This window comes from Hyaena hyaena, unplaced genomic scaffold (genome assembly GCF_003009895.1).
Source record: "Hyaena hyaena isolate Hyena2069 unplaced genomic scaffold, ASM300989v1 scaffold_332, whole genome shotgun sequence".
NCBI lineage: Eukaryota > Metazoa > Chordata > Mammalia > Carnivora > Hyaenidae > Hyaena > Hyaena hyaena.
This window is the reverse complement of record NW_024080964.1, coordinates 412,444-849,912: the sequence shown is the minus strand read 5'-3', so window position 1 is coordinate 849,912 and position 437,469 is coordinate 412,444. Positions and strand designations below refer to the sequence as shown.

Sequence of the window (437,469 nt, the reverse complement as noted above, 5' to 3'; positions counted from 1 at the left end):
GAACTTGCTAAACCTGAGTTCTGAGGAGGGTGTTGGTAAACTTACTCTGTAATGGACCAGAGAGAGCAAATACTTGAGGCTTTGTGGGCCAGACCGTCTCTGGAAGCTCCGCTCACTGTGTAACACAGAGGCAGCCGTCGATGGCATCTGAGGGAATGGGCCTGGTTCTTTTCCAGTAAAACTTTATGAACACAGATGTGAATTTTAAGTCATCTTCACGTGCCACACAATATTCTGATTTTTTAAAAAATATTTGAAGTGTAAAATATATGTTATGCCGATAATACAATAAAGGACGACAGGCCAGATTTGGCTCGTGGGCCAGTAAAGTGATGCCAGCGTAGATAGGATCATAGATTAGACATGCATGTTACTTGCCTTTTTTTTTTAATCTGGGTATATGGACTCCATAGCACTTAACATATTTTCTTACATAAAGCAGCAAGGGATGCTAGTATTACGGGTTTTCAGTGAGCGGTGCCTATGCCTAATGTGATGATAGTCCTGGGCTCCATAGTTGACTGGCATCGGAGCTTTCTGATCACTCCAAAAATAGGCTGCCATCTCTCACCCCTTCCTCTCTTATGTACCCAGGGCCATTTATATCAGTGTGACACTCTCTTGCCTTTGCCTTACATAAGATTGGAATCATGTCTCAACAGATGATCCTCTCACCAAAATGTTTCATGAAGAAAAAGCGTCTTGGAAATAATCATGATTGATTACAGCCTACTCTTGACAAAGCCAGCCAGATGGCAGGCAAGATACACTCAAAAGGAAAATAACCAGCAATTCCAGAATCTCATAAAAAATGCATATGCGTGGGATATTTTGCACATAATTGCAGAGGTTCACAGATCCCTGATTACAAATCTAAGGTTTGGCGCACTTACTCTCGTTACTGCACTTGCTGAGGATCCGCTGAGACCCGAAAGGTGAAGACGATTGATGGGCAGTGGAAGGAAAAGCAGCTGCAGCAGAAGACTGGCTTCTGTGGGTCATCAGGGGCTGATGTCAACAGATGTGATCAGGGAACCCCAACAACAGACATGTTCACTGGATGAAGCTACAGGCGGTAGAGGATCATGATTGTCAATCCTACATTGGTAACTATGGGTTTAAAAAAAAAATCCTGCACACAATCTAGTATTTTGAGGGCTGTACACATTTACCTTTATTGCTATTTTGCTTTAATTGTTAGTGATATAGGATGGGTGATAATACTGGCCTCTGTATATCTGAAAAGTGAGAAGCAGTAACAAAACTATCAGGATATGCAATGGGTATTCTTGTTTGATTAAAGGCCATTTTTATCTCGACCATTCTCTGAAGTTGGAATGCATCTTCAATTGATGGCCCCTCGGGATTGTTTTTCCTTGCAGTACTTGGAGTGATGATGCTCTTTATACTTCCAGTCGTCTTCAGTGGATGAAATAGAGTGTATCAGACTGGGTGGTGGACACATTGTTAACACCAGATGTTTGGCACTGTTAGGATTGTTTACGTATGGAGGATCCTATGGTATTTCCCTCTGGATACATTATTTTCATTTCTTAGTTGAAATATTTTTTTGCTCTAGTGGTAGAATTCATATAGGAAAGGTAGGATAAAAGCTTGAGTCTTTTCCGTTTTTAAACTGATTTTTATAAGCACGACCCATAACCCAAAAAGCCATTTTAAAAAAAGGAAAACACGAACTGACCTTCAAAGTTCAAGATTTCTCTCACCATTGAGAGTAAAAGTGAAACCTTTCACTTGCCACTTCCCAACACTAATGATGACATTATCCTTTTTGAAACAAAGATGTCCTGTCTTTGGCTGGTGGAAGCCCCTTCCAGTTGACCTGAGTCCTTTTGATATAACCCCAGTAATCTTCGATCCTTTCCTCCCTCTCTGGTCTGACAAGCTGTCCCAGGCCCATCCAGACGTGCAATCAAGTCTCTCTAAGAAACCTTGGTTACATTTAGTGGAAAATGATAATACAAAACCGTAATTTATATGCTACAAATGCTCATTGCTATAGGTTAGTTCTTTTTTCTATGTGTATCAGTAGATAAAAATAACTCATGAGTTCATACTGTAATTCAGGATTGCAGTTTTTTTTACTTACTTTACATTTTCTATATTATAATCATTTACACCCAGAATCAGCATTCAAAGATCAGGGGGCATAGAATTAGAATATCCTGTAACAACTCATGTGCTTTATCCCCTATTATACACATATACTCAGAGTAGCAATACTACCACCACCACCAATATGACTACTGAGAGCAGTTGGTTGTGGGATTTTTTGATTAAACTTTTTTATGTTGTGATAATTGTGGATTGAGTCACATGTAGTTGTTAAGATATAATTCAGTGCCCTTTAACTTTGTCCCCCAATGGTAACATCTGTAATGTAGCCATAATACAGAATCACATCCAGAATACGACACTGATACAATCAAGACTCAACATTCCCACCACTGCAGGAGCCCCTCCTGCTGCCCTGTTACAGCCAGACCTTCCCAGCAACCACCAGTCTGTTGTCCGTTGTTAAACACTTGTCATTTCAGAAATGTTGTATAAATGGAATCACACCAATGTAACCTTTTAGGACTGGCTTCTTTTTCCACTCAGCATAATTCTCTGGAGATTCTCCCAGGTTATTGTATCTATCAGTAGTCCATTCCATTTTGTTGTGGAGTAGCAGTCCGTGGTACCACTGTACCACAGTTTGTGGATTCACTTACTGGAGGACATCTGGGTAGGTTCCAGTTTGGGGCTATTATGAACAGAGCTGCTATAACCATGTATGTGGGGCTTTTGGTGTGGACATAAATCTTCATCTCTCTGGAATGAAAAAGATAAGTGTCCAGGAAGGTCAAGAACAATTTTTTAAAACATGTTGTATGTGCTCTCTCCGTTCCCTGCCTCACCCCTATGTTAGGTCGTTTGACTGGATCTCCTGTCTGGGCCAATAGTTATGCTGCCTTCTTTGTCTGAACCCTTAGTCTTAGTTCTACAAATGACTGTATTTAACTCTGGCCTCATTTGGTTATCTGGAGCGCGCCTTCTTGGAGTGTGTCTATAGTTACCCTCACCTCCCCTTATTTTTGGCCAGTTCTCTTGAGTCAAGCACTTAAAATGAAATGCCCTTCTGATGCTTTCAGGGCCGCATAAAGATTTCCCAAGGGAGAAATCACAGCGAGTTCAGAGTTTTTCAAGGTTTAGACCCAACTTAACACAGGCTACCCTAGGAAGATGAGTTTTTCAAGTTTAAAAAAAAAAAAAAAATCCAACCGGGTTGGCATGAAAGAATGTTACATCCTGTTTGGAGCTTTGAATGCTTCTTTTGTAAAAGGTCGGCCTTCTGAAAGAAGGGATTCAGGAAGTGGAACTGGAGGGGCGTCCTCTCTCCCTTTGGTTTAAATTAGGGATCAAGACGCGAGAGGCGCTAAGCTGCTCTTCCCCGCTGTGGAGGGTATGTTCACTGCAGCTGACGGGGAGGAAGCGCCGCCAGCCTCGAGCCGCCTGAGGGCTGGGCTGACGAGGGAGAGGCCGTGAGAGAGGGTAGAATTATGTGGCACAATTCGAGAGCCTCATTCGGGCTCTCTTCTCCGCAGGGGGCGCATAGAGGACCCCTCTCAGGAATGCCCGGGTTTCTTGGGGCACGTGGGGTCGGTTCGTTGTCCTGCCGCCTCGGGGCTGTCAGCCTTCCCTTCAGACCTGAGGTCAGCCCTCAGGGCGTGCTTTTCCTTGTGTGGCTCAGCAGCACCGCAGGAAGGGGACACCGGCGCTCCCCTGGCCGCCCTGCCCCCACAGGCCTGCGTCCGCTCCCATCCCCGCGCGCGCGCAGGGTCACGGCGTGGGGGGCGGGGGGTCCTGGGGCGGAGGTGCCACGTCAGGGCCAGGAGACTTGTGTGGGCTTGCGCAACTTTCCACTTGGCCTTCCCTTGGCCCTTTGGATATTTATCACCCGTTGGGGACCCGTTGTGTCTGGGAGTGGGGATGCAAGAGGCGGCACAGCAGCCTGGTTTCCAGAAACCGATTCTTTGTCTTGCCTAAGCCCGCCAGCCCCGCCCCTCCGGGACTTTCTCCGCGGGGGCGGCGGCATCCTGCATTCCGGAGTGTGGGCGTTGAGGTGCAACCTGGACGCTTTTCTGCCCCCGAGCTGAAGCAAGCCTTGGCTCACAGCATTTCCCAGGAGAATCCACTCCCGTTTTCAGTCACAGTGAATTGTTTCTAATGTTGCTGGCCCTCGAGGTTTTCATCTCCTGTCCAGGGTAAGGTCTCTCACAGTCTCCATTAAAATGGCCGCAAGGAGTGTGCATCCGAACCAGCGTTGCTGGTATACAGGCCGACAGCTTTCCTGCTGCCACGTTACATGTCTGTCCCATTGCTACCCCTGTCTTTCCGGGGTGCGTGTGATTTGAATTCTTCCAGCTTTCTTGGCCTCTGCTCTCCTGGGAAAGGGCGTGGGCTCTGAGCTCAGACTGTCTGGAGTTGTGGCTCCTTCGCCACCCAGCCAAATGGCAAGTATTCCTCCCTGGCCTCCTTTGCAAAGCTCCTACTAAGTGGCAGATGCGTTGGAGAGCAGCCCCTGTGGACTTTACAATATGCTACCTACCTCCTCACCCGTCTGCTTCATCTGAGCCTGGCTGTGTGTGTGTGTGTGTACAATTTATTCTCAATTTGGCTAACAAACAGTGCATACAGTGTGCTCCTGGTTTTGGGGGTAGATTCCCATTATTCATCACTTACATACAATACCCGGTGCTCATCCCAACAAGTACCCTCCTCAATGACCATCACCCATTTCCCCTCTGCCCCGCCCCTCACCAACCCTCAGTTTGTTCTCTGTGTTTAAGAGTCTCATATGGTTTGGCTCTCTCCCTCTCTGAAACTATTTTGTCCCCTTCCCTTTCCCCGTGGTCTTCTGTTCAGTTTCTCTAGATCTACGTATAAGTGAAAACATAAGATATCTGTCCTTCTCTGACTGACTTATCTCACTCAGGGTAATACCTTCCAGTTAGTTCCATCTATGTTGCCGCAAATGGCAGCATTTCGTTCTTTCTCATTGCCAAGTAGTATTCCATACATACACCTCTTCTTCATCGATTCATTAATTGATGGGCTTTTGGGCTCTTTCTATACTTTGCCATTGTTGAGAGTGCTGCTGTAAACACTGGGATCCATGTGCCCCTGTGCATCAGCACTCCTGTGTCCCTTGGGTAAATTCCTAGCAGTGCTGTTAGAGGGTCATAGTGAGCCTGGCTCTTTTTACCTTTACAAGGGGATAGAAGGATTGGGGCAAAGGCTACTGCACTATGAAACTCAGTTTCCCCATCTCACGTCAGGTATGCTGCCAACAAGAGGCTTCTTTGAATTTTTTGCCCTAAGGATGATTTTATTACAGGTTTCACAGTTCAGTGACAGAAAATCCACATCCAAATGGTGCAGATACCAGGGAATTTGTCAGCACACACAACTAAAACATCCCAAGGTAGGGCTGGTTGAAAGGTTGGTTTGCTGCTGAAGTGATGTAGCTTATCGGGACTTGGTTGGATGCATCCGTTCTCTTTCAGCTCCACACCCTGGACTGCATCGGTTTTGGGTTCAGTTTGTTTTCCCTCCTGATGATGGCAACTGCCAAGGTCAGGTTCCTAAGAGGAAGGAAAGGCTCCTCTTCTCCCTACCGGAACAAAGCGTGTGTTTCACTCTGAATGGATTAATTTAGGTTTTGCATCCAAATTAATTAGGCTTTGCATCCTTGAGCCAAATCTCCCACTAGAGGAATCACCTCAGGCAACCAGAGTGCCCTCCTGGTCTATCCAAACCACAGATTATTATAGAAGGGACATGGGTGGTTGGGCCCTCAGTGTCCCTCACAACATATGATGTAGAAAAACATGCCAAATAACAACAACATCAGAGGGTGGCTTGGGTGAGGTAGTGGGGGGTTTGATGGAGGATGAGTTTGGGGGTGCTAAGCCCCTGCCTTCTGCCTAGCTCCCATGTACTGCATATTCTCCACATGAAAGTGTTGGCTCCCAAAGGGGCAGGGTCTGAGAAACAGCCACTTTTTCTTTGGAAAGGAGCAATGGTGTCTCTAGAAGGACTTCTCTTTGAAGTCAGATTTAAAGCTGTTTGCATCTTAAAGCACAGTTGCTAATGTGTTCATGGCTGCCCCTGACTTTGCACTTGTTGATACTGCTGCCTGGTTTTCCCTCTAAGGTTTGGAATGCACCTGGCTTCGGAGAACAGTGGCAGTTAGTGAGTAGGAAGAGCCTGTAGGAGACTGGTCCCACTGTTACAATCTGGGAGGGCACCTTCTCCGGCAGTCACCGGGGAGTTACTTCAGACCCTGGTAAGCTCAGCAGCAAAAGAAGCTAATAGGATGCTATAAATTCATGAATTAACTAATGCTTGCTTATTATAAGGTACAAAATTTTTTCCTTTTGAAATACAGTTCTCCAGACGACGCTTATTATTTATGTGAGGAGTCCCGAGTGCCCGAATCAATGGTTGGAACATCATTTGGCCAAGATAGGATCCACCATGGGTGCACATGTCCCTGGTTGCCCGACCTCTCCCTGGAACAGCTCCTTATTACTCAGCCCTCTGTTTCTTACAGAGTCCTCATCATCAACAGGAGGTAAAGTTACCCAGAGTATTAATGACTTAAAAGGCCAGGAGTCTCTCATGTGACTGAGTTGGGGGTACTCAGGCAGCGTCCGGGGAAGCCATTCGCTGGGGTGAGAGGGCTTGGCGGAAGTGGGTTCCACTTCCCTGGGTTTCTGGAGAGAAGGTGGAGTGTCTGGCATTCCTTAGGAGGGGAAAGGATTTAAATTCCCTAAGAGAACACTTTGCGAAGATGAACCAGTACTTACATTATCTTTTTAATTTCGACACTTGGCATTTTCATCATCTCTCTGTCACAGTTGCCTCTTGGGGAGGTGCCCAGCTGTGGGAACAGAACCAGATGGCACCTTTTTGTGTCCCAGATCCTTGGGAGCTGAGATCAGCAAGGGGCCTGTGTTCCACCCCATGGCTGTCTTGACAGCGCCTGGGGCCCCACAAAGAGGAGTGCCATTTCTGCGCTGTCTGTGACCGGCAGCCAGCACTTGCTGAGGGCTTCCTGTAAGCGTCAGGCCCTGCCCTTAGCACTTCACACATGATGACTCGTGTAACCTCACAGTGACCCTAGGAGGCAGACACTTGTTACCAGGCGAGGTATTGTGACAGCTCAGACCACAACTGTCACTGCAGGAAACTGAAGACAGTGAGCCAAGCCAGAGCTGGTAGAGAGCCGAGACCGCAGCATATCAGAGTGCTCTGGAGCTCTGACAAGGTCTGGGTGACCCCGTGACTGACATGCCCCCTGCCACATCCCCATCCAGCTGTGTGATAACCTTCAGCTTATAAGAAGTGTGTTTGAGGGGCACCTGGGTGGCTCAGTCGGTTAAGCGTCCGACTTTGGCTCAGGTCATGATCTCACAGTTTGTGGGTTCGAGCCCTGCGTCGGGCTCTGTGCCGACGGCTAGCTCACAGCCTGGAGACTGTTTCAGATCCTGTGTCTCCCTCTCTCTCTGATCCTCCCCTGCTCATGCTGTCTCTCTCTCAGAAATAAATAAAACATTAAAAAAAAAAAAAGAAGTGTGTTTGCCCAGGATATCACCGGCTGCCCCAGGGCTGTGGGTGGATGAGTGCATGTGAACATAGGTGTTTCACCCTTTGTTCTTCTCCAGAGGGGATGACCTTGTCTTGCTAATGGCAACAGCTAACGTTGGGTATAGCTTCGTGCCAGATAGTGTGTTAAGCACTTGAGCTATTTCTTGGAATCCTCACAGCCACTCTGTGGGGCATTGTTGGTTGTCTTAGTTATACAGTGGAAGAAAGGAAGACGTAGTGAGTTAAGTGCTTATGTTAATAGCAGCTGGGGATTCGGATTCTGACACACTTTTCAGAGGCCATACTCACTCTCGGTCTGACTGTCCTTCTGATATCCCCCACCTAGGTTGTAGACTGAGAAACAACTCTCATGGAACCAGCACCAGCCAATGGGGGGCAGAGGGGAGTCTTATACGTGTAAGCCCTCCTCCTAAAAGATGGGCTTTTAGTGTCAGTCCACTTAACTGCTACACAAGCCTGGATTCTCAAAGTCTCAGCCCTTCACTGGCTCCGCAGCACCCGTGTTACTCTCGAGTTAGATGTGTGAGCTGCAAGGTTCTCGAAGGCATATGCTACATAATTGGAGGGTGGTTGATGCTTGGCTCAGCCTTGCACATCTACAGCTGCCCAGATCTGGACTGTCTCCATGCTGAAGTCCTTTCTGGATCAAATTCAAGGTCAGAAAAAGGACAGGGGGAACATTATAAATATTTGGAAGGAAAGAAGAGAAGAATGAGGGAAGAGAAGGTGGAAGTATCCTCCAACTAGCTGAAGCGCCACCTCACTAGCTAGTGACAAAATAAATGATAGCTCAGCATCAAACCCACGCCCATGTTTTGTATTTAAAACAAGAGAAAAGATGAGCTCAGTCTCTGTGGACAGGTTTCTTATGAGGTGGAGACAAGCTACAGGAACTGATGGGCTCCCAGTGAGATGGGGCCCGATCCTCACTCCAGCTCCCTGACTGGCCACAGGGCCCCTTTGTTCTCTGACGTCTGTTGTTTTCTCTTGCTCTGATTCTGACTCCCCCCACTGTCCGTCTTGCTCCTCAGCTGTCCTCCCCAAGTGCATAAAATCCTCCACACATAAACATCATATGTACTTATTCTGTATAGTATTTTCACTTAATCTGTGTCACATTTTGTTGTACTGCTATACTTTGTGATTCTTATTTCAAACCTTGCCATGTTTACTTGGGAATTACTCGGAACAGTATTTACAGATTTTGCTTCATTTTCCTACTTCCTCTTTCTAACCTGTCTATCCACTTAGTTACTAGCTGTAAATAAGGATAACACTCTTGTCACAAAAAGGATTGTTTTTATTTGCAGTAAGTGTAATATGCCATCTCAAGCTAGCTTTGAGTGTCTTTGACTACCAGCTAGGGTAAACTTGCTCTCCTATGTCTGATTCCTTTTTCATTTTGAGTAAGTTATCTGTTCATACCTGGATCTCTGAGGCTTCTGAGTCACAAGCCACAAAACCAACTCTGACTAGTTTCGCAGAAAAGAAATTTATTAAGGCCCTCAAAATCTCCAGGGGGCCAGAGCACCAGGCTAAGGGTTTTATAGCCGGGAGTGACGCCCAAAGCCCTGCTTGTGGGACAGGCTCCTTGATCTTGCCACTGGGCAAGGCCCCACAAGCACCCAGTCACGTTGCCTCGGGAACTCCTGTCCTGCTGCCTTTGATGACGACAGATCCTGCACAGGCTCTCCTTCACATCGCCACTTTCCGAGTCACAGTTATGCAGGTGCATTTGATTGCTGACTGGAGCTCTAACCACCAGGGAGGCTGGGGAAGGGCATCATACTTCTCTCTAAAGTTAACCCAATTCTGTCTAATTCTGCCTCAAGAGGTGGTGGATTCTGGGACACCTGGGTGGCTCAGTAAGTTAAGCATCCGGCTTTGGCTCAGGTCATGATCTCATAGTTTGTGAGTTCGATCCCCACATTGGGATCTCTGCTGTCAGTGCAGAACCTGCTTCAGTTTCTCTGTCCCCCTTTCTCTCTGCCCCTCCCCTGCTGACTTGCTCTCTCTCTCTCTCTCTCTCTCTCAAAAATTAACATAAAAAAAAGAGGTGATGAATTCTGCACACATAGGAACATGGTTAAAAAACTAGGTGGCTGTATTAGTTTCTTTTGCGGCTGCAAAAAGTTGCCAGGAGCTTATGCCTGAAAACAATACAATTTTATTGTGGTACAGTTCTGTAAATAAGAAGTCAGACACAAGTCTCAGTGGCTGAAATCTAGGTGTTAGTGGGGCTGCTTTCCTTTCTGGAGGCTCTGGGGGAGAATCTGTTTCCTTACCTTTTTCTGCCTGAATACCTTCGCTTGCAGCTCTTTTCTTCATCTTCAAAACCAGCAATAATGGATACAGGTCCTTCTCAAACACAGCGCTCTGAATGTCTGCATCTCTCTTCTACTTTTAAGGACCCATGTGGTAATAGTGTGCCTGCTTTCACCATCCAGGACAATCTCCTTATTTTAAGGTCAGTTATTTAGCAAACTTCTTCCTCTGTCAGGTAACATATTCCTAGGTTCTGGGATTAGGATATGGATATCTTTGGGGGGTCATTTGCCCATCACAGTTGTCAAGAAAAAGGCAAATATACACCTCAACATCTGTAGCCTACTTATTTATTGAAGTCATCATGGTTTTGTTATAAATTGAAATACTTTCTCTAGATCTGTAACCTTTGTCAGTCATAGAGAATCAAACTATTTTCCCCAGTCTGCTGTTTGGTTTTGGTATGGAATTGAAAAATATTTAAATATTAAGATCCATGCATGTTTTTCCTTTGTGACTTTAGTACTTCAACACTGAGGATATTCATCTTTCATAGATCCAATCACCTGGTTATTTCCTGCTTTTTCTTTAGTGCTTACACTTCTGTAAATTCTTCTGAGGCTTATTTTGATATCCTTTATAAGGAGTGTCTCTAACCTAGTTGTTTTTCCCAGTTTCTAGCCAGTTATCACAATACTACAAGTGAACAGACTTCACTTGTCCTCTTTCCAACATTAGAACTGTAATGCCTGATTTTTTTGAGCATCTAGTATTTAAATTTTTTTTTAAGTTTATTTATTTTAAGAGACAGAGAGAGTAGAGGAGGGGCAGAGAGAGAGGGAGAGAGAGAATCCCAGGCAGGCTCCATGCTGTCAGAACAGAGCCTGACATGGGGCTCGAATTCACAAACTACAAAATCATGACCTGAGCTGAAACCAAGTCAGCCATTTAACCGACTGAGCCACCCAGGCAACCCTGAGCATCTAATATTTATTAAACACCAAGTACAGTTAACATTATCTAATTTTCGTCTAATTGCAGAAACATAAGGTGAACCAAGGCCCATGAGTTTAGTTCAGTGTCTAAGCTTAACACATAGCAGGCACTCAGTAAGCATTTGTTGAAGGCAGGCGGGAGGGAGGGAGGGAGGGCAGGAAGGAAGGAAGGAAGGAAAGGAGGGAGGGAAGGAGGGAGGAAGGAAGGAATGTTAATAATATACTTAAATTTCAGTCAGTCCTTAGTGATTTCACAAATCCATGCTGTGATCCTCTTTTCTGTATTTGGCAGCCTATTTCTAGTTTAACTATAGATGTTTTTCCACCAGCACCACACATTCTGTTGTTGTCATTTTCTAACCCTAAGGGTTTAATGCTGTTGTTTTCTTACCATTTTATTTCGTTGACATAGTATTTGATCAGGTTCGAATATCCATGTTCAGATCTGAGTGCTGGAGCCAAGGAGGAATGGGAGGGTTGTCGGCATGTGCCTGGTGGGGTTTGAACAAAGCTTTCAATTCTGAAGACTGAGATGGTCACAACTGCAAAATAATCTAATAAGAAAGTCCCCTGAGTGACACACCTGTTGATAACTTCCTACCAACCACTCACTAGTACAGAATTTTTCTATCACATCTGAGCTTCTCACAAACATATGCAATTCCAGAGGCAGTGGGAGAATAAACAGCCATTTAAAATGTAAGCACTTTTGGGGCATCTTGGTGGCTCAGTCAGTTAAGCATCTGAGCTCAGGTGATGATCTCACGATTTGTGAGTTTGAGCCCTGTGTTAGGTACAGAGCCTGCTTCAGATCCTCTGTCTCCCTCTCTCTCTGCCCTTCCTCTGCTCGTGCTATCTCTCTCTCAAAATAAATAAACTTTAATTAATTAATTTAAAAATGTAAACACTTTTTTTTCCCCTTCCCAGAAGGGTTTCTAATTTGAAGTGAAATTGTTTCTAGTACCCTTGTTTATTCCTGTAGACCCCAGCATAGTTAGAATGTTTTTTAGCAATCTACGTCAGTGTCTGATTTGAAAAATTCCGACTTAGTAACAATTTAAATTCTCTTGTTTTTCCTACCAAGTTGTGTGTCAACAAGCATTCCTGTGTTCCGTATACCACTGGTATTTGTTTTTCATGGAAGTGAAGGAAGGGAGAACCTGAACAATCAAACATGTGCCTCTGCTAGTTCAGCCCGGATGTGGAACCTCAGACTGATTAGTCCTTCATTTTATGTTTAATCAGTAACATCTAACCCACAGATAGTCCACAGGATGATAAAAAATGGGGAGGAGAACCTGTGGCCTGTTCAACTTATTTGCAATTTCTATTCAAAAAATATACATGGTGCACCTGGGTAGCTCAGTTGGTTAAGCATCTGACTTCGGTTCAGGTCATATCTCGCCGTTCCCAAGTTCAAGCCCACATCGGGCTCTGTGCTGACAACTTGGAGCCTGGAGCCTGCTTTGGATTCTGTGTCTCCCTCTCTCTTTGCCCCTCCCCTGCTCACAGTCTGTCTCTCTCTCTCTCTCTCTCTCTCAAAAATAAGTAAACATTAAAATAAATTAATTAATTGTGGAAAATGAATTGCATCTGTAATAATATTGTTGAACAAAATTTGCGTTTCCAAGATAGACTCAAATTAGTCATGATGTATGATTTTACTTGCTTTTACATTATTACATCTGGTTTACTAAATTTGACTGAGGATTTTTGCAGTCACGTGGGAGGGAGACTGGCATAATTTTCTTGTCTTTATATGTTTATCATATGAAGGTCTGATAGCTTTCTAAATGGGTCAGAAAGTATTTTATTCATTTTGCTTTATGTTGTTTCAAACTTTGAGATTAGGTCTATAAAAGTGTAGAATTTTTATATATTCCTGAGTTGAAATTTTTAAATAATATCTATTTACCTTCTGTCTAGTAATGATTTTGCCTTAAACTTTAATTTGTCTGATATTAGTTCTGTTTCCTTTGGCTAGTACAGAAATCTCATTTTCCTAATATTTGCTTACTATATATTTTTTAATTATTGTTTTCCTCTGGTCTATTATTTTATGTTTTAGGTGTATCTCTTACATATATCATATACCAGGATTCTCAAAATTTTAGCCTGGTGAACTCTGTGGGTTTTTTTTTTTTTTAATTAATCTCTACACCCCGCATGAGGCTTGAACTCATGACTCCAAGATCAAGAGTCACATGCCCTACTGACTGACCCAGCTAGGCACCCCTGGTGAACTCTATTTTGCTTTATTTATTTTTTTTAATTGGAGAGCTTAAACTCTTTATATTTGTTGTAACTACTCTTATATTGGATTTATTTCTACAGTCTTAATATGTGTCTTTAAAAAACAAGAAAATCTATTTATGTGGCTATATTTGTCCACTCAGGCTGCTCTAACAAAATACCACAGACTCAGTGGCTTAAACAATAGCAGTTAGTTTTCTCACAGCACTGGAGTCTAGAACTCTCAGATCAAGGCACGCTCACTGAGGACTCTTCCTGGCTTGTAGACAGCCACCATCTTGCTGTGTGCTCACATGACTTTTTTGTGCACACAGAGAGACGTAGGTGTGGGGAGCTCTCTGGTGTCTCTTCCTATAAGGACACTAATCACATTGGATCAATCCTACTGTTAATTACTTGCTTAGAGGGCTCATCTACAAATATAGCCATACTGAAGAGTAGGGCATCAACATATATATGGGGGCTGGGGTAGCACATAAAGTCCATAACAGTAGCATTCTAGATTATCCCTCTGTATTCCAGAGTTCTAATTCTCTCTTTGGTTCTATGGTCTATTCTGGGAGATCTTACATTCTAGTTGGGAGACATAGACAATTAACACAATATTAAATAGAATATATAGTTATATTAAATCCTGATACAGGGGCTCCAGGGTGGCTCAGTTGGTTAAGCGTCCAACTTCAGCTCAGGTCATGATCTCACGGTTCGTGAGTTCAAGCCCCACGTTAGGCTTTGTGTGGACAGCTTAGAGCCTGGAGCCTCCTTCAGATTCTGTGTCTCCCTCTCGCTCTCTGCCCCTCCCCCCTTGCGCTCTGTCTCTTTCTCTCTATCAAAAATAAATAAACATTAAAAACAAAATTTTTTTAAAAAATCCTGATACATGCTGAAGAGACATTAAAGAGTTGTATGTATTTGAGAGGGGGTTACAACTTAGGGGGTCCTGGCAATGGGATCACTCTGAAGTAGATATTTGAGTAAATTTCAACGAAGTTAAGGAAATGAGTAATGCAGATAAGTAGGTAAATTGTTCCAGGAAGAGGGAGCATCCAGGCCAGAGGTTTTGATGATGAAATGCTCCTGACGCGTTTGAACAACAAAGGTGAGAGTGGCTGGAAAGAAGTGAGCAAGGAGAAGGGAAGAAGGAGGAGGTAGAGAGGTAAGAGAGGGTAGGCCACAGGCAAGATAAAATTAGTACAAGCCACCCACTTTGCATTCCAAACCATGTTTTTATTTCAATAGGCCATGGTAAGAACTTGGACTTTTATGCTGAAGAAGAGCGGGGATCATGGAGGATTTTGAACAGAGAACTGGTTTGATTTTGTTACACAGCTTTATTCTAGTTGCTGGATAGAATATCAACTGGGAGGAGGTGAGACTGAGCAGCGAGGAGCATACATAGACCCTGAGGAGCACCAGCATTCTAGTGAGGAGGATCAAGGAAAGCTTTGGGCTTTTTCTCTTAATCTAGAAGTTACCTCAGTATGTTGAAAAGCTGAGAGGGTCGTCAACACAGGGAGAGGCTGCTTGACTGCCTTGCCGTAGAAATGAAAGGGGCAGATCTTAGAAGATTGAAGTCTGAGGGATCCAGTAAATTTAGCCTCTTCCCAGCCGTGATCCAAATCAATGGAGAAATAAGACAAGAGGTATGTGGAGAAAGGCCAAAATATCAGCTATATTACATGATCAAGGGTAGGTTAGAAGTGGCTTTATGGGGGCACTTGGGTGGCTCAGTCGGTTAAGCATCCAATTTCAGCTCAGGTCATGATCTCACCGCTGCTGGTTCGAGCCCCGAATTGGACTCTGTGCTGACAGCTCAGAGCCTAGAGCCTGCTTCAGATTCTGTCTCTCTCTCTCTCTCTCAAAAATGAATAAATGTTAACAAAAAAAAAAGTGGCTTTATTTTAGGGCACATGGGCTTTATAACTGAATCTGAGCATAAGATGTACCTACCCAGTTACAGAAAGTGCTGGACTATCTCAGACCTCCTCCAGTGAGGGCAGGACATTTTTTGGTTTTTTATGTTTATTTATTTTTGAGAGGCAGAGCACAAGGTGGGGAGGGGGCAGAGAAGGAGACATAGAATTACAAGTAGGCTCCAGGCTCTGAGTTGTCAGCACAGTGCCCTGTGCAGGGCTTGAACTCGTGAACTTAAAGATCATGACCTGAGCCCAAGTCAGATGCTTAACCTACTGAGCCACCCAGGTGCCCCCAAGACAGACTTTTTTGTTAAGCCTACAGCTTGGCTGGGACCAAGGAGCACAAGCTCCATGCAAGCAGACTGGTCTTCCAAGAACAAAATGGGTAGGGAGGGGCTGAGCTGAGCTTGAATTCAGACAGAGAGCAAAAACCATACTAATTTAGCCCCAAGAAGAGGTGGGTACATTTCCTCTTAATATTGCCCAACTTTTCATTCTGTTGACTTCTCAGGTTTAATGATTGATGCACTATGTAATTTAAATTCTTCAGAATAGGCACTGTGATGTAAATATGTTCTTTAGTCTACACTCTGAATATTCAATTTTCCTAATTCAGGAATACACTCTGGGGGTCATTTTGCTACTAAAAATGCTTCAGCTCTCTTAATCTCTGATTAGCAACAGAAGCTCTGTTAATTAGACAAATAAATGTCATCAGTCAGATGAGAGGTATACAGGATGTGGGTTGGAATTTACAGGCAATTCCACTATTATTTAAACAGGTTTTAAAATTTTAGTGATAGTGGGTTACAACTCATTGTACAACCCAAATAAAAATTTCATGAGTTCATAGAAACAAATAAATAAAGTTCTCCATTTAATAGAAATTAAATAATAAAGATAAATGGTTGAATTAGAAACTCATCAATGTTACCTAAAATAGTGGGGGACTTTCATGACAAACTGTATTTTTACGTAGTCTCAAAGGTCCTTACTCGATATTGCTTGTTAATCCTGTAAGGGGAAAGTGGTGACTTTATAATGAAGAATCTTGGAGAGTCCCAACATAACCAAGCCATCAAAACTAACATCACCCAATATTGGGGAAAACCAATATCATGTGCTTCCTGATAGGATGCACAGCATCACTTCTGTAGCACTCCTGCCAAAAATATATAATCTTAACTTCATCACGAGGAGACATCAGACAAAGGCAAAATGAGGAATATTCTACAAACAAAGTGGTCTTTACACTTCAAAAATGCCAAGGTTGACAAAGGCAAAAAAATAACTGAGAAACTGTTCCAGGTTAAAGGAGGCAGAGAGATTTCATGACCACATGCAATCTGTGACCCTGGAATGGATCCTGGACCAAAGCAAAAAAAAAAAAAGATATAAAAAACATTACTGAGGGGTGCCTGGGTGGCTCAGTTTGTTAACTGTCCAGCTCTGATCTCGACTCAGGCCATAATCTTGTGGTTTGTGGGTTTTAGCCCTGAATAGGGCTCTGCGCTGATAGCGTGGAGCCTACTTGGGATTCTGTGTCTCCTTCTCTCTGCTCCTCACCCACTGTGCTCTCTCTATCTCAAGGTAAATAAATGAACTTCAGAAAAAAAAGGAATATTACTGAGACAATGACAAAATTTGAAGATAGCCTGTGGATTAGCTAATAGGTACTTATTGATGTTAAATTGCCTAATTTTGATATTAGTACTGTTCTTGTGTAGGAGAATGTCCTTGTTCTTAGGGGGAAAAACACTCTGAAATCCTTAGTGGACAATTACTGTGCCTGAATCAACTATATCTTGTCACCACAATATTGTCATATTTGCGTCTGGTTAACGTTTCCTGCACAGAACAGGGCTGGGACTTCATAGATCCCAGAACAGGTTATAAGACTGTTTCATGCCTCCTCGCTAATCAACATTTACATGGGTGGAAGAATTCTATCTAAGACTCATTTTCATTATAACTTCGGAGTGAGGTTACAGTGGAGTCCACAATTATTTATGAAAGGAGTCTGTTAAGAATAACATCTTTTTAGATGGGTTTGCAACAGCTGTTAAGACTTTGGTCTACCAGGGGGTGCAGCTGTCTGGGGAGAGGTGAGCAGCTCTTGGGGAGGGTCATGCTCCTGTCCTTGTGGACTAGGCAGATCCTTTGGGTGTCTTCGAGACCACAGGTGGGCAGAGAGGTGAATTTATCAAAGCTAAGGGCACTGTTGTTACAGGACCCTCACTATTCAGCTCCCTTCCACAGCCCTATACCTAATTTTGTACTCATCATTTTATGTTAGTTTTTCCTTAAACTGCTTCCTCCCAACAAATTATATAAGGTTCAGGCCCAGCCCCCCCCAGATCTGCTGGGTAGTTTAGGTGCCTTCAGAAGGCTCTGAGATGGATCCGAGCCACACATGAATCCCCAAGGTTACTCTACACAGAGCAGGAAATTCACATCTGTCCTGTTTCCAGCCCGCATTAAAATCAGTCACATTGTCTATCACCAGAGATTTTTTGATGAAGGCAAATGATAACAGTAAGATATTCCAAACATAAAATGCAAACATTATGAGGAGGCCCCAGATGTGAATATAAATTCTTCATCTGTTACAGATTGTCAGGGAGAAATGGAAGTTTAAAGAATAGACCTAGATGCATGGTAAAGTCCAAAGACCGTGAAGTCCAAAGGAATTAAATTTTGAAATCAGATAACCTTACCCTTGAGTCAAAGTCCAAATAAGTGGAAGTCTAAAATTGAAAATATCCATCAAGCACCCACTCCAGATTCCTAATGGCTCCCTGACAGATGAACGTGTCTCCAGACCTGGGTAAGTTGAGGCCTTTGTGGAAACTCTAACCTGGTCCATCTCTACCAGGAATGGAGGCAGTTCCACAGGGCACAGCCTTAGTTTCTACCAAATTGAGGACATGTGTGACTCTCCAGTCCTGGATCAATTTTCTCAGGAAAATAAATAAATAAATAAATAAATAAGTAAATTCTTAGTGTTGAAGGAGATCACGGTATCTAAGGAGAGAAAGATAGAGGGAAAAAGTCCCTTCTTCCTCGGTAGTAGACCCAAGTTCTGAAACAACATTCTGAAGGATAAGAAGTCCTGTCGAGCTGCAGAAGTGAACAGATAAAAGGTTGGAAATATAGTTGGCTATTGCCTTTATTCAGGACTTTACTGTGGCTGATGGTGCCATGCACCGTCAGGCTCTGGAGTTCAGTGGTGAACAAGATGGGGCCCGTGGACTTCCAAATGCATGTGGTCAGGTTTTGCTCCTGGCTTGGAGGAAGAACAGCTTTGCCAGAACAGGGTATTGGCTTGAACTAATATTTCTCTCCGTCCCTGTAACCAGGAATGATAGTGCATCCTAATTTTATACCACAATAATCCACAAAGAGAGCACCTATCTAAGAAGAAAAAGGGAGAGAGTCACTGGGTGAGAACATACAAATAAAGAAGAAAAGCATTTAATTAAATATTTGTGTCTTCTGACCTTCCAGACACTAAGCTATGGCAGCCTGAGGGGGCTTCTCCACGGAGAGGTGCACCGCACTGCATGCTGACACCGATTTTCAGGATAGGGATCCTTTATTACAGATCTTATTAAAGGGATTGCCTGTCTTACTTTTAATTTACTATTATAAAAAAAAATGACCTTTTTGGGAGCACCTGGGTGGCTCAGTTGGTTAAGCATCCTACTTCGACTCAGGTTATGATGTCACAGTTCATGAGTTTGAGCCCCTCATCTGGCTCTGTGCTGACAGCTCAGAGGTGGGAGCCTGCTTCAGATTCTGCCCCTCCCCTGCCCCTCCCCCGCTCACACTCTGCCTTTCTCTTTCAAAAGTAAGTAAACATTAAAAAAATTTTTTTAATGACTTTTTTCTATCATCCTCCTGCTGCTTCTCAGGGCACAAGTCATTTCTTTTAGGTCTTTGCTAGCTGTATTGTTTAGAAACATCTACCATGTTGCTGGCACTGCTCCCTGGAAATATTCCTTCTAATGCATGTGTCCCACTTGAACATTCATCCTCAATGTAGCAGCAGCTACACTGCTGCTCCATCTTGACTTTTTGCTCACTGATCTTGACTGAAAAATGGAAGTTATAAACAAATGCAGCTGTTTACATGTTAAATCCTGTCTCTTCACCTTTTTCTGTGGGGTGGAGATACACATTGTTTAGGTAACTCCTCAACCAGGTCTTTAGCAGGAAGGAAGTTGCAACCATTATCTGAAAGAAAATTGGATGTTTAGATGCTGGAGCATATGCCGAACACAGAAAACATAAACAGTTCTTAATTTTACCCTTAAGACATCTATTAGTGGGGCGCCTGGGTGGCTCAGTCGGTTAAGTGTCCGACTTCGGCTCAGGTCATGATTTTGCAGTTCGTGGGTTCGAGCCCCACATTGGGCTCTGTCTTGACAGCTCAGAGCCTGGCACCTGCTTCAGATTCTGTGTCTCCCTCTCTCTCTGCTCCTCCTCTGCTTGTGCTCTTTCTGTCTCTCAAAAATAAATAAATAAACGTTTAAAAAAAGAGACATCTATTAGTTCATATCAGGCTTTCCATTTCCAATCCTCCCATACCCCCTCCTAAGTGCTCTCTCATTGTTTGTATTCCCTGCCCCCCCTGCGGGTCTTCACTGGGGTAGAATGCCCTGCTCCCGTCCTTGTAGTCAGGAGCTTGGGCAAGGTGGCTTTTCCCACCAGAGGGAGCATTGTTGGTGCTTCCATGTGTATTTACAAGAGACTAGCAATGAAGAGGATGAAGAATGACCTCATTTCTTGGCCAAGAAGAAAGGAAGGTAATACGGGCAATCTCTGTAGCAGCACCAAGTGATAAATCTCCATGTCTTTCCAGTTCCCTTAGGAATCTTTATCTATAGAAAGGTAGTATGGTAGAACCAATTAAATATGGAAAGTACCCAGACATCTGGGCAGGTAATTACAACCAGCCACTGATTCAGCCATTCTGCCAATTTCTTCAATTTCCTTTCTATTTTAGGATTCTCCTCTCTCCTCACCTGCAATTGTCGAAACAGAGCAAGAGTGAGCTAGGTGCACTGCTCATATCTAAAGCAAGGACTGTTCTTGTACTTGTAATTCATCAGCATACACTCACATTTCTATTTTTACAAGGTTCCATGGTAACATCCCTAAAATAGGCTGTGTCCACAAAGCAGTAAAATTGATGGGAAGTAACATTCAGGTCACCCCATAAATTGGCCATTGTGGCACCCCGAATTAACAGTTTCAGGCCAATTTAAGTGTTAAAACAACTAGTATTCCCAGAAAACCTGAACTGGAAATTGTTTTCCAGGATAATGATACAGCCACCAAAAGGACCATATATTATTATATATGTATATATCTTAATCACTACCATTCCTCCATATAAGGTATAATCGGCTAGAAAGATATAACAAAAAGAGATCCCATTCACAAAACAAACAAAACACATAAAGTACCAAGGAATACTTTTAATGTGAAATACTGGTGGCCTATGAGAAGAAACCTAACCAACCAATCAAATTAACAAACAAAAACGGTGGCAAACTGCAGGAAGTCCTGACTAAATGGGAATGAGATACATGTTTCTTTTGGAAGCAAGAATATTAACAACAAAAACCAAAAAGCAAAACACCAATTTTTACTCAAACTAGTTCATAAATTTGACAAATTTCCAACAAAAATCATGGAATACTTTTGAAAGATAAAATTATTTATCTGAAGAAGATGATGAATAAACATCCAATTAAGAGGTGGCTTCAAAGAAATGATCATAATAATCGTGATGGGTTGGAGCACTGCCATTTGTGAAAAAATATTCTCAAACTTTTGTAGAGAGTGATACTGATGTAAATCAGTGGCACATAGTATTAGAGAAATGGACACTGTTATGCATAAGAATAAAAAATATTATAAGGAAGGCCACATGATCAATGGGAAAAGGAAAGGTTATTCAATAAATGCTATTAAGGGGGTGCCTGGGTGGCTCAGTTGGTTAAGTGTCCGACTTCAGCTTGGGTCATGATCTTGCAGTTCGTGGGTTCGAGCCCCGCATCGGGCTCTGTGCTGACCGCTCAGAGGCTGGAGCCTGCTTCAGATTCTGTGTCTCCCTCTCTCTCTGGCCCTCCCCCACTCATCCTCTGTCTCTCTCTGTCTCAAAAATAAATGAACTATTAAAAAAATTTAAAAAATGTTATTAAAGAATGTGAGTAGCCTTAAAATTACCTATTCAAATCTTCTACCACTGCACACAGCAATTCTAAATAAATTAAAGAAAAATTTTTTCAAATCAAAATATATCAAATTAGAAGAAAATAGAAGTGAATCTTAGACTTCCAATGGAAGAGGAGCAATGTCAAGGCATATAAAATAGATATGAATAAGGGCACCTGGGTGGCTCAGTTGGTCGAGGATCTGATTCTTGATTTTGATTCAGGTCATGATCCCAGGGTTCTGAGATTGAGCCCACATCAGGCTGTGCACTGAGCATGGGGCCTGCTTAAGGCTCTCTCTCTATCTCTCTCTCTCTCTCTCTTCTCTTTCCCTGCTAATGTGTGCTCTCTCCCTCTCTCTCTCTCTAATAAAATTTTACAAATTAAAAAAGTAGATATGAATAACACTCTACATGCAATAAAATAAAATAAAACAAAATGCAGATGACCAAGGAAAACTATTTCCAATGAAAAGGATGGATATGATGGTTCACACTTGCTAATAACTAAAATAGACTTAAAAACCTGTAAATAAAGAAAACCCTCTAAAATCTCAATATGGACCAAGGACTTGAAAACAAAGTTTAGGGAGGAATTAAACTTGCCAACAAACAGAGAATGTTCATCTCCGTTAGTTGCAAAAGAAATAGAAAAGTTATAAAGAGATTCCAATTTAGCCTATTAGCAAAGATTCTTAAAATGTTAATCAATGCTAGTGATACCTTAATGAACCTGGAGTTCTCATAAATTTCTGTGGGCAGCAATCCCTTTGGAAAACATTTAGACAGTACATATCACACTTCTGAAAATGTTTATACTGTTTGAAGCAGAATTGCACTTTTGAGAATCTAACACACAGATAGAAAACTTATAGAAACAGATGTATAGCATCATTATTTACAAAAGGATACAATAAAAAATGTCAAAGTGTTGATGCACCTGGGTGGCTCTTGATTTCTGTTCAGGTCGTGATCTCACGGTTCGTGGGTTTGAGCCCCACTTTGGGCTCTGTGATGATAGCACAAAGCCTACTTGGGATCTTCTCTCTTTCCCCCTCTCTCTGCTCCTCCACCGCTTCTATCTCAATCTCAAAATAAATAAATAAGTTACAAAAAAAAATAAAAAAGACAACCATTTCTTTTAAAAAAAATGTCAGAGTGTTCAGCCACAGGGAAATGGTTAAGTAAACCTTGGGATATACAGATTTGGGATACAGATTATATGTATTTGTGATTATAAGGTTTATGCATAGAAAAATAATAGTTATGGGACATCTGGCTGGCTCAGTTGGAAGAGCATGTGATTCTTGATCTCAGGGTTGTGAGTTTGAGCCCCATGTTGGGTGCAGAGATTACTTAAAATCTTTTAAAAAATTAAAATTAAAATAAAAAATAGTTGTATTTGGATTGAATCGTGGGACTGTCAGTGGATTTTGTTTTTATTTGATAACTTTTAGATAGCAGTTTTTAAATTACAGGGTTTTCTTTGCAGGAAAAAAATAGGAAATACAAATAAACAGAAAGAAAAAAATATGTGAAATCTTATCACCCAGAGGGAATCACTGTTAATATTTTAGTTCATGTCTTCCCAAACTTAAACAACTTACTTTATATTTTTAATAGGTTTAAACCATCCATATGGTTTAAAAATCAGAAAGTATAAAAAGGCATACAGTGAAAAGTTTCCTTCATGTGCTTATTCACCCCAACTCCAGGGTCAGTTTCCTACTCCTGTTCTTAGATTTTTAAATCCATTACACATACATGCAAATACAGATATAGATTTCTCCCTTTTAATCCAGAGGGTTACATACCATACTCGGTGTTCTGAAACTTGCTTTCTTCCATTTAATGCTGTGTCAAGAAGCACTTTTCTTATCAGTACTATAGAACTTGCTCATTTTTTGGTAGGTACATAACACTCCATTGTGTGGACATACTGGAGTTTATTCCATTAGTCCAGTGTTAATGTCCATACTCTTTTTGTAGGTAAACTTTTTTTTCTTTTAGTTTTCTATAGTTTCATAATTACCTTTCATAAATTTACATTTTAGCAAAAAAGGAAGCTTTGGAGTCACAGGAATCCAAAAAGATAAGCCCAATCCCTGCAGAAATCTGCTACCATGAAGACAACTCAATATTCAGTGACACCATATTATGACAATGTTCTCTGAAACAATCTGTCAGCGTTTTCTGAAATAAGATTTGCGATGCCTAGAGCGCCAGCCAGCCAGGCTTCCTGGTGGAGATGTCATTGAGGACAGGGCTGCACTGGGTGGCAGGTTTTTAAATAGCTCAAAGGCCAAAGCACACTGCAGCATGTCAGGCATCATTCTGACATTTCAGTTGGATATAAATTTAGACCTGAATCTTTATCAAAATGAAATGTGTACACAGTGATGCTTCCCTGAGAGGAAACCTTGGGTAAATGCCATGTGTCATTAAGAAGGTAATTTGTTACCATGTGTCCGAGCCATCGATTGCTGTGTAACAAGCCATCCCTAAACATAGCAGCTAAACAACAACCTGTTACTTTTCATGATTCTGTGGGTTGATTCTGCTCCATTGGAAGGAACTTCTACTCTTTGTGTGGCTGAGGTCACTCATGCTGTTGTAGTCCGTTGACAGCTTGGTTGGACATGGAAAGTCCCAATAGCTCCTATGGTTTCCTCCATTTGGCCTTTCAAAGGGTCTAGCTCTAAATGAAGCATTTCAAGAGGACATGCCCCCCATGTGCAAGTACTTATTAAGCCTGTGGTTGTATCACACTTGCTAATGTCCTATTGGCCAAAGCCAATCACATGGCTCTAGCCAAGGCTAGAGTCAAGGGCTTGAATAAACCAGGAAATATTTTACTGGGGGCACCAAAGTAACAGACTGTCACACAATGTTTTTCTCGAATATTTTGTTTGAAAGGATGGGCTAATTTTCTTTCCTCTTCCTAATAAAGTTGTAATTGGGAAGCAAGTAGGAAATAGTACCAGGTATCCCACAAGTGAAGTTTCTCTGACTTTAAAAACCGTCTGTCAAAAATCTTAGAGTGCAGTCAAGTAATGCTGATTACAAAGTAAAATGTGTAAACTGCAGCATGATTTTAGAAAGTGTCAGTTTATCCAGTGAATGGGAGACAAGCTTTCCTATATGGATGGGTCCTTTTGACTCTCCTTGCCCAGGGTTCTGAAGAGCGTCTCTGCCTGTGGCTCCATATTTCTCTGCAGTTTCTGCCATCAGATGGAAGCAGGGCGACATGAATGTGGATGATACAGTGCCAACTGTCATGCTATGAAAGGGTTTGGGTCTCAATGATAACAAGTAGAAAAAAAATGAGATGTGATTCTATCAAAAGCAAAGCATTCAAATTCAAAAGACAACTCTGTGTAAAGGATAAACAATTAGCTGAAGAATGCTAGCAAGAAACTTGGGATTTTGTAGATAAATTCAACTGTTTAGAAGGAAAAACAAAACAGATTAACCAAATTAACAGACTAACTGAATCTTGACCAGCTGGGAGCAGGCATATTGGTATGGAAACTTATTTTGACAATTAAAAAAATTAATGACAGTGGAAAGAATGAATGTTGAAAGAACTGCTTATACTCTGAAATAATTAGCTATATCAAGAAGGAAAGGCAAAAGAGGATAGTAGTAAAATAAAAGCAAGCATTTCCCACAAACATGAGAAGATTAAACTTGTTCATGAAGGCTGTGTAATTTGGAATATGATACTTTTGTTAAGGCAAAAACTAAAAAGATTCTAAATGGTGATCAAACAAAATGGAGTGATTCACTGATCAAAGTATTTGATTGCATCAGAATGAAAAACTGAACAATTTGACTTTTAAAAAAATGTTTATTTTGAGAGACAAAGGGAGGGAGAGAGAGAGTACATGCACTTAGGGTGGGGGTGGGGGACGATAGAGAGAGAGAGAGAGAGAGAGAATCCCAAGCAGCCTTACCAGTGTGGAACCAGATATGGGGCCTGATCTCATGAACCATGAGATCATGACCTGAGCTGAAATCAAGTCGGAGGTTTAACCAACTAAGTTACCGAGGCATCCCAACAATTTAACAGTTTAAACAGTGAGCCAGATATTCAAATTATACTGTTTAGCCCCAAAGTATTCCCCCTTGTCTGGGGTTGGCCAATGCCAAGAACCATGCTTCTTCCTAAAATAAAGTGAAAGTAATGTTTTGATGAGTCGTCGTAGATAGTGTAGCTGTGGTCATAATGGCGGTTTGGTGGTGACTGCTGATTTACTGAACCCATGATATGTGCCAGACACTGTGCTAAGTGTTTCACATGCTTATTCTCAGTTTATCATCATCCCCATTTTACAAATGAAGAAGCTGAGACACAGAGTAGATGTTCACTCACTTATTGAGAGTCACATGTTTTGTAAATGGTGGTGATAAGATCTGACCCAAGGCAGTCTGACTGCTGCTCTACCATTCTACTGATTTCAGAGCCTTTTTTCAAGGGCTGAGTAAATGAACCTGGAGGTTACCATAGCAACCAAAGAAAGGCATCTGAAGAGTTGTTGACATACCTATCTCAATATATAATCTGCTACTCTGATTTTCTTCTTTCTACTCCTATCCTTTTTTTTTTCTTCCCCTGGTGCTATTTTTGCAAAGCAGAAAAGCTATCCAAATAACTCACTCTTTAAACTAACAGGATACTAGAAAAGTGTAGTCCTGTAGATGTCATTTATTTACACTTTTTTTCATGTAGATTTGTAAGGAAATAAATTCTGAATTTTTCATTTATTTAAACAGCACAGAGTTGGTCTCTTAGGACACAAGCTAATCCCTGTCTTAAAGACATGGTCTTTTGTCGCCATCTGGAGGAAGATTTGGAAAAACCTCTTTTATCCGTATTTGGGCAGTCAGTCTTTAGCACTTTCATGACTCAACACAGATTATTATTTATTATGTACAGAGAGAGAAAAGCAGAATTAAAAAATAAATCCTGTAGTGCGCTTCATTGCATCTCAGTATTTCAAGAGGGTCTAAAAACCAGTCTATAGGTTAGAGAAAGAAGAGTGTTATGAAAATTTGATTTTCACTCTTTTAAGGAAAATGTGTGGTTTTCATCAGGTTTTAATGTATGGAGCTACTTTTCATAAAATACGCCTGTAAGCACAGTCCTTTCTTTCTAAAGGTTTATGTTCAAGGAGGAGATGAAAAACCACATCTCTTTCCAAGGTTATTTCTGTTGGCATGAAGCCCCGCTCTGTTCCTTTAGAACACACTTAGCTCTTTGCTGGCAGGACCCCATCCATCTGGCTCACTCTACCCCTAGCAACCAGCAAGGTTTCTGGCTTGTCTTAGGCACTCAGTAAACACTTGTCAAATGAATGTTTTCCTTTCTGTGTTCTCTTCATCAGCCTTTTCTGTGAACTGTGCAGATAACCTAGAATATACCAAAAGTCTTGGTCAGGCCTTGCCTGCTTATTTTTATCAGTGAATGAAATGAGATTTCGCCAAGGTAAGTCAGCCTCCAGATTAAAAAAGTAAATGCCCCTTGATTTTGATAGGGCCTAAAATTCCATTTTGAGCAACTCACCTTTTTGAGTGTTACCCTTTAAGTATATCTTATTAAAATATCCAACTTCATAGGAAAATTAACATCTTGAGTACTAGTAACTCTAATTTTTCTGGGTCAAGGACAGTCTTAACCCCTGGATACTCTAGGGATTGTGAAAGGCTATTGATTGAGGTAGGTAAAGAAAATCCTACAATAGTATATGTATATAATTTATCTTTCTGTGTTTCCACATACATTGGCATATTCACTCAAAAGTTTTTACTAATAAGCTTGAAGACTACTGCTGGAGACATGACTTTAGAGTCAGGCTTCAGTGTGAAGTTCAGCTTTGTCATACAGGCTGTGGGAACTTGGATAGATTCTTTAACCTCTTGAAGCCTTTATTTCCTCTCTCATAAAATAGGGGTGATAATAATGTTACTTTTGCAAAGTTGTGGTGGAAATTGAAAGAACTGCCTGTTAAGAGTTTTGCCCTGGGCCTAGAAAGTCTTAACAGTCCAGAAAATACAGGTGTCTCATAGGCCTGGGACCTGGTCACCCAGAGTCCCATGACCAGAAGAGGCATGAGCTTGTTTAATGCCGTGCTGTCACTATGTGGAAATTGTTCTCAATTTTTGATGAAGGGTCTTGGCATTTTCATTTTGTCCTGGGCCATGCAAATTATGTAGCCGGTCTTGGTAAAGGGTGATCTTCGCTGTTGGTCTAGCTAAATTGCTGCCCAGATTTCTTGGTTCCAGTATGATGGTTAATTCGCGGGTTCACATCACTATTTAGCTGCTTTGGCCCACCTAAGATACTCTGAGCAGTCTTTTTCTCCTTATTCAAGTGTAATTCACATACCATAAAACTTAACATTTGAAAATATACAATTCCACTGTCTTAAGTCCCCCCCCATTTTATTGATCTATAATTGATAACACGATTTTAAGTATATTCATGAGGTTAACCCAGTCTTTTTAAAGAGCTCTCGTTGAGAGTGAATAGCTCGGTTCTGCCTTGTTTTCACCACTCTCTGAAGTAGGATATCAATAAGTGATGTCAAATTACATGACTTCCCTGAAATACATATTGCCAAGAACAAACTGATGCTTTTATATATTTTTTATTTATTTCTAGGAGAGAGAGAGAGACAGCGTGAGCAGGGGAGGGTCAGAGAGAGAGGTAGATACAGACTCTGAAATTGGCTCCAGGCTCTGAGCTGGCAGTCAGCACAGAGCCCGACGCGGGGCTCGAACCCACGAACCGCGAGATCATGACCTAAGCGAAAATCGGATGCTTAACCGACTAAGCCACCCAGGGGCCTCCAAACTGATGCTTTTAATTGGCCATAACATTTTAGAGGTAGAAGGGGTTCTACAGGTCATTCAGTCTAACCCCTTCATTTTACGGTTTGAGCAAACCAAGACCTGAAGACCGAGTGCCTTGTTTAAGGTCATGCAGAACGTGATTACGGAAGTGATTAGGTCTTGTTTCACTCTGTGTGCCCCTGGCTCAGTAATTCTGTCCCCCTCTATTCAGATTGTTCACCTTTTGTCCAAGGAATATAAACTCTTCACTAAAATGGAAGATCAGGTCGGTATTTGTAGGCACCAGCATCAGACTTCACAAAAGTAAGTTTTTTAGTTTCCTTTCTATTAGTAAAATGTTTTCAGAAATTCCGGGTTTCAGGGGCCAAGCCATTTGATTTAAATGTTTCTCTAATTTTCCTCACTCCAGGGCATAGCTACTTGGTTCCAAGAACTCTGTGTTGCTGTTCATTTGATGACACACTACAGTGCCTTCTGTGTACAATTTTGAAGCTATTGGGCTACGTTCTATAGCGGTAGCAACTTAATGAATTTGTGGCATATTATTTAGTTCATTGAAGCTTTGCATGTAAGTAATGTTGATGCTTTTAAGGCTATGGAGAATTTTTAGTGTGATGCAGCATCGTTCCAACATATTCTACAGTTTTATAAGAAAACTGGTTCAGTGAACAGACATGAGTTTCATGGCCAGGCAGCATATATGCACAGCAATAGTAACTCAGGCAATTGCACAGACTTGTGCATAACTAGGTTAAAATCTTATTTTAATTTCTTTGGTGGGAGCCTTCTGTGGGTAGATATTTTAAATATTGGCGATATTTACTATTATTAACAATAATATATATTTTGGGTATTTACTATGCCCTGGGTATTCTCAACACTTTGCATGCATTATGTCAATCACTGAATCCTCACAACATATTTATGAAATGGGTATTGGTGTTATCTCCATAACTCGCCCAGGGTCTCATATCCAGATGGTAGAGCTGGACATGAGTGCAGCCAGCTGACTCCGGAGCCTGAGTCCTTAACCATCACACCGTATTTCCCATTTCTCATTGGAGGAAATAATAAAGTGACATTTTACTTGACCCATTTTAATGAGACTGTAATAACAAAACACTGTGTACAGGCGTTTATCCAAAATGCCTTCAGATGGAAATAAGCCCAAAAGAAGATTTTGTAGGGGATGTTGTTTTTTTGATGTGCCACTTAGAATCTTGGCTGTAACAGTCAGAGAGGAGTGGTCCTGTCCAGAGTTCTGGCTCTAACAATATTTGAAGCAGTTTTCTTTTTTAATTGGAAATGTGAAACATATGGAATGTTTCAAACATTTAAAAAATAGAATAGCATATGGGGCGCCTGGGTGGCTCAGTCAGTTAAGTATCTGACTTTGGCTCAGGTCATGATCTCCTGGCTCATGAGTTCAAGCCCCACATGGTGGCACTGTGCTGACAGCTCAGAGCCTGGAGCCTGCTTTGGATTCTGTGTGTCTCTCTCTCTGCTCCTCCACCCTCCACTCGCACTTTGTTTCTTTGTCTCTCAAAAATGAATAAACGTTAAAAAAATTTTTTTTAAATAGAATAGTGTAGTGAACTGTAGTCATAACCCAGCTTCAGTAATAACCAACTCAGGGCCAATTTGATTTTACCTATAGCCGCATCCACTTCTCCCTATCCTCTCCAGATTATTTTTAGCAAATTAAGCAAATTCAGACCTCAAAACCTTTCACACATAAATATTTCAGCATGTATCTCTAAAAGATAAGGTTCTTTTTATTTTATTTATTTATTTTTAATGTTTATTTATTTTTGAGAGACAGAGACAAAGTGTGAGCATGGGAGGGGCAGAGAGAGAGGGAGACACAGAATCCAAAGCAGGCTCCAGGCTCTAAGCTGTCAGCACAGAGCCTGACGTGGGGCTTGAGCCCACAAACCATGATATACTTTTTAAAAAGAACCTTAGGGACGTCTGGGGGGCTCAGTCGGTTGAATGTCTGACTTCGGCTCAGATCATGATCTCACTGTTTGTGGGTTCGAGCCCTGCATCAGTTTGTGCTGACAAGTGAGAGCTAGAGCCAGCTTCGGATTCTGTGTCTCCCTTTCTCTCTCTGCTCCTCCCACACTAGTGCTCTCTCTCTCTCTGTCTTTCAAAATAAATAAATGTTAAACAAATTTTTAAAAAGCATATCACACTGCCATTATGATGCTTAAAAATTAATGCCTTTAAAACCATCAAATATTAAGTCAATGCTAACATTTCTATGGTTATGTCATAGAGTTTTTTTTTTAATAGTTCACATCAGAATCCTTGAGATTGGTACGTGTTTTAAGTATCCTTCTAATATACAGTTTCCCCTTCAGCTCTCATTTTTTTTTTTAAAGTTTATTTATTCTTGAGAGACAGAGATAGAGAGACAAAGAGAAAGAAGGAGAAGGGCAGAGAGAGAGGGAGACAGAGAATTCCAAGCAGACTCCACACTGTTAGCACAGAGCTTAAGCTGGGTTCAAACTCAGGAACCATAACATTATGACCTGATTGGAAATCAAGAGTCAGTCACTTAAACAACTGAGCCCACCAGGAACCCCTCCACCTCTCATTTTCCTTTCTTATAATTGATTTTTAAAAATACCAAAAACAGGTTTTCCTTGGGAATTGTCAAAAGTCTGGATTTTGCTGACTGCATTCCAGTCGTATTATTTATTATGCTCCAATATGATGACTGAAAACATTTTAATTTTTTTTTTAAGTTTAGACTCTATCCTCCAGCACATGTCCATTTTATTCTTTTCATCCTTAGGTATCCTTGAGACTGTGCAGTTGATCTTTTGTGTTTTAAAAATCTGTGTAGTTTTTAATTTGCATTTCTCTTACTTTGACCATTCCTTTTTTCACATGATTAAGGGCCTACTCACTTTTTTCCAGAGTGAAGGCTCTTATTTTTATCAAAAGATGCTCATATATTAGAGATATTTCCCCTTTCTCTGTGATATTGATACAAATATTTTCCCAGTTAATTTTTCTTTTTTTTTTTAATTTATTTATTTCTAGGAGCGAGAGAGAGAGAGAGAGAGAGAGAGAGAGAGAGAGCATGAGCGGGGGAGGGTCAGAGAGAGAGGAAGTCACAGACTGAAACAGGCTCCAGGCTCTGAGCTGGCAGTCAGCACAGAGCCTGATGCGGGGCTCGAACCCACGAACCGCGAGATCATGACCTAAGTGAAAGTTGGATGCTTAACCTACTAAGCCACCCAGGCGCTCCCTAAGTGTACATTTAAAAAATATACTTTCTGTCATCTTTAACTGACTGAATAAAGATTCAAATAAATGGAAAGATAGTCTATGCTCATGGATTAGAAGGATTGGGAAAGTGTCCATACTACCCCAAAACAATCTACAGATTCAATGCAATCTCTATAAAAATTCTAATNAAAAGTCGGACGCTTAACCGACTAAGCCACCCAGGCACCCCAATAATTTTTCTTTTTACTTTCTTATGATATTCTCTGCCATGCAAAAAAAAAAAAAAAATCTTCATTTTTTTTGGTAATTGAATGCATCAGTTTTTGCCCTTTTTAATTCTAAATTCTGCATCATGATTAGAAATGTTTCTCCAGGTTGTAGATGAATTAATTCATGCTTTTGTTTTGTACTTTCATGGTAATATTTTTCCATTTATATTTCTTTTTTTTTAAGTTTATTTTTACTTATATTGAGAGAGAGTGTGTGAGAGCACAAGCAGGGGAGAAGCAGAGAGAGAGAGAGATGGATAGAGAGAATCCTAAGCAGGCTCTGTGCTGACAGCACAGTGCAGGTCTCGATCTCATGATCTATGGATCATGACTTGAGCGGAAACCAAGAGTTGGACGCCTAACCAACTGAGTCACACAGGTGCCCCTACATTTATATTCCTGATCCATTTGAAATTTATGCAGGTGTGAGGTATAAGGATTGGATCAAATCCTATCTTTTTCAGAATACGTTGTAAAATTCAAGACTTTATAAAAACAACAAAGGCTCTATTCGGAATGCCTGGAAGCACATTCTCTGCTATATTCAAAGTAGATAGTGAAAGACAGCAGTGGAGTTCTGTTCCACTTCTAGCCCATCCTTACTGAGGAAATGGCGCCAACGCCTCTCCGGAGGCCAGGAGAATAGTTCATGCTCTGCTCAGGTGTAGCTTTCAGATCTGCTGGCCACACTCTTGCCCTAAGGACAGTTGCCCTGTGCAGCTCTATGCTGGGAGTGTGGCTTCTTTGTTGCCCAGGTTTTCCCTGGAAGCTCTTCTTCACATTTATAAATGCTGATGCTGAGTTCATGTTTAGTATGAAGTTTTTGTCAGTTGATCTTTGCAAAGGGCTTTGCTTACCTCTCTGTTGTGCTTGCTAACCTGAAAAGTGATTTTACTTCTCTGTTTGGGCCTTAAGAAATCTCTAACCTGAGTGCTTATACATCAGTATTCTCTTGGCAGGCTGTATTCTCTGTGGTCACTGGGTGAAAGGAAGGATTTTATTTTGCTACCTTTTGTGAGAAGGGTCACTCAGTAATAACAACAACAATGATGAAAATGTATTGAATGCTTACTATGTGGAGGCACCAGGCTTACCTCTAACACTCGTTGCGGCAAGGCAAGAATACTAAAGACATACAGTCCTTGCTATATGTCTACACACTTAAAAGTGATTGAGTAGGCTGTCACATATGTTCTTTCCTCTTACCTTGTCAAATGTGCCTTCATAACAACCTGGGAGGACAGTTTGAAATGAGGAATTCTTAGAATTCCTTGAGTTCCATGCCAGAACATGACAGTGTGAGGAGAAATTGTCCCTTGCCTCTAGGCTGCCTCTCTTCTCATCCTACCTTTTAATTCTGTCCACGAGGGGCCTTGCATACAAGTTTGTAGACGTTCAGCCCATGCACCCAAGTTTCAGATACATGCCTTTCACTCCACAAATAGCTGCCCGTTTGGGTCATCCTCTGACCCAGGAGAGTACACTCCAGCAGAGCAGTCCAAGGTAGCCCTATAAGTGGGCTCAGGGCCATTTGTATAGGTAATTCCGGTGTCTCGGATACCTGGAGTATGTATGGTCTAGAAGAGATGGGGGAGGTGATGGGTTCTGGGTGGGCATGTCTCCATAGCCCTGCAAAATATCTGCTCTGTAAGTCAAAGGAGACTCCCTGTAGGACCCCAGTTTGCTTTACATGTATTTCACTCATTCAATCCTTACAACAATCTTATGAGGTAGGTACTATTATGTCCATCTTTTTTTATTTTTTTTAATGTTTTATTTATTTCTGAGAGAGAGAGAGAGACAGCGTGAGCAGGGGAGGGGCAGAGAGAGAGGAAGATACAGAATCTGAAGCAGGCTCCAGGCTCTGAGCTGTCTGAGCTGCACAGAACCCGACATGGGGCTCGAACCCATGAACCGTGAGATCATGACCTGAGCTGAAGTCCGACGCTTAACCGACTGAGCCACCCAGGCGCCCCTATTATGTCCATTTTACCAATGAGGAAACTGAGGCTTACAGAGATTAGGTAACCTTCCCAAGGCCAAAAGACTACTAACTGGAAGAAGGATTACAATTTGGGCAATCTGGCTTCAGAGCCTTGTCTTCTGAACTGAAAGGATTTCCTCCTCACACTATTCCGTGATACTTTCTGTGTAGCATTATTCATCTCTCCCCATAGCAGTACTGAGGAGTTGTCTGTTTGACTATACGAGCACTCAGCAAAGTTGTTAGGGATCTTCTTCACTCTTGACCATCACTTGAACTCCTTTACTAGTAAAATTAAGGTATCTCTAAGATATTTTCCAGCTCAAGAATCCTGTGATTCTTAGACACGATTACAAATTCCCCTTCAGTGTAAGCTTGAACAATGTTCCAGAAAGTGTACCTGCAGGTAGCACAAAACTACTAATTAATAACAATAATTAGTAATAATAATTATTAAATTATAATTAAGGATCCTACCTACCATTGAGATTGTCACATCTTTATAATTTTGAAACACAAATCAACATCTTTTATAGGAACTTCTCATTGCTCTTACTAGGAGACACTGCAAAAATTTTACAAAAGACATATTAATTAACCTGTAGGGTCCACTTAGGAAGAATATATAATGACGTCAGAAACAGTGACTCACATCTAACAACTAGATGTTACCCCTATTATAATTGACCTAAAACATTTCAAGTGTACTATAAGTATAGCATCTATTATTAGTTGTATGACTAATTTTTCATATTCTGTCTTTGAGATTAGAGACCTCATGCAAAAGCTTCAATGGAGGCTTTATTAGGAAGGAACACTGTAACTGAATTATTACCAGGAGCAGAAAAAAAGAATTATACCAGAACCCATGTTTGGACTAAGAAATATCAAATGATGTACTGAAGTTGGACATCTGTACATTGCAAGTTGGTCTTCAGGTTAACTAGACTTTACATAGAATTTTAGCTAATTACAATGTGAAAGACAGACTCTCTCTGGGTATCTGGGAATGCTTTTTAGAATTGGTCCTTTTTAAACATGGATTAAAGAGGCCTTTTCCTACTTGTCTGATCTAGTTCTTTCATGTTATCTTTATTGAACAGAGAATATAGAGAAACTCTATCTTCAATGGAAAATCATGGAAACTTTTTACTGATTTGATCTTAGATTGTAGTGTCTATTACAGCTCAGTAGAGCTTCTTTATCCTTTGTTAAAAGAGTTTGAAAAGAGGTGGGGAAAAAACTTGAGAAGTTCTTTTCTACACAAATGACTGATAGTTTCCCATTTCTTTAGCCCTAGCATTTTGTTACCTTCTGATGTAGCTTATATAGTTTACCCAAAATGTTTGATGTTTCTATAAAAACATTTAACATAGGATAAATTCTGGATGATAGATTAAAATGCTGAACTTTAATTTTAAAGTCAATCTTTTCCTCTATGAATAATATCTTCTCTAAAAATGAATGATTTTTAAGGAGTTACATGGAAATAGTTATTATGTACAGTACACAGGGAGTTAACATGCAACAAACAAATAAAATAAGTTAAACACTGATTTTATTTTTATTAGCCCTATTGAAATTTACATACTGTAAATTCACCCATTTAAAGTATACAATTCAATGTTTTTTAGTATATTCAGAGTTGTGCAACTGTCATCACAATGTAATTTTAGAACATTTTTATCACCCACCCAAAAATCCCATACCCATTAATAGTCACACACAGTTCCCCGACCCACCCTTCTCTCTTCTAGAAGGCCACAACTCTACTTTCTGTTTATATAGATTTGCCTCTTCTGAACATTCCATCTGTAAATAGAATCATCCACTATGTGATCTTTTGTAATTGGCTTCATTTGTTGAGAATGATTTTAAGGTTTATGTTGTAGCTTGTATCAATACTTCATTTCTTTTCATTGAGGAATAATATCTCACTATATATTTATACATATTTTATTTGTGCGTCATTTGGATTACTTCCACTTTTTGGCTACTTATGAGTAATGCTGCTATGAACATTCATGTACAAACTTTTGTGTGGATGGATGTTACATTGCTTGGCATATATCTAGAAGTGGAATTGCTAGGTCACATGGTGACTATATGTTTAACTTTTTTGAGTAACTGCCCAAATCTTTTCTAAAGCAGCTGCACCATTTTATATCCTCACTAGCAATGTATAAGAGTTCCAATTTTTCCACATCCTCTCTGAAGCTTGTAATTGTCTTTTTGATTATAGCCATTACATTGGGTATGAAGCGGTATCTCATTGTGGTTTTGATTTGCAGTTTTGTGGTGCTTAATGATGTTAAACATCTATTTTTAAATCTTTTACTTGGTTAAAAATGTGGACTTTAACCTCATTAGTTGATAGCTGGTAAAATATCATTGTCAATTTTTAGTGGTTCATTTATGATGAGGTCAAGTCTAGCTCTAAACAAATTGGTTAGCTTTTACAAAGAAAATTGTGGTCAAATAGCTACATTCCTAGGTCCTAACTCTGTTGTGATCTGACAGGCCCTTGATCTTGCCAGTTAAGAGGGTGTGGATGGATCAACCAAAGGGTATGTCCTAATGACGCCAAATATTATTCCAATAAAAATGTAATTTATTATCAACACAGATTCTTAAGAGCAATGACCTATTGTTTTACTTAAAATGGTACATTCTCATTTCAGGCATTTTTGAACCATCAAAAAGATATAAAAAGAAAGCAATAAATTGTTCTCAATTGCAGTTTTCCAGAAATAACCAGTTAGGTTTTGAGGAACTATAATATTTTCAAGCAGATGCAGTTAGATTTAGGGTCAGATGATTGAATGGATAGAAAGAATTTCATGAGAATGGGATCATATTATATCCACTTTTAAAAAATAAAAATGTTTTAATTAATTTTACTTAAGTTAATAAAAAGAGAAAAAACACGTGAAACTGAAGAATGAACAGAGAGAACTATTTCTCTACTAAGTTGATTCAAAGCTCACCTCCCATCTTTTTACCATGACTTCCCTAGTTCTGACCCTTTTGTTCACTTCTCGAGTTGCTGAGTATCATCATCAGAAAGTTTTTTCAAAAAGGACCCGTGAGTGTGATAGCAGAAACTACTGAACAGCAGCACTACTTTTCCATTTTTCAGTATAATACTCCTGATTTTATTTATTTAAGTTTATTTATCTTGAGAGACAGAGTGCTCACACATGCACATGGGGGAGGGGCAGAGAGAGAATCCCAAGCAGGCTTTGCGCTATCAGTACAGAGCCTGACTTGGGGCTTGAACTCATGAACCATGAGATCATGACCTGAGCCAAGATCAAGAGTGAGATGCTCAACCAACTGAGCCACCCGGGTGCCCCTAATACTCCTAATTTTAAATGTACACACTGCACCCAAGAATACAGTGTTTAAGTATAGCTTTCCTTGCAGCTAGATGCAAAGTTCTGGCCAATGAGATATAAGCAGAGTGTTGTATGAAAATTACGGAAAATATACTTAAAGGGGATATGCCCATCTTCTGTTCTTCTTCCTGCTAGCTGGAATGCAAATATAAACACTGAAGTTTGATTTGTCATCTTAAACCATGAGCTGGAAGATCTGTGCTGAACGTAGTATAATAGCAAGATAGAAGGGTGCTGAGTATCTGATCATTTTCTTATGCTGCTATACCTCTAGACTTTTTATGAGAGAAACTTATTTTTGTTATTTTTAAAGTCAGTTTTTAAGGAATTTCATATATGATTCCTTCTATTGCCAATTACTTTAGTTCCTCCAAAGTCAGAATCATAATCTTCAAAACAGCCCCTTTAAAAAAAAAACTTTTGTTCAATCCATGGTTGTCCCTGTCAGTCAGTCCACAGTTGTTTCTGTAGGGCTTTGATCTCTGCTTGAATATGGATGCACTTCAAAAATTCTCCCTTGTAATCTTTGGAATCCAATGTCTCCAAGCAATTTACATCAGGGCCCTAGAAGTCAAACTGTAGAAAGTACAGTGATTGCTGTTTTGGCAAATGACCTAAAATATAAGTATTCCTTAGTTGGTTCTAATATTGAAAAGTCTTGTTACTTCCATTCTAGCCCATGAGCCTGGTAGGAAATGTTACAGGTCTCATTGTCACCACTGCAATAAACTTGCTGTGATGAAAGCATAGCTGCATTTCAATGTAGCCACAAAACCTCTACCTTTTTAAATGGCTTATTTGCAGGGCATCTGGATGGCTCAGTTGGTTGAGTGCTGACTTCGGTTCAGGTCATGATCTTGCAGTTTTTGAGCTTGAGCCCCACATCAGGCACTGTGCTGACAGCTCAAAGCCTGGAGCCTGCTTCGGATTCTGTGTCTCCCTCTCTCTCTGCTCCTCGCCCACTCATGCTCTGTCTCTCTCTCAAAAATAAACTTTAAGTAAGTAAGTAAATAAATAAATAAATAAATACTTAGTCATTTGCCATTAAAATTCATTATAATTGTCACAAGTGCTAAACAATGTCATTAAGTTCTTTAATGCTGAAAATGTCTGTTGCCTTTACACTTACACAATTTAGCTGGGTATAACTCTGATGTTACACTCTCCTTCTCTATCTCTCTATATAGATACTGTTTCATTTTTTCTGGCATTGGAGGTTGCAGGGCAGACAACTGAGGGCAACCTAATTTCCTTCCGTACCCATCCTCCATTTTTGTTTCTGTCTAGATCCAAAAAAAAAATTCTTTTCCAATTTTTTATTAAAAAAATCCAAACATGCAGAAAAAGTTAAAAAATACCTAGATTTAGCAATTGCTAATATTTGCCTTATTTGCTTTATTTCTCCTTATGAATATGTGCATGTGTGTGTTTGTATGTATACAGATAATACTTCTGAATCATTTGAAGGTAAGTTGCCAACATAACATTTTACTCCTAAATACTCCAGGATATATTTCCAAAGAAAAAGATTTTCTAAAAATTAACGAATTCCCTAATATGCTCTAGTGTCCGCTTTGTATTCAAATGTCCCCGGTTGTTCCTTCTACCCACATTGTCTTTTGTAGCCTTAAAAAACCCCAAAAGAATCCAAGATCTAGTCACATTGTATTTGGTTTTTGTGTGTCTTTACCCTCTTTTAAACAAGAATAACCCTGCACTTTGTTTTGTACTTCTTGTTGTTTCATACATTTACTTTTTTTTGATGAGGTCGGACCAGTTGTGTTGTATCCTCTCCTATCTTCTGGCTTTACTTGTTTGCTTGTGGTTTCAGTTAAGTTGTCTGTTCAGCTATCCCATAGTTTATGTAAACTGAGTTAGGTGTTAAGACTTGATTAGAGTTGGGTTAGATATTATTTGGCCAAAAATATTTTATGCAGCATTTCACATTGCATCATAGCAAGAGGTAGAAAATGCAGTTTGTGCTGGTATTTGTGATACTAACCTTTTTTTCAAGATTTTGTTTTTAATTAATATCTACACCTAACATTGGACTCAAACCCACAACCCTGAGATCAAGATTTGTATGCTCTACTGATTGAGCCAGCCAGGCATCCCAGTGATATTTATGGTAATTTGTTTGAGATGTTGACCTCCAGATCTTCTTGTTTAAATGTACATAATCTGTGAGCGTGATTCTTTAGCATTACTCTTTCATCTAATCATTTTAGTATACATTTACAACCTTTACCTGCATCAGTTACATCATTGAATAATTTCCTAAATCTATCATTTTTCTTACATTTATTAGCTAGTATCCTTAGGTAAATAGCTTTCCTTTATCAACTGCGGATAAACTTTACTTCCCTCCAAAACACACAATAAGTGCTTAAATGTTTCCTTTTAATTACTAATTGGCAGAGATTGTGTAATAGTCCTCTCTAAAGTTCACGAATGACTTTGAAGTATTATTTATTCTTGAAGTTAAATAATATTGTTAAGATATGCCTTCATGGAGACTGTATCATCCTTTTTTCTGGTATATGTTGTACTTCTTGAATCTGCAGATTCAGTTAATGTATTACTTTATTTCTGAATACCTTTTCTGTTCCATTTGTTGACTTCTCTAATTTAGGAATACCAATGATCTATATGTTGGATTATCTTTGCTCTCTCTCAAGCATCATCAATTTTATTTTTGTAACGTTTATTTTTTGAAAGAGAGACAATAGTGAGTGGGGGAGGGGTAGACATAGAGAGGGAGACAGAGAATCCCAACCAAGGCTCCACACTGTCAGCACAGAGGCTGATGCGGGGCTTGAATCAACAAACCATATCATGACTGTATCATGAAGTCAGGAGTCAGATACTTAACCGACTGAGCCACCCAGGTGCCCCTCTGCATTTCTTGTGATAATTTCCAGTGTTTTTTCCATACTGGTAATTTGATTTCCAGGTGTTTTTTTTTTTTCCTCCTGTTGTTTCAAATCTATTCATTAGATCTGAAACTGTATTTATATTTATTTCTTTAGCTTGGCTTTTCTTTTATCTTCAGTATCCATCTTTAAGCTCCTGGTATTTTGTTATTGTGTTATTTTTATTAAAAATTTTTAAGTTTATTTATTTACCTCGAGGGGGGGGGAGGGAGAGAGAGAGAGAGAGAGAGAGAGAGAGCGAGAGAGCATGAGTAGGAGGGGCAGTGAAAGAGGGCAAGAGAGAATCCTAAACAGGTTCTGTGCTGTCAGCATGGAGCCCGACTCAGGAATATCTCAGGAACCAGGAGATTATAACCTGATCTGAAATCAAGAAGTGGATGCTTAATGGATTGAGCCACCCAGGCGCCCCAAGTCCTTGATATTTTGAGTTCATACTGTAACTAAGTTCTTCTTTGGTAGAAAATCTGCTTCTTTGACATAAATTTTCTTCCAGGTGAGGTTCTTCATAATGTAACTTTCTTTCAGGATCTTGGTTTGTGTTGGCTATGTCCTGTCTTGTTGCTTGTTTGATGGAGCAGTTCTTTCCAAATTATTTATTCTGATACACTGTGCATGAATTCTTGATCTACTTCCTACTTTATCTAGGAATGAGTTGATATTCTTAGAGCCATAGTTTGGTGGCTGGCATTATTTTGTCCACTTCTCTATAGCCTAATATTGAAAAAGGATGGAGTAGGGAAAAGGGTGAGATCTACTGGGATTCAGTATAGCTTCTGCTAGGGGACAGGCTTTTGCTCTTTCTTGAGAGCCTATGCAATGTACTGTTCCACAACCCATTCCATGCAGCCAGTGGTGTATCTTAGTTCCACATATTTTGGCTTATTCTTTTGGCTCTGCACAGTCCCCTGATAATGGGCAAGTCCTGATGAAACTTTTTATTTCTATTGAAGACTACTGCTTTTATTGTTATTCTCCTTGTCAAGGAGAAAAACAAAACAAAACCAATGGCTCTCCATTATTTTAAGGATACAGTGGAAACCTCTAGGTTCATCTCCATCCACAATCTAACCTTTCAGGTTTATGTCCCCTTTTCATCTTTCATGAATTTTCTCTCACACTGATTCTATTCAGTGTCTCTAAATCTGTTTTCCTGCATCTATCCTTTTATTCCACAGATTCATGTAGATTGTTCTTTCAGTTTGTCTTGATCAATCTCAATTCTACCTATTTCCTCCATGAAGCCTTTCCTGACTTATAACTGGAAAAGTTCTTCATCTTTTGAATTCCTAAATAGAATCTATTGTCTCTACATAATTCATTGGCAGTGTTTTATGGTAAGGCATTACTGGTTATTTATATTTTTGCTTATGTCTCAAATCTTTTTCTGGAATTTTGTTTTTGTTCTTGGTAGTGCCCTTATCTGCACAGTGCCACCTCACATATTTGCAGATTACAAATAACATTGAAACCAATTCACATCTTCATTGCTGCAGGCAGCAACTGATCATCCAAACTCTGGCACTTCTAATCTTCTGGAGGCTTTCCTACCTCTCAGAGGGCTGTATTAAAACTTGAGGTAGTTGAAGAACTAGTTAAGTAATTACAAGGAGAGCATGGAGAGGCAAATAAAAGATATGCTCCCAATATTCCTTCTACCATCCTTTAGTCACTGGGATTTTTAAATGTCTTTCCACAGGTCGGCTGTGCTCCCAATGTGAAAATGGGCTACTTTGGAATTCATAGTTCACTTTGGGCAGTTTTTGGAGGAATGCCACAGGCATCTGTGTTTGAAGGCCAAGGCGGGTTCTTCATGCTGTGACCACCCTTCCATTTCCAAAATATCCTTAAATCCGCCAATCCCGTAATTTAGGAGGTAGCTCACACGAAGGCGCTGGTTAAGGCAGAGTGAACCCACATCCCTCAGCATTTTTCTTAAATGTGGCAGCATCTGAACAAAAAGGAAAACTGAAGTAGGAAAAAAACTTGGGCTTCAGTCGGCTAGTTACAAGTAATCCTCAGGCACTGGTGCAGAAGAAATTCTCGAGGTGGGCCATAGATTGTCTGTCTCTACTCCGACTCCACTGCTCTTCTCCATAGATACATACGCACGCTGGCCACCTCCTCAGTCACTTAGGGAACGCAGGGCGCTGACGAGCATTCGCCCTTGGTACGCCTTCCTCCCCTCCGCGGGAGAACCGCAGGAACCGCCGACGCCGGGAACAGCCTCTCCATGGCCCTCTCTCAGCGTGCGGAATCCTGGGACTTGTGGTTCGGCTCGGAGGGCTCCCTGCCCCAGCCAGCGTTGAAAGAACTACAATTCCCAGAATGCATCGGGAAAGGGAGAAACCTGGGCGGGGAGAGAAAGGGGGCGGATCCAGGCTCTGGGGGCGTCGCGGTTTCCAAGCGCGGTGATCTCGCCTAGTAACCGGCCGCCGCGGTTCCCGAAAGCCGCGCTGTGGCCCCGCCCCCGGAGCCCGGGCTGGAGGAAGAACCTGTCTCCCGCTGCGCGCCGGTGACGAAGCCCATCCTCTGGTGCGGGAGGCGGGGAAGGGAGGGCAGGCAGAGGATTTCGCTCGCCAGTGCGAGATCCGGGACGTGCTGGCTGCGCCCGCTCCGAGCAGAGGTTAGAGGCGGAGAGAGCGGGGATGCTCTGCGGGCGAGGCTGGATCGGGTGTGGGAGTGCGCGCGGGTCCGGCTGTCCCTGGGGGCTGGCATTCCCGCGGACCTGCGGCGGCCGTAGCCCGGGTAGTGTGGGAGCACGTAGGGGTGGAGGGGTGGGGGCGCGGAGGGCGTCCCCGCCCCCAACCCCCGTTCGGCTAGAGGTTGACCCTTGAGCCCACGGGTCCCCGTAGCTAGTTGAGACCTTCCTGAAGAGGGGTACACGGTTTTTGCCACTTGTTAATTATTTCATGTCTTCGGGACCAGGAGCGTTAGTAGGTAGCGCTTTCCTGCCTCCAACTGCACTAGTGTCTCGTTTTCTCCAATTCAGAAAAATCTTTTATGACGCTTGCACTTGGAGTTGCTGATTAGTGAGAACCGCTAAGTTCTTCATGGTTTTTTTTTTTTTTTCGGCCAAGAAAGGTTTCACGGAGGATGTGATTTTAAAATACAATGACAACTAATTGAAGCATCTAAAATATGACCATTGCATATTCACCCTGGCTTGATGGGGAAACAGCAAGTATTCTCTTCAATTCGTATCACCAACCAGAAGCATTTAAGGCATATTTCATATCATTAAGAAAGTGGATCTGGAGGGAGAAGGGGAATAGTTGACAATTTTTTAAAAAAGGAAAAACTTGGTTTAGTTTGGTGATCATTTTCTTGGGCTGGTGACTTATACAAAAAAATCTGTTTCTTTTTTTCTTTTCTCCCGCATCCTGGGAATAGACTGTCAGTTTCGGATCCAAGGACGGTGATGGCAAAGCATACCCGGGTTCTCTGTCGAATCAAAGCTGCCACAGAATAAATCCCGTTGCCTGCTGCGAAGCCCCCACGCACTGCAAACTTCAGTGAGCGAACTGGGTAATCAGTGTTTGGATATGCAGATCCCTGATTTAAAAAGCGGGGTGACCCCCTCAAGAACCTCTCCTGGGGGCCGAAGCCCGCAGGTGCAGTGAGGCGTGCGCGTGCGGGTGCTGGCGCCCGCGAAGACGCCTGGCCGGGGGAGAGGGAGCCGGGGCGCCCGGCGGGGTCTGGCGGCCGCGCACTGGCGGCTCGTCTCTGGCGGCGGCGGCGGCGGATGATGGTGGCGGCCGGCGCACTGGGCTGTGTCTGTGCGTCGCCGCGGAAATCAGCGCCCAGCGCTGCACACTGAGCCCTTGCAGGTCCTCAGCACCCCGAGTCTTGGCGAGGACAGACCCGGCGCGCCGGGGCCGCGTACCCGCGAGCGGGGGGCCGTGGGGGGCCAGTGGGGTCGGCTTATCATGGCGGATCGGACAGCTCCCAGCTGCCAGCTCCGGCTGGAGTGGGTGTACGGGTACCGGGGTCACCAGTGCCGCAACAACCTGTACTACACGGCCGGCAAGGAGGTGGTCTACTTTGTGGCTGGCGTCGGGGTGGTTTACAACACCCGAGAGCACAGCCAAAAATTCTTCCTGGGACACAACGACGACATTATCAGGTAAGGGGGTGGCCCGAGGTCGTGGGGAGGGGTTGGTATGGAGATTGGAAGGGTGGAGAGAAGGACGACCAACCTGGCTTTGCTGGGGTCAGATGCAGGAGCCTCCTGAAGTAAAGGATGGTCTCTGGAACTGCACGGAATCACAGAAGGGCTGCTGATTCTAAGGCTAGGGCACACACAGGGTGGGGAGTGCAAGTGGGGAGGGAGAGATCTCTTTCCTCTTTATTCCTCTGGAAGGCTTTTCAATCTCTAAGGAGTTGAGTGTCCTGATGCTTTTTTGGTGTTCATTTCTGCTACAAGTGGAAGGATCCCGGGTAACCGTCAAACACTTCTTCCTGCCTTAACTAGGTAAATGTAGGACCAGCCATCTAAACTGTGGGTGTCCTCTTTGGCAGGGTCCTCAGTAGGTTCCTCAACAAGCAAGGGAATTTTTAAAAATCTAGAAGAAATTTTGCTACAGGTAATTTGGAATCTTCACCCCAGATGCTTTGAAACTGGAAAATTTCTGTAGGGGGTGGGGAGTTTGTTCTCTAATATTTAACTTGGCAGTGTTTTAATGCCAAAAAGCATATTTATACACTAAATGGATGCTTCCACAACAACACTGAGGTTATAAGAGGCTGGCAGCTGCAGGGCTACAAAATCCTACCATTCATCCCCCAGAATGACCAACATCTGCTGGTGAATGGCCCGGACTGATTAGAAAAACATGACTGGATAAATAGCCATTTTAAGGGGCTCTCCCCATTATATTTTAGAGGGGCATATTTTGATTCTTGGCCCTGTCCTCCCATCTCTGGACCAGACAGACGCATTTTCTTCCAGCTCTTGTCAGCTGCTTGTGAGACCAAACAAGGTGTGGTCCAGATGCTGTTCACAGGGAATCCCATTCAGCCTTGGGCAGTCAAGGAAGATTTCCATATGGGAGCCTCACCCACAGGGCTCCTGACTTGCTGAGGATAGACTACAACTGACAGGGACCATATTTGTCCCTTCCAAACTTGTGTGTTCATTGATGTAGAACAACTTCTATCACATTTTCAGAGTATTACCACTTGTGCTCTAAGTTTGCCTTGCAGAGTGAAATAAATGGTTATGTGGTGTAATGTTAATAGTTTTGATTTCTCCTTGGGGAGAATGGTTCAAACATGTTGCTGCCTCTCCCAAAGCTGTGCTTATTCTAGAGCCCCCCTTTTTTTCCTGAGCCCTAAAGTTGAAAAATTGTTGCACAATGTAAAAACTTAATATTTGAAAATACGGTAAGGTATATAGTTTAAGAGACTCTTTTGACTTTTAGAAAATGAAGGTTTTAAGTATTAGAATCTCTGTTCTTCCCAAGATTCGGTGGAACTGACATGTAAAACTTTCTTTGTGTCATATATGAGAAAATCACTTTCTTTTTTGCTCCCTGATACAATAATGGTTGTGATTGGGGCATCTCTCCTAGATCTGTCCTGGAGATTTTGCTTCTCTGATCGCCAGGCTGATTATTGAAGTCACAGGTGCAAATGATTAAAAGGGACTGGTGAAAAGGTTAGATGTTTAAAAATTTAAGCCTATTATGTTTTCCCTCTGTCTTTCCTAATGCGGTGCTTTCCATTACACCATCTAAAGAAGATGTAGTCCTTTGGGGTAAGGGAGAGAGTGGCAATTAAACAGAAAATTCCCTGAGGTTAAATAATATTATTTTGACAGCTCACTGAACTACTTTGAGGATTGGAACTCCTAATCTTAATTTTTTTCTCTAATAGGAAAAAAAAAATGAAATGCACTGTTGGAGCTGAAGGTGAGAAAAGGGTGGAGTTGCAGTAAAGCTCTGTTCTGACAGGCAGCTGGACTAGAGGGGTTGCCATGATACATGGCTTAGTGAAACACTCAGATTTGAAGAAAAGATGAAGGAAGTTGTTGATATAACTGGGTTTGCAGGAAGCCTCAAGTGATGAAAACACGAAAAACCGATTTAGCTTCTGTCTATTATGAAGATAGTTGTATCTTTACACTGAATAGTGGCATAGTGGTAAGCCTGCCTGCAGAGACTGGACTTTATTGCTAAATGTTTTGTGTGTCTTTAATATCCACATATGGCATTGCTTATAGGAATAAAATGATGTCCAACAGATTAAAAAACACAAACCACAGATCATTTTGTAATTAAGAGCTGTAAAATTAGACAATTGGTGCTGTTACTTTGCTTTATCATGTGTGTGTGATATATATATATATATATGCCACACACACACATATATATGTCTCTATATATCGTTTTTTGGTGAATGCAGTACACAAACCACATTTGTTTTTATCCTTAGTATGTGAGACTCTTAAGTGCCATTTCTTTCCTAATTTTATTCCCTGAAACACACTCAATATTTCAAGTTAGTATTGTAAATTGCTGGGAATATTCGTGTATTAACTGTGGATGTGGACAGAAAAATTATACTGTTTTATCTTTATGAATTTCAATTCATCTCTCCATGTTCCTGTTACACTACTGATTTTCTACTTAACATATTGCAGTTAGCTATTGAATGAGGAGCACTGTAGCTAAGGTTTTAGTGCAAAAGTGTTTTGGGTTTTTGGAAACTACATGAATGTCCAAGCTCCTAACTCTTGATTCCAACAAATGAGATAATGTAAGTAATTGTCTATTTCGTTTTTGCCTTAGCTTGAAAGATATATTCATAATGCATGTATTTCCTACCGCTTTATTTATTATACTACTTTCTCTAGAATATTAATTAGAAAGCAGCCTAACAAATATTGATACCACACTCCATTTTATAAAAACGTGTGATCTCTGAGCTCACAATGAACTTTAATAATAATGTAGGATTTGGCCAGAGCTCATTAGAGCTTAAGCATATGTGCCCTCCTGATTTAAAAGACTATGTGTTTAGGTCAGATTTTTTAAAACGTTGATATGTGAAACATAATGTGATTTATTGGATGTGTAGGCTTAGTTTTATTTTTTTGAATGATTACCCTTCAATACAGATAACAGATTAGAGGATGATGCCATATTTTAGCCCTGATAACACTGTGACGGGACAGGCAAATACTAAATGCAGTGTGCTCTCAGACTAGCACCAGGGCTCAGATCAGGCTTACAGGCAAGGCTGGTGATAGAAACTGGAATAATTACTAACTTGGCTTCTACTTCAGGTAGCAGATCATGACACAGAAATGGAGTAAATGAAAGAAAAGGTCATGAACACATTTGCTCTGTCACCTCCCTTCCATTTTCAGTGATTCCATTTAAGACATTTATCTCCTTACTCTGGATTGATGTATTGTTTCAGATTAGTTCCCTGTCTCCATTTTCCCTTTTCTTTTTTTCCCACTCTCTTTTGCAAGGGAGGCTTTTCTACAGGACTCTTTTAGGGGAAAGTGTATTGACTTTGCTCACACTCACTTAGGAACCCCACTGTGCTGTTTCGTGGAGTCATCCCAGTGAATGGCTTGACCACTCAGGGCTTTGTTTATTTGTGAAATGGAGGTAATAATACCTTAATTGCAAATTGTAACCTTTGGAAGTAATGTATGCAAATGGTTTAGCCTGGGATCTTCAATAAATGCTCTTAGTAGTGGTGGTGGTAGCGGTATTTGATCAAAAGCACACACTTAAAACACAAACAAAACAAATTCTTCATTGTCCACAGCCTGACAACTCTGTAGCTTTCCATTCCCTCTGGCGCTAACCCACCTTTCTACTCTTATTTCTTTTTTTTTTAATTACATATAGTTTGCTTCCCACATGCCATTTAATAAGATTGCTTTGTCCCTTCCTGCCTCATACTAGAATGATTTATCTTCCCATCAATCTTCTTCCCAACAATGGCACAGTGATGGGTTGTCACACGGACGTGATTTTAAACTTAGATCTGTCACTGGTTTGGTGACTTAGGGAAATTACTAAACCTCTGTGAGCTTCCATCGTCATCCGTAAAATAGCTTCTCATCTATAAATTGAGGACTTAAAGTTATCTACCTGGTGGCTTGTGGAGATTACATACAAGGTGCCCCGCAGTGTTTGGCAAATAGTAAGTGCCCGCTGCAGGGGGCCTGTAGTCCTGCATGGTCCCATCTGCTATTTTACCACTCCCAGGAGACCTTATACCATCCTTAGATGAAGGCTTGCCTTGCATTCCTAAAGTTTTGCATCTTTCATGGCCAGTGCTGCTCACTTAATATGTATCATTTAGTACCATTCTTTCATTCTGAGTATTTTCATTAATAAGTATATTTAAGATCTTTGAGGATGAGAATACATTTAGTAACCAGAGTCAACATTTTTTGAGTGTAGACTCAGCACTAAATGTATGTACACATTTACCTCACCCATCTCCTCTGCATCCTCATGACATTGCTACTGTTGTTAGCCCCAGTATACTGATGAGGAAAGCAGGGCACAGAGATGGTAAAGATCTTGCCCATGGTCACTATTTAGCAGGCTCTCAAGTGGGAATTGGAACCTGAGTCTGATCCCAAAGCCCAAAGTTATTGCTTCATTGTTTAACAAACTCTCTCTTTTTCTCAAGTGCTGTGGTCACCACCACTGTGCCTTGTTTCTAACGAGTACTTAGGGAGCTTTTTGCTTCTTGTAACTCTGTTTATCAGTCTGGTGGTTTATTCAGGAGAATTTGAAGCAGATTGCTACAACTCAGTCTAGAATTGGAACCATGTTCATGTTCACTTCAGGAACATTACGAGCTTTGAAACAATGACCTGAAACAATGATATACTGGAGGTAGTCTTTAAAAATTAAGTTAAGTCTCAGTTGTGACATGGCTAAAATAATTGGTGCTGCAAATACAGTTACACTTGTTGAATTTGAAAAGAGGTTTCTAACAGCTATGGCTAGGTCTAGAGGGTTGAGTAAAACAGGTTCACATGAAGGCCTGGAGATGTGATTTCATATTCATTGACCATTTTGAATAAGGGAAACACAGGGGTAACTACAAAGAATTAAGACCATATTGAGTTGAGTGCCTGTTCTGTATCAGAAATAAATAAATATGTGTGTGTGTGTGTATTTCATCTCCTTGCATTTCCCTCTCCCCCAACTCTGAGAGATAGTCTTCTCATTTCACTCTGAGAGGGGAAAGACTCTGAGAAGGAAAAAGATTTAAACAAGGTTAACTCAGTAGTCAGTAGTACCATCAGCTCTTTGTTCGATCCTGTTCATTTGCAAGAGCATGAAGTGAAAGATTTTGATGGAAGTTTATGATCTGTTCACAAATGATCTTATTATTGTTATTCTTAAGCTATAGTGTTTTTGGTGGTTTTTATTAACATTTATTTATTCCCTAAATTATGTACATTTTACCTGTTTATTCATCAAACACTCATTTAATTTCTAGAAGGTACCAGGCACAGGGAGCTCGGCAGTGAACTAGACCACATTCTTGCCTCCATTCTAGTGGGGGAGGCCAACAGTGAATGAACAAGAAGACACAGTGAATATAGATTATAAAAAGTACTGAGAAGGGAATGATCATAGGGAGGGACTGGGTTGGTGGATGCTACTTGTCACAGAATTCCAGAGCAGCTCTCTAGGGAGATGGCATTTGAGCAGAGACCTGAAGGATGAGATGGGGCAAACAAGTGAAGATGGCATGGTGGGGAGAGGTTACATGCAAAGGCACCAGGGTGGGGAGGAACTTGGTGTACCCAGAATTCTGGTGTAGATACCCAGAGAAGGATCAAGGTCATTGTAATTCTCATCCAAGTCATTAATGCCTCAGGGGTCTTGATACCATATGTCCTAGATTTCACTGGACAGTCACAAATATTCCATTCAATTATTGTGGTAGGTATACTTGTTCTTATCATATCATGGGTCTCTACTTTTAATTCAGAATATATGACTATGTTTTTATTTAGAAAATATGGTTACTCCATAAAGGGTCGTTGTTTGAAAAACATCGTACCAGAATATACTCTCTTACAACGAATGATATTGGTCCCACAGGCAATGGTCAATTGGAATGTAGCTTATACTGTGGTAACTGAAAAACTGTATTGTGGCAGCATCTCTAAGCAGAGTTGTCCTAGGGCCTCTCCTACCCACCAGGATTTGGATCTGAACACTTTTGTAGGTGACATTTTTGCCACCGAAAGAAGGAAGCTGCTGGGAAGGAAGGCTGATTTGCTGGCTTTGTTTCTGGAACTTCCTCTTCCTGAAGCCATATGGAAAGCCATCCGTAAGCCACCAGACTATACATCCTCAGGAGTCAGGCTCCTCTTGAAGGTTTAACCCATGTTTGTCATATGTGGATTTGTCTTAAGTATAATTAAAGTGGTTGAGAGCAAACATTTCTTCACAAATATCGTTGTTCATTGGATTCACCTGAGCCCTTGCTAAAATCTAAATTCTGAATCAGTGAATCCTATATGAGGCCTGACAGCCTGCATTTCTAACCAGCACCCAAATGATGCCAGTGCTTTTGGTCCACAGGCCACAGCAAGATTTTAGGGACCTCATTGGTACGTTTCAGAACTCAGTTGACCAGTGTTTGTTTTCAACCCACATGATATTGCCAGTTGGTGAAACAGACTTTTTTTTAAGTTTATTTATTTATTTTGAGAGAGGGGAGAGAGAGCACTCACATGTACACAGGGGAGGGGCAGAGAGAGAGGAAGAGAGAGAGAGAATCTCAAGCAGGCTTCGCACTGTGAGCGCAAAGCCCAATGCAGGGCTAGATCTCATGAACAGTGAGATCATGACCTGAGCTGAAATCAGAAGTCAGACATTTAACCAACTTAGCCACCCAGGTGCCCCATGAAATAGACTTTTAATAATATATGTAATCTATACATTTATTAAATTCTTAAATTAAGAGAATTACTGTTTTCATTAAGGTGATACATAGCCCCGTATTCTAAATTCGCCAGAAAGAACCAAGCAGGCACTGGTTGGAACAAGTTAAGGAGATGGTGAGCTTGTCCCTGTGGGCAGTGGACAAGTGTGTCCACAGCCTTCATGTAGACATATGTTTTCCACTCTCTTGAGTATATACCTAGGAGTGGACTTGCTGAATCATATGGTAACTCTATGTTTAACTTCTTGAAGTACTGCCAGATTGTTTTCCAAAATGATGTATAATCCCACCAGCAATGTCTGAGAGTGCCAATTCTTCCACGGCCTTGCCAACAGTTGTTATGTCCTGTCTTTTTTGATGATAGTCATCTTCCTGGGTGTGAAGTAGTATCTCATTGTGATTTTTGTTTTCATTTCCCTAATGACTAATATTATTGATCATCAGTTCCTAAATTTATTGACGATTTGTATATTTTCTTTAGAGAAAATATCTATTTAAATCCTTTACCCATTTGAATTGTTTTTTTATTCTTGGGTTGTAAAAATTCTTTATATATTCTGAATATAAGTCCCTTTTCTGATATGTTATTTGCAAATATTTTCTCCCATTCAGTGAGTTGCCTTTTCACTTTCTTAATGGTGTCCTTTGAAGCACAAAGTTTTAAATTTTGATGTCGTTCAATTTCTTTCTTTTTTCCCTTTGTCCCTTTTGCTTTTGGTGTTAAACTAAGAAACCATTGCCTAATGTAGGGTCATGAAGATTTAGGCCTATGTTTTCTTCTAAGAGTTTTAGCTTTGACATTTTGGCAGATGATCCATTTTCATTTAATTTTTATGTATTGTGTGACGCGGGGGGGGGTACACGACGCTCTTGGAGTCCTAGCCTCATTTTTTTGCATGTGGATATCTAGTTGTCCCAGCACTATTTGTTGAAAAGCCTGTTTTTTCCCCCATTGAATTCTCGTGGATGTCTCTAATCCTTGAATCACCTGGTAGAGGGCCCATTGTTTTCATATAGAAGACACTGAACATTTGGAGACCCAGAAACTGTGAAACAGTCATTAAAAAGATTAACCGAGAAGTAATAGAAATTTGAGGCTTTGGTTGCTATACTGTTTGAAAAGGTGGTGTTAGAAACTGTAAGGATATTAAGATTTTTATATATTTAAAGAACATAACTATATTTATACTTTGAGGATCCAGTGCAGTAGTTAGTAACTGCTGGTTTAGGAACCACCAACAGTCTATATATATACATACACACACACACACACACACTCACACACACACACTATATATATATATATATATATATATGTATGTATATATATATATATATATATGCATTGTTTACTCCTAAATATTCTTGCTTTTTAAAAATAAATTTCCAGCCTTCATCCTTGCTGCTGGAGACAGATCTACTGCGGCAGCAGGAGGGAAAGCAGGGGGAATAGTCAGTGAATGTCAATGTACCCCTTGACCTCTATACCTTTTTCAGTTCATTCATTTCTTCCCCCAGTGGGAAGTAGGCACCTGGGTGATCTCAACCTGGAAGTTGAAGTATTCCACAATTACCCCCTAGTTGGTTTTTTGTTTTTTTGTTTTTTGTTTTTGCCACCCCTCTTACCATCAGTACAAAGGAGGGGAATGGCAGGCCAGCAGTACCTCCCTGAGATGAAAGGATCTTTCTCCTGCCTGGTAGTATGTAATATGTTGGTCATATAATTATTCTAAAGCTATTGAGAATTGTCATAAGGCATGAGGATTCTTGTTAAGTTTAGCTGCTCTTAAACAATGTCATTTTTCTTTGTTCATTGGGAATTGGTTTTATGGTGAGAATAAAACAAGATCCACAAATGACAGAATACCTTCTAAATAAGCAATCAGTTTCAAGACTAAAGCTTTTTCAAAGAAATCCAGTCAAGGAGAGGATCATAAAGTGACAAGAGAATCTTTTGGAACTCAATTATAGGCAGTGTGTCAGGGCTTTCAGGCATTGTGTGGTTATTAGGGAGCTAGTCTTTCCCTAGGTCTTTCTCTTGTAAGAATCACAGGGATTCATACCTCTGCCTTTCTGTGGATAACATATGCTTTGATTTTCTGTAACTGCAGACTGGCTTCTTAACTCAGTGGTCCATTTTGCACGTAGTCATCCCTCTCCAAAATTCATCTTGGCCCCTCAGCACACATGACTACCTCGGTCCTATAATACTGGTTGAATTGATTGATATTTTGAGTCTTAATTTCAAATTTCCAGGAAAGAGAATCTAATTGACTTACTATTGGTCACCATGTCCACCCAGTCCAATCAGCTGTAGCCTAGAGGGTGGGACCATGTTTCAAAGGGCTGCCCCTTTAAGAAAGTTTGTCTAAGATGACCTCATACTCAGTGGGGAAGAACTGAGAGCTTTCCTCCTAAGGTCAGGAACAAGTCAAAGATGTCCATTCTCATCACTTTTATGCAACATGGGACTTCAGCTGGAAGTCTTAACCACAGCAGTCAGATTACAAAAAGAAATAAAAGGTATCCAAATTGGTAAGGAATAAATAAAGCTTTCACTATTTGCAGATGCCATGATACTATATATAGAAAACCTTGAAAACTCTGCCAAGGAACTATTAGAACTGATAAATAAATTCAGTAAAGTTGCAGGATCAAAATTAATACACAGAAATCGGTTCTTTCTGAAATACACTAATAACAAAGTACCATAAAGAAAAATTAAGAAAATATTTCCATTTACAATTGCACCAAAAATAATAAAATACCTAGGAATGACCTCACCAAAGAGGTGAAAGACCTGTACTTTGAAAACTATAAAGGACTGATGGAAGAAACTGAAAATGACACAAACAAAAGGAAAGTCATTCCATGCTATTGGATTGGAAGAACAAATATTGTTAAGCTGTCTGTACTACCCAAAGCAATCTACGTATTTAATGCAGTCCCTATCAAAACACCAACAGCATCTCTCACAGAGCTAGAATAAACAATCCTAAAATTTGTATGGAACCACAAAAGACCCTGAATAACCAAAGTAACCTTGAAAAAGAAAAATGAAACTGGAGGTACCACAATTCCAGACTTCAAATTATGTTATAAAGCTGTTGTAATCAAAACAGTATGGCTCTGGCACAAAAATAGACACATAGATCAGTGGAACAGAATACCAAGCCCAGAAATAAACCCACAATTATATAGTCAATTAATCTTTGATAAAGGAGGCAAGAACATGCAATGGAGAAAGGACAGTCTCTTCAACAAATAGCGCTGGGTAAACTAGACAGCAACATGCAAAAGAATGAAACTGGACCACTTTATTACATCATACATGAAAGTAAACTCAAAATGGATAAAGAACCTAAATGTGAGATCTGAACCCATAAAAATCCTAGAAGAGAGCACAGGCAGTAATTTCTCTGATACTGGCTGTAGTAACATTTTTCTAGTTATGTCTCCCGAGGCAAGGGAAATCAAAGCAAAAATAAAGTATTAGGATTACATCAAAATAAAAAGCTGCACAGCAAAGGAAACAACTAATAAAACTAAAAGACAACATACTGAATGGGAGAAGATATTTGTAAATGACATCTGATAAAGGGTTAGTATCCAAAGTATATAAAAAACATAACTCAGCACCAAAGCCCCTACTATAATCCAATTAAAAAATGAGCAGAAGACATGAATAGACATTCGCCAAAGAAGACCCACAAATGGCCAGTAGACACCATGAAAAGATGCTCAACATCACTCATCATCAGGGAGATGCAAATCAAAACCATAGTGAGATGTCACCTCACACCTATCAGGGTCGCTAAAATCAAAACACAAGATAATGGGACACCTGGGTAGCTCAGTTAGTTGAGCATCTGGCTCTTGATTTTGGCTCAGGTTATGATCTCACAGATTGTGAGTTTAAGCCTCACATTGGGCTCTATGCTGACAGCATGAAGCCTGCTTAGGAATCCCTCTCTCCCTTTCTCTCTCTGTCCCTCCCCCACTCAAGGTCTCTCTCTCTCTAAATAAATTAACTTAAAAAAAATTCTCTTCCTCTGCCCCTCTCTCCCACTTGTACTCACTCTATCTCTAAAAAAGCCCCAAAACAAAACAAAAAACAAAGCAAAACAAAACAAAAAAACCCAACACAAGACAAAACAAGTTGGTGAGGATGTGGAGAAAAAGGAAGCCTCATGGACTGTTGGTAGGAATGCAAACCGGTACAGCCACTGTGATAAACAGTATAGAGGGTCCTCGAAAAATTAAATATAGAACTATCATATGATTGGTCTAGTAATTGCACTACTGGTATTTACTCAAAGAATATGAAACACTAATTCACCGGGATATTTGTACCCCTGTGTTTATTGCAGCATTATTTACAATAACCAAACTGTAATAGCAGCTCAACTGTCCCTCAATAGATGAATGGATAAAGAAGAGATGGTATTGATATACAATGGAATAATATTCAGCCATGAAAACTAATGAAACCTTTCCATTTGTAATGGCATGGATGGATCTAGAGGGTATAATGCTAAGTGAAATAATCCAGTCAGAGAAAGGCAACTACCATATGCTTTCACTCATACATGGCATTTAAGAAACAAAGAAGCAAGCAAAGGAGGAAAAAAAGAGAAAAATTAAAAGACAGACTCTTAACTATAGAGAACAAACTGATAGTTACTAAAGGGAAGATGAGTGGGGGATGGGTAAAATAGGCAAAGGAAATTGGGAGTACACTTGATGAGCACTAAGTAACATGGAAGTATTGAATCACTATACTATACACCTGAAACTAATATAACACTATGTTAACTATACTGGAATTGAAATTTTAAAAAAATGAAAGATTGCCTAATAAGGGAGGTATAGCCTGAGACGGAAAAAAATAGCAGCTCTACTAGACGAGGTAGATAAGAACAGGTGGCAAATGATTTCTTGATAGAAAAAAAAAAACGGACAGTGATGAGAAATACCGAGTCAAAGGCAAGAAAAGGTAAGGAAAGGGGATATTAAGAGGGCTTACATACAAAATGTTGATGATAAAGAGACACCTCGGTGGCTCAGTGGGTTGAGCTACTGACTCTTGATTTCAGCTCAGGTCATGATCTCAAAGTGGTGGGATCGAGCCCCGCATCAGGCCCCGTGTTGACTGTGGAGCCTGCTTGGGATTCTCTATCACCCACTCTCTTTGCCCCTCCCTGACTTGTGTGTGTACTTGCTCTCTCTCAAAATAAGTAATATTTTAAAAAAACACACAAAATATTGGTGATATGATATATCATGAAATTTTCAATTCTCATAAGAGGCTATGCTAGGGTGTGTCTAGGGAAAGCTGTCCAATGGCTTGGTGACCACAGCCTCAGAGGGTAAAGTGGACATCCACAATATTCTGTATTGTGAGGACTACTACGCAGTAGTAGTAGTCAGTGCTGTTGAGAGTGTTGTCTCCCTGCTGGGATCTGGTGGTAAAGGGCAGAGGAGAGTATATGGGAATGGGGGCTGATGCCAGCAGGTACGAGGGAGGTGGCCAGATGGCACTCACAGGAGCGGCTGCTGTGGGGCCTGCAAGGTGATGTTGCTGGCACAGCTCTTTACCAGTTGGTGAAGAAACATTTTCATACTGTTTACTAGCACACTTATTGGTACACATTTGCTGAACACCAGCCCTGGCCACAAGTGACATGAGTGGACCCTTAGATGATTTTGTGAGGTTGACCATCTAGCAGGTATTGAAAACACATCTTCCTAAAGCCAGACTTAAACTCTACTTAAGGCTCCTTGTTGCACAGGCAAGGTTCAGGCTCCTTTCTCAGAGTTTCCAAGGCTTACTACAGTCTGGTTCCTGGCTCCTCCTTCAGGCTGATGTTCCTCCCCGCCCCAACCCCCCCAATCCTAACATCCTCTAGCCACAACAAACTGCTTGCCATTCCCTGAGCCTGGCTTCCTATTTTGTTTATCTTCATCTTTGCATGTGCCATGTTGGCTGCCTGAAATGACTTCTCTGCTTGTACAGTCTCTTTCTTCCTTCAATGTCAGTGTAGTGTCATCTCCCCCAAAGCCTTACCTGACACTAAAGGGCCTATTTTAGGCCCTTCTTTCTCTATACGTCCAGGCCACAGTGCAAGTGCCTGCCTTCTGAAGTCATTGGAATGTGTTGTGTTTGTTGACTTACTCATCTCTCTCCCTTACAGATCTTGACTTACAGATCTACATAGATCTGAGTACTGAGTGTGTTTGCTTGTGTTGCACATGTTGTGGGCTTAGCAAGTGCTTAACATATTTTTATTTGCTGTTAGTTCTTCATATGTCAAATTATTTGGAAGGAGTGAGGTGTAAAATGAAGATGGTATTTCTATAGAACTCATTCTGTACATACTTTGCAAAGAGAAAATCCTGAAAATATATTGTCAGCTGGCATATAGAAGCAGGATTCAGAATGTTGTTTTTTAAAAAATATTTGGATGGCAATAATGACCTGTGCTGCTCTTAAGTCAGACACCAAATCCTATTTGGCTTCTTCCTTCTACTGTTTTCCTGGTCTAGATGGAAAATCTAGCCATTGAAGACAGAGTCTGTTTTTCTACTGAACTATGTCCATGGATCTCATAAAGAATGAAACACTCTTTTTGAATGACTTCAGATTTTTTACTGTGTTACGAGGAAAATCTTGATTTATATCCCTTTAGATTTTGGAAACATTGTGGTCTTTTAAGCAACTTTTGAAAATACGATGGAATGTTTGTAACAAAGATGTTTGCAAAGATTGTAAAGTAACATCTGTTGGCTCTTCTTTCCCACTCCAGAAGAGTTTCACCCAAAAATACAGAAGTAGGCGTTCAAGGGCAGGCCTCCTGGGGAAAGTGACTTTTGAAGGATAAAAGCAGCTTGGCAAGCAGGTGGAATGGGAATCAGGCAGGGAAGGAACACCAAGGAGGGCACAGCTTGTGCAGAGGCTCAGGGGCTTGGGAACAAGGTCTCCTGAAGGGAGAGGAAGTGGTTCGGTATTGCTGGAGTGAGGAAGATTCTGTGGGAGATGAAGCTGGATACATGGCCTGGGACTAGATCACGAAGGGATTTACAGCTCCTCCCAGGAATTATGGGGACCAGCGGGAGGATTTAAACAGGGTGAGACAAGGCCGATTTACATTTTAGGAAGATCACTGAAGGCAGAGGATTTCTACTTTATTTATATTAACCTTTTCTTTGAGATTCCTCCCCATGCTTTTTTCCTTCAAGGCCAAACTTCTCAGAAGCAGGAACAAACACAGCATAGTACACGGGATGAGGTCCTTAGGGATCTAACAGGGCAGTGCCCTTGTCTCTAGCCAGATGGGTGACTTTAGGTATGGTGCTTAACATGGGCCTCATCTAAACATGAGCTGGCTGACTATGTGATCTCTTAGATCCTTCTAAAATCCTTTCTAATCAAAGTGAGCTGTCTCCATTTACTGCCTTCATATCCTTATTCACTCCTTAATGTAAAGAACTGATTTCTCCTTCTACCAGCCACTGCAGTCATTCTCTGAAGCAGCCCCAGTGACCTCCAGTGCTAAAGGAGGCCACATCCAGTTTAACCTCTTCACAACCTTGGATATGGCTAGCCAGCGTCTACTTGACAGCCTTCCTTTTCTCTTCTGGAGGTGGTAGCCCCTGGTTTTCTCCTACCTCTCTGACTGACCTTGGTCTTCTCTTCCCTAAACCCACCTTTTATGTTTAGGGGCCCCTCAGCATTCCTGCCCCAAATGCATGATCTGAGGGTAATCATGAAGAATACAAAATAAGGGACTTCCTTCAACACAGCTGACCTGTACTTTGCATGCATGCATGCATGCATAAATAAATAAAATAAAAAATAAATAAAAATAAATAAGTCATTCTCATAAAAGACAAAAGAGATTGTGGAGCAATTCCAGATTAAGAGAGACTAGAAAGATTCACCCTAGTGCAGTGTGAGATCCTGGATTGGGGTGGGGAGGATGGTTACAAATGGTGGTACTGGGACAATTGGTGAGATATGATTAGGGGACCACATATTAGGTACTAGCAGGATTTGACTGTAGCAATGCAGTTATGTAGGAGAAAGCTCTTGTCTTAGGAGGTACGTGCTGGACTATTAAGGAGTGAAGAGCCGTGAAGGCTGCAAATTGCTCTCAACCATTTCCATAACAGCAGCAGCAAACGTGACAACAATAATGTGTCTGTGTGTGTTTGAATGTGTGTCTGTGTTTGTGCTCCTCATGGCATCTCTTCTCTTCTCTTCTCATTCTGTGCTCGGAAAGAGTAAGACCTTTTACGTTGCCTCCTCCCTGCCTCCATCCTGGCCCTCACATTCTGTTCTCAGCACAGCAGTCAGTTGACCTGGTTGCATTAAGAGTTGGGTCATGTCAGTTCTCTGCTCAGAATCCTCAGAATACAAGCCAAAGTCCTTATAATGGTCCTGTTAGCCTCTATGGGGAATTTAGCCTCCTGGAACCTCTGTGATCTAACCTATTTTCTCCCCATGCCTTGCCTTACTCCAGTCACACTGACCTCCTAGCTGCTGCTTGAAAACCCAAGTGCTTTTCTGCCACAGGGCCTTTGTGCTCACTGTGCTTTCTGTCTGGTTCCTTCTTCCCCCAGACATCTATGTGACTTAACACACCTCCCTTAGTTACCTGCAAAATGTCATCTTCTCAGTGAGGCCTTTCCTGATTACCCTATTAAACATTCAGACCCCTCTCCAACACATTCTTTATTATGCATCTCTGTTTTATTTTTCTCCTTAGTTCTTCTTTATTTTGTTCCCTGTTGTCTCTCTTTACTAGAATATAAGCTGTCTTTGGGCACAACTGTTTTTTTACTGCCCTGCCTGCAGTGCCTAGAATGTTGCCTGGTATGTAGAAGAAGCTTAATAAGTGATTTTTGAATGAATAAATGAATTACCTGTGTTTGTTCATTTAAGATACCCCCCCTTGGAATTTCTGCTTAGAATAGGACTTCCTTTTTAGATCTCCTTTGACAGACTGTGAAGCCAATGGATTCCACCTTAGAATAATGGGTTTGTTTGTTTTGTTCTATCCTTTGATTACAGTATAATATAGATACTGAAAAGTTCACATTTGGATCAGTCTTCACAAATTAATGCACCTATAAACCTCACCCACACCAAGAACCAGAATATTACTAGCATGACAGAGACCCCCTGGTTTTCTCTTCCAGCCATAACCACCACTGCAAAGGTAACCTCTATTCTGACTTTTAACAGTGTAGCTTAGTTTTGCCTAATGTACTTTGAAAAGGAGTAGTACAGTATGCATTCGTTTGTGTCTGGCTCCTTTCAACCAACATTATATTTATAAGACTTATCTGTGTTTCTACATAATTATTCTCAGTTCCATACTTTTTATATTGTGTAGAAATACTATAATTTATTGATCCCTTCTACTGTAGATGGGCATTTGTGTGGATTCTAGTTTCTCTTGGCTACTATCGCTATTCTAGTACAAGTAAACATATATATGCAATGCCACACAGGAGTGGTATTTCTGGGACATGGGGTGCATGATGGGTCGGTTTTGCTAGGCCTCCCAGTACAATTTTCCAGAGTGCATACATACATCAATTTTTACTCTCACTATCACAGAATAGTGTTTCCTAATACATATAATACACACCTAGGATTGTAAAGAAAATGAACTATTTTGAAATATAGTTATAAAAATATTTTTAATATGTCTTGATGTATTATATGTGTTTTATTAACTCATAAAAATGAAGGGTATAGTAGCCTTAATTATGTATTTCAAGGTAGTAATGAGTGTACATAGTGTTTGAGGGATCTGCTACAACTGTAATATAATATGAAAATATCTGTGATGTTATTGGTCTCAAGGTGACAGGTAGTACTAATACTACTCTAATTTGTTGCCTGTATTCTGAATGATAGTAAATACTAAAGTCTGTTACAAGCTGGTAACAGTAAAGATTTTTAGTAATTTCTAGTCCATCTGAGTACATAAACCTCCCTGAATTCTATTAAGGGGTACGTGGACTCCAGGTTAAGAACCCCTAGCTTAGAGGAACAAAAGTGATTTATACCAAAGCTCTCTTGAGTGTCTACTGTGTACCGTTCACTGTGCAAGGTCCTGAGGACCCACCAGTGAACAATATACATCTCTTCTCAAGAAATGTATGATCATGAAGGCAATATTCATAAACGAACGAGCAGCTGGATATGGTGTGTTCAGTTCTATGATAGTTAGTCCAAAGTACATGAGAGCCTTAGGACATAGACCTAACTCATTCATGAAAAGGAGTGATGGTCAGAGAAGACTCTCTGGAGGAAGGAGAGTCATTAGATTTACGTTTTGGGCAGCTTACTTTGCAGTATGGATAATGGGTTAGTGCAGAGAGGAGGCATTTGGAGTTATGCAGGGGTGAGATCATTATGGTGGTATGAAAAGAATTGAATATATTCTGGAGATTCTAGATTCCTGGTGATTGGAGATAGGCAGTAGGAGAGAAAGAACGTGTAAGGAAATGGTCTAGTTTCTGTCATAGTCACCTGGTTGGATGGTGGTTATTATTTCCTGAAATAGATTGAAGAGCAGATTCAAGATCAGGGTCAGCTTTGGACACAGTTAAATTGAGGTGTCTGTGGGATATCCAAGAGGTGATTATACATATGTATGTGTCCCTTGCTCAGGAGAGAGCCGTGGGAGTTGCAGTGAGCATGTAGGGGTGAGTGAGGTGACTCAGAGACCACAGGGAAGAAAGAGAAGAGGCCAGGGTCAGGATCTGAGGATGATCAACTTTTAGGAGATCAGCAGAGAAAGTGGTGCTTGTGGCAGATGGGAACAGTCACGGAAGTAGGAGGAAAACCAGGTAAGAGGGGTGCCCTGATGGCCAAGAGCAGAGAGAGTGTCAAAGAGACCTCAGTGGTTTGGAAAACCACTGGACTGGCTTTGAAAGATCAGTGATGAAATGCTTTTACTACACCAATAGTGGGAATAATTATTTTTCTCTGGGTTTTACTTTCATCTGTGTTTTAAACTTTCTGTTATAGCAGTTAGAATTCAAGGGTCATTTGCTTTTAGCTCTGCTTTTCTTCTTACATCTCCTTTATATATTTTGCTCATGCTCCAGTGAGTTTTATGCTGCACTGATAGTAAGCAGTCATCTCTGGTTAATGACTTCTGTCTCAAGCCGACTCTAGCTCTTTTTTTTTTTTTTCCTTCACTATAAGAGATACTGTTACATTGCTTCTTGGTTAAAAAGCCTTCCGGGTCTATTCTGCATAGTAGACATGATACAATCACTTAGGCCAGGCTGTTTTTCTATCTGAGAGCTTGCCCTGCTGACAATGAATTCACGAGTCATCCTTCTTGCCTGGAGTAATACTCAGTTTTTAGTCCGTAAGATAAAATGTAATGGAAGGGATAAAAACTCCAGAATGTTTTATAATTATTTTCTTCCCAAAATGTCACTTGGATTTTTATATAATCTATAGGAGGAAAGTGAGAGGATGTTCAATTAAATAAACATGTGTTTAGTGCTCACTGTGTAAATGACAGTGTGTGGGCCTCAGCAGTGACATTTATCTAAGCAGGAAACATTGAGTGCCTCTCGCTCCCTCCCTGTCTCATCTCCATTATCCAGTCAACCCCGCGTGAGGTTCATCATGTGCTCTGTAGCGTGCTGCTTCCGCCCTAGTTCATATCCCTGTTAGCTTTTGTCTGGACTGTTGCAGTAGCCTCCTGACAGGTCTCCCCTGCCTCTGCTATCACTCCCCTACTCAATCCTCTGTTTGAAAACCTGGCTCAGCTTTTAAAAAGTACAGATGTGTGAGCTCACTTTTTAAAATTCTGATTTAGTAGGTCTGGCTAGGAGCCCACCCCCCCCCCACCGCCAAGAAATTTTAAAGACTTTTCCCAAAGAAATACAGATGCAGGTGTATACAAATGTGTACACATGCACACACAATTTCTGTCCATTAAGATGACTGGCAAGTAATGACACATCAATAGCAGGAACACACGTAGCACCCACAATTTGGTTTCTAAATACCATTCTCCCCGCCTGAAGTCAGAGCCTTTTACATAAAAAGCTGAGTCTAGGCCAGGACAGGGAAGATAAGTTTGGAATAGCTTCTTGTGCCAGAAAGTACAACAATGCTCAAAGAATAGGGGGGGATATTAAAATGATGTAAGAACCAGCTTAAAGGGACTTCTACTGACCACAGCTGGGAAAATTCGAGCATGAATTATAAGCCATTGAGTAAGATAAAAAATGCATGCATCTGTATCGATATAAATAACTAATGGGGAGAAAAGAAAGCTCTCCTTTTTAAAAAAAAAATTATTTTTGAAAGAGAGAGCAAGTGACGGGCAGAAAGAGAGAGAAAGACGGAGAATCCGAAGCAGGCTCCATGCTGTCAGCACAGAGCCTGATGTAGGGCTCAAACTCACAAACCGTGAGATCTTGACCTGAGCTGAAGTTGGACACTCAACTGACTGAGCCACCCAAGTACCCCAAGAGAAAGTTCTTTCTTTTTTTAAACATTTTAATTCATTTTTTTTTGGGGGGGGGGGCGGGAGCAAGCCTGATGCAGGGCTCGAACTTGTGAACCACAAGACTATGACCTGGGCCAAAGTTGGACACTAAACCAACTGAGCCACCCAGGAGACCTGAAAGCTCTTTCTTGAGTAGAACATCAACTATTAAATATAGACGGAATGATGTAGTTAGAAAATGAATAGGTGTTATGACCAGTGATGAAAGCTTATTGAGGAACATGGTATTTACATAGTACTTCACCACAAGATACTTACTAATTACAAAGGATGAACAGTAACTATAGTTACTATAGGAGAAACCTGGCAGACACCACCTTAACCACATGATCAAAGTTAACATTAATTATCAAAGTTAAAACGATAATTAATAATGAAAGTTAACATAATTAATAATGAAAATTTACATAATTAATAATCGAAGTTAACACAATAATGACACAAACCAAGTTACTAAAACAAACAAACAAAAACAACAAAAAAAAGAAAGCTTCCCAGGGGTGCCTGGGTGGCTCAGTTGGTTAAGTGTCCGACTTCAGCTCAGGTCACAATCTTGCAGTTTGTGAGTTCGAGCCCCACGTTGGGCTCTGTGTTAACAGCTCAGAGCCTGGAGTCTCCTTCAGATTCTGTGTGTCCCTCTCTCTCTGCCCCTCCCCTGCTCGTGCTCTGTCTCTCAGTGATAAACAAAAATATTTAAAAAAATTTAAAAAAGAAAAGAAAGCTTCCCAAAGTGGTTCTGAGTTCCAGAATTCCTGCACAATATAGACACTGAGATTATCCTTCAGAAGTAGAGATCTGATCTGTCCCTGCTTCAGAATTCCTGCTGGCTCTGTTGATTCTGGAATGGGCTTCAAACACTCGAGCATGCCCTGCCCCCCACCTTTTTGCTATCATCTCTTACTACAACTCCACTGCCCACCCTTCTATACCTTCATTGCCATCACCCATATTCTTTGCAGTAACTCAGATGGTTTGTTCTCTGTTACTGTCATGGCCCTGCTGCTTAGAATGCCCTTCCCAGTCTGTCTGTGGGGCAGTCATGTTATCCAAGAGGCAATTCCAACATACCATCTCTAGGAAGCTGGGGCTTCAGAGCCAGTTAGACCTAGGTTTGAATCTGTTTCTACCACTTATTGGTTGTCACCCAGCCAGTCTCAGCTTTTTCCTTGAGACCTACTGGTAGGTTACTGTGTGAATTCAGTGAGATAACGCATGTAAGGAACTTTGCAAAGTAAGTTAAAGAGAAATAGAGAAAAAGAGAGCTCACTAGGTGCTGAGTAAGTTTTAACAAAAACCCATACATATAAATATTTTACATATAAACATTTTCCCTGTAATCCTGCAAAAATTCAAAGGTATAACCACGTGGCTAGTAATTAACAGACCCGGTTTGAAACCCATTTCTATTGGACTCCAAAGCCACACTCTTTCTCTTAGGTGGAGACAAGAAACCAGGAAGGACGGGAGAGAGAGTCACAATCACCTTAACTAAGTAGCCCAATGTGAAAATGGTAAGTAGAGCGGGAGTCTCCAAGTCATCCCTTCATGGCAGGGTGCGCTGGTCAGAGCAGGTGGGTGGGTGGAGACCCGGAGTGTACAGTGTGTGGGTGGCCGCCAGAACGGATGAGGGCGAGAGCCCTCTCACAGACGCTGACTGAGTGCCGGCCAGGAGACACTTGTGATCGCCATATGTGTGACATCAAAGGACAGACGTGAAGTGAAAAGGACAAGAGCTTGAGATAGAACATGTAAGACACTTCGACCTTCAAGTTAGGAGGAGAGGACAAGGGGCACAAAGGCACATGCGAAAGAGTGGACAGTCAGGAAGAAGGCAGGGAGTGCAGGGACTGGGCAGCACATGTGTTGTGGAAGGCTGGTGCTGAAGGGGGGGAGCGGCTTTAGAGCTCAGCAAAGACAGGGACCAGGATTGGGACTCAAAAGAGGTCAAGGGGAGAGCATTTTCACTGTAGTAGTGTGGGGGCAGGACCCAGATGGTTAGAGCAGTGAATAAGAATGAACATGTGGAGGCAACAGCAAAATGTAGCCTAATTAGGGCTGCATTCCCACATACTTGGACAGATACTTTCTGGTACCTGGGAGATTAGAAGAGTCATCTTGCTCATAGGCACCTATTCTGGGAGACGAAACACCCCCAAAATGCCATCTGTTTCAGTAGGGAATACTGAATGAAGGTACGAGTGACCATCAACTGCATGTCTTCCTCCCAAACTATCCTTAACCAAGAGGCACATCTGCGTCAGTGGGGCAACAAATCAGACACTTGAAAATCCACTTATTGTTTTCTTTAGAACAGGCTTGTGGTTTCATCTGGTGTTATAGACAAATATTATTTCATTTCAAGACTTGTACAATATTCAGCTTAAATGCTTTAGACAAAAGAAGAAAGGAAAACAGGTATTTTTGTTGTTGCTTATCCTTACATTCTGTCAAACTGCAAGACTAAAATAAATTATAGGCTCAAATTTCACATAATTCAGAGCTTATTTTTTTCTGGGCTAGAGTAGCTTTTCTCTTTAAGTCATCACAGTTTGTCTTGTTGTTATTTTACAGATGGAAAATGATTATCTGCTTACAGGTATTTTGATTCCATACATGTCCTAGTTTCATCCAAATCTCAGAAGCTAATTCATCAGCTAGCTTTTACCTTCTGGGTGCCACAAAAAAGTGGAAATCATATTTCTAGCAATAACTCAGTGGAAGTACTGAGCAGTAGCTGTGAGGGATACCACAGAGGAGCCCTATCAGGGAGGCAATCGCTCAGGAGATCTTCCAGAAGTGCTTACAGGCTGTCAGTTACTGGAAGTCTGACTTACTTTTCTCCTGCTCTGGGTGCATTTCAGAGAGACTGCAGTATAGCATTGTATATTTTCCACAGCTTGTGCTCATTTGAAATGAACACAAATCCTTGATCTTTCCCTTTAAGCATTTTTGGGGATTGTAATTACAGGATTTTGAAAAGTAATTTTATGAAATATCAAGGAGATATATGACATTTTGATAAATATGTAAATATATAAAGAGTAAGTAATAATTAATAATTTTAGAACTTCACCAAATGTCTCCGTTATGTTAGTGAGTAAAGTGCTTCATTTGTTTTCATAATAAGGCCACCTACACAGTGACTTGAGAGTCTAAGGTCTTCACATGTTCAGAGTAGGCCTCTTCTTTTTTTCCTTTCTCTTAGAGAGAGAGAGCACATGTGAGCAGGGGAGAGGGGCAGAGGGAGAGAGAGAATCTTAAGCAGACCCCACGCTTGGCGCATAGCCTGAAGTGGGGACTCAATCTCATGATGCTGGGATCATGACCTGAGTGGAAATCAAGAGTCAGACACTCAACTGACTGAGGCACCCAGGTGCCCCACCACTTTACTTTTCTTTCCCATGAAAGAAGCACATCTAGCAAAGGGCATCCTTCTTTTCATAACAAGTGTACTTTCTGGATAATAAGGTAAAAGGTCTGCTAGGTTGACGTTTGGGTGGTAGCAGATGAAAGCCAGAAGTTATACTACAAGACAGAGAATCCCAGAAATTCTTAACAGTGGAAATTAATAATGAAATAAAAAACTCTTTTTAAAGAAAATTTAATTAGTTTTGTTTGGGGGTTCCAAAAACCCTGATATAGGAACTAAACAAATATTTGTGAAATGACAGGAAACAAAACTCAACTTTCTATGTATTTCTGCTGTAACCTTGCTTGTTGCTATGCTATGAAAAAACTAGCATGTATTTCTAAAGCTCACACAATGAATGATCTTTTTTTAATGTTTATTTTTGAGAGAGAGAGAGTACAAGCAGGGGAGGGGCAGAGAGAGGGACAGAAGATCCAAAGTGGGCTCCTGGCTAACACATGTGAGCCCAATATGGGGCTTGAACTCGCTGACCAAACTGTGAGATCATGACCTAGCCGAAGTCGAACACTCAACCAACTGAGCCATCCAGGCGCCCCTAACATGATTGATTTTATGGCATGTTATCTGTCCTTGAGATATGTGGGGGAAAAAAACCTTTTTGAGGTTTATGTGGAAGAATGTTAAAGAGTTCTTGTTTTTATTACTATACTTGTTTTAATCTTATTTATTCATAACTGCATTATAGATATTTATCTAGGATTACTACTTTATATTGCTACTTGGGTTACATAACCAAGCCATTATTACACATTCTAATTCTGTGCCTGGTTATATTTTCTATAATTTATAGGTTAAGAATATTTCACTTTAATATATGCAAGGTGTTCCAGTAATTCTAGAGAAAACAGATTCCTTTCAGTGCAGTTTATTACAAAAATTGTAAAGGGAAAATTGTTTATTGAAGTTTGGCAAGCTGCCAAAAAGAAATTACAGCTATTTGACAGAAACCTCAGGAGAAATAAACAGTAAGATGACATATGATACGATCAAAACTGTGATTCTTATAGTGCCCAAGAAAGAATCAATAAAGATTTTTTTCCTTTTCATGTGTGCGTTTGCCCCCATGCTTTCAGTTGGCATCATTTTTAAATGAACTTTAGTTGAAAGTATAAGATAAAAATCATGGGTGTTACGAAAAACAGTCTTTATAAACTTACGTGTATTGGGCGAATATGGAATTTGGTTTTGGGATTTCTTCTTCTGGCTAAAGGGTCAGAATCTGTCTTATTCATTATTATCCACACAAACCCAGCAGACACTGAATACATTTTTTCAGCTTGAATGGACTCAGAGGCCAGAATCTCCCTGCATATGACCAGCAGAAAGACCCTTGGTCTTCTAGTTTGTCAATTCAGTCTTTGTTTTGTGTTTCCGCATTTCTGTCAATGGGCACTTTTACTGTCCACTATTGCAAGCAATACTGTAGCACACATCTTTATATCTGCTCTCTAGAGTATTTCTGTAGCTGATAATTCTAGAAGTAGAGTGCGTAGGGCCAGAGAATGTGTACTTTGTATATTGTGATAGATATTGGCAAATTACCTTCCAAAGAGAGATGTAGGAGCGTGACCTTCCTCTGAAGCTTCTACTGACCTGGCGTGAGATTCCTTTTAACTCCTCTCAAATCAGAATGAATATAGACATTTTTTTTTAATTTTTATTTATTTCTAGGAGAGAGAGAGAGAGAGAGAGCGTGAGCAGGGGAGAGTCAGAGAGAGAGGGAGTCACAGACTGAAACAGGCTCCAGGCTCTGAGCTGGCAGTCAGCACAGAGCCCGATGCGGGGCTCGAACCCACGAACCGCGAGATCATGACCTAAGCGAAAGTCGGACGCTTAACCGACTAAGCCACCCAGGCGCCCCGAATATAGACATTTTATAATTTAAGAAGGTGAGACATTTCTGGGTGAAGGTAAACAAAGTTTCTTCTTTTCTGTTTGGCCCTTATTTTTGAGAGAGAGTCAGAGTGAGCAGGGGAGGGGCAGAGAGAGGGAGACACAGAATCTGAAGCAGGCTCCAGGCTCTAAGCTGTCAGCACCGAGCCTGACATGGGGCTCGGAACTCATAAACCTTGAGATCATGAATTGAGCCAAAGTCAGACGCTTAACCAACTGAGCCACCCAGGCTCCCGTGTTTGGTCCTTTTAATGGTGATGTCTACATCTATAATATGTGAAAGCTCACAGAAATAGATTCTGTTAAAATATTTAATAATAAATATTATATTCAATATGTGTTTTTTACTTGATTTAATATAATAATTTTATTGATATAATATTATAAATGAGGATTTTTTAACGTTATTGTCTGCAGAATAGTTCTACTAATATAGTTGATGCAGAGAGAAGATAAAAATCAAGTTTTTGTACATGTACTTCATTGGTTAATAATAGATTATTATGTGCCAGCACATTGCTGGGCATTGTGTACATTATCTTATGTATTCCCCATAATAAGACCTTAAGATAGATGCCCTTATTCCCCTTTCACTGACGGAGAACCTGAGGCCTAGAGAATTTAAGAACAATAGCTAAAAACTTTCAAGGTGGGATTCAAACCCAGCCTCTCTTACCCCACCCAGGCTCCAGTTACCTAATTTATCATGTACCTAATTTCCTGGCCTTTAAAAAAAATTTTTTTTTAAAGATTTTACTTTTAAGTAATCTCTACACCCAATTTCAGGTTTGAACCTACAACCTTGAGATCAAGAGTCCCATGCTCTAATGACTGAGCCAGCCAGGCACCCCAAGAATATTTTCCAAAGAAAAATGCTGGCATGCATTCAATATGAATACCCATTAAAGATACCTCTTGGTGGCAGTCAGAGTGGTCTCAGTTGAGGAATCTAGGTCTCCTCTCCCAAAAACTTGTGCTGGGCTCTAGGTCCTGAGTAACATTTTTCCTTGATGGATCTGCTGAAAGTAAAGGTAACAATCCCCATCACCTATCCCTTGAACAGGGGGACTAGTTGCTTTACCCAAAAGAGACATTGGTGATGACAGAAACACCGTGCTTGGGCATGGAGCAGGGCCCTGCTGCAGTGAGCTCCAAGACTGACCAAAGGTGTCCCTGCACCCCACATCCCCTGGCCCTGGGGCTCAGCTGGAAAGCCTGGGTTCTGGCTTCTGGATGTGGCCTAGAGAAAACTCGGGTGACATGCAGATTGATAATCCTTGGCTCTTGGGACTGGATTCACTTTTTAGACCCAGAATGGCTGACCTGGAAACCTACCCTTCCGAGTGGCTTCATGGTCACTTATTCACCAGTCAGACCACACCCTGAAACACTCACTTCTCTGGTAAGTCATAAGGAGTTAATGAGGGCAGCTAGTGACTGGCATCACCACCACTACAGGTTTGTGGTGTTTGAAGACTTTTGGGTTAGGGTAACAGGACCTAGTTTAAATTGGCCTGAGGAAATGAAGGATTTTAATGCCTATATCACTGTCAAGTTCCAGATTGGTGCTGACATCAGGGCCTACACGGACTCAAACGACATTGTCAGTACTCTTTTAGACTCTTTCTCCAACTGTCAGCTGTTTCTCTCTGGCGATTGGCCTCATTCTCCTTTTGATGACAGATTTCTTACAAGCCAGGGGAATGGGTAGCAGAAGCAATGCCATGGCTGTGGAGGGCTGCAGATTTTCGGCCTCTCAGCTCTGAGACCCCAGAGGAAACAGGGAGTTTTTCCCATACTAGATTATAACATTGCAGGGAAGATACTCTGATTTGCTTTGTAGGACTCATGTGGCCAGCCTGTGGACCTAGAATCCAGGTATCATGGTGGTTTAGCCAGTGTAAGGAATTGGGATTGACAGTCCCTTGAGAGCTATGTGGGCTGGGGAAAGGGTAATACCTAAAAAAATTGTTGAAGTGTTAGTACCATAAGGAGAAAGAAATGTTGGGTTGCCTCTCCAACATCTTTTTAATTTGAGAATAAGAGCGATTTTTATGTGACAAAGACCACTTTCTTAGTCAAAGGACAGACTGATATGGGCACGTGTAATAGGAAATATGAAACCTACCACTGGTGTGGAGGACCGGGCTCCTTTGCCTGGTTTAATTCTTGAGAAACAGACCAAGGGATGAGGGAGTTTGGGCACCAGCTTATTCTTTTCAAGGCTGTAATGGAGTAAGATGGAAGCTGCTTCCCAGAAAAGTCCCCTTACAGTACTGAGTAGGAGCTTCACAGGGAACTTTCGTTATTTTATGCAAATCACAAGGGAAAATAGAGGATTAAATTAGAGCTTCTACATCTAGGAAAAAAAATAGGATTGGGTTTAAAGGAATAAATTCACAAAAGGTAGGGCAGACGCTCTGCAGCACACAGTATACCCACACCCTGTCCCCCACATCCTCATTAAACTTTAGGTTCACTTTTAAAAATCACTGAAGCCATTTTGTGGGGTCCATATTTAAAATTTATTTTTCAAGGGCACCTGGGTGGCTCAGTCAGTTAAGCATCTGACTCTTGGTTTTGGCTCAGGTCATGATCTCGTGGATTGTGTGTTCGAGCCCCATGTCAGGCTCTGCACTGAGAGTGAGGAACTTGCTTGGGATTCTCTGTCTCCTTCTCTCTCTGTCCCTCCCCTACTCTCTCTAGCTCTCAAAATAAAAAAAAAAAAACAACTTTAAAAGCATAAACAAAATAAAAGAAATTTATTTTTTAATTTAGACAGAATGTTATTCTGTGCTGGCACACAGTAGCCTAAACATTTTCCTGGTTGATCATGTTAGGTTTGGTATGAAGAGTGTACTGTGCCATTACTGTTGCTCTTTGGCTAATAAGTACCTTCAGTTTGCTTTCTGAAAAGTAAGGCAACAACAGAGTATCAAAACCAGGGTGTGAATTTTGTAATCAAGTTCCAAGGAATAAAGGCAGTGGAACTTTGGGGTTTCATCATGATGTCTGATGTGCTTTAAGGGTATATATCCCATGGTGAGCTGCTTTTAAGGAAAACTTTCACATCCTCTGTTTGTAACTTAGGCTTCCAAACCTTGTTTTCTGCTTCCCCACCTTAAGGATGAGTTCATTCTAGGTCATCATTTCAGCATGTCTAGCAGCCCAGTGTTTTCAGTTACACTGTGTTGAAATTACACACTGTACTTAGATTTGTCAGGAAGCTCACAGAATCTCAGTTCTGCTGTTTTTTTAAAAGTTGCTCTCTTTTCCCATTATACTATCTATATATGCTCTTTAGACACAAATTTGAAAATAAGACAAGAAAGAAAAAATTGCCCATAGGTGGACTCCAATGTCTGTCTACGTTTTTATAAATGTTGCCATTTAAGTATGTGCATATAAAAGGCACACAGATTGTCAGTGGTCAGTTTGATGGAACTTAGTAGAGTGAATACACCCATTTAACTACCCTACACATCAAGAAAAACAACATCTCTGTGCTCCAGAACCTCTCACCTGCCCCTCCCATCTTATCCCCTCTTGAAGGTAACCAGTGTTCCCTCCCCTCACATGGAGATGTTTCACTTGTTAGCAAACTTTATGTAAATTGAATCATCATACAATATGTACTCTTTTGTCCGAGGTTTGGCTTGCCCAGCAGCTTATCTAAGAGGTATGCATGTTGTTGCATGTGGAAGTAGCTCACTCCTTTTCATTGTTGTGTAGCATTCTATTACGTGAATGTAATTTCCTCTCTTCACTAGTGGACATCTGGGTTGTTTCCAGTTTGGGGCAACTATAAATATTGCTCCCATGAGCATTCTTTTTTTTTTTTTTAATGTTTATTTTTGAGAGAGACAGAGCATGATAGGGTGAGGGGCAGAGAGAAAGGGAGACAATAAATCTGAAGAAGACTCCAGGCTCTGAGCTGTCAGCAGAGACCCCGACACAGGGCTCAAACCCACGAACTGCAGGGCCATAATCTGAGCTGAAGTTGGATGTTTAACTGACTGAGCCACCCAGGTGTCCCCCATGAGCGTTCTCATATGTGTCTTTTGGAGAATGACTATGTGCTTTTCTGTTGGTATGTGCCTAGACTATAGAGTAAGCACATGTTCAGCTTTATTTAATACATATGCTACTGAAGAGGTTGCCCCAGTGTGTTAATTTATGAATCAGCCATATATAAGAGTTCTAATTTCTATACATTCTAGCTAATGTTTTCTATCATCTGTCTTTTTCAATTTTAGCCAGTTTTGTGGGTAGCAGCACGTGGTATTTTTATTTTCTCTGATAATCAATAAATTGAGTACATTGTAGTTAGAATAATGTCCCTTCAAAGATGTCCATGTTCTAATACCTGGAACTTGTGAATCCGTTACCTTCTGTCACAGAAGGGACTTTGCAGATGTTGATTAAATTAAGGGGCTTAAATTGTGGAGATTGTTCTGGATTTTCCCATGCGGCCCAGTGCAATCATAAAGTCCTTACATGTGAAAGAGGGTGGCAGGAGAGTACAGGAAAGGAGCATCATGGAGGAAGCAGCCATGTAGCACGAAAGGCCCTGAATGGCTGTTGTGGCTTTGAAGATGGAAGGGGCCCACTAGCCAAGGACAGTGGGCAGGTTCTACACAGTGGAAATGAATTCTTCTCTAGAGCCTCCAGAAAGAACATAGCACTAAGAGTATCTCAATTTTTGCCCATGGAGGCCCACTTTGAACTCCAGACTTTCCAGAACTGTGAGGTAATACATTTGTGTTATTTTAAGCCACAAAGTTTGTGGGAACTTGCTGTTAGGGCAGCAACAGGAAACTCATGCGATCACCTCTCCATATGCTTGACCCTTTGGATGCTCTCTTTTGTGAAGTGCCTGTTCAAGTCTTTTGACCTTTTAAAATAACTTTCTTTTTCTTACTGATACACAGGAATTATATATATATTGCAGAGGTGAGTTCTTTGTCAGGTATGTATTGCAAATAGCTCTTTCCACCCTGTAACTTGCATTTTTACTCTTAATGGTGCCTTTTAATAACCACAAATTCTTAATTTAATGAAGTCCAATTTATCAGTCTTATACTTTATGGTTAATACTTTCTGTGTCTTGTTTATACAAGTTTGGATCCTGATTTTATATTTTGGCTATTGTTGAGAGTGCTGCTATGAACACTGGGTACATGTGCCCCTATGCATCAGCACTCCTTATGAGTGCTGGATAAATTCCTGCAGTGCTATTGCTGGGTCATAGAGGAGTTCTACTGTTAATTTTTTGAGGAACCTCCACACTGTTTTCCAGAGGGGCTGCACCATTTACATTCCCACCAATAATGTAGGAGGGTGCCCATTTCTCCACATCCTTGCCAACATCTATAATCTCCTGATTTGTTCTTTTTAGCCACTCTGACTGGAGTGAGGTGGTGTCTCAATGTGGTTTTTATCTGCATTTCCCTGGTGATGAGGGACACTGAGCATTGTTTCATGTGTCTGTTGGCCACCTGGATGTCCTCTTTGGAGAGGTGTCTGTTCATGTCTTCTGCCCATTTCTTCCCTGGATTATTTGTTTTTCAGGTGTGGAGTTTGTTGAGTTCCTTATAGATTTTGGATACTAGCCTTTTATCTGATATGTCCTTTGCAACTATCTTTTCCCATTCCGTCGGTTGCCTATTAGTTTTATGGATTGTTTCCTTTGCCGTGCAGAAGCTTTTTATTTTGATGAGGTCCAATAGTTCACTTTTGCTCTTGATTCACTTGCCTTTGGGGATGTGTCAAGTAAGACATTGCTGCGATTGAGGTCAAGGAAATTGTTTCGTGCTTTCTCCTCTAGGGTTTTGATGGTTTCCTGTCTCACATTCAGGTCCTTTATCCATTTTGAGTTTATTTTTGTGTGTGGTGTGAGAAAGTGATCTAGTTTCGTTCTTCTGCATGTTGCTGTCCAGTTCTCCCAACACCATCTGTTGGCTGTCTTTTTTTCCATTGGATATTCTTTCCTGCTTTGTCAGAGATTAGTTGGCCATACATTTGTGGGTCCAATTCTGAATTCTTTGTTTTATTCCATTGGTCTGTGTCTGTTTTCATGCCAATACCATACTGTCTTGATGATCACAGCTTTGTAGTAGAGGCTAAAGTCCAGGATGGTGATGCCTCCTGTTTTGGTTTTCTTCTTCAATATTACTTTGGCTATTTGAGATCTTTTGTGGTTCCATACAAATTTTAGGATAGTTTATTCTAGTTTTGGGAAGAATGCTGGTGCAATTTTGATTGGGATTGCATTGAATATAGATTACTTTGAGTAGTAATGACATTTTAACAATATTTGTTCTTCTGAAATGTTTTTCCATTTCTTTGTGTCTTCTTCAATTTCCTTCATAAGTTTTCTATAGTTTTCATCATGCAAATCTCCTATATCTTTGGTTAGGTTTATTCCTAGGTATTATGTTTTTTTGAGCAGTTGTGAATGGGATCTGTTTCTTGATTTCTCTTTCTGTTGCTTCATTATTGGTGTATAAAAATGCAACCAATTTCTGTACGTTGATTTTGTACCCTGCGACTTTTCTGAATTCATGGATCAGTTCTTGTAGGCTTCTGGTGGAGTCTGTTGTGTTTTCTATGTAGAGTATTTTGTCATCTGTGAATAGTGAAAGTTTGACTTCTTCTTGGCCAATTCTGATGCCTTTGATTTCCTTTTGGTGTCTGATGGCTGATGCTAGGACTTCCAGCACTATGTTAAACAACAGTGGTGAGAGTGAACATCCCTGTCATGTTCCAGATCTCAGGGGAAAAGCTCTCAGTTTTTTCCCATTAGCTGAGGGCTTCTCATAAATGGCTTTTATGATGTTTAAGTAAGTTCCTTCTATCCCTTATTAAGAAGGAATGCTGTATTTTGTCAAATGCTTTTTCTGATGTATCACATTGATTGATTTGCAAATATTGAACCAGCCCTGTAACCCAGGAATGAATCCCACTTGATCATAGTGGATAATTCTTTTTATGTGCTGTTGAATTCGATTTGCAAGTATCTTGTTGAGGATTTTTGCATCCGTATTCATCAAGGATATTGGCCTGTAGTTCTCTTTTTTTGCTGGGTCTCTGTCTGGCTTGGGAATCAAAGTGATGCTGGCTTCGTAGAATGAGTCCAGAAGTTTTCCTTCAATTTCTATTTTTTGGAATAGCTTGAGAAGAATGTGTATTATCTCTGATTTAAATGTCTGGTAGAATTCCCCAGGGAAGCTATCTGGCCCAGGGCTCTTATTTGTTGGGAGGTTTTTGATAAATGATTCAATTTCTTCACTAGTTATAGATCTGTTCAGATTTTCTATCTCTTCCTGTGTGAATTTTGGTAGTGTGTGTGTGTTTAGAAATTTGTCCATTTCTTCTGAGTTGTTCAGTTCTCTTGGGACCTTTCAATTTGCATACTCATGAACCTCAGTTCTGGAATGTTTTCTTGCATTGTTACTGTGATAACGTCTCTCATTCTCTCTGATCTTGTGTTTTTTTTTTCCCCTCCAAAGTCTGTTTTGTAGTTTTGAGACTTTTTCTAGATTCATCTGTGATTGTAATCGTATTTTCCTCATCATTGTTATGTTTCCTATTTTCTGGTAGACTTTTTTTCAATTCTGTCTTCGAAAACTTCTATTGAATTTTTATTTCTGTTACCATATTTTATATTTTGAGAAGCAATTTTAAATTTACTGAATGTTTCCCTTTTATGGCTCCTTGTTCTTTTTTTTTTTTTTAAGATTTTTAAAAATTATTATTTAGAGAGAGAGGGGGAGATAGAAAAAGAATCTTAAGCAGGCTCCATGCTCAGCACAGAGCCGGATGTAGGACTTAATCCCACGACCCTGGGATAATGACCTGAACTGAGATCAAGAGTCATATGCTCAACCACTGAGCCACCCAGGCACACCAACAGCTTTTGTTCTTGTTTCAGTATATTGCAAGCATTTTCTCTTATTTCTCTAGGGATATTAATTATTGTTTTTTCTTTTGTCCTTTTCATTGTCTCTTCAGCATATTCCTTTTTTCTCTATATATGTTTGTATTGATGTTTATCTTTTAGGTTCAAGGCATCACATGTTGGGTAGCCTGTGGTTCCTTTTATATTTAAGAGCAAGACTCTGAAAAGCTGAGGAGAAAGCTCTGTGCTGGGAAAGGATGGGGGGAGGGGCTTGTTGCAAGTGGCCTCACCATAGGGTGCTGAGAGGGTGAACTAATTGTTTTCACTGAAGGATGATACTGAGAGGTATTTTCTCCTGTGTTGGCCAGTTTTCCCAGAAAAGTCCCTGAATCTCTTGCCTTGGGTATGAGAAGGGTGGGCTCTAGGCCTATCTGCCAGGATTCCAGTAGCCAAGTGGGGAGGGGTTTTATGGTTAAGCAGACTCACTTAACCCTCTGAGTAGGCCTTAGCCCTCTGTCCCGCTGGGCAGCCTCCACTGAGAGTAAAGCTCCGGACTTCTGCTTGGTGGGAGGAGGATATCTGGTGGACTAATTACTCTCTATAGGAACTGTCAGCCAGTCCTTCTCTTTGCCCTCACCCTCACTTCTGCCTTCAGGGTGATCTCACACTGCTAAACCCTGAGCCTTTCCAGATTTCTGGGTTCCTCCTCCCTTCTCCTTTCTTAAGGCTCTCAAATCAGTCACCACCTTATCATTTGCTTTTTGCCCCCCCTCCTTTTTTTTGAAGTTTCTCTTGTACATTATTTCCTTTCCTGTTCTCTTTGTGAGTTTGTGTCTTTTGAAAAGATAGGTACCTATCTACCTATCTTTTTAGTTTGATTTTGCAAAAAACATAGATAAATGCTTTAAAATGATAAGTCTTGTGCTGGACTTTTTTTTTTTAATGTTTTATTTAATTTTGAGAGAGAGACAGAGCATGGGCAGGGGAGAGGCAGAGAAAGAGAGAGAGAGAGAGTCAGAAGCAGAGTCCAGACTGTCAGCACAGAGTCCGACTTAGGGCTCAAACCTACAAATCATGAGATCATGACCTGAGCTGAAGTCATATACCCAACCATCTGAGCCACCCAGGTGCCCCATGAACTTTAAATGCCAATGACTGTATTTTTCATTTCCACAAGTGCTATTTGATTTTCAGTTTTCTGTGTTCTGTTTATTCTCTATTATTCTTGACATGTGGTACCTTTACCTTCTTTTATCTTTTTATCTACTTTGACTATAATTAGAATCTTTTAAATTGTTCTATTATTTCCGAGTCTTTGGGTTTGTGTGTGTGTGCTCATCTTGTTTGCTCTGTCTCCTGACTCTTTCTTATGACGGTTTGTTTCCCTTTGTGGTATGTTTTTGGTAGGAGGATTGTTTTTGCTGGAAGTCCTGCCTGTCCTGATTATGGAGACATCCCTACCAAGTCAGCTTAGCCTTTGCTTCTGCTTGGCCAGAATGTGCCCTATGGTTTCTCTTATTTCTGGCCTCTCTCTATACATGTGGTTTCTGGAATGTTTATTTGTTTCATCTTTGCTTGGCTCTTACTCATCTCTCAGGTCTCAGTTTAGACTCTCTTCTGCATGATTAGACTTAATTCTGGAAGGCCAGGATCAGTTATCTTATTCACCTTTAAGTGCCCAGTTCCAACCAAAATAGCTGGCTGAAACCAGGTGTCAGTAAATATTCTTAAATGATTATGATGCTGTATCTTATTTTAAGAGGCTTTGCAGGGATGGATTGTAGGTTGGCCTGAGAGCATTGTTCTTTGTCATGGTTTTGCTTCACTCCAGGTGACAGTCCTGCATAGGACAACATGGGGTGATTCAGGGAGGCTACTTTCTAGGCAGAAACTGTGCATGGCTCATACGTTCCCTCTTAGAGGTATAGATGTTCTTCCTGTTGTCATCACTTCCACATAATAATACATAAATGGCTCCCATTCTTGAAAACAAAAAATTGTGGTGGAATGCTTGGCACTCAGCTTCCTGCATGGCTTGCTCTTCCTACCCACCAACAAAACCTCTCAGAGGGCATCATGGGGGAGAGCATCCTGAGGTTCAGTGTGACTGCAGCCCTGGAAGATGGACAGACTGCGGACGCTGACCAGCTGCAAGCCCACAGCAGCCTCAGGCAGACTCTGGAAGAGCACAGTAACCAAACCCTGCCAGTGTGCCCATAATAGGCAAAATGGGCCCTTGCAGCCGACTGGACCAAAGGCAAAGGTGGCTCAGCCACCACAGAAGAGCACAGGCAGCCCACATGGGAGACACCTGTGGAGCACCTGGTTCTGGTGAACAGGGAGCACTGTACCCCAGGGCACCACAGGACCTCTTCTTCATAAGGCCACCACTTCACAATCGTGAGGATGTAGCTGACTTTCCTAATGGAGAGTTAGACAAAATGAGGAGACAGAAGAATATGTCCCAAAGAACAGGATAAAACTACAGTAAAAGAGCTGAATGAAACAGAGATAGGCAATATATGCTTGATAAAGAATTCAAAGTAATGGACGGAAAGATACTGGACATCAGAAAGGAGTGGAGGATCTCAGTGAGACTTTCAGCAAAGAGAGAAAAGTTAAAAAGGAGCCAGTCAGAAATGAAGAACTCAGTAAGTGAAATAAAATATACCCTAGAGGGAATCAGTAGGAGATTAGAGGATGCAGGAGAATGGGTCAGTGGTCTGTGTGTCTCACTCTTATGCACAGTGAAGCAGCTTCCATTAAGTGAATGTTTTCAGTTCATCTCTCATTTATGAAATGTGTGACTGTAGAACAGCTGTGTAAACCCTGTTGTAGCTACAGTGCCCTCTTTTCAGGTAATAACAAATGACACATTCTTAGTAGGTAAATAATAATGAGCATATCTGATAATTAGGCCCACAGTTTACAGTGGCTTTGGCTGGTATTTCTTTTTTTTTTTTCCTAATTTTTATTTTTATTTATTTATTTATTTATTTTTACAAATAGTTTATTGTCAAGTTGGTTTCCATATAACACCCAGTGCTCATCCCCACAAGTGCCCCTCCTCCATGCCCATCTCCCCCCTCCCCCCTCACACCCATCAGTCCTCAGTTTGTTCTCAGCATTCAAGAGTCTCTCATGGTTTGCCTCTCTCCCTTTCCCCCACCATTTCCCCCCTTCTTCTCCCCCTTGTTCCTCTGTTAAGTTCCTCCTAATCCTCCTATACTGCAAACATAATGATATTTGTCCTTCTCTGCCTGACTTATTTCACTCAGCATAACACCCTCAAGGTCCATCCATGTTGCTACACATGGCCAGGTTTCATTCTTTCTCATTGCCATGAAGTCTTCCATCTTATAGATAAACCACATCTTCTTGATCCATTCGTCCGTTGATGGACACTTAGGCTCTTTCCATGTTTTAGCTATTGTGGAGAGTGCTGCTATGAACATTGGGGTACATGTGCTCTTATGCATCAGCACTTCTCTATCCCTTGGGTAAATTCCTAGCAGTGCTATTGCTGGGTCATAGGGGAGTTCTATTGTTAGTTTCCTGAGGAACCTCCACACTGTTTTCCAGAGGGGCTGTACCAGTTTATATCCCCACCAACAGTGTAGGAGGGTGCCCGTTTCTCCACATCCTCGCCAGCATCTAGAGTGCTCTGATTTGCTCATTTTATTTGGCTGGTATTTCTTATAGCTACCCTCAAAACTTGAGTTTAGGAATAATGTCTACAGTGTGTGTGTGTGTGTGTGTGTGTGTGTGTGTGTGTATTTAAATAACTAAATGAATGACTGATTTTGGTTTTCTGGAGTATTTCTTTTGGTAATACTAGAATGAAGAATAGTGGTGGTAACTTAGAAGATTGTCAGAAAAAAACTATAAGGATTCACTTGTTTTGGAAATAGTAATAATATCTGCTACTGTTTCTTGACTGCTTAGAAAAATGAGGCACTTTTCTAAAAACTACACGTGTGAACTCAATTAAATACAAAGAAAAGTTGGATTTGCACTAGTAAATCTTTATCATCAAGCAGTGATGTGAATGCTCAGAAAGAGCCTTCAGAATCTGGAATTGGAGACATTTTAATTACATACAAATGCTAGGCTGGGCTAAGGTGATAACTACTGCTGTAAATTCTTTAACTGCGTTCTAGTAATACCAAGTAATGGTAGACTGGGCACGTTGAGCCACTTCTCCCAATGAAGACAACTAAAAAAGTTAGATGGAATAAATAAATAAAATCTTTTAAAAAGCATCACAAAGTTAGTAAGACAGTGAATAGTTACTAGAGCTGAGATTTCAGAGAAGCTGAGAATTCAGAGAGGGTTGCTGTTTTTCCTGTGAGGTTATATCTAGAGGAGTCTGAGAAGCTTTTGGAGACCACACTAAATGAAGAGTACCATTTAGAATTTCTTTTAATGTGGATCTACTGGTAGCAGATCCCTCCATTTTAATTCTAAAGGATATTCCTTAGGCAGAAGGAGAATGACCCTAGTTGGGAAGTCAGAGATAACAAAGACTAGTGGTAAATATGTGGATAAATAAACATTGACTATATGAAACAATGGTGATAATACCTTGTTAAGTTTTAAGAATGTATAGGGGTACCTGGGTGGCTTAGGCGGTTAAGCATCCAACTTTGGCTCAGGTCATGATCTCGCAGTTTGTGAGTTTGAGCTCTGCATCAGGCTCTGTGCTGACAGCTCGGAGCCTGGAGCCTGCTTCAGATTCTGTGTCTCCATCTCTCTCAGTCCCTCTCCTGCTCTGTCTCTCTCTCAAAAATAAACATTAAAAAAAATTAAAAAAAGAATGTATGTAATATTTCAAAAATGTGGAGCAACTAGCATTTAAGTGAAAAGGGGTAAATGGACTTAAAGTGTTTCAGATTCTTTCTGGAAAGTGGGTGAAGGTATGGATTAACATTAAGCTTTTAGTAGTGACGGGTGTATGTTGTAATTCCTGGAGTAATGACCAGAAGAATTATAAACTAATAGAGCATAAAATAAATGTGATGATACACCTCTCATCTTTTCTAGAAGATACAATATTTATCAACCTTCTTCCCTGCAAGAAGCTAGCCTTCTTGTCTTCCTAGTGCTATTTTCTTTTGCCTTTAAGGAAATAAATTTACATATGTGAGAGAATAGTTTCTTAAATTTTACTAAAGAGGGTCAAAGCAAGTTACAAATTAATGTATCCATTTTCTTTTTGGAAATTATTTAAAAGAAGTGGATCTCTTCATCTTGCTAACTGCCTATGTGTCCTAAATGTGTTTCCCTAGACTGCAAGTTGTTTTATAACCTCTACTGAAAAAGAGTTGATCATTTCAACTCTCTTCAAGCTCAATGTCTCTGTAGTAGAATGCCCCCTCCACTATTTTTTTATTGTTTTATTTTTTCTAAAGTTTATCCATTCACTTGAGAAAGAAAGAGAGAGAGCATGAGCAGGTGATGGGCAGAGAGAGAGAGAGAGAGAGAGAAGCAGAGAGAGAATCCCAAGCAGGCTCCTCGCTGTCAGCACAGAGCCTGACACAGGGCTCAAAACCATGAACTCTGAGGTCATGACCTGAGCTGAAATCAAGAGTTGGATGCTTAATCAACTGAGCCACCCAGGCACTCCTATTGTTTTATTTTAAATCAAAGGTTTTTGAGAGAACTTTCTGCTGGAATTCCTCTTCCCATCACACAAATCTTATACATGATCCAAGATTGAAGCTAGAAGTCAGACAAACAAAATTAGATATAATACTTGGGGAAACTTCTTTCCCTCCTTCCCTCTTATGTTCCTTCTTTCCTTTCTTTCACATGGGTTTATTAAAAATTCTAAGTATAGATGAGGAAATAAGATAGTTAATTCTCTTCAGGAATCAGCAGGATTCATTATTTGCAATAAGATCAAGATTCAGGCTATGATTCTGAACCATTGTTCTGATATATTAAAAATGTTCATAATTCAAAGTTAGCCTAATTTTCACTATTTCTCAGTTTCTACCATTTTATAATAAAATTGAATGCTACTTTAGATTCACCTGGTGTTTAATTTGATCCATGTTTTTAATCTTTGAAAATTAATTTTTTTTAATGTTTTATTTCTAGGAGAGAGAGAGAGAGAGAGACAGCGTGAGCAGGGGAGGGTCAGAGAGAGAGGGAGTCACAGACTGAAACAGGCTCCAGGCTCTGAGCTGGCAGTCAGCACAGAGCCCGACGCGGGGCTCGAACCCACGAACCGCGAGATCATGATAAAAGCGAAAGTCGGACGCTTAACCGACTAAGCCACCCAGGCGCCCCGGAAAATTAATTTTTATTAACTAACACATGAATACATTTTTCCTTAAATTTTAGAACATCCCAGATACTTTATTTTCTATTCATGCTCTGCCTCCAGATTCCCCAGAAGTTAACCACTGTTATGAGTTTGATGTATATCTTTTTAGATCTTCATCTTCACTTATCTACCTAAGAATTGACACAGTTCTTTGTGCAGCGATTTTTCTTCTCTTTTTAAATAAATTCCCCTGCTGATAAACAGTTAGGTTGTTTTGCTTTTCAAACAGTGTTTTGCTAGATACTGTACACACAGGAGAATGTACTTCTAGGGAAGTATCTAGAAGTGGATCTGGTCTGCCTGTTTTCATTTGCAATGTATTCTGCAGGATTGCACTACCAAAAGGCAGCAGGCTAGAAGAGGACCCATTTCTCCACACTTTCCAGTATATGACACTGTCAAATGTAATTCTTTTGGTCAAATATAATTCTATTAGGGTCTCTTTTCTTACATGAAGAAGGAAGCTTGTGAATGTTCCATCTTTTCCTCTCACAGCAAACCCTGACAGCTAACAGCTCCTCATGCTCTAGAATTTATAAGACTTCAGAAATGGTGGATGTGCACACAAGCCACCCCCCACTTCTTTCCCCTGCTTTGAAATGAAGGGAATCTGTTTACTAGAAAAAGAAATAGAATATATTTCCTGGGACCAATGAAAAGAGTGGAGATACCCTCTGTGTTTGGGGGAGCCCAGACATAACAAACTCCCTGAAAAAAGAGAAGAGATGAAGCTTAGCCTGATGTATGGTGATCAGTGGTGTTTTAATTAATTGGGGAAATTCTGAGTTCAGTAATCTGTATTTTTGAGGTGTATGCCAATGAAATTAATCCCAAGTTATTTTAAAAACAAGATTCTCAGCTTCTCCGCTTTATGATTTTAATTCCTAGTTTATTTGCCTTAGTAGTGTAGCTGAATGACATTGAATCTCATCATTGTTGAGAGTCTGAGAAGTTTTTTTCATACACTTATTTCATCTGAGAATATGATGTTAAATAGATTACAAATGTCATCGATACTCCTGGTTTGTGGAGTGAACTTGTTCAGTGTTATAAACTTGAATTTTGTATACTTTTGTAGACTGGAGAGTAGAACAGTGCATAATATGTGTTTTTAAAAATAAATGCTAAATTGAAAAAACACACAAATTGTGCCTATTTCTGCTAAGAAGTATCAAGGATTTTAAATGTGATACTTCCATGTTTATGGTACTAATAAGAAAGTCAAATAAGGTATTACCCATTTTCAGAGCAATTTACTAGTTTTGTTTGAAGTATATTTTAATATATGAATGTTACTGAAATACCAAATATTTGCTTAATCATTTTGAAAACCACAGTGGCATAAAAGGAGATATTTATGAATCCATGCAATTTGATTGAAAGTGCTTTTTTCACTGATATGAATCATAAACTCTGCAGATATAGTTTGACCTTAATTTGTTTGAATTATCTTATGGAAACATTTAACAGGTTTTAAAAGACTAGTTATAGGTACATATATTTAAAATTCAAAATATAAAGTTCTTTTTCAGTTTTTAATTTTGAAATAATTTCTAATTTACAGCAAATAGCAAGAATAGCCCACAGATTTCATCCATCTTCAGTATTTTGACATATCAGTTTTCCTCTTTTTAGATATATATTAATGTTGCTTTTCTTCCCTGAATCATTTGAACGTAGGTTGCATACATTATTCCCCTTTACTCTTAATACTAAAACATGCAACTTCAAGGATAAGGATATTCTCTTACATAACCACAGTACAGTTATTAAATTCAGGAAATTTAATATTGATGTAATACTTTTATCCAGTCTATATTCTAATTTAGTCATTTGTCCCAGTAATTGCCTGTATTGAACTTAGTTGTCATGACTCTCTGGTTTCTGGAGAAGTGTCTCAGCATTTTTTTTTTTTTTTTTTTTTTTTTTTGGTCTTTTTTTTTTTTTTTTTTTTTTTTGAACACAGGCCAGTTATTTTACAGACCATTCTTCCAGTTGGGTTCATGTAATGTTTCCTTGTGATTAGGTTCAGTGTATGCATTTCTGTCTGGAGNGTCATGACTCTCTGGTTTCTGGAGAAGTGTCTCAGCTTTTTTTTTTTTTTTTTTTTTTTTTTTTGGTCTCTTAGGACATTGCTGTTTTTGAGGAACACAGGCCAGTTATTTTACAGACCATTCTTCCAGTTGGGTTCATGTAATGTTTCCTTGTGATTAGGTTCAGTGTATGCATTTCTGTCTGGAGTACCTTAGGAGTGATATGTATCCCCTTTGGGGTATCACATCTGGAGGTGCCTTACATGTATTCACCATTATAGGTGATGTTAAATTTGATCATGTTAAAATTGATCGTTAAAGTGTTACCCATTTTCCATTCTGTATAGTTACTATTTTTCCATTTGTAATTAATAACTTGTGGGGAAACACTTTAAGACTATGTAAATATCTTATTCCTCATCAAGCTTCTCTCATCCCCAAATTTAGTATCCATTGCTACTAATTTATGTCTGAGTTTATAATTTTTAACTCTCCCATTCCTTCTATATTTTATTAATCAGCATTCTGCCATAATGAAACATTTCTCGCTTTTATTTTATTTAGTTTGTTGTTCACATTATCCCCAGGTAGCTATTTCCTGCATCCTTTTCAGATGCTCTTCTAATTTTTAATACTTTATTACTCTTTGGCATAATTAGCTATTCGAGGTCCACCTTGTACTTTTACTGCCCCATTACTGCAATCAACCATTGTTTTCCCAAGGAGCCCTTGTCCTTTTACTGGGGACTGGCATTGAAAGCCCAAGATTGTGATCATTGCTACACTGCACTGCCATTGCTTCTTGATCTTTTCAGCAGAGATGAGAAGTAAATATACATACATATTCTCATAGAGGCAGCTAAAAAAATGGAGATATATTTAAAAATCTTGAATTTATATGATACTTCCAAGTCTAACATTGCTCCTACCCCAAATTCCTCCTTGTCTTCCCCCATTCCTTATTTGTATCTCCCTCCTTCCACAGTGAAAACCTGGCTCACAAGAAACATTTACGCCTTTGATCTGTCCTGCAATACATATAAAACAGTTTATGGACTGCTATATACTGACTGAAAAACAGACCTACTAAAAAGAGTTCAATTGTTTGAAATTATTTTACTTTTCTTTATATTGAAAGTGGTCAGAGTTCTGTGTTCAGAAGTTACTTGGATTAGTTCTGTGTTTAAAAATTTAGCATGGTAATGTTATTCATTTTAAATATAGTTGGGTTAATTTATTTTAATTTGCATTCAGTTTTAGGATCCTCCCCACCATCTCTGTTGATTTAATTTAATTTTTTGAACACATAGAACATTAACATGATTTGATTTTATTTATTTTTTTAAATTTAAGTTTTAGTTAATATACACTGCAATATTGGTTTCAGGAGCATTAACATGATTTTAAACCTCGACTATAGAAAACAATATATAGTCAGAAAATCATTACAAGCTTCTTTATTTTCTTATTTTTTAAGTTAGTAATCTGCTCTTAAGGAATATTGATAATTTAAATATTATAAATAGCATAGCATAATGATAATTTAAAATCAAGCAAGGCTGAAGGCATTTGTGTTGTTTTTTGATGGGCATGTGAGTAGAGGATATTGGTGTCTATTCTCTAAGTCATAGAAAAAATGTAGAAGTGAAATGCCAGGAGCCTAAAAGACTGAATGTAGTCCAGAATGATTAAGGTCCAGATTGAGAATAACAATTTCTTTGGAAAAAAGCCGCAGGGGGGTTGGGGACTCCAAAGGGCCATGGTGCTTCCCCTGCATGACACGAGGGGGCGCATTGGCCCAGATGTACCTGAGGCCTCCTCCGCTAGGCTGAGTGTGGGAAGGTGCAACATCCCCACCCCTGGAGGCCTCTCATAACGGAATCTTGGTGGTTCCGTGCTATTAGTTTGACCCAGGAATGGCAAGGAAGTTAAGAGATAGAGTCATCCTCAGGCCTCCTGTTTCTCTTCTTTGATCTTATCTGTGTGCTTTTTAGTCCATGTTTTATTTTCCTTAGTTTGGCAAGAATGGCTGAGTTAAGTAACCTGTCCAAGGTCATAATTCAACCTCATGCTGTCTTAAGTCTTTCATTCTGCCATTTGAAAAAATGTTGTAAAGAACAACTGTGTATACTGTGTGCCTGTCTGCATGTAAAATTAGATCAACTATGTATACTGGGTGCCTGTCTGCATGTAAAATTAGATCGACTCCCTAAAATTTCCTCATACCCCACAAACTGTCACAAAGTAGACATGGTAGAAATATTATTAGTCATCCATTATGAAATCAGAAAATTAAAATGAGAGCCAATTAAAGTAAATATGGAATTAATGACGTTAGACCAAGAGGAAAAAAGTTGAATTCATGATTAACTCAACATCTGATCCCCTAAGGTAATCATAAATAAATTCATTATCCCTGTTGCCTGTAAAACCTTGGGAGCACTCCACTTTTATAAGGAATCTGAGGTACATTAACCTTAAATTGCACATGTTTGACTCTTGTTGCTTATATAGGCTTATTTCCATTGCTTACGTTAATGATTAGTCATTTCAGTGGCTAAAGTGATATCTGATATCTTCTGGCTTTCACTTTGAGAGAGACAGAACTGAATTGTGCCCTCATCAGTAAATACAGGGATGAACTGAAAGATGAACTTGATTTTTAAGAACATTGCCTATCTTGCTGGCGAGGATGTGGAGAAACGGGCACCCTCCTACACTGTTGGTGGGAATGTAAACGGGTACAGCCCCTCTGGAAAACAGTGTGGAGGTTCCTAAGGAAACTAACAATAGAACTCCCCTTTGACCCAGCAATAGCACTGCTAGGAATTTACCCAAGGGATACAGAAATGCTGATGCATAGGAGCACATGTACCCCAATGTTCATAGCAGCACTCTCCACAATAGCTAAAACATGGAAAGAGCCTAAGTGTCCATCAACAGACGAATGGATCAAGAAGATGTGGTTTATCTATATGATGGAATACTACATGGCAATGAGAAAGAATGAAATCTGGCCATGTGTAGCAACATGGATGGACCTTGAGGGTGTTATGCTGAGTGAAATAAGTCAGGCAGAGAAGGACAAATATCATATGTTTGCACGTATAGGAGGATTAGGAGGAACTTGACGGAGGAACAAGGGGGAAGAGAAGGGGGGAAGTGGTGGGGGAAAGGGAGAGAGGCAAACCATGAGAGACTCTTGAATGCTGACAAAAACTGAGGACTGATGGATGTGGGGGGAGGAGGGATGGGCATGTGGGGATGAGCACTGGGTGTTATGTGGAAACTAATTTGACAATAAACTATTTGTAAAAAAAAAAAAAAAAAAGAAAAATATTAAAAAAATTAAAAAAATAAATCATTTAACCATTAAAAAAAACAAAAAAAAGAACATCGCCTATCTCATCAGTGCAGTGACTAGTTAAATAATATTCTGCCCATAACAGAATTGAACCCAGTTTGGGGAAAATGGGGCAACAAAAGGTCATTAGCTTTTTCAGCTACTATTCGGTGTATAAGAGACACCAGATTCCCCTATTTAACCTCTTCTGTTAACAAAATTGGTTTTGATAAAATTCATCCATGAGTGCTTCCATTAAAGCTTTTACAGGATTTTCTTCATCTGGGGTAATTGATATTTGATTACTGAGAAATGGTGAAGTCACACTTATGAATAGTTAGCAAATGTATGTGTTGGCAGTGTATATTTGTTTCTCTTTTTTTCTTTCACTTTTTTTTTGGTCATCAGAATAGTCTTTCTGTTTTCCGTTTTATTATATAGTAACATTTTCTGTATATCTTACTTTGAGTGGAAAAATTACCTGTATTTTAAATCCAGGTGATTACAGAAGTTTTAGAAGCAATAAATATTTTGTTATAGTTAGTCTCTAAATTCTTATGTGTAAATATGTGCACACATAAGCATATATTTAGAAATTACTTATAAACATATTTATAAGAACAGAAATGCTGTTAGATCTCATATTTTTGGTTTGGTTTGTCCTTATTTTAAATCTTAAACAGTGGCTAAAATTGTTATGAATCAATTATGCATACCTGTAATCTTTAGCATTTAATTAAATGTCTATTCTTTTGAACTGTTCTCTGATTATTTTATTGTATTAATTCTTTTTGTCTATAAGGCAAAAACATTTTATACATTCTTTTTCGTGTAGTCCCTATAGCACCTAGCACTGCCTCTATCACATGACAGATACTTAATAGTCAGTTATTATTTTTAATTCTTGGCCATTCTTTATGGACATACATTTTATTTTCTCTTTTGGTTTAGTTTTTGTTTTGAAATAATGTCACTCATACAGGCATGTTCCAAGATTAATACAGCGACTACCCATATATGCTTCACCCAGATCCCTCAAATGTTAATATTTTGGCACGTTTGCTTTAATATTTTCTCCTGTTCTTCCACCTGCTCCTTTCATCCCTTCCTTACACCCTGCCTCTCCCCTTCCTTCATCTGCCTCCCTTCCTCCGTCCATACCTCCTTAGCTATGTATCCAGCCATCTCTTCCTCTGTCCATAATACATACATGCACACACACACACGCCTACATGCACACACATATACAAGTATGTATATGTATACATATTTTTGGAACCATTTAGAGTAAGTTGTAGACCTGTTCTATAACTCTTTTCCCTGCATACTTCAATGTGTAGTTCCTAAAAATAAGGACTTTTTTTAACCTAACTGCATACAGTTCTCAAAATGAGTGTATTAACATTTAAATGACATTATTATGTGATCTACAAATCTGATTAATATTTTGGCAGTTGTCCCAATAATATTCTTAAGAGCAAAAGAAAATCCCAGATCACATGTTACATTTATGTATTTTACTTATTTATTTTTAATGTTTATTTATTTTGAGAGAGAGACAGTGAGATGGGGCAGAAAGAGAGAGGGAGAGAGAATCCCAAGCAGCCTCTGCATTGTCAGTGCATAGCCCCATGCAGGGCTCAGTCTCATGAACTGTGAGATCATGAACTGAGCTGAAATCAAGAGTCATTGCTTAACCACCTGAGCCACAGAGGCACCCCGTCATGTGTTATATTTATATATCAAGTCTCCTTTGTCTCCTTTAATCTAGAACATTTGCTCCATCTTTCTTTGTCTTCTATGAGCTTTATATTTTTGAACTGTATAGGCCAGTTCTTTTGTAGAATGTCTCTCAATTTGGATTTGTCCAATTTTCCTCACAATTTGGTTTATACATTTTTGGCAGAAATATCATAGAAGTGATATGATATTCTCTGTACCTATTATCAAGAGGCACATGACGGTGATGTGAACTTTGGTCACTTGTTTAGTGACCTGTCAGATTTCTCATATAAAGTTACTATTTTTTCCTTTGTAATTTAGAAGTATCTTGTGGGGATATACCTTGAGACTATGTAAATATGTTTCTCATCAAACTTTGACTCAGGAATTTAGCATCAATTGATGATTCATGCTTTAATCATTTATTACTATGATGGCTCCCAAATGGTGGTTTTCTAATTAGATTCTGGTTTTTATTTTGAGTATAAATATCCTTTATTTAGCTTCAGAATTCTCTCATAGTTCTCTTTTTTTAAATTTTAAATGTTTTTATTTATTTTTGAGAGAGAGAGAGAGAGAGACAGAGTGCGAGTAGGGGAGGGGAAGGGAGAGACTGAAACACAGAATCCAAAGCAGGCTCCAGGCTCTGAGCTGTCAGCACAGAGCCCCAGGTAGGGCTCAAACTCACATCATGACCTCAGCTGAAGTCAAGATGCTTAACCAAGTGAGCCCCCTGGGTGCCCCTCTCATAAGTTCTCTTAAGTCAGCACTATGCCTTATTCTGTTTGTGCATTACCTGGTGTTTACCACAAATAACTTCATGACCAATACTTTTCTTTGATGGTAGAATTATCTGTTCCCTTTTATTTGCAATTGCAGCTAAAAGTAGCACCTAATATATTAAATATGTCTCACAGAATAGCCTACTTTCACATCATTTTGTCAAAATTACTCTCCTGGAGTAAGGTGATCATGGTAGGTTTTTGTAGAGTATCTATTTTGCTGACACTGTTTCTTTGAAGCATCTTGAATTCTCTTCTGACACTGTTGTTGTGACAGGCTATTAACTTGTGCAGCATAAACACAGTTTAGCTCAGTATTAACATGACAGTTTGACAATCCCTAATCTGTTCAGGATGCTGTATCAATGAAGAAGAAGCTGCAGCTAAGAAAATCCTAGATTCTCATGGATCCACACAGAGATGCTTTTGCAGTTTTATTATATGGTGATAAAGTAGAATCTGCTAGATAAAAATAAATAAATGTATGTAAGTATTTTTATCAAGACTGGAAAGCATATTTTATTTCATCTAAAAAAACACCCAAGCTTATACTTTTAGTCTGTAGTCTAAAAAGATATTTCACATGCAGATGATTTTATTTCTACTGTTTCTATTTTAATTTAGTTCTGTGTAATGCACAGTTATTGAATAGCCTGCCTAAGCCTGTGAGTTAGTTAGTAATGTGAAAAGTAGGTATGTACATGTATAAGTATATGTATATTATACACATTGTATATATTACATATATATACACACACAGGTATGTCATATATATGCATATATATACACACACAAGTATGTATATTTGTGTATATACATATTTGTATATATATAAACACATGATTGTGATAGCTTTAACTTGCAAAAAATATTTATAGAAATACTTTTGGTTAATTTTCTGTTTCAATATTTTATTTAAATTCTAGTTAGCTAACATAAGTGTAATATTAGTTTCAGGAGTAGGATTTAGTGATTTATCACATACATATAACTCCCCATGCTCATCACAAGTGTCCTCCTTAATACTCATCACACATTTAGGCCATCCTCCCACCCACCACCCCTCCAGCAAGCCTCCAAGTTTGTTCTCTATAGCTAAGAGCCTATTTTATGGTTTGCCTCTCTTTTTTCCCCCCTTATGTTCATCTGTTTCCTTTCTTTAATTCCACATATGCATGAAATTGTATTGTATTTATCTTCCTCTGACTGACTTATTTTGTTTAGCATAATACTTACTAGCTCCATCCATGTTGTTTCAAATGGCAAGATTTCATTCTTTTTGATGGCTGAGTAATATTCCATTATATATACACACAAATCTGTGTGTGTGTGTGTGTGTGTGTGTGTGTGTGTGTGTATACTGAAATACTTTTGATTTAATGTTAAATTTCCTTCCAAACATCTGTATAATATTGCATTCTGGAGAAATATTCTTGCAGAGATTATGGAACTGTCTTCTAGGTAAGTTTTTTACATTTTTTAGGAGCGGACTTCCTGAAAGGTAACCTTGTGGATGAGATCATATTTGAAGGATTCTTCCTGACTTGTGGTGTCCTGTTTTAGTTCTTGTCATCATTCCTAAACAGGTCAGAAAAACAATTTTTGATGATTCACTGGTCTTTAAGAACACTGAAAACATTTTGTTTTGCTTTAGCTGATCCCAGCTATGACATTCGTATATATTTTAATTATATTTATGTCACTTATATTTTAATTAAAAAGATTCAGCAACTATCAGAATCATACGGATTTAGCATTGTTTTGGTTTCTTATATTGCTAGAACCCACTGAGAGATAGGGCATCTCAAGGATTACATGCAAGGACCTTTCTAAGTTTGTTCCCACTGCTATTCTTGTCAGTGGGAGTGAAGGCGTTCTGAACTGACCCTTGAAGAATTTTCAGCGTGGCAGGCAACACAGCAATAACACTTGTAGATGGCTTATTTACATTACGTAGATTATATTTCACCAATGTATAGTCAATTTATATAAATACCTCTCTGTGAAGTATCCATGAGAATTTACTTTTTTTTCATGGAAAGCAACATAATAGAGATACTAGAGTCAGGAGACCCAGACTCTAGTCCAAGATCTGCTGTTAACTTTCTGGGTGATCTTGGACAAGCCACCATCTCCTGTCAATCTGTTTTCTCATTTGTAAAATGTATAGCTTAGATCATCTCTAAGGATTCTTGCAGCTCTTTTTAGTTCAATATAATATTTTTATGTAATTGGTTCTACTCAACATTATCTATTTTTTCCTCTGAAAATGAATGTAACTTTGGTTTCTGTGTGTATGAAAATCACACAAAATGTTCTAAATTCAAAATGTGTGGCATATTGGTTCCAATTGAAGTATGTTAGGTTTATATTTTCATAATGCCAACACATGTGGATAATGGTGACTTAGCATGACTTGGGAAAATGTGGGACGGTTTCTGTTGTAAATAGGGCTCAAATAGCTGCCCATTCAATTTCCTGCTTCTGATCACAGAGCTGGAGTTGAGACAAGCTTGCATGTCTGTGAGGGTGGCAGGGACATTGATTGCATAAGATTTTGATTGTGTGGGTCTTAGCTTTTAGCTGGAAGCTGGGCATCTGAGAACCACACCAGCCAAGAAGCTAGGAAATGACTTATTTTCATTAATCAAAATATAAAGTACAGACATGCTGGTTGAGATACCAGCATCTGATGGGACTCTGTAAATAAACTGGCAGAGATTTATATGAGTCAGGCCGGCTGCATTATGCACTTGGTGGGTTGTCAGGAAGCTTTGATGAATTAGTAGTGATGTCAGGAGACTTCACCATAATTCTAGACTTAAATATTGCCGTAGAGGGTGCTGCAGAGGACATCTGGTTTCTCTTCAATTTATCTATCAGAGCCAACAGCATCGGATGCTATGGGACTAGGCCTGGAGGTACAGAGTTTAATACCATGTACCTGATATACCATGGATTCTTATTCTTGAAAATTACTTAGGTATTGGTTTAAATAAATGTAAGAACTCTAAATCACAAAAGTAATACATATTCATTGTAGACACAAAACAGTGAAAACTACTGAAGTATATAAAATGAAGAGTAAGACTTCTTGTCCCCATCCACCCAAATTCTCGCTCCCCATGGGCAACCACTACAAACAATTTGATTTAGGTTTTTCCAGGCCTTTTTCTAAGCACACCACCATTTTTAATATACTATTATTTAATATCAAGCCTTATGTTACATTATCATAATTTGGGATGCAATACTTTACAATATAGATAATTTGGCATTCTATTAAGCAGGATGATGAAATCTTTAATATTTCTCAAGTAAATGGGGAGTCTACTGATAGACTCAGTTATTTGCCCTTGGTTTCTCACCCAGGACCAGTCAGGAGCAATTTCCTAGCTTAGGTAGTGATCTTGACTTCACCTATGTGATAGGGCTGTGCAGTGCTGGTTAAAGAGATGGTGAATTCTAAATAGGGTAGTGACATAATTTATCATCCAAACCAGGACACTTTGAGAGTCCTTAATAATTACACTAGATGATAGATATAAACTGGGACTGTCTAGACATAGGGCCACTCTAAAGGTTAACTCTCTAAAGATTAACTTGGGACTCCTTGTTACCCTGTTCTGTTCCCTGGTTCCTGGTTCCTGTTGAATTACATGGCCATGAACTCTATTGTATCTGGGCACTGGGCCTAAATTACTGATTCCTTTCTTGCCTTTTGGTTTTTCTAATAGGGAAACTGCAGTAATTCTTAGGACAACCTACTGGCACTCAGAACTCAGACTTCTCCACTTTCACTTCTTCTTCTCTCCTCAGTCAGCTCCATCTGGACGTCTCTTGCCACCACTCCACCAAATCTGCCCTGTTAACATCATTAATGACCTCCATGTTCATGAATCCAGGGTACTCATGACTCTATTCTGATTCAACACACTTGATCAATATTTACTTCTTAGGACATGTTCTTCCCCTTGTTTCTATGACCCCCCATTCTTGTGGCCTCTCCCCACTTTCCAGTGTCGCTTTCTTAGTATCTTTGGCCCGGTGCTTCTCTGCTTGATCTCTCAGTGTTGAAGTGCCCCAGGGCCCTTCCCTGTCCATAGTCTTGGTTTTGTGTCTGTACTTGTCATCTTCACGGTGATAACCATGTTGGTATCCACAGTCCTGATCCTTCTACTGTGCTCAAGACTCATGCATCTGACTGCCCACTTCATCTTCTTCCAACTGCCCACTTCATCTTCTCCCCACCTTAAACCTAATCGTCTTCCAATCTTTCCCTTTCAGAACATGGCCACACTCACTCAGACCCCAAACCCATGGATCATCTTTGATTCCTTCCATCCCACCCTCACCTTCTCCTCAGGAACTTCTGTCCTTTCTGTCTCTAATATTCTGTTCATCCCACTGCTTCCCTTCCGGTGCAGACTCCCATCATTAATGCCCTAAATGTTGTCAGTAGTAACCTTTTAACAGTTCTCCCTACACCTCTTTTGCCTCCCTGCAGCCCATTTTCTACATAGCATCCAGAGAGCTTGCTTGCTTGCTTATTTATTTATCATTCCAGGTGTGCAGTATAGCAATACAACGGTTCTGTACGTGAGCTAGTGCTCTTCATGATAAGTGTACTCTTAATCCCCTTCACCTGTTTCATCCATCACCCCACCTGCCTCCCCAGTGGCCAGAGAGCTTTTAAAAGTTACTTTCCTATTCAAAATCTGCTAGAGGCATCACACTGCAGTTAGAAAAAAAAAATCCAAACTCTGCATGGCTGGCTGGCTTTTTGTTTAGCTTCTTCTCTTGCTTGCCTCTGATTGCTGGGCTCTGACAACTCACTGGTTTTGTGGGTCCTCAGAGCCACCGAGCTCACCCTATGTCATGGTCTCTGCATTTGTTCTTCCTTCTGCCTGGGTTTTAATGCAAGAATGGTTTCTTCTCATTTGTCTCCTTAAAGAGGCCTTTCCTGGCTTTAGATAACAGTAGTCTCTGTCCAAATCAGTGTTTATGCCATTACTTTATGTACTTTCTCTATAGAGTATGTATCTATTGTCATCTCCCATCTCCTTTGCCTACTAGAATATAAACTTCTTACCAGCACGGATGGTGTCTATTTTGTTTACTTTTGTGTCTCAGTACATAGAATGGTGTCTGGTGCATGTTAGGCACTTGATTCTTGTTGAATGAATAAACACGGGTCAGCCTGATCCAGAATGACTTGTGTCCCGGCAGCTCTTCGACATTACGAGTGACCCATATTCATTTCAAAACCAATACTGTTTATTATTCTGCCTCCTCTATATCTTGTTCAGCCCTGCATGATCTTCTGGCTGTGGGCCTTTGTAAGCTTTGTACATACTTTCTCTTGTAATGATGTCAGATCATTATCTTCCCCGCAGTGTTGATGTGGAGAGTGGCCCACTTGTTAAGAGACCATGCCAGGCTGTTGGCTACATTAAGCTAATTCGAGCATCCAAGTAAGTTTGAAAATTGATTCTTTAACTCCCCTCACCTATTCCTAAAGAGATTTCATTAACTCCGCACTTTGTGGAGATGACAAAAGAATTAGTCAAGAGAAACTGAGCCCTGTCATCCAACCTATGTAATTTATTGTGCTATCCTCGTGGTATGCTACAAACTTTGCAGTTCTAATTATAGTTTGGGTTCTCCACCCACTCACCAGATTATCCCTAAGGCCCTTAACCTGGACTGGCTAGATAAAGTGTTCTTTGGTATTCTGGTCTCCAGTTCTTTTTTTCAGCATGCTCATTCTGTCATCTTCTGAGTCCCCATGTCACCTTTAATGCCCCAGACACCATTTCTTACTCATACCAGAATAGATACATTAATTGTAAGTATCTTGTGCCCTGTCTGCAGTTATTCAAAAGCCAATATTTAAATTATATAGCTTTTATGCCTCAACTAATCTTTATCAAGTGTTTGTCAGCTGCATTCCTATTGCAAATAGAAATATGCTAATTACATAAATAAATGCAAATGTAGGTAATTCTGGATGCAGGACGCCTTCTGTGAGCATGAATTCTCTTAATGACATTTTCAGAATGTCACTACAAAATGCCTTCTGTGAGAAGGTAGTTATCACATACGTGTGTGTTGTGTATGTGTGTTTGTATATATATGTGTGTGTTACACACACATAGGCACATATGGAGTTGGGGTTGAGACAGTTCCTCACAGCTGTCCAATAATCTGTTGACTGATACAGTGTCCACACAGTTTCCTTGGTGTCTAAAATAACTGCACACTGGGCTGCAAGACTGCAGCCTAGTTTTCTACTCTGATAGCTTCATTTGTGTTACCTCTTCAGGATGAGGATTAGAATTGAATTGGCTAGGCAAGCAAAGCTGAAAATTGAATTAATTTCAGATTTGTAATGAAAAATGGGATCTCTCCTACTCAGTGTTAACTAGGACCCTGTGGGCTATACAAATGAAATTGACAATCTCTCATTAAAATGATATTTTCTCCAGTGAAATGTACTGGCACTAAGTAGTCTCTGAAATGCTTTATGCTCCAAGATCACAGCTGCCATAAAGATTATAGAACTGACAGCAGTTTTTATGAAATACATAGAATCCACAGCATTTATTAAATTTGGTACAGTTTTACCTAGTATCAATGGAATTCCTCTTCTGTGCCAGGCACTGTGCTAGGCAATAAGAGTTAGGGATGGTCACAAATCATGATTCTTATCATTGAAGAGCTTCCAGTCTAGTGGGAGAAACAGCTATCCATAACGCCAAGCCCCAGCCTCTTGCTTAGTGGAGTGAGAGAAGTCCTGTGGAAATATGGAGGGAAAGGTGAATTAATTCCATCTGCTCATCTTGGACCAAAATGAAATAGGTAATAGATTGAACTTCAATGGATAATGCCAGAAAGAGAATGATCATCCATGACTGTGGAAATTACCAAACATTTCAATGTAAAGTAAAATGCTGTGGGGCCATTTTAATTTTAACTGTGTTTTGTTACCTTTAAAGAGATTTCAGAATTTCATTCCAGGATGAAATTTTCCCTGAACTTAGGCTACCTTTTTGTTCATGAGAATGGCGAACATTTATTGAATAGCTCCCATGTATTGGATGCCTCATGCACTTTCCCAGATACTACTCAACAGAAGCTCTGTAATATAGATAATATTATTAAAATAATTTAAATGTGAGAGGTCAGTAGACTAACCTGTAGGTGGTAAATGGCAGAGCTGGGCTTCAGACCAGGTTTCTTTGACTTCAGAGTCCATGTTTCCTCCCTGAGCCCCAAGAATACTGTCTCCTTTTACACACAGCTGTTACACAAATGCCTGCTGTTTGATGAAAGTGATGATGTAGGTAGAATCCATATGTACTATTCTGGATTAACTTAACCAAATGTTACATTTGGCCAAGTCTTGGAACCAGGCACTTTCCAATATTTTGTTGGCTCAGTGATCTGAGAGCTAAAGTACTAATGGCCCAGGACAGGACAACACTAGCCTGTTCTTCTGTCCCCTTGTAAGAAGGCGGCTGACTCATGTAAGATGAGGCCCAAATGCTCAAGAAAGTAAAAGAGGCCGTCAGTGATCCCAGCAGATGTGCTGCCTCAGGAGAGGTCAGCCTTTGTCCATTAACTGCACCACTAGAGGCAACGGGTCTTTGCTGATACTGCAGGCCTCTGGCTACACTAAGAGAAACCTTCTCTCTCAAGAGGAGCTGGAGCTACAGTAAGTGACCTAAGTCCTTAGGGATCTGAAGGTACCACTTAGCAGTGAGGTCCCATATGTAACCCAAAATTGGGAGGACCAGTCACTTTAGAGAAGCTTCAGAATTGCTTCCCCTGGGGCATCTTGTGTGCCCACCTCTGTCTGCCAGTATTCTCAGCCAGGCCATCATGTTGCTTATCTCAGGTCCATAACTGAGCCTGTTCTTTCTCTCCTTAGCCCATAGCCAGGAATGATTACTCCCTCCTCCAGTCATGCCTGAAGGGCCAGCTTTCCCCTACCCCTCCTTACTCAAGAGAGGAAAAGGCATTGCTTCTATTTAGAATGAATTGCAGGCCTAGAAGATTTATGAGCTGACATCTCTGTCTGTAGGCATAGCATCATTAAATAACTACCTCCCATTTACATTGTCTAATCTCTCAGCTCTCCAAGGGAGGAGCCATATCTCTGTCGTCTTTTGTTTAATCTCCTACAAGATTTACAACTGGGAACTTCTTTCTTGCAGCTGACTTAAAGTCTGCATACTTTATTTAACATTCCTATCTCTTTACTCTGTGCTCAGAAGAGATGGATAATCATAATTTGTACTTCCCCTAAACAAAGTTATCCCTAAATTTTTATCTCAGAGGCAGTTCATTGTGGTATAAGATCATAAACTTGGGAGTCAGATCTGGATTCAAATCTAGTTCTGAGGCTAGATCAGAACCATCAGTTTTCCTTTGTGCACAGTTTAGCGCTCAGTCAGTTTAAAGTGGGGCAGTATTATCTACTCCACTGGATTGAGAAATACTCCTTCTGATGACTGACACAACCTCTTTTTATCTTGTTGCTTTGCTATCCTCAAGAAAGTGGCTGCTCCCCCTCCGGGCTTCATGCCTGCATTCCAGCCAGCAAGTAGGAGAAAGGAGGCAAGGCCCTTCTCCTCCCAGTAGAAATACTCCCGGAAATTGTGTGACTTCCATCTTCACTGTGTTGGTCAGAGCTTGGTTACAGGCTCTCACTGGCTCCAAGGGAACCTAGGAGATTTAATCTTTATTCTTGGCATTGTACCCAGCTGACGCTTGGACGTCCTATCTCTGAGAAAGAAGGGAAGTTGCATAGGTTGAATTCCCCAGGGAGCAGACTCTGAGACAAAGTTTGGGTTGTGGGATATTTATTAAAGGGTGCTCTATGGCTCAATAATGATTGAAGGGAGACAGAGGAAAAGTCCATGTGAGCCTCAGTGAACCACACAGGTTGCTTTAGAGATGAGATGGCCAAGCCTTTATATTCCTGTATTGATCAGTCATTAGTTATGGGCTGGCCTGGCAGTCAGTGTGACCCTGGGCAAGGCAACTCTTGTTAGTTAAAGTGACCCCTGAAGACTGGTAGCTGGAGGCTGTCTGCCAGTAGCACTACCAGCAGTTGTGTCCATGAGCCCTTTATGGAAGGGGATTCTGGATGACTCCTTTTGTTGTCCACCACAGGGAGAATGAGGGAGCTAGAATATCTGGAACACTACATTACAGAGTGGTTGTGAGGAACACATAAAATGTTGAGGGCTTTTGCAGAGGACCGGACTTATGGTAAGTATCCAGTCGGTCTTAGATGTGGTATTAGCATTTCCCTAAGTTTTTTTTTAATGGGATATTTTTCTTCCAGAGCATCCTATGGAGCTAAAAGAATTGACCATCCCTAGTCTAATGATCAAATTTAGGAAATACTGGGTTGCATGATCTTCTATTTCTATGGTTGATGTTTAGTCAAGGCCTCTTCTAGTGAGTTGCATTAGAAAAGAGAGTTTAGGGGCACTTGGTTGACTCAGTCGGTTAAGTGTCCAACTTTGATTCAGGTCATGATCTAACAATTCATGGGTTCAAGCCTCGCATCGGGCTCTGTGCTGACAGCTTGGAGCCTGGAGCCTACTTTGGATTCTTTGTCTCCCTCTTCCTCTGCCCCTGTCCCTACTTGTGTTCTGTCTCTCTCTCTCTCAAAAATAAAAAACAAAAAAAGTGTTCACATTGCTTTTGATTTTGGTTTTCACCAAAGTGAAATATAGAAAGTGCTTTTGTAAACTTGGGATTCTGTATTATTGACGTTCATTATTTCTGTTAACAAATGTGTAACATAGAAATTTCCTGAAAACACGATTAAGAAATGAAAAAAATCATCCGTTAAACAAATACTTATTGAGCACGCACTCTGTGGGTGGGCCTGCCCCACTCATGCTGGCCAGGATCTCTCTCCTTCGCTCTGCTGTCCTTTCCTATCTGGTGTGACAGTTTCCACTTCTGCTCCCTGCAGGGTGTTCCCTGTCGCAGCCACAGTGACCCTTTAAATATTTAAATCAGTCTTCTCACTCCCTTTATCTCAATCCTGAAATAGCTGCCCAGCATATTTACAATGAAATTCAAAGGCCTGCCATTCCTTGCCAGGCCCTGCAGCTCTGGATCTTGGCCACATCTCTGATCTCATTTCCACCCAGCCAGTCTGCTTCAGCCACGCTGGCCTCTGTTGTCTTGCAGATATCCTAGCAAGTTCCTGACCCAGGACTTCTGTCCTTGGTCTTTCCTGTGCTGGAATGCTCTTTCCCCCTGTGTGGCTTGCTCCCTCATTTCGTGCAGGTTTCTGTGCCCTTCTGCCTTATCAGAGAGGCCTTTTCTGAGTCCTCTGTCTGAGATGTACCATTTGTCTCTCTGTCTCTTTCACCTCACTTTATTTTTCTTTATGGTACTTATTATTTTGTAAAATTCTGTATTTATTTGGTTATTGTTCATTGTTTGTCTCTCTAACAGGACTGTAGGATCTGAGAGAGCAGGACTTTATTTTCCTTACTGCTTTTTCCCCAGAAGAGTGTTACCAAGCAGGCACTCAGTACATTTTTGTGAATGAAAGAGTGAGTATGCTAGTTTCTAGGAATTCAGTGATAACTAGGACAGTCATGGACTCTGCCTTCATGGGATATATAGGCTACAACCAAAGCCCATTCTAACAGAAGGTGCAATGAAAATGATAGAATTTTCTCTTGTCATATATTATAGTACTAAATAATTTTAATAGAGCTTCTAATGTTGAACTATCCTTGCATTCTTATGACAACCTTACTTGGTCATAAAATACACGTTTTATATAATTTTGTTTGTTTATTTTTGAGAGAGAGAGACAGAGAGCATGAGTGAGAGAGAAGCAGAGAGAAAGGGTGACAGAGCATCCCAAGCAGGCAGGCTGGCCAGCGCAGACCCTGATGTGGGGCTCAGAGTCATGAGATCATGACTTGAGACAAAACAAGAGCCAGATGTTTAATGGACTGATTAAGATTCTTAACCACCCAGGCACCAGAGCTTTTTAAAATGCTTATTGAGTTTCTATTGTGTATTTTATTTAGTATTGGCATGTAAGAATGGTTTTTTGTGGCTTTCTACTATATTTATCCAGTTTTTTAAAAATTAATTTTCTTTTAATTTATTTCTGAGAGAGAGAGAAAGACAGCATAAACAGGGGAGAGTCAGAGAGAGAGACACAGAATCTGAAACAGGCTCCAGGCTCTGAGCTGGCTGTCAGCACATAGCCTGACACAGGGCTCAAACCCACGAACCGTGAGATCATGCCCTGAGCCGAAGTCGGATGCTTAACTGACTGAGCCACCCAGGTGCCCCTATCCAGTTTTGATAATCATTAGTGTTGTCATGGTTATGTTAGCCTCATAGGAGAACTTGGGATACTATCTATCTACTTCTGTTTTCTGAAATAGTTTAAATAATATTGGAATCCCTGTGTAATCTAGATTTGGTGAAATCAGCCTATAAAACTGACTTGGTACCTCTTTGTTGGTTAGAAGTTTGATTATCTTTATAATTTTTATGACTTTTGGCCTATTCAATTAGGTTCCCTTTTTTTGGAGTAAATTTTTATTATTTTATTTTCCAGAAAAGGATTTCACCAATATTTTTGAATATATTTTACATAATAAGTTCCTTAAGTCTTCTTGTATCTGTATATGTGTCCTCTTTATCATTGCTAATATTCCTTATTTATGTTTTCTTTCATTAGCTTTAATCAAGCTTGACATAGTTTTACCTACTTTGTTGTTATTTCAGAAAACCACCTTTGATTTTTATTAATCAAATCTACTTTGTTGTTATAATAGTTGTTCTTTCTCCATTTTGTCAAGGTCTGTTTTTATTCTACCACATTTCTGAAAGTAAGGACACATGTACTTCTGAACACAGCATTGCTGTCCGCCTCCATCTCTACCCGTAGAGTCCTGGCATTACCACAATCTCTAACTTCTCTTTGATGTCAACACTTAGAGAAGCGAAATTTCCCAGCCCTGAAGATGCAGTTGGTGCGTGTCTTAAGGTTTTAGCATGAAGCCAAATGTCTGTTCACTGTCAGCTGATTATTGGGGTGGGGGAGTTAGTTTTGCAGGAGGTTGGTTAATTGAATATTTTGATGACTCCTGTTTCTTACATTTGTTTGACTCTGAGCTTGAACTTTTATGCCCGTATCTAGTTGGCAGTTTTTGGCTTCAGGTTCCATGTAAATTTGATGAATTTTGCTTTCTGTATTCCAGATATACCTCAAAAGTTTTAGTCTACTATTAGCACCCTTTCTCAGTATTTAATGTGCAGCAAAATAAGACCCTAGTGTGATCTTTTTTATTTTTTTTTCTTTTGTTTTAGAGAGAGAGAGAGAGAGAGTGAGCAAGCAAGAGAGCATGAGCTGGCAAGAGGGACAGAAGGAGACAGAGAGAGAGACCGAGAGAGAGAGAGACAGAGAGAGACACAGAGAGAGAGAGAGAGAGAGAGAGAGAGAGAGAATCTTAAGCAGGGTCCACGCACAGTGGAGAGCCGGGTGTGGGGCTCGATCCCATGACCCAGGATCATGACCTGAGCTGAAATCAAGAGTCGGATGCTCAACCAACTGAGCCACCCAGGTGCCCCAACTCTAACATGATCTTGACAATGCAGAAAAAGCTCTGGAAATTGGAAACACAATTATTGTTTTGTTGTGTCCTTAAGGGGACTCATTTAACTTCTGTATATTGTAATTGGCCATTTGGGTGAGACAGAGTCGTGAGTTCCATCCAGCACTAGAATCCTTTCCTCACCTTGAGAGTGACAATGACTCTCACCACAGTGATTCCAGTGGCAGAAGGAGCTTTCTCCTTGCTTGGGATATTGGCATGGAATGTTATATTAATGAAATCTCACTTGGAAGTACTCACATTTTCTTCAGTAAAGAAAATTATTTTATAATATGATTTATTTATAGCAGATTTCTATCGCCTTCAAAATAGACTTTCTAAAGGAACTTAATAAAATAATTGGTCAATATTTACATGTGAACTAATAGCAGGAGTTCTATTTTCAAATCTAAGCTTATAACTAGGAAGAAAAATTTTTTTAGATGTTTGCATGAAAAGATAATCTGTAGCTTATCATGTAAACATTCAGAAGATTGGAAATTTCAACTTGAGCAGACTTTCCATCTCTCCTCATTTAGATATGTTGAAATAAGAGTTCTTTTCTATTTATATGTACCTGGGAATCTCAAAATGTTTGGTTTGTTTGGGATTATGTCAGAGTGTGTAAATCCAGAGTTAATTTTCAAAAGAAAATGAGATGAAATCAATTTAAGATGACAGGTGAAGGATTTATGTTAGATCCCAGTAAAGCTTATTAAGTGCTGAAGTTTATTACTAGAGAAGGTTCTGAAGTGAGCAAGAAAAGGGAGAAGATCGTTTTCTGTCAGGATGATGTGAAAGTTCTACATTCCCTCCCAAAGTGGAGCTGAATCATGATTTTGACTCCTAAAGCTGCTCTATTTCCAAGTGATGGTAATGATCACAGTCCATTTTTTCAGTCTGCTTGAGACTAGGCACTAAGTCAAATCCCATGTATCTCTTTTTATTGTTGTAAGAAAGAAGAGAAAAACTGAAATATAATTAGAAGTGCATTTTAAAGAATAAAATTTTATATTTTTTAAATGTATAAAATTTTACACTCTTTATTATTGCAATGGTAAAAATGGTGACTACTTCATGCTATTACCTGAGAATTAAAAATCTTCAGAATTTGATTTCTTTAAATACAGTTTAATAAAATCCGATTAGGTGTTCTAAATGGAAGAGCCAATAGGTGAGGAAAACCACTGTGGTCACAGTCTCATGAGTTTGTCAGTGGTAGAACTTGAGAAGAGAATCCAAGATTTTGACATGTTTCTCTTAGCCTTGCTGACATGGCACAGCCTTTTTCTTCTAGAATATCCTTTAAAAAACCAGATCTTTACAAAAGTTGAAAAGGTTACATGAGATGATTGTAAAACCTTCAAATAACACAGAAATGTACAATGTGGATTGAGGCTCTCCTGTACCCTCCATCTCCTAATCTTTTTTTCCAAAGGTCGCTGTTCTTCACAGTTGGGGCTGTGTCCTTGCAGGCATTTATCTATGTAGATGCCAACATATATGCATTTAACTGAGAGATGTTTAGTTGTTTACGGTTTTTCACTGTTATAAAGTTTACACAATGAAGTGCCTTTAAATCCAAATAGCATAATATTTGTTGAAATGTAATTGGAGATCAATAATTAATTAGATATGATAAAAATGACTTCAGTCTGTGCTATGTAAGTCTGAAAAATTTACTAGACTAGGCTGGTGAGGCAGTTCAAAAACCAGAGCAATTTAATATCCCTTATTATTTAAATTGCTTTGGCAGAATTGATGGGTATGAGTAGATGGTTGACTGTCCAGGAAAATTATTGACTTTCAATACAGAGAACTTCTTTGCATGTTCTTGCTCTCCAAAGAGGGCTGTGCTGGGTGAGTGGTTTAAAAAGGCTTATACTTCTTCCTATGTTCTCTATTTCTTTTCCCCAGCAATTAAGGAAATGATAATATTGGATATCTGGAGGAGAATTCCAAATTTAAAAAATACATAGTGGTTATGTCATTCTCTAGGATAAGGAATAATCATTCTTGAGGAAAATACCTCAAATTATACCTAGTTTTCCAGTGGAATAATTGAATACTACCTGTAAATATGCAATGGTGACCTGAACAAGATATTTTCATGGAAACATGGTTAAAGGATGGTGCTTACAGATAAACTGCATTTTTGCTTGTGCATCACATAAATAGTAGTTTAAATTCTGTGAATGCTGGAATTGTAGCAGAAGTGTTCTTGCCACTAAGCAGTTGTCATGCTACTTAATTGTAACGGTTCAAATCCTATACTTGTTTATAATTTGTCTCTAGGTAGTAGGAAAGCAATGATCATCTTTGATATTATGGGTTTGTATGTAAAATTTGTTTAAGTTTATATATTTATTTTGAGAGAGAGAGAGAGTGGGCAAGGCGGGGGGGAGAGAGAGAGAGAGAGAGAGAGAATCCCAGATAGGCTCCCCTCTATCAGCAGAGCCCAATGCAGGGCTCCAAATCACCAACTGTGAGATCATGACCTGAGCCAAAATCAAGAGTTGGATGTAGAAATGACCGAGCCACCCAGGCATCTCATATGTAAAATTTTAAAAGGTAAAACTTACTAGTGTACAGTTTTCTGTACATGAGGATATACTACCAAATAATAAAAACGATTTGCCTTTATTGAGTGGTAACTATGTGCCTACACTTCTCTGAGCACTTAAACATCTACTGATCCCCCAAACCCTGCTAGATAAACCTGTTATTATCCTCACTCTACATGTGAGGCATAAAAGGGGAGTATCTCATGCATGGGAAGAGACCTAGAGAGTGGCAGGACTGGCTAGGTGGCTTCTTAATAAGAAGATGCAGCTTGTGGCTATGAAATGGAAAACATTTTCATTCCCATGATTGGCACACATAGAAATTGAAATATTACCACCATGCTTAAACTAAATGTCTGAAACCCTTGTCCAAATGATGGCAGTTTTCCTCTACTAGTGAACATTTTGAAATATAACTGTATCTAGGCAGTAGTGACAAATTATTGAGATTAGTGAGTCCTCAATATGTTTTAAAGCTTATATCTAATAACTAAGAAGTATACAAATGTTATAGTAAAATACATGTATAAATTTACAAATACGTTTAAAAATTTTATTTTATTTTTATTATTACTTTTTAAATATAATTTATTGTCAAATTGGCTAACATAGAGTGTGTATAGTGTGCTCTTGGTTTTTGGGGTAGATTCCCATGATTCACCATTTACATACAACACCCAGTGCTCATCCCAAGAAGTGCCGTCTTCAATGCCCATCACCCATTTCCCCCTCTTCCCCCACCCTCAGCCCTCAGTTTGTTCTCAGTATTTAAGAGTCTCTTATGGTTTGCCTCCCTCCCTCTCTGTTTATAACTATTCATCCCCCTTTTCTCTTCCCCCATGGTCTTCTGTTAAGTTTCTCAAGTTCCACATGAGTGAAAACATATGATATCTTTCCTTCTCTGACTGGCTTATTTCACTTAGCATAATACCCTCTAGTTCCATCCACGTTGCTGCAAATGGCAGGATTTCATTCTTTCTCATTGCCAAGTAGTATTCCATTGTGTATATAAACCAGATTTTCTTTATCCACTCATCAGTTGATGGACATTTGGGCTCTTTCCATAATTTGGCTATTGTTGAAAGTGCTGCTATAAACATTGGGGTACATGTGCCCCTATGAATCAGCACTCCTGTATCCTCTGGATAAATTCCTAGTAGTGCTATTGATGGGTTGTAGGGCAGTTAGTGAATCCTAAATATGTTTTAAAGCTTCTAACTAATCCTAAAAAGCATACAAATATTATGGTAAAATACATGTATAAATTTACAAATATGTTTAAAAATTTTTAAAAATTGGTTCATATTGAGTTATCTTTGCTACTTTTAATAATAGCACTTATAACAAAAAGGTTATACTTTTCATGCCCACAGATTGCATTCTATGTTGTATAAAAATCAGGCATAAAATAATAAAACATTAAAAACAAATATATGCTTTTACCAACTTATCTTCTAAATTTCTGTACCACTTAATAAGTGTCTTTCTGTACCTATGTTAAACTTTACCTCAAATATTAAATTTTCTTTTGTTGCTCATCTTATTTGGTGATTAGTTTGGTAGTTAGTTTCCTTTGGTATTCTCCTAGTAAACAAAACCTTTAAAAGTATTTACAAAGTGTCATTTTATTTCTTATGAAATATTACTTGGTGTTTTAAAAATCAAATTTAAATTTTGGGAAGCATGTTGAAATGAGATGTTAGAATAACTAACATAGTATTTTGAAATATTAGGAAAGTTTCTTAGGGAAATTGAAAGCAACATGCTTTTCATGCTTTTCTCCCCCCCCAGAAGATTGGGATCATTTCTTTTTTCTTGATCAAATTAAAGGTCTTGCTTTTAATTTCAAAGGTTCTTCTTGCTTCTAGAGCCCACCTAAGAAACTACACTGACCTTCCATTCATTACTTTGGTCTTCTGGATTCTCTTTTGGCTTCTCAACTCTTAACAAGTAAAATGAACATGTCTAATCAAAGCATAAGGGGTTACAAATAACTCTACTGAATCAACTTGAGTTTTGTTTTTTTTTTTATACTAAGTTCTGTCTTTCTGTCTTCTCCAAGACACTTCACCCTTCCTGACTTCATTCATTGCTCACCTCCCCCACCCCATCTCCATATTGTAAATTCCTTACTTGATTAAAAGCCATAACCTCCACTATTGAGAATGTTTGCAGGGGATATAAGAGTGTTCTTATTAATTAATTTTAAGTTAATTGAGAGCCAGTATAAAAAAACTTATTGCAAAAACCAGGTTTGATGTTGTTCTAAGCTGCGTTTTTACATTCTTCCCCAAGAAGCATATTTACTGAATGTAATCATAAAGGTTACTCTCTGTAGGGTGAGGCAATGCTATGTTTCAGAGCTTACTACCATCTGTCTAGTGTGTAACCCATGGTAAGCCCCAGGTGTCTCATTTGTAAAGAGAAGAGGAGGGTAGCACCTGTCTTAGGGCTGTTGGGATGATTAAATGAAATAATCCATGTGAAGGGTTTAGCATCCTGCCCAGTGCATAGTGAAAGCCCAGTAAATTCTAGATACTTTTATTGCTGTCAGTGACCAATAGCTTTGTCCCTGTGTATTATTCTACATGATGGAGAAGTTAACATATGTATGTATGCAGACATACATTATGTCAGTCAGTAAATAGTAACTGATGAAACTCTTATACTACATCGTATCCTACATGCTAAATGGAAGGATGCTTTTTTACAATGGCTGAGAAAAATCACTTATGACCTCTTGTCTCATGAAACAAGATGTTATTCATATAGTATAGCATATGACATATGCATATTTATTTTTATTGCTATGGATGACATATAAGTAGGTAATGAAACACTGCAATCTATTGCAGGCAAAAACCAAGCTTAAGTCTATATTTTAAATTTATACTTTATAATCTTCTCTTTAGTCAATATTTTGAATAATCCTCAGAACATCACAGATAGTTTTCTGTATTACCATATGGTCAGTTTGTGTCCAGCTTGTAAAATCCTTTTTCACATCTGGAACAAAATATTTGATTTTAGGAGCTTATCTAACTAGACAAGGAGATGACATAGAGACACACACCTGTTGTTAATCTAATTTAAAAAAAAATTAACATTTATTTATTTTTAAGGGACAGAGAGAGACAGAGTGCGAGTAGGGGAGGGTAGAGAGAGAGGGAGACACAGAATCTGAAGCAGGCTCCAGGCTCCCAGCTGTCAGCACAGAGCCCAACAGGGGGCTTTAACTCACAAACTGTGAGACCATGACCTGAGCCGAAGTCAGATACTTAACCAACTGAGCCACCCAGGTGCCCCATAATCTAATTTTTAAAATGTAGCTTAATTTGTGTATCTTGTGTTGCACACAATAATGTCCATAAAGTCAGTTGCAGTTTACAATGAATTGAGGCTAGCTTCACTCAAGTGACAGAGTCATATACAATGAAAAGTCTTGAGGCTTGTCTTTTTTAAGTTTATTTATTTATTTTGAGAGAGAGAGAGAGAGAGAGAGAGAGAGAGAGAAAATCCCAAGCAGGCCCCATACTGTCAGCACAGAACCCAACTCTGGGGCTTGATCTCATGAATGGTGAGATCATGACCTGAGCTTTCAAAATCAGGAATTGAACACTTACTGACTGAGCCACCCAGGCACCCCAAGTCCTGATTTTTCAAAAAAAAAAAAAAAAAGAAAAGAAAAAAAGAAAAAAAAGATTTGAGGAAGACAAAGCTTTTAAATATGAGATTAAAATCAGTCATTTTTTTTACCACCCTAAAAAAATGGACAATTTTTCATTTTGTATACTATTGTCTTTATTGCCATATATCATAATATAGTTGTAATAGGACTGTGATGCTATTTTGTATTCTATTTTGTTTAATATTAATATAAGTAAATTCACATTGCAACATAATTATCATTTTAAATATTTGCATTCTAGTGTATCATGTTCATGTCCCATAATTTATTAAGCTATTTCCTTAGTGTTCTTTATGTAATTATAAGCTTTTAAACCAGTTAGCAAGCAATTCACTCTGTTTTAGCTGTCTCTTTTATGTTAAATCAGGATAAATACAAGTAAAATTACCATATGAATGAGCATAAATACTAATAAAGCTTTTGCCACATATTACTATGTTTCTAAGAGGGTTGTGATGTTTTATTATACTCCCAAGAGTGAAATGTATAATGCTGCTTTGCCCATTGTGTGTTAATATTTTTTTGCAGTTTAGGAGTGTGACATAGCTTTAAAAATATTCTAACTTTGCTAATCGGGAATAAAAACACCTTCAGTTTTCTCTTGACCTCTTCTTGGGCATATTGTTTATCCATCAGCACTGTTCACCTTCAGAGCTATTATCGTTTCTCCAAGCCCTTTGCCATGATCCAGGCATTGTGCTAATAATGTTCCCAGCAGCCCCATGAGCTAGGAATTCTGATGTCCTCATTTTACAGATGAGGAAACTGAGTCTGAAGGAGGAGAAGTAACTCGCTCAAAGTTACCCAGCTGAATAAGTGGTAATTAGATATTTGAACTCAGGCCATAGGATTCTAAAATTAAACAAAAGTCTTCCTCCGAATGTATAGATTTTCACATTAGTTCCATGTAATGCAAGTATTTGCAGGAGTCTTTGCCCTCTTTATTTTGGTTTCATTCCCATTCTACTGTGTAAATATTTAAATGTGTTCATTTTTGAAAATGTGATCTTGATGTCTGTTGCTTCAAAGCTAAGAAAGTTGTTGTCTTTAACATAGCTGATATTCTGCACTTTTTGCCAGTAATTTCAATTATTGCTTATTTAAGGTTTTGTGATTCCTCTGCAGTTTATTTTGCTGAATAGGTGCTCTTTAGCTCCCCCACCCAACATAATATTTTAAACAATGCTTCCTTATTCTTTGTCTTGGAAATTAAAATTTATGAACTGTTAGTTTATGTGTATATTGTTCTGTCTCTATATTTGAAATATTTCTCCCCTGTCCATTTTTTTCCCTTGTTGTATTTGTCATTTGTTTCTTGTTCTGATGATTGGGTATGGTTTTGATACACGTAGACTACAGTGTCCATTTACTGAATTTGTGAATTTATGGTTCATCAGTGCTTTGAGGACTCTCTTGCGGGACCATAGTAAATTAGATTCCTGGACCTTTTTGTTATTTAAGCTCTGCTGTGGTCTTTGTTGAGTCAGACGGAAGACAACAGGATGGTTAACCAAATTCTGTGACCTCCCTTCCATCAAAGATGCTATCTTCCCTCAACAGCAGTAGAGAGTGAAGGACATGGCATGTGTGGACTGGACACCCCTTAGCACATTGTCTTGCTTGTTCCAAATGAGATTTAGCACGACGAGAACTGACCTTTGAGCACTGCACCAGTGGTAACACGTAGACCTCGGGCTGGGTAAAGTTACTTTGGTTTCTTTGCAAAGACAGGTTCAATTTTGAAGGGCCTCACCTTTTACTAAGTAAGACATAAATACTCCATAGCATATTATTTTAATTTTACTTTTAAAAACTAAGATCCTGAAGTGATGAAGCATCTAGATGAAGTTTTGGGGGGATTTTCTATAATTTTACTTCAGTGTGTCTACTTTGCATTGTCATGATTAAGATGACTAAATGTTGCGTAGGATTATTGCATAATTGTGTTGTTTGTAAAAAATAAGCTATTTGGAGGTGTAAGCAGAATAATTGTTGGGCTTGAAAGCTGCCTCTACTTCCTGGTCTGTCAAAACCTTCTTTCTACCACCACCCTTCCAACACTAAATGCAACTCTAGAAAGCCTTGCAGAATAATGTAAATCCTGGTTATAGCTTTCCTTAAAGAGATTATACAGAGCTTTACACAGTAGTATTCCATTGAGCAAAATATCCTGTTTCATTTGTCTTCCCAAAGTGCTTCCCCAGTCCTGCCTCTTTGTTCACCACTCATGCTTATTTCTGTCATAACCCCTCTCTTTCTCACCCTCCCCTCTTCCCCTACATTCTCTATCACATCTTCTTTTTCCTACTTTGTTTCTACTTCCTCCCTGCAAGGATCTTCTGACTCATGAACCTCCCTGCTGGCTGCTGCCCCCTGGGAAGAACAGTCTGATTTCCAGCTTTACCTGCTTTTCTCTGAGGAGAAAGAGAAGCAGAGCAAAACTCCTGGATAATAAAATCCTCTGTCTTAGATAGATGGAGCTAGAATGTATTGTGCTAAATGAAATCAGTCAATCAGAGAAATACAAATACCATATAATTTCACGCATATGTGGAATTTAAGAAACAAAACAGATGAATATATGGGAAGAGAGGGGGAAGAGAAGAGAGAGAAATAAACCACAAAAGACTCTTAATGATAGAGAACAAACTGAGGGTTGATGGAGAGAGGTGGGGGGCGATGGGCTAAATGGGAGATGGGCACTAAGTTGGCACTTGTGATGAGCACTGGATATTGTATGTAAGTGATGAATCACTGAATTCTACTCCCAAAACCAACATAGGAGACTTGGTTTTATAAACAATCAGCCCGCATAAGCCACTTGCTTCCAGGAAGAGGCCAAGGTGGTTGTGACCAGGAGAGAGGAGCTGGTTGAGCCTGTGCAGCAGGCACAGGGAGCACTAGCTAGGATTAGGGGTGACTGGGGATGGAGTAGCTATCCAGAGCACTGCAGTAAAGCAGTTAACTGAGTGCATTTAGAGAACCTTCTGTTTTCTCTAGTATAATCAATTTGAGATGCCCAGGGTTGGCAATAGAGAAGGTGAGATGACCAGTCCTTATGGCACCTCTGCTTTCCCTAAAAGATTTCTCCCTGCACCGCTTGAAGGATGACTATTCCTACTGTAAGTCTTTGATTCCAGCCCTCCTTTGCTGCTCTTGTCTTCACTACCCTAAGGCGGTAGAGAATGCGCTGGGCTGAGGTCTCAGAGTGCTTGGCAACAAACAGAATCTACTTTAGATAGTAGAAGCAGAAAAGTAACAGATATTGGGATGTTCACTGAATCTCTAGAAGAGCCAGAGACTACACAATCGGAATAGAGCCTAGCCACACATGGCTCTCCAACTCAGGTGCCATTTTGGACCCCTACCCACCCCTGCAGTGAGTTGTGGTGATGGTCTGTTGTGTTGTCTCAGGGGGCATAGAGGAAGTGAACAGTTTGCACCAGATAAAACCCACCATGCCCATATCAACGTCTTTAAATTCCTTCCTCTCCATTAGAGTAAGAATTTTCTGGCAAATAATGTAGATCACCAATGAATCCAGATTTCAGTGAAGAAATAGAGCAAACAATTGCATTTACTCCCAGTTGCTCAAAAGTTGAATCCAGAAGCTCTGTTAAGACAACTGATCTGTAAAACCTAAGTTAAAATCATATTCTTCCCTTCCTTTAGATCCCCATTCCCACAAACATCTCCCAAGCTTATACTGACCGAATGAAACTTATTAAACTTCTACAAGTTTGTAAGTTTATAAAAATATTACCATTCTTTTGGTGTGTAAGTCTTTTTCTCTTGATTTGACTTTTTCTTTGGCCTGTTGTACAGTTGAGATCAGACGGCGATTATGGGTCTGGAAACAATGGTGCAGGTGTAGGTGGGACAGGAGAAGACAGGTCCTCCTTGAGGGATGTGTGCGTCAGGTGAGTTCTTTTTTTTTTTTTTTAATGTTTTATTTATTTCTAGGAGAGAGAGAGAGAGACAGCGTGAGCAGGGGAGGGTCAGAGAGAGAGGGAGACACAGACTCTGAAACGGGCTCCAGGCTCTGAGCTGGCAGTCGGCACAGAGCCCGACGCGGGGCTCGCACCAGGTGACTTCTTATCTTGTCTCTAAGCAAGGCAGATAGTGCCTAAGGAGACCCAGCTGGGCTCCAAGGAGTCATGATTGTGGATTGAGGGGAGAGGGTTTTGGAGAAAGTCATTCAGAGGCTGGTAGTGCTCAAACTAACCAAAAGCTCTTATTTTCTCATCAGTATCCTAACTTTCATATAAAAATTTGGTTCTCCCTTGGTTTGGTCCTTGTCAATAACAGAGATGAAAGAAAGGAAATGAAACTTTATCTGTACCTAAATGTCAGGTATTTTTGAGAATTTCAAGAGCATTTATATTTTAAAAGGGAACCATAGGAAGACTGAATTGTGAAAAGACTTTAAAGTCACATAGACCTGAATCTGAATCCTGGCTCTGCAGGTACAGCCTATGTGACCTTGGGCAACTTCCTTAACCTTTTTGAGTCTCAGTATGCTTGTGTGTAAAGAAGGATAAGTATCTGTATCATCTGTATCCCACTGGAGTGTTCATGAGGTTAAATCAGATCCTGTGAAAGTAGCAGATGGTAATTGACCAATAAAGAGTAGATAATAGTCATTCAATGATTAATAAATGCTTATAGAATTGAATGCAATTTTAATTATAAAGTAGACCAACTTGCGAATGAGGAACTTAGAGTCCTATGTATGGAGAGGTCTCTTTTGGCTTGGGGGACTTTCTTGAGGTCCCTCAATTCTAATTTTATGGAAGGTTTGTTTTACCTTCTCTACTGTAAGATAGCCCGTGTGTTTAAATGGAATTTGTTCTGGGGCACCTGGGTGGCTCAGTTGGTTGAGAGTCCGACTTCGGCCCAGGTCATGATCCCGCGGTCTGTGGGTTTGAGCCCTGCATCGGGCTTTGTGCTTACGGCTCGGAGCCTGGAGCCTGCTTTGGATTCTGTGTCTCCCTCTCTCTCTGACCTTCCCCTGCTTGCTCTCTGTCTCTCAAAATAAAATAAAGACATTAAAAAAAATTTTTTTTAATGGAATTTGTTCAATGTCTTTGAAATTAGTAAAATGATCAAACGTCTTCCATTAGAAAAATAACTGGTTTGGGGCACCTGGGTGGCTCAGAAGGTTGAGCATCCGACTCTTAATTTCAACTCCAGTCATGATATCAGGTTCATGAGATTGAGCCCCACATCATGCTCTGCATTAACAGCACGGAGCCTGCTTGCGATTCTCTCTCTCCCTCTCTCTCTGCCCCTCCCCCATGCTCTCTCTCTCCCCCTCTCAAAAATAAACATTAAAAAAAAAAAGAAATATAACTGGATATTTGGCTGGTTTTACTACTTTGTAGAATCTGATAGACTGGTGGATCAGTCATGATGTTGGAAATTCTCAAAGGTGCTATTTCTGTACTTATTTGGTTGTAAAGTGGTGATGAACATTAACTGACTTTTTTTTCAATGTTAAGATTTCTTTTTTTTGAAAGTGTATTTATTTTGAGAGAGAGAGCAGGCGAGCATTAGTGGGTGCAGGGCAGAGAGAGAGGGAGAGAGAATCCCAAGCAGGCTCCACACAGAGCCCAGTGTGGGGCTCAAACTCACAAACCATGAGATCATGAACTTAGCCAAAATCAAGAGTCAGATACTTAATCAACTGAGCCACCCAGGCACCCCTAATTGGCTTTTTAAATTTAAAAAAAAATTTTTTTAATGTTTTTATTTATTTATGAGAGGGAAAGAGAGAAAACGTGAGCAGGGGAGGGTTAGAGAGAGAGGGAGACAGAATTGAAGCAGGCTTCAGGCTCTGAGCTATCTGTCAGCACAGAGCCTGATGTGGGGCTCAAACCCATTAACTCATGACCTGAGCTGAAGTTGGATGCTTAACTGACTAAGCCACCCAGGCGCCCCTAAAAATTTTTTTAAATGTTTATTTATCTTTGAGAGATAGAGAGAGACAGAGCATGAGTGGGGAAGGGGCAGAGAGAGAAGGAGACACAGAATCTGAAGCAGGCCCCAGGCTCTGAGCTGTTCACACAGAGCCTAATGTGGGGCTCGCATCCACAGACAGTGAGATCATGATCTGAGCCAAAGTTGGATGCTTAACCAACTGAACCACCCAGGCGCTCCAAATTGGCTTTTTAAAAATAGGACCAAACTTTTTGAAACATTCTTTCAGAAGTTGAAAATTTATTTCCCTTGAATTTTTAATAACCATGCCATTTTTTATATATACCTCTTAGTCAATTAGTATAAAAAAGTTTTAGAACACAGAATATCTACAAGGATTGGGGCTCCTGGGTGGCTCAGTCAGTTGAGCGTCTGACTTCGGCTCAGGTCATGATCTCACAGTTCGTGGGTTCAAGCCCCGTGTTGGGCTCTGTGTTGACAGCTCAGAGCCTGGCGCCTGCTTCGGATTCTGTGTCTCCCTATCTTTCTCATGCTCTGTCTCTCTGTCTCTGTCTCTCTCAAAAATAAATAATAAACATTAAAAAAAAAGAATATCTACAAGGATCGTATGATTTCTCCAGGTCTTGAACATTAAATTAGAATAAGCTTCAGAGTATGTGTTTACCTCATTTTTGCAAAGCTATATCCCTATTTGTGTTATATTATTTTTACTTGATGACGAATGTAAAGGTAATCTAGACATCGTTTGTTTGAAGAATGTCTTCCCAAATTTTAAATAGAGAATAATATTAATTTATATATCTTAAAACTCACTAATTACTAGTGATCTTAAATAGTAAAGACTGAATAATGGGCAGTTATTTCTAATAAGCCAGTTAAAAAAAAAACTGGGCTATTTTCTGTGTGTACAATGGCAATTTTTAAATAATATTTTATCTCTGACTCTTTTTTTCCACACTTATATATATTGCTTTCATGGATACATTAGTGACTTAATTAGGTTAAAATTTTATACCGTACCCAAGAGAATGTTTAGATAGTTAATTTCTGATTTACTGTTGGGGAGGGAGCATCTTCACTATGAGTTATACTCTGAATAATAGAATACATTTCCAAGGAGTGGGAAATATAAACGATAATTATATACTATTCACTCAGTCTGTGTATGCATGACCACTTTGATCTTTGTTGTCACTACCCATGTTTTTCAACAGTTTTTACAGTTTATTTATTTATTTTGAGAGAGACAGAGAGAGCATGAGTAAGGGAGGGGCAGAGAGAGAGAGAGAATCCCAAGTGGGCCTTGCACTGCCAGCGCAGAGCACAATGTGTGGGGCTTGAACTCACAAAACTAAGAGATCATGACCTGAGCTGAAACTGAGAGTTGGGTGCTTAACCAGATGAGCCACTCAGGCTCCCCTATCACTATCTGTTTTAAAGCTAAAAGTCCTGTTCTTATTTTGTGTCATGAAATTCAGATATGAACATTTGGGAGCCAAAGATATAGTTCTAATGGACTTGGAAGCAAAATCAAAATTAGCAATATTGAAAAAATACTTGGCACCAGGCTTTGCCATGGTTGATCAGTCATGCCATGTCAATATCAGTACCCCATAATGTGTGATGCAATTTGTAATTTAATTTTTAAGCTTTTAAAAATTTTTTAAATAATTTTTTAAATGTTTATTCATTTTTGAGAGACAGAGCACAAGTGGGGGAGGGGCAGAGAGAGAGAGAAGGAGACGGAGACGGAGAATACGAAGGAGGCTCCAGGCTCTGAGCTGTCAGCACAGAACCCAACACAGGACTTGAACTCACGAATGTGAGATCATGATCTGAGCCGTAAGTCAGACGCTTAACCGACTGAGCCACCCAGGCGCCCCAATTTTTAAGCTTTAAAATATATATTAGCTACAGGCCTAAGTTATTACACTGCAACCAGTTTCTTCTGTACAAAAATAATATAGATATCGAAATTAATTCAGAGTGTGGTATGAAGTTTTCAACTTTATTTTCTGCTTCTCTTGGGTTGTGTTTGGGAACACAGATGATGTGCTGAGTAGATCCTGATCAGGAAGTGGCTCTAGGCTGAATGTTTGTGTTCCCTACATATTGATACGTTGAAGCTCAGTCCTTCATGTGTTAGGATCAGGAGGTGAGGCGTGATTAGGTCTTGAGGGTGGAGTCATCATGAATGAGATTAGTGCTTCTGTAGTCCCACTATCGCCTCACTGCATGCTCTTTCAAGTATGTCTTTTTCTCATCTCTTTCATCACCGAGGTGATCACATTCAGTTCAGTGAGGGATTTCATTGGTAGTTTGCTAAGATGTGAATGAGTCCCAGTTTTTGTTTTTTGTTTTTTACATAAATCAATGCACCTTCAGAAATAAAAGAAACCCAGCAGTATCTCCCCATTTTGTATCTGTCGTACAAGATTATTCATCATTGGTAGAGTTCTCTTGCAGTACAAACTCTGCAGTTGGTCACTTTGTCCCCATTTCTAGTTCCAGTTACTGCACTCTATAATTAGAAGGAAGAGTTGCTGAGAGACTATAATAAAATATTTATCTTAAACAAAAAGCCACACAGGTACCCCTTTTGTTCTTCTCTATTTATACTTACCCTGCGTAAAGCAAACATATCTGTGATGTCAGCCTGTGTGTTGGAGCCAGTGAAAATTGAAGGTTTATATAACAGAATTATATGAAAAGTTCCATACTGTCCACCCTTCTATTTGCCTTCCTCTTGTTCCCCCAGTCCAGCCCCAGGTTCTATCTCAGAGTAGCTTGTGCCCTTGGGCAAGTCATTTCTCTGGCTTTGGTTTTCTCCTATGAACTGTGAGGGTGGGATGAGATTACCTTTGGGTTTCCTTTTAGTCCTTTCTAGGGAGTAATGAGTCTTGTTTCACCCAGAAAATCCCATCAGATATCTTTAAGGTCTAGCATAGAATTTATTACAGGGAGAGCTGCAGAAGCTTCCACATAAGCAGAGATCAGAAGTCCCCAGGACCTCCCAAAGTCATCCCCGTTGTCTTCAACAACCTTTTTCAAGTTCAGAAATGTGATTTGTAAGAGGAGTAATAGAGGGGCACCTCAGTGGCTCAGTCGGTTAAGCGTCCGACTTCAGCTCAGGTCATGATCTCACGGTTTGTGGGTTCAGGCCCCACGTCGGGCTCTGTGCTGACAGCTAGCTCAGAGCCTGTTTCGGATTCTGTGTCTCCCTCTCTCTCTGACCCTCCCCTTCTCATCCTGTCTCTCTCTCAGAAATAAATAAAACATTAAAAAAAAAAAAGGAGTAATAGAATGAAGCTTAAATTATAGCACTGATGGGAAATATTAATCTTAAAACCATGTGTTTCCTCACTGCTTTTCAACATGTAATATTTCCTCTTATTTCTGTTGTGTTGGGCAGAATGGAAAATGGATCTTGATACGTTTTGTCCCTTCACTTCTAGCCTACTTTGTTTCTGTCCCTTGGGCTGTCTCTTACAGTATTGGTGCCAATTTCTCTTTTTAGTAAGTTATTATGCAGATCTTTGGGGATGACTGTCAAAATGCTTAATAAAAACTTCATATCTAAGCTAACTCTTGCTTTGGGGCTTTGAGTAGGGAACTGGTGACCCAGCAATAATGTGCCTACATACTTACCTAAATGAAATAAGGATTTCTGTTCACACAGAAACCTATGATCACAAAGTTTATAGCAGCTATATTTGTAATTGCCAAATACAAGGGGAAGAGTCAACTAAAAAGGGACAAAGAGAACTGTGGAGGGTGGCAGAACTGTTATATATGTGCTTGTTTGTTTATTTATTTTTGAGAGAGAGAGCGCACACATGTGCGAGCAGGGGAGAGGCAGAGAGAGAGGGAAATACAGAATTTGAAGCAGGCTCCAGGCTCTGAGCTGTCAGCACTGAGCCCAACATGGGGCTCAAACTCGTGAACCACAAGATCATGACCTGAGTTGAAGTCAGCATCCACGTGCCCCAAAACTGTTGTATATCTTGACTGTAGTGGTGCGGGTTATATGATCACAAGTGTTTGTCAAAACTCACAGAAGTATACACTGAAAAGGATGAGTTTCCCGTAATTAAATTATAGCTCAGTTTTTTTTTTTTTTTAAATGTTTTATTTATTTCTAGGAGAGAGAGAGACAGCATGAGCAGGGGAGGGTCAGAGAGAGAAGGAGACACAGACTCTGAAACAAGCTCCAGGCTCTGAGCTGGCAGTCAGCACAGAGCCCGACATGGGGCTCGAACCCACGAACCGCGAGATCGTGACCCAAGCGAAAGTCGGACGCTCAACCGACTAAGCCACCCAGGCGCCCCTATAGCTCAGTTTTTTAAAAAATGAATTAGTTACTGGGAAGGATCTGGGAAGAAAAGAATATTTCAAATATTTATTGAAGTGATTTTTATTCCTAATACTCTGTTGGGCACTTTGGGATAAAATACAAATACAGATGTTACAGAAATAGAAATCATTGTTCACAAGCAGTTTATACTTTATTTAGGAAATCGAAATTTAGAATTTTTAAAAGGTATATTATTAGGACACAAGATTATTGGAAGCAGTCACTTTTTGTTGTTTTTGTTGCCAGACAGCTGGAGTAAATATAGGAGGTGTAAACATGAAAAATGGTTAGGAAATACACAAGACAAGGGGCGCCTGGGTGGCTCAGTCGGTTAAGCGTCCAACTTTGGCTCAGGTCATGATCTCACAGTTTGTGGGTTCAAGCCCCGCATCGGGCTCTGTGCTGACTGCTAGCTCAGAGCCTGGAGCCTGTTTCAAATTCTGTCTCCCTCTCTCTCTGACCTCCCCTGCTCACATTGTCTCTCTCTCTCAGAAATAAGACATTAAAAATTTTTTTTAAAAAAAGAAATAAACAAGACATAAACAATTTGTAAAGTATGGCCTCTGGGTTTTTTTTTAATATGTTGGTTTAAATTTTTTTATTTGTCAACCTTAGGAGATAGAGAGGAGAACCAAGTCATAAAATAAATAATAAAACACAGATTAGTCTTGTTTTATCTGAAGAGGTACAAGGTCATTATTTATGAATTTATTTTTGGTGCCAACATAAAACAAAAACTACCTTTGACAGCCTTCATCTCAAAGAATGTTTACCTTTTGAAGCATATCTATGTATATTTAATTTTTCTGTGCAAGTCAAGAAAGACAAATGATTACTATAAACACTAAATCCTGTTGAACTTCCTGTGAAACACACACTCAGCACAGGCAGTTACCATTTCAAAGACTGTGGAAGAGACTGCTGGTTGCCCACTAAATATCTTTTCTCACCCTCCTTAACAACAGAACCCCATTTTTTTCAGGAAAGCAATGTATCCCTAAAAATGGCATTTACCAGGGGCGCCTGGGTGGCTCAGTCAGTTAGGCGTCCGACTTCAGCTCAGGTCATGATCTCACAGTTCGTGGATTCGAGCCCCATGTCGGGCTCTGTGCTGACAGCCAGCTGGAGCATGGATCCTGTTTCAGATTCTGTGTCTCCCTCTCTCTCTGACCCTCCCCTGTTCGCACTGTCTCTCTCTCACTCTCTCAGAAATAAATAAAATATTTCAAAAAATGGCATTTACCTGCCTGTATTGGAGTCAGACATGGCTGGGTGACTGCATAAGTGTTGTGTGGATTTCCAAGAAGTCACTTATGGGGGAGCTGGCTCTGCTAGGGTGGTGAGGGCCATGGGACCTCTGCCTCTCCCCTCCTCCTGCTGCCTGGAACACAGCCATGATGGTTGGAACTCCAGACTAGTTTACTTCTCTCTTTTCCCCCGCTCCCTCAATGAACCCCTAGGACAGCACTGTCTCCACACTGAGAGAAAAATTCTTTTTTAAAAAATATTTATTTATTTATTTATTTATTTATTTATTTACTTATTTAATATTTATTTTGAGAGACAGAGAGAGGAAGAGAGAGACAGAGAATCCCAAACAGGCTCCACGCTGTCAGTGCAGAGCCCAACATGGGGCTTGAACCCTCACTGTGAGGTCATGACCTGAGCCCAAATCAAGAGTTGGAAGCTTAACAGACTGAGCCACCCAGGTGCCCTGAGAGAAAAATTCTCTGCTTAACAGTTGATGAACAGTCTTCCTGTTCCTGATGAACTGGTTTCCTTTAAATGGCTCTTTGATCCTCTCCCTTCACTTGCCTTGGCCTAGTAAACGTGAAAAAAGCTGATCCCTACTGAGCATTTAACACTTCCCAGAAGTGCACTAAGCACATTCCATACATCTTCTCATTTAAATCTCATGTCCCCAGGAAGCAAATCCTGTTAGTGCCAACATTTCACAGATAAAGAAAAGAAAAGGCTAGGACAGCTTACCTAACTGGCCCCACAGCTTGCTTGCACAGCATGGGAGCTGGGACTACAGCGGAGGCCTCTTTGCTGCCAGACTGGGCCATCACACCACGCTGCCCGTTCATCTTCCCTCAAACTTTTGTTACTGTCGGTCATTTAAATACATTAGAGACGCCGATTCAGCACCACAGAGTCTACCTATCACCTCTTTCTCTGTCACTGAATATCATCACCCTATATTTTACAATTTTTCATAGCAAAACTCTCAATTTGACCACTTGCCAGCTGTATGATTTCATTATCAAAATATTAGTTCTCAATCCTCTTCTCTGGCAGAAATGTCTAAGAATATATGTTTAAGGGATGGGGGAAAAGGGCAAGAGTCAACTCAGTTCTCTTTAATCCAAACCCCTACCACTACACCCCTCTGGTTCCTTAAACTGGTCCTGATGCTCTACTAAGGACCCTGTCTGCCTAATGCTTTCCCTATAAAACATTTTTAGTGCCCAGCAGCCCCCTTTTCCTTTAAGTGGAGTAAGGTCTTGGTCATCCATAAATGTTTGGTGAGCTCAGGAACTAACTTTAATAATAAAAGGTACTAAGCATTCTTATGTGACAAATGCCATATTGGTTGTGTTTCGTAAATGTCTAAAGGAAGGTCACTGGGTCAGTAGGTTCTGGTTCTGGGATCGGCTCTGTCTTTATGACAGCAGCTAAATTCATAATGCTGATTCACTTGTTAACTCTGCTTTGACCACACCATTTGCTACTCCATTCTTCTTTAAACTCTTTCATCACTGATAGCCTTTACCCCAGAGTTTTACCATATCGTTCTATTATTTGGCAACTGTGTCTGTAGGTTGGTTTTCCTTCTTCAACGAGGTTGTAAGTTTCTTGAGGATATGAAACTAACATAGTGAGTCTTACCAAACACACATTTAGCCCACATGTCCTGGAACGAGAGAGGGTGGGGTGGAAGCATGGCGGGCCTCCTACCACTCCCTGCAAGGAGTGTATACCCCATGGAATGGTCCAGTTTCTTCAGGGGGCCTCAGCACTGTTACAGAGTCATATACACCACCCACATGCACTGCTGTTCCTGATGGTAAGCTAAGGGACTGACTAAGAGCCAGGTGTCAAATCCAAGCCCTCATGGCAGATGTGACTCCATATATTCAATACTTGATAACTGAGTGAGCCCAATTCCCTGGTCCCCGGAGGAAACAGTGATGAAACAGAGGGGCAGGTTAGTGAGGTACATTTTCAATGTTTAAGACAAATGGTACTTATTTGGCTTCAGAGGAAGCTGCTTCTGTGGAATTTGCATAATTTCTATTTCATGGACAGACTTACCAGCAGGTTGCAATTGTCAGCATTAAAAAGCCAACACTAAAATCTAGATGAGATGCTCTCATTATTTAAATTTATTAAAAGCATTGGATACTAGATAAAATTGTGTAAATAAATGAAACTTTTATCTTTCTATGTATGAAAGTTTAAGGAGATAAAGATTTCAAAAGATTCTGAAAAAGAAAAGCTAAATATGATGCATAACCCATCTCATGTATAAATAAAACCTCTAGGGTATCATATCTATATATGAAATCTCAATATCTCTATATCTATATCTAACTTTAACCAAAAGAAGTCCCCTTGGGAATCAGTCTGATTAATGGATTCTAAAAATGACTGATGAGAGAGAAAATATCTCCTCCTGAATTTCCCATTCTCTTCAGTTTTTACTTATTACACTCAGAATAACATAATAAGGGCATAAAGGAGCTAAATGACCTATTTCTGTAGAGAATCTATTTCTTAAAGGAGAAATGAAATATTCCCACTTTAGTTGGAATTCACGTTTATGTAATTTGTGCCTTTTTGAAGAGCATTGAGTAAATCGAGTGTTTTATTTTTAGTTTTAGTGGATTTTTTTTGTAAATTGAATCCTATTTGAAATATGCTTGGATATTTCACTATTTTAAAGGAAGACTTCATCCTTTTATCAGGAAAATGGAATACAATAAACATGCCTGAACACGCACGCGCGCGCGCACACACACACACACACAAGTGACTATCATTGGCTCAGCACCAAAAGACTAAGTAACAGGGCTTTAAGCGTACTAGGCATGCAGTTAAGTTTTGGGGATTAACACAAGCCCTACTTAGAAGAAAATTTCAGTTTCTGTTGTAGTGATATGATGTGAATGCATAGAACAAGCCATTTTAGAGCACCACCAGACCATATAGGATCCAGTGCAGGAGTAAGTAATTCAGACCAGCACTTCTTGCCTGTACTATGCTTCTTATCCTGACACTTGAGTCATGAGATGAGGGTGCGGGTGGTGGGGTGGGCATAAGACAGGGTTGGGGGGTGGGAGTGGAAGAGGTGTCTAGGATCTTTTTAAAAACTAAAACCAGTCTGAAGGGGGACCTGAGGCTCTACATTTATAATAAGCCTCCCCTATTGTCAATACTACTGGTGTGAGGACCACACTAGGGGCTAGTGTAGAGCAATAACAACCATAGACGTTCAGAGAAGGAAGAAATAATATGGTCTGACATGGAGATCTCTCTCCGATCCTGTTTACCTTTAGTAATATGAATAGTCGTGTCTGAATTTCAGTGTTTATGATACACACACACACACACACACACACACACATCTAAGTAGACAAGGCATCATGACTCTATCATCTGTCTGTCTATATCTATCTATCCATCCGCATATCCATCCATCTATCTATCTATCTATCTATCTATCTATCTATCTGGTTTTAATCTGTTTGGGTTGCTGTAACAAAAATACCATGGATAGACTGTGTGGCTTAAAAATGAAAAAAAAACATATTTCTCTCAGTTTGGAGGTTAGGAAGTCTAAGACCTTTGTGAGCAAATTCAGTGTCTGGTAAATGCCCCCTTTGGGTTGGCAGATTGCTGACTTTTCACAGTGTCCTCACATGGCAGAAGGGGTGAGGGAGCTTTCTTGGACCTCTTTTGTAAGTGCACTAATCCCATTCATGAGGAATGGCTTAATTACCTCCTAAATATGCCGTCTTCTAATACCATCACCTTGGAGGTTAGGATTTCAACATAAGAATTTTGGAGGGGACACAAATATTCAGACCATACAAGATATATATATATATATAAAGTAAGTTATATACTCCTACTTGATGGTTCTTAGGAGTATCTCAGTAATTTGGAAATTTGGGGGCAGATTTTGAAGAAAAATCTCTTCAAAATTTTCCTTCTAAAAGGAAAGCCTATATAAAATAAGGACTTCTTTTTAGGTTTGGGGCATGTATAAAGCAAATAAATAAATTACTGAAGTACTGAGTTCATTTTCTTCATTTGTACCACAGTTGACTTTCTGAAAAATAATGGTACTTATTTGATTGTCCTATTCTTTTGAAAACAACTTTTCATCAGTCATTGTAAATCTACATTTGGGCATCACATCATGCAATGTAAGCATAGGTCTGGGTGTCTTATTTATTTAATGAGAAAAGAATTGAAATCTTTAAGTTTACAGGAAGTCATTTAGTGACTTAGAATTTTCTTGGGAGTTGTTTTACAGCCTCATTGTCAGTGTTCTGAAGTTTCTTAGTGGCTGTCTCAAGGATTTTGGATCATGTTCACATTTGATTATTTTATTGAACGTGATTGTCTTGGGGAGTGCATGAAGTTTCAAGTCCAACTGTACAGATAGAGGGTACAGGATAACACCACCCTTACCTCTGACACCAATTGCAAGTTTGAGGGTTCCCCAAACCACTCTCAGTTTGGGTGACTAGCTAGAAAGACTCCTAGAACTCCCTGAAAGCTGTTATACTCACTGTTCTATTATAAGGAAAAGATACAGATTGAGATCGGCCAAAGAAAGAGGAACATAAGGCAGAGTCTAGGAGGTTTCCAAATGCAGAGCTTTCATTGTCTCTCCTTGTGGAGTGGGGGCCTGTTACTCTTCTGATATTGATGTGTCACAGTATGTACAGGGTGTTGACAACTAGGGAGGCTCACTCAGGCTTCCATATTCAGAGGTTTCACTGTGGCTTCATGATTAATTGAGTGATTGCCTGTGTGTTTGATCTCAGCCTCCAGATGAACTGTGTGACCTAAAGCCCCGTTGTTGGTTGTATTGTTAGACTCTCCGAATGACCCAAGGCCCCCAGCAGACAAAGACATTCTTATACGACATGACATTTTAAGAGTCCAGAGATTATCCCCAGTAGCAGAGGGCATAGGATAGATCTTTTTGGATAAGACCACATATTTTACTACACCTGGGAGTATTTAGATTCTACATATAAGTAAAATCTTAGGTTAGTTGTCTTTCTCTGACTTATTTTGCTTAGCTTAATACTCTCTGGGTCCATCCATGTTGTTAAAAATAGAAAGAGCTCATCCTTTTTTATGGCTGAGTAATATTCCAGTGTGTGTGTGCATGTGTGTTTATGTGTATGTGTGTGTGTCTGTCTGTCACATCTTTTCTATCCATTCTTCATTCATTCATCAGTGGACATTTAGGTGGCTTCCATATCTTGGATATTATAAAAAATGCTACAATAAACATAGGGGTGCATTTTTTAAAAAATTTTTATGTTTCTTTATTTTTGAGAGAGAGACAGAGTGCACAGGGGAAGGGCAGAGAGAAGGAGACACAGGATCTGAAACAGGCTCCAGGCTCTGCACTGTCAGCACAGAGCCAGATATGGGGCTCAAACTCATGAACTGTGAGATCATGACCTGAGCTGAAGTTGGAAGCTTAACCAACCGAGCCACCCACGTGACTCAACATAGGGATGCGTTTATCTTTTTGAATTAGTGGGAGGGGTTTCCCTTTGGGTAAAGACTGAGTAGTAGAATTACTGGATCATAGGGTATTTCTATTTCTAATTTACTGAGGAAACTCCATACTGTTTTCCACCACAGTTGCAGCAATTTACTTTCCCACCAACAGTGCATGAGAGTTCCTTTTCTCCACTTACTCATCAACACTTATTATTTCTTGTCTTTTTTATTTTACTTATCCTGACAGCTGTAAGGTAATATCTAATTGTGGCTTTAATTTACATTTTCTTGAAGATTGGTGCTGTTGAGTGTCTTTTCATGTGTCTCTTTGCCATCTGTGTATCTATTTAGGTCCTTGGCCCATTTTTAAATTGGATTCTTTGTTTTTTGTGTGTGTGTGTTGTATACGTTCTTTATAAATTTTGGATATTAACCCCTTATTTGACATATCATTTGCAAATATCTTCTCCCATTCAGCAGGCTCCCTTTTCATTTTGTTGATGGTTTCCTTTGCTGTGCAAGAGCTTTTATTTTGGTGTAATGCCAGTAATTTATTTTTGCTTTTGTTTCCCTTGCCTTAAAAGACACAGCTAGAAAAATGCTGTTATGGCTAATGTCGGAGAAATTACTGCCTATGTTTTCTTCTAGGAGTTTTATAGTTTCACATCTCCCATTTAAGTCTTAAACCATTCTGAGCTTATTTTTATGTATGGTCTAAGAAAATGATCTAGTTTCATTCTTTTGGATGTAGCTGTCCAGTTTTACCAGCATCATTTATAGAAAAGACTGTATTTTCCCCCACTGTATATTCTTGTCTCCTTTGTCATAGATCAATTGATCATATAAGTATGAATTTATTTCCAGACTCTCTATTCTGGTCCATTGATCTGTGTCTATTATTGTGCCAGTACCACGTTGTTTGGATTACTACAGCTTTGTAGTATACAAATCTTAAAATCTGGGATTGTGATACCTCCAGGTCTGTTCTTTCTTAAGACTGTGTTGGCTATGATGGGTCTTTTGTGGTTCTATACAAATTTTAGTGTTTTCTTTTGTTCCAGTTCTGTGGAAAATGTTGATATTTTGATAGAGGTTACAAAAATCTGTAGACTGCTTTGGGTGGCACAGAATTATTTTTAGTGCAGTTGTAAATGGAATTGTTTTTTAATTCCTCTTTTTGGTACTTTGTTATTAGTGTATAGAAGTACAATCAATTTCTGTGTATTAGTTTTGTGTCCTGTGACTTCACTGAGTTCATTTATTATTTCTAGTAGTTTTTTGGTGGAGTCTGCAGGATTTTCTATGTGTATTATCATATTTAACTTCTCCCTACCCAATATAGATGCCTTTTCTTTTTCTTTTTCTTGACTGATAGATGTGGCTAAGACTTCGAGTACTGTGTTAAATAAAAGTGCTTAGAGTGGACATCCTTGTCTTGTTCCTGATCTGAGGAAAATCTCTCAGTTTTTCACTAATGAGTAAGATGTTAGCTGTGGGTTTTTCATATATGGTCTTTGTTATGTTGAGTTATGTTCTCTCTAAATTAATGTTGTTGAGAGTTTTTATTATGAATGAATATTTACTTTTGTCAAATTTTTTCTCTGCATCGATTGAAATGATTATATTATTTTTATCCTTCATTTTATTAGTGTAGTATATCATTATTGATTTATTTGCAAATATTGAACCTCCTTCCATCCCTGGAATAAATACCACTTGATTGTGGCCAATGATCCTTTTAATGTATTGTTGAATGTGTTTTGCTAATATTTTGTTGAGGATTTTTGCATCTGTGTTCATCATTAATATTGGCCTGTAGTGTGTGTGTGTGTGTGTGTGTGTGTGTGTGTGGTGTCTTTGTCTGGTTTTGGTACCAGGGTAATGCTGGCCTTATAGAATGTATTTGGAAATTTTCCCCTTTTTTCCTATTCTTGAATAGTTGAGGAGAATGAATATTAAGTCTTTTTTAAATATATGGTAGAATTCATCTGTGAATCCATCTGGTCCTGGACTTTAGTTTATTTGTAGTTTTTTGATTACTGATTTAATTTCATTACTAGTATTTCTTCCTAATTCAGTTTTGGGAGATTTTTTGTGTCTAAGAATTTATCCATTTTCTAGATTGTGTAATTTGTTCTCCTACAATTTTTCATAGTAGTCTCTTATAATCCATTGTATTTCTGTGGTGCATAATGTTGCTTTAGTATTCCCTTCTCTTTTTAATGTCTGCAGGATCTGCAATGATATCCTTTTTTTCATTGTTTCTTCCATTCTTCTGTTGTTGTTATTTATTTATTTTGAGAGAGAGACTGTGCACATGCACACGAGTAGAGGATGGGTGGAGAGAGGGAGAAAGAATCTCAGGCAGGCTTCACACTCTGTGCAGAGCCCAGTGCGGGGCTCCATCCCACAACCCTGGAATCACGACCTGAACTGAAGTCAAGAGTCACATGCGTAACCAAGGGAACCATGTAGGTGCCCCTATATTGATAATTTCTGTTCTCTCTTCCTCTTCCTCTCTCTTAGATCAGTATTTCTGGTGGCTTGTCATTTTTATGAATCTTTCAAAGAATCAACTTTTGACCCTATTAATTTTCTGTATCATTTTCAGTTTTCTGTTTCATTGATTTCTACTCTTTGTTACTCCCTTCCTACTTATTTTTGGTGTAGCTTGTGGAAGCCAATTTAAGGGTAATATATTCCAATATTTTCAATTCTTTCTGTTTGCCATGATGTAACATAGAAGTAGTTCTTAAAATTTATAACTTTTGAGAGCTTTTTGGCTTTCTAATAGGTGTGTTCATTCATCCTTAAAGGAGTGTAATCTACTCCCTGTACACTGCTTAGATTTTTGAGAAGTAGGATTTTTTTCTATTTAAATTAGCAATTTACATAAAACTTCAGTGAGTAAAAAATTTTCCATTTGATAATTCTGTATAACTCCTACTTTTTTTTTTCCTGCAAATGGAATCATTAAAGAGAATACCACTTTTGGAGAAATGCAGTGATTAAGAAACTTGGCCCAATATTAGACTTCAAATGTCATAAAAATTCCATGCAAATCTGTAATAAATGATTAATCATTGCCATTAACGTTAATACTTAGATTTGAGTTTAGAAGAATATCTTGAGTTCACTTCTAAATTGAGTTAACTTTAGCTTCAATTAATAATCCTGTGAGTTCCTGTCAGCACTTCTTTTCCCCTTGCCTCTGCAGTACCCATGTCTCAACCCACAGCTAAACCCACTATATCCTCTACCTGCAGACCATTCAGGCTGAGCTCCTGAGACAAGTCTGATGGAGGTGCTTCTAGCACCTTTCCTGACACCCTGAATGCCCTGCCTGTGGGCTTGTGTATTGTTTCCCACTCTCATACATGTGAATTGAGGTTGCTTAGTATGCACTCCATTTTTAAGTTTCCTTAAGGAACTTGTTAGTTACCTTCTATAGAGTGTTAAAACCAGGAAGGAGAGTCTGGTGAGACTGAAGACATATCTTTTGGCTTTGGCCACTGACATGGTCTTCATCATGTAACTTCCAAATTTGTGTCTTTAGTCTTAACCTGTGCTCTTATTAGTTATCTTCCCTAATATGGGACCTTGCTCCTGGCCCTCCCCTAGTACCTAGGGCGTTGCTAAACACAGCTTGTTCTTCCTCAGCCCTGCTTGGCTGCCTTGATTCTGAAGCATTGTGCCTAGCTGTTCTTCATCTACCTCCCTGTCTGTCAGACTGTAGATCCCAGGGAACCTGGCTTTTCTCTCCTCCTCCTGCCTGTCTGTCCCCCACTGTGAACCCCTGCAGTGTGTGCATAGCTCCTAATCCATCTGCGTGAAATCCCAGGCTTGTTCACACCTTTCTGTCTACTATCTTTTCACTTCAAGTAAATGGCAGTGCTTTGCCATATCCCGAGAATTGATCATCCCAAACTGTACGTTAGAATTTTAAAATCTAATAGTGTACTTTGATGGTAACATTAAAATATTATGTCAGTTTTTTAAACTTATACTGATTAAAAAAATTTTTGTGTGTATTTATTTTGAGAGAGAGCAAGCATGAGTGGGAGGGGCATAGAGAGAGGGAAACAGAGAATCCAGTGTGGGCTCCCCTCTGTCAGTGTAGAGCCCAATGTGGGGCTCGAACTCACAAACCATGAGATTATGACCTGAGCTGAAATTGGATGCTTAACCAGCTGAGCCACCTACGTGCCCCTATTTATACTGATTTTGTATAATCTTTTCATGCATAGAGAATTTAATTTTTGTGCATTTATTCAGGTATGTAAGTGTCTGCTGCCTGTACCCAAAAGAGGTACTCAATAAGTATTGTTTATTTTAGTTTCCTTTATTATGTGAGGTAGAACGGTCTCTTAGGGATTTGCAATGGCTAACAAATCCCTTTTCATGAAAAGTAATTTTATAAATATTTTGTTAAAGTGGGGCGCCTGGGTGGCTTAGTCGGTTAGGTGTCCGACTTTCGCTTAGGTCATGATCTCTCCGTTCGTGGGTTCGAGCCCCGCGTCGAGCTCTGTGCTGACTGCCAGCACAGAGCCTGGAGCCTGTTTCGGAGTCTGTGTCTCCCTCTCTCTCTGACCCTCCCCTGCTCACGCTGTCTGTCTGTCTCTCTCTCTCTCTCCTAGAAATAAAAATAAATAAATAAATAAATAAAATTAATTAATTAATTAACGTAAAAAAATATTTTGTTAAAGTATAATAAAATATTCTCTCAAAGTGCTGTGTAACCCAACATACTAGTCTTATCGAATCTACTATTTTAATAAACACAAGCTCATAATATTTGCAGTAATGATAATCTAAGTTAATTGAAGAAAAATTTTCACCCATATATATTCATTATTGGAGGAAAAAAATAAGCCATTATCATTTCAGAACATACCATAGTCTGTCTGGCTTAATGAGAAGGAACATGCCCCAGAGAGTCAGAAGGCCTCAGTGTATAGTGAAAGTGTGTAGATTGAAAGAACAGTGCCCTCGGGTCTTCTACAGTCAGGAGTAGAGGATTTGCTGTGGAATGACTGAAGAGGATATAGTAAAGATAACCACAAATGAGAGAAACAAACCCAGGAATGTGGAAGTCACTGAGAACGCCAACCCCGGGAAGGCAAGGCTGGTGAGACTGAAGACACATCCTTTGGCTTTGGCACTGTCATGATCTTCATCATGTTACTTCCAATCCATGTCTTCAGCCTCAACCTCTCTCCAGAGCACCAGACAGAGATTTCCTACCCCTTGCTAGACTATCTGAAGCTGCCCAAAATTCAGTCTATCCAAAATGGAAGTATTCATCGCTTGAGCAGTTTTTCATCAGACCCCACCGTCTGTCAGGCACAGTGAACAGAAGAGGCCTGGTCTCTGCCTACAGTCCATCATCTCCCCCCATTGGCTTCCTTCCTGGGGTCCATTGCAGTCCCGCCCTGAGAGCTGCGCCCCATCCCATCCACTCTTCCTGCCTTCCTCTCAGTCAGCTGATCCCATCTGTGAGGTCTGCTTCCCTCCCTCCCCTCCCCTTCCTGTCCCTGCCCACACTGCCCTGGTTCCATGGCCTCCTAATAGCTTTTTTTTCAAAATTATTTTTAAAAATTGTGGTATGAACCCTTAATATGAGATCTACCTCCTTAACAAAAATTTTCAACTATGTATTACAGTAGCATAGGCACAGTGTGGTCCACCACGTCTCTAGAACTTGTTCATCTTGCATAAGTGAAACTGTGTACCTGTTGAACACCCACTTCTCATTTCTCAGTAGCTTTCTGAAAGGTCCCAGCATCCCCTCTCTTGATTGCCCATTCTCCTGTGCTTCTCATGCATCCCTTAACTCACTGTATTTGCTTGTTTGTCTGCCTCCTGAAGGACACTTTGAATGACGCGACATAACAGACTATCTCATTCATCAGTGTATCCTCAGAACCTCCCACAGTGGCATTCAGTAAATATTTGTTGAGTGAATGAATGAATGAATGAATAAATGAATAACCAGTTTCACTCATGTCTTGGTAATGTGATTTCGTGGTTATAGCATGGTATTTGAATTTGAGTCCCCTCCTAACCTGGGCTGTGATCTAGGTCTCATTTTGCTCACATTTATAGTGGGTATGTCAGTACTACATCTTGTCCAGGTTGGTGTGAGGGTTAAAGGTAGATAACATCACTTAAAAAATTATCAAGCTGCTTAAATGTTGTTATTAATACACAAAATATCTTTTTCAGCGACCTCCTTTTTCTATTTTATTTTAGTTTTAAACTTAATTAATTTACTTTATTTTAGGTAGCCTCCATACCCAATGTGGGGGTTAAACTCACGGTCCTGAGATCAAGAGTTGCACGTGTCACCAACTGAGCCAACCAGGTGCCCCTGGCCTCCTGCTTTTTAAATTGAAGTTTGTCAGTATAGTATCTATGCTAAGCATGGTTTGATGGTTCACCTTCTTCTTTGTCTTACATCCATGTGAACTCTCTACATACTTCCTGTACTTCTCATTTCCTGTACATTCTGGACACCCCCTGCAGGTAGGTGCAAGTCACAGTACTTTGTTTATCTTGTTTCTCACCCTCAGTTGTCTTCCCACCCCACAGTCTTCACCTAATAGTCTTCCTAGGTCTAACTTAAGTGCCACTGGTCTTGAAGACCTCTATATCCTTCTATTCTCTAGCACCATTCAACACCTTGATTATTTTTCCTCTTATTATACAGCCATTGGTTCTTGTGCCGTCATTAATGCTACTCACAAATATTCCAGTTGTCTTTCCTTCCTGGCATAAGGTCCGATTGTACCTCTCCGCCCTCTTAGAGTTAGGTATGGCCATGTGACTTGCATTAGCCAAGGAAATAGGAGTAGATGTAATGAGTGTTGCTTAAGCTTTAAAAGCCAGTGGTACTTTACCATGTTTTTTTTCCTTCTGGCATGTTCAAGATAGTGGCCACTTCATTAGCCTGGTTCCCCTCTGCTGACTCACAATAGCCATGTAGCATGAGGAAGGACTAAACCCCTGAGACTACGGAGTTCTTGGTTCCTGCAGGAAAACTTAGCCTATTTTATACATTATTTACATGCATGTCTTTCTTACTGAATTTAAATGCCTCAAGGTCAGGTTCTTTAAATAACTCACTGCATACCCACACTTACCTCTAACTTCCCAGTACCTAGTGGGCACTCCATATAATTACACTTGAATCATCTTGGAATCCTGGAGAAAGATATTGATTTGGGAAGAGCTGGGCATACACAATATTTTAGAGTATTATATTTAGAATATAATATTATTTTGGAGTAAATATTTTATTTCACAATTTTAGAAGGAAAGAATTTTGGGGAAGAGAGGAAAAGCTCCAGGTGTAGCCATAGAAATAGATGAACTCTGCCACAGAGTCAGCCATATTGTCACTGGTGAGTGTCAGCTTTGTGATTTTTAACATTGGCAAACAGGTTCTAGAAAGACACTTGAAGTTTTAGCTTTATCCCAACATATTTTTCATGAAGTTATAAGATATACATGCCATATTTTATTCTCTTGCTTTTTATTTCTAATTACATTTTTTCATTTCTAAGTCAATCAGTAATTTGCATTGAATTTTAAAGTCATTAGTATAAATGAATACAAAATTGTGGTATGGATACTTTTTCCTAGATTTATTAGTGAGATGTCTGTTTTAACATTAATTTATAGATGTAATTTAAGGCAAAAGACCCAAGTCATTCTAATTAGGTAAGTGTACAATTTCAATAGCATTAATAGGACTATTCATTTTACTGGCATGAAAAGAAGACTGATGGTTTACATCACTTGAGTTTCAGTCTGTCATGTCTGTGATTTACTGATGTACCTTCCGAGCAGCTGAATTTGGGCCTCAGTGCACAAGTCTGTAATCTGTGTTTCCAGAAGAGGAAATACTTTCAAGCAGTGAAAATTGCCCCCCACCAACTCCTGTCCCCAGCATTACACTCTCCAAAGGGAATCACTTCAACTTCTCTCTCCTCTGCCCTCTCTCTCATCAGTGAATTCTATGTATGTAGATCATATTTGAGATTGAGAACTTCCCAGAAGATACGTTTTTATTTAAAGATTTTGGCATTTATTTTTAAATGTCAATAGACTATTTGAAATCTAATTTATGTTTTTAGTTAGAAATCCATTGTTTTTGTTTGTTTTTTCTTTTTACCTTTTTTTCCCCTCCGTGTTTCCAGTCACACACCTTTGTTCCTTTTTTGGAAACAGGGTTCTGCCTGGATTCATTCAGAGCCAGTGTCTCAGAGTAATATCCTATGTTTTCATTCAGAGTCTGGTCAAGTCCTTGTGACTCTGGGATAAGTTTTGCCACAGAGCCCCTCACCATTTGGTTTCAGAAATCTATTGGTTTTATTTTATTTAAATTTACTGCTGAATCAGTTCCGCATACCATGACGTCATCCTTCATTCTCCTATGGGTAGATATATTGACTGCTTTCTTTCTTTCACTTTTCTTTTTTTCCTCTTCCTCTTCCTTTTCCTCTTCCTCTTCTTCTCCTTCTTCTTCTTTTCTCAGTACAGCCATGCCCATTGTGGATAGAATCCCACAATATAATGTTGAGTGAAAGAATGCAAGTCCTGGAGGGATACATAATAATAATACACCATTTAAATAAAGCTCAAATACAAACCTGCATACATACATAATCAAACTACGTATTAAAAAGCCTAATGAAAGATAAAGACAAAATTCAGGATAGTGCATTTTCTTGGAGAGGGAGGAGATGTGATTGGGGAAGGGTAGGCAGGAGCATCGTTGTTTGGTAATGTACTTCTTAAACTGAGAAATGGGCCCATCGGTGTTCATTTTATTGTTTATGCCTTGTATATACACATTATATGTACATATGAGTGTATATGTATACGTATTTATATGTTTGAAATATTTTATAATAAAAAAGGAGAAAGTTATTTTTTCTGGTAAGCCACGTGCATAACATCAGAATTATGGATTTTGGTCCTGAGAAGCAAAGTAACCCTTTGACAAACTAGATTTTTAGGGAACCTTCTCAATTGGCTGTTGGCATCCAGAAGATACTAAAAGAAGGATGGTATAACTCAGATTGGCAAACAACATCTCACAGACTAAATCCAGTTGAGTGCCTGTTTTTGTATGGCCCTTGAGCTAAGGATGGTTTTACATTTTAAAGTTCTTTTTAAATGAAATTTTCATTTTATAGAAAATCTTTTTTAGGTGTTTATTTATTTTGAGAGAGAGAGAGAGCAAGCATGTGAGCAGGGGAGGGGCAGAGAGAGAGAATCCCAGGCAGGCTCCAGCTGTCAGCTTAGAGCTCGGCTCAGGGCTTGAGCTCCTGAACCATGAGATCATGACCTGAACCGAAATCGTGAGTTGAATGCATAACCAACTGAACCATCCAGGTGCTCCTAAATGAAATTTTCATTTTAAATGAAAAAGATCCAAAGAAGAATAATATCTCATGACATCTGAAAATTTTATGAAATAAAATGTCCAATGTCCATATAGAGTTTTACTGGAACATAGATGTGCTCATTCATTTATTTACATATTGTTCTTGGCTGCTTTCACACTACTATGACAGGGTCAAGTAGTTGCAACAGAGATGCCATGGCCTTCAAAGACTAAACTGTTTATTATTTGACTCTATGGAAAAAGTTTCCTGGCCTCACATGTAATGGAAAGGAAACTGGTGTTGGAGAGGTAAAATTAATTGGTTCTAAACTCACTTTGAGGGGTGTCTGGGTGGCTCAGTTGGTTAAGCGTCCGATTTTGGCTCAAGTCATGATCTCACGGTTCGGGGTTCAAGCCCCGCATCGGGCTCTGTGCTGACAGCTCATAGCCTGGAGCCTGCTTCAGATTCTGTGTCTCCCTCTCTCTCTGACCCTCCCCTGCTCACACTGTCTCTCTCTCTCTCTCTCAGAAATAAATAAAATGTTAAAAAATTTTAAAAATAAACTCACTTTGAATCTTCACTCAGCTCCTTATTAAATGGTGTTTTCTGCTCCTCAATAGAACTTTTTAAAAGGACTGTCAGTGTGGCAATGCCTTGCAAACCAATGGCACACATTAAAGGCTTAATTGTTTCTTTTCTTTGAGATCAAAATCTGGCTTATATTACCCCAAAGGATGTGAATAAGACTTTTCTTGATTCCTTGCAAGTTTATATTAGTCAAGTTTAGATAATTTGTATCTATGGACTGAGCCTCAGCTCATGTTGTATTTTGAGCCTCACTTTCCCCGTTTGTAAACTAAGACCATAACAACTATCCCCCAAGGTTATGCTGAGGATTGGCAAAAGCAATAGTTGTTAGTTCAGGTCCTTTGCTCACAATCTGGTTATTCATATGGTACCTTTCTCTAGAGAGCATGTTATTCATTTGAAATCCAGCCTTTTTTTTTTTTTTTTTTTTTTAAAGATCAGCAAGGGGGCTGACCTAGAGGTTTAGTGGTCAACCTGATCTAGATCTTTGCTACTCATTAGAAGATTTGGGGACACAACACTTAACTACTCTGTGCCTTATTTCTTTTGTATTTGAAGAAAGTTCAAATAGCTGCTTAGAAGGATCAAATAGCTCAGGACTTAGGTGATAAAGGTATCCTCCACTATTCCATGAGAACAAGGCTTGAATTAAGGAGTATACTTTAGCCAAAAATTTTGGGGTAAGTACCTGTTTTAAAACTATGGACATTTTTTTTTTAATCATCAAACAAGCCGTAAAATAATCACCATGTTCAGAGACCCCCCACTACAGTGTGCTTTCATTATTCTTAAAACTAGCATAAATTGACTTAGAGGCTCATGGACCTCACTTTGCCCTCCAAGATGGTAAACTCTTTTCTGGGCCTGTTGACATAGCCCTTGTATTCTCACTACACCCCCTAGCATATCAGATATTTGGATGGGGAGATGAATGAACCACCATTGTGGACAGAGTGCAAATTTTTTGGCCTCAAGCAATTTTTTTAAACTTTTTATCCTCAGTGGATAAAATCATATATGGTGGAATGTGAGGAAGGTAGAGGGTGTTATTTATCTCTACATAGTACATGTATAGGATCTGTAGTTCCAGACAAGCTACACCCTTTTTTCACTTTTAGTTTTTTTTTATTTGAGAGAGAGAGAGAGAGAATGATCTGAGAAGGGAGAGGGGCAGAGAGAGGGAGAGAGAATCTCAACCAGGCTCCAATGTCAGCCTGGAGCCTGATGCGGAGCTCAGTCCCACGACCCTGGGATCATGACCTGAACTGAAACCAAGAGTTAGATGCTCACCCAACTGAGCCACTCGGGCACCCCCCAAGCTAGACCCTTGTTGGAGGTTAAACTTAACCACGTAGGCAAAGCCTCTGGAATAGGAGCTAGCAGGGGACTCCCATTGCATTAAGAGTTAAGGACCCAAAATAGAGTTATCCTTCGTGTACTTTATTTTCTTGGATTTACTTAACACTAGACATTAATTTCTGTTCTGTAAAAATTGCTTATTAGTGTTGAATGTCATTTCCCTGACATGTCTGAGAATATGAAGTAATGCAAGTGGCCGAGGTTGGTCTGGACACTGAAAAGCTGCTTACATGAATTCCGGTCTATGGAGGGAACCTTCTTTTCAAATAGGAGTTTATTCATGCTTAACTCCTCTGTGTGATGTCATGCCTCTACTCTGAGGAGGGCATGCTTGTCCTTTTTGTATAATAATAGAATATAGATAAATCTCTTTTTCTCCTGGCTGAACCATTTGTGCTGAATTAAAATACAAAGTAAAATCAGTGACCTTGAATTAGGTTTGTTTGCTGTCTTGGCTTTCAAAGACACTTTCTTCATTTCTGTTTAACATTTTTGCTATACAAACTCTTTTGAGGAAGATAATATGCGATTTTTCAAAACCAGTATCACAAACATGATTAGTTTAAATTTTGTACCTAATTTAGTCAGAAAAGCATGAGATACCATGAATTAAAATGTTATGCCATCATTCCCAAAATGCCACTTACAAAATTGGATTTTAATCTTCTGGATACTTTTAAATAAATATTTTGGGGAACTATTAATGTCAAGTACAAATTGCATTTTTCATGATCTTTCTTCTCTGCAGAGTTTATGACAGGAATTTTATGCATGAAGAGTGCCTCTATCATTTATGTGTTCATGCACCTGTCTTCCTCTCATTCAGGCCTTTAGAGCTATGTGTGTTGACTTACGTACTGATTCAACAAGTATCTATAAAGCATCCATTAGGTGCCAGGCACTGTGCTGATCCAGTGTCACTGATGAGAAAACAAACAAAAATCCCTGTCCTCTTGTAGCTAACAGTCTTTAAAAATACTGGTAGAATTATAACTAGTGATCCAGGAAGAGAAAGAATGAGAAAAGCATGTTCATTTCAGTTTTTATTTTCCACATCTAAAAATCAAAATAAGTAATTTATCTTACATGTTTAAGGTTTTAAATTTAGTTCACTAAATGCAGTGATAATTTTAGTGGCCATACTAAAAAGTGTTGTCACTTAGAGCTTCTATTTGTTGAGCGCTCATTGAGTCCCAGACCCTGTGCTAAATGTTTACGTTTACCCCATTTAGCAGATGAAAAAATTGAGGGTCAGAGATATTACTTAACTTTGGACATTCCTACAGTCAGTAAGTGGTAGAATTGAGATTCAAACCAAACGCAGGTCTATAGGACTCCAAAGTTTTTTTTCCATCACACACACTTCTCCCATCCAGGGTTACAGATCAGGAGTCTAAATCAATGACATTACAACATCACTCGGAACAAGATCTAGACAATCATCAAATCTAGAAATCATAGAGTTCACAAAAACTAGACATAAGTTGGGCATCAAAAGTTAAAGATATGAAAAGAAAATGTGATTCGCCTAAGTCTGTATGGAACATTTACGGTGCACGGTGCAGTGCCGTGCAGTGTGCGTGTGGATGAAGACATGTGAGTCTGTGCACATGAAGGTAGGTAAATGAGTGTGTATGAGGGGGTCAGTGTGTGTAAGTATATTTGCATTTGTGTGCTTTTGTATGTATGTGTGCATACATATGTGTGCATTTGTGTGTAGTGGATGGTGGCTTTGTGAAATAATAATCAGTAATCAGGCTGTCCTTGTATAGCTTACAACATAAGATGCATATTCAAAACAGGCCTAATTATGATTCTAGATAGACTATAGTAAGTAGAGCAGTGAAGGATTACAGAGTGATTCTAAACATTAGCTAGGAGCCGAACCACAGCAGTCATAGTGAGATTGCAGAAGAAGGGACAGACCTCATATTTAGATCAGATAACCTGAACAACTCTCCCACTGAGAATAATTGAAAATGCTAGATAAAATATTTAAAATATATTTTATTGTTTGCTCCTGGACTTTGTATTTTCACAGATGATTTTTTAAAAATTTTAGTTAGTTAACATAGAGTGTGATATTGGTTGTAGGAGTAGAATTCAATGATTCATCACTTACATACAAAAAGCAGTGCTCACCACAAGTACCCCACTTAATTAATACCCAACACCCATCTAGCCCATTCCCTCACCTCCCCCCATCAACTCTCAGTTTGTTCTCTATCATTCAGAGTCTCTTGTAGTTTGTTTCCCTCTCTTCTCTTTCCCTGCCCTTCCGATGTGTTCATATGTATTATTTCTTAAATTCCTCATATGAGTGAAATCATATCATATTTGTCTTTCTCTGATTGACTTATTTCGCTTAGCATAATACATTCTAGCTCCATCCATGTTGTTGCAAATGACAAGGTTTTAATTTTTTGATGGCTGAGTAATATTCCATTGTATATATAAACCACATCCTCTTTATCTATTCATCACTTGATGGACATTTGGGATCTCTCCATAGTTTGACTATTGTTGATAATACTGCTATAAACATTGGGGTACATGTACCCCTTCAGCTCTGCATTTGTATCCTTTGGACAAAAACCTTATGCAATTGCTAGATCATAGGGTAGTTCTATTTTTAGTTTTTTGAGGAATCTCCATACTGTTCTCCAGAGTAGCTGCACCAGTTTGCATTCCCACTAACAGTCCAAAAGCGTTCCCCTTCCTCTGCATCCTTGCCAACACCTGTTGTTTCTTGTGTTGTTAGTTTTAGCCATTCTGACAGGTATGAGGTGATACCTCATTGTGGTTTTGATTCACATATTGTGTTTTCCTTTTATTCTCTATTTTTTATTATTTTTTCATTTATTTTATTATTTTTTTCAATTCCATTTTTTACTTTTTACTATTATTATTCTTTATTTACTTATTTTTAAGTCTATTTATCTATTTGGAGAGAGAGAGCAGGGATGGGGCAGAAAGAGAGGAAGAGAGAGAAATTTCCAAGTAGGCTTCATGCCCTGCACTGAGTCCAATGTGGGCCTTGATCTCACAACTGTGAGATTATCCTGAGCTGAAATCAAGAGTTGGACAGTTAACTAACTAAGCCATCCAAATGCCCCTATTTTTTATTTTTATATATACGTATTCTTTTATTTTTATTTTTTATTATTTTTATTTTATTATCTATATTCTTTTAATAAGCAGACTAAACACATCTATGATCTACTTTTTTGTTTTTTGTTTGTTTCTTTTTTTGTTTGTTTTTGTTTTCTTTTCTGGAAAAAAATGATGAGATGGAGAAACTTACCCCCAAAGAAAGAACAGGCAATAGAACTCACGGCCAGGAATTTAATCAACACAGATATAAGTAAGATGTCTGAATTAGAATTTAAAACCATGGTTATAGAACACTAGCTCAGGTTGAAAAAAGCATAGGAGACACCAGAGAATTCCCTTCTACAGAGATAAAAGATCTAAAGCCTAGTCAGGTTGAAATTAAAAATTCTATAACCAAGATGCAATCTCAAATGGATGCCATGATTGTGAGATGGACAAAGCAGAGCAGCAAATCAGTGATATAGAAGATAAAATTATTAAATATAATGAATTATTAAATATAATTAAGCTAAAATATAAACAAAGGCAAAATATCACAATACAAGACTTAGAACACTCAGCAACTTATTAAAGAGGAATGACATTCGTGTCACAGGTGTCCTGATGAAGAGAGAGAAAATGGGCTGGAAGGTTTGTGAGCAAATTATAGATAAAAACTTTCTTAATCTGAGGAAAGACAGAGACATCAAAATCCAAGAAGTGCAGAACCTCCATTAAATTCAACAAATGCTGACCATCACCAAGGTATATCATAGCCAAATTCATAAAATACACAGACAAGGAATCATGAAAGCAGCAAGGGAAAAAAGTCCTTAACCCACAAGGGAAGAATGAACAGGTTCATAGCAGATCTGTCCACAGAAACTTGGCAGGCCAGAAAAGAGTGACAGGATATATTCAATGTGCTGAACAGGAAAAATATGCAGCCAAGAATTCCTTATCCATCACGGCTGTCATTCAGAATAGAAGGAGAGATAAAGAGTTTCCCAGATAAATAAAAACTAAAGGAGTTCATGATTACAAAATGAGCACTGCAAGAAATTTTAAGGGGGGAATCTTTGAGTGGAGGGAAAAAAAAAACAAAATAAAAAGACCAAAAGCAACAAAGACTAGAAAGGGCCAGAGAACATCACTAGAAACACCAACTCTACGGACAACACAATGGCACTAAATTAATATCTTTCAATAAGCATTCTGAATGAAATGGACTAAACGCTCCAATCAAAAGATGTAGGGTATCAGAATGGATAAAAAAAACAAGATCCATCTTTATGTTTCCTACAAGAGACTCTTTTTAAACCTAAAGACACCTGCAGATTTAAAGTGAGAGGATGTATCATGCAAATGGACATCAAAAGAAACCTGAAGTAGCCATACTTATACCAGACAAACTAGACTTTATTTATTTGTTTATTACTTAAAATCCAATTTAGTTAATGTGTAGTGTAATAATGGTTTCAGGGGTAGAATTTAGTGATTCATCACTTACATGTAACATCCAGTGCTCATCCTAACAAGCGCCCTCCTAATGCCCGTCCCCATTTAGCCCATCCCCCTATCCAACACCCCTCCAGCAACCGTCAGTTTGTTTGCCTCCCTCTCTGTTTTTATCTTATTTTTCCTTCCCTTCCCCTATGTTTATCTGTTTTGTTTCTTAAATTACGTATATGAGTGAAATCATATATTTGTCTTTCTTTGACTGACTTATTTTGCTTAGCATAATACATTCTAGTTCCATCCACATTGTTGCAAATGGCAAGATTCATTCTTTTTGATCACTGAGTAACATTCCATTGTGTGTGTGTATGTTATCCATTCATCAGTCAGTGGACTTTTGGGCTCTTTCTATAATTTGGCTACTGTTGATAATGCTGCTAATAAACATTGGGGTGCATGTGCCCCTTTGAATCTACATTTTCATATCCTTTGGATAAATACCTCTAATAGTGCAATTACTAGATCATAGGGTAGTTCTATTTTTAATTTTTTGAGGAGCCTCCATACTGTTATCCAGGGTGGCTGCACTAGTTTGCATTCCTACCAACAGTGCAATAGGGTTTCCCTTTCTCCACCTCCTCACCAACATCTGTTTCCTGAGTTGTTAATTTTAGCTATTCTGACAGGTGTGGGGTGATATCTCCTTGTGGTTTTGATTTGTATTTCCCTGATGATGAGTGATGTTAAGCATACTTTCATGTGTCAGCTATCTGGATGTTTTCTTTGGAAAAGTGTCTGTTCATGTCTTTTACCCATTTCTTTACTAGATTGTTTTTTGGATGTTGAGTTTGATAGGTTCTTTATAGATTTTTGGACACTAACCCTTTATCTGCTATATCATTTGCAAATATCTTCTCCCATTCCATAGGTTGCCTTTTAGTTTTATTGATTGTTTCCTTCACTGTCCAGAAGCTTTTTTATCTTGATGAGATCCCAATAGTTCATTTTTAGTTTTGTTTCCCTTGCCTCTTTAGACAAGACAAACTAGACTTTAAAACAAGGACTGTAACAAGAGATGAAGAAGGGCCTTATATCATAATTAAAGGGTCTGTCCATCCAGAAGATGTAACAATTATAAATATTTATGCCCCAACTGGAAAGCACCCAAATATATAAATCAATTAATAAAAAAACAAAAAAAAAACTCATTGAAAAGAATACAATAATAGTAGGGGACTTTAACACCTCACTTACAGCAATGGACAGATCATCTAAGCAGAAAATCAACAAGGAAACAATAGCTTTGAATGACACACTGGACTAGATGGACTTAACAGATATATTCAGAACATTTCATCTTAAAGCAGCAGAATACACATTCTTTTCAAGTGCACATGGAACATTCTCCAGAATAGATCACAAAGTGGGTCACAAATCAGCCCTCATCAAGTACAAAAAGATCCAGATCATACCATGCATATTTTCAGATCACAATGCTATGAAACTTGAAGTCAACCACAAGAAAAAATTTGGAAAACCCTCACATACACGGAGGTTAAAGAATATCCTTCTAGGGGTGCCTGGGTGGCTTAGTTGGTTAAGCGTCTGACTTTCACTTAGGTCATGATCTCGCGGTTCATGGGTTTGAGCCCCGCGTCGGGCTCTGTGCTGACTGCCAGCTCAGAGCCTGGAGCCTGTTTCAGTCTGTGACACCCTCTCTCTCTGGCCCTCCCCTGCTCATGCTGTCTCTCTCTCTATCCTAGAAATAAATAAAACATTTAAAAAAATTAAAAAAAAAAAAAGAATATCCTTCTAAAGAATGAATGGGTTAACCAGGAAATTAAAGAAGAAATTAAAAAATACATGGAAGCAAATGAAAATAAAAACAACAGTCCAAAGTCCTTTGGGATGTAGCAGAGACAATCCTAATAGGAAAGTTTATTGCAATTCAGGCCTATGTCAAGAAGCAAGAAAGGTCCCAAATATATAGTCTAACCTTACACCTAACAGAGTTAGAAAAAGAATGGCAAATAAAGCCCAAAGTCATCAGAAGAAGGGAAGTAAAATCAAGGTTAGAGCAGAAATAAACAATATAGAAACAACAACAGCAGCAACAACAAAACAGTAGAACAGATCAACAAAACTAAGAGGTGGTTCTTTGAAAGAATAAGCAAAATTAATAAACCCCTAGCCAGATTTACTAAAAAGAAAAGAAAAAGGGTCCAAATAGATAAAATTACAACTGAAAGTGGAGAGATCACAACCAATACCACATAAATAGAAACAATTATGAGATAATACTATGAAAAATTATATTCCAACGGAATTATGTTCAAACTGGGCAATCTGGAAGACATGAACAAATTTCTTGAAACTCAAAAACTATCAAAACTGAAAAACAAAGAAATAGAAAATTTGAACAGACCCATAACCAGGGAAGAAATTGAATCAGTATTAACAAATCTCCGAACAAACAAGAGTTTTGGGCCAGATCCCTTCCTAGGGAAAATCTAACAGACTTTTAAAGAAGAGTTAATATCTATTCTTCTCAAACTGTTCCGAAGAAAAGAAATGGAAGGAAAACTTCCAAACTCATTCTACAAATCCAGCATTACCTTAATTCCAAAACCAGACAAAGACTCCAATAAAAAGGAGAAATACAGGCCAATATCCCTGATGAACATGGATGCAAAAATTCTCAACAAAAAGTAACAAATTCAAAAGTACATTAAAAGAATTATTCACCATGATCAAATGGGATTTATTCCAGGACTATATGGTTCAATATTCACAAATCAATCAACATAATACACCACTTAATAAAACAAAGGGTAAGAACCATATGATCCTGTCAATAGATGCAGAAAAAACATTTGACAAAATACAGCATTTATTCTTTATTTTTTTGTTTATTTATTTATTTTGAGAGAGAGAGGAAGGGTGGGAGGGAGGAGGAGGGAAAGAGGTAGAGAGAAAATCCCATGAGGGTCAGTCCCACAAACCATGAGATCATGGCCTGAGTTGAAATTAAGACTCAGATGCTTAACTGACTGATCCAGCCAGGTGTCCCAAGTGTCCATTGATAAAAACCCTCAACAAAGTAGGAGTAGATGGAACATACTTCACTATCATAAAATATATTTCAAAATGTATTTCTGAATAAACTGGTAAGTCAAAGAATGCTAAGAGTCCAAAAATGAAGTAGAGATCGAGACCCAGAGAGGTTAGTATTCCAGTTGGGGGCATGTGCTAAACTCTGATGTTCTCTGTTTGTATCACCTCATGGTGACAGAGGGAAAAAAGGTCTAATAGTAGATACTGGTAAAACTAGAACCCCAAAGACCTGGACCTACATTGTAATACTAAACTAGAAACAAAACGAAACAAAGCCAATCCCTTGCATAAGAGATTAGTGAGGAAGAGGGAAATAAAATCTCCTTTTTGAAAATTTGTGATCACGTGGTTCTCATATAGGCTTAAAGCACAAATTCACACTACTTGTGTAGTCTTATAAAACTTCATACAGTGATCCTTCGACAGTGGTGTTCCCAAGTGCCCAGAAAAGCAAGTATAAGTACTCTAAAGGAATGTACTTTTTCCCAGTCTCAAAGAAGTCCCACAGGTAAAATTCCAAGAAGCATGAGGTTTCAATAAAAATAAATAAACAGGGACACCTGGGTGGCTTAGTTGGTTAAGCCCCTCCCCTGCTCACACTCTCTCTCTCCCAAAATAAATAAACTTAAAAAATTATTATAAATAAATAAACATCACAATATATATAAGAAAATAAGACATCATAAGTGGAGATAGGAAAGTGTAGGGAATTGAATCAGGTCCATGAAGACTTTACATATTGAAAATGAGTATGATTAATATGTTTAAAGAAATAAAATAAGGTATTAAAATATGAATTAGGAGCAAGAACTACTTAAAATAACTAAGATTTGAGGGGTACCTGAGTGGCTCAGCGGTTAAACATCCGACTTTGGCTAGGTTTATGATCTCACGGTTCATGGGTTTTAGCCTCACATCAAGCTCTGTGCTAACAGCTCAGAGCCTGGAGCCTACTTCAGATTCTGTGTCTCCCTCTCTCTCTGACCCTTCCCTGATCATGCTCTGTCTCTCTTTGTCTCTCAAAAATAAATAGATATTTTAAAAAATATTTTTAAATAACTAAGATTTGAAAAAGAACCAATTAGAGCTTTGAAATAAACAGCAGAATAAATTGAATAAAAAGGTATATCTGAATAAATGGTTTAGAACAGAGAGGTTTAGAAATGTGGAGATAGAATGAGAAGTCATATTAGAGTTATGTATCTGGTGAGACTGATTCAAGATCATGGACAAAATAAATAATTTTTCAGGTAAAACAAGAATTTTTTCAGACCTCCACTAAATGAATGAAAGGGATATACTTAGATGGAAAGGAAATGATCCGAGATTGAAATGTCTTTGAGGCAAGAGAAATGTGAGCAAAGTATTTGGTAAATGTATACATAGACACCTAAATAAAAATTGACTGCAGGAAACAATACTAATGTGTAACTTGTATGTTTAAAAAAACAACTAAAATAACAGTAGAATTAGAATGTGAGTCAGGACAGATAGGAGTTAAAAAGTGTTTTCAAGTTCTTTCATGATTAAAGAAGGTACAGAAAAGTCTTAACTTTAGATTTTTGTAAGAATGTATGTTAACATTTCTAGATGTTAATCAGTAAAACAATAGAAGACCCAACAGCTTTTAAAGAATGGAAAAACAGAATGAGTAAGCAATAAATTTTAGAAAGATTAAAAAGAGAAGAAAAACTAGAAAACAAAAAAGGATGAGTAATGCATAAAATAAGTGACAGAAATAAATCCAGATATCTCAGTGATCATCTGAAGTACAAATAAACTGAACTCTCCAGTTAATAGATAAAGATTTTCCTTGGGATTAAAAAAATTCAGCTATATCTTTTTTGGAGAGATACCCCTAAAGGTTTATAATGCAGAAAGGTGGACAGTAGAAAGACAGGACATATATACCAGGCAAATTCTAGTCAAAAAGAAGCTGATATAGCTCAATTAATACCTTATTGAGTTTAAAGCATGATCAAATACCAGGGATAAAGAGAGGAACTACATGATGATAAAGTTGTTTACCAGGAAAATAAAAGATTCTAAGCTTGTATGTACCTAATAACATAGCCTAAAAAATATAAACCAAAACTCAACAGACCTACTTGGAGAAATTGATCCATTCACAATCAATGGGAAATACTGGCATTCCTTTCTGTGGTTGATAGATCAGGCAGTCAGAAAAACCAGCAAAGGAAGGGGCAACTCAAGAGACTTTTTTTTTCGGTCAGCCTTTTGAGAGCCCAGTCATCAGAAGGGTACTCCTCCTCTCTTCTCTTTTGGCACAGCAGAGTCTAAACTATAACTAGTCTTTGCCCTTATAGCCTGAAGGTCTAATGTAGTGCTCTTTGGCACCTGGTGTGCTAAGGGCAGAAGTGCTAGACATTTGCTCAGCAGTTTTTTATGGAGATCATCTCTTCTCTATCCTAATTCATACCCAAATGAAAAAGCCAGTTTGCTGATTGTGGCTCTTTCTACCTGGGCCTCTGGGATCACATATTCTTGCTTTACCATAGGGCACAGGTGGTTCAAAGATAGTAATCCCGAGCCCCGTTTTGAATTTTTAAAAAATATTTTATTTTTTTCTGAGAGAGAAAGAGATAGAGCTTTAGCAGAGGGTGGCAGAGAGAGATGGAGACAGAATCTGAAGCAGGTTCCAGGCTCTGAGCTGTCAGCACAGAGCCCAACACGGGGCTCGAACCCATGGACCATGAGATCATGACCTGAGCCGAAGCCAGATGCTTAATGGACTGAGCCACCCCAGCACATTTTGATCTTTACGGCTGTTGCCCACATTATATTGAAGGTGTTGGCAGTGATGAGAGATAATGGTAGTGGGAAGGGGCATTGCTCTACACCCATCTCTACTCAGTAGAAACAGATACACATATAGATCTTTCAAAGATTTTAATTAGTCATTATCCCAAGTTTAGTGTTACCTCTACAATGATAGAATCCCAGCTCTTCAGAATTGAGGGTGGCAATTAGGAGTCAAGCATGGACTTGCAGTTCTGGTAACGTGGGACTGAAGTGACAGACACATACCTTCTCACCTTGTAGGTGTTTGCTCTTCTCCAAACACTTAGAAATGATGGGGGGGGGGGGGGGGGGGGGAATCTAATACCCCAGAGTAAAGACAGAGAAAAACTTGAAAAGGAAGGAAGTTGGGAAAGGAAGAATAAGGTAAAAACAAAGGGAGATGCTGTCAACCAGACATAAAATAAAAACGAAGCTCTAAGTGCAAAAGTTGCCATAGTATGGTATACCTAGTTCCCAGATGCTCAGGGGCTGGCCTTGGAAGGAACAGTTCCATGAATATATATTCTGATTACAGTCAACTAAGTCGGTCAATTAGATATGCAAATGTGGCCTTTATTAGAAGATAGTGGGGCTTCAGCTTAACCTAATGCTTAGCCTTAAAATAGACTTGAGGGATTGGAGGTTGAGAGTGGCAATAAAATTTGGGGCTCTTTCTAGCTTCATCTTCTCCTCATACCTTTATCAGGCCACCCCATCCCTTCCACCTTTCAGATCCCTCGAGACTATAAACTAGCAGCTCCAAGTCCCCAGTTATGACTTGGGTTTAATTATTTACTCTAGACATCAATTGATAAAGTGATCTTATTAAATTTGCCATTGTCAGGGTGTCTGGGTGGCTCTGGCAGTGGAGTGTCCGACTCTTGATTTTGGCTCAGGTCATGATCTTGCAGTTTGTAATATCAAGCCCTGCTTTGGGCTCTGTGTGGATAGCGTGGAGCCTGCTTGGGATTCTCTCTCTCTCTCTCTCTCTCTCTCTCTCTCTCTCTCTCTGTCCCTCCCCCACCTCATAAATATCTCTCAAAATAAATAAGTATACTTTAAAAAATAAAATGAATTGCCATTGTCAGTGTGTTGGAGAATACCTTGCATTTTGACCCAGCAGGTTAGGAAATTAGTAAGTCAGAGGTTAACTTTGCATGGGCAAAGAGCCAAAACACTTTAAAATAGTCATTTTATGGCACTCTCACAGAGCTGTGTGACTCTAATTTAAAAAAAAAAGTCAAAACTGGCCATTTTTCCATTTAGATAACTATCTACGCAGAGGAAGTACTTCCAGGGTTTTCCTTATCTTGGAATATTATAATATCATGGATGTGAAACACAGCTGGTTACCTCCCCCTGCTGTTTTGACTCTCCAGTCACAAATGGAGCACCAACTGAAACGTTTGACATAGAGCATTTTAAGGAAACGGAAATGACGAAATCGTTTAGGATTCAACAGGGGAACAACAGGCCATTTAATACAGCCTTGAGATCTTGTGGCTCAGTTGGTATGGTGTTAACACAGTTGTGAAGCTTCCCTTCCACCTTTCAGATCCCTTGAGACTATAAACTAGCAAATTAAGACTTGCCCCGAAAATAACCGCATGCTATTTTACAATAGAAGTAGAATATTCCAAGAGCAGAACAGATAGAGGTAGTAACATTTTGCCATCTGGCAAAGCCACTGGACCAGATGGATTCACTAATGACTTCTCTAAAGTATTTAATCAGACCTTACTGAAACACATGACTGGCATATTTAATTATCCTAAATTAACAGGACTTCTGCCAAATATAGCCCTCAGTGCTTGAGTCATGCTCCTTGCTTGAAGAGAAAAAAACAAGATGAATAGCTCCAGAAAGCTGGGTTTCACGTAGACCCCTTTCATTAGTGAACCTTCTCATTACCAAATTGTTGTGTTGGAGTCTTAAGGCGGTATTTCTCCTTTTTCAAGAATGAATTGTAAGACAAACCATGCTGATCAAATTCATTTTATCAGTAACAATTGTACTTGATGAGAACATCTGGGGGGTGATAAATCTGATACAGTCATCAGATATCCCTTCCTACTTTCTGCCTGTGGAAGACTTCTAAACCACCAGATACATTCTTTTTTGCATAAGTGAATCAATTTTTATTTCTCGGTAACTGCTCTTTTGTTTTTATTTGTTTTAATTTTATATTTGTATCAAAGCAATGTAGATACAGAAATAGAAGATTACAGTAGGTAATTTTCATTACATAATGAAAAAATGTAAATGTAAAAATAACATAAATTTAAAAAAATGTCCCTGCCCCATCCTTTCCCATCCCCAATCTACTTTCTGAAGGAACATTTTTAATTCTTAGGACTTTTTTTTTTTTTCTGATGGTTACCTCGATATCTCGAAATGGTATGATTAATTGCTGTTTCATGATTAATCCTTTTTAGATCTAATCCATGTTTGACTTCTTTCTAAAATACTTGAGGATGTAGTTTACATATAGCATTCTTATATTCCTTTCCTTCTCTTACCCAAGGGGTTATTTCATTATTTTTAACACCCTTAACATTTACTTTTGTAACCTTAAGTTATATTTTTGTACCTTTACTTTTTGGGTCATCAACTTTGGACAGTATCTCTTGACTGCCACCTTTGTATGGTGAAGATACTGATGTGAATATTCTACTAAATACTCCAGGATTCCTTCAGTCACTGTAATGTTTTTGAGTTATCTATGTTGACATGTATGTCAGTAGTTCACTCTCTATTCCTGGGAACTATTCCACTGTATGAATGTATGAATGTATAATAATTTCCTTATCCATTTACCTGTTGATGGCCATTTGCATTATTTTCAGTTTTTGTACATTTGTATAGGTCTTTAGATGTAGTCTTTCTCTTGGGTAAATATCTGGGAATGGAATTTCTAGATCATATAGTAAGTATATATTTAACTTTATAAGAAACTGCCACATATTTTCCAAAGTGATTTATTATTTTATATTCCCACCAGCAAGGTATGTGCATTCCAATTACTCTACATCTTTAGCATCACCTAGTAATGTCAATCTTATTAATTTTAGTTGTATTTGACAATATTCAAGTGTTTTGGCCATATTTTAAATTTGGTTTTCTTCTTACTTTTGAATTGTAAGTATTCTTCTTGTATTATGGGTAAAAGCCCTTTGTGAATTTTCTTTTCCAGCACATGGCTTGCCTTTTCCTTTTCCTACTGGTGTCTTCCGAAGAGCAGAAGTTTTAATTTTAAAATCCAGTTTATCGATTTTTTTTCTTTCATGGCTCATGGTTTTTTGGGGTTTTTTTTTGTCTTCTCTAAGAAACATTGTCTTTCAAATATCACAAAGGTGGTTATGTGCTTTTTCAATCAGTTGCATGCTTTTAGCTCTTATACTGAGATCTCTGGTCATTTGAGATAATTTTTGTGAATGATGAGAGGCAAATGTTAAGGTTCATTTTTTTCCATACGGATGTCTAATTGTTCCAGCACTATTTGTTGAAAAAAACTATCCTTCCCCTTTTGAGTTATCTTAACACTTTTGTGGGAAATCAGTTGACCATATTAAGTGTGGGCCTATTTCTAGATTCAATTGTGTTCCAACAATCTATATGTCTGTCCTTCTGCCAATACTATACTGGCTTAATTCTGACTCCTTTTTATAGAGAGTTTACACAGAGCTTCCCCTTCTATTAACATTTTTACTTAGATTTATTGATTTCAGTAGTGGAATCTAAATTATCCCATTGTCAGTCATGGCTGGATTAGAGTTCCAAAGTCTGTTCTTGCCTAATATATTTTCTCCTTAGTATAACTTCTTTAGATAACCAATGTGGCCCATTTTATGTGGTTCTTAACAGTTTACTTCTCAGAGGGTAGTCTTATTTTAAAATTTTGCAGGTTAGTTCACAGTAACTTCTTTGGGGATCAGTTTCCTTGGCTTAGAATGTCAATCCTCAGGGGCGAAGGACAGGCTTCGTATGTGTTTGTTTTGAGCAGATTCTATCATATAGTGCTTAATTAATAATATTTATATAGTGCTCCCTAGGTTTTAAGCACTACTGTTTTAATCACTGCCTTAGGATTTATTAAATCCTTACAATTATTCCTGCCTTCCTTCAGGAAGGTACTGTAACTATTCTTATTTAATGGAAGAGAAACTGGGGCACAGAGAAGTTGAGTAATTTGCCAAAGATGATTTGTGAGGGACTATTATGTGCCAGTAAGTAGAGGAGAGATGCTTCAGTGATGTATTGATGACTGCTTAACTGCCAGCTCTTAGAGAGAAAAAATGTATGTATATGCCCTCAAAGGTTTGTGATAAATTTTACTGGTATAAATGATGGGTGGCACACAGATTATAAATAATAAAAAAAAATGTAACGGTCTATTGTAAATCCCATGCAGCCAGTCGATTCTCTTAGATACTTTCATTGATTTTCATTGAATTCATGTATCTGTGGCCAAACTTTGGTTGCAGTGCAACTATGATTTGACAAAATCAGACAAGGGATGAATGCTTGATTACTCTCTGGTTTAGGAAAGAAGCCTCTCACATCATTGACAGATGAGTGTAGTTCTAACATGAATGTTGGTGTTTTTGATTATATTACTAAGACAAAAGTGAAACAAGACACATATCAGAACTCAAATCATTTGCCAATGAGGTGAGCGACTTCTTTGCTGAACTGGATGATATTCTTTGAATATTGGAAGAATATTTCTCATTTTTTGTGTTATTCAGAATGTAAGAGCTATAGACATGATACCCTTTTAAGTTTATTCTGCATTATTAACATTTTATCTTTGTATGTCTTAAGTGTAGACAAACCAACAAAACAATACATCAAACCTTTATTTGTAGTGTTTGTTGATTTCCATGATGTAAAAGCTCCCACAATGGCCCATCATTCTATAGTATTTCTACCATAGAGAGAGGATAGTGGTAAATAACCTCAAGATAATAGTCAAATGTAGTAAAATCATTAGGAAGTAATGAGTTTTAGTATACATTTTTATTTTTAATATAATTTCTTTACTTGTAAGTTTAAATAATTTAACATTTAACAGAGGTCGTGTTTAACAACTGATTCTCAGAATTGCTAACATTTAACAGCTCTGGCTGGTCAGTCTGAGCTGGCTTCAACATGCCACTGCATGCTTTGATCCCAGGCAGCAAAACTACCATGCTCTAAACCACTCTTTGATGTGGTATGAAAGTATTGCTAGAATATAGTTCCATACCAATACAGGTATGGTGGTACAAAGCATGTAAGATATATTGCATTTATTCATTTTTCTAAATCACATTAATTCCTATTAGATGTACCACTCATCAAGTTTCTTGAGAAGTCCAGTTTGAGGGGCCACCATGCTCAACCATGGTTTAGACCGATGCCCCTGGGGCTCACATAGGTCAGGAACATGGCAATGGACCATTGGTGGTCTGTCTGTGTTGCATCAATTCCATTCATCCTGTCCTGGCCCACCTGGAAGTCAGGGCCCTCCCTCTCTGTGGGCCTCACAGTCCCAGTGATAGTACTCCAGTCCTAAGGGCATCCTGGGGACAAGGACCAGAGCACAGCCAATCCATCTGTGGCCATGCTACCTCCAGGCCACCATATTCAAATAAAGCCTTCAGTTGCCTTTTCTTCCTCCAGTGCACATCCCACTGAGGCTGGCCACTCCCCCTCCAGCCCAGAAAGCAGCTGCCTCCCCACTGCTCTTGGACAGGTGGGCCCAGTCACTGGGATGCACTTAAGCCTCCAACATTGGCAAACTTCTCTCACTGTTATCTGCAGGGTAGGCAAGGAGAAAGCTTTCATGCTTTCCTGGTGAGAGTATTTTAAAAAGAGATAATATCATAAATTTACTACTGAATCACTGAAGCAGCCTCGGCAAAAATGAAATGAGGCTTTAAAAAGTAAAGTCAGAATCATAAGCATTTTTCAAATGCTGCACTTGGAACAAGTACTCAAATATATTTTTTTTGCCTTCAGGAATCAAGAATGATTAGCGTTGATTAGTGTTTTCTCTTTAACCTTTATAAGTAAGCCTCCCTCTTTCCATGACCCTATTAATTTTCATCTTCTCCTCACACAACATATTTGGAAATCTTCCTGATTTCATTTGACATCAGAAAGACATGGTTTTGCCCTCCTGGCATGCTGGAGAAACAAATCAATTCCTTCTCCCAGATAGGGTGATGAAAGTCCTTCTCTGCAGTGCTTTCTATTGCTATGGTAACAGAAGATGGGATTTCCTAAGGGAACCAGATTTTTATATACACGGTGAAAAGCAGTTCTTTAAAAGCTTGATCCCTTTTCTGTTGCTGTGTGTATAATATGAACAGTGCAATAAACTGAGAACCAAAGGAAAAATAGAATGGCACCAACCCTTTTTATACAGGTGTGGAATGAGACCTTCAGTGAAAGAGTCAATATTTAAAGTTTTAACATTGTGGCATTGCTATTATAACAATTTGTAAAATTTGCAAGTTTTCTTAGAAAAACAGAAGAGATGTGGATTTATGGACTCTCAAATGGCAGACAGACTTAAAATATAGATAAACAGTATCAACATTCGCCGTCACAGAAAGACTTACAACACTGTGATACGGAAAAAAACAACGATGCGAAGTTCCACACAGAACAGGTATTTTGGGTAACGGTGGTACTTTCCACTTGTGTCATTTTCTCCCTGGAAGTACATAGTAGTTGGCCATTTCATAGATGAAATCTTATCAGAAGGAATTCAGGAGGCATGATTTCTTCCATGAAGGCCCCTTAATCGGATAAGGGACCTAACCTCCTTTAATCTGTTGGCTCATCTAAAGGCATTACTGTAGGGTAGCTTTTTAGGCTCAGGGCATTTCCGTGGAAGGAGCAAGGAGCAGTTCTGAAGTATGCAGCAAGGGTGGGTTTGGTCTTTATGTGAGGAAAATGCATCTATATATACACATCTGTCACGTGAGCGCCTCTGAACTAACATTGCATACATGTGTAGGGATTTAGACAAAAGCAGGTCCTGCTCATAAAGACTTTCCATGAAATTCTTGAGTTCCTGAATGCAGAGATGTGAGAAGGGACTATATACTTTGATGGTAACATCCAACCTGGTTATTCTGTCTGTTTCTGCAACTGCCCCATTACTGATACCTTTAACACTATGCTCTTGCAAATGCAGAGATTCAAATTTGTTGGTTTTCCCCCTGGAAAAGACTTTTAAAAAGTGCTGTTGAAGTGATATGACAAATTTAAAATAAAAGTAAAGTGCTACTTGGCCATGCTCTAAAAGATACACAGATACTGTCGCTCTGTTACCAGGTAGAAGGAGTGACGTTTCTTGGGAGGTGATGGCGAGGTAACGAATGGCAAAGTGAATAAAGTCTGTGGTCTCTGTTCTCTCTATTCTTCATACGCACATGGACAAACAGGAACATTATGAGTCATTTTAAGCAATCAAGTGGCAGTAAGCCAGAGGGGTCAGGTCAGAGACTCGCAGCTTAAAAGGAGAAACAGATAGCTGATAATGTATGCAAACGGCAAAGCAGGAAGCTAGATCAGTGGGTATCATGCAGTAGGAAGAGAGGATATCAAGAACAGCATAAAGGAACTTCTGGCAAAAAAAATCCCAAAATGAAAATTTCCAGTGTGAACTTTTTAATGAATGTGATAAATTTATGGGCTTTGGTATGAAGGAAAAGAACAATTAATAACCTGAGTAAAAATTCTTGAAATCCATAATGGGATGTTTTGGGGTCACACCACTAACTGAGTGATTTAGACTGGGAAGTTATTTTGAAGGCCTCTTTAAAGATTTGTTGAGGGGTGCCTGGATGGCTCCGTTCGTTGAAATTGAAGCATCCGACTTCAATTTAGGTCATGATCTCACGGTTCATGGGTTTGAGCCCCATATCAGGCTCTGTGCTGACAGCTCAGAGCCTGGAGCCTGCTTCAGATTCTGTGTCTCCCTCTCTTTCTGCCCCTCTCCCGTTCATGTTCTGTATCTTTCTCTCTCTCAAAAATAAGTAAACATTAAAAAATTTTAGAGGGGCACCTGGGTGGCTCAGTTGGTGAAGCATCTGTGTTTGGCTCAGGTCATCATCTCACAGTTCATGGGTTCAAGCCCCACATCAGGCTGTGTGCTGACAGTTCAGAACCTGGAGCTTACTTCAGATTCTTTGTCTCCCTCTCTCTCTGCCCTTCCCCCACTCACTCTCTGTTTCTCTCTCTCAAAAATGAATAAACAATAAGAAAATTTTAAAAAATAAAAAATAAAAAAATTAGAAAGCAAAAATTTGCTGAAAGCTATTTCACTACCCCCCCCTGCTCCCCCTCCTCCCACCATTCAAGAAAGTGAGAAAGGTCAGGAATCCTGAAATTATACTAAGAACAACTGCCTGAAAGAGTGATTTTTCTTTTATTCTGAGTGCTTCAGGACCCCAGGACTTTACCAAGTATCTCAAGCATTTTAAAACAGAAGAAACAGAAGCTGTGATCACAGCAAGAGTTTTGTTTATGTTTCCTGATAGCATCTCTGACCATCTAGGGGGAAAACACTCATTCCTCCTCATTTTCTAGTTCCTGTGTAGAGCTTACTGTCCGTGTGGAGAGGCAGTATGGCATCCATGATTGTTGGCATCATTTCCTCCCTCTTTGGCAAGCACTTTGTTAATGCATACTCTGTCATGTGATGTTCCAGGAACTATGTGTAGGGTGATGGAAACAGCCCCTGCCCTCATGGATCATACTGTACAGTCAGATCCTCTTCTTTATAGCTCTTAGGACTCCAGGTGTGGCCCTAACCTGAGGGGGTCTCTTGCTTTCCCACTAAAAATTGGGTTAAGGCCATCTTTTCCCAGGATCAGGCCTCATAGGCTTTAAACTCTAGTGCTGCAAGTTCTGTGACTTTAAAAGTTGCCCAAGCAAAAAATTTCAGTCAGCTCTGACACGCTTAGGATTTCCCTTAGCCTTCGGCATTCTAAACCTCTTTATCTCTTTCCTTTAAATATCTCTTAACTGATCCTTTTTTTCTGCCCCATCTACTTCGCCTTACCTCATTATCTGTCACCTGTTCCCTTCCTGTCGTGTCCTCTTGTAATTGTCAGTGGGGCCCTAACTTCCTGGCCTGCTTGAAAACGTTTACAAGGCTGCCCTGGCTTACCTGACCCATCTCGTTTTCTGGTATTCTCTGCAAGACTAACTATGAGTACCATCTTTTTCACATGGATGCTCTTTGCACCTTTTATATGTGTTATTTTTCTCTGGTTCTCCTTATAAAGATTCCTGAGGATACGTTTTCCAGCAAGCACTGGTTAGATGGCCATTCAGGTCCCCGGGACATCCAGGTGTTTCTTATCCCGGGATTCTTCTTGACGCCTTTAGAACTTCCGAGATCCGGTGAGGAGGGGCTTCCTCTGGGGAGAGTGGTGGGGGGCAGTACCAGAGCACCTGCTACCAGCACTGAGCTGCCTCTGACGCTTGGCGCCTCCCAGCGCATCCCTTCCCTGCTGGTGCAACCGGATCTGCACTCACTCCCCCACACGATGCAAGCCGCAAAGCGCACCTGCCCCTTGTTTGCCTTTCTGGGAACCCTGTGCAGCCCCCACGCCGCCGCGCAGGCTCATGGGCAGCCCGGAGCCCTTCGCTGGAGAACACTTGCTAATGGAGGGGGCTGGGGTGAAGAGGCCAGCTGACCTATCTCAGAACGCTGGCAGAACGCTACTTCAGACAGAGAGAGTAAAGCCCTGAGACTGTTCTTCAGGGAAGGGCTCAAAGAACAGGAAGCACTGATCTCCTGACACAATTCTAGACACGTTGCTGCTGCCGGGAGCAAAAAAAACGGCCCTGAGCATGTACAGTCACGGTGCTTTCCCGCTGCTGTGGGCTTGGACCTTTGCACTTGTGGGATTGTGCCCCAGGGGACGACTGCTGTCTGATCCCTTCTTCCTCCTGGAAGGTCGTGGACTTGTGGCTGGGGTATGTGCCTTTTACTCCCCAGTTCTGGCCTCTGGTGTAACGTCTCTTGCATAGCCTTTGGGCCAGAACTAGGTCTGCAGCACCAGGCCTGGCCCCTGGGACAGGTGCCCCACACTGTGACTCTGAGTGGAGGGGAAGGGGCAGGAGGCCTTGTGGAGCACTGGGGTTTGGCTTGACAGATGATGTAAGCCAAACTTCTTATCGATGAGTCCCTTGTGAGGGGCCTCTGGCACCTGGGGCACCCAGGTCATACTCATTCCTGTACTCCTCCACCGCCTCCCTCGGAACTCTCGAGATCCCCTTAGATCAGACTTCTTCTGGCAAGAGTAGTTGTAGCAGCAGCACCTGGGGCCTGATTGCTGGTCCTCTGGGCCCCTGCTGCTCAGTGCCTCCCCGCCCATCCTCTCCCTGCCCCTGCGGCTAGCCCCCTAATTGTACCTGCCTTTCCCACAGCTGCAGAGCACCCACTGCAGGCTCCACCTGAGCAGGTCTCTGTTTAAAAAGAGAAAAACCTGACATAGCACCCAGCCTGGGCAGGAGAGTGCGGATGGAAGGCACCTCCAGTCTGGGGAGCAGTACCTGACTGAGGACGCGTGTGCTGGGAGTGTTGGGAACTCCCGGGAAGACCAGCTGCGCTCCAGCACGAGTACAGGCGCCTGGGAGGACCCTCCGTGCTGAACAGGGATGGCGCTTCGGGGTCCTGTGCGAAAGACACTAGGTTGGGTGGAGGCCCAGGAAGAGAGGCCGGTGGAAGGAGGGCCACGGGGACAGCTTAGGGGCGTGGTTGCCTCAGAATTTGTGGAACCACCTGTGGACCATGAGGGATGCAGGAAGTAATTTGTGTGTCAAAGAGGCACCATATCCACCGAGCTCTGCGTATGTTAGTTGTATCTAGATGCCAGGTACACAAAATGATGATGATAATGAAACTTGTTTTGCTTATTCTGAGCCGGGTGCAGTGTTGAATGCTCTGTGTTCTGTATCTTGTCTGTCTCATGTAGTATCTCCATTTTAGAGATGAGGAACGTGAGGCAAAAGAGAGCAACCTGGCTGAAGAACTAGAGAGCAGAAGGGTCATCAGCATGCAGATTCAGGTTTCTGGTTATAGAGCGTATACTTGTATTAAAATCATGCTGAAAGTTGAATAGTAAAAAAAAAAAACCTGTTAATTGTGTAAAGAGATGTTGAAATCAGAAAAAGAAAAAAATTCTTCTATTGTGTAAACAGTCATCTGCTAGTTTTTCACACAGGTATGTGCCCTTTTGTTTTTTCAGTTCTCAACACCTGTTTTTAGAAAGGCATAACTTCTTTAGAAAATGATTTTAAAACATAAGAGTAATTGCTCATCTAGAAATAACAATGATGACATTTCTCCCTCTGGACTACTACAGACTCCCTGAAATTCTAGTTGGCATTCGACAAAGTTTTATTTTGACTGGACTACATAGGGAAAATATTACACAGACCACAAGCATAGTAATTTGTGGTTCTCTTGGTATAACAGTGATTTGTGTAAAATAGGAATTGTCATTGGAAATACATAATCTCGGGTAACAGACACAGAAATAGCACTTGACTCTGGGACCCCTTCATGCTTTGAAATCCTAATGAGGTTGGTATCCAGCACTTTTGCAGGCAGGTTTAATTAATTCTGAGAAGCACACTGTCTCCTAGCAACAGCATTTTTTTTCTCAAAGTCAAAAGCTAACTTGAAAAAGCTGAGTAATACTTTCAGTCAGTAAGTAAACATCTTGACATAAAACAGTTCTAGAACCGTATAGGTTTTCTAGTCATTGAATTATAATCATAATAGTGTCTGATTCTCAAGGTAACCAAACAGGTAAGATCAGATGAAATTATTATTAAACTCTGCTAAGCCTCTCTTTGCCGTTCAGCATTTCCATCAGACCAATCAGGTAACGTATTACTTTGAGGACAGTTCAGACTCTTTCTCTTGAGATTATCTTGCTGGATGATTGAAATGAGAAACAAATGTGAATAAAAGAAAATCAATCTTTTTCCTAACTTTGTTCAGGAGGAAATGAAAAGAGGCTTTTTTCTTTTTCAGCCTTGCCTTACACCCAGATAAAACTCTCGTTGCAACTGGCCAAGTTGGGAAGGAGCCATATATATGTATATGGGATTCCTATAATGTCCAGACTGTGTCTATTCTTAAAGATGTCCATACACATGGAGTCGCCTGCCTGGCTTTCGACTCAGATGGACAGGTCTGTATCTTTTTCTGTTTCTGTTTTCTGTAATGACTTCTCACGAGTCACCTAGAGTTACAATGCTTGAAGTTTACAGGCTTAGAAAGTCTACTAACCCTTGGCGCCTCCCCATGTCTACCTGCTAGGATCCTGTCAGATCCTTTTCCAAGCGGTGGCACTGACACTCAGCTCTGGGTAGGCCCCAGTTTTGGTTTCCCCAGGTTGAGAAGATTCCAGAAGGATGTCATGAACTCATGCTGATGAGGTCCATCATGATTCTGCCATTCCACTTTGTCTTCCGTGTTAGTTTCCTGTTTGGAATTAGAGTTGGGCCAAACGTTTTTCATAGACTTCAAGCCCTCAGCATCTCCTTGGTTCCCTTTGCTTTGAAAATGTCTTCTAATAATTCACCACCTCCTAATAATTCGTGAGAAATTCCTCTTAGACTCTTTACGTTGAGGTCTCTTGTAACTCCACCTTCTCCCTACACATTCCTAACAGTTCAAGCAGCCACTGATTCATGAGTGTTTGTGACCATCTCTCCAGTGACCCTTACATGCATTCTCCCCTCCACATTCTCTGCCACTATCCTTTAAGTTACAAATCCATGTCCTGCCTGACATTTGAAGTAACCTCTGACTGGTGTCCACACAGTTTCTTGCTAATGTATTTCACCAACTAGAAAAAGTATGGGAGCATTATTTTAAAAACAACCAAACCAGGAAGAACTCCATGAATAAGTTGTGGCTCGGTGTTCCAGGCCAACCAACTCTTCTAGCCTTGTCTTCACTGTGCCCTTGAAGTCCGATTGGACAAAGCCGTGAGATTCCTCTACCGGACCTTGCCTTTCTGCTCCTCTGACCCCTCTCTCATGCTGTGCTTCTCCATCTCCGGTTCCCTACTCGCCTCCTTTGCCCGTTAGAGTGACTCATTCTTCCAAGACACTTCAAAGGTCTTTAAGGGACATACTCCTGAAGCCTTCCCAGGACCGCCAACAAACTTTCTTGCCTTTGACTTCCAACAACCCTTAACAGAAAGTTACAGATGTCAGTTTCATGTCCGTTTTAAAACTGTTAGAGAAAAAGCAGTGCTCACACACAGGCAGCATTCCTGGCTTCCACTGCCTCGACCTCCTCACTAAGCTGTGCCACCCTTCCTCTGTATTTCTGCCAGTTAATTTTCTCAGTCCAATTTTTGGCAAATTTCCGAGTTCATTTTATAAGTCCTTGCTTTGGAAAGACCTGTGACATTCTTCATAGAGGCTTGACTAACCTGAGAGTTTGGGGCACGTTGAGTGGATCACAGGACTTGAGCTGATTTGAGCTCAAGTTAAACAGTTTACTTAGTGTTTTCTGCTGTTTTGAGAGAGTAGTGATCATTGTTTCATATTTCTTTCTAGGACTAGATGCACTACATATGTAGACCCCTGGCATGTATAGTCTTTGCATTTACCACTCTGTAATCTCATCCACTTTAGTTAGGATAACACATCCATTCCACTGTGATTCCACTTCTAAGGAGAAATAGTTGGGCAGTTATATTTGTTGGGATTTGTAGTTGTGGACTTCCTGACTAAATAAATGAATACCAGAATGCAGACACAAGTCCTAGTGTAAATGTATGCTTAGATGTGTAATTACATGCACGTTTTCTGATTGTTTTTCTAGCAAACATCCAACTGTGTTTGGAAGCATCACAAGAAAAATGTCATGCAGCAGAAGCGTTAGCAGAAGTAAATCCAGCTTTAGCGTTTAGTTCTTTGTCCATGTGATTTGTGTTGAAATCTTAGTCGTTCACTTGGAGGTTCCGTTTGTGAGGGTGGGGGTGGACTGCATGGTACTTAATTGTCAGTTGAGAAAAATAACCTATTGGCTTTGCCGTGATGGATTTCTTGGCTTGTTGATGCCTATTGCCTCAGGTCTGCCTTATTCCCTGGACAGAGTTCACTGGAATCCACTGATATTTAGAAAATGACAAATGGCCCATCCCCTCTCCAACAACAAAAGACAATAGAAATGCTTTTTAGGTAGCTATGGGGCCTGCCACTTACCACAAATGAACAAAATAGATTACTTGTGGCTTTTTTTAAAAATCAGGAAATATGGGTTTTACTTTTTTTTAATGTTTATTAAAAAAAGGCAAAAGAATAAACCAAATGAAATTCACCCACTTCAAATTTCCTTATATGGATAAAAATGCAACCACATATTATAATTTCCATTGCTGGAATGCACAATTAAAACTTACAGAAATAAAAACACAAAAAATACTTACCACAAAGACCCCCTTCCTTAAAAGCACATTTTAAAAACTTCCAACTAGGGGCGCCTGGGTGGCTTAGTCGGTTAAGCGTCCGACTTTCGCTTAGGTCATGATCTCGCGGTTCGTGGGTTCGAGCCCCACGTCGGGCTCTGTGCTGACTGCCAGCTCAGAGCCTGGAGCCTGTTTCAGTCTGTGACTCCCTCTCTCTCTGACCCTCCCCTGCTCATGCTGTCTCTCTCTCTCTCTCCTAGAAATAAATAAAACATTAAAAATAAATAAATAAATAAAATAAAAAATAAAAACTTCCAACTATTTATTTTTTATACTAAACATTGCTAATGGAAACCATCTTTACTGAAGAAACCTGAGTAATCTCTGCATAACAACACATACATACATTTAGCCGTATGTGGCCGTATGTCATCCCACATATATGCATACACATACACTCAAACATAGTGAAATACTTAAGTTCTGATACTCTTAAACTTGAGTAATACTGTATTTTCAGAACTTAGATTATTTCGCAGATGATTGTATTGACCCATACAACAATCCTACAAGATAGACGTAACAAATATTTTGCATTTATTTAACAAATGAGAAAACCTGATTTAATGAGGTTAATTAATTTTTCAAGCTCTGGTTCCTCACAAATCAAAACAGAAGCCAGATGTCCTTACACCCAGTCCAAACCTCTGTCCATGACACAGGGCGATTTCCTTAAGCGTGGCATCCTTCTAGGTCCTCTGATGGTGGTGACGTATTTTGATATTTGTGATTTTGTGTGTACTTAAATGTGTTGTATTTTCTTTTTCCTTGATAACAAGTTCTGAAATGAACCCAAAGAATGTAAACTGGGAGGTGAGGTACCAGATTTCTTTTATCAGCCAGTTATTTCTGAAATGTTTGTGAAACTATGAAGATTAAGACAGAATATGATGTCCATTTATGGGTTTTTTTCCCTATGTGCTCATCAAGCCCTTTTATTTTGGCAAGGCTTTTAGGTTCTAGAATCCTAGACTGTTTTTAATCTCACATTAAGATTTTAAATTTAAAAATTTAAAACTCTGAACTTTGTCTTTAAGTTGTGTTCCTCTGATTTCAACTGGTTAAATCAGAGGCTTTGTGACAAATGAGTTACAGCTTTTAGGTTTTTGAAATTTCAGTATATGCTTAATAGAAGTCATCTGTGATGCCTTTAGCAGTAGACTTTAGATAGATTTTGAGAAGTCATTTTTTTGCATACATTCACTGCTTGGCTCTCAGTAGGTAATCAGTGACCGTTTGTTGAAAGAAGCCATGGGTAGTAAGAAATGTGCCCATCAGTTTCAGCTGTTAAATTACTGTTCTTATTCCTAGCGTTTGGCCTCTGTGGGACTGGATGCCAAAAACACAGTCTGCATTTGGGACTGGAGGAAGGGAAAACTTCTGGCCTCAGCCACCGGCCACTCCGACCGGGTAAGAAGAGCTTGTTGGATCAAGCCACGCAGTTTTCATAACTATGAGGGAATTGTAAAGTAGCTTCCCAGATTTGTACTGTTTTTAAAAGTAAATTTTCCATGTAAAGATTTTTCCTGCGTGGAAAGTTCAACCTACAACCTGAATTAAAAAAAATCCATTCATGACTAATAGTTATGTTGGCATCATCTCTCCTGGTGATTGGATGCTTTCTTTAAATTGTTACTACTTTTCCTAGGCAAAGCAAATTTTTGATCCTGGCATCTCAGCTTCTTCATAAAATCAAAATAGAATTACATTTGAAATTATTTGTAAAGTTTTGATGTATTCATTTGAAAATGAAAATAGTTGTTACAAAATAATATCACAAAATATGTTTACAAGTATATACATTTTAACTTCAGATGAACGTAATGACAGCTTTGGGATTTTTTTTTTTTGTCCTGTTTGAAAATCTTAAAATTGTGTCCTGCTTATCATCATATTGAAGTCAGTGTGCTCAGAAATAATTGCATATATCGAAACAAGCAAGGTAGGATATGAAGCAGGTCAGAAATCTATTTCTCCATTCTCTTGCATAACTAAAATAGTTTGACCACTTTATTGTCTTGATTTTCTCATTTCAAAAAGAAGTGAATTTGCATGATTATCTTACCAACATTGATTGCTAGTTTCGTATTTCTCCTCAGTATAAGTGAGAAAGAGGCCTGAATTAAATACGGAATTCATTGTCTTTTCCTTAGTGTGAACTCTAAAAATTAGTTTTCAAATGAATAGTATATTCATTAAGGGAAAATCATGATTTTAGGGTGAGCCATTGTTGTTGCTGCATATTTGGGCAAATTGTATTCGAGGATTAAGTCCACTAATGACCAGCCTTGCAACTTTAGTGTTGGAAGAGGCCCAGCACCTTTCTGGTCCCAATGGTTCCTACCCTGGCATCGTGTAAGAATTCCTTAGGGAGATTTTACAATGTAGTGATGCTTGGGCTCTACTCCCAGGTTATTAACTTAATTGATAATTAATTGGTATTAACTTAGTACTTAATAAACAGTTTGAAAATACTTATTGTGCTCACATTTTCGATATTACTATTTCTGCTTATGTGATAATCCCATCATAGTGTATAAAGTAAGTTGAATTAGACTAGATCAGTGTGAATTTATTTCTTACTGTTCTGTTTGTGGACTTCATACCTTTCACTTAGTAGATTATGAAAAGTAATGCTACTCTAGTGCAAACTCTATGATTTTAAGAGTCTAGAAGGATCTAATGAAACACTATTCTTTCTGAACACTGTTCTCCCAGACCCCATGATTTGTATCACATAGTTTTGTTCTTTATTACTGGTGCCCAATATGAATTATACATATCTCCTTATGGGAAAATGGTTATCTTCAAGATTATTTTAGTGGCGAAAATACTTAATCCTTAGCACTCACTTGTTTAATGAGTACTTACTAGCCTGCAAAATGATTGTGCATATGTTTTTTAAATTGACCTCATAACAGAACTCAGGTGGTGTCCTGTATTTTAGAGATGCTAAGACTAGAGCCTGAGGTTGCATAGCTAAAATGGGCACTGGACCTCACCAAAACTTGGTACTTGGACCGAGCGCTCTTTCTTCAGTGCTCTTTCTGTGGTTCATAATTTCTCCTTTTGTCTAACTGAAGGTTATAGGTCCGCCTTTTCTCTCTGATGACTGGTCCACATTGCTCCTTCCTATGTGATGAGAAATTAGCAGCATGAGCTCTTTCTCTGGCCTAGAAACTGGCCCTACCAATTACTCCTTTTTTCTATTAGAGCTTCACAGAATGTGGTCCTTGAACTGACTGCATCAGAATCTCTTGAGGGCTGTTTAAAAATGCAGCTGCATAGACCAAATTTCAGACCCAGTAAATGGAATCTTTCACTTGGGCTGATGAAATATGTACTTTGACACAGGTGATCTGACTCTCAAGATTGACAGTCTTCTCTTCCTTGTTCCCAAAATGGAAGAACTGCCTGCAAACCATCTAGTAGCTTTCCTTAAAGAATGTTCAGTAGTGTTGGTAGATATGTTTTCAGTTTCTTGGAGAATAGAAAAGAGAATAGTATTTTGGGTCAGATTAAAATAATAGGCTAAAAGGACTATTTTTGGTGGGCTAAGTTAGGTGCCAAATAAATGTCTCTGCCTATGATTACAGGAAAGTGTTGGCCACATTGAATTGCACTTGACTATTAACCATTTTTCTACTCAAAATAAAACCTTTTATAATTCTTTTTATTTTTATTTTAAAGCTGTTTCCAAGTATGTTATTAGCATTGTGTAGAGGTATAGAAAATTGGATCAAAAAATTATTCTAAAGCATTCCAATTTGTTTACCCTGGATGAACCAAGTTAAAAAATATGACACCAGTTTGTCTCCTTGATTGTGGTCAATTATTATTTCTTTATTCAGGTCTAAGGTAAGTAGATAGGAGGCAACAAAATAGGTGTTAGCACTTGCTAACGCAACCCCAGAGCCAACCCCCCCCCCCCCCCCCCCCCCCCCCCCCCCCCCCCCCCCCCCGTTTTTCAGTCCCTGCAGGTAACAGTGTATTCTAAATTTTGGATAGAGTCTTGGCAGTTGAACTGATATCTGAAAAAAGGCAGAAACAGCTATATAACCAACATAGCAATTTTTAATTCTTTTAAACAGATTTTTGATATTTCCTGGGATCCATATCAGCCAAACAGAATGGTTAGCTGTGGAGTAAAACATATAAAGGTAAAGTAGTTATTTAAAACAATTTTTGGTAACTTTTATGAGAAGAACTTAAGGTGTTTATATATATAATTTGATGTTGAGAAATGGCTCCATTTTTCTTGGATTTGGAGGCTTTTACTTGCTTTGATCTTGAAGCAAGCTAATATCAGCTGAGGGGGCTCTCTTTCAGAACTACAGTGTAAGGACTGTCAGGTGAAGTGCCTAGCAGGCAGCTGAAAAGAAAACTTGATGTTAATTAAAATGCTAAACCAAATACTCCTAGTACTTCAAGGATTGCATGCTTTAAAACAGTTCTGATTTTAATATCTTAAGTTAAGTTTTTACATTTTGATGAATGTTTACACATACTGCATATTAAAACATTTTCTGTCCTGTTGATAAGTTCTTTTAGAAGGAACAGCATTGGGTTGGACATAAAAATAGATAGGGGCGCCTGGGTGGCTTAGTCGGTTTAGCGTCTGACTTTCTCTTTGGTCATGATCTCTCTGTTTGTGGGTTCTTGCCCCGCTTCGGGCTCTGTGCTGACTGCCAGCTCAGAGCCTGGAGCCTGTTTCAGAGTCTGTGTCTCCCTCTCTCTCTGACCCTCCCCTGCTCACGCTGTCTCTCTCTCTCTCCCAGAAATAAATTAAAAAAAAAAAATAGATACACAGTAGGAACCTACCTGGGCCATTGATTTTTAAATGTCTGTGCCTTCCCTTAGACTACACATCCTCAAACACCACAGGTAGCCCAGGACCTACCTTTATCTATTTGTTTCTTGGCACTTTGTTAAACAGATAGCAAAGTTAACAGTATTAACTTTCTTTGCTCCAATATAGCAGAAATTTCTGCTAGACTCTGGGATGTGGCCCAGGATCATCTGTCTACAGATTTGTACATTAGAAATTAAAGTTCATAAATAAGAGAGTGTGAGGATTACTTGCTTACTACAGCATGTGTGGATCTCTGCTGGTATCAAATAGCTGCATTTTTGTATGAATGGAATAGGTATCTATATTATTTCCCCAACCAACTCCTCCTGTTTCCCTCTTCTCTTGTTCTTTTTTCAGTCTAGTTTTCTATGATCCTCCCCATTGTTGCTACTTAATTCTTAGAAATGGACAGATGATCAGATATCCAGAAATAAATATAACAAGAGATATGCAAGACTAATTTAAAGAATATTACAAAACCTCACAGAGGAATATAGAAGGCTTGAACAAATGGAGAGACACCTTGGTTCTGAACATGAAGTCTAAAAATTACAAACCCAGCATTTCAGTTATATTCAGTACAAGTTCAGTTAACATCTCTAGAAGTTTTGTTACTGTTATCTGACATTTCCTTTTAAATTATCCTGAGTTAGTCTAAAATGAGAATAACCAAGAACTTGAATAAAAAAGGGATAATGAAGAAAACTACTATTTACTAAAGTGTATTATGAAACTAAAATAATTAAAATGTATCAGATTGGGATAAGGATAAATAACAATAATACCCCCCAAATACAAAGCTGAGAAATAGACTTTAATATGTATGACAATTTGGAATATTACAATAGTATCTTGACCAGTGGGCTCTAGGACAGTTTGTTACCTATTTGGGAGAGAAAATTATATTTTATTACTTCATACCATACACTAAATTTTTTTGTGAATTAAAGACTTAAATGTTTAAAAAACTATAAAATAATAAAATGAGAAAGTAAATGTTTAACTGCTCTCAAGTAGGTAAAAAGCTTTTCTGAATATAGAAGCAAAGTAAGAAACCATAAAGGATAATATTATGGATTCAATTATATAAACATTAAAACCTTCTGTCTACCTGTCCCCAACCCCTAAGAAACAAGAGACAAACCACACATGAGCATAGTGTAAACCACAAGTGTGTTAGATAGAATTTTAGTTTGTTCTTGAACTGTAAAGACCTTTAGCAAACCCGTAAAATGGAGAAAGGATATGTATAATTGACAAAAATGGAAACATTGTTGGCTAATGGATATATGGAAATCCTAAATCTCATTACTAAGGAATAACAATTTTTGAATAACAGTGTTCAATCCATCAAAATTAGGAATAAAGTGTACCCAGTATTGACAAAGATTTTGTGACTGAACACTCTGAAACCTTGCTGGGGGAGTACTCTAGTAAATGAGTACTAGAAATGAGTAGTTCAGTACAGAAATTTGATAGTATCTATCTATAGCTTTAGAATGTTATTATCCTGGAATGCCTGGAATTAAGAATCTGACTTCGGCTCAGGTCATGATCCTGTGGTTCACGAATTTGAGCCCCACATTGGGCTCTGTGCTGACAGCTCAGAGCTTAGAGCCTGCTTCAGTTTCTGTGTCTCCCTCTCTCTCTGCCCTTCTCTGGCTTACGCTGTCTCTCTCTCTCTCTCTCTCTCTCTCAAAAATGAATAAACATTAAAAAAATATTTAAAAAAATTTTTAAGTGTTAATATCCTTTGAGCCAGTAATTTCTTTTCAGCATTAGTATATGTTTTGCTGAAGAGAACACAGCCAATAATTTCATATCTTGGAATTTATCTGAAGGAAATTATTAGGAGTGTGACCCAGGGATAGGTTCATTGCTGAATAACCTAACCATAGCAAATAAAACCAGACAAAGGAAGACCTGAAGCCACAAAACTGCACACAGGTGGTTCAATAAAATATGGCATATCCATAGGAAGAAATACTGTACAATCATTATAAGTCATGGTTTAGATGATTATTTAATGTTATTAGGAAATAGTCAAGATTTATTTACAATCTATTAGGTGGGGTAAATTTGTTCTTTTGATTTTTTTTTCCTTTTACTTTAGAAGTAAAGTATATATATAGGAAATAAATTGGAAAGACACCAAAAATGTTAAATAGTTAACACTGGTTACTGAGTTGATGATTAAATTTTCTATTTTTAAAATTATTTACAATAACATATATTATTCCCAAGATAAGAAAAAAGTAATGAAAAAACAGAAGAAAAAAGATAAACCTATAGGTTCTATTATTCAAAGGTATCAAGTATCCTACCAATAACTCCCTTTATAATTTTTATTAATCAAAGATATATATCCATCAGCATGAATTTCTGACCCATCCAACAAATGGCAAAGGCACTGAATTGTTCTTTTACCTACAAGCAAAGAATTATGTGAGCTCATGATGAGCCTGGTTTCCATTAATTAGGTGGTGGTGGCTTTATGGAAGTCTAGGACTCTGATCCTAGAGCCATCACCCAGTCTGCATATACTACAGGGAGGAAGCCAAGACCTAGGAGGTTATTTGACTTTGAATCCTCTTTGTTATCTCCTTGTTTCTGGGAAAGCTATTCAATCTCCCTGAGGCTGAATTTCAGTCCCCGCAAAACACCCCCACGAAACCAGGGGGTTGTAGATCACTACCTTATGAGGGGTATAGATCACTACCTTACGAATGTATTAGGAGTAAAACAGTGTGTGGAACCAGTAGCGAGGCACAATAATGTTAATTTCTTTTCCCATCTCCCAGGATCACAAAAATGGTGGCACAGATAAGATAAATTCAGTCTCTGGCTCCCTGTGTAGAGGTCTTTCCATTAGAAATTATTTATTCAACAGTCTATCTTGGCCTGATTATTAACAAATTATTAAAAATAATGAGCTTTTTAACAGATGGAATTCCCCAGCTGTGTCTTTGTTTCTTAGCATCCTTGGTTAACTCTTCTAATCAGTTAATTCTAAAAACAGAGACATATAAAACCCAGGAACTTCATTTGAAAACACTAAGAGCTGTTTATCCCATTAAATCTATTAATTATGTATTAGCGGACAGGCATTTTTTTCTCTATGCAAAAGTAAGTATTTTTACCTCAAATGGAATAATCTGCAAATGCCCATCTAGCCATCTTTATTAATTTTATTTAGAAAGAAATCCATAACAGGGGCACCTGGGTAGCTCAATCGATTAAGCATCTGACTTTGGCTCAGATCATGATCTCAGGGTTTGTGAGTTCAAGCCCCACATCAGGCTCTGCACTGCCAGCTCTGAGCCTGGAGCCTGCTTCAGATTCAGTGTCTCCCTCTCTCTTTCTGCTCCTTCCCCACCTATGCTCTCGCTGTCTCTCTCAAAAATAAGTAAAAACTTAATCTTAAAAAAAGAAATCCACAAGAAATTTTAGCATGCTAAAATTTTTTTTACTGTCTGTATTTTCTACAGCCAATTCCAGGATCCCCGTTCCTCCCCCCGCCCCCTCAACCTACTTAACAGCAAATGAATGATTGAGGTCACAAGTTGAATGCAAAATCTTTGCTTTTTTTTTTTTTAATATATTTATTTATTTCTAGGAGAGAGAGACAAAGACAGCGTGAACAGGGGAGGGTCAGAGAGAGAGGGAGACACAGACTCTGAAATAGGCTCCAGGCTCTGAGCCGGCAGTCAGCACAGAGCCCGACGCGGGGCTCGAACCCACGAACCGCGAGATCATGACCTAAGCGAAAGTCAGATGCTTAACCGACTAAGCCACCCAGGCGCCCCATGAATGCAAAATCTTTGATGCACTCCAAGAAAATATTTTTATGTGACATTTTTGTAGCTAGGGTGAAATCCTTTGTGGTTTTGCAAATCCCCAGTGTTTGGCAGACAGGCAAATAACAATTATCTGAAATGAATGCTTGAAAACGGTAGCATTTGAGCGTGTCATGCTTGCTTGGTTTTACAGCAAATAAGCCTACCAGGTTGGTGGATATTGTTGATCCTTCTCCAGGCGCTAGTCAGAGACAGAAGGGACTTTGGAGATTACAGAGGGCCAAATGAACTCCAAGGTACCTGCCAGTTCGAACAAAATTTGCATTACAATCTGGGAATGGAGATTGGGAAAGATAAACTGCATCTGTTCATTTGATGTAGATTTGCTGGTGTGTTGCTAGCCTAAATAGTCACTGTTTTCCAAACAGGAATTGCTTCTCAGGTAGTGAGAATTCAGAGGTTTGCCAATTCTACAAAAAATCTCATACCTCTCCTGGTGTTACATCTATATGTGCCTTTTTAGAAGGTCACTTGATTTGGAATGTTTCATGTTGGCATTGCTCCGTCTGAATGGGTGATTTCATTAGAAACCTTTGTGTCTGAGGATAATGATCTCTCTATGCTTTGTGGTTGTTTGTTAGAAATATTTCAGTAACTCAGGTCAGAGGTGCACATTCTAAGTGAAAGAAATAATAACTACAAAATAATTACCCTTCTTTAGGAATAATTATTATAAAATTATTACTCTCCTTTTAATTGTCATGTATGGTGAGAAAAGGAAACATCAGCCTTCTTTGGTTCTCGGTGTGTTGATACTACCGGTAGGTGTTTACATTTAAGTTTGTTCAGGTTCAAAGTTACTTTAAAAGTTTTTAAGTTTATTTCTGAGAGAGAGAGAGTACAAGCAGGGGAGGGGCAGAACGAGAGGCGGACTGAAGATTCAAAGCGGGTTCTATGCTAACAGCACACAGCCTGATGAGGGGCTCGAACTCACAAACTGCAAGAGCCAAAGTTAGACACGCAACCGACCAAGCCCAGGTACCCCTGAAGTGGTTGTACACCTGCCTGTCATCCTCCCTAAAGGCCATCACCTCCACAACCGCCAGCGTCCCACGCCTCCTGAGTGGTCCAACCATCCCACAACTGCTTCCCTCAATACTTAACTAAGAGCACCACCATTTTCCCTCTCCTACAGGCACAAAATATTTGGCTTGTCACTGATTTTTCCTCACACATTTGTCACCTGGGTTTGCCTCGTCCTGCTCTCCTGATCCCAGATGCACCTTCTTTCTCACCACTGATCCAAATCCTAGCCTTGCTCATTCCATTTAATTAAACATGGTTCTCTTTGAATTTTCTTAGCACTTGTTTGTAGTTTAAATAAGCTACTTTGAAATTATTTCTGGTTTTATATGTATCTTCATTTGATTTAAAGTTCTCAAGGCAGGGCCACCCGGGTGGCTCAGTCGGTTAAATGTCATGATCTCACAGTTTATAAGTTTGAGCCTAGAGTTGGGGTTTGCACTGACAGTGTAGAGCCTGCTTGGGGTCACTCTCTCCTCTCTCTCTATCCCTCTCCTGCTTGTGCATGCTCGCTCGCTCTCTCTCTTTATCTCTCTCTCTCTCTGAAAATAAACTAAAAAACGATTGAAATTTCTTAAGGCAAAGATCAAGACCAGTATTTTCTTATGTATAACCCCCATTGAACCTTTACCTTCAGCAAACCACTTAGGCCCCCTTTCTCCCACTTCCACATGGGGATTATAGGAATAGCTGCTTTAGCCTGTTCTCAAGGGCATCATGAAGATCAAATAAATGTAAAGAGCCTTTATAAACAGTGAGGAGCTATGTACATAGCGGTAAAGTTATACCAGTTCATACATTTAAAAACTATGCCAAAACGGAGTACTTAATTTCTGTATAGCCATGGAAGTCTTGCTGTTGCTTTCTATAAAGTGCCTCAAGCTTTATGCTTATGGTCTTCCACATGATAAATTATGCAATGAAAATTAAAAAGCTTAGTTATTTGGCTATATGGAAAGATAAGTCATATTTAGAAAGCTTTCGAGTAACATTTCTACAGTTAAGATATATAACATTTCAAGTTAGACATTATGTACAAATACATACATATGTGTGTGTGTGTGTATACACACACACACACACATACACCCACCAAAAAAATGTCTGGAAGATACATCCACATGTTAACAGGAGGCTGTAGATATACTTCATTTTTCATCTGTATACTTTTCTGTATTTTTAAACTCCTCTACAATGAACCTATATTGCTTTTGTAATTTGACCAAAAATTAAAGACATGATGATTTGCCCACTTTACTCCAACTCTGAGGACATCGACCTTTTGTATTTAATCACCATTAAACAATTAGCAAAGTTTGGACATTTTGGAACTTGGAAAGTTTTAAAAACACTGCTAAAATGTTCCTTACACTGCTAGTAGTTGGCTAGAAGTTTTGAGATTCTGTTGGTTGCAGCAGAACAAGTTAAATTTTGTGTGCCTAGTTCAGCTATTACAAATTACATGAAAAGTACTGAAATATAAGCAAATGCCAATGATGTGATGTATCAGGATGAATACGCTATTTTTGGATCTGTTTATTTTAATCACTTTCCAGTTTTGGACACTCTGTGGAAATGCCCTGACTGCAAAAAGAGGGATATTTGGCAAAACAGGGGATCTTCAGACCATCCTTTGCCTTGCATGTGCCAAAGATGACATCACCTATTCTGGTGCTTTAAATGGAGACATCTATGTCTGGAAAGGGCTCAATTTAGTCCGCACCATTCAAGGAGCACACAGTGTGAGTATGTCTATGTGGAAATTTGGTGATTATTAAATAAGTTGACATCACAAGTGTGTTTTCTTGTTGCATTAAAATCAGCAGACTCTGCTGAAAACTCCCTGAACAATCATAAGAGTTCCCAAATTATTATTTTTGTTCACCTAAAAAGAAGTATTTCAAAAGCTCAATTTAATTAGCCTTCACCTCAATTATTGATTCATTGATTAGTGTTGCTCATCCACATCTAGAAGAATAGGACTGTTTCATCATCAGTTTTATCTTACAGATCAGTATTTCTCAAACTTTAATAGTGAATCTCCTGGGGATCTTGTTAAAAATGCAGATTCTGATTCAGTAAGTCTGGGATGATGCCATTGCTGCTGGCCTGGTGGCCCATATGTTGAATAGCAAGAGTGTAGACAACTTTTGTTTTTACACTAGTGAGTTAGTAAGGGTATATTTTCCTCACTCAGTGAGTGAGCATAACCTCTAAGTTTAAATCACAAGCTCTTAAAATGCAACTGGAAACAAGTGACATACTTCTCTTTTGATGGTCTGCTCTGTAAGAACAAAGGCAAGCTTTGCTTCTGACCGTTCTGCTCCCTTTTGACACCTGTGATAATGGTTACATTGCTGTATCTATAGATGATAAAATGAAAATGCTCAGAAGAATGAGAAGATGTGAAAGCAAAAGCCTATTGTAGTAAATGGAAAGTTTATAAACAATTTTAGAAACTCACCAGACCTGTAGCTTATTGACTCCAAATTGGTCCCCATTACTCTTATATAAAGAAAAGTTTAAGCACATCTTAGTAAAAGAGCTGTGAAATTTTAGATCTTTCATTGTCTTGTATGTTGAACCAATTTTCTTGGCTTCACTAATTATGAAAACAATCTTGGGGCAGCTGGGTGGCTCAGTTGGTTAAGCATCTGACTTCGGCTCAGGTCATGATCTCATGGTCTGTGAGTTTGAGCCCCGTATCAGGCTCTGTTTCGGATTGTGTCTTTCTCTCTCTGTGCCCGTCCCCCACTTGCTCTCTCTCTCTCAAAAATAAATAAATATTTAAAAAATGAAAAAAGAAACAAATCTTAAAACAATTCAGAGGTCAGCAGTTGTCTCCATGCATAAAAGCAGCTGCCTTAGTAACCTCATTTCTCTTCACACTGGATCTGATGTCAACAGTATATTCTTATAGCACTTCTCAATAGACCAGGTTAAGTATTTTCCTATGGAGAAGCATCTTCAGGTTATGGAGCTATTTCAGATATGAACAAAAAGCATCTTCATATAATGGTTAACAAATTAACACAAATGTAACTTGCTTTCAGTTAGGCTCAAGTGTGACCTTTTTGAGCTCATTGAGATGCATTTCCATCAGTGTACAAGTAAAAGTGTTTGTGTTCCTAGCCTGCATATCTTTGCCTGACTGTTTTGAGAAGCAATTTATATGAAATGCCTCCAATGTTGTCTTTTCTTTATAAGAATAGATTGTCACATAAAGGAGTTTGATCTTCATATCTACGTTAATCAAGGAATTAGTGAATAGTATTTTTTTTCAAATTGCCATCAGTTTAGTAATGGTAAATGAGCATTTGAACTGATTTGCTTTGGTAGTAATCATGATTAATTTTAACTCTAGCCAAAATGAAAGATATTATAAATGACTACTTGTTCTGTTGTCAGGGTTTCAATAGAAAACAAGGGATTTTAATAAGTTTTTACTTTTGCTTTGTTTTTGGTTTTGTTTTAATCATAAGGATCCAACTATAATGACTATTTAGAATCCTTCAGGTATTGAGTGTAATCTGCTTTCCTCAACAGGCTGGAATCTTTAGCATGTATGCTTGTGAGGAAGGCTTTGCCACTGGTGGCCGAGATGGGTGTATTCGATTATGGGATACTGATTTCAAACCAATAACCAAAATTGATCTCAGGGAGACAGAACAAGGATATAAAGGTAATGTATGTAGTAATATTGATCCATAATTCGAAAAGTGTTAAATACAGTGTGAAGTTCTGTATTTATATTTGTTTCTCTGTACCCCAATTTATTCCAGAAAAGATTTAAGGCAGTTTACATAAATGAATTGAATACAAGATCAAAAGTGTGTTAAAAACAAATGGATACCCCTTCTTCCTCTTCATTTACGTGAAGATATCTGTGGGTACTAGCAATGGCCCTGCTACAAAGATCAATAATATAATGAGAAAACCACTGAGTGATGTCGTGGGAAATGAGACTTTGAATTATAAAACTGGGAAATTCTGGATAAGTTGGTGACCATAAATGAGACTGTACCCAGCTTCTTAAAATAAGTACATAAATAATTGATGGGAAAAACAAGAACAAAAAAATAGCTTTAAAGTTGTAGCTCTCATAGTAGTAGAAGTTAACTTGGGATCAGGGTTGGGGACCTGGATTTAAATCCAAGTTTTACCTATGATAGATTTGAGTCAAATGTTTAAAAACCTGTGGGTCTCAGTTTCCTCATCTGTAAAACGGGATAATATTAGCAACAAACTCATAGAGTTGTGTGAGGATTACAAACATTTACAGAGTGCTTAGAATAAGTCATGGTATAGTCAGCACTCAATAAATATCAGCTATTATTACAATATACTGAGATGTGTACCAGGCAGTCCAAAGCAGTTTATATACATCTTCTTAAATTCTAATGATAGGCTTATAATCTCATTGTTACACATAAAGAATTTGGGTTTGAGAGAAGTGGAAATGTAAACAGAAAAGATAAGATGAAGTCCTAGACGATGTTGGTACTCTAAGTACGTGGAGGGGAGGCTCTATTCACTTGCTGCAGAGGGGCCCCAGACCTTACTCTTGGTTCTTCCAGCCAGTGCTGAGGGAGGGGTGCTCAGTACCATGACTTAAACTGTCCACAAGATGAAAGTTTACTCACTGCTCGGGTGAAGGTGAATTTCTCCCACTGCTGAAATGAGAGAGAAATCTTCTGAGAATCTTCCTAGAGAGTGTTCTGTGACAGGAGACCCAAAGTCCTCAAAAGGCCTGAAGGGAACCATTACTCCCCAGGTTATTCCATGAAGCCCCTCGATGCAGGCTTACAGCAATGTGGCCACAGAGGTTCCTTCAAAGGGCAAATTGTCTGGTGGTGCTCAGAGCTCCCTGCTGGCCTGAGATAGATTCCAGAGGACTGAGAGAAGAATACTACCTATTCTTCAGGCCATCCTTAAATAATGTTGTCAACCAAACCTTTCTTAAAAATTAAGCAATATGGAAGTGAGCTGGATCTTGTACTTCTGCTATGTCCCCAGAGTCCAGTTTCCTAAAATACCTTTTAAAAATACAAAAGGCTAATCTGGAGATTGGATTATTACTTTCTTATGGAAGCTCAGGATCCTGACTGGATGCATTTCTGAATACCAAGCACAGAGGTCAACATAGCCAGTTGTAAAATTTAGTGTCCACGCCAGTGCATTATCAAGGAGACAGTTGAAGCCCGTAAGTTCTCTGTCATAGTGCATGTGCCAGTATAACTTTGTTCAGAAAAATACTTCAATCAGATATGAGCAAGCAAGCACCCATTAGAGCAATGTAAAAAGTGTTAGTAAAGCAGCCAAAAATGTTTGACCTTGAGTCATGAAACTTACTGGTGTATATTTCAAGGTAAACTGAGAACAAATCATATACTTAGATAAGAGACGAGTTAATTTACTTTGTGGGATTACTGACCATAAACTGGCTAGATGTTGGTGAGCATAAACCAGCAATGACGTTCTTTTTGGCACTTTATCCAGCTCATTCAGAAACTATATCACATAATTGAGATATAAATTCCCAGAGTGGATATTAGAGCAGAAGCCATATTTACCTTGTACTTTTATACCTGATACTGAGTCTCTGACCTTGGGGTCTCAAAGGAGAGTTCACAAGCCAGTGCAGAATGAGCATCCAGGTAACTGGGGGTTATCTTGATTGCATGGCCAACTCCTGTCCCTAGGGTCAAAGAAAGACGGTCAGGGGCACCCTGCATTTTGTTTCAGTCTCAACAGATTTCCACATACATGACCTTGCCAAGGTTAAAGCAAATACAGGTGGTGCATGATAGACAGGAAGTTTGCCTGTACCTCATAGATGTGGCCTGTGGTGCCTGGGCTTACAGTTTATCTGGAGAGAGATTGGCATGCATGCACTTGTAGATGGATCACCAGTAAGACAAGATCCATATTTCCATGGAAGTAATGGAATAATAGTAATAAAAGTAATAAAGTGCTTTCAAAGGATTTTAAAGACCATGCTGCAGTTTGAACACAAGGGAGCCTTTAGAAGTTGTGCCATTCCTCAAATGGCAGCCATTTTCCTGCCACCTTCTTGATTTTTACAATCACTGCTTACTACCAATACTCTTATTTTCTCAATATTTTACTTTAAATTTAATTAATTTATTTTAATGTTTGTTTATTTTTGAGAGAAAGACAGGGGCAGACAGAGAGGGAGACAAAAAATTAGAAGCAAGCTTCAGGCTTTGAGCTGTCAGCACAGAGCCTGATGTGGGTCTTGAACTCACGAGCCATGAGATCATGATGTGAGCTGAAGTTGAATGCTAAGCCAAGTGAGATACCCAGGCACCCCTGAATTGATTTTAATACATCTCTTTTTTTTTTTCTTCTCCTTGCTATAAACAGTAATATCTGAAATCATAGCTTTAATATGTTGTTTATTTATATATTTTACTCATTAAAGTACTTACTTGAAATAAAAAATGTTGTCCATGTAGTATCTTCCCCCTCCACTCCCATCAGTGGTGCCTTTACCTCTCACAACACTTTTTTTTCAATATTCATCGTTTATGAAGCCTTCACTATTTTTTAAACATCTTACTTATTTTTGAGAGAATATAAGTGGAGGGAGAGCATAGAGAGGGGGACAGAGGATTTGGAGCAGGCTCTGTGCTGACAGCAGTAAGCCCAATGTAGGACTTGAACTCATAAACCATGAGATCACGACCTGAGCCAAAGTTGGATGCACAACAAACTGAGCCACCCAGGTGACCCACCTGTCACACTTTTCAGAATGCTATAACAGAAATCCACTATGTACTACCAAACTTCAAAAGATTTTCATTTGAGTCCTCTCTTTTTTGTTGAGTGGGGAGGTGAGACTGACTAAAAGTTAATCAATATTGTTACTCTTTTCAATGAACCAGCTCCTGGTTTCATTGATCTGTTCTATTGGTTTTTTAGTTTCATTTATTTAGTTTCATTTTATTTCTTTTATCATTTTCTTCCTTCTACTGGTCTAAGGTTTTGTTTTGTTCTTTTTCTAGCTCCTTTAACTGTAAGGTTAGGTTGTTTATTTGAGGTTTTTTTGTTTGTTTGTTTTTTGCTTTTTGAGGTAGACCTGTATTGCTATAAACTTCTTTCTTAGAACAGCTTTTGCTGCTTTTTGCTCCATCCGAAAGATTTTGGACCAATATGTTTTCATTTTTATTTATTTCCATGTATGTTTTGATTTCTTCTTTGATTTCTTGTTGACCCCTTCATTGTTTACTAGCATGTTATTTAACCTTCCTGTATTTGTGTTCTTTGTAGATTTTTTCTTGTGGTTGATTTCTAGTTTCGTAGAATTGTGGGCAGAAAAGATGCATTCTATGACTTTATTGTTTTTGAATTTATTGAGACTTGTGCCCTAATATGTGATCTATTCTGGAAACTGTTCTATATGCACTTCAAGAGAATGTGTATTCTGCAGTTTTAAGATGGAATGTTCTGAATATTATGTTAGATCCATCTGGCCCAAGGTGTCATTCAAAGCCACCTTTTTCCTTGTTGATTTTTTTGTTAGAATGATCTGTCCATTGATGTAAGTGGTATGTTAAAGTCCTTTACTGTTACTGTATTACTATCAATTATTTCCTTTATGTTTATCATTAGCTGCTTTATGTATTTGGGTACTTTAATGTTGGGTACATAAATATTTATAACTGTTACATCTTCTTTTTGAATTGTGCCCTTAATGACTATTTAGTGTCTTCTTTGTCTCTTTTACAGTCTTTATGTAAAAAAATTTTTTTTAATGTTTTATTTATTTCTAGGAGAGAGAGAGAGAGAGAGAGTGTGAGCAGGGGAGGGTCAGAGAGAGAGAGCGAGTCACAGACTCTGAAACAGGCTTCAGGCTCTGAGCTGGCAGTCAGCACAGAGCCCGACACGGGGCTTGAACCCACGAACCGCGAGATCATGACCTAAGAGAAAGTTGGACACTTAACCGACTAAGCCACCCAGGCGCCCCTTAAAAATTTTTTTTAATGTTCATTTTTATTTTTGAGAGAGAGAGAGAAAAAGAGTGAGCAGGAGAGGGGTAGAGAGAGAGGGATACACAGAATTTGAAGCAGGCTCCAGGCTCTGAGCTGTCAGCACTGCTCGAACTGACATGGGGCTTGAATTCACAAATAATGAAGTCATGACCTGAGCCAAAGTGGGATGCTTAACTGACTGACCCAGGCACCCCTCATAGTCTTTGTTTTAAAGTATTTAAAGCTACCCCAGCTTTCTTTTCACTCCCATTTGTAAGATAAATGCTTTTCCATCCTTCCCTTTCAAGCTGCATATTTCTTTAAGTTTGAAACAAGTCTTTTATAGGCAGTATATAGATAGGTCTTGCTTTTTATCCATTCCATCACCTTATGTATTTTGATTGCAGTGTTTAGTCTGTTTACATTCAAAGTAATTACTGATAGGTATGTACATGGTGCCATTTTATTACTTGTTTTAGGATGGTTTTTAGTAATTCTTCTCTGTTTCTTTCTTCTCTTGCTCTTTTCTCTCACAGTTTGTTGGCTTTCTTTACTGATATACTTGGATTCCTTTCTCTTTATTTTTTGCATGTCTATTACTGGGTTTTTAAATTATTTTTTTAAATGTTTATTTTTGAGACAGAGACAGAGAGGAAGCGCGCACACATGAGCGGGGGAGGGGCAGAGAGAGGACAGACTCCTAAGCAGGCTTCAGGTTCTGTGCTGTCAGCACAGAGCCCAACGTGGGGCTTGAACTCATCAGCTGCTAGATCATGACCTGAGCCGGGTCAAATGCTCAACCAACATAGCCACCCAGGCGCCCCTACTGTTTTTTGATTTGTGGTTACCATTAGGTTTGTACATAACATTTGATGCATAGAGCAATCTATATTAAGGTGATTGTTACTTAAACTTGAATCCATTATTTACTCCTCCCCTCCCCTCAGGTTTTAGGTGTATTGTTTCATACTTTACATTCATTTATTTTGTGAATCTCTTGGCTGAATTTTTATAGATCTACTTAATTTTACTCCTTTTGTTTCCTACTCTTTATACTACTATTTATGGTCTTTCCAGTCATTTCCCTTTAATATTTCCTGTAGGACTGGTTTAGTGGTTGTAAATTCTTTTAACCTCCTTCATTTAAAAATAATTTTTAATGTTTATTTATTTTTGAGAATGAGAGACAGAGTGTGAATGGGTAAGGTGCAGAGAGAGAGGAAGACACAGAATCTGAAGCAGGCTCTAGATTCTGAGCTGTCACCATGGAGACTGAGGTGGGATTTGAACTCACAAACTGTGAGTCATGACCTGAGCTGAAGTCAGATGCTTAACCAACTGAACCACTCAGGCACCCCAGCTCTCTTCTTCATTTTGAATGATAGCTTTGCTGGATAGGATATTTTTAGCTGTAGGATTTTTTTTTTCCTTCATCACTTTGACTATATCATGACGCTCTCTTATGGCCTGCAAAGTTTCTTCTGAAAAATTAGCTTATAGTCTTATGGAGTTTCTCTTGTATGTAACTGTTTGCTTTTCTGTTTTTTACTTTTTTTGTTTGTTCGTTTATTTTAGTGAGAGAGAGAGGGAGTGCAAGCAGGGGAGGGGCAGAGGAGGAGGGAGGGAGGGAGAGAGAGAAAGATCTTAAGCAGGCTGGACACTCAGCACAAAGCCCAACACAGGGCTTAATCCCACAACCCTGGGATCATGACTTTAGTCAAAATCAACCAACTTGAGCCACCCAGGCATCCCTCTCTTGCTGCTTTTAAAATTCTCTCTTTATCACTGCTTTTCACCATTTTAATTACAATATGTCTTGGTGTGGACCTCTTTGGGTTGATTTTGTTGGGGGCTCTCTGTGCCTCCTGGATCTGGATTTCTGTTTCTTCTTCCAAATTCAGGATGTTTTCACCTATTATTTCTTCAGTTAAATTTTCTGTCCCCTTTTCTCCCTTTTATCTGTCTGGGATCTATAATGCAAATATTATTATGCTTGATGGTGTCATTGAGTTCTCTAAAGATTATTTTCATTTATTTTTTTTTCTTTCTCCCATTCAGCCTGATTGCTTTCTATTACTTTGTCCTCCAGATTGCTGATCCATTCTTCTGCCTCCTCTAGTCTGTTGTTTATTTTGTCTAGTGTATTTTTAATTTTAGTTATTGAGTTCTTCATCTCTGATTGGTTCTTTTTTTGTTTTTATCTCTTTAAGGGTCTCACTGAGGTCCTCCATTCTTTTCTCAAGTCCAGTGAGTATCTTTGTGACATTTACTTAAAATTCTCTATCAGGCATATTACTTATCACCATTTCATTTAGCTCTTTTGCTGTGATTTTGTTCTGTTCTTTCATTTGGGACATACTCCTCTGTGTCCTCATTTTGTCTCCCTCTGTTTTTCTGTGTTAGGAATGTCAGCTGTGTCTCCTGTTCTTGAAAGTGGTGGCCTCGGGCCTCCTGGGTGATTCAGTCGGTTGAGCATCCGACTTTGGCTCAGGTCATGATCTCACATTTCGTGGGTTCAAGCCCCGTATCAGGCTCTGTGCTGACAGCTAGCTCAGAGCCTAGAGCCTGTCTTCGGATTCTGTGACTCCCTCTGTCTCTGACCCTCCCCTGCTCATGCTGTCTCTATTTCTCTCTCAAAAATAAATAAAACATTAAAAAAAAAAAAAGGAAGTGATGGCCTTATGAAGAAGATGTCCTTAATACCCTGAAGTTCAATGTCCCCTGTTCATCAGAACCTGGAACTTCATGGGTGTCTCCCATGTTGTTGTATGTGCCCTGCTGATCTGGCTGAACCACTTTTGCCTTTATTTTTGTCATCTGCAATGGGCCTCTTTCCTTGTTGTGGGCAGTGTTTGTCCCTTATGTTGTCAGTGGACCTGTCTGGGTCTTCCTTGGGCTTGAGTTGAGTCAGACCAGGCATTTACCAGAGATACAGTAGCAGTGAACTTCAGGAGAACATGGGAGTGGAGTGTGTGGTGTTAGCAAGGTCTGCATGGGTCTGCTGTGGAAGGGAACCTGGAGATGAGGCCTATCTGGAGCGGTAATATCCACAAGGGAACACAGGGTAGGGTTCAGTGTTTAAGCAAGGTAGGTAGGAATGTTGGTGCTGTGCTGGTTCCTGCAGGTTCCCATGTGTCTAGTTTGGGGATGGATGTGAGGAATAGCACCTGTCAGCACCTGTGTTCTTGGAGAAGTCTCCCAATCTCCCAATGGTCCTTGCCCCTTCAGCATGCTCTGAGATTAGTAAGCAAATATCCTTCCTGTATACCCCAGGCATTCTTCTAGTTGCTCCTTTTATGCTATATCTCCACTGGGCTGTTTGTTGTGCTCTTTGATGACTGACTAACTTAGCATTATGTCTTCAGGGTTCACTTTTATTGTAGCATGGGCCAGAATTTCCTAAGGCTGAATAATATTCTGTTGTATAAACTACATTTTATTTATGCATTCATCTGTGAGGGATACTTGCTTCCACTTTTGGCTATTTAAATAATACTGTGATGAACATGGATGCACAGATATTTCTTTGAGACCCTATATTCAATTCCTTTGAATATATATCTAGAAGTAGAATTACTGGATCATATGGTATTCTATTTTTAAGTTTTTTGAGAAACTGCCATACTGTTTTCCATAGCAGCTGCACTATTTTACATTCCTACTAGCATGGTACAGAGTTCCAATTTCTTTAATCCTTGCCAAACCAGCCATTCCAAGAGGTATGAAGTGTTATGTCATCATGGTTTTGATATGCATTTCCCCGGTGATTAATGATGTTGGGCATTTTTTCATAAGCCTGTTGGCCATTTATATGTCATCTTTGGAAATTTCTGTTCAAGTCTTTTGCCCAGTTTACAATCTGGTTGTTCAGTATTTTGTTGTCATATCTTGAGAGTTCTTTATATATTCTGGTTATTATTCCTTTATCAGGTACATGGTTTGCAAATATTTTTTCCCATGCCATAAATTGCCTTTTCACTATGTTGTTTGTGTTCTGTGATGCACAAAAGGTTTAATTTGATGTCCAATCTTTTTGGTTACCTATGCTTTTGGTTTCATATCCAAAAAATCATTGCCAAAGATTCTGTATCATGAAGTCCCTCCCATATTTTCTTACAATATTTTATGGTTTTAGCTTTTATGTTTAAGTCTTCGATCCATTTTGAGTTATTATTTTTTTTTTTTTTTAAGAGAGGCTATAAGCAAGTGAGGGGCAGAGAGAAGGAGAAAGAGAATCTCACAAGGGTCAGAGAAAGAGAGGATGGAGAGAGAAGCAGGGCTCACCCTAAGTGGGGCTAATGTTCACTTGAAGCAGTGCTCATGCTCACCTGAGCTGGGGCTGGAGCTCACCAGATTTGGGGCTGGAACTTATGAACTGTGAGATCATGACCTGAGCTGAAGTCAGATGCTTACCTGACTGAGCCACCCAAGTGCCCCTTGAGTTAATTTTTGTATATGGTGTAGGTATATTTTTTTCTCTAAAATACTTTTAGTAACTAATTTAGCAGTGAATCTTGACCTGAACGTAAATAAGGCTCTTTGTCTTCATGTGTGAGTATTCTTACACATCACTGCAGAAAATATTTGATTTCAAGGTGCTGCCCCAGGCCCCATTGGATGTATTACATGAGTCCAAAATCCAAAATTTTCTGAATTCCAGAGTTCAAAGTGCACCTTACCCCCAAGGAATCTCAGATATACAGGATAGTGGAACCCCCAATATGTTTTTCAGTGAAAAATCCTGGAATTTGAAGGCTGGTAGACACATTGGATATCAGGATGTAGGACTCTCACCTTTTGGATGAATGCAGTGAGGTCAGTCATTGACATCCAGCTAATTGTAGGATTCAGGCTCTAAGTCCTATCTCACTTTAAACTTAACAATGCATTTTGAGTCAGATCATTTTTAAAACATATTTATGATCTGCATAAAATAATGAAGCTTAAATGACATACAGCGATAACATAAAAGCCAAAACTAATGATTAAAGCAAGGGAACCAAAATGAATTACATTAGTGGTAATAAAATACCTCGATTTAGTGGTTGTTAATGATTATGTCTAAAGGAATATGGTAATTATTCACACACTATAAGATATATATGTACTCATTCAATAAACATTTATTAAGCGTTTACTAAGTGTCAGATACATGCCTAGCAACTGGATTAGCTCATCTAAAAAGCATGTTTCAGGCATTTTATTTAGGAGTTTTTGTGTATTTATTTTAACTTTAAATATAAACTCCAATTCCAGAGATGTATTAAGTCAGGCAGCATTACTTCAGCATTAAGCAAGAGTTGGAGGCCCAAGTCCCCTTACAAGATAACCCTTCATAGACTTGTCCTCACCTCTGCTGATCTTTTGGTGGTCAGAACCACTGTCATTGACATAGATTGCTGCAGTTGCTTTATACTTCCCTGTTTCAAGCATTATTGTCAGAATAGCAGCTAGAGAGATTGTTCAAAATTTACGTGAGCCAGGGGCACCTGGATGGTTCAGTCAGTTAAGCGTTAAGCGTCTGACTTCAGCTCAGATGATGATCTCATGGTTCATGGGTTTGAGCCCTGTGTCAGGCTCCACACCAACAGAGCCAGGTCTGCTTAGGATTCTCTCTTTCTCTCTGCCCCTCCCTGACTTGCACTTTCTCTCTCTCTCTCTCAAAATAAATAAATACACTTAAAAAGATTTTACAAGAGCCAAATCACATTATTCACCTCGAAAAAAGAGTGAGAGTCCTCAGGATGGCTATCAGCTCCTCCCCCTCATGCCCTCCTCCTTCCATCCTGCTCTCTGCCCTGGATACCACCGTCTCCGGTGATCTCTGAGCTCCCAGGGTGTTCCCTCTGCCTGCAACACTCTCCCCAGGGATCTGCCTGACGACTGCCCTCCTCTTCAGGACTTCACTCAAACGAACCTGTCCTGATGTCTTAATTAAAATTGAAACCCACTTGGCCTCTACTCCCCCAGGCACTCCCCACCCCCTTCTGCCAGATCTCCTTCTCACCTTGTAACAAACAATATAATTTGCCTCCTATTATTTTTATTGCTGTTGTGTTTCTACAAGAGCAGGAAATTTTTGTTCACTGATGCTTCCTAAGGGCTTAAAACCATGCCTGGCACCTGGAGGTGCCCTGGAAACAGCTGCCGATGAAAGAAAGAAGAGTGTGTTATGTGAGTGACGGGCGCAGAGCCTTGGGAAGGAGCACAAGTGACCAGGACACAGAGGGTCAGACAGAGCTTGGTTCCTTTCTTTGGTCAGTCGCTGTATTCAAGCTTAAGCCCTTAAAGACCAGTGATGGGAGGTCCGGGAATAGTTTAGGGTGGCCATCACCTCAGATAGGTCACCCTATTATGCAGCACAGAGGGAAGGGCGAAGGATAGGATTGAAGGTGGGAGTCCTGGTTATTCTTCCCCACTATTCTTAATGCCATTTGTCTTCCTCGTAGTACAGTGAGGATCCTAGAGTTAAATGGTTCTCAGTCATGGCTGATTCTGTCTGCTACAGGATAGCTGGCATTGTTTGGAGATGCTTTTTTTTTTTTTACAAATAGTTGATTGTCAAATTAGTTTCCACGTAACACTCAGTGCTCATCCCCACAAGTGTCCTGTTTGGAGATGCTTTTGGTTGTCACAACTGTGGAGTGCTACCAGCATATCTTAGTAGGGCCCGGAGACACTACTGAACACCTTATAGCGACACGTTGCAACGGTCACCACCATGAGGAAGAACTCTCCAGCAGTCACTGTTAACAGTGCTATGGCTGAGCAGACCTGGTATAGAATATTCAAGAGACCAATTCTCAAATCTGCGCGGACCCTGGTTTACAGTAGAAACCGAGAACGCACCTTCTTTTGTTCTGCTGGTTCCTTGGCTGGCTTTCTTACCTGTCTCTGTCACCTCTCCCCCTGCCTGCTCACCATTGTCCGTGGGGCCAGGCCACCTGCTTCACTCTTGTTCCGCTGAGGAAGTGGAGGTGCTACAGGAGACTAAGTGGACGCAGAAGGTGGGGGTGGTGAAATAGGGTGCCAGGGGACATGTGCAGTATATTGTTTGTTCAGACTCAAAAGAGGTGGAATGTGCTGTCAGACGAGCAGAAGCTGACTGTCTGGTTTGTTCTGATAGTAAATCCCCTGTGAACACTCTTCCTGAACGTGTCTTGGATGAAAACCAGCCTGGGTGTTCCTTTGCTGTGTGGGTTTGATCCTGTGTTGCTGCCTTCAGAGGTCCTGTTAGGCTGTGTGGATCCTTCAGAGTTCCTATGGCCGCAGGATTTGGGATCTGATGGAACGAATTTTGCAAAAGCCAAAGGTTTGGTAAAGCGTAACTTTCATTATGAATTCTCTTGGAATTCTCAGGCAGAGAACCCTCGCAGACATGAGCAGCAGGCCGTGAGTCCTTCCTGCTGCAGGAAGCCTGCAGACTAATTTAGGACTAGCCCCTGTCCAGCCTCTGCAAGGCCCGACAGCTCATGCAGCAGCTCCCTGTGTCCATGGAGGCCTTTGTGACTAAGTGCTCTGCAGGATTCCATTTAATTCTTAACCGGGGGTCTCCAGGCACGGCAGCTCCCAGGCATGAGATCGGTGTGGTCACTGGGCCTCCTGCTCAGAAGGGCTCCGTGCTTGGTTAAGTGCTTTTCTAGGGCCACCGTTGAAATTCTTAATCATTTTGTTTTAACAAGGGGTCCCCTGTTTGCATTTTGTGTTGAGCTCTGCAAATCATAATGCCAGGCCTGTCACTCAGTCATCCGTGCTCACGAATCCCTGGGAAATGCACATCTTCCCTCCCCCTTATTTCCTCACGTTCCCAAACTCTGCCTTCAGCATTACCCTTAGGACATCAGGAGTCCCTGGCCTGCTCCAGACTCCCTTGGTGGCCTCAGCCACTTCCTCCTAAGATGAGTCATAGGGTATCAGAGGTCCCTGCTGTCATGTACACATCCTCTCCCTACATTCCCTCCAACTGAGTGAATTCTCTCTTGTGAGTATTTTATTTTATTACCTTTTACCTCTTTACTGAGGGTGCTCCTTAGGAGTGCATCTTTAATAAGGTTAGGTTGATAGAAGAAAGCCATCACCATATCTTGTCAAATTATTGGTACCATGTCCTGGAAGCATATCCATAGAGAAGGGTGTTACCTTTGTGGGAAAGAATGTTTGCTTCAGACTTGGACTGCCCAGATCCTCAGTTTTGTTCTCTGTTGCAGGCTCGCTCTGGGACTTTGGGCAATTAATGTACGTGGTCAGCGCTGTAATTTCCTCATTTATTTAACAGATATTTACTGTCCCTGTTTAGGGCCTGGTGCTGTCCATGGGGCCTCCTCCTGAGTCGTTGTGAACATTCGGCTTATATGTATGATTCTGGGCATAGGCCTGGGTAATGCCAGTGAGGACCATGCCTGTCTACTTACACAGCTGGCTTGTTTGACTCGTAATTGACTTCTCCTCATTGCACTTTCTTTTTGCCTCCTGGTCATCGGACTTGGACTCTCTAATCTCCTAGGGTAGAGTTGCCCAACCTGTGACTGAAAACCACTGCATTAGAACCAGCTGGTGATGCAGCTGGAAATCTGAATTTTCAACAAAGGGACTAAGTCTGATAACACGCGCTAGCTTGGAACCTCTTGGTAGTGATTCTCAACAAGCAGTTCCACCCTGGGGAGCTAAAAATACCTATGCCCAACCCCACTCCAGACCACCAAGAGGAATTTCTGGTTGGTTGGGATTCAGGCATCCATATTTTTAAAAACACTTTTCATGTAGCCTGCTAGGGATTCTCTCTCTCTCTCCCCGCCCCCCCCCGCCTGCCCCTCCTCTGCTCACACACTCTCTCAAAATAAAAATAAGATAAAACGTTTAAAAAATCCTTTTTTTGTAGATTATGATGCACAATGAGAACTGAGCAACTGCTCTTGGCCCTTTGCTGTATATTAGGCCTAGGAGCACTGAATTTAAGAACACAAATAAATACCCCCACCCACACACACACTGTCTTCCCTTCTTGGACTAAATAATTTGGGGAAAAGATCATTTTATTCCCCCAAATAGTTTTTTCTGTCTTTGTGTGGTGGACCACAGCCTCTCCTTCCACCAGCCTGTGGTGCTAGCACATCAAAACAACAACAGCACCTAAGATGTAACACAAGGAAGTAACAGCAACTTCTTTGTATCTCCTGGTGTTCACCTTCCTGGGCTGGAATTGGACTGCACATACAGTAAGGTGCATTCCACTGAGACTAATAGGCACTTGCTGGTTAAGATAACTCAGATTTATTAATTTCCTAAGTGCCAGACACTGGGTCAGATGTTTAAATATATGATTACAGTAATTCCTCCTAACAGTGACGTAAAGTATGAATGCGGATATTCTCTCCACTTCACAGACAGGGACACTGAAGATTTGAAAGATTAAATAGCTTCCCATGGTCACGGCTGTAGGGGCCAGGGCTGGCATATAAATCAGTCCATGTACTCAACCACTGGGTGAACTAATGGAAAATAAGAAGTGTCCTCCAGATCTGTGTTGATATTCATGTACTCATGGACTAGATCTACCCATGCCCTGGTTTCAGGACATGCGCCAAAAGAATTAGAAGGATGCTGTTTACCACTCTGTGGTCTGAATATAAAATGCTGCAAAGGGTTGGTGAGATTTTGGTCTTTGCTGTAGAGGACTTTTTTTTTAAGTGGTGGTTGCTCTTCACTGCCATCTGCTGGCTATCTAGACCAAGCACAGGCCAGAGCCCCACATTTCTCATAGAGGAGTGTGGGAGAAGACCACCTCACCAATTCAGAATGCCTTCAGCTCATATTGTCAAAAGTCTCTGAAACATGCACTTGTCCAGAAGAAAAGAGAACGGTGATTTTAAATAAATAGGATGGTTTTTCCTGGAGCTCTCTTTATTATTGGTGGATTTCTAACCATATTTAAAATAATACCTTCTGTTTTTCTGACTCCCATAGCAGAAGACAAAAAGCAAAAGTAGCTTAGTCATTTCCCAATGCAATGGCAACCTTTTCTAGCCTGGCTAGGAAACCACGATTACATTACCGTTCTCTGCCTTTGTGACAGAGAAGTTAAAACCAAGTCTTCGTGGACAGGAGAAGTATAATACTGTAGAACCCTGTCAGGGATCTGCGACAAACCAGGGGCTCTAGAATGTACCCAGAAGAGACTTTGCTGTTCTCTTCACTAGTCTTGCATGCAGAACAGCAATTAGGTTTAGAAATGGTGAAAATAGGATGTTGTTAGCAAACTTGAATACAGTTCTGTGCCTACTGAGGTGTTTTCAGGAAGTGATTCCTATTTTAAAAAGTTACCTTGTAAGTCAAAGTGGTCCAGTATCCTATCCATTTTTTTAGGTAGACTCCTGGGGTTGACTCGTCTGATGTGGCAGAAACACAATCTGTTCAAAGAACTGAGTATTTGTGGAGAGGCTGAGTTGGTCTCTGAGAGAAAATGTTCACATCTCATTAAGTTTATGTTGTAAACAATGAAAATGTAACAACTTCTTCCCTCCTCTCTCCTCCCTCTGCCCATAGTCAGAAATAATCCATATCAACTTTATTCTATTGCCTTTGCCTTCTGTAAAGCCTCTCCCATATGTTGGTTAGTTGAGTGGAATCTCTTTCTTCAAATGAAATCTGCTGTGAAACATAGATGGTGAGGTGCTGAGGGAAAACAGAGGTGGGATCCTCAAACTCTGCCTCTTGGTCTCTTGGTTTCCCGCCCTCTCCTTGCCAAACCCCACAGGCCCTATGGAGGAATCCAAGAACACTCTGGACGCAGTCTGAAAACACAGTGAGCACTGTTTAACTTGGCTCAGCAGTCTTCACTGAGTTGGAATGTTTTTCTTTGTTCCTAAACCTCTTTTTAAAAGACAAAGCAAACATTTTTAAAATGTTAATATTTGTCAATTCCAGGTGGCAGATTATTTGTTAGAATATTCTTGTACCTTTCTGAATCTGTTCCCCAAAATAAGTAGGTAAAAAAATGGGGTGGTGAGGAGAAAAAACTTTGTATACTGAACCAAATAAATTGCCAGATCTTTGGGAGAAATTTCAGTTTTCAAGCCATTAGCCTCATGGAAGAGGACATGGTGCTGGAGGCCATGGGGAGAACTGTCATGCTGATGCTTTACAGGACAGCCATAGGTGCCAGGCCTGTTCGGAAAGGGGGAGTCCTGAAGACGGGAATAATGAGGGGTTGGGGTTTGACTCTCTCAATAATAGTTAAACACACTGCTGAGATCTATGCATATATCTGTGAGTGTCTATCATCTTTGTTGAGTTGTAACTGACCTATCATCTCAGGTGTACATAATGATTCGATGTATATATATATATATATATATATTGCAAAATGATCACTGCAGTAAGTCTGTCACCACATAATTATCATCTTTTTTCTTTTAATGAGAACTTTTGAAATAAACTCTCTGATCAACTTACAAATTATACAATACAGTATTATGAGCCTATAGTCATCATGCTGTTTGTTACATTTCCAGGACTTTTTTTTAGAACTCCATGTTTGTATCTTTTGACTACCTTTTGCCTACCTTTTACCTGGACAACCACCAATCTGTTCCCTATATCAATGAATTCAGGGTTTTTTTGTTTATTTGTTTTCTTTACATCCCACATAGAGTTCATAGAACATTTATATTATTCTGACTTATTTCACTTAGCATAATGTCCTCAATTGAGGTCTCCTTTTTTATGGCTGAATAATATTCCTGTGTGTGCGCGCGCATGTGCATGCGCATGCATGCCACATTTTCTTTCTTCATTCATTGGTAAACACTTAGCCCAAACATGGAATCAGCCTATTTTAAATAATGCTGCAGTGAACATATAGTTTCATTTTACTTTTGAATTAGTGTTTTTGTTTCCTTTGAGTTAATATCTGTATGTGGAATTATATACTTATGTGTTATATTTTTAATTTTTGAAAAACCTCCATGTTACTTACCATAGTGGCTGCAGCAGTTTACATTCCAACCAGCAGTGCACAAGGGCTTTCTTTTCTCCACATCCTCACCAATACATGTTATTTCTTCTCTTTTTAAATGATACCCATTGTGCAGTGATATCTCATTGTGGTTTTGATTTGTATTTCCTTGATTTTGGGTGACATCCAGACTTTTTCATGTATCTTTTGGCTATCTGTATGTCTTCTTTGAAGAAATGTCTATTCAAATTCTCTTCTCATTTTTAAATTGAATTCTTTATTTTATTTATTTTTTTTTTTGCTTGAGCTTCATGAGTTATTTATATATTTCGGATATTCACATCTTATCAGATATATGATCTGCAAATACTTTCTTCTATTTGGTAGGTTACCTTTTCATTTTGCTTCTGTTTTCCTTTGCTGTGCAGGAGCTTTTTAGTTTGAAGCAGTCCCACTTGTTTATTTTTGCTTTTGTTGCCTTTACTTTTGGTGTCAGGCAAAAAAATCATTGCCAAGAGTAACTTCAGAAAGTTTACCACCTATGTTTTTCTAAGGGTTTTATGGTTTCAGCTCTTATGCTCTTTTTTGTTTTTAAATGTTTATTTGTTTAGAGAGGGAAAGAGTATGAGCATGAGTGGGAAAGGGAGAGAGAATCCCAAGCAGACCCCACGCTCAGCACACCGTGATCACCACGAGATCACTGCCTGAGCTGAATTCAAGAGTCTGATGCGTAACCAACTGAGCCACCCAGCTCATATGTTCTTGAGTCCATAAGGAGTTAACTTTTGTGTATGGTGTAAGATACTGGTCCAGTTCCATTCTTCTGTGTGTGGCTGTCTTCCCAACACCCACTACTGAAAAGACTGTCCCTTTCCCACTGTCCCTTGATTCCTTTGTCATAATTTAATTGACCATATATCGATGGGTTTCTTTCTGGAGTCTCCCTATTCTGTTCATTTATCTGTGTATCTCTATTTATACCAATATCATACTGTTTGGGGTGCTGTAGCTTTGTAATAGAATTTGAATTCAGGAACCATGTTGCCTCCTGCTTTGTTTTTAAGATTGTTTTATCTATTCAGGATCTTTTGTGGTTCCATACAGCAAATTTTAGGTTGTTTATTCTGCAAAAATATGCTGTTAGAATTTTGATAGGGATTGCATTGAAACTGTAAAGTGCTTTGTGTCATATAGACATTTGACATATTTTAACAATCTTAATTTTTTCAATTCATAAGCATAGAATATCTTTCCCTGGATTTGTGTCATCTTCAGTTTTTTCCATCAAGGCCTTATCATTTTCAGTGTACAGGTCTTTCACCTCCTTAGTTAAATTTACTCCTAGGTATTTCGTTCTTTTTGATGCAATTGTAGATGGGTTTGTTTACTTAATTTCTCTTGCAGGTAGTTCATTTTTAGCATATACAAGTGCAGCTGATTGGGGGTATTGATTTTGTATCCTGCAACTTCACTGAAATTGTGATTAGTTCTAAACTTTTTGTGATCCTTCAGGGTTTTCTACGTATCAAATCATGTTATCTGTAAATAGTGACAGTTTTATTTCTTCCTGTCCAATTTGGATGCCTTTTACTTCTTATTCTTGCCTAGTTGCCCCAGGTAGGACTTCCAAATATTACATTGAATAAAAGTGACAAGAGTGGGCATCCTTGTCTCATCTTAGAAAAAAGCTTTTAGCTTTCCCCATTGAGTATATTGTTAGCTGTAGACTTGTCACATGTGGCCTTTGCTTGGTTGAGGGACATTCTCTCTATGCATGTTTTGTTGAGAGTTTTTATCATAAATGAATATTGAATTGTGTCAGATGCCTTTTCTATGTATATTGAGATGATCATGTGATTTATATCCGTCACTTTCTTAATGTGGTGTACCATATTGATTGATACATAGATGTTGTACCATCCTTGTATCCCTGGAATAAATCCCTCTTGACCACAGTGTATGAATCTTTTATAGTATTGCTGAATTTGGTTTGCAAATTTTTTCATGATTTTTGCATCTATGCTTATCAGGGAAAGTGGCCTGTAGTGTGTGTGTGTGGTGTGTGTGTGTGTGTGTGTGTGTGTGTGTGTGTGTGTTTGTGTGTGGCATCTTTGCCTGGTTTTGATATTGGGGTTGTCCAGGCCTCCTACAACTTCATACAATCAGTTTGGAAGGGTTTCTGTCTCACATATTTTTTGGAAGCATTTCAGAAGGATTGATAATAATTATTTAAATGTGTAGTAGAATTCACCAGTGAGGCCATCTGATACTGGGTTTTCCTTTGCTGGAGGTTTTGGATTACTGATTCAATTTCCTTACTCACTTATTGGTCTGTTCATATTTTCTACTTCTTCATAATTTAGTCTTGGTAGGTTGTATGTTTCTAGGATTTTTGCATTTCTTTTAGTTTGTCCAGTTTATATGTATATATCACTTCATAGTGGTCTCTTATGATCCTTTGTATTTCTGTAGTATCAGTTACAAGGTTTCACTTCTGATTTTATTTAAGTCCTCTCTTTTTTCTTAGTTTAGCTTAAGGTTTAACTATTTTGCTTTCTCTTAAAAAAAAAACAAGCACCCAGCTCTTAGTTTCTTTGATATTATCTGTTGTCTTTTTGGTCTCTTAACTTCTTTTATTTCTGCTCTGTTCTTTTTTTCCTTCCTTCTCCTTACTTTGAGCTTCATTTGTTCTTTTCCTTGAAAACATTGAAGTACAAAGTTAGGCTGCTAATTTAAGATCTTTCCTGTTATGTAAGGTAGGTTTTTGTCTCTGTGAACGCCCTCACTGCATCTTACAGGTTTTGGTATGTAGTGTTTCTGTTTTCATTTTTTAAAATTTCTTTTGATTTCTTCTTTGACCCATTGATTGTTCAGTAGCATGTTGTTTAAACGTCACATATACATGAATGTTCTAGTTTTGTTCTTGTCATTGATAACGAGTTTCATTCCATTGTGATCAGGAAAGATGCTTGGTATGATTTCAATCTTCTTAAATTTATTATGACTTATGGCCTAATGTATGATCTATCCTGGAGAATATTCCCATATGCACTTGAGAAGAATGTACATTATGTTGCTTTTGGGTGGAATGTGTTTTAAATATCTTTTAAGTCCATCTGGTCTAATGTGCCATTTAAGGCCAGTGTTTCCTTATGATTTAATGTCTACATCATCTATCCTTTAAAGAAAGTAGGGTATTAAAGTCTGCTACTGTATTGTATTGCTGTACATTTCTCCATTTAGATCTGTTAATATTTGCTTTATATATTTAGGTTTTCCTATGAGGTGTGCGTAAACATTTACAAATATGTCTTCTTGCTGAATCGACACCTTTATCATTATATAATGGCATTCTTTGTCTTTTACTGCAGCCTTTGTCTTAAAGCCTATTATGTATAGGTATCTCAGATTTCTTTTGGTTTCTGTTTGCATGGAATATCTTTTTCTATCCCTTTACTTTTAGTCTTTGTGTGTCCTTAAATCTGAAGGGAGTCTATTGTAGGCAGTGCATAGGTAGGTCTTGTTTTTTTTATTCATCAGCCACCCTATATCTTTGAATTGGAGAATTTTGTCCATTTACGTTTAAAGTAATTATTGATATGTATTACTGTCATTTTGTTCATTGTTTTCTGGGTATTTTGTAATTCCTTTGTTTTTCTCTTGTTTTCTTCCTTTGTGATTTGATGATTTTTAGTAGTGGTATGCTTAGATTGCTTTATCTTTGCTGTATCTACTATAGTTTTGCTTTGTGATTACCATGAGGCTTTCACAAAACAACTTAGAATATTTTAAGTTGATTATAGTTTGAATGCCTTCTAAAGCTTAACATTTTTATTCCTCCCTATCCCCATGTTTGTTTTTGATGTTACAACTTAATATCTTTTTCTTTTGTCTGTTAAATTATTATATAGTTGTTTTTATTACTTTTGTCTTTTTTTTTTTTTAAATGTTTTATTTATCTCTAGGAGAGATGGAGACAGCGTGAGCAGGGGAGGGTCAGAGAGAGAGGGAGTCACAGACTGAAACAGGCTCCAGGCTCTGAGCTGGCAATCAGCACAGAGCCCGACGCGGGGCTTGAACCCACAAACCGCGGGATCATGACCTAAGCGAAAGCCGGACGCTTAACTGACTAAGCCACCCAGGCGCCCCTGCTTTTGTCTTTTAACTTTCATACTATGATTGTATGTAATTAACCCACCACCTGTACAACATTAAATTATTCTGAATTGTACTCTGTATTTGCCTTTACCAGTGGGATTTATACTTTCTTATGTTTTCCTATTATTGATTGGTGCCCTTTTAACTCAACTGGAAGAAGTTCCTGGAATTTCTTGTCAGGCTATTCTAGGGGAGATGAAGTCTTTCTTTTAACTTTCGATTGTGTGGTGAAGTCTTTCTGTCTCTTTCAATTCTGAAGGACAACTATGTCACGTAGTATATTTTTAGTTGGCAGTTTTTCTCTTCGAGTTAAATATATTGTGCCACTCCCTCTGGACTGCAAAGTTTCTGCTGTAAACTCTGCTTTAAGTCTTAATGGGACTTCCCTTGATTAAAAACAAACTGTTATTCTCTTGTTGCCTATAAAATTCCTTGTCTTTAACTTTTGACACTTTAATTATAATGTGTCGTGGTACGGGTTTCTTTGGACCCTCTTATGTGGAATTCTCTGTGTCTCCTGGATCTGAATGTCTGTTTCCTTCACATGTTAGGGAAATGTTCAGCCATTATTTCTCCAAATGAGTCGTCTGCCCCATTCTCTCTCTTTTCTCCCCTAGAACTATTATAGTGCCAGTGTCAGTCTACTTGTTATTGTTTCATAAGTCCCCTAAGCTGTCTTCAGTCTTTTTCATTCTTTTTTCTTAATGTTGCTCTGATTGGGTGAGTTCCACTGCCCTGTGTTTGAGTTTACTGATGTTTTTCCTCCTTCACACAGTCTGCTGTTGAACCCCTCTAGTGTATTATTCGGTTATTATATTCTTCATCTCTGTGATTTCTCTTTGGTGCTTTCTTACATCTTTTATTTCTTCATTGAAATTCTCACTTTATTCATGCTTTGTTCTCCTGAGTTTAGTGAGCATCTGTATGACTGTTATTTTTGAGTTCTTTATCATGTAAATAACTTATTACCAATTCATTGTGGTCTTTTTCTGAGATTTTTATATTGTTCTTTGGAGCGTATACTTTGTTCATTTTTTCTTGACTCTCGTTCTTGGTTTCTCTACTTTGGATAAAACAACCACCTCTCCCAGTCTTAAAGAGATGGCCTCACGTAGATGTTTTTACTTACTTACTGTTTTTTTTAAACAGTTTTTTACTTTTACTTACTGTTTTTTTAAAAAATATTTTTGTAATGTTTTTTTATTCTTGAGAGAGAGCTCGAGAGAGACAGAGGTTGAGCGGGGAAGGGGAAGAGAGAGAAAAGGACACATAGAATCTGGACAGGCTCCAGGCTCTGAGCTGTCAGCACAGAGCTGGACTTGGGGCTCAAAATCACAAACCGCGAGATCCTGACCTGTGCTGAAGTTGGATGCTTAACTGACTGAGCCACCCAGGAGCCCCTGAATCTTGTTTAACACTGCCCTAGCTTTTGGTTGTCATTCAAACCTTTGTGATTATATAAACAGCCCACTTGGTTCTTTGTCACTTCCGGTAGCTGAGGGTATGCCAAGACCTGTCAGTGTCCCAAAGGGTAGGATCATAGTCAGCACCTATATTCAGTGTGATTGGGAGCCAGACCTCAGACAGCAGCTTTTAAAGTAAATACCTGTAGTTCTCTCAGAGAAAGAGCAGGAGATGGGCATTTCTGTTTGTACTCTCTGCATGCACTGAGCTCTGGAGTAATGGCTAGTAGAGAATTTTCTTTCTTTCTTTTTTTTTTTTTTTTGCTTACCCTGCCATTGAACATGTGAACACAAGCTCTGGTGGCCTTCAGAACCAGGTTATCAAGATATGTATCCTTTGGGGGCCAGCTACAAAAGCTGGGGTTGCAGACCTGTGCATAATGTCCTTTCTTGGAGACATGACATGCGGTAGGAAGGAGGGAGAGTGCAAAGATGGTACCCGCTGGCCTCCCTGATCTCTGGAGATTGCATTCAACCCCTAGATATGTGTTTATTTAGAAGTTAGCCCCTCAGGCCACAGCTTTGAAGATCAATTAATTGGCCTTTTCCACAGAAAGACTGTACCTCAACACTTGTGGGGATGAGCACTGAGTGTTATGTGGAAACTAATTTGACAATAAACTATTTGTAAAAAAAAAAAAAAAAAAAAAAAAAAAAAAAAAAGAAAGACTGCACCTCAGTCGTCTTTGTCTCTGCTGCCTTAGGGGGTAGCTGATTAAGAATGATTTCTCTGTATCTGGGTATTTTATGTAAGTGATGAATCCCTGAATTCTGCTCCTGAAACCAATATTGCACTGTATGTTAACTAACTAAGATTTAAATAAAAGTTTGAAAATAAAAAAATAAAAAAAAATTTTTACTGTGAACCAGATGATACCAAATTTTGTCAGGTATGATTATGGTACGATGGCTGTATGAAAGGTCCATATTATTAGAGATGCAAATGGAAGTATGGGAGGGGAGTGCAAACTGATACGAGTATGCAAATTTGCTTTTAAAAGAAAAAAGAACTAGAGGCTTATGTGAGAAAATTTGATAATTTTTAAATCTAAGTGAAGGATAAATAATCAGACTGTTTTTCCATTTCTTACAGTCCTGTGGGACCCATGAATGTAGGCACTACTGGCAGGCAGTTCAAGGGGTGACCCTTGGGAAGTAGCCCCAAAAACCATGGTGCCCTTGTGTGCACAGGCTTCTCTGCAGAAGATCACAGCAAGCTGAACACAGCAGAGGGAAAGTGTCAGTGTGGCACCCTCTGGCCTCTTCAGCCTTTGCAGAGTATTTCAGTAGGCCTCTAGCTGTGTGTTAGGTTAGATGCCTGCTCCTCAGACTGAAACTTGAAGCAAATAGGCCTCATTCGCAGAAAGACTGGGTATTTCAGCTTCCTCTGCACCAGGCCCTGGAGGATAGCCACAGTGAACCCACTATTTTTCGTTTGCTATAGCCTTGAGAATCTTGTGGATACAAGCCCTGTATCCACAAGGCTTTAAAGGGTTTAAAGCTAGGTATTTTGGGGGGTCATCTCTCAGGTGCAGGTCTTAAACATTGGGGTGCCAGATGCAGCGTTCAAACCCTCCACTCCTCAGAAAGAAGCTCGTAGTTAGGAATTCCCTCCCAATTGTGGGTTACTGGACCAAGGGTAGGATTTATATTGAGATTATGTCTCAGCCTCCTCTACTCATTTTGATGTGAGTTTTTTGTGGTTTTGTTTTTTTCTTGTTTGCCCGGTACATGGGAATTGTTCAGGTACAATTCAGTTTCTTTCAGAGGAAATTGTTCCATAGGTAACTGTAGATTAGATGTGACCATAGGAAGAGGTGAATTCAGGATCCTCCCACATCCCATCTTGAACCCTAATCTTGTATACATCATTTTAATTGATTTCTGGTGTGTAAATGTCGGCTTACAAATGTCTTGGTCCTCCTTAGGATATAATTTCCAATAGGGCATGAGCTGGCATGTTCAAGCTCTCGTCTTGGGCACATGGTAAGCGCTTAATAAAAACTGTTTGAATCAGTGAGTAAATATATCCCTTCTTTAAATGGTTTCATTGAGGATGCAGATATTCTTTTTTTCTTGATATCTCTAAGGACACAAGAAATGTTTGTGATTCTGATGTTTTATTTCATGCAGCCATCTTTTATTGAGCATATACCTACACGTGTACTACATACACTGGTAGGTACTGAGGATACAACAGTGTATAAAACTGAGAAAACTCCTATGTTTACAGATATTAGTGAGATGAAACAGACAATAAATATAATAAAAAGTAAATTATTTGAGATTTTTACTGATAACTACAGTGGAATTAACATCCCTACTTACTTCCTATTTCTGAAGAACAAGGTGTTGTACCTCATCTGGAATAAAATCATAGGTGACCCTAAGCCTGCTGGGAGGACAAATTGACTCCCCTCCTGGAAGAAATGGGGCTGTGTTAATTAACGAATGGTTACTAACCCTCTGGAAAAGCGGGAGAAAGAGAAAAGGACAGTAAAGGGACCGGGCAAAGAGACCGTTGCTACAAGGCAGAGTTGCTTCCACAGCTGAGCTGCTGCCCTGTCTTTCTGCAGTCTTGCTCTGGCTACTTTCACCATGTCTCTGTCCCTCCCAACCTTGAAAGCCTATCATGATGTTTGCTGGAAGGGTTTTGAGTGACTGACCCTGAACTAGCCGTTGCCAAGGTTTCTCTACCTACTGCTCAAAATGGGAATAATAAATCTGCCAGTGTGCCATCTCCTTCCATTTCAAAACATGTAACAGTGAATTCAGAGCAAGGGGCCAAGAGAGTTATTGCATGTAAAAATAGGCTTATGCCTTAAAAAATACTTTTTTTTGGTAAATAAATGCATCATCTCATTGGATCCTTTTAAGAGCACTGTGAGTTGATTAAGGTGAAGAATACAATTAGGATGTCCATATACCCCCAGTTAACCATTCTTTTGTCCCAGCATCCCATGTGCCTTAGCATTTGTCCTGGAGTTTTTTATAGACTTAATTTTTTTTAGAACAGATTTAGGTTCACAGCAAAATTGAATGGAAGGTATAGAGATTTCTCCTATACCCCCTGCCACCCACACATGCACAGCCTCCCTGACTGTCCACAACACCTCCCACCCCCTGCCCGCAGGGCGGTACATTTGTTACAGTGGAAGAAGCTACACTGACGCATCATCACTCAAACCTGTACAGGTTTGTATTAGAGTTTACATTCAGTGTTGTATATTCTGTGGATTTTGACACATGCGTAATAACACGTATCCACCATGACAGTGAAGAGTTTCAGGGCCCTGGAAATCCTCTGTGCCCTGCCTATTCATTCCTCTGTTTTGGACTTTGAATTTGGTAATAAAGTGTCACTATAATTTTACCTTTGAAAATAATTTGATAGAACTATTTTAACATGGTAAAGCTGCCTTCTTGGTGAAAAAATATTTTTAATGTATGTAAATTTAATTCGACTTTCAAAGTAGTCACAATTTGGATGATAGATTACATGGTCTCCTTAATTATAGTCTGCATTTAATGCAGAGAAAAACTGGTCTCCAGAGAAAAAGGGACACTCCTGGTGTGTCTGGCCAATGAGGTGTAGAGCAGGACTAAAGACCTGACTTCTGGTATTTTCTATACCGACGACACAAAACCCACTGGGGAAACAACTCAGATCTCAAAGCTTACCATATCCGTGCCTTATTTAAAGTAGTTATGAAAGCGGTATTCTCTCTGTATTTCTGATTTCAACATGAGAAAACTCACTAAGTAAATAAATAATGTACCCAGTAAGGAACGAAACAGACAAGAAGTTCAAGGGATCACCAATCAGGCAGGCAAATAAAGACCTGCCTGGAGAGTATGAAGTAGTCCTGAGGTAGAAGTTTGTATTTCAAAGAAGTACTGTGCTTTTAGAGAGCACTGTATAAAATGTTAAGTCAGGAAAGAATAGCATCTTCACTGACAAATGTTTGATGGTATTTCGAGACTGAAATTAGTTTTACTTGCATATTTCTGGGACATGGTGCATCTGTTTATCCAGCAAAATGAGTCTAGGTTCTGATCATAGTAAACTTGCCCAATATGACAATTAACCATTCTGTAGTATCACCCACATAGAATTTTAACATAGTGTTAGGGCTGCCTGGTTGTCTCAGTCGGTAAAGCCATCCAACTTTGCCTCAAGTCATGACCTCACGGCTCTTGAGTTCCAGCCCTGCATCAGGCTCTTGTGCTGACAGCTCAGAACCTGGAGCCTGCTTCAGATTCTGTGTCTCCCTCTCTCTCTCTCTGCCCCTCCCCCACTGGTGCTCGCTTACGTGCGTGCTCGCTTGCTGACTCCCTCTCTCTCAAAAATAAAAATAAACATTAAGTTTTTTTTTGTTTTTAAGTTTTAATATAGTGTTAGCTTTCTAAAGATTGAAGTGACCCTTAACTTTTCCATAGTAAATCAGAAGTACATTATTTAAAGAAGGGGTAGGTTTTCATAAAGACCAATTTCTCCTCACACTTATTTTAAGATACAGTATTTCACATGCGTCCCGATGTAAAAACACGTGGTTACCCTAAGTTAGGCGGGAAAGAGTGACTACTCATGTGTGAAATCCAGATGGCAAGGGGTAAGCAAATGGTGAATAACACAAGATGGTGTGTGGAGTTGGTGTTTCTCCTTCAGGAGTTGTTAAGATGTGTTACATTAGATGCTATCCTGGTGAAAGGACATGTAGGTGTTTTCCTTTCTTTGTCAGTGGTGTGAAAACACACTTTAATTTTATTTAATTGCTTGTTTCCGCCAGGCCTCTCCATCCGGAGTGTGTGCTGGAAGGCAGACCGCCTCCTCGCAGGGACCCAGGACAGTGAGATATTTGAAGTGATCGTGCGTGAACGAGACAAGCCGATGCTGATCCTGCAAGGCCACTGTGAGGGGGAGCTCTGGGCCCTGGCCCTGCACCCCAAGAAGCCCCTGGCTGTGACGGGCAGTGACGACCGCTCTGTCAGGTGAGCCCCCAGCAGTGGCGGTCATCATCTCACTGACTGCCGTGGGACAACAGATTTACAGTGCCCAAATTTGCTGGTTATATAAGAGAAGGCTAAACCATGGTAAAGAACCACACCCATTCCAAACAGAGCGTTGAGACAATGAGCTCAGCAACACTTGGTTTCTTAGCATTTTATCATTGCCGTCTTCCTTTGGCTCCATTTTAAGTCATGAAAGTGTCTGAGTGAGTGCAAATATACTGCTCCTGGTTAGATAGGCTCCCAGTTCTCTTTCAATCAAAGAGGAGAGCTCAGCGCATTCATCTGTGGTATGATTGTATTTGCCCCTCATGTGCTGGGTCCTCCCCGGGGGGCTACACACAGCATTTCAGTTTTCTAATAGGCCTTCATCTCCGTTGGTGAATTCATGAACTCGTCTTCAAAAGAACTTAAGTACTGATTTCCAGAGTTGTCTTGAGTATGTGACTAAACAATTCTTTTTTTGCACATTCTCGGATGGAATTTTGAACATTGTCCTCAAATCAAAGGAAAGTGCTGGTTCCTGAGAAAACAGACAATTTTATTAGGACCTCAAGGGTTCTTGCTGTGGATCATTTGTTATTCTTTCAGAGCACAGCATCACGTAAAATGAGCAAAATGAGGACACTCCTGATATCCTTGTGACTGTTGAAGGACTGCACATAGGGTTTAGAAGTGTGTGATAAAGGCTTTTGCACTGACTTCAGTATTTTTGTATTTACAGCTGACCTTTAAATGCGCCCAGCAACAAGCAGGCCAGAAAGAGTGCATGCCAGTCGGGGAGAGAGGCTGGTGCATCAGTTTGTTGATTGATTACTGCTTCTGGTCTCTAGTAGCTAAATTAGGACTTCGTAGACTGGAAGCAGGTCCCTGCTTCTCCCCTGCTCTTACTCTGTATGTCTGTGAATCTGATCAAGGCACAGTATGCTCGTTAGTGAGGCTTAAATTTAAAAGTAAATCCACTTTGTAATCTTTACCAAGCACTGAAGCCCCATCAATCTAAAGATCAATAAAAACACACTGTGTCTCCATGTGGCATCAATGGTTATTTGGCTTAAGGTTCTCTTTACCCAACTTCCTCCCTTTCTCTTCCTTCTCCTTCTTTACTCTGAGCTTTCCCCAAACAGGCAGAATGGTACCATCAACTTACTCAAACACCTGAGATACTCCATTTCTATTCATCCAGGTAGAAATGATTTCAAGAAAGTCTTCAGCTTTTGTTTTTTGACAACTTTGTTGAGTCTCAGAATTGCAGACATCCCCAGGGAGCCCTGGCTGTCAGAATTTGCCTTATTTGTCTGAACCATTAATTTGGCTACCATGACAAATGTTATTTCACACTGAGTATTGAGATTTAAGAGGGGTCTGAGTCCCAGTGAATTGCTTGAGCGAGATCAGCTCAGTGACTTTACAGGATGGTACAGTCTCCTGAGGAAGGACGGTTTCTGCATGCTAGTAGAGCAAAGCTTACATTGCTTAAAATAGTACAAGGCTAAAAGCAGCATGAGATTATGAATAATGGACGAGGTATTGAAAGACTACATGAGCTTTAGGCTGAACAGTGCAGGCTGCCTAAGGGATCAGTAAACTCTTCACCGAGCAACTCTCCATTTTAAGGAGCATCCCCCATCCGTCCTGATGGCAGAATGCGTTTAGACAAACTGTACCATATGTGACTGACTCTTGCCTCCCTATGGAGACCTCAGGATTCTCAGTCCCGTCTTGGCAGATGCTGGCGTTGGTGTGTTGAGAGAAGCCTGTCTTTAAGAGCAGTCGCAGACGGAGGTCAGTCACCACAATCACAACTGACACGTAAATGCTTATGTGCGTTTTGATACCTAGTCCACGTTCGCTCAGTGTGAGGTGCCTGATTGGGTTTTCCCGGAGCTGCTACAAACTGTCAGAACCTCTTACCCCGTGACCTGCGTTTCTCCAGCAGTAGCTGTGCCCATCAGTCAGGGGCACTTAAGTATCTGCCCCAACCAGGGGTGGTGGGCCTCTTTGCAGTGGGGCAGCCAGGGGCCTTGTGAAGCATGACAGCAGATGACTGTAGACAGACAGCCAACTCTGAGACCATCCTGGGCAGGGGTGTACTTCACTCCTCTCTGTGTCAGATACTCTTTCTTGCCAGGGAGGCCAATAAAAGTAATGTGTGTTTCCGTTTATCTGTGCTTAAGGAACACAGTTACTAGAAGTGTACTCGGATTATTTTAAACAAGCTAACAATACTAACACCTAGTAGTACTTCTTTTTCTCTAAGTGTTATTAACAATTCTTGGTATAAGTAAAGAACAATGTTGTTGTTGTTTTTTAATGTTTTATTTATTTCTGAGAGCTCTTCTCAGCATGAGAAGGGGAGGGTCAGAGAGAGAGGGAGACACAGAATCTGAAACAGGCTCTGAGCTAGCTGTCAGCACAGAGCCTGACATGGGGCCCGAACCCACAAACCGTGAGATCATGACCTGAGCCGAAGTTGGACGTTTAACCGACTGAGCCACTCAGGTGCCCCAAGAACAATGTTTAATCTCCAACGAGAATAGCAATATGTTTTGTGAAGTAGTATTTAAAATGCCTTTATTTTGTCAATCTCAAACTCTTTGGAAATGGTTTTCTGATTTTACGGTTCTTGCTGGGCATTTGAAATGGTGCAAATGACCCATTGTTTGATAAACTAAACACCTTCTTAGATTGCCACACGTGCTGTGGGGAAGGACACTAGTGGGAAGTTGGTGCGTCCTGTAGTGAACAGGACTTCCAGCCTAGGTGTAGCCTCTGACTGAGAAATTGGTTTTGTTTTTACTTTGTCCTTGTGTGTAGGCTGTGGAGCCTGGCTGACCATGCCTTGATCGCCCGCTGTAACATGGAGGAAGCGGTTCGCAGTGTGGCCTTCAGCCCCGATGGATCTCAGCTGGCCCTGGGCATGAAGGATGGCTCTTTCATTGTGCTCCGAGTCAGGCACGTGCTGATAAGGAAAATGATAGCAGACATGCTCTTCTGTTAAACTAGTTCTCCTGGTTACAGTGTATGCCTGGACTTGAGGAAAACTGCATTTATTCTTTCAAACTGGAACAGTCTAGATTCACAGTCCCCTATCTGTAATTTCCAAATCCAAACACTCTGAAAATCTACAGTTCTTTGGCAACTTCTTTGACAGCACGCCTTGACCCAATGAACTGATTTGAGACTGTTTATCGCTTATTAAACTCCTAGTAGGAATAATTGTCTATCATGTGATTTGCTACAAAAATATTAATGTTTTTAATACGTGGTATTGGCCTAACTCCTACGGAGGATATTACATAATATATTGTATATGATACTTTCTAAAATCTAGTGAATAATGAACTCCTAAGCTCATCTGGTCCCAATGGGGTTTGGGCTTATAGGAAGCCAAGAAAAGAAAAAGAAATGAGAAAGCAGTCTGTAGGAGTGCCAGATTTTTAGAGGTGGGCTTGAGTAAAAGATTTCTTTCACCTACAGGGAAAAATAACATGCAATATTTCATATTCATTAACATCCTATATGGGACAAAAATTATGACCCACACTTGTAATTTCTCTAAACAACACTGGTTGGTTTTTTTGGCTTTCACAGTTTGTGGTTACAGAAAGAAAATGCAACTGTAACTTAGATACTGCATGTTTTGCACATAGAAAATTCTAGATAGCTTTGAAAAATGATCTTGGCACAGTTTATTACACTAAATTCTCATTACCAGTGACACATAACTTACTGCTGGGTTGATGGGCAACAGTCTCTTTCTCTGCTTAATGATGGTGTGAAAAGATGGCCAATTACCAGATTTTCCTTTTTTTTTTTTTTTTTATTTTTAAAATGTTTTATTTATTTCTGAGAGAGAGAGACAGCACGAGCAGGGGAGGGTCAGAGAGAGGGAGACACAGAAATCCAAAACAGGCTCCAGGCTCTGAACTAGCTGTCAGCACAGAGCCTGACGCGAGGCTCGAACCCACAAACCGTGAGATCATGACCTGAGCCAAAGTCGGACACTAAGCCGACTGAGCCACCCAGGCGCTCCCAGATTTTCTTTTCTTTTTGATAGATTTCCCAAGCCGAAATGAACAAACAAACAAAACCCATTTGATGACATTATAGTAAACATTATTTTATATAATATATTGCTATTAAGAAGTGATGGCAGGTGAAGGAAATTATCATGTGGAAGCACATATGTGCCATCATTTATGCACTGATTTTGTTGGGAGTGGGTGAAGTCTTCGGTGCTGGCCCAGGGGACTGCTGGCCACGGTTCAGTCTCATGGCAGCAGCCTTCAAATGAGAATAGCACTTCTTGCCAGAATCTGATCAGAAAGGATATGAAATATTCCAGTGACATGATGTATGCATCGCTGACCTTTCATGGTCACAATTAAATAATGACATAAGAATTTAATATTTAAAAAGTAATTTTCCTCTTCTGCTTTTTGGACTTGCTCCTTTTTGCAACAGTAAGCATCAAGCTTCACAGCCACTGGTTACCTGATCTTAAAGTATAAAAAACATGGTTGATGTCTGTCCTCCCTTTTGCAGAAGTTTACCTTTCTCCAAGGCATGTTTTTAAAACAATTTTACAAACCCCAATTTTATGAAGCACAATGTTTTAGGGAAAAATAACACATAATTAAACATGAAAACAAATATGTATTTCATTGAGTTTTTTGTTGTCACTTTGGAAGCCCCAAATAATACTTAAAAACTTGGTTGCTTTTGGCTAGGAACTGACTTTTCTATCTTTCCTCAAAAGTTGTTTCCTTAATTCCTGTAGGTATTCTCTCTCTTTTGAAACCATTTTTTCTGACATAGAAATTTTATTTTTTATTTTTAAAAAAATTTTTAAATTATTATCGAGACAGAAACAGAGCATGAGTGGGGGAGGGGCAGAAAAAGAGGGAGACACAGAATCCGAAGCAGGTTCCAGGCTCTGAGCTGTCAGCACAGAGCCCGACACCGGGCTCAAACCCACAAACCGTGAGATCATGACCCGAGCTGAAGTCCGACGCTTAACTGACTGAGCCACCCAGGTGCCCCTGACATAGAAATTTTAAAACATGGCTTGAGGTTCCTATTTCTAGATTTGCTGCTTATCACTTTTTATTGCTGCTTTTTATTCTTATAGAGATATGACAGAAGTGGTTCATATCAAAGATCGAAAAGAAGTCATTCATGAAATGAAATTTTCTCCAGATGGCTCTTATCTTGCGGTGGGATCCAATGACGGCCCAGTGGACGTGTACGCTGTTGCCCAGCGGTATAAGAAAATTGGAGAATGCAGCAAGTCGCTTAGTTTCATCACACACATTGACTGGTCTCTGGATAGCAAATACTTGCAGACCAATGACGGCGCGGGAGAACGCCTGTTCTACAAGATGCCATGTGAGTCCCGCAGCCCTAGGTGGTGGTGAAAATCAAAGCTTTGAACCAGACGCAGCAAATGTATGAGAATGTTATTGTGGTCTCAGGGCAAGGAACGTTTCCAGACACATGACCCCCCAAATCTCACACTCCCAAAGAAAAGACAGAATCCATTGGAACACATTAAAATTAAAAAAAAAAAAAAAAAAAAAAAACGCACAGTGAAAAAGCATGAAAAGACGAGGCACAGACTGGACATAAACACTTGAAATGGTTATGGGCAAAGGATATATACTTAGAAATTAAAAGGATGCCTACAGACAAGTGAAAGGAAAAATATCCTAGAAAAATACTAAAAACTAAATATTTAAGGATCACAGTCCTCATTTACTATGTTAGTTTTAGTCCAAAATCTGTGTTCTTCATAATTGGAAGCCCTTAAGATATTATTTGGTGAAATATGCTAACTGGGGTTTAAAAACACGATTTCTGCTTGTGACCTCTGCTGTGTCTTTGAGAAGAGATTCTTCAGACTTGCCTAATATTCAGTAACATTTAGTTTGTAGTACTAAAATGGTGCAAATAAAAGACAAGTTCTGTATTATAATCTGTGACTCATGATTTTTTAATGTAAATGGAAAATTTTAATATTTAATATGAATCTTGTCCTGAAATAATTATATTTTACCTTAAAATTTTTATTGAATAATTAATTTGTACATACAATAATATACACCATCTAATGTGACTTCAGCTTTTTAGAGTTTTCCACCCTGTCAAATTCATCAGCACACTGTTACTAGGTACCTATTTTTGTGTGTCTACTTTCTTTGCTTGAAATTATTTCATATGTATTTTCTGTGTGTGAGAAATTATGGAATACACATTTCTCATTTGCAATAACGAAGTAACATCCTCTCAGTGATAATATCACAATTTGCTGTCTCATTCTCCCGTTAGTTAGCATTTGGGCTTGTTTCCTGTTTCTTTGCTGGTACAGACAGTGTATCTCGAAATAACTTGGTACAGGTGGGATTCTGTCTTCTGAGTTACTTCCTTGGACGACATTCTCCAAAGGGGAAATGCTGGGTCAAGGACTATGTTCTGTCAGCTCTCTGATTTTATGCTCATCTTAATGAATTTTTATGTAATGCTGTTCCAGTCCAGAATTTCCACATGCCAGTTTGGCAGAAATGCTGAAGAGCAGCTATTCTCACAGACTTCTTATTTGAAAATATTTACCTATTTTTGAAGAAGGAACTCTGAGGTAGCACACTAAATTGTCTTGATTTTGAATTTTAAAACTGTGTATGGCTGGACATGCCCCCTGGGGACATCCTTCACCTGCTTTCAGTACGAGCTGGGAGTTGCCGCACCTATGAGAACACATCTAACACAACTGTCAAGAGTATTTTCCCCAACCAGTTAGAGTTTTCATTGTCTAATGCTTTTAAATCTAAAATCCATTAAATTTTTATACTAATTTTTTGAGCCTGAATTTTTAAAAATCACTTCTATGGTTCCTTGAATTATGAAAGTAGAAGTGCAGAATAAACTTTTTTAAAATCCAGGCAAAATGCTGGTGACTAAATCTGACAACATACGATGGCTTGAAAGTCAATATGACATTCAGTAATAGATAGCATACTAGCTATTTGGTAGTTTCAGACGTTACAGTGAGTACAATGATCATTTTCTTTCTTGTCTCCGTATCTGAGTTTTGATCATACACTTTCTTTAAAGCCTGCTGGGGAAAAACATCACAAATTGGGTAAAGAGGTTAGAATCTACAGTTTCCTTGGTTTATAGAAGTTGCTTTCTTTTTTAAACCTCCATGTAGACCTCTATAAGGAAAAGGAATAAAGCAAATTAGAATACGCTTTTTATTTAAATGTAACATTATGTTACTATGTATTGATTATTTTCAGCTGGGAAGCCTTTAACAAGTAAAGAAGAAATCAAAGGGATTCCCTGGGCCTCCTGGACATGTGTGAAAGGCCCCGAAGTGAGTGGAATTTGGCCTAAATACACTGATGTCACTGACATTAATTCAGTGGATGCAAATTACAACAGCTCAGTGCTGGTGTCTGGCGATGATTTTGGACTGGTTAAATTGTTTAAATTTCCTTGTCTCAAGAAAGGTAAGGCCAAAAGAGGTATTTCATTGAACAAATATTTAACCTAGAAAGTATACGCAGTGTAATTAGGACTGATTTTCTTGGTGCCTGTTCTTGCAGACTATTCCTTTCATCTCTATATTCATTTTTACTCTTTTATACCCTTAGGTAAAATGTGTTGTTGATGCCATTCACTTTTGATGTTCTAAAATACGGGCTTTACAAATGTAAGGCAGAATTTGTTCACAGAGTTACTACTAACCAGTTTGTGACTCATAAGCTTCATGTTTCACATTTTAACCAAATCATAGTTTGTTTTATTTTTATTTATGTGAATAAATACTCATAATTTAAATTATATATTCCATTAAAATATTATAATTAACATTCTTTTATGCTTCACAGCTAATTGTGCTTATACATGGAAAGCAAAGCAAAATCTTTTTAGATAAAACCTCAAAGTGAACACTCTGGTGATAACACAATTTGTGGCTCCCTTGTTGCATTAATTTTGCAGACCCAGTTTACATAACTGGTGAGATTTTTGAGTCTGAAGATTGATGCAGAAAACCTCTCTCTCCTGTCACATTTTGTGGTTCTGTCTTACTGTTAAAATCTTGTCACTTCAATTTTTGTTGCATCTTTAGACTTTGTGGACTGTGACTGAATTAACCCATGTAATGACCCTGTCTTCTTCCTTAAAGAGTTAAAGCAGAGCCCATACACAGGCTTTTCTGAGACTCCCCACTAGCACCCTGGAAATCCGATGTTTGGAAAGTGATTAGGAGGGACATGCTGTTGCCTGAAAACTCGTTCACTTGAAAAATTTTTAAATTAAGAAAGGGAAGGGATTGAAAAATGTAATCAGAAAGTCATTTTCGGCTAACTGGCAGTTTCGAAGCAGCAGCAGTTAGGGTAGGGAACTGAACATAAAACGCACAGCAAACCATCATTTACACTTGACAGAATGCCCATCGGTTTAAAATGCTTGAGGCACAGAATTACCTCACCGTGCCTAATGCACACCCTCCTCTCCCTTTTGAGTACTGGGGCGTGTCCTGTTGGATTGAGTAATGTATTTGCAGAACGTGAGTTAGGCAACCGATCTGGGAATTGAGAAGAAGCATCACCAGGGGCAGGAGCAATACTGTTGGTCTCCCATGTGAAGACTAGGGAAGAAGTTAACTGACCCAGAATTGGTATTTCCTATGTCTCCCCAAGCCTTGTAAGGCGGATGTAGGTCTAAAAATGGAGATCCTGGGTGTGTTGATGGGAATGAGGGAGAAGGAGGGAGGCGGTGAATAGTGCTTTCTGTCCTAATGAGACACCCTGATAGGTAAACTGACCCTGAGGACGATGGAAGCCGGGAGACACCTGCAGAGTAAGGGGAGGTCGGCAGCTGAGTGACGGGATGGTGCGAGTAATAAAACCCACCCCATCAATCTGTGGAAGGGTCCATATTCTCATAGCAAGTTGACTTGTTCTATTCTTCTAGGCACATGGTTTATAAATCTTGCAATTTGTCTCAGAGCCATTCAGGCTTTTGTGGCCTTTTGTGCCAGAACTACTGGCGGGGAAGTTTATAAAGGAAGATTGTTGAAGGGAATGATAACAGTTGGTGGCTCTTGTACCAGTGGTGGGTACCCAACTTTTGAACCTGTATACACCCAACTAGGAGCAGTGGCTAGTGGCCATGAGAAGTGTGGAGACTGAGGAAACATTATAGTTTTCCTCTGTGATTAAATAAAATTTTCAATCAAGTTAATCGACACATTTACAATTACATGTGTATAGGACTCTGCACAGCATTTAGATGAAAATGTTCCCCAGTTAATGAAAATGACTACAATGGTTATTATTTGTACATGGCCAAACCATTTTTTCTAAATTCATTTCGACAGTTTTCAAATCTTTTCAAATAACTGGTATCAATGCTAATAATTTTCCCTGATGTCACTTAGACTACATTCTGACCATCATGGCACAGACACTTCCGTGAGGTAAAAATCCAAAGCCTTGTTCATTGACATTGCTTTGTCTTATCCCCCTTCTCCAAAGGAAGGCTCAAGGCTGAGGATCTCCTGTTTTACCTATGTACTGCTGCCCCATTAACCCTTCACACAGATGTGCATGCATGCATGCGCGCGCACACACACACACACACACACACAGAGTCCTTGAAGAACTCCCTCCCAAGAAAAATGTCCTAGATGTTGTAAGACATGAGTTGCATAAAGTCTGAGCCTTGAAGGGAAAAGCGTTGGCCTCCAGTAGAGCTTGGGTGAGCCTGAGGCAGTGCAGAAACAGAAAGGTCAAGGTGGCTAGAGCGTGATGAATGAGGGGAGCATAGTGTACTCAGAGGCTAGAGAGGGCAGTGGGGACTGTGTCACGAAGGCCTTGTAGACACTGTTAAAAATTTGGGTCTTCTTTTAAGTGTGGTAGGAAACTATTGAGGGTTTAAAATGGAGGAGTGACATGACCCACCTAAGTTTTTAAAAGACCACTTTGATATTGTGTGGGATGGTTCAGGGAAGGGAAGACTTCAAGTAAAGAGATTTTTACATAAGTCCAGGTGAGAGATGATGTGGCTTGGACAAAGGTATTAGGAACAGATGTGAGACAGGTGCATGAGGTTAGGAAACCATGTCAAGGTAGAACTGAAGGTCTTGCTGATGGATTGGATGTGGGAATAGAGGCAAAGAGAGGAGCCAGGGGTGAGTTTTGGGCGTGAGCAGTGGGGGTGGAAGGTGGCACCATTTATGAAGATGGGAAAATGAGCAAGAAAAATGTCTGTGTGTGTGTATGTGAGAGAGAGAGAAAGAGAGAGAGAGGTGGTGGGGAGGGAGGGAGGGAAAGAGAGATGGAACATAAGAGAGAAGGGGAAGGGATACTCCTTGGACTGTGTTGTCCATGGTAAGTTTGAGGCACCTGTTATACATTCAAGTGGACATGGCACATAGGCCATCTGCAGTCTAGAGTGGATTGGAGGCCAGAAGACAAATGTTCGACAGTTGTGGGTACTTAAAGCATGGGAGAGAGGACCAGCAGAGAGACAAGAGCCTTCCCTGTGGTTCAGAGAACATACATAGAGAGGCCTTAAAAAGTGCACTGTCCTAAGGAAAGCCTGGGAAGAGATGGATGTGGTGTTCATTTATTCCATAAATATTTGTTACATGCTGTTTTAGAGGCTGGGGTTACATTAATGAATAAAACAAGAACACATCCCTGTCCTCATGGAGATTTTGTTCTCCTGAGGGGACATGTCAATAGACAAAGTGTAAACACATCTGGTGAGAAAGGCCATGAAGAAAAAGAAAGCAAACAGTAACAGGAGTGCTCAGAATGGGCAGCTTGATGGTGGTATTTAAATAGCATGGTCATTTTCACCTTCATACAAGTTAAAAATCATTACCTCTCCAACGGGTATTTGAATTTTAAACACATTTTTAGTCGAATAGATGGCTTTCTCCCCTATTAAAGAGACTCCATTAGAGGGCCTGCAGTAGGTAGAGTTATTTCTGAAGGAAGGATGCTGGCCCTCTGAAATCTCCCGTAGCCTTTGGAGTACGAGGCCTCCACACAATAGGATGGACCCTGCTTACTTCCCTGACTTCCTTCGTGCTGCCGTGTACCAGCCATATACTGGAGACTTTACTGCAGTCGTTCAGCTACAACCATAAGTGCAAATAGCTTTTCTTCTGCATTCATGACCTGGAGATGGTGTTTACTAAGTAAAGCAATCAGGGAACAAAATTTAATTCTTCCAGCTCTACATCCACATGCCCCTGAACAATAATTTGATTGTGGCTTTTTTTTTTTCACACAATGATTGTTTCCCTGTTGCAAAGGACCACCTGTCTGATCTTGTATTTAAATAGGAATGTATGAGATAATCATTCTTAAGCATTTTAGTTTCAGAATCAGTGAAGCAGTAGCCATTATCTGGAATAGGTTCGGATATGTCTTCAGCCCCACGACTTAAATTTTAAGGCCATTTTTAGCTTAATCCATACTGGAATAATTGAGATAATTTTGAGAGGCTTTGCTTATTAAGATATATAATACTGGAAATTATATTTTCTAATACAGTTAAAAATTTTACTTTCCAACATGAATCATAATATAATTTTTAAATCAGTGAATCGTATTTTCTGCATTACTAATCTTTTCAAAATATCTTTCCAGGAGCCAAATTTAGAAAGTATGTGGGCCATTCTGCACATGTCACAAACGTGCGCTGGTCCCATGACTTTCAGTGGGTATTGAGCACAGGAGGGGCAGACCACTCGGTTTTCCAGTGGAGATTCATTCCAGAAGGTGTCAGCAACGGTCTGCTGGAAACTGCACCCCAGGGTAAAACCATTTATAATCTTTCAAGCATTTTTTTTTTTTTGATCAATAAAAATTTCAGAGAACATTCTAACATCTCTCCTGGAGATAAAGAGTTAAAGCAATTTTTGAAAAATTCATTCCTATCATAAAATTTAAAATTAAAAGCAAAGACAAACTTGTGAGATACATGTGAGTTAGTTGAAGGTTGAAGGTTTACATGAGGAATTAGCCTTTGAGGATGTCAGGAACAAATCTATCTGAGCCTGCATAGGGCAACTATAACTGTGGTGGGTCTACTGTGTCAGACTGCAGGGGGACAGAGGGTCAGAGTGACCTGAAGATTTAGCTCCAGAATGAAGTTCAAAGAATGGTCCACAGTTGGGACCGATGTATTCCAGTTGAGTGGATGTGTAGTCTTTTTATTTACTGTCATGCCAGCGGGAGTAATCAGGTTATAAAATTTGAAACCATGTGAGAAAATGCTTTCATTGGGATGGTGTCTGCAGGGGTTTTGACCATGGCAGTAATGGCCACTTGGTGGATGTGGCACAAGGCTAAGAACTAAGTGGTTAGATTTCCTTTTGCTTCCGCCTTCATTTTGGTAAAGCCTTCCCCTGGCCTTTCCTTTTCTATCTCTTCCTCTCTCTCTGTGTGTCTCTCTCTGTCTCTTTGTCTCTGTCTCTTTGTCTCTGTCTCTGTCTCTCTCTCTCTCTCTCTCAGCCCCTTTTCAAAGCAAGATTTAAAACCCAAAGATCTGTTATGGAAGTATAGCAATGAGTTCCATCTGCTGGAGGGGGGTGAGGGGGTGGGAATTGTCCAGGTCTGTTAATGCTACTATAAGGGGGTGAGAGGGTATGCTGAACTTAACCAAAAGATGAAGGGGGGGGGGGGGGATGTTTTAAGAACCTACAATAAAGGAAAACTATGATACAGTGACTTTTTAAATTGACTTTGCTGGAAGAAAGAAAATATTTTAAATAAACTTATAAGCTAATTTGGGTCTCAGAACTTTTGCTTGTGTCTCACGGGTTGTGTTTCTGCAGAAGGTGGCACTGATTCTTACAGTGAAGAGTCTGATTCAGATTTATCTGACGTGCCGGAGTTGGACTCTGATATTGAGCAAGAAACTCAAATCAATTATGATCGCCAGGTCAGTAAGTAGAGGGCCTCCTAACAAATGCCTGACAGCCCAGAATGCCGATCTCACTGGATTTAGATGTTGCGCTATAAATGGCTGGTACTTGGGAAGAAGAGAGTCCAGACAAGAATAAGGAAAATTACCTACTTCTTGTCTTAAACACAGATTGAAAATAAGGCCTTTACCCATACACATTATTAAACTTTTTTTCTAGTGGAAGGTAGTATCAGATTTCTCAATTGACCCATGACAGAGTTTTCTGCCTCTCTAGCACCTAAAGCTTCTAAAATATTTTTTGCAGAAAAATGTGCAAGTAAGCTACAGGATTCTGCATTTTCTTAGCAGGTCATTAAAGCATACGTTTTCTGGGACGCCTGGGTGGCTCAGTTGGTTAGGCATCCCACTCTTGGTTTTGGCCCAGGTCATGATCACATGGTTCATGAGTTTGAACCTGATGTATGGCTCTGTGCACTGGTAGTGTGGAGCCTGCTTGGGATTCTCTCGCTCTCCCTCTCTCACTGCCCCTCTCTCATTCATGCATGTTCTCTCTCTCTCTCAAAATAAATTAATTAAAAAGAATTTTAAATTTCCAAGCATGTTTTCTTTACAGAATTGGTAGCCTTAAAGCCATGGTAGTTTCCAAGTGAGCTGGTTTCTCTCTTACGGAGACCATTATCCATTTAATTAAAGTCAAAACCCTAATACAATACATATGATCTCTCCAGTCTGAAATCACCTCCAGTAGAAAAGCTGCACAATTATAAGCAAATTGGGTCCTAGTTTTTTGAAGGTAGGCATTTCATTTTAGTGCTGAACAGTGAGTGTTAAGGAGAACATTCCTTCACAGGAATCTGGAGACTCTCACCTTTTTATGGTTGATAACTGAAGGGGTCCTATTTTCTTTCTTGTCATTTCACGAAAGTATGTGGAACAGATTCTGTCAGTGAACATGGAGTAAGATTTCGGGTTTTGGACATAGCACCTGTCAGTGCTGCCCGTGGAGACTTGCCGTAGGCCTGGAGCAGCTGCTGTGTATACGTGTCTGTACACGACCAGATCCTGCTCTTTGCATACACCAAATCCAACCCCACAATAGCCCTGAGATGTTAACTGCTTTGCCCGCATCCACCTCACCCAGAGTATTAAGATAAGAATGTGGATCTGGGCTTCTCTCCAAAGCGTACATTCTACATATTGCTTGGCTTCGCCTCTGCTTAGGCAATGAAACTTCCCAGATGATAATCATCACTCATTGACTTAGTATTTGAAAATTTAGAGGCAGTCCATCTGATGGTTTGGGTCAACTTCATGACTAAGTCAGCTTGACCGTGCATTGATACAATAAGTTGTGCAATAAAACTAAAGATGAGGATTAAAAGGAAATGAGTAATGTGGAAATATGCACACAGTAAACAATATTGTGTCCTGATATCCAGGGGGCATGAGATTTAAGCAAAGTGAACATAAAATTTAGGAAACAAAGAAAAGCAGTATCTTTAGTTGGGAATTTTTTTATTTAATAAAAAGGCATTAGTAAAAGAATGAAAAGAATTGACTATACTAAAATCCATGCCTAGGATTTATATATTCCCCCTGGTATCTTAGTTTCTGAAGCTTTCGTCTATATTACTTGGTTTACATTATTTTTTGTTCTTAAGTTACTTCTGAACAGGAAGTTTTATTCTGTTCTACAGATGGAGTCTTAGGTCCACAGAGTTTGAGACTTGTTGAAATAAGCAGTAGAAATGTCAAGACCAGAATTCAGTGTTCTTGAGGAGTTGATGAGCTGAAGAAAGCATGATGGTCTCAGACAGATAATTAACTTTAGATTTTATAGATTTAACTGTATCTGCAGTAGACAAAGCCGTAATGAGGTATCTTCTGACTTCCTTTTTTTTTCTAAGATTTTTTATTAAATCCCAAAGAGACTTTATTATGATAATATATCACTTTTCTAGCTACATAGCTTTATTAAATGAAATTTTTCTTATGAAGATGAGCAATTACTAATAGATTTTATTTCATTTTGAATGTGTTAAATTGATATCTCTTGATAGTAGAGCATAAATACATGGTAGAGAAATGGATTAATTTTTTATCTGCATTTAAATTAAATTGTAGGAAATGTTCTCTGAATCTGCAGCACATTTTAGGTCCTAGGTTAGACCAAGCTTTGCTTTAAATCTCAGAGTCTGATCTGTCAAGATGCATAAGATTGTGACTGAAGATAATTCCAGAGAGTGATCACCACGATTCATGAGGCCTGTGTTTTGCAAACGACTTGTCAAGAGATTTCTTACCTTAGAAAAAATTATAACAAAATAATTTATTTTTATTGATGATCTTATCAAGTAATTTATTTATCAGAGAATTAATACCATATTCTGAATATAAATTATATAAACTCAAAATCTTGAATCCTGGGGATTCATGTTTCAAGTTAGTTTTCTTCATTAGAAAGGAAAATGCAGTCTCATGTCTTATGTATTCAGTTTGGTTTATCTTCTTGAAGAAGCCACTCTGGTTTGTCTTTTCTATTATCTATTTTATATTATTTATTTCTACTGTAATCCTTTTTTTTATGTTTATTTTTTGAGAGACAGAGACAGAATGCGAGTCAGGGAGGGACAGAGAGAGGGAGACACAGAATCTGCAGCAAGCTCCAGGCTCTGAGCTATCAGCACAGAGCCCAACGTGGGGCTCGAACCCAGGAGCTGTGAGATCATGACCTGAGCCAAAGTCCACTGCTAAACCAGTTGAGCCACCCAGGCGCCCCTCTACTCTAATGTTTATTATTTCCTCCTTCTGGTAACTTTGGGCTTAGTGTATTCTTTTTCCAGTTCCTTAAGATAAGTTGTTCAGTTGTTTATCAGAGAGTTTTCTTTTTTCTTAATGTATGTGTATATAGCTGTACACTTTGCTTTTGCTGTATCCCACAAGGTTTGTTACCTTGTTTCCCTTTTCTTTTGTTTCCAGATAATTTTCTGTGCTCTTTTTTAGTTCTTCTCTGATCCATTGGTTGTTCAGAAGTGTGTGATTTAATTTCCACATACTTAAAAATTTTCCAGCTTTCTTTCTGTTACTGATTTCTACTTTCATACCGCAGTGGCCAGAAAACATGATACATGATAGTATTTCTTTTTGTTGAGACGTGTTTTGTGGCCTGACATATGATGCATCCTGAGAAGAATGTGTGTGCTGCTGCTGATGGATGGAATGTTCTGGTTATGTCTTCTAGGCTACTTGGTCTGCAGTGTTCTTCATCTGCTGTTTCCTTATTGATTCTTTGTCTGGATCATCTATCCATTGTTCAGAGTGACTCTTCCCACTATTAGACCATTGATGTTTATTTCTCCTTTTAGTTCTGCTAGTATGTGCTTTATATATTTTGGTGTTCTGATGTTGGGTGCATACTTAAACCTGTTATATCTTCTTGATGAACTTGACCCCTTTATCATTATATAATGACCTACTTTGTCTCTTGTGGCCATTTTTAGCTTCTCATGTTCTCAAAAACTTGATTTCCTACAGTTAAAGACCTCCTGAGAATGCCAGGATATTAATAATTTTGAAACCTGAAGAGTCTCAACTTAATGTTTCTGCTATGCTTTAAGGTTTACAAAGAAGATCTACCTCAGCTAAAGCAACAAAGTAAAGAGAAAAACCATGCAGTGCCCTTCCTCAAAAGAGAAAAGGCTCCTGAGGACAGCTTGAAACTCCAGTTCATACACGGGTGGGTGCCTGTCACTGGCCTTATGAGCAGACCAGTGGGGTCCCCTCTTCTTGATGCTGACCCACTTCAGACTGGCTCTTCTCTCCACTGTGTACTTACCTGAAGTTAACATTTTAACATGATTCTCTGTCCGGTATTCTCAGTTGATGTTCTGTGGCCATAACAATGTGTGTATCTATATGTTTCCTGCTTCACTGACTTCTGTGATGGGTATGTTTCTGTGGCCCATTGTTACCAAGCTCCATTGTCTTCCCCCATTTCTGCTCCCGTTATCCCCATTTCTCCTGCTCTATTTAGCTGGCTCCACCTTGGACAGTATTTTCTTTAAACAGTTTTGCTCATACATGCCCAAAATAATTTTGAATTTTGAAAATCACACACAACCTATCATGCTTGAGGTTGACATCTAAAATTTTTTGGGGGCACTTGGGTGGCTCAGTTGGTTGAGCATCCGACTTCAGCTCAGGTCATGATCTCACAGTTCATGAGTTTGAGCCCCACATTGGGCTCGGTGCTGACAGCTCAGAGCCTGGAGCCTGCTTCAGATTCTGTGTCTGCCTCTCCCTGGTTTGTGCTCTCTGTCCCTCTCCTTCAAAAATAAACATTAAAAAAAATTAATAAATAAGTTAAGTAAAATTTTTCGATGTAAGATTAAATGATTGTGAAGAAAATAATATCTAGTGTTTTATTAATACATCATTCATTTAATTGGGTCAATTGGAACCTAAATGTCATTGATAATTTGATTCCCACCATCATCAATTTAAAAAATACATGAACTCATATTTCTGTTCCACTTCTCCCATAAGATATTCCATGAATCTTGCACTATTGTAGTATTTTTATGCTTGAAAGCCTTTTGTTGACCACCCTATCAAACCTTCTGTAAGGGAAGAAATGTATATAAGTGCAGTTTAAATTTAATTCCCTGTGATCCTAAGTCTCTAACTTATGTTAGCTAGTGTGGTATCCACTAGCCACTTAAAGCCACTGAGTGGCTGAAATGTGGCTAATCTGAACGCACATGGATTGTATGCATAAAATGCACACTGGATTTTGAAGAATTAGCATGAAAACAAGAAAGTAATACATTTCATTAAATGTTTTATATTGATTGAATGATAATATTTCAGACATAATGGGTTAAATGTTCTTAAATTTCATCTGTCTTTACCTTTTTTTAATGTGACAATTAGAAAATTTTCACTTACCCACATAGTTTGATTAATATTTCTATTGAACATTGCGGCTTCGAGTGTTAACTTTCTTTTCTGGATTGAATTCTTATTACAACTATTAGCAGTACAAAGCTTATCAGACCAGCATAAATATAGCACAGTTTCTAATAAGTAGTTACTAAATGTAAAAAATTTTATTTGAAAAAGATTTTAATAAGATTTTTTCACTGAGTTCAGATATATGTACATTTATATTATTGCTAGATTGTGACAGTTTAGCATTGATTCTATTCCCATTTTTCATTTTTTCATAGTTATAGGCACAGAGAAAGTTTATTCACATGAGTAAGTAGAAGAGAATGGAAGCAATTTTATCTTAGCAACGTTACTCAATCTTTAAATTCTTGTTGCAATACAGACAGATCTATCTCATGATTGTGTTACATCACACAAAAATATAGTTTATTCTACCACCTGTCAGTTCAATTAAATCACTCTTCGATTTTGATAAAAGCAAAGAATTGGAAGTCACTTGACTTAACAGAAGAATTTCAGATCTAGTTGTTGGAATTATTCACTTTCAACATCCACACTTGGGTTTGTTTTGGTGTTCCTGGATGGTTCAATGCCCCAGGATAATACACCCCGCAATAAGACTCCAGGTGGACAAGAGGAATGACCTTCTAACAGGAAGGTGATTGAGAAAGCAGAGGTGACCACGGAAAACCTGCTCCCCATCGCACATGTATTCTCAGACAGGTCACTTGGAAGAAAGAGCACATATAGTAGCTGAGGATCTAGAAACAAATTCTGTTAAAATTACCTGCCCACACTGGACCTGTTAGGGATTTGCCACATGCCCTCAGAGGTCCTCGCACCCCTGTTGAAAATGACTGTCCTAGGCAGCTATGGAGATCCCTGGGGTTCTTCTTGTGCATGTCCATATCAACATGTTCGCTTTATCTCGTGACCTCTCCTGCTCTGTTCATTTGCCCTTCATTCAACTACTGTGCATGCCTTGTGCTTCAGCTACAGGGGCTACGACTGTAGAAACAATCTGTTCTACACACAAACTGGAGAGGTGGTCTATCACATTGCTGCAGTTGCTGTTGTGTACAACAGGCAGCAACACTCCCAGAGGCTGTACCTGGGGCACGATGATGACATTCTCAGCCTGACCATCCATCCAGTGAAAGACTACGTGGCCACCGGGCAGGTATGCAGCTCTCCTCTAAGATGGTGGCCTAGTCAGAGAGGATAACATTTTGAATCTGCTTTACATTCAAGAAATACTTGGTAGAAACAAACAAGAGGCAAGAAGCTGAAGATTCAGTGAATGCTGGGTCACTTCATGATGGCAGAAGAATTAACCAATACATTACAGCACTGTTGGGAAGGCTCTGAGGGATTTCATTCTGATGCGAAACAGGATTAGCTAAAACTGAAATAAGTTCCATGAATGTAGTCATAATATATTTTCCTTATCACTGTATATCCAGTACTTAGTATATCCTAGGTAATCAATAAATGTTTATTGAATGAACCGTCTTTGAGTACTAGTGTAACATCTAGTGAATAGTTATTTTTGTAAAAACTTAAAACTTAACGTGTGTACTTAATATACCACATTCTATACTGTAATTAGTGTGAGGTGGACCAGTGACAAACCAGTACACCAATAACCATTCCAGGGGTAACTGGGGCTCCAGACACCAGTGTAGGAGTTGGCTGGATTCTGCGTAGTTATGTGCATTGTTTTATGTCCCGTTTTCCCTTTTATAGTTATTAAACCCAACAAAGTTATTTTTTCCCTTACGATTAAGCGAGGAAAACCATTTTACTTTTAAAATGTTGTTGGGGATTAGTGTGAAAGAAGCTTGTATTCCCTCAAGAAGAATCCACCTTAACAACAGGTAGGCCATGAAACTGTTTCCTGGGAGGAAATTTCCTGGGAGGAAAGGTAGGGCCAGGCCTTCTTGGGATGAGTAAAATAATTGAGATGGGTGAAAGAACTCTGAGGATAGTGCCATAACAATGCACAGGTGACTTGCTTGACCAAGAAGTGGAATCTTATGCAGAATTGGAAAGGTAGGAGAGCGAAATCTAGAACTCCTACAGAAAGCATGGTGGATGTTTGAATTGGAGTTTTAAAATATCTCCACTGGGAACCATCCACCAAGTTAGGCTGGGCTGGCCCCCAGTATGATGCCAGAACAAGCTTGTTAGGCTCTCTGTACCTCAGTTGTATCATCTGGAAAATAATGGATTCAGACCAGATGATTTCCAACTGTCTCCCTGCTCTCCAAATGTGTGGATATCTGAGAAGCACTTGACCCTAAGGAACTCTCAGAATGACTAAGCCAGGCAGAGAAGGACAGATACCATATGTTTGCACGAATAGGTGTATTAGGAGGAAGTTAACGGAGGACCATGGGGGAGAAGAAAGGGGAAAAGAGTGGGGTAGAGGGAGGGAGGGAAACCATGAGAAACTCTTGAATGCTGAGAACAAACTGAGGGCTCATGGGGGTGGGGGAGAGGGGAAGGGGGGTGATGGGCATGGAGGAGGGCACTTGTGGGGATGAGCACAGGGTGTTATATGGAAACCAACTTGACAATAAACCATTTTAAAATAAATAAAGAGAAATTTAAAAATTTTAAAAAAGAATGACTAATCATTCTTGTTATAATTTATAAGTAGTTAATTATACTCATCCTGTTATTTAAGGTTGGAAGAGATGCTGCTATTCATGTGTGGGACACACAAACTCTAAAATGTTTGTCACTACTGAAAGGACAGCATCAGAGAGGAGTGTGTGCACTTGATTTTTCAGGTAAGCACCAGTTCTCCACTGCAGTCATTGATGCTTCTGCATTTACTTAGGGCTGGGTTTTGTTTCGGTTTTTGTTTTACAACCTTCTGTTTAGTTGAGTTCTGTTTGTTATAATAATGTAAGCTCTTTGTATGTTAGCTACCCAGTCTTAGACTGGAAATCCGATATGTGAATATCTCAAACACACACAAAAAAATATTTGGCCTTTCAGTTATACGTCTTTACCTGGTATTGTTCATTTCCTGTCTCCCAAGTCATTACCCAGAGCTCACACTGTGTTCTGCATTCGCTTGAGCAATTTGAGATCCAGAGCAGCTGTTGCTGCAGAAAATCTTCGTTGAAAATGCCTGAAAAAAAAAAAAAAAAAAAAGAAAGAAAATGCATGTCAGTGACTCAGAGCATCAGTTTCATCTCCCCAAAGAGGTGGAGCACAGCACTTGCAATTTAAAATATAAAGAACTGGAGGGAAGGCGGCAAATTCTCTGCAGAGAGCCACTTTAGAAACACATGTGTTTTGGAAATAAATTTCATATTTAAAAAATAGAACTGGATTTTCCATCTCCTTAATTTAAAATTTGAACATAGGGCTATTAGAATACTCACTGGTGAATGTAATTTTCTTTAGGGTGAGGCCATTTCTTTAAGTTAGAATGGAGAATAAGGGCCTGTAGAAGGTATTTTTACCTAGAGTTTTTAAGCCCAATTGTAGAAGTTAGATCAATAGAAAAATTATAAACTTTTTACCGAAAACTGATTCTATAATTTCTTTCTTTCTAAATCCCGTTCAGAAGTTTAGTATGTGCAGTGTGTGTAATGGTAGTCATTAAATTCCATGACTCCACAACCCCATTCTCTTTTCTACATCCCTCACTCTCTACTCTCCTTGCTCAAGCCCAAAGTCCCTCTCATCTCTGCCATATTGGTCTCTGATTCCATTCCCACGTTCTCTAGTCCATCGTACCCAGACTGTAGTCTTCTGGAAGCACAGTCACATTGCCACCCTGTGGACTCAGCTCAGTTGACTGACTCAGGGCAGGGCCCTTGGTTGGACATTCATGACCTTCCATGATCTGGCCTCAGCCTTCCTTTGCAGTGTTTGTACCCACTTACCCATTCATGCTCCTTTACATCTCCCTAAATGCGGGACTGTCCTCCTTTCTGCCTGTGTCCCTTTGTTCATGTTGCTGCCATGTGTCTGTTCAAGCCCTACCACCCTTTAAGACCAAGCTGAAAGTTTCTCCTACAACCTTTCAGGGAGAAAGAACCCATCCTTTCTTCTACATCTCTTACCCCATGGTTGTCATTGCTCTCGTGCTGTCTGTTAGAGTCCATGTGGTATAGTAGCTGTCTGCGTTAATGTTTCTCATACAAGAAGCTACTTGGACAGCAGAGCCCAGCTCTCTCTTCCCCACTGCACATATTGTACCGCTCTAGACACACAAGCTTTTCCAAAAATGTAAAGGAATGAACGAGGCTTTGCTTAATGTACTTTGTCTTGCCTTTCACTATTACTACTAGAACTTGACATTGTAAACTGTGTTTGGGTGAAAATTAGCTTTATTTTTTCACCTATAATAATATGGAACAGTTTGGGGCAATTTTTTTGTGACACGCACATCCTCACATACTGTAAACTACTATAGAAATCTGAATTGTTACGTTATTATTAGGAGTTACTCAGTACTTTCTGTGGTTATTGAACTAGTAAAACTTAAGGCCTAAGAGTTTCTTCACCACACTGGCAAGCATGTGAGGTCAAGAAGGCGTGAGTACTGAGGAAGCGAAAACACTGGGAAACACAGATAACACACCCAGTCACAGGAAATACAAAGTCCTAAACTTCCAGAAGTTTGATGGACTTCAAGTTTTCAACTTGAAGTGTCATACATCCTTGGTAAAACCATAAAATCTAAAAGGAAACCATAATTTGAGTTCAAACATGGTTCTCTTCTAAGAATGTGAATGAATTTCTTCCGCTTATTTCCTCAATAGCCAGACTTCCTTTTTCCTAAAGTTAATTGCTAGATGATACATCTGTGTATACTCAATATAAAATTTGTATTAATAAATATACTCTGAAAAAGTAGTAAGACACCCATTAAAGTAGCAAAAATAAATAAAATAATAAAACTTCAATGTGCACTAAATTATGGAGAATCTAATATACGGTATTCATATTTTTGGCAACATTAAAAATTGACTCAATAACTCCCACAGACAATTTGGCACCATATAATAAAAGCTATAATTCAAAATGACAAGTATGTAGACTATGTGTATTTCATACATATTTTTATGTATCAAGTGAGAAAAAAAATAGACCTCAAAATAGCATTAATTCACTGATTTCCACTGAAAACGTGTGTATGTAAATTAACATAGGAACAGAGTGGCAGGAAATTTAGAATATATTCTATAGAACATATAGAATCTAAATAGAATTTAATAATCATTAGAATCTTTTTGCTATAGAATTAAGTTTTTGGTTTTTAAATTTAGATACGTCACAAGATCAAGTGCCTATTTACTTACATACCTTTAGGGAAGGCATTAGAGGAATGTTGATCAAAGACCTCGAACAGAGATAAGTTGGTACCCAGTAACTTGACCTCTGTATTTCCAAGAAGCCCTCTCTCTTCAGGGCCTAGTAGTTTTGTAGAAGGAAAGATCAAGAGAGTTAAATGAACTTTGAAATCTTTCCCCCATAAGGTAACCCCTCATACCGGTTACCTGGGGAGAGAAACCAGATGTTTCAGAAAGAGGTTGAGAAGGTGATTCTGTCACTACTTCTAATTCCCATTTTGGGCAAATAAAGGAATATTGTGATACAAAATATTCTCTGCCAAAAAGGATAGTTCAGTCTCTACCATATATTCTCTGTTGCCCAGATAATAGTGACTTGCGCGGTGGGGGGGGGGGGGGGGGGGGGGGGGGGGGGGGGGGGGGGGGGGGGGGGGGTGAAGTGATAGAAAAGTGAGTAGCTTAAGTCAAAATGCCAAAACAGGAGATGATTTAGATTTCCCTATTTAGCCACATGAACAGGGCACCAACATTGGTCATCACCTAGCTGGTGGCACCATCTGTGTACCTCAGGACCCCCTATTATCCACCCTTCTGTTATAAGCCAGCTCACTGGGGTGGGTTCTGTGGAGACCTGATAGTACATTTGTCCTTTATTAGAAAAAAGAAGTATGGAAATACAAATCAGGCAAATGGTGTGAAAACTAGACAACAAACAAGCAGTTATACATTGGGGTTTAGATTAATCAATACTTGCCGCCGTTCCACAGCAAATGGAAAGACATTTTTAATGAGAAGCATTTCTTACAATATAATCCATAACTCTCTGTGAACAAGAAGGAATGAATTTATATTATCTCACTTAATTAAACAACTCGGTTAGCTTTGTGAACATCTTAGCACTGTCTAGGGCAAATAGAGCCATCTTTGTTTTTGTGCTTACAAGATAGAAGGTGCTTCCACATGAATAGAAAACCAGATTAGAAACAGAAAGGTTCAGCCACATAAATCTTTTTTAGTTTAATATCATCCTCATATTTTTAAAATCTTCACTGAATAATACTGATTTCCCCAAGGGCACCTCTAGGACTAACTGGATTTCACTGTGTTCAATTCTGAAAACCTATGCATTTTTTATGAGCCCTGAATGCAAGGACCAACTTTGGATTGTCTTGGTAGAAATTCTCTCTTTGTAACATGCCCTTTACTGTTGGCATTAAATGCCTTAGAATTATTTCTGGACTTTGTCACAAAATACCCATAGTTAATACATACTGTGACTAGAAAGATTTAAAAGGACATTACCTTGACTCTAAAAGTATGTCTAAAAAACAACAAAACAACTCCAACTGGTCAAGGAACAGTGGATTTTCAAAGCTGAAACCAAGTCTCTTTGGGGAATGGGTAGGGTGTGAAAACTGGGAAAAAAATAAAAAGGTAGCTAGTTCTGCTGCACACCGTGTGGTATGCAGAAATAGCCTACACCTGCAGAATTTTAGAAAAGGTCACTATCCTAAAGAAGAGGTATGGTTGTCAAGGTGCCCCTGCATCTGTACTGTTTCTCAATTTCTCCTCATAGTCACGGACTGGGGTAGAAAGGTATGTAACTGTGAAGACGAGCTGATGGGGCCTTGCAGAAGTTCCAGTAAAAAGCCAAAAAACTTAATGTACCCTGAGAACTTCTTCAAAAGACATAAAACTTGAAGTGCCATTTTAAATGTGTGGATGCTGGGTGCCCCTGGGTGGCTCAGTCGGTTAAGCATCCGACTTGGGCTCAGGTCGTGATCTTAACGGCTCGTGGGTTTGAGCCCCGCGTTGGGCTCTGTGCTGACAGCTAGCTCAGAGCCTGGAGCCTGTTTCAGATTCTGCATCTCCCTCTCTCTCTCTGACTCTCCCCTGCTCACACTGTCTCTCTCTCTCAGAAATAAATTTTTTAAAAAATGTGTGGATGCTTACCATCTAAGGACATGTTAATAGAGCTACACAGGTTACAAAAGAAAACACAAAATGTAGACTTAATAAATGGAAGAAAACATTGAATACTAGTGCCATTTTTTTAAAGAAGTGATAATTAAAGCAGTTAAAATTTGTGTGGCTAGATAACAGCACATTTCTTTCCCTTCATACCATCCATATACTCATTCTGTCTTTATCTCCCTCATCATCCCTCAGTGTCACCAGTCTCATTGGAGACTAGCTTAGTGGGAGGATCACAGAGGAAATTTGATATGATAACTGTAAGCCTTAGCAGAGTTTATAATCTAAAAAGGGAGAGGAAGCTCCAATCAACCAATCAAATCATCAAAATACAGAAGTATCCTAATGTAGAAGTACAACCAGGCCATCCCAAGAGGTATGGACAGAGTAATACTGGTAATCAATAGGAAGCCATTACCAGTCCCATCTCCCAAACGTGTAGCATAGAGGCCTTGCAGGGCACCTGGTTGGCTCAGTTGGTTAAGAGTCCAACTCTTGTTCTCAGCTCAGGTAATGAATTTGACAACCCCGCACCCCCACCCCACTCTGTGCTGGACATGGAGCCTACTTAAAAAAAAGAAGGAAAGAAACCTCATATAACTTAAAGCCTGGTAACAGTTCAGCATAAGGACATATCATTCATTGTGATCACTTCTGATCAACACATTTGTTGATAGTAATCACTTGATAATTTAACACTTTTGGAAAGCATGAATGTCTCTTCCAAGACTGAGCCTAGTAGCTTGAAAGGGTTAATGTAACTTGCAGATCCTTGCCTCATACTTAGCAGCAGTCCAGGATTGAGGAGGATTTGTTTATGAAGCCAGGCTCTTCCTTTCTCTGATCTGCTCCCTCCTCCGGAGAAGGAACAGACCATGGTTTCTGGTAGCTTGGGGAACAGTCCAGCCCCAGTAAGGGCACTCACAGGTTGGGCATTGGTTAGCATTTGGGGAGCATTACCAGGCTTACCAAACAGAGATGCATGAAGCCAAATAAATTTTAATACATACAAAGTATGTCCCATGTCATATAAGTATAAATACAGAATTTAAATATTACATGGATCTAGAATAAGAAATTATTCATTACTTACCTGAAATTCCAGTTTAAGTAGGCTTCCTTTATTTTCCCTGGCAACTCTAAGGTGGCATCGACTCCAGACCTATCTTTGAAAATACTAGTTGAGGGGCGCCTGGGTGGCTCAGTCGGTTAAGCGACCGGCTTCGGCTCAGGTCATGATCTCACAGTTCGTGGGTTCGAGCCCCGCGTCAGGCTCTGCGCTGACAACTAGCTCAGAGCCTGGAGCCTGTTTCAGATTCTGTGACTCCCTCTCTCTCTGACCTTCCCCTGCTCATGCTGCCTCTCTCTCTCAGAAATAAATAAAACATGAAAAAAAATACCAGTTGAGACTGGGGAGAAATTGTTTATTACACATTTGTGTTTCTTTATCCTGTCATATTGTGGGTCCTCCGTAGACCAGGAGGATACTCTGCTCAACTGACACATGTTGAGTCTGGTCGCTGTATCCTTTCTCTAGCCCGCACGAAGCTGGGGTGCAATCACTGACCCCAGACACTCCTCCCAAGAATCTGGCTTGTGAGGAGGCAGCAAAGGAAAGGCCCGACGGCTTCTTTGGTCTTGAAGGGAAAGAGCAAGTTAACCATTTTGGTTTTCAAATTTAATTGAATGTAAAAAGTACTTTTTAAAGTTTTTTTCTTGGAAAACAATCTGAGTGTCTACATTATAGTAGCCATTGGTAATCTTATAAATAATATTTAATACTAAGGGAAAATGTTCACTATGTAACATGAAAAAAGATTAGAGAATACTATGTTCATCATCAGCCTTGTTTTGTTTTTTAAAAGCACATTTATATAGAGAAACTGACAGGAAATACACCAAAGGTAGGCCTATAAATTGCAGTGGTTGATAAATTTCCTTTATAGTTTCTAAATGTCCTATAATAAGTCTACTACATTTAAAATAGTGTTAAATGTATTTTTAAGTCCCTATTAAAATAGGGAAACTAAGAGATTAGGATTTTTTAATTACAAAATCATCTTGTGAAAGAATTTTTGAAATTAAATTTTCTATGAATGCTCTTATCTTGGAGGTTTAAATAGCCCATTTTTTTAAAGCTGAAAATAGAGTCACAAAGCCAAATAGTTCTTTGAATAAGTGTCATGAGATTTGTCATAAAATAGACAAGGTTTTTGAGACATACCCGGGAGGCTTCTCCCAGCTCTGTGTCTGACGCTGGAATGTTAGATGATCGCCTCTCGGCCTTTTGGCTAAGATCAAGTGTGGATGTTAGATCAGTGACTTAATTCAGCAACCAGTTGTTGTGCATTAATAAGCTCAACCATTACTGTTATGCATTTCATTCAGTGAGGTCCCTTCAGTATATGATACTTCTAACGTATTAAAGCCAAAGTAATATTCTTTTTTTTAAAAAATTTTTAATGTTGTTATTTATTTGTGTGTGTAAGAGAGACAGCGTAAACAGGGGAGGGTCAGAGAGAGAGGGAGACACAGAATCTGGAACAGGCTCCAGGCTCTGAGTTAGTTGTCAGCACAGAGCCCAACGCAGGGCTCGAACCCACAAACTGTGAGATCATGACCTGAGCCGAAGTCAGATGCTTAACCGACTGAGCCACCCAGGCGCCCCCTAAGTAATATTCTTAAGATCAATTTTATATTCATTGTTACAGTGTATGAAGTGTTTTGATGTTTCACTGAAGAAATGAGTCACTTGACATTTGTGTTGTTTTCATACAGCTGATGGAAAATGTCTGGTGTCGGTTGGTTTAGACGATTTTCACAGTATTGTGTTTTGGGACTGGAAAAAGGGAGAAAAGATAGCCACCACAAGGTAAGAAGGTGCTGAGGTCCTGCAGCATCCTGCCGATTATCTCGCTTCAGTAAAGGTCACTAGTTTTCATTTTCTAGTGAGATTTCATCTTCAGACTCAGATGGAATTCACGCAGAAAGCTTAACACCTGAGGGAAAACGTACTGCAGTATTTCATGGTGACGTGACTTAGAGCAGTTATTGTTTGTTTCAGGGAACTGGAAAATTCTGAAAGACTTTCCAGGGAGTTACTTGTCACTTGGCTTTTAGTAATCTATGCACGGTCTTTATCAAAGCTCTTTCCCGCAGTAGAAAAGCAGCTTTTCTCCGACTTGGGCCTGTCCCTTGTTTTTCCACAGTCTTGCATCTGGTGAAGGAGTATCAATGTCACTCTAGTCAGAGGTACCATTTGTCATGAGGCTGGTGCATGCTGGAAGGGAGGCCCCATCGTATGCATCTGCCACTTGCTTTCAAAGCAGGCAAATTGTTTGCCTAATCTCCCCGTCTTATAAATAGACTTTCCAAGCCCGACTGCTGTTTATAGACCACCTGTCCTCCGTGACCCCAGCCTCCCTCCCTGCTGAATCAGCCCGAAGTCTCAACACTGGTTTCTCCTCCTACATACCCTGGGCTTAGCTGTGTGCCCAGCCCTGGTCGGAGGTCAGCACGGTTGGCAGCCGAGGCCCAATGATCGAATTTGTTGCCCAAGACGGGTAATCACTTTCCCTCTCCACTAGTTCTTCTCTACATTAACCAACGATCTTTCTGTCTTGCAGTATAAAATCAATTTTAAGTTAATGGCTTTGATCCCCAGTATTCACTTTGTAAATTAATACTTCCCTTCACAATATTAAATAGGAAGAAAAAAGGGGGGGGTTGAAATTTGATTGAGTAAACGAAGATCTCTCAGTTGCTGGGGACTCAAAGGAGCAGATGGAGCCCTGAGGACTCCATCTTAGGAGAAAAAGAGAAGCTTTTCTGATAAGTGCGATTGAGATGAAATTCTTGGCAGCAAATGGCAGCTCCCAAAACTGCCTAAGTGGGCTTTCCTGGTCTCTCTGTCAAGTATTCCTCAATGTTCTGTCACCCCCCCAATTGGCACTCGGATTCAGCTCTTAATCAGAACTCTCCTTTCCCTTTAGACTCATGTGCCAAATTTTAGTTTAATATTTCTGATAACATACCAACTGCAGTGCAGATTATGCAGGCAAAGCCTGTGTCTGCATTTCCAAAGGAACAGAAAAGCAATTTTCCTGCTAAAAAACCCTCTGCAACCTTCTGTGGCTCCCCTGTTGGATGCCAGAAACATTCATAGAAATGGAAGAAAGAAATATTTATTAATATTTCAGAGGTATCTATTTGATATGCTTGGTAGTGTTACTTCTATTTAATTAAGACAAAGTGACTGAACACCATTATGTTAGTAACACACTTCATTTTTGGAATTGCTCCCAAGCCTCATGTCACGTTCCCAAAACAAGACACCTGCAAAATTGCCCTCCAAGAATATTTTTGCATTGTAACATTAACCAGGGCTCTTTCCAAGAAGGAATGTCAAGGGTTGCTAAAGTTCTTAGAAGACTACATGATTGTAAAATAACAAATAAGTAAATGTTTACATAAATGCCCATTTTCATAATACTTACATACATTTATATAATATAAGCATACACATAAATAAAAGCCTATTTATGACCTTAAGTTACATACATAAGGGGATAGAAACTTTAAAAACTGGGGCATAAGGATGTCTGGCTGGCTCAGTCAGTAGAGCATGTAACTCTTGATTTTGGGGCTATAAGTTTGAGCCCCAAATTGGATGAAGAGAGTACTAAAAAAAAAAAAAAAATCTTTAAAAAAAACTGGGACCTGAAAGAAGTGACAAAGAAAAACAGGTGATAACTTTACTGATGGTACCTTACTGGCTTCAAGGAGTCTTCATAGCTCCTGAGAGGGCTTAATTTACTCTTAAAATGGGCAAATCAGTGACACCCCTCACTTGGCACTTCTGTGTGTCAAATCATTGCCGGCGCAGGGCACTAGCATGGCTTAGCAATGAACCTGCTTCTGGCAGCTACACTGCTCTGGCCAGACGGTCTACAATAATCCCTATCTCTCAGACGCCAGAGTTCCCCGCAGAGGGACGAGCACGTCAGTAGCCATGATGGTGTCACCACCAGTGCTGCTCATGCCCAGTGGGAAGGTGTGCCATCAGAACAACACTGCACTCTCAAAAGCCACCCCTCAGTTGTAAAAATGTTTAATTGAAGCTTCTTTATCAGCTCAGAGAAATTAGAGAAATTCAGGATTGGCATGATACAATTCCTTGGAACAAGTTTTTTTCCTCTTTGCTAATTTTCATGAAAGATTTCAGTTCCTTCCATTACCAATGAATTTTTTAGTCTTTTTTTTTTCCTCATAAAAAGAAAACACACGGTTTAGTGTAACATACAAGTAACCCATTGAATAACCAGTCAGTCTCTTACAGGCAGTGGTTAAAAGGCCTAGTATCAGTGTCAGAGACGAATTATGAGATAATCTGGTGCCTCTCTGTCTCTTTAATTACATTTCTAACACACCAGTAACAGGGCTATGGGAGACATGACTAATTATTCTTGACGTGCTTCATCTCGAAAGTTTGAACGCAGCAGGCAAAAGATAGGTGCCTAACCTTGTGCTGTTGATGTGAAATAATTATGCTACTGGAAAGCCTTGGACAAAATGTAGGCCCATAACTAGCAGTTGTGTATATATTTCTGTATTAGCTTTGTTGCTTGATTTATTATAGGTCCCTACCCTTACACACCTTTAGTGAATATGACGAAGCCTCCTGCATACCAAATTGGCACCTTTCTTTTCTCACTTTCCTTTTTGAAAATGTGTATTTCTTTTTTAGAATAACTTTTCTTGATTTTTTTCTCTGTTTTCAAAGTAGTGTGTGATTCTTACAGAAAAGTCAGAAAGTCCAAAAAAGCACCAGGAATAAAAATGAAAATCACAATTACACTGCCTGTGACATAGCCAACATTTTAGCATATGTTCTTGAGTAAATATTGGTCTAGTATTTTGATCCGTTTTTATTCTTAGGTGGGGTGGTCTACATAGGGCTCTGGAACTGGCTTCTTTTCTTCACTCAAAAATAGGTCATCTTGCTTCACTCTTTCTCTTACCTGGCTTATTCTATATTATTATTCTGTGTTATAAGCTATTTTCAATCTTGTTTGAAGATGGGCCCTTTCAGTCTTCTGAGTTGTGGGCCACCTTCACACCAAAAAAGAGGAAACAAATCACACATGGGACTTGGCCTCTAAGCAAATGAAGGGCTCTGAATAGAACATTTGGAAGTCAGCTCCCTGGGGTACAGCTGCCCGTGACTTCTGGGAGAGACACATTCCCTCCCTGTTCACTTGTTCTTGCCTTGCTGATAGAGCTTGCAGTGTGGCCCTGTGTGGTGAATTGCTTATGACTCTGGCATGAGGGTCATCCTGTAATAGGGCAACAGAACCCAGTCTTCCATATTCTTATTTTCTGTTTAGGACCCGAAACTCTTTCCATTTTTTTTTTCTTCCAGACAAAATTATAGGCAACTACCCTACAAATTTAACAAGTGTCTAAAGGGAGACCAGCAGAGGTATCCATGAATGTCCTTTATTTACATATTGACCTTAAGTAATCATTTACCTGCCATCATTCATCAGTTGAGAACTTTAGCCACAAAAGAAAATACACTGGTGTCATAAAATGACACTGAGAAATCAGAGGAAAACTAAAAAGTTTTCTGAAAAAAAGATTTTTCCAACTATCTAAATATTTGGCATTGTATAAATGCAAAACAATGTTTGTTTTTGTGTAAGAAATGTAATCTGTTATGCCTCTTCTCAATTTTCCTGTCAGTTTTCTCTGGCATCCTCTCTCTAAAGTTTTTATTTAATGATTCAGGATCTGTGGGGATTTTCCTCCAATCAAGAAATCTTTGGATGCTTAAAGTCTCTCGTGGTTATCTGGTTTATTTGTCCTCTTGGTGTTAAGCACATTTTCTCTTCTGTATCTAAACTTTTATCTCTCTCTCCTACTTGTTCCTGATACTTCCAGGGAGTGTGTTGGTCTAGTGCTTCACTTTGGACTTGCAAAGAAACGAAGGGACAAAGTTCAAAAACAATTCCTTCTCCTTTCCCTGCCTGTCACTACGGGGCCCAAGTAATGGGTTTGGAGGTGTCTGTCCTGTTCTTTTAACTTATTATGGAAAATTTCAAAGTTACACAAAGTTACACAGTGGAGAAAATAGCATAATGGACTCCCTTCAGCCCAGCTTGCATCATCCTACAGAGGTTCCAAATCTCTCCTCCCTAATTTTTTTCTTTTACTTTTCTGCTAGAATATCATAAAGAAAATTTAAGACAGCATTCATTTGACCTGTATAAACTTCATTAAGCATTTCTAATTTTAAAAACATTTTTATTTTATTATTTAACTGAAGTATAGTTAGTGTACAACATTATGTTACTTTCAGGTGTACAACATAGTGATTTGACAATTATATACATTATGAAACTCTTACCATGGTAAGTGTAGTTACCGTCTGTCACCATACAAAATTATTAAAATATTATTGACAATGTTCCTTGCTGTACTTTTCATTGGTGACTTATTTATTTTGTAATGTTAAGATTGTACTTCTTAGTCCCTTTCACCCATTTTGCTCATTCCCCACCAGTTTGTTTTCCGTACGTATGAATCTTTGTGTTTTCATTTGTTACTTTGCTGTGTTTTTTAGATTCCACATGTGAGTGAAATTGTATGGCATTTACCACTCTCTATTGTCACAGTGGCAAGATTTCCTTCTTTTTAATAGTTGAGTAGTATTCCATTGTGTGTGTTTGTACACGCCACATCTTCTTAATCCATTCATATATGGATGAACACTTGGGTTGCTTCCATAGCTTGGCTATTGTAAATAATACTGCAGTAAACAAAGGGGTGCATATGTCTTTTAGAATTAGTGTTTTCATTTTCTTTGGTAGTGAAATTACTTCATCCTACAGTATTTCTGTTTTTATTTTTGGGGGGGAACCTCCATACTATTTTCAACAGTGGCTGCACCAATTTACATTCCTACCAGTGGTGCACAGAATTCCCTTTTCTCCATATCCTCACCAACACTTGTTATTTCTTGTCTTTTTGATAGTAGCCATTCTGATGCATGTGAGGTAATATCTCATTGCGGTTTTGATTTGGATTTCTCTGATAATGAGTAATGTGGAACATCTTTTCATGTATCTGTTAGCCATCTGTATGTCTTCTTTGGAAAAATATCTATTCAGGTCTTCTGCCCATTTTTTAAAACTTATTTTTTATTTTGAGAGACACAAAAAGAGTGCAACCAGAGAAGAGGCAGAGAGGGGGGGAAAGAGAAAATCCCAAGCAGGTTCCATGAGGTCAGCATGCAGAGCCCAGTTTGGAGCTTGAACTCACAAAACTGTGAGATCATGACCTGAGCCAAAACCAAGAGTTAGGTGCTCAACCAACTGAGCCACCCATCCACCCCTGCCCATTTTTTAATGGGATTTTTCTCTGGTGTTGCATTGTGTAAGTTCTTTATATATTCTGGATATTAACTTCTTATTGGAAATATCATTTACAACTGTCTTCTCCCATTCACTAGGTTGCCTTTTTGTCTTGTTGATAGTTTCCTTTGCTGTGCAAAATCTTTGAATTTTGGTATCTCAATAATTTATTTTTGCCTGAGGACACCTATCTAGAAATATGTGGTTGAGGTCAGTGTCCAAGACATTACTGCCCATGTTTTCTTTTAGGACTTTCATGGCTTCAGATCTCACATTTCGGTCTTTAATCTATTTGTGTTTACGTTTATGTAAGGTATAAGAAAGTGGTCCAAGGTCATTCTTTTTCATGTAGCTTTCCAATTTCCCCAGCACCTTTCATTGAAAGGCTATCTTTTACCCGTTGTAAATTCTTGCCTCCTTTTTCATAAATTAATTGACCATACAGGCATGGATTTATTTCTGTGCTCCCTATACTTTTCCATTGATTTATGTGTTTGTTCTTGTGCTAGTATCAGAGTGTTTTGATTACTGTAACTTTGTAGTGTATCTTGAAATCTGGGATTTTGATAACCTCCTGCCTTGTTCCTTCTCAAGATTTCTTCAACTATTTGTTGTTCCATACAAACTTCAGTATTATTTGTTGTAGTTCTGTGAAAAATGCTATTGATGTTTTGATAGGGATTGCACTGAATCTTCAGAGTGCTTTGTGTATTATGGATATTTTAACAATATTAATTCTTCCAATCCATGAGCATTGTGTATCTTTCTATTTGTGTTGTCTTCAGTTTCTTCATCAGTATCTTAGAGTTTTGAGAGTATATAGCTCTTCAACCTCCTTGGTTACATTTATTTCTCGATATTTTATGCTTTTTGATGCAATATAAATGGGATCTTTTAAAATTTCTCTTGCTGCTATTTTGTTATTGGTGTATAGAAACACAACAGATTTCTGTGTATTAATTTTTTATTCTGCAACTTTATTAAACTCATTTATTAGTTCCAGTAGTAAGACCATATATGAAAAACCCACAGCTAACATCATACTGAGTGGTGAAAAACTAAAAGCTTTTCCTCTAAGATCAGGAACAAGACAAGGATGTACACTCTTACCACTTTTATTCAACATAGTACTGGAAATATTAACTACAGAAATCAGACAAGAAAAAGAAATAAAAGGCATCCAAATTGGTAAGGCAAAAGTAAAACTGTCACTGTTTGCATATGACATGATCGTATATAGAGAAAACCCTAAAGACTCCACCAAAGGTTCTTCCATGTCTCTCATGGCTTGATAGCTCATTTCTGTTTATCACTGAATAATGCTCTATTGTCTGGATGTACTTTTTTTTCTTTTCTCATTCTTCTGCTGACAGATATCTTGTTGTTTCCAAGTTTTGCCAATTAAAGCTGCTGTAAACATCCATGTATAGGTTTTGGTGTGGACATAAGTTTTCAAGTCTTTTAAGTAAATTCTGAGGAACATGATTGCTGGGTATTGTGGTAAGAGAATATTTAGTTTTGAGAGGTTTTTTGTTGTTGTTTTTAATTTAAATTTTAGTTAGTTAACATACAGTGCAATATTGGTTTCTGGAGTGGAATTCAATGATTTATCACTTACATTCAACACCTAGTGCTCATCCCAACAGTGCCTTCCTTAGTACCCATTGCCCATCTAACCCATCTCTTACCCACCACTTTCTGTCAACCTTCAGTTTGTTCTCTGTTGTTAAGAGTCTCTCTTCTCTATTGTTAAGAGTCTCTCCTCTCTCCCACCCTTCCCATATGTTCATGTGTTTTGTTTCATAAATTCCACATATGAGTGAAATCATATGGTATTTGTCTTTCTCTGATTGACTTCTTTTGCTTAGCATAATATTCTAACTCTGTCCACTCACTTCAAATGGCAAGATTTCATTCTTTTTGATGGCTGAATAATATTCCATTGTATATATGTACCATATCTTCTTTATTCGTTCAACAGTCAGTGAACATTGGGCTTTCTCTATAGTTGGGCTCTTGTTGATAATGCTGCTATAAACGCTGGGGTGCACATGCCCCTTTGAATCTGTATTTTTTATCCTTTGGATGAATACCTAATAGTGCAATTGCTGGATCATAGGGCAGTTCTATTTTTAATTTTTTGAGGAACCTCCATACTGTTCTCCAGAGTGGCTGTAGTAGTTTGCACTCCCACCAGGAGTGCAAGAGAGTTTGTCTTTCTCTGCATTCTTGCCAACACCTTTTGTTTCTTGTATTGCTAATTTTAGCCATTCTGACAGGTGTAAGGTGGTATCTCATCATGGTTTTGATTTGCATTTCCCTGATGATTAAGAATGTTGAGCATCTTTTCTTGTGTCTGTTAGCTGTCTGGATGTCTTCCTTGGAAAAGTCTATTCATGTCTTCTGCCCATTTCCTTACTAGATTGGTTGTTTTTTGGGTGTTGAGTTTGAGAAGTTCTTTATAGATTTTGGATACTAACCCTTTATTAGATATGCTGTTGTTGGTAAATATCTTCTCTCATTTCATAGGCTGCCTTTTAGTTTTGTTGAGAATATGTTTAGTTTTATAAGAACTGTCTTCCAAAGTACCTGTGCCATCCTGCATTCCCATCAGCAGTGTACAAGACTTCCTTTTGCTCCACCTCCAGCATTTGGTGACATACACCAATTATTTTAAATTTTTTTTATTGTTTATTGTTTTTGAGACAGAGGGAGAGAGACAGAGTGTGAGCCGGGGAGGGGCAGAGAAAGAGGAAGGCAGAACCTCAAGCAGGCTCCATGCTCTGAGCTGTCAGCACAGAACCTGACACGGGCTCAAACCCACAAACCATGAGATCATGACCTGAGCCAAAGTCAGATGCTTAACTGACTGAGCCACCCAGGTGCCCCAATACACCAATTATTTCAAAAGTTCATCTTATCCCCCTTAATTTGAGATCCTATGTTTGTTATACTACATTTTAATATTTGAGACTCTTTCTAGATGTTCTGTTTTACCATTGGTTTATCAATTTGTGTACCAATGCCACACTGTTTTAATTCTGAAGGCTTTATAGATTATTTTAGTATCTAGGAGAGCTACTCTTCCTACTTTACTTTGTCTTTTTAGAGTTTTCCTGATGATTACTGCTGGTTTATTCTTCCATGAGAACTTTAAAATCAAGGAGTCTAACTTCAGATTAAAAAGCAAATAAACACCAAAAGCTCTTTTTTTATTGCAATCAAGTTGAAATTTTTTTTTAAGTTAGGGAGCATTGACCCTTTTATGATTCAGTTTTCCAACTCAAGAACTTGGACTGCATTACCATTTTTTTAAGAACTCTTTTCTATCTTACAGATGGGGAGTTTTTGTTTTGTTTCATTCATTTATATTTAGTGCAAATTTCTTGTAAATTTATGCCTTGATTTTTTTGTTGTTTATTGAGTTATTTATTTTGTTATACTTTTTGGTTGTTTTTTTGTATATATTAAGGTTATTGATTCTGTGTTTAATTTTATACACTGCAGCTTGACTAAATTATCTTGTTTGTAACTATTTTAACATTATTTCTTTTGAATTTCCTAGATAAATAATTAAATCATCTGCAAATAGTAGTTTTACCTCTTTCATTCCATCTCTTATGCCTTTAATTTTTTTTTATTTTTTTAATGTTTTATTTATTTCTGAGAGAGACAGACAGCATGAGCAGGGGAGGTTCAGAGAGAGAGAGAGGGAGACACAGAATCTGAAACAGGCTCCAGGCTCTGAACTAGCTGTCAGCACAGAGCCCGATGCGAGGCTCAAACCCATGAACCGTGAGATTATGACCTGAGCCGAAGTCAGATGCTCAACCAACTGAGCCACCTAGGTGCCCCTTATGCCTTTAATTTTAAAATCTTATCTAATTGTATGTGTTAATATGTTCAACACAAGGTTAAATGGCAGTGGTAATCTTGTTCCTGAATTTATTGGGAATGACATTATGTAAGAATGTGACTTTGAGTTCACACACACAAAAACACATCTTGAATCAGCTACTGTTTTAGCACTTTATGCTTCTAAAGGATAGTGGCGCATAACATCCAGAGAGCCAGCCTGTATATAATTGTTCTTGAATGAATCTGGGTTTTTCAGTGAGAGTTAAGGACATCAGGGAAATATAAATGTCTAAAAGATAAGTCTCCCTTAATTCCTACTTTATTGAGTGCAAATTGGGTGTTTTTAAATCACACATGAGTTAGATTTTTGTAAGAATAACTTTTCAGTTATCTATGAAATAACATAATTATTGTTATGCATGTTAATATGATAAATTGTACTATTTGAGTCCTTAATAAACTGCCCTTGCATTTTATCATAAAGTCTTATTTTTTTAATGTGCTACTGGATTTTCTTTGCTTGAATTTTATTTAAGATATTGCTATTTATATTCATAAGAGATATTGGTCAGCTGTGTTCTTTTGGTTAATTGCTTTAATTTACATAATGAAGGTTTTGTCTTAATATACCAGAGAAGACCATCAAATTGTCCATTAAGTCCAGTAAAATCTATTAAGTCCAGTAAATCCTTAAATTCTAATGTGATAATAGTCTACAGCAAAATTTCCCTGGTGCGTGGAACACAGGTCTAAAGCTCCAGGTCTACAATCAGTCCTCATTTTTATATTTGTCCTTCTGTATCTTGGGTTATCAACTTCTATTTCTGAATGCAGAGCATCCTAAAGTACCTTGAATCAACAGACGACATCCTTTCTCTCCCCATGAATATGAGCCAGGGGCTTCCATTCCTAGTGTGTACATTTCTAGCTGAACTTCCATTTAACCTAAAGTTACGCTGTCCACAGCAAAGAATGTTATATTTGAAGCTTCTCATTAATATGACTCCAATATCTTCCCTCTTTTCCCATAAAAGAGCTCTGTATCCTGAGAATCACAATCTTATGGTGATGGCATTAAATTTATCTTGTGAGACGTTCTGATCCATTATAAATAATTCGTTAATTTGTTTACAACATAACTGAGTAGACTTTGGTAGCAACGTTAGAGTAAGAAGAGAGGGCTCAAACTTGCAAAGAAAAGTCAAAGCTTGTGAATTTAATATAGACTTCACATGTATTTTAAACTATTGTCTAATTGTCCTGTTAGATGTGTTTAGTGAAAGTTAGACCAAATGTATACTTTTAATAAACCTCTGTATCACTGCTTCCATGAAAACTAGATTTTTTTTTCTTGTCGGTTTCTTACAGAGGACACAAGGATAAGATATTTGTGGTAAAGTGTAACCCACACCATGTTGACAAACTGGTTACAGTTGGGATGAAGCACATCAAATTCTGGCAACAAGCAGGTACTGTTCTTTGAGTTTATCATTTATGTGGTTGAGAGCTTTAAAAACAAATCCAGCTGAAAAAAAGGCCACCGCCACTACCTATCCATTTAAAATTAAAATGTGCGAGGAAGACATGCTATCTCGAATTCACTCGGCGGCTTAATGTCTAAGTTGTAAAACACTTTATATGCTGCCATGCATATTTATCAATATCTAGAAAGCCTTGGGAAATGTTCTGTGAAAATAATTATTTTCATAATTAGTCATCTGTTCTGAAAGCAGTCATTGTGTTAGACTACTGAACAGGAAATAAAATAATCACTTTGGTTGAGTGGACAAATTTTTCACTATTTTGAGGGTTCTCTTATTTATCACTGAGTTTAACACATGAATTAAACCCTGACACTATACACAGTAGGTGATCCAAATAAATTTTTATGCATCATAATGTTGATAATAAGGATGAGTAAGTAAGCAGGTCAGAACATGCAAGCACATTTTATTTTTCTCACTAATAAACCAGACCTGTTACTGGGATTGTGAATTCTTAGTATTGGCTTTGATACCATGCTTCATCTTACACTGAACAAAACATAAGCTACTGTCCCAGTGCTTTCTACTTTTAAAGAAAAGACATTGGCATCCAACATGTCTGGAGAGCCAGCCTGTGCGAAGTTTTCTGGAGTGGGTCTGGGTTTCTCAGTGCTCTTTGGGAAGGGCAGGGAAAGGTGAACATCTCAAGGACAAATCTGAACTACATACCTTTTCTTACAAAGTGATTCATTTTCTTACCCTAAAGGACCTGTGATAATAATTGAGGTAAAACAAACATAACCTGCTTACATTTTACATTACTGGCAGTGCTGCTTCCATTCTTCTTGGTCAGCATTCATGAAGACTTTCCTAGTTACCCTGGACACTTAGTCATTCCGTCCTCTGGCTGGCACAGAACTGGCACTAAACCCTGATTAGCCACATATCTTGTTGGACCAAGATGGTGTCCTCTCTCCAACTAGAACCCAAGTCCATTGAATAAAGAAATCCCTTCTTATCTTTATACCCCAGCACCAACCACTCTATCTGCCACAAAGGAGGGATTCAGTAAACATTGAATTAATCAACGTGTAAACGAGAAACCCTCTTAAATTATTTTTATGATTTTTCTGCCATATTTATACATCTTTACATATACACATAATGTAGACACACTGGGTTTTCATTGACGACGTCATTCCAAATGCTCATAGAAGGTGCCAGTTTTTCAAAACATCATACATACTCTTGGTCTACTTCAGGTGGTGGCTTCACCTCTAAAAGAGGAATTTTTGGAACTGTTGGAAAACTGGAAACAATGATGTGTGTTTCTTATGGGCGAATGGAAGATCTAGTGTTCTCAGGAGCAGCCACTGGAGATATTTTTATTTGGAAAGATATTCTACTACTGAAGACAGTGAAAGCTCATGACGGGCCTGTGTTTGCTATGTATGCATTGGATAAGGTATGATGTATTTTCATCATTAGCTTTCAAAAATGATAAATTAGTCTTTGGAAGGCCCACATCAACAGGATGCTTGTTTTTAAAAGCAGTCCTATCTGAATTGGGAAGTAGTTGTCATGAATGGAGAGGAGTACAAATATTTTCTAAATTTCATTCATTTATCATTATTTCTTTACATGCAGTTTCCTTCCATTTTTTTTGACACTCATTCTTCATGGCTCTCACCCCTCAGAATCCCTTAAGAAGTGTTGGGATAATGTACACACCCAGTAACAGACGAGTCCTGAGGAATATTTCAACATTCTCTTCCTCCTTTGTACACAATAAGGGAAGGCCGCAAAGTACCAAGCAGTTCTTTTATTGTCCTGCTCAGCAATTTGACCAGAAGTCAAGTTGATAACCAGTTTGTTCCTGTGTGAACAGGTTCAGCTTTCACAAGAGTGTTGGAGTGAAGGCTTTTCACTGGCTCTATTAGGGTTTTCCAGGGAAATGGAACGAGTGGGATTACTTACACACACACATACAAAAATCAGATGTTTTATAAGGAATTGGTCCATGTATTTATGGAGACTAAGAAGTCCCACTCTGCCATCTGCAAGCTGGAGAACCTGGAAAGCTGGTGGTGTGATGCACAGCAAGTCCAAAGGCCAGACAACCAGGGATGCCAGTAGTTTAAGTCTGTCTGAGGGTGGGAAAAGATGCAGTGATCCAGCTCAATCAGTGAGACAGGAAGAAAAGGGATGAATTCCTCCTTCCTTTGCCTTTTCTATTTGGGGTCTCAAAAAATTGGATGATGCTCGCCCACATTGAGGAGGGCCATCTACTTTATTGAGCCTACCAATTCAATTACTACTCTCTTCTGGAAATACACTCACAGATAAATACAGAAATAATACTTGATCAGAGCACCCTCTGACCAGTCAAGATGACACAGAATTAATCATCACATCACTGTATTTTCACTTACATTCATCTTTGTCCTGGCCTGTCCAGCTACCTTCCTGCCTTATGGTGTTTTTGTATGTATGTATGTATGTTTGTTTGTTTGTTTGTTTGTTTGTTTGTTTTTAATGTTTTATGTCTAGGAGAGAGAGACAGCGTGAGCAGGGGAGGGTCAGAGAGAGAGGGAGTCACAGATTGAAACAGGCTCCAGGCTCTGAGCCGGCAGTCAGCACAGAACCCGACGCGGGGCTCGAACCCACGAACCGCGAGATCATGACCTAAGTGAAAGTCGGACGCTTAACCGACTAAGCCACCCAGGCGCCCCTGTTTGTTTGTTTTTAAGAAAGATCACACCATCAGTACTGCTAAAATACTTTATTCAACCAATTTTCCAGAAAAATCCATTTTTTATTCACTGCCAGTTTGCTGGTGGTACCAATTTATTGGTATTCTCTGACCTCCAAACAGTGTAGGCCACCCAACAAACCTAACTAAGCCAAGCCTCATTTTGCATTTACCTGTTCCCAGGTAGGAACTTCTAATCTGGGTAGAAGTAGGTTCTCGTTAGATGTGCAGCTATAATGGTTGTTTTAGTGGTTAAGCTGTTTCTTAATGGCAAATTATTTTGGGTGAAATTGCACATTGGACAAGATTAAGGAAGAATGCAAAACTTGAGTAGGTCTAAAGGTTGATGTTCTATAACTTGTTTAAACTCTTTTATTGCTTGGTAAGTTAACCTGAAACATAGAAAAGATGAGGATGACACAGTATAATATACAGGCTTTAAATTTAATTTGGGAATTAAATCTTCCCTACAAACCTGTAATGAAAATACAGGCATTTAATGCAAAAAACTTTAAAATATTATTTCCATGTGAACTTCACTGAAATAAAGTTAACTAAAAGTCTCCAAGAGAACAATGAAATACTCAGTATTTTTCATCTGAAAAAAGGGTTTTCCTAAGAGCCGTTTGGTATACATAATCTGCCAGAAAGGAAAACTAGTAAAGCCAAGGAATCATAAGTTTAGAACAAAAATAAAAGTCACTGTTCAGTAAAAACAAAACAAAACACAAACACAAACAAAAGACTAAAACAAAAAAACCTAGTATGTTAGGCATTTTACTTTCCAAGTTTTAAAAATTAATCTGGAAATTGATGCCCATTGAACAAAAAAGGATAGTTTTCTTACGTGAACTGCTTAAGTTACTCTTAATAAATAATGGTGTTCTCTCCTGGAAGAAAATGTTTAATTTAAAAATTACATTTTTAGTAATTTTTAATTATGACATTAATTCCAATTCATTCAGTGGGAATAGATGAGATACCAGAAGCTCTGCCAGGCTTTGAGGCTGGTCCTGTTCCCCAGGCACCCACATTGAAGCAGGGCCATCCATGACCCAGGGTATCAGGTGCCAACCAAAGGTCTGAGGAAAGTGTGAAGAAAACACAGTGAGAATGTGCTTTATCTGCTACAGAAGCAGGGGAGAGGTGCTTCCAGCCAATATTACATGAATATCCTATGTTATCATGTTTGTCAGTCTTCTCTACTTAGGAAGAAAATGCAGACAAAGCTGCTTTTCCCCAGGGGGAACATTTTGAGGCCGGGTGGGTAACTTGTCATTTTGATGTATATTTAGTTCTACCCATGTGTCTTTGCAGGGTTTTGTAACGGGTGGAAAGGATGGAATTGTGGAGCTCTGGGATGATATGTTTGAAAGATGCTTGAAGACTTATGCCATTAAAAGAGCAGCATTGTCAACCAGCTCAAAAGGTACCACACCCGAATACATAATAGGAATCTTTTTTTTCGTAGGAATGGACAAGATGGTACCAACGTTCTTGGACAACCATTTCCAAATCAGTTCTCTTCTTCTGCATTTAGAGAGAGCTCTTGGCCCCTGGTAGAAATATCAAGTAGGATTGCGTAGTATATGCTTTTGAAGTACAAAGACAGAGTGTATATAATAACCAGGCTTGCTGTTGTTGTTCTGCCAAATACAATATTTGCAATATTAAGTACAGTATCTCCCCCCTCAGGCTTGCTTTTGGAAGATAACCCTTCAATTCGTGCCATCACTTTGGGACATGGACATATCCTGGTGGGAACAAAAAATGGGGAGATCCTGGAAATTGATAAAAGTGGCCCAATGACGCTGCTCATTCAGGTACTGTTTACAGCTTCTAAAGCACAGTTCTTGTCAGACCAGGACTAGGGTGAGGCGAGGGGGCCACTTAGGGTGAAGTGTGTAAGTAGGTACTCAGTCTCAGGGTTGTGCAACTGCTCTGTTAATTACCTACTGCTGTATAATGAATTGCCACAAATTTAGCAGCTTAAAACAATACCTGTGTATTATCTGAAAGTTTTTGTGGGTCAGGAGTTTGAGCATGGCTTAACTGGGCCCTCTGCTTAAAGTTTCACAAGGCTACAGTAAAGAACTGTAGTCTTTTCTGAGGTCCCCCAGAGGAAGGATCTACCTCCAGGATCACTCAGGTTGTTGGCAGAATTCACTTCCTTGTAGTTGTAGGACAGAGGGCTCCATTTCTTAAAAATTTTTTTAAATGCTCCTTTATTTTTGAGATAAAGTGCAAGTGGGGGAGGGCAGAGAGAGAGAGGGAGACACAGGCTCCAGGCTCTGAGCTGTGAGAGTCATGAGATCATGACATGAGCCAAAGTCAGATGCTTAACCTACTGAGCCATCCAGCTGCTCCATGAGTGTTCCATTTCTTGTTTGCTGTTGGCCAGAGGCCACCTTCAGCTCTTAGAGGCTGCACACAGTTCTTTGCCACATGGGATTCCCCAACATGGCTTCCTTGAGGCCACCAAAGGCAAGAGAAAAAAAAATAGGCAATGCATTCTTATATGACATAATCACATCATCAAATACATGTAATCTTGAACATCCATGCCCTTTGCCATATTTTATTGGTTGGCAAATAGCTACAGGTCATTCTATACTCAAAAGATGGTGATTACACAGAGTGGAAACCAGGAGAATCATGAGGGTCACCTCATGAATGTGTCCATTACATTCTTCCATCTGGTCACCGATTATTACTGTTCCTACCACATGCAGAGTACATTTCCCTCCCCTAGGGTCCCCAAGAGTGTTATCCCATTACAATATCTGTTCAGAGTCCATAACCTCATTGTCTAAATCAAGTCCAGGTATGGATGAGGCTTTTTCATATTTCTTCTCAATATCTCAATCCAGAAAACTATCAGGAAAAGTTATTTTCTCTACTCACAACAAATCTGGAAATGTCTTCTTAGATTTTGTGCCTCATTCTAGTCTCAGCCTTGATTCATATAAATGCATGAAGTACTTCTTACCCTCCCTCTCCCCTCAAGAATTATACTCAGATAAAATCACATTAAAATAAATATCAACAGAGTCTTCAAAGATCAATGAAGTGAAAAAAATCCTGAGGGGATGGGAGTGTATGGAGGTGACAGATAGTCCTGCTCAATTTGGTGATAGATGGACTTTATTTATAGGTGGAAGAGGCCCAAGGAAGAGGGTGGGGGGTACATTCAGAAGTTGGAGTGAAAAAAAATATGCAGTGATTATCTAAGTTTCAGGACTTCTGTGGGTCCGATGGAGGAGCACTGTCTCCTCCTACAAGTTTGCTCTGTTGGAGATGAACCCCAAAATCCCATTGAGAGCAGCTCTCTGATTTGCACACCTGGGAACCGGTCTGCACACATACCATGATTCAGAACACTGTGAGGTTTTTAAAAATGCATGTATCCAAACCTCACTCAGGATATCCTGAATAAGAATGTATTTGAAAAAGAATTGTGTGTTAAAAGCAAACCTCCAAAGCTTTGTCACTGATTGTGCCAGGGAGACAGGATTGAAAATGTGCTGGAGGTCCTTCCACAGGTGTGACTTCTCATTTCTCCAGCTGCTCTTGAATCTGTTGTTTCCTTCCAAACAAATCTCTTTTTCTTTCTGGCCACGACTTCTTACTGAATTTTACTGAAAAGTGATTATTTCTTTCTAATCCCTGAGTGTTTGAGACTTCAACTTGTTTGCACACATGCTATATTGTTAAATACTTTTTTTCAAACCCATACTGTAATATGATTTAAACAATACTGTAAGATTTAAATTCTGCTTTCTAATTTAAAAAATATAATAGTTGAGCTCATTTTGTTTAAATACGTTTTAAACTTGAAAATGAAAGCTTTTAGCTTTTCCATTCTCCATAAGTCTGTTCTTTCCCCTATTTGTTTTTGTTGCTCTAATAATAAAAACAGCCACAAGTGCCATTTATTCAGTACCTACTATGTGTCAAGCAATACTGTTGTGCAGAATTTCTTTTTCTCAATGGATTTGCTCAGTTGATACCGTTTTATAGATGAGGAACCCACCACCCAATAAAGTGTCCACAGCCATGTGCTAAGAACCGTGGAGCTGGATTTCAAACCAAGGTTTGTCAGATACTAGAGCCTTTCCTTTTTCACTACACTGGGCTCTTCTCCAAATGTCTCTTAGTGTGAAGACTGCCAGAGAGCCGCGCAGAGGGCATGGCCCCCTGAGCTGTGGGCAGGCAGGAGTTGGTAGAACCTTGAGTAAAAATGTTGGTTACCACCATCTTGTCTCTTTACACTTGTACCATTCTTTTCCTTTTCTGTCAGCATCTCTCTTTCCTCTGTTTGTCTATCACTCCTTCGCCATTTCCTCCTAAGCAGAGCTAAGAAGTTCAATTCAATCAGTGTTTGTTGGGCTTCTACTGAGATCAGCCTTGTGCTGCATGCTGTGCATGGTGGAATAGGGCTTCCTTTCCCCCAAGGCTCACAGCCCTGCTCCGAGAGAGGTTGGACACTGAGGGAAAGTTAAGGAACAGGCAGCATGATTAAGACCGTCAGCTACTCTGCTGTGGGGAGATATCAGAACCACTTTGCCAGTTTCTTTAGCATGGCAACTCAGTGTCACTTGAAATAGATTCCTTATTTTTTAAGAGAAAGCAGGCTGGGTTGGAAGAGAGAAGTGATAGGAGATGAATTCTGAAAATTCCCGTTGTATATTCTTTAAATATAACCAACTCTGAATTATGCAGCTATTTACGACCAGCTTTATGGGTAGTAAATAGGAGGAAGGTAAGATTCCAAGCCCATTCCTCTGCCACTTGAGGTACTTCCAGCCTGTCTTGCTCGTTATCCATTCCTATGTTATACAGAAACTTAATCCTGTTAGATTAGGTAAATACGATGTCTAAGTAAATATATGAGGCAGTGGGTGAAAAGGATCTCAGAAGTCTGCCCTGTCCTCTCAAGCCAAATGTAAAAGGAACTTGATCTGTGAAATGGCTCCAAGCAGATCCATTCTGGGGGGGGAAACCGGGTTTGATACCTGACCCATCCTCTGACCATGACCTTTGGGGTGGGAGACATCTGAAGGGAAGAAAACAAGAAAACTAGGAATGTGAGGTGCTCCAGTTGCAATAAATTCACTTTTAGGCCCTTCTCAGATAGTTGAATGTCAGCTCCATTTGGAACTTTGTATCTTCTGCCAAATTACTGTTTTGCTCAAACAGTTTCCCTGTTAAACCAGAATCGTCCAGTTTCTCTTTGGAAAGCCACCTGTTCCCTGAAGGATTCCAAGTACAAACACCTTTCAAATGCCTGTGTGGTCTTCCTTTTTTCTTTAGTAAGCAAAGCCTTTTTATAATTAGCCACTAAAAGCAGAAATTCAGTGAACAGTCTGGTCTCTTTTATTGTTCTGTGCACTAATCTATTCTCTGCACTGCTTTATCGAGTAATAAATTGTAGGAATCAGAGTCATTTTCTTCCTAATTGTTCATTTGTAAAATGGTTTTATCTCCTTTCTAATCCAGTTAGGTGTGTTTGTGATAAGATATAGGTATATAGAATTGGTCCAATGCCTATTAAGCACCTTTCAGTTTTCTGATATACACTGAATAGAATAATGTCTAAACAGACACTGAACTTGAGTCATTCCCAGGACACTTGATTTGAAAACTGAGCTCTCTTTACTTTTGTTTTGCCAAATACTATGCATTCACAGGACTAAAATGGAATTAAATTAACAAGAATATTGCTCTGATAGCGATAATGAGTTTATTGAAAAAGGTGTTTTACGTCACAATCAAGCTGTTTTACAAGTATGTGTACACCTATATATACTGTGTTAACTCCGTCTCACATAAGAGGATAAAATGATGGCATTTATTTATTCACCCAGATGTTTCTTTTTTTTTTTAATATTTTAATTTATTTCTAGGAGAGAGAGAGACAGCGTGAGCAGGGGAGGGTCAGAGAGAGAGGGAGTCACAGACTGAAACAGGCTCCAGGCTCTGAGCTGGCAGTCAGCACAGAGCCCGACGCGGGGCTCGAACCCACGAACTGCGAGATCGTGACCTAAGCGAAAGTCGGACGCTTAACCGACTAAGCCACCCAGGCGCCCCAATGCACCCAGATGTTTCTAAAAGGAAAGATGTTGGCATCCTTTGAACAAAGCTTATGAGCAATGAGTCCATGTTTTGCTTTACAAATGAATACTTCAGCATCATGAAGGCCCGGCTTCCGACTCAAGTTCAAATGAAAAAAAAATAAAGTATATGGTGCCTTCATTTTGGCTCAAGGAAGCTCAAACTGTGTTTGTTCCTATTTGAACCTGCGTAAGACCCCCTTGGGCTGGGTATACAGCCCAGTGCTACAGAAGGGCAAGCCAGGAAGCGTGAACCGGGTTTACACTGCCTTGTTGCCTCTCCCACAGGGGCACATGGAAGGAGAAGTGTGGGGGCTCGCAGCTCACCCGCTCCTGCCCATCTGTGCGACGGTGAGCGATGATAAAACACTCCGGATCTGGGAATTATCCTCCCAGCACCGTATGCTGGCAGTGCGAAAGCTCAAAAAAGGTACTTGCTCTTGCCTTACACATCTGTAAAAGTATTTACAAACCACAAAGTGTGGTGTGTTCGTTCATTCGCTCAAGTAATATTTCCTGAGTGCGCCTGTCACATGCCTCCCAATTCTGCAAGGTAATGGGAATTCGATGTTCTTTGCTACAGACATAAATTCCAGAAGGCTGGCCTCCTCTATTATTTCCTTCATTTCCCTTGCATTGCGCAGACATTTGCCACCTGGGGGCAATATGTCCTTCTTCTTCTCATGGAGAGCTTTGGAAATCTGTTGAAATACCTCAGCTTCTCAGAAATGCTGTTTGTCTTTATGTCTAACAGTCTCTAAGAACTGATTTTGTTACTGGGAGACAGAAGTCAGTTTTATTTAAAAAAAAAAAAAAAGGTAATATCAAAAACCGTGTAAATCTGTATTTAACACCTATGTGCACTGGAACAAAGAGGTATGCCGGGAAGTACAAGTTACTGAGTAGCAGCTATGTATCAGGTACTGGGATCCCGTGGTGAATGGTCCCATCTATAGTGTCAGAGCTGGGCGAGATTTGAAGAGAGTCCCAGCAACAGATGGTCCATTCAAATAGGGCAATTTGAGGAGAGTCTAAAAAGGAGACCATTTGTTAGAGGAGCGGGCAGCGTGGTGAGAAATGACCAGGGACAGTGCAGCACCGTGCAGCCAGTAACAGCCAGGTGCCTTCACCAGGCCTGGGCCTGAGGGGCAAGAGGAGAGAGCAGCACCAGGACCTGAAAGTTAGAGGTGTGTGACATGATGGGCCTGGCAGGAACTAGGGCGATCCATCGGCTCAGGGACACAGCAGCCAGCGTGCAGTAGGCCCACCGGGAGGCTGCTAGGGGAGTGCATACCCCGAGCCCCCTGTTCTTCCTTATTTTCCCATTCCCCCCACCCCCATAAGCCTCCTGTCTATGCTCTCCCTCACCCAAATGCAATCAAAAGCCAGGAGGCAAGGGAACCCATTGCTGTAATCTATTCAGGCCCACAGACAGCACAGAGCAGGGTGGAACATGGATGTGGAGAGACCAGTGAAAGATGTCTGGCACAAACAAGGTGTTAGGGAGCTCAGAGGAAGGCCTGTTGCCAGGGACAGCTTCTCAGGGAGGAGATATGAGGCTCAGAGGGTTTGTAAAAGTTCTCAGGAAAGCATGTGATTGGGGTCTGGCCCTAAAATATGTATACCAGGTAGTTTAACAAGTAGAGAGACGTGGAGAATGTACTGTAGGGGGATAACATGAGAAAAGATGTCAAGACGATAGTAACATTAATGATGGTGGCTAATATTGTTGAGCCACTGACTACTAGCAATTTGCCTTTGGTCTTCATGGGAACCTAAGGAGTAAGGCCATTATTATCACTTAGGGATAAGGAGATGGAGGCACAGAGAACTTTACGTTGTTTGCCTGAAATTGTACAGCTAGTAGGTGATGGAACTGAATTCACACCCAGGCAGCATGGCTTCAGAAAGCACACCTGTGGCTACTACATGAGGCTGTTTTTCTCTGCCATACTGTTGTCTCTCTTTACAGTCAACTTGTGGGCCTTAGTAAGTGGCGGAGCCAGGATTCAAACCCAGGTCTGAGTCCAAAGCCCATGCTCTTAAACCGTTACTCGATTGAATCATTGGACCACTAATTTATATTGGGAAGAAGATATACCAAGACCTCCTTGGGAATGACTTCAACATCAGACAGTGGCCTTTATTCACTAGGTTAAATATTAGTTCAAGAGAACATCTACTAACATATCTTAGATGGGCTGACCATTCAACCCAGTTTACAACGCTTGTCCCTGTGTAATTATTAATAGCTCTCCCTTTCACTCTGAGAAGTGCCGTGGTTTATACAATAAAATATATGGTTAAGCTAATCTTGATGACTCTCCTCAAGGGCAGGCTTGCCTTTGTCCTCTTGCCCCTAGCACCATGCATGACTCATAGTACATAAATAACTTGTTACTAACTGAGGGAATGAATGAAGATATAATTTAGATGAGACAATTTGAAGCTACAGGTATAACACAGCTTTCCGCATACCATGAACAGTGATGGAAGGGAGCATGTGGAAGCAGAGTTTGGAATGCCTTAGCACAAGGCTGTGTGACTGTCCCATCTCTAGAGTTGTGCTTACCAAAGTCTTGATAGTAAGGTAGGGGGGCCCTATTCTTTTTTTAAAAAATATTTATTATTTTTGAGGGAGAGAGACAGAGTGCAAGCTGGGAAGGGGCAGAGAGAGAGAGCGAGATGCAGAATCCGAAGCAGGCTCCCGGCTCTGAGCTGTCAGCACAGAGCCTGATGCAGGGCTCGAACCCATAAACCATGAGATCATGACCTGAGCTGAAGTCTGATGCTTAACCAGGTGCGGGGGGCGGGGGGAGACTATTAATTAGGATTCCTATTAAACCCTCCCTCCCAACAGAGTCCACACTCATTCAGAAATGTCTCCGTATGACCCTGCAGAAAGCAGTAGAAAACATTGCTCACAGAGCCCTGTCAGCCCATACTGTTCAGTTTCATAGACACCTCTTGAGGGAGTGTTGTCCACAACAGAAGAGCAGGATCAAATCTTCTACCTCTTGAGTCATGCATTATGATCCATGGATTAGAGACTTGAAGTGACTGCAAGATCCACAAGTCTCTGAAGCAAGTTTTGTGTGTAAATCATGATATCCAAAAAACGGCTTCCAGAAATTGAACTCCAGAATTCCCATTCATAAGTATCATCTCTTTTCTTGGGAGCAAAGAGACTGGTTTTCTTAATCATTTACTCCTTTCATCCATTCACTCCATGTGTCTTTTGAAAAACCCAGGTATTCAAGTAGTAAGAAACGAATGGATAAACCTCAAAGAAAGGGAAATGTGTCGTTTTGTTCTGTTTTTTAGCATTTGGATCATTGTCCTTGGATTTGAAGGGGGGATACATATTTTTTTAATGTTTATTTTTGAGAGACAGAGAGACAGACTGTGAATGGGGAAGGGACATAGAGAGGGAGACACAGAATCCGAAGGAGGCTCCAGGCTTTGAGCTGTCAGCACAGAGCCCAACGCAGGGCTTGAACCCATGAACCGTGAGACGATGACCTGAGCTGAAGTCGGATGCTCAACCAACTCAGCCACTCAGGTGCCCCAGGAAGATATATTTTAAATTATGGAATTTTTAGTTTTTCTCACAAGTAACATTAAAGGCACAATAACATGTCTATGCATACTGCACATAGGCACATTTCTCCATCTCTGCATTGGGTTTGTTTGATAGAAGAACCCTGGATGATAACTGTTCTTTGTGGATCCTTTTGTAGGAGGAAGATGCTGTGCTTTCTCCCCTGATGGGAAAGCCTTAGCTGTTGGCTTGAATGATGGCAGTTTCCTGGTCGTAAATGCTGACACTGTTGAAGACATGGTGTCCTTCCATCACAGAAAAGAAATGATCTCTGATATTAAATTTTCAAAAGGTGAAGATTAAAGCAGAAATTTTCTAAAATAAATTGGGACAAAAATTTATAAAAGGGACTATTTAAATACTTCCTTGACCTTTTCCCCATTTGAAATAAGTTCCTGGAAGTACATTCTTGTCTAAAATTTGGGGAGTTAACTGCATGTTTTTCTTTTTAGATACAGGAAAATACCTTGCCGTGGCATCCCATGATAACTTTGTGGATATTTACAATGTACTGACAAGCAAACGGGTGGGCATCTGTAAAGGTGCTTCTAGTTATATTACACATATTGACTGGGACTCTAGAGGTAAAGTATGTTGTGGCTTTCAAACTATAATTTTTGTTTAAAAAAAAAAGTCAATATCCATTCATACATGTTTCCAGAGAGAAGAACAGTTGACTTTTAGAGAAAAGTAGAGTGGAGAACCCACAACAAATAAAACAACTGTAATTTTACAACCCAGGGGCACCTTTTGCAGTTGTGAACATTTTGCAGTTTTTCTGTCTTACCACTCTTACCACGCTGCTGCCACCACCACCACCACTACTACTACTATTATTAATTTAAGCCATTAAGTTTTAAGACCATTAAAGATACATGATGCCTTCTGTTACCCTAGCAAGCCACTGCTTCACCTTTGGGTTTGGCGTTCTGTGTCCTTGCCTTGAGTCTCCTCCTTACTGGTTTCCCTTTTCCTAACAATCCTCCACCTCCCGGAGAACTGCCCAAGAAGTCTCCAGCAATTTTCACCTTCTGGCAGAGGTAGAACGCTACATTCAGCTCACCTAAAGTTACTCTGCTCTCCAAAGCAACTACCTCCTCCAAGTCATGCCCCCAGATGCCATGGGGATTTGTCTATTTAGTTGACAAATCTAGTTTCTCCCATGTGCAAAGTCTTAAGTCAGGAAATATGGATGATTCAGAAGTGAGACACAGTTCCTGTAGTACCCCACAAGAGTTTATAATTTAGCAGCGGAGACATACTTGTGCTTGAAAAATACAGACACCCAAATAGTGGGACATGGGGACAAGAAATGGCGTGTCACAGGGAAGTGGTGTGTGGGGCCTCTAAGTGGGCCACATCAGCATTCAGCTCCCAGGATGGAGCATCATTGCTCCGGGGGAGTCACTTTTTTTCTTTTTTTCAGATTTATTTTGATGTTTATAGTGTGATCAAAGTTTTACATGCACATAATTTAAAGAGATAAGTAATTTAACAAAGTTTGCTTGAGAAACAGCATCCTTCCCCCACCCTTTTCCTATGATCAGAGAGTTGAAGTGTTTTCCTCTGATCGGGGGGATTCACTTTTAAATCTTATCCCAGGGACTTGGCTGACATTAGAGTATGGGGTAGCCATTGAGGGATCGGCAGGTCCCAGCTTTGAAAGGAGTTTTAGTTGACTCTGGTAGGAAAACACCAAGCACAGTGGTGTCTCTGAGGAAGGAGCTCACCACAGGGGAATCCATGGAGCCTCATGGAAGCAGTGTCCTTTGAGATCAACCTCTGAGATCTTGAGGTGACCAGAAGTTCACCAGATGAAGTCTGGGACAAGCATTCCAGGCTCAGAAGGAATATGGCATGCCAACACAAGGAGGTGGGAAAAACAGGGGAAATTAAGAAACAGTAATATTGAGTGGCTGAGGCAAGAAGAGAAGAATGTGGAGAGACAGACCAGGACAGGATGCAAAGGAACCTTCACCTCCTGCTAGGAAGCTGAGCACTGTCCTTTATCCCAGAGGTATTAGGTAACTCTGAAGGATTTAGAGGGGGCTGGGGGGGTTCCTCTGCCATCTTGGGGAGGATGAGTTATCTAGAGTTGGAAAGCAACTAAAATCAGCTAGGAGAAAGAGGTGCTGAGATCCTCCACCAAAGAGAGATTATTTCAGAGTTGCCGGAATGTTTTATTTCAAGTATTTCTCGAAGGACTGGCCATAGACTGATCCTTCTACCAGGCAGGTATTCCTGTATAATTACTTGCTGCACTGGAATTTGGACTTTATTTAAGGCTTCCAACCCGCAGGCACTTTATATAGTGCAATAGATGGAAGAAAGCGTGCTGTTTACTGTAAGAGGTGCAAGTCCCAACAAGGGCAGAGGGAGATCAGATAAGTCCCTCTCACTTTCACGTCAGAGCCCTGCCAGACACAGTGCCGAGGGCTTAGGCTGGCATTTGTGATCAAACGGGACACTGGTGGCCTGAGAGTCCTCTAGGAACCATTGAGGCCAGACAGAGGGAGACAGCTGCTTCTCAGCCCCACTTCCTGGATGTTCTCTGCTTTATTGTTTGAAAAAAAAAAAAAAACAGTGATTCCCCCCTGTAAATTCTCTTGCTAACATCCCTATTTATGTCATCTTGGGAGGAGAATTTAGAACAGTGAGGACCAGCCTTATGCATCTGTAGAATATAGTGTGTTTTGTTGGCAGTTCAACACCCACAAAATACATAGCACAACTTGTGAAGTCCCATGACAGTAGTCAGTGGAGGCTAAACTCAGTTCCTATTCACAGGTTAAATATTATTTATAAGAGAAAATAAGACATAGCAAGAATAAATTTTAATTGGGAAGACTCTTTTACATTAGTTTTAATTTTGGTAAAATACACGTAAAATGTACCATCCTAACGATTTTTAAGTGACATTTAAAATTCAGTGGCATTAACTGCATTCACACAGTTGGGCAGCCTTCACCACCATCCATTTCCATAAATCTTCCTGTAAACCGAACCTCTATACCCATCAGACAGTAACTCCCCTTTTCCACTTCTCCCAGACCCTGCTAACCACCATTCTATTTTATGTCTCTATGAATTTGACTGCTGTAGGTATTTCATGTAAGTGGATCATATAGTATTTGTCTTTTTGTAACTGATTTATTTCACCTAACACAGTGCCCTTGAGATTAATCCATATTGTAGCATGTGTCAGAATTTCCTTCCTTTTTAAATTTTTTTTAAAGTTTGTTCATTTATTTTGAGAGAGACAGAGACGGTGCAAGTAGGTGAGGGGCAGAGCCAGAGGGAGATAGAGAACCCCAACCAGGCTCCCGTGCTGCCAACACAGAGCCCAACCTGGGGCTTGAACTCACGAAACTGCACGATCATGACCTGAGCATATAACTGACTGAGCCACCCTGGCACCACCACCCCCCCCCCGCTTTTTTTATTAAAAAAAGGAAACTCTTGTTTGTTTATTTTCCTTCCGTTTTAAAGCTGAATAATACTCCATTGTTTGTATATGCCACAGTTTGTTTACTCATCCATCGATGGACCCTTGGGTTGTTTCCATCTTTTAGTTATTGTGCATAATGCTGCTATGAACATGAGTGTACTGGACCCTGCTTTTAATTCTTTTGGGACATCTACCCAGAAAGGGAATTGCTGAATCTGATGATAATTCTATTTTTAACTTCTTGAGGAGCCGCCATTACTATTTTGCACAGCTGTTGGATCACTTGACATTCTTACCAACAGGGCACAAGTGTTCCATTTGCTCTACATCCTCACCAACACTTGCCATTTTCTGGTTTGGGGGGAGGTCTTTTTTATAATAGCCATCCTGATCGGTGTGAAATGGTATCTTATTTTGGTTTTTATTTGCATTTTGAGAGTTTTTTTTTAAACCTGCGCATGTGTAGGCCCTGTGTAGGGCTATAAAGAGGAGTAAGTCCTACGTGGAAAGAACAGGAGATTGGCCAGGATCAGTGGGTTGCAATCATGGAGGCGATGGTCTTTATATATAAAGGCCCTCGGTGTAGAGCCATCTCTTTGCAGGGAGAGGGACAAACCTCATTATTTCCACAATTTTGCCCTAAGCCAGCTTCTGTGGTCCCACCAGAGCTGAGGGTGATAGAAAAGACACTGGGAGTAAGGAGGCCAAGGTCTTTGGAAAGCAACCTCATCTCTGTCCTAAGTGGCCCCTTTTGTCAGGTGAGAAAGTCAGACCAAATGTGTTCTATGGATGGAGAGGAAAATAGAATGCTTTCGATTCTCGGGGAGGAGTTATATTACCTGGAGAATCCGAGCAAGTATGCCCATGGACCTCCCCTGGTTTAACTCCAATTTGATTGCCATGAGGTATGTGTCACGTTGGTATTCTCGTTCTGATATCCCACTTCCCAAAGTGGCTGACCTCAGGAATGTGCCATGCTGCCTCAACACCAGCCTGGCTTCTCACAGCAGGGTCTTGAGGGTCCAGCAAGGGCAGAGAGCAGAACTGAGGAGCAGGGTTCTGTTTCATGCCTTTGATCTTGTCAAAAATAGTGAACACATTTGCCAGAGCCAGCTGGCTTGTCAAGGGTGGGGGATGGCACAGCCTTTCGTGTCCATGGCAACCACCGGTCCTAAGAAACCAAAAAGCGCATCAGCCTTTTTCAGGAATGTCAGCTGCCCCTGAATGAAAGCTCCTGTAGAAAATGCTTGAGAAAGGGAAAAAAAAAAGGTGGAGAGAGATAAAATATGGAAGAATATTTCCTAGTTGATATCAGTTTATTTCTAGAAATATCAGGACTATAAGTCCAGTCAGCAGTTTGAGCCTAATGGAACTCTCATTCCCTTTTTCATTGCAAATGATCTAATACATTTGGTACATTTTGTATGAATTTTGGAATTATTCTAACTTAAAAAGTATATAACAACTAGGAGAATGGGTGTGAATTATTTCGTGGATTATATAAAGCTCTATACACCTGCCGGGTGTGTGGTTTCCTATACCTGCTTAGTAATAAGGACATCTGGCTCTTCTGATTCTCTTCCTCCTTGTGAGAAGACGTTTCTTGTGAATAAAAATGTGAGCATTCTGAAAGAATAGGGTTACTGTTACTAAATGGCAATTATACATGGATTATATAGATTCTTTGCTCTTTGCTTCTGTTCTCAGAATATTTCAGTGCTTATATGACAGAGCGGAGGCAGCAGACAAAAAGACTGGTGACCTAAATATTTCCTGTGTGCTTGAAGAAAAAAAACAAACTGCAGTAAAGAATATGGTAGGGGGTTGGGGGGGGGCAGGGAATCATACCCATAATTCCACTTTCCTAACAAGACTAGCTGCGATTTTAAAAAATTTCTTTGCATCCTTTGTTGCAAGAAACTCATACCCACTCAGCTTAAATATTCTAAATAATAGTGAAGAATGACGTTATTTGGGAAGATACAAGGATAGCTCATAGAATCTAAGAGCAAGAAGCAACATCTCCTAAGGAACTGGCTTTAGGAATGAACCAGAAAAGCAAGCAGGCACTTCTCCCCTCCTCTCTCCTCTCCTGCTGCGAAGCAGCTCATTTCAGAGTCCACTGCTCTCCTGGGTCTGGTGTCTGCTTTCGGCCCCTGTCTCTGCTCAGGCAACTTTCCTTAACTCATTTGCACGTGGCCCATTCCATTGCTCCCACAAGCCACCCTCAGTTCCAAAGTCCACATCTTATCCCAGCCAGGCACCCACTGATTGAGTCTCCCAGATGCTAAGTTACCAGGAAAGAGAATTTGAGTGCCCACTCCCATCTGCAGCCTGGACCCTCCTGGGTCAGCGTCCTCCTCCAGAGAACAAACACGACCACGGGGGTCCAGCCTGAGGTGGGGGTAAGTTGTGGCATGAGCCAGGTTGGCACCCCACGGGCATCTCTGGTGCTGCACAGCATTTCTGGTGCTCGCCTCTTGTGTTCGGATCTTCTAATAATCTTGCAGTCAGAAAGTACTTCACTTAACTATTATGATTTTGGAGTTTTCTTTAAAATACTATCTTTGAAGCTGGTGTAAAGTGAATTGTTGGGATTATCTGGAAATTACAGTTCTTTGAGTTCTCTTAGTATCTCATGGCCAGAAGTCACCTAAAATTAGCCACTGAATAATTTTCATGGTCTTCACTGAATCCTTAAATCCTTTTTCCGGATGATTTGTTATTTGCATTTACTCTTGAGAATCCTAAAAGATACTTGGTAGGTCTATTGAGTTGACTGGAGAAATATTGATTATTCATTTTCTTGTAATACTAAATAGCCAAAGCTAATTTAACTACCTCATTTGTTTGTTTGTTTGTATATGTTCAGCCATAAATTCAGAGAAATGTGTGCATTTCAAAGGAAACTTTTCAAATTCGCTTGCTCCTCACAGCCGAGGCCTCTCATCACCATACTATAACCCAGCAAATTAGAAACAATTAAGGTTTTCAGTTACAAAATTAGCCTCGTTTTTAATTATTCACCGAGAAATAGACCTGTAACTTCTGAAAGTTTGCCAAACTAGATTTCAGAGCCAGGTAGCACCCACTTAAATATTAAAGACCATGATATAAGCCACAAAGTTCTTATTTTGATAGTATTTTTGCAAGAAAGACATTTCAAGACTACTACACATATGGAAAAAAGAGAGCGGGGGGGGGAAGAAATGATGTAAATATATACTGAATTATTTACCAGTGAAGTATTGGGACATCTGAGGTTTGCTTCGGAATCATCTGGGGTGAGGGCCTGAGTGGAAGCTCATGAAACAGGATTGCCATGTGCTAATAACTGTTGAAGCTGAGCATTTACTGGAGAGTAGGGTTTTTTAATACTCTTCTTCTATATGGGTTTGAAATGTCCCATGATTTGAAAATGCTAGAGGGTGTATCTTTTGAGTCATTTAAATTTCAAGTCATAAACGATCAGTGAGATGTAAGGAGGAGAATCAAGGTATCTATTCTTCAACATTAATCAGAGTGAATCCTAGATTTTAATTTAAATCAGACCAAAAGGCTGTTTTTGCTCAACATGTTGGTTTGGGAAAATCTTGGATTTCTTTGCAATTTTTCAAGTACGATAGGGGAAGAGGGTAAGCATTTATAAGTTGTTTTATGTGTCCCTATCTTTCCATTTCTAAACTTTAAAGTACAAATTTAGAATTTAGAACTGGATAAATGTGAATGCCTGCCACAAGGTCCTCACTGTTAATGCCATAATTCTTGCCAAAGCAGTTTCCTTTTACTACACATTTGTGCAACCAGAAAAACGAGCAAAAAGCCTAGATTTTGTCAAGCTTTTGAAAAACAGGTACTTCCTTTTACAACAGAATAAAACTTACAAAGCTTGATTCTATGAGGGGTGCACAAGGTCAGATTTTATGAGACCCACATTAAAAAATTCATAGTTTTGGGGTTTTTACTCTGCCATGCAATTGCCTTTTACATGTACTTGTGGATAAACAAGCATTCATTTGCTTAATTTATGAGCCTGATAACAATGAGTCAAAATAGTTGCAACCATGCTTGTCTCTTTACAATAGAAAGATAAATGCAGATGTTAATTGTCTTTTTGCTTCATTCTATCATACCAGGAAAATTATTGCAAGTTAATTCGGGTGCCAAAGAACAACTCTTTTTTGAAGCTCCAAGAGGCAAACGGCATATTATAAGACCTTCAGAGGTAACAGTCAGGCACAGAGCTTTTTAAAAAGTGTTTCGTGAAGATTTAATATGTGCATTTTTTTAATAAAACCTGTCCATTATTATCCATTAGTATGGGTTATATTTAGTGTGCCTTTAAGCTTGATTGTTTCTTAAATCTGAGTGCTGAACCTGGTTCCCTACATTCTGAGAACCTGTGAGTTCACTAGTCTGCTGATGGAGCATCGGACAGTCAGCCTTGTGCTTAATTTCTCTCTGCTGGAAGACAGTGACTAAGCTTATAATTTGAATGTTATGTATTACTTCTTCCATTGGACATGCATGCCCTGTCCTTTCGTGCAAAGCTTTCTGGGAACTTAAACTTTTGAAACCTACTTTCTCAGTCTTTACTACTTATAATAACACTGTCTTCTGTGGTAAGAGAAATTACTTTTCAGAACAAAAACTATGTACAACCTGACGATCCATTTGTATCAAACTGTTTCCTTTTCCCGGTTTTCCTCATGTCCTTCACCACATACATAAGTTTCTTAGTTGTTGAAACCAAAGCCTCTGTACAATTTATGAATCCACGAACTAATGCCTTCCTAAAAGCAAAGCTGTTTTTGCAGGCAAGTGCCTCCTCCAGGGTCTGCCCAGAGCTTCCACAGAGTGAACATGGATGGGGGCGCCTGGGTGGCTCAGTCCATTAAGCATCCGACTACCGCTCAGGTCATGATTTCCCGGTTAGTGGGCTCCAGCCCTGTGCCAGGCTCTGAGCCTGGAGCCTGAGCTGTCTCTCTCTCTGTCCCTCCCCTGCTCACCCACTGTCTCTCTCTCTCCCTCTCAAAAATAAACACTAAAATTTTTTTAATTTAAGAAAGAAAAGGAGTGAACATGGATGGCTGAAGGTTGTTGCCTGATTGAGCACTAAGGACCTCTTCTTAGTCCCAGGAGACAATCTGACTCATTTATTTGCTACATGACCTTTGATGAAAGAAAAGGAAATAATTGCTTCCTTATGGGGAAAGGGTCAGAGAGTATACCTCTGGGGGATAGGCATCTGTCTCTGATTTCAGTTTGCCAGTTATAGAAACCATCCCATCGTTGCAAAGTACTCTCAGAGACATTGGGACATGTGCCCATTGATAATGTTTTCCTGGTTTCTGAAAGAAGTATATGTGTGGTACTTAAGAAACATAAGTTGTTAGAGATGATGGCATTATATTAATGAAAATTATTTACTGATCAATTGATCTCACTCCCAGATTCCAATGTGTTTATCTCTGATCAGTTGCCCTTCTAACTTTTTAAAAGAAACTTCTGTATCCTTGAGTAGGAGATATTTAAAATTATGCCATTTATTCACTGGATACTTGATATGCCTGTATTATTGTCTTGGGAACATTCTTGTGTGACAGCTGTCAGTCTCATCTTAGAGGGGGAGATTAAGGCTCCGGGAGAGTAAGAGGACCATGGAGCTGTGATCTCAGTCTCGAGGGGTCCGTGCCTGACTACCTGGCAGCCTAGACCGTGGGGCCTTTTGGGTTTCTCCTGTGTACTTAAGCATCATGTTACGTCACTTCATCTGTGTTTCCCCTTCATGTTCTGGTGCCCCCAAATAAGTGCACTAAAGTAAAACTCAGTTGAACCAAATGGTGGAGGGGGAAGGATACCAACTTGGGACCGATAAGCAATTACTCTAAGAATCTGCACAAGAGGAAAATTCATGTTATAGGAAGGCTTCTCCACCTGCCACACTGTGGCTCTGAAGCCACTCTGAGGAACAGAGTTGATATTCCAGAGACTGATCTCTTGTGCTGCTATTTGGGGAGGCCATCCAGCTAATGTTTTCACGGCTGGGATTCTCTGGTATTGCCACCTAAGGGCACAGAGGGGCAGCTCAGCGTTTCCTCCACCAGTATGTCAGGCCCTTCCACTGCATATGAAGGGTTTGGGAAATCCTCTTTTTTAAAAAAAGTTTATTTACCTTGGGAGGAGGGCGGTGCAAAGGGAGAGAGAGTCCCAAGCAAACTCTGCATTGTCAAAGAACAGAAATGTTCTTGCTATAATAAAGCCAGTGAGGCAGAATTGAGTATTGTTTTCTTTTTCTTTACGTTTATTTATTTTGAGAGAGAGAGAGAGAGAGAGAGAATCCAAAGCAGACTCCATACTGCCGTGCAGAGCCCGACACGGGGCTCCAACTCAGGAACCATGAGATCATGACCTGAGCCAAAATCAAGAGTCAGATGTTTAAAGAACTGAGCCATGCAGGCACTCCAGAAACCCTCTTTTCAAAAAAGATGGGTTATTTTTTTGTTTTTAAACAGCCATTGTGAAACTAATAGAGCTTACCTGGCAAATTGTTAAGTATGACAAATACTAAAATGTCCACTTAAATCCATTGGGTGCAGCACAGTGCAGTCAAAGCAGTGCTAAATTAGGAGGCCAGCACTCTTGAGCTCACTTCCCTTCTGCCGCCTAACCCAGCTGTGCTTTAAATGGCTCACCTCTCTGGTTCTTCCTTCCCCTGGAAAATGACGATGGTAATGACACATCTACCACAGGCGAGGTGCTATGGAAGAGACCCTTTGAAGACCCTTCTTCCGTCAGTTCAGGGGTTTTCACAAGTGTACCCCTTTTGGGTTTTGTGGGTTAGAGGGACCTTTTTTTTTTTTTTTTTTTTTTTTTTTTTTTTTTTTTNGAGAGCATGAGCAGGGGAGGGTCAGAGAGCAAGGGAGTCACAGACTCTGAAACAGGCTCCAGGCTCTGAGCTGGCAGTCAGCACAGAGCCCGACGTGGGGCTCGAACCCACAAACCGCGAGATCATGACCTAAGCGAAAGTCGGACGCTTAACCAACTAAGCCCACCCAGGCGCCCCTAGAGGGATCATTTTTAATGCTCCCTTTTAAATGCAATTTCTGTAGCTTCCAACAAATTAGGTATTTGCTTGGGGACCTCAGTGTGCAGATCTGGCCAAGGATGATCTGATGGGGTGACCTCAAGGTGAGCAATAACAGCTCACCCCCCCTCCCCCCACCACCCACTTTTGTGCCTAGATAATGAGGTCAGGGAAACTGCCACCTAGGGCGCTGGCACTGGAGAGGGGCAGGAAGGTCTCAGAAACGGACTGGAACCTGGAAGAGAGTCAGCGGCCAGAAAGCCTGCTTGTGGAACCAGAAGGGCCTCAGAAGGTTTGGTGAAGATTCTGCTAGCTGCACAATCTTACTACTCATTCCTTCTAGAAGGCAGTCCTTCACAAAATGTTGTATCTGTGACTTTTAAAAATAATTGGCTAAATGATCATCCCCTTTGATCTGTGTAGCTCAGTGGTTCTCATTTGGGAGCAACTTTGCCCTCTCCCCCGGGGACAGTTGCCAATGTCTGGCAACAACTTGGGAAGGAGGGCTGCTGGCCTCCAGTGGGGAAAGGGCAGGAATGCTGCTAAAATACTACCATGGCCAGGACAGCCCTTGACAACAAAGAATCAGCCGTCCTAAAACATTAATAGTGCTGACACTGAGAAACCCTGATTTGGCTTATGGCCTAAATGATGCTAAAATCTAGCTAAAAAACCTTTTTTTTTCAATTTTAGTTTATCTTTTTTTTAATGATGCTAAAATCTAACTAAAAAACCATTTTTTTCAATTTTAGTTTATCTTTTTTTTTTTTGAGAGAAAGAATGAGAGAATCTTAAACAGGCTCCACATTCAACTCAGAGCCTGATGATAAGGAGTTCAGTCTCACAACCATGTGATCATGACCTGAGATGAAATCAAGAGTCAGACACTTAACCAACTGAGCCACCCAGGTGCCCCCTAAAACATTTTATTATTGCCAGATTTCCACAATTCCAATATGTTGATTTTATCTATAGAAAAGTAAACTGTTATCTGACTGTAGTGTTTACTAAGATAATGCGTATGCCACTTAAAAACTGCATATTAGAACTTGGACACCTCAGATCTCAACACAAATCCATAATGTTGGCAAAGTCTTCAGTTAGAACTAGTCAGCTTCATAGTGTTTATTTTTTCAAAAAACGGTATGGGATAAGGAATATAGCCAGTAATAGAGTCATGTGGTGACAGATGGTAACTACACTTTTGCTGAGCATATGGTAATGAATGCATAGAGCTGTTGAATCACCGTGCTGTACACCTGAAATTAATGTAACATTGCATGTCAACTACAATAAAGAAAAAGATCTCTAGCTTCTGCAAAAATATATCAATTTCTTTCCTTCTTTTTAAGATTGAGAAAATCGAGTGGGACACATGGACCTGCGTGCTGGGGCCCACCTGTGAGGGAATCTGGCCTGCACATAGCGATGTGACTGATGTAAATGCTGCCAGTCTTACCAAAGACTGCTCCCTCTTAGCCACTGGAGATGATTTCGGTTTTGTTAAGCTTTTTTCATATCCTGTCAAGGTAATATTGCATGTTTATTATATATATAGTTGCTCAGTCTCATTAATAAAATCTATGCATTGTATCTAAACAGATATTTTTTAAAGACTTTAAGTTTATTTTGAGAGAGGGTGCATGAGTGGGGGAGGGCAGACAGACAGAGAGAGAGAGAGAGAGAGAGAGAGAATCCCAGGCAGGCTCTGCGCTGTCAGCGTGAAGCCCAACACAGGGCTCAAATTCATGAACCATGAGATCATGACCTGAGTTGAAACCAAGAGTCGGAAGCTTAACCGACTGAAGCGGTTAAGGTGTCCCTCTAAGTAGATTTTTGAATATTGAAGACATAAGCGATCAATAAGGTTATTGATGGCACCATTGTTATTTATACTATCTAAAAACCTTTATGACACTGTTTACTAATAGCGTCAGATTCTCATGGTCTAGAATTCCTCCTTGAAAAGCCTTCACCGGTCATCAAATCCAGCATCTCACAAACTGCAAAGGAGGAATTTCTTTACAACACCTTGGACCAGTGCCTTTCCAACAGGTACTAGCATACTTGCAGAGAGGAAGGGCTTACTACCTCACAAAGCAGCCCCATTCATTTTTAAATAGTTCAGTTGTTAAAATGTTTAGCTCAATGTAGAGCTGAACAACCTTCATACGGAGCAAGATAGTACTTGACTTCCTGAAATCTCCGTTTCTCCAGCCTAAACATGTCCAGTTCTTGAGCCATTTCCCACAGGACATGGATTCCTGCTCCCCCCCCCTCCCCCAGGCACACTCCATGTTATCAATTCCGTTCTAAACCGTCTCCTCTGAGATGGAATTCACCACTTCAGATGTATTCCTATGAGCTCAGGGTCAGTGGGACTCTTATCTTCTTGTTTTGATTTTGTATTTGTATTAAATCAAAGTAAAATGGCACCAACTCTTTGGGCTGCCGCACTACGCTATTGAGTCATAGATTTCAGTCGAAAGAAATGTTCAGTTTATCCCTCATCTTGTCCTTACACAATTGATATTCTGAAATTTGAGTACAGAACTTTATATTTGTGCCAAATAAGACCTATATCTCACCTCTTTGTTCTAATCTGTCAACACATTTTAAGTACCTTTTCAAAACATGTACTTGCCCTTCCAGCATCACGTCATCTTCTCATTTCACAAGTGTAAGTTTTAAATCATGGGAAGAAAAAAAAAGACAGACAAGGACAACCACATACCACCATCAGGAGCTCCATTCAGTTTGTTATTCTGTTTATTAACGTACACACTGAGTTCTAGGTTTTCAGTCTGGAACAGACATTTACATTTACCCAACTGTGCTACCACAGAGCTCACATTTCTATCCTAGTCCAACAACACATCATGAATGATTTGGCAGCTATCTTGCTAAAAGCCAGATCGACTATGTCTCTGGTATCCTTCGTCTCCCCTTTTAATAAACCAATCAGTAAAAGATACATAGTTCACAGTGAACTCTTGTTGCTGCCTAGTGATCATTACTTCCTTTTCCAAGTGCTTATTGACTTTTTGTGTAATAATTCACCCTAGAATTTTCCAGGGATTGCATCAACTCATGAATCAATATTTGCCAGAGTCTGCTTGTTTTCCCTTTTGGATACAGGAACATTTTTGTGTCTGAGGCTGCCTCTGCTGGCTTCTAAACTCCTCAGCTGTGCCTGACCTTACTGTGTGGTCACGTTGGAACACCCTTTACTCAAGGACATAGTTCTTTTTTGCCCTTTCTGGTTTGAAGAGCGTTCTCTTTACAGAGAAGAAAATCTACTTTCTGTTCATATTAAATCATCTGATCTAACAAGTGTTCTAACTTTTGTCTATTTTTTTCTGGCCCTCCCTGTATCTTTGAATTCCCTTATGGTTGTCTTAGTTTTTGACTTTAGCATTCCTGAAGTTTTCTGTGCAAGACTTCTGTATTCATCCTCGGTTATCTGCTCCTCCATCATTTGTGCACTTAATACCTTGAACATACCAGTTCCCTCGGCAGCAACTTCGTTTCCTTAGATGCCTTCCTCTTTAATTCTCCATTTGTTAATACCCTGTCAGATTATGATTTTGGTAGTTTTTCTAAGATATGCTTCTGATTATATCTAATGTTCCCTTCACTGTCCATCCCAAATTCCAAAGGTACGTGGTAGCCTTCCCCCAGTGGTCCATCAATTCACCATCACTTCCTATGCACCCCCTTCCTATGCGGTCAGAGTTCAGTTCTCTGTAGCACTTTTCCTTCCTACTTTTACAGTCTTTGGAAAGCGATTGCCCACAGGACAAGTCAAAAAGTTAGTGATGCCCTGGCTTTCATAGCTGAGTTGTGGCAGATCTTTAGCTAGCTGACATCCCCATGGCACCACTGCATCGTGCTCCTGAGCTACATTCATTGTTGGTCCCGGGAATTCATCACCCACAGTCCCCAGCCTGCCCAGGGAGGCTGTCTATAGCAGAAATTTCAAGCTTTGTTCCTCCAACACGCAGAGCTCCAAGGAGGTTCCTCAAGGACAACCCCAAGAAACAAGGTAGGGGCAACTGAAGGGGCTCTGGGACCCCACCCCTACTACCCCAGAGCCTCTCCGCATTTTGTATTTTATGCATTGAGTTTCTGTATAAGATTTTTTTCCAACGTTCTGTTACAAAAATTTTCAAGCATACAGATAAGGCAAAGAATGATACAGTGAACTCCTGGAGTTCCGTATATAATTCATAGATTCTATATATAATTCAAACTTAAAAAATTTTTTAATGTTTATTTTTGAGAGAGAGAGAGAGAGCGAGAGCAAGTGAGCACGAGCGGGGCAGGGGCCGAGGGAGAGGGAGACAGAATCTGAAACAGGCTCTAGGCTCTGAGCTGTCAGCACTGAGCCCAATGCACGAACCCATGAACCATGAGATCATGACCTGAGCCAAAGTAGGACATTTAACAGACTGAGCCACCCAGGTGCCCCTACAATTTTTTTTGAATTATATATAGACTCAGGGCACCTAGGTGGCTCAGTCAGTCAAGTGTCCATCTTTGGCTCAGGTCATGATCTCAAGTTCACCAGTTCAAGCCGTGCATCAGGCTCTGTGCTACTTTGGATTCAGTGTCTCCCTCTCTTTGGGGAGAGAGAAAGGCTCCCCACTGTCACTGCAATGTGCTTATGGTGGTTTTTAAGTAAAATTTATATATAGTTGAATCACACAGTTTTTTTAAGGTTCCTTTTGATAAACATTGACAAACACACCTACTTGATCCAAACACCTGTCAAGATATAGATCTCTATCATCACTCTAGGAGGTTTCCTCATGCTAACTTCTGGGTCAGTCCCCCAGTCCCCTACCATTCTCACATGAAAAGACTCCATTGTTGTCCACAATAGATCAGTTTTACCTGTTCTAGAGCTTAATATAAATGATCAAGTAGGTACTGTTTTGTGTCTGGTTTCTTTCACTCAGATAATGTTTCTGAGATTCCTCCTAATAATAGTCTGTTCCTTTTTATAGCTGAGTGGAATTCCATTGTATGGATAGAACAGAGTTTGTTTATCTACATGGCTATCAACAGGCGCATGCTTTTCCAGCGTTTGGTTGTAAGAAAGCTACCGTCAACATTTTTTGGACGAATCTTTGTGGACATGTTTCCTCTCTCTTATGTAAATACATGAGTGGAATTTCTGGGTCAAAGGGGAAAATGCATGTTTAACTTTTTAAGAAACCACCAGATCTTTTTCCAAAGTGGTTGTATCACTTTATAGTCTCATAAAGAATGTAAAAGAGTTCCAGGTGCCAACATTCAGTATTGTCAGAGTTGTAAAATTTAGCTGTCCCGGGGAGCAGATAATGGGAGCTCACTGGGTTTAAAATTTATGTTTCCCTGATGACTACTGATGCTAAGCACTTTTTGTTTCCTTATTGGGCTTTTGTGATTTTTTTTACACATCTTTTGTCCACTATATTAAGTTGGATTATTTCTTTTTATTCTTGAGTTCTATGTAAGATTTGATGGAAGAGTTTCATAATTTAAAAGCATGTGAAGCCACTGGTCAGTGTAAAGAACTTTGACTGTATCACTTCTCTTCTTTTTCTTTTTCTTAACCTGATTTTTCTGACACACTTTGACTCCCAGATATGTGGACCCAGGCTGATGAATAGTTCTAGCTGTATAGTCCTCCCTCTCCAATGCTCTGAATTTGTTGGACAAAATTCACTGTCTGTTATAGACTGAATGTTTCCCCACTAAAATTCATGTATCGAAGCCCTGCCATCCAATGTGACTGTATATGTAGAGAAGGCATTTACAGAAATAATTAAGGTTAACAGTCATAGGGTGAGACTCTGATCTGATTGAATTTGTGTCCTTGTAAGAAGAGACACCAAAGGGGGTACCTGGATGGCTCAGTTGACTGAGCACCCGACTTCGACTCAGGTCATGACCTCACGGCACTTTCTACGTACTCATGTATGGTATGTCGAGGCCAGGAAGAAAGCTCTCACCAGGAACCAAATTGACTGACACCTTAGTCTTCTACTTTCCAGCCTCTTCCCAGAACTGTGGGAAATGAGCTTCTGTTGTGTAAGCCCCAGCATGTGGGATTTTGTTAGGACCGCCTTCAAGACACCATCCCACTGCAGTGTTCTAACATTGAGTTCTGTGTCATCAGGTCTTAATGATACTTATGAGATCTCATCACCACACAGCAATCTCTTTGCCCAGAATTCAGGTTCCATTTGTAAGACTCTAATGTAATATCATCTTCTGGACCCTTTTCCCTGTTCTCCTTTCCTAGGAGTTGCTCCGCCTCTCTTCCAGTCAGTATTCTCTCAATGACAAAAAGGTGCTCTTATGTATTGTCTCTCAGTTTAAAAATCTTCTCATTGAGGTCACTGGTCCCCTGATAATCACATTGTTGCCAGCCTTCATGAAATAGACCCTCCTTTCCCAGAGCCTGCTCATTTTTCTAGTACCTTAAATCACACATCAGAAGACCCAGTTCTGTCCTAAGTGTCTGTCTGGACACCTGGTCAATTGTTCCCACAGCCTCCCTTCCCTTGCAAAGCTGTGCCTCTCCGCTATACTAGAGAGGTTAAAATATCACCATGTCGTGTACATTTCTAAAACTCAACCTCAGGTTCTCAGGTCTCCTCCCCAGAAAGTCAAAGACTCTGGAGAATTGTTCTTCAGAGAGGAACTTTGTCCATTAAATGTTACGCACAGAGAAACTATATGTGAAATGTTGTGAATGTGGGAGAGGATGCATAGGTCTCCACTGAACTCTCAGGAATTTCTCACCTAACAGCAGTTAACAGCCAGCCTTGTGGAGACATTCTCTGTGCTTTCATGACTCAGTGGAAGAGGAAAGTTGAGGTTGTGAATCCCTGTGAGTGTTACAAAACTGTGTGGTTTGACATGATAACCCCGAAGAACAGCTCATCTGACCCGCTGTTTCAGGTCTGAGGCTCCTTCCACAGGCCCTAAGGGAGCCACCTGACATCCCTGCTGGCCTCTTCGTCGTAGGGGAGCAGCTAGTTTCCTGGAAAGGTCTAGTAACTGCAAATTCCCTTTTTTGTTCCACAGAGCAGTGCTCTTGTTGCTATTCTGAGAATCTTGAATCCCCCTCTGCTGCAAGAACCTCAGCTTTGTTAAGTAGCTTTAGTGACTCAGAATTGTTTCCTCTTTCTCCTCTGTCACTTTCTTTCCCTCCACAACCTGATTATGATCAACTTAGAATAATTTTTCTCTGAACCTGTGTTTTTGGATTTCTTCTTCCATTCTGTCTCGAAACCCTATATCGCTTTAAATAAGTAGGGGCGGGGCACCTGGGTGGCTTAGTCGGTTAAGCGTCCGAGACTTTTGCTTAGGCCATGATCTTGCGGTTCGTGGGTTCAAGCCCCATGTTGGGCTCTGTGCTGACTGCCAGCTCAGAGCCTGGAGCCTATTTCAGTCTGTGACTCCCTCTCTCTCTGACCCTCCCCTGCTCATGCTGTCTCTCTCTCTCTCTCCTAGAAATAAATAAAAACATTTAAAAAAACGTTTTTTAAATAAATAAATAAGTAGGGGCATGAAGAGGCATTCTTCAGGCTCTTGTACTTTCTCCTCCTCAAGAAGCCAGCTTGTGTTTTTAGTAGATATAATGGGTAGGATCCTGCTTCCAGCTGGAAGACAGGAAGGACACATGGCCGCAGCCACTGTGAGTGTCCTCTTTGTTTCCATACCTTCTGGACCTCACATAGTCACATAGTGGTTTCCCTTGGAAACCCTTATTTTGCTCTGCCTATTTTCTAGCAAACCAGTGGCTCTGGAGGGCTTCCTTTTTTTTTTTTTTTTTTTAATGTTTTTTATTTTCTTTCTAGGAGAGAGAGAGAGACAGCGTGAGCAGGGGAGGGTCAGAGAGAGAGGGAGTCACAGACTGAAACAGTCTCCAGGCTCTGAGCTGGCAGTCAGCACAGAGCCCGACGCGGGGCTCGAACCTACGAACCGCGAGATCGTGACCTAAGCGAAAGTCGGACGCTTAACCGACTAAGCCACCCAGGTGCCCCCTCTAGAGGGCTTCCTGAAAATATGGCTGACTGTTTGCTTCCCTAACCTTTCTACACTCACTACTTCACCGAGGAGTGGGCATTTCCACTTTGCTGTCAGGCAGATGTCCGCTCTATACAGGGAGATCTTGACTAAGAGAGTTTCAAAGTCACACACCCTGCTGCACCTGTCTCCTGCCCTGTGTCTGTGCTGGTTTCAGGTTCCCCAGCATGCCAGTCCAAAACCCTCTGTAAGCCTCTTTCGTTATTGAGTCAGGTTTGCGGCGGGGACACTCATGGGCCTCTCACAACCTCAGAAAGAGCATTCGGCTACCCACATTGCTTAAGGTATTCTCTGGGAGTCGCTGAGAGGATGGAAAAACTCTCCCTCTATAAATGGCTCTCACTGGAGCTGTTTTTGCCAGGCTGTGGCTCATGAGCCAGAAATGGAAGCTGGTTTCTGGTGGCAGCTTCGGCTTCCCACCACTTGTCAGGATTGCCCAGTGTGAGCAGCCGACTCCTATGTCACCGCATCCTTCCCCACTTGGAATGAACATTATATGGCCTGGTGTGCAGCTGTGAAGAGCTTTCCGTTATTACTACTAAATTGGGGTTTCTATTTGGTTTTGTTTGTTGAAAAGAAGCTTACTGGGGCATCTGGGTGGCTCAGTCAGTCAAGCATCCAACTTCAGCTCAAGTCATAATCTCTCGGTGTGTGAGCTCAAGCCCATGTCAGGCTCTGTGCTGACAGCTCAGAGTCTGGAGCCTGCTTCAGATTCTGTCTCTCCCTCCTTCTCTCTCTGCCCCTCCCCTGCTTGTATGTGCATGCTCTCTCTTGTTTGCTGAAAAATAAACATTAAAAAAACATTTTCAAAAGAAAAGAAGCTCACTTTGTTTTAAAACCAATTATTTGAGTGTGTCCAGTGTCCAAAATTATTTCCAACATCTGTGTCAGCAACTGTTGTGTTTGTTTTAAATCTTACTTGAGGCCCCAGGATTATAAGAAGTCCCTTGCTCTTTTTCTTAGCCTGGGCTGTGGTATAAAAGTCACTGTGAGGGATGACTGGGAAGACACTTCTGATCTCAAATGTCAGCCAGACTCACCCCCAGGAGCTTACACTGGAGACCTATGGAGAACATACATTTCATATTTGAGAGAAACAGAAACAAGCTGCTTCTGTTTCGTTAGGCCCCCAGAAGTAGGTTCTATAGTCTAACATTTTATTCGTTTCCTCACAAACCACCTACTGAGGACCCTTGATGAGCCAGGTATTGTTTTAGAAGACAAGGAGACCTAGTTCCTGCCCTCATGGAGCTTCGACTCTAAAGAAAGGGAGGAAAATTGCTGCTTAGATGCTTTCCTTAATTGGTATCCACTAGAAGCCACTGTGGAAAATAATACGGATCAAATAGTCTGGAGACAGGAGTAATGAGACTCTGGCTGGGGTCATCACCAGTTCCTGGCCTTTACAGGGCCAGCATGCAAGATTCAAGAAGTACGTGGGGCACAGTGCACACGTTACCAACGTGAGGTGGCTACACAACGACTCTGTGCTGCTCACGGTCGGTGGCGCCGACACCGCCTTGATGATCTGGACGAGGGAGTTTGTGGGGACCCAGGAGAGCAAGCTGGTGGACAGCGAGGAGTCGGACACTGATGCAGAAGAGGACGGAGGTGAGTGAACCCCACCTGTCGCATGCCGGCTACCTGTTCCAACACATCCCACCCCACTCCCCAACCCCATGCCACTGCCAGCCAACTCCACGCCTGTCTCTTTCCGTTGTTTGAGGCTATGACAGTGACGTTGCCAGAGAGAAAGCCATTGATTATACCACCAAGATCTACGCTGTGAGCATCAGGGAGATGGAAGGCACAAAACCACACCAGCAGCTGAAAGAAGTTTCAATGGAAGAAAGGTATGGTGTCGCCGGGTTTGCATGTATTATACCTGATTTCAACAAGACTTCATTTTCTTTGCTCTCAGCATTGTTACTTAAGCTAGTCTTTTGTGTATATGCACAGTGTCTCAACCTACATACCAACTATAGCTGGTGAAAATCATCCATGGCCTTCAATTTTGTGACAAAGAGTGGGTTACACTTTGCAGAAGTTGCTTGTGGAATATGACTTGAATAGACATAAGATTTGGTCGGACCAGGCTTCCTCTTGCCCAGAGAGGATGTCAGCATAGCCTATACACTCTCTGACATGTTATGGCTAACAGGAGGGAGGGGGAGGTAGGCTTCTAAGGTCCGGAAGGAATGTCTGTGGGTCATGAGAAGTAATCCTCTGTTCTAACCAGAGTCTGTGCATTACACTGGGTCACTTGCTGCACTATCTCTCTGTGTTTTCACCTGCCCCAATTCGTTCAGGTGGGTTTGGCGACTCTAGACCTAACCAATTTGATTTTGCTGTCTTGGGATTCTTATATAGAAAGGGGATTTCAGATGTCATTTTAGGCCTTTTTGATGTGCTGTTTTAAGTATTGATAAGAGAAATCACTGAGTACTTAGGCATTTTTTAGAAAAAAGCTCATAGTTACTACAGTCACTTAACTTACCATATTCACAGTAGGAAGGATAAATACTCACTAAAAACTCTCACATCTGAAGAGAATTTCATGGATCCCAAAGATGTTTTAAGAATTCTCTGTGGGTTCGTTGTTCACAGTTACCCTGGATCCACTATAAGGAATGAGATTCAGGTTGTTTTTTTACATTCAGCACGGCTTTCTTCCTAATAGTAATTATTTCAAAAATTTGATCTATCACTTTTTACTATTATCTAGGAACATAAATATAAAGAAATAAAATATTTCTTCCTCCTGCTTCAGTTTAGTGCCAGATGTTAAAATAAGCTTGATAGGGGCACCTGTCAAATATGTTGAAATTTTTCTGCTGTGGTCTATGCAGTCTGTACTGCGGTAGTCTGCAGTTTATCTTGCTTGCAACATAGTTTTTTAGAGGTCACAAAGATAAAATAATTTTAATTTTAAAATTATTTAAAATAATTCCTAATTTTAAGAATAAAGGAAAAGAAAGAACCACATGCATGCTAGTGCCTAAATAAGCCTCCCTCTTAAATAATGCACTCTTAAAAACATTTGCCCCAAATTAAACATTCTTTTGAAAAAAAAATTACCCAACCTCTCCAATGTCACATAACATTATGAAATGAGTTGGCTTGGCTATTATTCCAAGGTTGTTTCTGGCTGATTTCTACAAGCCAGTGCTTGGTCATGCTGAGACTTAGGCCAGCCACTAAGATTTAGAAATCCCTGCCAGAGGGCAGTGATGGGGAATGACAGCTAATGGGTACCAAGTTTCCTTTTGGGGTGATGGAAGTATTCTAAAATTATATTATAGTCACAGTTGTACAATCTTTAATATACTAAAACAAATCTAAACTGAATTGTGGGTGATTTTTATGGCATGTAAATTATATCTCAATAAAAATTTTTCAAAATGTAAATAAATAAACAAATCAGTCTATATATCTATCTGAATATCTAAGCAAATACCCAATTACAAGCACTTCTGCTGGTTTCTGACCTAAACTGAGGCTAATCTGAACTTCTCTTTGTTGTGATATCTCTTTGGGTAGGTCTGTAACTATCTCATGCCTGTTCAGTTTAGGAAAAGATGTGAGACGTGAAGGTACAGAGGACCCTAAGAATTTTCAGTCTTTGTCTTTTAATGTTTTATTTACTTCTGAGAGAGGGAGAGAGAGGGAGAGAGAGAAAGTGGCAGCATGAAGAGGGGAGGGTCAGAGAGGGAGGGAGACACACAGAATCTGAAACAGGCTCCAGGCTCTGAGCTAGCTGTCAGCACAGAGCCCAATGCGGGGCTCGAACCCACGAACCGTGAGATCATGACTTGAGCCCAAGTTGGACACTTAACCAACTGAGCCACCCAGGCATCCCAAGAATTTTCAGTCTTAAACTCCAGAATTCTGAAGCTACCTCATCCCATCATTTGGAGAACTCATCGTATGTACATTAGCATCCACAGGATTGACTTTCGTATACATACAAAAGAAAACTAAATACTGCATGGTATTAAGAGATACAGGGTAGGCATTTCAGTACTCTGTTGGCATTTTAAAAAATAAATCACACCAGGGTGTAGTGAAGAAAACATGTAGCAAGCAAAACATTTTTTGAGATAAATATAGGGTCTGGAGGAAAAATCAAGCCTTTTTTTTACAGAGAGCAACATCCTTGGTAACTTAAAAGCCTTGACAGCTTCAGTTCCCAGAGTGGGCTGTAACCAGAGAGCAGGATGCCAGCTGCACAGCATGCTGGGAGCAGAGCTCAACCACAGCAGGGAGGGGTGAGCGGGAAGGAGCAGCAAATGGTGTCTGAAACCACAGCCTCCATGGGAGCAAATCCTAATCAGAACCAAGAACAGTCAGTCTCCACCAGTCCTCCTCAGTCATTTCAGGGGAACTTCAACCTCAGAGATAAGACGGTAGACAGCGTCCAAACTGCAGAAGAGAGAAAGGGGTGCAGAAAAGGTGATTATTCAGAGCCTATGTGAAAAAGCAGGATGAGACAAGGAAGGTGGGGTGGGGAGGACTCTTGGCAATAAGCTGGGCAGACACCTCACCTGAGATTAAGCGGTGGGCTCTGTGGAATCCAGCATCCCAGGCAGAAGAGAGAGGCAGGGATGGAAACGCTGGGGTCCTCAGACCACTGGAGTATGGAGTCAGGCAGCACCTGGCTTCTCTCTGCCAGTATTCAGGACTGTCAACCCTGACACTCTTCCCCTCCTTGACGCCCTCCTGAGTGGAGAGACAGAGGTTTTGTTGACCTGCCCTTCATTGTTCCCTTCTGTGTGTACCTGCATGTACCCGCGTGCCTTTTCTAAACCCCTGGGCCAGGACTTGCCCCAGTAAGGCTAACAAGAGACAGACACTTGAAGATTGCAAGAGAAGTGAGCTTGGAACAACCACTCAATTCCGGGACTTACTTTGCATCATACCAGTGTTTCAGAAAGTTCTTCTGGTTTAAATCCTTTTCCTCTTTAGAACCATGTGATGAGCCCGAGAGACATCATATTGAAAACAGTGCCTTGCAGACAGCTGTACATTATGCATCGGTTATTTTTTAAGTAACTGCATTTCTGATTCCTAACATTTCAGATAGTCCTAAATTGTTTCTAATTAGCCTCAGTTATCTGATCTTAAAGTAGGTGTGATTGTGCTTCTTTATACAATTTCTAACACACGTGAGTTGTCATTTTTCACAACAGAATCACAAGATCTTTAGTTCCATTCTTCTGAAAAGTGGGAAAGTGGAGAGGAGTGTGTAATTGCTCTCAAAAGAATAGTGAGTTAGACCTACCAAATATGTAATCCCCTGCAGGTGTGTGTCGAGTACCTTGCTCACCCACTTCAACTTTGCTCTAGCACCCTTGCCTCTCCCACCTAGCCACACTTGCCTAGCCGGTGCCCAGCCTTGGCTGAACCCTTGGGTAATCCTGCTGGTCAGCTGCCATGTGTGGCATGTGGCTGAGGGAAGTCATGAAATCTTTTCCAGTGTGGGGAGCCAGTGCTTTAGACCTTATCTGGACACTCGGGCCTGCCCCATAGTGCTCTCCTCCTTCCCCTGCTGATTCCAGTCCTGGTCTAGAGCAACCTTTCCAAACCTCTCGTGCCTCTCAAGTTCCCACCCCTGCCCTGACACAGCCCCTTGCTTTCGACTTTTGACCTCATTCCTACTTGGCCACATTTTCTCAACATTATGGCAGTTTCATCCAGCTGTACACTTTAAATGATTACTTAATAAATACTTGAAATGTCCGTTCTTTTTTCAGGAAAGAAAAAACAGGAGAAGGAAGCATAGCTTTACAGAGCAATTTAAGATACAAAACACCTACCAGCATCACAGCAGAAGGGATAGTACCAAAACACTGGGTTCTTACTTCAATAAAAACAGTTCTCCTGAATTCGTCAGGTGACACGTCCCTGAAAATTGCTCAGCATCTGGTTATTAGAATTGCCTGTAAAATTAAGAAATTTCTTTCACCACTTTATCACCAAGGTCACACCAAGTTTATATGTCATTTTTTAAATTTATGAGGTAGGACTTTTAGTTGCAGGGTGGTCCCAACCCAAACTGGCCTCGGCAAAAGGAACCTATTGGCCGAGACACCCGAAATTCATGGGTAGAATAACATTAGGTGCCACCTGATAGAGAAACTCATCCTGCTATTCTCTCTGTTCTCTCTCCATATTTCAGGCCTGCTTCCTCTAGGTTATTGCAAGTCAAGTAGCAAAATGAGTGCGGTGCCTGGACCTTACAGTCTCTGTGGCTCAAAAGAATGCCTCTGATTGATAAGTCCTCACAAATGTTTTATGATGTACTGTTGGCTCTGGTGGGTCACATGACCACCCTTGAAGCAATCACTGGTGATCTGTAAAATATGAGCTTTTTATTGACTGTTCGTAATTAGCCACATGCCAGCTATAGACTAGCGGTGTAATCACCTCCACCAGAAGTAAAAGTCCAAGGTAGTTAACAAAATTTGATTTCTGGGTAGACCCAAAACAACACATGCCTACTGTGCTCCACCTTTTTCTTATCATATGCACACTCTTAAAATGCTCTAACTTAGTGGCTCAGTCGGTTAAGAATTTGGATTCTTGATTTTGGCTTAGGTCATGACCTCATAGTTTGTGGGATCAAGCCCCTTGTAGGGCTCTGCGTTAATAACACAGAGCCCCCTTGGGATTCTCTCTCTCCCTCTTTCTCTGCCTGTCTCCCTGCCTTCATGCACTCTCTCTCTCAAAATAAATAAAAATAAACTTTAAAAAAAGTTCCTGTTTAAACTGTCTACATGAATGATTGAGAATGCAGTTAGCCCCTCCCCAGAGACTTTCAGTCAGTTACTGTATCCAGCCTCACATCCACAATCTCAGGGAGTTATGAAGTCTTCTCATCTACATTGGGATAGAGCTCGTCATAGTCCTGCAACTAATGATGATGTTGACCACCGTAACAGACCTAATAGACAGTGGTGAAGAGTAGACAGAATGAGGATAGTTTTTTTCTTTTCTTTTCTTTTTTTAACTGCCACTTGGAAAGAGAGAGAGTGAGACACACAATATGTAGTGATCACTGGTCCATGTCCATATCATCTTTTGCTGGCTGAGACGGTCACAGACTCCTGCCCTTGCCGTGTGCATGTTCTTGCATATCTCGACAGTAATGCAAATGCTGGAAGATGTCAACAATCAGAGGATGTAAAGCTTGTGTTTGCTATGACAAAAGATACCCCAAGTGAGAAGATAAAGTAGGAGGTGACATAATATCCTCTAAGAAGACCAGCTTCCCCAAGCCTCTCAAATGCCCCCTAGAATGGAAACGATGCCCCTGTGGAGTAAGAATTCTGCCAGGCACCAGAAACTCTGTCGTCATTCCCGTGAGAAAATTGAATCCTCCCACCATCCCCGGAATTCCCTCCTCACCTACCCCCTGACTCTTCCAGAAATTCTGGTTCTGTGCTTGGCCACTCCCCATCTGACCATGACCACTGCGTGCAGTCAGGGAGGGGATGGTCAGGTTTTAGAGACATCTCCCAGGTGCCCCAAGCTGCAGGTCTATCTAATTCTGTTTTTATCATTTACCCTCTGGCCCAAGATTTGGCATTTCATAGCTCAACCTAACAGGAAAACTACTTTAGACATCTCAGACTGGTAACTACTTGAGTTCTCAAAGCCAGTCATATCAATTAAACAAAACAATTGTCTTCTTTTTAAAAATCAATTAAATGATTTTGCATTCTTTCCTCATTTTTTGATGATAAACTGAGCACCAGCTAATTGGTTACTGTTGGTATGTATTTCTTTTTAAAAGCATACTTACTCTTGGTCTCTTGAAGTAATAGTATAACCTTTTTAGGTTCAGCTGATTCTGATGGTCTGTTATTGTTGTCACTGTTTAATGTTTGAATTGTCACGGTGTGGTCTTAGCAGACCTTTCTTTGGGTTGGTGTATGTGGCCTTTTCACAACACTATCGTGTACTTCTGAAATTGTCCTTGATTTTTGACAAGAGGTCCCATGCTCATCGTTGGTTATCTTGTCCCATCAGGGAACCTTGTTTCTGTGAGGGCACGTTGGTTCCCTATAACTGCTGGAGGTTGCTTAAATTCTTGCAGACCTAAAATAGAAAAATAAAACGCTTTTCTAAAGGTCATGAGATATATTGATATTTTAAATTTAACTCTCATTTTGCCTCGTTTTAATAGGAGCTTTGTCATGCTAACTTTGCACCATGTTATATACTGTATTTCTAAAGATCACATTGGATAGTGTTGTCTAAAAGATGAGAAAGCTTCTTTGCCTTTTCTGGTTTTGATTCTTGGCTCTAGCTCTCTGGCTTCAAAGAATGTAAAAATGCAGCGTACCTAGTATCTTAGATAGAATTTCTTAGAATTGGTGGACAGTGAGAGGTCTGACCTAAGTCTTTCCGGTTTGACCTAAGCCCTCTGTTGGTTGTGGCCCCAGCAGGAAAGAAAGATCACTCTGAAAAGGAAGTGACGTGGGCAGAGTTTAATGATGGGACTAGCAACAAAGGTGTGGGCAGGATTAAAAGACCACAAGGATGGGGTAGCACCTCACAGATAGCAATGGCTATAACCCATCACCACCCTTGAGTCCGAAGGGGTAAGAGGGGGAAGCAGTTGCCAGACGTGGGGAGCATTAGCTGTAGAAGCAGACTCCTTACTTGAGCCAAGACCTGAAGGGGAGGGTTGAAGGTAACCAATCTGGTCCCAGCAAGGAGGTCTCAGGGGAACAAATTCCCCAACTGCATTCTCCTCTGACCGTCTCCACTGATGTCTCTCTTAAGCTGAAGCTGGTCAGAGTTTGAAGGCCAAGAGAGCCTATTGATGGAGTGCTCGAAGGCCAGCTGTGGAGGCCACAGAGCAGGCGGAGGGAAGGGTGGAGAGTAGATACGGAGGGGTGCGTGGAAAATAACCAGCTCAAGCTCCTTACATTTTTTTTACAAATTGAAACTGGTATTATCACAGAAAAGAACTTCTGGCCATTTTAATGTTGACCATTAATTCCTATCATTTATAAATGCCTTTGAATATATACTGTCAATTAAAGATAGGACTAAATATACCCAAATCAATATCAAGAATCATTAGAGACATTTAAAATTCTACCCAGTTTAAATGGATCCGTTTTGAGGAGCCATAGTTTTACACCACTGTCTGGGGGGCCAGAGGAGTTAAGAATGGTAACTTTTTTAAACTCACATTTTATACTCACATTACATTTTTGTATTCTCACATATCTTTACAAATAACATGTAAACGTCTTTGACCCATATCCAGAGGTTCTTATTTTCACATGAAGGGAAAAAGCGAATTAGAAACTTAAAACTGTGCACATGTCTAGCACCAATGCCCAATTTTTTTGTAAGGATCCAATGATCATACAGTCCTAATTTTGGATGATGAGGTAAACGTGTGATCATCACAGAGGTGGATCATGAAGGCATCTTTTCTGTGGCGTATAGATAGGATCTAATGAGATCTCCATGTGGCATGTGGACTCTTATTAAAATCCAGATGAGCTGACCAGCCATTGGTCTTCCAAGTTTCACCTGGTTCATAATTTATTTTTAAATATGTACTGTTTGACACACTTATCCCCATCTCCTCCTCCCCCAACTGCTTAGATTAACCATCTGCATAGGTAACAGGAATAATGGAGATTTTTATTTGATATATTTAGTTGGAACGTGCATTCAGACAGAAACCTAACTCTGTGATGAAAGAGACAAAATAAATACCAACTGAACTATCTTTATGAAAATTGGCACATAAATATTCACCAACTTAGGTTTTCCTAAGTGGATATGATCATTAGCTCAGGGATTGCTTTCTCACGGCACCTCCATCAGCCGTCTGTTCATTTTCAAGGCCCTTTAGTAGCAAGTGCTGAGGCTTGCAGCTTTTGGCTGTTTGTCCAAGGGTGAAAAAAGAATGTGGGAATTAACCGTTTCAGGTTCTGTTTTTATAACATTATATTTTCTGCCTTTACCTTAAAGAAGGAGAGGTTCACACCCTTCCCCATGACTTCTCAGAAGCTGCATAACTTATGGTCACAGATCAGAATCCCAAATCGACCTTAAGCGTTTTTTTCCCTTCCTCAGCAGGGCCCCGAGCTTGCTGTCCCCTCGCCTGCTTTGTTCAGACTTGGAAGGTCATCTCTCCCTTTAAAAAATGTCCAGGGGCACCTGGGTGGCCCAGTCAGTGATTACAGCTCAGATTTCACAGTTTGTGGGATTGAGCCCTGCATCAGGCTCTGCACTGACAAAGCAAAATAAATAAATAAACATTTAAATAAATAAATAGGTAGAAGAGAATAGAATAATGTCTGAAGAAGAAAAGTTCATTTTTAATACGTAAATTGTATTGTCTCAGCACCAGTTTAATGTAGCTTGCTTATGAATTATGAATAACTGTAGAAATTATGACATTTATAGTTGTGGTCATCACTTTATTAGATGTAGTTAGTCTAGATGTTGAGCTATTTGACCTGTGGCTATGGAACGTGTATACAATCTTGTTCTGAAAAGAAGCTTCAAGAAACAGTGCTTGTAAACACTTGTATCAAGCAAGCTTTGCGTCTCAGTGAAATACTGTTTGTTTTCCAGAGAGGAGGTATGAAATATAATTAAATCACTTTAAAATTTGAATATCACCTTCAGTGGGTTTTTTTCTAAATGATAAAGAATTACAAGGCCCAGCTGCTGTCAAGAGAAATATTTAGTACATTAATATATATATTTGTTTTTTCATCTCCCTATCACCCAGTGTTTGGTGAATATCTACATACCTCTTTTTTGTTTTGTTTTGTTTTTTTCCTCCAGTTTTATTGAGAAGTAATTGACATTACTGTATAAATTTAAGACCTGCAGCATGATGGTTGATTTACATACATTGTGAAATTATTACCCCTCCAACCTCTCACAGAAATCCAGCAAAAATGAAAGAAAGAAGAAAAGAGAGGAGAAAAAACTCCTCCTTGTGATGAGAACTCTTAGGATTTACTCTCTTTTCCATTTTTCACATGGCAGTGTTCACTGTAGTTGACATGATATCCCTAGGTCTTACTTAAAACTGCAAGTTTATTCCTTTGGTCACCCTCTTCCAAGTCCCCTCCCCTCCCCTTCCACCTTTGGTAATCGAAAGTGTGTCTCTTTTTCTGTGGGTTTGGTTTGTTGGTTTTCGATTCCACGTAGAAGTGACAGCATCTAACAAATGGCAGGATTCCCTCAGTTTTTAAGGGCTGAATAATATTCCACTGTGTGGGCATACCGCATTTTCTTTTTCCTCATCCCTTGGGGACACTTAGGTTGTTTCTGTGTCTTGACTATTGTAGATAATGCTGCTGCACACGTAGGGGTTCAAATATCTTTTTGAGTTACTGCTTTTGGTTCCTTTGGATATAATTCCCAAATAGAGAATTGCTGAAACATATGGTAGTTCTAGCTTTAATTATTTTGAGGAACTTCCATACTGTTTTCCAGAGCGGCTGCACCAGTTTGCATTCCTAACAACAGTGCACAAGTATTCTCCTTTCTCCACTTCCATGCCAGTATTTCTCTCTTGTCTTCCTGATGATGGCCTAACAGGTGTGAGATGATACCTCACTGCAGTTTTAATTTGCATTTCCCTCATGCTAGTGATGTTCAGCATCTTTTCACGTACCATTGGCCTTTCATATATCTTTTTTGGAGAAATATCTCTTTAGGTCTTTAGCCCTTTTTTTAAGAGGTTTTTCTTTGGTTTGGGGTTTTGTTTTGTTCTGTTTTGTTTTTTGCCACTGGATTGTATGAGTTTTTTAAATATATTTTGGATATTAACCCCTTATCAGATACACAGTTTGTAATAATTTTTCCCATTCATTTGGTTGTCTTTTCGTTTTTTGACGGTTTCTTTTGCTGTGCACTAGCTTTTTAGTTAGGTGCAGTCCCACTTGTTTATTTTTTAGTTTGTTGTGGTTGTGTCCTTTCCAAATAATCATCACCAAGACCCATGTCAAGAAACTTTGTTGCTATATTTTCTTCTAGGAGTGTCAAGGTTTCCTGTCTCCCTTTTAAGCCTTTAATCCATTTGGGTTAATTTTTGAGAGTAGTATAAGATTTGGGTCCAGTTTCATTTTTTTACATATGAATATCCAGTGATCTCAGAACTATTCATTAAAGAGACTATTTTTTCTCCATTGAATATTCTTAGCCCCTTTGTCAAATATCAGGTTGACCATGTATGCCTGGGTTTATTTCTGGGCTCTGGATTTAGTTCTTTTGGTCTGTTATCTGTGTTTAAGCTGGTACCATTCTGCTTTAATGACTGTAGCTTTATAGTATAGCTTGAATTCAGAAAGTGTGATATCTCCTGCTTTGTTGGTCTTTCTCAGGACTTCTTTGGTACTAGGGCTCTTTTATGATTCCGTATTTTAGGAGTGTTTCTCTACCTCCTACCATTGGAAAAACGCTATTGGAATCTCAAATAGGGATTGTTGCATTGAATCTATAGATGGATTTTGGTGGTATTGACATTTTAACAATATGTATTCTTCCAATCCATGAACGTGGGATACCTTCCCATTTATTTGTATCTTCTTCAGTTTCTTTCATCAAGGTCTTATATTTTTCAGCATAGAGATTTTCATCTCCTTAGTTAAATTAATTTCCAAGTATTTTATTGTTTTTGATGCTTATAAATGAGATCAATGTCCTTATAGCTTTTTCAGAAAATTTGCTGTTAGCATATAGAAATACTATTGATATCTTGTGTGTTAATTTTGTATCCTGCAATTTTACTGCATTCATTGATTGGGTTTAACAGGTTTTTTTTAGTAGGGTCTTTAGTATTTTCTATATATAAAATCATGTCATATGCAAATAGAAACAATTTTACTTCTTCCTTTCCAATTCTCATACCTTTATTTCTTTGTTTCTTTATTTACTTGCTAATTGTTTCTGGTTAGTACTTTCAGTACTATGTTGAATAACAGTGGTGAAAATGGGCACCCTTGTCTTGATCCTAAATTCAGAGGAAAAGCCTTCAACGTTTCACCATTGAATATGATGTTAGCTGTGAGCTTGTTCTGTACGACCTTTATCATGTTGACATAGGTTCCTTTTATGCCCAATTTGTTAAGAGGTATTATCATGATTGGATATTGAAGTTTGTCAAGTGCTTTTTCTGCATCTATTGAGGTGATCATATGATTCTCTTCTTTCATTCTATTGTGATGTATCACTTTGATGATTTACATATTTTGAACCATCCTTGCATCCCCAGAATAAATCCCACATGCTCATCTTTTCAGTGTGCTGCTAAATTCAGTTTGTTGGTATTTTATTGAGAATTTTGGCATCTGTATTCACCAGAGATAATGGCCTGTTATTTTTCTTTTCTAGTAGTGTCCTTTTCTGGTTTTGGTATCAGGATAATACTGGCCTTGTAAAATGAGTTTGGGAATGGTCCCTTCTCTTTGATTTTTTTTGGAAGAGTTGGAGAAGAATTAGTGTTAATTCTTCTTTAAACGCCTGGTAGATTTCACTAGTAAAGCCGCCTCATTCTGGGCTTTCTTTGTTGGGATAATTCACATCATTTTAAGTAGAAATTTTCACAGTTATGATTTTTAATTGGAAGTTATTCTCCACATTGGCCATTTTAAAAAGTAAATGTTAATAACAGAGTTTTAGATCAACTATGTCATTACTTCCATTACCTCCAACATTTGACATCTTTGACATCTTTGAATTCATCTTGGTTTTTGTTTCTGGAGTCTCTAACTTTTACAAAAAGAGTTGGCTCATTGAAAGTCAAAGCAACACTCAGCTCCCTTGGGGTTTCCTTTTATATCTGAAGCCTCAGTAGATGTCCAGTGTTTATCTGGAGAGTGGCTGGCTACATTCTGACAAGGGCATGAGAGAGTCCTTGGCATTAATCTCACTTGTGATAGCAATCTGCTTTGTCATCACAATGGGACAGTGATGCCAGTGATGGAAAGATGACAATACAAAAGTTAGAGATGTAAAGTTTCTTTAATTTTGGAGGTTTGGAAAGCTATAGGCGCAGTTACATAAGGCAGGAACTAACAGCATTTCCTCAGCCAGTGTTAAGGCTTCCCTAGTCCCCAGAGCACCCCCATGAGACAGCCATGCTTATGAGGATTTTTTTCCAAGTAGAAGAGGCTTCCCTTACTGTTCTCCTGAGGTTTTATTTTCTACCTTTTTATATTCTCTCTCCTCCCTAAACACATACCCAAGTGCTGAGGATAGTCTGAACCCATGCCTGCTAGCTCAGGAGGTATAACCGCTATGAAACAGATCTCACACACTGCAACGTGTTTACATAAGATTAAGGAAACTGACTTTGGCTTTATCAAAATCTTGCCTCAGCATGCTCTGGTTTCAGACTGTGTGAGGTTATCTCCGCACAGTGAGATAGGGTCCTTCTGCTCCACCTCTTGTACTTCCCAACATCTTCTTTGTTTGTACTTGGTTGTTGTTTTTTTTTTTCTTTTAATTGCCAGATCTGAGATTGGCTTTGTGGGGGATGACCTTTTGGGGTTTCGCTTTATTATCCTACTCCTGTTGGTTGGAGGCCTTAAGAGTTGGGCAATCATGAGCCTTTGTTGTCTGCCCGCTTTGGGGATTCTCATAAAGTCCCTGTCCCGCAGGGAGACATCCTCTTCACAAGATGTCAACTCTGTGAAAGCAAAATTTCTGATACACTCACTGCCTTTTCTCCAAATTTGGTAACAGTGCCAGCGTTCAGTAAATGATTATTGATTGAATGAATAAACTCCTTAATGATTTAACAAGATTTAGGTTCGTTTCTAGTCACTGATACCCACGGATTAGATATGAGAGTCTGAGATTCTGTTGGGATCTTGCTTTATACTCCTAATCTAGCTTGGAAATTTCTGTCTCTAAGCATTTGGCACCGCTGGCTATCCTTCCGGCTCTCAGGTTAGCGTTTCATCTGGCTCCTGCCTTTAGAGAATTCCAAACAACAGCCTAAAATGGAGAGGCCCTTACTCCTAGTATCTGTAGCATTGAGGGTGACTGTCCCCTTTTTGTGGCAGGGAGTGTGTGACATCGGTGATTAGAAGGGATCCAGGGGACCAGGCACCTCTCCCCCTCATTCATATGTGCTGTGAGCTTCCTTCCCTGTGGGTGGATGAGTGATGCCTCCAGTAGTCCCCACACATAGGGACTTGTCTCCAGGTACCAGTGGCCCCCTGCACTACTCACCCCGATTTGACTGACCCCAGCTGTCAGCATCTCAGTATCTTTCAGTCATCCCCACTTGTGGACCTACAGGCAAAACCAGGATCCTGAAGGGTGATCCTCTCCTCCCCCTCTCAGTAACCCCCACTAAGAAGAAGAGGTTTGGGTACCCCCAAACATGTATGAGAGGGTGCTTGGTTCTCAGTGGAATCCCTCTCCCAATCCTCCCTGGTGCGCAGAATAATGTCACCTTCCATCCATCTAAGCCACCCAGTATGAGGAGATGCTGGGGTGGCATTGCCAAAATTATTCTTAGAGGATTATAACGAAGGAGTCTGTGAATGCTTCTACATTAATATTTTAGTTCCCCTGATACATTTTTAACTATCAATCTTATGCCATATGTTCCTCAGGAAACCGAGAAGCTTGTACCAATCCACAATTAGAAGCAGATTCTGAGCCTCTCATAAATGTTGGTTTCCTCGTCTCTGAACTGATGGGTCCCAGCACCAAATGACCTCAGGGCTGCACTTGGGGCTTACAGACATTTTCCAAAATTGTGCCTGTGGCTGAATAGGGAAGGCCCGAAAAACTGTCGTCTTCTACTTGATCATATCTCTTCTGAACCCATTTGTATAGATTTATGAACTGAAGCAAAAAGATCCTATAAAGAAAACTATACATTATGGGTTTATAAAGAAACATTGAGGGAATTTTATTTTTGTTTCTTTGTTTTAGCCCCAAATTAATAATCACCTTTAATCCTTGGATTCTTAATAATTTGGTCCTTGGTATCAAGATATTTAAAGTTCCACTGGACAGTAAACTATGTGTATGTTGTCTTAGTTCCTTAAGGGTCAGCAACGTGTCTGTCATGGCTCTCACCATGTGCCTGACAGACTGCCTTGCTCATAGTTCAGAGTAAACAAAAATTTTTTGAATGAGTATATGAATGAATCAATTTAGCCGGCTTTACTTAATCTATAAATGTATTAATCTGTTCTCAAAATGGTCTACAAACCCCTTCTTGGTCAATAACCACATTTATCTCCATTTTGTTAGCACCCATGGGTGATCTTATCTTTGTGGGGAATGGTGAGACCCATGTAGAATCTGGCCATGAGACTGCTCTTGGTTAAATAATTTTATCTTGTGCCATCTGCCTGTTAGGAATTAAATGTCTGTTTGGCTTAAATCTATTTAAATAACCCAAGGCAAGAAGAGATGAAAAGAAAAGTCTATGTTATTTGTAGCCATCGCACCTATTTTACATACAAAGCTGCTTTGTCAGCAGATTTACAGTGAAACAAAGCACATACTCACAAGTGGCAAAGTGTAAAAATATTGCAAAGATTTGATAGATTTCCCTGAATTGAAAGAAACCACCATCTGTAGGTAATGCCGATTTTTCTTCTAACCTTTTCTGCTATATTTAGGGAGGGAAAGCTGCCCCCAATTTTTAAGAAAGTTTATGTGTAATCAGTCACTGCCCATTTCACATTTGCCTGAGGTATGATGAGCTTGACAAATCAGGACAATTCTCTCCTCCGTGGAGAAATACACGAATAAACAGCCTGGCACTTCCCCTTTCCTCGCTCCACTGGCCTTACAGAGGCCCTTTGTCATCATTGATCAGTAGCTGCTTTGTGAGTTCAGATAGTTAAGAGCTGCTAAGGACTGACAGTCTTGCTAACAGGTGCTTCTGAATTCACTCTAAAATTTACCATTTGAGATCCATCAAAACCGCTACATCCTATCTTAAGCTTGGTCTGATAAATGGGGAGGAGCCTCTGATTCTACATTTCCATCCCCATCTGTGATGATGGAGTGACCTTAACAAGCCTTAGAGTTCATACAGAGACCCCATTGCCTGTCTGTTGCATATAAGCTAGACTCAAACTTTGCTCCAGAACAGCAAGTGCACACATACAGGCCATGCAAGGCAAGGTGTGTTCTCCAGAGCATTTCTCTCTCTCTGAATTGTTCTTTACTCCGCCCCTTAATTCTGCAGAGTTCTGTACTCACAGCTGCCTGAGTGGGTAGAAGGTAGCAAGGACCCTGTTCTTTAATAGGGTGAAAAGAAGTGAACTTACAGTACCTATTAAACCCCCAACATGCTGAAATTAACCATTTCAAAGGCCTATTGATAGGCTATGTAACTGTGCTGAAAGCTGAGTAGTTGGTTTTGTAAAGGGAATTTAATGCTACCTTCATAAATGACTTTCCTTATTCACATCTCTTGATTTTATGAATTGTTTGGAGCAAAATAATGACTTCCGTATAACTGATAATTTTAGGACTTAAACCTGCCATTCATTAAAGCATAGTTTGTTCAATTGTTATATTTTAAAAAAATGTGCCAGGGCTTGAAAATGCAGAGGTAAAGTGATTTTTTTTAAAGATCAATAGACCCAGGAAATCATATTTTTACAGTATAATCAATTGACTCAAACTCCCTAGCTCCTGGATATAAAGAATGCATTACATACAGGTGAGCAATTTCCTGATGAAAGGAGCTCTCTTACAAGACAGGATTGGAAGTAGTTATTTTTATCAAGTCTCCGAACATCTCTCAGATCTCCATTTGGAGGGAATGGGCACTACTGGGGTCATTTCCCTCCCATTTTCTACTGTTGTGTGGTCATGAGGTGGTAACTGGGGAGGTGTTTGCAGAAGCAATTGTTGGGGTGCATGGTTTGCCCCTCTTGAAACAATGTCCCTGACTGTGAGGTTTGGAGCATCTGTGCATTTTGTGGGTGTACGTGAAGCATATTGGCTTTCTCTTTAACCAGCCCACCCCTGTCCTTTGAAGTTCCCATCATGCTCCATCTTCTCCCCCTCCCTGTCACTGTCATTTATCAACTTCCTGTCTCTGAGGAGTTCAGCTAATGGTAAACTGGCTGAGCTGACTCCTGCCAGCCATGAGTTCCGTCACCACCAGTAGTTCTCTCCCTCAGGGACTCTCTCTCCTCTAGATATCTCATCCCCCCGGGAATCCTAATCTTAATCCTCATTACAAAATCCTAGACACCTTGATAACTCTGTTTTTCTCTGCCTGAATGCCACTTTTCCAGTCTTTTGGCCCTTCACTCCTGTATTTCTCCTACAGCACATACTTCCATTCTTCTGACTAAGAGGTCACAGTGGTGCAGACTGCCCTCGCCGGAGTCCATGATGCCAGCTGCACTGAGGCCCCCTCCACTGCTCCTTTGTTGTCTTCTTGTCTTTGATGGGCGCCCTCTGCCAGCCACTCAGCACTCAAACACAGTTTTGCCCCTTCCTCACCTTTCTGCCCAAACCCTACCCCTCCACTCTTGGTAGATGGCTTTTCCACCCTATTTTATCAAGAAAATAGAAGCTATTGGCACGAACTGCATCTTGGCACTTCTTTCCCTCTCCTCCATCTTCTTTCCCGTCCTCCAATCCATGTAAACCATTCGCGTCCTTTCTTCTCAGAGACATGAAGTCCCTCCCCCTACTCAGGGCAGGTCCCTCAGCTGGTTGCTTGGACCTTAGCCTCCAGCCATCTGTGCTCCTTGACCATCCCTGTTCTCTCCTGTGTCTCTCTTACCCACTCCCCACAAAGAGGATCCGTGTCCCCAGCCAGGAGATGCATTTCAATCTTTGCCATCCTTACCAAACTCTCTTCAGGAAGTAAGTAAATCCTTTGACTGATTCTATACATTTACACACATATTCCAACCTTCCCTCGCCTTTTGCCTTCTCATCCAGGCTTTACCAAGTCTCTCTTTCACCCTCTAGCCCATTCCATCTGTCTTTTGTCCCTGTCATTCTGCTGACATGGTGACTTTCTGATTCCCAAATCTTCTATCCTTGTCTTGTTAAAAGGAAGAACTTGTTTCTTCTGGAGTAGCACTGTGCAGTAGAAATACAGTGCAAGCCACGTAGTTAATTTTTCTAGTAATCACATTTAAAGCATGTAAAAAGTTAAAAGAGATGGTGAAGTTAATTTTAATAATGTGTTTTATTTAGCCAGTGTATTAAAAATATTATTTCCACATGTCATCATTGTGAAAATTGACTCATTTTATATTTTTTGAAAATTATTTTATTGAGTCTTCAAAATGTGGTATATATTTTAAAGTTACAGCACACCCTAATTTGCACTAGCCGCATATGTAGCCAGTGGATACCATATTGGATAGTGAAGTTGTATCTTTTTAGAAACTATCTTTCCTGACCCTCCCCCTACCTCTTCAATCATTTCTTCTCAATGTCTTGTGTCTGCCTCCTCTTCTAGCCATTCACATGCTGTTGGGCCTCAGGCTTTCAACTCTCTTCCCGATTAATCTCCTATGTTCCCCCAATTGGATGATGATTCTCTGAGTCCTACCTCTCAGTTGCGCTTCCCATTAGTAAAGCCAGACCATAGATGTCTAAAGTTTGACACAGCACCATCTTACATCCTCGCTCTTCTCTTCCTGCTAGGTGTCCAGTTAGAAAATTGGTATTCCAGGGGCGCCTGGGTGGCTTAGTCGGTTAAGCGTCTGACTTTCGCTTTGGTCATGTTCTCGCGGTTTGTGGGTTTGAGCCCCTCGTCGGGCTCTGTGCTGACTGCCAGCTCAGAGCCTGGAGCCAATTTCAGAGTCTGTATCTCCCCCTCTCTCTCTGACCCTCCCCTGCTCACGCTGTCTCTCTCTCTCTCTCCTAGAAATAAATTTTTTAAAAAATTAAAAAAAAAAAAATTGGTATTCCACTTGCATTGCTCTTCCTCCTTCAGCCCCTAGATCTAATCAATTCAAGAGGTTTTTGAAGTCTACTTCACCAGTATTTCTTTAAATATTCACTTGTTTCCTTCTCTACAGCTACTGCTTTAGTCAAGATCCTCATCATCCCTCCCTTGGATTATTGGAGTGGCCTTTTCAATACCCTGCCCATCTCACTCGTGGTTCTCTCCTTTCCATCCTGTATGACCTCAGTTTTCACCCCCTCCCCAAATAAATTGATATTCACCTAAAATGGCCAAGTCTGGGACTGTATCCCCATATTTAAAAAAGGGTGGAGAGAGGAGACTGTGTTCGAGGCTTCAGTCCAAAGCATTTTCAAGATGGCAGGCTTCCCTAACGGCATCCTGTTATTCTCCTGTCTGACTCTCCCTCCCACTCCACCTCACTACTGAGCAGCTCTACAGGTGGTTCTGGAAGACCTAGGAATACACTTAACAGAATCCAGCTCCTTTTGTTTTGATAATGGAGATCTCCCATGGCTTTGTAGCATTTTCCTCAACATGAATTTACCCTAGAGCAATGATTCTTAATCTCTCTCTCTCTCAGATCATGTACATCTTTGAAAATTTGCTTAAAACATGCCTCATTTCCCCAGAAAAAATGCTCAGCTGCCAACACAATTTGGCCTGAGTACCTGAAGCCCACCCATGGGCTGATAGGTCTCGCTGTAGGACAATGTTGAAACAGTGCTCAGGTCACCTGCTGGCTCCCACTAAAAAGGATCAAAAGTTGGATTTCCCAGGATACTTTGAAACCCCGTGGAGCATTTTATGGCCCATTTTGGAATCTGAAGAAAGCTGTGTTTCATACTCCGAGGACACTCTGAACATTGACTAACAACGCTGAAAACAAACCTAAACTTGCCTTTCTTGGCTAAATATATCTGATTTTCTCCACACCAACACCCCTCTTTATAGAAGCTGTTTGCAGCAACTTTGTTTCTTACTAGCTTGCTGAACCTCTCTCTCCAGTTGGCTTTCATGCTGTGCTCATCTGGGGTTGTGACTGATCTTCAGCACATCTTCAGTCATTTCAGAAGCTTCCCTAAAAACCTTGGCTCCGAACCCTCTCCTGCACATCTCAGGTCATCGTGTGCTCTGCTCTACCCTTCGTTCTGCCAGCCCAGCACGCCGGGGAGGGGACAAAAGGGGCAAACACGGGGCATTGGCTACCTCTGGGGGCCTCTGTGTGGCGCGAGCCCGTGTCATCAGACCCCGCTGATCTTTAAGTGAGCTTAAAGCTTAAAGCTGCTGGACGGCAGGACTGCAGCGTGGATTGACCTTCTCACGGTCCTTCCCTGCCCAAGAGTGCGCTGTTTCCACAGAGGATGTGGGGACATGAGGTAGGGACTCCACCCACCCATCTCTGGCAGCCTGCACCCCTAGCACTGCACAGGAACAGTGCTGCCTCCTTACTTAACACCAAGCCACATGCTTGAGTCCGCAGGCCTCCCCTGGGCTTCTTGCCGCTACTCTCTCTTCCTTGGCAAACTTCTCTTCTGTTCTCTTGGAGCTCAAGCCTGTCTGTCCATCGTCCCCTCCTCTGATTATCCAGTTTGTTTGCTCTCCTGCCAGCCTCCTTCCTTAAGTTTCTTGCCCAGTGGAAACCCTGTTCTTTGTTTCCCTGAGTGGCTTCAAAGTTCCACGTGCCCCAGAGTCCCTTTGTGTTTCGGGTCCTCCCCGCTGGACTCTCCGCCGCCTCACTTACCAGGCTCTTAACCTTCCTAAGTTCCCTGACGCACCCCCACCCCATTGCTAATCTGCCCCACTCCCACTCCCTTCCTGGCTCTCCCATCCTGAGTGCCAGCTAGTACAACCAGCTTATAAAGAGTTTATTGGACTGAAAAGTGAGTGAGTGTTCTCACGCGCCCTGCTCTTTCCCACCTCAGCAAAGCTTTTCAGAGTCACATTTCCAATGGAATCTGAATCTGGAAGGATTTAGATCTGCTGAAAAATGCCAAACCTCCAGCATTTGGCTGTGTTTGAGATTTTTGGCAGTTCCTCCCACGTCTGATGTTACGAACACTGTTTATAGATGCCTGGAAAGAAGCCTTTAATGCTTGTATTGTGTTTTAACTTGCTTTCCTTTGGAGGCAGGGAATTGTCAAGTAAGTATTCACAGCACTCTGGAAAAGCCCAGGTGTTCAATGAGCATCCAGTAGTAAGCGTTCATGCAGAATCCACAACCGCGAGGGGTCTATACTTAACAATCCGCTGAATTTGCCACCATGCAGGTTTCTTCCTTTTCCCCCCTCTCATCTTCAGTTTTGAAGCAATACAGCCATAAACATATGCTTGTGAAATAAGAAAGAAACATTCTGAGATTGCTTTACTTTTCAGTTTTTAACTGAAAATCAAGGTGAAAAAAAGCATCGGATTGCCTTTATGTGTATATATATACAATCTCGTGTATATATAAATACGCAGTGTTTGTGCTTGTATGCATACCTCGTATACACTGTATAATATGTGACATATTATACAACCTGTGTGTACCCTGGAAACGAGCCCTGCGTTTAATCTCCAGTTTTGCCTCTGAATCACACGCTGTGGCCCCAGTGTCCCTCTCCCATCTCAGACCTCGGCTTGCTTTTGTCACACACTCGAACATTCTTAGGTGAAAGAAGAAACCCACGGATTTCATTTGAAAGTCCCACTAAAACAGAAGAAAGAGCAGATGTCCTGGGAAGTGATAATTAATGTGAAGGAAGTGTCTAATTGCGAGAACTGGCATGCCCCCAGCCTCCCGGTTTTGCTCAATTTGGCAGCAATGACATCAGCCGGGGGTGTCGTTTTGCAGAGATGTGCTCACTCCCTATTCTTCAGTGCAGATAATAATACCATTTGGTCCAATTATCACTTATGATTGCATAACGTGTTTGGATTGAAGAGTTTCTCAGAAAATAAAGGTAACTTGTTTTTCCCCAGCCTGAAAATGCAAGCCGTTCCAGCGGGCAAGCCGCCCTACCAAGAAGCACTGGGAATTGTTAGGCTAAATTATGAGTTGAACTTGATTCTCAAACAAAGCATCCATTGTGCCTAATTCCCAACGACATCCAAGAGGATGTTATTGTTTTCCTGACGACAAGTTTTCCCCCAGCACACTCTCAAATAAGCAGCGTCCCCAGGCGCATCCGCAAAGTCGCCGAGAGTGTGCGGGAAGCATTGACAAGGCTTCCTTTTTTCTCCCTATTCTGTAGGCGCTTTAGTGCAGAGTTTGCCCAGAGACGCCAGGGTATGAGCTTTCTGAATTTGTAGACTGGTGCACTCTTTCATTTCTGTTTTAGTTCTTTGCTGGCATGCTTGGGAAGCATGGTTTGTGCCACACAGGAATGTCTGTTCACTTGGATAATGCTTGTGCATGAATGAGGTGGTCGCTAATATGGCTCTAAACTGTACTAAGTTTCTCACTTGGCTTTGTTTGCTGCTTACAAGGGGATCAAGGTAATCCTTTCTCTTTGCATAGCCCAAGAGCAATAACTAATGGATTTGGAACACGCAGCGGGACCTGCTACAGCTCTCCCCTACCCATTTCCTAAACTCCGAGAAGTGTGATTTAAGGCAACCCCGTGTCAGAGAAACTTGGCTTACTCATGTCAGAGTAGAGCACTTCTCCATTATGAAAGCTCTTAGCTAAGTTTGCAGGACCGAGTCCAAAACCGAGAAGGGAAAGGCAAACTTGGGGATGATGGCGGCAGTTTAATGTAGACCATGCCGCTACAGTACAGGGCACAGGGGGCATTCCTTGTCTTTTCTCCCCGTACTTCCTACTTGCCCTTTTGTGTGGCATAAATGACCTGGGCACTTGGCCCTCTGGGCCTTTTCCCAGACCTGACTTGTATGTCCCACTTGACACCGTGGCATGATCTCTGGCCACCTAATTCTGAATAACACAGGCATATCCCTGTCTGAAAACTGGCCAGTAGACTCAGGAAGCACAGCCTCTTCCTTCTCATTCTTAGGCTCCTCTTTAGTTGTGAAACCAGCCCCTCTGGCTCACGTATCTTCCTGGCTCCCAGAAGGTGGAGAGACTGATCCCTGACTCCGATGCCTTAGGTCTGGGGAAGCCCACCCCAGTGCCGGTAAATCAGGCCCCATCAAGTGGGAACCTGAATGTCAGGATCTACTTTTTCTGGGGGAGAGAGGGCAGAAGCAGGACCAAAAAACCCAGGGGGAGGGTCGGCTGACTGGGGGACAAGAGAGAGAGGAGCCTGGCGCTGGCCTTAGCTGAGCTCACTGGACAAGCCACCTTGCTGCCTTTTGTTCAACACTGTGTTTTTGTTTCTGTTTTTGTTTTATTGTGGCTCTGTGTTCCAGACCGCCTGTTAGCAGAGCAGCCCCCCAGCCTGAGAAACTCCAGAAGAACAACATCACCAAAAAAAAGAAACTGGTTGAGGTGAGGAGTCGTTAAGCTATTTTGGTCTTGGTCTAATATCAGTGTTCTAAGATCCACCCAGTGGTCGCCACCATCTGCGTATGGCGAGATACTTTCAGGTAAACTTGAGTACAGCTGATGGGTCTCTCTGGTCTCTTCTCCCTTCTACAGAGTGTTGTGTCCCCCATCCCAGAATCACACCCACCGGGTCAGATTCCTTCAGCCCTGCCACTAGGTCCTGTCAGTCCTCACTTGCAAATGGCCCATGTCCTTCAAATCTGTCTCCTTTCCCCTAGACTCAGTCTCACTCAGGGGTGGAGAGTGGGGGAAGACACAGGGAGAACATAAGCTTATTCTTTGTCTCTAACTTTGTTTGAGCACCTACCATGGGCCAAGTACCACGTATGTACTTCCCATGAAACATTTCATATAATCTCTCATGAGGACAGAAGAATCCATCTTAACATTTTGTAATTGGAAAGGGGGGACTAGCTGGGGGGACTTATCATGAAACAGAGCATAAGTCAGAAGATGCAGGATCCAGAAGCCGAAAAGCCATCATAAACCAAGATGGTGCCTCTCTCTGCCCACCATGGCCTTGTCTGTCTGATGCGTTCTTCTCTTTCTCTGCACGCTTCCTGAGCTATTTTGGTAGACAAATGGGTATGACCCAGCACCTGAGTTTATATCTCTGAACTTAAATGGCCCAGTGTCCTCAAGTCTAAAGAAACCACGTGACTGGCCCAGCTTGAGTCAGTTGTCCACTGGGATGAGGGGTCACGTTTTACATACACAGTTTCTGAGAAACACATTGAGGTGGGGGAAGGCTGAGATGAAAAGAGGAGAAACATTCTCCAGCAAAATTTTAAAGGTAGGAAAGCTCATGATATATTGGCTAAATAGTTCAGCTTCACCAAGGGGTATAAGATGTGTGAGCAGGGATAATTGTGCCAACTTAGGAGCTTGGGCTTTATCCCATAGGTACTGAAAGTCAGTGAATGTTCTGGAATAAGGAGGGGTTGTGGTAATTTAGGACAATTAATCTGATGTTTGCAATTGATGAGCTTTGGAGAAAGAAATCAGGGAACGTAGAATCAGGGACCCACATCGTAATCCTGTATCCAGCCAACCAACCAACCAACCAACCAACCAATCAACCCAGTACCTGGCACAGAAGAGCTACCAGTGGTACGTGTGTATCAAATTATATTAAAACTGATCCTGATCTTAATCATGGAAGATAAAACAGGAAGAAAAGAAAGACTTTAAACCCAGAACAACCAACCAACCAACCAATCAACCCAGTACCTGGCACAGAAGAGCTACCAGTGGTACGTGTGTATCAAATTATATTAAAACTGATCCTGATCTTAATCATGGAAGATAAAACAGGAAGAAAAGAAAGACTTTAAACCCAGAACAGGATCTAGTTGTTGAAAACAAATGCAAATTATGTAGAACTTTGTAGGGCAAGCACCAAAGAACAGAACAGGCATGGCATCTGCCTCAGTGTTCCACCCTGCCAGGCCCAGCGACATTCATGGGAATCAAAGCCAACCTCCGGGCCACCATTCAGCTTCCCCAGAGAGTGCCTGCCAAGGCACAGACCTACAACTTCTAGGTGACCTTTATAGGGCTTCAGATCAGTAGACCTTGATTCCCCTGCAGAGCTTGGAAGCTTATCTAGACTGTTTAGAAAACTCCCTTTAATTCTGTGTGTTGGCCCGTCTCCCTAGCTTTTCAGGGAGCTGAAGAAAGGGCTGTGTTGTAGCCTCAGCTAGTCAAGAAGCAAAATGCTTTTTGTGGGCTGTTGGCTGTCTGACCAGCCATGCAGTTCCCATGAGGTAAGTGGCTGCTCCCAGAGTGTGGGTTTGTGCCTCTGAGCTTACTTCCTCTGAGAGCCGCTTTTATCTCTGTGTGGGAACGTAGGAGCTGGCTCTCGACCACGTGTTTGGCTACAGGGGATTCGACTGTCGCAACAACCTGCATTACCTGAACGACGGTGCGGACATCATCTTCCACACTGCGGCGGCTGGCGTGCTCCAGAACCTCTCCACCGGTAATTCAGCCCGAGGACCCCCCTCTGAGGACAGGATCCTGCTCTTTAGTCCCCTTGTTTGTACTCCCCCAATCTTGAGATGCCCCCCAAACTGACTCATTCTCATCCTGGTAGAGCCTTTCCACTCGATTCCTCACTGGTGTCATCTGGTCCCAGAAAGTGTCGAGGCCCCCGCTCAAAGGTCAGAGCCCTCTTTCTTTCCAACAACACCCTGCTGTCAGCCCTCTGAGGGAGATGTCTGTGTTTCCATCAGCTGCTCAGATGCTGGGAGAGTGGACAGAAGCCAGAAAGAGGGTGTAGGGAGTGGAAAAATTGCTTGCAGCGGGTTACCAAGAACAGAGCATAGGGGAGCTTTTCTTAATTTTTTAGCAGCTCAGATTTTCAAGTTTTGCTTGTTTTGACTAGTTGCAGACTTACTGTAAGGATGAGAACTGTTAATCTGTAGCCAAAGCACCCCAAATGTCCCTTAACTAGTAGAGGGTAACTCACATGAAACAAAGAGTTTGGAAAGAAACACTGCAAGGCAAAGGAAGCATTCAGAAATGAATTTGACACCCGTACCTTTGCCACCAGATTGACATATGTTAACATCTTGCCTTACTTGCTTTATATCTCAAAACAGACCCCCTGTATTTTTTCAAATTTTTATGTGCCTTCCCAATTCCACACACTTATTTAATGCATACCTTTTTAGACAGTGAAGTCGCTGAGCACCTAACGATCTGTTTTTTGGGGGGGGGAGGAAGACCTCAAAATTTTCTATACATCTTCTCTTTTTTACAGACATACTGTCATTTTAGCAGCAATGTGCTGTTTCCTTGTACATCAGTGCCATCACTTACCTCTTAGTTGTTGGATATTTGGATGGGTTTACAGCGGCCACTTTGGAAGTCAGCAAACCCATTTTCCACAGTAGATAATAAATATTTCCTGTGCTCTCTTCTACTTTCTGTGATACGTATGGAGTTAGGGCATTAGGGGATGAATACATCACCTGTGCTGTCCAGTAGGCTTCCAAGTGGACTGGCACTGAGAAATAACAATGATTCAAAAGAGATTCCCTAAATATTTTCCTGTTGCTCAGACTTCCCTTTCAGATGAGTAAGTGGTGCCATTTTGCTCAGTTAAGTACTGTTTCCATTATCACTTTGGACCCTGGAAGCCTCGCACTTGGACTGTGCCCTGGACCCACACAGGCCATGGGAGGGATGGAAGGGGAGCTGGTATGTGCTAGGGGACAGACCCCAGCTCTTCTGCCAGGCTTGGAACAGAATACGTAGATGTAAAAAATGCTCTCCCATCTCCCCAAGAATGATTCTAAAATTGCGAACTTGTGGCCTTGATCTCTCACTTTGACGAGGCGTTTCCAGACCCTATATGATGCTTCGACGTTGTCCTGTGAAGTCTCGAAAGCTCCCCTGCTCACCCTCCCGTGTCTGCCCCCTAGGGAGCCAAAGCTTCTACCTGGAGCACACGGACGACATCCTTTGCCTCACGGTGAACCAGCATCCCAAGTACAGGAACGTGGTGGCCACCAGCCAGATAGGTAGGAGGGCTGTGCCGTAGCTGGGCTTTTCCCAGCTGAGCAGGGACATTGACTTCTTAGCAAATATCTGGAAAGGGGGCCAGTGGGTTGCTGACATCTACCCATTCTTGACATCGCTATTATTTTTTGAGCCCTAAATATATCTGTGTCGTCTGGGTGGAAATATTCAGTGATTGGTGATGCTCAGGGATCATGAAGTCAGCCCACAGCGTGATAATCCAAATAAATGGATGCCCCCCTCCCTGGGGGCTTGTGGAGAACAATTTTTCAGATGCCAGGTGTCAGTTAAGGAGCCCCGTGTCTGAAGCCTGGTGATTGTGCTTGGCAAGGGTAGCTTGTCTGTGTGCCTGGCTCTCCTGCACCCTAGGAAACTGCCAGTGACAAATGTGAACTGAGTCACATTTCACATTTGTGGAAAGGTGTGTGTTGGAACTTTGTCATTTCAAAGGCAGTTTTTATGAACATATCCTTCTGCTTGTTTTCATTGAACCCATGTCCATTTTTAAATTTAATTTGGAACTTCATGATGCTGGTGTTAAGTGCTTCACTATCAGAAACGTGACTTATTTTAGCTATTGTTTTCCCTTGACGCTTCCTCATTGCCATTGCCCACCCAATGCAGTTGATATTACGGAGACCCAAGGTAAGGCTGTTCCATCCGTGAGTAGTTTGAATCTTCGCTGCAAAATCGTGTCGCTGTATCGTGTTTGCTGACTGTATCTGGCCTACTGCAGATACAGATCATTGATCTCACCAGTTGCCTTTGTATAAACTCCTCTACAAGTGTGTGTGTTGGACATAAATGCCCTTAGGGCTCTGCCTCTAAAAGCACAACAGATGTTTCTCATTGTCTTCACCTCTGGCCAGGTCAGGCTGTAGGTCTCTTAGGCCCAGTACCTGTAACACCCCCGAATATCTGTCTTAAAAAGGCTTTTGAGTGAATGCAAGCTTTGCCGTGGCCCCGCCATTCTCCAGCCTTAGTGCTGTGTCATGCCTCCCACATTCAGGAACAACACCTTCAATCCACATCTGGGACGCCATGACCAAACACACCCTGTCTATGCTGCGGTGCTTCCACTCAAAGGGGGTGAATTACATCAACTTCAGCGCCACCGGGAAGCTCCTGGTGTCGGTGGGAGTGGACCCCGAGCACACCATCACTGTCTGGCGTTGGCAGGAAGGTAAAAGGAGCGGGGTGGCTGTCCCAGTGGGAGGCTCGCTTGTGGTATGTGCTGGGCTCAGACCTAGATGGGCCTCACTCCGAAGGCCATCGAAGGCACTGCTGCCGGGTCAGCTGAAACCGGCGATCTCCCGAGCCTGGAGAAGCTGCTGATCGGATCCCTGGACTCTGTGGCCAGGGGAGTGCTGGGCTGGCCAGTGGAAGGCCTGGGAGCACTTTGGGAAAGTGCCCCCTGTGCTGGCAGCCTTCCTCCTCGGAGAGAAGTCCTCAGCCTCCCCCTTTTCCATCTTCACTCCCTTCTTCCCCAGATGTCCTTGTCCTTAGTATTCCTTCCGTGACCTCCAGATACCGCACAGCCTTATCACCTTGGTTGCCTCATTCCGGGAACTGGTGCAGGATTTTACCACCGTGGGCTCAAAAACACTTTTTTTTTCCCTTATATTTTAACTTTTTTGAAATGCGGATTCACCTTATAATCAAAGTTTACATTTAGCGTTACAGGATTTCTCTCTTGCCTTCCCCCAACACACACACACACACACACACACACACACACACACACACAGGCTGCTGCTAAATTTATGTTCATGTTAGAATCAAAGATGTGTAATCTTTCGAGTGTATTCTCAGGTTGGCAGAACAGATCCAATTAGTTAGGATGTTAATGAGGTCTGTGTCCAGCCGGGCAGCCTGTATCTGGGGCATGCAGAGCCGGGCACGCACAGAGGTGGCTCTTCTCCAATTCAGGGCTTCTGGAGACCCATTATCTCAGCACCTCCCCATGGAGGGAGCTGTAAAGAGATGGGAGCTAAGTTCTAGTCCCTCCTGAGCTCCCATGTGAGAAAAAGAGGTTGGGAACCTGCAGACTTTAATAATGAGACTCTCTTATCATATTCAGTCCCTTTCTCATGTTCTTGTTCATCAGTGCATTGTGTCCAAAGGGCCCCATAATCTATGGTTTAGGGATGCAGCTTCATTTCTTGTCCTGTCCAGTTGGCCTTAAGGAGACTCAGCCCTGGATGAGACACTGAGTGTCTTAAACAACTGACCCATAGCCTCGTGAACTTGGAAGGACTGGAGAAATCTTTTGCCTGGTCCCTATCCTTCCCGTGGGGCAGTCCCCACAAGTGCACTCCTGACAGGCTGGCTCCCCTCCTCCACTAAATACTTGCGGGGCTGTGGCCCACATCACTTCCCAAGGCAGCCCACCCATGGCTGGAAATGTCTTATAAAGCCCTTTCTTCTGCGAGAGCTTAACTTGCTTATACCTTTCTTCTATGGCACTAACTCTGCTGTCCACAGTGGCCAAGACCAGGTCTGTGCCTAGTTCCTCAGAAGAGGGTTATCCTGTTGAGCCCTGTGCACAGGCTACTCTTTTCAGGCCCATTCTCCTCACTTCTGCCATCTGCCCCTCTGAGCAGTCCCTGCTCTGGCCCTGGCCCAGCGCAGACCCCTTCTTACCCAGGGTCCCTTCTGACTGCCATAGGGCAGACTAGTGGAGCCTGGACTTTTAAACCTGCTTCTGAACATGATCAGCGGATGCCTTCTCTTTGGTAACTTTCTCCCCCTTGTCTTTGGGGAACCAGAGCTTGGCTCTCTGCAGAAGGGTTCTGAGCCAGTGATATCTAAGGGTGTGTCACCTCCCACCAGCTCTCCTGAGATGGTTGTGTGTGGGCCTTAGCTTCAAGTTCTGCTTACAAGTGATACAGTTTTGAGGAAGGTTTATATGCATTTTTGTTACCATTAGAGAACACGTCACTCATGCTTCTTTTGTTAAAGGACTGTTTTTGTTGAACTCCAGGTGTGTGTGTGTGTGTGTGTGTGTGTGTGTGTGTGTGTGTGTGTGTACGCATGTGTAGTTCAGAAACTAAGCTGACTAAGAAATGAGCTTATTGTATATAAGATGCACACTGTCAGGTCCCAGATACTTGTATGAAACTTGTTCTGAGGAACGTAGAAGCCAGTGTAAAGCGGGACACAGTCACCTCCACAATAAGTGTCCATGGATTAAGACCATAAAAAAACAAACAGTTGCTTTGAAGAAAGTGCAGGGGCACCTGGGTGGCTCAGTTGATTAAACGTCAGACTTCAGCTCAGGTCATGATCTCAGGGTTCATGAGTTCAAGCCCCAGGTCAGGCTCTGTGCTGACAGCTCAGAGCATTGAGTCTGCTTCAGATTCTGTGTCTCCCTCTCTCTCTCTCTGCCCCTCCCCTGCTCGTGCTCTGTCTCTCTCTGTCTCTCAAAAGCAAATAGATACTAAAAAAAAATTTTTTAAATAAGAAGAAAGTGCAAAGTGAAACAACATATCCCCTTTGACTACCAGGAATGATCCTCTATCTCTTTAGTGGCCACTTGTATTGCTTCTTCTGTAATCTAGCCATTGGAATCCTTTTTCTACTGGGGAAGGGAGATTTGTTTGCATTTTCCTTATGATGTGTGGTTTTTTACTGATTATTCTGGTTACTTTTTTGTCTCCTGTACATGTTGCAAATGTTTTCCCCCAGTGTGGTGTTCGTCTTAACTTAGCTTATGGTATATTTGAAGAGCATGAGTTTTTAAACCTCCAAGCTCTGAGTAGGAACATATTTTCTGGTGAGTCGAACTTTGCATACGTGGAGAGAGAATGACCGGTGTGAGAGGTGATGTGCAGTCTCCCCAGCCGGTCCTGGGAAGGGCCCCCAGAAGGATGAGTGTGAGGTGCCAGGCCAGCTATGCCAGAGCCCACCACCACTCAACTGGGGGGCCATTTAAAACAAACACATAGTGGAACAGAAAGAGGGGATTAAGAGAATACTTACCATGATGAGCACGGAAGAATGTTTAGAACTGCTGAATCACTGTATTGTACACCTGAAACTAACATTACACTGTACGTTAACTATACCCAAATATTTTTAAAAAGGTTGGTGATGAGGAGGTGCAGGAAAAAGTACACATGAGTAAATAGAGGAAATTGGACCTAAAACATTAATAAGTTAGAGGCAAATGGAAAGAAAAGATTAAAATAAAAAACTCAAAGGTGGAAAAATAATGAGGTAAAAACAGATAGGCTTATGAAGTAGGCTGAAAGGCGAGAAGGCAGGTCTAGGTGATGATGCTAACAAGTGGACATTTGCTGAGCAGTCGCTGTACCAAGCTCGGCTCTCAGGGGCTTTGCTTGCACCTGATCTCTTAATCCTCACAACACCTTATAAATTGGGAACTATCATTATCTCCAAATTACAGATGAGCAAACCGAGGCACCAAGATATTACAATAATGTTCCCAAAGTTGATTTACAGATAACTGGTAGAGCTGGGATTTGCTGGGGACAAAAGTTAAAAAGCAAATGAATCAAATCATAAATAAATGGGCTTGAGGGGACAAAAACTGGTATTTAAATATTAAAGGTAGAATTTTTAAACCTAAAAGCCATGAAAGACAAAAGAATGTGAAGGACTTTTTTTTTAGGAAAGTAAAAGCAGAAAATCTTGGACAGAAATTAAGAACACTCTAAAGGATTGAGTCTCTACATTTGAGGGGAAGGTTCAACTTCCAGGAGGCAGGAATCCTGTGATGTGGTAGGAGACAAGAGATGGGAAGATGAAGGGTGTCCTTTGTCCTTTTCTGGTATCTGGAAGCTTCCATCTTCAGGGCCATCCCTTCCTGTGCATTCATGGGTGCCTGGATATGGCTGTGTTGGGGGTGGAGTGGGATGGGGGTTATGTTAGCAGCACCTGCTGCTCTGGAAATTTCCCCCACTCTCTCTTCTCTGCCTTGAGAGTCATGCCTGAGGCAGGGAGGGTACTTTGGAGGAAGTAGGAACAGCTGAAGTGTACCCTGGGCCTTGCTGGATGGAGAACCCTCCTGAGCCCGGAGTGCGGGAGGACCCACCTCACCAGACTCTCTCACCCACACAGGCGCCAAGGTTGCCAGCCGAGGGGGTCACCTGGAGCGCATATTTGTGGTGGAATTTCGCCCTGACTCAGACACGCAATTTGTGTCTGTCGGGGTCAAACATATGAAGTTCTGGACCCTGGCAGGCAGCGCCCTGCTTTACAAGAAAGGGGTCATCGGGTCCATGGAGGCCGCCAAGATGCAGACGATGCTCTCCGTGGCCTTCGGTGCTGTGAGTTCCAGCAGAAGCTTCCTGAGAGGGGACCCTGAACCCCGGGCATGGGCATGGGGGGCACAGATAGCCACAAAGCTGCAAAACGCAAGAAAGCTATTTCTACATTTTCGCTGTTATTGGCTTACTTGCACACTTTATTCCCTTTCTTTAGCACAGATGGGTGAGTTGACTGTATCTTTCCCAGTTGTTTCCCTCCAAATATTCATTACAATAGGCAGGACCCACCCTAGGGGCAGGAGCCTCATCATCCTAGAGGAGGGCTGACTTGTAACCCTGCCGGGCTGGGCTAGACAGCCTCAGAAGGTATGGGGCCAATTCCCACTCTGGGCAGCGTCCCCTTTCTCTTAACCCTCTTGTGCTGCAGGTCCCCCTTGCATAGGCCGTGAGGAGGCACCCTCAGCCGATGCAGGCTCCCCTGGGGCCGTTCTGAAACACAGCCACCTCTGGGTCCTGCGGGTATGGGTTTATGTGCACCTTGTTCGTGAGCCCAGGAGAGTTTGGGCTGGAGCCCCGCCCCTTCCCCTGCAGTCATCTGGGCCGTAGATCCCAGGATGGAAGTTCAAGTAAACGCAGAGGTGCACACCGTGGGAAGGTCAAATCCCCCGAACTGCCTCAGTAGAGTGAACTTCAGAGCTAGGTGATTTTGTTATTATATGCTCCTGTGGTTTCCAGCCAGGTCTTTTGCCTTTCCTTAGCACAGAAGGTCAATTTGAGTGTGTGTGTCTCTTTCTCTAGTTCTAGTTCCCTAACCAAGGAGCAGGAGGCTGGGAGGGGACCCTCTTGAGAGGTGCTGTGAATGTCCTGGTGTGGAAGCTGTCCCTTTGTTTACAGAACAACCTCACTTTCACGGGTGCCATCAATGGAGACGTCTACGTGTGGAAGGACCACTTTCTCATCCGGCTGGTGGCCAAGGCTCACACGGGCCCCGTCTTCACAATGTACACGACCCTCCGGGACGGACTCATAGTGACCGGTGGCAAAGAGCGGCCGTAAGCCGAAACTCCTCTGGGAACAGCAGACCTTACCGTATTGGGAGACGTAGACAGAAGCATCTCCCACTGGGAGAAAATGCAGATTTTCTTTCTCCCGTCTTGTCTGCGCCAGGGAGACGAGCCTGCCATCTCTCCAGGAGGGCCCTGGGCCGAGACCTTCCGAGTACAAGTCAGAGAAGGAGAGGGGTGGCTTAATGGTAGTTGAAAATCCAGAGAGGTGTTCTTGAGTAGACTCGAGTGACTGTGCTCTTCAAAAAGTGTTACTTCCCATAGCTCTTGGGCGGCGGGAGGGCGGAGAGGTGGGGAGAGGAGTTCTCCTGGGGACAGAGACGTTAGAAGGAAGCCGAGCAGCAGAGAAACGTGTCTCCTCGTGTTTCTTCGTGCTAATGAAGACACGGCTGGGTCCTTCAGATGGCAGCCGTCTTCTGCCACGCTGGCGTTCGAAAGTACCCTAGGAAACCTGCCAGTCACGGTGGTTGTCACTACCCTTCAGCGGGGCCAGAAAAGAGGGCACCCTGGAGGGTCTGTGCTGCTGGGCCCCGGTGGCCTTGATGATAGGGACGGGGCACCTCAAGGGCGAGTCTCGGGACAAGGGCCCGCTTGCCAAGTTCCTCTCAATCTTTTTCAGGACCAAAGAAGGAGGGGCTGTGAAACTGTGGGACCAGGAGATGAAGCGCTGCCGGGCCTTCCAGCTGGAGACGGGGCAGCTGGTGGAGTGCGTGCGCTCCGTGTGCCGCGGCAAAGTGAGTGGGCCGGGCTGGTGTGCCCCCAGCTGGGCCGGGAGTGGGGGGGGACGCCCCGAGAGAGAGGCAGTTCAGCCAGACTCATCCCCTGTGCCGGGTTGTTAAATCCGTAATGCAGGCCTCCACCGTGTGACTTGCACTGCGGTGGAGTCGGCTTAGGGTCCCACAGACCCAGGCGCAGACTCTTCTGAATAGCGCTGGCTGGGTGGCCCTTGGGTGTGTTACTGAACCTCTCTGTGTCCAGCACACGGGTGGCTGTGAGGGTCGTGTGTATTATAATACACGGTGCCTCCCATTATGCCTGGTTCAGAGCCACATTCAACAACGTCAGCTGCTACTGTTATAGATAATAGTATTACTGTAGGCACAGAGATAGTAAACAGTTTGCCCAGGCACACAGTTACGTGGTCAGTAAGGGGGGACAGTAAGAGGCCATCAAACTGTCTGACTCAAAGCCATAGGTTTTCAAGTCCTACCTGGGCTGAATATCAGAAACCACTGTTGAGTTGTTTCTTGTTGTTGTCTTTTTAATATATGGCCGTCCAGGCTCTTACCCAGAGCTGCCAAATCAGAATCTTAGCCATGGTGTGTGTGTTCCTTTTCTTCCTTTCTTTTTTTTTTTTCCCCAAGAAATTCCGAGGTCCTTGAAAAAATAAGCGTTAACCTCTGTTTTATACCCTGTGCTTATATTTTTGAATTGTTAGCAGTCTAACAATTTGCCTTCTGGATGTTCCCCATTGAAAAAGGCAGACCTGACTTAGAGTCTCCATAATTAGAAATCGAGAGCTTTGGTTTCAGATAGATGAATACCAGTCACGGAGTAGGTAGGGAGACATCTGGGAGGTGAAGGCAGAGCGAGGCCCGGAACCCGGAAGTCCTCGGGAGTAGCTCTTTGTCCTGTGTGAGGAAGAATTTGGGAAGAAGCCGAGCAGTCCAACTACGGAAACTACCCCGCTCTGTAGTGAGCTCGCAGTCAGTGGAATGTTCTGGCAGAGACGAGATGATGGCAGTCTCTGTGCCGTTGCTCTCATCCATGGCTGAGAGACAAAAGGAAAGTGAGGGGGTCACGGAAGGGCAGGCAATTGTGTTGTTGACAACACAACCCGTCCCGCCTCTAACGGGCCTTAATACCATTGCCGGCAGGGGCCACTTTCCCACGTTGCTCCAGCAGTGTTTTCCTTTAAATTATTCTTTAAAATACAAATCTTATTTTTTACCAACCTGTCACCTACTAGATATCTAATAGATCATCAAAATATTTCATTTTAAATTGTAGCAAAACATAAGTCACATAAAATTTACCTCTGTAACCAGTTTTAGGTGTACAGTTTAGCGATATTAAGTGCACTCCCAGTGTCGGGCAGCCATCGCCACCATCCACCCACAGAACATTTTGTCTTGTAGAACTGAAAGTCTGTAGCTAGGAAGTCCTCACTCCCCTTGACCCCCCCTCCCCCCCTCCAGCACTCGGCAACCACCATTCGGCCTACTTCTACATGTCAGACCAGGTGCACCACATGAGTGCGATCAGATGGTGTTTGTCTTTTTCCTAATAATGTTCTCATGACAACAGGGCAAAATTTTAGTAGGAACCAAAGATGGAGAAATTATTGAAGTTGGTGAAAAAAATGCCGCTTCCAACATCCTCATTGATGGGCACATGGAAGGGGAGATCTGGGGCCTGGCCACACACCCCTCCAAGGACATCTTCATCTCCGCCAGCAACGATGGCACGGCCCGCATCTGGGACCTGGCCGACAAGGTGAGGGGCCCTGTGAGCTCCGATGCCCTCAGGTGGGCCCGGCAGGAGCCTGGAGTGCGGAGGGTTCCGGCCAGAGTTGGGGCATGCGGTAGGTCAGCAATGAAGTTAGGAAGCCTGGTGATGAAAATCCCACTCACACATGCCCAATCTGGCTGGCTGTTCGCTGCGTTTACCCACGTATAGCTATAGTACGGCAATAGTCTGAAAATGGTGCTTCTTGTTAAAAAAAAATCCACAAAACCTAAAAAATAAAGAGAGAGGTCTTTCCTGGCTGGGAAGACTAAAAAATGACTTAAAATTTCAAATGTTCCCGAATGGGACATTTCAGTAAATAAAGCAACAAAGTTCATGGGGTGCTTGGATGGCTCAGTCGGTTGAGCATCCTACTTCAGCTCAGGTCATGATCTCATGGTTTGAGAGTCTGAGCCCCATGTTGGGCTCTGTGCTGACGGCTCAGAGCCTGGAGCCTGCTTCAGATTCTGTGTGACCCTTTCACTCTGCCCCTCCCCCACTTGTGTTCTCTCCCTCCTTCCCTCTCTCTCGCCTTCCCTCTCTCTCCTTCCCTCCCTCCTTCCCCCCCCCTCTCACGTGTGCCTGCACGCCCTCTCGCTCGCTCTCTCTTCCCCCCTTTCCGTGCTCTCTCTCAAAAGTTAATTAAGAAAGAAATAAGTTCAAATAGGAAAATGGGGAAGTAGCTGACACAAGCACACCCAGCCAGTAGTGGCAGGCAGGGTTCAGGATTTGAACCAAGAGGTCCCAAAGCTTAAACCCTTTGCTCTGAGCAAGAGGCGGGCAGTCTGAGACGGGACGGGACGATCCAGTCTGGCTTGCCGCCCGTGTCTACGAAGTGAAGCATGCGCGTTGCTTACACGGTGTCTGGGCTGGGAGAGTTCATGTGGACCGCAGGGCCTACGGTGTTTACCACCAAACCATTTACTGAAAAGTTCACCAACCTCTGCCCAAGCTGTTCTGATGAAAACACACTACCCGCCTCGGTTCCTCAGGGACAGTTACTATAAAAAGCAAGACGTCCGGAGGCCCAAAGCGGCAGCAGAGCCTGACTGCTCTGGCCTGGGGGCAGGATTTCCCTTGGAGACCGGCCGCGGAGGCCCGGGGCTTAGGTCACGGTACTTTCTGTCGATATAGAAACTGCTTAACAAGGTGAACCTGGGCCACGCGGCCAGGTGTGCAGCCTACAGCCCTGACGGGGAGATGGTGGCCATTGGCATGAAGAACGGAGAGTTTGTCATCTTGTTGGTGAACAGCCTGAAAGTCTGGGGGAAGAAACGAGACCGGAAATCTGCAATCCAAGATATCAGGTACATAGCAGGTGGTCCGGGCAGGGAGGAGGGCACCCATTCTCCTCCTCTGTGGGTGCCTTTCTTGGAAAGGTCATGACTGGAATGAAGAACTCTGTTGTGGGAGGGTCCCTCTGAACGAGCCAGCCATGAAAGGAGACTCCCTCACACATCAGTTCTCAGACGTGTCTTTGCTAATTTCCACGAAGAGGGGTGGTAAAAACTACACGCACAGTGCCGTTCTGCGTGAGGCCCCACACACCCACTCCCGTACCTCCATGGGCCTGGGTACGGAGAGATGGCTGAGCTCCCTAGCATGCTAACCATGTGTGAGTCATGAGGGTGAGATCTTGACTCTGAGCCTGGGAGGCCCATTCTAGAGCAGACCCGATGCCGGACCAGCCTTCTCACAGACCATGCTCTTGGACTGCTTTTTCTAGAATCAGCCCAGACAGCAGATTCTTAGCCGTTGGTTCTTCCGAACACACAGTTGACTTCTATGACCTCACTCAGGGCACAAGCCTGAATCGCATTGGCTACTGCAAAGATATTCCAAGCTTTGTCATTCAGATGGACTTTTCTGCGGATGGCAGATACATCCAGGTATGTTTCAGCTTTGCTAATAGCTGGGGCAACCAAGAATCATCATCATCATCACCATCATCACAGCAACAGTAACAGTGGTGGCTTATGTTAATTGAGGGCTTACTTTGTGCCATGCTATGCACCCATTTCCTCTTATAGGAGCGCTTCCCCCCTACCTTATAAATGAAGAAACAGGGGCCTAGAGCATTTAAGAACGTTGAAGAAACAGAACTTTAAAAAGTAGAGTTGTCCTTCAGTAAGAGACGCAGGCAGCTCAAGCCCTAATAACTTTAATCCTCCTGTTACTTCCTCCCGTTTGAAGCTTCCTAACCTCTGTTCTCTGGGGCTCTACCGAAGCCCGTGTGGCTTCTCATGTTTAGTCATTTCACTTGCAGGTGTGGGGTGGTGTGGCCCGTCCACACTCGGCGTCTGGAGTCCAGACACCCGGCCTGGAGTGGGGGCTCCTCACTGGGTCCTGGGTGAACTGACAGGTTGGGAGGGATGGAGAGGGGTCCCACCATTAGGACTCACAGCTGAAAAGAGAACGATTTCTTGTCCAGCACCCTGAATTTATACCACGCATTAGTGAGCTGGCCGGGAGTGGATACCCACTGTGAAATGAGAGGGGACCCATTCATCAATTATTTCCTGAACCGGGCGCTGTGCTAGGCTTTTGGATGGACAAGACGGGCCTGGTCCCTGCTCTCCTGTAGCTTCCCTGTAAGGGAGAAGACAAGCATCAAACAGATAACCACAAAATATACCTATAATTACAAATTGTGATTACGTGCTACGAAGGAAAAGTACAGGGTGCTGCGGGAGCATTTAACAGGCGCTGAATTTAGACTCACTTCCTCTCCACACATGTGATATTTAAGCTGAGGTCGGTGGGATGTGTAGGAGTTAGCCAACAAAGAGAGGCGGGAACATTGTTCCGGGCCATCTGTATGAAGGCCCTGAGGTGGGAAAGATCTCAGTGCATTGCATGAAAAGCAGGAAAACCTAGGGTGGCCAGGCTAGAGACACCCACAGGAGTAGATGGAGCTAGAGATTTTCTAGCAAATGCTTATCTCCCCCTAGAACATTCCCAAAGAAGCAAAGGTCAGGTCCTAGAGGGTTCAGAACTCATCTATGTCAGTTGCTGTCCATGAGAAAGCTCACCTACCTTTGTACCAAAGGATCTGTTTCTCTGAGAACAGGGACTCCCAAACTTGAGTGATGAGCATCACAGATCACCCAGAGCATCACTTTGTTAAAACACAGATTACCAGGGCCCACCCCCTCACCATGTCTGATCTGGGAGGTCTGGGGTGGGGCCCAGGAATACACATTTCTAACAACTTTGTCGATGATGCCGAAGCTGCGGGTCAGGAACCACGTTTGGGGAACCGCTGCCTTAGGATTTTGGAAAAGAGCCAGAAAATGAATGGAAAACTGCCCTGCGCATGGGCATTTTGCTATAGGCTGACCACAGGCTTTGCAGCTCAAGCTGAACTTGGGTTTGTTGAAGTCCCAGGGTTCCAGAGGCTTGGCCAGCGTTCTGGGAAAACAGGACACCACTAAGGGGAGCCCTTCGGACTGGAGAGAAAGCTGACGGACGTGGTTGCCTCCTTCTCCCTGCAGGTGTCAACAGGAGCCTACAAGCGCCAGGTCCACGAGGTGCCCCTGGGGAAGCAGGTCACTGAAGCCGTGGCCATTGAGAAGATCACCTGGGCCTCCTGGACAAGGTGACTAGAGGAAAATGCTTCTTTTTTTTCATGTTTATTTATTTATTTATTTATTTATTTATTTATTTTTACAAATAGTTTATCGTCAAATTAGTTTCCACATAACACTCAGTGCTCATCCCCACAAGTGCCCTCCTCCATGCCCCTCCCCCCTCCCCCCCACATCCACCAGTCCTCAGTTTTTGTCAGCATTCAAGAGTCTCTCATGGTCATGTTTATTTTTGAGAAAAAGCGAGCGTGTGAGTAGGGGAGGGGCAGAGAAAGACAGAGAATCTGAAGCAGGCTCCAGGCTCTGAGCTGTCAGTACAAGAGCCCAACGCAGGACTCAAACCCACAAACTGTGAGATCATGACCTGAGCCAAAGTCAGATGCTTAACCATCAGAGCCACCCAGGCGCCCCTGGAGGAAAACACTTCTTAAGGAAAAGATCACAAGGAAGTTTCTGATGCCAGACTCAGCCTCCAAGCTTGTATGTGGCCCGGCTGTAAAAAACCTCGGAGACAGAGTTGTCTCGTCTTTGAGGGCTGGGGGCAGAAGGTTCTTGGAGCTGAGCTTATGAAATGCAAAGCCCTTCCTTCTGTGTAATCCCTCTGTCCTGCATCCGCAAGCTCATCCAGCAAATTCAAGCTCATCCAGCGCGTTCAAAGGGAAGTTACCTCCCAGCTCTTGGCTCAGCCCTGGCGCCCTGCAGTGGAGGCCTCCAGTCACCAGGAGGGACGGGAGGGGCGGCACTGCCACTTAGCAGGATAAGGAACAGTGGCTTGCCAGTTCAAGGGAAGGGACACCACCAAGCTGTGAGCTTGAAGGTGCCCAAGCATACACACATCCAGGACTTGGAGGAGGAAAAGAATCAAAGATGGAGGTAATTTTTCTTTTGGGGTGTAAGGAACGGGGGCAGAGCAGAACAGTAGGAGCTGGGGTCAGTGCACAGAGGGGCAGGGGACAGAAGAGCCACATGCTCATAGCCAGTGATGCAAAATAGACCTCTCTCCCTCTTTTCCCTGGGAGGGGACGCCTGACTACAGGAAGCCTTCCCATGCATCTTCTCTGATACCTCTTCTTACTCAAACAGCATTCTGGGAGATGAAGTCATTGGCATCTGGCCACGAAATGCAGACAAGGCTGATGTCAACTGCGCATGTGTGACCCATGCTGGCCTCAACATTGTCACAGGAGATGACTTTGGGCTGGTGAAGCTCTTTGATTTTCCATGCACAGAAAAATTTGTGAGTCTTCCTCAGAGAAACTCCCTGCACTGCCTCCAGGCTCTTTTCTGTAGTCTGCAGGAGACAGTGGCCGTATCTGGATGGCCATCTAGAATCTAGAACAAGAGGAATCTTGTTCCAGCCCTGTGGAGATCTGGGGACACCTAACCTTTTCCTCTCCCTTTGGAGGGGAAGTCCAGGGAGCCGGGATAAGGGAGGTTGGGGGGGTACAAATTGGCCACCCCAGGCAAGAATGGGACAGGAAAACCAGTCAGTGAAAGACTGGCTAACAGAAATGTCCAGACCAAATGGGGATCCCAGGAGTGAAGGATTCTGGGATGTGGAGCTTTGAGTCCTGGAAGTGGTCTGTGGTTGCTGGGAGGAGCAGGGTCTCAGCTGTTTCCATTCACTTTTGTTCACAGGCCAAACATAAGCGTTACTTTGGCCACTCAGCTCACGTGACGAACATCCGTTTCTCTCATGATGACAAGTATGTGGTCAGCACTGGAGGGGACGACTGCAGGTATGAACCTGACTGACCTGCTGTGGTGTCCCGGCCCCCATATCAGGTGTCCTGTGGGACACAGGGAGGGGCTGACATCATAGCGACAAGGACTTGTCAAGTATGGTCTTTAGTCTCCGGGGACTCTGAACCCAGGTCCTGAAGGGCCCGTGTCCCCACTAGAGCTGTCCTGGGATTGTTAAGAGGAGGGCAGGATTCCCCCTCTGAGCACTGCTGGGTGGACGGACAGGTGGGTAAGGGAAATGGCCTTGATCCACAGGTCTTTTTACTCATAACTTCCAACTCATCACCAGAGTTCTTAAGATGGGTGATTAGGGGCGCCTGGGTGACTCAGTTGAGCCTCGTTAAATGTCCAACTACAGATTCTGCCTCCGGTCATGATCTTACACGTTGTGAGATCAAGCCCCCGTTGGGTTACACGTGGAGCGTGGGGCCTACTTAAGATTCTCTCACTCCCTCTACCCCTCCCCTGATCATGGACACTCGCATGTGCTCTCAAAAAAACTTTTAAAAAAATTAAGCCTCAGTCCCCATGAGACGCAATAAGGGTGTTACCCGATTTTACATGAGCTCAGGTGAGAAGTGAAGCCATTTGGCCCAGTGCTAGTCAGTAGCAGGAGATCCTCAGCCAGCCATTTGGACTGGGCTGCTTTTAACCTTAACTGCTGCTGAGTGTTAAACAGGCACATGTTCCGTGTGCGGTGGGCCTGCCCTTCCGGTGATTCGGAAGGACCCTTACCAGCCTGCTCCAGAGATGGCCTCAGCCTCTTCAGCAATTCCAAGGCCACTTCCTCCCTCCAAGGGCATTCCTTATTTGAATTGTGGAGAAACAGGACAAGGTCATTCCGAAATCTCTCATTCTCCACCTCTAATGCAGTTGAAGGGCTTTATTGCAACATGAATATGGGTTTCTATTCAGCCCAACCAAACCTTGGGGGGGGGGGGTGGATAAGGAAGTGTAGCAATCTGAATATATATTTATTTTTGAGGTTTGTCTATTATTTATTGAGAGAGAGAGAGAGAGAGAGAGAGAGAGAAAGAGAGCATGGAAGGGACAAAGAGGAGAGGGGGGAGAGTGGGAGAGAATCCCAAGCAGACTCCGTCCACACTGTCAGCGCAGAGAAGTCTGAGGTGGAGCTCGAACTCACGAGCTGGAAGTTCATGACCTGAGCCAAAATCAAAGAGTCAGGCCCTTAACTGAGCCACCCAGGTGCCCCCAGATATTTTTAGTGGTCTGAGAGAGGTTGTGGAAAAGGCGCCTGCAGAGAATGTCAACCCACTTCCTATCCAAACGCACAATGTAGAAAATGGCCCAAGATGCTGAGAGCCTGCGGGAGAGCACGAGCTCGTCTGCTGTGCCAGCAGCGGCTGGCGCTTAGAGGCCTGGAGATAACACTGCCAGCAGCCCCCTGTGGAGTGGAAACACCCATTGAAAGCAGCACCCGCCAGACTGTGAACAAGCTGGCAGCAAGTGACATAAGTGAAGTGGGATCTGAGGTGACTTTTGATTACGATAAAAGGCTTAGAAGTAACCTTTAAAATGCAGGGTCCTGGGCCTTTATAGTCCTGGGAGCATATTCTGACCCCTGGCTCTATGTTGAACACTAGAAAGGGTTCTCCTGCTCAAGTGGAGTTGATAAAACCTTTTCAGTAGCAACAGGAGAGAGAGCGTGAAGTCAAATTGCCAAAAGCCCTTACATTCAGCACCTCGGGCTGCTGAGACAGCCAGAGAAAACAGAAAGCAGAGCTTTTTAAAAAAGCAATAGATCTTTATTAGTTTTTAATGTTTATTTTTGAGAGAGAGAGAGAGAGAGAGCGCGCACGAGCAAGCACGAGTAGGGAAGGGGCAGACAGAGATCGGAAGCAGGCTCCAGGCTCTGAGCTGTCGGCACAGAGCCCGATATGGAGCCTGAACCCACGAACCGTGAGATCATGACCTGAGCCGAAGTCGGACGCTTGACCGACTGAGCCACCCAGGTGCCCATGAAAAACAAGCACTAGATCTTTAATTGGTGGCAAGATCCCCGGCTTGCCTTTAGAAGTTGAAATGTCCAGTGCGCGTCACCGGAGCCGCACTCGGGGGCACTTGGGAAGATTGTTTTTTTGTCACTTGACAAAATTAGGATGCCCGGCCATGCACGGTGACTGTCCGATCTGCCTTTTCAGTGTGTTTGTGTGGCGATGTCTGTGAGTGCCGGAACCCTCTTTACTGCTGCTGCTGCTGCGACGCCCAGCTACCGCAGGGGCAGGGACGGGCCCCTGGTCGCCACCAGCTGCTGGGAAAGGCCTACGCTGCGGGCCGCACAGGTTCCAAGTGCTAGTGAAGTGGGGTGACTGCTCCCAGACTCTGGAATCTCCAAAACTGTGATGCCAAGAAGGTCAGTTCTAAAATGTTGAGAGTGCGCGCCTCTGTTCCTGAGACTGTACTCACCACACTGACAAAAGACCCTGCTGACGTAGCCCACCGACAAAATTTAAAGCCTCAGTTACCCTGACCAATATGTAGCTTTTAATTTGCATCAAAACTTTTACAAAAGATGTTTTGCTATTAAGTTTCTATATACTTTAAAAAATGTTCATTTTTACAAATGAGTTGAACAGGATAGCTTAATTTAGATGCGCCGAAGCACTAGGAATACTGACAGCCTCAGTTCTCCACATTAAGCTTTCAAAACCAAATGAGCCATGTACAAACAAGTTGAGAAACTTAATTTTTTAATGTTTCATTTGCAGAGTTTTATATCCATTAAGTGCCTTTGAAAGTCTCCAGTTGTGTGGGCTGCTGTCTCACCTCCCACAAATTATCTCCTTTCTACATATGGTGCTAAAAACTTCAAAACTGAGGAGGGCTACAGGACCCTTAACAGATTCCTGGTCTGTCACCCCATGTCATGTGTTTTTGTCACGGCTTCCTAAATGGAAGACATCAGTTACCTGCTTGGGAAGTAGTGGCAGGTGAGCAGCAAAGAGAATTAAATTCAGGAGGGAGTGGGTAGAAATGGGCTTTCACTGTTTAGTGCCAAACTTACAAAATCCAAAATAGAAGTTAAAGAAACCTCTACTGCAAAATAGGAAAGGGAAAGAAAACAAAAGCTCAAGTGGGCCTAGGGTGAATGAACTCTTAATCCTGAAATGGTAATAAACGGCAGTGACCCGAGGCCGACCTGGGTCTGCCACCCCTGAGTGGGGCTGACTTGACCCCACGATTTGTTCAGGTGAACTGATCTAGGTCAAGTCCGCATAAAAAGAAAAAAATCTTGGGAGAACAAATTCTAAGCCCAAGCAATACTTGATAAGATTATTCAAACAACAACAGGCTGGCTTAGAGTTCCTCAGAGCTGGCTGGCTGACAGAATGTGACCTGGACAGTATTAACCAGAAGACATCCCTGACCCGCCTCACTCCTCCTTCCCACTGGGCTCACCCGCTAACTCCAGGAGGGGCTGACAGCACACAGCACGAGGAGGCCGGTGAGGGCCTGGGGATCCTGAGCACACACGCACCCGTCAGTCCTTCCCATCAGTGAACCAAAATTCTGGGTCTTGAGTTACTTGCCAGTCACAGTTTAGTTTAGCAAAAGGTGAAATGAAGCATTTTCAATTAAATAGATTAATAACATTTACCCCAGAAGTGCTTCAGCATTCTAAATGGATTAGATCACCCATGAAGCTATTTTTATATGCCAAGTTATGAATGCCTTACATTAATCCCCTCTGATAGGCCGTCAGGTCCCCAGTTAGAGCCCCTGTGCAGTCCTGATTCTGTTTTCTGTAACCATGTAACTGGTGATGCTGAGTGATGACCACGTCTGCCTATACTGTACCACCGACCTTTCATAATAATCAGATCTTGCATTGAAATAACCATGTGGAAGAAGAAGTTGATCAATGAGGAGATGTACAACTATATTATTTAAAGAGCAATAGTGTCTGTGTCAAGAGAACTTCTTAAATCTTATTTGTAAACATTTCTATGGTATGATTTTATGTATGTTCATAAATCCTGCACTGTGTTCTATATGTTAAAATATTGGTGCATGAATTTATTTTCAATTAGCAAAGTATAAAAAATACATAATTTGAAAACAAACATTTTCGTATGTGTCAAATAACTTCGATTACGTAAACACAGCTGCACTATGCACTGGAAAGCTTTCTACAAGTACAAGCTACTGCTCACTAGTTGAAGCAAAGTCTACTGTGTGTATAATAATCTGGTGTAGTTTCACGGAGCCAAATACCAAACATATTTTGTCTATAAGCTTTATTGATACTTTGCTTTTACAGTTCACAATGCATTCCACAGATTCAGTACAGCTTAAACCACAAATGTATAAATCTTCATTTCATAATTTTTTGCATAACAAGGTTTGATATTTGCAAACAACGTTTTTGGAAGCATTAGATTCAGTCCATAGATTCAGAGTCTGTGACAAAATGAACTACAGTAAGTCTGTGCAATGAAGTTTATGCTGAGGAGTTCTATGTGCATGGCATCGTTTCATGTTGAAAACAGATGGTAGTGCTCTTAGAAATAGATTTTCTTTTTCTAGCTTATGTGCTTTGGAACTACACACGTATAACCAATGACTCTCTGAAGTATCAAGCACTGTGGGGTAGCCGGAAGGTAAAGGTCTAAGCTTTGTGAAACACTATATATAGATATATATATAATCTATATTTACTTATATTGGCAATTAATATAACAGTAAAATTCACAATACACCTAGAACATACCAGAAAGGCAAGCTTTTCACTCCTGCTTTCGTGGTATGATCTCATCTAAACATTTCATTTCAGAAAATCTGCATCAATCTACACAGACCATACACAGTGCACAAACTGTGAAAAGGATTATTTTTTTTCAGCTTCACTTTCTCTGCAATTCCCAAAAAACAGCAAGACTACCTGCAACAAAGTGTAATATACAGCTTTCTCAGATCTTTTTTTATTCACCAGTGCCTCGTATCGGAAAAACAAATATGATTACGGTTTAAATCCATACGTAGCAGCTTACAATACTTAAGATGATGAACACATGGCAGTCAAGACAGGTAATTTTCCTCAGACACCGCATCGCTAAAAATAAAGATCTGTGAAACTGCAATGTCAAGGTTTCCTTCTTCCCTGACCCTCCCCCATGTAATCAAATGAATATCCCCTTTTAAAGATAAACTATTGTTAATGATCTCTGGCTTTTTCATTCAGCCTTGCGCTTCAATCCAGGGATTTTCGCTTGGATTCTACAAATGAAAAGGTTGGAACAAAAGGTCAATGTAAATATTTTAAATGTTAAGTGTTTTAAAACCCTAACCTTCAAGAACTACTTGTGTTATTGCTCAGCTTGTACCAGAAATGAAATCCTAAGGCTGTCACACTACAAGCTGTAACAAGGCCACCTTGCCTCATGAATAAGGGTCAACAAAGCCTTAAATACAACAAACATAGAAATCAGTGATTCCAAATGTAGAGAAAAATCTCATGGCAATACTGTCGCACTTTTTAAGTGTGATTGAGATTTGCTACCCGTTACGCCTATAAGACGAAAATATATTTTGTTCTCAAAGTCCAGTGCACCTTGTCTTCAGTAAAAGAGAAAGAAGAGTACTTACTTCGCCATAGCGTCTTTAACATTCTTGTTTGCAAGTCCTAGATAATGATCTATCTGCGCCTACAAGAGAGGTATAAAGGAGTTACTAGAAAACTAACATTGCTAGAGTCTTATTAACGATTACTATGTTCCGGCAAATTAAGGGCTTAATAAAGGCTTAAGAAACCATATTTTTCATATTTATAAGGCTATGGAAACTGGCACTAATATGTCTATTTGAGGTGAAACAGTGAGATTTGCATCCTGAAATCGACATTTAAGAAATTACCTGATGCCGTTCATAAATAACAGGAACGCTGAAGAGTGAAATCAGGGCTGAAAAAGAAACACACAGCCTTTAACACAGACTGAGATGGTTTAGGGAACAAACACCGAAAACGGTAAACTCTGAAGAGAGCTAGCCAGTGCTCCTTATGGATGGATGAACACACAAGGGTCTCCTGGAGGCACCTGCTGGGGGGGGGGGGGGGGGGGGGGGGGGGGGGGGCACTCCAGGGCAGTGAAGAGCTGGCCGAGGGATGCTGCAGGAACTGTCCCTAGCTTAAAATCACGTCACACAGACCTTTTTAAAATACAGGCATCCCAACAGGCATCCCAGGTTAGTGTGACTTAGGACTGCCCCGTCAGATGAGGCCAGCCCGCATCTGGTTTATCACTACTAACAGGAGCATTCTTCAGGAACTGAAGTAGCAATTCAATAAATAATGTCAGTATCAGCAATTTATTTAAGGAGATCACAACCTCAAATATATATCCTGTCTTCCGCACAACATAAGAATTTTCTCCACTAAAATGTCTCTTGGGGCACCTGGGTGGCTCAGTCAGTTCAAGTATCCGACTTCGGCTCAGGTCATGATCTCACAGCTTGTGAGTTTGAGCCCTACACTGAGTGTTGACAGCTCAGAGACTGCTTCAGATCTGTCTCCCACTCTCTCACCCCCAAAATAAAGATTAAAAAAAAAAAAATCCTTTAAAATGTCTCTAAGCTCCTGTACACAATCATCTTTTATTGTACAGTTTTTCATTCAATTTTGTAGACTTACCCAAAATCAGTAGTGTCAGACCATTGAACAAGGCACCAACATAGGTAAATACCCACATCAACACTGCAAACTGTAAGAAAATAACATTAGCTTATTAAAAACACAATTCACACAAAGTTGAAGCTTTCAAATAAAAGCATCCCATCTAAATGCCAACGTACTAGAGACATAATTGTTGGACACTTGGTACATATGGACATTTCACCTCGAAATCATCAGACTCAAATCAAAATTTCAGATCCTAATTAAAGTAGATTTGATTCATTTTGTCTGGACTACGCTACCAAGTAGTTGATTCAATTTTTGTTGAGATCAGAAAATATGCCAAAGGTAAACCCTCCTCCTTCAACTCAAGTAGCATTTTGCTTTCACATGGGAAGCCTGAAAAGGGATGAGAATTTGCTATTAAACCTGATTTTAAAGCACAAACAAGTACTTCAAGATCCACATGAGCTGAATAATTCAGACATTAAGATCTCAGACATCTGGATAAGTAACAATGAGGCAGGAGAACTTATGAGCGAGAACGGGTTTCAGGTATCAAAATCACCACCTCTAGCATTTTATAAAGGAACAGAAGCATTGGCTGCCGAGTGATACGTGTTTAAACAGCCAGAGTTAACCCTGGGGATAAGGATGCCTCAAACTTGTATATCTGTTAATAAAACTATTAGTATTCTTTTGGTCACTGCTTTATTTATTTAACAAACACCAATATAGTCTTTACTATATCAGTGCCAGGCACAGTTTAAAATGCTTTACAAACATCAACTCATTTATTCCTCTTAACAACTTGATGAGGCGGGTGCTATTATTACCACAGCAGATGCAGATAACTCAAGAATAGAGAGGTTTAATACCTTGCTCAGGGTCAGATTTCACTGTCCCCTTTACGGGTGGGGGACTACAGAAAACTAACTAAATTCTCCGACTTCAGAACTCATGGTCTTAAAATCTAGGTGTTTGTTTTTTTAATCATCAAATAAAACAGTTCAGGAAAGGCTTTTTTTTTTTTCTAAAAAGGGATTTCATTTTGAGAAGTCCTTTATTTCCTCTTCATACTTTATACATGAAAGTCTGAACAAGAGGATTTCAGAGTTTCCTTCCTATTCTAAAATTTGGTGATGTCGTATAGTATGGACTCAATGACACGTTAGAAGCAGTTCTTGGAAGACTTAAAAACACAAAGTCAGTCTGGAGTTTTTTATTAATCAGTAATCCCTTTGCTTTCTGTTAAAAGCCTTCATGTGTCTGGCATTAGCTCTGCCCTAGTCAGTACGTAGCACAGCATGATGCCACCGTCTACAGTGATGAGTTAGGGTCATAAAACACAGTATAAGAGAAACAGGGGGAGGGGCCAGCCGTCCATCTCCTAGAACAGGGATCAGCACACCTTTCCTTTTAAGTAATAAGCATGTTTGCTTTTACAAAGGGGAGGGTTTGCTTTTTATAGGGGGTCTTTCACATACTCATCGAATGCGGTCTCTGAATATTTTTGGAATATTATCCTTTAAAAAACATAAAAACCATTCTTAGCTCTCAGGCTATATCAAAACCCGCCATGGGCCAGACAGTAGTTTGCAGACTCTTAGAACTAAAGCAGATCTTCCTCCAGATATTCATTCATTCAACAAAATCTGATCGCCTCCTAGGAGCTGAGTACCACGCAGTAATCAAGGTGTTGAAACGCACATTTACTGCAAGTTAGGAACACAGTTTGGATTCCTCCATCAACTTCAGTTCTACAAACAGCAACACTCTGGTTACCCCTACAACTGAATTTAATGTTCAAGTAACCATACGTCAAGCATTCTTGATACCTGCCAACTGAAAATCAAAAATTAAATGCTGCCCCGGTCTTAGCAAGTGCCATGGCAGAAAAGTCTGCAGCAATGACTCCAGTTAGCAAGACTTTTTCCATACAGACTCCTACTGCAGAAGCTAATTTTAATTTCTGCACTTAAGCAAGGTTGCTACAGAACATTTTCATGTTTTCATCCATCACTATCCCCAAGTCTAAAAGGGAAAAGCATCAATCTTCCACATTTTAGAAGAAACTGCTTTAGCAGTAAAGACACCTCTGTCATGAAGGAATTCAGATACACACACAAGCTAAAAATAAGTCCTAATTTGGTCATTAAGTCACCCGCAAGGCTGCACTCCCAACTCCACAAGGAGAGAAGCCCAACACTTCACACCTAGGCTATCTAAGGGACTCAAATGTCATTGGACTTGCTTCTTGCGGGACAGTCTTCCTAAAAGCCACATTACCCAAAGGCAAAGAAAAGAAGAGAGAACTTAATATCTGTGGGACCAGACAGGTAACCAAAAGGCACGAAGAAGCCTGGCTAAGGACTGAGGCCAACAGACATACGTACACATTCTCTCAAGGAGGCACGTACAACCCGGCTCAACAGAAAGATGCTGTGCACGTACGTCAGGGGAATGTTGCCCAAATTTCCCATTTTAAGAGAGAAACCAGAAATTCATTTTTATGTATCATAGAATTGTTAAATATTGCAAGTAAGGTTGGAGAAAAGTTTGAACCTCAGGGACTCCAAACAAAAAGGCTAAGTAAGGTTTTCTAGAGAATACATCATCTGAAGAGAAAGGAATGGTAGTTAAGGACATGCATCCAGCAACTGCACAATTACTGGAACTGTTATATAATGAAAGAACTAACATTTTTTTTCTGCAAATATATTAGGTCAGTTAGTCTCATCATCATGCCAAAAGTTAAGTGCTATTATAATCACCGCACAAGAACATACCAAGACAAAGAACAATGAAGTTAAGTTGCCAGACCAGAGGTCACAGTGATCTAAGGTTTATCTGATTCCAGAATCTATTTGCTGTGCTACACTGTAAAATCACCTACAGAGGAAACACTATTAATGGAAATTTCTCACAAATGTGCATAATCTGCTGTCATAAAGGGGCAGAGAACAAGTCCATAAATACTTTAAAGACACAAAGAGGCGGCACCCGGTTGGCTCAGATGGTTGGGTGTCTGTTTCGGCTCAGGTCATGATCTCACAGTTCGTAAGTTCGAGCCCCGTGTCAGGCTCCATATTGGTAGTGTGGAGCCTGCTTGGGATTCTCTCTCTCCCCTCCTCTCTCTCTGTCCCTCCCTCACTTGCTCACGCTCCCTCTCTCCCTCCCTCCGTCTCCCTCTCCCTCTCTCAAAGAAACAAACAGGCAAGTTACATTTTGGACTTACAAAGTCTATGATATTCCATGGCAACTACTTTGCGACATTATAGCTAATGCATATTAACATATAAATCAAAGATAATCTCTCTTTGGGCAGTAATGAGAGGAGAGGAAAGAGGATCAAAGTATAATGAAGGTCTAAGAAATACTTACTCAAAGAGGGCAAGGGCCATGTCTTGTTGGCCTTTTGTTCAGGGGAATGGGGGATTAAATTTAACTGTGCATCAAATACCTCCTTTCAAAGTTCTGCAGATTTTTATCGCATGATGTCTCAACAACTGGGGAGTGGGTAGGCAACATTTTTAGGAAAAATGGAAGAAGGAAGCATAACCGAATTTCAGAATCACTTTGGTAATTCTGACATTTTCAAACTTTTTCTGCAGTTTTAAACTCAGAATTGACTTTTTTTTTTTTTTAACATCTTCAGCCCCATTCACTGGTATCACTCTGATTGCCTACATTTTCCCTAGCCCATTTCCCTTCTAATTTTTCTATGGGCCAGAGAAAGCAGAAACTGTCAAAATGTGTAAATAACTACATAAGAGTCAGAGGACTAAATTTTAAATTTAAGTCAGCTATTTCTGGAGTGCAGACCTTTTTTGGCTCACTTTCAGATTTAATATTCTGGATCATTATGAATGCCTGATGTTCAGGCAACTATAGCTAGAAATTTTCTTACAGTTTTAACATGTATTTTCACTGAAAGTCACAGAACTATTGTCATACAGAATCTAGTCTTTATCACCCAAAGCTTATTACAGAAGGAACCTTTGCCTTATTCTTAGTATCTGGTAAATAACATTATTAGATTTTTTTTCTTGAGATTTGAGGTTTCAAAAGGCAGGATCTCTCTAATGAAACTCGAAAGCTGAACCCAGTGGGGACAGTCACATACCCTTCTTTTACAACAGGCTTGGTGGGGAGCGGCAGGAAGGAGTGGGCGAAAAACAATAGCCTGTTTTTTTGAATGCCACAACTTTTGAAAACGGTGGTTCTCCAGGCAGTATCCCCAGAAAAGTTAAATCACAGTTTTAGGAGCAGGGACTCCCCATTGCCCTCTCCCAGTTCCTGGTTACCAGTAAATATAGCTCCCCAGGTGGTTCCGCTGTGCAGCCAAGACTGAGAACCACTGTTTTAGAATGAACCCAATCAAAGATCCTGTACATATAACAGCACTCACAGAAACAGAATTAAACCTTAACTAGGTGGTCTAAATATGTTCAACTACTTTATACATGCTTTCTGGTAGTCATGGATATTATTTAAAACAAAGTTAACAACTACACTGGGTTAAATAAAATTATCCTGCTCTTTCTGACTCCTCACAGACTAAGGAAGTACACTAGACTCTCTAAGAAAAGGCTATATACACAGCTCTTGCTACTTAATTTTACTAGAGAACATTCCTCCTTTGTTTTCCTTTCTCCTCCCCCCACCTGATGTCTGGCACTCAATAGAACAAACCCACGTTAAGGAATATAACCTTTAAAACAAATCCTGAGGGTTGGACAAAACATTTGGCTAAGGTGTAAAACTAATGTTTCAAACTGACAATTGAAATAAGTTCTACTAAATGGATTTAGAAATACTTCGTTAGTGATCCTGTTATAATCTCCGACTAGAATTAATCCTTTGGGAACTATATTGTTGTTCCATCTGTGGACACGTGAGATCTTCTCTAGGACTCAGAAGCTTGAGGTTCATTGCAAAGGAGCAAAACAAATGGAACTACTGCACAAGAATTTAAAAAGGAGAAATCTGCAAAAACATGTCTATTTGTATCCGTCCCCGTCAACCGACAAAAGGAGTCTTAGGCCAGGCACAAAGATAACCACCATCTCACATCAGGTCTTTTTCAACAGGCCTGATTCCTCATGAACCTGGGGAGTTTTGTTTTTAATCACTTTTGAAAGAATAGGCTCCCCTCTCTCCCTGTCCAAAAAAAAAAAAAAAAAAACCCCAGCAATGAGTAAGGAGACAAAAAAGCTTCACATGCTAAGAATAGTGGCTCTGAAATTTTCTAAGGAAGAAGGAAGGTTTCAAATAGATGTAATGGTAATTGTGACCCAGAATCTAGAAATGTAGATTACATAAATCTGAGGGCACCAAATTTATCAAGGCAGTGAGTTATATAGAAAAACCTCTTTCAAATTTTTGTTTGAAAGCTATTATTTTAAATATGCCACAGAGCTTGATACCATGTGTTATTTTCTATATTTAAGAACGTATCAATGATACACTGCATTTTCTTGAATTTAGGGTGGTATCATTTTCCTAATGAAGAATCATAGAAAATCAAAGCAATTCCAATTAGAAGCTGGTTCCTAGAAGTTTTTTTTTTTATTATTTGTTTATTTTTGAGAAAGAGAGAGAGAGAGAAAGTATGCATGCAAGCAGGGCAAGAGCAGAGAGAGAGAGACAGAGGATCCAAAGTGGGGTCTGTGCTGACACCCAATGCAGGGCTTGAACTCAAGAAGCGTCAGATCATGACCTGAGCTGAAGTCAGATGCTTAACCGACTGAGCCACCCAGGTGCCCCCTGGTACTTCCAAGTTTTTAAAAATTCAGTATTATTTAACAAATTCATCTGGAAACTGGAGAGACCAGGCCTATTTATTAGCAAACTTTCAAAACACTGAAAATCTAAACATAGGAAATAAAATGAATCAGTCTAATAGACCCAACAGATTTCTCCTTTATATTGAAAAAGTTAAAAAAAAAAAAAAAAGAAAACTGAGTGCTTTAGGGAGAGAGAATGGGGCTCTCTACTGGCTGTTGCAGCTAAAAGGCAAGGAGTAATGTAAGGAAAATCATTTTCTACAAAAAAAAAAAAAAAAGGAAACACTCTATATACACAAAAACTGTAGGGACTTAAGAGTGGTAAATGCTGAAGGAACTACCTATAGAAAAGAAATACTAGTATTTTTTATAAAGAGCTAAGAGTATTAAGGTTTCTGTCAGCTTTTTTCAGTAAGAGACATTTGAAGCAAGTATCTATCCTGTGTTTCTAGAGGACCCTTATTCAAGGGAAACAAACAAGACGGAAATCTGTACTACTCAGATACAATGACATTCAGATTTTAACTAAAGGGGGTCAATTTTTAATTTTAATTTTTAATTTTAAAGGGGGTCAAAAGGTAAAAAGAAAAAATTTATTGGCTTTCCAGTTACCCTACACACCCCAGGATAGGAAACAAAAAAGAAAGACAAAGTCACATACATAAAAGTCACTGAAGGCAGAAATTGATCAAGTTTAGTTTCTCTTGCTTATGCTAGCTCCATCATGAATAACATACCTGCTTTAAAAAAACAAACCAACCCAACCACCTAAGGTCATTTTCAAAGGAAATTAAAAATTGAGCTTTAAGAGCAAAATGAAATTCTTCATCTTACAGAAGTAACTTATTCATAAAATTTCCTCATCCTATTTTCAAGTATCTGTGATTTAAAAGGTGTTTAGAGTATTTCATCAGGCCTCCTCGAACATCTGCACGCTCCTCTAGCCTTTGCCAAGTATTTCCACACTGACTGTCTACACCTCGGAATGTATATAGAGGACAATTCAATCTGAAAGAACAGAGTTTTCTTTTGACTAAAGACATGTGGAAACTAAATTAAAATTTCTAAAACCTGGAACATAACAAATTGTTCCCAGATCAATACGTTTTATTTTTAAACAGACTTCTTTAAGAACACCTCTTCTCTCAAGAATAATATTATAGAAACAAAGAGCTGCCTTCGTGGCTAAACCATGCAAACATGAAGGATGACTTTTGGTTTCTATCTGTTGCAATTTCTATTAGCTCTACAAAAACAGTGACTCTCCTCTATCAAGCTTCATGAACTTTTGTTTGACATCACCTCCCACCAGCAATTTTTGACTGCTGAATTCAGAGATGACCCCTTGCTGTTTGAAGCTCTATCACTACTTATCTTCTCAACCAGTTCCCACCCCCAACCACTTCCTCTTAAACCGCACCAGTACCTTTCTCCTCAATGGTTTTTCACACGTTCTACCCCAGCTGTCAAACTATTATATAGCAAATATCACTTCAATGAATAGGATCTGGCTTTTTGTGGCACCCATATGTACAAGGTTCTTTTTTTTTTTTTTTATGTTTTTTTTTTTATTTATTTCTAGGAGAGAGAGAGAGACAGCGTGAGCAGGGGAGGGTCAGAGAGAGGGAGACACAGACTCTGAAATAGGCTCCAGGCTCTGAGCTGGCAGTCAGCAGAGCCTGACGCGGGGCTCGAACCCACGAACCGCGAGATCATGACCTAAGCGAAAGTCGGACGCTTAACCGACTAAGCCACCCAGGCACCTCCCATATGTACAAGGTTCTATTCCATTTACTCCAAAGGATTTTGTTATTTGTTCCCTTTGAAAGTAATTAATCAAACATCCCAAATAACACAACCGTGATAGTTTTATTTACAGACTGACATCAGAGGATTTCAAAGCACTACTGCATAATGTCACTAAATGCAAGCACTCTATATATACAAAAAAGTTATTAATAAGAAGAAACTAAATGACTTTTCCATTAATGCTATTAGTAAGTAACTGAGATTCCCAGGCCTAAGCTGAAGGACACAACTGAAAACAATATTCATCTACTGGCTTTTTAAGGCTAAGATGTTTGTTAAAAGCACTAAGCATTTAAACCTATTCTAACCAGTTCAGAAATCACTTCATTGAGTCAAAAGGCCCAATCATGGTATTGCTATGATATCCGTGGTCCGCATGATAAATTGCTAACTGGTACATATCTCTCTCCAAAGAAAAATTATGAATAGTACCATAGTACATTTCTACCAAGGCTTAGACTGGAAATGAGCCTCTCTTAAGCATGACTACAGACAATAACAGAAAACACGAATGGTAAAAGTTCTATGTAAAGAACTAAAGTCCCAGTGCTTGGAGCTCATGTTACAAGCTGATTTAGTGCTTGTTTGAGTCAATGAACCCCACGAAAGCTTATTTGCAAGGTGAGACTCTAACAACTGCTCTAGCAAAATTCGAAAACTGAGGAAAAGACTTCCCAATAATTACTAACTGAAGATTAGTTGAGGTGTTCCAACTATCAGAACTTTTCCAGAATAAACATTTCAGGAAAGAGTCCAAGATACGAAATAACTTATGTGTGTATATGAACCAAACTAAGAAATTAAGTGCTAGACTACAACAGAAAGGCAGAGATTAAATCATATCCTGGTATCAAATCCATTTAATCTTCATTCCTACAGTGAAAATTCCCTTTAATGTTCTCACTTTTTCTTTTTTTAGTATTTATGTATTATTGAGAGACAGAGAGAGACAGAGCACGAGACGGGGAGGGACTGAGAGCGGGGGAGACACAGAATCCGAAGCAGGCTCCAGGCTGAGCTGTCAGCACAGAGCACGAGATGCGGCTCGAACCCACAAATAGTGAGATCATGACCTGAGCCGAAGTCGGATGCTTAACTGACTGAGCCACCCAGGTGCCCCTCATTTTTTTTGTTGCATTTTTTAAATTTAGTTTATTTTAATTCCAGTATAGTTAACACGCACTGTTATGTTAGTTTCAGGTGCACAGTACAGTGTTTCAACAATTCTATACATTACTCAGTGCTCATCATAAGTGTATAATTTTCTCACTTCTCATCTGTATCATCTCCAAAAGTATGAATTTCTAACTTATTTTCCTTCAAAAAGGCATAGTACTTTCCTCCATCCCAAATACTTGATTGGATTCTGATTTATGACAGAAGTTTATAGTACATCTTTGCTATTTGATTTCACCACATCTTTGGTTTCACTACATCTTTGTCATTTACTTTAATATGGAAAAGTAGAATTTTACACTCCACTCTTTTGGTATTGAATTCTAAGTATGTCAAAAATGAAAAGCAAGTAAACTTACCTTCAGAGAATCAACTAAATCATCAACTAAAAAGAGGCGTCTCAGTTCTTTTATCGTGCAGTTCACATGACCAAGAGCGGAATTACTGTATTTCTGAACCAACTCCTCAGAGATAGCGACTTCAGATTCCAAATATGCCCTGGAAAATAAAAACACATCCTGTCACTGATCAGAATGATTTTCTCTGGATGTCTGTCAATCAGTAATTACACATATGTAAAAGAAGACATTAACAAAATATTTTACTATAAAAATCTACTGTTTCCAAATTAAGCACAATGTAAAAATTCACCAAGCAATGGGTATCTGACATGCGCGCTGTCAGCTGATGAGCAGAGATAAAAGCATTTGTTTTGAAGTCAGACTGATCTGGACTTGAATCTTAAGCTCTGCCACTTACTTGTCTGTGTCACTTTGGAAAATTACTATCCTGAGGAGTCACTGAGTAAAGTACTCCACAAGCAAGCACAATGAAGCACTCAATAAATGGTACCTATCATTAGGGACTTGGTTTTTTCTTCAAGTTGACATTATGCTATGTCTTTAGGTTTTCCTAACAAAGGTCCTATCTGTTCCCAAATACTACACTCTCTCAGCATAACTTTTAGGGGAAACTGCCCAATATGTCATGGCCCAGACTGTGAAATGGCTGCCAAAAGTATAGTGCTAACGCTAGTCAAATGTAACAGTTACTGCCGTATGAGATGCCCTCACCTATACTAAGATAGCTGGAATTGTTACAGTTAAGAAGAGAACTGTAATGAAGAAGAAAAGTCATCTGCAGGAATGCCAGGAACTGTTTCATTAGTGATGGTTTCTAAGAAGCCATTTGATCTTGGCAGTGTAGAACCAACTCCGAAATGCTAAGCATTCTTTTCTATCTGTCAGAAATAGCTACTTATACCCCAGTCTCTCCTCATCACTCCCTCATGTCTATGGACACTAGCTACTCACCCTAGAAACAACAGTCTTCTGATTAACTCCTTATCCTATAGTTTCCTTCTGCAGGATGTCCCAACTAGGTCTCTTCATTTTTATCCATGATGCTGGCACTCTAGTTCAAGTGGTCATTTATTTACAACTGGGACATTCTGTCTGTCTCCAAACCAATCTCTGTCTGCATCCTAATCCATTCCTTCAGCCAATGCCAGATCAGTTTTATTTGAGCCATCCTAAATAGTGCTATTTAGATTGACCTCAGTAGAAGTTAGGACACCTGCTACTATCTAGATAAGGTGAGTCCCGCTTGAAAATTCAAGGAAAGACCTTCTTAAATCTCTTCAGGCTCAAACATTTTGTGATTCTATGGCTCCAACTTTTCAACCAGAGCCCTCCTCGGCCTTTCCAACCTGATTTCTCACTACTCACTATGATGCCGCCAAATATGAGCCATTCATCTTTTTTTTTTTTTTTTACATCTTACGCCTTTGTTCATCATACTGTTTTCCCATTCCACGCTGCTCGCCTCTCACTTCTAATAATAGCATATCCAGTCAGTTAGCCTGTCTCAAATCCCAAACACACACGAAGCCTCTGTGGCTCTTTCTGCTCTAAGACACTATTATGCAATTCTAATGCACTCTTTTGTAGCTTTCTTTTGTAGCAGTATTATAGTCCCTATCGGCCATACCCAGCCCTGGGCCTGGGTATTACTTATATATTTTCCCTACTAAAGTATTATTAAGAACCAGGAATATATCTTTATTATAATGGCATAGCACTCAGATAACTGTTGCTGATTAACCAGCAAGTATCAAGTTGTTATTATCAAGTTAAAAATTACCAACGATTCACATCTACCCTTCAATCAGCAGTAATTTTTTTGTGTAGCTCTGAGAAACACAAAGCAAAAGCAGATATAACTTTAAGTGGGTATTCTGCTTCCTGGTACCACTGCTTTTGTCCTTGCTGAAGACGAGATGCCTGGCAGGCAGGCACAAATGTGAGCCTCTCCACAAATCAAGTCCCATGGATACTGCACGGACGTGACAGTGTAACGCCATGCCAGCACTGGCGGCATCTTGTCCAGGGACCGCAGGTATTAGATATAAGGTGAAGCGTGCCCCTGCTAGCAGTGTGACCGGGAGGACTTGGGAACACTGTCCAACAGGATTAAACTGGCATGTTGGCTCAATTTATCCTGACTATAAAAAAGGCCTCTAAATCAAAAATAAAGTGTTTCTAAGGAAATAAATACGGAAATCACTAGGATTTTTCCCAAAATTATTGTTTAAAGTCAAACAATGTCTGAAATTTATATTGTGTATAATTTAGAAGTTTTGGCTTGATGATGTTCTTATATATTTCAGTATAACTAATTAAAAATCATATTCCTCTATGGCTTTTGGCATGATATGGCTCTGCCATTTTGAAGCTGCAATTTCAAGTTACTGAACTTCAAGTATGTTTCCCTCTCCGTGAAATGAGTAATACCATCTGTCTCACTGAGCTGTTAGGAAAATTCAGTCTGTACATAAACGGCTAGGAACATAAGAACCATTCATAAATGTTGGTCTCTCCCCAAAACTTATGTAGCATCATTATATCATCAATATGAAGACAGCTAGAGAGAAACAAATAACCAGTCTTTACAATAAGCAAAGTAATGGAGATCTCTTCTTGTAAAGTGAGAAAATCAGTTTATGTTTACCCATTAATATCAATTAGATAATGTTCTAGGTAGTTACATTCATGCCCACATAGATATTTGCCTTACCAAGTGGTTTTTTAAATATTCAGAATCCATGAGAAAAAAAATTATGTCCATATACAAAACAATTAGAGAACATTTCAAAGCCATACTTAGTGCAATAGGAAATCAATCCTCAGATCATTTGGACCTAGTGTTAGGGAAGCCTTCTTCAAAAAGTTACATCTTGAAATCAAACGAAGAATCAAATAAAAAACATGAGGTCATCTGAGAAGCTAAAAAGGCAGCATAAATGGGCACAAAACCCTGGAATGGGTACATGAAAGATTAAGATAAAGATATTTATTTGGACTTCATTCTGTAGTGAACAGGGAGCCCATATGCCTAAAAATATGGTAAAAGTGATATTCGAGAAAAATTAATCTGACAACATCCATAAAAGTTGAAGTAAACCCAAGTAACCGGAATGCAATTTGGTAAGAAGTGAAGTCTAGCCAGGGTAGGCACACTTTTTCGTAAGTATTTCAGGCTTTAAAGTCTATATGGTCTCTGTCACAAATAACCTTGCTATTACAGCATGATGAAAACAGCTCAATGACTGAATATGGCTATGTTCTTAATAAACCTTTATTTACAAAAGCAGGCAGCAGACTGGATTTGGCCCATGGCTATAGTTTATGGACTTGTGGTCTACACTGAGGAAACAGGGAGGAAACAACACAACATAGCTATCTTCTTTATGGGAGATGGAAACAAAGATAACATAAAAATTAGGAGCCTGACATGAAGACAACAGTGTTGTGCTGACAGAAATTGACAAGTATGAGAAAAAAGGTTCATTTAAAGACATGATGGGTTAGTGTTGTCAGGGGCTGGGTAGGAAGTGACTGCCAATGGGTACAAAATATCTTTTTGGTGTGATGAGAATATCTAGAATTGGATGGGGATAGTTGTACAATTCTAAGAGCATACTAAAAACCACTGATTTTTATAGTATGTGAATTATATCCCATTTTTTTTAAGTGGGAAAAAAACATAGTCTGAAGTGAGGGCAGAAGACCCTAACTGAGGTATGTCCCATTACCAGTTAGATTTATGATGCTCGAGTGTACTTGTAAAAACAAGGGCAGAAGATGGTAGTTTAGAGACAAGAAGCTGCAATACAGATACTCGCAAAGGGTATTATAAAAGTATGCTTTAAGGAACAAGAAGAGGAAACTAGACAGGGAAGGGATGGTAAGAAAATACATAGGCACAACAAGACAGCATTATATAAAAAGATACACCTACTACTGGAAAGAATGGTATTTCTAATATCAGCATGAAAAGCATGCAATAAAATGTAACTTTCATCAGTCCTAACCATGTTAAAAAGATAGCTTCCAAAGTAAAATTAGGGAAGCAATACCTAGTTCTAATAAATATATATTACTTACACATAGCAGAGTTAAGCGAATGACACATAAACCCAGTTTCTTCCATCATGAGCTCATGAAATGATCTTTTATCTCAAAAATCTCAAAAGCAGATGCTTTTGGAATAGCTCTTAAGCAAAAATCTGCATTTATCTTTTTTTTAACAGTTGATTGTCAAGTTGATTTCCATATAACACCTAGTACTCATCCCCACAAGTGCCCTCCTCCATGCCCATCACCCCCTTCCCCTCCCTCCCACCCCCATTTGCCCTCAGTTTGTTCTCGGCATTCAAGAGTCTCTCATGGTTTACCTCCCTCCCTCTCCCCAACTATGTTTCCCCTTCTTCTCCCCCATGGTCCTCTGTTAAGTTCCTCCTATATGTTCACACATATGGTATCTGTCCTTCTTGCCTGACTTATTTCACTCAGCATTAACACCCTCTGCAATTATCTTTAAACATTAAAAATGCATGCCTGTAACAATACAGATAATAAAGTCTCAAAACTAATCCTATTTACAGTGTTGCCAATGGGTGCCTTGTTTTCCAGACATCTCACCTGAATGGGTGGCCTTCATCTGATTTCTGGATAGCTTGGATCACACCCTTATATATCCTAAAGCTGATAGTCACAGAGAGCAGGGCCAAGACAATGTAGGCCGTTACACTCACAATGCTGAATACTGTCAATGAAAGCAGCAGGAATAAGCTGGCACCAAACACTACTCCAGTCTTCTTTATGTCTCTCCAGTAGAGGAGGTCAACAACTAGAAATTTAAAAAGAAGAAATCTGAAATTAGAACATTATTTTATCCATTTGGATTTGGCACATTTATATTTGCTCCACCTATAAAAATAAAAAGGTCTCTAAAGTACAACCAAAACCTAAAGTGCTAAAGAAAAATGAACTTTGTAAGCTGCATTTTAAACCCATCGAAATTGTAAACTAGAATCATACCTATATCGCTTTCTATTTACCATAAAATTTTCTCATGCAACTTTCTCCCTCGTGTCCAAACCAGCCTGGCTAGACATGACTGTTCCGTTCTCAAGCCTAGTATTGCAGACTTCAAATCCAAAAACACCGGCTCTTAAAAACCATCTTGAGGGCTTTCAAAGTTTGTTCAATGCAGGATACAAATATAGCTAATAGGAAAAAATTTTAACATACACTCACTAAAATAATAGATACTTCAGTGATGTAAAACCATAGTTGAAAAACCACTAACTCAAAAAATATTAAGAAATTAAAACTATGAAAAACTACACACAGGAGTTCTAACGGTCTGCTTTTTAAGAAATCTCTCTTTGAGGGGCACCTGGGTGGCTCAGTTGTTTAAGTGTCCAACTTCATTTCAGGTCATGTTCCCGCAGCTATGAGTTTGAGCCCTGGGTCAGGCTCTGAGCTGTCAGCACAGCTACTTAAGAGCTTACTTGGGATTCTGTGTCTCCCTCTCTCTCTGCTCCTCCCCTGCTCGCTCTATGTCTGTCTCTCTCTCTCTCTCAAAAATAAGCAAACTTTAAAAAAACGGAATCTCTCTTTGGGAGACGTAATAAAAATCGTAACCTAACCTGGCTATCATTAAAACAAAAATTTCCTACAAAACCCTACAGACAAAGGGAAACAGTTTTTGGATTACCTGAAAAGCTATTTACTTCTCTTTGAGCATAGATAACTATAATGCCATAAAAATTTAGGTGTCAAAGAAGAAGAGAAAAACTAAATGCACTACACTGTTATATAATGCTTATTAATAGTGAGGAGTCAGACAAAGCCAAAGTTAGCAAGTTTGCTCTTGGCCTATGGTCAGCGGGCCACTGTGGGGATCAAATAAGCATAGGCCCACGTTCTGTGCCAAAGGGCTCTTGAATTCACAGGCTAAACATAATTTGTCTACGGATTGTGAACGGGGGGAGGGGTGATATTCTTATAGTAAAATAAATACAGATATATTCTTGAGTATAATCTTAAATATCCACTATTTATTTATTAGTTTTTAAGTGTATTCAATTATTTTAAGGGGGGGTGCAGAGAAAGAGAGGGAGAGAGAGACCACCAGAGAGGCCCCCTGCTATCAGCCCGATGAAGGGCTCAAACTCACAAACCATGAGATCATGACCTGAGCTGAAGTCAGATGCCCAACCAAGTTCACCGAAGTGCCACTCTATTAATTTTTTTTAATTTTGTTTAATTAGTTAGTTATTAAATGTTTATTTATTTTTGAGGGGGGCAAGGGGCAGAGAGAGAGGGAGACTGAATCCCAAGCACGCTCAACTCTTGTCAATGCAGAGCCCAGCGTAGGACTCAAACTCACAAATTGTGAGACCATAACCTGAGTTGAAATCAAGAGTTAGACACTTACCTGACTGAACCTCCCTGGAGCCCTTTAAATACCATTAATTTTTAATGTAAAGAAGGTAACAAAGAAAGACCAGGAGCTGCTTTGGTCTTGAGGCTCTCTAAAGTATGTAATTGTCCTTTACTGTTAGCAGTATTTCCATGAGGGAAAATTATTCACATGAAATGTGAAATGTAAAATGTTAAGAGCATCTTGCAGCCCTGAATATGTATACCATGAGTACCAATAATAGATTTTAAATGCCTATCACAGTCTCTGACATAGTGGGAGCTAAACATTTATTATGGTTGGGAAGCATTTATTCCACTCTCCTAACTATGATTTGATTCAAATGCTATTAATTTAATATTCTATATATGATTTACAGCTTTGTTTTCAGACTTTGATTTCAATTATTTTTTTACTCTCCCCATCTCTAGCTCATTCCAACGCTGCCTAAAACACCTGCATCAGTTTTGTTCCATTCAACTTGTTTCTACTATTACACCAATACACTAGCACAACTGAGAAATAACCAGAACTTGAAGCAGTGTTCCTATGCTATTACAATGCATCATGAAAAATTTCATACTGAATAAAGAGATAGCAAGTGATGCTAAGAGTTTTATGGCATTCAGCAAACATTGAGCTGATACTGTTCAAGAAACTCAACCTTGTAGAATGAATTAAAAACCTAAAAATGAGGATGTGGACTTTTCTTTAAGGCCCTGTCCAACTATACAACACTACAATTCTAGGAAGACATATAAAGCCATGACAAAAACTATAAAATAACCATTGCACCACCATGAGAATTCTTCAGTAAAAGAAAAAAACTGGAGGAAACTTTAAAAGACTGTGACAAAGAAACTGAGTCCTAAAGAATGGGTCCTAAAGAATGGGTAGATCTGGAACATGTAAACATGCAGGCCTCACTATAATTCTCTGTAAGCAATGGTTCTTGTAATTAATGTAGTTTTAAACAGGGTACAGTGAAAGGGTAGGAGAAGCAAGATAAAGACTGCCCTTGGTAACATAACTCTTTCCTGTGAGGCTCCCCTATGCCCCAAACCAAGCAATCAGACTCCAGACTCTGGTGTTGGATCACCTATACTAAAACTGGTTCCATACCTTATCAGCTATGTGACCTCAGGCAAGTCTCTCAATCTCTCTATACCTCAGCTTCTGCATCTACAGAATGTATATGCAAATAGGAATGAATGATTTTACAGAGAGATTGTGAGGATTAGGTGAGAAAAAGAACTAACAAAATTTTTCATTAATAAGATAGCGAATATAATGCACTTAATATACTGTGCAGCATAAGATAAATTCTTAATAAATGTCAGGGCTATAATATGTTGTTATTATTGTCAACACCATCAATGTCACCATTACCAATCTTATCCAGGTGTTAAATACGAAGAAAAAGAAAAGAAAATTGCTGTTATAAACATGTCACTTTATAAGCCACATGGAAAAGGATTTTCAAACTTTTTCACTATTACTGAACAAATAAAAAGCTGATAACCTAGAACAAGCAGCAAGTACTTTTATTTTACTACTAAAGTACTCAAATTTTTACATGAACAAATGCTGCTTCATAAAAATGTATGATTCTCAAAGTACTCCAAAACATTTATTAACCTCCAAAATCACCACTGTTGATGTTAAAATAAATCCAGAGATCTTCACTACTCCTTATCATCATTAGAAACTATCCAGTAAGGCCTGATTTTATAAAAGAAAGGATTTCAGATTTGAGATGTACAATATCAATGACTGATTACCTAATATAAGAGTTACTATCTGAACAGCTTGAATAACTGGATAAGAATTATTTATAATTGGTCTATAATTTCTGTATAGATATAGTCAAAGGGACTGCCTGTGGCTGGGATTCAAGAGACCCACAATCTAGTACTGGCTCTGGAACTGTACAACTTTGGATGAGACTCCAACTTCTCTGGAGCTCAATTTTATCATCAGTAAACAGAGCATTAGATAAATGACTTTTCTTTTCCCTTCAGAAACTAAAACACAGTTAGTACACAGATACACATCAGTCCCACATTCAAATTCCCAATCAGCGGATCTGAAATAATGAGTTTTTATTGCTGTGTTATCTGTGCCAAATATAAACTTTTAAATATCTTCTTCCTTTTTAGATCTAGATTTTTAGGAAGGGCTTAAATATTTTTCTTCATACCAGTCTTTTAAAATGAATCTTACTAATAATACTTTGTTTTTTTTAAGTGTCAAACATTATTAAAACTTTAGGAAAATAATAAATTCATATTTCTACAATTTTTCAAGCAATTATAAACCATATCATTAAGGCCAAAAAGAAAAGAAAGAAAGAAATGGAGCAACAAACCTTTTAAGGCTGAACGATGTTTCAGAAATCTTTTCCAAGTTGCTGATCTACATTCTCCACACCTCTCCCTTTATTTCCTGAGTCCGTATATACCAGGCACTTACATTGTGCTAAATACATTGTGCTAAATAGACTATGTAACATTATCTCTTTCAATTCTTAAAACCCTAAAAGGCAAGCTTTCAGACAAGAAAGTGAGAGCCAGCTCTTTTGACTGGAATGAGATCACTTAATTAGTAAGTGGTAAGAACCTGGATTTCAACACAAACTTCGGATTGATAAAACTCAAATGCCCCACATATGATGCCAAACTGAAGGTTCAGCATATTAATGTTCTTCAAAATGTCACGCATTTGCACACATAATGAATAAGCAATGTTGGCAAATAATCGCAAGTGAGATGAATAACATAAGCCAAGAAAGTCAAGGTAAGACTAACAAGATATGTTAATTAAGGAGAGATAAATTGTAATGTGAATACTCAACCTACAGTTAAATCCAAAAGGGAGGAAAGAACTCTATTCCAACATTCCTGAAGGTACTTTCCCATAGTAGAAAACTATAATGAAGCAAGTTGTGAAAAAATATCTTTTAAAAGCCATGTGAATCTAATTAAGTAAAATTAGAAAATAGATCAATGCAAAAGAACATTATATATTCACTAAGGAGAGTGAGGTAGATTTATATCACCAAAGAAACATGTCCATATTGGTAAGTAAAAACAAAATGTTACAAAAAGATTCATCGAGTAAAATTTTAAAAATTTAGGATAACCATTAAGTCTGAACGGATATCTAGCAAACACAGTATTTACCCCTGGGTAAATGAGTTTAACTTGCTTCTTAATTCCTCTCTATACCATTTGAAATTGTCTCCTTCCAATAGCAAACATGAATTACCATTATACCTAAAATTTTAGCAGTATATAAGTTAACTCTGGTGCTTTGGGTTGAACCAAGTCAATTTCCCCAAAGTTGATGATCTGGGAATATAGTCTTGTATAAGGTGTAGCAGTATTCAGTGATTACAGCCTAAAATAAATTTAACTTTTACTGCATGAAGGTACAGTAAACCCTAACCTACTAGTTTCCTTCCGCCCATCATGGGATTCCTAGAAATTAAGTCTTTTCAATAAATGGAAGAGCTTTGAAAAATCACACACACACAAGCCTCCACATATTATATGAACATATGCAAAGAGCTATACAAGAATACTCAAAGTAGGTATCTTGAAAGCTTTGTTGAAACAAGCCCTTGAGATGCCCTGGTAGAGCTGCAGACCCTCAAGGCACCGAGGAGGAAAAAAGGGAAGAAGAACCAAGAGAGTGAAGACAAGTAGGTAGTGAAAGTCATACAGAAGACAAAATTAATATAACCTACACTAGGAAGGTCTGAGAGGCAGTCTACACTGTTACCGAAGTCATTGTGCAAAATAAATGTTGTGTAAAGAAATTTTAAAGATTGTTAATGAAGTTGCAAGGATAAAAAAATATTAGATTATAAATATTAGCAAAATGAGCTGCCACCTTGACATCTGTCAGTATTTCTAGTCTCTTGGATTTCCTTAAATTGGTTTTAATGAAGAAATTTTGGAAGATTAGGTTTATCCAGGATTGTTTATTCTCAATTAGAAGGAAGTAGTCATAAAGTTTAACAAAATTCTGAGAAATATATTCAAATACTATTGCTTCTAATATTCCTCAAAAGACTTACATCCATCAATTAATTAGATGTTCAGTCCTGACACCAAAGTCAGGCAAAGACATCACAAGAAATCTACAGTCCGATATCCCTTATGAATATAGACACAGTAACCTTCAGCAAAATACTAGCAAACTGGCTCCAGCAACAAATAAAAAGCATTATATACCATGGCCAAGTGGTATTTATCTCAGAAATGCAAAGCTGGTTCAACATATGGAAACCAATCACTTTAACATACCATATTAATAGAATTAAGGTCAAAAACTGCATGGTCATCACAACAGTCACAGAAAAAGCATCTGACAAAATCTAACACCCTTTCATTATAAAAACACTCCACAAACTAGGAATCGAAGGAATGTCCTCAGGCTGATAAAGAATATCTACGCAAAACCCACAACTTAAACCATACTTACTGATGAAAGACTGAAAGCTTTCCCCCTAAGACCAGGAACAAGACAAAAACACTCTTTTCATTACTCAACACTGTCCTGAAGGTATGAGACAGGACAATCAGGCCAAAAAAAAAAAGAACAAACGAAAAAGAAATAAGACATCATGATTGTAAAGAAGAAATTAAACGTTCTATTTTATGTGTACAGATAACATGATCATGTATACATAAAATCATAAGGGATCCACAGAACAGCTACTAGAATAATACACAAGTCCAGAAAGGTTGCAGAAAAGATTAATATAAAAACATCAGTCATATTTCTATAAAAGCAATGAAAAACCTAAAAAAGAATTAAGAAAGTAATTCCAGGGGTACCTGAATGGCTCAGTCAATTAAGCATCTGACTCTTGATTTTGGCTGAGGTCATGAACTCATAGCTCGTGAGACTGAGCCGTGAGTCAGGCTCTGTGCGTGAGTCAGGCTCTGTGTGTACAGCACAGAAGCTACTTGATTATCTCTCCCTCTCTCTCTCTGCCCCCTGCCTGTCTCAAAATAAATAAGTAGCATTAAAAAAAGGAAGAAAGAAAATAATTCCATTTACCCTAATATCTAAAAGAATAACATAGTGAGGAACAAAATGAAAAAACAAAAACAAAAAAAACAAAAAACAAAAAACAGGACTTAGAAACTTACAAACTACAAAATATTATTGAAAGAAGTTAAAGATTTAAATAAATGGAACACACATACCATGTTTATGGATTAGAAAGCATTATTATTAATATGGTAACACTCCTCAAACTTATCTATACAATGCAATTTCTATCAAAACAATCTTGAAAAGAATCACAAAGTTGGAGAACTCATACTTCTTTTTTTCAAAACTTCCTATAAAGCTAAGCTACGAAGTAATCAACTCAGTGTGGTAGTTGCACAAGGGTGGAGGACAGATCAATATAATAAAATTAAAAGTCCAGAAATAAACTCTTTTTTAACATTCAGTTGAATGACAAGGGTGTCGAGACAATTCAGTAGTGGAGAGGAGATTTTTCAACAAGCACTACTGGGACAACTGGATAGCCAACTGCCAAAAAAAAAAGAAGTTGGGCTCCTATCTTATACCATATGTAAAAATTAACTCAAAATGAATCACAGACCCAAATGCTTAAACTATGAAACTCTTAGAAGATAAAAATAGATGCACATCTTCGTAACTGTGGATCTGGCAGTGGTTTTGTAGGTATGACACCAAAGCACATGCAGTTAAGAGAAACAAATTAGACCTCGTTGACATATGAAACATGCTCAACATCAATCATCCTCAGGGAAATACAAATCAAAAACACGATGAGATACCACCTCACACCCATCAGAATGGCTAACATTAACAACTCAGGCAACAAAAGACTCTGGCGAGGATGGATGCGGAGAAAGAAAATCTCTTCTGCACTGCTGCTGGGAATGCAAACTGGTGCAGCCACTCTGAAAAACAGTATGGAGATTCCTCCAAAAATTAAAAATACAACTACCCTACAACCCAGCAAGTGCACTACTAGGTATTTATCCAAGGGATACAGGTGTGCTGTTTCGAAGGGACACATGCACCCCAATGTTCATAGCAGCACTATCAGCAATAGCCAAAGTATGGAAAGAGCCCAAATGTCCATTGATGGGTGAATGGATAAAGATGTGGTGTGTGTATATACAATGGAGTATTACTTGGCAATCAAAAAGAATGAAATCTTGCCATTTGCAACGACGTGGATGGAACTAAAGGGTATTATGCTAAGCGAAATTAGTCAGAGATAGACTTCACCCATATGAGGACTTTAAAATACAAAACAGATGAACGTAAGGGAAGGGAAGCAAAAATAATATAAAAACAGGGAAGGGGACAAAAACATAAGAGACTCTTAAATATGGAGAACAGAGAGTTACTGGAGGGGTTGTGAGAGGGGGGATGGGCTAAATGGGTAAGAGGCATTAAGGAATCTACTCCTGAAATCATTGTTGCACTATATGCTAACTTGGGTGTAAATCAAAACAATAAAAAATAAATGAAAAAAAAAATAAACATACACATATATACACACACAAAAATTAGACCTAATTAAAATTAAAAACTTTTGTCCTCAAAAAATACTATTTCAAAAGAGTAAGAAGACAGCCCACTGAATGGGAGAAAATATTCACAAATCAAACCATCTGATATGGGGCTTGTGTTCATAATATAAAAAAACTCTTACAACAATAAAAATACAAATAAGACAATTAAAAATGGGCAAAAGATTTGAATAGACATTTCTCCAAAGAATATACAAATGGCTAATAAAGGAATGAGAATACGCTCATTACAAAACAACATCAATATTATTAGAGAAATGTAAACCAAAACCATAGTCAGAGACCGCCTCAGACCCTCTAGGATGGCTAATATTAAAAAGATGGACAATAACAAGGGTTGACAAGAAGGCCTCAGAGATTTGGACTCTCTTAAATTGCTGATGGAAATGTAAAATTCAGCCACTGTGAAAAAGTTTGGCCATTTCTCAAAAAGTTAGTGTTACCATACTACCCAAGAATTCTACTCCTAGAAATTTCCATCCAGAAGACTAGAAAACATGTGACTGTACAAAAACTTATGTTCATAGCAGCATTATTCATAACCAAAAAGGAGGAAACAACCCAAATGCTGGAAAAACCAATAAATGGATAAACAAAATATGACTGATCCATACAATAGAATATTACTGGTCCATAAAAAGGAATGAAGCACTGATAGACAGTATGACATTGATGAACCTTGAAAACATCATGCTAAGTGAAAGAAGCCCAATACAAAAGGTCACATGTTATATGTTTCTCTTTATACGTAAAGTCTATATGTAAGATAGAACATGTCATTCTATAGAGACAGAAAGTAGTGGTTGTCAGGGGATGGGCAAAGTAGATGGGGGAATGACTCTAATGGGTATGGGATTTTGAGGGGTATGGATAAAAATATTGGAACTAAGATAATGATGGTTACATAATTTTGTGAACATACTAAATATCAATGAATTATACGCCCAAAAGAATTCAGAAGTAAATCAAAAAATTCTTGTTTTAACATCTGTTTCTCTATTAGGTTATAAACCCCACAAGACAGCATGCTGCCTTATTATTTACCATATCCCCAGAGCTCAGCACAAAGCCTAAACCAACTAAACTTTCAATAAATAGTGCTGATTGTTTAGAATGAATGGATACTTTATGCCAGTTTCAAACAAACTGGCATAAATTAACTTATTCAATTTTTTTCTGGGCTTTGGATTCCAAATTTGTTTTATTTAAACTATTTTCAGATATCTACACTTATACAGTAACAAATAGCAGTGCTTTAGGTAACTTATAAAATAGCAAATATTATTTTACAGGCTTGTCTCTTCTTACTAGACCCTGAAGAATTGATGAATACCTTTCATCTTTAAATTCCCATTACCTGCTTCATTAATATTTGCTGTATCATCTGAAGAGAGGCCAGATTATTCTTAGGAACACAAACATTTAAAGATTATACTATTTACAAATTAAAGGACATCTTTAAATAAGAACTATAAGTTCACTATAATGCTGATTTGGGGTTCTTCTGTACTTATTAGTTCTGTTTATGAAGAAAGAGTTTAATTGCCTCTTTATTCTTTAGGTAACAAAATTAAGACAAAGGGCTTGTACAACAAAAACTTAATCTTTCATGGTCCCTCAGGTCTCCTTCTATGCTGCAAAATAAAATGTTAATCATGTAAGGTAACCTACCATAACCTAAAATATTCATGAAATATCCTTTTAAAGATCTGAGATTAACTGTGGGAAATGCTCATGGATTGCCATACTAAAATAATGTTGATTAACTTCAATACATTCTGGTTGTTTAAAAATAAAAGTGATTTGCTCCCTGCAGTGCTTGCCCACTTTTATTTTCAAAATAAAAATGTGAAAACTTTTTGTGTTTTGTACAGTGGGCATCCTTATCGAACTAAAATTTTAATTTAAAAAAAACTCTGTACACTACATTCTATTGTTCAAAATAAAAACTTCTGGTCTAATCTAAAGTAAGAAGAGTTGCTTGCCTACACTTGGTAATCATAAAATGTCATCTGTCATAGCTAAAAATAGTGCTACCGTACATGCCTTACATGCAAAAGTCATCCAATTACACTTTGCCTCAAATCAAATTCTTAATAGCCCTTCCTTGAATAGCCTGAAGTCAGTTTTCAATTTTAAAATCTTTTGTCTAGGGGGTAAAAAGTTGAACTAGTTGGTCCTAAAAAGGGAATGGCTGGCAGGACAATGCCTCTTCCTAAGCAAAAGCAAATATTAAGTTTTTTTTTTTTTTTTTAAATAAAGTCAGACTGTTAACTAGGAAGCAAACAGATATTAAAATAATAAAAATTGTTATTTTTCACAACTATAAGCTTTATATAAATCATTATGTATTTATTAGGAATTACAACCCTTAAATCAATTTCTTCCCAATTGCCAGGAAAAGTGACTCAAACTCAGAGTTGATCATTTAACCCCATGTAGTAAGTTTTTACCTCCACAAGTGAGCACTCACCAAGCTAATAAATGACAGGTGGAGGTCCAGAAAAAGATCTGTGCAGAGCAGGAACTTAATGCATCAAAGACAGTTAAGAGGGGCTCGCGTCCTATTTTTTCCTTCAATTTACCATCAGTTATGACCTAGACTAGATCACTTAACCTAGTTTCCCCATGTATAAAATTAGAAAATAGACACCAAACTAAGTAGTTAGTTGAAGCTGAAAAGAGATTTCACAGATGGAAATGCTTGATGAACTAAACATACTAAATTAAATAAAGGTAGTATTTTATGAGAGAAAGTCAAGCCAGGCAATCAAACATTGAATGCAATGCTTAACTAAGCCCAGATTTCTTTAAGGGTGATTCAACTTTCTCTGAAAGCACTGCTAATTTGGTTTCAGTGAGCAGTTGGGATTGATGGATCCCTACTATTGCTACAAAGTATCTCAACCAAATAGTTGGCAAAAATACTAGCATCTCTCTTAGCCATCTCCTCTTCCTATAACTAGAGTTTCTGAAGATCTCGCACAATTTCAGGTCCTTGCCTCTTTTATCATTAAATCTTTCCTGCTTTACTTCCAACAACATTACAGTATACTGACCAATTTCAACCACTCCACACCTAAGAAAAAGCATTTCAAGTAAAATCAGCATAAATTCTGTACTTGCTTTTTCTATGATAATTTAGTAATTCCCTATTCTGGGCAAGGAACTGTTCTGAGTAATTTGCCTACATTATCACTAATCTTTTACACATGAAGCAGTTGATGCTTAGAAGTATTAATTTTATTATGTAAGGTCATAGACTGAAATTCACCTCTGACCATGAAAGTCTCACTTTTTCCACCATACCGCAGCTTGTATTTAAAGGAATATGTCAGTATTCTTACAGGCCTCATTTGTAAGTTAAATTCACCAATTTACTTAATTGGTTCGTGTATCTTTCGCCAATTTCTCTAATCCCACATTCTATTTCTAGCTTTACTAAAAGGAAAAAAAATACAGCAGAAAAGAATTCTAACTTCCCACTTTAAATTTCTCTGAACCATGATAATATTCTACAGGAAAATTTATATAGCTAATTCCATTTTCTCTAAGGCAAGCTAAATAAATATCTTCTCTCTGAGTATGTTAAATATACGTATTCCTAACCAGGGATTCTTCCCACCTGCACAAACTTGAACAATTCTCAGTTGTAAAGGATGTTAAAGTAAGGACTCTTCCTATAAAAAGCCTGAGTTCTGGTAAATTTTGGTAAGCATGCAGTTATTATTTTAAATTACTAGAATTGATCAAGATGTACACAAATTTAAACGTAAAATTAAAACAGACACTGGTTCAATGCATAGTTTAATATAGTTTAAATTTTATTTCTTGTTGGCATCTGAGCATTACAACATTACAAGAAATAGGAACCAAACCTTAGGAATAGGAAATCACCACTCAAAATTCTATTTTCTACTAATAAACTAAATGGAAAACATACCATTCCCTAACTCTAGAAACTTGAAAATCTGAACAGACTGGAATGGGGAAGGGGACTCAAAGCAAATTATTAGTACAAAGAAAGAAAATGAACTTCAGTAGTAGGTAAACCAGTGATATTTAAATAGTCCCCGACTTAGATGGTTCTACCTTGGATGGTGCGAAAGTGATACATATTCAGTAGACACCATACTCCGAATTCTGATAGTTTCACGTGATGCTGGGCAGCGGCAGTGAGCTCCAACTTCCAGTCAATCACGGGATCATGAGGTTAAGCAACTTATACAATCTGTGTTTCACTTTCAGTACAGTATTCAATAAATTACATGGGATATCCAACACTTTATTATAAAAGAGGCTTTGTGTTGGATCATTTTGCCCAACTGTTGGCTAATGTAAATATTCTGAGCACGTTTAAAGTAGACTAGGCACTCTGGAAAACGGTATGGATGTTCCTCAAAAATTAAAAATAGAACTACCCTACAACCCAGTGACTACACTACTAGGTATTTATCCAAGGGATCCAGGTGTGCTGTTTTGAAGGGACACCACACCCCAATGTTTACAGGAGTGCTATCGACAATAGCCAAAGTATGGAAAGAGCCTGTATGTCCATCAATGGATGAATGGACAAAGAAGATGTGGTACATACATGCAATGGAGTATTACTCAGCAATCAAAAAGAATGAAATCTTGCCATTTGCAACTACGTGGATGCAACAGGAGAGTATTATGCTAAGTGAATTTAGTCAGAGAAAGACAAATACCATAGGATTTCACTCATATGAGGAATTTAAATTACAAAACAGATGAACATAAGGGAAGGGAAGCAAAAATAATATGAAAACCAGGGAGGGAGACAAAACATAAAAGACTTAAATACCAAGAACAGAGGGTTGCTGGAGGGGTTATGGGAGGGGGGATTGGCTAAATGGGTAAGGGGCAATAAGGAATCTACTCCTGAAATCATTGTTGCACCATATACTAACTTGGATGTAAATTAAACAATAAATAAATTTAAAAATAAAAGTCAATTATTAAACAGTAAAAAATAATAATAAAGTAGGCCAGGTTAAGCTGTGATGGTCAGTAGGTTAAGTGTACTAAGTGTATTGTCAACTTACAGTATTTTCAGTTTATAATGTGTTTATCAAGATGTAACCCCATCATAAGTCAAGTAAGATCTGTACTTTATACCTATCATATTCACATTGAATATAAATGCTCACTGAATAAACAGCTGGTTAGTACGATGATTAAAGTAGGTAGTATTCACATCAGAATACTAAAAGAGACCAGAATAACATATTTTACATTATTTTAGTTTATTTTCATTTAGGTAGGGAAAATATACAATGGGAGCATACAACAAAGAACAGCTATAATTCCTCTTATTCTTATGAAAATCATAATTTTACAAATCTGTAGTATGAGAGTAGAAATTCCTGAATCTAGGTCAATGCCCAACTCTTAACAATGGACCTGCAGGGATATCATTATTATTTGCTAATTTTTAATTTTTAAGTTGCTCTGAGCTCAAGTAAATGCTATACAGAATCAGATGGTGGGGATATAGTATTTTAGAAGAGACAACAGTATTTTACTGTCTATCAATACTAACACAAATGTCTAATGGTGACTGGACTGAAACGTGAAAGCTATTTCTCTCTCTCTCTCTCTCGCTCTCTCTCTCTCTCTCTCTCTCTCACACACACACACACACACACACACACCAGTAACAAAAGTCAGCATTATCCATGATGAAGCAGAAAAACAAAAAATTTGGTCTCAGAATACTACTTCAAAGATGCAAAGAGAAACACTGGCTAAATTAAATTTAATAACAATTTAGCCTAAATTTTAGCATGAGATGAGATAAACTAAATAAATAACAAGGGAACCTAGAGGATATCTAGATATCAGAGTAAGAATTCTATTCAACGCTTTAAGTATTTTTCCTACATTCAAGCATGTAATCCAATCCTTAAGGACAAAGAGAAACTATACTCCTGGCTCACAGAATCCCCACGAGGCTTAACATTTTGACAATACTCAACAACTAACCACCTACCCTCTTTCACTGCTGGTGTAAAAGATTACTGCCTATTTTATTGCAGAGTGAAGACCATACAAAAGAGAAAGATACACCGTGTTCAATAAGATGACACAGATTATTAAATGAACAAAAATCAAAACATGGGTCGATTTGTATTTTTCAATCTTCAGTCGTTCAAGTACAAATAGAAATTGTAAAATAAAAACAAAAGCCCCGTGCCATCAGCTATGTGGTCCTGAATAATTTAATCTCTTTACTTTTCTTGGTTTCCTTACCTATAAAATGAGGAAGTCCAAATAAAAAATGATTAAGATGCCTTGTCTTCATTTTTCAAGAATATGTGTATAGGGTTCAAGGCCAGGAAAAAACCTAGCTGAACATCCCAGCTCTCAGCCTCTCACGTCACTGAGGTATATAGAATCAACAAGGAAACCCAGTGATGAAGCCACCATATCACAGGCTAGATATACACATATATCTAGATACATATCTATATACATCTATACACCTATCTATATAAGACATATAGATATCTTGCCTTTTTCTAGCCTTTAAAATCCACAAAGGCAGAAACAGTGGTGGCTTCATCAATCAGTCTTCTTGACTCTGCACAGCTTGCAGGAACACTGGAGAACCTCCACATGGAGGATAAGTAAAGACCACAAAGAAGATGGGGCCTTTGATAAGTATGACTTGCGAAAATGAAATGGGAAGGGGCATTCTAGACAGAAAAAAGATAGTGCAAAGAACTAACATATTTAGGGAACAAGTCCTTCAATATGGCTCTATAGCCACAGAGCAATGAGAGATGGGATTATAATGGTTAGGACTAAACGACAGAATGCCTTTTGAAAGTCCAAGATAGACAGTATGAACTTAGTTTGAAAAGTAAAGAAAAATTCTTTAAGTGCTATGATTATAGCCACACTTTAGGAAGATTAACTTGGCTGCAACACACAGGATTTAGTGGGAAAACCAGTTAAGAGTCTTGGTGAGGAATTAGGAATACCCAGACTTGGATAAATAAACAAAACAGGATATTTCCAGCAACGCTCCCACTACATATCCATAGAAGACTTTAAAAACCACATATAGAGGAAAGCATTTGCAAATTTACTTTTTAATATAAACCCGGGTCTCATCAAGTGATTTAACTACCTAAAACTGACTATCTTAGAGTTAAAATCATCAGAAATGCATATGGCCAAAGTTTCAGGATAGACACTTTCATACATTTGTATAATATTTTGTACCATCTTAATATAATAAGAATTTGTACATCTTTCTGGAGGGCAATTTTGCATCATAAACCAAAAGCCAAAATACTATAAACCAGCAATCTGGAAAAGTCATGGATAAAAACAAAGATTTATATTCAATTATATTCATTCTAGCATTGTTTATACGTGCAAAAACATGAGGAACTTGAATACTTAACTAGATGGGATTAATTGTACATACTTAGAATATAATAGCAATTAAAACAATATAGAATATTTTTAAAATGAAAGATATTTCCCCATTTAGTGAAAGATTACAGAACAAAACTACCATGACCCCCCCAACATATATACACACCACTTAAATTAATATACCAAAACAAAACTACTCCATATAAATGAACAGTTTTAGTCTTTAAGACACCTTTATTTTTTACAACAAATATGTATATACCTATATCTTTCTCTATATATATCCATGTATATACATATATAGTGTTGTGCTGCAAAACCAAGATGTAAAAGAAATATCCAAGGACTGACTAAACATTGGGTTTCAACTAAATTTAGAATGGAAAGCAAGGGCCTTCCTCCCAAAAACAGGTCTCAAAATTGATTAACGCTGAAGCTCCCTTCCAAGGTACCTTTCGGCTTTCACAGGAGTTAAGTGAGGCATTTATTTCTCACAGCAAGATTCATGCTCCTCTCTACCTCAATGTCCGTATGCACATATAGCTGTACCCACATATTGGAGCGCATGGGTGGCTTAGTTGGTTAAGCGTCCAACTCCAAATCTTGGCTCAGGTCATGATCTCACAGTTCGTGAGTTCGAGCCCCACGTTGGGCTCTGTGCTGACATGACGGTGCAGAGCCTGCTTGGGATTCTCCTTCTCTCTCTCTCTCTCAAAAACAAACATTAAAAAAAAGTCTTAAAAAAAACTGTACCCACATACTGAGTAACATTAAACCTTCCAAGGACACTGAAAGTAGTTTATCAGAAGTAAAGACTAGGGGGCCAATAAGAACCTCTGCAAAGAAGTGTGCTCCAGAAATGGGCCAAAGGCAGTCTGTCTTAAGATATAATTAAATTGGATTTTAATGCTAGGAACATGTCTGTCTCCACCCTACAGAAGCTTCTCTCAAAGGTTGCCTACAGCGTGTTAACTGCCAAACTGAAAAAGCATTAGTAACCATGGACAGTGTGTTGCATGTGTTTCTAAAATTCACAGGGTCTGCAACCATTTCTCAATCTTCATAGTAAACAGCTTGTCTGTAGTATTTAGCCATTTCAATTTCCAATTCTTTATCATTAATCCTGATCATTAATCTTTATCATTAATTCTCTGAACTTCAGAGAAATTCTAGAGTCACTTCAAATTTGAAACTGCTAAAACTGAACTTGGCATCATTTCTGCCTATTTCCATGGACACTAAAAAGCACTGGCACTGCCAGTCTCACCCTGACTGGATCTCATATTGTCCTTTGAAAACCTCCCTCGTTCTAGTCCCACAAATCTATGTCAGATGTCAAGTATTACTTGCTTAAGTTTCTCAATCTGTCACTTCCTTTTCATTTCCATTTCAGGCAAAGCTCAGGCACTATTTGCTTTAAATCTGGGCACAAACAAAGTCATCCTAATTTCTGCCTCTAAGTATTCAAATTTATCTTATACAGCACCCCAAACCAGTCTTTCAAACCTGTTATCATTTTATCATTCTTGACTTTAAAACTTCCAAAGGGTCTTTATTTCCTTTATGATAAAAATCCAAAAGCTAATGTCCTCTGCAATGTGACCCAGGGTATCTTTTCCTAAAACCAGAAAACCTCAAAACTGGAAGCCTAGAAATCATGCAAATGAGGAAACTGAATCAAGGCCAAAAAGGCTAAGTGCCTTACTCTGGCCAAAATTAAATTACCAGACCAGAAACTTAAAAACCTAGATCAGTATTTCCTAAATTTGTCTGATTATAACATTAATTACACAAAGATGTTTAATATACAGATTGCCAGACCCTGCCTCTATCAAATCTGATTCAGTGAGTCTGAGTACAATCACAGGACTCTGAATATTCAATCATTATGTGATTCTCTCTCATCTTCAGGGAGGTCTGAGGAAACCTGACCTAGATCTTGCAAATCTTCTATTTTCTTTGACCATATCAATCTTACCTTTCAACTACTGTCTTATAAGCACTCTGTTCTATCCAAAAAGCTCGACTCACTGTTTAAATTCCAAACTGTTTAGAGGTTATATCACATTCTCCGACCCTACCCAACCCTCAAAACGTACTCATTCCATCCTATTTTAATCTCTTCAAAATCTTAACAGATGCCTTCCATATAACCTCAATAATCAAGTGCCCATGTGGATTCCATGTGTTATGTAAGTATGCTGCTAAGAATAGAAAATCAAAGATAAAAAACATATAAAACAATACAAATTATTAACATTGGCCTTAGCCTGAAAGCTAAAATGCCTTAAATACTAATCAGCAAAAAACAAAACAAAACAAACTTTTTAAAAACACTGAAATCAGAGTATCTCTCATTTCTGTCACACTATTCTACTTCACCATCATCAGGAGGCCTGACTTGTATTTCAACCCTAGCACTTGCGATGGGGAAGGGAATAGCAGAAAAAAATATGGACCTAAGTATTTTTTTTTTAAATATACCTAGATCCTAGATTTGAAACCAGATCATAATATGAAAAAAGCTCATTTTCTCATAAATGAGGGAAAAACGCATTCTTTGACAGCTTCACCTCCTCAGTCATTTCCATTTAAATTGTAATCTATAATCTACAACATTAAAATTATAAGTAAAATAGAACTTCACCAATATATCAGAAAGATAGGTACCAAGTAAAAGGAAAAAAAAAAGCACTAAAATATTAGGCCATTCCATTTACAACATGAGGCTCCCAGAGATATCTATGAGTAAATATGATTTTATATTGAGTGCCTAAAAATAATCAAAATAAATCTCTGGCATAATATGGGCTATAATGGATCTTAATTTCTCCTGTCTCAAAATATCCCTAAATTCAGCAAGTAAATTACTTAAAATGTTATTAAATGAGTCTAAGATGTTAATGATTAATACAGAACCTTCATATCTGCAGAGTGGGCCCTGATATAGCTTTTTCCTTATTTTTAAAGCTTGTTTTATTATACTGTTATCACTACTATCAATTTAATTATCAAAAACTAGTGCATCAATTCACCTTTCATTTTGTAATGCTAATGGTCAGAAGCATGAAGAAATAAAAATCACTTTTCCTTAAATTCATATATAAAGAAAACATAAAGGTAAAAATCCAAAGCAGTATAGTTTCTATTCTTTAAATTATAACTAATAAAATTTTTCTAATGTCTGAATGTGAACTCAATCTCAAACTCACCTTTTCCCCACATTTATTTATTGAACCAATTTTTAAAAGGATGTTATGAACGTTACTGTAATTAGCCCCACATATTGCTTTTAGAAACATTATCACCAATCCTGCTATCAATTCTGTCGTAGAAGGAAATAACATTTTTTAAAAAGTATAAAACTTGAGTATGGCCAGAAAAAAACCTGTGTGTAATGTCTACTTCGACTACTTAAAAATAGCTCTAATAATTTTTAACAATTTATTATGAGTGGTCAGATATATAGCCTACCACCTTCTCTTTTAAAAAAAAAAAAAAAAAAACACAGGACATTTAACCATCTACATAAAATGTATTTAAAATATTCATTACAGTCAACATTTTCACTTATGGGCTTAAATTCTTACACAATGACCCACTGAGACTTGAAAGGATCTGCTGGGCTTTCAAGGGGGAGGAAAGGGGATCAAGATCACTGATTGGTTACTACAAGGACAAAGGTTAATGACTTAAATATAGACAGGCACTTAAAACTACTTTGCATACATTTTAATGATTTCAAGATAGACGAAAATACAATCTACTTAAAAGGTGAGTGATAATGACTTAAAAGGTTTAATCAGACTTCCCAAGAAGAAATAAGCTTATTGCAAATGCAGTATCTTGCTACCTACAAATCTTGGATAGAATTTCAACTACACCAAATCAGCTTTAAAAAAAAAAAAAAGTACTTAGTCATAGAAAATATGTCATTATGTAATGCAAAGATAGCTATGTACATTTATCACACCAACGTGTGACAAATGAAATATGTTAAACCTATATTGTTTACAACGTGCAGGTTAAAGAATAGAACCTAATCAACTATAGGACTGTGAAGTCTAAATCAAATGCCAGTGAAACAGAACAGCATGACATTCCCTCATACACGACCAAATATAAAAACACATACCAAATAGCTGTTTTAATCCTTTACTCCTAAACCTTTCATAGGCTTCATTTTCAATCCAAAATTACAAAGCGTATTCATAGAAACAAATTACTGGTCACATAAAAAACTGAATAGAAGATTAGAAAGCAGATATACCCTTATCCTTCCAATTTTTCTTCTGACAGTCCATCTCTTGTCACGATCTGCCCCCTCCAGATGCAATTATCAATTATGCATACCAACAGAAAAGCTGCAACTGCACAAATCTACCCTGTGAGACATGAAATATCCGTTTCCTTAACCGAAGTCTGCAGTCTCTGCTGCACAACTGCAGCAGGACTGAAGTCACCTGATGTCTTCTGGGTGTGGAACAGTCTGACGCAGTACAATCTGTAACTAGGCTACTAATACTCAGGCACTATCGCCTTCTTCCTATGTGTTTATTGTCCTAGTCTTTTGCTTGTTGCTCATACTACAGAGAGCTACTTTTGCAGGGGGAGAGGTGGGCTACTAAATAAAGGAAAGTAAAGAGGTTATCCTTGTGGCAGAGTTAACCACTGATTGTATGCAAAATGCACTTTCAACCATATGCACATTTTTGCTTTTCATAGGTGGGTGAATTATGCTGCTGGTTTTCAGTTTCACTTAAAACTCTAAAATCAATAGTTACCTAATAAGATAAAAATGGACTGATCCAAAGAAAGGTAATAGCTTAAATTTCAATCCTGGGAAATGCTGAATCTCTTCTTACTTTCTCTTAAGTTTATTAAGGCTTAGCGTAAGGCTCAGCATTTTGCACTTTTATGAGGGTATAAGTGAAGAATCACCAAATCAAATTATTAATGTTTACTCAATGTATGCTACTTCAAAAGAAAAAAAGGTTTTATTCAATCTTGGCAGTCTCCTCTTTCTAACGTAATGTTCTCTAGTTTTTCTTCTTTTACAATCATGGAAATCCAGACTTACATTTATTCCTAATCATCACCTGCTACAACTCAATCTTTCAATAAATATCTATTAAACCTTTCTGCAGGCACTATTAATAGACTCTTAAGCTTGAAGAGAAATATTCGTGTGCTAATTATATCATTTGCCTTGGGAAAATGACATAAGACGAAACCAGAACTGTACTGTTAATACAAAAACAAATCTATATACAGAATTTCTGAAATTTTTGCTCAACTTTATAAAACTGGCATTCATTCCAGTACAGAATATTATGTCTTTACTAATGTTCCACAACTGGTTGATCTGATGCTAGTGTTTAACCAAGCAAAAGGCAATATATAGTGACAAATCAGCTAAAATATTTTAAAATGTGTGATATAATTAAGTATTATAAGATATGCAGCCTATGTACTATACTTCTTAAGACTATATAGCTACACCGAAATTGGTATAATATTTTCTGGAACTTGCTGTAAAACTGCAAAATCTTTAGTATCATAAGTAGCCTGGTCAATGACTCAGTTCTTTCACTACCTGCATTTCTAACTCCATACATAAAAAAGCAAAGTAATTTTTAAAGAGAGTCTACTATTCTAAACTCAAAAGTTTATAACTAACTTTAAATTTTATTCAATGGACCTATGCATAATTTCAGAACACTGTTGCTAAGTCATACCATGGCTAACATAGTCTGGTTTCTCCAGACAGTAGTTTGAAATCTCAAACTATTAAGTATAAAATATTTCCATAATACTTATTTTCTAACAATGAACCCTTTGAAACTGAAGATGTGTAAATGCTTTTGCATTAGAATAAAGCACTCAAAAAATAGCACCCAAACAGTTTTCAAGTCAGAGATTATTACACAAATAAGAAAGAGAGGCGAAAAAAAAATTGAGACAAAGGTATTTACCATTTATATTTGTAACGTCTGCTGGTACCTGATTTGACTCAAAATATTTAAAAACAGTCTCAGAGAGCAAGAATGTATAATAATAACCATTCATCTAAACATTAAATACACTTGGGGCACCTGGGTGGCTCAGTCGGTTAAGGATCTGACTTCGGCTCAGGCTATGATCTCATGATTCCTCAGTTCAGGCCTCACATCAGACTCTGTGCTGACAGCTAGGTCAGAGCCTGGAGCCTGTCTTCGGATTCAGTTCAGGGAAAAACTAACTCCTATAAATCCAGTGACATTTGCCCATTTCTTTCTTTAAAAGTATTGAAAGGTTATTTTAAGTTTGGTTAGCTAAGTAAAAAAGTGATTAAATATAAATACATGATAACACAAATCTGTTAAAAACATAAAACTATATGGACTATGCTTATAGTAAGGATGAAATGAGTTAGCATAAGCGAAAGAGCTTAGGAAAATAGCCTGACAAAAAGCAGACCCTATGTAAGTCCTATTTAACATTATTGTTATGCTATAAATAATAGTCAAACTAGTTAGGAGACAAGATACATAAACCACATCTAAAGAAGCACATATAATAAGGCATTCAATTCTAGGGATTAACCCAATACCTTTCTAAACAAGTGCAAGCATGTGTGTGCACACACGCGCACATGCACACACACTTTGCGCTACACAGTTCTACTATACTCCAGCTCAGAAAAATTTGAATAGGGATAGTTTATAGGTCCTACTACACATTAAATCCCAATATAACAGACCAATAAAGGACATGAATCTGTTAGAAACTTGCCTTCATTTATTTTGTTTTCCTTCAAATATTTAGTATTTTGGTTTAAAAAATGAATACTTTCAAGGACAATTTTCAAACATAACAGATACATCCCAACTTGTAAAACAGCACTTTGATTATCTGGGACAGGTAACGGCTTTCAAAGGAGGGGGCCACAGAAGATTTCTTTATTTACAATGCAAGTAAATAAAAGTGAAGTCTAATTTTAAGTCTTACTGCATATGTGGAAAGATGGAAGACATTTTCCTTTTTAAAACTCAAAATCAGCCTTACATAGAACTTTTGAAATAAACTGTTCAAAATTCATGTTTGGCGACTTCCCACTCCTCAATATCCACATCTCCAGTACCTTTTCCAAGCATGACAAAAATAAGTGAAAACCTGCCCAAGCATAATCCTTCTTTCCAGAGTATCATTCCCTAAAATTACCTAAATTTCTCTTCTCCTCATATCTCAAATCAAAAATCTCATTTTCTTAGTGTACTTAAATTCACCAGTAGGAAAATCATGATTAAATCAGTTCGTGCTAAAGACTAAAAAAATTCCTTTCTCTATAACCTTTTCATGAATTGTGTGTGTGTGTACGTGTGCGTGCACACGCATGTGTGTGTCGCTTGTATCTAAGTGGCAGGATTTCAGACTCAAGACTTTATTTTGGAATAGGCAGCATTACATAAGCAATTAAGTCCACATCAGCTGGCTTTCCCAAGATATTCCTCCTTTTCCATTTCTTTCCTTCCTCTACTTCTGAATCCCAGAAAAATTCAAGTTTGGGGTTCCCCTCACAATATTTAGAAATCAAGGGAAATAAATGAAAAAAGAGGTAGTCATTTGGATTTAAAGTGCTACTTAGTTGGGGATTGCTAGTATACAATTCTTAATAGCTAAAGTAAGTATTTCTACTTTCTGGAAAGAGAGAACAAGATTCTTTTTTTTTTTTTTTAAATAAAGAAACAATTATAGTTACACAGGAGTTTTAAACACTTCAAAATTTAATTATTCTGAGCTATACAAAAATATGAAACTACACATACAACCCATTACTGAAGGGTATTAAACAATGCTGTTTAATACCATATGCTGTAATATAATGCCCTCTATGGACTAAATTATAGCAGTTCAACATTAACTACAAAACTGAATCTTAAGACATGGCAAAAGACTTTAGTCTAGAAAATGAATGATAATACAAGTTCAAATGGGGAAAAAAAATAATAATGAACATTTTAAAGTCTACAATTTCATATAAGCTGCTAAAAATGAATATGAAAGTCCATAGAGAAAGAAATTGAAAGTGATACTATCCAGTAAGAACTAAATAAATGCTGGCTTCATGTATTACAATCTAAATGAAATATACAAATTCCAAAAGATCCAAAACATTTCTAAATTTGGAATTAAAAAATTAATAGTCACTAGGCTCTGGACAGATGTTTTAAAACTTTTGAGTTTTCACTAAAGTAAACAGGTTTAGGGGAATCTTAAAGGTCATTCCATGATGTTTAAAATAATATGATTCAAGCATTTGTTTGATTCAATACAATGTGTCAAAATCCTTTTATAAAGTCATTTGTTAATGTAAACCAAATATCCACAATTCACTAAATTTCTCTATCATCTGAAATTTACTCTACATGGTCAATTATAGAACATTCCATAGACTTCACTTTCTATATACAACACTAGATGGCACCAACACCCATAGTACAGTAGATTGTCTAATTCTGGGAATGCAATCCAACAAAAACTATGTTCCTAATTTTCTGGCTCTTTCTGCCTGATAATAGGAACTAGAGATCAGAATATGACAGCAATAGAAAAACAACTTCACCACCAAGAAGGCATGTGGGATAAAGTGACCTCTGACCAGTATTCAAAATCAATTTTAAATAGGTAAGAATTGAATATAAAAATAAAACAATACATACATACATAATTTTCCTACGTGAAAACTGAAAAATGTCCACTAAAATGTAAAGTAAAATAAAAATTGTTTGAAAAACTGTAACATAACAGGAGTTTACGTCCTTTGTACGAAGAGTTCTCATAAAGTCAGAAAAAAGATAACCATCTGAATTTAAAAATGGGCAAAGGGTATGAACAGGCAATTCATAAATGAAATAAAAATAGCCAATAAATACATGGAACATATTTACTTTTACCAACAATCAAAGATCAAAACTGCAAGACAGCAATTCAACCTATTAAAGTGGTAAAGGTTTTTCTTTTTTAAGGCCAAATACAGAATGTCTGGAAGGATATCTAAGAAACAATTCCTAGCATAGGACTCTGAAGGAGATGAGGTTGCTAGTTTTGACAGGAAGTAGACTATCATTGTGTCCTTTGAATTTTGTATAATGTGGAACTGTTATCTATCTAAAAATAAATAAATAATATTAACTGTAGATAACAGTGGAGAAATGGGTGTTTTCTTACTCTTTTAGGGGGGAAAAATTAGTACAACTTTTCTGACAGCCAAGTTTTGCCAAAACTCCAAAAAATGGTCATACCCACTTAGCTAGGGTTTATTTCTAGTAATTTATGAAAAATAATTCAGATATGTAAAACATTTAAGTATAGGTTAATAGCAGCATTACTTATAAATTAAAAAGTTAGAAACCGCCTAAAAATCCAATAGCAGCCAACTAGTTAAATTACATACAATACTAAGGAAAAGTAAGCATTAAAAAATCATGCAGCAGAATAAAGACATGGAAATATCAGCATTATGTAAGATGCTGTTGATTTTTTAAAGCTTTAAACAATGTGTAGACTATGATCCCTATTTGTTAAAACACTTTTTTTCCACTCCATTCATAAAGGATCCATATGCATCGAAAATAGACAAGAAGAATATATTCTAAAATACTAACAATTATTATGTGTGGTCAACAGGATGACAAATTTTCTCTCATCTCAATAGTTTCTCTACTTCTCAAATTTGTACAGTGAGCATGTATTACTGCAGAATGTTTTATGTACTGTTGGTCTGACTTTACTGACAGCAGGTCCTTCAGACAAATTCTGACTACTAAACTCAAACATTTGCTTAAGGTCATACAGCTATAATCCATGATAAAGCCAGGATTAGAACTCAGGTCTGTTAAGACCAAAATGAAGTTCTTTCAACCACACTACATTTAATGTTTCCCAACTTTTATGGTATATATAACATAATTATTTTTGATCTGTACTCAGCCCATAGTGAGCACTAAATAAATCCTCATTAATTTAACTTTAAGTCATATTTGTTGAAGTAAATAAAATTGATTCTTTTATTAATAACAGTGCATTTCTAATTTAGCTATATTTACTAACAGATTCCCAGCCAAAGATATTTCTACTCAATCTGTTAGGTTAAGCATGTTAATTTTTCAGAGTACTTAAATTTCTTACTTTTATCAGATTAACCTCAGTGTCATAATCAAAGTCCAACTAGTAATTATCAAAGTGTCCTAAATATGCTCACTAAAGATATATTTTAACCAAAATATGAAACCTTAATAGCTGTAGTGATTTACTGAGAAATTCAAAGGCTACATATAGTAAATTCCTAAATCAATGTAAGAAAAATGTTAAGTTATAAACACTATCTAAAGAAAGCTCTTATTCATGAACACATTTAAGAAGTATATATAAATCTGCAAAGGATAATTTTTAATTCTTTACCTAGATAAAAGAGCCTCTTCTAATGAGTCCTTTATTATGAGAATACTACTTAGATATCACATACTTTAAGTAAAATAAACTATCACGTTGTTAGTGGTTTACACGTCACTCACCAATAGTTCCAAGGAGTCAGCCAAACAAAATCTATACTCTAATTATGAGCTAAAAATACTCTGTGCATCAGTGGCAAACCAAGCAACCAACAAACATATACTAAGCAATGGCATCTTTAAGCAAAGATTTCAGTGGTTTGGATGAGACATTAGCACCTTTCTTTACCACTAGCCTACCAACAACATAGATAGCAGCTGTTCACAAGAGCTTTATTCAGTTTCCACATGGAAGCAAAAGTGTTACTTTCATCTTGATATCCCTACATAGGTAAAATCACGTGAGAAAATGCACATGGTAACCCACTTTGACTTTTAAAACCTGTCTTAACATTGGTTAATGCTTCTACAGAACATGTATGTAATAAAAGCACAGCACCTTGGTTGCTGCAAAAATTTAGAATAATTGCTCACTCCAGAATGGAAAACAACTGAGAAGGGGAGAAAACCTAGATTGGAATCCCAGTTCTTCACCTGTTGGGAAAAAGATTTTCCTTCTGGAATTAAGATTATAAATAAGAAAGTTAGCCCAACGTCTGGAACACAGAAGTTCAAAAGTATTGTGCTTACTATATAATTTGCTATGTAACTGTGGGAAATAAGACTAAGTCCCACACATTGGTGTGGTCATCCATAAAATGGTTCCTTCTTTCATGAGAGACTAAATATGTCAAAGTGCTATGTGTTTAGAAGATTTCCCCTTTCCAAGTAAAATGAGAAAAATTTGGCTTTTCTCAGTCTGAAAATTTTCAATTTAAAAACCTCCTAAATAGAAAGAAAACCTAAACCTGAAAGCAAACTGAAACAAATTATTCTGTTTTTCCAAATAAGTATTATAACCACACTGAAGGTTGGGGAAGAGAGAAGGAAGAGGGAGGAGTAACTAATCCAAATAACTTGTACTTGACTATATACATTCCATTTTGGGCAGGGTTGGGCGGTACACTTGCAAAACAATCCTCAATTCTTTTATTGTGTTTTTGTGTTTACTATAATGACATTAGAAAACATTCTAAAACTATTTTAGAAATATTAAATGATTAAGCAAATGAGTAAATGTGTTAGCTGCCAGGGCTCTCACTACAGAAGAATATACAAACATGAAATGAGGGAAGAAAGAAACAATGCTCTGGAAGTAGAGTGGAACTGGAGGGAGGTATCTGTGTGAACACATGATTTCAAATACAAGTACATACATGTACTATGTTTATGTCTATGTATGTATGAAAGCATTTCCTAGCTCTGTCCACTAAAGGCTAAAATAGGAAGACCTCAGAGAGATAAAGAATACAACTAGCATCCAACTCTTGACCTTCAATACCATTCTCAACTAAAAACAATCAGGGATCCATCAAGAAATGGCTCATTTCAGGGCTGGGGTAAAACAGGCATAAGATGAGCCTATGTTTTGTTAGGCTAGAAAATCAGAAGAGCTTCTCTCTCCACCCCCCATAAAAGGACAGCTGCACATCCTTGAGCCAACCTGAACAGGGCCTTTCTAAATCTGGGACAATTTATAAACAAAATGATTAAGCATAGTAATGAATCATAAACCATTAGGGGGAAAAGAGAAATTCATAAATCCATATTGGTAATTAACTAACTAAATCATAAGAAAAGAGGTCTCTGGCTAACAGTAGAATGCCACGGGATGACTGATAAATGTGAAGGGAGTGTTGGAATTGAAAAATTATCATTTTGCAACCTTAATGGTAAACAGTGACACTAAACCTAGGAGGGAATTCTGATGGGGAGCAGGATATCTGTAGTCTTGAAATGTCACTCCTCAGACCTTATTAGTTGTAAGGGAAGAAGAAAGAAAGCAATTATATAGTAAGGAAATGAGGGGCCACCTTAACCAGATGATAAAAATTAACCTCATCAATGAGGGACTTAATGAACAGTGGGTACCTTCAGATATGATACCCTAAGAGGGGTAAGGGGTTCTACACATCTTCATTTTGGCCATGAATCCAAAACCTCAATCTAATCTCTGACAAACAGCAGACAAATGTAAAATTAAAACATTCTATTAAAAAGGGAAATGGGGAAGAGTCTAAGTTCTTCAAAAATGTTAATGTAAGAGATAAATACTGGAAATGTAACAGATGAAAGGAGCCAAAAGCAACATGACAACTAAAAGCAAAATTTGACCCTGAACTGTCTATAGTAGATCTGTAGTAGAGGACACTTATACAGGACACATTATTAGGTCACAACGGACACATTGGAATACATATGGTAGATTAGAAAAAGTACTTTATCAATGTAAATTTATTAAGTTAATAGCTGTACTGAGGTTATGTAAGAACATGCCCTTTTTGAAGAACTTAAGGATAAAACAATGTATATAACTTACTGTCAAATGGTTCAGGAAAAAAAAAAAACCTATCAACTCCCTCTGCTCTCTTCTTTACATTCTTCAACTTAGATGCCACAGTCCATCGCATCAAACTACTCTCTTACTATTATCCTCAATTCCTTTGATTCATTCTCCTTTCACTGGAACCTCTAGCAAAACAGAAGCTTGAATCAATATAAGCATTTGCCTTCCCTGAACCTATACCCAGGATGATGGGCATAGTTAGAGAAAAGTCACTCTATTGTACAGACTTGTATGGATTCAACCTCCAACCCTGACTGGACTCCTAATACAATGCCTCTGTTTCCCTAGTCAAACCTCCTCCACCCAAGCATGTTCCATTCCATTCTCAGCAAATGACCTAACATACTGCTTTAAAAAATGAACATAAACCACCATACACTTCCCTCAACTTCCAGCCACAAAACTAGCAGTATTGACACCCACAGTTTCCCTTCCATTCATTACAATGTCTTCCAAAACTGTTCCTCTTCTACATACCAATTCCTCCACCTGAATTCTGGATCTCATCTTATCCCATCCCCTCCTGACTTACTACTAGCACCTTTATTTAAACTTTCATTCCTATCTTTAAAAAAACAAAAGGTTCTTCCTCAAGTCTATCCTCTACCTCATTCATGCTATCAGTCTTTCTCCATGATCTCAAGTTTCTCAAAAATTACCATTCAGTATCCATTTGCTCAAGTCTCATTCACTCCTCACCCCTAGCCCTGCCCACTTACACCACCTGCATTGTCATGCCAACACCTTGACTCCTTTTTAACAAGTTCCCAATCCTTATCTTAATCAACTACATTTGATAATGTAGACAATTCTTCTATCTTTAAAACTTCTTTTCTTGGCTCTCCCTAGTTGATATCTGCGGCTTTAATTACTATCTCTGAGCCCATGATAAATATACACATATAGCTAAGATCTCTCAAAAGCTTTATATGTACAACATCCACCGCTTCTTGGATATCTCTTAGATACTTTAATATCAAAATACTTAAAACTGAATTTTTAATGTTCTCTCCTTAAACCCACTTTATTCTCAAATGTTCCCTACCTCAGTTTCTCATACTGCCATGTGTACTTGAAAACACAAGGAACGCAGGATTCCTGGATTCATATCTAACTTCTCCCCTTATCCTTCATGACCATATGCAATGAAACATCAGGTCCTATGTCTCCATGCTCATCCCAATGCCTTAATATTTATCATCTCCTCTTTCTTCAATTATAGCAACAACCTCTAACCTGGTCTCTCTGCCACCAGTACTACCCATCTCCATTATATAAGTATACATACTTATACTTATATTATTTACTCAATAAATAAAGAGTAATCACTACACATTTACATAGAAAACACAACTAAATTAGAATGCCAAATAAGAAACACAGGTGCAAACCACTTTACACAAATCAAGTGTGTAAGAAATATAGCATCAAAAAGAAAAAAAATGACAATCCCTACCTTTCAGAAGAATTTGTAACAGCATATCTCAATTTACACTTTTCAACAAAATACTGCTCAATATGCCTGACTCTATACCTATTACTGGCAAATATAGCAGTATATTAAAATATTGAAGACATGCTACAGAAATGTTCTTTCATAGCAATTTAAAAATCAAGTAATTTGTGGGAAAACAACAGTAAATACATCCGAAAATATTTTATTTTAACATCTCTTGACCTCCATGCTATGAGGAAATACTAAAGGAAAAGAAAAGAAAGAAACACATGAAGCCAATTCTAATAAAATTTTCTAGTTCCACGGTGCAATATAAATAGGAGTAATAAGTAATTGTGTGGATAAAGTTAAGAGCAAGGGACAAACAGTGAGTGCAAGAGGGACTAAAAAAAGAAAAGCACTAAAACTTTTGAGACAGTAGAAAAGAATTCTTATCAGTGTGATATATCAGACATTATAAATGTAATATACCACACAAAATGTAGTGGAATATTCCATAGGTCAAAAGCCAGCAATAAAGTACAAAACAATGTATGGACTGATTACCTGAAGTTTTACTCAGCTCTGCTGAAAATATAGCAGATGGTGATCTGTTCTCTTGTTCTGTATCAGAAGGGGTTTTTTTCTCAGCTTCTTTCACAAGAACTTTGGGTTTCACTATACTGCCTATTTCTGTTTGAGTGGCCAAAGCAGAGACATCTGGAGGCAGTAAGGGCACCTTCGAAATATCAGACCTATCTTTGGAGAGTTCATCTGAGACATGGACTTTATCTTCATCTTTAGGTTGTACACTCTTGAAAGAAAGGTCATGGGGTAACTCTGAGCAAGGTAATGACCCAGTTTCATCCTGGACATTAGCAATCTTACTTTTGTGGGATACTTCTAGGTCAGTGTATTCCCTGGTTAATTTAGGAGAAGAATCAGTTTTAGAACTGACAAACGTAGGGAACTCATCTATAATCTCAATTGGAGAGGAATCTGAGAATGTTTCACTCTCTCTTATTTTTGCTTCCTTAGCAACAAATAAGCCATCATCTGAATAAACTGCAGTACTGAGCTCCTTCACCTGCAAAGGAATTTTCTCCTTTTGGGTCAATGCTGAAACTTCATTGGGTAAGAATATATCTTTTGTAGTGTCTAAACTGGGCTGAAAAGATTCCAAATACGGCTTTCCCCCCTCAGGTGGTAGTGAAGCACTGAGTTTTTCCTTATTTTCAGGTTCTATCATTGACTGGGATGAAGTCTCAATGAGATTTTCTCTCACAAGTATCACAGCTTCATCCTGTTTTTGTGGAATGTCAGGTATTGAATCATCACTAAATAAGTCAACTGGTTCAGAATCAGGTGAGGAATCTTCAACTAACTCAGAATGATCAGGCACTGGCTCTGCAACTTTTGCTATTTCTGAGTAATCAGAGAAATCTGAAGTTGGTTCAGTAGGGAGTTTTGTTTCTTTAATTAAATCACATGCAATAGATATATAAGGAGCTTCTGTTTCTTGAACAGCTACCTTAATACTTTCAGGCTCTTTAATTTCCTCCTTTATTCCTGATACTTTTTTTAGTGATACATTCATGGTGTCTTCATATGGTGGGGGATTTTCAAGCTCAGGTTTCATGCTTTCGTAATTAACTGAAGAAGGAGCTTCTAATTGTGAAGAACTGGGCTGCGCTGCAGAAGCACCAGCACTAGGAACTACAGAATTTAATGGTGCTTCCATAACAATGTCAGGCAAAACTGGTGAAGGAGTAGCTTCCGATTCTTCAAAGGATGGGCAAAGCTGTGCCACAGGGTAGAGTGACTCTTGCATAGCTTCTGATGTTTGAACCAAGTCCATTTTTGTTTCAAAAGCAAGCTTTGTGCCTGTAGCTTCATTCAATTCACTTTCACATGCTTCCTGTACTAAATCTGGGGTCAGACCTTCAGCCACGTTTGCCACTGCTTCCTCAGTCACCTTGGACAAATTATCTGTTGTGACATAATCTGTCTCAGAATCCTGTGTTGCTACAAGGAAAGGATTTGATGTTTTGGTACTAATATTCTTCTCTGTTACAATTTGGGCCTTTTTTTCTTCTATCTTTTTTTCATCTGTCTTGTTTTCTGAAGTCTGATCTTCCAACAAAGGAAAAACGTTTGTTGAAAGGTTTTCGGTTGCTGTCGGGTTAAAGGGAGCACATGTGATATATGCTCCGGAACCATCTTTTACAGCTTCTGGTGTACTGGGAAAAGAAGTATCATCATTACTGCTTTCACTATCTTTTTCATGATTTGGTGGCTCAAGGCTATCAGCAAAACATTTCTTATCCACTTTACTCTCCAACTTGCTCTCTATTTTAACTTCAGCAGCCAACATATCACTATCTTGCTTGCTTCTATCTCTCACGTCCCATACTCGCTCAAATGGTTTGAAGTCTGCATATTCTTCCCTCATAGGAGCTTCTGCTGCAATTCCCTTTTCATTAAAACTATCCTTTGTTTTTTCTGCAAGCATAACTTTGTCCTCTTCTTTAACTGATTTAGTAAGGGCTGCAGGTAACTCTTGTTGATTACGAAGGATGTTATTACTAACTAAATCCTCTTTTTCATCCTTATTCTCTTCCCTAGGACTTGCTATTATGGCAGACTCTGCTTTTGGAGAGCCACTGAATGATCCTCTCATCTCTGAGTATTCCAATTGTGAAAACTCTGTTAAATCTCTGTCTACAAATGGATTTTTTGCCTTCTCTGTGAACTCTTTAGAAGCTTCTGCTGAGGTTTCTTGAAGCGTTCCTTCAGTGGGTAATACTGCTGGTAAATTACCAAGATATTCATGCTCTTTAAAAGAAGCAGCTGAGAGGGGAGACAGAGAAGGAAGAGAAGCAGCAGTTTCAAGCAGGACAGATGGAAAATCCTCTTGACCAGTGGAAACAGTGTTACCTGGCTGCTCCTTCAAGTCCATAATTTTTTCTGTGACCATGGACAGAAAGGAAAGTTAGAGAATGCCAGCGTTCTCAGAGTTAATGCAAGTTTTACGACAGATTAAAAATACGATTAGTAGATAGTTACTGTTAACTAAAATTTAATGTTAGTAACAATAAATAATAATCAAGTAGTCTTGAATCATTACTGAAAGAATTAAAGCTATTGTCAATAAAATGTGCATGGCTACAGAGGCAATTGCATGCTATGAAAAGACATACATCAAGTCCCAGGAAAAAAGCCTCAAGTACAATCAACTGAGAAAAGCTACTTCTAACTAGAGGAAGACAAGAGAATTTTAGAAGAGGGTGTGACAGTATAGAAAAGGCACTGAATAATTAAATGCCATAGAGTGGCATTCATTTCTATGAAAGCCTTTCGGCTATAAGCAAGTAAACTGTATTTGGAGAAAAGCACTAATCAATATATAAATGTAAATCAAGGGTCCAAGAATTCCTTACATATATCCAATTATTAATCAGGTTCTGCCCATTTCTCTCTTGGACATAGTATATAAAACGCAAATTTCAACTTTTTCAATAGAAAACATTCTTGGAACCATGCTAAATTTTAGTAAACTCAGTCCACTCTGCACAGAGTTAATATAACTAAAGAGTTAAAGTTAGAATATACAGAAGATAAAAGGCTAGCAGAAAGAACTTGCCTGCAGAGGAGTGTATCACAGGCTCAGATGCAGCAGGAAGAGCAAAAAGTGTCTCATCTGAAAAACAAATAGAATATAACCTCAGCAGAAATAAAGACAGAATCTGAAGAAGACTAAAGATATGAGAAGCAGGCAAGGGTTCAGTCTGTAATAAGTTAACACAAAACTTTTATAAGGAAAAAGCCAAGACGGAAAGGAAAAAGTAGTACCATTAATCTGGATGAATTTATCATATACATTATAAACATGATTAAATGATATCCACAGAAGCTATCATTTTTAAGAGGCAATAACATGTTTATATTAAAGAAATTTCATAAACCAAAGTAACCTTAAGATAGTATTCTTCCCAGTTAACATGGCATCCAAAGTTTTTATTCACATTTTCAGATAGGTACGTTATTTGCCCTAGTCAAGCCTAAAATTAAAAAGATGCATTTGAATAAAATAATTACTTTTGCTTAATCCTTTTTTATGGGCATATGTTCAGTTCACAAGAGCACTTTCAGAGAACCATGCATATTTTCTTATATTCCAGGTTGTCTACCTTTAAAGAAAAACATTCTAATGGTCACTGTGCACTACTCTTTAAGGATATTGGTCCGATGTGTCACTGTCCAAATTGCAAAGAAAATACTAATTATCATTAGGAAGATAATTATTATCATCAGTCTTGTTTTGTTTAACATTAACACTGAGGGATACTTGTTATACCAAGTGCTTTGCATGCAGGAACTCATTTTATTCCTTACAACTCTATTGTTATAAGTGGGGTTAAGATCCCCCATTTAACACATAAAAAACAAAACAAAAAACAACTGAGTGACAGAGGAGTAACTCACTCAATCCATAACTAATATATAACTAGTAAGACTCAGGGCAATGCAACTCCAGAGCTCATTTTCTTAGCCACTATATGCTCTATGTTATGGACTTAATGTTTGTGTCCTCCTCCTCCAAGTTCATAGGTTGAAGCTTTAATCTCCAGTGCGATAGCATTTGGAAATGGGGCCTTGGAGAGGTCATTAGAATTATATGAGGTCATGAGGGTGGGGCCATGGCTGACAGGGTTAGTTCCCTTATAAGAGACACCAGGGAGCTTGTTATCCCTGTGTGACGACACTTTCTCCACTTCCCCCTTCCTCCTCTTCCTCTCTCTGAGCAACATGAAGAAGCCATGTGAGCACACAGTGACATGGCAGCCACCTATAAGCCAAGAAAAGAGGTCTCAGAATGAAACCTACCTTGCCCAAACCTTGACTTGAGACTTTCCAGCCTCTAGAGCTGTGAGGAATTAATTTCTGCTGTTTAAGCCACCCGGTCTGGTATTCTGATGTGGCAGCCTGAGCCAACTAATCCACCACCTACTGGCATATTAAGCTGGCACAGTGTCACTTTAAGGTTACTGGCAGCTGGGAGACCCTGAGCTAAAGGTCTTCTGTGATTTATACTAGAGAAAGGCCTCTAGCAAAAAACAATTTGGGATAGCCTGAAGAATAACAGGAAGGTATTCCTTTAGTGGAGAGAACCTAATAAATTTGGATATTTGTATCTGGAAGGACAAACCAGACAAGGTTGATCAACAACGAAAGAGAGATGTGGCTACCATCAACGTGGACGAGTTAAATTAACAATGTCATACAAATTTTAGATAAATCCATACTGGACATGATGTCATTCTTAGATGGGGTGATGAAAGGAAAATTCACGATATGCATTTAAAAAAGTCTCATAACCTAGAATAATAGGTTAGATGGGCAACACAGCCAAACCAGTAAGACATACCACCTTATGAGATTTTATAAAGCATACACATATGTACAAGCTTTTTTTCTTAATGTTTATTTTTTAGAGAGAGTACGAATGGGGGAGGAGCAGAGAGAGAGACAGAGACAGAGAAGGAGACACACAGACTCAGAAGCAGGCTCTAGGCTCTGAGCTGTCAGCACAGAGCCCAAAGCAGGGCTTGACCCCACAAGCAGTAAGATCATGATCTGAACCAAAGTCGGATGCTCAACCCACTAAGCCACCCCGCTGCCCCTGTGTACACTTCTTAAACATGACTTGCCATGTGATCTTATTTGTTAGTTTCTTTCTCATTTATAAAATGAAAGAATTTGAAAATTCTTTTCAGCTAAAATAGTGAATTATAATCTTATAGAAAACTGAGATTTGGGGATCAAAGAATATAAACGCCACAAATACAGAGGCCAGTCTTCTTGGAAAGGGAATTCAAAACATGATACTGATTACTGTTAAAATCAGAAAGAAAACAAACTACAACTAAAACTGTACCAAAAGCCTAAGTATTTTTTAAATGTATCCTTATTCCTATCTAATACCAGAACCTCTCTTATAGTAAAAACTGTATTTCTGGCACTTGGCCAAATGAGAAAGTATATAAATTGGTATTTCAAATATTCACTAAATTTTGAAAAAAGAAAAACTATAATTTGAGATACAATCCAAAATTAACCATGAAACAAGTACTACATATCTAAACGCACTTATTAGAAAAAAAAAAAAATCCAGGAGAGATCACTATCATTTGGCCCTCAAGAAGAAGAGTTGTTCTGACTTCTCCTAAAGCAATCATGGATCATGGGATCAAACTGCCTGAGTTTAAATCCCAGATTGATCACTTAAGAACTGTGTGACCCTGAGAAAAGTTATTACTTATCCCTTCTGTGCCTCATTTCCTCACTGGTAAAAAAAAAAAAAAAAAAAAAAAGGATAATACTACTACCTCCCTCAAAATGTTGTGAGGGAGGAAGAGGAGAATAATAAAAAACAGCTTGTCCTAAGTCTCAGGCGAGGAGGACAGAAAGCCAGGATGTAAATTCGTCTAACTCTTACGTTCATGTGGTTTATCTTTGGAGGGATGAGTTTATGTATAAGTAAGTGCAACTGGCGTAAATTCTTCTTTTTAATCAGCCCTTCAACTTTGATATTCTAAAATATGATAAACTGTCATCCAGGAAATACCCTATAATTATCTGAAATATTTGGTTATTTTCTTCTACTTCACAATATAATAACATTTATAGAGATGGTACTGCTGGCCAGGCACATTTATTTACGATGTGCTTTCAATACTGAAAACCACCCTATGAAGTAGGTACTACTGTGATCCTCACTCCAGAGATGAGGAAACAGACATAAGAGGCTAGATAACTTCCCCAGAGTCACAAAACTAAAAAATGATGACCTGAGATTTTAATCCAAAGAGTATACAATCCATGCTCTTTTCTGTAACCACTCTGCAGTACTTCCTTTCCTGGGCTTTATAAATTTAGAATTTTAAAATTTTTATAAATTAAACTAAGGATGTTAAAGGAAAATTTTGACTGACAACACTTACATATCATAAGCTACCAAATTCTAAAACTAAAACACCTACTAGTTACTTTCTTGTTTTGAAAAAAATTACTGATTTTAGGTTAGTCTTCCTTTTTCTATAAAAGCCCCTAACTCTCACAAGTGAATAAACTACTTAATAATATGGGACACTATATTAAAAGTATAATATCCTAAATTACTGAGACATGTTATGTCTATACTTGTATTACTAGACTTACAAAAAGGGTAAACAACTCCCCCTCTAAGATCTTTGTCTATGACTATGTCAAATTCTAACTACTGGATGAAATTGAAACTTTATTCATCAACCTCATTTGTGCTATTGTGAGGAAACAGAAAAAAAAAAATACTAAGGACTTAATTATACCCACAGTAAGTAAAAACACAGTGGCATATTTAAGTAAACAAAAACAAGTCTTCATTAAATAATACACAAAAGGAAGCCAGAACTTTTCTATTAAGTCTCTCTAATCTACTGCCATCAAATGAATACTCCTAACAGGACAATCCTATTGATTCTATTCTGAAAAAATTTACAACGTCCCAGTTATCTTTATACCTTAACCTCTCAGATAAGGCCCTGCACCTTACAGTCCCTACTTACCTGCCTAAACTTATTTCTCACATGCCATCTATGTTACCCAAACATAATTCTTTCCAACCAAACTTAAGCCTTCACCTCCTGCATATCTGAATGCTGACATCCAGTAAAACACAAATTCACCATATTCAGCTGTACTTTCTTCTTAAAACTTACTCATTCTTATTTTTGCTCATTTTCCATCACAGTTTCAGTTACCTACGCCCAGAGAATTAAGTAACTTATTCAAAGTCACAAAGCAAGTTAATGACAAAGCTAGAAAATTATAATTTAACTGTCACTACAAACAGGTACACACATTTCCTTATTACCCTCAGTAAAATGAACAGAATCACTTATACTTATGACAGTATGAAAGATGAATACCAGTCATAAAATTTTTTTCCCATATGAGCTATTCCTCATTGTTAGCCCTGATGCTAGACTCATTTCCTTACCCAAGCTTAAATCTAGAGTGTAAATTTAGACTAATATTTCAGGGCTATACATTTTGAATACTAATTACTTGCATCACACAAGGATCAGTTTCAAAATTAAAGTTCAAAAATTTTTTTAAGTAAGTCACTTTTTTATAAAGTAAAAGTTGGGGTGCCTGGGTGGCTCATTTGGTTAAGCATCCAACTCTTGATTTCAGCTCAGGTCACGATCACAGGGTCATGGGAAGGAACCCAATAGCTCCGTGCTGAGTGTGGAGCCTACTTAATATTCTTTCTCCCTCTTCCCCTCTCTACCACTTGCACTCTCTCTCTAAAATAAAAAACTTTTAATTAAAAAACTTTTTTTACTTTTAAAAAGTAAAAGTGATATTTGTTTTGAATTTATCACTGGCCAATTCAAAATATGCTATCACAATCCAACCAATGTTCACATCTTCTTATACTGAATATTTTCCTTGACATGTTCATTTCAAAACCAGTTTTTCAACCAAAAGTGTAATTGATCAATAAAAATCATAACTAATTTATAAAACACAGGACATAAACCTCATTTTTAAGTTAGAGAGAAAAACTTTTTGCTATGGGAGTAATTATATCATAATTTGTCTCATATAAACAACTATAAAACTGGGCAAAATACACGAAGCAACTGTCATGAGACACTGGATAACATGAAGTACAGGGTATAACTCCTGAGAAGAGGGAAGCACACCAGATGATGCCCTGGCTTTCTACTTGAAGGCACTTTGTCTACAGCACATGGGAAAGGAGCCTAACACTCTGGTCAAGTTGACTTAACAGCTAAGTTGTCTGGAATTTGTGAGGCATGGTAACATACAAAAGAAAACTTGATAGAAAGGGAGCTCCAGAAATCTGGATAGAGGTTCCTTTTAAATCTCTGGCTGAACTATGTAACACATATACAGCACAAGACTTACCAAGGCCTAGCAAAGAATTTATGATAAGTTTGTAAACTGAACATATATTCTGGAGGTCAGACACTGTACTGGAAGACATGATAAAAAGTTCTTGATGAGCCAGAGTGGAGAGATCTTGCTGAACACCCCAAGTATAAAAATGAGACCCCATGAAAGGCACACCTTAATAGGAGGACTACTTTAATCCTAAATTAAAGGTTACTTGGTCTAGACTTAGATCAAGAGTCAGCAAAATATGACTCATGGGCCAAAGTTATATTGGAAGACAGCCATATTCATTTGTGTGATGGATTGATTGTCTATGGCTACTCTCGCATTAACAAGGGCAAACTTGAGTACTTAGGAAAAGAACCTATATGATGCACAAGCCTAAAATATTTACTGCTTTACCCTTAAAAAAAAAAAAAAAAAAAGCCAACCCCTGCTCTAGACCCTAACTTTATAATTAAGGTTTGAAAAAGTCAAGACGATTTACCGGGAAACTGACTTCCAAAACAACACTAACACTACATCCATGACAAGCAGTGTAGAATAAAATATTACTAGACATGGAAAGAAGAAAATATGAGCATAAATATGAAAGAGAGCCAATATAAACAAATAATGTAAATATTGTGTTAGCAAGCACTAAAATGAAAATTACAATGGCTATTAAAATATTGCTACATATATACAGTAAAAGATATAATGAGTGAATGGAGAATCGTGGAAGATGAATATAGAAGAGAGAACAAATGAAAATTCTGTCACTGAAAATTACGTAAGTGAAAGAAAAACCCACTAGATGGACTTAAAAGCAGACTGGGCAGTGGAGAAGAAAAGATCAATAAGCTTAAAAAGCGACTATCCAAACTGAAGCACAGCATGGAGAAAAAAGAAAGGGAGAGTCTCAAAGACTTGCGAGACAATCAGGCAGTTAAAGTATATTTAACCGGAGTCCCTTAAAGAAGGCAACAGTGACTGAAACAGAGGAAGGAGGAAAGGAGGGAGGAAGGAAGAAAGGGAAAGATATAAATGGCCTAAACTCTGACAACTGTGACAGAAAATACTACCCACAGATCCAAGAAGCTTAGTGAACTCTGAGTAAAATAAACACAAAACCACAAAGAAGTACACTGTAGAGATCAAACTGTTGAAAACTAAAGATATAGAAAACCTTAAAAACAAAGGAAATAGGCAGAGAAACACCAATAAGAATGACCTCAGCTGCCACTGAAAACAATGGAATGCAAAAAATAGTATCTTTATACAACAACAATCTACCAACCTAGAATTATACAATTATTATTCACTGATTGCCTATTTGTCAGACTGCCTACTGACTAAACTCATACTCCCCAAATCAATACTTAGCAGTGGTTGTGTGCCGAGCAACATTCCAGTCACCCAACACACATTCCTAGGTAAGGTCAAACAAGGCAACCCTATGCCTCCCCGTTTCAGCTCGCATACTATAAACAAATGTACTTTCTGTAGTTTATTTAGTGCCATATTTTGTACATTTTTTGTGATGATTTTTGTTTAAAATGGCCCCTAAGGAAAAAAGAATACAAAAATAAAAAAGAAGGGGAGGCGCCTGGGTAGCTCAGTTAGTTAAGCTACTCAGGTCATGATCTCACAGTTTGCAAGTTCGCGCCCCCAATCGGGCTCTGAGCCTGGAGCCTGCTTTGGATTCTGCGTCTCCCTCTCTCTCTACCTCTCCCCTGCTCATGCTCTTTGTCTCTCAAAAATGAATTAAAAGTTAAAAAACATTTTTTTAATAAAATGACCCCTAAGAACAGTGCTTAAGTGCTATCTAGTGTTTTTAACCACAAAAAGGCCATGATGTACCTTACAGGAAAAACGCGTGTTAAATAAACTTCATACAGGCATGAGTTACAGTTCTGTTGGCCTTGAGTTTAATGTTAATAAATCAACTATATTAAAAAACGTGTCTTTAAATAGAAACACACATAAAACAAAGATACATTCATGAAGTAACAAAAATGCTAGGACTAGAGGTTCACAGGAATCTAACCCTGTATTTTCCCTTGAGGCAATGATTCAGTATTTGCTAATTCAGTATTTTCCATGACTTTAGAGAACATAATTACCATGAACAATAAGATTGACTGTATTCATCAAAAATATCCTTTAAAAATACAGATGAATAAAAGTATTACCAGATAAACAAAAGGTGAAAACAAAAACTGAAAGAAATTATCACCAAGAGACCTGTACTACAATAAATGTTAAATGCAGTTCTTCAGACTGAAGGAAAATGATAGCAGGTAGTAACCTGGATCTTCAGGAACAAATGAAGAAAAACAAAATTGGTAAATACCTGAGAAAAACACAAAATATTCTCATTCTATAATTTCTTTAAAGAAATGATAAATATCATGAAAATGATAAATAGATATATATTAAAGAAATTAAGGAATGAGAATAAAGAATAATTTATTTTTGAAGCTCTAATTACTGTATGCAATATATGTGGAAGCAAAATATATGACAATAAAAGAACAAAGAATGGAAGGAATATATAAAAGTATAAAAGAACAAAAGCAGAAGAGACAAAGAGAAAATAAAGATTTAAATGAGCCATATGAATAATTACACTGAATGTAAATGGCTCCAATTTGGCGGCAGAGGTTTTTAGACTAGATAAAAACCCTACTATGACCCTTTATAGGACACACCTTAAATATAAAAACATAATTTTTTTATATTTAAAAAGTAAAAATGTAAAAGGACATCTATATCATCCAAACACAATCCTACAAAATCTGAAATGCCCAATGTTAATGTTGAGCAAAGCAGATTCAAAGACAGAGTATTACCTTGAGATTATCAGAGACAGAAAGAGAGGGGGGCATCAGTTAATGATAAACTAGTAAATAGATATACCAACACTAAAGGTGTATGGGAAGTATATGAAGCAAAAACTGAGGAAAGACATAGATAAGTCTACAAATCTTAGTTTAAAATTTTAACGTTCAAGTCTCACCTGACAGACTAGACACACATGCACATACACCAATCACTAAGAATACATAGGATTTAGACAATACTATCAATGAACGAAACCTAACTGACTTTTATAGAGCACTATAACCAACAACAGGATTCACCATCTTCTCAAGTACACATGGTGTATCCACCAATTAACCATTTCTGAGTCTATAAAACAAGTCTCAGTAAATTTCAAAGGATTGAAATCATGCAGTGTAGGTTCTCTGACCACATAAATTAGGTTGAAATTTTAATAAGACAAAAATATCTGGAAAATTCCCAAATGTTTGAAAAGTAAACAACACAATTCTAAATAATACATGCATAAAAGAATATAGCACAGAGGAAATTAAAGATTTAATTTAAAATCAAGTGATAATGGAAATGTGTGATATAGCTAAAGTAATGCTCAGAAATTCACAGCTCTAAACACTTTAAGAAAAAAGGGTTATATTCAAACTTTAAAGCTTCCACCTTAAGAAACTAGAGAAAGAAAACCAAGCTAAACCCAAATAAGCAGAAGAAAATAAACAATAAAAATAAAAGCAGAATCTTATGATCCAGAAAACAACCATATAGAGAAAAATCGGTGAAACTGAAAAGCTGGTTCCTTGAAAAGAGCAAGGTAATTGATAACCCCTAAAATGATCAAGAAAAAGAAAAGTACTAGAAATAAAAGAATTATCACTAAAGATCTTAAAAACATAAAAGATTATGAACAAGTTTATGCCAAGAGATTAGACAACTTAGATGGGTGGACAAATTCCTTGATGTCCACTCATCAAGAGAAAATAGACAAATGCCTTGAAGAGGGGCATACACTTCCAAAAGTGACACAAGCAGAAATAGAAAATCTGAATATCCCTGTATCACTTACTTAAATAAAATATATTTATAATTTAAAACCTTCTCCATAAAGAAAACTCTAAGCCCAAATGGCTTCACTGCTAACCTCTATAAATATGTAGAGATGCTATACAAACTCTTTCAATATATGAACAGCAAACACTTCCCAAAACATCTAATATAATTACGCATTATTACCAAAACCAAACAAGGATATTACAAGAAAATTAATTTATAAAAACTATTCCTTACATATGCATGCAAAAATCTTTAACTGAATCCACCAATTCATAAAAAGTGTAATCATTACCAAGAGGAGTTTAATCCTTGGACTGCCAGGCTGGTTCAATATTCAAAATCAAACTATAAAATTCACTATATTAAAGCCTGAAAAGGGGCGCCTGGGTGGCTTAGTCGGTTAAGCGTCCGACTTTCGCTTAGGTCATGATCTCGCGGTTCGTGGGTTCGAGCCCAACGTCGGGCTCTGTGCTGACTGCCAGCTCAGAGCCTGGAGCCTCTTTCGGTCTGTGACTCCCTCTCTCTCTGACCCTCCCCTGCTCACGCTGTCTCTCTCTCTCCTAGAAATAAATAAAACATAAAAAAAAAAAATTTTTAAAAAAAAAAAAAAAGCCCGAAAAAGAACTCTTATGACTGTCTCAATGGAAGCCAAAAGGCATCTGATAAAATTCAACACCTATTTAAGAAAAATTCTCAGTAAACTGGGTACAGAAGAAACTTTCAACCTAAAGGTCAAGACATCTAGAAAAAATAATGCAGTTAATATTGTACTTAATAGTAGAAGACTAAATACATTTCATCAAGATCCAATAATAAAGCAAGGAATCCATGTGCCTTTTCACCATATTTATAGCATAAGGATTAGAAGGGAAAAGTAAAACTATCTTAACTTGAAGACAACAGGACTGTGTAGCTACAAAATCCTAAATGGCTAAAAAACCCAACAACCTACTAGAGCCTACTGGAGCTAATAAGTGAATTTAGGAAGGATGCACTACAGATATGACAGTATGCAAAAACTACTGTAATTCCATAAACAGCTTAACGAAAGGAAAATAATTCTTTTTTAAAAATCACTTACAACAGCAACAAAACACATAAAATACTTAGGGATAAATTTAACAGAAGTATAAAACCTCTAAACAAAATTACAAAAACACTGTTGAGAAATTACGAAGATCTAAACAACAGAGAGAGAAAGAGACATCGTGTACATGGACTGGAAGATTTAATGTTAAGCGTTAGAAAAGAGTACTCTCTGCTTCCGGTGTTTCTGTACATCTTAGAAGCAGAGGGGCTGGGTACTGACTGCCTTTTCAAAGATGTTTATATATATCCAACAATCCTGGACACAGAGATAGTGTCTTCCTTTTGAGCACCAGGCATACTTATTATGTAGTGTAAATTCAGTTTCCCTAAATTCCTTTCCTGCAATACAGCCTATGGCAAGAGTTAAGTGTCACTTGGCCCTCTCCAGTGTTGCCCTATAGGAAATGGGACTTAGGGAACCTGCACACGAAAATGCTGATATTTCAGCTATTTTCATTGCTGTGAGGAATAAAGACCTTTATCTCTGACTCAGGCATCTGTGTCTTCTGCCAGCATTCAAGAAACTATGGCAGGCTATCGTGTTACCTTGTTATAATGCTTCAAACCCTAAAATGTCAATTCTCCTCATAATGCTCTTTAGACCCAATGCAGTATCAATCAAATTCCAAGTAGACATTTTGTAGACATGAGCAAGCTGATTCTAAAATGTATATGCTGGGTGGCTCAGTCGGTTAAGCATATGACTTGGGCTCAGGTCAGGATCTCATGGTTTGTGGGTTCGATCCCTGTGTCAGGTTCTGTGCTGACAGCTAGCTCAGAGCCCCGGAGCCTGTTTCAGATTCTGTATCTCCCTCTCTCTCTGACCTTCGCCTGCTCACGCTGTCTCTCTCTCTCTCCAAAATAAATAAAACATTAAAAAAAATTTTTTTAGTAAAAAACTTAAAAACTTAAGATCTATGCATTTTATTGCATATAAATTGTATCTTAATAAAAAAAAAAAAAACATGAAGGGGTGCCTGGGTGGCTCAGTTAGTTAGGCTTCTGACTCTTGATTTCCAATCAGATATGTTCTCCTGGTTTATCGGACCGCACCGCACGTCAGGCTCTGTGCTGACAGAGCCTTCCTTCTCTCTCCTATCCCGTTTATACATGCATCCTCTATCAAAATAAATAAATAAACATTTAAAAATAAAAAAATAAAATAACTGTAAGTGGAAAAAAGTGTATGAGCATTCTTCAATAAATTTTAGAGGGAGTGCAAGCAAACAAGGGACAGTCAATAAGACTTACAAATCAATCCATTTTATTATTTTTTTGTTTATTTTTGAGAGCGAGAGACAGAGAGAAAAAGCAAGAGAGGGAGAGGAAGAGAGCATGAGTAGGGGAGGGGTAGAGAGAGAGACACACAGAATCCAAAGGAGATTGTCAGCACACGGGGCTTGAACTCCTGAGCCATGAGATCATGACCTGAGCTGATCAGATGCTTAACCAACTGAGCCATCCAGGTGCCCTGAAATCAATCTATTTTAATATGTAGACCTTCTTCAGATTCTGATTTAAGTTTACGTATTTGAGAGAGAGAGAGAACAAGCACATGCAGGGCAGGGCAGAGAGAGAGAATCCCAAGCAGGCTCTGCACCTCCAGTGAAGAGCCCAATGTGTGGTTCAAACCCACGAACCAAGGGATCATGACCTGAGCCAAAATCAAGAGTCAGAGGCTTAAGCAACTGAGCCATCCAGGTGCCCTTGGATTCTTATTTTTAAAAACACTGTGATAAAAACAAACCAAAAAAAAAGACCATTTATGACATATTAACACTAGCTGGATATTTGAGGACATTAATTTTTGTTAAATATGCTGGAGAAACATTTGACTGTTTAGTGTTGTGGGTACGTTTCCAAAGTAGTTACAGTCTGCAAAATACGTAATGAAATATTTATGTGTGTGGGATTGGCAGGATTGACTAAGGATTGATGGCTATTGGGGCTCAGTGACAGCTAATCAAGTGTCTTTTGCTATTCTGTCTTTATGTTTAAATCTTTTATAACGAGAAGTATAACTTTTAAAATCTCTTCAAAAAAGAGATATGGCAATGTACACATACTAAAATTCTATTTTATACTGAAGCAATTTTAACCAGTTTTATCCACAACTCTAATAGCAATTAAAATATCAGTGTTAAACTTAACTACAGCTCATGCTGAACATATTTCACTAACAAAAAGTGTTAGTAAGAGTGTCAAAAGAAAGCCTGGTGGAAATAAGAGTGGGTAAATGAGAAAGTATGTTGGTAAGTGGTGGTTTTTCAGCCCTTGTTCAAAAGTGACATCTTAAAGCCCTAATCCTTATAGCAGATCTGTATTATGCAGTGTAGAATGGCCTATAAAACATTACATAATGAAATACTTATTTGATCTCCTAAATTCTGATTTTTCTAAATCACCTTATTATTAATAAGCAAAAGTACCTAAGTTTTTATCAAGTTGTTTTGTATAAAAATTAAAATATCAGAATATCAGAACTGTATAGAATGAAACGTTTCTGTAATTTAAAAATGATGATTAGCTGAGACTGAGAAGCTTTTTTTTTTTTTTTTTTAATGTTTGTTTATTTTTGAGAGAGACGGAGAGACAGAGCATGAACAGGGGAAGAGCAGAGAGAGACGGAGACACAGAATCCGAAGCAGGCTCCAGGCTCCAAGATATCAGAGGGCTGGGAACTCGTGAACCAGGAGATCATGACCTGAGCAGAAGTCAGATGCTTAGCTGACTGAGCCACCCAGGCGGCCCTGGGACTGAGAAGTTTTAAAGGCTATTTATGAAAGGGATTTACATGGTAAGAGTATTTAACAACTTTGTTAGAACAAAGAAAAACAAAATTTTTAAAAAGGAAATTCCCCTCTTTTTTAAGATCAAAGACTCCAGCCAGTAGCTTAAAAAAATGGGTTTTTTGGGGGGGAGGGTCGCTTTACCTAGTGCTGTCAAAACACTGAGATAAGTAATTTTAATAATGGACCTTCCAACTACTCAAGTTTACAAGTCAATGTGTAAAACTGAAGAAAACTATGCAGGCAGACCTAGAACTCAATTAAGATTTTTTCCCTTTTCACAAAACTGTTGACAAGTAAGTTTATGACTGTCCCTACGGTACAATCGTAAGTCTCCTCTAGATTTAAGATAGCAGAAAATTCTTTACAACTAGCGATGTGTGTTTTTCCCTTAATCTGCTACATATGTTTCTCTTAAGCACAACCTCTACTCATCTTTTTGTCCCCATATGTAGCTTTAAAAAAAAAAAAAAAAACAGGAAAAGGAGTATGCTAATTTTTTAACAAATATTGAACTTCCAAAGGGACCACCAATATAACCAGACAACTGCTAAATTTGTTTGAATAACAAAACTTTATAAGCCTTCTTCACCTATGTAATAATTCCATTAATTCGAAGAACAAGCTATTAGAGAAATCATGTGTTTTCTTAAAACTAAAGTGTCACTTAAGACCCCCTCTAAATTTAAAGATTTAGAAACTGCTGCTAAAACAATAATCCAATATTCAGGAGCTATAGCTCTTACTACAAGAGTATAGAAAATGTTTCTCAAAACAAGTTTTATTTTGTTTTTTGGGGGTTTTTTTAGAAATAAAAAAGCAAGATTTCTTTCTTTACCAGTCTATCTACAGTTAACTGAAAAGAGGGGTCCAAGTATCTATATAACCCAGTATATAAAGTATCTCATACTAAGTAGACTAGAGAATTTAATAATTTTTTAAAACCTATATTTCATATAATTAGAAACTAATTTTTTTAAATATAGGCTAACAAAAGCTATGTTTGTAGAAAAAATACATAATATCAATCCAAAAAATATATCAATCCTCCCCTAATGATTAAATGTAATATAGCCACACCATAATCCCAACAGAGGCAGCGGGAATTAAACAAATTTTAAATATCAGGTAGAAAACTGTACATGCATAGATAGCCAGAAAAAATAATTCTGGAAAAGCCCTATCAGCAATTATTTCATTTGAAAGTCACAGCAATTAAAACCATTTGGTACCTATACATGAAGAAAATGGGAAAGAGGAAATATTTCACCGATACTGTAAGTATATGACAAAAGTGGCATTCTAAATAGTAAAGATAAGATGGATGATTCAATAAATGGTGTTGGGACAAAGGAGAAATCATATTGAAAAATAAAATTATATCACTACTACACTCTCCAGAACAAAATAAACTACAGAGAATGAAAGGATTGAAAGTTAAAATGAAATCATAAAAATCATAAAAGTACTAAGAAAAAAACATGGGAGAAATTTTTATAATCTTAGAGAAGGCCTAAGAATTAAATAAAACCCAATGACTTGTATCCCTCAAAGGCATAAAAGAATATGATAAATATGATTACTTAAAATTTCTGCACAAAAAAATACACTGAAGGTCAAAATACAAACAACAAATGAAAAAAAGTTTTCAGGACACAACAAAATGCTAATTTTCTTAAAACAGAGCAAGTGTTCCTACATGTATAAGAACAAAAACCCAGAAGAACAATAAGCAAAAGTTGTGATCAGAAAAAAGTTACTGGCATCTATGCTAAAAAATACTCTGAAATGCAAATAAAAAAAAAAGAAAATTTGCTAAGCCATTCACTAGTTTACCAATACACTGTGCTGGTAAAGGCATAAGGAAAAAGCTACTTTAAACACATTACTGCTGGGAACAGAGGTTGCAATAACTCTTTGCAATACAATTCAGTATTACCTAACAACATTTTAAATGCACATACCCTATGAACCAGTAATTCTACTTGCATGAATTTATCCTACTATATATATATATAAAATAGCATGTATTCCCAAAGAAATATATATGTGTTCATAGCAACATAATCTATAACAAAGTTGAGAAACCTACTTAACCATCCATAAGAGACTGATTGAATAAAATGATACATCCATCTACCTTGTATATGTAAATAAATAAATGCTTTCATTCATAACATTTTTATTGAGAGAATATATTGTAATTCCAGGACTATATATCCGTAATATCAGTTTACATCCATAATATCATATTCATTCAACAAATCTCTGAGTGCCTATACCACATCTAAGGCACTGTGATCAACAGTAAAGATATGTCATAGCCTTCTTCCTCAAGGGAAAAAAGTTATGGGGCACCTGGATGGCTTAATCAGTAAACATCTGACTCTTGATTTCAGCTCTTATCATGAACTCACAGTTCCTGAGTTCAAGCCCCGCAACCACCTCTCTGCAGTCAACACAGAGCCCGCTTTGGATCCTGTCTCCCTCTACTCTCCCTATGCCCCTCCCCCACTCACACACTCTCAATCTCTCTCTCAAAAATAAGTAAACATCAAAAAATATATATTTTTCGGGGCGCCTGGGTGGCTTAGTTGGTTAAGCGTCCGACTTTCGCTTAGGTCATGATCTCACGGTTCGTGGGTTCGAGCCCCGCGTCGGGCTCTGTGCTGACTGCCAGCTCGGAGCCTGGAGCCTGTTTCAGTCTGTGACTCCCTCTCTCTCTGACCCTCCCCTGCTCACGCTCTCTCTCTCTCTCTCTCTCCTAGAAATAAATAAAACATTAAAAAATATATATATATATATATATTTTTTTTTTTTCAAAAGTTATATAGCCCCTTTCCTCAAGGAGCATACAGTCTGGCAAAGAATTCAAATGGGTAAACATACTATTACCATATACAGTATGACATACATGATGAGATAAGAATAGACTTATTAGAATACTTAAAAACGATCACCATTTACAGGTGCTTGGGTGACTCAGTCAGTTAAGGTTTGGACTCTTGATTCAGCTCAGGTCATGATCTCACAGTTGGTAAGATTAAGCCCTACATGGGGCTCTGCACTGATGGCACAGAGCCTGCTTGGGATTCTCTCTCCCTCTCTCTCTGCCCCTCCTCTACTCACCCATTCACGTATGCTTTCTCTCTCAAAATAAACTTTACATCTACTTTTAAATAATAATAATAATAATCACCATTCCAAAAAACAAAAAACCAACCACTTATGTGTAAAATTATTAACTTCTCCCTTAAAGTTGAGAAGAATGATGAGGTCTTCAGTCTGAGAAGACCTTAGCATCAGTAAAGCTGCTTCCCACCATTTTACATGCCTATGTCCTACACTAGCCAGCCACAAAAGTCACATTCACCCATTTAAACACTGATGAATTATGGTTTGCCCTTAACAGTTCTCATTCCTGGTGCTGCCACCCACAGAAGGCCATTCTAGGGTCTATATTTAGAAAAGGAACAAAAAGGATCAAAGAATATAGTGTAAGAATGATATATCTATGACACTGACTTCTACTTAATCAGAAATTTCATTAAAGAATCAAGAAATATCATCCGCTTGGGTTGGTACTTTTTCCTGGTCTAGCAAAGTACCTTTAAAATGTGCCATTTAATTTGGAGCCTTGTATCAGTAGTGTTTCAAATGAACTGCTTTTAGGGAGATTATGAAATAACTACATATAAAACAGAGCCCATTATTAGACAACAGATAATATACTTGCTCCTTTTTTAGAAATATTTCACATAAGATAGCAAATCTTCCAAGTTTACAGGGATATAGTGCTAAAATAGCATGTTTTTAAATACTACTACTCATACTGAGGTATTTATCAAAGGTGCATTATATATTCATCACTTCATTTTAAAATGGTTTGAGGGAATTTGCCAGTTACTAAAAAGGATTATAAATTTGACATGGAGCTTTCTATAAGCCAATCTAAAATGTAACTCAACTTATCCATAAGGAGCATACCAGGGTTCCCAACTTTTATTCCTAGTCCGAAATTAGTAATGGCTTAACAAGAGAAATTATTTAGAATCTGTAAATTCATCAGTTCTTTTCCATGTTTTCATTTTCAAAGTAGGATAGAGAATGGATAGAGCATGAGAGCTCCTTCCTTAGAAACAACTGCTTCCTAGAAATAAAAGTCACATCACTGTACAATTAAACTTTATATTAAGAACTAGTACTTAAGAGGGGCCCTGGGTGGCTCAGTCAGTTGCGTGTCCGACTTCAGCTCAGGTCATGATCTCACAGCTTGTGAGTTCAAGCCCGGCATCAGGCTCTGTGCTGACAGCTTGGAGCCTGAAGTCTGCTTCAGATTCTGTGTCTCCCTTTCTCTGCCCCTCCCCTGCTCATGTTCTGTCTCTCAAAAATAAATAAATGTTAAAAAAAAAAAAAAAAAAGAACTAGTACTTAAAGTTTAAACTATACGTCCCTCAAAATCTTTTTTTTTCCCGAACCCATGAACCATGAGATCATGACCCGAGTCAAAGTTGGACACTTAACCAACTGAGACACCCAGGCGCCCCCATCACTCAAAATCTACTATGTGCGCCTATGCCAATATACATGACCATATAATAAATTTTAATCCCAAGCCATAAGCTATACTTACAAGCAATATTCAATTGTATACAAATGTCCACTGCAGTGAACAAATTTGGACAGTCTCTGAAATTGATTTATTAAGCACCAACATTCTTTCCTTTGTATTTACGTCCCTCGCTTCCAACCCCTATCAATTCTTCTTTCATAAAACATTTTTATGAGATGTTATAAACTATATAACCTAACTATAAAAATTGAGATCTGTAGCCAAAAATCCTACTTCTCATAGTTTCTTATTTTCCTCCCTTCTATTCCATTTTCACTGACTGAAGTAATAGTGAACTAGTTACAGCTCTACTCACCTCTTTCAAAACTACTGCAAAAGAATTCTAAATAGTCCTCCTGTTTTTCTTTCCAACCTATCTCGAATACTGTCACCAATTCAGTTTTCTAACAATGCTTTAACGATGTCATGCCTCAGTTCAATAATCTCCAATGGCCTCCCAATGGGTAAAGCAGTAAGTAATTCACGACAGAAGAGAAAAATAATGAAATAATTTTTATACTTTGGAAATAACAAAAATTTTTTTGTTTCAGAATATAAATTACCAAAACCAAGAGCAACTGGGGATGACAGAGCATGGATTAAAAAAGGACAATAAAACCCTAATACCTTAATTTAGTATTCAATACCCCTCAGAATCCAGATCTACCACAAGTTTTCAATCTTAATTAACACTGGCTTAGAATATGCCCAGAGATCAGTGCAATGTCATTGTTAATGATGTTTACATTTCTCTCAACACAATTTTCATACAGCATTTCCTTGGAGTACCTTCAAAGCCCATTAACCAACCACCTTTTCAACTTGAAGCCAAATGTTTCTCCATGAAAAACGGTCAAGTGAGAGGCTTCCATCTCATTTCATTACTGTACAATGGGGATGATGCTCCAAGAACAGTAAAGAGCAAAATTCAAATTCAAAACTATTCAAAAATAATGTAAACAATGTTAAATATACAAGTGTCAAGAGTCTGCCTAACTCAGTAAATATAACCCTCTTCCCATAGGTCTGGTCTAGGTTTCTAGCTATGTTCTGCACATCTCTCACCTTGTCTTCACTCACATCATTCCTCTCGCTTCCTCTAAATCTTCAAAAATGTATTTTTGCTTCAAATCACAGTATGATTGTTAAAGAGCATATTTCTAAAATAATTTTTTTTAAAAAACAAACTTTCTACAATGGCCTATTAGAGACCCCCAAATGTAGCCCACCTCCCCACCCTCACCCTACACCACTCTCTCCCTAGCTTTTTCATTTATCTTCTTCCTAGACTTTCGAACACACAAAGCTAATTCCTACCTCAAGGCTTTTGCCTTCTATGGGCTGCTTGGAAATTTTTACCTGCAGCTCAAATCTCACCTCCTCAGAAAGGCCTTTCTCAGTGCCACCCTACTTAAAAAAGCACCTCCCCCCTCACACACATCTCAATCATTTTCCATGCCATCATCCAATTTATTTTCCCTTTAACACTTACCACTATTCTGAGTTTCTTTTTTATATGCTTATTATCTGTACTCCCTTCACGGGGAGCCTATGTGTCTTGCTTACTGCTATACCCTCATAGCCCAGAACAGAACCTCCTTGTAGGTAATCAAATCATCAGTTGAATGAATGAACAAACTGTTAAGAACCTGAGATTCACTGAAATGGTTTAATTAACCATGACAGTTACAATCACGATGTTCAGTGGTTTACTAAGGCAACTAAAGTTTCCAAATAGGTATCATCAATACAGAATTAGGGAACATATAAGAGTCCCTTAATAGGCAATATTCTCTCTCCTTTGTCTTCTAAACTCAGTATTCCAAAAGTCAAAATTCCAAGAGAAAGCTGAATCCCTAACGTTCAGAGACCAGAATGCTTCTCTTGTTCCCATACTGGAATACAAGATGACAAATTAGTATGCTTTTATTAATCCTTAAATTGCCCATTTGCAAATTTCTTATTACTCTGTATTTTTCTACCTCACTTTAATTTCTCTTAAATGTGTTTTTGACTCAGAAAAAGAAAAAAATTATGTTACTCCTCATCTTCTAATATCTTTAGTGTAATGATTATTGTTCTGATTAATGCTCTGGAGTGTGTCATTATCAAAGTGTTATTCAGAAACATCACAAATGGCTTATTTTACTGTTGTGGAGAAATGAGGTGAAAAATATTTATGTTTTCTGTGATCTCAGATCGATTTTCTTCTTGTAGAAAATGAACCATTTTTAAAATCCAATAAAGCTATGAAGATTTCTCTGCAGACAATTAAACTACCTGACTCTTGCCCTTTTATGCATTAAGAAAGACCCTACTGCTGGTGGGACACTTTGTCCCCAAAGCAACAAGCTACGTGTTAATAAATTAATAACTTGTCTAATAAGACTTAACATCTCTAACAAACTTGATTTTTAACTCTTCCAAAATAAACAATATCCCAAAATGAAAAAGGTAATAAAACAATGTTCCTTTAAAAAAAAATGCAATCAGGTACTAAAGTGAATGAAAAGATCTGGAAACTATTATCTACGCAAATTTGTCTCTACCGACCTAAAACATAGGACTTCTAATTGTATTTCTAACCACTACATGAAAACATCTGTCTGAAAACATTGCATTAAAGTCTCCTAACAAATCTGCCACAAATTCAATTGGCCTATTCGCGGCAAAAAATCCACAGGTTTCCCCTTCTTTAAGAACGTCAACCATTTTGCCTTTTTTCCTCTACGAGTCATCATAATGCATCAAGAGCATAAACCACAGTAAAAGCAATTCGTCTCATTCTGCAGCTAAGACCCTGGCAGAACTGCGCCCCTCGGACCACAAATGCCCAGACCCCACCTCCCAGGCTCGGTGTAGCTGGGCAGTCGCCACATCACAACCCGGGTTAACTGGGCGGTGCCAGGACTTTGCCAGAACTCTGGCCTTCCCAATTCTCCACGCGCCACACCACTGGAGGCGCTCTCCCGTCACTGCAGTGGGTCAGTGTGGATGTTTTCCACTGGGCCAGCTCCCCACCAGCGCCAAGACTCGAGAGAGAGGGGGATGAGGTGCTAGGCGGCCACCCAATTCAGGGAGGTGAGGAGGGGGGCCAGGGCTCAAGGCTGGCAAAGAGACTGGCAGCGAAACTGCGCCTTTTCCCTAGGAACGACCCAGACTGCTAGACAAAAGATGAAGGGCGCCAAGGCCTTTCCATCCTCACCCGGGAGCCTAGCCAGCCCAACGCACAACCCTGGTTCCTCGATACAAACCCATCTCCTATTAGGGGTGGGTGCCTAACTTCCGGGACGCAGAGGCCTGGGGACCAGAGGGGAGAAGCCGGGAGCCGACGGGGTGCACGTGTTCCCGGATACCGAGACAGACAATAAAGAACAAGCCCGGGTTTCCTCGGCCGCCCCACCCTGCTCCTGGCGGCTCCCACCAGCGGGGGCGCCTTCGCCCGGAGGTCCACGGACAAAGCCCCTCGGGGCCCGAGACGGGCTCCGCCCGAGGCATGTGAGGGTGCACACAAAAGACGGAGGGGCGCGAGGGGCTGCGCGAGGAGGAAGGGCACGGCACTCACCCACTGAGCCTGAGGAGCCCCTGCGCTTGGGCGCGGCCGGCGTGGAGGAGGGCGCGGCGGGGGCCGGGGCGGGTGGCGTCCACGCGGGCTCGGCCTGGGAGGTCACGCTGGCCGGGGGAGGAGGGGGAGGCCGGGCCGGAGGCTCATCTTCCTCGGGGAGCTTGGAGGGCGAGGCTGCGGCAGCGGAGGGCAGGGAGGGCGCGGGCACCGAGGGCGAGACAGGGCTCGGGTCCCAAGACGGCGGCCGCTCTGGGGCTGCGGGGGGCGCGGCCGGCAGTGGCCCCCGGGGCGCCGGGGGCACGAAGTCACTGCCGAAGTCCAGCAGGGGCGCGCCAGCGGCGGGGGCGGTGGGCACTGGGGCCGCCGACAGCCCGGCGGCGGGCTTCCTCTCCAGCACCTCCAAGTCCTCGTCCTCGTCTTCCTCGTCTTCCTCGTCGTCTTCCTCCTCGTCCTCGGGCTCCCTCACGAACTGGTACTTGAACGGGGGCTGAGGCCGGGGCGGGCTGTCCGAGGACGAGGAGACCAGAGGCGACTGGTCCATGTCTTCCATGGCTTGCGGGTCGGAGATGATGCTGCAGCTGCTGCCTCCACGGGACGCTTCTCTTCAGAGCCGCGGGCGGTTGTGGGGGTTGGGGAAGGCTGAGAGGGGCAGGGCCGACTGAGCCCGGGGACCTGCAGTGGCGACAGCTCCCGGAACAATGAGACTGCTCCTCCTGCCTCCGCGCCCGTGATGCGCCACCCGCCCCGTCCCCAGTTGCCGCCACCGCCCAGACGAGCGAAGGAGACAGGCCAGCCGATTCTCCGCCCAGTTTGGCGTGACTTACCCTCCCTGGCCGGGAGAGGCAGGGTCTGGCGCGGGAGGGAGGGAGCCAATCGGCTGTGGGATAGAGACGATGGGCAACTAGTCGGCCCAATGGGAAGAGAAAGAGAGAAAAGTGGGTTGGGCCTTTTGCACTTCCTCTCTCCTACCGGCTGGGGTGGGTTCGATGGGTGGGTTTGGAACTGGGAGCCCCACCCTTCACCTTGGGTAGTTGCGGGTTGGGCCGGGGTCTCAACTTCTCCAGGAGCTGAAGGTCAGCCTATGGCCCCAGGGTTCCATAAGCGTGCGGTAGGGCTGGCGACCTGCCCTGAGGGTCCGAGAGGTTCTTGGCTCCGCACCCCCGGAAGGGCGTTATCCTGGGGGACTCGGGGTGGTAACTTTCCTCCCAGGAAAGGGAAAAAGCCAGGGCGGAGAAAGGTACTATGGAGTAGGGCCTAAGGATTTATGTATACATTAAGAATTAAACGATTTTGAAATAAAAAGATAACATTTTTTTCAAACTTACATTATCAGACCAACTCATTACTACTGCCTTCAACCCCATTAAAAGAAAAAAAAATTTTTTTTTGAAAGTTTTAAGGTCGTTCTCTGTTCAAACTGCAGGCCCTGGATGAGGTAGGCAAAACAGCGCTGGGCTTGGACAGTATGGGGGACTCAAACCATATCAAAGTCGGCTCAACTCCTTCCAGAACGATGTTGGAATCTGCCTGCTGCTGGACTCACATGGTATAAAGATGAGTCACCCAATGAGAATAGAGGGAGAGGAAAGTGGAAATAAAACGATGCCTTGGAAGGCAAATTTGATTCTCATTACATTTCAGTCACCTTAGGCTCATGAGTCAACATTTCAGATGATTCAGGCCTTCTGGGAGTCAGGAAGCCCGATATTGGTTTGTTTGATATGCTGGAATGAGCATGATCCCCATTCCACTTTCTCCAAGACTGGAGAGGGAGTTTAAAGGAAAGTGGTCGCAGAACATACACGTATCAGCATGTAAAGGGTTAGAGAGCCCCTTTTATGTTTCTGGTACAAAAATATTCACTTCATTCTTATTGTGGAGGCCCTGGAGACAGGATGACCTGCTTGCAGATTGCTCACAGTCTAGGCCGGCCTTGTCTGATATCTTAGTCACTGACCACTTGTGGCTACTGAGCACTTGAAGTATGACTACATGAAATGAGATATGCTGTAAGTTTAAAATGCACACTAGATTTTGAGTGTTAGTATCAAAAAATTAAAACTTCTCAGTTTCTATATGGTTGGTTACATTTTGTACTTGATACTGTTGATATGTTGGAAGAAGTATAATAAATTGTTTCATTGGTTTTTGTTTTAGGTTTTTTTTTTACTTTTTAAATGTAGCTTCTAGAATATTTTAAATATATGTATGATCACATTATTTCTTTTGGACAGTGCTGGTGTAAATGATTAAGAATTTTTTGTTGCCATGGGGAATCATTAGGGTTATTTGAGTAAATTCTTAGCTCAAACTGATTTTACTCCAGGCTTCATTTAGGGATTAAAAAGGAAAGGCAGTGGTTGGGGAAGGAGGGAGGAGAGATGAATAGATGGAACACAGGAGATTTTTAGGGCAGCAGCACTATTCTGTATGATACTGTAATGGTGGATACGTGACATTATACATTTGGCAAAACCCATAGACAGTCCATCACATTGAGTGAACCCAAATGTAAACTGTGGAAGTTAGTTAATAATATATCAATAATGGTTCATCACTTGGACCATACTAAGATGTTAGTAATAGGGGAAACTGGTTGGAGAGTGGGCATGGGAGAGTATGAGAACTCTCTGTACTTTCTGTTCAATTTTTCTATAAATCTAAAATTTATATAAGAAATAAAATGTGTTAATTCTTTTAAAAAGGAAGAGTAGAACGAGATTTCCTGGGAATGTTACCTGATCGGGTTATCACCACTACATTCAGGACCTGGCATATCCGTTCCACAAAGACAAACTGGTTTTATTTCTACAAAATAGCTGTGAGGTACTTTCAGTTTACTTGGTTTTATTTTGTGTCATTTTTGAAGAGTAGGAAGAGAGAAACCTTCGTGTAGAATTTTGGGGTGGAAAGCTTAATGCCAAACTAAAAATTTTAAACAAAACAGGGGGCACCTGGCTGGCGCAGTCGGTTAAGCATCCGACTTCGGCTCAGGTCATGATCTCACCGTTTGTGGGTTCAAGCCCATTTCGGGCTTTGTGCTGACAGGTCAGAGCCTGGAACCTGTTTCAGATTCTGTGTCTCCCTCTCTCTCTACCCCTCCCCCACTTGGGCTCTGTCTCTCTCTGTCTCAAAGATAAATAAACTATTAAAAAAAATAAAAAATAAATAAACAAAACAGATTCCCACAATGATTACTAAAAGTCATGTTTCAAGTATTCATCAAAAAGTACAGAAATATATATGATCTTCACATACACGTACAAAAATATACTAACAAAATTTTGTGGTCTGAACTTTTTCTATTATGTAACAATTTAGCTATCAGTAGTTCAGTATTCTGTTTATCCCACTATAATTGTTCTGAAACTCCTTAAAAGTTTTTACAGCTTTCATATTTATTTGTAAGTTGCTTGCCTTTATGATATCTCTGCATTCATGTATCTCTACGCCTGCTAGTATTAAAATAGTCTCAAGGGAATATCTTTCATTTATTAAAAGTGTCATAAAAGGATAATTACGGAAAAGTGGTTGATTTACACCTTTTATAATAAATGGTAAATATTGAGACGATAATATAAGCACTGTCCTCTGAAGCAGAAGAAAAATAACAATCTTACTGAGCTCAGGGATGGATGAATTAAGAGTATTTACCTACTTGATGGAGGAACAAGGGGGAGAAGAAGGGCGGAAATGGTGGGGGAAAGGGAGAGAGGCAAACCATGAGAGACTCTTGAATGCTGACAAAAACTGAGGACGGGGGGGGGGGGGGGGATGGGCATGGAGGAGGACACTTGTGGGGATGAGCACTGAGTGTTATGTGGAAACTAATTTGAAAATAAACTATTTGTAAAAAAAAAAAAAAAAGAGTATTTACCTAATGTTCACAGAATGGTCAACAAAGGATAAGGAAACGAGAGTGTTGCTGATATAACAATCGAAAGTAGAGTTGGTTACACTTTACAATAACTACATATAAATATCACTCTAACAAAATTCTGATGGGCATTTGACATACTTAAAGGAAGAATGTAAATTCTAGATCATAATAATTAGAAAAAGAATTATTCAGTGAATTACTTTTGAAATTATCTTACCAGAAGTGGAAGATTAAAGTTTTCAGATACCTCAAGTTAGTAACTGTTCTCTTAGAACATTACAAGAAATTCATTCAGCCTGATGGAATTATAGAATCTCGGAGTTGGAGGAAATCTGGGAGGTCAGTTTGACAAGTCTCCTTCCCATTACAAAAATTTCCTACAGAAGGTTTTTTAAGGGGCATCTGGATGGCTCAGTCAGTTAGGTGACTGACTTCGGGTCAGGTCATGATCTCACAGTCTGTGAGTTCAAGCCCCACATCGGGCTCTATGTTGACAGCTTAGAGTCTGGAGCCTGCTTGAGATTCTGTGTCTCACTTTCTCTCTGCCCCTCCCCTGCTCAGGTTCTGTCCCTCTTTCTCTCTCTCTCAAAAGTAAACGTTTAAAAAAATTGACCATCTGTGCTAGATTAAAAACAGCCACAAACTCTTTGCAACAACTTCCATTCAGAGGTAGGGTCAGTTTCCCCACCTCTTCTGAGCTGGGCTTGTGACTTTATTGAACAACGGAATGCTCTGGAAGTGAGTTCCAAGCCTAACTAGCAGAAGCACTGCAGCTTCTATTCTCACTGTGTTGGAACACTGAGGCTAAACATGAGATACACATGGGGAGAGAGACCTAGCTGTCTCTCTGGGGCAGCAGAGGTCCCAGGAATGTGAGACCATTTCAGACTCTGCAGCCAACCCACAGACTCATGAAAATCGTTGTTTTAAACTACTACCTTTTGGGATGGTTCATCACAGAGCAAAAGCTAGCTTAAACATCATCTGTTTTGTGCTTTATTCATTTGTATATGAAATTTATTTATTAGGTATTTATTCTGCATCAAGCACACAGAATACAACACTGAACAACTCAGCACAAATGTGCCTGAACATTTTCAGTACAGGGAGACTCACTACTTAAGGGAATAGCCCATCCTATTTCTATAGTATTATATCTTATTGCAGAAAGCTGAATTGATACCTAATACAGTGTACACAGAACAGATTATTTTTGTATCATGTATGCCCCCGAAAGAGTTAAAAGGCATAGGATGGCTATATTCTTGTCTACATATTGCAGAATGTGCACTCTAGAGTGGGTTCAGCAACCACCAGAGACAGATGAGAGGTAGATTCCTAACAAATGTATATCAAGAGCTGTGCACACAACTTTTTTCTCTACTGAAAATGACTTGTCAATATTCAAGAGTACCACTGAATTACACTCAACCTTTGTATTAAAAAAAGAAAAGGAAACATCATGTTGGCACTCCTAAGGGGAAAACTAAAAACTTGCTATGTCATTGTCCCTACCATTTTGCATGAAATGCACCTTTCTGTGAAATGCAGTTCATGGTTCTGGTTAACATCATGACTTATACTAAGTTCATTCTGTAATAAGAATATAAATATAAGTACTTATATTTATATATAATTTATAAAATATTATATTTATATAAATATATCAACATCTTCAGCCATGCTAGTTGAGCATTGAAAATTAGTGTTGGACCTAAAATCAACTTTTTAAGTTCCAAGAAGAAATCATATAATAGGCAAGTGAAAGTCATAATTAAAATTGAACCTAGTCTTTCTCCTTTCACCTTCTCGGGTCCTCCACATTAATACTGCACTCCCTTAGGCTAAGTTGAATATGCATCATTTCTCTGGTGAAATTTATTGTGATCTAACAGAAAAACTATTTTGATTCAGAAGAAAATTAATTTTGATCTAGCAGCACAAATCCAAGCAAAGAAGTTCCTAAACCATCTTAGACAAATCAAAATCTATCCTCATGAGAAAAAAGAACTACAGAAAAGAGTTCACAAAATTATCTGAGTTATAAATAACTCATCCCAGCATCTCACCTATTCTTCCTGATACCTAAAGACTGAAGTATAATTTCTGCTGTTTTATCTTCAGTGAAAATAGAAACCAGTTAGTCACTGTCTTTACGATAAACATTATTCATTTTCTCAACTAAAATCTATTGAGCATATAGGTTCTGGTGACGAAGTGTAAATAAGACACACTGTTTAACATCAAGGAACATATAGTCTAGTTTACAGAAGAATATATAGGTATATATACACATGTATATATATATATTAATATATGTGTTTACATGTATGTGAATATATAGAATATACACTAATATAATTCGTGTAAGTATATAATATATAGTTAATATGCATATTATATACTCATAATTAATACAATATAATTCATACTGTATATATGCAAATATTAGAGTGTGAAACAGACACAAATATAGACACAGTCCAGCAGGATTTGGGGAAGGCTCCACAAAAGGCGTTACTCTTTTAAGGTAAAGAAAGAAGGGAAGGCATCTAATGAAGGGAAAATAGCACCTACAGATGAAGGGAGGAGTTAAACTCCAATACAGATTCAAGGCATAGAGAGACATTAGAGGAAGAAAGTGACTAAAGATAAAACCAAAAAAAGAAATCAGATACAGACTATGAAGGGGTCTTAAACTCCATGCTAAACAGTGAAGGTATTATTCTCTAAGTAAAGAGTTATTAAAAGCCCTTAAGCAAAATGGTGTCGCCTGGGTGACTGATTGGGTTAAGCATCCAACTCTTCATCTAGGTTCAGGTCATGATCTCATGGTTTCTAGGATCAAGTCCCTCACTGGGCTCTGCTCTGACCGTGCACAGCCTGCTTGGGATTCTTTCTCTTCCCCTCCCCCATGCTCTCTGGATCTCTCTGTCTCTCTCACTCTCTCAAAAATAAATAAATAAATAAATAAATAAATAAATAAATAAATAAATAAACTTAAAAAGAAAATGGCTTTAAGCAAAATGGTGAGATGACCTGATTACTAATGTACAAAAATAACGCTGATAGTATTATAAACATAGATGAGTATGGATGCTAGAATAAGGGAACAACATTTAGGATGCGATTACAATATAACAGGTCATCTTTGCCCAGTAACTTGATTATAGCTATTGTAGTTAAAGTGAAACATAATTACTGCTTAGTGTTTAGGCAAAAATTGATGAAAGCATGAACCAATAGTTTAGGGAACAGGAGAAGATAAAACTGAAAAACACTGAAGCTGAATTCATAAAATTTGATGACTAATAGGATGGAGGAGCTGATGGAAAAGAAGAAGAGCTGAAATAAGCTTTATGCTTAGGTGCTACTATGGTGAAAGCAAAGAAATCAGGAGAGGAAGCACAGAACTGGTGAGTAATGCTGGGGAGAATATAATGACCTTAATTTTTAGATACATTGAACTTGAGTAGCCTTTGGAATACTGAGTAGAAACAATCAGGAAGCAGCTGCAAAGCCAGAGATGGGACTTAGGATGATGCTATAGTCTAGACAGCAGGTACCTAAACTTGTTAGTTAAGTCTCATGGGTAAAGTCTTGAGGGGAAATTGCAGAGTGGGGGCAGTGGAGCAGGCTGATGCATATTGTTTGCTACTCTCATAGAAAAAGACCTAGAAAGGAGTCATGGGAAACACCAACACAAAATATCTCTGGATGTACTAGAACAATGCTATTTCCATGTAATCTTTACTTTTCCTGGGCAAAACAAAACAAAAACCTCCCTTTTGCTTTTCTTCATAGGTCTAGTTGTTTAGTTTCTAGTTGGTGCCATTTTATCTTCTCCATCTTCCTTAAATATTAAATGCAGAATTCCAAATAGTATTCCAGTAAGTACTCAATATAATTATATTCAGCACGAAGTAATCTATAGCAATAGAGACAATACCAATAATTTAAACCACAGATAATCCTTAAACCCTCATTAAACTGGTAGCGCCAGCCTCTTGGCCAAAAACAAGTAGTAGAATTGCCTGGTGGTCTTTTGCCTCTGTGTGTAACTGACCACCCTCTAATGTAGGTGTTGAAGAGAAGGAAATGGTTGAAAGAAAAGCCGTAAGAGATAAACAAGCTCCATTAAGTTAAAAAATTAACTTGACTATAAATGGTTCTTTTGCATACTATTTGTATTTATGAAGTATGGAATTTTTTTAAATCAACAAATCTATATTGCTCATACTCAACTTGTTTGCTACTTTCCAGAGAAAACTCCCTTTCCTTTTATTGCTACAGGCTCACTGTGATCTACATTACTAATATAATAAACTAGTATTATTTATTGTCCTAGATAGAAATTTCTCCTGTCAGGTGCTAAAAGAAAGGTAAGTCATTTATGAATTAGGACCTAGAATAGTCAAATACATAAAGACAGGGAGTAGAACAGTGGATCTCAGGGCCATAGGGAGGGGCAGACAATGGGGAGTTAGTGTTTAATGAATAGACAGCTTCAGTATGGAATGATGTAAATGTTCTGGAGGTAGATGGTGGTGACGGTTGTATAACAATATGAATGTACTTAATCCCACTGAACTGTGCGCTTGAAAATGGTTAAAATGATCAATTTTATGCCATGCGTATTTTACACTAAAACATTTTGATTGCAATTATAAAAAAATTAATATGTTAAAAGATAAACCTAAAAAGCCTCCCAGAAAACAGAAAAAAGAACAAAAAGTTATATTAACAAACAAGTAGAGATTAAAGCTTTCTTTTTTAAAATCTGTGTCATTTACAATAGCATCAGAAAACATGAAATATTTAAGGACAGATTAAACAAAATATGCCCACTACCATTACACAACAAATATTGCGGAGAGAAATTTAAAAAACTAGAAGGACTTTAACTTGATTTCAACATTTATGAGAAAGCTGCAATGATGAAGACAGTGTGGTACTGGCATCAAGACAGACAAACTGATCAGTGGTACAGAATAGAGTCCAAATAATAGACTCAGAGACACACATATATATAGCCAATTAATTTTTGACAAAGGTATCAAGGTATTTCAATGGGATAAAAATAGTCTTTTCAAACAAATGGTGCTAGAACAAATGGACATCCATATACAAAAAAGTCAATAAATAATTTGGATTCTAATCTCACATCATATGCAAAAAAATTAAACCAAAATGAATCATGGGCCTAAATAGAATGGCTATAAACTATAAAACTATAAAATTTCTTTACAATTATGCTTTTTTAATGTTCTGTTTATCTCTGAGAGAGAGAAAGAGAGAGAGAGAGAGAAAGCGTGAGCAAGGGAGGGTCAGAGAGAGAGGAAGATACAGAATCTGAAACAGGCTCCAGGTTCTGAGCTAGCTGTCAGCACAGAGCCCAATGTGGGGCTCAAACCCATGAACCGTGAAATCATGACCTGAGCAAAAGTCAGATGCTTAACCTACTGAGCCACCCAGGCGCTCCTAAAACTATAAAATTTCTTGAAGCAAACATAAAATAAAATCTTGGCAAGGATTTACAGTAAATGCTTTTCAAAAAAATTTTAACAGTTTATTTATTTTTGAGACAGAGAAAGACAGAGCATGAGCGGGGGAAGGGCAGAGAGAGAGGGAGACACAGAATCTGAAACAGGCTCCAGGCTCTGAGCAGTCAGCACAGAACCCAATGCAGGGCTCGAACCCACCAACCGCGAGATCATGACCTGCACTGAAGTCGGATGCTTAACCAACTAAGCCACCCAGGCACCCCTATAGTAAATGCTTTTGCAAGTATAAAATGGCACGATAACTTTAGAAAATCATTTAGCAATTTCCTATGAAGTTAAACATGCCTAATCACATGACCCAGAAATTCCATACCTAGGTGTTTATCCAGAGGAAATGAAAACCAGAAATGACCTATATGTCCATCAACTAGTGAATGGACCAACACTCATGGCTTTGGAAATCAACTCAGCAATGAAAGGAACAAACTATTGACATACATAGCATAAAAGAAACTCCAAAGCATTATATTAAGTGAAAGAAGAAAGACACAAAAGCCTACTTAATATATGATTCTGTTTATGTGACATTTTAAAATGGGCAAAACTCCCAGAGGGTAAGGAAGGGAAGGAGGGTGACTGCAGAGAGGATGAGGAAATTTCTTGTGTTGTTCCGGTTTTTTTTTTAAGTTTTTTTTATTTTGAGAGAGGGGTGGGGGAGGGGCAGAGAGGAGGAGAGAGCAAGGATCCCAAGCAGGCTCCACACCATCAGCACAGAGCCCAGTGCAGGGCTTAAACCGTGAACAGTGAGATCATGACCTGAGCCGAAGTCAGAGATGAGGAAACTTTCTGGAGCAATAGTGGTGAAGGCTACAGAATGATATACATTGTCAAAACTCATTGAACTGTATGATTAAAATGAGTGAAATTTATTGGGTAAAAATTTTATCTCAATAAAGATGGTTTTTTAAAAAAAAGAGACAAAGATATAATACAGAAGATAAAGCTAAAAAAGTTAGAAGATCAGTTTGGAAGCCCTATGAATCAGTAACAAGAGATCTACAAAGAGAGAACAGAAAAAACACTAAGTTTCCCATTAATCTAATTTGCCCTCTAGAAAGGTGAACTTGCAGTACAGTACTTCATGCTCCATGACCGAGCATTATTTAAGAGTTTACATTTTAACTCAACCTTATAAATGTGTACAGATTGCTTGAATGTCAAGAAATGTTTTAAGACTATTAAAAAGTTTTCCTTTTCTAAATCACCCCTTATCTCTATGAAATTGATAGTTCTATAAATACAATCTAAGTCTACCTTAAGTTGTTATTTAGATCTTAAAATTTGGTTTGGTTGCTATTTTCAGATGACTATGTAATGTGCAATTTTTTTTTTAGTTCTATTTTTCTCCTGTTTTTTCCTCCACAATTGAATTTATTTAACCTAAAAAACAAAAAACAAAAAAATACACAGTTCACTCTTCTCCCACTCCTCATCCCCCACCTCTGGCAGCTACCTATGTGTTTCTGGTATCTATGAGCTTGGGTTTTGTTTTGTTTTTTAGATTCACATATAAGTGAAATCATATGGTATCTATCTGTCTCTCTCTGACTCATTTCACTTAGCATAATACCTTAAGGTCCATCCATGTTCTTCAAATGGCAAGAGCTCACTCTTTTTTGTGACTGAGCAATATTCCATTATATGTGCATATACAACACACATATATATACACATACACACCACATCTTCTTTATCCACTCATCTATTCTACCTAGCCCTTGGCTTATTTCCATATCTTGGCTATTGTAAATAATGCTGCAGTAAACATAGGGCTGTGTATATCTTTCTAATTAGTGTATTTGTTTTCTTTGGGTAAATATCCTATAGTGGAAGTACTGGATCATATGGTATTTGTTTTTAATTTTTTGAGGAAGCTCCATACTGTTTTCCACAATGGTTGTACCAATTTGCATTCCCACAACAGTGCATGAGGGTTCCTTTTTCTTCACATCTTGCCAACATTTATTTCTTGTCTTTTTGATACTAGCCATTCCGACTGGTTAGAGGTGATACCTCGTTGTGGTTTTGACTTGCATCTCCCTGATGATTAATGATGCTGTGCATCTTTTCATGTGCCTGTTGGTCTTTTGCAAGTCTTCTTTAGAAAAATGCCTATTCAGATCTTCTGCCCATTTTAAATTCAGATTGTTTTTTGCTATTGAGTTGTAGCAGTTTGTTTCCATATTTTGGATATTAGTCCCTTATCAGATACACGATTTGCAAATATTTTCTCCTCTCTGGTAGATTGTCTTTTCATTTTCTTGATGGTATCCTTTGCTACAAAGAGTTTTATTGTTTGATGTAGTTCGCACTTGTTTACTTTGCTTCTGTTTCTTTTGCTTTTTGTGTCAGATTCAAAAAAATCATCGCTAATACCTATGTCAAGGAGCTTACTGCCTATGTTTCTTCTAGGAGTTTTATGGTTTCAGGTCTTACATGCAAGTCTTTAATCCATTTTGAGTTAAGTTTTATTTATGGTGTAAAATAGTAGTCTGGTTTCATTCTTTTACATGTGGCTGTCCAGTTTTCCTAACACCATTTACTGAAGAGACTGTCCTTTCTGTCATTGTATATTCTTATCTCCTTGTCATAAATTTACTGACATATATGTGTGGGTTTAATTCTGAGGCCTCTCTTCTGTTCTCTTTATCTGTCTGTTTTTATGCCAATACCATACTGTTTTAATTACTATTATTTTGTAATATAATTTTAAAATCAGGGATTAGAGACTCACAACAAAACATATTATGATTAAAATGTCCAAAGCTAAGAATAAGGAGAGAATATTAAAAGCAGCAAGAGAAAAACAACTTCTAACACACATGGGAACCTCCATAAAATCAATCAGCAGATTTTTCAGCAGAAACTTTGCAGACCATAAAGGAAGGGCGCAATATATTTAAAGTGCTAAAAGAAGAAAATTTCAGTCAAGAATATAAACCATCACTGGAAAGGTAAATATATACTAAAGGTAGTGAATTGATTACTTGTAAAGTTAATATGAAGATTAAAAGACAAAATTATAAAAATGACTATGATTATAATAATTGTTTTGGAATATACAATAGAAAAAGATGTAGAATGTGACATCAACACATAAAATCTGGGGGGAAGGGAGAGAGTAAAAGTGTTGAGTTTTAGAATGCAATCAAACTTAAATTGTTATCAACTTAAAAAAGACTGTTATAGATATAAGTTGTTATAGGTAAGCCTCATGGTAAACACAAAGTAAAAATGTGTAGTAAATACATAAGCAATAAAGAGAAAGGACATATAAGCACACCAGTAAAAAAAGTCACTAACTCCCACCCCCCAAAAAAGAGAGCAAGGGAAAAAGAAACAAACAGAGAGGAACTACAAAACAGCCAGAAAGCAATTAACAGAATGGCAATAAGCACATAGCTACTAGTAATTACTTTAAATCTAAGTGGACTAAATTCTCCAATTGAAAGACAGAGTAGTTGAATGGATAAAAAGGCAAGTTCCATCTATATACTCCCTACAAGAGACTCACTTTAGATATAAGAACATATACAAAGACTGAAAGTGAAGGGCTGGAAAAAAAATTCTAAGTAAATAGAAACCAAAAGAAATCTGGAGTAACTATGCTTACATCAGACAAAGAAGGGTACATAATGATAAAGGGGTCAACCCAACAAGAAGATACAACAATTGTAAGTATTTATAAACCCAACATAGGGACCTAGATATAATAAAGCAAATATTAACATATGGAAACAAACAAACAACAGACCTAAACAGAGAAATAGCTACACAATAATAGTAGGAAACTCTGGTACCCCACTCACATCGATGGATAGATCCCCCAGATAGAATCAATAAAGAGTCATCAGTCTCAAATGACATGTTAGATGAAATGGATGTGGATATTTATAGAACATTCCATTCCAAGCCAACAGAATACACATTCTTCTCAGGTGTACAAAGATTTTCCAAGATGGATCATATGTTAGTCCACAAAACAAGTCTTCATAAATTTAAGAGAATTGTAATTATATCAAGCACCTTTTCTGAACCAGTGGTATGAACAAGAAATTAATTATACAAAGAAAACAAAAAAATTCACAAATATGTGAAGATTAAACATGCTACTGAATAACCAATGAATTAAAGAAGAAATTTTAAAAATAAATAAAAAAATACCTTGAGATAGATGAAAACAGAAATATAACAAAACTTACAGGATGCAGCAAAGCATTTCTAAAAAGAAATTCATCACGTTAATGGTGATGAATGCCCACCTCAAGAAAAAAGAGGGGCACCTGTGTGGCTCAGTCGGTTAAGCATCGGACTTCAGCTCAGGTCATGATCTCATGGTTTGTGAGTTCGAGCCCCATGTCAGGCTCTGCGCTAACAGCTCGGAGCCTAGAGCCTGCTTCAGATTCTGTGTCTCCCTCTCTCTCTGCCCCTTCCCCACTCGTTCACGCGCGTGCGTGCTCTCTCTCTCTCAAAAAATAAGGAAACATGTTTTAAAAATTTAAAAATTAGTAAAAAAAAAAAACAGAAAGGAAAGCCTTAACCCATCTCTTAATCTTTACACCACAATGAACTAGAAAAAGAAAAACAAATGAAGGTCAAGTTAGCAGGAGAAAATAACAAAGATTATAGCATAAATAAGTGAAATAGAGACTAAAAAGACAGTAGAAAAGATCAGTGAAATGAAGAACTAGTTATTTTAAGAGATAAACAAAATTGACAGACCTCTAGTTAGACTCACCCCAATAAAGACTCAAATAGAATCAGAAATGAAAGAGATGTTATAACTAACACCACAGAACAACAAAGGATCATAAGAGTCTACTATGAACAATTACATACCTACAAATTGGACCACCTAGAAGAAATAGATAAATTCCTAAAAACATCCAACTTACCGAGACTAAATCATGATGAAACAGAAAACCTGAACAGGAGGCACCTTGTGGCTCAGTTGGTTAAGTGCCCAACTTCAGCTCAGGTAATGATCTCCCGGTCCATGAGTTAGAGCCTTGTGCTGACCACTCAGAGCACTCAGAGCCTGGAGCCTGCCTTAGATTCTGGGTCTCCCTCTCTCTCTTCCCCTCTCTTGCACACACTCTGTGTGTCTGTGTCTCTCTCTCTCTCACAAATAAATAAACATTTAAAAAAAATGAAGTATGCAATTCAGGAGACATACAGATGGCCAACAGACACATGAAAAGATGCTTAACATCACCCATCATCAGGGAAATGCAAGTCAAAACCACAATGAGATATTATCTCACACTAGTCAGAATGGTTAGTATCAAAAAGAAATAACAAGCATTGGCAAGGATGTCTCTACAAAGGGAACCCTCGTGCATATCATACCATATGATCCAATAATTTCACTACTGGGTATTTGCCCAAAGAAAACAATAAATGTTACCTGGAAAAGATATATGCACCCCTATGTTTACTGCAGCATTATTTACAATAGCCAAGATATGGTAGCAGCCCAAGTGCCCATTAATAGATGAACGGATAAAGAAGATGATACACACACACACACACACACACACACACACACACACACACACGAGAATATTACTCAGCCCTAAAAAGGAATAAATAAGATCTCACCATTTGCAACAACACAGATGGACCTAGAGGTTATGCTAAGTGAAATAAGTCAGATGGAGAAAGACAAGCACCATATGATTTCACTTATATGTGGAATCTAGAAAATAGAACAAATGAACAAACCAACAAAAGCAAAAATAGACCCAGGGGCACCTATGTGGCTCAGTCAGCTGGGCATCTGACCTCAGCTCACGTCATGATCTCTTGCTTTGTGGGTTTGAGCCCCATGTCAGGCCCTGTGCTGGCAGCTTAGAGGTTTGGAGCCTGCTTTGGGTTCTGTGTCTCCCTTTCTCTCTGCCCCTTCACCCACTCATTCTCTCTCATTCTCTCTCCCTCTCTCTCTCTTTCTCCCTCTCTCTCAAAAATGTATAAACATGAAAACATTTTTTAAAAAGAAACAGACCCATAAATACAGAGAACAAACTAATGGTTGCCACAGGGGAGAGAGAGGGGGAACGGGCAAAATGAATGAAAGAGAGTAGAAAGTACCATCTTCTAGTTATGGAATGAATAAGTCACATGGATGAAAAGTCCAGCACAGGGAACGTAGACAATGGTACTATAACAGTGTTGTATGGTGACCGATGGTAGCTATACTTGTGGTGGCCATAGCATAGCATATAGAGAAGTTGAATAACTATGTGGTCCACCTGAAACTAATGTACATTGTGTGTCAACTATACTTCAACAAAAAAGTGTACAATTCAGTGCCAGCCATTGTTCACCTCTGTACAAGTTCCAAATAAGGTATGAAAGAAAAGACAACATGATTCAGTAGAACAAGATTTTAGAGCTAGTTCTGCCATGCTTCAGCAAAGTGACATTCAGGAACCTTTGGGCCTTGATATCTTTGCTGTAAATCAGGGAGTTAAACTAGATGACTCCGATCTACCTTCAAGATTTTTTTTTTTACTGTTGTTTACTTTTCACCTTAATTTCTCCTTCGAGCCAACACCAAATATTGGGATGACGAGCTCAGAAAGATCTATTTTACAGAAGGACATTTGCAACAATGCTCTAAACTAAAGCTGGTGCCAGTGGACTTATGACAGCATTTGGAAGACTTTATAAATGTAACAAGATCTTTTAGAGCCTTTTTTGAAAGAAGACAGTTTCCTTTTACACATTTCAAAGTAAAAACATAAAGAGACAGATGATAGTCACACAGTGTGTTTAACTTAGATGAGCTTCTGTTCTCAAACTGTACCTTTCTCATTTCTAGAAGCAAATATGAAACTATGCAGACAGCTGAGTAGACTTGGAAATATTTCCAAGCAAACCATAGTAGTCAGTGACTCAGCCAAATTTCTTAATCAAAAATACTGCCTCCAGAATTTTTATTGAAGTAAAAAATGGAGAGTTACCATAAAGGCCTAGTTGATGTACAATATTTCATTCCTGCGGATTTTAATAGTATATTATTTCATTTATGTCTTCATTTCAAATAGAGTTACGTTTTTATTTTTTTTCAAAGTTACACTTTATTTTTTTAGAAATTACACTTTTGAATGAATTTGCACATATTCCTAAAAAACTAACAGGGGATCTCTTAGTAAGTAATTACGTGTTGTTATGAGTTGAATTGTATCTTCCCCCCCCCCCAAATATTTTGAAGTTATAACCCTCAGTACTTCAGAATGACCTTATTTGGAAATAGGGTCACTGCAGATATATTTGGTTAAGGCGAGGTCCTACTGGAGCAGGGTGAGCTCTTAATCCAATCTGACCAGTGTCCTTCTAAGAAGAGGAGAAGAGAAAAACACAGAGAGAAGATGGCCATGTGAAGACAGAGGCAGAAATTACAGTGGTGCTACCAGAAGCCAAGGAACACATGCAGTTTGCAAAAGCTGAAGAGGGAGGAGCGGATCCAAGAAGATTCAGAGGGAGCACAGCTCTGTCAACATCTTGATTTCCTACATTTAGTTCCCAAAGGTGTGACAGAATAAATTTCTACTCTCTTAAACCATCTAGTTTGTGTTACTTTGCTATGGTAGCCGTAGGAAATGAATCTAAATATACAATGAAATCTTACACACGTGCTCACACACACACAAAGAGAACCCTCATTTGAACCAAATTACTGGATTTCTAAAAATCTAATATAATGATGGAACTTGGGGATGTGAACTTGCGTTATTAATTACAGTAATGTCTGATGTCCTATAACATTTACACAATCACTTTAAGGTACTGCATTTCCAAATATTTTGTACTGTAAGGGTGCTAAGTGAAAAGAAAAAGTGAAGTATCTCTGAGAGAGGCAAGACAGCCTACTCAGATGAAAAACTCAAAGTAAAACAGCTACCAGAGAACTATTTCTTTTTTTCTTTCTTTTGTAAAGAGAACTATTTCTAAATGGGCAGCTGAGGTACAGCATTTGTTATTACTAAGCCATATGAGTCTCAAAATAAGAATTTGACAGCAATAATTTCATAATTTTATGAGACTTAGATGGAAAATTTTCACAAGACAACTCTAGATATGAAAACAATGAGCAAGGATGTGATAAACAATTTTTTCATGTCTACTGATACTAGATTTTCTATCTGAATGTGATTTAATTTTTTTGGAGAAAATTGAAAACTTTATATTAAACGATATTCTAGGGACTGATAAAGAGATAGAAGCCTCAGTATCATAAAGGAGGTAATTAGTCCCAAATTGACTAGTATGCTCAAGGGAGTTCAGATAAATTCCCAGGACTTCCACATGAAACATTGCAAAGATGTTTATAAAATTTACACATAATGGATACTTGAGAATAGCAAAGACTCCCTCAACTACCTTCCCCTATTTGGCTCTGCAAAACCACAACCCCAGTTAAATCCAACTCTGCCTTCTCTAATTTTGCACCATCAGAGCTGAACGTGGCTAGAGAAAAACATACAACTACACTGACCAGTCTGAATTCACATTCATCATCACTAATCTCACTATGCTGTCAACCACCCTATGTGTCTGACTTTACTGGAAACGTTCTTGAGAACATCTTTAGGGAGTCATGAGCACTGCAGGGTCTTAATTTGCAGATTAAGATTCAAGCATGGCATTCCTGCCTGTTATCTTTACAGGGTCATACTGATTCTTCTAAGCCTTACATACAGTTCATAATTACTTTCCATATTTAGATCAAAATCTCTCCAAAGCAGTAACCCATATGTACTATGGCATTCTCAAGTCTCATCCAAGCTTAGTTATCAACTTTACCTTCAACTCTTTTGCCACTTCCAACAGAGCTCTGCGGTAATATCCCACATGGATGACCACCACCCAGGAAGACAGCATTTAAATGTGCAATACAACTACCAATAATAAAAAAAAAAATTGGAAGAGAACACACTGTCTTAACTTGAAGCTACAATCCTCTTAAAGAATCTTGTATGCATAGATAGTTTCCAAATCTAAAACTTATGAGAAAGGTGGCGTTTACCAAAGGTAAGTCCTCAAAAACTGGCTGAAGAAACAAATGACAATCAGGCCCACCAGCCCAGTTCAGATCCACTTAGCTTTTTAGCCTCACAAATGAGTTGCATCAGCAGATTTGTCAATCCAGTTAAGTATGCCAGCAGCATATATTCTAAAACATGTTAAACAGGGGCGCTTGGGTGGTTCAGCTGGTTAAGCGTCTGACTCTTGATCTCAGCTCATGGTTCGTGGGATCAAGCCCCGCATTGGGATCTGCCCTGACAGGAAGGAGCCTGCTTGGAATTCTCTCTGCCCCTCCCCTGCTTTCTCTCTCTCTCTCGCAAAATAAATAAATAAACATTTAAAAAGTAAATAATACAACACGTTAAACATTTTGGTAATCACTGTTTTGAATACAGCCGTCACTAGGAGATAGTGAAGGTAGGAGTAAAAAGTATAGTTTCTAAAGTCAAATTTATTTAAGGTTATTTACATCCTGACACTACCACTTATTAGGTTTGTGATGTTCAGCAATTATCTTCTCTGTGCCTCATTCCCCATCTGTCAACTGGGGATAATAATTGTGGTCAAATTCATAGGGTGGTTTCAAGGAAAAGTTGAACATTGAGAGTACCTGGCACACAAAAGTGCAATATACAGGTTAGGTTTTTTTCATTAACATTCTTGAGGATTTTCATGCAGAGAAATAAGAATTTCAGATAGTACAAATCCTGCGAAATTCTAGGAAGGTACTGCTACACTTAGGTGGATGGGAGGATGGATGGATGGATGGACAGATGGGAAGGAAGGAAGCTAAGATTGCTCTGTTTTTATCTTATTTTTGCTTCTCTTCCCCTATATTCATCAGTTGTGTTTCTTAAATTCCACATATGAGTGAAATCATATGGTATTTCTTTCTCTGACTGATTTATTTCACTTAGTGTAATACAGTCTAGTTCCATCCACACTATTGCAAATAGCAAGACTTCATTCTTCTTCATCACCAAGTCATATTCCATTGTGTGTGTTTGTGTATATATATATATACATTACATCTTCTTTATCCATTCATTAGTCAATGGACATTTGGACTCTTTCCATAATTTGGCTATTATTGACAATGCTACTATAAACATTGGGGTACATGTGCCCTTTTGAATCAGCATTTTTGTATCCTTTGGATAAATACCTAGTACTGCAGTTGCTGGATTGTAGGGTAGCTCTATTTTTAATTTTTTGAGAAACCTCTGTGCTGTTCTCCAGGGTGGCTCTACCAGTGTGCATTCCCACTAACAATGCAAAAGTATTCCCCATTTCTCTGCATCCTCACCAACATCTGCTGTTTCCTGAGTTGTTAATTTTAGCCATTCTGACAGGTGTGAGGCGATATCTCATGGTGGTTTTGATTTGCATTTCCCTGATGATGAGTAATGTTGAGCATCTTTTCATGTGTCTGTTAGCCATCTGGATACCTTCTTTGGAAAAGTGTCTGTTCATGTCCTCTGCCAATTTCTTCACTAGATTATTTGTTTTTTGGATGTTGAGTTTGATAATTTCCTTACAGATTTTGGATACTAACCTTTATCAGATTTGTCAGTTGCAAATATCTTCTCCCATCCTGTTGGTTGCCTTTTAGTTTTGTTAATTACTTCCTTCACTGTGCAGAAGATTTTTATCTTGATGAGGTCCCAATAGTTCATTTGTGCTTTTATTTCCCTTGCTTCTGGAGACATGTCTAGTAAGAAATTGCTGCAGCCAAGGTCAAAAAGGTTGCTGACTGTTTACTCTCTAGGATTTTGATGATTTCCTATATTACATTTAGCTCTTTCAACTATTTTGAATTTATTTTTGTGCATGGTGTAAGAAAGTAGTCCAGTTTCATTCTGCACATTGCTGTCCAGTTTTCCCAGCACCATTTACTGAAAAGACTGCCTTTTTTTCATTGGATATTCTTTCCTACTTTATTGAAGATTAGTTGGCCATACACTTGTGGGTCCATTTCTCAGTTCTCTATACTATTCCATTAATCTATGTGTCTGTGTTTGCACTAGTACTACACTGTCTTGATGATTACAGCTTTATAATATAGGCTAAACTCTGGGATTGTGATATCTCCTACTTTCGTTTTCTTTTTCAACATTACTTTGGCTATTTGGTTCCATACAAATTTTAAAATTGTTTGTTCTAACTCTGTGAAGATTACTGGTGTTATTTTGATAGGGATTGCATTGAATGCATAGATGCAAAAATTCTCAACAAGATATAGCATAATAATTGAATCCAACAATACGTTAAAAGAATTATTCTCCATGATTAAGTGGGATTTACTTTTGGGCTGCAGGGGTGGGTCAATATCCACAAATCAATCAATTTGATGCATCACATTAATAAAAGAAAGGTTAAGAAACACATGATCCTCTCGATAGACTCAGAGAAAGCATTTGACAAAAGATAGCATCCTTTCTTGATGAAAACCCTCAAGAAAGTAGAGATAGAAGGAACATACCTCAACATCATAAAGGCCATATATGAAAGACCCACAACCAATATCATCCTCAATGGGGGAAAACCGAGAGCTTTCACCCTAAGGTCAGGAACATGACAGGGATGTCTGTCTACTTTCATCACTGTTGTTCAACATAGTACTCGAAGTCCTAGCCTCAGCAGTCACACAACACACAGAAATAAAAGGCATACAGGTTTGCAAGGAAGTATTCAAACTTTCACTCTTCACAGATGACATGATAGTCTATGTGGAAAACCCAAAAGACCCCACCAAAAAACTGCTAAAACTAATACATGAACTCAGAAAAGTTGCAGGATATAATATCAATATACCAAAGTCGGTTGCATTTCTATATACAAATAATGAAACAGTGCAAAGAGAAATCGAGGAATCCATCCCATTTACAACTGCACCAAAAACAGTAAAAAAAAACTTTGGAATAAACCTAACCAAAGAGGTAAAAGATCTGCATACTGAAAACTATAAAAAGCATATGAAAGAAATTGAAGAAGACACAAAGAAATGGAAAAATATTCCATGCTCATGGATTGGAAGAACAAATGTTGTTAAAATGTCTGTACTACCCAAAGTAATCTACACATTCAATGTAATCCCTATCAAAACAACACCAGCATTCTTCACAGAGCTAGAACAATTTATTATTATTACTGTTACTATTTTCTTTTTTTTAAGAGTGAGAGAGAGCAGGGAAGAAGAGCAGAGGGAGAGAGACTATTAAGCAGGCCCCATGCTCATTGCAGAGCCCAATGTGGGGCTCAACCCCATGACCCTGGGATCATGACCTGAGCTGAAATCAAGAGTCAAACACTCAACCAACTGAGGCATCCATGCGCCCCTGGGATACTCTATTCTTTTTTTTTTTTTTTTTTCAAAGAAGTGTCCCATGTGTTTTTTTTTTTTGTTTTTTGGTTTTTTTTTTTTTAATTTTTATTTATTTCTAGGAGAGAGAGAGATAGACAGCGTGAACAGGGGAGGGTCAGAGAGAGAGGGAGACACAGACTCTGAAACAGGCTCCAGGCTCTGAGCTGGCAGTCAGCACAGAGCCCGATGCGGGGCTCGAACCCACGATCCGCGAGATCATGACCTAAGCGAAAGTCGGACGCTTAACCGACTAAGCCACCCAGGCGCCCCAAGGGATACTCTATTCTTAAAATAAATTTCCTTTTTGTTTATACTGGTTTGAAATAAATTTCTATTACTTGCAACCAAAAGAGGCTTGGCTAATGAAGCTACAGATATTATTATATTACCTGTAGTATTAAAATCTTTTTGTCGATGGTTAGCTATAAAAGGCAGAAGGAAGTGAGGCCTCCCTAGTTAACATTTTATGTAGTTTTGACCTTGAAATTACGTGGCTGTATTACCTATTCAAAAAATATTTAATTTAAAAATTATTGTTGAAATAAGTTCTGCACATAGTGATTTGTGTTGTTCACATCAAAGCTGAAGACACGTCATATTTAATGCAGAGTAAAACAACAGTTCAGGAGCATCTGGGTGGCTCAGTCGGTTAAGCATCCGGCTTCAGCTCAGGTCATGATCTCATGGTTCATGAGTTCAAGCCCCACATCGAGCTCTGTGCTGACAGCTAGCTCAGAGCCTGGAGCTTACTTCGGATTCTGTATCTCCCTCTCTCTCTGTCCCTCTCCTGCTCACGCTGCCTCTCTCTCTCTCCCTCTCTCTCTCAGAAATAAATAAAAACTTTAAAAGAAAACAACAGTTCAAAATTTTAACACTCAGTCCCATGCCCCTTAGAATTTTGATAATAGAGAATCAGAGGATATGCAATAAGACATATATTTCCTATGTTTACTTAAGAGGTTTGAACTAAAAGTCTGACTTGGTATCCAGAGAGTAACTCAACCTTTTCTGTGGGCCTCTCCACAATGCCATAAAAACTACTGACCTAGAAAAAATGCCCAATTGTAAAGCATGCAGTTTATGTATGCTTTGAGGCCCATCTATGGATACCAACACATGACAACTTAATGAGTGGTGAATTTACATACCTGAGAGGACTAAACAATCATACAGTGGTGCTAAACATCATAGTGTGTGACATAGAAAAAACAGTGTTAAAAATTTAGATATTGGGGCATCTTGGTGACTCAGTTAAGCATCCAACTTCAGCTCAGGTATGGTCTCATGGTTTGGGAGTTCGAGCCCCCCTGTTGGGTTTTGTGCTGATAGCTCAGAGCCTGGAGCCTGCTTCAGATTCTGTGTGTGTGTGTGTGTGTGTGTGTGTGTGTGTGTGTCTTCCCCTCCTCAACTTGCACTGTCTCTCTCAAAAATAAAAAAAAGATGGGAAAAGACATTTGCAAATGACATATCAGATAAAGGGCTAGTATCCAAAATCTATAAGGAACTCACCAAACTCCACACCCAAAAAACAAATAATCCAGTGAAGAAATGGGCAGAAGACATGAATAGACACTTTCCAAAGAGGACATCCAGATGGCCAACAGACACATGAAATGATGCTCAGCATCCCTCATCATCAAGGAAAAACAAATCAAAACCACACTGAGATGCCACCTCACACCAGTCAGAGTGGCTAAAAAATCAGGAAACTACAGATGCTGGAGAGGATGTGGAGAAATGGAACCCTCTTGCACAGTTGGTGGGAATGCAAACTGGTGCAGCCCTTCTGGAAAACAGCGTAGAGATTCCTCAAAAAATTAAAAATAAAACTCCCCTATGACCCAGAAATAGCACTGCTAGGAATTTACCCAGGGGATACAGGAGTGCTGATACATATGGGCACATGTACCCCAATATTCATAGCAGCACTTTCAACAATAGCCAAATCATGGAAAGTGCCTAAATGTCCATCAGCTGATGAATGGATAAAGATGTGGTTTATATACACAATGGAATACTACTTGGCAATGAGAAGGAATGAAATCTGGCCATTTGCAGCAACATGGATGGAACTGGAGGGTATTATGCTAAGTGAAATAAGTCAGTCAGAGAAAGATAGATACCATATGTTTTCACTCATAAGTGGATCTAGAGAAACTTAACAGAGGCCATGGGGGAGGGGAAGGGGAAAAAAGTTACAGAGAGGTGGGGAGGCAAACCATAAGAGACTCTTAAGTACTGAGAACAAACTGAGGGTTGATGGGGGTAGGGGAGAGGGGAAGTGGGTGATGAGCATTGAGGAGGGCACTTCTTGGGATGAGCCCTGGGTGTTGTACGGAAACCAATTTGACAATAAATTATATTTTTTTAAAATGAAAAAATAAACGCACATTTAAAAAATCAGATACAGAAGAGATCAGTGGGTCTGAACAATTTGAGGAGATTTTTGGAGGAGCTGAGAAATTAGTTCACTCTCAGAAAATTAGTAGAATTTGGGGACAAAAGAGACCTAAAAAATAGAGTGTGAACATAGTGTTGAAAAGAGCAAAGTATGGGGCACCTGGGTGGCTCAGTCGGTTGAGCGTCCAACTTCGGCTCAGGTCATGATCTCACAGTTATGAGTCTGAGCCCCATGTCGGGCTCTGTGCTGACCGCTCAGAGCCTGGAGCCTGCTTCAGATTCTGTGTCTCCCTCTCTATGTTAATCTCCCATTCGCACTCTGTCTCTCTCTCAAAAATAAAGATTTTTTAAAAAATTTTAAAAAAGAAAAGAGCGAAGCACATATGGGGATCCAGGTCTTGCTGTGGCAGGACTTTGTGCTGGATGGGGATGGCACCTCGCACAGAGTTTGTGACTTGGGTACTCAATTAGTAATATTAAGTATTGTTGTTATGACCATTAGAAGAGCAAGATAAGGTCATATAGGTAAGTGAAGCCCATATTCTCTTTTTTTTCCTCAAGATTTAAATTCAAGTTAGTTAACATATAGTGTAGCATTGCTTTCCGGAGTAGAATGTAGGAATTCATCACTTACATATAACACCTGGTACTCAGCACAAGTGCCCTCCTTAATACCCATCATGCATTTAGCCCATCCCCCCAGCCAAGACCCTTCTGGCTACCCTTAGTTTGTTCTCTATATCTAAGAGTCTCCAGTGGAGACCATATTCTAAAGGATCTCGACTGTCAGAGCAGTTAAGACTTTTCAAGTCATTGTATGTTTCTAAACAGGAAAAGAATTTGATTCAGTCAAACTACTTGGAACACATAAAGACTGACTTGGACAAAGTAAAGAGAGAATGTTTAGTAAGTGTATTTCATTGGCCTTTATAGTACTAAAGGCAACTGGTAATTAAACAAAGGTGGTAGAGTGGAAATAAGAGATATATTGAAGGACTTTAAATATATGGAAAGGGCTCAAACACTGATGACTGAAATATAGAGGATAGAAGAGAGGAAAGAACCAGAGAAAATATTTTTAAATTTACTGTATTATTGTTTACTTATGAAATATTACTAAGTGAATCTACTTTATAGATTCTCCAAGTGTGGCCCTATTGGAATGTCTGTTCTAGGTCAAGGGTACAAACATTCTCAAGGAAGTACCAATAGCTCACAGCAAAAAGAGGCAGAGAGGTGACGTAGGAGGGAATCAGGTTTCTCTTCAGCCATGAACAGCTTTTTAACTGAACGTGTAGGTGGTGATAATGCTAAATGTACCACACAAAATCACAGATTCTTTTTTACTCATAAGGAATGCTTATGGTATATGTGCCAGCGACCAGCCACTTTCAGCCTTGTCTAAGCTTTTCACAGCTTCTGCTGTGTAGATAAAATTTTAAATGAACTTGTAGTAGGATCCAAAACATTCTCGTACTGTGTTACGCACGATTCATGGTAGTTGGAGGAGGTTTTCCTTCTTTCTTGCTAATCACAGCGGGTCTGCTGCTGCCGGAGCTCAGCAGAAAGAGGGAAAAAAATACTTTTTGCTTGCTAAAAAAAAAAAAGCGAGGGGGGGGAGGCTCGAATTCCAGAAATGAAACTTTTAGAAATCATCCTTGCAGTCAAGGTGTACTTCAGTCACAGGGTAGTGCAGTTAGTTGTCGTTGGCACACGGTAGCATCATAAAGGCAACACTGGCTTAAGTTTTGGTTTTCAGAAGGTAATGGAATCTGTAAAGAATGTGGCACAAGAAGTTGGACAGCATGGGTTCGGATACCAGATTTATCTTTCACTATGGAGATAACCCTAAGCAAGTCAATTAATCTTGTTTTCTTGTTTCAACCCGGCCTGCAGCAAGGTATCATTTGGGAATAAACGAAATTTTGTCATCAGAGCTGTTTGTTAAGGTAAACCAGCACAGAAAAATAAAGTATGGCTGGGAGTTTTTAGTTCTGTTTTACCTGTGTTGATCCTGACTCCCCAAAGACAAGATCTGTGATTTAGATTGAATTGGTTTTCTTTTTTAAAAAATACTTAATACATATGGTAAAAACTTAATTACTGCTTTTAAAAAATTTTTTTTAATTATTTATTTTTGAGAGAGAGAGAGACAGAATACAAGTGGGGGAGGGGCATAGAGAGGGAGGGAGTCACAGCATCTGTAGCAGGCTCCAGGCTCTGAGCTGTCAGCACACAGCCACCCCCCCCTCCCCCCCCCCGCCAACAGGGCTCAAACTCACTAACAGTGATATCATGACTTGAGCTGAAGTTGGATGCTTAACGGACTGAGCTACCCAGGCATTCCCCTCTCTGCTTTTTTAAAAAAAATTTTAAATAATTATTGCTTTTCAATAATTATTGAAGCATTATTATTATAAAGATGCAGGGAGGGGAAAATCTCTCTTGTAGTGTACATGGTTAATAGGAAGGAGCTGTAGTCAGCAAATGAGTGTCCTGCTATCTCAACCAGGTCAGTAGTAGGAGAAAGAGAGAACGTGGGAGTTAAGAAGAAAAAGAAATAGTTACTTGAATTTCTAATAATCTTCTGAAAAACACATAGAATTTAGCTTGTTTTTCTTTTCTTTTTTTTTTAATGTTTATTTAGTTTGGAGAGAGAGAGAGAACACGAGCAGGGGAGGGGCAGAAAGGAAAGGAGACACCATCCAAAGCAGGCCCTAGGTTCTGAGCTGTCAGCACAGACCCTGACATGGGGCTCAAATTCACGACCCTGAGAGATCATGACCTGAGCCAAAATCAAGAGTCAGATGCTTAACCAACCAAGCCACTCAGACACCCCAAGTATGCATCTTTTAAAAATAACATTTTCCTACATAGGCAAAATAACAGAATCACAGTCGACATTAATAATTCCTTTTTAAAATTGATGTGTAATTAACATAGTCTTATATCAGTTTTAGGTGCACAATATAATGATTCAATAGTTCTGTACAATGAATAGCTTATCATATCATATATCTGGACATTTTTCCAGTTGTCCACACAATGTCCTTTACAGCTGGTTAGTCCAAACCAGGATCCACTTCAGGATCTCACATCACATCTGGATGTCATGTCCCCTCAGTCTCCTTAAAATATGTCAGTCCTTATAATCATGAAACTGAAATGTTAAAGAAGCAGACAGGGACACCTGTCTTATAGAATCTTCTAATTTCTCACTCTGTGTGATTGCTTCCTCGGGGTATCAATTACTTTCTCTTTTCCTTGTAATTCCTATAAACTGGGAAATTATGACAAAAGGTCCAATTTGACTCAAGCATTTTTGGCATGATTACACCACAGGCAGTATTGTGTAATTCATGTTGCACCACACCAGGAAACACAGCATAGCTGACTACTGGATTAAGATGTTGAAAGCCTGATTCCTCTGCTATAAAGCTACTTTTTTTCCTCCAGTAGATAAAAAGTAGCCTTTGTGGAATTTTGGGGGGCACTTTAGGAAGGTTCTTTTCTCATTAGTCATTCACCTAACAGTTTTAACATAAACTGATGATCCTTGCTCAAGCAATAATTTCCTTAAGGAGCTAAGCATTTTTAACTGTGTATATAACCTCTTCCACTTTGAATAAAGACCACATTTACCTTCCTGATTCCTGCTAGATGGAAGAAAAGCATGATGGCTGGGACTTGAGCAACCATTTTGGACTATGAAGTGGAAGCCACATCCCAAATTTGGTGGAACACTTAGAGAGAATGAACTTAGGTCTCTTTTGATCATGGAGCTATCAAACTAACTTTAATCTACCTACCTCTAAACTTTGTTTATTTAAGCAAAAAATGTACTACTATCTTTTCCAGCCTCTGTATTTTTGGTGTTCAGCAGCTGAACCAAATCCTAACTGAAACAACAAAAAAGAAAATAAACAAGAAAACACATATATATTTACAATTTTGGTAAACACTATTTAAAAAAATAGAATAAGGGGATAGAAAATAGTGGGGTACTTAGATCAGGTGATGCGGAAAGTCCACTCCAAAGACGTTACATTTAAGTTGAGAGTGCGATGCTGAGAAACAGCAAACCAGGTAAAAAGCGAGGGGAGCAGCCTAAACAGGAAACCACACGCAGAAAGTGATGAGGTGAGAAAGAGCCTGTTTGATAGGTTCAAGGAATTAAAAGGAGGCATTGTGGGTAGAGCTCAATACCACCAGACACAGTAGGACCAGTTAGCCGATGCCTCATCATTCTGGATTAGTTACGCATGTTAAGAGTGGGTCACAGTTGGAATTGTTTTCAAGTGTAATATTGAGAGTTGTAAGCAGGAGGAGAACATTGATGTGTGTTGTTGAAAATATTGGGGGCCCCTGGGTGGCTCAGTGCATTGAGTTACTAACCCTTGATTTCAATTCAGGTCACGATCTCACGGATTGTCAGTTCAAGCCCCACGTCGGGCTCTGCACTGACAGCAGGGGTCTGCCTGGGATTCTCTCTTTCTCCCTCTCTCTCTCTCTCTGTACCTCCCCCCCCAAAAAAAATAAACTTTTTTTAAAAAAGTGAATACCTCATTCCTATTGAAAAAATTATTCTGACCACTGTGTGGAGAACAAACAGAGTGTATCAGAATTGGAATCACTGCCACCAGAAAGGAGGCTGTGGTGGAGGTCTGGGCAGGAGAGGATGGGCTGCTGTGGCAGCGCTGAGTGGGGGAGGGAAGACAAATGAGAGATGGATGTGAGGCAGGAAGGGCAGAACTTGCTGCTGGGTGGCATGTAGGAAGAGGGAAGAATCAGAGATAAAACACCAAAATTCCAGCTCAAACAACTGGGTTGGTAAGTGTGGAGGTGAGGAAGATGGGGGAAGAAGGGGCGTGAAGTGAGGAGAGGAAAAGAGCACAGGAGAGACGCTGGGGAGTCAGGGTTCCATTTTAGGCACGTGGGGTTCATGATGTTGAGGCAGAGGCGTACAGCCAGCCGTTTCATATAAACATCCAGAGCAACAGAGCAACGTATGGCTTTTAGTGTTTTAAAAAGTTCTGCACTCACAAATTACCACCATTGATAGTTTTTAAAAATATATATATACCTTGGTCACTCAGTACTTAACCAAAAAAAGAAACCATACTAATGAATCTCTTCCCAGTAACATTAACTTAATACTGGTTTCAGGCAATGAATAAACAGAACCATGTTGATATTTGGAAATGTGATACTGTCAGAAAATGTTCTAGATGTTAATGTGTTCTATTGTGGTTTGTTTAAAATTTTAAACCAAAAAATATTTTGCTAATTACTATTGAGTGTCATTTTAGTAAAATGATATGATAGGGTACCTTCAAACTTTATCTGTTTTACTTATGACATGCTACATGAAATATTAATGCTTGGTTTAAGATATCTGAATTAGGTAAAATATTAATTAATGATAAACCATTACTTAGGACTTTGAAAGAGTAAGAAAACACATAGCAAAGTCTATGTTTTTTTTAAGTTTATTTATTTTGAGATAGCACCTGCGTGTGTGTGAGCAGAAGAGGGGCAGAGAGAGGAAGAGAGAATCCCAAGCAGGCTCTGTGCTGTCAGAGCAGAGACAAATACTGGATTCGATCCCACAAATGGTGAGATTGTGACCTGAGCCAAAATCAAGAGTTGGACGCTTAACCAAATGAGCCACCCAGGTGCCCCCCAAGATGTATTTTTAAAAGAAACTTGCAGAATCATCTCAGGTACAGACCATCTATATAGTACTTTTGCAACAATCAGTAATATTTAAAACAGCAACACAGGAGTTTTTAAATCATCAAAAAATAAATTGGATTTTTATACCAAAATACTAAGACTGGGAAAGTGTGATTATTTACGTAAGAAATGCTCATTAGTGAGAAACAAAGAGAGTTTTCTAGTTTATTCTTAGTAAACAAGAAACCAAATTAATTATAACATAAAATTCCAATTAATTCAATTAATTGAAGTTTTTCTCATTTTAAATTATATGTTTAACTGAACATATAAATTATGCCCTAATATAACTTTCCTCTCTAGGAAGAATACCAAAGTAGATTACTATTACAGATAAACAACTTTAGTTTCTCCATTTAGAGTGCATGTATTATACTCTATGAGTTTTTAAATAGTGCACTTAAAATAAGCCAGTAAGCATCTGACGGAAAGAATGCAAATGAAATCATAGAGATAAGTTTAGCTAGTATATCACTGATTGATATCTTTAGCCTGAAAAAGCCAGGCTTTTTCTTCTTGGGGCGCCTGGGTGGCTCAGTCCATTAAGCATCTGACTTCGGCTCAGGTCACTGTATCACAGTCTGTGAGTTCGAGCCCCGCATCAGGCTCTGTGCTGATAGCTCAGAGCCTGGAGTCTGCTTCAGATTCTGTGTCCTTCTCTCTCTGCCCCTCCCCCACTCACACTCTGTCTCTCTCTCTCTCTCTCAAAATAAAATGAAAGATATAAAAATTAAAAAAATTTACTCTTGAATGCTGAGAACAAACTGAGGACTGATGGGTGTGTGTGTGTGGGGGGGGTGATGGGCATGAAAGAGGGCACTTGGGATGAGCACTGGGTGTTATATGGAAACCAACTTGACAATAAACTATTTGTAAAAAAAATTAAAAAAGAAAAAAAAGAAAAAGAAAAAAAATTTTTAAAAAGAATATTTTATCTAGCATCCTATTGGCAAAGTTTCTTCATGCTAGAATCCACCATTATACATCCAGCTCGTATAGATTTTACTAAAACATCTATTTTTATTTACAGCACATTTTCTGTAACTAAAACGTTTTTTCAAATCTCACTCCTAATTTCTATATTTCATCCATTTGCTTTCTACCACTATTTGTTAGCATGATGGGTGGGTTATACTTCCTCTAAAAGTACTGCCTTTATGGGCATATTCAGACATTTAAATCAAAATTAAGGTAAGACTTTATCAAAGAAAATTAATGAAAATGTCCACCAAAAGACATGTAAAGAATGTTCATTAAAGCTTTTTTCATATCCAACACTTTAAATATATTTTTTAAAAAAACTAATGTCCATCAACAGTAGAATGAACAAATTCATAGAATGGAATACTATACAGCAATTAAAAAGAACAAACTACTGCCACACACAATATAGGTAAATCCCAGAGAACTGCTATTAAGCAAAAGAAACCAGACACACACATACCCCAAAATACAGTAACACAGCATAATTCCATTTATATGAAGTTTAAGAAAAGACAAAACTTATCTATGTATTAAAATTCAGAACAATGGTTGCAGGATTGAGGAGGTGCTATTGGCTGGGAAGCAACTCAATGTGGCCTTCTTGGATGCTGGAAACATTCCATGCTTTGATCTAGGGTGGCATCCAACTCTTGATTTTGGCTCAGGTCATGATATCATGGTTTGTGAGTTCAAGCCCCTTGTTGGGCTCTATGCTGACACCACGGAGTCTACTTGGGATTCTCTGTATCTGCCCTCTCATCCCAGGTGCCCTCTCTCTCTCTCTCTCTCTCTGTTTCTCTTTCTCTCTCTAAAAAATCAATAAATAAACTTAAAGAAAATATTAGTGCATTTTGCTAATTGGATATGTACCTCAATACTTTTTTTAATTCAGTAGTAAATTACGGTACATCTTCCAATAGACTCACAGAACTTTAAATTTTAAAGGAATAGAACTATATGAGTTGAATGAAACGATACTCAAACATATTTATCAAAAAAGGCAGAATAGTTTGTTTAGCATGATCCCACTTGTGTGTGTGTGTTTGTGAGTGTGTTTGTGTTTTAAGAGGTATATGTATTACTGTATATGCATAGGCAATTTCTGGAAATTGTTGATAGCAGTTGCCTTAGTCTATTAGCATATGGAAATAATGGTTAGGTTTTGCACATAGACTATATTTTTCAGTTTATACTTTTTCATACTTTTGATAAAATTTCTAACCTAATGTAAAAGTCTTCTTAAATATTATCCCTGTTTTTAAAATTGCATAGTTCAAGCCATATGAAAATTGTCATGTTTTTTTTTATTTATTTTTTTTACAAATAGTTTATTGTCAAATTAGTTTCTACATAACACTCAGTGCTCATCCCCAAAGTGCCCTCCTTCATGCCCATCCCCCCCTTCCCCCACATCCATCAGTCCTCAGTTTTTGTCAGCATTCAAGAGTCTCTCATGGTTTGCCTCTTTCCTTTTCCCCCACCATTTCCGCCCTTCTTCTCCCCCTTGGTCCTCCGTCAAGTTCCTCCTAATCCTCCTATACGTGCAAACATATGGTATTTGTCCTTCTCTGCCTGACTTATTTCGCTCAGCATAACACCCTCAAGGTCCATCCATGTTGCTACACATGGCCAGATTTCATTGTTTCTCATTGCCATGTAGTATTCCATGGTATAGATAAACCACATCTTCTTGATCCATTCGTCTGTTGATGGACACTTAGGCTCTTTCCATGTTTTAGCTATTGTGGAGAGTGCTGCTATGAACATTGGGGTACATGTGCTCCTATGCCTCAGCATTTCTGTATCCCTTGGGTAAATTCCTAGCAGTGCTATTGCTGGGTCATAGGGGAGTTCTATTGTTAGTTTCCTGAGGAACCTCCACACTGTTTTCCAGAGGGGCTGTACCAGTTTACATTCCCACCAACAGTGCAGGAGGGTGCCCGTTTCTCCACATCCTCGCCAGCATCTAGAGTTCTCTGATTTGCTCATTTTAGCCACTCTGACTGGCGTGAGGTGGTATCTCAATGTGGTTTTGATGTGTATTTCCCTGATGAGGAGCGATGCTGAGCATCGTTTCATGTGTCTGTTGGCCATCTGGATGTCCTCTTTGGAGAAGTGTCTGTTCATGTCTTCTGCCCATTTCTTCACTGGGTTGTTTGTTTTTCGGGCGTGTAGTTTGGTGAGTTCCTTATAGATTCTGGATATTAACCCTTTATCTGATATGTCATTTGCAACTATCTTTTCCCATTCCGTTGGTTGCCTATTAATTTTCTGGGTTGTTTCCTTTGCTGTGCAGAAGCTTTTAATCTTGATGAGGTCCCAACAGTTTATTTTTGCTCTCGATTCCCTTGCTTTTGGGGATGTGTCAAGTAAGAAGTTGCTGCGGTGGAGGTCAAGAAGGTTGTTTCCTGCTTTCTCCTCTAGGGTGTTGATAGTTTCCTGTCTCACGTTCAGGTCCTTTATCCATTTGGAGTTGATTTTTGTGCATGGTGTGAGAAAATGATCTAGTTTCATTCTTCTGCATGTTGCTGTCCAGTTCTCCCAACACCATCTGTTAAAAAGGCTGTCTTTTTTCCATTGGATATTCTTTCCTGCTTTGTCAAAGATCAGTTGGCTGTATACTTTTGGGTCCACTTCTGAGTTCTCAATTCTGTTCCATTGGTCTATGGGTCTGTTTTTGTGCCATGTCATGTTTTTAAGTCAAAAAAAATGAGAGAATATTGAGTTTCATAGTTCAAAGTAATACAATGAACATTAAGAAATATATATGAATGAATATAAAGAAACTATAAAAACATTCATTCAGACATTACTAATGTGGAATTTGAAATAATTTGCATTTGACATAAAGAACACAACTCAAAACCAATACAATTTGATTATATATTTGAGTTTAACATTTGGTATCGAAAAGTAACTTTTCAAATTGATTATAATTTGTGATTATATTAGTCACATACCAATAATTCCTAATAGTTTCTGAACCTATATAGTAGCATTACAGAAATATGATGAAAATGCCAAGACAGTGGAAAATGTTGGGGCAGATTCCAGTTCTTTCACTGGCCATCTGATCTACGATAAGCTGCTTGATTGCTCTGGACTTTAATTTGCTTTAGTATAACGTGGAGAAAATAATGCCTGACCTATAAGATTACCCAAAGGATTAACTTACTGATGCATGTTAGAGCTGTTTGCAAAGTATAAAGCACTACGCAAATGTAATCACTATGGTTTTAAATGAAGAAAGGAAACAGCCCATTTTTGCTCTGAAGAGATGGAGTTTGCAGTACTCATATTGCAATTTATGTTCTCCTAGACCACTGGTTCCCCTCGATCTCAGAATCTTTTCATACTCTCTCTCCTGTGGATTTTGGTTCTAAATATTTACTCTAATATAAATTTACACCAAAAATTGTTTAATATTTATTTTAAAATAATATTAACATAACCATTTGTGTTAACATAAATAACTTTTATGAGAAATAGCTATTTTTTATAAAATAAAAATTAGAACAGAGGCATCCTAGTTTTAATGTTTATTTATAAATTTTTGAGCGATAAGGAGAGAGCATGCAAGGAAGGGGCAGAGAGAGAGGAAGACAGAGGATTACAAGCAGGCTCCGCACTGCCAGAGCTGGACCCAATGGCAGGGCTCGAACTCATGAACTGTGAGCTCATGACCTGAGTTGAAATCAAGAGGTAGATGCTTACCCAACTGAGCCATCCAGGTACTCCAAGAGCATCATTTCACATTTCTCCAGTTTTTAAAGTCTAGCTTAGTACAAGACAGTTGGATTCTGAAATCTACTGCATTCTATCTGCTGCAACATATTGTTTTGGTTGAAGGAAATTTGGCCTTACACAGTAAGTAGCTGGAAAAGGAAGGAGTATTTTAGTAGCCTTTTCAGATAATTATTGATTTAACTATTTGATACTATATCACATAGCAATGATGATTCCTTAAAGGTTATTTTTGCAAAGAATCGGAAACCAATGAACTCGGTTCATTGTTCTTTTGTGAAAAGTTATTATCAATGAAGTGTTCCTCTCCTATATTAAAATCCACTGGTCCACCTTGTACTTTGAATGGATCTTTCACCCATCCATAATTGGCTCACAATATTCATTGGTCATACTGAATATATCGGTACATAAGACTTCAGGTCTTTCTGACACACTTCCTTATACAATAGTAAAACATCACATTAATTGATATCATTACTCACCTCACCAGAAAAGTCTTTTAGTAGTGGGAACTGTTAAACTCACAGTGGTACATACAAATTTACCACAATTCTGATTTTTGCCTCAAAACTCAGAGTTCAACTTTAGAAAATACTGTAGTGTCTTTCCCCCGTAAAATGACAGGCTTACTTCATCTGCTTTTCTGAAAACTTCTGCCGAACGCCCAAGTTTAAGTAATCATTGTTTGTGTTTCAGTGATTCTTTCAAGTAAATGTGATGTTTCATAGAAAGAAAGTAACTAGTTTAGCTTACACTCAAACAACTGCCTCATGCTTTTCCTCAAGGCAATTATTGCGCTTCCATACTTCATATAAAGCCACAGTGCTTTATGGGTAGTTCCCATTTGATCACCCACATTATTAAAAATACAAGTCTTGAGGGCACCTGGGTGGCTCAGTTGGATAAGGATCTGACCGGCTCAAGTCATAATCTCACAGTCCATGAGTTGGAGCCCTGCATCAGGCTCTGTGCTGACAGTTCAGAGCCTGGAGCCTGCTTCAGGTTCTGTGTCTCCCTCTCTCTCTACCCCTCCCCTGTTTGTGCTCCATCTCTCTCTCTCTCTCTCTCTCTCAAAAATAAACATTAAAAAGAATTCAAAAATACAAATTTTCAAGGGCCAAGATTTAACAAAATATGGTAATTCTTACTGCTTCAACAAGGACCTTCCTAAGTGAAACTCATTTCCTTTTTTAATTTTGTTTTGTTTTGTTTCGTTTTACTGTGAGAGGGCAGAAGCAAAGAATATAATGACAACTAGCACACTTTGAGCCACTGCTTAGGTTTCACCAAGACAGTCCTCACTACCATTATGTGTGCATCGTCGGTGCACAGCTAGGGAGGAGAATAGCACAAACAAAAGAAAGGCAAAAAAAAAATCTTAATAGCATTATTTGGCAAATATGATACTCTGAAAGAGTCTCAGGAGCATGCATGGTCTGGGTGGGGGCCACACTTTGAGAACTGCTGAGCTAAAATGATAGTTCAGTGGAAGATGATGGATTCATGTTACCTAGCTCAGAGCCAACCCTAACGAGGCTGATGAAAATAGTTATGGTTACTCCAATCACATCCAAGATGTGTAAAATCAACTATTTAGGATATATAGTTCTAATCTTTATTACTGAGATGCAAACAGTATTTCTCATCCCTGTTAGCATCCTTGTGGAAAATTAAAATTAACATTACTTGCCCCTCTGCACCTCCTTCCTCACAAAAAAATACCAAGTCCCTGTAATAGTCTAAGTACTCCTCTTAATTAGCACATTTAATCCTGCCATTGTCTAAGAGCTTGCTGAAAATATCTGCATGGCCAGAGACCACCTATGCATAGTTCATTAATATTAAGCAATTAGAGTTACAGTGCACAGGGGAATGTGGGGTCTACTTTTTACCTTCCTTTTAGAACAAGAGTAGAAGTTTACTCTACCTCTAGGAAAATTAGCCTGTGGGTTTTCTTTAAGGCACTCAGAACAGACTTCTGCTTCCTCCACCCAACCATTCATCCAAAAATAATAGTTGAAGGTCTGAGATAGGCAGTCCTCACGAGAGGCCCACCCAGCACTCCTGGTGGCACCTCCTCCTCTGAGGCCTGCAGCCCCACCCATCAGCTGGTCTCTGCCCAGACTTAGGATAAAGGGCCCAGCCCGGAGTGGAGAGGAACCGAGTCAGAGTGCTGTCCAAGAGGATGAGGTTGGAGGAAGACGCAAGAATATGAATTTAGCCAATGACAGAGGGAGGGGGCAGTGAGGGAGGAAGTTCTAGGAGAAGGGATGAAGAATGAAGAGGAAACACCACATCTGGGGTAGAAGGAACACAAGAGCAAACGCTCTTTAATTTAAAAGTTTTGTCCATTTGTTCAGATAGGGGCACCTGGGTGGCTCAGTCGGTTAAGCGTCTGACTCTTGGTTTTGGCTCAGGTCATGATCTCACGGATCATGGGTTAGAGCCCTGCATTGGGCTCTCAGCTGACAATGCAGAGCCTGCTTGAGATTCTCTCTCTCTCTCCCTCTCTCTGCCCCTTCTCCCCCTCCCTTTCTCTCAAAAAAAAAATTAAATAAACTTAAAAAATTAAAAATAAAAATTTTGTCCATTCATTTATATAATTCCGGTGGTGGAGACTGTACATGTGACAAAAATGAGAGCGTGGCAACCACCATTAACCAAGGTAGAGAGACATGGAGAGCAGGGCTCCTCAGGCCTTGGCACTAGTGACATTATGAACAGGGTAGTTCTTTGTTATGGGGGCTATGCTGTGCATTCTACAATATTTAGCAGAATCCCTAGCTGCTACCCACAAGATGCCAGTACTACTCCCTCCCAGTTGGGACAACCAAAAATGTCTCTGGAGATGGCCAGATGTCTATGGGGAGAGAGCAGCGAGGTGAGGGGGCAAAATTGCCCCTACTTAAAATTCATGGGTCTGGATATATTATTATCTCAACATATAAACCTCTCCATTCCTTTCCGGGGGCCTGGGTGTGTCAGTTGGTTGAGTATCTGAACTTTGGCTCAGTCATGATCCCATAGTGGGTGGGTTTGAGCCCTGCATTGGGCTCTGTGCTGACAGCTGACAGCTCTGAGCCTGCTTTGGATTCTGTGTCTCCCTCTCTCTCTCTGCCCCTTCCCCTGCTCACGCTTTGTCTCTCTCTCTCTCTCTCTCTCAACTAAAGAAACATTTAAAAAAGTCTCCATTTATTTGAAGAACAAACAGCTGTTCTGATTTTTTTTTTAATGGAACTTTAAAACTGTAAGCTCAGGCTGAGTTCCTGGGAATAGTTTCAAATGCTGCCTAGTTTCTACAGTAACAACTAATCTGCTACCAAGGGACTTCCACTGGTGATCTACAGGATAGAGTGTCTAGCCTGAAGTCGGCCATCCTGGGTCCTCTGACTGCTCTACAATTAACTTCTTGTGCCTCAGTTGCATCATTTCCCAAGGGGGTACAAGAGCATCTCACCTACTTTCTGATTATAAGGATACAATAAAAGGAGATGTAAAAGTGCTTTGAAAAGTTAGGAGAAACTATAATCAGACATAATTAATTCCTCATGGTCTTTGCAAAAAAGGAAGCCCATTAACAGATGACTTTAAAGTGTTTGATGCCTTTTCCCACTTTTAACTCCTTATGATTTGCCTTGCTGTTACAGGAATAGGAACATTTGCCACTAAAATACCAGTCACTTACTCGCTACTGCTAGTGCAGAGGATGAATGCAATCTGATTCTATGAAAAACACTGCAGGTAATCTTTGACTCCAGACACTTCATGTGTAGATTAGCTTTTCCTTGCAACACTAGTCCAAACCCTTTGCCGTAGTCCCTGTGCAGCTGCCATGGCTGCGGTTGTAATGAAAAGACAAAACAAAACCAACAAGAAAAAAACAAACACGCCCTGGCATCTTTTGAGAGATTCTGTGGATTTCTTAGTGATGGCAGGGAAGCCATTGGAAAAGTCATAAACAGTTCAGGAGAGATGGGTTCAAATAATTTTGTGACAGAGAGGTGGTGTAGTGACTAAGTTAGCTTGAGAATTTTAGGATCCTAAAGAAGAGAGCAGAGCAGAAAGGCAAGATGGAAAATTGCTAAGATAAACTCCATTTACTTGAGAACTTTCCAGGATACAAGAAAGTAGAAATGTTCACCATCTTTCTCCCCCTGCTTCCTGAACTAAATGTTTCCCATCAATTCTCTCGATCATTAAAATATTCTTCCTTTGTATGGGCGTGTACAACTAATGTAAACAATTCCTTATTGGAAATGTGTTGTTGCTAGTTTTTCTTCCTTCCTTCCTTCCTTCCTTCCTTCCTTCCTTCCTTCCTTCCTTCCTTCCTTCCTTCCTTCCTTCCCTTCTTTTTTTCTACTTTTCTAATTATAAATAAAACTGAGTAAACACCATCAAAAAATTGTTATATGGTGATTCACTCAGTTGAACGTTCAACTTCAGCCCAGGTCATGGTCTCACATTTTGTGAGTTTGAGCCCCACATCGGACTCACTGCTATCAGTACAGAGCCTGCTTCAGATCCTCTGTCTCCCTCTCTCTGCTTCTCCCCTAAATGCACTCTCCCAAAAATAAATATTTTCAAAATGTTTTATACACACACACATATGTATATATATTTCCTTAGATGCTGTGGAGTTTCTGGGTGAGGGGCACATTTTTAAAGATTTCATTTTTCATAAGTTTTTTGAAGATTTCTTCTCTTTAATTACCATGGTGCCATCTGACTGTTCTAGATACATCTGTACCATTCAGCACTTGAGCACATGCCTAATGATACTTGATATACATTCTTATTTTGAAATTATCTAAAGGAATGTTTATGTGATCTTCAAATTTGGAAAGTCCCTAAGTATGAAAATATGATAATAATCATTCTTTTTCTTTTTCAGGATCACCAATTGTACTTTATACTTCTTTAAGTATGTTTATTTCACATAATCAAAAGAGAAATTTTTTAAATGTTTTTATTTATTTCTGAGAGAGATAGTGTGAGCAGGGGAGGGTCAGAGAGAGAAGGAGACACAGAATCTGAAGCAGGCTCCAGGCTCTGAGCTGTCAGCACAGAGCCCGATGTGGGGCTTGAACCCATGAACCATGGGATCATGACCTGAGCCAAAGTCGGACACTTAACCGACTGAGCCACCCAGGCGCCCCTAAAACTTAGAGAAATTATTAAAGCGTTCTTTTTGTAACTCCACCCATGAAAACAAGTTTCATCAGTTGCCCTGTTTCCTTCATTTGTCCTCTTCAGTTGCCTCCCCTAATTTCCACTCCTCCCCCATACAATTATTTATTTTGGCAATTATACTAGGCAATTCTATCAAAAGACTAGGCTGGTTTTTACATATTTTAAAATTAATTATAAGCTAGAGCTTTACTATAAATACCATGCAACAAAACAAGTCCATTCTAACTAGCCATCTTGTCTACAGAAACCATTTTTTTCCCCAAATGTTTGTTTATTTCGAGAGAGAGTGCACATGTTCACATGCATGTGGTGGGGGAGGTGCATAGAGAGAGGGAGAGAGAGAATCCCAAGCAGGCTCTGCACTGTCAATACAGAGCCCGACCCAAGGCTCTATCTTACAGACTGTGAGATGATGATGATCTGAGCCAAAGTCAAGAGTCGGATGTTTAACCAACTGAGCTACCCAGGTGCCCCCAGAAACCATTTTTAAAATAGAGTTTATTGCCACATGTAAACTAAGGTTTCTTAGTTATTCTTTCCTGCCAAGGATTATCTTTAAATCAATCTCACTATTTCTTTCTTTCCATAACTATCAAACAGCCAAGAGTATTAATTCCATATTCCAGTGGGCATCTTGTCATATGGAACTATTTATAACAATGTCTACAAATAACTTTATAGAAAACATAAATATGCAACAGCATAACATTTGGTGGTGACTATTATAAGAAACGTAGCAGTAGCTCAGTTTTCATGTGCTGTCCATACAGTGAGAGCAAAAGGTGAAAGGGGACTTTGGCAGCAAGGTGGTACACTTAAGGGAATGGCTGAGACGTCCCCAGTGTTTTCAGGGGAGAATGCTCGGAATTACAATACAATGGAATACATGACATTTCATGAAGCTACATCATTATGTCAATGTGCAAAATATACTAGGCATCAATTAGGTGGAACTTGAAAATACAATCTCCAGAATTCCCATTAGTCCTCAGACTGCTCACATCAATGGCTTTCCGGAAACATATGCTGTTTCAGTTTATTGAAAATTATCATCTAATAGCCTGACCTCTAGGTGCTGGGAACCGAAAAGAACATGAGAAATAAGGAGTGATTTTCTTTCCTTACAAGCAAAGAGACTGATAGATTTGTCCAGGTCCCTCACTGGTAAGTGGAGGCACCAGGACCTGAGCCTCAGTCTCTGACATGAGAGGTGGTGCATCCACCCACATCTCCTCTCTCCCTAGGGCCTCCTGCCCCAATCACATCACAGGGTTGATTAACTCTAAGATGAGGCCAAAGCCACAGCATGTCCCCAAAGCAACTCACATACCTACGCAATCAAAGAACTTACGTGGCAGGGGCGCCTGGGTGGCTTAGTCGGTTAAGCGTCCGACTTTCGCTTAGGTCATGATCTCGCGGTTCGTGGGATCGAGCCCCGCATCGGGCTCTGTGCTGACTGCCAGCTCAGAGCCTGGAGCCTATTTCGGAGTCTGTGTCTCCCTCTCTCTCTGACCCTCCCCTGCTCACGCTGTCTCTCTCTCTCCTAGAAATAAACAAAAATATTAAAAAAAAAAAAAAAAAAAAAGAACTTACGTGGCAACTAGTAAGCACAACCTAGCCTTCTGGTCAATTTCAAATCCTTTCTTTTGTAAGCTCACATTCTTTATGTGATATGCTTCAGGAATTCACCTGTTTTGCCGGCTGCTGTGGCGGTTAGTGACTCTGAAGCTAGCTCATAGATGGCTATCATAAAATAAGGAAACGTCAGTGTAGAAATAGTTTTGCTCTATTTTTCTCAAATGGAATGGTGTAGATTTAGAAATGATATTCCAGGGGTGCCTGGGTGGCTCAGTCGGTTAAGTGTGTGACTTTGGCTCGGGTCATGATCTCACGGTCTGTAAGTTCCAGCCCTGTGTCAGCCTCTGTGCTGACAGCTCAGAGCCTGGAGCCTGCTTAGGATTCTGTGTCTCCCCCTCTCTCTGCCCTCCCCTGCTCATACTCTGTCTTTCAATAATAAATAAATGTTAAAAAGGAAGAAAGAAAGAAATGATATACCAGTTCCTCTTCTGCATGATAAAGGTGAGGAAGCAATAAACAAACAAAAAAAATCAATTTCTAATTACTAAATACATTTTTGCTTTGTAGGGAATTTTAGCCTGTCCTCCTGTAACAAATATTGAGAACTTGCTAAAAATACTTACTAGAAGGGGCGCCTGGGTGGTGCAGTCAATTGAGCAACCCACTCTTGATACCAGCTTGGGTTGTGATCTTGCAGTCATGAGGTCGAGCCCTGTATTAGGCTCTGTGCTGACTGTGGAGCCTGCTTGGGATTCTCGCTCTCTTTCTCTCTTTCTGCTCTTCCCCCTCTAAATAAATAAACATTTTTAAAAAAAAATACCTGTAATATACCCTTTTGGCGCATACAAAATCATTAAAAAATGAACTCCACTGTGAAAAGATTCACTGTCACGTAGGGACACTTTTTTTTTTTTTCATGTTTTTTATTTATTTCTGAGAGAGAGAGACAGCATGAGCAGGGGAGGGTCAGAGAGAGAGGGAGATACAGAATCTGAAACAGGCTCCAGTCTCTGAGCTGGCTGTCAGCACAGAGCCGGACGTGGGGCTCAAACCCACAAACTGTGAGATCATGACCTGAGCCGAAGTCAGACGCTTAACTGACTGAGCCACCCAGGCGCCCCTAATGTTTGTTTGTTTTTGAGAGGGAGAGACAGAGTGTGAGCAAGGGAAGGGCACAGAGAGAGAGGGAGACACAATTCGAAGCAGACTCCAGGCTCTGAGCTGTCATCCCAGAGCCCGACGTGGAGCTCGAACCCACAGACTGTGGACTATGAGATCATGATCTGAGCTGAAGTTGGACGCTTAACCAACTGAGCCACCCAGGCGCCCCTAGGGACACTATTTGTAAACAGAGTGGAGGTGGTGGCAAGTGACGAATGAGGCAGCCATAAGGCAGGCTGAGGGCAAAACACGGGCTGGCATACTCCACCCCCCCAGGTAGGATATGTGAGATATTCCTCGGACACTCCTGGCTACCCAAGAACAAAGGAAAGGGGTTTAAGTGCTTCCATGGTGATGTGGGAAACTAAGGCGAATGAAAAATTTCCCTACTGCCTACAGCCCACTGACAAGTCCTTGAAATCAGCAGAGTGACCTCCCTCTGGGAGCTCAGCTGCCTTGCTAAGGACACTTTGCTAGGGGCAAAAGAGAATCTTGGCTTAACATTGTCCCAACTTCCAGGATCCTATAAACCTACTTCCTTTATCATCAGCTGACCCAGGATATATGCTGGCAATCATGCTCCAAGCTTATGGCCTCCTGATATGCATCACGACTCAGATTTTACTAAATGGTAACAAATGGTGTTTCCCTAGCAACAGCTAGACCCTCAAGGTCCTGGAAATCTTGCTTCTAAAATTCCTTAGAGACGTACTCTATCCCTGGCCCCCTCCCAGCCTGAGGATATGTAATGACTTACCAGTCAGGATTTCAGTGCAGCTCTTCCTGCCCATGGGTCCTGTCCCCATGCTTTAATAAAAATCACCTTTTTTATTAAAGACGTCTTCAAGAATTCTTTCTTGGTTGTAGACTCTGGACCACCCCACCATCACCCCAAAACTTCATCAGTAAGTGCTTAAAGAAGGCACATGCAAAATGCTATGGGAATTTAAAGGAGGGAGGAATTACTTCCAGTTTGAAAGATTTGGGAAGAAAGTGAAATTTAAGACCACTGAAAGAGAAGTAAAATTTGAATAAGTGGGAAGAGAGGATGGAATTTTAGACTGAAAGAGTGGAATGATGACAGAAGTAGAGAAAGCCAGGGTAGGGGCACCTGGGTGGCTCAGTCAGTTAAGCGTCCAACTTCGGCTCAGGTCATGATCTCACAGTTCGTGGGTTCAAGACCCGTGTCGGGCTCTGTGCTGACAGCCAGCTCAAAGCCTGGAGCCCGTTTCAGATTCTGTGCCTCCCTCTCTCTCTGAGCCCCCAACCCCTGCTCACGCTGTCTCTCTCTCTCTCTCTCTCAAAAATAAATACAACATTTAAAAAAAGAAAAGAAAAAGACAAAGCAGGTACTGATGAGGGAGCATAAGGCAGGCTGAGGGCCAAGCACAAGCTAGCACAACCCCCCTCGCCCCAGGCGGGACATGTGTGATATTCCTCAAGCAGTCCTGGCTGCCTAAGAACAAAGGAAACAGATAACAAATGAGTTAAACTGATAGAGTCTCCATCAGTTTACAAATACCTTAGTAATGTTACAAGAAAAGAGCAAGCTTATCAATAGCCTAATCTCCAGGAACCCTTTACTGTTTTAAAGATAATGCTTTACTAGAGAGAAAGACAACCTTAGCTTGACAATAGCTAGGCCTTCAATAATCTGTAACTCTTCTTTAGCATACAGAGGATGCTTAGGTAGCTCAGTTGGTTGAGTGTCAGACTTTGGCTAAAGTCATGATCTCATGGTTCATAGGTTCAACCCCATGTTAGTTTCTGTGCTGACAGCTCAGAGCCTGGAGCTTGCTTCAGATTCTATGTTCCCCGGATGTGTGCTCTGTCTCTCTCTCTCTCAAAATTAAACAAACATTTTTTAAAAAGTCTTCTTTTGGGGGGCCTGGGTGGCTTAGTCAGTTGAGTGTCCGACTTTCGCTTAGGTCATGATCTCGCGGTTCGTGGGTTCGAGCCCCGCGTCGGACTCTGTGCTGACTGCCAGCTCAGAGCCTGGAGCCTGTTTCAGTCTGTGACTCCCTCTCTCTCTGACCCTCCCCTGTTCACGCTGTCTCTCTCTCTCTCCTAGAAATGAATAAAAATTAAAAAAGTAAAAAATTAAAAAAAAAAAAGTCTTCTTTTGCATATGGAAATCTCTTTAAGAAACTTCCTCTTGACTTTATCTCCCTCAATTCCACAGTATACAAGTAGTCACTCTTCACAACCCCAGGGCAGATCTTTCTGTCCACAAGTCCCGAGCTTTAGTAAAACCACCTTTTCTTTCTTTCTTTCTTTTTTCTTTTTGCACCAAAAACATCTTCAAGAATTCTTTCAGGGCACCTGGGTGGCTCAGTCGGTTAAGCATCTGACTTTAGCTCAGGTCGTGATTTCATGGTCTGTGGGTTCGGGGCCATGTCGTGCTCTGTGCTGACAGCTGAGAGCCTGAAGCCTGCTTCAGATTCTGTGTCTCCCTCTCTCTCTGCCCCTCCTCTGCTTGCACTCTGTCTCTCTCTCAAAAAAAAAAAAAAAAAAAAACATTAAAAAAAGGAAACAAAGAAGAATTCCTTCTTGGCCGTCTGCTCTGAACCCTAACCACCACTTCAAAATTCCATCAGGTACTGGGAAAAAGAGAGGTTGAGTTCTACCTGAGCACTGGGGATAAGGATGGGACACAGGAAATGGAAAATAAGGTTAAAAGATCAACTGGTGCCAGGAGACCTGATAAGAAGTCATAGATCAGGATGGTCCAGACAAGAGGCGAGGAGAGTCTATGTTAAAGTAGCATCTTGGAGGTGGGCATCAGGGATACCCTGATGAGATTGTACGCACAAGAGCTCTGGTGGAAGAATCTAGGTTTGGCAGCTAATTGAACTATCAGGCAAACGCAAGGGAAGAGCCACAAAGATTGCCAAGGCGTCAAATCTTAGTGCCTCAGGAGATGATGGGGAAAGCCCAACCAATCTTGTCAATTATGGAGGCAGAAAGTTATACCAGCGCTAGTGAGAAATTAACTGTCTAAGGGGTTGACTCATCAGGAAGGAACAAGTAGCATTTCTTCTTCCACCTCTTGGGAGGCAAACAGGGCTTTGTGTCCTGAAGGGCTAGGATTCCTTGCCCCAGGGGAGGGGAAGTGACCTTTGTTTTTTCAAGTCTGATCTACTGAGTCTGTCAGGTGACCTAAATGAGTAAAGGGTCCAAGCATAAAACCAGTTTGTGGTTCAGTGGGAACCTTAGGGGCATGGCTAGATTTTCTGATCTTTCAATGAAATCTTTTGGTCTTAAAAAGGAAAAAGAAAAGAGAACAATTTCTTTTGGAAGAAGGAGATGTTATACTTCTGTTTTTATATTTGGAGTTCTGAAAAAGGTACATGGTCTTCATCCTCTTTTAAGCTACAAGAAAAGGAACCTCAAATTTACTCTTTGTCTAAATTAAATGGCATATGTGCCACACAGAATCATATGTGTAAATACACAAACATTTTGAATTGAATATTAAACATTTCTGATTATTATGCTAAGTGTGAACCCAAAGTTTATTTATTTCATCTCAGTGATGGAAAAAATGGATGGAAAGCCCCTTACCTTTATGCTAATCAAGAATGCTAATTGAGGGGCACCTGGGTGGCTAAGTCGGTTAAGCATTCAACTTTGGCTCAGGTCATGATCTTGTGGTTTGTGGGTTCGAGCCCCACATCCAGCTCTGTGATGACAACTTAGAGCCTGGAGTCTGCTTTGTTCTCTCTCACTGGCCCTTTCCCACTCTCTCTTTCATTCT

At 39.7% G+C, this 437,469-nt stretch overlaps 2 protein-coding genes and 1 non-coding gene across 6 annotated transcripts; 1 reads left to right on the top strand and 2 right to left on the bottom strand.

Annotated features, from left to right (window-relative positions):
• Positions 1-37,768: 37,768 nt before the first annotated feature.
• LOC120243172 lies at positions 37,769-37,870 on the bottom strand. Its single transcript, XR_005531239.1, has one exon. It is a non-coding gene; the product is annotated as a small nucleolar RNA SNORA1 (small nucleolar RNA).
• A 122,434-nt stretch (positions 37,871-160,304) lies between these two features.
• EML6 (EMAP like 6) lies at positions 160,305-319,681 on the top strand. The gene is made up of 41 exons (XM_039249179.1): positions 160,305-160,309; positions 160,766-160,925; positions 164,532-164,630; positions 167,312-167,380; positions 174,509-174,694; positions 176,499-176,634; positions 203,311-203,512; positions 206,348-206,485; positions 208,665-208,921; positions 210,829-211,041; positions 215,203-215,370; positions 216,393-216,499; positions 220,102-220,220; positions 222,428-222,614; positions 224,124-224,229; positions 231,505-231,598; positions 242,367-242,467; positions 243,745-243,947; positions 246,552-246,663; positions 246,930-247,057; positions 251,636-251,777; positions 255,088-255,240; positions 255,401-255,532; positions 262,533-262,621; positions 266,836-267,012; positions 274,978-275,179; positions 275,295-275,421; positions 297,840-297,918; positions 299,827-299,956; positions 301,404-301,502; positions 302,510-302,683; positions 306,583-306,791; positions 307,626-307,783; positions 308,415-308,529; positions 310,103-310,291; positions 311,438-311,610; positions 312,030-312,192; positions 313,798-313,901; positions 314,974-315,127; positions 315,529-315,629; positions 317,796-319,681. Exons 1-41 carry the CDS (start codon positions 160,305-160,307, stop codon positions 317,818-317,820), a joined length of 5,685 nt encoding a protein of 1,894 aa, XP_039105110.1. The 3' UTR covers positions 317,821-319,681.
• Positions 319,682-319,875: 194 nt separating this feature from the next.
• Positions 319,876-391,873, bottom strand: RTN4 (reticulon 4). 4 transcript variants are annotated; one of them, XM_039249208.1, is made up of 9 exons: positions 391,079-391,873; positions 369,830-369,886; positions 366,754-369,153; positions 336,021-336,228; positions 331,398-331,536; positions 322,283-322,352; positions 321,508-321,554; positions 321,241-321,299; positions 319,876-320,871 (listed from the first exon to the last, which is right to left on the bottom strand). In XM_039249208.1, exons 1-9 carry the CDS (start codon positions 391,626-391,628, stop codon positions 320,829-320,831), a joined length of 3,573 nt encoding a protein of 1,190 aa, XP_039105139.1. In that variant the 5' UTR covers positions 391,629-391,873; the 3' UTR covers positions 319,876-320,828. The 4 variants fall into 4 exon arrangements, with proteins under 4 accessions (XP_039105139.1, XP_039105140.1, XP_039105141.1 ...); XM_039249209.1 differs by lacking the exon at positions 366,754-369,153 and having other exon boundaries at positions 391,079-391,856; XM_039249210.1 differs by lacking the exons at positions 366,754-369,153; positions 369,830-369,886 and having other exon boundaries at positions 391,079-391,854.
• Between the last annotated feature and the right edge of the window lie 45,596 nt (positions 391,874-437,469).

Coding starts and splice junctions, on each gene's coding strand:
- EML6 (XM_039249179.1), top strand. Junction 164,631..167,311: donor CCACCGGCCACTCCGACCGG/GTAAGAAGAGCT, acceptor TCTTTTAAACAG/ATTTTTGATATTTCCTGGGA. Junction 307,784..308,414: donor ACCGGTGGCAAAGAGCGGCC/GTAAGCCGAAAC, acceptor AATCTTTTTCAG/GACCAAAGAAGGAGGGGCTG.
- RTN4 (XM_039249208.1), bottom strand. CDS start 391,628: ATGGAAGACATGGACCAGTCGCCTCTGGTCTCCTCGTCCTCGGACAGC. Junction 321,300..321,507: donor TTATTTATGAACGGCATCAG/GTAATTTCTTAA, acceptor CCTCTCTTGTAG/GCGCAGATAGATCATTATCT. Junction 320,872..321,240: donor GTTAAAGACGCTATGGCGAA/GTAAGTACTCTT, acceptor TTTCATTTGTAG/AATCCAAGCGAAAATCCCTG.